A 451,861-nucleotide genomic window follows, 5' to 3' on the forward strand; every position below is an offset into this window, starting at 1 on the left:
ACTTCCAGCATGACGCAGCAGGGCTACTGAAGCTTGATATAAATATATATTTAAACAGTAATGACTAATAAATATGCAACATATATAATTCATAGATATTTGTAAATATTACGCTTATTCATTGAAGTAAAATATGGTTAGTTTTAGAGTCCATTGCATTAGCACACAAGTCCAGGAGAGTCACTTTATATATGTAGCCAAATCCCGAAGAGAGTTCAGATCCTTTCGCCTTCGCTCCTAGTATTAATGGTCGAAAAATCCCGTGGGAGGGTTTGATATAGATAACAGTCAGAACCAATGTCCGAGGGGGAAGATGTGTATCCATTTCAACTTTCTAAACAAAACAATAAGGGTGTCTGGCCACGCTTAAACGGACACCCAGGTGACAACGTTCTTTTTTCTTTATTTCCATCTTTTACCATTGGATCACTCTTTCATTCTTTTTTTTTCTTTCTTTTTTTATATTTCTTTTTGGATGTTCATATTTTTTTATGTTTGTTATTCTTTTATCTGTAGGTTTGAATTGTTATTTATCCCTATTTGTTTTTCTTTTTTTTATTCTTTTTGTTCATCTTTTTTTTTTTTTTGACATTTCTTCTTTATTTATCTCATTTGTTTGTTTGTTTTTTATTTGCTTTTTTTATAGTTTTCGCGTTTTTGCGGTACGTTTTTCTGAGTCGAGTTAGTTCTTCACGTTTTTTTTTTTTTTATTTCATCTCATTTTTTTTTTTTTTTATCGTTTTTTTTTTCTGTTTTTTTTTTCTTTTTTTCTTTCTTTTATGTTTATGGTGGTGTGGGGTTGATTACAGATTCACACCAATTGCATCACATAATCATACAACAGAAATTAAAGTTTAGGATTTTGTTTCCACTTCCATAAAATCACTATATAAATTATTAATTTAAATGAAAATATATATATATAATATAAGAAAGGCAAAAAACAATTGATAAGTTAAAGCTTTCATACATTATGACAGCCGGTACTTCTTCTACTAAAATATATATATATATTTATCTTCTGTACGAAAATATGAGTGCAGAAAGTCACCAGCACTGTGTCATTCATTGGTTGCCACTTAAGTTAAATCAAACCCAATTGTCACTACTATAACATCGATATATTAGCCGATCCCCTCTAGCACTTGCGCGGACTTAAAAAAAATCTAAAGGAACGACAGCTGAAGTATTCGCCAAGTGATTGCTTCAAATAGCAAAGTCGAATGCCACATCTTTTCCAAACTTGAGAAGTGATACAAACCATTTCGACTTCTTTCCACTTCGACAAAAATAGTGATTTTCAATCAATGTTGACTTATATTGGATAACAGAAATGATTTTCTACGATTTTTTTGTCTTGTTAATTGTGTTTTGAAGGAATAAAGAGTCAGGAGTATGCAAATTCTTTCATATGACTGTGACAGGAGCTAGATGAATTTCTGCGTAAAAAGAGCAGAAAAAAAAAATATATATATATATAAGAAATCTCTATTCATGTTTGTATGGGTCTACTATGCAATTTTTTCTAATATTTTAATTAAGAGAGTATAACTTTTCTATCGTAATTTAACATCAATAAAAAAAAGTGTTAGTGCATTATTGAAAGTCTTGTATAATTTCAAGAAATTTTTTCAATAGGAAAATATGCAAAATTCTGTAAAATTTCTAGTCGAAATCCCTTTTTTTTATCGTTTAAATTACGTTAGAAAGTATTTGTTAGTGTATTATATTAATTAAAAAAGGTTTTGATCATAATCAGCCTAAAATCCTCAAAAATTAGTGTATTATTTAAATTTTTTAAGTGAAGAAATATAAAAATGATCCTATCAAAGTTAAGTTTATATTCAAATTTATAGTTAAAATCTTATTTTGTATAAATCAAAGTTATAAAAATTATTTGTTTGCCTTACATTTTAATTAAGAAACAACTTTTGTATTATGACGAGCCTTAATAAATCTCAAAAAACTAAAAATTATTATTCAAGTATCTACATAATTTCAAGAAAAATTAAAAAAATATAAAAAGTTATATAAAATTAAACATTATTTTCGAATTTCTTGCATAAAATCTTATTTTATACGGATGAAAATATATGAAAAGTGTTTGTTTGCCTCATATTTTAAGTAATAAAGCTGATTTTCGATCGTTTAAAGTAATGAATTAACCGACTATTAAGTGGTTAGAAATTATATTTAGATAAATGGTTAATGTTCCCATATTTTGTAAGCAATTTAAACAAGGCATAAATTATAAACTGTAAATTGCATTTACAGGATATTTTAGAACAGAATCCTCACAGGTGTACGCCGTTGCTACTAATGGACCACGTGCTATCTATTAGTGAATTGGAGAAATGTAAAGTCTCCCACATGATAGCTGGCAAACAGGTGATGAGTCTAGGAAACTATTTGACCGGATTACCGGGCTTTGCAACGTGGGACAGAGCTTAGACCATTTGTTACAGGCGACGATAGCAATCAGTGCAAGGTTGAACGACATTGATTGAAACTCTCAGCTTGTTTGTCCGGAAGAATTGGCTCAATTCCACGTGTCTCAGTCATTATATGAAGTTTTACAAAGCTGTTAATATAAATTGGGTAGGATTCCATCCAACACGTATTTTCTATTACAAGAAGATAGATAAAAATCAATAAGACACTATTTGCATCCTTAAAAATCCATACAATAATAGTGCAAAAGAGACTCGAGTTCTTCTCTTCACTGTTTGTCAACGAAAAAAAACTAAAGAAAGAAAAAACAAGATTTATTTCCAAAAATTGGATTTTTCACTCTTGAAATTCGTTGAAAGTCATTTTATTCTAGTAGAAATTTAATGAATAAACGTACTATAAAAATCAAATTATCTTCGAATCTTCAGAAAGAAACCATAGAGAATATTTTGAAATCATTTAAGTCTAGAATGTTGCAAAATTTTATTGAGGAAACCAATAAAAAATCGAACCTCTGGAAGGTGATAGAAGATTTCTTTTCCCATCTCTATACCCTTTAAAAAACGGGGGAAAGGGAAAAAAGAAGTATTGTGACGTCAATAAAACCATAAATTATTTCATCCTTTACTTTAAAAGTTGTTTTAAGAAGTGTTGGAACTTAAATGCGAAGAAATATCATGTTGTTAAGCAGCGGGAAGCTTTTAAAAGAAAGTTTGAAAGGATTTTTATGTTTTTCTATAGGCGATAATTTCTTGTTACTATCCTGGTGCCTATAGAATATTAGAAGACTTTTATCACCATGCTATACATTTATAATCATTTTTTAAATAGTATTAAAATTAAAAACAAGATTTTATTACGTATTATTGAGTTTTACAACCTTAACGTACGGATAAATATAAAATTTTATTTCAAAATATGAGCTTTTACGTATATACACTTTACTTATATAGGAGCTTAATATAAAGAGCAGTTACTTTTAATGTAAAATTTGCAAATATAAAACTATAAATAAGAAAAAAAATATAAACTTTTGAGATATTTTTACGCAATTTATAATGTAATTTTTCGGATAAAAATGAGAATTTTGGTTAAAAATATGATTTTAAAAAGTGTTCTTTAATTATCTATAGAATTCCACTGCCATATAGGATCCTATGGATAAATAAATACTTTAAAAATACATATTTGTAGATTAATTAAACATTTATATAAACAGTTTTGTGTAGTTTAAATATATCAAACTATAAATAATAAAAATAAAAACATTTTCCAAGCAAAAACTAGGAGCTATTAAATTCTTAAATCCAAAATTTACTTTAAAAAATACAGTAAAATTCACGTAAAAATCAATTTTTTATCCCAGATACGCTTCAAAATTTTATATATATATAAAGGTAACGTTAAATAAAAAAAAAAATATATATATAATTTTTAAAATATATTCAAGTATTTTATAATGAAATTTTATATATGAAAATACGATTCTTATGGATAATTAAAGAGTTCAAAGATATAGTTTTATACATTAATTAAAGATTTATAGAAATACTTTTATATAATTTGAAGCTATGAAAATTCATGAATAATAAAAATAAAAAACGTTTTCTATCCAGAAACGAATTAATAAATTCTTTATTCTCAAATTTACCAAAATAAATACTAAAATATTTATTAAAAATTCAAGTTTTGCATTGAAAACATGTAAAATTTCGAAAAAAGAAGTAATAAAATTGTTAAAGGTTTATTTAAGCATTTAATAATATATTTTTTTAAGATAAAATTGTGAATTTTTAGCGAAAAATATTATCTTTAATTTATTTATAAATAATTTATAAGATCCTACTTAAAGAAATAATTGAATTTTTATATAAAATTTGAAGATATCAAGCTGTAAATAATGAAAATATAAACATTTTCTAAGCAGAAAGAAGTTAAATCAATTGATAAATTCAGAAATTATTTAAAAATTGCGATAAATTCGTGTAAAAATTGTTTTTTTTTTACGCATTTTATCTTGTAAAATTCATGTAAAATAATAACGAATCCGAAAAACTTTATAAAAATTTCTAAATAAATAATACAGAAATTAAAAAAAAATAAGATTTAAAAACTATATTTAAATATTTTATAAAATTAGGAATTTAATTTAAATTATTCATTATCCATAAGACTCTACTTTAAAATCTTTAAATTTTTAAAATATTTCTTGTTTAAATTTCTTTCTTTAAATTATTCTATTAATTTAAATTTTTTTTACAATTAAACATAAAAAAGACTATAAATAACATAGAAATAATTGAGGAAATTTTATAAATTGCTAAAATTCCTAAAAAAAAAGATTAAAATTAACATTTAAAAAAATACCTTTTATATAAATAATAGTAATAATTTTTAATTAAAATTCCTATTTTTATCTATACGGATCTTATTATAATATTGATTAATTTTAATTCTTTAAAATTTATTTTAATAATAATTTCAAATAAATAAGTATAAATAACAAAAATAGGAACCACTTTCAAACCAGAAACGAACTAATAAATTCTTTTATCCAGAAATTTAACCATTGAAAATACAAAAAAATACAACAACATTCCGATTTAAAATTCAATTTTTTTAATCTTCTAAAAAACTACGAAAAAGATGTTTTTTATATAAAAAAACATTCAAAACTTTCTCTCTCTCTCTCCCTCTTCCTGATTTTTTCTTGTTGAAGATTTTTTTGGGAGAAAAATATATATATTTTTTTATGGTTTCGATGAACATATTAGTAAAAGTGTCAAGAATTGATGAATGACATATCCAATTGCAAAATTTGCAATTCATTTTGTAAGCAAAGAATAAATAATACATTCAAATAAATTTGAATTTTGATGACGTTATTCATTGTTAAATATCATATATTTCATTGTTTATTTTTATAAATAATAATTTAAAAAAATATTATATTTATGTATTATTTGTATTCTGTATAATAGATAAAATTCATTTAAAGCTATTATAAAATATTCAATAAAAATCAATTAAAAATAAAGATGAAAAATTTTATATTTTATAATAATTTTTCAAATATATTAATTAATTAATTAATTATATTTTATATTTAATTTGCATCTAAAATTGTGCATTTTTAACTTAAAAAAAAAAAAAATCTAAAATGAATGCACTTTTTGGGTTATTTTTAAATCAAAATTTAAACAAGATTTTGTTGGAAAATAATTATTTTCTTGTTAATTCTTGCTTGTATTTTTAAATAGAATTTTATGGAATTTTTTAAAAAATTATCTTGAATAAAATGCAATTTTTATGATTTTTCTGCTTATAATAAACTATAAAAATGTATAAATAATAAAATGAACTATTTATCAATTAAAATAATCCAAAAATATATATATTTTAGGCACAAATTATTCTAAAAATTCTAAAATATAATTATTTTTTATTCAATAAAATATTATTCAACCATTTCTATTGAATATTTTAATGATTATTATAATTATTTAATAATTTTAAGTGAATATCTTAATGTTATTATGATTATTTTAATAGTTATAAAGACATTTTTAAATAAGAAATTCAATTTACTTAAAGATAAAATAAATTTTATAGATTTATAAGTTGATTTTTTAAGAAGAAAACCAGAGAAATCATCATCTTTAGCATCTTCTTCCATTGTTTAGTTGAATATATATTGTAAATATTTAAGAATTATTTTCATACAAAGAAACGTTAGTAATTAAGACATTTCTAACAAAAGAAGAAAGGGAGAGAAGAATTAAAAATTAGGTAATGGAACACTCAAACAAACTTCTTGTTTTTATATATTTTTTTTATGGCATTGACACGTAGCACCGTAATTATTCGCAAGGCACATTAACCTGACAACTTTCCACTTGAAGACTATTATCATTCATAAATTTAAACAGAACAGTTTTTAAAGCTACTTTTCTTCCACTTTGCCACATCACTACTTTCAATCACAGCTGTTTATATACACTCCAACATCAGAAAAGAACAGGAAGAAGAGCAGAGAGAAAGAGGAAGAAGGGAGAGAAAAAACCATTCAAATTTCAAAATAAGTTCATAATAAATGAAAAAGTTGACAAAAACTGATTAAAATTCCAAACAATTTGCTTGTGTTTTCGTATTAAAAAAAAAGAAAAAAAATACAGAATATTAAATGGATAATTTTTTCTTTGCTTTACTCGAATACAATGTACCGTTTCAGTAATGCAAATGAAGAATCATTTGCGCTCCAAATTTATATATAATTAGAAATCCGAGAGTCTTTTCTAAAGAAAAAACAAACAAAAAAGGAAAAAAAACCAAGAAAAATATTTAAAAAAAATAAAAAACTGATAACAAATATTCAAAACAGATAAATTTTTCTAAGTAAGATAACAGAAACGTTTTTGTAATTCAGTTTATACACCAGAAGATAGGGTGTATGGTTTGAATTTATTAACATATTTTGTATGCACAAAGGCATTTTTGTTTGATATAATTACTTTGATTAATATATTTAGTTTACTTTAATTGGATAATTGGCTAGTGAAAGAAAAAATTTATCAAATAATAATTTTATTTTGTTTTTTTTTTTATCCTTTTTTTTGTGTGTGTGTGTTGTAACAGTCTCTTGGATGTTGGTATTTTATTGAATTTTGCTCATTTGTAAAAAAGATTTTTCAGTGAATTTTAAAGAAATAAATTTAAATTTAATATTATAAAATTTTTAAAATGTTTTTTATTATAATTTTATATTAGAAATTTAAGTATTTTTGTTATAATTTCTAACTCGAATTTCTTGCCTTTCTTTATTTAATTCTTCAATTTAAGATTATTTATATAGTTTACTTTTAATAGAAAAGTTTATTGAGAAACTTGAAGTTTGTGCTTTATTTTTCTCTAGAAATATTTCTCTGAAAACATTAAGTCTACCTCATTCTTGAGTTACGATTCGCATCATTGTAGCTCAACATTCTTAAACATATTTAGGATGCTGCAGCATCCTCATCTTTATGATAAAGTACATATAATTAAGATCATACGAGGAAAGAATAACAAAAAATAAAACTCATTTATATTAATATTTATAACCAATAAACATTTATTTTATTTTTTGAGTCGTAATAGTCTCGTGGATATTGCTAGCTTTTCTCGAGTTCCTACCCATCAAAAATTCTTTTCAATAAATTTTAAAGAAACGTATTACTTATATAAATCAAAAATTAATATTTTAAAGTTTAAAAATATTTAGAAAAACAACTTTTTAAATAGAATTTCCAATTTAATTTTATGTAATTTCTTGATCTATATAGGATTATTTATGTTCTTGTAATCAAAACTTTCTTTATGAAACTGAAATTTGTGCTGTATTTTCTAAAAAAAGTCCAATATTTCACTAAAAATATCACTCTTAAAGCATTAAATCTATCTTATTCTTGAGGTATAATGACGAGAATCGTGACTCAACGTTTAAGGATGCTGTAGCATCCTTCCTCATCTTTTATGATAAAGTGGATATTAATAGAGACCACGCGATAAAAGAACAACAACAAAAAAAATCATTATATTAATATTTATAACCAAATTCTAAATTGAAATTGGAGATTTTTTTTGTAGATAAAAAAATAATGGAGTTATTTATGAAACGAAGGACAAAACGCTCAAGTTTAAAGTATATAAATAATAGGAAACACCTCGAAAAAGCGTATAGTGTATGGTCATAAAGATAATAAAAATACACAGGAAAAAAAGTGTTAGTGTATTGATCAGTTTAAATAAATTTATAACCGTAAAATCCTTCTTAGAAATATGGAAAAAAACAGAGTAAAGAACGATACACCAGGTGTTTCTTGGACAGATATCCACACAGTCTATCAAAAAAGTGGATCTAAATCTTGACGCAACGTAAAATAAACCGAAGAATAGTCTTATAGGTAAGACGTGCCTTGTCATACTTGTATGGCTAATATTTTTCATGTTACTTCTATGAAAGGAGAGGTCTATAAAGCGAGCATCTGGAATCCCTCGTTATATGATTCTTGTTCAATATGTTATCGTATTAGTAGAAACTATTAAATACTATTTCAGGTATATCCATTCCGTTTTATTGATATAGGTGATGAATGTGTGCAGCATCACTTCTGATAAAGAAGCAGCACACAATAAAGGTGCTCTTTCTATATCCTTCCTATCTTTATTATTGAAACTCACGGCTTAGATATATTTATAGCTGCTATAACTGTAAAAGTTTTTGAATGTCGTATTAAAAAATTCCACTTTTTTATTAAAAATATGTATTTAAAAATGCAATATTTAGTATCAATATATTCTTCATCTATGATTTCAATTGGAGTTTTCAACCGTTTAATGATTATCCTGCATTATCATTATGATAAAATAAAAATTAATTGAGATCATCAAATAAAAGTGATTAATATTCGTAGGAATTTAGAAAGTAATTAGTGTTAAACCAACTGAATTTTTTTTAAATTGTAAATATTTTAATTAATTAAATATTTCTCATTAAACTCGCACTTATTTACAGTTTCTATAATTCAAAAATTTTTAAATATCGTACTAAAAATATCATATTTTCATTAATATATTAATTTAGATACGTTATATATATTTTATTTTTGATTTATAAAAGTTTAAATTGTGATTTAAATCTTTAAAGATTCTCCAACCTCATCATGCTACTGTTGGAGCATCAGCATCATCTTTAAAAAGTTTATATTTATATAAGGATAATATTAATCAATATTAAGTTTAATTCGTTAAATATGTAAATATTTTGTTTAAATCAATCTTCATTACTTTATATATATATTAAAAATAATCTTCAGAAAACACTATATCTATTGATATTCATTCAATTTTCCATTTATAATAATTAAATAATAGCTGAAACTCTTAAAGATGCTCTAGAGCATCATCATCATCATCATTATAAAATTCATGTTAATAGAGATCACTTAATAAAAATACATACAAAATTTCTAAGGAAATTTAGATAAAAATTAGAGTTTAATTAACAATAAATTTAATCTTAAATTGCAGATATTTTAATTAATTAAACGAATAAAATTCTAAGCAGATTAGAAAGGATTAAAGACAAAAGCTATAACAAATATATTCTTAGAAAATGATACCAAATGAGCTTTCTTTTCAATTTATATAAAATGTCCCCTTGAGAATTCTATGATCCACTTTTCAGTAATAATCTTAATGGCTTTTCTAGGATAATTTTCGTCTAAAACGGTAATATATTTTTTTCTAAAGTTAGATTCGAAACTATAAAATTTAATGTGATGATCTTTAAAAAAAAAACTACAATTAAAATCGATTGATGAAGAAGAAGAAGAGAAAAGATATTTTTGTTAATAGATACAACACGTATCAACAGGTGCTATTAAATTAAATTCGATCTCATCCATCTTACACTAAATATTGCTCTATAATTTTTTACAATGTTTCTTATGTCTTAAATGTTTGTCTAAATCAATTAAATGGCAAAAATTACATATTAAACACGACAAAAGTGATAAATGTCCATTTCTTTAAATTATTCTAATGCAACAACGTCGTCAAGTTCATACCATTAAATGCAGCTTTTCTTTCTTTATTTATTAGACTGAATTGTAGAGGTTGGGAAATAACTCTCTAGACTCTCATAAATTAAGTATTGTAATCAAGAATTCAGCTTTCCAATCTGTAGATCACGATCCCACAGATCAAGGTAAAGTAAATTAAAATGTAAAATTCGGTATTAAAAATACAAAAAAGTAAACAAAAATAATTTTTATGTTAAATTTACAATTTTTTTTTTTTTTTTGAGATTATTTAGGAATTTTCTGTATTTAAAAATGCTATATTACCTTAAAATATGTTAAATATTTCTTGTAAATATTCGAATTACAATTTTAATTCATTAAATATGTAGAAAAAAAAAATGTTTTTCTTAATTCTAGAACCAAAAAAATTGCTCACAAATCGAAGAATAATTACATTCCTTTCATAATATTTAGTACAATTATATCTTTCTATATACAAAACATGAATTAAAGAGCAATTTTCTAATTTAAATTGATATATTTACTACAAAGTTTAAAGAATTTATATATTATTTTACATAAAGAAAGATCAATTTTAAATAAGAAATAGGAAAGAAAAGTATATAAAAAAAAAAAACCGAAAAATTTTACATTTTAACTATTTTTCTGAATACATAAAGAGGAAATATATCTAAAACATGACCCTATACTAAAAAGTAGATATATGATATCTTTAGTCAATAAAAAAAAAAAAATTCGATGGTATAATATTACAAGTTCCTACTTAAATTTATCGAAAATATAATTTAAAAATAGTATTTTTTTTTTTTTAAGAAACTTTTTCTTATTAAATTTTCAATCGAATTTTTCCTCTTTTCTATTAAAAAAAAAAGAAAAGAAAAATTAATACTTGGAATATTTTAGTATATTATTATTGTCAAACATTCCATTCAGCAATTGTGACTGTATGAGACTCGACACATGTGACTGAAGTTGATAAATGGTGCCAGTTATAAATAGTGACAGCAACAAGCGATAATTAGCGAAGGCCAGGCACTTGGGGCTTCCTACGACTTTATTTAATGAAGATACTAATTGAGTTTGAAGAATATTTAATTTTAACGATTGGTGGCATAAAACTTATTTTAAAAATTTGTAATTTTCTTCGATTGAAATTAAATAATATCTTTCCTGACTTTTGACATTTTTTAAACAATGTTTTTACATTGAATCCGCGTGTAAATCGAGGGGAAAAAATGCGTGTAAAATAATCATTTCTTCTTGAATATTCATTTCATTTGTCACTAGTTAATCCCAAGTTGATCATCAAATGTTTTCTTCAACTTTTTCTCTTATTTCTCTTTATTTTTTTTGTTTCTTTATCATGTTCCCATCCATTATTTTTTCTTCTTTATTGCTTGATTCCTATCAGATTCTTTGTTGAACAAGGTAAGTTGCGATTAATTGTCATTAACTTAATGCAAAAATTATTCCTTTCTGAACTCCTTACTTTCTCTCTCTCTCTTTTCTTATTCTTTCTCCACTCTTTTCTTTATTTTATTATTAATTAATTATATTTAAATACTCGTTAACTATCTAAAATTCATACAGAATTAAATTTTTTAGCATATATTTATACCTTAAATTAACCGGTTTATTATCGGTTATTTTTATTATTATACAAAAATATACTTTAGGTAAGTAATAAATATTTAATTAATAAATTATCTAGAATAAATTGGTTAATTTAAAAAAAAATATATATAGGCCTAATGTATAAAAATAATAATTTAAACTGTATTTTTTGTAATTTTATCTTAATTTAACGGATAACTTTAATTAAAACTAAATCTTTATTCATTGAAAGTACTTATATCTTTTTATATTTTATGTAAAATAACTTCGGTTAAAATCTAATTTGATTCATTACTCTATAAATTTTTCTTAATTTTAGAATGTATTTTACATAATTAACAGTTATTTAATTGTGGATTAGTTAAGATAATCTACTTAATTTAAGAAAAACATATTTAAAATTTATAATAAAAAAAAAACATTTTGAATTTTATCTTTAAATTAATAGATTTATCCTGCATAATTATAATCAAAACTATTTTTTATTAGATATTTAAAAGATATTTGGAGAAAATATTGATGTTTTCAGATGCTAAAAGCTTAGTTTTAATTATATTTATCCAGGAGAAATTCGTTAATTTAAGATAAAATATATATATATTTTTTAATATATTTTATCTTAAATTAACAAATTTCTTCCGAATAAATGTAATTAAAACTAAGCTTTCAGCATCTGAAAACAAGAATAATTTCTCCAAATATCTTTCGAATTAAAAAATAAAAGTATTTTTTAGTACAGTTTATAGATACTCCCTTTATATACAAGAATATCTAGATATTAAATAATAAATATTCCTTCATTATTCATTATTAATATGATGTATCTCATATCGAATATTGGTTTAAAGAATAAAAAAAGAAAGGGAATAAATTCGATAACAAGAAGTCTTTTATTCTTTAGAAAAAACCTTCCAAATGTTATCAAGAAAATGAGAAAATACATTTTTTTAAGTTAAAAAAAGAAATTTAAAATCGAATGACATCATAAAAATGGAGAATTTTATATATATTTTTATCTTCTGACATTAAAGATCTTGAAGCAATGGTGACATATGCTCTTCTTTTTTTCAGTAAAAAAATATTAAAAAATATATAAAAAAGTAGAAAAAGGAACCATCCGTTTGGATTGGAAAAGATTTACTTTAGTTTTTCTTTCATGAATGTTTCATGTTTTATTACAAATTACGAATTGCCTTATCGATGAAAAGAGCTTATGTCATATATAAATGTTATTTTAACTTTTATTAGCTTTCTTCTAGTTCTATGTATGTATATATATATATAAGGAAGAGAATCATCATATATTGGAAATATCAGCTTCTAGGTTAACGTATCTCAAAGAAAATGTTTAAATTATCTAGACAGAAAAAAAAGGTTAGTGCGATCATTTGCATCCTGTAGATCCCTCTTGTGCTTCAGGATTTAGAACTTTATAGGAAGATAGCATTGCCTGGGATTACTAAACACAATTACAAAATCGATTTAATGTTTATAGCATGGCATCTATATTGAACTGTGTAATCCATTGTAATCGCTGCAAGTTCTTATTTTGATTACTTGAAGTTACTTTCTATTAATCCTCAACTTTTCACCTTTTCTTTACTATTTTAAAATGTCTTTTTTTCCTCGCTTAAATTTAATGATTTCATTTAGTTAATATGTTGTTTTATATTACTACTTGTCAAATCTTGTCACATATATAGTTTTATATATATATATATATATAAAGAAGAATATCGATCTATCATCGTGCATCATTCATGCGATACGATCACATAGCAACTATCGATAAGCGATGCGATTCCATTTACGATGTGAGGTACAAATACATTAGTAACACGAATTTAAATTCAGAAAAGTTAAATTTTCATTTTAATAATTGATTAGATTCATATATTTTCATTTTTTTATTTCATGATTTTTTAATATCGAAAAAAAATGATCGAAATTTCTCGTTAAAATATCGTAGATCTATCGCGAACGTGTTAACGATAGCAACTCTTCTTACATAATTTGCCATAAATATTCATTTTTTACATCACTAAAACTAAATTAAATAAGGATTAGAGTTAATTTCTGTCATTAAAATAGCTATAATTTAATTTATTCTTATATATTAAAGATCATTTTTTAAAGATTTAAGTCCATTCACGATCATAGTAATAGTAGTAAAAGTTGATGAAGTTTTAATGCCATTATAATCGGTAATAAATAATATTTTAAAGCGTTTTACATAACTTTCTTGAAAGCTAAAACTATATTTAATATTATAAAATCGACTTTCAAAAAGATCGACTGATCGATTGCGATCGAGCAGCGAAAATTCAGTTAAAAAGACATAAAACTGTTCCATTTATAGAATTAAGTGTGGGGGAGAGAAGCTTAAAAGATTTAACAAAATTTATGAAAATAGAAAAAAAAAAGAAATACTTTTATAAAACGTAGAAAAGATTTAGAGAAATCTTTTACTGTTATGTTTAGCTCGTTGGGATGTGTACAAATAGAACGATCGATTCAGAAAATGGGAGGGAAGATGCAACTGATAACAAGCATTCACGACAAGCAGTAACAGCTGTCACTGAAGTGAACTTAACAGTGTGTTGAAAGATCGATTTTTGACGATCGTATAGTCAAAATACCAATTGAACATTTGTATATAAGTACATTTAAAAGAATTTCAATTAAAATTTTAAAGGAAAAACTTATAGTCTTTATCTAAAATAGGGTGTGTGTATATATAAGCAGTTGTGTGTGTGTGTTAAATCTATTTTTAGATGACGATTCCTCTTCTCTTCAGAACAAATCTGGTATTTTGGAGATGAGAATCCTAATAGATGTAATGGATAAAGTGTGATAAGAGTTTTATCCCATTCGGTGTTGATCGTTTTTTTCTAAATGTGGTAATAAAATATCGTGAGAAATTGCAACTCATTGCTGCTACCGTTTTATGGAATATTGCTTTATACTCATCTGTGTTTATATTCTGAATAAATAATTTTAAAAAATTGAATAATAAATAGGAATATTTAAATTTTATTAGTACAGATGCATAAAAATTACTATCATAGATTTTAATGCCATTAATTTCAAGTAATTAATTTTTATTACAATAAAAATGTTTTATTTTTAATTGCTAATAAAATGCTAAACGAGTTTCTGGAAAGTTATTTTGTTGAGAAGTAAAATAAGCATAATACTTTTTATACAGTTTATTTAAATTAATACTAAGTTTATTAATGTGTAGGAAAATGTCTTGAATATACAATAAACCCCGCTTTAACGATCTGGAAAATCGTCGTAAATCGAATTCTAATTTCCCATAGAATTATAAATTGAGGTACTATTCATGGAAATAGACTTTGAATTAGATAAATCCAAGCCGAAATGGCCTGGCCAATACAAAATATAAGGTATTTATATGCTAAACCTCGCATTTACAACCTAATTGGTTTATAGAAAGCTGTCGTTAAGCGAGACGTCGTAAATCGAACTCAAATTTCTTATAGGATCAGTGTCATAAATTAAACTTCTGTTCGTAGAAATATAATTTGAATTGCATAATTCCACGTCGAAATGACTAACAAAAAATACGATGCTTGAATATAGCATTTCATATAATTATAATACAAAATTTCTATGTCGAAAGCGAGCGGTCGTAAAGCAGGGTTGTCATACTTTCTTCTAATAACAACGGTCAATTCAAACAATAGGATTAATTAATTATTTACTTTATTTACATGTAAGTTTGAAACATTTTTATTCACAAAAAAAGAAATAAAACTGTAAGAAATATATTAGAAAATAGAAATAAAATACGACAAAGTGTTAAGGCAAAACATCGAGGGAAAAATTAACGAAATAACAATAATTGATTAAGAAAAAAACTAATTAAATGTTACATTTTTTATTAAAAAATGATTAAAATTAGAACAGGTAATCACAATAAAAACAGAATAAAAACAATAAAATATTTGTTAAAAATAAAATGCAATATTTGATGTTTGTTTTTTAATGTATATTTTTAGACCACTTCAGCTACAAAAATATGAAATTTTTGGGATTGGTTCCATACGCGGAATATAAGAAACCAAATAGTTTCATCCCAAGGGAGCAATAGAAAAGAGAGAAATGCATTCTTTTCCATTTGTTTCTTTACGCTTCTTTAGATAAACGCATTACAGCTATAACAGTGATATTTTTACAAGAATCTAAGCTACGATGTGTAAATAACCAAACAATTTACTTATTGTACACATTTAAATACGTATAAAAAGCACATACACGTAAAATATATTTATTTTAAATTTTACATTATGTAATATTTTTTAAATAAAACATTTTATATGATAGAAAATGCAAATTACTTGTTAATGTTTATATATTTTCCCCATTTCTTATTATTATTCAGCAGAAATAAGTATATACGAGGGAATGAATCAAAAATCGATAGAACTGTCGATATGAAACCGTATCAATGCTTCAATATACAGAGATTCGAGCATCTTTTCTATGTTTTCACATTAATTGATCGTGAATGTTTGAATCAATATTAACTGAATTCTTAAGCAATGTGAAGAAAACAGTATCTTCTACAAGATAACCATCTTTTAAATATAATTTTCTGTAGAAATACTGTAATACAAATACTACGAAGTAGTTATTTTCTAGATTCCAATTATTATAGTTGTTACGTAGAATCTAGAAAGATATTAGTTAATTATGTACTAATAATTATATCAATATTTATATTTTTATTAGCATATAAGTAGCAATTTTATAATTTATTACAAGCGTAAGAAACTACTGTATTTATATTTTATGTCAATATAAATGTACACGAATTAATTATAGAGTCGTCTTTTTATCTGGAAGTCTACAATTTTTTTAATAGAATATGGAAAAAAGTAGAGATTTTTTCCTTATTTTTTTGCATTTATATCTTCTATTTACAAGATGAAACCACAAGACAGTTAAACAAAAGACCCCAATTACATTCTAGGACACATGGGAGAGGGAAGTAGAATGCAGTGAGTTGCAACCATCAGAAAAACAAACACTTTTTCCAAAACAGAATCCATCATTTGTCTGGATTCGTCTATAATTCCCATGAAAGAAATACTTAGCATAAAGAAATAGTAAAGAATATTTCAAAAAGTTTCCTTTTTTCCCTTTTTTTTTTAAAAAAAAGTAAACATATTTAATCCGCTTATTTGATTTTGTATACGATCTGGAGAAGAATTTCTACTTTATTTTCTACAACTTAATTTAAATACACTAAATTTTAAGATACTTTAAAAGTATATATCTGATTATTGCTGTAAGATTATGCTAAAGTTTCAATTTTATATATTAATTTAATACAGTAATTAATTTAACGTACAACTTATTAATTAATAGTTAACTTCTGATATTTAGCTTTATTCAACAGATTTCATTCCTCATCCAGGTTACCAGATGACGAAGAGAATCATCGAGGATTATGTCAAATTTATAGAGGAATTACATGTTCTCAATTAATTAGAAATAGAACTGTATATGTTAAATCCGTCCTCCATCAGAGTCATATGGAAGAGAAACTAGCTGCTGCTATTACTGTCATTGCAACTTCACACGAAATATCAACTGATTGTCATAAATATGTTATACCACTTCTCTGTTATTTTGCATTCCCTCTGTGTGAAGAGAATTCACCTCATCCGATTGCTAGAAAGGTATGCCGCCATGAATGCGAACTCCTCCAAAGTGGGTCATGTGGTCTTAGAGGTGGTGACGTACAGAGACATCCTCTTGTGAGTAAGCATAATGTATTACCCGTTTGTGAAGAGCTTCCTCCACTTGGGTCAAAGGAAAGTGCTAACTGCATACGTCTAGGTTTACCAAATTCTATCGAAGTAAAAAACGGTGAGTGAAAACGTGAAATTGTAACAATATCATAAGCATTTGTTCATTCACACTATGAAATTTACACTTTGAAAACGCTTTTACGTTTTTATTGATTCTTGAAGTTAGTTTCTTTTCTTCTAAGTTTCGCCACTTCTTCAAATTTCTCTTCTTTTGTTCCAAGAAGAAGAAAACTTTTAATTTTCTTTTTAGTTCTTCATTCTTAAACTTCTTGGTAACTGATACTTGAACTTAAGTTTCTCTTCTTGGTTCAAGAAGGAGAGAAGCTCAAGTTCAATAGTTAATGAACGAAAAAATTTAACTTTATGAGATAAATATACAATTACATTTTATCATTTGTAAAAAATAATACGCTTAACAATCGTTGAAGAAGAATAAACACTTCAAATACCCAAGCTCTTCTGGAGTCATATTGACACAGTAACTTATTTTTAAATTTGAAATTTTTTAAACGTTATTTCAAAGTTTATAGCTTAAAAACATAACAAGAATATTTTCTATACAGCACGTACCTGTTTAACTTTGTAATATTTTGTAAACAGTAGATTATCAGAAATCACCAACCAACATCAGTAAACTAAGATACTCATGAGGGTTTCGGTACTTTTATTCGATCACTTAATCCAGAACAAGACTTTTTCTGATGTAAAAGTCACTTGGGTAATCTTCCCAAGTGACTTTCACATCAATATGATACAAATAACCAGGGATTTCGAATATAAGCTAAACTTCCTTACTATAAAAAAAAAACTTTGTTTTGAATACTAGTCTTCTCTTTAAATACTGATAAATATTTATATATGATTTTATTCCAGAGCATACGTGTTACACGGGGAGCGGTATCGACTATAGAGGTACAGTCACTCATACCACTACCGGTATGAATTGTCAACAGTGGAACAGTAAGTTAATCGAAGTAATGGAATATCCAGAACTGATAGGTGGACACAGTTATTGTAGAAATCCTGGGGGATTAGAAGTGCAACCATGGTGTTTTACCGATAATCCACATCACCCGAAAGAATTCTGCAGCATTCCTAAATGTGGTAAGCTTATAAAAATATAATAAACGCATTGCAAAATATTTTAAAAGATTTTTAATTTAATTTTTTAACAATTCTTAGTGGATTATCTCTGGTTATACATCTTGGTTCCAGTAACTACGTTTATAACTCTAGCTGGACTTCTCGTTGGTTTATGGTGTGTCAGGCAAAGGAAACAGCCATCAACTCCACCAGCTAAATCGACTCCAACTAAACCACAGCCTTTATCTCATCATTCATCACAGCAGCAACAACAAATGGAGATGAATTCTCTTATGAGAACGCAATTTAGAGCTGCAGAAATTCCCTTGACATCGATACGTTTTTTGCGTATGGTGGGAGAAGGTACTTACGGAAAAGCATATCAAGGAGAAGTTTTAGGTACTACTTCAACTCCTGTATTCATAAAATCATTAAGAGAAAAAGCTTCGCCCAAACTGCAGCAAGAATTTCAAAAGGAAGCCGAATCCATAACTGATTTTCACCATTCTAATTTGGCTTGTTTAATTGGAGTTTGTAGCAGAGAAGAACCACTTTGTCTTCTATTTGAATATTGTTTTCGAGTAGATTTGCGTGAATATCTCATTCGCCAGTCTCCAAGATCAGAAATGATTGGCGACGAAGGTAGGAATAACGATTCACTCGATTTATCTGATATGCTGCACGTCTGCAAGCAAATAGCTTCAGGAATGGATTATTTGGCATCGCGTCATTATGTCCATCGTGATTTAGCAGCAAGAAATTGCCTAGTAGGCGATAATTTATCAATTAAAATATGCGATTTTGGTATATGGAGAGATTTATATACATCTGATTATTATCCTGTTCTATCCGATCGACCAATGCCCGTTCGCTGGATGCCTGCAGAATCTATCGTCTATAATAAGTTTACAACAGAGTCTGATGTATGGTCATACGGTGTGGTTTTATGGGAAATATTCAGCTACGGAGTTCAACCTTACTTCTGTTACAGCAATCAAGAAGCAGTGGATATGATCTGTTCTCATCAATTATTATCGTGTCCTGAAGACTGTCCACCACAAATTTATGGTCTCATGGTAGAATGTTGGCACGAAATTCCTTCACACAGGCCAACGTTTAAAGAACTGCACGCCAGATTAAATTGTTGGCCAGCCGTGTACATCAGGACTCCAAGTCTTTGTCATTCCATCAGCACGCACAATGGTAGCAGTACAGGACCCAGTAACAACACTGGATCTACTAACTTAAGTTGTACCACAGCAACTATCTGCACATCACCATTTTCGGTCCGTATGTCATCAGTCAGTCCCTCGATGTACGGACATCAAACCTCTATCAACGGACAATGGAAAGGCGTTCAGATCTAGAACGATCCGTTGAGTTATAAATTTGGTGCTATATCGACACATTTTTTAAAAAAAGACACCGTTCCTGTTGTGAAAAACTACGTGTTACTCAATCACGTAACTTTTATATACGAAAATATCGGGATTATTATTATTATTAGGTAATTCGGGTTTTAAAGAAAGATGATACCTTCAACAATTTTACCCAAGATGATGGATTATACGTATATAAAAAAGGACATGTTTAACCTACGAAAACGAGGGAAACACCAAAAAAAGAACTTACTTTCACTTATAGAATTTTTTGTATTATTAATCATAATTAATTATAATTATTATAACGATTGAAATTGGAAAAAAATGATTAAAAAAAAATATATTCGAGAATAATTATTCTATTGTTGGTTGAGTGATTGTCGGTTATTGGCAGCTGTCTTTCAAACATTTGTCATGTGCTCCATTGAAGAAAACAAGTTTGGTATATCTTTTCACTTTTTAACATCTGGAAATTTGTCATCGATTGTGTCTTCATCTGGAATATTGTTCTGTTGATGTCAATCGTTTGTTGTAATTTGAAGAAAAACCGCAGTAACTCTGTTCATGTTGACATACATTGGTGTCATTTGCCTGTGTTATTATATCTGAGTAAAAATTTCGATTGTTTAATTGATCTGTTTGAATCTCTTTATGAAAAAACACAAAAAAAAAATCGGTCTCTCGCTCGTATTTGCTGATGAATTTACTAAATATCCACTTGCACAATCCCGTATTTGATACTTAAAACGGCGACGAATTTAAATATTCCATTAAAATTATTTTTCCAATTAATTTTTCTAAAATTAAACATCATCAATTATTAATATTAATAAGTTTACTTTTATAAAATTTATTACTACTAGTAAAAAATTTTAAATTTAATTAATGTAATTAAATGTTTAATTAAAATATAATTAACCCTTAAAAATTTTTAAATTATCGTTTGACACGCAAGCAACATAAAGACAGACACAGTCTTATAAATAAACTCTCAACTTTAAATTAATAAATTTTAACAGAAAAGAAATATTTAATTTAATATAAAACACGAACATTTAAATGTAATCAATATTAAAAACATTTATGACATTTTACTAATTTCCTTTAAAAATTAATAATTGAGATAAATTTTAGTTTCTTTTAAACTCAATAGAAATTCATTACTTATAATTTTAAAAAGAATTTTAATAATAATATATATATTAATTAAACGTTTTCGACTTTATAAGCACAATTAAAACCTGTTGTTGTTACCATAACGACAACAGATAGAGAATTGCCTGGTGGCTTGCTTAGAGACGTAGCAGTCTTATTTAAAATGTAATTTATTATAAAGGATAGTTTTGTGAATAATCTGAGAAATGATTCGGAACTTATGAAGAGGGAACGTATTCCAATTATTTAGAAAATGTTTATCTGGCCAATAACCTCTGAACTTCTAAGTCCTTATAATCCTTCCACAATAGAAGTCGTTGCCTTCAATTAGTGTCGCCGGTTTATTTTTTACTTTTTGTTTTTCACAAGCTTTTACTCTTTCCTAATTACGCAGGTTTGTTCTTATTATTTTCTTTTGTTTCTCATTATAAAGTATTGCATATAATTTTCCAAACACTTAACAATAATCGCAATTATAAATATTGAAATTAAACAGAACATATTTACAACCTTTTACAATAGCACAAGTGCTCTAAACATGCTCAAAGTAGTCAATTAAAACACGTTTTAGTATACATATTAACACATTTTAATGGTTATTTTATTTTCATAAGTTTTATATATTCCATTTAAATGGAATTTATATGATTTATGGTCTCAATATATATATATTGGCTAATAATGAAATTATATAATATGAAAATCTAACAAAAACTATATGAAATTTTATCTAAATTTCATTATATTAAAAATGATTTGGCAATGTACAAAAATATCAAGATGTTAAACAATAATACTTTTTGTTCTCAATGGTTTTTATGATGACTATAACTTTATACATAGCCTATGGTCATAAATATCTTTTACACGTTTTCTACTTAAATTATATATGAAAGCATATACATTAAATATATATATATACAGCATGTGGGACAGCCGAATGGCTGAGCAGTTAAGGCTCCGACTACCACTCTGGAATAGCCTGGATCGAATCCGGACGGATCGAAAAAACCCCAGGAATTTTTCGGGGGTGTCTGTCGAATATATTTTCACCAACCGGCCACTCCGTTGTGGGCCTGTCCGAATCCATAATGGGCTTGCTAAAGGGCTTTTCGGTGCCCACGGGGCGAAGAGTCAAAAATATATAAGCCTATAGCTAGAATTTATACATATTCTAAGTTTTATAACACTTATAATTTTTTTGACATAAATCTAAGCTATAAGAAAGGAAATATTCTGAATATAAAAGTTTTACTTTTTACTTTTATTTAAATCTAAATTATTACACCAAACATTAACACATTTTAAATTATTTATTCATATTACAATATTATGATGGGGAAAAAGTCAATGCATTAAACAATCATTCCGATTCACAATCAAGCAGGTCTAACAACTAAAACTTAATATTCAATTCTGCTATGACAGAGTTAGAAATTACATAAGCCCAATATAATAATAATAGTAATAGGATATAGAGGAAACATTTGTAACTAGTGCCTTAATCATTAATATAAGATACAATATAACATTATATAATATAATACATTTAGATATTATTACGAAGATAACGTCACGGGAATTAAATTATATCGGAAACTATTAACAAATAAATATTTTACGTTCACTCGCTTTCGAAAACAAAATATGTTTATAATAAGTTTGTTGGAAATGAATCGAATACGGAGATACTTTTAGAAAACTCGAGAGGCGTGAGATTAATCTTATTATTAAAATAAAATTACACCAATTCGAAATTAATTTCTGCTCAAAAATCTAATTTTCACAGATGTTTAATATTGTCACGGCAAATCTCGTCCTGGACTTCTTTCAATCCATCCGTAATTATTTAATAAAATTCTGTAAATTTACTACAAATATCAAGATAGTAAAGGAATACGTTTATTTAGGATTTCAGATGAAATGTGCATTGTGTTGGAATTATTATTATTATTCATTTTCTATTTTGCATATCAACAATTTAGCAGAGTGAAACAATTTCCGATTTTTCAATTCTGCAGATTCAATAAATGATTAAAAAAAAGCGCTTTTCTATTTATCTTGATTTCTGTATTTTCTAACGTATTTTGCTAAAATGTTAAAATATAAATAAATTACAAAATGGAGAGTATGCAATAATCAATTGCTTATCCTCAATTTTAAAAGAATTTTAAACAATTTCGGTTATTTTATAATTTATCAATGTTATTTTTAATTAAAGAAATGATTAATGATATTAATTAGATTATAAAAAAAACCATAAATACAAGTTTTATTCCAATTACAAGTTCTATTGCTTATAAACAAAATTTAATACTCAAATTCATAATCAACTTCCAATAATTAACGAATAAAATCCCAGGATATCTTTTCATTAATTCATAATATTTGCTAAAAGAATGTATTCTCTAAATTCTTTATTGAAGTAAGTTTCCAGAATTCAAGTTCTATTTATAAATATTTTAAGCATTTGTATTAGCTAATGAATTCAAAATTTACCTTACTATTTCCATCATAATTTATTATCTTTACCATTATTTAAATGTTATATAACAAAAATAAAATCAAATAAAATTTAATGTAAATTTTCTTTTATCGTAACAAAAAGTAATCTAACTCAAAACGAATAATTACAAAATACATTTTATTTTGTTGCGTGCAGGAATGCCAAGTACAGAGGAAATAGTTTCGATATGGGTTTAGGATTGCGTGGTTATTATGACAATGGGATTCGATGCATATTAACGGAAATTTGATGAGTATTATAGAAAAATAATTGATTAAAATTTATTCAATGACGCATAAGATTCGTTTCTAGAAATACGCATTTGATATTACGAACAGGATTTGAAGATCGACGAATTGCATTGAACACGAACAGTGGGTTACTTTATTTTTCTAATACGTCAAGAGTTACAATAAATGTAATTTTTTTCTGATATAAGCGAGAATTGGATTTGTTGATAGCATGTGCTAACAGACAACAACTTACTGTGCCGTTGTATCGCATCAGCAAATCAAATAACCGCGATTCGTGTTATCTGTGTCAGGCAAAATTAAGTATTCGTCCCTAAATGAAAGAGACGAACTAATTACGATCCAAATCGGTCGTGAAAAAAAGGTAAAAGATTCGAATCTAGACCCTTTATTTCATAGTTTATCCATTCCCTCTAAATTAAAGGAAAGCATTCGTAAACAGTTCATAAGACATCATCAAAATACCGAAAGGAATAATTTTCTAACACATCTTAATTATGAAGTAATAAATTTTGACTCGTTTTGCAATTGGATACTAAAACATGTAGTTAAATATTTATTAAACTGTTTGATACTATATCAAGATGTTATGAATGAAACGAAAACTAATTTTTCAAAAAACCATTTAATATAAATATCAAATTTGTAAAAATATATGAAAACTTTACATAATCTTAATAATCGGAGTTTATTAAAATTTGTTACATCTCATTTATGATGATAAATTTCTCTTATTAGTTTTAAAATCTTGCTAATGGAAAACTATGGTTATTTCTGTTAAAACTAAATGTCGCTATCCATTTGTATTCGCGTTAACTGAAATTTCTCATCATACTACTAATTTAAAAAATATTTTATATTCATATAAATCATTAAGTAGAATTTTTTAAATGTCTCCAAATGTCAAAATATACACAGAATATTCTTAGATAATAATAATAATAAAATCACGTTACATAGAATGTAATTTATGATTCAATTTAAAACGTGAAATCGATTCATAGGAAAAAAAGCCGCAGGTTTTCTAAAAACGAGTTACTGCACAAAATCGCGTTCTTCGTTACCTAAACGACGATTGGCCCCGTGCGAATCACTAACATTAGTTTTTAACTTAAAGAAAAATACTTTCTTCTTCTATTATTTAATTTTCCATGACATTCTATTAAGCTATTAATAATTTATTGATGATTTGTTCCTGCCTGAGCGTTTATCATGATTAAGATCGATTAAAAACCCACCAACACGCACCGATCTCTCCGCCGCCATCTAGTAACCCTTACTATAACTAATTCGCACTATGACCTCAACAATTTTTAAATATTATACCTATTAATATAAATTAAATTTTATTTTACGTTGGAAACTTATTATTTAAATGTCTGAAATAATAATAAATACATTAATCTATTTTATGTGATGATAAAATACGCATAATTTAAATCTTTATATAAATTATTGTGTAGTTAGTTAATTTTAAAACCGATCTTTCAAGAAATAAGTTGAAAAAAAAAAACTTCTTAACGCAACAATCGGACTTCGCATTTACTAGACGATCATTTCAAATGCCTCATCAAATAATAATGCATCGGTGAAATTTATTTAACATCTGCTTGTATCAAACACTAGGACCTCCCGGATATTCTTGATGGCTATTTCCGGACAACATAACGAACACATGTAAGAAAGAAGTTACCGTATATATTTTCAGATCATCATTGGGAGACTATTTTTCTGCTCAGTTGAGTGGATATAGCTCAAGACAAGTCCAGAAGGTGAAGTGAAGAATGAGGTGTCCGATAACAGCTATAGATCTCTCCTTAACGAACTGGAGTAAGGGGAACATTAATGAAAGGAGATACTTCACACTACCACGCCTCGTCTACATTCTAAGAACCATCTCCCTGTCTGGGTAAATAACTGCCGTTTTTAAAAAAATAACATTTAAGTAATAATAAAGCAAATTGAAATCTTTCGGAGAGATGTAAATTACTTTAAATGAATGCTTTGACTAAAATATAACCTTCTGAGATATACTTCCGCATCTCTATTATTTTACTAAATTATATATAGTTACTGTGAATAAATTGGATCCTATAACTTTCGAATTACCACTTGCCTCAATTTGAATGAATATTTTCTTTAGTAGAATAAAATTGTTTTAAATATTACATTTTAATAGCATTGCTGACATCACTTTCGGATAGTTTTAGCATCTATTAAATATGGAAGATTCGTGGATAATTATATTCGAACATATTCAGCCTTTTCATTGCAAATGATCTGGATATAATATTTACAATATATTTATAAAAGGCTGAATGCATTCTATATTTTTCATTTATTTGTGATTATCTAATACATTAATTTGTTCTTGTCTTAGGTATATTTTTAATTACTTCATTATATCTTTAAAGATAATTGATATAATTAATGCAATTAACTGGCATATGAACTATGCTAGGCACAGAATTCAAATTATTTTTGGATGAATATGATCATTTTCCTTGGAACAATCTCATGTGGTATATTTTATTAATTTTTTCAAATGACAGTTTATGTTTATTAAGATATATTCGTAAGGTTAAATAAAATATTTGAAGAAATATATGAAAAAAATCACGTCATTCAAAAATTTAAAACGTTTAATCATAAATAAGTCGGTTAGAAACAGAAAATAAATTGCTTTCAATTTTTAACCATAAAGACTTAATATCTTTTGTTTTCTTTTATGTAATGTAAATCTGACAATATATAATGCAACAACTAAATTCTGGTATTTTTATCTTTTTTGATAATTCAATGAAACAATTTTCAGAAAAAAAAATAATCATAAACTAGTAAATGCAATAAATGCTATACAAATAAAATGACGATTATTATTCTTAAAAAATTTGAAAGTTTCTAAAAAACGTCCTGAAATAAATACAAAACTGTAGAAATTAATCAAGTTTCTACAGTGAAAAGTGATCAAGTCATCTGTATTTATTTTAGAGCAATTTTAAGAAACTTATGCAAAATTTTTTAATTAAAAATCTTGAAAATTTTATTACACAATGAATTTTAAATATTTACCACATCCAAGTCATCAGATATAATGTTTAAAAGTTGAAAATATTTTAATATTTCTTCAATAACAAAATGTTTTAATTAAAAAAATAATCTTATAAATAAAAATTTCATTTAAAAATTTATAAAAACCATTCTGTTAATTTCTCAAAATTATATTGGTATAATGGATAAAGTAAATTAAAACAAGAACTATTATTAATAATTTTAAATCATTTAATTTTATTAATTGGTTCTTTATCCTTATATGTCATTAAATAAATTTGTTCTGATAAAGCGTTAATCAATGAAAAATAAAAACTTTCTGAAGATTTTCATAATTTATCATCATCTGTTACCAATCCTTCATTGACAGTCAAAACACATTGGAGTTCTGAAGAAAAAAAATGACAATAGGATCTTATTTGACTAACAAACATATCTAGAAATGGATATTACTAATGTTAGTTTAAATCAAAATAAATACTTTAACAAATCAGTTCACTCTTTTAAAAAATTTATTATAAGTTATAGATGGTTCATAAAATCATTTATACATCATTTATTAGGGTAATTAAAATTGCAATATATAAAAATCTTCCAAACATTAAAAGAACTGTATAAATTTTCACCCATAATAGTTGTAGATTATAATAAAATAACTGAACACAAAACTGTACAATTTCAAATCATGTACAGTGTGTGGTACCTCATGTTTTTATTTCTAACTACTACAATGAATTCCGACTTGAGAGTTCAACTGTTGCTTTTGAAGCATATCCTAATTCAGCTTGATATTCACAGAGCTTGTCCTTCAATTTTTGGCACAACTGAAAAATTTATAACATAAATGATTTTAATTTAATCAATTTTAAATTGAAAATTATATTTCTAAAAAATTTTCTTTTTAAATTGTAATAAAATATACACCTATTTTAATGAAACAGTTATCGTAATTTAATCAGAAATGTTCAGATAGATTAAATCAATGGCGTAGAATATATTGTCTGAAAACATCTTTAATAAACCATCAATAATATACCTTAAACTTATATCATATAACTTAAAAGTTTTTCTTTGTGTTATGAGAACTAAATACAAATTTTATAAATTACTGTAAAGATATTAAATAGTTTAATATTTTCAATTTGTAAATTTTAAAACAAATTTTTTAAAAAATCTCTAGATATATAGATGCTTACAGAAATGCCTTTTATGTCTAACAAAAAAATTCTTGTTCCACATTTAAATTATACTGTTTACCTTGTTATATTAAAGATCATTATAGTATGTGTATAGAAACAACACTGCTATCCATTTACTAATTAAATTTTGCTTTTGAAGCTAATCTAATCTGTCTTGAAATAATAAGCATATTGTTGCAAAACAAACTGAATGTCTATTGGGACATAAGCTTGATGTAATCCTTCATTTTACAATCAAGATGATGATGTCAAGTTGACAAAGTTGTGTACTATCTCATCAAAACAAACACTTTTTATATTCTTTATCCTTTACAAATATTAACAGATAACTTTTGATCTCTTATTTCTACACAATATAATATTCTGTTGCTATCTGCACACCTTTGAACATAATAATCTTGCAGATGGACAGAAAAATATATTATCATCAGGTATAATTCAATGTATTTTCATTTAAAAGATTATAAAATTTTATGAAAATATCATAATTTTGGTTTTATATACAAACAAGATGTAATATTTACTAGCTTCTCTAGTCCATATCTGAGACATGTATTCCTAAAATTGAAAAAAAGATCCTTAGAAAGGAAGATTGAACTGGAAATATACAGCTAAAACACAATCTCAGGAGGTTATTAACAAACAAAAGGGACGGTTTCATTTTACAGGAAAGATCTGGAGTTTATAAAGTTCCTATGTTTATTAATTCTAGTGTACACACACACATATATATGTCGTATTATTTTTCAGTTATAGTTGTGGGGTTGAGTGTAGGGTGAGCAAGATGAAAGAAAATTGGAGACCATAAAAACACGTTCATTCACTTTTGGGTCAAAGTTTACAAAAATTTAAAATATGTTATATATATGTACTGCACCCTTGACAAACCCATTCTTACTTGATTTGCTCAAGTTTGACTTCACAGCCTTCAGGGAGTCACAGTTATTCTTATTCTTTTAGATCTAAAATTTACCTAATCAATTTTACTCTTACATTGTCAAGCATGAACTAAATGACATTGCTGACATCACTGCAACGTAAATGCAATCACTGATCCCATATCAATAAAATGTTTATTTCTATAGCTAATATTTCTGGAAAATAAGTAGCCCATACTTTCCATCAGAACATAAAATGAATATAACCAAAATTTCATCTGGATTGGACAAAAATTGCAGGAGTTATAAAGACACATACAGACAACCACTTTTATATTATAACAACTTGTACAGATTCAAAGCTAATTTGTTTAGGAGGCAGTATACATTTTAATTAGCAATTCTTGTAATTCTTTTAGGACGATCCTCTCAAATCACTGGACAGTGCTTGTTAGATCATTAAAATAGATTCTACACTTTTGATGCCTCTAGTTTGAAATCTATGCATTTGTTTTTAGTACTTATCTCAGTAATTTATTGGGTTTACTTTTTAATATTATTTTATTTGGGTTTCTTTATATTATGTTTTAATTTAATATTAATCTTCTATTACTAATGAGCAATTATTTATTGTGACATTGTCACATGCTGGGCTGCAATTTTTAATCATATTTTTTAAATTTATTTAATTTAAAATATATGCTCTCCATCTCAAATTAGTACTGTAGTGTCTTGCCCCTGTACATCATAATTTTCTATTAGCAATGGAGTGTGCCAGTCATCTATTAACTGCTTTCAAGGGAAAAGTTTTGAATTGAAATAATATGACTTCCGGTTTACATCAGAAGTTCATATATAGTTAATCATGGCCTCCTGCCCCTAAGCTTTCTATATCTGGTCTTGTCTTTCATCTATCTAACATCGTTCTCAAGATTAAGAAAGGACAGATTGATGACCGTGGGCATTTATAGGTCCACAATTTTTTCAAATTGCAGTCCAAAAATCAGGGCTACATTTAAATCTGAATTATTGTTATTCCATTTCCATTTGGCCTGGTGATGAATCATCAAAAGTATTTCTGATTAAAGTGTGATTTTTTTTTAAAGTCAATTTTGTTGTTAACATTTTTCTCATAACTACATTATACTTGTAATATCTGAACATATCTTTATTCATAATGATTCTTATTATCATCAAACATACTGTGAATATTTAGTTATTTCAGTAGAATATTTTATAATCATATTAACAAAGTTATTTTTAACTAAAACTTGAATAAAAAGTTCAAACCTTAATGTAATATATTTTATTGTATTTACTAGGGTTTCTCATTTTTCGGTCTTTTGCCTGTCCCAGGATTCTGGGATAAAAGTGAACAGTTGATAGAATTAACTATTTTTAAGATATTTTGTATATCTTGAAATCAAATAATATAATTATTTTTCATTAATTTAATACGTTCTGCAACCTCCAATATTAATAATGCTGTGTAAGATATATATTAAAAACTACCTTTGAATTATGTAGAAATTTTCACAAATAGAGAAAAATTTATTAAAGTTTGTTTGAAACTACTTACAAAAAAAAAAATGCTTTGAATTGAGTTGAAAATTTAAAAAAAATGAACTTAGATCAAACTTCTAACTTAAAAATTAATTTTTGTCTTTTAAATAAAACATAATACAAAATGTTATAGTAAATTTTTATAAGAAGATTTTAAAAAGCAAAGATGGTCAATACTCCCATCACTCAATCTGATTCTTATTTTAGTAATAAAAAGTCCTGCTATTAAGAATGCCCTTTCCAATTCAATTGATGTGAGTGGAATTGTGTTTAATGCATTTAAGAGAAAACAGATGTTATGTGTTTTTTCACCTGTAGCCTGGCAGATTTCTAGTTCATTTTTGAGATTGTAGTACTTCTTTTGTTTTCTAGTATTCTTGATTTGTCTTCCTCGGCTGTGGCTGCTTTAATAGCGACATTGAGCTTGTATCCTGATAATTCGACAGTTTGTTTGGCTTTAATAATCAGGTTTATGAAGAAAAACTTCATACTTGCAGACTTTGTACTCATTTGTATCCTTGCCCAATTTGCACAACTTGGTGTTATGCAGTTATTGAAGCTACTGGGCACGGTTAAAAATAAAGACATCATAAGCACAATTATTCCAGATATTACAGGTTCTGACAAGTAAAGAATTTTCAGTTTTCCTGCCACAAATAAGCTACATATTGATTATTGACCATTTGTGACATGCCGTAATGAGCAAAAATTTAAAAAACTAATAAGAAGATTTAAAATTAATAAATACAAATGTATTCTGACAGTTTATGAGTTGATTATATTTTCTATTTGCAAAATTAACACAAAATAAGAAAAAAGTGAATTTTTAAGAAATTTGCAGGATTTCCTGGGTTAAAAAAAGTATTTACTTATTGTATTGTGCGTCTAAATAGTATATAGTTTTTGGTTTCATTTATCATTAATTCAAATCTAATCCATATTAAAATTTATGTTAAGCAATCCTTACTAAACAATTACTAGGTGATTTTAATCTGCAGATATAGAATGTTTTCTTTCTTAAATTTCAATTCATTGCTTTACAGAAAAATCAGTTTTTAAATAGTTTTAAATCAAAAGAATAATGAAACAGAGCCAATTTTAAAATTTTTATAGTATAAATATTAAAGTTCTGAACTTGTATTTAGAATAATCTCTTTGTTTTATAATACACTATACATTATAACAGAATTTCTTTATTCAAAACTGTTTGTTCTGAATATAAAAATCTGTAGTTTAAAATACTTACTGATGATGAAATTAAAGTTTTCCAGAAATGTTAAACATTAAAAAACAAATAGGCTTTGTAAATTAAGGCTGACAATTGTAAATCATATGTCTAAAAATACATATAACTGAAGTACATCAGGTTAGTTATACTTACACATTGGACATAAGTGCTTTATACAAACATCAAACAAATTTTTAGTGTTAAAGGAATTGTAAAATTCTTCAAACATTCTCATTTATTTTAAGCAAACTTTTTCAGATTCAAATATAATCTTTTAATAAATTACCTTTTCAATCCAGTTGGTTGAATAGTAAATAAATTTTAAACTTAAAAAAAAAAACTAGTTCTGGCAGAATATCAGAATATATTCTAAAAATTTGATATCTTAATTATAAAAGTTATCTGTATAAACTAGTTGTACCTAACAAAATATTTGCTACAAAAAATTGTTAAGTTACATATAAATAGGGAAAATAAAGAAGCAACTAAATTTATTTATAAAAAAACTTAAGAAATTTCTCAGTATACAACATTAGTACTTTAATGAATAGAAATAGATTTTGCCTTAGTGTAATCTGTACAGATAGATAGAATTTACCACGGACGAAATTAATCTAACAGACTAATATTAACACATTTCAATAGGTCCCCTCATCACGTACATAACCTTTATTTCTCTGAAAAGGTTTGAACAATCATGTAAATACCTTCACAGTATCTATATGCAAAATTAATATCTAAGTCAATGACATTAATCAAACATAGTTTTTCATTTTTTTGCCCACCCTAAGATTTATCCTTTGCTTAAATGCTATTTTATCCAAAAGAAATGAGGTCAGTCCTCTTGATAAAATTTAATTTACAATAATCTTTCTGTTAATCATATAAAATTAAAAATAATCAGAAATCAACAAATATTAAAAAATAATTAGGAATGAATGTCAACTCAAAGTACCATTTTCAGAATCATTTTAATACTGGACATGACAAGTTCAATAGCCAGAATGATAGGGAAGAGTACCACTACAGGAAGAACATAATTGGGCACATTTTTGCTTATAATTATTTTAAATGAAATTAATGATAAAATACAGTAGAGACTCGTAAATCGGCACCCCGGTAATCGGAATCGCCGGTAATCAGCACAATTTTCAGTCGGACTGTGTTGTGCTGAATCGAACATTTTTGATACTAGATTTACTTCTAAAGTATAATTTTCATGTTTTTATATTCTTCAATATATTTATTTTGTTTGTACAAAATGCAGAAATAATTTTTAATGATACGATAGCCTCGATTATTATTATAAAAATTTTCGTTAGGCTTAAAATTGACGAAAATTCAACACAAAGCGGCACGCAACGGAGAAAAATTTGAACATCGGACAGGTTAATATATTTTTTCGTACATAAACCGTAATCAGAACAAATCCCTAATCTGAACAACCCCAGTCCCCAATTGATTCCAATTTTCGGTTCACTACTGTAGATGCAATATGATTCACTACATCAAATAACCTTCAAATGATATATAAAATGTAAATGTAATTTTTACACAAGTACTTTAATGAACTGAAGTACTGTGTTCTTTGAAAATAAATATAATCTATCTAAATACTTTATACCTAAATCAGCATAATACATAAAAAATAATTATTTACCTCATTGTAAACTTCATCTTCTTGATTTTCTTCTAATGAATTTAATAACATATCTAGTAATGTGTATGGCAGCCAAACTGGAGGTTTCATACCATGTAATGCAGACTGAAAAATTTGGTCAAAATAATTTAATTGTTTTTAAATTTTTTAAATAGAAATAAGCATGAATACGCATTTTTATTACTTTTAATCCAAAATATTCTTTTCCAATGCCCCTTACAGCATCAATATATTCTATTGCTAATTGGGTAGCATCTTCTAGCATATCACAACTTATATATAACCACAGTAATTCAGGACAGTTACGTCTCTTTTAAAAAAATAAAAAGAAAAATTAATTATTTTTAAAATTAATAAACCAAAATCTTAAGAGAGAAAAAAAAACATTACTTGGTATGACAATTTTAACCAAATTGGTAAGTGGCTTCCTTCAGCTAATAACTTGGAGACCACACATCGATGATAGATACTCTGATTTGACTTTTCATATTTATTAAGATAATATTTTAATAGATACCAAAGATATTTATCAGCACTGAAATGATTAATAAATTTCATTTTAACTTTGTATATATTTTATAGAAAAATTGTTACAATTAGATATATTTTAACCTCATTGTCTGAACAGAAGGTAATTCATTTTCTCCTAACCATTCCCAAGCTTCACACAAAACTTGTTGATTATACTGATGCATTAATTCTAAGCATCTTAAAAAAAAAGCATTTATTAATACTGATAATAGAGTTATAAAATTAAACAAAACTATACTAGATTCAAAACTAACTTTTCTGCAATACCATCAAATACTGGTACATATGATAAATTGAAAGACTGACAAATATGTATTGCTGCATCATAAAAACCAGAGTTAACAAGAAGTGTAACTGTTTCACCAGGAGATAATAAACTTGCCGCAATATTGGTAGGAGAAGAATCATTTTGCAATAGTTTGAGTCTTGCATGAACTAAGTCATACTCATGTTTAATATCTTCAATTTCTAGTACTTCCATCTTAGTTGTACCTATTAAAATAATATAGAATTTTAATAAAATACTTTTGTCTGCACTTCAAATCTAAATATGATAATTCTTATTATAATAATAATAATTATGGCAATATATATCTATATTAATAAATAGTAAAAAGAACATAATTTTGCAAATCATTCAAAGATATTTCTCTCTTTTGAAATCATCAGATCCCCAATGTTAAGATTCAAACAATCATTACAGAAACTAAAGGGCCTATTTATTTTTAATTAAACACTTTTTGAGACTGTTTTATCTCATTGTCAGATTGAACACTTAAATTTGAATGTAGAACAAGCTAGAAAAATTTGCAATGGCATGTAATGGACTCAAACATTAAACATTTTAAATTTAATGTCATTAAAGATAAAACATAACCACAACTTAACAATACAGTAAAAGTAACTCCATTAAATAAAAGCGTTTGACAAGTAGTAAACAGTTTGTTAATTGTGATTGAAATGGAAACACCTGGCCAATGTGCACATTATGATCTACTGTCTCTGTAAGATGACTGGCTGTTCTCAGGAACTACACCACTGATCTACCTCATTCTCTTCTTGTCTTTTATTCAACACTAGGGCAGTGCTAGTGGTTATTGTCCTCAAGACACTATTCTTAAAATTGGATATAATAATTATTTCTTCTTGTTACCTAGCTTTTACCTTTTTTTTTTTTTTTAACAAGTTCTTCTCCAGAACCACTCAAACTTCCTTTCTGAAAATTTTATAAACGTTCTTTCATTCTGTTGGCAAGTGTGTAGCACTTTTGTATCATCTGTCCTCATACTCAACTGGAATGCTGTACACATTACTCATCCCTCCCTCACATACCAATCCCTTTGGGTTCTTAACCTATCCCACATTGAAATTTTTCTTCATTGCATGTGGCCACCACATTGAATTTATGTCGATGTTAAGCCTAATGAAAAAATTTACGTTTTTTAAAAAAATAATCATGGCTATTGTATTGTCCAAAATTATTATTTTACTTTTCACAAACAAAATAGATATTTTAATAAATATAAAAACAAAAAAAAATTATATTTTGGAAGTTATTTTTAACATAAAAATTATAACGACTAGTAACATCTAGTTCCAATACTGTAAAGAGATATCTCAGGTCAAACGATCAAGATCAGAGGTCATGACCCCGAGAATTGTTGGGAATAACACAGGCAGGTTAACCTTGTCATATACTTTGGGCTGTTTGGTTATAATCATTCTCAAAATCCTTCCTTTGATAAATCCAAGCACACTTGCAATGCCCCCCCATTATGTTGAGGAATCTCATATCTTATGTCACCTCCTTTTTCTTCATTGTATGCAATTTACTAAGCTTCGAAATAGTTTAGATAGTAGATGGTGAATCTTTGCAATCTCCTTGATTGTTTGATTTCCACACTGTAACTTTCTACACTTGGTGAATATACCAGAGCTCTCTGAAGTGAGCTAAATGCCATAATTTAGTTAGGTTACAATAGCTGCATCTATAGTGAATATGTACAGACTTTTCACTATTTCCTAAACAGCACAGTATAACAACTATTCTTAAAATTGCAAGCATTTATACAATATTAAGTATTATAAGTAATCTATAGATGATTATATAGATCTGGGTAGGTTATATTCAAATACTATATTATTTTACATTGGGGATTTGAACATCTTAATATTTTAGTATCATGAGAGATCCCAAAACCAATTCCAGCAGATATCTAGAGACTACTGTATTACTAAAAAATTTGTAACTGTTCCAATTAAAATATGATTGAAATAATATCTTATAATAACTTGTATAATAAAAACAATATTCAGTTAAATTATTTCCAAATAAAATATACAAGATTGAACAATTAAGTTTCAAAATTATTTTTTAATTTCTTGCCAGTTTAATTAGTAATACTGTTGTGAAAACTTAATTCATGTAGTATGAGACTACTTCAACTCTATTTATTATTAGGTAAATAACAACATCGTAAATTTGCATCTGTCTACATTTTTAAGTATTAAAAATTATTTAGATAAAAGCAACAGCAATTGAACTTGTGCAAAGAACTTGAAAACAGTTCAGAAATGATAATTTTTTTAACTCATTAGAAGTTTGAAAAATTACCTGAAAAATGAAAGGAGAAAGGAATTAGAAGTGAAATAAATTTTGAAGGGCCTTACATTATGACTTCAGCACCTATTTCACAATCAGTATATGGTGTACAAAGTATATTGAAATGAAAAAGAATACTTTCAAACTTAATTGCCTGACCTTGTATATTACTGTTATTTTCAATTATAAATATAAAACTTACCAGATTGTGGTATTCTTTCACCATCAAAATTCCTTTTTGGTGACACATTTATAGGTTCATCTTTCTACAAAATAAAAGTAGAAAAAAATTAATTTGTACAATATGTCATATAATGATAATGTAAAAGAAATTATAATATACATTGTCTGTAACAGTTGGTATTGGTTTAACAATCCAAGCATACTGCTGATCAATGAGCCTTAAACAATTCAAAACAGCTAGATAACACTGAGCCTGTTTTACTAAACTCTCACGACCAAAAACTTCTCTGCTCAATCTTAATGCATGTTCATACATTATACTTGCAGCTGTAAATAATTATAGATTTATTTAATATAATAAACATACTAATTTTATATTTTAAATTTTCATAATTACCTTTTCGAAAATTATTATTATGTATATGAAAAGCATAAAGAATACTGTAATAATTTTGTGTTAACAAATCTGTTGATCTTGCACGTGATTCTAAGATGTTTACAACATCATTCTTTAAGTCTGCATAGGAAAATTCGATGAGTGATTGTAATTCTCTTCTTTCACATAAAACAACAATAAACTGTCTAAGGCTATCTTTCCTTCTGTAAAAAAACTTTATATAAATTATTTTCATTCAAACTTTATATAATTTAAACTTAAAATAATTACCGAATAGGGTCTGGATTCCCTATCATAGCAGTATAAGCTTCTTCATTATGATTTAATTCTAAATGATACTTGAAAATTAAAGACCAAAAAACAGGCTGAAAAAAAACTTTTATGAAATAAATATTTTCAGGAGTTATAAGGTGATATAAAACCAAAAATACTTACAATACTAGGATCTTCAGGTTCGATAACATTTATAGCAGTATCAGCAAGTAAAATGATATATTCTGGTTGTTTGAAAAATTCAAATAGTTGAATAACCTAGATGACAAAAATTAAATAAATTTTATATATTATATAAAATTTGTACAAAATGATAAAAATAAAGTTTAAAGATGATTACTTTTAAATAATACTGAACAATTAAGGAACTCGATGAGGTCTGTTCGATGCCTTGTATTAATTTATTGTGTAGAAATAGTTCATTATTTATACCTTCTGCAGCTTGACAAAATAAGTCAAATGCCTTTTGAGGCTCACCAAGACAAAGATGACAATTAGCAACCAAAAACTGGTAAGAACAAGTATTCCATTCACACCAATGTTGTAATAACCTTACATATTCCTAATTAAAAAAAAGGAATTAAAAATATGTAAAATAATGAGATATGAAACATTTTTTTCAGCTCAGATTCATTTCAAAATGCACCTTCATACTCAAATCATATTTAAAAAACCTTCCTTTCAGATTTTTCTCTATCAAAATTGAACATAGAACAACCTTCAGATTCCAGAACAAAAAACTTTTTCTTCTTCTTCTTCAAATCAGTTGAACATACCACAGAAAAAAAAAACATTACAATTCCATGCTTATGTGATTCTCTTCACTTGCTTACCCATAGGCTTGGCTCACTTGTTTTGATATATCATGATTCAATATAGACTATTCATAAGAATTCTGCGACGATTCAATTCCTGCAAGCCAACCCCCGCTCACTTTACTCCCTACATATAGGTTTATTTGGTTACAGCTATGTGACAAATGGGTGATCTGCTAAGGAAAATGCTTCCTGAAAGGTTTTTAATGAGAAACTAACCCTTATTTAGGTGTTATCAACCTGGAAACTCTACACAAACAGCCTGTTGGAGAGGCACAGACCCACAATCAACTAGCAGTGTTCAGTGGTTTTATCCACTCATCAACTGGTGGGTCACTTCACTCAACCTCCCATTTCTTGGGTAATTCAATCCTCCCATCTTCACTCCACTCTTAGCACAATCCACTACCCCTGCTTGTTTCACTCTCCGTCAGGCCAACTCCTCCTTCATTTCACTCACTTGTTCAAAAATTTTGTGAGATTCATTGATTCTAGATGCTGCCATTTCTATTTTGTCTTTTTCATAATGAGAAAATTGTCAAGACATTGTTCCCATCACAATATATCACCATATTAATCTATATATATAGATTAATATTGTGATATATTGTATATTATAAAGAATATGACAAAGTAATGCTTCATTAAATAATAAATGCTCCATTTACACAATAAATGGGTTAGTTTGGCAGGCTTTTTTCATGTTTTGAGTATTTATTTACAAACAATTTTATAAAATTAAATATTTCAATACTATCAATTTAAATGTTAATAATAATTGTTTTCATTTTTCATTTTTGTTTAAAATTGCAAACTATTATTACTTTCAAACATTTTGTTTAGTTTTGAGTAACATTTTTGAGGAAACAAACTGAGCTAAAACTTAGACATTACTATATAATACTATATTCATTTCAACAAGATTTAACCAAGTGATATTAATATTTAAGATAATTTCCAGTGTAATTAGCAATTACACTGGAAATTATATTATCACAAATATATCATTAAATATATTAGAATATTAATTTATATATAACATCTTAAACTATAATAATTTACAGAACTTACTTGTAATGGCAAATATTGACATTGTACTAAGAGGAATTCAGGAAATAAGAAATTCATTCCATTTGGCCAACTGATATATAGAATTAAGAAAAATGACAACTGTAATAATTATGCTAATAAAAGAAACTTTTAAATTCATCATTTTTTTTTCTGAATCAAAAGCATCATTAATTTCAAATAATTATGCTATTAATGACATTTGTATATATTACTAGTCTAGTAACAATGTCAGATCTATATCTGTTCTTTTTTAAAAAGGAACTAAGACCATTAAATCAACTTTAAAAACCTTTAATGCTATGCATTTCGAATGGGAAAACACATCTCTCATCAGGCTTTTTTACTATGAAACAGTTCAGTCCTTTATCAATAAAATAAAAAACCATTCAAACATCCAGCACAATTCTATAATATTATAAGAACGTTTTTCATTTTATTGAATTTTAATCTCCAGTAAGCAAGTATACATTTATTTAGTCCTTTATCGATTATACACATACAAATTATCAACCAACACCAGTATACTTACAACATATCATTAATCTTTCCAAGAATAAAAATGCTAATATTTATTAACTTTTTTTGAGAATTATTTCCTCTTTTTGAGAATCTCTAATTTTTACAACTGTGCAGTTATAAAAACAAGAAACAAACTGAAATACTTCTTTAGTAAAACATATCTGATGTATTTTACAATAATGTATTAATTACATTGTGATTGTTATAAATAAACAAGAATAAAAAATGTAACTATTTATTTCTTATTACATACACATATAAAAAATATTTTCTTGCCCTTTCCATTCTATGGACACTGAAGATCTTTTTAATCATGTCCATAATAAGTTTAGCCAAATGGTGTGAGATGAGGCATGACATATCTCACCATTTTTTTGGGATAGACCATCACAAAAATTTCTTGGGTTGCTCACCCAGATTCAATTCCAAAACAGTAGGTTGATGCTTTAACTACTTCACAGCCATCCAGCCATCAAAAAAATATTTTGACTTCTGGAAGAAAATTGATTTTTTTACATAATTACATAAATCATATAGTTTCAAGGATTATTTACTATTTAAATAATACAATTCTCCAATAAAATGACCAATGATGTAATCTGTCACTTTAATGAAGAATTGTGTTTTATCTTCAAGTTATCTATCATCTGTCTATGCATAGATTTTAAAAAAGGGTGAAACATTTAAATTGATCTAAAATTGTTTGTATGGTCATTATTATTTAAATATTTGATTTTTTTTATTTAAAATAAAAAAATCCAATTTCAAATTTCAATTAATTATTTAAAATCTAATCTATTAATTCTAATAATTGTAGGATACATCAATTGAGCCACAATATTGACTAACGAAGGTAAAAGATTGTTCCAAGCACTTTGCATTCTATCTTCAGCTGGTTGCAACAATCCAAGTAGTTGGCGAACTTGAATACCTCCTTGTTCTCGCAGGAATAAATGAACCAAAGAACCAGGAATAAAAGCTGTATGTTTAAAAACAATTTTAGAATCTAGAAAATTTATAGATAAAGAAGTTAAATGTAAATAGATGTGTGTATCATTATTTAAGAAAATAAGAACTCAGTTTGGAAAGTGATTCTAACTGACAGAAACAGCTTTTAAATGGAAAGAAAATGTAAATATAATCAATATTTCATATTAAAAAAAAATATATATAAAATTAAGACTTGTCTTTCTAAAATTATTAAGGACTTTTTTAACACCATTATCTACTCTGCAGGATATTCATTTATAGAATGAGATAATGGCATTTGCAAACATTTATGTTATTTGAAGAATAAGATATTAATCATATAATCATCAACATACAGGAAAAACAGCACAGAAATATTAGTTACTGAAATTATTTATTAAAATAGGTTTACATTATTATTGATGTGTACTAATTCTTTGTTCTGTATTCCTTCTTCTATTTATTTAATAATCTTTCACTTTTATATTAAAAAAAATGACAACTGATTGAGTAGATATAATCCAATAAAATTATAATAAATATTGTACAACTTAAAATTTTTATAAAATTTGAATAATTTTATAAATATTACTCACTTGACTTTTTACTTCTTGATGATATATCAGGATTTTCTGACATATCAAGCAATGACAGCTGTTGCATGCCTGACTCACTATAAAATTTACGTTAATTTTAGAGCTAAATTAATTAAGATAATTCTAGTATTTTTATATTAAAAAAAATTCTAAAACTAACATTAAATTTGGCTGCACAGGAGATATGTAGCATTCTGTAGTCCATTTCATAACAAAATACGCTTGAGTCAGCATACTTGTTAATGGTATTAGATCGGAATTCAACTGTTCAGCTTTTTCTACCGAAAGCCCACACTAAAAACAATAGAATTTCATTTATATAAATATTAAAAATAAACTGTTTAAAAAATAAGAACAGTAAGTGTGTATACTTTGCACCATTTTTTTTTTCTTTAGAAGTCTTTGCAGTCTCTTATAATGGAGTTCTAAATATGTTCTATTGCACATGTATTCTGAAATGTCTACTGAAACATCTAACCAAATCTCAGTATTGAAGCTTTCTTACTTTATTTTTTTACAGACCAAAAAATATGGTCTAAAGTACCCTTATATAGATACTTTACACCACTTTAAATATTACATTGATAAAAAAGCAGGAATGGACATGGAACAATGTTTTCACTTGCAATGTTACCTTAAACCATGCTCACAAAAGCACACTATTTGAAATAAGTGCAATAATTTATTAACAGTATCTAAGAGATGTATAAAAGAGATACAAAATTAAATTGTGATTTTCCAATCATGATTGATATACTTGCCTTAGAGGCATTGCAGACATTTTCTAAATACTTGACACCTTGTTTACTTGTAAATCTTTTGGATTCTGGGTCATTGGTTAGATTAGTCTTATCATAATTCCAACTGTTTTCAGAGGGTACTCCTCCAACCTTTCTTCTAAATTGTCTATGAAATCTGTAAATGTTTCCTTTGTTATTGACACACTAGCCTTCTTTATGTTTGCTGCAAAACATGATGTTAGTTGTCATTTTCTTTTTAAAAACCTCGCAATCATTGTTTTCCTGGTCAATTTTTTACAAATTGTTTCACTATTCTCCCAGTCCAACCGAAATAAGCATGAACTATGCAGTATAGTTTAGAGTTTACACTTATCCACAGGGAATCCAAAGTCACTCATGGAACAGCAAAATCAGAAAACGTTCTCCTCTACTCCTCCTCTACACTGGTGCAAAGTAACCCCAACATACTAAAATGTTTACATGCATTTGCATTTACTTGAACTGTAGGTTTTAGGCATAAAATGTAGGAAGAAATCATTTATTTATTAGATGTCAACACAACTAGAAATTAAAGAAATATATATTCACCATATTACAACTTTGAGGCTTTGGAATACACACAAAAGTTGAAAATGCCAATATTTTGGATTTTTTTCAGTCTAAAGTTCAATCTAGAGTGCAAAGAATGCCAGTGCAAAAAATTGTAGAATGTCCAATTCAATTATGAAATGTGCTATAATATGTCCACTGTGAGATAAAATAAGAAATGTATACAATGATTTATATTTTACTTGCCACAGATCGGTAAAAGTGATTTGCAAAGTGGTGCAAAGCATACACATTTTATGGTAATATTACTATTATTGCAATTATTTTAAAAAATTATAGAAATCTTATTATAATAGTTACAAGGAATAAAACTTGTATCAGATCAGTTTTAGAAGATTGTTTTCTAAAATCAATGTTTCAGAAGTGAAATGAAAGAGATCTTGAAACTAAATAATTTGTCTTTAAAAAAACTCCAATTATCAGTAGAGAAAACAAATGTATAAATATTTAAAAGTTACAATAATAATTACAGATTAACTGGTAATGATTTATTATTTTATTGTATGATAGTTCAGTTGTGTTTTTATAACAAATTTAATGTTTGAACAGTAATAAGTAATTTAAAGACAAACTATTTAGTTTCAAGATCTCTTTCAGATCACTTCTGAAACATTGATTTTAGAAAACAATCTTCTAAAACTGATCTGACGTAAAAAACGGGATAAGAAATACTTTGAAACTGTGCTTTAACTACTGTTACATGAAGTTCTTTCAGCAGAACCATAAGTATAGTATTAAGATAAAGCATACTGTATCAAAACTAATTTCTTTTCAAGAAAGTGCATAAAATTATCATTAACGTCTCTGAAATATTACAATTAAAATGAAATTTATATCTATCTTAATTAAATAAATAAATAAATAAATACTTTACCCTTCTTAAAACTAGTAGGGTATAATTTTTAAGAATCTATGAGTAAAGAGTCCCAGAAAATGTCAAAATTTACATATGTCATAGTTTATAATACAGGTTCTTCCAGTTCTTCCAAAAAGAATGCTACCATTTTAAATTACTGTAATTTTATTAGTTATTATCTGAGAAGTATGCAATGTACATCAATTGATACGAGCACGTGTCCAAGTTTCATCTACCACCTGCATAGAAACATTTTTTGTCTGCTGTCTCTAGAAAATGCCATAAACATAAATAGCAATTGTGCAACAGAGAAAGCATTTTGTGTTCTGCAGTTTACAAACTTGGAATCAGTCACCATTCTGCAACTCAATTTTCAATAATATTTTGAGTTTCACATACAATTTCAAAGTGATCCAACCATGAGAGGCAAACATTCTTGTTGTACATTGATGAGTGGTTCCAACTTTGCAGACTGCAAACACAAAATATGTTTGCTGTTGTGAAGTTGCCATTTTTGTTTATGACATTTTCTAGAGACAGCAAACAAAAAAATGTCTGTATGCAGATAGATGAAACTTTAACAGTTACTCTATTGAATAGTGTACAATGCACACTTCTCAGATTATACAAGGTGCGTTCCATAAGTAATGTGACCAAATTCATAAAAAATCATTTATTGAACATATTCTTACAATTAGTCAAAAATCTTTGAAATAGCACTCTCCTGCGTTGATACACTTGTGAAGGCAATGTTTCCAGGCCTGCAAGGCCTTCTCCGGAATGTCCTTTAGAGCCAATGTAACATAAGCCTTGATGTTTTCAATTGTGTCCCAATGTTTCCCTTTCATGGCTCCTTTTAAATGAGGAAACAAGAAAAAGTCAGCGGGAGCCAGAGGAACCAATGGAGTGTGGGTCCTGACTAGGAAATCGTTGACAACGAAGGCACTGTGGCTTGGCGCATTGTCGTGATAAAATTTCCACACATACTTGATGCTGCTCCGGCAGCGCGCAACCCTCCTTTTTATCCTTTTGAGCACTTCCAAGTAGAAAGCTGCTTTCGCAGTGGTCCCAGCAGCTACGAATTCGTGGTGGACGATGCCTCTGATGTCAAAGAAGACAATGAGCATGGTTTTGATCCTGGACTTGCTCATGTGTGCCTTCTTGGAGTGGGGTGACGCTGGGGTGTGCCACTCCAAACTCTGCCTTTTTGTCTCAGGTCATACTCAAAAATCTATGACTCATCACCAGTGATAACTGAGTTTAAAAAATTTGAATCATTTTCACACATTTCCAAGAGCTCTTGGCACCGAAGTACTTGCACGTCCATTTGTTTGTCAGTCAACACTTTTGGGACCAGTTTGATGCACACTTTTTTCATGTTTAAATCTTCAGCCACAATGCGATAAATGGTTGTTTTTGTCGTGTTTAGAGCATCTGCTATCAATTGAAGGATCAACCGTCAGTCAGAGTTCAAACAATCACGCACATGCTTCACATTTTCGTTGATTTGGGAGGTTGATGGACATCCACTGCGGGGTTTGTCAGTGACCTCCTCTCAGCCATCCTTGAACGACTTGTGCCATCGGAAAACTTGTGATTTGGACAAGCAATCATTTCCAAAGGCCTGCTGAATTAATGTAAAAGTTTCGGTGGTGGACTTCCCAAGTACAATGCAAAATTTGATAGCATAATGTTGCTCCATAAAATGATCTATCGCGTCATGTTACATTAACTCAAAACAGGGTTCACAGGAACAAATGTTCTCACCCGCTGGCAACTTGGGAACAAATGAGACCAGGCAAGTTTTGAAGCTAACACCCCCCGCCACCTAGCACAGCAGGTTAGAACAAGTTACGGCATATCATCGCGTCATGAAAAAATTGGTCGCATTACTTATGGAACGCACCTTGTAATTAACATAATTTAAAAATGGTAGCATTCTTTTTGGAAGACCCTGTATATAAATGGTATTTTTTACTATTTTTTATTCTTACTCTTTTTTATTTCATTTAAATGTAATACTACTGATTATTTTATATATTTATAAATTTTAAATGTTTCTATGCAATAAAACATTTGAAAATCTTACTGAAATTGCAGCTGATGACAAATTCAAAAGCAGTTCTTAATAATGTTAAAAACAATAATCTCTAAAAAATTGTAAATTTCTTAAAAATAAATGAGTTTAAAAACGACTCTTTTTCATCCGACTAAAAAGAACTGAATTTCCGAGGCATCAACATTGTAAAAATAAAAATTGTATTATAAATAGAAATAATATTAAGATATTGTATAAAATATAAAACATTGTAACGAGACGCATCGTTGAACATTATTGCATCAAAGGTTATGCAAATGTTATCAATTTAAATACTGGCGTATCTGTAGATGCATGCTGGGACAGCTTGGTAGAATATAAATGTACTGGTAATGTAAAAGTATAGCGTCCACTGAAGAGGCAAGTGATTGTGAAATGCATTTGGATAATAAAGTAAGAAATATTTGCTAATTTTTAAGGTGTCCCATCTCTATTTTTAACTCATTTTGAAGTCGGATGAAAAAGAGTCGTTTTTAACTCGTTTATTTTTAAGAAATTTACAATTTTTTAGAGATTATTGTTTTTAACATTTATAATAACCGATCCCATTGCTTGATATTTATTTACTTCTTAATAAGTTAAACTCTAAATATTTTTTTATATTTTAACAAAGATATTAAATAACTTTAATACTTTTTTAAAAGTTTATTAATAAGATTTCTGTAAAAATTATTGAGAAGTTTATTATAAACTAACATTTTATATATATGCAATAAATAATTTTTATCCAAAATGCATACCGTTTCACCCAATTCTAATATCAGTAGCTCCAAAATCAATAAATCTCGAGAAAAATTATAACGCATTTTTGCAACCTGATGAACTGTTTCACAAATTATGCCAATTCCTGTTGCACTACTAAACAATATATTATATTCTGGATGTGGTGTGGTATCTAATTTTAAAACAAAAAAAAATAAATAAATAAAATAATTGTTATAAATTCAAATTAAATTAACAAAATATTAATAGTTTAATATATTGTTATGTTAAATTGGAAAAATTCTTATTTATCATAATTTTAATTTACCTTCCACCATTAATAATTCATCAACATGTTTAACAGCTGTTAAATCAAGTCCTTTCAGCAGAACCATAAGTGATTGTATAAGGTAAGGTATTGTATCAGATTGTAATTTCTTCTCAAGAGAATGCATAAAAACAATATTATAATCTCTGTAATAATACTAGAATTAAAATAAAATTTATATATCTTATTTAATCAAAATCAAAATTTTATTTTACCCAGTGAAAGCCAAAACATTTCTAACAATATCTTGAGCTATGAGATCTGGAGGATGTTGATGAAACATATCATGATCAAAATCTGCCCATAATTCATCACTAATGTTTTTATGTACAAAGTCTATACAATCTAATATCACTAAAACACTTGAACAAACTGATGGATCTGTAAAGAAAAATCTAATTATAATCATTGAAATAAGAAATTTAATATATAAAATTTTATAAAAGTTACCTTCTGAAATTAAGGAATTTTCAAAAAATTCCACTGGTCTACATTCTGTAACATTTGATAACATTAAATGTTCCAAAGGATCACATTGCCTTAACATTGTAAAAATATTCTAAATATAAATTAAAAAAAGTATTAAATGAATAGGTATTTACACATTAAATTCTATTTAATTTTTGTTTTTTTTTTCATATTTAATTAGTCAGATATAAAATATGTTTGTAAAAAGAAGGAAAAAGAAAAAACAAACATATAGATAAATAGATAATTTCATCTTTCTTTACTCTATCAGCTTGTAATCAGATATATGTCAAAATATATTTGTTTATAATCACTTAATGCTAATTTAGAACTATATTTAAACAAAAAACAAATTTTTTTCAATAATTTCTTTTGCAAATTCTGTACATGGACATTATTTATAATGGTAGAGCATAAGTTTACATTCATAAAGAGTGCATATAATGAACTAAATAACAAATCATCCAACACCTGATGCTGAGAAAACGTTTATTAAAGAAACATTAACATTTTCAACCTAATATGATAGGCCATCTTCAGAATACTGTGTTGCAGTGCCCTTCGTTAATATCGTATTTGTGCTCCTTAAGTCTGGTAGCTAAATTCCTTCTTGTGACCCCAATATAGTCCTTCTTAATTCCTAATTCTCAAATGTAATTTTATATACGCCAGCTTTTTCTTCTTTTTTAATCATGTCTTTATCATTTCTTAAAATACTGTATATATTAGGCGCTCTTTTGAAAATCATTTTTGAGTGTTTTCTGTTTGATACTTGTTTCTTGATGTTTTGATTATAAGTGAATTTGGAGATTTTAAACTGATTTGCATGGGTTCTTATTACATTGCCTCCTTCATATCTTTTAATTAGCACTTCTATCATACTCTTTTTATATCCCAAGTTTGAAGCTGTTTCTTTAATTCTATTAAGTTCTTTAATCCTGTCCAGCACATTAGAGCAACGTAAATACGCTCTTCTGATGAGTGCTCAAAAGGCGGACAGTTTGTATCCATAGGGGTTGTTCGAGTTAGCCGGAATGTATAGTGGACTATGTGTTGGTTTTATGTAGACACCTGTTGTTATACCATCTTCTTTCAATTGGATGTCTATATCCAAAAAATGTATCTGTTTGTGACCTTTTTCTCTAGTTTAAGTTTTAATTCATCTTTCCATACAAGAGTTTGTACATGTAATCAACAGAGATGAATTAAAACTTAAACTAGAGCAAAAAAGTCACAAACAGATACATTTTTTGGATATAGACATCCAATTGAAAGAAGATGATATAACAACAGGTGTCTACATAAAACCAACACATAGTCCACTATACATTCCGGCTAACTCGAACAACCCCTATGGATACAAACTGTCCGCCTTTTGAGCACTCATCAGAAGAGCGTATTTACGTTGCTCTAATGTGCTGGACAGGATTAAAGAACTTAATAGAATTAAAGAAACAGCTTCAAACTTGGGATATAAAAAGAGTATGATAGAAGTGCTAATTAAAAGATATGAAGGAGGCAATGTAATAAGAACCCAAGCAAATCAGTTTAAAATCTCCAAGTTCACTTATAATCAAAACATCAAGAAACAAGTATCAAACAGAAACACTCAAAAATGACTTTTAAAAGAGCACCTAATATATACAGTATTTTAAGAAATGATAAAGACATGATTAAAAAAGAAGAAAAAGCTGGCATATATAAAATTCCATTTGAAAATCAGGAATTAGGAATTAAGAAGAACTATATTGGGGTCACAAGAAGGAATTTAGCTACCAGACTTAAGGAGCACAAATACGATATTAACGAAGGGCATTGCAACACAGTATTCTGAAGATGGCCTATCATATTAGGTTGAAAATGTTAATGTTTCTTTAATAAATGTTTTCTCAGCATCAGGTGTTGGGATGATTTGTTATTTAAGGAGCTGAGTAAGATACTTGGTTAGAAGTAAATAACTTATTACTTAAGTAATAATTCATAAAATTTCATTCTATGTTGTAGGAAATCATGTAACCAAAAACATGAATGACAAAATAATTATTCTAACACAAAGCTAAAATGAAATTCAAAAACATTAACACAATACTATAAAAGTTCAGTTTAAAAAGTTCAGCTTAAAAGTTTTACAGTGATCTTTGAAATATCCCGGAGAAAGGAAAGGAAAAAACTTTAAAATACTAAAATTTGATATTTAACAGAAATAAGTTATTTTCATTTAAAAAAAATATGCTAAATTAAGTCTTAATTATAATAAATATATAAATATTATATTTACTACTTTAATGATTACCAAATCTAACTGTCTTTTATAATGAAACTTTTATGTTCCAATTATAATTTTAAATTAAAGATTAATACTAAAAATAAAATTTTTTAAATCTTACTTTTTTAATTATGACAATAAACCCTGATTTAGAATCAAGAAATAATCCAAGTGGTTTAATTCCAACCTAAAATTGAAAAATAAATAGATATACAGTATAACAATTATTTAAACAAATTCTAATTACTCATAACATTCAAACTGATTTAAAATTCATAACAAAATTAAATTTCTAAGAAATACTACAATTTCAGAATTTGTTTCTTAACATATTACTTATAATTTAATCAATGAATCAGTCAACATGAGAGACTAGAATATTAAGGCTGTATGGTTGGGCCTTATTTTTATCTATTACAGATTGTCTGACTTGCAATGGAATTTAAACAACATAACTGGGGAAATGAAAACAGCAGTCTAAACTATACTACTTATAATAAATTACAGGATATGGAAAATATTTGAAGATTCATGAAAACTAAATTTTTGTAATGCCTAATCGTAGATATCTATTAAAATATTATACTTATATATTAATGAATTTTTTATAATCCTTTCTTTCTTTTGGTTATAAATTTTGTGGTACCAAACTAGATTCTGTAATCAATTATCTAAGCAAAGTTAAAAAATAAATAAAATATATTAAGCTGCAAAAATAATTAAATTTTTTTACATTTAATTATTTTTTAATGTGAAATTTTCAAAATCAATAATACTGTACATTTAATCTATTTATGTAAGCTTTTAATTTTTGGATCAATTTCTGAGTTATTCTAAATGATATAATATTGTTGAAATGGTTACTACAGAAATAATTTTTCTTACAAAGCAACAAAACATAATTCATATTCCTGAAGATAAAAAAGCTCAAAAACCTTGAGCATTTTTATTTTCTTCCTTACATTGTAGTGAAGTTATACTTTTGTTTTACAACAACAATGTAAGCTGAAAATATATCTATGCAATGCTTACTAGAAATATATAAATAATAAACATCTTAAAGCCCGATGAGTATATATAATGACCTTCAGTTATTTCATTGCTAAAAATATTTGAAATTTATAATGATAATTATAAAATTTACCTCATGATACTGTAAACAGTAAGAAAAGAATTTATGCCAGCATTCCATTTGCAAATCTATAAATTCTTCATCCGTAAGTTCCCCTTCACTTGCTCTAGAGTGAATCTGAAATAAATTCCAATACAGTGAATATTCAGCTTCTTGAAGATATGCAATTCCAAAGATTTTTAAATCTGAAATTAATTCTTTTTTCTCTCTTTTCAAAAAGTCTTACTTCTGTTTCTACTGCAAGTGTTACTTCTTCTTTCAAGGTAGTGAGAGATGACTGATAATCACTGGCTATACTGGTATCAGCAATTCTGCGATAAATCTAAAATGAAATAATTTTTTTAATTTTGTTCTTTTGCGGTTCTTTAAAACTTATATATTAAAAATAAATTTACACTTATAGCTTTTCTAATTGTAGAAACTGAAAATCTTCCTTGTTTAAAAATTTCTTGTAAATATGCCTCTCTTGGATCCATATGATTTAGAGATAAGAAAACTTCCTTTGCAACAGGAGTCTGAAGATGAACTAATGTCCAGGATACATCTTTACACTGATTTTCTTCACTATTAATTAAAATATATAATTATTAAATTTTAGAAAGAAAAAACTTTCATATTAAACATTTATTTTAAAGCATACTTACCTATCTATAAAAGTAAATTTTACAATTGGCTCACTATTTCCATTAAGCCATAATGTCCACAACTGAGAATCAGTTAAATGAAAATCCACCAGATCATACTAAAACATATAAAAAGATTTTTTAAAGAAAGTCTATATAAATAACTTTCTTCATTTCAAGTAAAAAAGTTATTTCAAATATAAACATCCATTAACCTAAGTTTTGATTAACACCAAATGATCTACCAGATTATATGAGGGAGTTGCACTAAAGGCCAATTCTTTTCTTCCAGAACTTTCTAAATTAAAAACTAAAAATTAATTTATTATTACTATATTTATCAAGAGATGGTGCCCAATGCCTAACACTATGCAAATTATTATACTTAATATTTAATTATTAAATAGTAGCCATATTATAGCCCAATATAATTCAGATCATTTGGCATTATTTGAGATAATACAAAATTGAAGAATTAAAGTTTAAAGAAAACAAATGTTCCTTTCTTACAAGTTGTACATTTTTTAAAAATCTATATGGTATTTTGTGGAGCAAAAAGAAAGATAACAAACAAACAAATAATAATCTAAGTTTAAGGTTAAGAATAATTGTATGTTTATTCTCAAAATGTGAACAAGTATAGCTTATTAAAAGTTTTACAGAAATATCAATAAATTATTTGTTTTTGATATATATAAATTATAATAATTAATCTTATCATTAATTTTAAATAAAAAAAAAAAGTTTATTTTACTAATACAGTAAGACCCCACTTAATGGAGGGGATGCATTCCTAGATGACAAAGTACTAAATGAAACAGCATTAAATGAGGTCATTTTAACAGAGTAAATAGAGATAGGGAAACATGCGACCAAAAATAAACAGATTTTACTTTAATTTTATGTTATTTTTATATTAATTTGTATAATAATAAATGTTAAATAACACACAAACATATGCACACACAAATGTAAAGTTCATTTTTGTGATGAAGGTCCTGACTTTTCTGAAATTCTTGTTCTTTTTTTTTGCTATAAAGTTGTGAATTTTCTATTGTCGCTTTTTTCTTTCCTTAACCAAACGTTGGTAGCAGAAGATGGCATCCAAAACGCCTCGTTTTGCTTTTGCACTCCTTTCAAAATCTGGATCATTCGCTACAATTTGCTCAACGATTTCAGTTATCATTTCCAAACTTTTACTAAAATAATCTGTAGAGAAATTCTTTAAGTTCTTCGTTTTCAGAATCTCTATTTTCTAGTTCTACATAAATTCCTCGTTTTGCCAGTTCTTGAAGGTTGTCATTGGTAAGGCTCTCACCAGAAACCTGCTGTAACTCCTCAATACCCTGCTCGTCTACATCTCCTAGTCATGCTGTACTGCTGTATCGTTAGGTTACCAAACTCAACCTAACGATACAGCAACAGGCTCTTCTTGTTGAGAATTCTTGGATACCTTCAGTCATAACTTCTTCCACACTTCATTCGTGCATTTATCAGTTAATTCTTCCCAAGCAAAATCGATATTGCCTATGTTATATTTTTGCTATGTTATAAATGATGTTATATTTTTTCCAAAATTGCACCAAACAAACATAGAATTAAAGAAAGTACACCCTTTTGTCAGCTTTTGCCGATTGGTTTGTGTTCGTAAATAATAATATTAGTATTACATATGACTCAATAAAATACTGCAATAATTTAAATCAGCATAAATTTTGAGCTTTTTTAAGGCTCTGAGCAGACTGCATTATATCAAATCAACATTAAGCGAGGCAGTGTTAAGTGGGGTCTTACCGTATACTCTTTTTTAAATTCATTTTATTGAATATTTTTTGATGCATATAGGAAGGCTTCTATTGTTTTTGTGACATTACCTTACAGTGTATATGTAATAAAATAAACAACATATAATATGTAGTTCTGTTAAAAATTAGTGGTATGATGAAATAGCGTAAACATTTTTATTTATAGTTATATTTTGATGCTCGTGTTGTTTACTTTTTTATTTCTGTTATTCTAAATTTTAGGAATGTTTTTGTTAGATCTTGAAAACTTTCTCAACACTTCCGAGTTTACTATCTACTTTGCATAATAATGTTGTAGTAGTATTAATTAATTGCATTATATAGAAAATACTAAAAATTTTTCTTTTGTTAGATTCTTTTCCTGATTAAGTTAAAAATCTAAATGTAATTGTTGAAATTTGTATTTTTTGTATATAAATTTTATTAAAAGAAAGTTCAGTATTTTATATATTATTTTCTATTTCTTTTAAGAGCTCTGGTGCAAAATTTTTGTTCTCTCATTTTTTAAGATATTTTGTTTAGCCTTTACTTTAAAACTTTGAATTTCTTTGCTTTTCAATATAAAATCTATTACTTATTTACAAAATTCTAAGATATTTATGTGTAAATAATATTTTGCAATTTTAACTAAATAAATTTTTGCATCCTGCTATATATTATTGAATACAATCTATATATATTAAAAGTGAGATATTCTGTCCCCACTAAAACCGAAACCAATACTTTACAAAGAAGCAGCATGAAGTAGATTATACTTAGGTCGCCTGTGGAATCTACAATTTATTCCTCAAAAAGACCACCCATTAACTTCCTCAGTGGACTGGACATGAATTCATGGGAAGAGTTAACAAAGGAAAAGGAAGGTCTTTGCACAGGGATAGGAGAGACAAAAAGACTTTTTTCAACTCTAAGTCATGGCTATTTGTTTGCTTCCATAGCAACTATTCTTTAAGTTTGATTTTTGAATAACCTTTGGTTATATAGAGAATAGATATAAAAACTAAAATTATATATTATTTTTAATTTTTATCTGTATGTATATATATATATAACAAATTAATTTGATTTACAATTTGAAAATTTCAGAACAATTTTTGCATGGTTTTTAAAGATGTTTTAATTTTCAACTGATTTGATTTTAATTAGTTTTGATTTTATTTTTAATTTTGATTTCAGCATAAAGGCCAGCATTTTAATTATTATTTTATTACTTTTTAAATTTACTTGTTATTTTTAGTTTTAATTTAATTAGTATTAACTTAGTTTTTACAATTATTATTATTCATAATTATGTATTTAATTTTGCCTACATTTTTTGAACCTTTAATTACAAATTGCAACTCTTTTTTTCTTTTACAACATAACGATAGAAATTGCTTTAGTGTTGTTTTGCATGAAAGTTAATCAAATTTAAATTTATTTTTTTGCCTGCTTTTTAAAAATTATTTAAATTTAATTTTAAGCGAGAAATTAATTGAACTATCAGGCTACAGTATATTAATAATATACAGAAATCAAAAGTATACATATATTGTAAAAATTGTACTTGACAACTGACTTTCATCATATCCTTAATTATTTGAATTCAATAAATTAACATCAATAACATCAATTCAATTCAATAAATTAACCATTTGATGGAAAAAAATTCAAAAAATAAAGAAAATAAATACATTGACTCCATTTAATATGCTATGGTTGAAATTTAGAGTTTTTAATCAGCCTGTGTAAATAAGCTTTTCATCAAACTATGTATTATAACAGGGCTGTGGAGTCGTAATCATGGAGTTCTGGTGTTTAGTCGAAGTCGTCAAAAAATCTGCCGACTCTGACTCCTTTTTACTTCCCAACTTGTTATGTATATAAAACAGAAAAGTATTGGAATCATACCAAATTTGACCTTCCAAGTTTTTTTTTCAAATCTACACATTTGGAGACCTCCTGAACAGGAAAAAAAAATCAATTAAAGGGGCAAAAATTCAAGCGCACGTGTATATTGGCATCTAATTTGTTTAATTTCTTTATTTTTTGTTCTGAGATATTAAATAATAGGTAGTGTTTAAGAAACAAAATTTGGCACTGTAGCTTGTGTATAAAGGGGCATTAATGCTATTAAATTTTGGTTCTTAATTAAAGGTCAACAGGGTGGAGACATAAAAAGAGGTCATGTGTCATATCGCCAGTGCAGTTGAACTTAATGAATATTTTACTCATTATTAGCATCCACAATATTTTTTTCTTTTTAAATAAAACTCGTCTCTACCCTCAAAATTAAGTGTTTTGTCATTTTACAATAGTACAGTAAAACCCGTTAAGATGTTAGAATGTGATTGGGGACATGATTTAGTTCAACCAGTATGAAGCTTAACTCCTGTGTTAAACCATCCAACTCAGATTTAAAAACCACAGAAGTTATTAGGCTTTAAACAGGGTGAACAAAATTGTCAGTCTAACATCCACACATACAGAAAAAAAAAAAAAAACTGAATTGTTTTCATATCTCGACATTTCAAGATGTCCTGAGTCCAAAAATGTAAAAATTTGGGAGGGGCCATTTTTTGACTGATTGCTACACTTTCCCTCTGTTATATATAACAGCCGGCAAAATAAAAATTATTGAATACATATTTATATATTGACTGTGACCTTACTTAGAGGAGTCTTTTAGCTTTGGAACAAAAAAGTTTCTACATTCTATCTTTATCAGAACTCTATTTATTAAATCTTTTATTCTGAGATCACTTAATGACATTAGAATTTCTATTTTGGTAACAAGTCCACCCCTGGTCAGGGTCAGAGTCGAATGGTAAGGAAAAGCCAGAGTCTGTAGATTTTTACATGACTCCACAGCCCTGATTTTCAGTTCTTATAATTGCACATAATGTAAGTGATAATAGCTAAACAATAAAATCATTAAACCCAATTATTCAACAAAATTATAAGTGTATCATTTAATAAACTTTTAAATCTTTTTCATCATTTGCTTAAACATTTACAACTTTAAAATATTTGAAATTTAAATTAAAAATTAAAACAGAAATGTATCATTACAAATAAGAGATCATTTCATATATACTAGGTACAGTTTGTTTTCTGTCTGAACATGAACTAAGAACTGAGTTGAAGCATTAGCAAGTCAATTATATTGTTTTGGGGACCCCTAAAACAATACTATTGACTTGAATATAAAATAAAAAGAGTTCAAAAATTGGATGTGGTCATGCTAATGACCTTGGACATTCTCACTAAGCCCCTACTAATCTTGAAAACAAAATCATGGACCCCTGATTTTATTACATTTTTAATTTCCTCATTTCACATTATATAAAATGATAGTTTAATTAAAATCAAATTTTGAGAATGAACTCAATTCTATAAGCCATGTAGAAGAGGCTTCACTAATGCTCTGCCTCAATAATATTATTTATATATAAAAAAGAAAACATTTTTAAATCTCTTACTTCTGGTGCATATAAAGTAGATATGTAAGCTAAATTACATTGACCAGAAAAAATTCGTGATTGAAATATGAAAAACTGATTTTGTTCAGGAAGGCTCATATACACGGCTAGAAAAAAATCTTGATCTCTGTATCCACTAACTTTCTTCATAGAAAACTGTTGTGCTGAAAAAATTTATAACAATCATTAATATATATTTAATTATAATGTATATAAATAATATACATACACAGTATGTTCATTATATTAAATTATAATACTCAAATACTTATAAAACTAACAAATATAAATTTATGAACAATCAATAGGCAGTATTATTGCTTATATTATAATTTTAACACAAGTCATTCGCAATTTATGTATTGTGATTCTACAGAATTTTCCATATACTTTTTATATAAGGTGTTTAAACAGCCATGGTAAATTTTTTAAGACTGGAAAAACAACTTCAAAACAATTAAAAAGTCTTAATACAAATGGATCCACAGATCAATTATTTCCAAGATAAACAGCATTTTGTGATTGCAATCTATTTGTGCATTTTTTTATTTACCATGCTCATAGTATACTTGCAAACTCAGCAACTGAGTTCACATATTTGTCCTGCTGACAATATGTTACTTCCAGTTTGTGGTGAAGTTGCAGCATTACTTGAGGAGGATTTTGGGTTTCTTAAGCGATTTAACTAAGATAAGACTAATTAATATCGGAAAGCGTCAGCGTTGGGAAGGTGGGTTTGCTATCGGCCATGGCGAGTATTTCGATAACAACTTTAGAGGAAAAGTTCGCAGAGCTTTTAAAAGAAGCAAAGGCGTAACTCGACCAGTCTAAGAACTTTTGCCAGACCCTGAAAGACAAGATATTCGACAATTTAGACGAGGCAGCCGGTATCTTCGATCAATTAAAACTATCCCTGCTGAATCTGGCGAACAGGAATAAATTACTACAGATCCAGCTTGAATCCACCAGGACTTTAGCCGGCTTGAACAGCCAGCAGTCCCCGAATTCGTCGAAACAGACATACGCCGAAGCTGTTAAAAAGCCGCCTCGTCCTCCCAACGATAGAGTCGTGCTGATCTATCCCAAAGAAGAGGATAAGCACTCACAAGTTGTCAACACACGGCGTATAATCGAGTGAATCGACGAACGTTCGAGCTTGCAAAGTTTCTCTGCCTTCACACTTCACTCGTTGTTACATCCACAAATAACACTTTAGAAATCAAATCCAAAATGAAAACTATTTTTGGAAGTTTGATCATAGTTGAAATTCTAAATCATCCGTAAACAACAAGAAACTCCAATCATTCATTTTAAAAACAGTTCATTTGGAGAACCATTTTTATTAGAATTGTTTATTTATTTTGATGAGTTATTTTCACATTAAAATTTTTACTGTATGCTTTTTAACACTTTATATATGATCTATATATGCACACATCACTTTAATATACAGGTAACCCCAGTATAACATGGCACTTTTATAGCATGGATTCACTCTAACACAGTTTGAGAATTGGGTAAAACCCTCGTACAACATGAAATGTAATAAAAACTATTAAAAGCGAACTTTATCTAATTTGAAATTAGGGAAATCCCCATACAACAATTCAATAAATGTGATAAAGCTTTTAAGTGTGAAAGATACCTCATTTGACTTTTTTCATTCAAGCGCAAACGTACTATCAGATTTTCGTGAACTATTAGTACTTAAGTACAGTATGTAAATTTTCTTTTCCTGCCTTCTGTCAATACACGTGATCCTTCTCGAAACTTGTTTCAGTGTTGCCAGATCTCAACGCTTCTGCTTTTGATGTTGTTTAACTTATATTAATATGTATCACTTCTTAAGAAAATTTTAATAAAGATATTTATCTTAATTATGAAAATATAATAGCATGTTTTTTAATTTTTGGAACCTAACCTCCCTTTTCATACTAGTTCTTTGTTTCGTATAAAGTGGCAACTTTTTGGAACATAACTCCCGTGTTATATGGGGGTTACCCGTATTATCATTAAACTAAAATTAAAAATTAGCCAATGAATACAGATAGTTATCATTTCATTTCATATTATAAGCAAGTTTAACAATTCACTTTTCAAATATTAATATCTTATTTTACTACATTGTAAAATCATTAAATTTTATTTATTATACATTTTAAAAGCATTACCTGTTAAATTAAGAGGAGTATTTATTATTCGATCACCACAACATTCTAACACATTTGCATCCATTAAACATTCTCTTCTCTAAAATAAAAATATGCTATATTTAATTATTTAATATATTTAATAAATATATTTGCTCTATAATGTCAATATTTTTTCTCCTCTTTTATGACAACCAATATAATTTAATAAAGTTTGACAAATAAATGTTTGCTGATGTGTTTTAATATTAAAATCTAGAGAGTGAAATGAAAAATAGAAATTGTCAGTGTACAATTTATAAAATTTCTAGAAAGGAATGATCATTCAGTTTATATATGGTAGGCTTACAATGGTATCTCATTTTACTATTAGGAGACAATGGCACAAAGTTCCTTGTAGTAGGAGTGGGAAAAGAACTGCAGATAGTCAACATGTATTGTAAAAACTTTTTGAATCACTTTAATGCTACTTAACTAATTTTTAATACTACTCTTTATAAAGTAAATAATTGACTTATTTTAGCAAGTATAATGGCAGGAAATAAAATTATTTTTTCACTTTATGATCCTATTTTAGCTGAATTATTAAAACAACAATTTACCTGATATGACCACATTCTTATCCTAAAATCTTTACATAAAGCAAAAATCAAAGTATCCCCATTAAATGGATGGCAAACTAAGCTATATGCCATATCTTCTCTAACTTGATTTCCTCTGAAACAAGTAAGATGCATTTATTAAGATATCTATTTCAAATTTCAAATCTTATATATTAAGGAATTAATTGATTTAATCTAAAATTAGTTAAATGTTGTTAGGAAGTTGTAAATGTAATCTTTAACCTTAGGAACCATCATGCCCTCTACTCTACTGCCCATGTGATGACCTGATTTATGTGAACCCTGTTAACAGCAGTTGTTTTTTTGTCCTTCCTACAGAATAAATGTGTGTTATGTTCTCATGTCCATCTTTGTCCGTTTTTCTTTGTGTTACCTCAACACAATCCTTCTTCAAATTCACATCCTTACAAATATTAACAATACCAATACTTGTTTTTGTTTTAAGCATTTTCAATAATTTGTGTTCATATCACTTGTGACATTACATTATTACCTGAATTGAAATAAACTATTTTTTATTAAAAATACAAATCAAATAAGTCCAAATGCTTTAAGAAAAATATCCAAAGTGAAAACAAATGAAAATTTACTTCATTTGCCCCTCATTTCTTTTGATTCTTTTATTTTGGATTCTCGAAATCAGGAGTCACTCTTGATTTCGAGAATCCAAAATAAAAGAATCAAATCACTCTGAAAAATTTAAAAAAAATCACAAATCATCTCTCCAGTTTAATTTTTTTTTTCGGCCACTTTAAATTATTTATTGCCACTAGTTTTCACCAATTTTACTTACTAATTAATGCAAGTGCTGGTAGCCTTATCATTTTGGCATCTAGAAAGCAAAAGTGACATGCTAAGCTGTCAAAAAATGACTCCCAACAATTTTACATTTTTGGTCTTAGGACAGCTTGAAACATCTAGAAATGAAAAAATGGGAGTGTCTGTGTATGGGGAGTATGTTATGTTCATCTTGTTTGAAACTTAATAACTCCTGTGTTTTTTTGTCAAAAATTTCTGAAATTTTGCATTGTGGTTTGTTTATTAGGGGGATTGATGCTATTAAATTTTCGTGGTTAAAGGTCGAGAGAATGGGGAGATAAAGAGGGTCACATGTGTATCTCCAGTAGGGTCGGACTTAATGATAATTTATTATATATTATTATAATTCATTATTAGCATTTACAATTTTTTTTATAAAACCTATCCCTACCATCAAATTAAGCTATTTTGTCATTTTATAATAGTTTAAAATATAAAAAAATTTTTAAAAATATGATAACAGATGGCACCACCAAATGTTGCTGGAAAAGTTAAGCAACTCGTTGCTGGATTTCTTTTAATACTCCTTTCATGCCTTGTTATTGTTTTCTTTAAAGATCTTGGTTTTTCAAAACCATTTGATATACACTTTCTTTAATTCATATCCTATCATTCATATAAAATCCACAAAAGTATTTTTTAAAAACTATTTGATTAATATATTAGTATTAGTTGATTATTAATAGTATGAATTTATTATGCACAAGTTTATTTATTAACAATCTCCTTTCTCTGGTGCATTTTTTTTCACTTTACAACAATGTTTCCAAAAGTTTTTGGAATTACCATACCTTTTTAGAGAACATATTTTATACATATATATATAAAAATTATATTCATCATATATATATATATATATATATGATGAATATTCAAAATAAATTTTTGACCCCCTTATCTGCCAACATCACCTTGAATTTTCTACTACCCTCAAAGAGATGATAGCACTGACTTTGAAAACCACTACTTTATAACCACAACAACAATACAAAACTACAACACTAGGGAGAAATGATGATTAATAAATGGATATTTCACAATCACAACTTTTGCTAATAGTATAGTGAAGAAAATATTATTATATTATATTGATATTTCTGAATACTCAATAATACCATATTTTTTAAGTGAGAAAAACATTATAATTATATAGCATTCAGCATCTAACTTAATATCAAATTATTAATTCAAAATCAAAAACTTACCGAATGACAGATGGAACAAGACCACTAATTATTCTTGACATCACTGATGTCTGCTTCAATTCAAATGCTATTACTTTCTCTGTAATCATTCAAATTTAATGCATCTTAATCTTACTAAACAAATTATTAGATATATTTAATATTAAATAAATGAATAAATAAATATATACATGTATATAGTAAAACCTCTAATCTCGAATAATTCCTCCATAACTAAAACTGCATTTCAGTCCCAGTAAACACTATAAATTATAATGTATTTTTCTACTCCTAAAGTAAAAAGTTTTACATATATATCAATATTGTTTCCCTAATCAAACTAGTTGAATTCAGCAGATGCTGCCCAACCTATTAAGTTCCATAAATCTTTTCAGTATGTTGTCTGGTAAAACAGCTTTAATACAGCTGGATAAGCAGCTAATGCCATAGCGCATTTCAAATGAAAAAAATTATGACATTAGCTTGCTTATCCAGCTATATTAAAGCCACTTTATCAGAAAACACGCCCTTTGTTTATCAGCAGATTGCCAGTTTAGTGAAAACCCACCAGATCTATAGATCTAGCAGGAATGCTGAAATTTGATATGTATTATGTGGAATTTGTTTTTGAATAAATTCAATGTGGCTTAGAGAAGTAATTTTGTGATATACTTAAATTCATGATATTTATTTAAATCATTATTACAGCCTGATGTATTGTTTGAGTAATGACTCATAAATGTGTGTCATGGACTTAAATATATTCTACTGCTTTATACTTTTAAATCTGAATAAAAGTTTTTCAATTTTTTATACATCTCCATACATAGAACTCTCTATAACTCATATATATACATATACACATGTATAAATGTGGCTTTATCAGTATATTATTCCTTGTAAATTTTGATACAGAAAATTAAAAACAATACTCAAAGAAACATATTGCAGTTATGTTAGAATATAATCAAATTTAAATAATATATTTTTCATTTATGATTGTAATTTTACAATTCATAAAATTTTTGAATTTGAGTTACTTAATATACAATTTATTTAAAATATATATTAAATTCATTATCATATCTTACCTTTATCTTGAGGCAAACAGACAACTAATAAGGTTCCAATACTATTTGCCAAAACAAATATAGCATCTTTCTGAGGGGTCAACCAGGAACATGAAGTATGAGGTAGAGGAACACCAACTGATGCAGCATGATTTAGTACATAATGATTTTTACTATCTTGTAAAGTAGCAAGTGACGCATCAAAAAATATTGATGGAAGTGTAGCTTCTGAAGGATGGAAAGATAAATAATCCTGAAAATATTTTTTTCTCAAATTAAATTAAATTCATAAATATAATTTTACTGTATATTCTTTCAAATCAACATACCGTTCCAATAAGTTTACGAGGATGAGGAAAAACTAGCCTGTGAACACTAGATATTGTAGCAACCAAAATAATAACTTGATCATGAGTTTCATGTATGCTTACTCCTTCTAGAACAGGAGTGTGCTGAAAACGCAATCTTATATGACTCCCAGTCAAATTTACATCCAAAGATACTTCAATTAATTCTAAAATTTCATTTGAAGCTCTCCTAAATAAAAAACAATTTTTCCATATAATATACATAATCAAAACGATCAAATTTCAGAATCATTATATAAAGTAGGTGTGGGCAACCTGTGATACCATTTTGATGTGATATTGGCCAAATATCAGAGTTTACACATATTTCATACAAATACAATCAATATAATTTTCAAATTTATTACTTATATCCTTTTGACTTTTATTTACTTTAACATGCAAACTTATTGTAAATTACTAATGAAATAAATACATTTAATAACAATAGTTTGTGAGTCACAAAAAAGTCATAAAAGGCTGCATGCAAGCCTGGGTAAAGGGTTACTCATGCCCAATGTAAGGAAAAATAGAACTCCTTAATTACAATAACTAACAAAAAATTTATTATTTTAGAACAGCAAATAAAATTTGGAATTTTCAACATTTAACATATTCTAAAAATAGAATATGAATATATAACAAATGTAAACTAAACTTTAACAATGCACTATCTTGATTCAACTATTACCTGAAAATTATATCATAAATATACAGATATGGAATCAAAAATAAGATATGATGTTACAATTTGTGACAAGGGACCCAAAATAGTAATTAATAAACTTATATCAGTTATCTGTTAAAAATGTACTACAGACCCTCTCACTATAACTCTAAATGGGCACACAATTTTCTTCTACCAGCCAGTAAGCATGTAATAGAAAGATCTGCTCCACTCTATCAATTGATTTATCACTAGAATAACTTGGATAAAAACTTGATTTTTTATAATATGCAAGATCCATCGAAATGTTCATTTATAAATGTCTGATCTCCTCTTGTTCGAATGCTATCCTTCATTGTAAAATATATTATATTGTAGCTAATTTTTATTTATTTTGCTATTTGTCTATGTTTTGTTTATATTTATTTGATTCTGTTTTGTTGACACTTGGAAAAGGCCCAAACTGGCCATAGCGTCTTTAATTAAATTTGAATTTGAAACATTAATAGAACATTATTTAGACTATGGAGTTTTAAAATGCTGTTCTAATATAGAGCAAAACTGATGATGGCTTCAATAAACTCAAAAATGCTTCTTGATAATAAACTTTTAGTTGGTTACATTAATTACATACATTACATTAAATACATTAATTAAACTATATTATTTTTCCTTACATATCACATTTAATACATAATATGTGATAAGGATAATAATAAGAATGATCTAGTTAATATACAAACTGAACATTAAAGATTTATCAAATTTTTCTTGATTAACAGCTAAAAAGTTTAATTAATGATTAGAATAATCTTATACTACTACTATCTATTAGAAGTATAAAAAATTAAATGATTTATAGTCTTTCCCAGAATAAGAATGAAGCCAATGTTCATTAGTCTGCAAATGCAAACAAAAACAGTTCCATGTTCATTATAAAGTAAAACATAATATAGTATATGTAAAACATATTAACAAATTGTAAGATATTGCCAAATGATCCACTAGATTATTTATTGGGCTATATTAAGGCCAATATTTCCATAATATAGTCAAATAGTATTTGGCATTACTAACTGAATTAGATTGTTGTATATGCTATTATATTATACAATAAAGTATGTTTAAACTATTATAATCTATTTGAAATTTCTGATATTTTTTGAAAGAAATTTGAGGTTATAAAAACGTGAGAACCCAGGCTAAATAGAAAAAATTTACTTTAATAATTTTGCTAACATTTTAACTCACACACACACAATAGCAGGAAGTGATTCCATTTTCCCACAGACTTGATTCCTTGTCCAGAGATGACACATTTGAATGTATCGGAAATATAACAAAAAAAATTATTGGTTTAACCAACGAACATTACCTAAAAAGATCATTGAAATTAAAGGGAAAGACTCCCAAATAAAAGAAGATCAAAGACGAAAGTAGGGTTCGTTCCTCCTTGAGAGTTCACTCCAGATTTGGATACACCACCTATCTACACTGTCATCACCGCCAATAGCCAATGACCAGAATCCTACCTTCCAAGGACAATATCATCCTCCTACGGGACAAGTCCACCTGTACAAGTGTACAAAACTCCTCAAGGAACCTACAACTTCAGGTATTTAGCAACTCGCGATCACATGTAACTCTCTCTCGGTAAGGGATCCACTAAGATAGACCAACTGACCTATACAGTATAATATCCTATCCTGTATATATGTAAACCTCTATGTAAATTTCCTAAATAAATCAATAAACAGGTATTAATTTTGCTAAATGAGTTGCAGAGTGCCCTTCATTCAAGTACACAGTCTCCTCCATCCGGAATCCAACCACTTATGTATGTGACCACTTGCAAGGTAGCAAAACCTTCTACGCTCACGTTGAGCAACAACGGTGTCAGTCCTGATGTAGGCATCGCCAACTCGGTGTTGACCCTTTAGTCACAAAAAACAAAAATATCATATGATAAAATGTTTAAAGTTTTAACATTTTTCCCCCCAAAACTCAAATGTCATAGTTCAAAAAATTTTTGTTGCATAGCAATGGTGGTGGAGTAACACACATTCATGATCCAGTACATTGGCTCCATTCTTATTTTGGGAAATACTATACATTAATGAAAAATAAATCTGAACTAAAATATTTCTTTTTATTAAATAAAATAATTAATTAAATAGCTATATTAAAAAATTGCTTAAATTGTTTATTTATATGTAAAAAAATAAAATTTTAGTTACCAATATATGTAACGATTGCTTGTGGGGGTTGAAAGAAAACAGCTTTCTTGATATGCATAACCTCCTGCACTTTCTGGAAGTTTGATGTCTTGTAAAGTACTTTGAGCAGCTTCTATAAATAACACAAATAAGTGAGTGAAGTTAAAAATATATTTTAAACAAAACACTTTTTAATTTAAAATTTTAATTAATTAATGTCATAATGCAAGTTACATTTTATATTCAAATGACTCAAAAATCAAATGCCTTTGAACAATCATTTTTACAGGGTTTGTCCGAAAAGTAATATCAGTGATTTTACTGTGAAATGAATACATGTCACAGTGCACTCAGAGCGGTGGGGATCAGTAAAAGGAGAAGTCAGGTTACACATGCATGGTCGCTCAATTGCCTCCGACCATCCAGAGAGTAAGGACAGGCATTTTCGTGAAACTTGTTTTCATCTCCCATGCAAGCCACAATGCAGAACTCGATTGAGCACAGGATTGCCATCAAGTTTTGTGTGAAACTCGACAAGTCCACAGTGGAAACTTCCCCCATGATAAAGACAGCCTTTGGTAATGATTGTTTATCGAAACACCAAGTCTACCAGTGGCACAAGGCATTTGTTGAAGGCCGTGAAGAGGTCAGCGATGAAGCCCACGCTGGAAGGCCATCAATGACCACCAACAAAAATGTGACACGTGTGACTGAACTCTTGAACTCAGACCATTGTTTGAGTGTTCATTTAATGGCACAGACATTAAACATTCCAAAAAGTACCGTTTATGAGATTGTGATGAACAATCTGCAGATGAGAAAAGTGTGTGTGAAGCTGGTGCCCAAAGTGTTAATGGATGACCAAAAATCGCACAGAGTTGAAACGTGTCAGAAACTTTGGAACTTGTGTGAAAGTGACCTCCACTTTTTAGACAATGTCATCACAGGTGATGAGTCTTGGTCTTTGAGTACGATTCTGAAACAAAAAGACAAAGTGTCAAGTGGCATACCTCAGTGTCCCCTTGATACAAGAAGGCCAAAATGACCAAATCAAAGATCAAGACAATGCTCATTGTGTTTTTTGACATCGGTGGGCTCGTCCACCATGAGTTTGTACCATATGGTGTAACCATCAATGCCAAATTCTACATGGAAGTGCTCAAGAGACTCAAACGAAGGGTTCACCACATCCAGCCTGACATCGTGGATGAGTGGAAACTTCAGCGTGACAACACACCAGCCCACATCCCCTTCCTTGTGACCTGCTTCTTGGTCAATTCAAAGTTACTGTACCAACAGTTCCTCAGCTGCCCTACAGTCATGACGTGGCTCCCTCAACTTCTTCTTGTTCCCACATTTGAAAACTCCCATGAAAGGACATTATTTCAGGACAGTTGACAAAGTCACAAAGAGGCTTGTACCAAGGCTCTAAAGGGCATTTCGGAAAAGGCCTACCGTAATGCCTTTGATGCCTGAAAATCTCGCTGGAAGCAATGTATCAATGCAGGAGGAGCTCTGTTTTAAAACCTTTTAATGTACTGCACCCATTGCATCAATAAATGTCTTCTAATCAACTCACTGACATTACTTTTCAGACAAACCCTGTAAACATTAGGTATAAATTTTGAATTTTTATACACTTTATAAAAACCTAGACAGTATTCAAAATATATATCAGAATATTTTTTACAGTATGTACAGGAAGCTTCACTTCTGTCTTCAGTATTCCAAATCTGACATTTTTATTGCTTAGCAACATACTCCATATTTTTTTTGCAATTTAAAATTATCACATATTTAAAATAATGTGAACAAATAACAAGCATCTTTGAAAACAGACAGTGATGCTTAAAATCATTCATTCAGATGTTTTTGTTGTATAAGTGTGAAGGGTTTGAATTTCTGGATTTTCCTTGTAATGTATCCAACATCCTCTTTCAACTGTACCATTTTGTTTTTCTATAGTAAGTCTGATTTCTGCTTCTACACAAACATTTCATACCAATGATTCAGTCAGTTAAGCAAAAGTAGAATCAATTTTATTATTAGGCTAATTTTATTTATGTAATAGGTCTGCTTACTATACTGTATTGTTATATGATATTGCTATTGCACAACTGAACCACCCATTACTAAAATGCAACAAAACTACTCACATCCAGTTTTGTACTCTTTAATAGTTGCAATTGAACTACTCACTGCCAGCTAGCAACTGTACTCTTCAATGGAGTGCATCTGCACTATTCAAATATAGTTTGTGTTCTGGTGTTCATTCTCCAACTGTGTGCAACTGAATCATCATGGGTAATAGAAAACTGAACTACTCATGGTTAATGCAATCAGACTACACAACAGTGTCCAACAGGACAACTCATATAAAGTGTGTTTCAGTGTTCATTCAATAAGTGTGCGTAACTCAATTATTCAAGAGTAGTATGCAACCGAATGATTCAAAATTAATGTGTAACTGAACTATTCAACAGGGTGCAACTGGACTACCTACATACAGAAGGAATTCTGACATATAAACTGCAAACAGGGTAAACCAACAACAACTTTCAAAGGAAACGAGCAAAATGTACCACAACGGTTACAACAAACTTGTTACATGTATTCAAGGATATAAATGTGTTCTCTAAAACTATTGTGATGCGCCATACTTATAGTCTTGTACATACGGGTATAATGTTCTCTGTTATATATTGTTTTTTGTATTTAAAATAAAGAAGATGCTGGCACTCATGACTTCCCTCTTTTGCCATCTGTCCTATCTCACTGTTCCCCCTCTTCCTCTTCCCTTTTCACCCCAGGTAGTCCTGGTTTTCTGCCCCTATAATGCTAAGTATATATTGGTCTTCTAATATTATCACAATTAGTATGAAGTTAAAATAAAGTTAAAATACATTTATAGAACTTCACTTATAATAAGTTTCAGTTATAGGTTGTTTTTGTATTACAGACAGACACTACCGTTGTGACAATCTATTGACAGAAAGCAAAACTACTTACTTGATTAGTTTAGAGGTGGATTTAAACCAGTATGCATAAATATTGGTATTTGCTCTAATTTTCAAAAAAATTTTTGGATGAGAAAATTATTTCCAGAACATAGCAAAAAAGGAGAAAGAATCTATTCTAATTATGCCATGTGCAAGGTATTAAATATATAATATGCCAAACAAATACCTGATATAATCCAATAGTTGTTTGGAGTATTGTAAATTTATCAGGTTTAGATACTTGTATATGTAAGTATAAAAACAAATGTTTAAAAGCAAAGTGAATTTCCAAATAAATGTAAATGAAAAAAGTGGTAGGGGCTCTTGTATAACTTTTCTAGCACTTGAACAAGATGAAACAAGAGTCCAATTATGTTCAATTGTAATTTTTAAAAATTAGAAAAAAAGCTTTATTCTTGAGGATAGCCAAAGGCTTGACTTTAATATTAAAAAAAAAAAAAAATTGTAAATGTCAATAACAAGCAAAATTAATAACATACTCGGAACCAATAACCAGTGCAAAAATACAAATAAACAAACAACAAATGTTTTCAAACTCCTTCAGAGTTCATCAGGTTTTCCAACAGTTAACGTGTGGAATGCCGATAAGCTTTTGGAATATAACATTCTAAGATGGATTTGAAGGGCTATTCCAAAATTCAAAACTTTGCACATGCATATTCTCCTGTTTAATTGAGATTCAATGAAAAGGCTAAACTGTCTCTCCAGCAGAGTGCCATGCCATTGACAAACCGTCCCTCCCTGAAATTTATGCACAATGTAGTGAAATAAGGGTTAAAAGTAATAGGGGCCCCCATTCCATCTGATCAGTTTGGTCCTCTATCAGCAAGCCAGCTATGGGTGTGGAATTAAGTTTTATAGAGCGGGTGGCCATTGACACAGTTACCCAGCATTATGCATAGACTACTTAAATGCTATCAAAGTACCCACACAGGTTCCACACTTGTAGATGACTTGCCAATAGAGGACGAAACTGAACAGATGGAATAAGTCTCTATTACTTTTAACCCTTACTTAAAATTTTTATTTGCCAGAATTGCCTAAAAACATAGGTTTAGTATTACTTACAGAAGATGTCCCTTTATTTTCAATATGCTACATAATGGAAAAGAGCCTCACAACCCCAACAGACTTCCAGGCATATACAGTGTCCCCAATAGGGACCCTGTATACGCCTGGAAGTCTGTATAGGTGCAATAGGGACCTTCTGCATATTGGGTCAACTAAACACTCCATGAGATTTAGTTTGTGATTTAAAAAATAAAAAATAGTTTTAAACATATATTTTGCTTATCTACCCATAGCCCGTGGGAGTGCACCTCATACTGAAACACAGTGTATAAACATAGTACGTATTTCACACCTTTCCCTCCCCACTTAGACTATGCCTATGACAACAAGTCGATCGCAACATATTTTTAAGATAAAAAGTAGATCTTATGTACACAAAAGTTGGCCACCCCTGATATAGTTCATAATAATTGTACAACACTGACAGTGTACTTTTACAAACCAAATTGTTTTTATAAACACCTTCATAACCTCTGTATAGACTGGAATTTGTGAATACTAAGGCAATTTTTGTAATAAAGTAAGATTGAATTTTGTTGTATTATTTTAAGAATTGTATGAAATTTCCATATGAATTGCACATGTATGGGTTAATTTAGTCAATTTTAATTTTTAAGGTTTTAAAATTGTTGTTAATACATAATCATATGATATCACATTGGTTTGCTGTATTTATACTGATAATTTATTGAAAATGTATTCCAGGTTTCAAATTGTTTCTATGTTCTCATGCATGTAAGTAAATATGCAAATTGTGTTATGTAAAATATTATAGTGTGGGGAAGTACTCGATCTTTAGAGTATTCCCCGTGCAGGAACAAATGAAAAGAAACTCCAATGAAAGGAACTTAAAGTTTATTTCAGTCCTTCCAATCACAAACAAAAGAAAAAAACACACACAAAAAAAACAATCTCACGACTCTGCCGTCTACACGTCTACTCTATCTTCTTTCTTCCGAAGAACTCCCCTTTTTTCTTCCGTTGCGCATGCTCGATCTCCTCCCCCCTCACTGTTTTTCTTCCGAAAACGCGGCCCATCCTTTCTTTACCCTGCGGCCCACCCAAGGATCACACAACAGAACACGTGATCCCTGGACCACACATCTCCCCTTCTCCCATTAACTTTTATGACAGGAAGCTTTTACGCTATGAGTGCCTCTCCCTTCTTTACACTGTGAACCACCCAAGGGGTTGGTTACGAGTCAGTTAAGTAACAGAACACGTGGTCTTCAGACCACAATAGTTTATTAAAATAATGTCATGACTTATTATTTTACTCTTGTTCTTAATAGCACTGAAGAAGGGCTATAAAGTTATATTAGCATTTGTTGTAAAGATATGCTTTAAACATTTAATGCAATAAAGTCTTGTCTCTTAACTTGGACTAACTGTGTGAAAAATCAACCAATTAGGATTAAAGTGATTTTTGTATCTATCAACATTATACAGCACCCATACCACGTAGTATATGTTGTTGTAACCTGCTGCTATTTTAGGAACAATACTGTTTTATTAATTCACAAAAAATATGGACAAAAAGAATTTGGTTAAGTGGGAACTAATATGGCAATAGAATTTAACAAACACAACTTTAAACCACTTGATTTTTTCTGTGGAAATTTAATTATAGGTTTAAGTGTGCCATGAGATTAAAAAAAAATGCCCTACAGAGAATTTTCATGTGACATAGCAAAGCCCCAAGTATAAGTAATACGAGGGCTGTTCGGAAAGTTCGCGGCCTCAAATAGAACAACAAACAAAATAATGTTAATACTTTTTTTATTTTTTAATGTAGTCTCCTTTATTAGCAATGCACTTATTCCAGCGATGTTCTAGCTTTTTTATGCCATCACAATAGGTCGATTTGTCAAGGTGTGCAAAATACTCGTTCACTTCAGAGATGACTTCGTCATTTGAGTGGAATCTCTTTCCAGCCAAGAATTTTTTTAGGTTTGGAAAAGGGTGGAAGTCACTGGGGGCCAAATTAGGTGAGTACGGTGGATGTGGAACTAATTGGAAGCGAAGTTCGTTTACCTTTTGTTCAGTGATTCTGGCGAAATGTGCAGGTGCATTATCGTGGTGGAACAGAATCTTTTTCTTCTTCAAGTGTGGCCTATTTTCTTTGATTTCTTTCTTCAGTTTTTCCAAAAGTTCACAGAAATAGACAGCATTGATGGTCTTTCTTCTTTCTAGGTAGTCAATAATGATGATTCCTTTAGCATCCCAAAAAATCGAGGCCATCACTTTCCCCTGCTGATGGAACTGTCTTTGCCATCTTTGGTGATGGCAAACTGTGATGTTTCCATTGCTTCGACTGTTCTTTTGTTTCAGGAGTGTAGTAGTGGACCCACATTTCATTAGTAGTCACAAACGGACGCATGAAATCCTGTGAGTTTTTCTGATAGAAGACCAAACACTCCTTTGACATCAAAGTGCGAACATGTTTTTGCTCGGCGGTCAGCAGACGCAGCACCCGCCTTGCTGAGACCTTCGTCATACCCAAATTTTCGATTAGGATGTGGTAAACTCGGTTGACAGAGATGCCTGTTATCTCAGCTATCTCATACGTTTTCAAACGGCGATCTGCTAACACAAAATCGTGAACTTTGTCGATATTTTCTTCAGTGACAGCAGTTGACAGCCGCCACTGCAAGGGTCATCTTCCACACTCTCTCTGCCAGATTTAAAAAGGGCTGTCCATTTTTCCACAATGGTGTACGAAGGAGCAGACTCTCCCAAAACTTCATCCATGTCAGCTTTGATTTGAAATGGGGTCAACCTTTTTTTCGTCAGGTATTTTATGACTGCACGAGTCTCCATTTTTTCCATTTTTGACAAAGCATGTGCACACTGACTATCTGATAAACTGTTGTGAAAAAACTTTACAACAAATCAAGCGGAAATTCGTATCGTATCTTTAGCAAAGATGACTGAATTATTCCCGCTAAAAATTAAATTGATCGCAGCGCCGCATATAGGCAAGGCCGCGAACTTTCCGAACAGCCCTCGTAAATCTGTGCAGTTTTGGTGTAGCCAAGTTTGTGACTATGATTACAAGCCTGACTGTAAACATCATATGTGCTAAGTCCATTATGAACATTATAGTCTAACATTGTGATTCCTTATGTTATGATGGTAGATTGTAATGGTCAGAGGTAATTCAAATTTGTCTATATATAAAAATGTGTCATTTTATAAAATTCCTAACATAATTTTCTGTTTGCTCTCCTTGATGTTTTATTTCAAGGAGAGCAAACAGAAAGAACTTGCCATACACTCAAGCTACTGGCTTGCTCATATCAATAGAATGACAATCAGTACACATATTGTAAATAACTTAAATGATCAGAATATAAATAAATTAGTAAAATTTGTCTTCAATAAAATAAAACTAGTCACAAATCAAATGGAAACCCTATAAATTATTATTTAATATCAAGAAAAATTGTAGAAGTAAATTTGTTTTTCTATCTCACAAAACAGTATGTTTTTCATCATTTTGCAAGACACTGTCAGCCAATTGCAGAGACAACATTTAGAGGCTTGAAGGCAGTTTACAGATCGGGTAGACTGCAGTTCAGAAAAATTTCATTGCAGAGACAGCGTTTCTCGCTTGCCACAATGTAAACAACAATTAGAAACAAGTTATTTGACCTACTTTCTAGACTTACTCGACAGCAGGTTTAGATGGCTTTTTAATTCGAGTGGTAGTTTTGTTGGTGGAAAAGTTTAGATGAAAATGGATATCGTTCCTTTGATAAATGTTGTAAACGGTACGAATCGACAAAATTATTCATTAATTAATTGCTTGGAGCAAAAATAAAATTAAATACTTTAAATTTGTTTTAAATGTTCCAATTCCAATATTCAAATGGGTGAAGACTTAAAACTACAATTAATTTAAATCAGATGCATTTATTTACAATTCAAGTATCGTGTTGGTTATAAAACGTTAATGCATTTCAAAGTCATTGTAGTTAATCTCCTAGTCAGAAAGTTCTGTTAAACAAACAAGACAATTTTAATAATTATTATTATTAAAATTATATAATAATTATATACTGAAATCTTTTTATAGAAATAAAAAATGTAATAATAAAATATTTAAAATTATTCATTTTGACAGTTACGAAGGGAGACTAATACAATGTCAAAATAATTCCTTAAAAATCTATTCCAAACACGAATTTCGAATTTGGTATAAATTTTCTAAATATGGATTTGTTTGTATTTTAAACCATATTGGCGACGAAAATTAACACGTTGACTGCCACGTGACTTTTCAGGATTCTGTTGTAAAACGCCAACTTAATTTAATTTATATTATATTATTAAAAACTCTAATCAGAGTACATAGAAATAATCAAAAAGCATATAGAATGTGTTTTTCTTAAAATAAAGGTATTACGAATTATCTCGTAGTTGGCTTATGTAACAGAAAGCTCTTCGCTAAAGCCAAACTACGAGTTAATTCGTGCACAGACACGATTCGTCCTGTCACTTCGCTACAGCCAATCAGAGATGTGCGTCTAAATTCATTAGTAATAAATCGGATATAGAGGCGAGCACATCACATTTACGTCTTTTTTGAGAGTGTTATTTTTTATTTATTTTTATAATCAAATTATAAATATCCCAATATGGATAAGAAAAGACCACTGACTAAAAAACAACTTGATTACTACACTAATCTAAGTGATTCAGAATCTGACAAAATTTTTGGTGAGGATGGTAACGACAGTAGCGATTATGTACCATCTGAGGATTCAAGTGAGGACAGTGATTATGACGTCGTCTCCGAACCTGAAGATGAGACTATTCTCGAACCTGAAGGCAATGACGATGCGTCTCAAGCAACCACATCAAATCCAAACGATAATTTGTGGACAGAAACTCAACAAAATCCTGAACTATTTATTTTCCAAGAAAATGTTGGTTTGAAATTGGATACGACAAACCTTACAGTGCAAATGCTGGTAGACCTATTTTTTTCGGAAGAATTTCTTGCATTACTGGTCGAACAAACGAATTTGTATGCTGCACAAGAAATTGCAAAACATAAAGAAATAAAAAAATCTAAAAGGGTATCACAGTGGAAAGACGTCAGCACTGCAGAAATGAAAGTTTTTATTGGACTTGTATTACAAATGGGTCCTTGTTCTTTTCCTTCAATAGAACATTACTGGAGCACAAACGAATTGTATAATATAATGTTTTGGCGATCACATATGAGTCGAAATAAATTCCAATTGTTACTGCGTTATTTTCATTTAGTTGATAGCTCAATACCATCTTCTGACAGATTATATAAGGTAAGACCTATACTAAACCATTTCAATAATATTATGCACCAAAACTATGTGCCTGATAAAAATATGTGTATCGATGAATCAATGATGTTGTGGCGTGGAAGATTGCATTTTCGCCAGTACATAAAAAATAAAAAACACAAATACGGTGTCAAACTGTATGAACTATGTGAATCCGATGGTATTGTTATGAAAATATCAATTTACAGCGGAAAATCTGAAGGAATTGACAGTAATTTAGGCCACACTACTGATGTTGTCTTACACTTACTTGAAGACTATCTTGATAAGGGATATACCGTATACATGGATAATTTTTATAATTCTGTTGCTCTTACGAAATTACTGACTACACGAAAAACTTGTGTGTGTGGAACTCTGCGAAATAACAGAAAGGGGAATCCCAGAGATGTGGTAAATCGAAAACTGAAAAAGGGGGAGTTTATTTGGCAGCGAAATGGTCCTGTTACTGTATGTAAATGGAAAGACAAACGAGAAGTCCTTACCATTTCAAACATGCACGTTGTTGAAATGGTAGAGGTGTTCAATCGCAATGGAAAATGTTCGATGAAACCGAATATAATTCGAGATTATAATCATGGAATGTCTGGCATTGACCGATCAGATCAAATGCTATCGTACTACACAGCTCTAAGAAAGACTATTAGACGGCCCAAAAAGGTTGCATTACATATTATAGAGATATATATACATAATGCGCACAAACTCTTTCAAAAAGCAACTTCTTCTAAAATAAAACTTATAAAGTTTAGAGAAGCATTCGTCAAAGCGTTGATTGGAGAAGAGATTCAACCAGTTTCAAAAAAAATTAAATTGCAAGAGCTTCACTATTTACAGAGTATCCCACCTACTCAGAAAAAACAACATCCAACAAAGCCATGTCGAATTTGTACCAAAGCTAAGAAACGCCAAGAAACGCGTTATTTCTGTCCAATCTGTCCAGAGAAGCCAGCCCTTTGCATAGAAGATTGTTTTAAAAATTATCACAAACAATAAAAATATCGTTTTGCTTTTGATTTTGAATAAACTTTTTATGATATTTTCTGTTCATTTAAATTTATGTTTCTGTTTTATAAATTATCACAAACAATAAAAATATCGTTTTGCTTTTGATTTTGAATAAACTTTTTATGATATTTTCTGTTCATTTAAATTTATGTTTCTGTTTTATAAATTATCACAAACAATAAAAATATCGTTTTGCTTTTGATTTGAATAAACTTTTTATGATATTTTCTGTTCATTTAAATTTATGTTTCTGTTTTATAAATTATCACAAACAATAAAAATATCGTTTTGCTTTTGATTTTGAATAAACTTTTTATGATATTTTCTGTTCATTTAAATTTATGTTTCTGTTTTATAAATTATCACAAACAATAAAAATATCGTTTTGCTTTTGATTTGAATAAACTTTTTATGATATTTTCTGTTCATTTAAATTTATGTTTCTGTTTTATAAATTATCACAAACAATAAAAATATCATTTTGCTTTTGATTTTGAATAAACTTTTTATGATATTTTCTGTTCATTTAAATTTATGTTTCTGTTTTATAAATTATCACAAACAATAAAAATATCATTTTGCTTTTGATTTTGAATAAACTTTTTATGATATTTTCTGTTCATTTAAATTTATGTTTCTGTTTTATAAATTATCACAAACAATAAAAATATCATTTTGCTTTTGATTTTGAATAAACTTTTTATGATATTTTCTGTTCATTTAAATTTATGTTTCTGTTTTATAAATTATCACAAACAATAAAAATATCATTTTGCTTTTGATTTTGAATAAACTTTTTATGATATTTTCTGTTCATTTAAATTTATGTTTCTGTTTTATAAATTATCACAAACAATAAAAATATCATTTTGCTTTTGATTTTGAATAAACTTTTTATGATATTTTCTGTTCATTTAAATTTATGTTTCTGTTTTATAAATTATCACAAACAATAAAAATATCATTTTGCTTTTGATTTTGAATAAACTTTTTATGATATTTTCTGTTCATTTAAATTTATGTTTCTGTTTTATAAATTATCACAAACAATAAAAATATCATTTTGCTTTTGATTTTGAATAAACTTTTTATGATATTTTCTGTTCATTTAAATTTATGTTTCTGTTTTATAAATTATCACAAACAATAAAAATATCATTTTGCTTTTGATTTTGAATAAACTTTTTATGATATTTTCTGTTCATTTAAATTTATGTTTCTGTTTTATAAATTATCACAAACAATAAAAATATCATTTTGCTTTTGATTTTGAATAAACTTTTTATGATATTTTCTGTTCATTTAAATTTATGTTTCTGTTTTATAAATTATCACAAACAATAAAAATATCATTTTGCTTTTGATTTTGAATAAACTTTTTATGATATTTTCTGTTCATTTAAATTTATGTTTCTGTTTTATAAATTATCACAAACAATAAAAATATCATTTTGCTTTTGATTTTGAATAAACTTTTTATGATATTTTCTGTTCATTTAAATTTATGTTTCTGTTTTATAAATTATCACAAACAATAAAAATATCATTTTGCTTTTGATTTTGAATAAACTTTTTATGATATTTTCTGTTCATTTAAATTTATGTTTCTGTTTTATAAATTATCACAAACAATAAAAATATCATTTTGCTTTTGATTTTGAATAAACTTTTTATGATATTTTCTGTTCATTTAAATTTATGTTTCTGTTTTATAAATTATCACAAACAATAAAAATATCATTTTGCTTTTGATTTTGAATAAACTTTTTATGATATTTTCTGTTCATTTAAATTTATGTTTCTGTTTTATAAATTATCACAAACAATAAAAATATCATTTTGCTTTTGATTTTGAATAAACTTTTTATGATATTTTCTGTTCATTTAAATTTATGTTTCTGTTTTATAAATTATCACAAACAATAAAAATATCATTTTGCTTTTGATTTTGAATAAACTTTTTATGATATTTTCTGTTCATTTAAATTTATGTTTCTGTTTTATAAATTATCACAAACAATAAAAATATCATTTTGCTTTTGATTTTGAATAAACTTTTTATGATATTTTCTGTTCATTTAAATTTATGTTTCTGTTTTATAAATTATCACAAACAATAAAAATATCATTTTGCTTTTGATTTTGAATAAACTTTTTATGATATTTTCTGTTCATTTAAATTTATGTTTCTGTTTTATAAATTATCACAAACAATAAAAATATCATTTTGCTTTTGATTTTGAATAAACTTTTTATGATATTTTCTGTTCATTTAAATTTATGTTTCTGTTTTATAAATTATCACAAACAATAAAAATATCATTTTGCTTTTGATTTTGAATAAACTTTTTATGATATTTTCTGTTCATTTAAATTTATGTTTCTGTTTTATAAATTATCACAAACAATAAAAATATCATTTTGCTTTTGATTTTGAATAAACTTTTTATGATATTTTCTGTTCATTTAAATTTATGTTTCTGTTTTATAAATTATCACAAACAATAAAAATATCATTTTGCTTTTGATTTTGAATAAACTTTTTATGATATTTTCTGTTCATTTAAATTTATGTTTCTGTTTTATAAATTATCACAAACAATAAAAATATCATTTTGCTTTTGATTTTGAATAAACTTTTTATGATATTTTCTGTTCATTTAAATTTATGTTTCTGTTTTATAAATTATCACAAACAATAAAAATATCATTTTGCTTTTGATTTTGAATAAACTTTTTATGATATTTTCTGTTCATTTAAATTTATGTTTCTGTTTTATAAATTATCACAAACAATAAAAATATCATTTTGCTTTTGATTTTGAATAAACTTTTTATGATATTTTCTGTTCATTTAAATTTATGTTTCTGTTTTATAAATTATCACAAACAATAAAAATATCATTTTGCTTTTGATTTTGAATAAACTTTTTATGATATTTTCTGTTCATTTAAATTTATGTTTCTGTTTTATAAATTATCACAAACAATAAAAATATCATTTTGCTTTTGATTTTGAATAAACTTTTTATGATATTTTCTGTTCATTTAAATTTATGTTTCTGTTTTATAAATTATCACAAACAATAAAAATATCATTTTGCTTTTGATTTTGAATAAACTTTTTATGATATTTTCTGTTCATTTAAATTTATGTTTCTGTTTTATAAATTATCACAAACAATAAAAATATCATTTTGCTTTTGATTTTGAATAAACTTTTTATGATATTTTCTGTTCATTTAAATTTATGTTTCTGTTTTATAAATTATCACAAACAATAAAAATATCATTTTGCTTTTGATTTTGAATAAACTTTTTATGATATTTTCTGTTCATTTAAATTTATGTTTCTGTTTTATAAATTATCACAAACAATAAAAATATCATTTTGCTTTTGATTTTGAATAAACTTTTTATGATATTTTCTGTTCATTTAAATTTATGTTTCTGTTTTATAAATTATCACAAACAATAAAAATATCATTTTGCTTTTGATTTTGAATAAACTTTTTATGATATTTTCTGTTCATTTAAATTTATGTTTCTGTTTTATAAATTATCACAAACAATAAAAATATCATTTTGCTTTTGATTTTGAATAAACTTTTTATGATATTTTCTGTTCATTTAAATTTATGTTTCTGTTTTATAAATTATCACAAACAATAAAAATATCATTTTGCTTTTGATTTTGAATAAACTTTTTATGATATTTTCTGTTCATTTAAATTTATGTTTCTGTTTTATAAATTATCACAAACAATAAAAATATCATTTTGCTTTTGATTTTGAATAAACTTTTTATGATATTTTCTGTTCATTTAAATTTATGTTTCTGTTTTATAAATTATCACAAACAATAAAAATATCATTTTGCTTTTGATTTTGAATAAACTTTTTATGATATTTTCTGTTCATTTAAATTTATGTTTCTGTTTTATAAATTATCACAAACAATAAAAATATCATTTTGCTTTTGATTTTGAATAAACTTTTTATGATATTTTCTGTTCATTTAAATTTATGTTTCTGTTTTATAAATTATCACAAACAATAAAAATATCATTTTGCTTTTGATTTTGAATAAACTTTTTATGATATTTTCTGTTCATTTAAATTTATGTTTCTGTTTTATAAATTATCACAAACAATAAAAATATCATTTTGCTTTTGATTTTGAATAAACTTTTTATGATATTTTCTGTTCATTTAAATTTATGTTTCTGTTTTATAAATTATCACAAACAATAAAAATATCATTTTGCTTTTGATTTTGAATAAACTTTTTATGATATTTTCTGTTCATTTAAATTTATGTTTCTGTTTTATAAATTATCACAAACAATAAAAATATCGTTTTGCTTTTGATTTTGAATAAACTTTTTATGATATTTTCTGTTCATTTAAATTTATGTTTCTGTTTTATAAATTATCACAAACAATAAAAATATCGTTTTGCTTTTGATTTTGAATAAACTTTTTATGATATTTTCTGTTCATTTAAATTTATGTTTCTGTTTTATAAATTATCACAAACAATAAAAATATCATTTTGCTTTTGATTTTGAATAAACTTTTTATGATATTTTCTGTTCATTTAAATTTATGTTTCTGTTTTATAAATTATCACAAACAATAAAAATATCATTTTGCTTTTGATTTTGAATAAACTTTTTATGATATTTTCTGTTCATTTAAATTTATGTTTCTGTTTTATAAATTATCACAAACAATAAAAATATCATTTTGCTTTTGATTTTGAATAAACTTTTTATGATATTTTCTGTTCATTTAAATTTATGTTTCTGTTTTATAAATTATCACAAACAATAAAAATATCGTTTTGCTTTTGATTTTGAATAAACTTTTTATGATATTTTCTGTTCATTTAAATTTATGTTTCTGTTTTATAAATTATCACAAACAATAAAAATATCATTTTGCTTTTGATTTGAATAAACTTTTTATGATATTTTCTGTTCATTTAAATTTATGTTTCTGTTTTATAAATTATCACAAACAATAAAAATATCATTTTGCTTTTGATTTTGAATAAACTTTTTATGATATTTTCTGTTCATTTAAATTTATGTTTCTGTTTTATAAATTATCACAAACAATAAAAATATCATTTTGCTTTTGATTTTGAATAAACTTTTTATGATATTTTCTGTTCATTTAAATTTATGTTTCTGTTTTATAAATTATCACAAACAATAAAAATATCGTTTTGCTTTTGATTTTGAATAAACTTTTTATGATATTTTCTGTTCATTTAAATTTATGTTTCTGTTTTATAAATTATCACAAACAATAAAAATATCGTTTTGCTTTTGATTTTGAATAAACTTTTTATGATATTTTCTGTTCATTTAAATTTATGTTTCTGTTTTATAAATTATCACAAACAATAAAAATATCATTTTGCTTTTGATTTTGAATAAACTTTTTATGATATTTTCTGTTCATTTAAATTTATGTTTCTGTTTTATAAATTATCACAAACAATAAAAATATCATTTTGCTTTTGATTTTGAATAAACTTTTTATGATATTTTCTGTTCATTTAAATTTATGTTTCTGTTTTATAAATTATCACAAACAATAAAAATATCATTTTGCTTTTGATTTTGAATAAACTTTTTATGATATTTTCTGTTCATTTAAATTTATGTTTCTGTTTTATAAATTATCACAAACAATAAAAATATCGTTTTGCTTTTGATTTGAATAAACTTTTTATGATATTTTCTGTTCATTTAAATTTATGTTTCTGTTTTATAAATTATCACAAACAATAAAAATATCGTTTTGCTTTTGATTTTGAATAAACTTTTTATGATATTTTCTGTTCATTTAAATTTATGTTTCTGTTTTATAAATTATCACAAACAATAAAAATATCATTTTGCTTTTGATTTTGAATAAACTTTTTATGATATTTTCTGTTCATTTAAATTTATGTTTCTGTTTTATAAATTATCACAAACAATAAAAATATCGTTTTGCTTTTGATTTGAATAAACTTTTTATGATATTTTCTGTTCATTTAAATTTATGTTTCTGTTTTATAAATTATCACAAACAATAAAAATATCGTTTTGCTTTTGATTTGAATAAACTTTTTATGATATTTTCTGTTCATTTAAATTTATGTTTCTGTTTTATAAATTATCACAAACAATAAAAATATCGTTTTGCTTTTGATTTTGAATAAACTTTTTATGATATTTTCTGTTCATTTAAATTTATGTTTCTGTTTTATAAATTATCACAAACAATAAAAATATCATTTTGCTTTTGATTTTGAATAAACTTTTTATGATATTTTCTGTTCATTTAAATTTATGTTTCTGTTTTATAAATTATCACAAACAATAAAAATATCATTTTGCTTTTGATTTTGAATAAACTTTTTATGATATTTTCTGTTCATTTAAATTTATGTTTCTGTTTTATAAATTATCACAAACAATAAAAATATCGTTTTGCTTTTGATTTGAATAAACTTTTTATGATATTTTCTGTTCATTTAAATTTATGTTTCTGTTTTATAAATTATCACAAACAATAAAAATATCGTTTTGCTTTTGATTTTGAATAAACTTTTTATGATATTTTCTGTTCATTTAAATTTATGTTTCTGTTTTATAAATTATCACAAACAATAAAAATATCATTTTGCTTTTGATTTTGAATAAACTTTTTATGATATTTTCTGTTCATTTAAATTTATGTTTCTGTTTTATAAATTATCACAAACAATAAAAATATCGTTTTGCTTTTGATTTTGAATAAACTTTTTATGATATTTTCTGTTCATTTAAATTTATGTTTCTGTTTTATAAATTATCACAAACAATAAAAATATCGTTTTGCTTTTGATTTTGAATAAACTTTTTATGATATTTTCTGTTCATTTAAATTTATGTTTCTGTTTTATAAATTATCACAAACAATAAAAATATCGTTTTGCTTTTGATTTTGAATAAACTTTTTATGATATTTTCTGTTCATTTAAATTTATGTTTCTGTTTTATAAATTATCACAAACAATAAAAATATCGTTTTGCTTTTGATTTGAATAAACTTTTTATGATATTTTCTGTTCATTTAAATTTATGTTTCTGTTTTATAAATTATCACAAACAATAAAAATATTGTTTTGCTTTCGATTTTAAATAAACTTTTTATGATTATATTTTCTGTTCATTTATTTAAATGTTCTGTTCATATAAGCCAAACTTGATTTTTTGTTCTTGCCCCTGAAGCTATCTATTCATATTTACACTGATATACTACGAATTACATCGTAGCTGCACAAATATGGCAAGAAAACAAACTACGATATAACTCGTAGGTGGCGTCCTAGGCAGAAACAGTAACTACGAGTCATCTCGTAGATGGCAGTCAACGTGTTAAATATCAAAATTTAAAAGGATTGTCATTAATTGCCAAACAATGGTTGTTAACGGCCTTAAGATTTTATTTCTGGAAGCTTTTGGAATATAGCTGGCAACCTATTCTGATGTCACAAACGAATAACCCGATTGGCTGAACGACTCCTAAAATAGGGGAGTAATGGCAAAGAAAGTAAGAGCCAATGTTTTGCCGAAGTTCCTTTAGAGGGCATTCAGAAATAGACGCTCGTCATCTTTGCAATACATTTTAAACCACGGTTCAGCCAGTCAACGTCTATAGGCCGTTCTGTTGTTAAATGTCGTTTAACGTAAACTCTGTCTCTGCAATCGGCTGCATATGTTAATATTTACTTTAAACTGAAAATTGCAAATTGAAAATTTATCAGCAATAATACTCTTAATGTTGTTGAAATAAAGTGTGTGTGTTTCAACGGTTGCATTGTAGTCAAATAATACTAAAGTAAAAAAGTTACAGGATTTATTCCATTAATAGTAATACTAAATTAATTGGGAATTTGGTGTTATTATTAATTATAAAGAAGTTAAGCACAAAAATCGAAAATGCTCAATGAGCAGAAACGATGACCACAACGTGTTGTGGTTTTACAAAAACAGGCAGAATAAGAAATTTCATTTTAAATTTAGATTCAAATATTCAGAACGAACGAAATATTCAAAACCCCCAGCAATGTGATAAAAACCTTTGTTCTTCAGTTATCAGACTTCTAATGTAATATACTGAATATGTCAGGCATGACTAAATTTGAAAGAGTTATATCTCGTCGGGTGGATGTAGCGAGATGTCGGTATTTTGCCAAGATTTATCGAAAGGTACATTTTTCCCCCCTCCCCTTTCCGTGACTTTTTAAGACTTTTGTGATCTTAAAAATGCACTCGTTTAAATTCTTCTCCCTCTATTTCTATATTAAGACTTTTTCAGACGTAACGGTTTTTGTAAACCATTAAATTTTATAAATTATTTTAAGATTGATTTTATTCTTTAGCTTACCCGCATTTACTGTCAAATCTTTTTCGCCCCCATAACTTTCGGGATAAGGTTGAACTTCTATATATTGTACGGCACCCATACTTTACACCACGCTTTCTTCTCCCGCCATTCCACAAATAAACAGCGACCCCTGGCTATTCAAATCGACATAACACGTATATATTTTTTAATAACAGTGAAATTATAATTAAAATGTGTAAACCATTAAGCGTAGCGAATTTTATAATTTTAATAAAGAATATGATGATATTAAATTTACAGTCAAACTGCAAAAATTAGAAATGCCGAAATTATGGTACTGTATAATATTTTTCAAAAGTCTTTTTAACTCTTTCCGCCTTGTGGGCACTAAGAAGGTCTTGTTTTAGCAAACCCATTATGGGTTCGGCCAGGCCCACAATGGGGCGGCCGGATGGTGAGGGACGGGAACCGACATATCCGGTTGGACTACCCCCGAAAAATTCCCGGAGATTATTTGACCCGTCCGGATTTGATCCCGGGTCCCCCAAAGCGGTAGGCTGCCACCTTGACCGCTCGACCATCCGGACGTCTTTCTCGAGGGTCTTGATATAGGACGTGTTGCTTGATAAAGCGGCTTTAATACAGCTGAGAAAGCAATCTAATAAAATAGCCCGTTTCATTTGAAACGGACTGTCGTTGGTTTGCTTACCAGGCGGTATTAAAACTGTTTTATCAGGCAACAAGTCTATAATTGCGACTTTCACAGAGCGCTCGTAATCGAGCAACATAAAATTTCGAAAACGAATGCTAATTTTTAAACGTTTAATAATACGTAAGTAAAACACCTATTCACACAATTACAACGTTGTTAATATAGACATATACTGTATTTGTACATCGCGAGTTAAAAGCAAAATCATAAAATTATTCTTCTAAACATAAACACGAAATTAAATAGTCATTATTTAAAATAAGTTAGATAATTCTGTTAGTTGGGAACAGAAATGAATAAAATTGGTGAGATCAGTCAAAAAACCCTAGTCCACTAATTCAGTGTGAAATTGAATCACAAAGAAGGCTCAGGAAAAAATAGCGAAATGTCGAGCTCTCATGCTATGGGAGTCTCGCACACCACACACTTAGCGATTTCATGTAATTCGGACAGAAAAGTAGGGAGTGACGTTGAGAACAGAAGGCAGTTTTCGTGCAAGTTCGCCCAGCGTTTCCAGACTGGGATTTTTCATCGACCGGCAAAAATTTTGACATGAAAGAACATGTGAAATACTTAATTAAAAATCTACTAATTACTGGTGTGATAATAAGGACTTATCACACCAGTGATAAGTCCTTGCTATCTAGTAACTATTAGCAGATTTTTAATTAATTTACTTATACCAAGGGCAAAAAACAATTTCTTTATATTAATGTGAAATACTGCTTAAAGTTTAAACGATATGATCAAATGTGTTATTAGGAATTATTCATTAAATAAACCAGCAACGAGCTGCTCAACTTTCCCAGCAACATTTAAAATTTTGCTTGCACGATCTGTTATCATATTTTATTTTAAAAACTTTTTATATTTTTAACTATTATAAAATGGCTAAAAACTTAATTTTGAGAGAAGGAATGGGTTTTCTAAAAAATTGTAAATGCTAATAACGAGTAAAATCGCCATTAAGTCCGACCCTACTGGAGATACACATGACCCTCTTTATCTCCCCATCCTCTCGACCTTTAACCACCAAAATTTAACAGCATCAATCTCCCTAACATACAAACCTCCCTGCAAAATTTCAAAAATTTTCGACAAAAAGCATAGGAGTTATTAAGCCTCAAACAGGGTGAACATAATCGTGCTCCCCGTACACAGACACCCCCATATTTTTCATTTCTCGATGTTTCAAGCTGTCCTAAGTCCAAAAATATAAAAATTTTGGGAGTCATTTTTTGACAGCTTAGCACGTCACTTTTACTTTCCAGACACCAAAATGATAAGGCTACCAGCACTTGCATTAATTAATTAGTAAATAAAACTGGTGTAAACCGGTGGCAATAAATAATTTGAAGTGGAGAAAAAAATTTAAAATTGGAGAGATGATTGGCGATTTTTTAAATTTTCCAGAGCGACTCCTGACTTCGAGAACCCAAAATAAAAGAATCAGAAGAAACGAGGAGCAAATGAAGTAAATCTTGGTTTGTTTCCCTTTGAACGTTCTTCTAATACGATGTTCCCAATAGAATTTATAGTTCTTGTTTCTGGATTCTTGAGCATCCTCTGCGAGCTGGCCAATACAAAGAATAAAATTCGTAACTAAACTCGATTCGCTTAGAGCTTAACATGCAGTGTAACTGTCTTTTACTTAGTTTTCAAATTTTTCTAAATTGATATCTTACCGATCGGATGGAGCTTGAAGGATTATCAAAAATCTTATAATAATTTCATTATCAATACCCGTTAAATATGCTGATTTTACAGGGTCATTCATAAAACTGCAGCTAATTAGACTGATCTACCATCATAATAATTCTATTTCTTCCTTGAATCTTCGAATTATATAATCTTTCTTGCTTTGTCATCTTCACTGTTCGTAGTAACTTCAGGCCATGCGTAGTAAATATTCAAAAATTCAAATACATGCATGCAAAGGAAATAGACGAAAAAGAAAAATGTGTTTCATTACATTCTCTTTCATTTACTAAAGTCATATCTTTTTTAGACTACTGTGTACTGCTTAAAGTACAGTACATTAAGACTTAAGTTAACGGAGTTAGCGTTTTCAAACACAAAATGCTAAGTACATTTAGTTTAACTCTTTTGTTATTCAGCTTGTTTGCAGTGCTTTTAGCATATATATTCAATTATTAAACCTAGAGTACCTAGATATCAGAGTAGCGACGTACAAGTAATGGCCGCCATGTTCTGTCAAGTGTCATCACGTGGTGTATGGGTTTACATTAAGAAATGACGATTTTTTTAGTTTAATAAAGCATTTTTATGAATAAAATGCTTTATTAAACTTGTACGTCGCTACTCTGATATCTAGGTACTCTAATCAAACCCATTGTCGGCACAAGATGGACGCCTCCTCCATGCGAAATTATCTTTTCAGACGAGGAAATAAATAAATCATTTCCTCGTTTTCTCTTAAACAATGTCGTACTTAATGGCCTTTCTTCTAATGACATTGAACAAAATGCGTAGAAATATAATAAATAATGATGCCATTTCTTCTATATCAGTAATTTTGATGTAACCGAATCAGCTCTTTTTTCCAGTGTTTTCAATCATCATCAGCAAGAACATCACTTCCGTTAGCAACTGCTCAGCGCACTGATGTATGTCTTTAAGAACTTTAAATGTGTACAGATAGATACATTAAATTTTAGACAAAAAATATGGCTATGTTCCATTTGTTTTATAGGAGTATCCTCCTATAGTTAGTTCTATAATTTAAATATAGTTCTATAGCTCGATAATTCTATAATTTTGAATTACTGAGAGTTGTAAAATGGCTGTAGTGAATGATGATGATAACAAATTTTTTTACTGTATTGCAATTAATGACACTCGTAATTTCCCAACATAAAAATTATAACATTGCGTTAATACAAAAACATTGTTATATTATCTGCAATAACTTTAATATTCGAATTCATTTTTTTAAATTAAAATGGGCCTATAAATTTGAGTATAAATAAAGTGCTGCGATTAGATTTTTTTATATACAATTTTTCCTCCCACAAAGGTCATAATCAATATTGTTCAATTATGAACAATGCTGTTGTTATAGTAACATAAACAACAACTTCCGTTTGTTTCGAAAAGGAGGAAAAGGAATACGAAAGGTAAAATTTCATAATATTATTTCGTAAAATTTAAATTTTGATACATCTTAATTAAAAAAAACCATAAAGATCATTAAAATAAAAAATAGAATAATATTTAAATTATATTTGAAAAAATTCGATCAAATTCGCGAAAAGAATTCAATTTAAATGACTTGTTTTTATTTTTATACAGGATAATATGCTTAATATATTAGATATACTGATTGATCCTAAAGAAGAAGCAAAAATTAGATTTAGAAGAACTCAAGAATGGCAAAGAAGAGCCAGGATATTTAATCCAAAACAAAGATTGATTGGGGTAATTTATTAAATATTTTTTTAAATATAAAAAAGTGGTTTTTAATATGATATTGTAAGTCTAAATATCTGATTTTATTTTTTTTTTAAATTAAATAAATCATTTTTAGGTGGATTTGGATAGTTTAAATCAACAAGTTCACGATAGAAATAAAAAGGAAATATCAGAAAAATTAGAAAATGAACACTTTGGTAGGTTCAATTTTTTTCTTTAATTTTAAAGTGATTTATTTTTGTTCTATATAAAAGTCTTATTTTAAAATTTTCAGAAAAGGAAATGATCCAAAATGATCTGTTAGCCGTGATGCTGGAGAAGCGTAGAAAGAAAGATTTCAGAAATTATAACGAAGAAATTAATAGATATCGCATATATAATCAATATCCTCAAACGCGAAGAGAATTTGATTTAAATGATCCAGATCGCTTGAAGAAAGATAAACCTCCGAGAATGTCTGATGATGATCCGAATCTTAGTGTATCGGGGATACAAAAGTAAGATTTTTAGTTCTTAATGAGTTAGGGTAACATTCTCGTATCGTAACACTTTGAGCATTTTTCAGATTCTCACGGAAACTATGATAATCATAGCAAACTAATAATGATAAATATTAATTATAGCCTATTTTGTCTTTTTTACATAGGAAAAAAATCAATTTAATAATATTGTTAAAGCATGAATAATATAAACTTAAATTATCTTCCAGAGACACCAGTGTTACAAATTGCATTAGGCCAAATTAAAAATTGATAACAAGAAAATTGTTATTAGAGTAACAAATTAACATTTTTTAGCATTAACGCTGGCCTAAATTCATCACAATAAAATGTACCAGTACAATATAGACGAAAGATAGCGGTACAAATTATGAAACGACGCCAAATTTCCTTTCAATGTTCTTTTCTTGCCAATTGTAGAGATGAATTTCTAATATTGCTGCTCCGAATTATTATCATATAAGTTAAGTTTTATGTTATATACATGATATAGAATTCCGACATACGTGTGAGAGTGTAGAAGCTTTGCTTATCAACCAGATTTTTATTTTATAGAAGCGTCAGACAATGGTACAATACGTTTGGCGCGAAAATTGTCTTCTTGGTCGGTATTATTGATCCATCACAACTTAATTCGTATTCCTTTCAGTTCAGTGCGTCACCATGCAAATGATTTAACAGCGTGGTACAATTTATTCTACATCGATAATAAAGTATTGCCTTCAAGATGCCGAGATATGTCCAGACTTTAATCATTGAGACTTTTATAAAATTTAAGCAAATGGAGCAGCGTTAAAATTGTATTAGATTTCTTTAGATAATAAATTTCGAGGCCTTCATAAACAGGAGGCTTGGATTAAATAGTATTTAGTCTCCTGTGTCTGATTATATAAATACATTTTCGTAGATTAGACGGAGAAGATTTACATTTCAAAGAAAAACTACGCCAACAAAGATTTGAATTTCGTAAAAATATCGAAGAACAAATAGAAGAAAACAAATTTAAGAAGAATTATGAAGATAATATGGAAAGATTATTTTATGAACAATTTCGAGATTTAAATTTAAAAGCAATGGAATTAAGAAAGTGTGAATTAGAAACGAGGAGACAAATGAAAAAGAACGAAGCGGAATTCAATAAAAGATTAGTGAGTTATTTCAAAATAATGCCAAACTTCGATTTAGTACTGTCATTTCGCCTCTAAAATTGGCACTAAATCGAGTGTAACGCTAAACTGAAATACTGTACTTCAAATTATTATTTATTTATAAATTATATATAAAATTTTGTAATGAGGTCTACATACAATTTTGATCCTGGAAGTTTGAAAGGTTGCTTTGATGATAACGATTTCGTTTAGAACGCAAAATCATACATTTAGTCGTAATTCACAGATACTGAAGGATTCTTTTATGAGGGTGGCACTATTTAGAAGTTCACAATATCGATTGAACTGGATTAATGAAATAGGACAAACATAATTGGATAATCTGTCCCTTATTTAGGTGTTGAAGAAAACCCGGAAAACTTTATTTGGCCAATCAATTGGCGATACGCAAACCCTCAATTGTGCCAGTGTTTAGTGATTTTAACCACTAAACACTGATCGGCTTACTATATCGAAGTTTGACAGCAATTTATATCATTTATTACTAGAATTGAAATATCGAATTGTTTAATATTAGGCTGAAGACATCATTTTGCATCAACGTCATGAAAAATTACAGGAAGAGCAAGAGAAGTTACAAGAAATATTTAATACATTTTACAGCGATATGTTAACTGAAAATCCCGGAGTTGCTCGTAGTTCTTTTGGACCACATCGTGTAATTCCAGATAGATGGAAAGGTTTCTCGAAAGAACAATTAAATTTAATTTATGATACACAAAAACGTCAAATGATCGATGATTTGGTAAGTAATTTGATCAATTTTAAAATTTTATAAAGCAGTTTTAATCTTACATTGTGAAATTAAAACAGCGTAAGAAAGAAATGGAAGAACAAGAAATGGCTGAATGGGACAAGTTGATATTACATCAAAATAGATGTGCAATTCTGAAAGAAAGAGAATTAAGCAGACAGAAAAAAAGAACGGATCAAAATCTGTGCTTAATGAACCAAGAGTTAGCCAGAGAGCAAACACTCCGTAAGGAATATTTGAATAAAACCGTGTATACAAATCCTCTCACTGAAGATTATTTTTCTCAATTTAATACTACTACTCGATGAAAATTCATTTTGAAAACTTTAATTTGATTTTGTTAATCATGAATTAAAATTAATAAACCGTTAACTTTGCTTTAAAAGAATATTTTGTCATTTTTTTACACCGATAAGTCGAGCAGGGAATCATTTTATATGAATATTTAATTTTTCACTTTATAACCATAAAATGACTCACTTATACACAGAAAGGCTTATCTTCAGGGTCGGATTTACCAATCCAGGGGCCCTGGGCACAAATTCGGTAAGGGTCCCCCCTTTAAGAGTAGGCAAATTTGATGATTTAGAAAGTTTACACAAAATACTGTACTTTCAATTAGATTTGAACTAGGAAGTTGTAAATTTCATTTAAAAATAAGGTTATTGTAAACATACATATATTTTATAGCGTAAAACTAATTATTTTAATTTAACTGAAAAATACCTATGTGAAATTTTTTCCCGAAATTTTCCGAATTTTCATAGGTTTTTTCCCGGGTTTGGTTTTCTCTGCCTATTGCCCTCATGATTAGGCCACACTAGGCTATCGCGGTAATAGAAAAAAATTATGTTTAAACATAATTTTTTTTTTAGTTTTGTGGGAGCCCCTATTTTGTGGGGGCCCTGGGCACAGGCCCCAAATGCCCTTATGTAAATCCGGCCCTGCTTATCTTATAGGGACCGATGTTTACTTTTCTGGCTCTAATATATATAACAGAGAAAAGTATGGTGATCGGTCGAAAAATGATCCCCCAAGAATTTTATAGTTTTGGACTCTGGGGACCTTGAAACGTCGAGAAATGCAAAAAAACTTCGAGGTTTTTTCTGTATATATGGAGGTTAGTGTGTGTTTGTGTGATTTTGTTCACCCTCTTTGAAAGTTAATAATTCCTGTGCTTTTGTGGAAAATTTCTGAAATTTTGCAGGGAGATTTGTGTGTTAGGGGGATTGATGCCATTAAATTTTGGTGGTTAAAGGTCGACAGGAATGATGATCGTGTGTCCTATCTCCAGTAGGGTCGGGCTTAATGACAATATTACTTGTTATTAACAGTTAAAATTTTTTATAAAACCCACCCCTATCCTAAAAATTAAGCTTTTTGTCATTTTATAATAATTAAAAATATAAAAAGATTTTAAATAAAATATCATAACAGACGGCGCCACACATGCAGTTTTAAATGTTTCCGGGAAAGTTAAGCGACTCGTTGCTGGATTTTTAAACCACTAAATTATCGTTAAATGAGCCAGTTCGTGGACAAGTGAGTCATTTCACAATTTTTAAAATGATTCAATAGCATGCAAAATTGGTCATTTGATAGCCGTTTTCACTATATAAGTTCGTACATTTATTAATTAAATATTTAAAATATAAGAATGATTAGGTTTCTTAATTATTTTTAATTAAGCTTTAAATGAAATTATACAGTCACATAAATTAAAACACCAAAACTCTCCAATTTTGAAAATGTATGGAAAAAAAGTTTGTACATCAATGAATAAGCATTTCATCCAAACTAACGCTGTATACATCTTCGGATTCAGCTAAATTCATATTTTCTCCTGGCCAATAAGCAAATTTGAGTGGTATATTGTTATCTCTTATGTAATTCGTAATCCGTTGAATGTCCCTTTCGTTGATTACATTCTCTCTAGTGAATATAAACAAATTGCGAAGATAAAATAGGTTTTCTATAATGTAGAGTATTGAGCATGTAGTAATGTCATCAATAAAAAGCAAAATTATACATTCCACTCTTTGCAAAAAGGGAGCAATCTGTATTACATCTGTATTCGTTATTGATACTAATGTTAATATTTTAAGCATCGGACAATGAGTAAAATAAGATGAATAGCAACCTTCCCATGCATTTCCGCGTAAGTTTTCAATTTGCATAAATTCTAAATTCTTGAAAAGTACAGTTTGCTGATCTTCTAATTTATCTTTTCTAAAATAAAGATGGCGAATAGAATAGAGATAAAGACATTGAAGTTCTTTGCACAAACATCCAATTAAGAATAAATTAACGTATTCAAAATTATTTAACTTCAATATTTTCAGATTTTTTCCAGATATTAAAAGAAATCCTATTACTCCTTCAAATGTCAACATTCTATCGTGTTTATTTACACTCAAAGACAGACTTTGTAAACTTTTAAATTTAGGTAGACTAATGAAATCGGCATCAGAAATGGAAATTTTATAAAGACACAATGATGTAATGTTAGGAACTGCTAACAAAACCTCTAAAATATCGAACGTATAAGGTGCTGGTGATAGACATACGTTTCTGATCTTCAACTTTTTATCAAAATTGAATCTGACGAAAGTGTAAATCATATTTAATTGAACGTTTTTATCTGCAAATACTTTTAAAAGAGGAAGATATTTTAGTACATAAGCCAATCCTTCCGAAGTAACTGCAGTGCGATGGACATCTAAGACTTTCAAATTTTGGCAACGGATTTTCTGGATGTTGGAAGATCCGTGGCAGAGTGAAAGAATTCCTATATCTGAAATTGGACAAGATGAAACATCAAGCTTTTCCAATAAAAGGCATGTTTTTCCTATCACCTCCAACACTTCGTCATTTGTTTGAGTTCTACGTAAATTCAAAATAATTACTCCGGTAAGATAACTCATTAATTTATACAAATGTTCGGATTCGATTGTAGTAAATGTTAAACGCATGCATACAATTTTCTAAAAAAATATAAAAATGTTATTGATATTATTATATTAAATTCAACTCTAAAGAAATTCTTTCCAATTTTTAAATCTTTTCATATGACAGATTTCTGCAGTGATCCACGAATCTCCATTACAGTTCACTTTATAAATCACACAGTAATGTATCGTAATATTTACATAAATGCATGTTATCACATCTGATGTTATACAATTGGTGCCTTCAGGTAGTCTATTTTGTATGGAGAGTTTTGACTTTTCTTGTGTGCATTTCAAGGATCTCTATGCATATTTCTCTTCAGTCAATAAAAATATGTTAAATTCTCATTAATCAAAGCAAAGAATTTAGTACCAAGTATATTTAAATACTAAAATTCTTTATTTAGTCTTTTTATGGTGTAAAAGTTTGAAAGATTCTTAAAGAATATATAGAAAATTGGAAAGAATTTATTCAATTTTTTAAAATTAAATAAATAGACTTACTATATCAGTGTAAATATTTTTTTTAAAAATAATTATATGAATTTATTATTATTTTTTAATATCTTACACTAAAAACTTCTTCCATATTTTCAATTGGGAGAGGTTGATTGAGAGAAGAAATGCTTATTTCCTTTATACCATTTCGAAACAGGCAAGAAAACGTTGAACGATCGAATGTCCATGAGCATGTGTTAATCATAAATTCGCATAGAATAGGCGCTGTATATTTAAAAAATTTAAAAAAAGATTTTAAAATATTTAAATTTAATAACATAATATTTACGTAATCCTTCAAAGAGACTTCTTTCACTTATATTTCTATTTCTGAAATATTCTTTTATTGCATTTAAATTATCTCTTATATAAATTAAGCAAACATATTGAAGAGAGCTCATAGTTGAACTCGGAAAAAAAATCACTTTAATAATTCATTTTTATTAAAATTAAACAATAATTAAATTTCCTAATTGTTCAATTTAAATATTTATTTAGTAATAAACAACTATTCTAGAATTTTAAATCTTTAATGAAAAAATAGCAAATTAAAAATTCAAGCATATATATTGTGTAAATTAGTATTAACATCCATAATTTATATACAATAGTTGCACATCATATTTCATAAAAAATTTACGTTTCTGATAATAGAAACGAATATGTGTCAATTATGATTTCAATATAAAAATTATTTTATTTTTTTATATAAAATTTTGGATAAGAATTTCGATAATTTCCATGCGTTTAGAAATGCACGAATTCGTCCAATTAGTAAAAAACACAAAAATATCGATCATAGTCTAGTATCTTGCATATCAGGAGGATTCCTCTCTTCTAAAGGAATATCAGAGAAAGGCACAACCCATACATCTTCATCCATTTTAATTATATGATTTCCACTTCCATTAACTAAACCAGAGACTTCTTTTTCTCCCATTTCATCACTTAGAATCTCTCTTGAATTTGCCATATCTCCAATTTCAATGCAATTTCTCATATCGTCTTTCAATTTTATCTTTAAAAAACATAAAGTTAACGTTAGAATTAATGTAAATTCATTATTAATTAATTAAATAATATAGTACTTACTTTATCTGTAATGTATTCTTCAGAATTCCTGTTACATAAATAAACAAATACTATAATTCCAATTACTACAGCCAGACCAATAAGCACGGAAAATGTAATTAACAATACGGAATATTGTTCTAAAAATGATTTTTGAGGTTTAGTCACAGGATCAATATGTGTTTTCATCCCTTGAAATATATCTGTGATGTTAAGTCCTAACTATAAAGTTTAATTTAAGGAAAATATATTAAGTATTATATATGTTAATAATTAATTATGGTAATTTCGTGCGGATAATTCGCTGCGGCGTGTAACCGGCATCAGTATATGCTTTTTAAAAATTGCTATAACGGAAATAAAGCTTCCACGTAACTCATATCTATTCTCAAATTGCTCTTTAAACACAGATAATCCGCGGTTAATCCGCACAAAACTACAGTAACATAAAAAAAAACATAACGTACTTCATTCTGTAACTCAGACTTGTACCTTTTTATAACTTCAATAGTAATATTTGATGATATAATTCTTTCAGTTTCTGTAATAAGTTTCAATTTAAGCAAAATATAAAAACATAATCTAAAATAATTTAAAATGATTACCATTTTTCAAATTATCTTGAATAAAGAAGCTAATGAAAAGTTGTTCAGCCTTAACTGAAGGATAAGGAGAAATATAAACGATGCTTCTTGAAGTTTTAAAGTGTTCTAGTCCTCTGGTTTTGAGAACAACGTCTTCTTTAATCTAAAAAACACACATACACACACACACACAAAAAAATGGTACTATTATCAAAACATGTAATAATTATTACTGGTAATTTTTCAATGTTGTTAATTATCTAAATGTATGCTATTACTGTTTTGATATTGTATGGAGTAGTAAGAAAATCTGTGTTTGAGATGTTTTGGGTCGTGAAATTTGAAAATATCGTGAAATATTCAATGGATATGATTTAGTTCCTTGACAGACAATTCGCTTTAGGGCATTACCAAAGAGAAAATTTTGTGAACTTGCCTTACAACGGTTGAAAATATAAATTTTTAAATTACTACAATCAAGGACTATTTCAGCCAGAGAAACAAAAATAAAAATTAAAAATATGTACATAGAATAGATTAAAACATACAAATAACGTCTAACTTGTACGTTTGAAACTATTTACACACTTGAAAATTTCGTAAGTACGAAATTTTCAAGTGTTTAAACACGCCTATAATTAATTTCAAACAGGTAAGGATTTTTTTACCTATTTATAAAATAATTCAAATGTAAAAAAGAAAGACAAGCATTTTACTCAAAAGCAACAAGTTTACATAAGGAAATTTCTGCTCTTTTGAAAAATTATATGATAAGCATTAAAAGAAAAATAGTTTATAAATTACAATGGCAAACTCAAGAAGAAATCTCAGAGGAAATTTTTAAATTCTTTAATAAAATAAGTAATATATAAAAGCTTGATTGCTGTAATCATCATTCAATAACTGCATAAAATTACGACACAAAAATGTAACAAAATTTTAAAGTAATGATAAAAAATAAAAACATTTTGATTACACATTTCGTAAAAACATTCGGCAATGCAAAAGAACGAAAAACCGGAAGTTGCAGACATAAATTAATAACAATATTATTTTGTATTATTTTTATTGCTTTTGTTTATATATAGTTTATTTATCACCGATTAATTTGTTGTCGTTTTACAACGTTATGTTTTTGTTCTAATTATTTAAAAAATGTGTTCTTCGCATTCCAATTTTGGAATATCGTCGATGACCCGAGCAAGGTTGAAAACATTCGTCAGAAATTTTTATATTAAAATTTTGTTTTTGTTACTGGAAGTTAAATGTGTTTAGTAATTCGTTCCATTGCTGAGAAAACGGTAATTTTAAAAACATTCTGTTTAAAAAAACAATGACGTTTGTGTTAGCAATAAACCGGAGGGTGGCGATTGTCCCATCGCCTCTCTGATTTGTCTCTAATAAATTACGATACTCGTAAAAAGTTTTGTTTTAATTTTTCGAAATATTTTTCAATAATGTTTTATAGTGTTTCTACGCTTTCCATTTAATAAAAAGTGACGATAAAACAGAAATTATTTTATTTCCTCTTTTATGCTATTTATTTTGTATCAGGATACTATAGAAAGAGTTCTGAGAATTAAATCTTTGTTTGGAAAGGTGTCAACAGCAAAATACATTGGAAATCCTCGATTAATAGCAATTTCTCGCCGACTATGTTGTTTAGTATTTTTTTAAATGTCAAAATTCGCAAGAAAAAAAATTGAATAAATAATTAGTTGATGATCTAGTTTTACTATTGATTAAAAGATTAAATAAACATGTTTTTTTTAATTAGAATCTTTCTCGCCATATTCGTACATACACATTGATATTATCACTAATTTTTTTTTATAAATAAATATAAACTTAACTGTTTTATTGTTTTCCATTTCTGCAAGATATGAATCCAGAAAAGATAATAAATGACTCTGAAAAATCTCTTCATAAGTTGTGTTCCAATTAGAATAGAGCTATAAAATAAAACATTAATTATATAAATATAATATAAGTAATTTTTTAATTCATCATAAATTAGTTTTCAAACGTTTTATAAAATATTTGACAATATAAAATACTGAATTTATTAGAACTTCACTAACCTCAGTATTTGAAGCAAGAAATACAACTGTTATTATATTTCCTAATTCTTTTAATGTCAAGTTTTGATATTGCCTTTCCATTTTTATAGGAATCTTAATAAGAATAAAGAAAAAAATTTTAATTTTAATAATTATAAAATATTTTCATATAAAATTTTTTAAAAAATTATCAATTAAACTAGAGATATTGAAATTCCAATTTCAAAATATTTACTTCAGTTGATGTAATTAAAGTTGAAGGATGATCTGTAGAAACTGTTAAAATAGAAAGATTTAAATTAATTTTAATTAGAAAAATGCAATTAAAATTTTCTTACTTTAATGTAAAAAGTATAGGTTGTCCTAAAAGGTACCAAAATTTATGCTTTATTATGAGGAAGATCTAGTTTAAATATACAAGTATACAAGCCAGCATTTTAAGCTATTTATATTACATATGTATTCATCGTGTTTACCATAAAAGTCAATTTTGATCATGCTCAAACGTATCCCAAAACTTAACATCACGCTTTGAAGAACGTCTCTCGGAATATAGAAATTTCACACGCAATAGTCTTTGGATTAGTTGGATACAGTATCCTCCAAATATTTCCGTGAAAAGAAGTCTCAAGGATTGAGATCTTGAGGTTATATAGACCAATCAATTCCTAGTGCTTTCAGCACAATACATCATAAAAGCAAAGATTGGATTGGATTGATTAAATAAGACAACGCAACATATGACCAATCTTCCAAGGGGATATCTTCCAGGAAATTGGCTCCTATTCAGATATTGAAGGTGAAGAAAACCCGAAAATTGCAGCCAGTTCGTTGTTCTGGCTCAAATCTATGACCAAACTATCCGTATTCAGTGCTGTTATCCACTCGGCACTGGTGGGCAAAAGTAATGATTGAAGTTGAAAGCAAACACATTAAAAATATAGTAATATAATTGCTTCAAATACTAATTTGAATATTAGAGTAAAATTTGAACATCTCGTCGTTCAGTTGTAATAAGGCATATCATTGTAAGTACCTTTTGGGCCACCCCGTATTTGAGAAAGTTATTATATAGCTTTACTTACCCTTTTCGGTTTTTGTACTTTCTGTTTCATTTAAAACTGTTGTTGATAAGCTAGATTTTGTTTCTGAATCTGTACCGGAACCTAAAGTTGTTGGAATTTCAGATATCGTAGAAGAAACTGATGATACTTCATCGGTTACATTTTGTATTTCGATTGAATATGTAGTTGAAATTGTATGTATAGTAGTACTCTCAACTGCGCTTGTTTCATTAATATCAATATCTGTTGTCATATTTTGTGTAGTTTCAATAGTACTACTGTCAATAGTCTGGTTTTCGGAGGAAGTTTCATTAAAAATACTTTCAGTGGTAAGATATGTAATACTACTCTCATTATTTGAACTAATAGATGATACAGTTAACGTTTCTTTAGTTGTTGTCATATTTTCTATAGTAGTTAAAGGCTCGTCTGGTGAATATGTGCTTAAAGAAACTGGCTCCCTGTTGTGGTATTTAATTCTTCAGTAGTAACATCTTGTTCTGTATAATTAAATGTGATGTTGTACGTACCAGAAACACTAGAATCTGAAAAATCAGTTGTAAGTTCAGTTGTTGAAATTTCGGAATCGGTTTCCGTTTCATTTTCTCTGCTTTCTGGTTTAGTTGTTGGCCACAATACACTAGTACTGTCAGAAATGGATTCAGTGGTTGTTAAGTTACTTTCAAATGAAGTTTCAGTTTCGGTGGTTTCCCATTTATCTGTTGTATCTGTTAAATTTTTCTCGTGTTCAGTTGAATCTGTTACTACTTCCGTATAACTGATTGTTGTTAGCGTTATTTCTTTTTCTGTTATTGAAACTGTAGTTGATTCAGAAGCATTTGAAATTTCCAAACCAGGACTTTTTGAAGAGTAAAGATCTGATGCTGTTGAATTCGGTAAAACGTCTTCAAATGTCGTCAAATTGTCAAATAAATGACTTGTTTCAGTTGAGAGTAAACTAGAAGTTGAAATATTTTGATCAGTATCATTTTGGAATCGATCAGTTTCAGTTATATTCGATTTTGTAAATGTTTCTGTTGTAGTAATGTAGTCCGTAGTTATTTCTGCTGTAGTAATAGAGTCTGTAGTTGTTTCCATTTCATGGTATGATTCTGTTTCATTTAAAGGCAAGTCTTCTGTTCTCGTATTAACACTTTCTGTAGTTGTTTCCGTTCCATGGTATTTTGTAGATGATGATTCTGTTTCATTTAAAGGCAAGTCTTCTGTTCTCGTAGTAACACTTTCTGTAGTTGTTTCCGTTCCATGGTATTTTGTAGATGATGATTCTGTTTCATTTAAAGGCAAGTCTTCTGTTCTCATAGTAACACTTTCTGTAGTTGTTTCCGTTTCATGGTATTCTGTAGATGATGATTCTGTTTCATTTAAAGGCAAGTCTTCTGTTCTCGTAGTAACACTTTCTGTAGTTGTTTCCGTTCCATGGTATTTTGTAGATGATGATTCTGTTTCATTTAAATGTAAGTCTTCTTTTCTCGTAGTAACACTTTCTGTAGTAGTTTCAGGTTGAGAGATGGAAATACTTATATCAGTACCATTTTGATCCGTTAGTGTCATATCTGATGAAAGTTCTGTAGATAATTCTGTTTTATTTAATACAGTATCTCTTATCGTTGTTACTTCAAAAGTCGTTTCACTCCTTTCTCCAAAAACTGTACTGCTTACTCTAGTACTAGTTTCATGCGTTAATTTTGATGTGGATGTGGATGGTTCAGTAATGTCATAGAAGGTAATAGGAACCGTCGTGTCTTCCTCTGATCCATTTTTTGTTAGATTTAATGTTGTAGTTTCTACCGACGTGGTGATATCTTCAGTTACATTCGATTCGGTAGTTGTTTCATTTCCTTTCTCTCTAGAAAGCGTGGTGTTTTCTGTTATGTCATTGCTATTCGTAGATTGTGTTGTAGTTGCAATTGATTCAGTACTATAATCGGCAATACTGACACCAGTTTCTGTTTCTGATTCAGTTGTTTCTGGAAACTGGGTAGTGTAAGATATATTTAAATCAGATGTTATGTTATTTGTATCAACACTTTCAAGTGTTGAATTAATATATAAAGAAGACAAATTTTCTTCGGTAGTTGAGGTAAAGTCGTAGGATAGTGTACTATACGTAGTTTTTTCAACTATATTTGAAGATATAGTTGTAGCTTCTTCTGTAGTTTCAAATGTTAAATTAATTGTAGTATCATTTACTGACGTTATCACAGAACTGTCTGAAGATGGAGACAAATTTGTTGGTGTAGACGTTTCATGTGTATCCTTCGCTTCTGAAACTGTTACATTTTCAATTAAACTGTTCATAAAACTGTTTGTTGTAGACCAGTTTTCCGTTGTTTCATTATTTTCGTTATGTATAGTGACTGTTACGGCCTCACTTGTTTCAACGGAATCATCTGTGCTATTTATCGTTACCTAAAATACAATAAATAAATATATAACAACATATTAAATTAGGCTTAATTTAGAAGTTTTGAAATTACATAATATAGAATGTTACAAAAGTCCCAAGTAAACGTAAGAAACAAGTGCAAAATTTATCATATTTGTATTCAAGACTGAATTAATGTATTGTTGGATTGGATTAGATTTTTCGTACTCATTTAGCATTAAGCGACGCGACACGAATGCATTCCGTCGCGCACTAGCGCGACGAAATCAGTGATGTGAATCGATTGGCATAAGGCATGATCCAATATGTTATTTGCCTTCATTGTATTGAGGGTCTCCAATATTGCCAGACAGAGGCGTAGCTAGTGGGGGGCGGTGGGGGCGGCCCGCCCCGGGTGTCACCCGTGTAGGGGTGACACCCGGTAGGCCTGTGCCTAAAAGTAAAAATAAAAAACAAAAAAAATGATCAACGGCTCGCCTCACATGACAGTTTCTTCGCTATGAGGAGACGCCACGAGAGCTCGCACCAGCTGAAAATCTTACTGTGATTTATTCTATAAATCTAAACTCATACGTCGCGACATCGCATATTCAATATAGCGTTCATGTTGCTCGAGTGCGAAGATATTACAATTCAAGTGTTTTATAAAAGAGTTAAAAAAGGGTGACACCACGATATCCGCACCGGGTGTCACCCATGCTATCTACGCCACTGTTGACAGATAGGCAGATTACGGGGGCTATATCACGCAAAGGGTCATTCTTGGATCCATTGTTTCTTTTAGTTTCTTTTTGTTCTTATGAATATGGCCTACAACTCTAGCTTAACGGTAAAGATGCCTAACAGTGATTTGTGACGGCAAAAATTGAACTGTTTCACCTTTTTGCCTTCTTTATTTTGTTTAAAAGCTCAGAAAAGCCACGCTCCCCTTTTTCCTCTTCCGTGTCTTCGTTAGTTAGATTCATCAAAGTTCGAAATGAGAAATGCCAGACGCAAGACAGAGCGAGACAGTCACATCTGTATCTCATCTCATAGGAATAACAGGCTAAATGGCAAAACCTACAAAACCTATGAAAGTGACAATTATTTGTTTCTAAAGTTTATAAAATTTATTTTTGCTTTTGTTTTTACTGTTAGAATTAATTATTTTTTTTAAAAAAAATTATTTTTCAAATAATCCACTGTTAACTTGTTTGCCTTACAAGTTAGTCCATGGGTTCGGCATTTCACGTTAGCTATACTGTTGAGAGAGATTGTTCACTATATTCAATTTGTATATGAAATAAGATTTTGTTCGTATTCTGTAGGAATATGGTACGTTATACTTTCAACTTTTTCCGAAAAAAGATAATAAAACGAAGTTATACTAGCTTGTAAGTGTATTAAAAGAAGTTGTAGTTGTGACAATACTCTATAACAGACATGGGCAAATGCGGCTCTTTTTGAGTTACATGCGGCTCTTGCTGAAAGTGTTAATTTCTGCTTTTTATTATTATTTTTACAATTTTATTTCTACAATTTTGTGAATATGTATAATTATATATATATAATATTTAGTAATTTATTTCCAAGTTCTCGACCCGGATGGGGGACACCCTATCCTTCCCTGCCTTACTATGCTATCCGCCACGACAGTACAGAACTGCGGCTCCCATGTATTTTGCAAAACCTACATTTCGGCTCCCACTGAATTCTTGCTTGCCCACCTCTGCTCTATAAAAAGAAAACGAAATAAGAATATGAAAATGTACAGTATTATTTTTTGTTTTCATTATTTTTCCCCTCTTGAAATCATCTTTCTGTTAAAATTAACATTCAAAACCTCTATGTAAATTATAAATAAACGAATATATTAAAAATATAAAAATATATATTTAAAAATTCAAACTTTGTATATAATTTCTTACTTCAGTGCGTACGTAACTAGTTGATAATCCGAGGAACAACATGCCTAAAATAAAACAAATATAATAATTAAAAAATATAAAATATATAATAGCTGTTAAAATAAAAGAAAAAAAAATCTACAAAATAGACAAACTATTCATTTTTATAGTGTATTTATATATTTATACATTTACAGCATAAGATCCAGCAGGGTCATTTGACCCGGGCCGAAGCCCGGTAATAGTATATGTTGGAGCTGGGGTCAAATGATCTGCTGAAAACCTTTTAAAACAATTCAAATGATATAAATATTTAACTGTAAATTTGACCCCATTCCACATCACCCGATCCCATTATGTGTCTGGCCGAACCCCATAATTGGCTTGCTACAAAAGATCTTAATTCTACAGGACTGAAAGAGTTAAAAAAAAAAGAAAAACTAAATTTTAATTAGTTTGCGTTTCCAATGTACAGTATTTGAATGAAAGTTATCTGTAAATGTTTCATTTTAATGTTATAGCGGTTTTCATTTGATTCAGTACTACATATCCTATCAAGATCTATGATAGCATCATATTGAATTAAATGATTACAGAAAATTTAATTAAAATAATTTTTAACTGAAACCATAAAAATTAATTTCTCGATTTATTTATTGATGAATTTTTCTTATTTGATTTCTCTCTTTAATTTTTTGTTCGTAATTTTTACCTGTTTTTACTTTTAATCGGTGTTGTTGATTATTAATCTTTTGGGGCAAAATTATAAACATTTGCCCTATAATTTTGCAATAAAGTAAATCACTAAATAAATTTAAATTGTGTACAAGTTTTTCGTTGAAGATTTACCACAGTCTTCTTCTATTATATAGACTAGTCCAAAAAAAAAAAATTCTCACTAGTTTATCATTAGATTCTAAGCAGCTTGTTTTGAATTTTTTATGGCCTTTTTTTCGATAACTTTTTGCTATACTTTTTATATTTCAATATGTAATAGAAGCGTAATATTCAAAAGCGAAATAGAAGCAGAAGAATAAAGCACGTCTGTCACCGACAAAATAAAGCAAAAAGTTTGACAAAAAGAAGTTTGAGACTACGATAACCTTTTGATGACATTCTAAATTAAGAACAAAAGATAAATACATCACTAAACAATTAACTGTATTATTGATATGACATTATCGTCTCTTCTATTAATCAACCGTATAGAAAAATATATTATATAAAATCAAATTAATGATTCACATGAAAGATGTCTCTGTGACAGTTTTTTTAAACATTTATATTTCTAAAAATCAAATATATATTCTTAGTATTTTTTAGATTTATTTTATCTCGAATTACATTCCTTCAGAGACCCAATTGAGCCCACTTACAATTAATTATCTTTAAACAGTACGTGATTATAAACATTTTCCAGACAATTTTTATGGGAAAAAAGTAAGTTACCTTCAATTTATGGGGGAAAAAATTAAAGATACTATCAAGCAAGTAACCTAAATATACTTTGTACAATAGATACTATTAAAAATTTTCAATGTATTAACTACATTTTTCCATCAGCAAACTAGCATTTTAGTTGTATAAATGTATAGATATTTTCTGTAATATTTATTTTATATAAACGTTAAATATTGTATAAATAAATGAATTAAAATATAATTTCTATTATAAAATTCTACAATATATTTGGATATTTAAATAATAAAAGAGGTTACAATTGTAATAGTAAACTTATTATAGAATAGGCTTATATGATTTTTTTACGCTTCCTTCTTCAATGTTTGAAATTGGTATTAAAAATATAAAACGAAAAATTACTTGTAAGATTCCATCAAGAGGCCACCATCGTGCTTCGGTTATTAAAATACAAAGAATTACTTTTTACAATTATTATTCGTGTAACTTCTGGGCCCTGTTGTATGAAAATTACAAGTTACAAGCTATTAATTACAGCTACAAGACATAATACGTGTAGTTTGTAAGTACTGTTCTTGCAGGTTCTTACTGATTATAAGTAACATTATGCAATCAGAATTGCTTACGACTAGTGGCTTGTAAAAAACTTATAGCTTGTAACTTGTAAAAACATTCTTATTAAACACATTTTTCTTGTTACAAGCTTTGCAAATTACAAACGTTTTATGTAACAGGGCCCTGATTATATGAAAAATCGCGTAACCAAAGGATATAACCTCGACATTTTTACAAAAACAGCGTACAGTATATATAGAGTATGGTGTATAGCACTGTATACAGTCCAACCCTAGTTATAATGTTTCAATATGTTCATCTATTGAAAATAATATATTGAATTTCGATTATTTAATTTAAAAATAATAATAAGCAAATTATAATGTTAAAAATACTGGAAAAATATATTCTAATTTCGTAAAGTTTTAAAAAATATTTTTCTGTACTTTATGTAAGTCTATAAATATGAGATTTGGGAGAAGTAAAATAGAGTTAACTAGTTACAATTATACGGTTTACTCCTTTCCAGAAACCATAAAAAAATAGGATAAATACATATTTTTTCTATTTATCAAAATTAACTTATTTACACCATTTTCGTATCATGTTATTTTACGTAAAAAATAAATAATAAATAAATTTTTGGACTTGTGTCGGGATCCAGATAGATCGGAGCTAAATGGCTCGATGGTTCTGATTCATCTGTAGGCTATTTGTATTTCTAGTTACACAGAAGTTTCATGAATAACATTTCAAGATTTGTCTTTAATAAATTTTATTAATGAAAGTAGTGTTTTTCTGCATATATCGACTTTTATTTTCATTACTAACATTGGTTTTTGTATGATTTCGTGGAAATATTTACAAAACATACATAATTCATTTAAATACTACCAAAGTCCTTATTATTAAAGCTCGTATTGATTTTACATGTATTTTCTCATCAAACTAAATCGAACATTTAAAACAAGAGTCAAATTACAAATTTTAAATAAAAAGGGGATTTTATACACAAAAATATTTAAAAAATTTCCTGTCTTTAAAGTTATTTCTTTTTAAGACCATACTTTGATATATTAAATTTCTCTAGCAACAATTTCAAATTGTTAAAGACATTTATTTAATAATATAAAATTTCTGTGTAATAACTTTAAAAAATTCAGTCCTATAAATTATCTCTTAAACCGAATGGTTTTTATTGCACGAAATCATCAAACTTTATACAGTATATCTTAAATCCTTTACAAGATAATGTAGAAAACTATCGGAGATATCTCTGTAATGTGACAGCATATCTTGAATTTCTTTGAAATAAACGAAAGACACAAAGGTCAGAATAAGAATTCTTTTCTTGTGCCTTCTTATTCAATGTAGGTCCAATCAAAGAGGGCATTTGGGGCCAGCCGGACAAGAGGACCTTTGGCAAGAGGGTACAATGGAGCCAAGCCAAAAAATAGGAAAACAGCTAAATATTAAATACCCTTATTTTCTTATCAAATTTATTATTAAAAAATACGATTTTTTACTCTTTTTTCGTTAATATACTGAAGATCTTAAAAAAAGTAAAGGACGTGACTCTCTCTAGTTTACAAAGAAGCCCTGTTCAAAAACATTTTAGGCATCCTTTTAACTGTTTTAATTTTATTTTTATTCGAATCTGTTATTTATTTACTGCTTCTTTATTTTTGTGATTATTGCTCAGCTGAACTTCAAATCTCAGTTTGTCTCCATTTCATAATGATAGCATATCCAATTTTAACATTTTAGTCTTTTGTTTTAATATAGGCCTACGTTCTAATAAGAATAGTATGTCTGAAGTAATTATAATTAGCTTCTCCCCAATTATAGAACGAAGAAATTGCTAATTGCAGAAATTTCTTACAAATAAATGAATAAACTGCACGAAGAATATGTTACATTTGTCAGCTACATTATTTAGTAAACTGTTACAAAGTACAAATGATAGCACTTCTGGTATGCATTTCATCAATTATGAAATGTAATAACATAGTTAACAGATATGATATTACTATAGAAGACTAATTAAATTCTGATTTAGAGAAATATATTCATATATTCGTTTCATAAATAAAATAATATATAAAAAGTAATTAGATATGAGCACCCACAAAGATAGACAGAAGGATACGCGATCCACTATGGATGCTTATCATAGCCACTGTCGTGCAGAACCTCAGTGAAACCTCCAATATAAGGACAAAATTTCTCAAGGATCCAAAATTCTTATAGATCTCAGCGGTAAACCAAAGTAAAAATAAACTGAATAGAGCTGTTTACTTTTTGCATAAATGATTAATATTCTAATGAAAATAATTCAGATATAAATCATAATGGAATTCACACTAACATGTTTTCCACAATATACAAAGCTTTTATAAAAGACTTATTAAATTACATATTACACATTTAATATCTAATATTTACGTAGTATTAAAAGAAATTACATATTAACATACTTATGCAATTCGATATAGTTTTCAGATGTTATTTTAAATATCAAATTCTTTTAAATTTAAAACAAGTTTTTTTTTTAAGATAACAAACATTACCTTTGTTCATTTTTCCAGCCAATTTGATTACATGAAATGGTATAAAGTTCCTTGTGTTCGAGTCTTTGAATATTATCGTCTATAAAACATACAGTTACGCATAATTTGTGATTAATAGGGTGGAACCCAAAATTACTGAATTTAGCACATTAAAACACATTTATTTGATTTTTTCATTACAATATTGCAAAAGAATTTACAAAACAGGAAAAAATAATTGGATAAGATAAACTATACATGTAATTTTTTAAATATAAGAAGTATACAAAATATATGATGTCATTTCGCCGCATGTTGCCACTCCTCCAAAAATATTAAACGTTCCTTTTGCTAATAATTAAATCCATTCTATAATTGATAAAATTAAGACAAACGCATTGTGTATTGGTGACAATTAGATCTATTCTGTAACAAGGATAATTGATAAAGTCATCATAGCCAATTAACTATTAATAACAAAATCTAAATTCAAATATGGGGTATTGCAATTGTAGCGTGTAGGGAAGATTAAGATAAAATCAACTGATTGTATATTTTTTACAGGATGCATAAGACAACAAGAATTTTAGTATTAGGTATCAGATTTACATTGTCCTGTTATCTAGCTACTAATTTCTATGAAATCCTCCAAAAACGAATTCTTCTAAAATCAAATAAGTAACTGTTAACAGATATTTTGGAACCATTTACTGAAATTAGTTTTCTAGATGTTAATCAAATGAACAAATTGTATAGACAACGAACAATTATTTATTGTGACATCATTACAATTCCAGGCTGAAATTTTTAATCATATTTTCAATTTATTTAATTTAAAATATATGCTCTCCACCTCAAATTAGTATTGGCTTGCCCCTGTACATCATACTTTTCCGTAAGCAACGTGCCAATTTCTAACTCTTTTCAGGGAAAAATTTTTGAATTGAAATAATGTGACATCCAGTTTGAATCGGAAGTTCATATACAGTTAATCGGAACTTTTTGTCCCTTAGCTTTCTATATCTGGTCTTGACTTTCATGTATCTCCATTCTCAAGATTAAAGAAAGACAGACAGACGACAGTGAGAATTTACAGGTTTATAGTTTTTTCAAATTATAGCCCAATTGCTATTGACCCTTGATATAATAGTCAAGATCTATTGCCCGATAAATGCCAATTTGTCCTTTGTATCAGATGTAATGACCAATTACGAAACGAATTTTACATGAGATACGATAAGAGATTCAAATATCTGAATTATGTTAAATACATAGGAAACAAACATTGCAGTCCCAAATAGGGAATTGCCTTACTGTTATCTGGGCATTGGCATTAATTTCGATCATATTTCCACACATGTGGTTCTAAAAATTGTAGAAAGCTGTAGACGAATAGGCATTTAAACAGTAACTTCCGACATACTGCCTAGTGACCGATATTCAGTATCAACGTTAACGGTGTGATACCGTTAACTGTATTTCAATTTCAAAAATACCTTGGAACAAGCAGATTTAGTTCATTGTTTCCGAAATTCGTTTCATCAAGATCAATAAAATCGAGGGTCAATATTATACCGTAAAGCAACAACGCTAACATATTAATAATAATAATGGAATAAGGTTATAATTTATTAATTTATAACCTTAATTCATTGTTTACTAAAAAAATTCAATGGTACAAGATTAAATCTTCATAAATATTGTTTAATAAAGTATAGTTTTTCATACTTTTAGTAATATAAGTAAAAAGTGTTATGGCTCAGTATTACCTTTCAGTATCCAGGTTTAAAACCACTGGTTTAGTATTTAACTTTTATATTTACAACTATATTAAATGATCATTTAAAAATGAGCAGCAATTATGTCTGTTAGATATAATATAGTTTAAGTAGTAATAAAGAACAATGATGTGATAGCGCATATCACGCTATCACATCATTGTTCTTTCTTGTTCTTCTTAAATACTTATAGTAATACAAATGGCCAGGATAAAGAGCAATGAGAATGTTTTTTTCTGTTTTTTTTCTTTATTATTCATTATATTTTATTGACATTAATATGATATCACGCATTGCATTCTTTATGTTGATAACTTAGAAAACATTCTCGCTTAGATAAGATTCTTAAGCTATTAATAATAAAATAATATTACCTAATTATTGTTTAGAATTAGTACAGTAAGATCTATATTCTACAATAACACTCCTTTAAAAATTTCCAAAATAATTCACCGAAATGTGCAAGTTGCTATTATGAGATGTTACTTATGTTATGCTTATTATCAAGGTTCGATTCATATATATATATAAGCATAAGAATACAAGCAATATTGCCATCAAGACCTCAATTAATTTATTCCATTCAATTTTTCATTATTAGAAAGCTTGTAGTATATCAAATTTACATATAAAAATAAATAATTTCAATTGTAGTAAATATAAGCGAATTGTTGTGTATACCTTCATGTGATCATTAAAGACAAATTTTTACCCTATTGAAAACTAGAAATCAAGATTTCTACATGAATTTTAGTCCTGTAGCCAGGAATAAACTGTTGGAGACTAGATTTATAAATGAGAGGCAAGCAGAAAAAATCGTGATTGATATTTTTCTCTTTTAAAGCTATTAGGTTTGTTATCCACAGTCCATCACGTGTAAAAAAACAGCCTAAGTTTATGTAATAAAATCGAAAGCATATACGTAATACTTTATATGCTTTCGCATACACAACATATAAGCCGAAGGGGAATAGTCCCCGTATGTAAGGCTCTATTTATGGAAGGAATATTAATCTACATTTAATTCTTAAAACTAGTATACGTTCAATAAATAATTAAAATAAATATAGTTTAAAATTATTATGCATTATTTTAATAATGTGAAGCTACAAGCTGTAATCATATTTACATATCTTAAATTTTTATTTGCACCTTAATGTATTATTCTGATAACCAGAAATTAATATAAGCAAGTAGTTGAATCATTTTCTGGTAATTGCATTCAGCTTATGACGAGCATATTACTTGGTAATTATCTACAAAAATAATTCAGGTTTTGTAAAGAAAAATTAAGTGAAATAAGATTAAATATGTTCTGAAGAAGAAGAGAACTCTAAAGATATGAAAATAATTAATTTTAATTTCTTAATCTTAATCTTGATCTGTGTATAGAATGAAAATAATATTACATTCCTTAATAAGAATTTAGGATATACTAACATATCGCTCTCATACTACAAACATACTATTTACCTATTACTCACATATGTATTCATATATTTGGGTTAATTTCACATGCCACTTACAATTTAACAACTGTGAAAAAAGGAATCCTTCCGTTGACATCTTAAAATAATAAATTATCATCCGAATTACTTTATGTTATTCGTCATTGTGACATTTTCATCTATACAGAAATTATTTAATTTATTATTAGGAAGCAAACCCGTCTAAACGATTGTATTTTGACCAGAATATCTTAAATTAACATTATCAATGTCAGATGTTTATCTAAATACCAAAATCTAAAAGTAAATAAGTTTATAAATTATCTAATTGACATAAATATTTAAAAAATCTAAAATTTAATTTGTTTAATGTTATCTTATCAAGTATATATTTTTATCAGTAAATATTTTTACATTTATAATCCTAATAAATTCCTTGTTTTTTTGTCCTTATTTGATTTTATGATATGTTCTAGATTTATTTATTACTGTATATGATATTGTAAAATAATAAAAATCGATGATTTTTATTACTTTAACTAGAGCTATAATATGAAATAATATAATGTTTCTTTTATGTTATGATAAATATTATTAAAAAGTTATCATTTTTGTCTCCAATATACATTAAGAAAATACATAAAAATCGATTAAATATATTTCTAAAAATCCTATATGATATTATTGTAATCAATGTGAAGTTGAATAGTTCAATATAGTAGTAAATAGTTTAATTTATCAATAATATAATATTGATTATATTATTATAATTAATAATTATAATTAATAATAATATAATATTAATAAAATCTTGCATTAAACACAGTCTTTTAGATGTGGTGAGAGACCCGAACATTTATCTTTTAAGGCCGCAATGCTCAAAATAAAGGATTTTCTTCCTTCCCTTAATACACAAGAAATGCTATGAAATGAATAATTCATAACATACTTTTGAGGCCCGTAACAAATGATTCTGGTGTAATGAATTTTGTAATTGGCATGAAAACGAATCTAAATTGAAAAACATGGTATATGTATGGTATACGCATGAAATTAATGCGTATGATTATAGTTAAATTGCTTGGACAGCAGTCGAAACAATCGTTTGGAATATTTCCCTAAACTTTACTAATTATATATATATATATATATATTTATTTATTTATTTATTTATTTATTTTTCATAAGCTATATATAAGTATTTAGCGTTTAATTTTGATAACAATGATCTACTGAATCGTTTATTACATACAGATGAGTTCATTTGAGTTATATACAACTAGTCTTTAACTTACATTTTTGGATCGTTCGGACACTTTATATGTAAGTCAATTTTTAACGTAACTAATAGCAATTATTAATATTTTAGTAATTTTTATTAGTGTTTCAATAATAAGTAATAAAAGAAATAATGATTAATGCTTAGCAATCGAATCGCTGTCATATTATTGACAGATCAAGAGAGAAAGGGATGGGTGTGATGATAGCAATACAAACAGAAGATGGCAATTGTATTAAGTGGGAGATAGATCACTTGGACGTTTGGAGAGACGTCGTGACATGAATGGCCGGATGCACTGTCTAAAATGAGAACATTTTTGAAAGCAGGTTGTTTTCTTGGCAGCGTTTTTCCACTGTGGGAACAAAATAATTAAACGAACCAATCGTCCGAAAAATGGAATGGATAACTATCCACATATTCAAAATGCGGATAGTTATCCATGCCATTTTATTGATCGGCGAGGATTTTCCGGTAGGAATGAGAGGAGGCCTTAAGTTGTAAGTTCCTAAGGAATTTCCCAGCAGAAATATGATCCTACTTTTGGAAGCTTTGTGGCCCTGGAATTGCGGTTTCCTTCCTTCTAACAGCATTTTATTATAGGAAAAGCCAGTCCCATCAACATTGAAAATTTGTCCGGAGCATAGTATCCTTTGTTAATGATTTTTTAAGTATCGCGGAGAAGTGATTTGCAGCCCCGACATCATAGCTTGCAGCATATTCGAAAATTTTCACATTATGAATCCATAAACCATTTCCGAAACTTTGAAATCAACACCTGCTGGCTGAAAAGGATTGAATGCCGTCCAGGTACTAATTGATCTTAATGTCTTCAGAAAGACTTTTGGACTTGATTTAAATCAAGCGCAAACTTAGATGAACATGCTATTGAGCTAGGACTTCATCAAAATCGTTAATAATTTCGCCATTTCACTAATGACCCATTCACGTTTTTCGTAATTATTATTTCCTTCATTATAGCTGGGCAATTAGCTGGCCAGCTCTTACACGAGTAGCATTTTGGCAATAGCGCTGACTGTGAATGGTGCATAGGAAAGTTCAAAACCAATTGCGGAAAAAGATTTGGCCATCCTCATGCTTACGGATGATTTTCATTTTGGTTTCCAAATCAATTGGCCAATGCTTACAAGAAGTTTCTTCTTTTTCGTCATTTGATCGTTATATACCAGAATAATATAATAAGTGTGGCTGTATATTTTTTAGAATTCAAAAATAATAACTAGCAATCAAAAATATGACGAAAACATTCACAAGGAGTTATTGTTTGGTTAGTTTGCTTCAATGTAGCTATTTCCCTTACTTATGTCTTCACTAATTTATATACAGTAGGCCTATTGTTTATGAATGGAGAGCTGTCTAGCTGCACTTTTCCAGTCTCATAAAAAAGTATAAACATTGAAATATATATTAACATAATCTATTTTTTACTGACCTAATGTAATTAAACTGTCGTAATTTTTATTAAATACAGTAATTGAAAATACTATAATTTAAGCAAAATTAACGGCGTTTCTGTTTATACATGAAAGCCGTAGAAGCTTGCAAGTAAGTCAGAAGAAGGCTGAAAACTATCTGCATATGAACGGTGGAAGTAAAGAATGAAGAAAGAAAGGAGAAATCCAAAATAAAAACATGGAGCAATGTTGAAATATGAAAAATATTTACAATGAACAAGCATACGAAATGAAATTTTGTGAAAAGTAAATGCTAAATGAAACTTGTGAAATAATAAACTAATTGATACCAACTTTACTCATTACAGAATAACTAGATTTTCAGATATATTTTTATTTTATAATTTTTTAAACTATAAAATAAGAAAGACAAATAAATGAATCGTGATATTTTTATATCAATTCATATTAAATATTTAATAAAAGACAAACAATGAGTCTCGATATAAAAATATCAATATCATTGTTTGTCTTTCTTAATACAGATTGATTTCTAAATTAATTCTCACTATAATATGGGGATGGCCAAACCTTATCACGATAAGATCCATGAATCAATTAGAAATACACGAGAGCGTATTCCCTATTGGGATAATATATTTAGTTAAAATACTAGAATTATCACTGTTATATAATATATATCATTGTTTATTGGTACTTTATGACCGCCTAGGTGAACATTAGCCTACGCTTCACTAATGTATACTTAGCTGTCAGTTGCCTGTTCAAGGTTAAGTTGCGAGTTACGCTTCTAATCTATATGTATCTTACAATACACAATAGCAAACTTACAAAATATTATATGTGTAAGTATTATGTACCGAGTTCATAAAACAAAATTATATAAATATACAGAAACCGCAGTAAGGGTCTAGAAGAGACGGAGTTTGGCCACCGTAGATGTAATATATTAGTAACATGTATCATAATTACGTCGTCCATTTTTTACATAAAGATACAGTAATTATAATCATGTAAAAACATTTAATTATAACATTATACAGATTTACAACTTTATAAATCTACTTAAAATATTAGCTTAAACGTTCAAATAAATCTTAAATTACTATATACTGTGATAACTAATATTATTTATTATTTTTGAATAACATTTTATTGAAATATAACACCAATAAATTTTAATTCGTTTCATATTTCGTATGTAATTTCAATTAAGATTCTAAAATAATATTCCATTCTATAATCTAAGAATAAGAGAGAGAAATAGGCCTATGTCGAATAAACTTCATTCAATTCCATTTCTGTTTTTCTAAATCATATTAATTAATACAAAGAGAGACGTTTGGCATTCGAAGGCTAATTAATTTTAATTGAAAAATATTTTAAATATCATGACAAATGCGAAATCAAAGATTAAATAGTTCCAAATTAAATATTGAAAAGTCAAACGTTTGTTGTTTTTAATCAAGTCCAGATAGATGCAAACGGGCATTTGACTAAGGGATTTCTAAATATGATATAAAAATGATATAAATTAAAAGTTTTTTCTTTTTATAAATGATGAAGAATTTGTTTATTTATTCGCATGTTTTTTTTATTTATTTATTTCCAGCCCTTCGGAAAGGGTGGGCTCTTCATTTGTAAATGAACAGGGCCCTGAGAGAATAAATTCTATTGTTTAAAATTCTATCTTAAACAATAAAATTTATTTTGTTTTTATTCTGTTTTGTTACATTTTCTTTCTTTTTTTTTAATTAAATAAGCTTTAATTGTAATGCTTCGTGATGAACGTGGCAATAGTAGGCTAAAATAACCAAACTCTTAATATGGTTTTCGTTTTAATGTTTGTTGATACTTTTTGCCAGGCAGCGCCGAGAATATCTGCTAGTTTATAGATAAAATTTAAAAATTAATATTAAATAGAGTGACGCAAAAGTCAGTTATCCGCGATATATTTAATTTTAATAGCATGTATCCGTTTCAAACTGGTTTTAACCGTTCTTAAAATATATCTCAGTTTTCTATGCTACTCTGTGCATTTTAATGTTCATTTAACTGATTAAAATCATAAATTTAATAAAAACACTCAACATTCATAAAAAAAATTCCTGATATGATTTAAATTAAAATAAAATCTAACTAAAGAACAATTTCATTATATTTAAAGAATGCCAAATAAGAGAATATTCGATTATTTTCATGAACAGAACTCGATCTATATCATGTGACTTCGTTACATATTGTTTAAGGGTAAGAAAATACATACATTTAAATTGAAAGACACTGAAGACACACGAAACTACGGATGTTTTATTAATATAATAATTAATATTATTGCACTGCAACGTGTTATAATTAATTCACATTAATCAGCAGATAATATCACGCAGAAAAACTAAATTTTCGTATTAAATTTCAATTTTGACTTTCAAATTAGTAAAATTAATATATATGAAAATGAGAAACACGAAATTTCTGATAAAATTAAGAATGTGTTTATTTATTCCTTAAAAAAAACAACCTGTGAAACAATCGATAATTATAAACGTAATCCATAGTCCCATTCTTAATAACGACATATTAAGATCAATGTTATTTTTGGCTATAATTAAGCTAATTAATTACAAACTTTGCCTAAAGATGGGAGATTAAGCCGCCATTTTGTGCTTAGATTCTAAAAATAATTAGAATTAAGAATTTTTCGGAATTTAAATATACAAATAATACATCAAACAGCTGGATTATTTTGTTCTAATTAGGATAATCAAATTAGGAATTTGGCATAAAAGTAATAAATTAAGTTGCTATCTTGTGTTAACGTTAAAAAAAATCAGAATTTAAAATAGGAAGGCTCAAAAATCAATCAACTGAGACACGTTCACTTAAAAAAACATTTCGATTACCCAATTTTTGGATCATCTCGTATATAACGAATTACGTTGAATATATTTTATCTCGAATGACAACTTTCGCATTCTGAGAAAATTAACATAACACACCTACAAGATTCTTAGAACTTTGATGAATCATTAACATAAATTCTTAATTATTTAATATTAATCACTATTTAACAACTTTTCGAAGCAATTATTCGTAATTTTCTATCATTGAAATTTAAAATAATCCATAGCAATTTTATAAAGTTCTTATATCAAATAATTATTTCATTTTGTGGTTAATTAATTTATAAGAAATTGGTGTTTGAATTTACTTCTTGTAACCGAACATTCCTGAGATATCTGCAAAGGATGAAGGTCAGTCCTTATTGAGATGTTTACGTAACTTAATTTACAGCTTTTACGCTCTTCCCTGAAAGCTTGGAAGGATAAACTAACTATTTGAAGCATTCCTTACGACGTATCCCTAGAGATATTTGACACTGGTTTCTAACTACCATTCATTTTACAATAAATTCCAAACATGTTATTTAAATCCCACTAGCAATTATTCTTATCAATTCAATTTTATAAAGTATTGATTTACACGAGTATAAAATTTATAATGTTCTATTAAGAGACTTGAAAAGGATAATTCAGTTTCTAATTTTGTATAGAATTAATAACTCTATAATGTAGTTATAATACAGAATTTATGTAATGTACTGTACTTTATAACACTTACTAATGACTTCTTACCATTTCCTGCGCTGTAAACAATCGAAATGTGATGCTTTTATCGTATAACATAAATTTAAAATATATATTAATCAAATATAAACAGTTATAATCTAATATTATGATAAATGAATATACTAAAAATCGCTATCTGAAAATAATAATTTACGTGTTATTATTGAAAAGTATAATAATTATGTATACTTGCAGCTTTCTGATATTATAAATTACATAAAGTTAGTTTAGAAAATACGTGTAAAGATTGTTTTCTGATGTTGAGTGTTACAAAATAGTTCACCTTCAATGTACAATATCACAATTATAACTTGATTCGCTGATACAACACTTACTCACATGTATGTAACTGATCACGTAGGCTGTACATGATATTTTGATCACTATAATGTAATTTGTTTCTAAACAAATATCTAAGGAGTATTTTCTCACATTATTCATATATTATTCTCTCTTGTAGCTAATGAGAACAAATAATTGAATGTCTCAAGACGTCAATTCTATACCATTTTTAAACATATATATATATATATATATATATATATATATATATATATATATAAATTTCAATACTTTTTACATATTTTTAATATAAATGTATGATTTGATTAAACTTCTTTATTAGAAAACATTTTCATTAGTCTATTTTGGGGTATTTAGTTGAATAGGATTTTGAGGATATTTTTTCAACTGAGGCACTTTATAGGGCATTTTAATTGTATTCGTGATACATAGAATTTTCGTAGAATTTACGACTGTCTGTTAACATAAAAGAAACACGCAAACGAAATTACATTTTTCCCATTGTTGTCGTAATATTCTTCAATATTTCATACTTTTACGAATAAATATACTTTATAAATACAATTTAATATATATTTTTAGTTATTATTTTAAATATTTATTATGCAGATATTTATGTTTATTAAAAAAATAAATAAATAAAATATCATGACATTCCAAAATACGTTGAATTATTTACATATTATTTTTATTTTTACAGATTAAATATAAAAATAAAATCAACTATTAAATTTCAAAGTTCGTGTATTAAAAATTTACTTTAATTTTTATTTATTAATTTATATATATATTTTTCTTTTATAAAAATTGAAATTTTATAATACTTTTATTAAATTAATCGTTCAAGTTCTTTAATATAAATTTATTATTATAAAATTTAATTTTTAAATGCGTTAAATCATTTTATTTTAATTATTATTTTTTTTAAATTTACTCTTACTAAATTAAATTAAATTTATTATTTTAAGATTAATTTTTAATTAATTAATCTTCAAAAAATAAAATATTTAATACAAATTTATTACAAACAATACTTAAGCCTATAAACAATTTATTTAGAATTTTTAATATAAATTTATTTAACAATATTATTCGTGTTTACAACAAAATAAATAACGGTCCAAAGGTCAGTTAAGCGTAATTTTTCCTAAAAAATTCAGCAACAGTCAAATGCAATAGTCAATATTATTATAATTCATTATAATGAAGTGTTTGAATAAGACAGCAATTAGAGTGAGTTTTTGGGCCACTCCGTACGAAGAAATTATATAGCATTTATAATTCGATGCGTAATATCTAATTTATTATTTTTATTTTATCAAATATAAAATCAATAATAATGTTATAAAATTACATATCTGAATTTATTATACAAAAATATATTTTTTAAATATTAAAAAAAAAATGTCAACATATTTTATATTTTAAATAATAAAATAGCGCATAATGGCATAATTATTGTATTAATAAAAATCATTATTGGCATAATTACTCACTCATACACTATAATTAGACATTTATGCGTATCATTTACGCTTATGAAACAATAAACTTATTAAAATGTATACTACACATAGAGACCGAGGTGCCAATTGCAGTGTTGGGCTAGACCAGCGCTTGTATGGGGTCCGAGGTAGAGAGGGCCCCTTTTACCCCGTTAATGGGCCCTTTCGTCATTTTTCTTTTTACTCAAATAAATCATTTAGAATGTTTCTTTATTAATAAAAATAATTCTTAAAGATTTTATTTTTTGTTAGTAAAAATAAGATTAATTTATAGGAGTAAAAACCACTAAGGCCCCTACGTGCTCCCCTGACAGGGGAAAAATCTCCAGTTTTTCCTCTCGACGGCCGTGCTCCGACTTTAGAAATACAGAGCCTCAAGATGTTATTTTTTATGCAAAATACATAATATGAAAGTGACGTAAATCATCTTTTGACTTTTGTGTGTTATAAATATATTTTTTTTTTATGCCCGTTATTCATATAATTTAATGGTTTTCAGAGAAAAATAGAACTTCACATTTGGTGACTGATTTGGGCCCAATCTCATTTATCTTAGCCTCTGTACACGTATATAAAATGTGAATATTAATTTTTAACTATTTTTTAGTTTTGAATGAAAGAATAGGTTGTGAGATTGAATGGGAATGAGATAAAATGGGGGCCCCACGGGCGTCGATCAAAAAGGAACAAGACGTGTTTCTTCCATATTTTTGTACCGCAAATTGTTCTCCTTCCAACGTATTTTTTTGTACCGTATTACAAAAATTAGAAGTAGAAATTTGCACTGTACACAATCAGGGGAGGATCTACATGGGGACTAATACGGCTTAAGCCCTAGGCCCCCAAGTGTCAAAGGCCCACAAAAGTTGAATTATTATCATAAATTTTTAATACTTTTTTATTAACAATGAGCACTTATCGTATAGAAAAAATATTTAATATTAATAATATAATAATAATGATAATTTATAGTATTGTAATCAATGTAATGTAATTGGTCAGTAATTAATCAATGTAATGTAATTGGTCAGTAATTAATCAATGTAAATATTTCTTTATTTCTTATGTTTTTTTATATAAGATATAAAGTTTGTCATTCAACACCATTTCATAAATAAATATATTTCAACTCTGATTTTGATGTTATTAAAAATGAATTTTAAAACCCTATTTAAAGATTCTTAATCTAACAAAAAATGGAGTCCCATTGGACTTCAATATGCCCTAGGCCCCGAAAAACCTAGATCCGCCCATGTACACAATACACAACAGGTACACTTATTTTTTACATCCACTCAAGACTCGACAATGAGAAATTTTCTTGTTGTCTTGGTCCAACCCCCCCTCCCAATGTACAGCACATACAGATTGACGCTGATGAGACCCGAATATCAGGGACTTCTAGAGCTTGTATGAAACCTGGGGGTAGAGCAAGACCCTTGTTTTAAATAAATGAAATACGTAGAATGTTTCACTATTAATAAAAAGTAGTCTTAAACATTTTACGTTTTTCTTTTTTGTTTTGTTAGTAAAAATAACACTAATTTATAGGAATAGGAACCATTATGGCCCCTAAGTTTTCTCCGACTTGGGGGAAAATCCCCAGCTCCCGTCTTTCGATGGCCCTGCTCATTATTTCGGCCCTATCTCATCTCATTTTCTTTCAGTTCCTTAATTAAAAAATTAATATGTATATTATAATGTGTCCATACGTAATATTATTCTATAATGTTACGCGAATATTCATTTCAATAAAAGCGTTTTATTTTAAAATTTCAAACACCGAAAATATATTATTTTACTTTCTGATTAACAGAAGTGACTTGAATTTCATTCATTTTAATTAAATTTATTTTTATAAAAATAAAAATAAGTATTAAAACGTAAATTATATTCACAGGTATATATTATATACTTTTAATTGTATTTATAAGTAAAATATTAAACAGAAATTAAAGTATTACTTGACCAAAAAAAATGACCCAATTAAAAATGAATATGAATAAAATAAAATATAATTATTTTTAAATTTTAAATATTTTTATAACATTTTAATATAATTTTAATTAATTAATTAATTAAAAAAATAAGGAAAACAAGAAACTCTTACCCAAAATGTAAACGAAAGAAGCCATCTTCTGTAAAAGAAAAGTCCCGAATTCGTAAGTTTTGAATGAAAACAGAAGAAATCCCGAGATAATTTCCTCTTGAAATTCTTTGATTTTTCTTTTCTTCTTCTTCTTTTTTTATAAACAAAATGACTTTCCTGAAAACCACAACGTTTCAACTTCTGCGAAGTGATGAAATCAGTTGTTATGCTCCATTTTCTGAAATTTTACACAACACTTTTCGTTTTTTCCTTGATGAAGAATTGGAAATGTTATTAAAAGTTATTTTTTACATATCATCATTTTGAAAACGGCACATAAAATATAAATAAAATGTTTAACATTCCTTGTAAATTTTCTTCACAAAACACTTTTACAAGTCTTGTCATTGGAAATCGAGAGAGTGACTTAGGGGGTTAAGCGAACTTACGATAACAAGGTGTCAGATTGCAGAACGTTACCGTTGGCAACTGGGATATTTTACTCTCTGACGTTACAAAACTGACCGCTGCGTGATGGTATGCCCAGGTCCTTTGTCTCAAAATCCTATTGGATAACAAAACCCAACCGTCTGAACAAAGTCTACACGTGTCTACTTGTTCTTTCTACTACAAAAATACGTTTTAATCATTAATATTCTCTAATTCATATCGCTGAAGTTTCGGATAATTCCCTATTTTAAGCATCATATACGAAGAATTATATTTTAACACGTGAATTGATACGGAACAAAACTTGAGAATTTATCGATATAGTAAAAAGAGCACAGAAAACTTTAACAGTATGGAAATTAATGGAAGAGAATTAAGCGTAATAAAATAGTAATAATTATACATAATTAGTATGCTTAAAATGCTTGCACGCTATTTACCATTAGAATGTGATCGAGTTTGCCTCTATAGCACAAATTTGAACTGTTTCGGAGTAAATCTTTAACATAATAAGTTTTAGTTAAAATGTAAGTAATTAATAGCTGTAAATTAAAATATTATACCATATTTTTAATAAAACATTAATAATTCATTTAAAGTATATATATTATATATATATATATATTGATAGCATTCAAAAGCAAAACTCTTCATAAATTATTAGAGCTTTCGAATATATTAATGCAAAATCAGTACTTACAATTAAGCCGTGTTAATATAAATTATAAAATTAAGCTTAAATTCACAAACAAAGATATAAAATTTTTGATTAATCATATTATTTATCAAAATTAAAAAAAATTGACTCATCGTCCAGTAATTTTTTTATTGGTGATAATAGAAAATATAATAACTTTAAAAGTATTTATTACGATATTTATTTTATCTGTAAAAATATTTTAATTCTAAAAATTGTTTTCTGTAGAAAAATTTAGAAAATTTTATCATTTAAAGTTTATCAGCGATTTAAATTTTTATTATTTTAATTCCGGAAGCTATTGTCAGAATCATGTTATATGGTATAATAAACATTACCTAACAATATAAAATATATTATGCACTATTGTATTGGTATATTACATAACATATATTTACATATTGTATAACAGATGAGTTCAGGATATGATTTAGATCAAGTATGGCCATACGTTATAACATATAAAAAGTTCTCTTCATTGTTGATTTACGTATGAAGCTTAAGAGCCTGACGTTTGAGGGGTCTCACCTTAAATGCTTATTTTTTTGGCCGACAATTTTTTGGGGAACTTCCCCAGATTTCCGTTTAGAGCCACAGTAAACGTAAATCCTAACCTGTTCCCCTCAACCATACAATATATTTAACAATGCGGATCCTTAAACTTCATCGTTATAGCATAAGGTCTGTAGCTTGTTATAAGTAAATCCAGTCCAGACGAAGTCATTAAAACTTACATTTTATATAAAATACGTTAAAATATGAGATAAATATAAACTCTAAGTTATCAGTTAGGTCTGAATAAGATTATCATGATCCAAATTAGGCCCCTGTATACACACATCATCATGATAAACAAACGGTTTCAACGGATCTTGCACTAAAAATATATTGGATTTACAGATAAACTGACAATATCTAGTAAAGTATTGATATTCTATATCTTCAAAATATAAAGTACAAAGATCCTTTTACTACAAGAAATTAATACACATTAATTTTAGGAGAATTCATTCACTTCCTCCACTAAGATATTCATAAGAATGGACTGTATTCACTGTATAAAATGATGGAAAGTCTTGCACAAGTGACTTTTTCCTATATCAAATTAAAGTATTTACATTGTAATTCAATAATTCATTCTAGAAATTATTTCCTCTTTATTGAAATAATTGACTTTTTTAATCTTAAGGTACATGTTTTTAATATCGTATCATTTCCTCTATTAACTGAAAAAATAATAATACATTTATATGCATCAGCTTCCTTTTATAAAAATTCTCTTACATTCAACATCATTTTATTTGATATTAAAAAACAAATATTTTTTCTTAAATATTTTTTATTAATAAAAAACTTTTAAAACAATACTTTTGTTTTATTTTTTATCATGATTATTATTAATTATTTAAAAAAAAACAATTAAAATTACTATTCGACAAACGTCTCATTTTATTTTTTAAGCTCATTTCCGTGTTTACTCTGCGATTTAATGTACAGGTTGGCCCGAAAGTTAGTTAAATATTATAAAAATTAAATTGTTGTTTATTTAAGTATTTTATTTTATATAAAGCGTTCACAGCTTGCTAATTTTCACGAAAAAATTGCTGAATTGCGCGCTGAAAAGCTCGCTTAATTGACTTTTGAGCTACCCTTTATTGAACTGAATGAAAGTTTATATATAAAACTAAAAATTAATTAAATTAATAATCAGATTTAATGAATTTAATAAGATTTATAACAATATATTTAAGCGAAAAAGAAATTTTTAAAAAGTTATCACGCGAGTTTATCTGTCTGTACGACTACAATTAAGAGTAACAGGTGTTAGTTGTCAGGTTAAAATTTATTGCAAATTAAACTTGAATAAATTTCAAACTAAATGTATATAATTTCATTCTCTAGCCACAACAATAAATATATTTAATAATCAAATTTTAAGTGTAACTAATGGAAAAATTGAAATTTTAAAATGTAATCTACAGTTTACCGAAATTCGATACAATTCAATACACCCAACCTGTCAAGAACACACATGGAATATTATTTTTCTTGAAATAAAACAGTTTTTCATACTATTATTTTCATATAAAAATGATTTTTATATTACTATTAAATACTTTTTTTTTATATTAGGAACCATTCAAACCAAGTATTTCTAAAATGGGAATTGATTACCAAGTTCGTGAGGTTCCATGCAATATGCGTGTTTGTTGCAGAGGGGGTACTTTAGTTAACTGTAGGAAGGTCAAACAAATAGTAGGGTCAAAGTCGCCCTCCTGCATATTTCCTGCACCTGGCATTGTTTATACAATTTATTTAACGTGAATTTTCACTATTACATAATTTTTTTATTATTATTTATTCCTTATAAATTTCCACAACTTGAGAAAATAATTAAATGATTTATTTTGAGAAAAAAAAAATATATATTTGAAGAAGGAAATGCGCTCATTAACCTTAATAATACCATTAAAAACCTACTTTTATCTCGAATTTCTTTCGATACTTATGAAGTTTTATTACAAGATATCAAGATATAATAAAGTTTTATTATTCTAAAACCCATAAAAAAATTTGTTACAAATATTTTTTATAGAAAAATATTCATGAGGTTTAATTATAATTAATTTTGTTTAATAACATAACATGCCATCAAATTAATTAGCATAATATTCTTTTCAATCTTATGAAGCAAACAAGGGAATGGGTTTCACTTATCCCTGCATTGAAATTATAATTAAATCTCGACATAGTGCTACTCTCATAAAGTGTTAATGAATACCTGTGAATGGATCTTCCACATAAATATTAAATATTAAATAAGGTATTTGTGAATTATTAACTGTACAATTTTGCATCGCAAACTACACCGATTTTTAAATTTAAAATCAAACTTTTCTGTTCAGACATCACTATAATGAACTCCCGATATAATGAAGTCTCAATGGACTGAGCATTGTATCAAGAGCTTATTATTGATATCTAGCCCACATAAGGATAAAAAATTGGGGTGATCACTGAGTCAAGAGTCTACTCTTCATATTTTTTGCTTAATATATTCTTCGGTTTAGCGCTACACTCCATTTAGGGTCAATTTAAAAGGTAACAGTGGCGCTAAATCGAATTTTCATACAATTTAGTTTAATTATACATTTTAATTAAACTTCATTTAGGTTTTTCCAATTCAAGAGATGAATAAACAATTCTAAAAAGTAACAAACATGTCATTTTAGTAAACAGGACACTGTTGATGACCTGCGATAATTTTGTTTTGTTATTCATTGCATAAATTGTAATTATCGAAATTGAGCAATAATATGAACTGATTTTTTGTTGTTTTTTTTTAAATTTAAAAATCGCAATAATTACAAACCTGTCCTAAATAATAAACATATATAATACAGTTTTATTCTTTAATTAATTAATTAATTAATTAAATCTTTAAAATGCACGCGAAAAATAGTCATTTATAATGTCTGTTATATTATTTTGTTACAGTATTCATCAGCTGTGTACATAATTTTTCGTGTGTATAATTTTAGTGCAGTGAATTGTTGACATTGAACGGTACAGTTCAGTGCCTAGGAACTGGCTTTAAAATAAAAAAAAAGAAAAATAAAGGGGAAAATAGATTAAATTTTTACTTTAAAAAATCATATATTTGTACTCTAAACATAAATATGGAGATTTGTAACATTCTAGAAAATAAAACTTAAAAATGTATTTGTAGTTTATATTTTAATTTAAAAATAAAGAAAAATAATTGTTTATACTTTAAGGATTTATATAATTCTAAAGTAAATCAGATTAGCCCGTGCCATTTTTACTTTCCCGGCTGTTATATATAAGAGGAAAAGTATGGCGATCGATCAAAAAATGATTCCCCCCCAAGATTTTTACATTTTTTAACTCAGGGGACCTTCAAACGTTAAGAAATGCAAAAAAATTGGGAGTTTTTTTGTATGTATGGACGTCAGTGTGTATGTGTGTATGTTTGTGTGGCACGATTTTCTGTCAAGCTTAATAACTTCCGTGTTTTTTGTCGAAAATTTCTGAAATGTTGCAGGGAGGTTTGTGTATTAGGGTGTTTGTTGCTATTAAATTTTAGTGGTTAAAGGTCGATGGGGTGGGGAGATAAACGGGGTTTGTGTGTCGTATCTCGAGTAGAGACGAACTTAGCATTTACAATTTTTTTTACAGAACTCATCCATACTCTCAAAATTAAATTTTTAGCCACTATATAATAGTTAAAAATATTAAAAGTTTTTAAACAAAATATCATAACAGATGGCGCCATCAAATTTTGCCGGGAAAATTAAGCAACTCGTTGCTGGATTTTTATTCTTTAGCAATTAAAATAACAAGATTCTTATTGCTTGTCTGTGGTAAAGATTTCTTGTTAAGTGTGAGTCAGAGGTTTAAAAACATTTAGGAAACATTAATTATGCTTATTACTTTCCTTAACAGAATTTGATTTTATTAGAACGTAATTTCCAATCATATATTCTAATTGATATTCGTAGATCCCACTGAATAAGAATAAATTAATCGTAAAAAAAGATACGTTATAATATATTTCAATTCTCATTTAATTTGCCATTTCTTGTTATTTTAATGATTTTCAATGAATGATAATAATTAAAGTTAGAGATGTATGAGAAAATTCATTATCAATTATCTGAATCATCAATGAAACATTTTATATGTAATGATTCGATTCATTTCATGCAATTTACTTGAAAACAGCGATGCAGTTTAGATTAATTAATTAAATAATTCATAATTTATTATCGATCAACTGTACTGCTGAATGTTTTCTGTTTGAAATTTTATATAATTTTTAAATATATTAAAATTTTATTTTGTTCCTGATCAATTTAAGTATAAATTGTCATAAATTGTAAAGTATAAATGAACAGGAACAAAATAAAAATTTCTCAACAGTATAAAAGAATGGGGAGGCAACATTAAAAATTAATACTGTATTGTATTTATCAATCAACCAATCAATTCTTTATTGTACTACGGAAAAAAATCCTTGTTACAGGGGGGTTATTTAAACATGAAAGAAACCCGTAATATCTTATTGTACATCATATGTTAGTTTAGTTATTACACATATATTGAAGAAAAAAATATAAATATATTTATACATATAAGAAGTTATTGTTGATTATCATTCTCTGAGTCATGATTACTAACATCGTTGTTAAATATATCGGTAATTTGGGTAAAAAATTATTTAGTTTATACATTTCATTCTTTGATAAGTCTCCAATTCTTGATTTATAATTTAAGTTTTGGTTCATGCCAAGTATTTCTATTATTTGGTATTTTTGACGATATTTTTTAATATCGTCAAAAATATCGTACAGTCTTTCAGCAGATGAAGTATAGAAAAGTTGTTTGATTTGCACCAATAGCAGTTTTGATTGGAAAAGTTTATATATAATACTGTATTGTATTTATTCATTTACACAATATTTAGAATATTGGGGTATATACAGGGGAAAGTAGGGTAATGCCGTGTACCTAAGAGAAAACGAAAATAACACACTCAAATTTATACAAACATTAAAACTTTATTAGTAAAATATAAGTTTAAAGTGTTCTTTACAATTTAGTTTTATTTACTTTACATACAAGTTATTTAAAAAATTTTATTAATCAATTTCCAATGCCATCCATCGAACGGGAATGTCCGACCATCTGCTCAGTGGTTAGTCATTGGCACTCATAATTTCACTTAAAGATAGACTTACATACGACAATTGTTACATTTGTAATTATTTGGTGTTTCTACACCTCTGCAGTCTTTGTGTGACCAATTTTTGCACTTTCGTCTGGGTCTTCTTAGATTTTCGCTTTCTAAAGCCTCTAGTTTGTGATTTTATGGAGTAGATATTAGAATTTGTAAATGTTTTTATTATGTCTGCTCAATTTTTGCCATTTAGTATTGTTTGAAATACAAGAAGCGAGTGAAATATCACCTAAAGTCACTGATTGTTTGTACTTAACTACCGTGGACATCATTACCCATCATCGCCATATTAGATTCTGATGCTTTTTTCTCTGTTGGCTTTAACAGCATATCATAAATTAAATGAAAAGCAACAATTTTAAGCTAAATATATGTAGTTTATACAAATAAAGATTAAAACTAACAATTTAAAATAAATATGTACTGTACTTATCCTCAGTTTAAATTTGCAAAATTTTCTAAGAGATCGCCTCGAAAACAACATACGAATGAAAGGAAAAACTCTGCCTGTGATGGAGACTATAGACTTATAATGACATTTTCTACCTGGCCATATCAATTAGATATTCACAATTCCATTCTGTTTCGAGATATCCAAGTAAGCGAAATTGTCCAATTTTCTCCAATGTAGTAATATATATATTTATTTATAATTCGTTCTTTACGTTGAAGTATAAGAACTAATCATAGAATATTCAGTGGTCTTTCTTTATTAAAATATTAGTAAAAGTGCTGTGACATATCGTCAATCAGACATATTCTCATTCTTATGAATTATTAATACTGTTTCATATTATTTTTCAATCTTAAGAATTCTAGTATAAAAATATATTATTAGTGATAATATTAATTGAAATTTGTTTTTAGAGCTGGCAGCTATAAAGGCAATAGAGAATTTCTTATTTTCATAAATATTTCCTATATCGGCATATTTACTCTACTGATCCTTTCACGTATATACGACTACAATAAAATCATTTTTTTTGAATATTTTAATAGTTATTTTTAGTTTTTCTGATAATTTAAAACAAACTTTGTAGTATTATTTTACTAAGAAATAAATGATAATCGCGAGGTTGAAGTCAGATGAATATTTACAGTGCGGAAACAATTCTTAGTACAAGAGGTTAAAGATATAAACCGTATACATTGCACAATAATTATATTTGCAATTCCGCTGATTGATTATGAATAAGTGAAAAATATAAATACCGCGTATTAGCATCGGCTTAAAGTGAATGAAAAGGCAATACGATGACCTAAATATACAAATCGTTGTCGTAGATGTAAACATCTCTGAATATGTCAATGATATCAACGATAGCTGGGGTCATAACAAGACTGCAAGCTATAACACATAACAGGCCTTTCCCTTCACCAAATAGTGGAAAAATGTGAGGCCCTAAGATATAGACTCGTAACGCGAAGCCCTAAGCTGCAGCTTTAGCTATTGTGCAAATACGATTCAGACTGTGGTCGTGGCTTCCGAACTTTGGCATACCTGATCATTCAGAGATTCTGAGTGAAAAGTTTAGATAATGTATTCTTTCAAAAATTATGAAATAATGTGTTAGAAGCGCTAAATCACACTACATCAGTAAATAAACTTAATATAATTGAGAACAACTATAGCGGCTCCTATCGATTTTGACTTAAGCTCTGTAAGCACATTTACACCACAACTAGTGATAAAACCAGTGAACACTAGGAGTTGGTCGTGGGTTCGCGCCTATTAGACTGGCTACATAAAATTTTCCGGGTTTTCTTCACGTGTCTATTACTTAAATAGTTTCTCATAGAAAGTCTTCACGGGAGGCACCCATCCTTACCAGATTATCCCATCAATCCATCGAAGTACAGTACGTCTAACTGATCACCCCTAGTCTATATTCTTCTTACATCACTCTTGATGATTATCATTTAAATTTAGATAAAAAGAAATCATTGCGAAGTTAGTGTTTTAAATTGTTGGAAAAGATTATTTATCATATAAAAAACTGAAAAATTCTCTCTTCATTTTTTAAACGCTATTCTTACAAATGACATTTAAAAAAGTGAATAACGTAAATATAGTATATTGATTATGATAGATTAAAGATTATTTAAAATTATAGCTGATGTTTTTAGCACTTCAAAGTTTAGATAAAACTATTTTTAAACTTCTTTAAAAAACAAAACCAATTAAACATCGAAAATAGGTCACTACATTTCATTGACCAAATTGATTACTGGAAAACCGTCGTTAAGCGAGCCGCAGTTTCCTTTAGTTCAATTGTAAATTGAGATTATGTTCCAGGAAATGTGGTTTTAATTACATAATACCAGATAGACAAACACTTAAATACGAAACATCAAATGATCGTAACAAAATTATATCAGCTGTAAAAATGGAAGATGACAGCGAACGGTCATAAAGCAGAGTCCATTGTATTTGATAATTTGATATATTATGTAAGCACAATAATTAAAATCACATAAAACGGTTGAAGACTAAAATAAGAAGCTGGTTTATATTTTTAAAAAAGGTAGCGAAGAGTTGCAACATTTAAAACTACGTGTGTGGCACTATCTGTTGTGATATTTTATTTTAAAAAATTTTTATATTTTCAATCATTATAAAGTGGCCAAAAGCTTAATTTTGAGGGTAAGGGATGAGTTTTATAAAAAAAATATATATGTTAATAATGAGTAAAATCATCATCATTAAGTCCGACCCTGCTGGAGATATGACAACTCTTCCTGTATCACCCACCCCGTCGACCCATAACCATCAAAATTTAGTAGCATCAATTCCCCTAAACACAAATCACCCTGCAAAATTTCAGAAATTTTCGACAAAAAGCACAGGAGTTCTATTAATTAAGCTTCAAACACGATGAACAAAATCGTGCTCCCCATGAAAAAGTGTTTTTCACAGACAAAAACCCCAATTTTTTTTTTCATTTCTCGACGTTTCAAGGCTTTCTGAGTCCAAAAGTGTAAAATTCTGAGGAAGGGGGAGGTCAATTTTTGACCGATTACCACTTTTCCTTTGTTATATAGTAATAGAGCCGGGAAAGTAAGATATGTAGTTCAAATCTATTAACAGGAAAATATGAAGTAATGAGAATTAATCTGGAAACTTGTATAAGTAATGATTTATATCTTTTTCCCAAATTCTTTTGCAATGTTATCAGGTAAAATACAAAGAATCAGAATCTTTCCCTTATATATATTATTGAACTGTGGTATTTAAAATTGGGAATTTTGATTTCAAAAAGAAATTCGATAATTTTAACATAGTTATTAATCTATTGCTTCAGGCATTAAATAAAAAAATTATACATTTTAATTTTCAGTCTAACACTAATTTCCGATTGTTTAGAAGCCTGTTTTTATATAAGCCATAATCCTAAATTAATGATGCTTGATGTAAAAAGACACTTTCACTCAGATGATGTGGATTCCATTCTCTAACTGGAATATATGTCTCCCTCTTTCATATGATCTTATTAACACCGTAGAGAAATTCCTCTTGTCATATTTAACTATCCTCCTGCAAATTGTCTATTAGGATAATGAGCAAACTTCAGGAACATATTCTTGTTTAATCTAATTCACCATTCTTAATTATATATGTCATTTCTCTAATTTTTAGGATGAAACTTATTAGTTTACTTCAGAACTAATTCAGAAAATATTTTAGATAAATAGTAATATTACATTTAAATTTTTTAAATATTTGTATATTTAATTGTTTATATGAATCAATGTTAAAGTATTCGGTGATAAATATCTGCCGGCTATTTTATATTTAGTTCCAACAGGAAATGATGTCATATGAATTGCTTTAGTATCGGTTTCAGTTAATTACTCATGTAACTAGTTTGTTACTGTATTTATTTTTCGTTCATAATTTAATAAAACAGCCACTGTATTGAAAATATCTGACTGAAGTTGAAATATAGGCATGTTTATCAGGATAGCTTACATTTTTGCACCAATTTGACGTTGTCATTACATATAGTTATGATGTGGAACTGATAATGTACACAATATAATGACAATTGTGTATAAGCTCCTTACAAAAAGGAAGTACCTTTAGACTAATATAGATGCTACTCTGGTAGGAAATGATTTTAAATCATCTAGTTGAACTTCACTTTCATTAAAGCATCCATTTTTAAAAATTAGTTATCCAATTGAGAGAGAGAATTTAATAGTAATAATATAGAAATTTAATTATTTCTGAGATTTTTTCTTGTTTTTACATTTCTTGCTTTTTTTGAAATGCCAAAGCTACTAGTAATTTCCTCTTATTTCACATAATACAAATGCCTTTTTCTGATGTGTAGCTTATTCCTTAAATAAATTTCTATAAAATTGGAGTTATTTCCATTATTTCTTATGAGAAAAATTATAATTCGTTATGAAATATGTAAAAAAAATTATTTAAACTGTTTTAAACAATGTTATAATAAAATTAATGTATAATAATTAGTAAATGTGTAAAATACCAGTTATTGGTTTATCTCAAGTGATAGCAAAATTGCCATATTATAAATATGGAAAATCATCAGATAGAAATGGACCATAATGTGTTAGAAATAATACAACTAAAAAACATCTACAATAAATACAGGTAAATGTAAATCAATCTTTTGTAATATGGTACACCTTGGAATATTTTCGATATTAGGTACTACTAAGGAGATCAGAGCTGATGAGAGGTATGACACTCAAAATGCTTTTTCTTGTAACTAATATCAATAAAGTCTACATTCATTCCTGTCCTTTCCAACGTTTCCTGTATGATAAGTCAGTAAAAAGCATACTATTAGCTTTGAAATTTTTAAATGATAAATTTCATGTAAATTAAATGGTCCATTATCATCATCACGATCATATTAATAACAATATGTAATATATGAATGCATCTGATAAGTAAATATTCATTGAAATTAGTGTAAATTGTTATTCTCTTACATGAAATGCAAAGTTGTATTTAACTTCCATGTTTGTTTTGCATTGAGAATATGCACTAATTTGCAAAAATGTTGAAATTATGAACATGATTATCCATTAGAGCAAGAATGCCACCACTATATGAAGAAATGAATATATAATCTACTATGACAGATTTCAGCAAAACTACAGTACTATCCCTATTAGAAGACTATTCCTCCCTACATTTTTCTTTTTCTTAAACTGCTTACTTTAATGTAAAATAAACAGCACATTCTAACGAATTGTTTTTAAATACCATTAGTCTTTTCTAGAATTCCATAATAGTACAAAAACTGCCTTAATTTATTGTAGAATTAATTATAGCCACAGCAGTAGTAGGGATCAAATTTGCAATAATTTTCCATAAAAAAAGAAATACAATCAAGAACCTATGTTTTCATACAGAGTTACTTAAAACCAGATAAAAATAACGATCAGGAAGTCCCTGTGCACCGACAATGCAAGCATCTGTTTGGGAGGCATTTTGTAAAAATAATAAAATTACACTTTTAAAAAAATATATACATTGAAGAATACTAAAATGTCTTCACATATCCGTTTTGTCCAATCACCAGGAACCAATTTTGCTTCAACTTTTTTTTTTATAGTGTATAATACAGTCTGCTATTTTTAATTGAAACAATGAAATTATAATTTAGAAAAACTTGTTTATAAATTATAAACTGCTAAATTCTATTTTTCTGCACCAACTTTTTAAAAATATATAGGCAGCAAAAAATCTAATGTCTAGCACATAGTAAATAATAATAAGTCTTAATAGAAGCCTATGTTTCAGAAAATGTTTAAGCCCAGTGGACTTCTAATAGAGATAATACATTAAAAGCAAGTGAATAAATGTATAAAGTTTACTTGCTTTTTCAGTAAGATATCAAAATTAACAGGTTTTACAATTGTGATTTTGATAAATTATCGAAAATTAAACATTATTATTTTTAAACTAATAATAGTTTATAATAGTTTAATAATTAAACAAATATTATAAACAAAATATTAGATACTTTTCTTCTCACTGATTTGAAGAGTTTTGGTTTTGTTTTATTTTTTAATCAGTTCTTATAAAAGTGAGCACAGTAAACAATGGTCTTAATAGAAGTCTATGTTTCTTACAAATAAAATTCTTTTAATAAAAATTATTACAGGTGATAAAGAATCAATTTTTACACAAAATATGGTTTCTATTTCCTAAGGTATTTGGCAATATAATTTGAATCTGTAAGAAAGCTATTTAATGAAATTGAGAGAATGATATTTTAGTTAAATGTATAATAAAGATTAAAAGCTTCTTAAAAAATCCTGTTCAAATTTAAGAAATTTTTAGTATTGGGGAGCTAGGAATATATTTATAAAATTAAACAGCAAAAATGTTTAATCCTCTTTAAGCTTGTATTCCTAAAAAAAAATTCAAATCCAATATTTAGCAAATATATTGAAAATGTAACACTTGATAACAACAAGTGAAATGTGTTTCATTTCAAATGAAAGACTAAATTTATTTTACGGATATATTTATAACTGCCAAGCAATAGTCTTTCAATATATAATCAAGATGATCATATGGCTGAGGTAGCAAAGACATCAGCCTGACACTTTGGAGATCTAGATATGTTAGACTATGTTCCCTGGCTGTCCTCAGTGACAGTCTAGCTGAAAAAATGATGGGTGGAGAAGTGCCCCAGAGGCACTTCTCTGAATGCCTTGTAGGCATTAAGAGGAGTATGGAATTAAAATACTTTATATAGATTTAACCTACAAATATAATAAACACTATAAGTAACAGTAAACAACATATACATTTAGAAAAACTTTTCAGATTACAGGAAGTAAAAATTTTCTTTTTCCTTTTTTTGTAAGAGAAATTTGATTTCATTATTATATATTAATAATTAATTACAAAAACATGCTCACTGCTGATATTTTCATCATAATTTACAAATTCAATTTTTTTTATTCATACAGAGTAAATAAATTGAGTTTTCTTTCTGTACAATAAATGCCTTCATATTATACATCTATTTCTATATCTTGATTCATATAAGGAATATTATTTCCCTGTAATAAAAAAAAAATTATGTATAAATAGAATCTTAATTATTCTAATGATTATAAAAAGTCTAAAAGTATGCATTTGTATATCAAGACAGTTGGAGGTATTACATATCACCTAAATATCTACTGTACACTTCCCTGTTTTTTAAGGGAAATATTTTTGTTTTTGATCTCCATATATAGAAGTTGTACATAATATGTCTACAAATAAATTTATTATATTTCATTTTTTATAATAATAAATCACATTACATTGATGATATTTAATAATACAACTTATATAACTTGTTAATTATAACAGCTTTTTATCAATGTATTAACATTGATAAAAAGGACATGTGAACTAGAGGAAATAGTTTCAAAACACTGATGTTTTTTAATAACTTCAGATAAATTTGATGAATAACAATCTCAATCAGATGGGTGAGACGACAAATTATTTGCATAATCTTATATAATTTCTGAATGTGTCTGTCTGTTTAAAATAGAAATTAAAGGGAAACAGTCTATATAGCCAAAAAGAGGCCTAACGGACAACTTTTAACCAGGAATTTAATGGCGAAATGTAAAATTACTAAAATAATACTTTCTTTTAATTAAGTTATTAATTAAAATGTACGAATGTACAACAATGGGATATCCGACCATTAGAGATACTGGGGACTAAGAATCTGGTCATTTCTTTTGCAAAATAGGAATCAAGATTTCTATGATTATTGCACATCATTCTGAAAGCGGAAAAATTAATATTTCGGAGGAACAGTAATAAATCAATTCAACTCAAACTATCTTATATCACATTTCATCAAATTAAACAAAACATGTAAAATAGTAGCTTTAAAAAATTATTTCCATTTTGCATCTTATGTAGATACATTATTTATGCTCCTTGTTGTCAAAATCAAGGAATGCTATAGTTCAACTTAACTTTCAATTTTATTTCTTTCAAAGAAATTCAAGTCAGAAATAGAAATTTCTATTATTTTGAGTGTATTGTACCTCCCCTTTAATGAATCTTGTCCCAGGTGCAAATTAGGGCACTCATATAATTACTAACAGTAACAGACAATCAGACCTATTTTTTAAAATGAGATATATTTGTTCTCAACTTTTAAGAATATAATATCCAATGAGGCAGCTATGCCATTCTCCTAGAAACCTACAAAGGTTGGAAGAGATTAAAGCTTAATGTGTATGAAATATTCATCATAATATGACTGTTTACTCAGACAGTTACTTTATACAATATTTAGACAATCCTAAATGTCAGTTCATGGTTTTTCATTGGTTAATATTAAACAGTTTACTTGCTTTTTAATTTGTATATGCAGGGGTTGTCTGTCTGTTAAATCTTTATTTCTAAAGAACCTACAATAACAAAGATTTAACAATCAATATTTCATCTTAAAGAATAAGATGTATCAATGTAAAATTGCCTTCAAACAAAAGTAAATGTAAGATTTCAAAATACAGTACTGAGCAAAAGTAATATAGTGTGATTAATTTCAATGCTCTGTACAAAAATAATTGTGAATAATAAATGAGCATTTCTACCATAATAAATTTTATATTTTCCTATTTTTTCTTCTAGGCATTCTTGAATTAAGTATCATCATAATACAAAATTATGACAATCTAACACAAAAGACCATATTTTATACTCCAGATTTAAATGTTAAATGAAATATCCATTATATAACTAGTCTAATGAAAAAATTATTATAATACAATTACTTGTTTACTTACATTTTGTGATTTAAATAATTTTTCTGGTAAGTTAATATGTCCTTTTAATAATGCATTTACTGTATACAATGATTCTATGGGCTCAGGAGTTATTATATAAAATAGTTTCTTTTTAGGATCTATTCCTCTTACAATACCTAAAATGAAAAGGATTTTAATAATTTAAAAATATATTCACTTTCAGTCTTCAAGTTTATTAAATATCCACAACTGTTTTTTAACATCCAAATGCATTACGATGTAAAAAAACTCTTAATTTTATTGATTTAATCAACAAGATCAAAATAAAATTAAATTAAAATATAAAAGATACTTTGTTATAAACTGAATATATAGTTTTTTTTCTTAAAATTTTGCTTATGTATATATACTCTAATAGCAGGTTTAGCTGTGCTTTTAACTAATTCAGTTAAAATTTTTTAGTATAAGTTTGGATAATTTGAAAGTACAGTAGAGCATCGATTATCCGACTGAATTGGGGAATGGGGTTGGTCGGATAACTGAAAAGTATGGAAAAATACATTAGTATAGTATATTAGTATATCGCTGTTAATTAATTAATTAACCTGCTTCATGTTGAATTTTCATCAATGTTAAGCCTAACAAAATTTTTTTTAAAATAATAATCGTTGCTATTGTATCATTAAAACTTATTTCTTTATTTTGCACAAAATAAATACAGTACTGTACTGTATATTGAAAAATATAAAACAAAAAATATATATATTCGTGTTACATATTTTACATAAAATAGGCCTATACATTAGAAAAGAAGTCCAAAATTTTCTTTTGCTTCACAGCTGACACTCGTTTTTTGCCACTAAATCTCGCACACATTTTAAAAACAGCAATTGGATATCATTGTTAAATAAAATTAAGCCTTGTTTAAATACTGGCATCTCTTTCATGGTCGAGTCAGTGTTGCCAGCTAAAACACGCAAAAATTTAACACAAATAATATTAAAGTAGCCAAGACATAGCCAAATATTGTAGCGCCACACCACTAGTGGACATTTGAATTTGCCGACTAGAACGCGGTCGGTTAACTGATGTGACAGTTGATCAGGGGTTAGATAATCGATGCTCTACTGTAGTATCTCTCATGTTTTGAAAAGAGAAAGTAGTTATAGGTTTATAAAATACATACATGTTGTTCTGCAAAAAATTGTCACGTGTTTCACAGGTGTAGTAGAGATGGCCAAATAATTCTATTATTTGCATGCTAATATTTTTATGATGTCCAAAGATAGAATGTGCATAATTTTATGTTACTTTAATTAAAATGTTAAATTAGAAAACAAATGATAATAAAATTTGATACTGCCAAAACTAAATTTGCATATAACTATTTTTTCAAACCTGGAATTATCAAAATTTTGAGTTATCTAACTTTTTAATTCAAACACTAGAAAAATCAAGAAAATATTTTGCATATGCAAATAATCAGCTATATATTATAATCATTGATTACAAAATATAGAACTGTTAGGTTTTATTACATTTAACACTCAAATTATATTCAATAGACATAATACAACTAAAAAAAAAAAAAATGTAAAATGCAAATAACTTTTCAATCAGCTTTATAGGAGGAACTTTTATCTGTTATATTCATAACAGATAAAAATTCCTCCTATTTTATATATTCATAACAGATAAAAATACTTTTGCCAGGCTATCCCTTTAATTCTGCTACATAACTATTCAAACATGGGATGTTCCTGCACACACATCACCTCCATGAAATAATAAGTGATGATGTAGATTGTACAATCCTATGATACATGGTGCTCACTCCAATTAATCTGTTTGAGAATATGTGACAGTAAAACTGCTATATTTTATATAAAAAAAGGCCTATCCACTAAGTTGACAGAAGAAATTAGTATGATAGAAGGACAGAAAACTGTTGATTGAATCATCCTGATGCAGTAGAGCAAATGTTTTTACATTAGTGATACTACCTTTTGAATGACCAACACCTTGCAATAATACAGCTTGTAATTTTGGATGCTATTCAGAAAACTCCAGGTATGAGTATTGACATACTAGTACCTATTGTCAATATGTCAGTCTACTCAACTATTGTCACTTGAAAAGAATGTCCAGTGTCTGAAAATCTCCCAGATATGATCCTCATAAACTCAACCAAGGTTCAGAGGCTGGCTGTATTGTGCACAAGACAGGAGAGATTTTTCTAAGAAACTTATGCTGTATGTTTAATAGAATTTTGAAAGTGAAATCCATTTTGAATTGATGCCAGAGGGGTTTGAAATGGATGGAGAACTTTACACCTTGTTTATGGTATTGGAGTTTGTCTATGATAAAGTGCACAAAAAGAAAAAAAAAAACACAGTCAAACCTTGGGTTTTGAATGCTTTGCTTTTTGAACAATTTGGTTTACAAACAAAATTTTGAACACCATATTTGTCCTAGGTGCAGCACGATAACTTGGTTGCTGAACAAACTACTTGGCAAGAGCAAACCATAGAGTAGAGACACACGGTTGGTCAACTCCCTATAATTCCTGTGTTAAAGAAAGTTGACAGCCTGACCAATCAACAACAGGACTATTGATTCAGAAGTTAGTGGCAGTGAGATTGACTGGTGTCATTAGATGTCAAGACACAAACCATTGATGATGATGTTATTCAAATTAGATTTCAATGCACATATGGGTAAGACACTACTTCCGCTTTTCAGTATATGCCACAATTGAATTTAAATCAAATTCATTAATAAAGACAGTGTTAATTGACATTCGCATAATATAAATGACATCCAAGAATCTTGGTTTAAAGGTGCTAAACTCAAATTAAATAACAAAAATTTATTAATATAATATTATATATTATTGTATTATATTTAATTTAATATTTATTAATATTAGGTAGCTAATTAATTAAAACTAAAAATAATAATAATAATTAAAACTCAGGTTTTTACACCAAAACTGAAACTAAAATTAAAAATAAAATCAAAATTAATTAATTAATTAAAATCTAAATAAAATCAATTGAAACATAATATTTTGGGAAGTGAGGATAAAGTACTTGTTATCTTTTTTGATTGATTTCATTGTATTTCATGCTTGCAGTCAGAGTTGAGTCTCTATTTATAGTACTTCTTTGTAAAGTGTTAGTTTCTGTTACTGTTTTAGTTGGTGGTGAGGGAACCTTTTAGCTTTTAATATACATGGAATAAATATAGATATAGATAAAATAATAATATATTGTCTTTATAGACATTTTTATGCATGAAATACAGCTAAAAAGGTAAAACAAAGGTTTTGTTTTGGGGGTCGAAAACAGATTAATCCATTTTATATTGTTTCTTATGGGAAAATTTGTTTCAATTTTAGAACAAATCAGCTTTTGAACAACTTTTAGGAATGAATTAAGTTCAAAACCTGAGGTTTGCCTGTATCTGGCTTTGATCAATCAAAAGTGAGTTTTGTTGCAGTATAAGAAAGCTCCAGTGCATTGATGTAGACAGACAAAGTTGCAAAAACCAAATCTTTTCATTATGTTGTCCCACCCAGTATATACCCCAGTTATTGCACCCTCTAATTATAGATTGTTCTGGAGTTTATAGCATTTCTTGCAAGGGCATAGTTTGATACAGAAACTATATCTAACTATATACTCACAGTATCACAGTATACAACTGTACTCACAGTGTCTTGTTACAAGACATACTGTGAGTTTTTTGCTTCCAAGACCAAGAACTGGTACTGTAGGCAAATCACACTACTAGCTGACAGGTGGGTAAAGATTATACAGTGTAATGGTTTATACTTCTCTGAATAAAGTATGTTTCTGTCCTATATATAGTGTACTGAATTGATCATATACTATTAGCAGAACTTACAGGACAACCTAGTAAATACTCTTGAACATTATGTATTGGCATTAATTTCCATCCTTTATCAGAATCACTAACAAATTGTATCCAAGTAATAGTCAAGAAAAATTAAATTTATTTCTTACTTTTATCTTAGTGTTTCTTGCTTGTTTAATTTTAATAACTTAAAAAATTCAAAAATAGTTGAGATTGTTTTATACATAAAATTCATAATTGAAAACTATCATCTTCAATTGAATATCTTATTAATTTACTACAATTATTTTTATTTCAAGAAAATGATAATATGCAATATCATATCTTAAAAAATATTAGAGCAAATATAAAAATATATCATTATGATTTTATTATCTTACATAATATATATAAAATAGACATACCAAATCCATGGCATATATTGTTATTAGCTTGCTTCAAAATTTTAAATGAAAATTCAGTTTCATAAAACTAAAATTGAAAAACAAAAAATTACCAAAATGATTAAAATAAACTAAATAAAAAAATAGCACATTTCAAATTTACCTCTGGATCAGTGACTGTACACAAAGCTACCCAACTACCATTAAAAGCATAAAGAATATGATTTTTTGGTGCATAATCATCACAGACATAGAGTGAAATAGCTGACCAAGATATACTGTTAAAGAATAATCAAAGTTAAAATTTTATCTAAACATACATTTATATTATTATTATTATTTATTTATATATTAAATAATAAAGAAAGATTGATTGTATAAATTATAGTAAAATTTAACAATAATATTATTTTCTGGCATAAATGTTGTTAACAACATAAACATCAACCAGATTCTATTAGACATGCCAAACTGCTGGATTATTTATCAAGCTGTAAAGACTAATTTAGCTATAGCTACAGTGGATGGCAATTAGGTTGCCATCTACTGTAGCTGTTTTGGAAGTATTCCCATCCAATGTGCAATAACCACTCTCATGTCACATGTGCAATATCTTTATCAGAGTTGTATCAGCAATTTGAAAGGTCCTTTTTCTTGGAGACGAACACAAAGAAATCACAAGATGCAAGGTGTACACTGTAGGGAAGATGTTCCCATACAGTCCATTTGAATTTTTCCAGTAGGGACTTTGTGATGCCTGCTGAATGAGGTGTGGCATTGTCATGAAAAAGCATTCTCACCATACACTACCTTCAACTGGCATTGAATTTCAGTGTGTTTACACATTTTTGCTCATAAAAAATGAATTTCTGCATGAACTTCCAATTTGAGTAGTACATCCAAATGATACAACACCTTTTATGACTAAAAACCTATGCAGCTAAGTTGAAAAATCCTTGTAGCCAGAAGTATTACCAATGTTGCCACCAGATTTCATTTAAATATCATTTATCAACAAAAAGTCTTGCCAATTGCAACTTACTTTTTGACTCTCCCACATACCAAATCACTTGTTTTTTACATTGTAAATTTTTTGTCAGTGCACATGGCACATTCTTGCATACCAGAAACAATTATTTTTAACTTTGTTTTGAAGGTATTAAGATAACCTTTTTTACATGCCCAATTATGAGTTTAATCAGAGTGGGAATTCCAGATGATTAGAAACAAGCATGACAATTTCCAATCAAATCTACCATAAAGATTTGAGGATCTAATCAAAATTTGAACCTATTTCTCTATATTTTAACTGATAGTTATTCCCAATGGCAAAAGACCTATTGAAAACATTGTGATTAAGAAGTCTACATTTAAAAGATTGATAATTATCTATATAATGCAATCAGTTATGATGATTGGATTTATAAAAATGTAAAAAATATACATAGTTTAGATAGTCAAAACTGAAATTCACAATATCACAATTAATAACATTTTTAATTTGAATTTAAAATGTCAGACAGCATATTTCAATTTTAAAATATATATATATATAAGGAAACTAAAATGTCTTCTAGTCTAATCATCCAGAACAGGCAGCCTTCATTTTGCAAAGATGACCTTTTATTGGAAGCTACACCTCTCACAATTATGTAAAACAGTTAAAAGTTCGCTGACAATAAGCCAGTGAAGACTGTTTGTTCCTGATGTTTAGACAGAACGGATGTTAGAAGACATTTTAGTTTCCTTCCTTCTACATATATTTTAAAACATTTTTAATATTTAAAAAATTTGTTTTTGTTTTCCTTTTCCATTGTTTCAACACACCAGTGATGGTCCAAAATAATTTTTACATACAGAGATGACCTTTTATTGGAGGCTCCACCCTGCAATTAAACTCAAATTGGAAACAGCATCATCTGGTAATTTTGCCAAAATCACAATCTAATACAATTAAGTAAAAATTTAAAAGCTTGGCCAAGTTTTTAAATTGTTACTTAAACGTTTTTAATAGTTGTTCCTATGTTCAGGGTGGGGAGCTGTAAACTTTTCCTCAGCCCTTACTTGTTCCTACCCCTATAAATAAATGTTATTTTTACTAAAACATAAAATCATTACTTTAAAGAAACATTCTACATATTTCATATGTAAAAAAAAAAAAAAAAGAAAGACTTCCATACAAGCTCTTTGACAACCCTACTTGTGCTTGTCATAACATTAAAAATATTATCTTCAAATTTTTTTTCTATTTATGTCATTATAAACAACCTACAGCATGCTCAGCAGAAAATAATACAAAAACTAAACCAGCACCTGATCACTCGCTGAGAGATATTTATTCTTAACACAAACGTTTTCAATCCAATCAATGGATCATCATCAGGTAAAATAGAACATTACAAAAAATAGAACAACAAGTTCAAAATACAAAAAATAACGGCTAACCAATATGTAACTAACAGCACAATAACGTTTCGAAATATCAAAAAATTAATAAAAATGCTGCTAAAATTAAAAATAAAATAATAATATATAACAAACAAATAGTGTATACAAAATATTAATACTTCTGCCTTAATAAGCAAATTAATAACACTAAATGTTAACACTGCTTAATAAGCTGTACAGAGTTTTTCATTTAACAATACATATTAATAAAGCTACTGCTCTTATTTGAAGTTTACAACTGCAAACTTCCATGCGGAAGGAAGTCCCTCGGCATCTCTTGCGTTGATGCAATTCCCTTTAAGTTTGCTTTTATAGATTTCTAATTTTTCGGCCGTTCTTGCCAAGGTCGGGGAGTGTATCTTCCTTCCGCATGGAAGTTTGCAGTTGTAAACTTCAAATAAGAGCAGTAGCTTTAAGAAGATGAGATGGAACATTTACAAACAGGTACCTAAAGGTACTAAAAAAGGTGTTACAAATTACGAAGTATGGGACCAGATTGAAGTACCTAATAGGGTAAAGGAGATTCTGAATAAAGGCCTGAACTTCGTCCCCGAAGATTCTGGGATTTGGGAAACAACACTCCAGGAGATTGAAAGAGGAATCATAGGGTTAGATCCTGTTGACAAAGACTATATATGTTGGAAAGCAGTGTTAAAGAATCAGAAAACTAGGAAAGGAAGAGGTTATAATAAAGACATCGCTTATGCTAAGGGATGGCTGAAAAAGAACAACTTAGTCGCAACAAGAGCAGATAAAAGCAAGCAGATCGTTGTGATGAAAAAACCTACATACGATGAAGCATTGAAGGAATATATCAGGAAAACGGATTGTATTCAGATAAATAGTAACATAGTTGAAGCAATTGATAGAAGGGTTAGAAAACTGGGAGGATCAAAACTGGCGAAGATCTTACCTTTTTTAGTAAAATGTCGTAACCCTAGACCAGGGACCCCTAGATTATTTGCCTTTGCTAAGACTCATAAGGAAGGCAAGAAAATCAGACCTATTGTGGAAAAACGAAAAGCGCCTACGTTTCTCCTTGAAAAAAGGTTGCATGAGTATATCTCCTCCAAGATGGAAAGCAATGAATTGGTGGCTAAGGATCCGGTAACGGTAGTCAAAGAACTACAAGAGGTTTACTTAGTTGATGACGAAGTTGGGACTGTATTGGATTACGAAAATTTGTTCCCTTCTATCAAGATTGAATCCTGTGTGGAAGCACTTTTGGATTATTTGACCAGAATAAACCCTGCTTTAGCACATCATATTAATGAGTTGGTAGAGATGGTTAACCTCGTTTGCTGCGAATCCTTCTTTGCGTTTGAAGGACAAACGTATAAGCAATGCCGAGGGGTCCCTATGGGAAGCCCAATTTCTGGGCTATTATGTGAGCTTGTTGTTAGTAGGCTTGAGGTTAAAGTTTTGCGTAATTTCAGGAACAGCATCGTATACTACAAAAGGTATGTTGATGATATATTCATAATTTGGAAAAGCAAAGCAATCGTTTAATTGCTAGGTTTATTGACAAGATCAATGATAATGAAGATGGCCTAAGCTTAAAACTAGAGCAAAAAAGCTCTGTTATGATACATTTTTTGGACATTAAGGTTATGTTTAGAGAGGGACGTATATCTACCGGGGTATTTATTAAACCAACTCATAGCCCACTTTATATTCCGGCTGGCTCTAACGATCCCTATAAATATAAATTAGCAGCGTTTAGAGCGTTAGTTAGGAGGGCTTTTTTATACTGCGAAAGTGTTATAGACAGGGATGCAGAAATAGAAAGAATCACGCAGGTAGCAGAAGCATTGGGCTACAAGAGGAATGTGTTAAAGGGGATTATCAATAAATTAGAAGTTAGTACTGATACAGTACCTGGTCGTGGTCGTGGTCCATCTACATACACGAAATTTACGTACAACAAACACTTAGGAAGCATTATGAAAGAAATCGCAAATATAAAGGATACAAGGATAATCTTAAAAAGAGCTCCGAATCTGTACAGAATTCTTAGAAATGATAAAGGGATAATTAAAAAAGAGGATAGGTCCGGCGTTTATAAGATTCCTTACGAGAATCAGATGTTAGGAATAAATAAAGATTATGTTGGGGTTACTACCAGAAACCTAGGGGTAAGGATAAAAGAGCACAGATATGATGTTAGAAAAGGTTCTAATGCCACAGTATTGTCACAAATGGCACAAACGGAAGGCTCAATAGTAAGATGGAATGAAGCAGATATACTGAAACAGATACACTCCCCGACCTTGGCAAGAACGGCCGAAAAATTAGAAATCTATAAAAGCAAGCTTAAAGGGAATTGCATCAACGCAAGAGATGCCGAGGGACTTCCTTCCGCATGGAAGTTTGCAGTTGTAAACTTCAAATAAGAGCAGTAGCTTTATTAATATGTATTGTTAAATGAAAAACTCTGTACAGCTTATTAAGCAGTGTTAACATTTAGTGTTATTAATTTGTTTATTAAGGCAGAAGTATTAATATTTTGTATACACTATTTGTTTGTTATATATTATTATTTTATTTTTAATTTTAGCAGCATTTTTATTAATTTTTTGATATTTCGAAACGTTATTGTGCTGTTAGTTACATATTGGTTAGCCGTTATATTTTTTGTATTTTGAACTTGTTGTTCTATTTTTTGTAATGTTCTATTTTACCTGATGATGATCCATTGATTGGATTGAAAACGTTTGTGTTAAGAATAAATATCTCTCAGCGAGTGATCAGGTGCTGGTTTAGTTTTTCTATTTATGTCATATTTTTCAATAAATTTTAAGATATAAATAATAAATAGTTTATTTATTTACTGAACAGTTACTAAACTACTAATTAAAATAACTGAGTCTGAATGAATTAACTTACACATATGGTCTGAATGAATTAATAGGTTCAATTTCCATTGTAAAGTTCATCTGTAACTGGCCTAAATATGACAGCATAGCTAATGATCTATACTTTGGTGCTATAACACTGAAAACAGATTTTTAAAAGCAAATTTTAAGAATAAAAATTAAAATTCTAAATATTACATCATAAATAAATATTATATTATGGCAATTTCACAGCTCTCATTATTTTTAATATTGTATACATCTTCAATATCTCTACAAATTTGATAGGAAAAGAAAATATATTAAAAATTTAATACAATGTTTTCTAAAAAACACTTTACATTTTGGCAAAAAAATTCAAAAAATATCAAAAATGTAATAACTCATACAACTTTATTATAAACTATTGCTAAAATCCATAAAAACATAAATATAAGGAAGATTAAATCTACCAGATATTTTCTTATAGGTTCTATCAGTAGCAGTAAGAAATTATATTTAATATCACTAAAGAATGTTTACAGGAAAAAAGATATTTAAAGCTATCAGATACATATTTACTGAAAAAGAATTAATATATATTAATACATTTAGATCAGTATTTAAAGATATATATATATATATATATAGTGGAGTCCAGATTATCTAACTTCTTGTTATTCAATACTGCCATGTCATTTGCAGTTACAGTAGAGTCGTTTATCCAAATCAATTGGAAACTGGGGTTGTTCGGATAACCGATTATGTACGAAAAAATATATTAACCTGTCCGATATTGAAAATTTTCTCCATTGCATGTTGCTCCGTGTTGAATTTTTCTCCGATGCGTGTCGCTTCGTGTTGAATTTTTGTCGATTTTAAGCCTAACGAAAATTTTTATAATAATAATCGAGGCTATTGTATCGTTAAAAATTATTTCTTTATTTTGTACAAACAAAATAAATATATTGAAAAATATAAAAAGAAAAAAATTATACTTTAGAAGGTAATCTAGTATCAAAAACGTTCAATTCGGCATGACACAGTCCGACTGGAAAACTTTCGGATAAACGACTCTCTACTGTATTGTAGTTCTGCATGTGTAGTGCTGCTTATTTCAGTATATCATATGTGGTCAAGGGCATAGCTTTATTTGTACATCTTCAATTGTAAATAATATTGGTATCACGATACTATGACTGTTTTATTTTTCCTATTATATTTTCTCTTTAACACAGTTTTAATATTGGAGGAATACAGCAAGTAAACGAGAGAAATAAAATGACTCAATTGAATTATTATTAATTAAAATTGAAAACAGTGTTGAAAAAAAAATCACCTTTTAGTCACTTCCGTGTTCTGAAATACATCTCAAGAATGACCTGACCTTTCCTATTAGGCTACCTTGTTGCCAAAATAGTCAATAATTACTAATTCATATTTATAATGAGCTTCTGTTAAATTTTCAATTTGTTTCATCCCTTCCCATTGTTCCTGAATTATCCAACATTTTTCTTAATCTCATTGAAGTCAGATAATCTGGACTCAATGGATTAAAACATTTATATTATTTTATTTGTATAGTCTTATTATATACTAACTTTTGTTTTGCACTTGATGGTGATGGTATTTCTATTAATAAATAATTTAATGATGACTTCACTGACTTCGTAAATTTCCATCCATCTGTTTTAAATACATAATCTGCAGTTAACGTAGGATAGTTTAATTGTGTGTTTTCAAGATATAACTGAATTATGTGTGTTGGTTGAGTAATATGGATAATATCAATAAGAAGTGCTATTCCTACATCTGAAAGAAGTAAAATTTTAAAAATTAAAAAGTTTCTCAACAAAATAATTATTAAAATATATTATACAATAATGAAATCTCAAAATATTCTCAATTTAAATGCATTAATATAATTTTAAATACTATTTAAAATATATAAAACTAACAGGTAAGCCTGGCATTGCCCAGGCAAAAAATAAGTACAAACATTAAGATTATTAGATTATTTTATACTTCTAACCTTCTACTATATTATAGTATAGTATTTGATTTATATAACTACAAAGGTTATCTTAAAAATTTTTTAAATTGTGAAGAAAATGTTTAAAATGTGTTAGATTGATCACTCGGTATGATAAACCCTTACGTAAGATAATGTTTGTATTTACATAAATTTGTCCTGTTTATTGCGGTACTCAGATGGTATGAAATGGCACAATGTCATTGATCAAGTAGACAGTAATTAAAAATATGATATATTAAATTTTTTAAAATATCATATTTTTTCTAATGTTAGCTCTAATAAACTGTTCTATTCCCAGCTGAATTTCAAGTGGTAATCTGACAACAAATCAAATTTTGAGAAAAATGGACCAAATATTTAAACTTGGCACCCTCAGAAACCACTTGAAATATATTTTGTGCTCACCGGTAACTTTGTATTATGTAATTTTTCTATTCGAATGCCATCACACTAATGGGTTCAATAGAAAGAAGGGACTGTTGTGGAAGGAGATCAAAGTTAATTTGACCAAAAGTAGTAGTTGACCTCCTCCTGGAAGAGAGGATGCTCAATGACTACTAATACCAGTCTACTATTAATACCTGAAAAGTGATCCATATTGGATAGGTCATGATGTGATCGAAGTTGCTAACCTTAACATCTGAAAGACTTCATATAAGACTTGTTTAAATAAAAAAAATTGTAAAAATGCAAGAATAATTGCTTTTATGTGATCCCATGAAAACAAAAACAAAAACAAAAACAAAACTGATGAAACCAAGTTGAAAAAGTAAAGCTCAGCAAAAACAACTAAGTAAAGGAAACTTTTGAAAGTTGTGACATAAGAACAGTGTGGAATAAGAGAAGTAGATTTGACAGTAAGATTCAACATGTGAATATAGTGTACATTACACAGACTACAACCACAGGAAATTTTGAATGAAGGAATGTCACCATAATAATAAATCAGAAAAATAAACATTGGCACAAAAAAAGATTTCGAGCTCTACTTTGTGCCTTAAAATCTTTGCATTTATATTAATTTGGCTGAACGTTAGCATATCTTTAAGCAGTATGAGTTAATAAGGGAAGATGAAATCAGGAGAGAAGATGGGGTGTCCAGATTTCCTGGTAGTTAAGTATATCCTTGTAAATATCACATTTATAGAAAAATTATTAGAATTGGTTTGGTTTATTTGTTTACAGCAACATGACACGTGAGCAATCTGCCAAGGAGAATGCATCCCAGAAAGACTTTTATGTAAAGCAAGCTGACCCTATTTAGGTGTTACTAATATGAGGAAAACCCAGAAAACTCCATGAGGCCAGTCCATTGGCCATGCGTGAACCCACGACTGACCACCAGTATTCGGACTTTTATCCACTTGGTTACTGGAATGTACTTATTGGGCTGCAATTAGAAAAAATTGTAGACCTATAAATTTCCACTGTCATCCGTCTGTCTCTGTCCTTTCTTAATCTCGAGAACAGAGTTAGATAGATGAAGTCAAGACTCAAAGAGGACCAGATTAACTATATATGAACTTCCAAACTGTACCACAAGTCATGTTATTTCAACTCAAAAATTTTCCCTTGAACAGAGTTAGATACATAACTAGCATGACTCTATTGCTAGTACAATGTAGAGGGGCAAAACTATTACTACACTCCAAGTTTTATGTGCTACATGTTACAGTAATGGCATAATGGCACATCAATTTCATACTGTATCATTGTTGCAGTAATTCAGTGAATATAATATATATTTTTTAAAATTATACCCTTTTTTGTAAGAATTATATTTAGTTAATTATTTTGTTAAATTTTTTTCTAATAGATGGTGCTACATGTAAAGCCAGCAATCAAATATAGACAGAAATTAGTCAATATATACAAATCCAATCAATAATTTGATGTGGTATGTATGACATTATGTAAGTTAGAAGTATTTAAATGTAACTGCCAAGTTTCCTAGCCATTGGTCGTATGGCCTAAATATATTCAATACAAAGTGAACAAACAAACAAATATCTTCATTGACAATTATCTAAATTCTTTATAAACATGAACAAATTATATTTGTTTATATTTGATAACCAAACTATTATAAATTTTAAAATTGATTTTAAATATAGTAGAAGGTTCATTAATCTGCCACTTATGAGACTAGAGTAGCACTGGATATTGTATTTTCCCAAATTAGGTAAATTATGTATGATCTGAGCATTGTAAACATTGCTGTACAGGAGGGTCTAATGATGTGTTCACTTGTTTATAATCGATCAGCGCAAATCGCAACCGTCAATCTCGTAACGGTCAAATCGTAACGGTCAACTCTTTGATAACAGGTGCTTGTCTGGGAATTGTAACGGATAAGTTACGGTGGCGCTGATCGATTATAAACAAGTGAACACATCATTAGACCCTCCTGTACATTTCATATCAGTGCACACTGCTGTATGCTTCTGATCTGTTTACATATGCTGTTTACTTAGTATAAGGATACTATAATGCATGTTCTAAACTATGTTAATCAATCAATGGATTGAAAAATCTGAAAAAATGTAACGAACATGCCCAGGACAAGTCCAAACAAATTCCAATTCATGGAATATTAGCAGGCTGAATTATTATTGGACAATTTCAGATTGTTAATTTGTAAAAAGTAGTCAATAAACTTCTGTAATTAAACATATATTTTATTTATTAAATTTTATATAGAACCTGAAATTTGTTTTTAACTTTTGATTTTTTTTCACACACAATGTTTCAGATTTTTATGAATTTCTAGGTTTCCTAACCTCTCTTGCAAAAATGCTTTTTATTCATGCCCGCTATGGATTTGGTCAAGATAATATAGGACAGCTATATGATAAAGGATGGAATCCAACATATCCAGGTCAAGTCAACCAAGAAAACTTCTGAAAATCTGACTAAGACTCTAACCTACGTCCTTCAGACTGACTAACTGACGACTATAGTCTCAACTGTCTCGTCATCTTTATAGCCAATTAGATCTCATGAATTTAATGTATACTTTCTTATTAAGAAATGTATTCATTACTCTGAGATGAAGAATTTATATTACTTGTATCTAAATGAAATTTCTTTAAAAAAAATCTAAAAATGGTGCAATATTTATTATCAATCATACACAAAAAAATTAAAATTTTTGATGAACATGCAAATGTGAAAAGGTAAATTATTATGTAAAATAAAAAAAAATTAAAAAATTTTGATTACATACAGCATAAATTAGAATAATTTATTAATCCCTTAAGTATGTCATTTATATCAAATATTAAAATTCATTCTTGCATAAGAAAGTTTATGTTCTTTATAACAATAATGTTGATAAAAAATTATTAAAAATTTAAAACATTATTTATATTATACATAAACATTTTAATTATGTATTGAAATATTTTCTTTAATTTCTTACCTTTGGTCCAACCCATGGTATTGATAAATAATGGATATTCAGAAAACAGTTCTTCATAGTTTTTATAAAAATTAGAAAATGCACTTATGTAATCATCAGGAATATTAACAGTGACACCACCTATAAAATGCGTCCTACAAAAATTACAACAACTATTATTAAATTGACAGTAAAAACAATATGATACAAAACAGATAAATTTAAATATTTTGATATATCTTAATAATAAATGCTTATGAATAGAATAAGAGAATATTAAAACATGTAATAAAATTATGTAGTGGTGCATAATAAAATATTTAAAGAAAGAATAAAAAATTTGTTACTGAAGACGTGTAATAACTATAGTCCCTTCACAATGTTTGCTAACAATGCGCTACTATTATTGGGTCTATGTCAGTGAGACAATATTTAACTGCCGATTTCTGGAAAGAACTTGACATTGTTAATGTAGGAAAAATAGTAATTTAGTTCAACAATATCCATATTGGTAACTAGAGAAAAACCCACAAAAAATTGTGCATAGAAACAATCTCCACTGTCATATACAGGAGATGCACTGCATAGCACCAAAACTGTCACCTGGCTATACTTTTCGAACCTCGTTGGTTCTTCCTCAGGCGTAACGGAATTCTGTTCTACAAAATTTAAATATCCCGTCGAAGTTGACCATTGATTTAGAAAAATTTGCATTCTGGAATGCTGTTGCGTGCAGCCGATGTCGTCATATTAGACTTGCGCAATGTGAGTATAGCGCTACGTCAGGGATCTGTTGAGAAAGGCTTCCCAAGCCCATGATAAGATGACCTACTTTTTAAAATTGATGCAGTGCGTGTTACTGCGGGCGTTGAGTAAGATGTATATAGCTTCAAGCCATTTGAGGTGATCTTGTCGAAACGTGGGGTGAATGATTGCGGCACGGGTGAAAAGAGGCTCTATTTCTGGATCGGATGAATAGACTGCTAGGGCGGTGTTTTGTCTATGGTGTAATATGTCCGCTTTGTGCTCCTTGATCCTCGTCTGTATGTTGCGTTTGGTGGATCCGACGTAGATGGCTTCGCTGTTATCTCTGTGGTCGGCGATGGGTATAGAGTATATTCCCGGAAGTCTGTTTTTATCTGGAGCGTCTTTTCCGTTCCTAAGCCACTCGAAAATTGTTGGGCATCTCCTGAAAGCTAAGCGGATATTCTTTTTCTTCGCTATTTGGTAGTATATGGTCTTCAGTGCCGGATTGTAGGTGATCGAGTATATATTTAGGTGGAGAACCATTAGAAGGAGGGGTGTGGGTGGAAAGAAGCCGTAGTGCCTCAAAGTTGTTTTTGCGTGCAATGTTGTGATATCCGTGTTGTTTAGCTATATTCTTGATGTGCCGCATTTCCGAGTTGAAAGCAGCTTGTGAGGAGGAATGGGTGAGTGCCCTTTTGAGTAACGCCTTAAAGGCTGCCATCTTGTACTGCGGAGGATCACAGGAGAATGCGGGTATATATAGAGGTTCGGTAGATGGTTTGTGATAGACTTGCGTATTGATGGAAGATCCTTCTACGGTGATGTAAATGTCCAAGAAGTGTGCTTGGGTATGCTGGGCTTGGTCCAGTTCTAGTGTTAATTCATATGGGTTGTCGTTGAAGGTGTCCACTAAGGCTCGGATATTTGGGATGTCCTTCCATAATATAAGGATATCATCAATATACCTTTGGTAAAGGAGGATATGTGAGCGTTGAGAAGAAATGACTTCTGATTCCAGTTTTCTGACCAAAAGCTCACAGAGGTCTCCTGCGACTGGGCTTCCCATAGGTACACCCCGTTGTTGTTGGTATGTAATGCTGTTGAATTTAAAGAACGAGTTAAAGCAGATCAGGTGTGCCATTTCTAGGATGTCAGGTTGTAGTCTATCACAAACCATCTACCGAACCTATATATATACCCGCATTCTCCTGTGATCCTCCGCAGTACAAGATGGCAGCCGTTAAGGCGTTACTCAAAAGGACACTCACCCATTCCTCCTCACAAGCTGCCTTCAACTCGGAAATGCGGCACATCGAGAATATAGCTAAACAACACGGATATCACAACATTGCACGCAAAAACAACTTTGAGGCACTACGGCTTCTTTCCACCCACACCCCTCCTTCCAATGGTTCTCCACCTAAATATATACCAATCACCTACAATCCGGCACTGAAGACCATATACTACCAAATAGCGAAGAAAAAAGATATCCGCTTAGCTTTCAGGAGATGCCAACGATTTTCGAGCAGCTTAGGAACGGAAAAGACACTCCAGATAAAAACAGACTTCATATACTCATACCCATCGCCGACCCAGAGATAACAGCGAAGCCATCTACATCGGATCCACCAAACGCAACATACAGACGAGGATCAAGGAGCACAAAGCGGACATATTACACCATAGACAAAACACCGCCCTAGCAGTCCAGGGCCGGATTAACCCACTTTGGAGCCTAAGACATTTTTTCCTACCGGGCCCCCTCCCTCTCCCACAAGAAATAATGCACACAAAAAATATAAAACAAAACTAAATACAGTAATACCTCTACATACGAACGCTTCAGCATACGAAATTTTCAGTATACGACATGAAATTCGAACATATTTTTGCTCCATGGTACGAACAAAAGCTCACCATACGACGTTACATTAGTTCGCAGCGCCACTGTCATGATCACGTGTTCTTTCTGATTGTGACTGTGACTGATTTTATTGAAAAGAAACATCTCGAAAAGGTTCACACTGGCTGCATTGCTGCTCAGTTGAATGACATTTGCCTAAGCCATTTTAGAAACATTTTAAAAAGTAGGCAAAGCCAAACCTCTTTGGATAGATATTTTACCAAGCGACCTCTATCCAGTGAAGGAGAGAAACGCAAAAAGAGGTGAATAAAAAATTTTAAAAATATATAAAACAGAAAAGATTTAAAAAAAATTAGTGTTAAGTTATTTTTAGTTATTGATACATTATGTTATGTAAGTTAAATTTTAGTATCATCTCCCTTCTCCCTCTTTTCCGCCACCAATTTACACCTCCATTGTCATCTATCCTCAAAAGTAAAGTGCAAATAAAGTACATTTTTTTATCAATTGTTATTCCATTAAGGTTATTTATACATTTACAACTATAAAACGCATTTTCGGTGTTTTCCTTACTAAAGTTATTTTTTTCAATGTACTACTTAGCATTAATTTGAGTGTTTTTCGTGTTGGAACGGATTATTTGGTTTTACATGTAATCATACGAGGAAAAATGATTCACCTTACGACATTTTCATGATAGTTTCAGAACGGATTAATTTCGTATTCTGAGGTACTACTGTAATGTGAAAAACTAAAACAAATCTTAAATTTTTATTAATAAAAAATATTTAATATACAACAAAAATTTTAGTTTTTCTAGAAAAGTTTGAACAGTTTGTTTATAAATTTAAAAAATAGACATTTAATAAAATAAATTTCAAACAAAAGTTATCTTTATGCTAATTAGTCTTTTATATTAATTTCTTATTGCTTTTAGTATTTAACGCTATATTAATTCTCTATAAAATGTGTTTTTGGTATGTATTTTGGAGTGTCTAGAACAAATTAATTGGATTTACATTGATTCATATGGAAATAATTGCCTCGGTTTTCATTGGTTTCGAATTTCGCCGATTGTTTTCGGACGGATTATCGACGAAAACCGAGGTATCACTGTATTTATATACTTACTTTTTTAAACTATCTTGGCTTTTATTTAAATTATTTTTTTCATTATTCAATTTACCTCTCATGGGTAAAATATTATATTATTTAAATATTAACAAAAAAGGTTAAATTAAACAATTGATATTTTAAGGCAATATTGTTATTGTATAAAAGCATTAAGATTAGAGATAAGATAATTAGCATAAAGATAAAAGCAATGGAATTGTTTGGCTAGACACGCGGGGTCTTATCTTGTAGAAGCTAGTTGGACACGAGCTCCCAGCCTACATCGCCCTATGGTAAAGTGTGACGTAACTGTCATGTAATAGTAGTTGTATGCGCTTATGATGATCTTATCGAGGGAATAATGCCTTCCGGGAATTCCGTTTAAGGGTTACTGGCCCCTATTCAGGCGTTACAGACGTGGAGAAAACCCGGAAAACTTCATGTGGCCAGCCCGCCCTGGCAAAGCGCGAACCCATGACTGAACTCCCAGTGTTCTTTTTTTTTTTTTTTTTTTAAACTCTTTCCGCCCTGCGGGCACTAAGAGGGCCTCTTTTAGTAGGCCCATTATGGGTTCGGCCAGGCCCACAATGGGGTGACCGGGTGGTGAGGGACAGGGCCCGACATATCTGAACGGACCACCCCCCGAAAAATTCCTGGGGATTTTTTGACCCGTTCGGATTCGATCCGGGTCCCCCAGAGCGGTAGGCTGCCACCTTAACCGCTCGGCCATCCGGCCAACTCCCAGTGTTCAGGAGACGGAACCGTTGGCCAATGGTGGGCCGTCGCAGGGTAATATTCACACAACGAGAAATAACGCCACACTGCGCCGGAAAACGCGTGGGTCGCCCTTTGTTTTCGCAAAATTAGCAGTGAGGTCACTTGAGCACGCTGACGAAATCCGAGGCAATCGACGAAAACAGACTAATTTTTCGCGAAAAAATCGACGATAACCGAAGTCAACAAAAACCGAGGTATTACTGTTTAAATAAACTTTATTTAAAAATTCTGTTTTCTAGTCTTTAATTCAGCAAAATTATCAATTATTTCATCATAATTAATATTATCCAAAGCATTTTGTTCGATGTACAAAACATCTAAAGAATTTAATTTTAATTCATTCAGTGAGTTTCGTAAATAATTTTTTACACGTACTTTTCTCCAGTATTTTTTTTTTCTAAATATTTTTTTTCAACTATAGTATCTACACGTCCCTCAACTGAATTTCTTCCCATCAAAATTTCAATAGAATGCCTATGATCAGTAGAACGTTCATGTTTTTTTTACTCTTACATTTACATTTTTCCAGTCCGAGAAGCCTTCTGTAAAAGCGGTTCTTCTGATCGCAAATATCATGCAAACATAGCAGTAAATTGCTTTACTTCTTGGGCTACACACTAACCATTCTCACTGGATTTTTTCACCGTTTGCCTTGTTACGAGTAAAAATATTTTTCTTTAATGTCCAAGTTACAGTTTTTCCACCTTCTGTCACTACTTTTTTAGCGGTGTGTACAAGAGAAATATTTGACGATGGTTTATTTTTAAGCAAATAATGTTGCGTGTCTGTTGTTAAATTTAAAGGCCATAATGAAATGTCCAAATTGTCAAAAACTAAAATATCATTAACGATATTGGATCTACCTTCTATATTTTGTATTTCTACTTCATTAATTGCATTTTCGTTTTTCTTCTCAACCTCTGGTATGTTTTTGGCTTCTATATTTTTCATTTGAACTACTTCAATTATATTTTCATTGTTTTCTGTCTTTTCTATTTGTACTTCTTGATTTTCACTGTTTCCAGAATATTCACCAACGTCCTTTTCTTCAGGCTCAACTTCCACATTGATATTGTCTACTTTTGTATGAATAAAATATTTTAGCAGAGCGTTTCTATGTTTATTTGCTTCTTCCTCCAACTTCTTACACTTTCTTTTCTCAGAACCCGAAGCGTGATGATAATTCATTTTTTAATATATTAGAGAAAATGATTATCATTTAACAAGCTCAAATAATAAAAATTATAAAATTAGAGTAGACCCCCCTATAACACGGGTTCATATAAGACGGATTCGTATAACACGCTAAAAGAGGCTCGTACCAGATAACATGGTAAAAGAATGAGTCAGATTGTCATGGCCGACTCCTGTCTCAACAGGATTGGTCGAATCTGGACCAATAGTGGACATTGTACAAACCATTGAGTTTAAACAAGCAGCGGACCTACTAAAAAACATTTATTATTCAACAGCCATAAAAATTATATTTCTATTAATGACGTCTCCAAAGTTAAGTTATTCTGCGAAAAATTCACTGATCGGGAAACATGCGTCTGCCGTTCGATGAGCCGCTCCACGACGAAAACAAGCTTAAGCATGGGCGTGTTCGAACGGTGTGCACTCTGTAAGTATTCCTACAATTTTTTGTTTATAGCATAGTTTATATGGATTATTTCCAAAAAATTATACGTGTTTTGGAACTGTTCGAGTCAAATTAGTCTAGAATCGATTAATTTTATGGAAGAAAACCTTTCAAACAGCCGTACCCACTAAACTGCACGAGTGCCCGGCTCATATATTTGTAAAATCTAAGTGACTCGTACAACACGGAACATATCTACCGTGTTATACGGTTGTCTACTGTATTATAATAATGGTCCCGGGCGGCTAGTTTAATAATATTTCGCAGGATGTTAGAATATGTATAGTTAATATTATTCTTATCGCTATAAAAAAATTCGAACTTATCGGAAGAATTACTTTCAATAAGAAGAAACATAAGAACATATTTTTTTTTAGATTTTAGAATTCATAATAACGATATAAAAAGCAATATATTTTTATTTATTTGATTATTATATACAGTTGTCCAACAGAAAAGTAAACTATCTTATTTACAAATCTTTTCAAAATACAGTAGACAGTTCGACCGGGCCCTTCAAAACACCGGGCCCTAGACATTTGCCTCATTTGTCTATTCGATGATCCGGCCCTGTAGCAGTCTATTCATCCGATCCAGAAATAGAGCCTCTTTTCACCCGTGCCGCAATCATTCACCCCACATTTCGACAAGATCACCTCAAATGGCTTGAAGCTATATACATCTTACTCAACACCCGCAGTAACACGCACTGCATCAATTTTAAAAAGGAGGTCATCTTATCATCGGCTTGGGAAGCCTTTCTCAACAGATCCCTGACGTAGTGCTATACTCACATCGCGCAAGTCTAATATGACGACATCGGCTGCACGCAACAGCGTTCCAGAATGCAAATTTTTCTAAATCAACGGTCAACTTCGACTGGCTATACTTTTTTTAAAGTGGCAATAAAATTATAATACTGGCAATAAAATCCTAGTCTGCTTATTTCTATATTCAGTATAAAATTGAATCACAAAGCACACTTCAGGAAAAAGAACAATGTCAAGCTCCTGTGCAATGGGAATCCCATGCATCATACACTAAGCAACGTCATTATGTCACGCAGCAAGTTTGGACAACAAAGTAGGAAGTGATGTAAAGAACTGAAGGCAGTTTTCATGCAATGTCACCCAGTGTTTCCAGGTTGGAGTTTTTATCATCAGCTAAGAGAAAATCAAAAATTTTTTGGGGTGAGATCTTTTTCACTTTGATCTTTTTTCAGTAGATTAAAGAATAAAAATTTTCACATGACAGAACATGTGAAATACTATTTAAGCATTGTGATGAAATGTGTTATTCAGAATTATTCATTTAAAAATTAGAAATACAGATCATTTTTGAATAAGTGACAGCTTAACATGTTACTTTTGCTTTCCAGACTCCAAACTGATAAGGTACCATCTCTTGCATTAATTAGTAAATGAAACTGGTGGTGATAAATAATTTGAAGTTGCAAAATAAATTTAAAACTGGCAAAAAGGTTGGTGATTATTTTAAATTTTTCAGAGTGACCCCCACATATATGCATACAAGAAAAATTGTTCATACCAAAAAATGTCCATGTAGAGAAATTGTCATATTCACATTATTAGATAGTAGTAAAATTTAAATTATAATGTGATAAAACAGAAGTTCAAAGATGCAGTATGCTTATTGACACAAATAAATTGTATGTTTTTAAAGGAAACTATATAACAGGTGATATGTGCACATTTTCTCCTGTGTATATATGTAAGTGGGGTTTTTCAGTGTGCAATTTTCATGTAGGCTTTTTTCATAAAACTACCTATATTATAAAACAGATATAGTGTAGATGTAAAGTTTTTCTCTATCTAATCGTATCCAAATAAATAGTCAAGAAACTATTAAAACTTATACATTTAATTAGAAATTTGTTGAAAGGAATCATTAATTCTTCAACAATATTTATCTGCACTTGTTCATTTCCTGAAATTGATTTCTTTCAGAATGAGATAAAATAAATATTGCAGTTATGCTTTACATATATTAATTCAATAATTTCTAATAGTTTCATAACACAATAGTGAACATGAAAACAGAATTTCTTAAATTTAATATATATTTATGTTTACAAAAAGATTTATTATAATTAAAACCAATATGTACAAAATATGTAAAATACACCAAAAATGCATTTCGGACTTTAAAATAGTCCCTCTTCAGTCTTTATACAGTTATATAAGAATTATTTCAGTATTTTTCATTTGTCATTAAAACTCCAAGCTTACAATTCAATCCAAATTTTCTCTCTAGCAGATGCATTAAAATGCTTTACAGTCTTCTCGTCCATACAACTATAATTATTGAAGTTAGATACTGAAGATGGATATATAAACTGAAGAACACTTTAGTAATTTTTTATTTTTTTTTGTTCAAAAAGTATTTTTTGATTGAATTATATTTAATTCAGGTTAGATAACAAAATACAGAATACTGTACATAGGAAAGCACAGTTAAATCATATTTTACATTTTCACTTATCTATATATATAGGGTACGTCACAAGAATGCACACTAAGAAGGGATTTTTCGAAATTCCTCCCCACAGGGGAGAGGGACAGGATTAAGGTTTAACACTTCCATCAACAATGGAAGTGTTACATCACAATGGAATTGTTAAGAGAAAATGACGCGCAAGACGCAGATGCAGTTTTTTCGTTTTTGCAGGAAATCAAACATACATTTAGATCCATCTAAAAATTCTCTAATTAGTCTGGAAACAGGGGGACCCAAGTCTTGCATTCTGTGAAAACGGGTAAAAATAATAATCTTAATCTTCGGTATTGTTACTTTTGCCCGAGCAACGCCGGGCCCACCCGCTGGTTTAAATATAATTTGATATTGAAGTATATACATTTTTCTAAATGCTACACTTGACTTTATCCATATAATAAAACTTATTTAATATAATTTTATTATTTTCAACAGAATCAAGTTAGTTAATCTTAACAGTCCAATAAATGTGAATAGTTCATATCCCGTATCAGTTCGTTCAGGATGACACCTTACGACAGAGTAGCACTTCCGGCAATCACAACCTATCGTTAGCGAGACGAAATCTACTTCTCATTGGCCAGACAATAACTTCTTATTAGTGAGACGAAACCTACTTCTAATTTTCCTATCAAAACTGACCTTATATATGCGTGATGGCAGCTGGTGGTCGACCAATCAGCATCTCCGCTTGTTTGTAGCTCTATGTTGGGTCCGCCGCCCATTCAAATCCAACAGATTGTGGAACGTTTACCATTGGTTCAGATCTGACCAATCCTAACAAGATATAACCTGTTTGTTGTGGTGGAATCATATTTATATATTAATGAATTAGCATATTAGATCTACAATGCTCCCAAGCTTGGATTTTCTTCTAAAAGATAAAAATGATGATACTGATGCAAATCATTTGCATTAAGTATGATGAAGAATATAGAAATAGAGCAGCTCTTAAGAAAATGGCTCGACTTGTGTACTCGAAGAATTCACACTCAACCTTTTTAAAAAACCAGTAATAGTAATTGAGAACAAACGTTTAGAACCTGAGGAAGACCGAGTTAATGGTCGAAAAACGTTTGTTTTCAATTACTATTACTGGTTTTTTAAGAAGGTTATTGAACGTGAATTCTTAAGAAAAAAGAAAATATACAACACCAATAGAAGTATACAATGATTCAAGTGAAGAAAGTGATTACAGTAAAAGTGATAATTCAATGGTATTTTTAAGCAAAGACACATGATGTATTACAAAAGTATATACAAATGAATGAAAAGCTCTACATGGACTGAATATCTAAAGCAAAAGATAGCTATTTGTCATCTGAGGTGAAAAAACAAGCAAAATGATGTTGTTGACAAGAAGTTAAGAATAAATTGCTAGGTTAAAAAATACATATGAAATTGTCATTTATGCAAAAACGTCTTTGTTTGGATTATTAAATAAATGTTAATATTCAATTATTTAATTTCAGTCAAACATAAATATTAAGACACAGATGGATTATAAATTCCCATTTTTAAAATGAATAAATGTTTGAAAATAGGATCCTTATTATTGAAATGGTTTTATAAGAGTTAAATTATTATTTGTTATACATGCATCTTGATTTAATTAAACACTTACATTTCTGGAGTTTTCAAATGTGTAAATGGAGGACCTATATAAAAAATAAAATAATATCAATAATCTAATATTTCTAAATAATAAGTTCAAAAAATTTTAATTTATTACAAGTGAATTTTGTAAATTGTTTATGACAAAAAGTAACGGAATTGTTATTTTACATAATAAAATATTATGATCAAATTTTTTCTAATTAAATCATCATAATTTTCCAATTGATTTAATATAAAGGATATAGAAGATGTTTGTTTGAAATTTTCAGTTATTTTCTTATTAAATTCAAACAAAATTTAAAAATCAACAGAATTACTTTAATTTTATTCAAGAATACCTACTTATTTATATAGGAGATATTTATACAGTTCTACTATAAAGCAATGATTGCATTTTTTAAAGTTATTGTATATTTTCAAGCATTAAATTAAATATTCAATAGGAAGTGTGTAGTTAGAGAAATGAAAAGTTTCAAAAATCCAGAAAAACAAAGATACTTTTCATAGTGGATTTAAAATGAAAATATATTCATTCCATTATGAGTATGTATTATTTATGAAAAAACAGTCTCTCTCAAACACAATTTATTAAAAATCATAAAAACAAAATATAGTTAAGTTTATTTATTTGTATATTTTATTATTTTAATATATAAACAAATTGCTGTTGTTTATTGACTTCTAATATATATCCAGGCAAATATCTACATAGCACTTTTATCTACAATACATAGCACATGATCACTAGACCAAGTGTAACAAAGGGGAAAGAGTGCATACATACAAGTACACAAGGTCACCGTACAAAATCAGAGGTCATCTCTACATGAGCAAAGGGATTATATAGCTCATACACTACATAGTGACAATAATATTTGAACCCCAACAATTACATTCTAGTAATAAAACTGTATAAGGTTGCAAACAGGGGTGCATATGTCAAAAGGGTCAAGGGGTCTCAAAGAGTTGTAGCATTAGACAGACCATACAGTTACAACTAAATGTTTATTTGACACAAAAGAAGCTTACAAGATTTCTGTGACCTTGGAAGTTCTAAGTCAGCGGCAGCCTCTGGGTCCTCCTCTCCTTTCCAAGATAGTCCCAGAAGGAGTGTCTCTTATTTGCAAATGAGAGTTCCCTTGACATCTCTGGGACGATGCAATCAACTTCTAGTAATGGGAAGATGTCGATCCAAGAAGAGGAGATGGAGACAAAGATGGGTCACACACATACACACAATAATTGGTTCAACATTTGGAAGTTTCAGGAGAAGCCATCATGTCCTTGAATTCCCAAGTTTTTTATTCATTTCCATTCCGAAATTAATTACAAAGTTTAATTTGATCCCCAACCAGAGATGATTGATCTTAAGACTTACATTCGTCTATTGTTGATAAGTTTACCTTGTGTTTTCATACAAAAATTTATTTCTAGCTTCTATTTTTTTTCTTTAAAAAAATAATTTTATGCAAATTTTAGTGAAGGTTTGGACCTGTCCAGAGATTCACAACTGATAAAACACTTTTTTTCATGAGAATGAATGATATACACTAGCTTAATTTCTTTATAAAATGAATAAAATAGAATAGGAGAAAGTTTTATCATTTCTGTCATAAAAAAAACAAAAAAAAAAAAAAAAACACAAACTGAACATTGGCTTTTAGAAAGTTCTATATATGTGTGTCCCTATATAAAATTCTTGAAAAGTCAATCATCATTATATTGAATAGTATAAATTAATTAAAAGTTTCAATTAAACAGTCATCATAACAAGTTTTTCTTCTCAATTTGATGAAAATTTATGCATATAGTAGATCTCTATTTTATGACTCCTCACTTTCACAATTTAAATTTTCTAATTTAACTACTTGAAATGCCCAACTTAAATACATTTTTTCTACTGACCATCTTGAAGCAATATTATATATATTTCAAATTGTATTTTGAAGAATAGAACTTCAATTTATGATATTGAATCTATTTGATATCAGTTGATTTACAACAATTTTTTTATGGACACTTTAAAAGAAACTTTTTCATGCTCACTACAAGTCCAGCCAGACTTTAATGGGGATGTTGGATAATGAAAAATGAAGCCAACACATCTAAATCAAACAAGTCATGAATATTAGTTTAATTTGACTCAGATCTCCAAACAGATGGTTCACACTTTTATTGCCTTGGTCATCAATCAGACATCAAATTTACAATAAATTGTTTAATGATGATTTTCCATGAATCAATCTAAATATATAAAATTACTTGTCCTGACTGACTGACTGATTCAATCATCATCGCCAAGAGCAAACCGCTGAACCTAAAGAGGTGAAATTTGGTACACAGTTAGGGTATGTCATGAAAATGCACACTAAGAAGGGATTTTTTGAAATTCCCCTGCAGAGGGGAGAGGGAGAGCAGCTTCTACTGTACTATTTTAGATGCAATTTTTTGTTTTCAACTACATTTAGTCTTCATTGAGTACTTAGGTGTATTAAATTGATAATATTTCAGACGTTGTTATAAAAATTTTTATATATTTTGATTTTTTAATCAAATATTCGAACCATTTTAAATTCGAATTTGTTATTGCATATTGGTTCGATTATAGAACGATTGTAAATGTTCCAGAAAATTGAACAAATTGAAAAAACATTCGTTTGATTCTCAGCAATTCTCATCATTCTCAGTGGTAGGTGTTACATAACAATTACTATGGTTGTTGAAATACTGAATATAAATGGCATTTTCTTGAAAAATCCGCACGGGCGAAGCTGCGGGCAACAGCTAGTTAGGTCATAAAAGTAAAGACTTACTTTAAGAATTTACAAAACTATACTTTTTACAATTATTCAGACCCTTCAAATTTTACATAATACTTGCTTCTTAAAAATGTTTTCTAATAATCTAAAAGTTCACATAATTAATAAGGTTTATCTTAATTTCAAGATTAAATTGAAATCACAGTCCTTAAATATCTATTAAAAGGCACATTATATATATTTTATTATTATATATATATATTAAATTAGAATTTATTTTACTTAATTTTTATATACTTATATAATATGGGTACTCTCCTACTTATTTATATTTCAACTTATAAACCTTCACAACTTACAATTTGACTGTACATCTAAAATTTAAATTTCTCACAGATTTTAAAGTTCTTTTGCTGCTCATGCAAGGTTGAAGCCAGTCTTTGGCCAGTAATAAATAATTAATGTGGGATTTCTATTGCATATCATCATTTTTGTTTTGCATGAATTCTGAAGTTACACTGCTGCTCATGAGGTAGCATTGAAGTTGGTAGCATTGGAGTAACTATTTTTTGCTATTGTTTGCAATTTTTATAAACTTTTACAATTACTGCTTCAAAAATACATCCAAACTATAATAGTAAATCTAGCAGTGGAGATAAATGCAAGAAGTGTCACACTATTACCATGGAAATTAAACTGGACATTATAAAACTAACTATAAATGTTAGTTTTATAATGTCCAGATGAAAAAAGAAAAACTGCATTTGAAACATCTGCTACCAAGCAATAGCAAGCAGGTAAATGAGTGTAATATATTCTATTAAGTACATTGAAGGATAAAACACTAACAATAAGTGGTTATTCTATGTACAATGTACTTTCTAGGTTAGTTTTTAACTTATGACAAAACCTCAGAAACTTAACCTGTTCGTAAGTAGGGGAGTACCTGTAAACACAATTCAAATTTATCATAAATCACTCACCAAATATAGGTGAATTTACACAAGTTAATGCAATGCATCCAGGAGGAGTAAATTCAGTCTGACCCACATCACCTTCCAAATGAAAACATTTTGAACAGCTAAAATGAATAAATAAATAAACTAACTAATAATTTATTTTTTAAAACATAAAATTAAATATTTTTATTTCATTTGTAAAAAATGATATCAGGAAGTTTTATTAAACAAGATAAGCACAAACATCTTATTTCTTTTCAATTTATGAATGCAAAACTTGTTTTGACAATATTCAACAAATGGTATAAGATTATAAAAAGATTATTTAGAAATAATAAAACAATTTCAAACAACATGCATTTATTTTTAACTTTTTACTTTGTGTTTTCATATATTTTATAACTATGTTGTTATACAAATATCAACATGTAAAACCTGATGGTTATATATTGAAAGCCAAATGATTGCTGGATTATGTCGGGCTATATTATTACTATTATTAATAATTAAATGCTAAGTAATTTGGTACTTGAGGATAGGCTGTTATATAGGGAGTTACAGACCGTCAGTGCTGAGTTGTTTCCAGCCAGTGCTGTAAGTAACTGAGTATGTTAAATCTAAATTAATATTCTGGAGGCAATGATTAGATGGAGGTCCAGGTAGCATAACTGGCAACACAATCACACAGTAAGTGGGTGTTATAGGTTCGAGTCCCACTTCAGCTGATTCTTTTTTTCCAGAACCTTCTAAATTAATTATTAAAATATTAATTTATTTATAATTATTAAATTTAGCAAGAGAACCTAACACCTACCTCTAGTGCCAAATTATTTAGCATTTAATTATTAATAGTAGTAGTGATAGAGCCTGATAAAATCCAGCAATTGTTTGGCTTTACTGTTATTTTTAAAAAAACAACAAAAATTATTTAATTAAATTAAAAAACAACTTTATATAATACAAATTCAATAAATATTTCTAAAAATCAGTTCTCTATGTGTGCTTATGCATATGTGCATTTGATTTGTACAATTTTAATCATGTACAGTTCTAAAGGAATTAAAACTAATCAAATTATTTATACTTAATAACATACTATATACAGTGTTTATATTTCATTCAAAATTAGACTCATATTTATATATCCTGTCTACCTGTGCAGAGCAAAATGCTCAATCAGTACAATATCTGCTATCCATTCTGAAAAATATAACTTGTCTTTTACTGAATGTCTTACTTTTTTCATGTTTGTTTCTGCTTTGTTCTAGAATAGTAAGTTTCCTAACGACATGCATAAGGAAATGATTTTGAAGAGTTAAAGGTAACTGGAGATAATATTTGATACTTCCTTTTCTTAGAGATGAAGGCTATATAAATCAATAGAGTCAAATACATAGTGCTTGTGTTATATAAGCAAAATATGTGAGAGGATTTATATAACTGTAAAAGATTGTTAATAATTTAATAAAAAAAAGAACATTGATTAATATTGTTACAAAAATATCTGACACATACTGCTGGGAAATTTGGAAAGGAAGGATATAAAGGAAAAAGTATAGTTATTGGCTAGCTGATACACTTTACAAAACATAAAGATCACCACTTCCTGATGGATCACTCCTGCAGATAGTCTCTTCAAGACTAACTTTTTCTGCTGATGTAAGAAAAAAACAAAAATTTTCAAGGGGATTCAAACTATCTACAGAGAAGCTTTTTTCCTTTCACTCTTCTGGATTGGCTTCATCCATCCTATCAACAGCTGTCTAACTCACTTTTTTTCCAAAGTCTTCTTTCATATTCCAATGAAATTCCTTGTCTTTCTTATGTCAATGGTTCCCCATGTATCAGTCAGCCAATAAATGTCAACCAGTTGAGCACACAAAAAAAGACAAACAAATAAAGAAAGAGAAACAAAATAAACTCGTGATATTCAAATATCACACAATTATTCAAATTTTCTACATTTTACATTAAAAAATTTTAATTCTAACATTATTTGTTAACAACTAAAATATATTTTTTTTATTTTTGATTGCATCTAAACAGTTAGTAAATTATTTAGATTTATTTTTATTTTTAATGTAATAAAAATTATTGTATTTAAAATATTTATTTTCATACATAATATAATAGTAAATAAGCAAACATTATTACTGTTTATTTTATGTTTTTGTTTCATGTTTATTTTATTATACGTCAATACAATGCACATTGGGCAAATAAGGTGTGTTTCAAATTTATACGGACACGAAAAAATTGAAGTGAAACACAAATTTGCTGCATTAAGTGACAAATGTTTTATTAAAAATAATATGGATTTACATGTTTCTACACTGCAAAAGAAGAATTTTAATGAAACATTAACATTTTGTCACTGAAAATAATGTTTATGAAACTCTTATACAAAAAAACTGTTACATATTTATCCGGACAGGTTTCAAATTGCAAAGTTTTCTTACAATTTAATGGCCAATGTAACCACCATTTAACTTAATTACATTAAATACTCGATTAGGCATTGTTTCAATTAGATTCTGAAGGAATTCAATCTTAAGTTTATCCCAAGCATCTGAAATTGCTGCCTTCAAATCATGAATTGTGGAAAACTGCTTTCCATTGGCATAAACTGTACGAACCATCATCCCCCAAAGATTTTCCATCGGATTCAGGTCAGGGCTTCTAGCAGGCCATGTCATCAGATTAATATTTTTACGTTTAAACCACATTTTTGTTGATTTAGAGGCATGCACAGGGGCATTGTCTTGTTGAAAGATCCAATTTGGTCCACAAATATTTGGTCCAGCTTCCAATAAATGATCTTCAAGCATGCCTTGATACTTCTTTGAATTCATTCTTTGAGTTATAAATGCTAAATCTGTGGTTCCGTTGAATCCAAACGCACCCCACACCATTATTGATCCCCCACCCATTTGGCGTTTTGAAAAAATTTGTTTTTCGGTTCTTAAATCGTGCCAATAATACTTCCAACTGTCTGGACCATCTAAGTTGAATTTTTTTTCATCACTGAACAAAACTTCAATCCATTCTTCGGACCATGTCATGTGTTTTTGTGCCCAATCAAGTCTGTCACTTTTGTGCTTTAATGAAAGTGGTGGCATTACGGCTTTTTTTCTGAATTTTAACATTGGAGATGTATTTAAAACTCTCCACACTGTTGTGCTGCTACAAGGCAAGTCTAATTCTTTTTTTATTTTTCTTACTAATGTTTGTTTTGTGGAGCAAACCTTGATGATTTGTCTACAATCTTGAGGAGTAAGCTTGGGTTTTGGACCTGTCTTGAATTTTGATACATCCTTGCCACGTCTTTTTGATAAATAATCACGAACAGTTGATTTTGGACGATTTATATATGCTGCAATTTCTCTTATTGACTTGCCTTGTGATTTATAGGCATCAATCTTCCCTTTTTCATAATCAGATAAATTCTTTGTTCTACCCATTTTAGAACGTTGAACAACATAAAGAATTTGTATTACAATTAGATATGTAAGCTAATTTGCATATTTCAATGCTTGAAACTAAACAATATTCTGTTTAAGTCATAAAATGAGTGCCTGTCCGGATAAATATGTAACAGTTTTTTTGTATAAGAGTTTCATAAACATTATTTTCAGTGACAAAATGTTAATATTTGATTAAAATTCTTCTTTTGCAGTGTAGAAACATGTAAATCCATATTATTTTTAATAAAACGTTTGTCACTTAATGCAGCAAATTTGTGTTTCACTTCAATTTTTTCTATATATATATATATATCGAATTATTTAAATTTAATTTCACATTACTTTATGTATAAGTAATGTGAAATTAAGTATGATTTACTCATAACTGAACTTTAACTGATATTTTAAAATTAATAAATGTTATAGCATTATTTTTTAAATTCATAATCATAATTAACTTAAATAAATTTTTAAATTATTAATACTTACTTATTAAGTGCATTGTTTATTAGATAGCGTAACATTGTTGATTTACCAGAATTTTTTCCTCCACAAATCAGAATTTTTGGTGCTTTATTTATTTCATTACCTATTGTATTACAATCAATGATTTAATTAATTATTCAATTGAATTTCAAATTACGATCAATACTATATATTTTATAAATAAAATATAGAATTTCAAATTCAACTTTATATATATATATTATATATAACTTTTATATATATATATAGATGCAATACAATAACAACAACCAATGCTGATCTGATACATTAGAATATTGAATGTTCCTGACATATCAGTAGTGGTTCATTTTACAAATCAATATTTTAATTGTTTTTTCATTATACATCATATATATAGATGTGAAGGATGTATACTGAAAAAATAATAATTTTGTATATATATATATACACACACATATATATGCATGCATTTTATTAGCTGAAAATTATTTTTGATAAATACTGAATTACTAATTTATATACTAAATTTATGATTTATCTGATAAACATTTTCAGAATAATATGTGGCAATATCAACACTTAATTAATAATCTATTCATAAACTGTATCTTCACTATAAATATTGTCAAAAGGTTAAAAATTAAGTGCATTATAGTAAAACCTTAATTTAACAGTCTGAAGATTTAAAGGACAAAATTTCCAGTTCATGTGTTTTATGTGAAAATAAATATCCTGTTAATTTTAAAATGCTTTTTATATGTAATTAGAGCTACCTCTATTCTATTATATATTATAGACATAAAATTAATAGGTTTTCTTTTTTCAAATCAAAGAGACATACCTAAAGTGTAGTTTCCAACATGTTTATTTATTTATTTTGATTTATATTGTATACTTATTTACTATATTTTCAGAACTACAGTGAGTACATAAGCAATAATACATAAAGAAAACTTTTCTGTGAAACTAAATTTCTCACACATACTTAATTATCTAAACATATCTACTTAAGTAAAAATAGATAAAAAATTGGCAAATTAGTTAGTTTAACATGTGCATTCAGAAAACCTACTTTATTATATAACAGACTTTTAATATAAACATCTTAACTACACCCAATACAACTGCAATAACTCACCTTCAAGTCTGTTATAACCCATCTTCAATTGAAGGTGGGTTATAACAGACTTTCAGCTTTAATAAATACCCCTTTATCTGAATTAATCCATTAAATTGAGGTTTTACTGTGTAATATGCTGTCTTTTTTAAATAATAATAATAAATAAAATCCAAAATCAATCAATTTAAATCTTGCCCTGACTCTGACTTTAAATTACACAGTGTGATCCAAAAGTAATGATATATGACAAAGCAGAATAATTCAACATCCAAAAAAATTTCTTGTTTGAATTTTCTATTAAGTAAGCAATGAAAAATTTTACAATTTTATAACAACTTTTCTAAATAGTTAGTTACTGTATTAATTTAAATTTTTTAATATTAAGAAAGACAAAGAAATTCAGAAGTCTAATTGAGGTCTTTAAGACTTAAAACTTTATATATGTTGTCTTTTTACTAAACTTTAAAGTCTTTAAATCTAAAGATGTCAACTATACAATTTATAGAAAAAGAGAATATAAAGATTATAGAATATAAAATGATGTTTCAAATTATTAATGATTAGTTATTGTGAAACCTTCACAATAACTAGTTAATGTCTCTTAGAATATATAGCATCTTCAAAATACAATAATATTTGAAAAGCAATCCATGTTGGATAGGTTGTGATGGCACTTCATGTGTTCAAATACTATGCCTAACGTTCAAAACACTTCATATAAGACTTCTTTAAATAAATTTTTAAAAACATGTAAAATGCAAGAATAATTGTTTTTAAGTGATAAAAAAATCCAGCAATGAGTTGCATAACTAGCCTAGCGATTATGAGAGTTATTTAAAAAATAACTTTTATAATTTTAATTACAATATAACTTAATAAAATTGTATAGCACCATCTATTATGAGAGTTTATTAAGAAAAAACATTTTATACTTTTAATTACTATAAAATTGCAAAAAGCTTAATTTTGAAAATAGGGATGAGTTTTATAAAAAAGTATAAATGTTAATATGAGTAAAATCATCATTAAGTCCAACCCTACTAGAGATACCCACAACCCTCTTTACCTCCCCATCCCTTGACCTTTAACCACCAAAATTTAATAGCATCAATTCCCCTCATATACAAGCCATAACAACAAATTTTATCATTACTTAATCTTTAACCCATCCTGAGATATTAAGTGTAATAAATGCCAACATAAACACACACAATTTTTTTGTTGTTTTTGGATTTAGGAGGTCTCAAAATGTGGAGATTTGCAAAAAACTCAGAGGATCAAATTTGACCCAATTCCAATACTTTCCCTTGTTATGTATACATAACAGCCAGGAAAGTAAAAGTGTTAAAGTTATTTTTAAGTGATGTAGAACACATTGTTTCATTGAAAACAATAACATGTTCTAAATCCTTTTTTCTTAAAAGAACAGCATTGGTCTTAGTTAAATATTACATATTATATCATAAATAAACATTCTCATTAAAAAATCTAATGAATAGTTCCACTCTGATCCCATTCTGTTAAGGAATTACTTTTATCCAGTAAAAGACTTGATTATCTTAGTCAAGAATGTTTATCTTAAGTAATCATATTTTTAGCTAGAATGAATAGCATGTTAGAATTTGTATTCATGTACATATAATGAAGAGAGAACATTTTAATTGTTTTGTACAAATTTTTTTTACAGAAATGTAGTTAAACTAACTTGTATTTTAACACACGAATGCAAACTTACTTTAAATTATGTGTATATTATATTATTATTGTATATATTGTATTATTATATATATTATATTATGCTTATATTAATATAAACTTTAATAATTTATATTAATAAACATAAATTAAAAAAAAATAATTTCCATTTATTTTTCTGTATAAATGCTTTATTAAAAAGACACTACCAGAGATTACAATTATTATTTTATATTGGTATTGTATTTTTTTGTATAGATATACAGTAGACCCCCCTATAACATGGTTGATACGTTCCGTGTTATATGAATTCCGTGTTGTACAAGTCACTTAAATACACGAGCCAATCACAGCCCGGCATATGTGCAGTTTAGGGGCTATGGCTGTTTGAAAGGTTTTCTTCCATAAAATTAATCAATTCTAGACTAATTTGACTCAACATTTCCAAATCACACATAATTTTTGGGAATAATTCATATAAACTATGCCATAAACAAAAAATTGTAGGATTACTTACTGAGTGTGCACCGTTCGACAACGCCATTGCTTAAACTTGTTTTCGTCGCAGAGCGGCTCATCGAACGGCGGGCGCATGTTTCCTGATAAGTTATTTTTCTGCAAAAAATTCGCTGAACTTTGGAGACATCATTAATATAAATATAATTTTTATGGCCATTAAATAAATAGTTTTTAGTAGGTCTGCTGCTCGTCTAGTCTAAACTCATTGGTTTGTGCAATGTCCGTTATTGGTCCAGATTCGACCAATCCTGTCATGACACGAGTCGGCGAAGACATTTTACCGTGTTATACGAGCCTCGTTCAGTGTGTTATATGAACATGATTGCAATTTTTTCGCTGTGTTATACGAATCCGTGTTATGGGGGGGTCTACTGTATATATATTGTATTGATATAGAAAAAATTGCATAGATATATATAGTTTAAATAACTACTTATATAAAAATATAAATTAATTTACCTGATAAATTCATTGCATTATCTATTATCTTTGATAAATGATGATGATAATTATTGATTTTAAATTTGCAAATCTTTGGTCTATCTTGGACATAACTTTCTGATACTGAAGGAAAATTTTGAATACCTAATAACTTCGTGTATTCTATTTGTTTAAGTTCTTTAGGTGATAGCAAAACTACTATAGAATCTTCTGAAAGGGAAGGCTTCATTATTGCAAACAGATCTGTTTGTATTTCTTCCAATTTTTTAACAAGATCTGTTTCCCAATCTGAATTTGACATGGGATGATTAGTACACATTGAAAAAAATTTAAAAATCTTGGATGAGTATACACAAATTGGAGATTTAGTTGAATCTAATTTATATCCAAATATTGTAACAGAATCTTTTAGTGACTGAACTTCTAATATACCTTTCAAAACAATTTCTGCAGGATGATGCAACACTAAAATAATTTGATTAGTTCTTTTAATATGGAAACTCCTGAAATAATAAATTAATTATGATATTTTAAAAACCAATTTTATATTAAAAACTGTTGTAATTTATTAATCAATTTGCTAAATTTTCTAAAAACAAAAGAAAAAAAAAAATGTAATGAATTCACATTAATATTATAAAATGTTCAAAACTAACAATTTTCTGTTTCTGAATGTATTACATCTCTTACAATTATTGATTTTATAAAAATACATAAAATTTTATATACCATGTTAATTTAAACAATCATATTAAGAATTTTAAGCATTTTAAATTTAAGGACCAATTTCCCTGAGTATTTGTTCCTATAAATAAATAACTTTTCACTTGTTTCTTTTGTCTAATGTTTTTATGTGTTTTAATTCTCTGTAATTTTTTCCTCCTCTCTCTAAATTTAATTTGAAACTTGAAATTTGTCAACTAAGTAGATAGATCAAAATAAGAAATATTTTTTTTATACACACCTCAAATGTGAAATTGCAATACCACAAAGGAATGCATGTAGCCACATGCAAATTGCAAGACTGTTAGAGATGACAGAGATATGCAAATGATTGCATTTGTGTATGCGTCAGGTCATGTGATATCCAGTTTCAGGCTAAAGATCAGCAGATGGCTTGGAATGTAAATGCTATCAGTGACAATTTGCAGCAACAGAACTTTTGAAGAAGCATAGAAAATGCCTCAGAGACAATATTGAACTGAATACCACTGAGTAATGGATCAAGTAATGAGGCTGGGGAACAAGATTGTATCCTGAAGCAGAGCAATTTCATTTTGTTGATGTGCACAGTTGCTATGTGTTCGGCACAATGAGTAATTTAACTCTTTGGTATTCCATCGTAAGCTCAATACATCCCTCAATTGGTTACACAGCATCTACCTTTCCAAATTTAAAAATAAATTGCATAGAAGAAAATCACTCATTATTCACATGAGTATAATCCAGCAATGCATGACACAAAGGATAAAGGAACATATGCAAACTGTGATTAACCAATTATGGGGAAATCATTTAATTCTGCACCAGGATAGTCAAGGGTCAATTCGTATGTGGGTGGTGGTGGCAGACACACAGATACAAGGTGCTTTTGATGCAAAAGCACCTTGTATTTAAAGCAAAAAAGGATGCTTACAAAAGGTGGACTACAGGTTCCATATGATTACATTTGTGTATGCATCAGTCCATGATGGGGAGCATTATTGTTCCCCATCGTGGACTGATGCTATTGCTCTGATGACAAATGACTCAATATTGTCCAAGGATGCAATTAAGAACTGCCTGTTCTGCATGTCCACACTGAGCACTTCATTCTGCTGTGTGCTGTCTGGTGTGTCCTTGAAGACCAGGGGTTATGTGAGATCGCGGGGCACTAATTAATTAAATAATTGTAAACTTTATTGAAAATATTTAAAATAATATTTTGTATAACATTAACGAATTTTTATCTAAAAGGGAAATTTCTGACACGAACTTCCTTGATGACCTAACAGGAGATACTGTAATTACTTTCGTTTTCCGTTGTTAAAGTAAAATTTCCTAAGTTAGAGAAAACAGAATATACCTAAAGGATCAACTATAATCATAGACCTTGGTTGATCTGTAGATAGAATAATATAAAGTTAGTAGATGAAGAAAAAGCTTCAAGCATTTAGGCAAGGCTTAACTTTGACAGAAGTCAAACTTCCTATTCTGACTGAAGTGAGGATGAATCATAGAACAAGTCTTGGCCGGCTGCAGGCTGCTAGGCCCTATAAAAAGGAGCCATTTTAGCGCCAAAAATGCGCAGTCCATAGAAGGATAGAAGCCATACAGAAATTAGGCGCAGTCCGTAGAAGGACAGAAGCCATACAGAAATTAGGCACAGTTCTTGGTGAGATCAAGTCGACACTGGAATACACCATACAGAAGTTAGGCAGTCCATGGAAGGATAAAGCCATTCTTATGTGTAAATAGGCAGTGAACCATATTTAGTTAGGTGGATCGTCGGAAGATTTATTCTTACCGAACTGACCACATGATAGAAGATGCGATTGATCTGAATTCATCATACTCTCTTATAAGAAGCAAACCTGAGGTATTATAATTGATAGACGATTGTAAACTCTCTCTCTGCGCATACAGTTTAGAGATATTGATCTATAAATAACCTATTTCGTGCTATTATTAGTTAATTTCCATGCAATTAATTTTCATGTTTATTTGGAATTCATTTGTTTAAGTTACTATGTATATCTTGTAATTATTGTATTTAAGTCCCAATAAATATAATCTTGTTTTATTTAACATTGGACTCAGAATACTTTCATTCATCACTCACGTCATATCACGACTCTATTTCTACGCTTGTTATTCCGCGTATAACAAAACCGAATAACTGGTGTCACAGGTCCTGACAATAAAGGAGAAAGTTTGATTTTGTGATCAACAAATCTCTGATCTTATATCTTTAAGTCCCTCCTACCACTCGAATCCGCAAGGAACCAATTCCTAAATTGGGTATGACAAATCTGAGAAACTGTTTATGACAAACAGGGTCATGTAAGCAGTATAGAGAATAATTTCGTATCTCCCATACCCTTGTGGGATCTCACAGTTTATATCATTCTCTGTCCCCCAATCGCCCACTCCAATTGGTCGCTTTCCCTTGTCCTTGTTCTCTGAGTGGTTGTTCCCTCGTTACCAGGTATAACAAGATTCTCACCCAAGATTCTCAAATCATGGGAGAGAGCAAAATTGAAGTGAAATTTGATCTCCCACTGAAGATGGTTGATCTTACAACTTTTTGAACATTTAAAAAATTTTGAAAGCATGGATGTAGCTAGAAATTTTTTTCTGATATCACTTTTATGGCTGATGGCTTGAATAGATTGTAGATTACTGTAAAAATACAATAGCTGACAATCACTAGCACCATATCATTGTGCAAGGAGTTAACATAGCAATATGGTAGCTCCTTGTCATATGCAAGCAATAAGCAAACCAGGGGAGCATCTGTCAGTGTTGTGTCATCAATACTAATATTTTCTTTTTAATAGGCTAGGTGTAATTCACTGTATTTTTTAAATAATTATTCAAGAGAATTGTGAAATTTTTGTGTGGAGGAAGAAACTGTGGATGCCTGGCATATTTTGGCTAAATGTGGACATCTTAAAATGTTGCAAGATAAAATTTTTGGTTCCATTGTTCTTTCCAGGGGCGTGATTCCTCTGCTATAAATTCGGTTTCATTGCTGGTGTAGTTTGAGAGCATCTGTCGGTGTTGTCATCGATACTAATATTTTCTTTTTTGTAGGTAAGAAATATTCTTATTCATAATTAAATTATTAGGCCTATAACTATTTATTGGTATTAGTTTTCTTATTTTATTGACAGATGCTCCCAAATTTTAATTTTAACCTTAAATTAATTCTTATATAATTTATTATTGTATATTTTTTGTTTGTGATTTTATGTTCAATGTATTGTATTTAAGTGATTTGTTTTTGGGAGATGGTATTGCTTCCTGCATCAAAGAATGTATCCAGTATGCAAAATAAATAAATAAAATAAAATAAGCAAACCAGTGATATACATAATGCTCAATGAAAAAAAAAAAATTGAAAAGTTGATCAAGAACAAATATTAATTTTAATTAATATGCCTTTGTGTCCTTAACTTAATTTAAACTTATCTCGTCTACTAGTACTTTATCAATTAACAGGACTTATTATACTGGATTTATGGATGCAGCAATTAGGTCTTACAGATCAGAAATAATATTGTTTATTTCTGATCTGAGAGGTAGAAGAGAGTGAGAGGTAGAATAGTGTTAATGTGGAAAACACTGTTCTGTGTAACTACATCCCTGGAAAATGTATGATTACCATAAATTTATATAAATAAGAACTTTTGCTGGTTTTTTATAAAATTTGTACAATCAACATACTTGCAAAGTTGTTTATAATTATATGAATATTTTAAATCTACATATTCTAGTTTCAATTTATTTTAAAGAAGAAAAAAAGAAAAAAATTTCCTAATAAATCTAATTTGACAAAAATAAATTATAGTAACTCCTTGATTTAGCAGTCCCCGATTTAATGGACAAAAAATTTGTCCAATAATAAAAATTTAAAACCTTTTTATTTGCGAATAGAGCGTGCTAAAAGGTGGATTAGAGTCAGAGTTTAAATTATTATTTTATTCATAGTTATATGTTTTTAAAGCATATTCAATTTAAAGGACTTCAGGCAATAATAGACCCACCTTTTCCCCAATTAGTCTGTTAAATCAACAGCTTACTATATTTATCATTAATTTTTACTGATGCTATCAGATCATTTTTAGATAATTTATGAAAAAAATCCATTAAATTTCAAAAATACTTTAAACTGAATATATGAAAACTTTACTTTTAATATATTATTATTCTGTCATTATGTAATACTTACATTATATTATCTTTCTTTCTCAATTTTAAATCTTCAGTCATAGTTTTTACCTAAAATTAATAATAATAATAATAATAAGGTTCCATTCATCTAAGAATGTATTCAAATTTATACATACTTTTTTGGATTTTCTTAAGTCATCATCATAAGTATTAATTTCATCATCACTATGATAGCTTTCATCACTTATTGTATAATATGAATTTACTTCATTCTCTTCACACTCATCTATTTTTGTAGTTAGTTTATTTATTTTAAAAGATTTTGAATTATTTGAAAATGGTGAACTTTCATTATCACTACTATTGCTTTCAGAAGAACTGAAGTTCAATGGACATTTCAAATCTGTAGTATTATTGCATTGCACTACTTTTATGAAATTTTCATTATATTCAATACAACCATTAAGTGATTCTTTGTTTTTATTTAGAAAATCAGAAATCACTTTATTTTTTTTTAATTTTTTTCTATTACTTTTATCTGATTTCATAATTGAAGATTTTTGCTTTTGTTTATTCAATTTGCTAGATGAACTACACTGGCTTTGAATATTGGCATCTTTAAGATTTCTTTTGTTTTTATTGCTGTTAGAATGCTTATCATCATCTTCACTGATAATGGAATTTCTATTTACAGGTAATAATGTAGATATATCTTCAGAATCAAGAAATTTGTGTGGCATTTCTGATTTTATATCACAAACCAATTTCTCTTCTTGGATTATATTGCTTCCACCAGGTTCTTTATATATATTATTTAATGACACACTGCCATTTTCTATTCTTTTTGAATTTTGTGAAAATCTCTGACAAGGAGAAACCAGAGCCCGAAACCATAACTTTCTTTTTGTTAAAATTGGCACTGACTTAATTCTTGATTTTTGGTATCTTGGAAAAGTCTTATTAAATCTCATTTCTTCAAATTTCTAATTATAAACTAACAAGCTGTTAAAAAACATTTCAAATTAATACTTCAAATATTTCAGTTCAACAGCTTATCAACATAAAATAAGTTATTGAAATATAAACAAGAATTAAAATTTAAATCTATGATAATACCTGTTTTTTTCATTTAATGTTATTTTGTGTAAAAATGTTTTTTAAAATTACATTGATTTTAATGGAAGAAATCATATTTAAATTCCTGCAAATGACAAAAGAAAATTACTCTCCTCTGTTCTCTAATAACTTCCATCAGGTATTCAGGTATTTTAGATTTGTGTAGTTATTCTAACTAATCACATTTCCTTTCTTACAAGTAGATAAAGTTCCACTCTTATTTCTCATTTTAAATCTAAATTTATATACAATAGACATAATTAACAGATACAGTAAATGTCTATAATGTTCCTCAACTAATTATAAACTTATGATATTCAAATTCATAAACTGAGTTTTAATATAAATTTACCATTGCAAATGATCATGCATTGTAGAGAACAGAGCTAGGACTTTAATCAGGTTGTAAAGATAAAATTTAGACATTTCAAAGTTTTCTAGAAACTACTGAATAAAATGTCCTAAAACATTCAATATAGATATATAAGTAGTATAAGAAGAGGGGCATTTCATTAAATAATTCATTGGAAATAGACACATCAGAAATGTCTGACAATATGAAACTTTCAAAACACATTCATGTGCTGTTGCTCCATCACTTCAAAAATGGCTACAATGCAGAGGTTAATGTTCTCAAATGCATCAAACCATTTGTTAAAGTATCCTTGGGTGAAGGTCAACCAGATGTTGCAAATGTCAAAGGGCCAACAGTGAAGAAGACAGCAGATGATCTGCATTTATTTGGTGTCATCATGATGGAGCTGCTTCCAGCCAACATGATCACTGTCACAGAAAAGAACTCCACTGTGAACAACTGCATCATTTGAAGACTAAGATCATAAAATTTCATCCAAAGATTGACAAAGTCTGATGCTGCCATGACTGTGTCAGTACATAGAATAAAGATGACTTTAGAGAAGCTGGCCAGTCTGGGCTGGGAAGTACCACTTCATCCACCTTATAGCCCAGACTTACACCAGCTGACTACTATCTACTTCACATCCTGTAGAACCATATTGCCAATATACAGTTTAATGACAATATCCAATGTTTGAGATTTACTTCAAAGAAAAACCCAGTCATTCTAAGCTTATGGAATTGAAAGTTTGCAGCAAAGGTGGCGAGATTGATTCATATTGACAGTGATTACCTACCAAGCTATACTGTAATCATTGTTGAGTTAATTGTCAATAAAGTTTTTTCAAAATGTCTAAATTTCACTCTTACAACCTGATAAATAAACCTGAATATGATATCTGTATGTTATACACAGATCAAAATTTTTTTAACTTTCTATAAATTATTAAAATAATACAGTGGTGCCTCATATAACGTACTTAATCCGTTCCAAGTGCACGTCCATTAAGTGAAACGTTCGTTATATGAAACGCATTTCCCATAGAAATACATGTTAAAACATCTAATTCGTTCCGCAGCATAAAATAACCGTACTGTATCATTAAAAAATGAACATGGGGTGCGTTCTTTTATTCCTCCGCATAACTCTGCGCGAGCGACATCCGTTTAAAAATTCCTGCGGAACGCGTTCCTAAATTCTGGTGGGAGTGCGCGCCGTGAAACGGCAAAAACGGCTGTTTGTAGCAGTAGTTTACGGTAAAAAGCAACATAGCGTCTTCCGTGGCTCAGATAGTTTCGTTTCCGGGTCCATTATGTGGTTTTTATGAATGAAAATTTAAAAATTGTGAAAGCGCAAGTTAGTGCACGCGGTGATGTAAGTGTCTTTACGAATTTTTTTCGAATGGTAGCCGGCATTCTAATTTTTTTCGTGGCTATTTTGAATGCTCTTTCAACAAATAATCCATTTTATGGTTAAATTTTACAATTGGGACTCTTCTTTTGCCTTTAAAAGCTCATATTTTAGAATTATAGATTCCTCCATCACGATACTATCGATAGTGCGAGCGCTGCCATCTTTCTTTCACCGTCGTTCCTAAATGCCTACAAACAGCAGCGCACTTCCGTAGTAGCGGAGACGCAGAGCTCCGCTACTACGTCTCCGGTTACGTTTGTTTAGTATGTTAGGAAAACACTAACGCACCCATGGAGCAGTCGCCAATTATGCCGGAGAGTCCGTTGTTCGAGTCACGTAATGGCCAAACAGAAAGTCTGTTGTTCGCAGCGTCCGTTATTCGAGGCGTACGTTATACAAGGCACCACTGTATATAATAAAAAAATTGTAACAAGCAATTATTTATTTTGACATTGTAACAATGCCAAACTGCAATTTTTAATCATATTTTTTAATTTACTTAATTTAAAATATATACTTGCCACCTCAAATTAGTAGTATCTTGTTCCCTGTACTTACACTTTTCCTGTTAGATAGATGACTGGCATGACACTATTGCTAACTCCTCTCAGGAGAAAATTTTTGAATTGAAATAATCTGACTTCCAATTTGCATTGGAAGTTCGTATATAGTTCGTATTGGAAGTTTGTAATCTTTCCATATCTGGTCTCAGTTTTCATCTATCTAACTCCATTCTCAAGATTAGGACAGACAAACAGACAGACAACAATGAAAATTTATAGGTCTACAATTTTTTCAAATTGCAGCTCAATAAACAGTTTAAATGTTATTTACTGTAATATTTATACACATCCATATAAGTAATTGCTTTTAAGATGCACATGAAATCGAGAGTCATGGTAGCGATTCTGTGCCAAGTGAAAAAAAAAAAAAATCACTGACTGAGTATATATAAAGGAATTAGATTTGCCAATTTTCAGGGATAGATTTCTCCACCCCAAACACCTAAAGTAATTCTGAATGTCTCATTCAAAAGATACTTGTTTTCTTAAGTAATGTGCAAAATTTCAATTAAGAGGGTGCCTAAATATAAGCAATTGAAAAATGCAAAAATCACCAAACTGATTTGTAGAAAACAATAATACAAATAAAAATCTTGTGGGTACCACTTCAAAGAGCCAAACTTAATTTTACCAAAGAAACACTCCTAAGAAAAAAATTTGACAATCATTTAAATTGTCATCATTTTTTAGTTGGTACAACTTTTTTATATCTCAGATGTTTCTGTTTGGATACAAATTTAAGGTATTCTGTTTAATATATATACAATGGTACCTTAGTACTCAAACAATTCACTGTTTGAACACATTTGGGGAAATATTCAACTGTTTGTTTGGCACTCAACCAAACAAACTGCTAGAACAAATGTTGAATTAATAACAAATATTTTTACTTAAACTTTCATTTTGTTGTCTGTAAAATATTTTGTATGATAAAAAAATTAGCAACTAATTAAAAATAAAATGAAACCTTAGAGTTACCTATCTTCTTCAGAGAAAATTATACACAATCTAGTTTGTTTTTTCACTTAATGCATGCAGAACCCAATTATCATGTTTTGCAACCATTCCAAGTCCATGAAGTGTTTCAATAATACATATCAGCGACACATTAAGATTTGTTGCAAATTTATAAATTGTTTCGGTTTCAAGCATGTAGTATCACTTTTTTTACAAACTTATCATACAGAAACTTAGGAGACAATATAGCTGAATTTAGACTTTATTGATTTTAGTTACAAGAAATTGCATTTCGGGTGTCATAACCTTCATCAGTTCTTATCACTTTTAGTACCTAATACCATAAATATATGAAGATACCATATTATGAATTGTTTACAAATTTATCACTGCCAATTATAAATAGCATTTACCTGTATTTTTTAAAGATTTTTTTTACTATTTCAATAATATAAGTTAAGAAAAATCCAATTGTTTTGTTAATGCTTATGTTCCAAATGCAGGAAGAGAATTGGTTAGACTTGATTATCAAATGAAATGGGACAATGATTTCCTACAATATTTAAAGGAATTAAATTCTAAGAAACCTTTAATACTCTATGGTGATCTTAATGTTGCACATAACAAAAAGATCATGCAAGACCAAAATCTAACAAGAAAAATGCAGGTTTCGCCAAAGAAAACCGAGAGGATTTACAAAACTATTGTCAGAAGGAATTTTTGATAGTTTTAGAAAATTGTATGCAGATACAGAAGGATGCTATACTTTTTGGTCATATATGAATGAATGCAAGAGGAAAAGATATTGGATGGCAAGATCTTCAAAAAGGAAAACTGAAGAGACAGAAGCCAAATCATCAAAGAAAATTAAAAAAGAAGAAAAGTCCGAACAAGTAAATGATGATAATATTGCTGAATCAAACAATTTTACATCTGATGCAAAATCTCTGACTGAGAAAAAATGGAATCTTAAAATTTCTTTATGGAATGTGAATGGAATTAGATCATGGCTTGACAGAAGAATAGCATTCCTAAAAGAGGAAAATCCAGATATTTTTTTTTTTTTTTTTTTTTTTTGAAGACAGAGAATATGTGGAGATAATGAAATTCCTAAGAAAATTAAAGATTTTGAAGGTTATCACAAATATTGGCTTTCAGGTGATCAAAAAGGCTATTCAGGTGTAGGCCTTTTAACCAAGAAAAAACCTTTGGATGTCACCTATGGAATTGGTAATAATAAAGAACATGATAAGAAAGGAAGAGTTATAACTGCAGAATATGAAGAGTTTTATATATAACCTAAATACAAAACCTCTTTTCTTTATATTTGGATTATAATGTGTGCTAAGAAAAATCCAATTGTTATTGAAATAGTACAAAAAACAGTATTTACCTGTATTCTTCAATGATATTTATAATTAGCAGTGATAAATTTGTAAAACAATTTGTAATATGATATATTTACGGTTTTAGATTCTAAGTGATAAGAACTGATGAAGGGTATGACACCTGAAATGTATTTTCTTGTAACTAATATCAATAAAGTCTAAATTCAGCCATATTGTCTCCTAAAGTCCATAAAAAAAAGCATTATTATATGCTTGAAACTGTAAAAGAAATGGAACAAGAAGCTAGAATAAACATCATAAATTGCTATTTGTCAATTTTTAACAATTTCTTCTAGCAATTTTTCTTTATCGACACAGACATATTGTTGTATATTGTTTAGTTCAAAATTTTCTGAATGGAACTTTTAAAACCATATTTGACATATTCAAGTTTAGGTGCATCTTCATATACATTTTGTATCTTTTTTACTATTTATATACTGCTATATCCTTTCCAAAACTCAAAGCATAATATGCAGATATACATTTTATCTGCACATATTTTCTCTAAAATTTAATTTTTTCATTTTGTTTTGTTTCACCTCACTTTAAAATACTTAAACTAATTCATTATACAGTAGAATCCTGCAAACTCATCTCAATATGGACTGAGAGACAAGTTGCCTACAAAGATGAGTTTTACAGCATAGCAATGAATCTAATCTAGACAGCACCTTTACAAAAATTCTGCTATTTGTGCAAATTCATATATGTATTAATTGCATACCATTAGTGACTATTTCTATTTGTAGTTAAATTTAAATTTTAAAAATATTAACTATTCAGTGACTACTTTTGAGTTAGTGACATTTACATCATAGTGTTTTGCAGTGGCACCTTGGAAAAAGTGTTATATTTTTGTTAACACATGGAATTGATGCTATTATCAAGTATCACCAGTGAAGAACAATAATTTATTTGATTCTAGTGATAAGTTATAAAGGTAAATATTAGATTACAGGTATCCCTTGTACAACACAGTACTTCTACAAAACAGTTTCACTCTAACATGGTTTGTAAATTAAGGATGTACGGCATGACTTCTAGTTTTGCTCTTACACAGTTTTGAAAATCCTCCATGCAAAATTTCACAATTTTTAAGTGTAATCTTTATTATTTGATATTTTTTTTATTCAAATAAGCATGCGTGTTGTCTTAAATTTGCCCATGGATTTTAGAATATTGAAATTTTCAATTTGTTTTGTGCTTTTTGTCAGGTTTACTTTAATGAAAACTGATAAGACAAGGAAGAAGCACTTGCACTAACTTTCCTATCAACCAGGTATAGTTGCTATCAGACTTTAGCCTTTAAGACTGGCACTGTATTTTCTTTTTATAGATTAATCTGCATATTTAGTAAAGTTTATTTAACCACAGATATTACTTACCTACGAATAATTACTTCATTTGTAAAAATGGCAAATGAAATATAGTGGTATTTTGATACTTAAACACAAATTCTGGAAAAAAGTTGCTTGATATTGGACTGAACAAATGTGACCTGCTGGAACAAATTTTTGATTAATAACATTTTTATTTTGTCATTGATAAAAAATTGTGATACAAATCAAAAAATTAAGATGTTGCTGATATTTCTAATCAAGTTCAACAAAAAAGCTGAGATGACAAGGATATTTTGTAAAAAGAAAATGCTCTCATTTAACTAAAATTAATATTAATGTTAATTATATACAGTACTTTTAATTGAAATTTTTATTTTTGATTTCTTCAATAAATATATTTCTCTTAGTAACAAAAAAGAATAGTATACTTTTGCTAACTTCTGGAACATAGCCTCTTGTTTTGCATTAGTCCTTTGTTTTTTATAGTATGGATTTGCATAACAGCACTTTTTTGAAACAAACAATTACCATATTATATAAGGGATACCTGTACATGCATTTCCTTTAATGACACGAGTTTTATGAAATGTTAAGTTATAGAGAGTAGAGTTTCTAGGACTCTACTGTATCTAGATATATAAAAGTCAAAATATGTATGTATATTAGGCAAAGGCATTTTTACAAAATGCTACTTACATTTTTCATGAAATATAGAGGATGCTGCATTTTTACAAAATGGTTACTTTATCTGGATTGCTTGTAACTAGTGAATGTAAAATTAATCATATATTACCATCCAATATAATGATATATGCTGCTTGCAGCTGTTTATCAAGAAATTTTATGGGAGAATAATTATTGCTAGTGGGACACATCATTATATGTGGTATAATAGAAAGAAACGAGAAAGATCATTCTATACATTTCTGGTCTGTGTGTTAAAAACATCAGCTTTGACATTGTCCAATCAGGACTGTATTTACAAGTAAGATATGTTACCTTTTTGCTTAGGGCCTTGAGTTTCAAGGGGCCTCAAAAATTTCTACAAAAAAAAAAAAAAAATTAAAGTCGAATTTTGTAATAAAAAATTTTTACAAACCAACAAAATATACTTTAAATACTACACAAAATAAAAAGTAGTTAATATGTTTATGTTAATTATTTTCTTTTTATGATTAAATTTTAAAAATGAGAAGGGTTGGTAAGGGGTCTTGCAGAGTTCAGCTTAGGGCCTCGGAGTGCTTAAATCTGGCCATGTGACCCATGCAAAATTACTGGCATTTTAAATTTTAAAAAGAAAAATCCTTTAAAATTGACAGCGTAACTTGTTCATATAAAGCTGGACAATCAGAAAACTTTTTTGCCAATTCTTAACAGTCAAATCTACTCTTTCTGTCGGTTATATTTATGTACTTCTCTGAATTCTGATTTCTGAATAATCATCTGTTTTTCATGTGGGAATAGATATACACGAGCACAATATAAGTTTTCAACTTTGAAATTGCAATTTGGAATGCAATAGAAAGCTTTGCTTTTTCTATTGCTATTCATCTTTACTGTTGACATTACACAGAAATGATTCAAACGACCCAGATAAAACAGTTTTGTTTTTAAACACCAGAGGGTGAGCATCCGGTGAAAAATGAAAATACCATTAAACAACATATCCATACCAAATATATTATGAATATTCTTTGATACCCTAGAAAAAATACCCCATTCCTCTAACCAGTCCTAGTCCTCTCAACTTTATCCCAAGCAATTTTTTGTGTTTTGCAGGTTTCATTATTGTAAATACTCAGGTCAATAAATAAACATTTTAGTTAGTAAGTCATTGTTTTTATCACCCTCTCCCAACCCAACTTCAACAATCCCTATCCTCTCAAAAGCCCAAAAAACACTGGGCACAGGCAGCTAATTATCTATAAATTTATTCTTAGATTCCAGAAAAAAATCAAATATCCTTATTTTTGTACTCCATAACACCTATATATGACTATTATTTCTGTTTATGTTTATTCTATATTTTAATATGATCATCAGAACAAAACATGTCGAATTTTACTTTTATATGAATGCAAAATTTTATTCAATAAATCAAAATTCTTATGTATATATTTATTATACATTACAAAGTTTATACTTACCATATGGTATTTTTTTTAATATAATTTATTTCCTACATTAAAAATTTCTCCTCTATTTCATCACAGATTTCCATGATTACAGATGCTCCTATTTAAAATTCTGATATATAATAAATTTTTCAAATCTATATATTCTATATCTGAATCTATATATCATATACTCTGTAAACAGTTAAAATATTTTCTTCTTTGCCTGTCTAAGTAATACATGACAGCAAGAGTTGTGATTGTGAGTTTGCTACCATGCATTAATTATGTAGGCATGGAAGATTCTACCTATAATCTAAGTTAGTGTTTTCGGTTAATGTAACCCTTGATGCCAAGATGGCGGCTCGTCTCTGATTCCAGCAAGGAAACAGTGGGACGCACATTCTAACCTAACCTATTCTAATAAATTACCATAATTATTAGCAACCAAATTATTAGAATAGGTTAGGTTAGGTTAGAACGTGCGTCCCACTGTTTCCTTGCTCGAATCAGAGACGAACCGCCATCTTGGCACCAAGGATTACATTAACCGTGTTTTCTAAATTCATTTTAAAATGTAATACGTATTTATATTCATTATTTATATTATATTCATTTAATCAAATTATTATTTCACAAGATATTACACGTTTAATACAGAATAATTATATATTCTCGAAATTAACTTACTACAAACTTCGTCCAAAACAAAATCACGAACCACGTGTTCTTTAAATAATTTGAAATAAAAACTGAAATGCGCAAGCGCAGAAATCATTAAATAATTTCACGAGGAAGATATTGATAAAACTATAGTATTTTACCATTAGGATTTTCTTCTTAATTTTTGTTTTAACAGACACATATTCGATAGAAATTTTCAAAACACATAGAATTATTGAATGCCGATCCATATAAAAAAATGCTATAAACAAAAACCGATAGGACTACTTACCGCTCTGCATCGTTAGGGCATGCTCGTTTTCGTCGTGAAGCAGCACGGCGGAGGTGCACAAAATGTGTCACGTGACTACTAGAAATATCTGACGTGTTTCCGAAAAACTTTTCGGACTCCGAAGAGTCAGAGTACCGCAGTTTGATAAATATTAAAATTGTTTTGTTAATAATACATTGAATTAAAAAATAAGTATTTTTATAAAACTTCATAATTTTATAAATATAATAATATATCTTATTGGACACGCCAAATTCTAAATATCTTAATTCACGTTGCCCGATTTGAAGAATTTTCTTTGATATGAAAAATTTAGTTACCAAAAGTAGCTGAATAAACAATTGAATAATTTATACATCTTTAGTGCTAAATATAAATAAATATGAAATAGCGCTGGGTTTTATAAATGCTTTATGTTCTGTTTTAAAAATAAACATTTGCTATTGAATATTTTCTTAATAAAATGCAAGTTAGTTTTAGAACTGAAAGCAATATAAACATACCGTATATTTTATATTGTGTCCGTCTTTAATCTGAAATTGTGTATCTATATTTAATTGATGATCTTCGGTAAGAGTTAGCAATACTGAAATACGAGCGAGATTTGTGCGCAGATAATTTCTTACCACAATAAATTTACTGAGATTTAACAGAAAAATTCATCACAAAGCGGTTATTGATGCAAAATTCCATTTAATCCATGCAAGACGTGTGATTAAATTGGCGGCCGAAGGAGCTCTGGTAAAGTGTTTTAATCTTTAAAATTGGCGTTTCCACTTCCCGGGACGAGGACCCAGGGGTTGGATTTGTGGGAAGTGAGTGTTCGGGTTGTTTCACTGTGTCGAATTACAGAGAACGAGGCTGTGCTTGACGTGTAAGTGCTTGAGTGCGAAAATTCGAATAAAGGTTTAAACGGTGTATATCTTCGTGTACAGTGATGTTGTGTCCGTGATCGAAGAACATCTTTCGGCGTGTCTAAAAACAGAAAAACGGCAAATTACGATACGAGAATAAGATATGTAGAGAAAGAAAATGAGAGTTCTTACCATCGGAGATTTCGGCAAATATTCGCTTGTACGATAAACGGCCGCTTCGTCCTCTTCGTGGTAACGTTGGGGAGGGAGATTCTTATCCCTCTCCCAAATGTTCCTAGAAAACACAAAGACAGTGAGAAAGCGAGAAGTTCATTTATTACCTAAGCTTAACATTAATACCTTTATCAAACAGTCATTCTTCCCGAACAGTTTATGAGAAGAGCGAAGGACCTGACCTAGCCTAACCCAACCCTAATCGGAAGCACAATCCTCATAACAGCTGTTTGGGAAGAAAGGTCGGCCGAATGTCGCGTCCGGTGAGTAAACGTGTCACGTCCGGGTAGTCACAATCGAGTCAAATCCGTTGTCGTCGACCGAGTGTCATGTTCGGGAGACAAGTCCGTAGGTCACGTCCGGGAAAAGGTGTCGAGTCCGGGTGAAAGCGTCTAATCCGGTAAGGATTAAATAGGAAAAAATAAAAAACCTCTTGCCTTGTTACATTAGAGGTTAGTAAATTAGGAATTTTTCCAGAAGTGGTCTGTCCGAATATGTCGGGCTCTCTTCCTCTCCTCTTGGTAGCCCAATTGCGGGCTTGACAGAACTTGTAATGAGCTGGCAAAAAAGACCGACTTTGTGCCCAAAGTGCAGAAAGAAGTAGAAAAAAAGCAAAAACACCAGACCCCCTTGTCACTCAGACGTACAGTAGTACACTATGTAAGTCGATTAATTGTTTTTACCAAACATTGAAATTTGACAAGTTTAAAAAATTTATATTCTTGATATAAAAAACTATCAATAATAATTCCACAATAAGAATAAATAATTTCATTTTATTTGTATTCGGAAACGCGACACGTGGGCGATCAGTAGAAGAAAATATACCTTCTGAGAGAGATTATATGGGAAACTGGCCCATATTTAAGTGTTACTAACGCGAAGAAAAACACGGAAAACCCCATTTGGCCATTCCATTAGCCACAAACAACTGTCACTGTTCGGTGGTTTTAACTACTCGGCCACTGGTGGGCACTCACTCAGAATAAATGCGAAAAAGGAATATGTATTTTAAAAATATTTCTGATTTGTTCTGCCGGGTGAAGTTAGTGACAGAAAATTAATTCTATTTCAAGCCACGGAACCATCGTCAAGGTCTCACCCCTCTCCGTGGGTTTTTTGTTTTTTTCCAGAAACCCCGTAATGACTAGGCAGCATCGCCATTACGGGAAAAACTGGAATCGCGCCATTTCTACAGCAAAAATGTTCTTAATGATGTATTCAAAAGTTCGTCTAAAGCTATTATCACACATTGGAATGATGCATCATACGAGCAACACACTCGCTTCAGCTGGTTTGTCTACAAACTTCACCACACAGTCTCCTTTGGCGAGTTTCTTTTGGAAATCAATGTACGTAATATGTGTTATATTTGCGTATTGTTTACAGTACAGTACACACTACACCGCGTATAAAACACATTTCGATGGAGTTACGACGAAACTGTAAAGTATGAATTCATTGAACGCTCCAGAACAAGAAGAAACAAGCTGATGATTCTGCACATTTTGAATTTAGATATTGAATTCAAATAATTATTTCAACAAGATTTCCTTCTATCACATTGAATTTAAAAGACTTCGAAATATCGCAATTTTATTAAAATCTTTTTAGTCCCAGCAGAAAAAGGTACGAATAATCTGTTTTCTCGGAGAACTAACAATAGGATGAAGACTGTCATTGAAGTATTTTAAAGTCCACGCCTGAAATAACAGTAAAATCATAAGTAATCAATCAACAATATGCTAATTATGGACATATACTTTCCTTTTGAACGACTTGAAACCTGAAAATGGAAAAGTTTTCGCATTAATAATAGCTCTTGCAATTATCAAAAATTGGATTTACACTTATCTTTTAATTATGAAGGTATCGCGTATCTTAAACTTTAAATAATTAAAGCAAGACACACGTAATAACAAGTTGCACCCGTGGATACGAAACCTGAAGATGGATTTTTTACAATAAAATAATTCTAACAAAGGAGATTCATTGTTAGTTCATATTAACTTCTGAAGCATTGTTTCAATTCAATTGTTTTTCTAATTACGCGTTTTTTAAACGGAATTTCTTAAATGTGACATTAATTTATTTGTGCCAATATATAAAATTGAAATTATTAAAATATGATTTTATTTTTCGAAATATTTCTTGTTTCTGCACGTGCTTATAAAATTATGTAGTAGATAGGCAGATTTACGTGATCAAGAAAATTTGGTCCACGCCAGCGCTGACTTACAAAAGGAAATATTGTGTTTAGGAAGAAGGTTTAATATATTTTACTTTAAAAAAAAATTTAAGGGTCGGAAATATCGTGAGAACTATGGTATTACTCGACGTATCGGATTAGAGAGTGACGGATCGAATAAATGTTTAAGTATAACACGCTTTAAAATATGTTTGTAAAATCAAATATTGAAAAGCGACAAAATTCATAATTTTAAATATAAATAATTTAATTCTGAAATAAACAACGCAAATGTTGATAATTGCAGAGTATTGTAAAGTACTATTTTTAGTATCTTAGGAAACAGACACTAACTGCGGCCGGTAAAACTTCCGTTAACCTAACGGGTACTTTACGCGAATTCGAGATTAGTTTGCCAGGCCTGGGCTTTTACGCGTGCACCGAAAAAAATTAGTAAGAATAACGACAAATATCAAGTCAAAGTTTCAAATATATTTAAATTAGTAAATTAGAATTTACTATGTACAATTGTCTATAATCCAAAACAAAAAATTTATTAACAAAAATCAACAAGTCAACCCGACAATAAAACTCAGCTACTTAGCTTAACTTAATCTTAATTCCCCTTTGAAAATTCGACAAATCAAATACTTAGGAACTATGAACAGAATCTCTTACGAACTAAACGTCTATCCGTCACCTCACTATACTAGGAACCTGTTTTCTCAATCTTTTCGCTATCGTCAAATCATCAATCGAATTCCTCTTTAACACCTTGGATCGCCTAATTCTCAATCGGGACTTCGGCCAGGAATCACCTCGCTTTCTTCAGTTGACGTGCTGGTTTTATGCTGTGAGGTGACGTCACAACTCAGCTGGGTTACTCCCCTTATTTACATACTTAGTTTTCTAACATTAAGTTTCTTTCTGGCAGCTATAATTTTCCGACAAAAGCTTATAAACCGTTTACAAAGTATTTAGCACAATTTTCTGGGACGTTATTACGGTTTAGTAAGTATTTCTTTACTAGTGAGTGTGGGGATTTCCCCCTCCATTTTTTTTTCTCTGCGGACTGTTTATTTCCGCTGGACAGCGCAAGTGCGCGAGATTTTTTTTTCCTACGGCGCTCGTTCCTTCGTGAGTTGGTTTATCTTCTTTTTTTCGTTACTAATAAGAGAGTGGTGGGGAACCTTCGTCCTAAATAAACATAAGCCCCAAACAAAATATAATAAAACGAAAAAAATAATAATAAAATAAAAATAACGCTCGGACTTCCTTACAGTATCAATTTGTTTTTTAACAATGCATTATAAATTACTTATAATTAATTGATTTGATGCTTGGATTTTTTATATGTTTTTAATTTTAAGCTTGATGGAAACTGAGGTAGCCATTTGCCTATTTTATTGGTTTATCGAGATTCACAATGAAGGAGACCCACCAGTGACCAAGCGGTCCCGTTCTCTGAACACTGGGTCATGGGTTCGCACCTCGCCAGGACGGGCTGGCCACGTGGAGTTTTCCGGGTTTTCTCCACGTCTGCAACGCCTGAATTGGGGCCAGTTACCCTTAAAAAGACCTCCCGGAAGGCATTCCCCTAGGCAGATCGCCCAAGTGTTGCGCTGCCGTAACTTTACTAAACAAACACACGTGCAGTCAGGACCATCTGATAGCCATATTCCAGTACGAACCACACACTGATATGAGCTTTACATAATCTTCACAATTATTTAGATTATGTCAAAAAAAGACCCGGATACGTTGGGACCCGGCCATTCCATTATAAGCTTGGAAAAAAGGTTCTCAAATATCCAGAGGACAAAGTTGTAAGAAAATAATCAGTTATCATAGTGACTTGAAATGTCTCAAAATTGTAAGTTCGGCGAACTGATGGAGATTGGGGACTCAAAATTCCACTTCTCGGACACCAGTGTAAGTTGCCGACATTTAGGGGAAATACGTTAATTGCACAACAGGAAAACCTAGGGACTGATCGTATGTGGGTGCTGGTGGTGGAGGCAAAGACAAGTGTCTTACAAGAACCGTTTATTTTAACATTAAAATGAACTTATAAAATGACGAGATGCGATCTAGATCGTCTCTCGGGCGAGAGCTCCAGATGACAGCGGTCGGATGCGGGATGATGTTGGAAGTTGATGAAGCCCCGGGGCAGTGGGGAAGAAGAGTCCGTAGAACCGGTGTCGGACGTCGGCGTACGAAGTTGGCGGCTGATCGACGTTCCGACGAACAGTTCTAGGCAGGTGGACATCTCTGTCCTCTTCTCCCTCTCTGTCTTGATTCGGGGATTTTATACGATTTCCCTTTTGATTGGTCTCGTGTCCCTCTTTCCGATTGGTCATTCTTCTGTTTCTAAACAAGACAAAAACCAATTCCAGTCAGGGATGGCACCGGGACGTTGACAACTACGCTCATAATTTATACCGTTTGTCCCTCATTCTTGGACATCTGGCTCGACTGATTCGCCAGATGTTTTGTGTTCGCTTACTCCCCCCCCGAAACGGTCCCGGGCTCACATGATCTAACAGGTGTCCTTGGCCATTAGTCTCTCCTCCCTTTTCTTTATTGTTTACATCCCGACTCTTGTATACGAGCACCCTGACAAAACCCCTCTCTCACTCGGTGGACATTCCCCTCGGTCGTTCACATCGTGCCTCGTTTGTTTTAGAACAAGTGTTTCTCCTTCCGTCGAGTCGGTAAATCTATGACCCCGACACGTGTTCTCGGTCCGATTTATCCCCCGAAGCTCCCCGACTTAAAAGTTTTATAATTAATCGAAATAACGACCCCCTTTTTAGGACCCTCACAAAATTAATTTTACTGCTTTCATACAGTAATAAAATATAGAATATTAAAGTTCTAAGATTAAAAAACATTAACGATTTTTGTTATTGTTATCGAATTACCGATGTCTAATTAACGTAAAACGGTAATTCGATAGGTTTTAAAAAAATCCGATTCTGATACATTATAATTAGGGTAATCATTTTTAAATTTCTAAAAGAACATTGTGTAAATGTGTAATAGGTAAATGTATGTATATATAATCCTATATCAAGATTTTTCGAATCTTTCTCGAGTTAAGATTTTCAGAATTTAAGCGTAAATTGTTCTCTTAAACCTGATCCACGCTTCTCCATCACTATTATATAGAGATAAAAACTTGCTTCACTATTATTAAAATGCAATATCTTACCAGAAACTATCTGGAATAAATGGCTAATTATTACTGATCAAATCTGTCACTCAATACGATGGGATGTTCAAAATCAGCATCCTCCAGCAATTTTTTTTTATGACGTCCGGATGGCTGATCAAGGTGGCAGTTTATAGCTCTGAGCACCCAGGGAATAAATCCGGATGGATCTAATTTATATACTGGAAAATATTTCTATAAATTTTTCTGGAGTGTCTGTCCCCATTATTTCGGAGCCTGTTCCTCTACTCGATCGTTCCATTGTGGATCTTGCCAAACCCACGATGGACTTATAATTAAAAGGCCTTGGTGCTCACAGGGCGGAGTAAATAACGAAAACAAGTGTTTCTTATAGTTTAATTTCTTGGAATAAACTACGAAAAAATTATAATTAAAGTAACATTATTCTCTTGAGATGGATGCTCTTTTAAGGCAGACTCCAAAAATGCCTGGCTCAAAATACCGCGGAACTGAGGATAGTGCTCAAAAGCGGTAGGATACAGATTGTATTCCACTACGGAGTACGTTTGAAATCATGGTTAAGAATCCAGACTTAATTGAAAAAAGTAATCATAAATTTCGTATATTTAGTAGTCCTTTAGTAGTAGAAGCATTTCATCGTCAAATACATCATAGATGGATTAATATAAATGAATGATAATGCTGTTTAAATCTTTTTAAATGGTATTTTGAGAAATCCAAGTGAGGAGATATATTTTATTGATAACAATAATAAGAAGAGATTAGAAAAAAAATCATTAACAAAAAAATTAAATCTTTTATTTACCTTCTGACTAACGCCTTACACATTCAAGTCATGAGATCTACTAATATTAGAATTTTGATAATGACTGATAGACATTCTGACAATGTTTATTATTAATTCTAACAAATTTCTGATCAAGTAAAAATTCATATTCCTTTAATATAGTTTATCCTCTCACTCCAGTTTATAGTTTTGAAAAACTAGTGAAATAACATTACATTTTTGATTTTATTATTAGCAGACATATACATTTTATGAAATTTAAATGAAAACTTTAATAAATATATAATGCTACTGAATCTATTTTAAAATTTACATATTGTTTTCTTTATTAATAAGGAACAAACATGCTTATCTATGTTCTAATTTTCGTTGTAACTTACATACTGGTGTACTAAATGAGATCTAATATTTTATCTACAATTTTGTATGTATAAAATAGCAAAAAAAACAATTTATAATAATAGATTTCTAAGTAATATTGCAATTTTATAACACAATATGTAAACTATTCCCCCCCCCTTTTAAAATACATTAGTTTATCTATGCAACAATTTCTATACTACTTTTAAGTAATGAGCTTATCATTATATAATTTATTTTAAGTAAAAAATTTAAATTAAAGACAATAACTTTACATTTGAATTAAAATGTTAAAACTTAAAATTTTATTATCAAAATAGAAAATTCAAAATAACTATTATTCTCTCTTTTGTTGACTAATTATTGAAAATTCAAAATATGTCAGTGATATTAACAATAACCAATACATAGTTCATAACAACTGCATACAATAAATGTCACCGAATATTTTATTCAAATCATTTTTCAAGCAACTACAAGAGGTAAACTGGCAGTCCTTGAAAATACACGTAAACTTGATGTTTAACATAGAGAATAAAATAACTCAGAATAACAAAGTACTCATTCCACCCATTTCACTTTGCTCTTTTACAAATATTTCAAAGTACTGATAAATAATTGTTACAGCCAGTAAAATACCAGTACCACTTCCAATTGCACCTGTAAATAATTTAAAATTTTAATAAATGTATCGCCAATACACTATTACACAATTAAATACACATGCAACATATACTGTATACAAAACTACACCTTATCGATCATATGATTGATAAGATGTAATTTTGAGATAATCAAATCTGTAAGCTAAATTTTCTATAAAATTAAAAACAAAAATTTCACTGAATGAAAATTAATATAATTATTAATGACTTTAAAAATGTATGTAATCTCTAAATAAACTTTATTTTGAAGAAACCTCAATTTTTTTAAGTATTACCTTACAATTATTACTTTAAAAAATTGAGTTACTTAAGTGCATTAGTTTTTGATTTTCATTTAAATTTGATTTACTTTTTTTAAATTGTAAGGTTATTAAACAATATCAAAACAAAGTTCCACTATTACAAATTTAAAATCTCTCTCAACATATCATCAAATCATCTTAGTGCATTTCAAATGTAATAACATTATTGCAAAAGAAAATTTTATGCTGAAATTGAATTCATTTGTCTTGTTTATCTGCAAAAATTTTGTAAATAAATAATATAAATGAATGCAAAGATATCAACAGGGTCCATACAGGTAATTCCGTCTGTGATTCCCTGACCAATTATGACAATATTCCTTGATCTATTAAAGTCTCTGCATTTCTCTTACCACTATGTAATATTTGGCCAAGTCTATTTAAGCCCATTTTGTACACAATTACATAAACTTTTTATTAAAAACACTTTATTCACTTACAAAGAACAAAAAATTTTGCATAGAATTGATTACATAATTAGCTATGTCATTTCTACGTCGTATAAAAAAATTTCATGATTTTATTTAAATTAATTTGTAAATTTTTTAATTTTTTGGAAACATGTCACATTGTAAAATCAAATTTTCTTAAAATGAGGAGGGAGAAATAAATTATCACATGCTATTTTTGGTCTAACATGGACCCATTAGATCATAATCATTATGTTTCTTCCCATCCTTCCCCAAAACTTATAATGGGAGCAGTGGAGTAAATTAGCAGGAAAGCAAATTGTTGTTGATGATGTTTTTGAAAACATGACTAACTCAATGGCAATATTTTGGTATACTTTCAAAAGTCTGCAGGTCATATGAAGATGAAAATTTGCAGCTAGAGAGAAGAAATATTAACCAGATGTCGTTTAAATAAAAAAAAATTGGAAGGGTTGTATACAGGACAACTGAAAATTGTTTAAGGCATGAATCCGTCTTTCCATCTTATCTTTCCTCTAATAACACAAACGAATAGTCTTGATGGTTATCACGAGTCAATATCTATCAGTTCAGACAGTAGTGCACTCAAAGTACTCACGTCAAACTTTACGTGCTGGGTTTTCTTATGCACTCTATACAATCTGCATTGTTCAGTATTAGCCATTTTGGGGTTTTCTGATTCCTTTTAAAGTTTTCTTTCCAACGATATATGTTTCTTACATTTCTGTTCATATTTCCTTTGCAATTTCTTCGACATTATGAAAATTTTCTTCAACTCAAACACTCATTGGCTTATAACTTTACAAATTCTATTTTATTCATTATTATTGCTAAATAATATCGTAGATCATTCATTCTGTATAAATCAACATCTACTTCAATGGCCTATCTCTTTGTGATCCAAACTTATACACTGCCCACATGCCTGAAGCATTGCCATTTTCAGTGTTCATATATAACTGCAAACCAACCTCAAAGCCACACACCCCACTACAATTTAAATACAAACATAAACTCTATTCAACAAATTTTAATCATTAGATTATCATTTATAATTCATGAGATATAAGCGCAACAAATCTTGCAATTATTTTGATCATTCCAGTTTTTATAAACCACCCTATACTGAACCAAATTTAAAGACGTATTCAGATCAAAAAGGAATGAAAGCAACAGAAGGATTCTGCAGTACTTGCAGATTCCTGACATTTGATATCATTCCCTGACTTTTCCTGCTGAAAATCTTATACCCTGATTTTTCAGGTTTGTATGAACCCTGTAGCAAGTAAATTTTAATTGATGTATTTTTTAATATCAAATTTAAAGTTTACTACATTTATCTTTATAGAAACACATATTCTATAAAATTTTCATAAAATTTAATTAAGAAAAAATACTTATTTCTTCAGAGATGATAATCATATCATTCATATGTCATTGTCAATATTAAGTATAATTGTATTAATAGATATACTTACATTAAAAATTTCAATACACACAAATGAATTAAAATTTAATTAGTTCATTTGGGTAATGAACTTTTTATTTTAAACCCAATTTATCTTGGCTGTCAATGTATCAATATTTGTTAATAAAACATTTTTATGTCATTTTATTATATATAAAGATAAATTTAAGATATTTGCTTGAAACACTGTTAAAATAAAATAAATCATTTTAATTGTGTATACATTATATATATATATATATATATCAAACAATCAAATAAGATATAACTTTTATAAATAAATGGTTTAAAAATAATTATTAAATATTAGTATACCTAAGAAGTCTGCAAGTACTGAGAGAGCTCCAATACAAAGACCTCCAAATGCAGCAGCAGTTGGAATGTATCTATTGAGTTCATGAATCATTGACTTTTCACGATGACCTCTCATTACCATTTGTTGTTCTTTCAATTGTTTTGCAACCTTTTAAAAAAAATTCATATTTTAAAAATTTAACATGTAATTTAATTGTAAAATAGTTCTTTAAATTTAATATTTATTATTACATCTTTTGCACTTGATCCTGAAACTTCTATCCAAGTCTTTGAGAAAAATGCACAAGATCCTAACATGAAAATAATATATAAAACTGCATGTATAGGATCTTCTAATATGTGAGCCAGATTTTCTGGTGGTGAAAGATAATAACAAAGACCACCTATAGGATATGCTCGAGCAGGACCTGCCCCACCAACATCCTAAAATCACAATCAATAATCAAATTAAAAAATAACTTTAAATATATTTCATATAAGCTTACTATTACTTACAGCCCAAACACCTAACAAATTAACAAAGAAATTTCCACTAAATTTGACAGCCAACATCTGAAATAAAAAAAGATTAAAAAATTACTTACATATTTTACATTTATTAATAAGACTTATTTTTAATTATGAAATATCTACCTGAGAAATTACATAAAGGTTAGAAACAAGTGCAGACTGTAGAATGATTGGAATGTTAGAAGTATAAAACAATTTAATGGGATAAGAACTGTATTGACCACGGTATCTTGCAGATTTGATTGGCAGGTCTACACGGAATCCCTATAAATATTTTGATATTAGATATTATAAGTTACATAAAGATAATTTTTACAATAACCGAATTACCTGGAAGTAAATCACAATGGCAAAAACCATAACTGTAGCTAATAAATTCATAATATTTGGTAAATTTTGACGGTACACTGCTTCCCTTAAGGCTCTAACTTTATCTTGTCTTGTAGCCAATAAATGAAACAAAGCAATGATAGCACCTTCAAATTCTGTTCCTATATTTCAAATATAATTTATAATTAAAATTGATTAATGATAAATATGTCCACTCATTAATCCTATAACTTATTTTATAAATATCTACATTATACATAGTTTATTTTTAAAAATAAATTAGTTGAATTTTTGTAAATAATATGCTGCATACTGAAATATAAATAAATAACATTAAAATTATGATGTAAACAAATGTAAAAGCAATAAATATCAAAGTATTGTATAAAAGAAAAAAAACATGGTTAAACAGAAAATTAACCATTTTTAAAAAATATTTTATAATGTGACCTTTATAAAATATGATAACATTCATTTAAATAAAGGTATGATGATAGATGCATGCTGTGATAAAACTGTCTTACTACAGGAATCTTTCTGTGACTATGATGTTAAAGATTTATGATTAATATAACAATGTCAATATTGTTCCAACTGAAGATGCCTGAGCTTCATAACTCAGGCAAAAAGCACATGGTATGTTGAATTTTTCTAAATAAATATTTCACTTTTTACTTCTGTATTTATTGACTCACCTCCGAAAGTCAGTAAAGAAAGAGAATAATTCATGAAGAGAAAATAAAATGTTTTTTTTTTTTTTGTTAGAAAGATTAAAAGTAAAAAATTTTTAAGTTACTTAATAACTTCCAAATTCTTGCTGAGTATCGAGAGAGAGCATAGATACATTAATTTTTACTTTTATTGGTCCATGTCTAGATGCAAGAAGGATAAAGCAATTAAGGTTTAGCCTGCTGCCGTGGGGACCAGAATCAAATCTGGGCAAGCAACCCCAGGAATTTTTTTATGAATGTTCTTTTCCAAATATGTCTCATCATCTAATCACATGATCATCCCAATGTGGACCTGGCTGAACCCATGATGAGTAAGGGGGGGAAGTCTTCTCAGTGCCCATAGAGTAGAAAGAGAAAAAGAGGAAAACAATTTATGTCTAGACTGACAAACTAAAATTAGAGATATTTTCATGTTGAAATCATTATATCCTGAAAATTACACGAGTGTTCTAAAGTAGTGTACATCTATTGAAAAATGCATACTTTTTGCTAAATTTAGTGTTAATGAATACAAGTAACAGTTATGAAATGCTGAATCAGCATTGTATCATCCTTATTGTCAAATATTATATCACCACTGATATAAATCACACACACAGTGTACTGTTCATTTTGATGTAATCTATTGCTATGTGCTATTTGAACTTGTATCGCATTGACAATAAACTGTATAGTATGTCCAAGATATATGAACTGACAAACAATTGAGGCATTTCTTTTTCCTAAGTTTTACACAAGGAAGAAATACAACTCAAATTAAACAGAGACTAAACTGTTCTTGTTTCACTGTTAGCTGCAATATTGCAAAGCTAATTGTAGATCTGGTAAATTCAAGATGTTCGGAAACACTGATAATATACAAGTGGCCTCATACACTTTTTCTAAGAAATGACAAAATTCTTCATTGTTTGAGCTCAAAAAATAATTTGCTACATTTCAGGAATTGTCTATGGAGTTAAAAGCATTAATTAAAGGAGTGGTCACAAGTCTTTTTGTTCATAAGAGGCTCTGTAAAGCAAGAATTTTGGCATAGACCAACAAGAAACTACTACTAACACAGATAATGAAAGAAAGATTAGCATGGACCAAGAACATTGTCACTGTTTTTGTCCAATTTGATGTCATTTACAGACAAGAGCCATTTATCATTATCCAATGACCAACCCATCAGTTTGCTGCAAAGTGAACAAAAAGCTATACGTTACAAGGTGCAAAAAGGTATGCTCTTTTGTTATTCAGGGAACATACTTTTGATGATTGCACTCCAAATCATGATTAGTTTGCAATCACTTACAAAGGAATTGGAAGGTTTTTACTTCATGAATGACAGTGACTATGAATCAGTATAATACTGTTATTAGACATCATGTCATCAACATATCCAGAAATGCCATTAGATTAGAGTCACACATTTTTCCAACAAGATTTGACATCTTGCCACACATCTAGACAGCTAAGTGTACACTTCTGGTTTAATACCATTCAATATCTTTGAAATATTGAGCAATTACCCAATATTTCACTCTTCAAGTTACTAAGGGTGTTCTCATAAGTGAAAACACAGATGCTGGATTGGGCCAGAATTTACCAGATCTCAATCTAATTGAAAATGTGTGTGGTGTCTCATGGTTCCTGAAGTTAAAAAGGCATAGCCTTCAACAGAACAGGATCTGAAAGAAGTGAATGTTTATGCATATCACTACAATATTAGTTGTGACATTATTTGCAACCTGACTGAAGCATGCCAGAAAGAATTCAAACTGTTATTAAAACCAATGAGTTTTAATAATGGTTTGTATTCTTTACAAAATATTAATAAATACATTCACATTATCGGCAATACCCGATTTTACGCCAAACTAGTTTGGCATAAGCGTGTCAGTCCAAACTAGTTTAAAATTATTATTCAAGTATATTAATGGTTAAATATATTAATAGTTAAAATAAAATTAAAAGGCAATCAATTAGATGAACAATATTTATTCATAGTCTACATAATTACAAAAAAACGGGTTTGATGTTACCCTAGACATCGAAGGTGGTGCTCGTCTCTGATTTCAGCAATCAGAAGACAGGGAACAGTGGGGACATGAGTTCTAACCTAACCTAACCTAACCTATTCTAATAAATTACCATAATTATTAACAACAAAATTATTAGAATAGGTCAGGTTAGGTTAGAACATGCGTCCCCACTGTTCCCTGTCTTCTGATCGCTGAAATCGGAGATGAGCCGCCATTTTCGATACCTAGGGTAAAATTAACCAAAAACGGTTAGTAATGTTCAAAATAACCACTCAGTCGGTTTGACGAAACACAAAATTTATATTTACAGTAAATGTACAAAATAATACAAATTAGAGTCACAATTAAATAAGCACAAACACTAATCCAACGACAACCGACTATTCCCGTACAAATTCGTCGAAAGAAACTCCTTACGACCTCCACAAACAGACTTGTAATTAACAGCACCTCTGAGTCATGAACAAGTTCGTACTAAAACACTGAAGTTACTTTCCCCAGATTTCTGTGGCGTCCAACGAGAGAGTTAGTTAGCACTTCGATAACGACGATCTTCTTTTTCCGATCCGATCCGATCTTCCCAACACGAACCCAGCCGATCCCTATACAAACTCTCGATACGAGCTTACGATACCAGCCCCCGTTCCCACCGAAACTACGGCTTAAATAGTCCCAACGTTCGAATCGTCCGCCAATCAAATTTGAAAGTTTCCACAACGGCCGACAACGGTCACTTCCCGCCGGCCAATCGCCTGTCTGTCGTCGATTTGAAACACAACGGATCTTCTAACGGCCGATCCCAACGGCTTTTCCGTTATGAAAGTTCGTTATAAATAAACCAGGGCGGAAATCGCATGCCTAGGCGATTCCAAACCCTACAACGGTATTGATTAGAAGTGACACAACATTTGTACAAAACTATAAAATAAAAATAAGCTAATCAGTACTTATCAATTTGTATTTTTTTACTAAGCCATGCACTTTTAAAAGTAATTAACTTTCAAAAATATTTTCAAAAATTCAAACGAAATAATAAAAATAATTTTTTAAATCAAACTAAAATTAAAAATAAACTTATTTGTGTTTTATGATGAACTTAAATTAACCATTAATATATTTAACCATTAATATACTTGAATAGTAATTCTAAACTAGTTTGGCCTGACATGCTTACGCCAAACTAGTCTGGCGTAAAATCGGGTTTTGCCGGTAACATATACATTAATATATTCATATCCTATTTACATAAATAATTAATCTAATTTTTTTTGTTTATTAACTTTTGCTTATATATCCTCAAAATCAGGTTTATAAATTTACAAGTACAGTAGAGCATCGATTATCCGACTCAATTAGGGACTGGGATTGGTCGGATAACTGAAAAAACGAATAACCGAAAAGTATGAAAAAATACATTATTAGTATATCCCATGTAATTAGTATATCACTATTAACCTACTTCGCGTTAAATTTTCATCGATGTTAAGCCTAACAAATTTTTTTTTTTAAATATCGTTAAATATTTTTTTTTTAATATTGTATCGTTACAAAATATTTCTTTATTTTGCACAAAATGAATACAAAAATAAAGAAAACTAGAAAATGAAGCCTGGTTTAAATACTGGTCTTCCTTTTATGGTCGAGCCGGTGTTGCCAGCTAAAACACGCAAAAATGTAACAAAAATAATATTAAAGTAGCCAAGACATAGCCAAATATTGTAGAGCCACATCGCTAGCGGACATTTGAATTTGCCGACTAGGAATGTGGTCAGTTAACCGATGTGACGGTTGATCGGGGGTCGGATAATCGATGCTCTACTGTATTGTAAGCATGTCATATAAGAATAAGTTGCAGTAATAGAACTTAGTAGCTTTATTAAGATGCAATTTGAAAAAATTGTAGATCTATAAATTCCCACTATTGTCTGTCTGTCTGTCTGTCCTTAACCTGAAGAACAGAGATAAATGATATTCAAAACCAAATATGGACAGCTTATGGGCAGGAAGCCCTGATTAACTATATATGAATTTCTAATGCAAACCAGAAGTCACATTATTTCAATTCAAAAATTTTTCCCTGAAAAGGAGTTAGATAGATGATCAGCATGACCCCATTTCTAATCGAAAAGTATGATGTACAGGGCCAAGATACTAAAGTATTAATTTGAGGCAGAGAGCATATATTTTAAATTAAATAAATCAAAAATATGATTAAAACTTACATTGTGACAATGTCACAATAAATAACTGCTTGTTTTTCTTCTATATTTATCACTACTTATTGCTAACACATTATTAATATTTTGCTAATTCATATAAACTGAGTATGAGTGAAATACTTTATAATAATATTCATGATTCAAATTTTAACTGTCATTCCAGTTTAATATTAACAAATACAAAAGATGTATTTTACTATTACTTCATCATATCTATTGTAATTTTTTTTCTTTGAATAAAGCTAATAAAAATAATAGTAATTCCAGAATAAAAATGAATAAGTAGCTATCCAACAGACAGGCAAACCATTTTATAAACTGCATAGATCTAACCATAATTAATCACATACTCTGAACCAATTACGGTGTGTAGCTAACAAAAACAAACATTTTTGAACTCCTTCTGAGTTCGTCATCAGGTTTTTTTTAATGATTCCTCGATGGTTCTTCATTTTGGAATAAAATTCAAACATAATGCTGAAAGTTTAAAGGATGGACATTTAAAGTTAATATATACAGATGATTCACTTGAAATTGAATGCTTATTATACAGAATACCTCCATATAAAATGAAAATATGAACAAGAGACATGAGTGAAATGATTATTTCATGATGAAGCAGTAGATTCAAGATATGTTATTCAAATGTGAATGTGAATCATGAGATAATGAACAAACTATTCAGTCCCAAGTGAATCACACAGTATATGATTTCTTTAAGGATTGCACAGATAACAGAATAATGATAATTGTTGCCAGTCATATTTCAGGTTCATCAGCAGATTCCAATAATAATGTTGTCATAAACATGTACAATACATTAATAAACTACTTTCATGAAGTTCTCTGATTCAGCTTGTCAACATGTTATTACGATGAAAATTGTTCATATCGAAAATCTTAGATAAAAGAAAATACATTTTATTTCAATTTCCTCATTTAAGAGTCTTAATTCAAAATAAATTTGTGGCAAATATGAAATTTATTTAATATAAAGATTATTACTCTTAAAAATTCAATTCTGTGTAGATGTGAGAAAAGTAGAGAACACTATTTGATGTGTTCTTAATCAATATATATATTATAAAAGTAAATGTACAATATGAATGCTGCTAAAACTCAAAAACGAGTCCCAGTACGATCAAGGGAGTTATATGGTGTGGAGCCCTCTATCCCCCATCCATGAAGAAGGTTCCCGTTTTTACCTGAAGGGCATGCTGTTGAAGATATAAGGGCTGGAAGTTTTGCCCTCTAGAAATTTCTAGAACAGTCCAGAACATTCCAGAATGCTCCAGGATGTTCTGGAACATCCGGGAACATCCCAGATCATTGTGGAACATTCCAGAACACTCTTGAATGTTCTGGACCTAGCACAGAGCCCAAACGGTTAGGAGTTGAAAGTTGAAATTTGGTACACAGGGTACGTCATGAAAACACTTAGAAGGGATTTTTCGAAATTCCCCCATGGGGGAGAGGGAGAGGATTATAGCTTATCCTGAAGAACTCTGCTTCTACTGTACTATTTTAGATGCGATTTTTTGCGTTTTTGACTGTGTAATAGGGTACGCTACGAGAATGCACACTAAGAAAGGATTTTTGGAAATTCCCCCGCAGAGAAGAGGGAAAGAATTAAGGCTTATCCTAAAGAACTCAGCTTCTATTGAAGGCTTATCCTAAAGAACTGTACTATTTTAGATGCAATGTTTTGTTTTTAACTGCATTTTAATAGAGTACCACATGGGATGAAAGAAGTTTATTCCTTAACAATGGAAGTGTTAAGAGAAAGCGGCGTGCAAGATTTACAGGTGCAGATGTGGTGTTTTGCGGAAAATTGATCATATTTTTAGACCCATCTAAAAATTCTCTAATTAGTCTGGAAACAGGGGGACCTAATTCTTGCATTCTGTGAAAATGAGTAAGATTGGCTATAATGTAATAATTTTAATCTTCGCTATCGTTACTTTTTTCCCCAAGCAACACCAGGCTTATCTGCTGGTAGTTTTATAAAGAAAACAAGCACTTTTGAAAAAGTTCAATTATATATTGAAATTTTTTTGGATCATTCAGTAAATATTTGAAATTCCTTATTTATAACAATCAAAATATATTCACACAAAATGTTATCATTTATTTTAAATAATATATTAATTACAAATTATCTTACCTCTTCCAGTATTCACAGTTGCAGGACTGAATGCTTTCCACACAATTGTCTCACAAATGTTAGTGGCAATGAAGAGAGAGATTCCTGAACCTAAACCATAACCTTTTTGCAAAAGTTCATCTAATAACAGTACAATTAAACCAGCAACGAAAAGCTAAAAATTAAATTTTGAAAGATTAAAACTTTCAGATTCAAATCATAATTCATCCATAAATTATAAAATTCTGTTTATCTGAATAAATATGTAGGTCATGAGTCAATTTTTTAAAAATAACTTAATAGTTTAATTCATTCCGTGACAGAACTCTTAACTCAAATTACTCTTATATCAAATCAATTTTCCCCATTGAAATGAATTGAAATGTTATTAATCTGTTCAGGACCCCCTCCCCAAAACACTGCAATTTTTTTGTTACATGTTTTTAAATAGGAAAAATGTACTTATAAATAACAAATTGTGTATAAAATCACAATAGAATGTACAGTACTGCAATAAACTGGTTTTGCAGATGCTGCATAAAGAAAACAAATGGAAAATTCGAGAAATGAGAGACAATGGCACCACACACAACATGGAAATGAACTAATGCCTAAGTCACTTGATCATGTGTTTTTCTGTAAGTTAGCCTGTCAGACATTGGAAAAGTAACAAAAATGATGAAATTACAGCAGTTTTCCATCTTCTTTTTCTTAATCTATGGTTCATTGTGGCATTTGCTGTGTCATCTAGTGGTGGGGTATCTGAAGCTGGCCCATAACCTGAATTTAGCTCTCAACTCAAAACAAAAAATTGACCGAGAGACGGCTTCTATCTCAAAAAACTTGTAAGTTAGGACACTCATAATTCAAGATACCACTGTATTTGCCATTTATGTAAGGTGCAGTATATGAGAGTGGTTAATTATAAAATTGCCTTAGTTTTTTTTTTCATAATTTACTAAAACTTCATTTAAAATTTGGACAAAATATCAATATATTTTTTGAAAACAAGGTTTCATTATTACATTTAAAAATTTTTCAGTTTAATATTTGCAATATTTTATTACAAATATTAATTTAACATGTTAGTTAACTGTCTTTACCCCATATTCTGATACAAAATAAATACATTTAACATCTTTATTTCATTTAGTATAATCATTCCAAAACATATTAAAATTGTTCCATATTTGTTTCACAAACACTGTTGAAGCAAAAGAATAGTACTTTTTATGATTCACACTTGATTCAACAAACAGTTTCTTGAATCAACTGTAATCATAAAAATTCTGAATCTGATATATGACCAAAAATCTCTTTGAGTACTTTGTCAAAGTCTCCTTTCAATTTAAGCTTAAGTAATGCAATTTACTATCAATTATTCCTAAAAACTTTTAGGAAATAAAGTCCATCATCAGGGGAACTAAAAACAAAACGACTTTTTTGATGTGTTGTTAAAATACACATTGTCCAAAAAAAAAGTAATAACTAGTCTACAATTCATTGATAAATTGTGACAATTTTATGTCAACATCCAAAACTGATTCCAAATCAACTCATCACTATATCTGAGGATTTATGTTAAGGAAAAATATATGCAATTGTAATTACTGTATTGCATCTTGATATCAATACACAACTTTATCAATTAATACACACTGTGACAAACCTATAGATCTTAATATCAAAAACTTCCAAACACCTTAAATCCAGTTCAGAACAAAATTTATTGATAGAATTAACATTTTCAACCTTGTTAAAAGTTCGTCATCAGATTCTAAAGATAGAACAACAAAAATAAAAAATATAAAATAAAAAGGATTTTTGTTCTAACTTTAGAATATGATGATGATGACCTTTAAACAAGGTTGAAATAATTATTAGTTCCATCAATAAATTCTGTCTGTTCTGGATTTAAAGTGTTTTGAAGAATTTTTGATACTAATTACAATTTAAATCAGTATTTAAGATTATTTTTGTTTTCCTATAAATCTTATGTAAACTGATGTTAAGTTAATTTGATGCTATCTCTGAGGAGTAATTTTACCTATTTATGAACATAAAACAAATATTTACAAAATTGTCCTATGTGTTACCTAATTGTGTAATAATAATTGATGGCAAGTTTTCAAACAATGCAATTTTCAATAACAAAATATATAAATAATCTCCACTTTAACTTAGTGAAATTACTCTTTTATAAATCAATACAAAGCTCTCAATATGCAGAAAAAATAAATAAGCTTGTTTTTGAGACTGCTTATATATCAGGTCAGTCCATAAGTCCATGCCCATTTTTATGACTTGAGAAAAATCTTGTTTTGCTGTTAAACATGTCAGTCTAATGTGATAATTTTTACACTGAAGTGTTAAATTGGATCTCATTCATATAATACTGTTCAGAATTGTGAACATTTCAGTTGTTTATTTTCGTTAAAATGGAAGTAACCGATGAATATAAAAGACATGTTTTATACTTTTTATTTTTAAGTGGTGAGAATGCTACAAATGCAGCCAAAAAAATAAATACTGTACATAATCAAATTGTAATTAGTGCAAGGACTGCACAGAAGTGGTTTGAAAGATTTAGAAACAATGATTTTAGTGTGGAGGATAAGGCTCGTACTGGAAGACCCATTGACTTTGATGATGATGCTCTCTCTGTACTAGTTGAAGCAAAACCATCTTTAACAGTTTATGAAATTGTGAAATCCCATGGAACTGTTCAAAGCTAGGAAAATGGATACCACATGAACTGTCAATAGCTAACAGACAACAACGTGTAAACATTTGCACGTCTCTTTTATCCTGTATTGCTTTAGAACCTTTTCTTGGTAAGCTGGTTACTGGAGACGAAAAATGGATCCTCTATAATAATGTGACGAGAAAAAGACAATGGATGGATCGTGACAAGCAGCCAAAACCGACTGCAAAAGGTGGGTTGCATCCAAAAAAAATTCTTTTGTCTGTTTGGTGGGATATGTCAGGTGTAATTCACTTTGAGCTGTAAGAACCTAATCAAAGAAATAAAGCTCAAATGTATTGTAAGCAATTAGAGCGTTTAAATGAAAAATTGAAAAAAAAATTGACCGTTGTTAGTGAACAGAAAGCAGGTTCTCTTGCAGCATAACAATGCCAGACCCCACGCTGCAAAAATAACTGTACAGAAACTTGAAAGCTACAACTGGGAAATTTTACCTCATCCACCATATTTGCCAGATATTGCTCCCAGTGATTATCATCTTTTTTGCAGTTTGCAGAATTTTTTAAAAGGGAAAACTTTTGAGGATGAGAACAATGTAAAAAAGGCTATTTCTGAATATTTTGATTCAAAACCAAAATCATTTTACAAAGACGGGATTAAAAAGCTACCATCAAGATGGCAAGAAATTGTACAAAATAATGGTGAATACATTATAGATTGAAATAAAATTTAATTAAAATTTTTTGTTGCTTTTTTTTGTAGATAAAAATACGCATGAACTTATGGACTGACCTGATAGAAAATAAACACTATAAAACATTATTTAACTGTCTAACTTTGATAAGTTTGTTAATTAGTGAAAAAAGTATGTCATTCATCAAAAATTTAAAATCAGATAAACAGAATTTTTATGTATACACATAGTTTCTACCTGGATTATTATGAGTAAACACACTCCAGCTCCTATATCTGCAGGATCACCATACATTCCAGTCATAACATATACAATAGCTTGCCCAATTGTGATTACCATTCCAAATACTAAAATTACAATAAATAATAACAAAAAGTTACATATTAATACTGTATATTCTTAAACTATAGAAATAATTCAAATATTATTTGATAAAAGATGAAAAATGTATGTTTAAATAATTAAAATATTTAGATTTTACATTTTTTTTACATTGATTATTATGAGATACAACGTACACGATATCCAATATTTAATTTTCTCATCTTATGATAAATTTATAAACTTATTGCTATTTTAACTTTTTATCATAACCTATTTCTGTAAAAAGAAAATAATTATAATTAAAAAAAAAATTAAATGTAAGAAAATTTTTCAGCTAATTATAAAGGAAAAAGTGAAAAAGTTTCCTTTTTTATGTCCCAAAGATATAGTTAGAAACATTAATTGACCTTAACCAACAGAATATAATGTTATTTACAATATTTTGATCATTGAGCAGAACTCAGAGCCAGACAGAACAAGTATTGTTGCCTCCTAAATACTCATTACACTACATAATGAGCTCATGTAATAGTTTCTAAACAATCAAGGATCCTTAACTTATGCTATCTTTCAGAATTATTTTCTTTACAATAAAAATATCACAGATTAACATATAAAAATAAGTTATTAAAACTGGTATTTATATATTTATTAATATATTATTTCATATTTTATAAATAGCTTTTCTTCATCTTATTCATATAATCCTTGATTTTTTTATTTTATATAGAACTGATGTAATCATAAAATAGTACATGCTAAAATTTTCATAATACAGTAGAGCGTCATTTATCCGAATCAACTGGGGACTGGGGTTGTTTGGATAACTGATTATGTATGAAAAAATATAGTAACCTATCCAAGGTTAAAATTTTTCTCCATTGCGTGTCACTTCGTGTTGAATTTTCGTCAATTTTAAGCCTAATGAAAATTTTTATAATAATAATCGAGACTATTATGTTGTTAAAAATTATTTCTTTAACCTTAAAGGTATACAAACAAAATAAATATACTGAAAAATATAAAAACAAAAAAATTATACTTTAGAAGTTAATCTAGTATCAAAAACGTTCGATTCAGCACGACATAGTCCGACTGGAAAGCTTTTGGTTAACTGACGTTTTGATTGATTGGCTTTCAGATAAACAACACTCTACTGTAATTAAATAAACTTAAAAAATTGAATTTTCATTCAGTTTAGTACAGACTATTTTAATTATTTAAAAATTTTTTTTCTAATAATATTATTAATATATTAATAATATTAACATAAATATTTAATTATGTATAAAATAATTTAATAATTATATTAAATTATTGCTGAAAAACATTTATAAACATTGAAAGTTAAATTGTCATACATTTTTGAGCTCCATTAAAAAGTGCTCTATCCTTAGGAGTGTCTCCAACTTCAATGATTTTAGCTCCAGCAAGAAGTTGCATGATGAGCCCAGATGTAACAATGGGAGAAATGCCTAGTTCCATCAATGTTCCACGATTTGAAGCTAAAATAACTCTCATCCAATAAAATGGATCAGCTGAATCAGATGACATAATACCAAATAAAGGTATCTGAAATTAAAATTTTGTATCATGAAAGCTAATACAACACACACACACACAATTTTTTTATTTATTTGTAGATTTAATGTAGGGTTTTCCTTAAATAAGACACTATGTTCTATATAAACATGGGCTATACAAAGATAATTTTAAAAATATGAATAATCTAATTTAGAATAAAGTGATAAAAGGTATATAAAATCAAATATTTTAAGAAAATCTTGAAATAAGAAATACTGATAATAAACTGGTCAGCTTTTATATCATACTGTTAAATTGTTTGGTTGTATATAGTAATATAAGGTGTCATTCCAAATTTAAGCAGGAAATAATAATCTGTCTGTTTAGTTATATCAGGCATGTCAAACACGCGGCCCGCCAACACACGAGTTGCGGCCTGCCGAGACTTTTAAAAAATTTTTAAATATCAAGCTTTGACACTTGAAGTTGATAAGTTTGAACTTTTCTGAACTGTATGATTCCCGCACTTTTTGTGTTTGTTCGTTCCGTATTTCGTCCAACCAATTCAAATTGGTCGACGCTACGAAAGACGGTTGGATAACGGTCGCAGCTTTGAATCTACAAATGATGATTGCTCGGCGAACATCGTACAAGAGCGGATGTCGTGGAAGACTGCTACGCGCTTATTAGTCCATCAGCGATTGCTACAATCCGTATAAAAGGAAAGGTTTTGGCATGAAAGTCAAGTTTTTGCTGGAACTTCAAGGCGGATGTTTGTGTGCTCTACCATAAGGTGTTTCGTCTACTATTGCCGTGACAAGTGACAGGAGAGTGTTCTGAGTAACTGTATCTGAAGTATACGTCGCAAGGTGTCTTTTCGATGGATCTGTTCAAGAATAGTGACTTTTGGAACTTTGACTGTTTGTGTGAATCTACTTTGTAAACGTTGTAATTTTTGTGATTTGTAAATCTCGTAAACCTTGTAAGTTCATGTAACGTCAAATAGTTGTCATAAACGTTTTGTTTAATTTGAAAAGAGGTATTTAAAATTTGACTAACTTCAAGAACAATGAGTAAGAAAAGGTCAATTGAACAGGAACATCGTAATTTTCAAGAAAAATGGGAATTGCAATATTTTTGTGTCCAAAACAAGAATAAAATATTATGCTTGATATGTAAAAACTCTATTCAGTTCCTAAGGAATATAATCTTAAAAGGCACTATGACAGAAATCATAAAAGTAACTATGACCAATACGTTGCAAAACTTCGTGAAGACAAATTGTTGGAATTGAAATTACTCCTTCAAAAACAACAAAGTGTATTCACTAAATCTGTTGAAAACAATACAGCTGTTGTAAAAGTTAGTTATATATTATCACATTCAATCGCAAGCAGATCGAAACCATTTACCGAAGGGGAATTTATTAGTGAATGCTTAATTAAAGCGGCGAAAGTATTATGTCCAGCATAAAAAAAAAAATTTAAAAAGTAAGTTTAAGTCTAAATACTGTAGCTAGCAGAGTTGATGAAATAGCTGATAATTTGAGAAATCAGCGTAATTCAACAATATCAACATTTCAAGCCTACTCTATTGCAATTGATGAAAGTACAGATATTCGAAGTATTGCTCAGCTGGCTGTTTTTATTTGTGGATGCGATGTTAATTTAAAAATAAGTGAAGAACTTTTGGAAATCATTCCTATGCATAATACAACCACTGGAGCTGATATTTTTGATGCACTTATGGAAGTTTTGAAGAAGTATAAGTTACCATTGGAAAATTTGGTTTGTCTCGCAACTGATGGTGCACCTACCACGACCGGTATTACTAAAGGAGTTGTTGCAAGATTAAAAGAAACATGCAAACAGCGTGGTAATAATAATTTTGAACATTTTCATTGTATTATTCACCAGCAAGTACTGTGCTCCAAAGTTTTAAATATTGGACATGTTTTAAAAATAGTCATCAAAATTGTAAATTATATTCGAGCACGTGGACTTAATAATCGTCAATTTGCTTCATTTCTGGAAGATATTGAATGTGAATACCAATCTACCATATTATTCGGAAGTTTGTTGGCTTTCGAGTCATAAAGTGCTAAAACGATTCTTCACATTGCTGGAGGAAATCATAATTTTCTTGGAAACAAAAAATTACGAATGCGCTGAATTAAAAGATGGACAGTGGATAAAGGACCTGGCTTTCTCAGTTGATATTACGAGTCATCTTAATCAACTTAACTTTAAGCTTCGAGGCAAAAATTATGTTGTTACAACGCTATTTGATAATATTAACGCTTTCAAACAAAAATTATCACTTTGGCTAAAACAAATAGAAAAAGAAAACTTGTCTCACTTTGAAAGCTGTCAATATCTATTGCTTAAATCACCTAAATTAAAATTTACAGAATATGCTCACCAAATTAAATTGTTAGAAACGGAATTCGATCGAAGATTTTCTGATTTTAAAAGCTGTGAATTACAATTTTGTTTTTTTACTTTGTCTCTATCTATCAATATTGAAACTGATGAAAACTTACAAATGGAATTAATTCAAATCCAATGTGATAATTTGCTGAAGCAAAAATATATGGATGTTGGAATTCCAGATTTTTATACATATTTATCTGTAGATCGGTTTCCTAAAATGTTATTGTTTGTTACCCGTACACTGGCTATGTTCGGAAGCACTTATTTATACTAGCAACTATTTTCTTTAATGAAAAATAACAAAAATTCAGAAAGGTCAAGGTTAACCGATCAACATTTATCATCAATTTTAAAAATTGTATCAGCTCAATATATTCAACCAAATTTTGATGACTTGCTTTGTGAAAAACGTCAAATATCTTTTAAAAGGTAATATTAAACTGTGATTTTGTTTATCTTTTATTATAACTTATTTTTGTTTTTTATAAAAAATATAAAATATTTATAGTTTAAGTTTAAAAAATAATATGAAATATAAAATGTCTATGTACGTATAATATACAATACATTGAGTCTAATAAATACGTAATATAATCATTCTGAAAACCATATTTTATTAATTTTTTGAACATTGAAAACATGCGGCCCCCGACTTATACAAAATAGATCATGTGGCCCGCAATATCATATGAGTTTGACATGCCTGAGTTATACGATGCTATATATAACAGGCATGGACAAATGTGGCTCCAAGAGCTGCATGCGGGTCTTTTTGAGTTACATGCAGCTCTTGCTGAAAGTGCTATCCTTCCCAGCCTTACCATACCATCCGCCACGACAGTACAGAACTGTGGCTCCCATGCATTTTGCAAAACCTACATTTCGGCTCCCACTGAACTCTTGCTTGCCCACCTCTGCTATATAAAGTAAGAAGTTATAGCATATACTTTATATAGCATCATATAACTAAACAGTTATAACTTTATCTACAGTATTACAGATAAATTATAAAAAACGTAGTAATTATTCTAAATTTAATAATTTTTTAATAGATATTTCTATATTTTTTAATGTTTTTGCTTCACTATAAAATATTTAAGTGTATGCACTCATCTAAATTGAGAAAAATATAGAGCAATTCAGTTATATTTCCTGTATTAATACATATAAAATTGAGGAAAAAATTAATTTTATCAGCCCACTTTAACCTTTTATAATGTTCTACTTAAGACTTGAAAATGTTTGGTTTTACTTAAATTAAGCACATGGAATATAAATTCTCTCTCTTTAATTCTTTATGTGATAGCATAAATAAGTTCAATAAGATTTATGTTTAAATTTTATGACAAATACATAAAAATATATATTTTAAATCTACTCACATAGTTAAATACATAATTCTTTTCATATTTTTCAGCTGTACTTTTCACATAAATATTTATTATTATTCAATTCCTAGATTTTGAAAATGTAATGTATAATAGTCATCATGAAAGATGGCAAATTGTCTGAAATTATGGACTGTATTACAATCAAAGATTAAATATATTGGCAATTTCTGCAGGGTTTTGTTTTTTATTAAGCCAATTACTAGTTGGTATAACAAGATCATTAGTAAATAGTGTAAATCAGGAGGGTTGGGAGGTTATGGATATGGATGGACCTCCTTAATCAATCCACATTCCTGGAAAAGTGGCATGTTATCACTTTGTGACTGGCTCCATCATGTTGGTAAAAGATGGTATTGTCAAGAGCTACATCTGTGAGCAGTGGTCCAACATGCTCTACTAAGAGTTCCAAATACTTGTGGGCATTAAGGATGCCACCAATAAAAATGCCCAAGAACTCAGTTAAGTAATCCAGCCCAAATGTTAACACTGCTAACATTGACTTTAATTTATTAATGTAGTTAAACATAAAAACGAAAAAAAAAATTATAGAAATGTGTTAATTTTGAAGAAAAAGCTTCAAAGTATAATTTCCTTTGTCTCGCCTTAGCGCGAAACTTGACACCGATGTGTCATTGTTTACACAGCTGGATGACCTTGAGAACAGCTGGTGTCGTCTTTCGCGGGACATTCTCATGAAACTCTCGGGAGGAGAAGGGTAAAAAGTAGGGTGAATACTAGATGGCGGTATATTTCTAAATATTTTTTTAAAATTACGATTTTAATTGAAATTTCCGACCCCCCCGACTTAATTAAACGTATATATAATAAAATCTATTAATTAAAAAAATTAAAAAACTATTGGATGCTGTTTTTGACATCAGAAAATAGCTTTAAATAACTTTACCGAAGTAAAATCGACGCACTAGAACTTTAGAAAGATGAATAAAGTTTTATAAAAAAAATCCCATAAAAAAACCATTAAGCGTTAATTGCGTGTCATTAAAGGTTAATTAAACTCGCAATAAAATTTTTTCGCGCGGGTAAAAATTTTTCAAAAAATTTGGAGACTTAGAAAACATCCGAAAAATCAAAAAAAAAAAAATTTTTTTAGGGGTCCTAAAGGACCCCATTTTTTGTAACGCTATACAACTTGCCCGAGATATCTCGGGCTAAGGGCTGAACGCGTTAAGTAATCCAGCCCAAATGTTAACACTGCTAACATTGACTTTAGTTTACCTTAAAGAGAAAAAAAAAGACATTCTCCTGGGACTTGTATGGATAATAATAGAACCTCTTGAGAATCATATACACATAGGTTAACCCAACTCCTGCCTCCAGAGCCACATGGTAAATGCAAGTAGTTGAGTTTACTGTGAATCTGGCTATGATGTTGTAGCTGCATTGTCACGGGACTCCCAGGTTTTGGTGCATCATCCAAGTCATTCATGTGTCAAAATTTAGCTACCATTCTTAAGATTGTAGTATGTGGGGAATGCAATGCATGGAATTATGCCATAATATCTCTTGTGCTGCATTTCTAAATGTAAAGTTATCACATCTTGCTTGTCTCTGCCTTCATATATCTCATTCTGTGACACACTAGGTAAATTTTGTCACCCTATGACATTATGAATGTCGTCCAGCAAAGCACTGATGAAGTCAGTTCTTTGCTGGATGGCATTCTTGCTTCTATGGTGTGTTATTTTCTGAACACCCAGTATATAAAACATACTTTCAAAATATTAAAATAAGAATAAAGCAAATTATAGCATGTGTTAAGTTTTAAAAATTCTGAATAAAATAGGAGGGGGGGAAAACCATTCAAAAGAGAATTCATGTTAAAAACAAAGTGAAAACACTTACTTGACAACAAACTAAAAATATGAATAATGTTATAGCTGTCCATAGTACTTTCTCTCTGAATTGAATCTAAAATAGATAATATATTATTATTATGCAATATTTATATTTAATATTCAAAAATATTTAATACTTAAAAATAAATAAATAAATAAATATCTCACTTTTCTTTCAGGTTTTGCAACTTCGGGCAATATTCCACAAAATGGCTTTATCACTTCCAGGAATTTTACTATTAATAAAATAATTTATAGTTTTTATTTAATTAATTTTAACTAATAACAACATTAATTTTAAAATTATCATTATCATCCAAAATGTTAATGACTTTTATAGTTTATTGAAAAATAAATCATTTTGTTTTATGTTTTGACTTCAATTATTTATTGATGTAGAATTCCCATTTGATACTATACATCTTTTTTTTGCAGTTTTCCCAAATTATCAGAATGTTATAACAGTACATCTGGTGGTGTTTGAAAATGCAAAAAATATTTCATTTTATTTTAATGCAAAAAATTTCTTTGTAATAAATAGTGAAGTGGTTATTCAATAGTAATGATATAACAAGCACAATATCTTAACATTTTCTGTAAATTATAATTGGATAAAACAATTTTACATCAACTATAAAATAACAAATCATAATTATGGTAAATTTTTCATTTCTATATTTCAATGTTCTATGAAATTATCATTTCCATATATTAGCTTAAAATTTTAATATTGTTAAATAAAACTTTTTATTTAGTTTGATAAAAGTTTCTAAAAATATAAGAAGAAACAAAATATTTTTCATTTTAATTACTTTAAATAAAAATTTCAAAAATTGCACACTGTAACTAAAGTCTCAATTACTATATTTATTCTAATACACAGTGCACTAACTTCTTTCAGTTTTAAACTGCACTATTTATTAGGGGGTGCTTGCTTATTTATTAGAGGGTAACTATTATTTCTATCCTTTGGTAGTTGGATACAATTATTACATTATTCATAGATGACTATTAATGGAATAAAAATGATAATGGTTTTTGCTATTATTATTTGAACATTGCAACACTCAAAACACACACACACCTTATTTTAACAAGGTAAAAGTAACAATGCTGAGAAGGATGTGTGCATTTTCAGTTTACAATAAGCCTTATCTTCCTCCAATAGACAATGTACTTGCTATTTGAAGGCACTGTCACTACACTATTTACTAGAATAAATACAATATATATGCCAGACATAAATATGAATAATTTATGCCAAGTATAAATATGGATAATATAAATAATTTACATTATAGTTTAAAGTAATAATAAATTAATCTGTATAATGAAAAAAAAATTAAACTGGCATATCTCACTAATATAGTAGGTTAGGTTCCAGGCAACCTCTCTAAAGTAAATATCACTTTAAAGCTAAACTTTTCTTTTCACTGGTTGCTGCATATAAAAGCTAAAAAGCTATCTATACTGTCATTTATTGTGTGTGCAATAGTTTTAGGCATAAAAACGAATGCAAAAGTAAAAATAATAAATGAAAACCCCAAAAACTCTCCAAATAACAAGACAAATACCAAAAATAAACATGAATATAATTAAAAAGTGTTTTAGCAAATCATTGTGGAGTGGAAAACTTTAAAGCAAGGTATGCCTAGATTGGCTAATTTGTGAATGTTACCTATTTTAAAATTTTGTTAAAATTGAAATCACCAAGTCACAATAAAGAATCTAATTTTATTAAAGCTATCAACAGATTTATAATTCTATAAATTAAAAGTATATTTAAGAAAATCTTCATAAAAGTTTATTGTACACTGATAAGTCTTATTGTTTCACTGATCACAGTTTATCACATTGCAAATAAATCAATTATTAATAAAGTTAAATATGAAATATGAACATCATTAATAACTGAAATAAATAAGAGTAACATGATGTACAAATCGAAAAACATCATTTTGCAAAACTGAATAACTGACTACAAATGGACATTTAAATTCTAAGATATTAATATTAGAAAACAATGTTTTTAATTTTTACAACACTAAGTAATACAGTATGAATCATTGCCATTCTCCTTGTGAGCAAAGTATATAATAATAGTAATAACTCTTGCCAGTGATCATCTTGCTGTGGTCAGAGAGCTCAGTAATTCTGATGAACCATAGAGTTAGGCCAGCTGAAGCATCTGCTCCTGGTAGGGTCACCCATGCCAGTGAGGTCTGTGAGGAGAAATGAAGCAAGAGTAACTGAACCCACATTTGTGGAGATTAACCATGTTATAACACAATCCAAGCATAATATTGGCTTGAACGTCATGGATTAACAAGGTCCGCACTTGTGAGTTAGACAGAGGATCACATTCAAAAATATGTCACCATCTCCCTTGGCCACCAGTGGTGAAAGCAGTACTAGTCCCCAATTATGGCACACACCAGTTGTGGAAACTGACCAAACCTTGATGTTTCTGAGGCAGTCCAATCACAGACAACTAAGGCAGCTAAACCACACCAATGGATGAAATTGACATTGGAAATGAACAAGTTTATCATCCATACTTACTACACCATTACGAAACTCAAAATAGATAACAGCATACAGATAACAGTTACATCACTTGTTTTCATAATATCCTCACCTCAGTCATGTACAAAAAGGTTGTTTATCAAAAAAGAATTATACATATCCTTATACCACAAACAGCAAATTGCAGAACAATTACACCAACAAACAAATTCTCCTAACATCAACAATGATCACAATCCTTCAGGATTATCAAGACACACACACTGACAATACTATTCCTACCACCACTATTTTCACCGAGACAGACAATATAGATTCTTTATTACATGAAATAGATTCAGGTTTAATTCATACTTGCTCTTCTTTTCCAGAAAGCACTCACTAAATTTACAGGCACTGATCCTGCACAATGCCATGCACTCCCAAAATCAATACTTCTAAACTATACAATAACTACTCGTTGAACCTTTAAATGCAATTCCAGGATAAATAAATAACAGTTTGCAATCTCAAAAACAGTAACGTTTTCGATCTACATAGGAGATCTTCCTCAGGATTCGTTGAATTGGAATGCGGATATTAAAACATTTTTTAAATTTATTTAAAAGCAGATAGACGAGGATTTTTTTTAGAACATTCTTTAAAATAATATTTTAAATTGCTTAAATCAAGTTTAAAAAAGTTCAAAACAATTTTTAATTAGATTGCTTCCTTAGGTATAATGATTGCCATGCATAAAATACTTGTCCTTCCTCTTTGAAATTAATGCAACGACTGCTCTTTACGGATTTAAATATTTCGAGAGTTTCCAGTGTCCTTATGTGGTTGTCATGTTTAGCACGTCTTATGATGGAAGCTTGGTCTAGATGGACTTGTATGTCGTTGTCAGTGGCATATCTGGCAAGAGTGGTGTTGTATTTTCCTTTAGTGATGTCATACTCGTGTTCAGCCAGCCTTACTTTGAGAGATCGTGTGGTGGCATCAATGTACTCAAGACATAGCCAAAAGGCATAGTTATAAAAAACACCTTATTTGCAAATTAACAAAGGTCTATTCCAACGATGATACTCGTACGCCCAATAATGTTACATCAATAAGTGAGAATGCTCACAACACGCACCGCATAGTGCTAGATTATAACCACAACATGCAAAGCTTATATAAAGAGATTGCCCGTCACAGAGGTGACAGGTTAGCTTATAGGCGTGCCCCCATGGTTTATAACATCCTTAGAAACGGAAAGGACAACACCAACATGCGTACGGTCCCAGGAGTTTATAAAATTACGCTGAGAGACAATAGATTCCAGCGTGATCTTGAGTACATCGGCGCCACCACACGATCTCTCAAAGTAAGGCTGGCTGAACACAAGTATGACATCACTAAAGGAAAATACAACACCACTCTTGCCAGGTATGCCGCTGACGACGACATACAAGTCCATCTAGACCAAACTTCCATCATAAGACGTGCTAAACATGACAACCACATAAGGACACTGGAAACTCTCGAAATATTTAAATCCGTAAAGAGCAGTCGTTGCATTAATTTCAGAGAGGAAGGACAAGTATTTTATGCATGGCAATCATTATACCTAAGGAAGCAATCTAATTAAAAATTGTTTTGAACTTTTTTAAACTTGATTTAAGCAATTTAAAATATTATTTTAAAGAATGTTCTTAAAAAAAAAAAATCCTCGTCTATCTGCTTTTAAATAAATTTAAAAAAATGTTCCAATATCCGCATTGCAATTCAATGAATCCCGAGGAAAATCTCCTATGTAGATCGAAAACATTAGAGACTGTGTTTTTGAGATTGCGAACTGTTATTTATTTATCCTGGAATTGTATTTAAAGGTTCAACAAGTAGTTATTGTATATAATTTATTCCAGGCTTGAAAAGTTTTATTTTATATACTTCTAAACTAGTAGAGAAAACTCTACAGTATGAACACTTACATATTACCAGATTACACTCATTCTATTTCTACACTTTCAGACATTCACATACTAGTCTATGCAGTGCAGTCACAGTAGTGACCTACAATGGACTAAAACTGCATCCACAGATAGATGTACATAAATCAAAGACACTCCAGAAGCCTGCCTGGCAAAGAAGAATAGAAACACAAACAATATTAGACAGCAGCTAGTCAGGCTGACACAATATGCTAATATCAAAACATCATCTAAATCAGGGGTGTCTGGAAGGAATATTAAATAAAGCTGGAGTTGTGACTCAAAGGATTACAGAGCCAAATTCAGGGAAAGGAGAGAAAGGCCAAAAGATAAAGAAGTGAGAAAGGTTGCAAAATTAAAGGTCAATATTTGCATAACAGAAGGTCTATTTAAACCTATCTCACTACTTTTTATCTTTTGGCCTTTCTCTCTTTCCTGAATTTGGGTCTATAATCCTTTGAGTCACAACTCCAGCTTTATTTAATATTCCTTCCTCATTCACACATTTCCTAGTATTTGAAAATATCTCCTTTCCACTCAAAAATAAAATGTATAAAGGTTTACAGCTTTGTGAAACTTCTTTTTGAGGTTTATGCCATTGAAATAAATAAATAAATAAATAAAAAATTTGTCAGTTTTATTTACATGTTTATTGGGCTGCATTGGAACTTGCCATGGGCCACACACCCCTGATCTAAATTAATGAAACTAAAAAAAAATTTTTTTAAAAGAAAATTAAAACACACACAAAGCATGAACAATACAATGTCCACATCACAGAATATATTGACACACTAAAACAAAAACTTGCAGCCAAAGCATGAAACATTACAAAATTTGCTCTGTACAGAAATGACAAAAATTATTTACAACAAAAACCTCTTCTACAGGCAAATTAATACCAAATCCACCACTAATTCCCAACACAATGGCATGCCAATTGAAGAAGAACTCACAAATTATTGGTCTTCTCTTTAGTCTACTGCTGTCAAGCATAATGCTGATGCAAACTGGATCAAAGAGGAGACACAAGGACATGCAGGACACACCTAATATGCACTGTGTTGAAATAAATGCACAAGACATGCCAGATTTTCTCATGCAAGGCATCACCTACATGAAACCAAAACACACCACCACCAAAGACCTTGCACAATACAGACTGATTACATGTCTTCCAACAATTAACAAGATTTGTTACATTTGTTTGCAGTGCAAGACATTGCAAAAACAAAATATACAATCATATTGATGAACATACATTCCTGCAGAACAACAAAAAGGCTGCAAAGAACAATTACTCATTTATTCTGTTATCCTGCAGCAAGTTCATAAGTAACACAAACATATACATAGCATACATTGATTACAGAAAAGCATTTGACAGTGTTCCCCATACTTGACTGCTTCAGACACTTTGCATCTACAAAATTCATTACCATCTCATTACTTTCCTTGGTTTTATCATGCTTCACTGGAAAACAACATTACATCTTAACCATCATAACACTCACATAAAAACAAATCAAATCTACATCAAGCAAGAAATTTTTCAAGAAAATTCCTCGAGTCCTCTTCGGTTCTGCCTTGCATGTAACCCTTTATCTAACACAGAGATCAAAACACACTATGGTTACAATATCAGACACAAAACAATATTGTTTACATTATTGCACCTCATGTACTGTACAGTACATAGATGATATCAAACTTTGCACATCAGCTTCATCATCTCTTATAAACTACATATACACACACACACTCAAATGATACATAAATAAAGTTTGGTCTAGCCAAATGCAAAACACTCCACATTGAAAAAGGTGTTCTGAAGAAAAGAGACTTTGGACTCAGAAGTGGAGATACTATTGAATCTATGGAAGAGGGCAAATTTTACAAATATTTAGGAGACAACTTACAGAACATGCACAGGCCAAACTTACAGAACATGCGCAGATAAAAAGAAATTAACACTCAAATACCAGAACAGATTACATGCAGTTCTAAGAACACACCTAAGAGTGCAACTATGCAGATGCAAATTTAGAGCGAGCAAGAGGTTGTGAGCGATTTAGTTTTCGCAAAGGAAAACCATGCACAAGCGGAAGCGAGTAATATCGCTGGCGAGAGCGAATTTCTGGTTCTCGCACATATCTGACAGGGTTTGATATTTATCACATATTCTTACTCACTCAGAAAATTTGCTTGCTCGCATCTGCATAGTTGCACCCTAATGAAAAACATACTATTAAAGCTATTAATACATATGTTGTCCCTGTACATGTGAGTACAGGGACAAAACTTATTCTTTTTGAGTTACACACTGGATACACACAAATCTCAAGCAACTCCAAAGGAAAAAAAACACTTACTAAGCATAAACAATATCACTTGAAATCATCCTTAGAAAGACTAACTCTTCCTCATAAAGAAGGTAGCCATGGCTTAACTAATATAGTTAACTTGCACTACAAACAAATTCTGACACTGCAGGAGTTTTTCTACAAAAAACAAGAAACATCAAGATTACATAATCTGGCAGACAATAACAATACATCTTTAAACTTACACTCTGAGCACCTAGACATAGCTCAACATATAAACAACATAGAACCACTAAGCAGTCATGAGCCCAAAAGGGATTTTATGGCAGGCATGCCTATGACCTAGTTCAGGATTATGTTGACAAAACTTCATCAAACTACTGGCTGACTAGGGGCTGTCTGGAGAGGGAAAGAGGTTTATGGTTGACATTCAAAATCAGGTCAAATACTGAAAACTACAGAAAACATCACTTCACAAATGACTCTTGCAGAAAATGCCACATTCTGCCAGAAACAATACAACATATAACCTCTGATTGCAAGCTTTTATCACAAACAGACTTTATATAGGCATAATCAAGTAGCAAATATAATACACCAAGAACTTGCACACTACAGATTATTAAAGAACATCCAGGTACTATACTATAAATATACTCCACAGGCAGTAGTAAAAAATGACAACGAAGCCATAATCACAAATAAAATAATTCATCACAACAAACCTGACATCACATTCAAATGCAGTAAGATCACTTACATAATAGACATTGCCATTCCAAGCACTCATAACATGAAAAATGCACACACTGAAAAAATAACCACACTCCACTTGCCCAAGAAATAAGGCAGCTGTGGAAGATAGATAAGGTATTTATTGTACCTGTTATCCTCTCCTCTACTAGTGTTATACCAAATACACTAAACAAAAGTCTAGAAATGTTACATTAATACAAACATATACATGGCACTACAGAAAGCTGCAATATTGAACACGTCTCATTGTTAGGAAGTTTCTAGTTGACAGATACCAATAACACAGCTTAAGGTTACACTTGTTTAGGTAGCTAGCTATGTCTTGACTTTAGTCTGGTATAGCACTTGGCACCAGGATCAGCTGAGTATGACATTTGCAATATAATATTAATAATATTATATATAGCTATATTGATATTGCCAAAGATAACTATTCTGTTAACATAGTTTTAAACTGACATAATATTAACAATACAGAAATCATGCTACAAGAACTATCACATTACAAAGTTGTACCATTGTTTTTCAATACAATGCAACACACTATTCATAAATTAAATTATCGTGCTATATTTTAGTGGATGGCATATTACTAATCTATTTTAAAAAATACTTGCATATCTGTAATGCTATAAAGTAGGAGGCAAAGCTCTTCTGAAAAAGAAAATCATCATCTGGCATAGAGATGCAATACATTTCAGAATGTAAAGGAAAAAAAATACAAATAAATAAATGCATTTTCAGTCAAAAAATTCAAGATGATCCTATAAACTGGTAGAATTATATCTCTGGAATCAGATGGTCCACTTCTAAAACCTTTTATCTAAATGCCGTCATATATGCACATACATATGCATCATATATGATCATAAAGTACAGACATCAAAATAGTGATAATTCCAGAAACTAGACTATTGCATGATAACAGACATCTCTATACAGAAAACACCACCAAGATTGAATCAGATCCCCAGCACTATATTCAATAATTATTATGGCTTTGGTCTATCTAATAAATTTATTTTGCTATCAATAGAGAAGTACAAATAGTTTTCAATAAATGTTAGCAGACAGTAACATTTTGTGACAAACTAGAGAATTGTTCAGATATTTATCCCATTATATTGCAAGTTGAAAACTATGTAAATAAATAGATAACATGAATTACAATTTATATCTAATTTTATATATACTATAATGCAAAATCACACCAACTGCCAGTGAACTAATTAATATTTCCCTGAAATAATTTAATTTTTCACTTTTAGAACAATGTGCAATAATCATAGAAATGTCAAATCACAACCTTGATTCCTATTTTGCAGAAAAAATTATCAGATTCTTGATTCCCAATATCTCTAGGGGCATGAACAGCAGGTTTTACCTATACAGAACAGGACAGTCTCACTAATAGTGTGGTTCATTTTAAATTCATCAACAGGAAAACTGGATATGTCAAGAAAATAAGCACAAAATACTAACAAAAAGAGATAAAACTTATTGTAGCAAATGTTTTCTCTTCTGTTAAATGATCATGATCAGGCTAAGAATGTTTGAAAACAGAACAGAACATGATGGAACAAATGTACTTAAAAAAATTATAGCAGCATTTGATTGGTAGATGCTGTCCACATGGTAATCCTGGGAGACAATATAAAATTAGGAGATGTCAAAGAACATCTTCCATATGGGAATGGAATTCTGCTTAACTAAAGTTGATTGTCACATCTCTTATAGCAGCTTTGTTTATCTTGAATAGTTTTAAATACTTGAGTTGTGCCTTGTGATTAATACAAAGTAGAATACAAGCTTGATCAAAAATGCTACTTAGGAGGAAGTTACAAAAAACAAAAACATAGCTCAATGCTGATAGAAGGATGTAGAGACGGAAAGTCACATACCGTGAAACATCCTGGGCCTTAGACCATAATTTTGTTCATGCTGAATTACTTTCCTAATTTGAAACCATGTCTGTCTGTGTCTATATTTTTTGTTTATATCACACAGTGAAGTGCAGTACAATTGACACAATGTTTTCTTTTATATTCTTCTTTAATCTACTATAAAAAAGAACTGTTGAATTAATTCTTGAGTATTGGTAATAATGTAGAGGTATGTAAGTGAGTTATCAAAGATAAATCTGTTCTCAAAGCATATCTTAGATGAAGAAGATTTATCCATGATTAGAGGTGTGCATCACTGATCTCTTGTAAATGCATCATTTTTTTATATTTTTCAGGCAAATGTGCAGCTGGTTATTCAACAATTAGAAGTGTCCATCCTCCTGGTCTTTGACAACCGAACACTTTTATATGCTTGCTATTTCAATGCTTGCTTTTACAAAGAGTTGTAGAGTCTAAGATTTAGGAACTGAAGAGTGAGAGTTGGCAGTTTTGCATATTCTTGTCTCATACCATTTTCTATATCTTGAAATATGACCAGTCAGTTCTATTATTCGTTTCAGAAACTATTGACATAAATTTGCCAGACATTGCAAGACGTTTTTGGAAATTATTTAAATTTTTTTTGTAATAATTTGCAATTTAATTTTCTTCTGTTATTGATATAGTGTACAATTTATAACAATAACAATTCCTTCTTTTCTAATTTTATCATTTGACAACTTTTTCTTCAATATTTCCACGAGGAATTTAGTTTCTTAAATTTTTATTTTTAATTTTAAAAGTTTGTCAATAGTTGAATTTTGCAGATAGCATCTAGAACTAATAGTTTATTTTTCTAACAGTTTATTTTTATTATCTTACTATCAGTTTTAAGAAGAAAGCTTTCAACTATTAAGAAAACAAATTTAAAAAATAATTTAACACTATATTTATGTGTATTCAAAAGTATTTTTTAAATTTTACTTTCCTTTATGCATTGCTTTTTTATCTTTTAGACAAATTTGAATTTTTGTGTAATAGTTAAAATAGTTTATACATAAGTTTACTAAAGAATTAACTAAACATTTGTTATAGTATAATTATTTTTAATCACAAGTTTTTTAACTTTCTTCACTCAATATTTTACAAAAATCTTGTGTAATCATAAAATGTGAAAAACTTAATATTTTCTTTTATTACATATTAATATTAAAATTGCAAGAAATAGTATTTCTTAATTTTATAAGACAAATCAAACGGTCAAAAAGAACTTTAATTCACATATTAAACTTAATTTTCTAGACTTTTTTTATTATCCAGTAAAATCTATAACTTGAAAGTCATTTGTACAGTAATTAAGAATCATTTTTAAGTATACTGTACTTTATATTTGTATATTTCTTCAGTTCATTAACAACTCAAATTAAAAACATTTTGTAAAATAAAAGTATTATAAAATACATTGCTTAAAATTACAATTGTATTTTTTTTAACACTGATATAAATTTTGCCTTTAAATCTGCCATATGTCTATAAAAATCAAAATTAACAACAACAAAACTTAAATTTTTATACCATATGGTTCACCTTGCAAAATTTTTTCTAGTTTTTATCAGAGTTTTTATACAAAATCTAAAATTCTTTTTAGACATTTTCTTTTGAAAGTCATTAAATGTATTCTATGATCCAATTAACTAACAGAATCTGAAATAAGCAGAGCAAATTAGGAAAACATAACCTTCTTAACAATGTCATCTGCATTAAATACAATAGATCTGTAGACCTGAAATGTGTATTCTAAATGTTAAATTTAAATATTAAATGTAAGTAATACCTTCTTCTGCTATATTATACTCATTAATTGGTTAATGTTACCTATGGTAGCAAACATGGTGGCTCATCTCTGAAACAGTGGGTACACACATTCTAACCTAACCTAACCTAACCTAACCTATTCTAATTAATTACCCCTATTCTAATAATTTGGTTGGCAATAATTATGGTAATTTATTAGAATAGGTTAGGTTATGTTAAAATATGCATCCCCACTGTTTCAGAGACAAGCTGCCATGTTCGCTACCATAGGTAACATTAATGAAGCCAATTTACTTATACATCACTTCCCCGTTAATAAAGAAATTATACGTAAGCTCTTCGACGTATCCCAACGACGGCTTCCGAACAGCAAAAACATTTGAAGAATGAAGAATACTGCCGGTAAAGGCTTATTTGTCAAGCTTTCTACAAATCTTGTAAATCAGTTTATAAATTGCAAAAATTATATTCTTTAAATTTTTCTAATCTAAAATAATTCATATAGAATGATTCACTCAAGACAACTGAACTCGTTTATTATTTTCCTTTTAAAATCATTTATAAATCCAATAAAGTAAATAAAATATTTTGTGTGTGTTTGGAAATGAAATCAATAATTCAGTTATTACGAAAATTATAATAATGAGAGCAATAAATTTCTGTTAATTGAATTTTCGACGTAAATAAGCCAAAATTTTATAATTTTTTTTTAACTTTAAATCAGAAGAATTAGCGATAAAATAATGCTTAATTTCAAACGCATGCTGCATAGACGCGATCGCATGCGATATATATTTGATGACGTCATCAATACAGCAAATTTGACGAATTGCGTGCAATAAAACTGAAAAATTTTCTGTTTATGCAACGTAAAACACATGTTAATTTAAAATCTTCTTCCCTAGCGATTCCATTTGCAACATACGTTACATAAAATGTCTTAAATTAAGCCTAACGTTTGGATATGTAAACGTACTGATTATAAACGAATAAAATACATATTGCTTAATCTGTGTCGTCTAAATTGTTCTAGAATACTTATAATTTGTTTACTTACTTCCCATTTTTTCCTAATTTGTCGATTTTCTTATTTAAAATCAAAAATTTCGTTAGGGAACACCGATCGACAGCCTAACACAATTACTCTCCACCTAGAGGGACATGAAAGAACTAATGCCCACGTGTCAGTGACACGTTGCTGATCTTTAACAATTTTTCAAACACTTCCTACTCCGTTACAGATAAGAACCATACGACAGCTCCCCGTTTTAAAAATAATTCCGCTATTTTTCCACTATAATTATCAAGTGTTATTTAATCCAATAAATGTGGCTGATTTTAAAGAAAATGTTATTTCATAACAATTCATAAATATATCATAATATAAGGTGTAATGGGTACCGGGTATAAATCTAAATATTCATAAAATATCTATTAATGATATTTATCAATATATAAAAATTACAGTTTTATTTCATATTGGTTTTAAATCAAAAATCTAATATCATGAATTAAAATTACCATGTACAGTATATACCGGTACATATATTTTATTTTTGATTCTTCCTGTCCTGTGGTACTAAGAGGGATTTTTAAAATCATTTACTTATTATGGGTATGATTTAAAAACTTAGCCAGACCTACATTAGGAAGGTCGGATGGTGAAGAACGGGATCCGACATATCCGGGATAGATCACCTTCGAAAAATTCCTGGGGTTTTTTGACCGTCTGGATTCGATTTCGTGTCCCCAGGGCAATAGTTGACACTTTAACCTACTCGGCCATCCGGCGGTCGGATTACTATATTTTCAATTATTAAATTAATAATTATAATTAAAAATATAGAAATCCGTCGTATAATTTTAGTAATCCGTCATGCTTAGCGAATTATTTACGAATATCATCATTACTACTTATACCGTAGGAATGAACAGAAATTCACAATGAATATTTGTGAGATGAATGTAAAGAATATTTATAATAATCACAATATTTTCCAATTTCTTTATATTTAATATTAAATATAAATGCTTTAAACAGTATCACTTGCTTTAGGCTAGACTTGATACTGTTATGGCTATGTCAGAAATCTCTAAACAACCGATGTACTGTACTTTAATTGGTTTTCGTTATTATAAGAACCATATTCATGGCGGTTTATCTTCTGCAAAATTGCCTCAAATACGGAAGCGCAAATACAAAAAAGTACATAAAAAATAAAGTTAGAGAACTGAAAAAATATTATTAGAAAATAAAAACACACTTTCAAATGTAAACTTTTGTTATTGTATTTCTAACCACTGTCTCTTTATTCTCTATTTTATGACAGATTCATTTACGCGCATGCAATGACCAGTGGCCGATTGAATGAAACCACTGAATATTAGTTCGTATCTGACCAACCCGTTGGTCAGATACGAAGTAGAGTTTTCCTTTGTGTATCTAACATCTAAATAAAACCCAACTTCCTATTGAAAGTCTTCCCAGAAGACAGTTTCTCTTAGCAGATCGCCCATGTGTTACGTTGCTGTATCCCATTAAACCAAATCAAAACCAGTTACGACGAAAGCGCGAACTATAGTTACTGAATTTCCTCCCTGTAACAACTTAGCAGTGCTAGATCGTTTAAATTAAAGTGCTAGATCGTTTCAAAAATACTAAAGAAAGTGATAAACATCACTTTTTTTTAATCTTTTTAAAATGATTCTTTTATCTTGCTGATATTATTCGCTGGTCTTTTTATTTAGATGACATTGTTGATTGTAAGAATAAAAGAAAAATTAATTGAAATTTGCTTATTAACTATCGAGTGGCGTAATTAAATTTTGGATGTAGATGATAGATATGTAGCTGCAATACCAAACCGTATTCCCCGATTTTGTTATCATCACTTTTCTGAATTGCCTCCTACTACGGAAGAAAATTTAAAGATATATTCGCGTCAAAAAAAAGAACTATATTGACGTAGTCGGTAGTCGGAGTAATCATACAGAAGTCGGTAGAACCAGATTTTTTTATGACGACGGTATGCATTTCAGACAGGTTTTCTGTCCCTCTTCAGCCGTATTTGTTACAATTTGGTGGATATACAGGCGTCTACAAAAATACGAGCGGTTCTTTGTTACAAACATTTGTGTTTTGGATTAATAAATAAATGTAAGCAGTAGCGAGCATTTGGATTAATAAATCAAATGCTCGCTACTGCTTACGGGCTGTCCATAAATGACATTCACACTGGGAGAGAGGGGATAACACTCTTGACCTCTAAGTGCTCACTGAGTGGAGAGGGATCTAAAACCACAAAAAAAAGTTCTTTAGGGTATCCAGCAGTTACTAACATTTGCAGAGAAAATTAACGAAAAAAATTATGAAAGATGATGTTCTCGAATATGGACGCCAAAGCTGAAAGGATTATCCACTCGGCCACTAATGAGCCGATCCATATGTTCAGACCAAATCGGCGCTGGTGTCTTGAATGGATGAACCGGAGTAATTATCTTCTGATCATAGATGTCTGTTATGATAGTTGAATTTTTCGTCTCGTCCGTATAGATGATATGGATCAAGAACTGGGATCCTTGCACAGCACCTTAATTAATACCCATCGATAGAACTAACGGCGAAATATGTAATCGGCAGCCATAGACGCCTGTACTCGCTGTAGATAGTATGGACAGAAGTAGTAGTCGTGCACTATACGCCAAACTGATGCCTGTAAAACACCAATTCTTGTGGCATATAATGACTACTTTTGAAAGGGTCGTCTTTTACCATAATCGTTGTCTGTTCTTCCAGCGTAGGGATAGGCACCCGTCTCAGAATGCCTTTATGTCGGCGCCTTGAACAGCTTTGGTGCCAAGCATGTGCCTCTTCTGAATTTCCGTTGGTCTTCTGATAGCAGAAGTACTGTACATATCAGTTAGCTTTTCAAAAGAATAGACGATTCATATTGAGTAGCACTTTATTGACAAATGCTGTAGCCTATGTCACAGGTAGAGAAGCTGATTTTACATGTGTTACCACGTGTATCAGTTTCAATTGCGTGTGGTTGGACGTATTACATTTTACTTATGGATAGGTGTGTTCGTACGTTGTTTGATGGTAATAACTCCTGACTATCTTTGCTGGCTAATATCTCGAAAACGCGTGGTATTTCGACCCCTATTGTTTATACAGTTTTGTCGCATTTTGTATGTGGGGAATTCATTGCTGAAGTTCGTACTACGCCTGCCGCCCTGGGGGACCCGGGATCGAATCCGGACGGGTCGAAAAATCCCCAGGAATTTTTCGGGGGGTGGTCCGTCCGGATATGTCGGTCCCCGTCCCTCACCACCCGGCCGCCCCATTGTGGGCCTGGCCGAACCCATAATGGGCTTGCTATACGAAGCCCTCTTAGTGCCCACTGGGCGGAAAGAGTTACAAAATAAAAAAAAAAAAGAAGTTCGTACTACTGTCTTGGAATACCCTATACATGTAATGTATAAACGAATATTTTTTAAGTGTTTTATGTAATTTTTATAATGACGATTTTTAATATAACTGAACGGTCTAAATATGTGCTGCATTTATTAGTTTATTATTAAAATAGATATATTTAAAATTTCAAAAATTAATGTTATATGATTAATATTAGAATAAATTCCGCTAGATGTCCTTTTTCTTCGATAATCCATAAACGTGCAGTATGATCTTTTGAGGTAGAGCTGAGTAGCTGCTTATTCAGGTATATAACTTAGGTATTGTTAAATATGTTATATATAATTTTATTATTAGATACTAGCCACCGTTACTGCCACTGTAATTAATACACCTTTAACAGTGAGTAAGAATAGAGAAACAACGTCTTTGGTATGGTTTATAGGTCATCTTCCATCTTTAGGAGTAAATGAACATAAAAGGAATTAGATTGTCTGTTCGTGTTAACTCAGTCAAAAATGTTGAATTTCTCCATCCTTAACTGATGTTAAATAGGTACAAGTGCAACTCTGAATGAGGCAGTTGGGACCTTATCAAAGCTGTAGATCATTCCCATAGGATTAAAAGTCAAAAGAACTGATGATGTAGCCCTCTGAAATCAACCTATATGGAATTTTGAAAACCCTCAAAAATGGGATAAAATTAAAGTGAAAAAATTCAGAACTATTTCTCAAAACAAAATTAGCTGTTTTCCACTTTACTAGAGATGGCTAAAAGCTCATAAAACATGAGAAATGTCATTGCACTGACTATTTTCAGGGTATAATCAGAGTCATGCTGCATGGTCCATTAAGCCTATTGTATTTTTAACTGCAGCCTGGATCTATTGCTGTATCTTGCAAAGGGTCACATGTAGACCATTGGTTCCATTGACTTTTTACTCCTGTAGACATAATCTATAGTTCTTTTAAAATCCCAACTATCTCATTCAGAGCTGCATTCGTACCATTGAGTGTATATTAGTTACTTCGAGTGAATTATTTATTTAGTAATTTAATTTTTTATAGTAATATTTACTATCATCATAATTTGATTAACATTCATATTCATAATTCACAACCAAGAATTGCTGAAAAGTTAGCAATAAGCACTCATATATATAGATTAAAATTAATGCTAATTGATTAACCTGTGATTATGTCATGCCATTTTAAATTCAGAATATGGACATAAAATAGAGGTGGAAAACCTTTTTTAATATGAAGGCCACATCCTCGCAGAAGGAATTCATAAAGCTGTATGATGTACTGCAGGTTGCATATAAGTGTATATATTTAGTAAACATGCACCAATAATATATTTAAATTGTAGAACTTAGATAAATGTTTTTATTGGAAACAAGAATGGAAAACTTTTTCATAACTAATAAGTTTAATTTTGCTGTTATGAATTTTATCATTTTACTAGAAATTTTCTTGTCAATCATGATGGAATATTTTTTATGAGAAAGTAAATATTGAAGAATTGAGAACAGCTTCAAGTTGAGCTTGACTTTGTGATGCTGTTTCTGCAGCCCTTGACAAAGCCATTGTTACTCGATGTTGCTCAAGTCAGACTTCATGGCTTTCAGGGGTCTCAGTTGTTCTTATTATTTTAGATCTAGAATTTACCTGACCAATTTTACTCTTACACTTTTCCCTAGGCATTTTATTTTGACAAAATAGCAAGTCTTTTTAATTCCACATTGATAAAACAAAGATGAATTGTAGGTACATTAATTAGATGACTGACTAACACTTTCTAATAATGGGCTTGTCAGATTGTTGCTTCCGATTGGATAATAGAACATCATGTGGTTACTATGGAAACTTTTTTTAAATTTGTTATAGAAGTGACAAGATGCAGCTATCATTTTTTAAACTTTAAATTTAATGAAGTAACTTTAAAATACACTATTTGCCAAAACATTTTAAAATGCAACTTAAGGAAAATTTCATTGTCAAGCATGAACGTCACATGGTCACTAACATCACTGCAACATAAGGGTGATTGATTATTGATCCAAAATCGATAAAACGTTTATTCTATACCTAATGTTTCCACAAAATAAGTAGCCTATACTTTCTGACAGAACATAAAATGAATATAACCAAAATTTCATCTGGATTGGACAATGTTAAAAGTTCATTGATCTTTGGTTCAGTCTTCCTGAACTGGAAGACTGAACCAAAGATCAATGAGTTTTTAACGTGCATGAATAACAACCTGTATGGTCTTACCCTTAAGCTGGATCAAATAAGTAACTGTAGTGCTCATTTCTTAAACATCAGTATGCATCTCAATAGGAACCATCGGGTGGAAATGATCATTTATTACAAACTGGAATACCTATCACTATTCATCCCAGCAAATTGGTCTTACTGTTTTTGTATAAAATTGCTGCATTCCATGCCCTAACCAGACAGGCCTTCACTCATCACACCAATAGGCACGACAATCCGCTGGAACTACAACATATAGAAGATATAGCAGTAGAACATGGCTAGAGAAGAGACATGGTACGTAGTTTAGCCCATGCCTATGCCAACCAACTTGCCACACACAATGTTCCCAACACCCAGTCTACATCTAACAGATGCCAACAATGCATCAGTGGCTCCAGGTGCACTGTAGTTCAGTTCAATCAACATTTGAACACCTTATACAAAGATATTTCAGGCCAGAGTGGTACACAAATCGCATACAGGAGATCCAATACAATATACAAGTTGATACGTGATGCAAAAGATAAAATGGATCAAAGCAGATCCCCAGGAGTGTACTCTATACCTGTAAGGGATGATAGATTCCAAAGGGACTTAGTATATATTGGCTCAACCATACCATCAATGCATAAGAGTATGTGAACATCAATATGACTGTGAAGATTCGTGACGAGGTGTAATGGTTTTCGCAAACAGACCAACACAAAATAATAATCGAAACACGTTACTATTAACAAAGGTACGATTTTATTCTCGTCAGAAAGAACAGAAACAGGTTCTTTATGGATCCCAACTTTACAAAGAAAAGCTTTTTTACAGTTGAAAGGGCGCGCTCAAAACGGAACCTGACAAATTATACGCGTGCAGATGCAGATCTTAAAACTAAAACTTATTCTACTTATAACTAAGGGGAAGAACAAAGATATACATGTAGAGATAGAAATAGACGAAGATTGAAATACTTTGGTGGGATACCGCTCTTGAGTCCTGTCTGATTTTTATAGGCTTCCTGTGTTCTTGGTGAATCTCTCTCTCCCGTCATATCCTTTTCTTTTCTTCTGCTGCTAACTTATACACCCCAGTCGAGATCGCTTCTTTTTCACACCTTCTCTCTTCACAGTCCAGTCCAAAAGTGATTCACTTTCTCTTGTCGAGACCCTCGGCGTCGTCTCTTCTATTGTTCTATTGGTTGTCTTTCTTTGAAACGATAATCCCACCCAAAGGGTAAAAAGGAGTGGTGGGGAAAGTAAAGGAGAATAGATAAGACAAAGGAAACAAAGGAATTGCTAACACTAACTTATATTACATATTAAACATATATGCAATATGCGAATAATATGGCCGACGGCCACATGACCATGCAAACAACAGCCACACCACCACCTTGTCCATGTATGCCACCGACCCAGAAGTACATCCGGACCTCCAGAACACCACATTAACTAGGCAGGCCTTTCAAACAGATCATATTCGTAGCCTGGAGGCTTTGGAAATATATAAAGCCAACCTGAACGGCAACTGTATTAAGTTTAAGGACTGCAATATGGTGGTGCATGCATGGAAGTACCTGTATGAAAGATTCCAGCAAAGTCAATCAACCGTATGAATTTGACTTATTCAAAAATTTAAAATTGATTTTTCGGACATCTTCGAACATCGTTGTTCTAACATTCCAGTTTGAAAGTCAGTTTAGTTAAAAACCTGAGGCAGGCCTTGAAGGCTGAAAATGTTCAGAAGTTGCATTAAAGTTCTGTTACTGGTTAAAACAGTTTTGTTTGTTTGTTTTTTTGCATGAAAAAACAAACTTACTTTCTGAACAACCCAATAGAATGTTTGAGAATTAAATAAAGTAACTAAATGAATGTAGAAAATTTTTAATATATACTATAATTGCATAAATCTGTGAATTAAAGTATAATTTTTTTTTCTTTTTATTAGATTTTTTAAGTCATAAACAAGAAAATATCTGATTACTTTTATACCACTCTATTTTTATTGTAATGAAAGAAAGTGATGATATATTTGAAGTTAGTCTGTGTGTACTGGAAGATACTTTTTCATTTAAACTAACTTTTACAATCAGATCACTTAAAAACTGGATTGAACCTTTATTGAATTTGTTTCATAGTAAAGCTGCTGGAGGGTACTTAAACAATTTCTACTTTTGTAGGAAACACTTCTATCTCAGCTATTCAGCATGGTGCTTGGTTCTTTTCATACATTGTTTTGTATGAATAAAAATGTTTAGTCAGAATTGTTGCCAAAACTATAAAAGTTATAATATTGGAGGTAGCCAATCAGGAAAATTTGATATTATTTAAAAAAGTAATTACCTATGTAGTAAACAATAACAATAGAATGTGTGCATTTTCTATAAATAATAAATATGAAGATGTTAGAACAGAAGATTATGTAGTAAACTAAATTTCTAATTTTTATTATGACTAGTTCAAAGTTTATTTTCATATCTGTATTTGAGGTATATAATATGTGTATAATTTAATAATTGTAAACATACTTTACATATATAGTTAATTGGGTCCTCCTGCTCCTGAGTTTTCCATATCGGGTCTCAACTTTCATTTATGTAATTTAATTTTTTATAGTAATATTTACTATCATTGTAATTTGATTAACATTCATATTCATAATTCACAACCAAGAATTGCTGAAAAGTTAACAATAAGCATTCATATTTATAGATTAAAATTAATGTCTGTGATTGTCATGCCATTTTAAATTCTGAATCTGGTCTCAACTTTCACTTTAGTAATTTAATTTTTTATAGTAATATTTACTATCATCATAAACAATAACAATAGAATAAAGCACCTCTGTTCTTGAAATTAAAGGAGGATAGACAAACACCACTAGGAATTTCATGAACAGAATTAAATAAATGAAAGTCGAGACCAGATATGGAAAGCTCAGGAGCAGGGAGGGCCCAATTAACTATATATGTAAATCTGCAATTTGAAAACTGCCACCCAATAAGTTTATGATTAAATAAACTATATAAATTTTTGCTATATGGCTTTTATATGTTTTAGTTTATGGAAATTAAATTTCAAATGGTGCAATTTATGTAATTTATAAATCTTATATTTATATGATTTTTTTATTCCTTTTTCATTTAAGGAAAATAAATCATTTTTATTAGTTTTAATTTCTGTATTACACTCAAACCTGTTTTTGTGCAGTCTTTTTTTGTGCGATTTGTTTTGTGTGATTTTTTTGTGTGCGGTATATGAATTTCAATCAAATTGGTATACTGCACAAAAATAATTGCACAAAACACATTGCACATAAAAAATCGCACAAAAAAAGACCGCACAAAAACAGGTTTGAGTGTATTTTGTTTTCACATTGATACTTCAGATACTATTTAGTAATAGTTTGGACTTGAGCTTGACTTAAGTGTTTAAGTTTAAATAAAATAGTTACTTATTTTATTATTAATTTATAATATTGTAACTGTGTTGAATAAGCAAATACATTTTTAATATAAGTACTCAGTTTAGTACTGGACATTATAGAAATATATGTCCAAATTTTTAATATTTGTTTTTTTACTGCCAATTTTTCATGCAGAGTTACATCTACCTTATCTTTGACTTAGATTTTGACCTAGATTTTGTACAAATTCCATTGTAAAAGATTTTTAAAAAGTCAAAGTAACCTTCAAATGTTCAAAATTCAGTAGCATATTATAGCTTAATGGGGCCATGCAAATTTGAATTGGGGGCCCCAGTGTAGACTTAAGACATTTTTTAGGAGAATTTTGGGGAATCCCCAATTTCCTTGTTTGTGTTTTAATGCAATCTCTAGAAGGTTAAGTTCTTTGCTGTGCCACACTGACAATTTGGGGGCCTCATAAAATATAGCACTAAATTTAAATTTTGATATTCTTTGTATAGTAATGAATTTATAAAAGACTAGCTGTTACCCGCAACTTCGCCCATGCGGATTTTGCAAGAAAACGCCATTTATATTCAGTATTTCAACAACCATAGTAATTGTTATATAACATCTACTGCTGAGAATGATGAGAATTTCCTAGAATCAAACAAACTGTTTTCAATTTGAATAATTTTCTGGAATGTTTACAATCATTCTATAATCGAACCAATATGCAATAACAAATTCGAATTTAAAACAGTTTGAACATTTGGTTAAAAAATCAAAATATATAAAAATATTTATAACAATGTCTGAAATGTTATCAATTTAATATGCCTAAGTACTCAATGAAGACCAAATGTAGTTGGGGAAAAAAAATCGCATCTAAAATAGTACAGTAGAAGGAAGCCATTCTTCAGGTTAAACCTTAATCCTCTCCCTCTCTCCCTGCAGGGAATTTCGAAAAATCCTGTCTTACAAGGGGAGGGCACGACCTGGGAAATTCACTTTGGGATGAGACTTGGTATATAGGTAGTACTCCTTTAGGATGTTCAATCCTCAAAACAAGAAAGCGCAATGGCCAGCCAATTTTAAGAAAAAGGCCTTTAAAAATTCGAGCTCAGCTTATGTACTAATAAGTTTCGCTAGGTCGGCAGCTTCTGAGCAGCTCGGTTGACATCGTTCTTGGCTACCGCCAAGTCGTTCAAGGTTCAAATCTCTGTCTCAATTAGTATTTTTTTTTCTTTCTAAACATTTTTTAAAATAAGTATTTTGAATATATATAAATATTAAAATTTTATTATAATAAATAATTTCATTTAAAAAAATGTTTAACACATATTACATGTCATTTTAATTATAATAATACAAAATAATTAATAATAATAGTTATAAATAATTAGTTATGAAACAATAGTTTTCATTTATTATTCTATTGTATCAAATTTTTCAAAGGTTACTACTCTTATTAATTCTCACCACTTAAAAATAAAAAGTATAAAACATGTTTTTTATATTCATTCTTTACTTCCATTTTAACAAAAATAAACAACTAGAATGTTTCCAATTCCAACAGTATTATATAAATGAGATCCAATTTAACACTTCAGTGTGAAAAGTATCACATTAGACTGACATTTTCAACAGCAAAACAAGATTTTTCTCAAGGTCATAAAAATGCGCATGGACTTATGGACTGACCTGATATTTGGAGTGTCAGTTTACTTTTGGATTTCGAAGAGATCATAGTGTTCCGTAATATATCACACCATAATACAAATAGTTTCAATATTTTACAGTAAAATGTCTGTGAATGAAGATACTATGTTTACCAACAGTTGATGATGATGATTATTAATATACTTATTAATTATTTTGTATTATTATAATTAAAATGACATGTAATATGTGTTAAACATTTTTTAAATGGAATTATTTATTATAATAAAATTTTAATATTTATATATATTCAAAATACTTTTTTTAAAAATCTTTAAAAAGAAAAAAAAAATACTAATCGAGACAGAGATTTGAACCCTGAATGACTTGGCGGTAGCCAAGAACGATGTCAACTGAGCTGCTCAGCAGCTGCTAACCTAGTGAAACTTAGTAGTACATAAGCTGAGCTCAAATTTTTAAAGGCCTTTTTCTTAAAATTGGCTGGCCATTGCACTTTCTTGTTTTGAGGATTGAACATCCGAAAGGAGTACTACCTATATACCAAGTCTCATCCCAAAGTGAATTTCCCAGGTCGTGCCCTCCCCTTGTTAGTGTGCATCATGATGTACTCTGTGTACCAAATTTCACCTCTAGGTTCAGCGGTTTGCCCAGGGCAATGATGAACCAATCAGTCAGGACAAGTAATTTTATATATTTAGATTGGTTTGGTCCCATAGAATAAAGCACCACTGTCAAAATGCATTATTACACTACTTTATTGAAGGAATGAAAAGATAAAACATTCACAGAATTACAAATACTTTCAAACATTTTGATTTATCATCAGAAATAACTTACAAGAAACATTAACATGACAAAATATTTGAGTAAGTTTTCATGAAATTTAAAATTTTTCTTAATGATGAACCAGAAAGAAGGTTTGCAAGTATTTGTATTTTGTAAACATTTATATTTTATCTCCCAATAAAACAATGAAATACTGTAAATTATTTTATGCAAATAGGCCTGCATTAATTTTGCAAACAAAAAACTGACTTGTGGAACTTATCTACAGAAGAAGAAAAAAATATGACCATACCTTGGGATTTAATTTCATATTTAATGTAGAAAACAGCATGCTACAAAATATAGTATTTGGAATAGCAAGCATTCATGTCTGTAGTATTGTTTAACAAACAATATGAATTTTATTCCCATTTACCATTCATGGGAAAATCATCAATTGAATTAACTGTTATTTTTTGTCCTTGTAAAGATAAAACTGAGGCATTATTTGTGGCTGAAAAATACTATATACAACACAGTAACACTATAAAACATGTATAAATATTTTCAATAAAAATAATTTAGAACTTAATACTCAGTGTGCTGTACATAAATATAATGTTTTTATCTTTCATTTAAGTTATAATCTCCAAAAATGTTTTAACTGACAATGCACATTGTTTAATATTTCAGCCTACCCATTTCACAATACAGTAGTTTGCTTTACCAGTGCATTTTAGATATTTGTTTACTTTGAAGTCATTTCTCAGCTATTATTAAAAAGGCTTACAGAAAAAAGAATTAACAGAATTCTGATTTTCTGTTGTATGCTTATTATGCACAACATTTGTGTACTCTGGTTGTTTTTGTAATTTTGTATATGTCAATTATGTTCTGTGTTCAGTTGTGAGGAACAATTTTAAAACAATGTTCTTTGTATTTTTTATTCCATTTGTCAAATAGTAGTGCTCTGTTCTCTGTGAATGATATTGCCTGAAGAGGACAGTTATATACTATTGAAAGTATTTGAGAAAATAAGCCTTTTCTATAATTCTGATAGACAGCTGTGTGGTTAATTTTTAAAACATTATTTGGTATCTAGTGTTTTTACATTTTATAAAACATAGTTTGAAAAAGAATGTGGATTATATGTTGATTTTAAACGTCAATAATAAACTCATGCTTCTAGATAAATCGGTGCTCCCATGTGTGTGGGGTATACAATGGGATGAGTTATACAAAGGTTTTATTTTTGTTCTAACAGTTTTATAAGGGATGTATGTTAGTTTGGATTTTACACACAATTTAATTTAAAGATTTTATTGAATGATAATATTTTATCTTATTCTAATTTAATTATATTAATATTAACTGATATTTTTAGCAGATCAAACATGGATATACCTGGGCTTGATGATGTACTTCATAGTATAACACACTTACATGATAATTACAAATGGACTTTATCATTTGCAGGTATGTTAATACTAATATTGTGTTTTATGCTATAATGATTTGTCAATATTTTTAGAATTAACTTTTGCTTTACATATTTTTCCATGTACAATAGAGAGTCATTTATCGGAACCCCGGTAATCGGAATCGCCGGTAATCAGAACGATTTTCAGTCGGACTGTGTCGTGCTGAATCGAACGTTTTTGGTACTAGATTTACTTCTAAAGTATAATTTTCATGTTTTTATATTCTTCAATATATTTATTTTGTTTGTACAAAATGAAAAAATAATTTTTAACGATACGATAGCCTCGATTATTATTATAAAAATTTTCGTTAGGCTTAAAATCGACAAAAATTCAAAATGAAGCGACACGCAACAGAGAAAAATTTGAACATCGGACAGGTTAATATATTTTTTCATATATAATTGGTAATCGGAACAAATCACTAATCTGAACAACCCCAGTCCCCAATTGATTCCGATTAACGACTCTCTACTGTATAATGCACACCTATGGTTTTTGGTCCAAACTTTCAGAAAAAAATCTTTTGTTTTAATTTTTTAATTAAAAGTTTTATTTGTTTATATTTAGATACTTGTTTTTTGTATTATAAAAGAATTTTGGTATTTATTTTTTAACATATTATTATGGCACAAGAAATTTTATGTAACAAATAATTACAAAACGTAAGAACAGATACAAGGTACAAAATATTTTATGTACAGGAACAAATTTATGGTATTTTCACATAGAAGGCCAAGAACTCTTCATTACTGTCAATATCAGAAGTATCGTCGTCATCATTAATTTCTACATTATTGGTGTCTTCTGAAGAGTCATTTCCCTCATCCCATTAATTTCATCATCCTTAGATCCATTCATCATTGAAATCATTTAAAAATGTGGCATCAGCAATGCTGTATTTTTTAAAAATGATTTCACAATCACTTCCTCCTTGACACCATTTTACAATATTAGGATCCAATCACAAGTTTAGGCAATGGATGCTTTCTTGATTTTTGCCTGTAGGTATTGAATCACTACCAGTTGACTGCATACACAATATCCATTCTTTCTTCATTAGGGCATTAAAGGTCTTGTTACTGATACATCAAGAAGTTCAGTTGGCTGGTTAGCCCTCCTGGAATCACAGCAATTTGGGTTTTCAAGTCTGCTGTGATTGCTTTTGCACTTTGTGTAACATGGGGCTTTGAAGTGATCAAAAACAAGCACATCTGGTTTGTAAGTAATCCTCTAGGCTTAATTTAAAATTTATTTTGTATACTAGTACTTTCTATATATTAACAGGACTTATTATTCTGGAAAATATGGATGCAGATATTTAGTCTTACAGATCAAAAATATACTTTAAACTTGCGTTTTGGACTTGTTCGTCCCTCCTCAGCAGGCTTTTAAACGACACTTTCTACAATTAACAATAAAAAACATTTCTTGGTACAATTATGACTAAAATTAGTTAAAACACAAAACATTTCCCAACAATAAATTAAAAATTCTTACAAATTCTGTATTTCCGAACTTCTTTACATTTCCAATTAAATTTACAATCCACAGCAACCATACAATTTGACACATTCCTAATTTTAATACATTAAAATCAGTTTAAAATAATAAATTTAATTATTATCTAAAATATTATTATTTCAATTGACTTACTTCTTTTTGTTTATTCTTTTCTACTTAATTTCTATTCTAATTCGTTCTCATCACATCTTTTATACCTCTTCCTCCCCTCTTCTTATAATGCTTAACCATTGGTTGATCTCTCTACCATTGTTGTTATTCATTTTATTAGTTTGCCTAATTATATTTAAATGCTCATACAGTTGTTTTTTATAATTGTTTTTTTCCTTTTTCCTGATTTTTACCGTATTTAGATCAATTGCACAACCTTCTGTATTACAATGGTCAGCTACTGCTGAATTTGCATAGTTTCCTCTGATTGCTCTGATATGTTCACTTAATCTTATTTTTAATTTTCTTTTAGTTTCTCCTATATATGTTTTCTTTGGATTACATTACAATCAAATGAATACACTATTCCTTTCTCCTCTGTTATATCATATTTTTTTCTTTTCTGTAACATAATTGTTTTTTAGTTGAATTTATTTTTTCTCGGTATTAAGTTGATTCTATTTTTATTACATTTTTAATTCTTTCAAATAATTTTGGAACCTATCTTAATTTAATAAATTTTTTGGGTTGTTTGTCATTATCTAGTTTTCGAAGTATAATAAAAAAATGGCTTGGAAAACTAGATAATGACAAACAACCAAAATCAATAGATAAAGAGAAAAAAATTTATTAAATTAAGATATGTTCCAAAATTATTTGAAAGAATTAAAAATGTAATAAAAAATAGAATCCAAGTAATATAAATAAGATCTAATTCAGTTAATGTTTTTCTAATCGAATCATGTCTGCAACCTCCAGCATTTATTTTTCACTTTATAGAATCAATTTTACTGTTTATAAAGAAAATTCAACAATAATAATTATAAATAATTACTATTGTACTTGTATCTTTTCTTAATGACATTATAACAAAATGGCAGTAGGTGTAGACTTGCAGTAAATTCAAACTGCTTTAATTTTGAAAAGAAAAAGAACTGGTAGAGAAAAATGTTCTTGATGTGCTTTTGTAGTTTCTTTCTGTTATAACCCATTATTTTGTATATTACGGCATTTTAATAATAATGTTTTTTTTCATTTTTCTTGTCTTTTCTTTAAGATTACTGAATGTTTGTAATTTCCTAAATAAAATAAAATTGCCACAATGGCATAGCTGTAGCCTTTAGATTCAAACTTTAACAGGTTAAAAATATCTATTTACTCAAAGATGATTATAACTATAACTAAACTCTAGTTATGATGAACAGTTTTGATAGTGTGTTTTAACTTGTTTTGGGACTGCTAATTTTGATAACATCAAATAATTGATAAGAAATCAGTGATTAAAATAAATGGAGCCTACTGTATAAAGCTTAACATAATTTATAACCTAGTGTAATTATTGTATGAATAATGTCAGTAATTTTATTGTATATAAAAATTAGATTTTCACCATTGTTTGCTTTATTTTGTGAAAAGAAAGAAATTACTTATACCACAGTACAACATAAAAATATATTTAAATAAAGAAAAAAGTAATATTTTGTCAAGCAATATAATTAACTTCCCCTCACAGAAATAACCTTAGCATTAATTATTTTAAAACTCACCTTGATTTGAAAGAACCTTTTGCTGCAGATTTTCAGTTTATTACAGACCTAGCTGATATACATGACAAACTATAGAAAAATGGTCACATTTTGGCTTGGTGTAACTTGGTTTCATATCTAGCACACTACCTAAAATCAAATGACGTTGGATGCCAAAATTCAATGTAAAGGACACAAAAATGTTTTACTGCTTAGGTTTCAATTGCCACTGAATATAGAACAACAGCATTTTGATACATGACTTCAGGGAATGCTGATTTGCTTATGGAATTAGTCAGTCACTTTGAAATAAAATAAACTAGTGATGTGTGACACTTTGGAATAAAGCATGAATTTTACACTGGATGTTTTGTAGGTATTTGAGTGACTTTGGTTATAAAATGTTACTAGTGATATAGTAGTCATCATGAAAAGTATGTAGTTTCTCTTACCTGATTTTTTTCAGAAAATGTATATTTCATTTTGGAAAGCATCTCTTTAAAGTAATGTCAACAACAAATAAAAGAAAACTTTGACTTTAGTAATATATTTTGGAATATTTAATGTAAATGGCTAAAAATGTTTGTTATTTTTCTATTTTGCCTTTTTGAAATTATATTTACTTCTTAAACAAGCAGTTATTTATTGTGATATTGTCACAATTCCAAGCTGCAAATTTTAATCATATTTTTAATTTTTTTAATTTAAAATATATGATCTTTACCTGAAATTAGTAGTGGCTTGCTCTATACATCATATTTTTCCTTTAACAATAGAGTTATTCTGGTCATTTATTAACTACTTTCAGGGGAAAGTTTTGAGTTGAAATAATGTGACTTCTGGTTTGCATTGGACATTTATATATACTGTAGTTAATCGGGGCCTCCTGCCCTTAAGGTTTCCATATGGTCTCTTCTTTCATCTAGCTAACTCTTTTCTTGAGATTAAAGAAAGACAGAGGGATGGATGACAGTGGAAATTTATAGGTGTACAATTTTTTCAAATTGTAACCCAATGAAATTAAAAATTTCTAAAAAATATAAAATACTTTATTAGAACCTACTGATATACAAATCCCAAATGTTTTTGGATCCTTAGATCTTTGCTCTGGAGGTAAACACTTATTTTTTTTCTATCAGTAGGTTGTAATAATAATATATAACGTACTGAACTAGATAAATATACTATGAATAAAAACACACCTTTAATAATCCAGCAAATAAATATTAATAATATAAAAATATTTTCAACTATTTCTTAATGATCATCTTCAGTTAACATATGCGAGGATAGGGGCTTATTGTTTTGAAAATTATTTAAAATTATTATATTTTATTTAAAAACTTATAAGATTATTTAACTAACAAGATTATATTAAAAGTTAGGAGGAAGTTTGACATAAAACGATCTGATAACAGAAAGCACACAATACTTTCATTTTACCCCTCTTTTAGTCAAACTGTTATTATTTGCATATATAAGTGTGATAAATTTAAACCTATATATGTTAGAGGATAGACTAACTTGATTGTTATACTAAATTCATCTAATAATGGACTTAAACTCTTTAAATTCTGTAGGTAAAGAATGGGATTTTTCATCCCCCTTTTAGTTAGAAAGGAAGTTGATTTCCTTTCTGTTGACTTTTATCATTGTTTCAATCATAGAGATTCATGACACATCAACAGTTTTACCCCTTTCATGTGATGGAATTAAAGTAATTTGATTGGGTAATGAAGAATATTAATGGATTTTGTGCTAAAATCTAGGAGTCCGCTGAAAGCTTTCCACATAGGAAGAAGTGTAGTAGGGTTCTCCACATACATTGAAGAAGAAGTTCACCAACAGCTTTCATCACTAAAGCAAGTGAGGGTTCTCCATACATATATTTGACTACGAGTCTAATTTTAAGTTCAACCTAAGAAGAAATGAATAAGGGACCTCCATATGCATGCCTATTATTAGTAGAAGATTAAAGGTTTAATAATGTGCCATTTGAAGAAGACTATGAACTCTAAATAAAAAACGTCTAGAATCTACAAATGTAATGAGGTATTATGAAACTCAGGAATATTATTGTAAGCTCTCTCTCATTGCGTGCTAGGCATTAGATTTAAGATAGTGTAAGTCGTAAACCATTTATAGTAGGATCCATTTTTGTATTCATTTGTATTTTTATTTTATCTTGAATTTCATTAAATCTAAGTTTTATTACTTGTTAAATGGACTGTGCTCTGACTCAATGCCAAACGACCTTCTTCCAACCTACTCGCGATCCCTCCCACTTGTTATTCTGCGAGATGTTTCATAGTGTGTTAACCCGCTAAATTAATGGGTTAACTGGTGTCAGGAGAAGACGAACCATCAGGATCCTTGCAGACCTTTGATATCACAATTTGATGGAAGCCATTGGTTATGACCTACAAGAGCTTGTCGATTAGCGATGAGTTTACCAATTAAGTGGTGGACAAGTCAAAAAGCTACTAGCCACCCTCAGTTGAGATCTCGTATCTGATTTTCAGGAGTGGGGTTCAGAATCAATTAACCCCCTAACAATCATCACACATATAATAAAAGATAAAATCAAACACCAAAATAGAATGCAAATATGAAAAAAAAGAAACTGACTTTTAAGTTATGTAAAGCAAGGACTAAATTTGATTTCCTAACTCAATTCCACCTTAATGGTGTCTTTCCAATGTCTATTTATAAAAATATTAACTTATACTGGAATTAGAAAGAATTATACAAATTATTACCTTTTTAAACACTCCAGCAAATAATTTAATATTGTAATTTAAAATATAGAATTCTAAAAGAAACACGTGTGCACTACAGTTAGAAGTGTGTATGCACGGTCTATTTATTGCATACGATTATCCATAGGATGTAATTCGCTAATCCCAAAACTGAGACAGCTGTGCTTTGGAAAGGCTATCAGGAATACAAGACACCAAACATGCACTCTTTTGTACAAGCTGACAAAACTGGAGAACTATCTTTATGAACAGGACCCACAACTCCTAGCGATTATGAATAAAAGTGTCATTAGATTGACACTGAATGTCAAAAGAAATTTAAAATGCAATTACATGAAGAAACTAAGATGGATATTCCGAATGCAGAATATTAAACCAGACAAAAGCAGAAACACCCATACCACAGCATGGGATAACATCATACCCCCACAATGCATTTTGGAAGCCGTAGATTACAGTCCTCTTTATGCTCCAGCCCCTTTGCCAATGCCAAAGACCTTCATACCGGATATTGAATTGATCATTAAAGGCATGAATGAAACAAGTCAGGATTTTGTTCATTGGAAAACCAAATTCCGAATGGCAAAAGAAATAAAAAGCAATGATTCAAACACATGACAATTTCAGAACATCGTAAAGAAATCACGCCAATGGTTAGAACAAAATATCATAGTCCTGATGAAGGCTGACAAATCGAAAGGAGTGGTATTGGTAAAATGATCAACCTACAACGAGAAATTACATGAATATATTACAAGCACTGAATGTCAACTGGCACTTGTCTATTTTTTAGAAATGCTACAGCAAAGAGTTAAAAGGTTCACCTTCACTTCTTTAGCACAACTCTTACACATGCAAATCTCCACAGTCTGTGCACCAAGAACAACATATTTGCATTCACCAAAACGCACAAATTAGGATACTAAATACATCCAGTAATCGAGAAATGTAACTCTCCAACTTTCTTAATCAAAAAACAATTGGTCAAATTCTTCCAATCTAAAGCTCATTGCCATCCACTCTCGATTAACAACTCACTACAACTCATAGAGAATCTCAAAGGCATTTCTGTAATGGACAATGAATATATGACAGTCTTGGACTTTAAATTGATGTATCCATCTATAAAATTATCTCTTTGTTTCTTTGCAGTAAGAGATTTTTTATTTGCCAATGTTGAAAATGCCCCACAACATCACAATCAAATACTAGAACTTGAGCACCTGGTATGTTATACATCGTTTTTGAATTTGGGAATGAGGTATATTTACAAGGAAGAGGCGTACCTATGGGTAGTCTCACATCGGTGATTCTTTGTGAGTTGGTCTTGCAGCAACTGGAAAACAAAATTCTACCCAGGTTTCAACACCTTATTGTTTTGTATGCCAGATACATTGATGATATATTCATCTTGTGGCAAAGAAAACCTAACCTATAGCAATTTTTGGCTATGATCAATAATAACCCTTACGGTTTATTACTACAAGTGGACCAGGAGAATGAAAGTATTGTAAATTTTTTGGACATTTCCATCACTTGCAGACAGGGAGAAATCTGGACCAGCATATACAGAAAACCATGCTTTCAACCCACTTTAATTCCGCATAATTCGATCGATCTGCATCACATCAAATTAGCGGCCTTTAGGTCTTGGATAAAAAGAGCTTATATGCATTGTACAAACATAAAAGACACAATAATGGAGCTAAACTACATTCTAAGGATTGCAGAACAACAGGTTTACTGAAAGGAAATCATAGAGAAACTAATCACAACTTTCCAAACAACTAAACAACAGCATCCTACGGTGGACCGAAAACAAAGGATAGTTTTAAATTATGTCTTGTATTTAAGACAATATAAAAAAAAAAAAAAAAAAACGGCCAAGACTAATAATTTCCAGGTGATATATTGATGCAATCCTATGGTTTTCATGCTCTTAAGAAATGATAAGAAGTGATATGACTGAAAATCTACCTCAGGGATCTATTCTATACCATTGCACGATTAACATTTTAATTTCGATCTGTCTATGTGGGTGCAACGATACACAACTTGCAGCAACGTCTCAAAGAGCATAAATTACAATAATAAGATACAATTTAATAATATACAATTAATAAGAATATAAGAATAATATGTATAAGAATATGTATAAGAATAATATACAATTAATAAGAACCTTGACAACACCATGTTATCAGCTTACGCAAGACAACAAGACATTCAAGTCCATTGGGATCGAGTGGAAATAATTAAGCCAACAACAAATCTACACACAATGAAATATCTGGAAAAGTTAGAGATCTTTAAAGCATACAAGACAACTGGTTGCATCAACCATAGAGATGCGGATGCTTTAGCTACCACATGGAGATCCTTTTACAAAAATTAATGATATTAAGAGACTTTATTTGTTTTAATTTTTTATTAAGGGACATTTTCAGCTTAATTTGTATTATTTCTGTGTTCATTTATTTTATCCATCGCATCTACATTTCCATTATTTATATTTTTTATTTTCATATTTACTTTCTATTTTGGTGTTCGATTTTATCTTCTATTGTATGTTAACTGAAGAAGATCGTTAAGAAACATTAATAATATAAAAACGTTTTTGACTATTTATTTGCTGGATTATTAAAGATGCGTTTTTATCGTAGGTTTTAATAAAATAGCATTTTAATATAAACATCTTTACTAAATCCAATACATTACAATAAATCTGCTACAACTGTCATATGAAATCGGGCTAAATAATGGCTATAATAATTATAAATTACAAATAAATTTGACCCTATGGGAAGGTGTCCCAATTATGCTATCCTGACCCTACTGGTGGTCTGGGTAGCATAATTGGCAACATATCTGCATGGTAAGTGGCAGTGTGGGTTAGAGTCCCACTCTGAGCCAATTCTTTTCTTCCAGTTTAATCTAAAATTATTTAATTAAATTATAATTACTAAATTTAATACAAGATGGTGCCTAATGCCTTCCTCTAGGGTCAAATTTATTTGTAATTTATAATTATTATAGCCTGATCTCATACGGCAGTTTAGTAGATTTATAGCATTTTAATGTGTTAAATACTGAAATAAACATTTTTTTGAAATGTAGATTAAGAACACAATACAGGTACTCCTCACTTTACAACCGAGTTCCGTTCTGACAACTACGTCGTTAAGTGAATTGGTTGATAAGCGAGGAACTTGCGCCGGGAATATAGGATTGTAAAATTATCCAAATTATGCAACAAACTTCAAATTTATTCATAAAAAAAACTATTATAGTACGCTATTAGCCTATTATAGTACTATAAGACTATTATAGTACGCTTAGTGCGCATGTCACCATTCGCTATTGACCGACACTCAAGCTGAGAAAGGGAATTCCCCGAATTGCAGGTCGTAAGTGCGAGTGGTCGTTAAGCAGATAGGTCATAAAGTGAGGAGTACCTGTACTTCTTTGGATACTGCACTTGCATTAAATAACCACACCACAAAATTCCTTAAAATGCAGTGATACTTTTTAATATGTTTAATGATATAATACAATGTCACTTCACGCCAACGTTTATTATATGATTATAACACTTATGTGTTGTGGCGTTATAGGAGTGGAGTCTTGGAGAATGAACTCATCCGGAAAATCTGTTAAAGCATTGGAAATATTGTTTGATAATTTTGAAAATCTGAAATTTGTGAAACTGTTGGATTAGCGTTCAAAAATCTTAAACTGTTGTATTCAATAGATCGCCTGAAGACGGTAGTTGTATACTACTGAAAGTGCTAGCGGACGAGTTCATTCTCCAAGACTCCACTCCTGTAACGCCACTACACATAAGTGTTATAATCATATAATATGTTTAATACTTTTTGTGTGTGTCAGAAATATGTTCTGTTCATTTCAAATGAAAACTGCCATTCAATCACTACTTTTATCCAAATGACTGAAAACATTAGAAGATTAAAAAGTATCACTGCATTTTAAGATTTTTTTTTCTGATATAAGAATACAATATTGTAAATGTTCTTATTACATATATAATATTGCATAAAAGGCTTAAAGTAAATAATATATAACATCAAGCTGTTAATAAATGTGCTTATTAATTTTTTAACTGCAGATAGAAGGGTTGCAGATTGGCCTTTAATGAGTTCACCCTTGCCAACCATAATACTTATCATCCTTTACCTATTAACAATTCATTGGGGACCTCAGTTAATGTCTAATAAAGAACCTTTTCAACTTAAATGGACTCTTGTGATCTATAATCTTACTGTCATGCTTTTGAACTTGTATATTGGGGTTGAGGTATGGATATGTGCTGTTTATTTGCATGCCTTCACCAAACTACTATACCTAAACTTATTGATTAAATTGCATGTCTGAAGCAGTTTGATTTTTTTTTTAATCAGATATTGGTAGTACATTGAAAATTCAGATTTCTAAGAACTTCATTTCATCTTTGTATTTTAATATTTAAGTTATATCATTGTGCCTTGAAACGTCAATACAACTGGTCCTGCCAGCTGGTTGATTATTCTGACAATCCATATGAAGTCAGGGTAAGATAATGTTGTTAAACATAATGTCATGATATACATACGATCAGTTACTAATGTAATATTTTGATTTAGATTGCAAAGGCTTTATGGTGGTACTATTTCTCAAAACTAGTTGAATTTCTTGATACTGTATTCTTCATTCTACGCAAGAAGAGTAATCAACTCACATTTCTTCATGTTTATCATCATTCAACAATGTTTGGATTATGGTGGATTGGAGTGAAATGGGTACCTGGTGGATCAGGTAAAAAATTTTTTTTTTAATCTAAAAATAAAAAACTTTTATTATGCAGTTTTCCTTTGATCATGCACTGTTGAACTACAGTTAAATTCTCTCAAAATAATTATTATAGAAAACAATTTTTATGAATGAAAAATGATATTTTTAAATGAATTTGAAAAAACTTTATTTTTGGAGATCACATATTAATATTTTTTGTTCTAATTTTCCAATGAATATAAATGGTATCAAATTCATTAGAGAGATTTTTAAAAAATTTAAATATCTAAGAATTAAAGCAAAGAAAAACTATAGTATATTATATACAGTGTGATCAAAAGGTCTCATGAGGAGACAGCATGATGTTTGGGATCATTGATTTTGATCAAACTTAGTGAGGATATAGTGCGTGCATCCCCAACGACTAACATGTGCCAAGCAGTAAAGTGCTTATCTCAGTTGTTGGGGATAATAAATTTAAAAATACCAAGAATGAAGTGAAAATTATAGTTTTATTTTTAAAAAATATCACATTGATACTGACAAGATTTGAAACCGCAACTTGATTAAGAAACTAACATACCTCACATAGCCACTAATCACTATAAATAATAGATATTCTAAAGGTTTTAAGTGATTGTGCAATTTTCAACTTAAATTTTTAAATTGGAGTAGGGCATCTTACTGCTTGACACATGTTAGTTGATGGGGATGCACTATATGCACTAGTTTGATCAGAATCTGTGGCCCCAACGTCATGCCATCCCCTCTTTAGACAAAATTTAATGGTAGGTCAGGAATACAAAAACAAACCATTTTTTCCTAGGAACATACCCTTGTGATTAAAAAGTATTGGAAATGGTTCAATAAAATGCAAGATTGAATTTATTCACCAAAATTTATTTTGTTCCATTCAAAGTAATCCCCTCCCACTGCAATGTACTTATGCCAACATTTTTCCCAATCCTCAAAACATGCTTTAAAGTTGTTTTTATTAAACCCTTTTGGGACTCAGTGATTTTTGTTTTATGGCACCAATCAACTCAAAATGATGACCATGAAGTGGAAATTTTTGTTATGGAAACAGGAAGAAGTTGTTTAGTACCATATCATGTGAATACGGAGCTTGTGAAACCATATTTGTTGAATTTTTGACTAAAAATTCACAGAACGGACAACAAGAGCATTGTGAGCAGATCCATTATCATGGTGCAAAATCCATGAGTTTTCTTGCCGCAAATCAGGTTGTTTTCTACAAATTGCTTCATGCAAATGATGCAAAACACTCAAATAATATTCTTTGTTGACAGCTTGGTCAGTTGGAAGGAATTCATGATGTGTATACCATGACAATTGTAGAAAACAGTCAACACAACCTTGATTTTTGATTACTTTGATATGATATTTTCAGTCTCTCTTAACCTGTGGTTTGACGGGTTAAAGAAAACCACGTTATATGAATAATATTACGGATACACACGTATTACAAATAAGCGATAGTAATAACAATTTTATTCATTTGTCAGCGTAAATTACAAAGGCTAAGCCGATTATTATTTTTTTTTTTTGTTCACAATGCGTGTAGTACGGATTGAACATTCAAGCCCCGAAAGCGGTTGGTTCACAATCGGTTTTAATCGCGTTACAGTACTAATTAAACCTACTTAAATTAGACTATGACTAATGTTAGTTAGATTAAAAAAAAAAGGAAGTATAGGATAGTTGTGTTATAAGAAAACCCCTCTTCTTTGTTTGGCGAGTTAGGAAGTCTATGACGATTAACAAAGGACATAACCTGACCACGTGGAACTCCTTCGGTGGGACGAAACTTCCAAAAAAAAAAAAAACTACTTTATCTCTTGATTACTCCAGTCTTCGAACACAACTCTGGATCTCCCTCTCTTGTTCTTTTCTTTTTTGGTGACTTTCTCCCTCTCTGCACGTGTTCCTCCTCTCGTAGTCCTCCCTCGAATGCCGAAAATCCTCTTTCTCACCTTTGACACGAGGTGGGTGACCTTGCACTCGCCCAAAACTCGCCACGAGAAAAATATTTTAGAAAATGAGTAAAAAATTATAAACGATAGGGTTAGTGGAAACAATGCTAACCGTTAACTTATAAAATATGATAATATATACATAATTACATGGGGGGCTTTACCCACCACATCATCCCCCACTGACAGGTATTTTGGTTACATTACATATAATGACAAGCCACTAGTATCCATGGTGTAACAGGTGATAATTGATGCGCCGACCTCTCAAGTTATACGGCTTAGGAACCACTCCCGGCTGATCCTTTTCCGGTTGCCTTCTGGCTACTTCGTGTTGCAACCCTGTCGAATTCTGATCGCATTCCCGACTGCCTCTGGTAGTTGAGATGATGCGGGGATCAAATTCGTCGCCCTCCTCCTCGTCCATAGTAGTTAATCCGTGGTCCATTTGCATACCCCTCGCTCTCCTCTGGCTTTTATGGTTTCTATCGAGGTGTGGTTTGAAGTAAGGTTTAATTCTGTCTATGTGAATGGTTTGTTTGTTGTTATTATTTCCCGCACTGATTCTGACGTTAACATCATTGACTATTTCGGTAATGCGGTAAGGGCCCATGTACTTTGGGGAGAACTTTTTCCTCTTCGGGTCGCTGTGGGGCCTCAATAACCAGACTCTCTGGCCAACTACGAATTTTCTTACGTTCCTATTTTTATTCCAATATTCGCGTGCCTTTTGTTTTCTCTCCTCACTAACCTGCCTAGTGGATTCGTATACTATACGCATTCTCTCCACAAGTTGTTCACGGTATGATTCTATACTCTCACCTTTCCCTCGTTGGTGTTTCGATGTTAACTTCGTGCGGAAAGGCTGGGTCGAATCCATACATGATGAAGTTTGGCGTTTCATGTGTCGTGGAGTTTACACTATTCCTATAGGCGAACATTGCAGCGGGTATGTACTTGTCCCAGGTTCGATTGTCGCCATCTGATATCTTCGATATGATGCTTACTATTGTTTTGTTGGCCCTCTCCACTGCACCATTTGATGTGGGCCTATACGATGTTGTGACTTTCCTCCTTATTCTCAAGTTGGTGCATAGTTCTTCCATAACTCGGCTTATTAAATTTGCTGCTCTGTCTGATATCAGTGTCTGCGGGCAACCGAATCGGCAAATGACATGGTCGAACAAGGCCTCAGCGATTATTTCGGATGTTTGTTGTGGGATGGGGATGGCTTCGGCGTACCTCGAGAAGAGGTCGATTACCACAAGGATGTATCTATTTCCAAGGTCTGATTTAGGAAGGGGCCCAATCAGATCCATCCCTAGCACCTGCATTGGGCGACAGATTTTATTAAATTCCTGCACTGGCGCCTTCCCCTTATGCCTGTTATATTTCTGGCAAACAGTACAGGACTTGACATATTCCTTAACTCTGTCCCACATTTTCCTGAAATAGTATCTCCTTTGCACGTGCTGGTGAGTTTTATACACTCCACCATGTCCTGCTAGCTGGCTATCGTGGTGAAGGCCAATGACCTTTTCAATTGCGTCCTCCCCTACGCACTCCCTAAAGCGGGACCTGTCACTGTCATTGCCTCCCACGAAAAAGAGAGAGCCGTCGATTATGTCAAAGTCGGTAATAGAGAGAGGCGGGTTGTCGCCGTCTTTCCTGTTTCCTTGTATTGTGCGTTTTATGGGCCCAAAGAGCGGGTCCGTTTCCTGAGAAAGCACTATAATGTTATGTATGTTCTCACACTCGTTGCTTGCCACGTCTGCACTTCCGCTCTCGGGTCTTGACAAGTAGTCAGCAACGACGTTATCAGCTCCTCGAACGTGTCCGATTGTGCAATCATACTCTGAGACCTCCAAGGCCCACCTCATTAGGTGCCGATTGTTGTTTTGCATGTTCTTCAAGAACATTAATGGGCGGTGGTCAGAGAAGATCCTTATTGGCCTGCCGAGGATGAGGTAGCGGAAGTGTCTCAGTGCAAAGACGAGTGCCATGCACTCTTTTTCTATTGTTGAATAGTTCAACTCGCTTCCATTTAATCTCCGACTGTAGAACCCAATTGGCCTTACCTCCAGGTTCGGACCTTCTTGTTGTAAGGTTGCACCAATGCAGTTGTCACTTGCATCTGTATATAGCTGAAACTCAGCATCAAAGTCGGGATGACCTAGTGTTGGTGCCTCAGAAATTATGGCCTTTATTTTCTCAAAGTCAGATTCATGTTCATCGGTCCAAATAAACTTAACACCTTTCCTAGTCAGGTTTGTTATTCTATTTACTATCCCAGACAGACCCTTCATAAACGGGCGATAATAGTTTATCATCCCTATAAATCTCCTCACTTCTCTCACATTGGTTGGTGGCTTTATCTGCCTTATAGCTTCCACATTCTTCGGGTCCGGTGAGATACCTTCTGCATTAATTAGATGGCCGAGGTATTTTATCTCCCTCACGAACAGGTGACACTTTTCGGGTTTTAGTTTTAGCTCGTGTTTTTTTATTCGGCGAATGACGTCGTCTAAGAGTTCGAGGTGTTCCTGTTCCGTTTTCGAGTAGAGTACGATGTCGTCCTGAAAGACATAACATCCATTTCCGATTATGTCAAACAAGATTGTGTTCATTACTTTTTGGAAGTAGCGCCCGCTGTTCTTTCCCCCTTGCGGCATACGGCAGAGTTGGTATTTGCCTGAGGGGGTCGTGAATGCGAATATCTCTCTCAACTCCTCATCAATCGGAATTTGGTAATATCCTGAGCTGAGATCTAACACAGAGAATATGACACTACCTTGGAACTGGGTTAGAATATCATCCACTCTGGCCATTGGGAAGTCTTGGCCAACTATGACTTCGTTGACCTTCCGTAGGTCGAGAGTTAATCGGATGTCTCCATCGTCCTTCTGCACCAGGTGGATTGGGGAGTTCCAGGGGAGGTGCTGTTTTCAATTATGCCAGCCTTCTTGTAATCATCAATTTTTTGTCTCAGCTTTGGTAGCAGGATGTGAGGGATTCTATATTGACGGGTGTGTATAGGTCTATTGTCCGTGATCTTAAACCGGTGAGTGAATTTCGAAGTCCCATTCAAGTCACTCACGTGTAGCGAGAAGCACTCTCTGTATTTTATAATTATGCTCCTTATTTCATCCTTCCACGGGCTAGGCACACCAGAGAGATCCACTTTGTCTAATAATCTGTCATTCGTCACTTCATTGCATGATAGGGCGATAGTCTGTACCGTTGGAGCATGTCTCATGTGGTTTTGTACAATTCCATCTAATTTCTTTATGATTGATCTATCTTTGGAAAAATAATCTATCCCCAATACCCCACGGTATTCCCTCGTGGGTTCAATGCTGTAAACGATAAAATCATGGTTCACTTCCCTCCCTTCTGAGTTAACCATGGTCAATTCAATTCCCGTCGAGCAGAGTGTCGGCGTACTGTTTATTCCTTTTAATAAGATGTTAATGTGGTAGGTTCGTGCATCAGTGTCATTCATTCTGCTTACCAATCCTTCATCTATTACTGACCGCTCAGCTCCTGTGTCGATGAGGAAATTCACGGTTTGATTGTTGATTTCCGCTGTGCACAAGGGTAATCCACCACGACTTTGTGTTAAACTGTTGGCCATTTTTACTTGGTATTTACCCCGTTGACCCTGGCCATCGTCATTGGGGTTTCCTAGTTTAAATCTCTTTGCCATTTACAGTTTCTAGCTATATGGCCTAGTGAGTTACACCTATAACACCTAGGTCCTGCCTTTCTCTCTCTGTTACTAGCCTCAATCTGAGTTTTTAGAGCATCGATTGTAGCTGTCAGTTTTTCGATGTCTGCTCTCATTTGTTTCATTTCTGCTTGATGAGGGTCACCTCTATCTCCACTGACACTATTAACTTTGCATTCTTCAGGCTCTTCCTCAATGCCCGAAGAGTTAACCTCGCTTCGTTTCGAATATCTCTCTCTTTGCTTCACTATCCTTTCAGCCAACTCCACGGCATCCCCCAACGTTTGTGGATCAGTTCGGATGACATCCTTCTGAATGTGGGGCATTAGCCCTTGCAAAAACTGGTCTTTCAACATGTTCCCCTTTATGTCTTTGTAGAGGGGGGAACTCTTTTTCAAGTGTCTCCATTGCGGTTTTCAGTCTAAAAGTGTAACTTCGGATCGGTTCCCCTTTCCTCTGTTCGATCCGAATGAAGCTTTCTAGTGCGGCATTTGTATTATTTATCTGTGGGGAAAAGCGCTCAATTATGTCCTCCTTTATTTTTTCAAAGTCCGATCCATGGAAGGACTCACTTTCGAAAAGGTATGCGAGTGGTCTACCCTTCAGTCTGGCTCTCAATGTCACAAGTTTCGTGATCTGATCCCACTTTGCCAAACTGGCGACTTGTTCAAAACAGTTGAAGAATTGGGCGACGCTGATTGACTCCCTCTCGGCAGAGAAGATGGGAATCATTCCCAAAAACCCAGAGACAATCGGGGCTTCTTGCTGACTGCTGGAGGGTCGTTCATCCATTGTTCTTTGTTCTTCCATATTGTCCGAATACACACAATATTTATAATAATATAATATATATCAAATATAATTATATATATAATAATAATATAATAATAATATCAATTATATTACACTTTTAAATTCGATACGTGCGAGGATACTCGTATCCTGTCGCGGACGCCAATTATGTGGTGTGACGGGTTAAAGAAAACCACGTTATATGAATAATATTACGGATACACACGTATTACAAATAAGCGATAGTAATAACAATTTTATTCGTTTGTCGAGCGTAAATTACAAAAGGCTAAGCCGATTATTTTTTCCTTTTGTCACAATGCGTGTAGTACGGATTGAACATTCAAGCCCCGAAAGCGGTTGGTTCACAATCGGTTTTAATCGCGTTACAGTACTAATTAAACCTACTTAAATTAGACTATAACTAATGTTAGTTAGATTAAAAAAAAAGGAAGTATAGGATAGTTGTGTTATAAGAAAACCCCTCTTCTTTGTTTGGCGAGTTAGGAAGTCTATTACGATTAACAAAGGACATAACCTGACCACGTGGAACTCCTTCGGTGGGACGAAACATCCAAATAAAAAAAAAAAAACTACTTTATCTCTTGATTACTCCAGTCCTTCGAACACAACTCTGGATCTCCCTCTCTTGTTCTTTTCTTTATCGGTGACTTTCTCCCTCTCTGCACGTGTTCCTCCTCTCGTAGTCCTCCCTCGAATGCCGAAAATCGTCCTTTCTCACCTTTGACACGAGGTGGGTGACCTTGCACTCGCCCAAAACTCGCCATGAGAAAAATATTTTAGAAAATGAGTAAAAAATTATAAACGATAGGGTTAGTGGAAAACAATGCTAACCGTTAACTTATAATAATATGTATAATACCAGTAGAGCGTCGAAAAGTGAACCAATTGGGGACTGGGTCCTTCCAGTTAATGATTTGTTCCAGTTTCCGACTTTGTACGAAAAAATACATTAACCTGTTCGATGTTCAAAATTTTTTTCTCCGTTGCATATTCGCTGTCCTGTTGAATTTTTCTCCGTTGCGTGTCGCTTCGTGTTGGAATTTTCTGTTCGATTTTAAGTCTAACGATGAAAATTTTTTATAATACATCGAGGCTATCGATCGTTAAAAAATTTTTTCTGCATTTTGTACAAACAAAATAAATATATTAAAGAATATAAAAAACTATGAAAATTATACTTTAGAAGTTAAATTTAGTATCAAAAACGTTTCGATTCAGCACGACACAGTCCGACTGAAAATCGTTCCACTTTCTCGGCCATTCCCAAACTTACCGAGCGATTTCCACTTATCGACGCTCTACATGTATATACATAATTACATGGGGTGACTTTGACCCACCAACACCACCTTTCAAGCACTGTTCACATTAATTGTTGAGCTGCTTCGATGTTCAATGAGCATAGATCTGTTTTGTCACCCATAGTGGTGTATTTTTAAGAATGATTTGCCTATGAGAAGGCCTTTCCGCTAAACCCAGTTTGAAACATGTTTTTGTAAAAATATTCAACAATTTTTCAGAAGACTCAAGAAATGATGCACTCCAAGTCCAAATGATCTTAGCATTAAAAATTTGCTTGACAAGATACAAATGATACTGGAACATATATATGTAGGACTTTCTTTTCGTCTTGTCTCCTACTTTTGTAACTTCGCTTGTGTTTAGTCCAGTAAAGACACTTAATTGCTTACTAAACTAACATTTAATTGTGACACTAGACATTACAATTAACGACATAAACATTGAACACTAAATTTGAATCGTCTCGTCTTAGTGGAAAAGAAAAATGAAGTCCCGTCTGGACTCGTCTTCCGTCTTCTTCCCGCCTTTCCTCTCAAACGTCGTCTGGCTACACCCAAGTCTCGCCCCGTCCCACTCTCGCCTTCGTCCCTCGCCGTCCGATGGCGCCCCGCCTCCCACAACTCGGCCATCCTGCAATTTTCTCCGTCCTCGGAGAGACGACTGGAAAATTAAGAAAAAGAAAAAAACAACACACACACACACACACACAAAAACATAAGAAAAAGTTCTTGATGTCAGTCAAGGTCAATGGGCCATGGCTTCATGTGGTCAGCTGCAGTAACAGTCGCATTAGGCCCCTCATGATGACCAATTTTCTCAACCGCATATCTATCCCTAGGCATCGTCGAGGTAACCTTGTAAGGCCCAAAAAACTTAGGTCTTAGTTTGAGTCCTGTCCCATACTGAGTTCTTTGAATGGCAACAAGGTCGTTAACCTGATATTTGGGAGCTGGTTTTCTCTTCTTATTGTAAGATTTACGATTTTCCTCCTGTAGTTTCAGGATGTTTTGTTTGGCATCTTCTCGGATCTTGTCTCTATCTTGCATCGTAAAATTTAAAAATTCTTCCTCCAAGATCTCTTTTATTCTTAGGTCTTCTTTATTTTTCATTTTGGTACCGATCAAAATTTCGAAAGGTGTATATCTGGTACTACGCGTTGGTGTACTATTGATGATTCTTTGGACGTCTGAAACATATTTGTACCACTTTGTAGCGTCTTCTTGCGCGAGTTTCGCCAAAACGGGGATCAAGATGCTATGCATACGCTCTATCTGTCCATTTCCTCTAGGGATACCTGTGGCGATCGTAATGTGCTCAATCATCTCGTTGGTGCAATAATCGCTAAATTCTTTGGAGGTAAAAGCAGTTCCACGATCCGTGACAATACGAGACGGGTTTCCAAATACCGCTTGTTGGATCCTCAACTTGTCCAAAGCATCTCGTGTAGTTGTTGACTTAACGGGGTAGAACCACACAAACTTAGTAAAACTATCTACTACCGTGAATATGTGCTGGTAGTTTTTGTTCGTTGAGGGTAGTGGTCCGAGAAAATCTACATGGTATGTGCTCAAAGGACTGTCTCCCTTTGGTATAGGATTTAATAAGCCTTCACCTTTCCCCCTTTTCCTATTATATAGTATGCGGTCAACGCAGTTCAGTATGACGTTTTCTATGTGTTTTCTAGCGTTTGGGATATAAAAATTGCATTTTAGAAGATCCTCCGTCTTCGCCGCTGCGAAATGACCTTTCCGATGTACGTGTTTGATTAAGTCAGTCTGCATCGACTTGGGTACAACGTACAGTTCTAGTCCGTTTTCGTATTTGTATAGAACGTCATTTTTCAGCACGTAGTCATTTGTCTCTCCTTTTCCCACTGAATCTTTAAGAACTTTTATATCCTCGTCAGTATCCTGCGCAGACACAATCCTTGTCGTTATTTCGTCGGAAGAGCGCGTAACTAGTAAAACTGTATTGCGGCTTAGTGCATCTACATGTTTCATCTGACTGCCTTTCCTATGGACAACTTCATAGTCAAATTCGTCAAGTAATAAAGACCATCTTGCTAATTTTGGGGTAAGCTCCTTCTTTCCGAGTGTTCGTTGGAACGCAGCACAGTCCGTAATTATTTTAAATTTGGAACCCAACAAATAGTTTCGAAATTTTTTCAAGCCCTCGATTATCGCGAGTACTTCTAACTCGTAACTGTTATATTTTTCTTGCTGAGGTGATGTTTTCCTACTCATATAATTAATCGGGTAATACTTTCCGTTGTCAGCTTGCTGTAGCAAAACTGCTCCGAACCCAAGGCAACTTGCATCTGTATGCAATTCTAATGGAGCACCACGCTTGAAAATATGGAGAACTGGACTTTGTGATAGCATGTCCTTTAATTTTTGGAACGCTTCTAGTTGCTCTGAACCAAATCTGAATTTTACTCCATCCCTAAGTAAATCACTTAAGGGTTTTGCTATCTTCGAATAGTGGGGAATGAATTTCCTAAAATAACCCGTGAGTCCTAGAAAGCTTTGAACATGTTTTACGGTTTTGGGTTGTGGAAACTTTTGAACGGCTGCTGTTTTAGTCGGAGAAGGTCTAATTGTTCCGTCTTTGATGACATAACCGAGAAATTCTACTTCGTTCTTTAAGAATTGACATTTCTCGAAATTAAGTTCCAACCCATATTCTGAAGCTACTTCCAGTACACGCTTCAACTTTTCTAACCCTTCCTGTGCGTTTGATGACGGTATTAGGATATCATCCATATAAATTACTACAGTTCTATCTTGTAACAACGGTCTAAACACATGGTAAATATAACGTTGAAATACGCTTGGGCTATTACACAAGCCAAAAGGAACCTTTAAAAATTCGTACTGGCCCTCGTGTGTAACGAAAGAGGTATACTTTCTACATTTCTCATCAATGTCAACATGGAAAAATCCATTTTTTAAATCGAGCGACGTGAACACTTTTGATTGTTCCAAACGATCTATCACATCCTCAATCAAAGGCAAGGGGAAGTGATCTCTGACCGTTTTCCGATTCAACTTTCTAAAGTCGACGCACAATCTAATTTTTCCGTTTTTCTTCTTGCATAAAACTACTGGCGCAGCGTAATCCGAACAACTAGGTTTGATTATGCCACCGTCTAGCCATTCTTGGATTTGGTCTTCTACTATTTTTTGTTCTTCGAATGACATTCTACGTGGGCGATGACTAATGGGGATTTCGTCAGTTAAAATAATTTGCATCTTCAACCCGGTATCCTTAACCTTATTTGGCTCATAGGTTGTAATTAGTTTCATCAAATCCTGTCGTTGTTCTGTGTCCAGAATGTGACTTAAGTCTATCTGACAATCGGTCGCATCTGCCAATTGACTCAAAAAGCATGTTTTTTCGCTCTCAGCTTCTGAAGGATCAGTTAAATCATACTCCCTGTCGTCGGTGAACGAAACATGGTTAAAACGGTTCAATCTGCCCATATCTGCACTTGATTGTATTTTTTTGCTTCTATCGTAAGGCATCGAAAATGTATCAGATTTGGAAGTCAACTTTTCTTGTTTATTTGCGCCGAAGTCGTTTGTGTCACTGACCACAAGGGGTGGTCGCTCGCCAAGTGATTTAATGTTTTGAAAACCGTTTCCCTCTCCCTTCTCAGAGGAATGCGAAAGGGACATCTGCTCCTTTCTAGGGGCGTCATCTGATCTAACGAGTGTTGATTCAGCTGCAGACTTTCCATCGGGAACAAAAATTCGAGTATAGTTAACACGAATAGTATTTTGACTTCGCTTTCCCATGACTTTGAATCCGTAGTTTGTTATAGAGAAGTTCAGTTTATTCAGAATATCTGTTCCTATTATCATAGAATTACATAGATCACCTTCTACCACGTAAATATTTGCAGGAAGAGAGTATTCGTCGATCTTTATTTCGCTTTCGAAGAAACCTAACGGAGAAACACTATTCCCATCTAATCCAATTAAAGATGCATTATCTGAGTTTAATTTCGGAGTTCCTACTTTTTCATAAAAATGCCTCGATATCATCGTTACTTCCGACCCGGTGTCGACGAGTCCTTTTGTTCTTGCACCTAGGATTTCAGCATCCGTTTCAATCTTGTTGTTACATCCAGAGAAATGGCTTAGTCCCATTTTGTTTACTTCTTTTTGAGGACAAGCGTTAGCTTTATGGCCGAATCTTTGGCACTTAAAACATCTAGTACCTTCAGATTTATACGAGCAATTACTCGAAATGTGACCAATTTCGTTACAATTAAAACATTTGACAGTTTTACCGTCATGCTTACTCCGATAAGGCTGGGGTTTTCGATGCTCTGTAGGTAGATTCGGTTTAGACTGAACCGAACGAGAATACGCAGACCGGATCTTCTCATACACTCTCAACTTTTCACGAAATTCTGTTAAATTATCTGTTCCGTATAGCATCGCTTTGTTGCTGGGTATGTCACGTATACCAGAAATAACATATTCGATCAACCCGTCAGGTTCAATTTTTCCATGACTAGCGAGTTCTTGCATTTTAAAGAAATATTCTTGCACAGATTCATTGGAGAGCATTTGGCGTTTAGCCAACATACCGTGCAATCGCGCTGAGTTATATTTACTACCAAATTCCGCTTTTAATTCCGATTTCAATTTATCCCAGGAATTAATACCGCTTTGACTTTCGACAAATAATTTCGCTAACCCTGTTAAGGATTGTTTTGCAAATATAAATTTATGTAAATCGGACCAAGTCATCATTTTAGCAAAGTCTTCGAATGCAACCAGCCATTTATCGATAGAACAATACTCACTACCATCGAAAGGTTTGATTACGTTTTTCACGTCATGAAAGTTAATGGAAAGTTTGCTCATATCCGAAACGCGCGGACAATTATTGCCAGGTGAATCATCGACAGACTGAACTTCTAATACATCTTCGTCTTCGGTATCAACGTCTGCCAAGATCCGATTTGATTGCAATGATCTTAAGTCAGAAAGAGAAAGAACAAGCCTTTCGACGATTTCGTCTTTAGTACCGTCATATTTAACATTTAACAAGTTGCACAAAACAACCAGATCGTTTAATCGAAAGTTCTCATTAATATATTGCACTTTCTTTTTTAGGTTTTCGTCCTCTTTGGATGGAAAATTGAATCCACCAAAGGTTCTCAATCTTTTTCTGTTATTTCTATCTCCAATCTCTTCGAATACAAGTTGATGCAACAATTTTATCGAATTTGTCGAGGCCGACTTTAGCGTTTCGCCGATAATTTCTACGAGCGTCGCCATCTTAAAATAGAATTTTAGAATTACTCACGGTTTGCCGAAATGTAAGTCGAAGTTCTTCCGGAGGTCTTCGGACTGTCCACCGTCGAAATTTTAACAAAACAGAAATGTCCGTAAATGTCCAGTGTACCTACAAAACCAAAGCACAGTTCGTCGAATCTTCTCGAGTTGAGCCTAATCCACATCCAAGCCTATTCCTATCCCGGACGAGCCCCCACTTTTGTAGGACTTTCTTTTCGTCTTGTCTCCTACTTTTGTAACTTCGCTTGTGTTTAGTCCAGTAAAGACACTTAATTGCTTACTAAACTAACATTTAATTGTGACACTAGACATTACAATTAACGACATAAACATTGAACACTAAATTTGAATCGTCTCGTCTTAGTGGAAAAGAAAAATGAAGTCCCGTCTGGACTCGTCTTCCGTCTTCTTCCCGCCTTTCCTCTCAAACGTCGTCTGGCTACACCCAAGTCTCGCCCCGTCCCACTCTCGCCTTCGTCCCTCGCCGTCCGATGGCCGCCCCGCCTCCCACATATGTATATATGTAATCAATGGTTCGTAAATGTGATTTAAATGTGTTGTTCATACAGTTAAAGTGGATGGTCTTACCAGAGCATGACTTCCCTATTTGACAACAATTTTCTGAATTCCTTCAGAATCTGTACCACTCAAACTCTTGTTTTTTCATAGACTATTCACCACCAAAGACTTTCTTACAACATTTTCCAAGTTTTCGTAGCAGTAATTCCATTGTGAAAACAAAATTTAATGCATGTTCTGTGCTCAGTTACACTTGAAATTTTGAAAAATTGCCAGGACATAAATTTTTATGCATAAAACAAGTATTTATTTGCAACAAAAACATACAATGACAGATTGTTACTAGAAGTCAATAAAAGTTGTATCAAATGACAACAGCATCCTCTTGCATGTGCACAGTTTAAATGAACCATTTCCGATATTTTTAGTTCACAGTAGTATAATCAAAAATGTTAACAAGCTTATAAATTGCTTGTATAATATTTATATGTAAAATTATTATTTAATATGTTAATTAACTCTTACAACATTTATTGGTTAACTGAAAACAACTATTGCTTGAAAAAGTTTTCTTTAATTTTGTCTTAATTATTATTATTATTATTAAGTTTTAATTTCTTGTAAAGTTTACTAAATCATTATTAATAAAATTTTGATTTTTTGTACATCATTATTTTTGTTGTTAAACAATCATAAAATATTTATAGCTGCTCCTGGTGCTATGGCTAATTCATTTGTTCATGTTGTCATGTATTTATATTATGGACTTTCTGCTTTTGGCCCTTCAGTTCAAAAGTACTTATGGTGGAAAAAATATTTGACTGTTCTTCAACTTGTAAGTTACTTCATCTATTATTAAAATTATTTATTTTAATAAAGTTTGTTGTATTTATGATTTCCTACAGCATCTGTTGTAATTTAATGATTAAAGTTTTAAACATTATTAGAATTTGTTTGAAGAAATTAAATGATTACATTACAAACTTTTAACTTTGTAAAGGTATTTAAAATTTGACTAATATATCATTTATTACATTTTTTATTAAGATATTACAATGATTGTTTTTTATTCCTTCAAATAGATTATCAGATTTGTTTTTCTTCAGCAAGAATCACAATTGTCTGCTTAGGCTATACAAAGAGTTTTACAAGGAAAATTGATGGAATTGTATAGACGGGGTTTATTCACTGAATGTTTTTGAAATGTCAATAAATTTCAGAAATCAATTTTTCCTGTTTTTTATTGGTTGAAGTGAATCAGCATGTCGTGGATATTTTGTGTGGCATTGTTAGAATTAAACTTAGCTACCAAACAAACAATAGCTACCAATCAATAGAGATGGTGAAGCTATTGTGCTTTCTATAGAAAGGAGCAAACAGCTACAGAATTATTTAGAAAAGACTAAGAGAGCAGGAATTTACCATAAGTATAGGAGATATGATTTTAAAATAATGAATTGTCAAGGAAAATATGAGGATAAAAAAAGCCAGTGAAGTATTTAAATATAAATGAAAATGATTACATGTTATTGCAAATGCCATTAAAAAATAAAAATCCCTCCTAGCAAAGATTGGAAAAGGGAAATAGCTAGACAAACTGGAATAGCATTAGGTACAGTTAACAACATTATCTATAAAGATTTAGACATGAATACCAGCAGAAAGTAGTCTGTTCAGTAATTAAGACCATAACACATTAAAAATTGCAAGAAAACTTGCTACAAGCTATATGAGAAATATTTTTAGTTGACCAAACATCAGAATTAGCAGTAATAATAGATAAAGCATGGATGTATTTATTAAATTATAATGGAAAAAGGAAAATTTGTTACATTAAATGAGATGAAAATGTGCCATTGGGTCAAAGAACATGCAAAGAACTTTCCTGGTGGTAGCTGCTTTGAATGACAGAGGAACATTGCCATTAATTAAAGATTCTTGATAAAGTGAAGATAAATGCAGAATACTATATTCAACATTGTTTGGAATCAATTTTTGCATATTTGAAGGAAAATTTGTATCCTAGAGAAATTAGCAAAAATTTTTTCCATTACAATAAAGCATCATTGCACACTGCTTACAGAAACACTTGCCTGAATCCAACTTTTTTGAGTAAATAGTCATTTCTTTTCTAGATAAACAAGACATATCAGTCAGTCTCGAGATGCTTTATTACTTGATTTTTACTTTTCTGGCTGTTATGTTCCTACAGCATCTGTAAGAAGCATAAGAAGGAAAGTATTGGAATCATGTCAGATTTGATCCTCCAAGTTTTTGCAAATCTTCATTTTGAGACCTGAATCCAAAAAAGTAAAAAAAAAAAGAAGGCAAAAAAATTCTGTGTATATGTGTTGGTGTCTATTTCACTTAATGTCTCAGGATGGGGTGAAGATTAAATAAAATTTGGCATGGTGGCTTTTATATGAGGGAATTGATGTATTAAATTTTGATGGTGAATGGTCAAGAGGGTGGGGAGATAGAGGGGGTCATGTATCTCGAGAGGGTTTAGGACTTAATGAAGATTTTATTCATTATTAACATTTACACTTTTTTTTTTTATAAAACTCATTCCTATCCTTAAGCTTTTTACCATTTTATAATAATTAAAAATGTAGAGTTTTTTTGATAACAGCATGGTGCCACACACAAGTTTATTTTTTGTTTAATAACATAAAAGTTTCTTTTTAATAAAAACTCATAACAGCCAGGAAAGTTACACAACTCTCGTTGCTAGATTCTTTGCTTTTGATTTTCTAAAACAGTACTTTTTTAAATTCAAAGCTAATAAAATTAGTGTTTGTGGAGCTCTTAAACAGAGTGGGATAAAAATCACAGTCAGTGTAATTCACTAGTGTTAAAATAAAATATGTTCACAGTTTCCATGAACATCCTCTGTATTTCATATATCATATTTTTCATTGTAAACTCTTCAAATTAAATCAAAAAAGAAATTTATTGTTAGTGTTAAATAATTTTGTGAAAAATATTTATAACACTGTGGCGGTACGCCATAATTTTGTATATACGCGATAGTTATAAGCCTAACATTAATTCCTCAATTCTTTGTTTTTTATTTCCCCTATTTCTCAATCTTCCGATTTTTCACTTTCCTTGCGGGTGGGGCAGTCCTGTTCCAGGAATTAAGGGGAAAGACGAATAGAGTGAAAAGACCCCGAGGCACTCGGAAGTGAGTAACGAGCATTCTTGGTGAGGAGCTGAGACAGAACAGACGGTAAGAGAGAATCCGAACAGTTCGTTGAAGAGAATGGAGATAGGACTGGGATTGTCTGCGAGAAAAAAGAAGAAATATAATAGCCAGCAACTTGAGCTTAATTCCCCAACCCGAAGATCTCGAAGACATATCATATCCTGGGTACCTCCTATACTTTCCTTCTTATACTTCTCTATATCTATTTATCTTTTCTTTTTCCTCTCTATAGTTAGTAAGTTAGTTTTTAGTCTTAGTTTATAATATTTCGGATAATATTTCATTGTAACTCATTATCATTGAGTCGTGTTTCTTTTGTGCGATACCACAGGTTTTCCCTTTGTCTACCCCTCCTTCGTCTACACGTGTGCGAGGTCCCGAGTTGGAATCCTAAAAGAATCCTGCATATCATAACGCGAGGAGAAAAGTGTTTTGTTAAAATTGTTTTTTTTTTCCCTACAAAAATAAATATAAAGTTTTCGTTTTAGTCGTATTTCCTGTCCTTTCATTGGCCATGCACTCGCGTGATCTAACAACACTACTATCAGATCTGATTAATACTGATTATATTGTATTACAATCTGCTGTTTGTTTTTCCATGTCCTTTTATATACTTATGTAGATATTACATTTTGCATGTTTGGTTTTTTTGAATTTGATGATGATTAAAATGAATAACCAGTTGACTGTGACAGTTAAACTATATAATTTGCTTAAGGTAGGCAATTAAATTTTCATTTTATGCTAATATTAATCACTCTATTAAGAAGCAAGGTGAAAGTGCATCAGCTGATGAACATGCAGCAGCCGATTTTCCTAAAGCATTGGCTAAGATCATCAAAGAAAACAGGTTTCTTCCTGAATAGATTTTTAACGTTGAAAAAAACTGGATAATATTTGAAAAAATTGCCAGACCGTTCTTTCATTTCCAAAGAAGAAAAATCAATTCCAGGCTACAAGGTCTCAAAAGAATGTGTGACCATTATGTTAGGTGGTAATTGTGCTGGAGATTTGAAATTAAAACCATTGTTGGTGTAACTCCATGTCCCGAAGAACATAATCAAGGCATCTCTTTCTGTTATATGGATGGCTAATCCAAAAGCATGGGTGACTATTGTTATTTCTGAAGATTGGTTCTTTAGTCATTTTATCCTGGCAGCAGAAAACTATTGCAAGAAGGGGATTCCTTCCTTTTAAGATATTGATAATAATTGATAATGCTCCTGGCCACTTGCAAAACATTGTAGATTTTCACCCCAATGTTACTGTCGTGTACCTCTCTCCAAACACCACGTCTCTTATACCACCAATGGATCAGAGGAGTCATTGCAATCTTCAAGCATTACTGTATGAAGCATACGTTGCAGCAAGCAGTAGCTGCAACTGATCTTGAGTCATGGACACTTCGTGACTTTTGGAAGGAGTATGACATATATAAGCCTGTACAGAACGATAGCAGCAGCATGGAATGATGTTCAGAACATGGCTATGAATGGTGTGTGGAAAAAACTATGCTCGCAATTCATGAATGATTTCAAGGGGTTTGATAATGTTGAAATCAACAAAACGTTGGTGACCATGAGCAAAGAGCTGGAAATGGATTTGGAGGAGGAGATTTCATAGATTTATTTGAAAAAGACAAGCAGCTCCTAACGAACAAAGATTTGATAGAGCTCAACGCGCAGCAAAAAAAAGAAGTTGAACCTGAGCCATGTCACTTTTCCCTAAAGAAAATGCAGGAAGCATTTGCTTTTTATTGAAAAAGGACTTCAAATCTTTGAGGATATGGACCCAAATGGTCAACACTTTTCAAAAGTTATGCATGCTTGTCACGAAGCTTTTGCTCCTTATCATGTAATCCTTGAAGAAAAGAAGAACACAGTTCAAGAAACTCTCAACCAGTTTCTTATTAAAAAGCATATTGAACAACAACAGCCAGAATCAGCTGTTGATGTTGACAATCCACAGGCATCTACATCCACAATGTAAATAAACAAATTGAATGTAAATATTGGTAAATTTAACATAAATTAGTTTTTCTACTATTGCAAAATAATTTTAATAACTGTATTTGTTATTCAACCTTACAAAATCATTTTATTTCATAATGTCTTAGAGCAAACCACATTCACTAGTAAAGAGTCTGCAATGTACTGTAAACATTGCCAAATTGTAAACATGTACATTTACAAGTATGTACAGGGTGACAATAATTAACCCGTACAAGTTTTTTGTATCATAAATTTATTAAAGAAATGAAAATTAGCAAAACAACAGCATATAACAGTGACAATACTTTACGTATTAATCGGATATTCAGCCAGTTTTAAAGTGGCCTACTTTTGCTTTGATGCAGAGCCCCAAACGCGTTTTGAAATTCTCAGCGATGGGCCGCGCTCTTCTGGAGACAGTTTGTCTCACTCTCAGCGCAAAGATTGCTTCAGCGACTCCAAACTTTCATGGCGCTTAGAACAGACCCTGGCCTCCAAAATGGACCACACACTGTAGTCCATTGGGTTCAGATTCGGCGAGTACGGTGGCCATTCCGCAGACGAGATGAAATCGGGAAAATGAGCCTTGCACACTCCTGAGTCTTCTTCGCCCTGTGTGTCGGCGCCGAGTCCTGCTGAAACGTCCATTTCGCACTGCCAAAATGCTGCTGAGCCCACAGAAGTACCACAGCCTCGAGAATGTCATGGTGGTACACATCTTGATTGATTTTGGCCCCTTGATCGACGAAAACAAGGGGTGTCTTGCCGCTCGCACAAATTCCGCCCCAAACCATGACTGACATTGGATTTTGTGATGTTCGATGACGGCTGAGCGTCCAGGAGCCCCCGCGGACCAGTTCCTGTCGTTTTGATGGTTGTACGGAGAAAAGCTTCTCGTCTGTGAAGAGAATGCACTCCCATTGTCGACCTGCGGCCCGACGCTTGAGTTAACGGGATCTTTGGAGTCTCACGCACTTGTTTTCATCGGTGAGGAGCTGAATCTTTTGGAACTTGTAGGGCTTGAGTACGAGTTCCTTTTTCGCCATTAACCGCACCGATTTGCGATTGATTCTGATCTCACGAGCAATTTTTCTCATGGAGACCTTCGCATGTCAGTCAACTCACTTTGTGATGATCTTGCGGTTCCTAGACGTGTTGACAGTGCGCTTTCTTCCACGTCCGGGACGGTCACCATTGTGGCCAAGCTCCTTGAATCGCCGAACTGCATCTGAGACTGTCATTTTTGGAACACCGAGCAGACGAACAATTTCACATTGATGCTTTCCTTGCCGGAATAGCTCCAAAATTGCACAACATTTGTTCGACACCATTAAAAAAATAAAGAACTAACCCTTATTACATCGAAAGTATATCTACACGGGCAGGAAATCATGGAGAATTAAACAATATTATGTAAATTGGTGACAGTAAAAAAGTTCAGGTGCAGCATTGCTACAAACTTTGTACGGTTGTTAATTATTGTCACATAAAAATAAAATAATCAACCATTCCAATTTCAGCAAAAATTCTTTAATCCTAAGAACGTTTTCAAACGCATTAAGCGTCCATCTTCAGTTACATCTTTAAATTAAATATGAAATTCGAACTAATATTAAATTCGAACAAATATTACATAAATTAACGGTACGATTACAATAAATAAATAAATACATAAAAAATAAAAAATAAAATAAAATAAAATAAACAGGATTATCGTAATTTACAAAATTATGTCAATATTTCATCAACAAATAAAAATAAAATAAAAATAAAACAAAAAATAAAAACGAAACTAAAAAACAACGTGCGGTTTAAACCAATCACGGATTATCGCTATATTTCTTTACAAATGCCTTCATCCGTCATTAAAGATTTAAAACAATATCAGCTCTAGGATTTATCGTACTTCTATGTTTAGCCCAAATCATCGCACAAAGATTTCCAAGCTGTGGAAAGCCCATCAGCGTCCCTATAATTAATGCATTGCGTACTTCTCTGCGCTCTGTGGATCTCCAATTTTTCGAAAAATTTTATTGCGTGTCTCGATCTAGTAGCCCTGATGATAGAGGCTTGGTCCCAAAAGACCGTGATGCCTTGCTGCTTAGCATAACTGGCCAGGACGGTACTATCAACTGATTTTTCCACCGATCGCTTGTGTTCATTAATCCTCTTTTTTAAATTTCTCAAAGTTGCCCCTATATATACTAATTTAGAATCGAACCTATGATCCCTTAATGGTATCGAATAAATTCCTGTTAGTGAGTTACGCTCATACTTCATCTTATCATTCCTTAAAAGCTTGTATATGGTCGGATTACGTCGATAAATAACCTGCAAATTCCTACTCTTGGAAATCCTTTTAACTAACGGCTTAAGAAAAGGAATGTAATCGAGGATCACTTTCTCTCTTGGTTGGTTTCTACTCCTCCCACTCGTTCGGTTATGGTGTTTCTTGATGAGAGCATCTATTTTTTCTGTTCTGTAGCCATGTTGCAAAGCCGTTGTTCGGATGTATTGTAGCTCTTTAATTGTATCTAAAACATTGGTGCAGTGTGTGTGCGCTCTCTGTATCCACGAGCGAAATACTGCCATCTTGATATGCCCCGGGTCTGCAGAGTTCCTAGGGATAACGATTGGGACTGATATCGGTTTCCGATAGACATTCGTGCAGATTTCCCCTCCTACACATGTTATAGTGAGATCCAAGAAATTAACACTATTATAACTTTGCTGATCTAACTCTAGAGTTAAACCATAGGGGTTTTGATTCATTAAATCTATAAACTTTTTGATCGTGTGGAAGGACAATCGCAACATCAAAAAGTTTATAGATTTAATGAATCAAAACCCCTATGGTTTAACTCTAGAGTTAGATCAGCAAAGTTATAATAGTGTTAATTTCTTGGATCTCACTATAACATGTGTAGGAGGGGAAATCTGCACGAATGTCTATCGGAAACCGATATCAGTCCCAATCGTTATCCCTAGGAACTCTGCAGACCCGGGGCATATCAAGATGGCAGTATTTCGCTCGTGGATACAGAGAGCGCACACACACTGCACCAATGTTTTAGATACAATTAAAGAGCTACAATACATCCGAACAACGGCTTTGCAACATGGCTACAGAACAGAAAAAATAGATGCTCTCATCAAGAAACACCATAACCGAACGAGTGGGAGGAGTAGAAACCAACCAAGAGAGAAAGTGATCCTCGATTACATTCCTTTTCTTAAGCCGTTAGTTAAAAGGATTTCCAAGAGTAGGAATTTGCAGGTTATTTATCGACGTAATCCGACCATATACAAGCTTTTAAGGAATGATAAGATGAAGTATGAGCGTAACTCACTAACAGGAATTTATTCGATACCATTAAGGGATCATAGGTTCGATTCTAAATTAGTATATATAGGGGCAACTTTGAGAAATTTAAAAAAGAGGATTAATGAACACAAGCGATCGGTGGAAAAATCAGTTGATAGTACCGTCCTGGCCAGTTATGCTAAGCAGCAAGGCATCACGGTCTTTTGGGACCAAGCCTCTATCATCAGGGCTACTAGATCGAGACACGCAATAAAATTTTTCGAAAAATTGGAGATCCACAGAGCGCAGAGAAGTACGCAATGCATTAATTATAGGGACGCTGATGGGCTTTCCACAGCTTGGAAATCTTTGTGCGATGATTTGGGCTAAACATAGAAGTACGATAAATCCTAGAGCTGATATTGTTTTAAATCTTTAATGACGGATGAAGGCATTTGTAAAGAAATATAGCGATAATCCGTGATTGGTTTAAACCGCACGTTGTTTTTTAGTTTCGTTTTTATTTTTTGTTTTATTTTTATTTTATTTTTATTTGTTGATGAAATATTGACATAATTTTGTAAATTACGATAATCCTGTTTATTTTATTTTATTTTATTTTTTATTTTTTATGTATTTATTTATTTATTGTAATCGTACCGTTAATTTATGTAATATTTGTTCGAATTTAATATTAGTTCGAATTTCATATTTAATTTAAAGATGTAACTGAAGATGGACGCTTAATGCGTTTGAAAACGTTCTTAGGATTAAAGAATTTTTGCTGAAGTTGGAATGGTTGATTATTTTATTTTATATTGTCTCTTCAGTAAGGAAATATAGTTTTAATTATTGTCACTCTGTACATACATGTATTTGTAAATTTAGATTACTTTTTTCTGTACTATATTAAAAACTAAAATTTATTTGTTTGTAAGCTTAAAATAGATTCTTATTAACCGTATATTATTAAAAATGCATTTATAAATAAAATACAGAACTGGGAATGGTTATTTGTGGTTTAGCCTAGTGACGAGTAAATTCGGAGACAAGTAAATTTGACTTGAGTCGTTTTTCGACTTAAGTCGCCTCTCCTGGAACAAATTACCAATATACCTGTATATCTATTTATTTTGTCTTTTCAAAAATCACATATCACAAAAGATCCTGAAATAACAAGAAATGTATTTCCATTCTAGTAGTTTGAAAACTCTTGTAATGCAGCAGCTTTTGAATTTTATAGTTTAAATTTAACTTAAAATTTTTTTATTAATTTGTGAGTACAGTAGAGCATCGTTTATCTGAATCAATTGGGGACTGGGGTTGTTCGGATAACTGATTTTTCGGATAACCGAGTATATATGAAAAAATATATTAACCTATCCCATGTTGAAATTTTTCTCCATTGCATGTCGCTTTGCGTTGAATTTTTGTGGATTTTAAGCCTAATGAAAGTTTTTATAATAATAATCGTGGCTGTTGTATCATTAAAAATTATTTCTTTATTTTGTACAAACAAAATAAATATATTGAAAAATATAAAAACATAAAAATTATACTTTAGAAGTAAATCTAGTATCAAAAACGTTCGATTCAGCACGACACAGTCCGACTGGAAAGCTTTCGGTTAACTGACATTTTGATTGATTGGCTTTCAGATAAACGACACTCTACTGTACTTTTGAGCAAATAGTATTTTATTGATTCATGGATATTTCTAGAATGTATTATTCCAGTGTAGTACATTATATAATTTTATAATGTATATCTTAAAATATAATTTTTTAAAATTTTAATAGAACTAGTAAAAGATGATTATTTAAAAAAAATATTATAATTGGAGAAAAAGCAATTTATCCTAGGCCTTTTTTTAACTTTAAGAAGCATTGAACAACAATTAATTTGAAAATAATAATAATAATAGCTGGCTAGCTTGAGGATGTCTCTTTGGAGAGACAGGATTAGGTCATAAATACTAAAAACTACAGAAAACACATGCAGAAAATGTCACATCATGCCAGAAACTATACATCACATCACTTCTGGTTGCAAGCTTTCGGCACAGACAGATTATTTACATAGACAAAATCAGGTAGTAAATATAATACATCAAGAGCTTGCAAAGAAACACAAATTAGTAGACATCCATGAACCATACTACAAATACATTCCACAGACAGTATTGGAAAACAACATGCACAAAATGAGTTGTAATCACAGATAAAATAATATGACACAACAGACCAGACGTCACACTCATTGATAAACACAATAAAATCACATACATTATAGACATATCCATTCCAAATACTCACAATGTACAAAACACATGCACTGAAAAAATCAGCAAGTACACAGAACTTGCCCAGGAAATAAGGCATCTGTGGAGGAATAGGGTACTTATTGTACCTGTCGTTCTTTCCTCTACAGCTGTCATACCACACACATTACACGAAAGCCTGGGCACATTACAATTGAATAGAAACACATACATCACACTACAGAAGGCCACTATATTGAATACATGTCATATTGTTAGGAAACTCCTGAAAACAGACATGCATGCTGACATACTTATTTAATTTTTTTTTGTTTTGTTTTGGTTGCTATGTCTTGACTGGTCTAGCATAGTACACAGCAACTGGTGTCAACCAAGTATAACCCACTATACCCAACATAATAGTAATAATCTGGTATTCTTGTAAAATATAGTGTAAATGAGATAGAAATGATGAGAAGCAAACCAGGGGACCTACTCTGAGCTCTTCTGATAATCTCAACGAGAGCGATTCACAGGACATTTGATAAGTCTCTTTAGCAAAAGGCAGTTAACAAACCCTAGACAAATTGCTATTCTGTGCTCCGTGTTAAGTGGGTAGTCAATCGAGATGAGTTTGGGTTCCATGCTATCGATAGCTGTTACTCTTTAACCAATCACAGTTTAGTTAACATTGTATTTTTGCCATGTGACTGCAACCCACCATTTTCCAAGATTTTAGTATTCCGTAACCTAATTTTTTGTTAAAATGTCATCAAAGAAGGGATAACGCAGCCAGCAAACTACAACTTGTCAGTTTGAGATATTAATTAAAACACTTTGGCTCTAGCCAGGGTCGAATTTAGGCATTTCGAGGCCCTCGAAACTGTGAGGCCCCTTACCAACCTTTTACAATTTTAGAAGTCGATCATTCAAAAAAGATAATTAACATAAACATATTAATTTTAATCATAAATGTTTTATTGTTAAAAAGTATTTGCAACATATTAGAAAATAAGGTACAATTCAAAAAGGAAAACACTAAAAATTTTGTTTTCATCACTTTTCGATGGCAAAAAAACTACTAAAAGTTAAGAAAAGCTACCTATGAAAATCAAATAAATTTTATGTTAAAAAGAAGAAATCACTAGAAATATAATATAAACAATATTGGTTATTAATACAATTAAATACTACACAAAATAAAAAATAAAGTACAGTATATTTTGTTGCTTTATAAAAAACAAATTATTACAAAATTTGACTTCAGTTTTCTTTTTTGTAGAAATTTTTAAGTTTCTTTGAAACTTGAGGTCCTAAGCTACAGCCCTAGCTCTAGCTTTTCTCATAATTCATTGTATAAATGTAATAGTAATGGCTTAGAAAGACAACAAAGTTTTTTAAAGCACACATCATTCAGCTGAAAAGCATTACCTCAAAGATGAAAAACCAAGATTCATGACATCCAATGCTAATTTTCTCTATCTCCAATTGCTCGTGGAGTAATATCATCCTTACACCTAAAGTTGCCATATTCTTTTTACTTTTGTTACGTTCCTAACGGCACCTCGAGAGTGATCAATAAGAAAAGCTTAGTCATCGCACGTGGCTATTGAAACCAAAAACAAAACGTAGAACTCAGAATAGCATTTTCACAGTTGATTGAGTGGCAATCACATGGTTCAATAGAAACTGGTTTTTATCGATACCACTCAGAATAGGTCCCCAGGTTATTTACAAAACTTTATATGCAAAACCTCATTTTAATTATATTTATTGATTAAAAAATTTATAAATCGTATCTTTAAACTGAAATGTGCAGGTAATGGTTAACAAAGTGGCTAGTAGTAGCAATATAGCCCAATATAGTTTGGCAGTCATTTGGCTTTATGCTAATGAAGTGTTTTTGACATCATTTCGTAATCATTTAATGATTACATATTTTATCTTAGAATTTTATTAATATGAATGAACTTTGTAATTTTAAGATTTTTAACAACTGGTATTTAATTTTAGATTCAGTTTATTGCAGCTGTAACTATGGGTATTAATGCAATTGCCACAGGATGTCGCTTCACTTTGTGGATGCAGTATGCTCTAGTAGCCTATTCATTTTCATTTATACTTCTTTTTGGAAACTTTTATTGGAACTCTTATGTTAAAAAGGTATATATATGTTATATTTAAATGTGCCTTTTTATTTTAATATCTATTTTATACTTAAATGAGATAGTAAAATTATTTTTAATGTTTAGAATAAAAGGAAACAATTATCTACAGAAGAACATATTCCTAATGGAATAATAAAATCAAATAGCAGTCATTTCCATAGGAAATACATTTCCAGCCAGGGATCATTATATGCTGTGAGGAGAAAAGTAGACAAAGTCAGATCTTAAAATGCGTCGGATTAACTAAAATTTTTTTTTCTTTTAAATTTACTTAAATTATTAATCTTATTATTGAATTTAATTGTCATGATATTATAAATAAAAAAGAAATACTATATAATAATAATAATAACAACAACAACAACAACAACAATAATAATAATGGATTGTATTGTAAAAATATTTAACAACATTGTTTTTCTGAATTGAATCAATTTCCATAGTTTTATTTTGTGACCAAGTTGACAATTAAATAATATACATTAAATGTATTTGAGTGTTAAAACTTTTACAAAATACATGAAATGAAATTACAATCTCATAATTTAAGTAAAATTCTTATTTAATATTAATAAGGATTTTTTTAAAATGATACTTAAATGAATAAAATAATGTTGGCTACACGTAGAAACAATTATTTTTTCTTTGATATCAGTCACACAACTAAAATTGAGATAAAAAAAATTTGCACCAATATTATACTATAGATTAGATTTTTTTGTATAATAATTATAATTTTATTACCATTTATATCATATTAAATTTATGATATAATGACATTTCCTGCTGCATTACACTTTATTCATTTGTAATATTTACATGGATGAAATTTTGACTTATAATATACAGTTAATAAACTGCAAAATTGTAAACACTCTTATGTTTGTTTATTTTATATGATCTCTTATTTAAATTCTTGTTTTGAATATACAGTCGACTCCGCATAAGTCGACACCTGGATAACTCGTCACTTGTTGGTTACATAGTCAATTTTTTGTGGTCCCGGCTGACTTACATAGGCATTAATGTTATTAACCTTTAAAAACTCGGTTTACTCGACATCGTTTAACTCGTCACCACTGGATAAATCAACATACTTTTTCTGTTTCACACTTTTTAGAATTCTGATAAGTCAACTCCCCCTGAAAAATGAGTTCACACCACACAGCAATATATTGTATGGTGTGAACTCATTTTTTCAGGAGGGGAGTCGACTTATCAGACGTCAAAAAAGTGTGAAACAGAAAAAGTATGTTGATTTATCCAGTGGTGGCAAGTTAAACGATGTTGAGTAAACCGAGTTTTTTAACATTAATAACATTATTGCCTACGTAAGTTGGCTGGGACCACAGAAACTGACTGACTAACCTACGGTGACGAGTTATCTTGGTGTTGACTTATGCGGAGTTGACTGTAATTGAATTCTGACAAAAGTTAGTTTACATTATTTTGTGGTAAATACAACAAGAAGATAAATATCTTTCTTTTATAAAAATATATCTTCATTTATAACATTATCAAGCTAGAACATTAATGATTTTCATAATTATCTAGAATATTGAACAAATTTGACAAGAAATTTGAAATGCTTTCTAAAATTAAATTTTTTGTTTTTTGTCAAAAGATTTAAGAAACAGATTAATACATTTACAGAATATTTGATAGCATTATGAGATTTGTTTATAAAAGGGGAGAGTGAGTGAGTACTTTCAACTTGCATGCTATAAATATCTTCAGTTATTCTTTAAACAGTGAAAAATAACTTTTTAGTCTGTTTAAAGTCTAATTGAAGATGCTTATAATGTATAGTAAATGAAAGTATAATATTTTTTTAAAATAAATCTTTTTAAGTTAGGGTATTTAAATTTTTAAATTTACTACTTGAAATTTAATTTTATAATAAAGGATGAATTTTCTTTAAAGATTTTTATTTATCTTTAATGTGAAGTAAAAATTGGTAAGCTGTAACTCTGTTTTTCAAAAAGTTATATGTGTATTTATAATTACAATAATAATAATAATCCAAAATTAAAGAATTGAAACACAATATTGTTATGATTGAAAATATCAACATGTATTTTTGATACAGATGTTTAATTAAAATTATAATTTTAGTTAAATCACTTTTTGTTATTTAACATTACATAATAATTTCATGTAATCAGTTTTTAAACTTAAAAGAATGTAGTCATAATGTAGAAAATTAAATAATGTAATTTTGTATCATTTAATTTATTCAAATTTTATTTGTTATATATTAAAATGGTTTATTATTTTGTGATTTCAATGACTCTGTTATTGTTGTGCTTTACACTTTCTAGAAACAGCTTAAAAATTCTGTAGTTGAATAAATTTTTTGTGTGTTCTGAGGAAATTAGTTCCAAAACTGTTTATCCCAATTAAAGTATTTTTAACCAGGCTTCTAGAAAATGTAAAACAAAGTATTATCAATTTAGTTAAAGTGGTTTACTTTAGACTTAGGCACTGAATAATTTTATTGACAGGAAAGCTATAGTCAAACTTACACTTCTAACGTTTTTATCCTTAGTTAAACACAGGTATCCCTTGCTTAATGCGGTTTTGCTTTACATGGGATTTGATTAACCTTGCAAGATTAATTGTGGCAATCTCTTTATATATGCAGAAGTTTTAATTAACACGGCTTTACCAGCTACATTTACCTGACATAGATACTGTATTTGATTAATGCAATTTTGATACACACTTTAGCATCAAGGAATTAACTAACTGCATTAATCAAGGGATACCTGTAACTTTTCACCAATACATAATAAATATTAACAAAATCTTTTAGTATGAATATTTAATCATTAAAATATTTAAATGATTTGTTATATAACATATTTTAATTTCAAATTCTTCTGTAAGAAATTTTACATTATAAAATTTTTTCATAATTTTCTGTGTGCAGAATTTTAGTTTAGATTTGTTAAATTTAAACATTTTGTAATCAGAATTATCAATATAATGATCTTATTAAATAGATTTAATTAATAATTAGATTTTTTTATTGTCTTGATCTATTCCTTTTAATGTATTTTGTAATAGTTGCTAAAATTTACTTATTAAACCGATATTTTTGTCAGCATCAATTACCAAACAAGAATTCACATTTGGTAATTGGTAAAAGTTACTGTTAACATAGAAGTAAATTCTATATTATTAGTAAATTGGTATTTATGCATTTTAAATGAAATTTATTTACTGATGCTTTAATTTGTAATTATCAATAAAAAGAACATGAGCTTTTTTGAAACACTTTTATCTTCTTAGCTATAGAATATAATGATTTACATTGAATTGTATTCATCAGCATTTAAATAACAGTATTTTAAAGTTAATAAGAACAAAAAATCTCTGACTATTCAATAAATTATTCTCCAATTAATTCTGAATTATTTAATAATTAATTTTTAAAATGATTTTTCAAGACTTCCATTAAATTTATTAATTATTATTATTACTGGCTCCAAATTAATAATTTGCATATTTTCTTTACCAAATAAAATCAGAAAAATAGAACAGAATTTCTTAAATGCTTTAAAGTTTATTTTGTTAGTTATATTTATAAATTAAGTTATTTTTATGTGATTTTTAATCAACATAAAATGTACTTAAACTATAAAATGAAACTGGAAATAATATGAGATGTATTGGAAAATGGTTCATTCAGAAAGGCACATGTTTCAATTCTAAAATAAGGTATATATATTTATAAATAATTTTAAAACAACAATTTTGGAAAGTAAATTTAAAATTGAATTGTAAACAACAAGAATTTTTGTATTGTAAGTTTGTGTAAATTAACTTTATGATTTAAATGTTTTTTGTATAACATTTTATAATTAAGATTCTTTAGGTGTAAAAATTTTACACAAACCAATTTTAAATACTCATTAAATGAAATTTTAAGTATTATTACAAAATTAAAAATATATATATATATATATATATATTTTTTTTAATTTTATTTTCAAGAAGTTACTATAAATTATTTTTTAGATGTACAATAAAACTTGTAATATTGCCTATAATTATTTAAAATGCATTGACAGTTAAATATAATTGTCATTCCTGACTGAACAAGTTTTAATTATGATTTATTGTATTGTATTATTTTTGTATAAATATTTCAAAGTTTTCATTTAATATTTAATTCTAATTTACATTTATATATTTAATCTTTTTTTATTTTTATTAATGAATATTTTTTTGTTATAAAAGTATTCTAATGCATTTTATATAGATTTACACAACTTTTAATGAATTTATGCATTATTTATTTAAAATGTGACAGAAAAATGCACAGAATTTTTGTAGATATTTTATTGTAAACATCTATATAGATACACAAACCAAATTAGTTGATAGAAAGTATCCTGAACATTTTTTGTACTTTTTGGTGCGTGTGAGTGTGTGTGCTAAAATTATAATAAAATAGTTACATTAAAAATTATTTTTATAGTTTCTTGAATTAATTTTTAATAAAGATTTTACATGAAATTTCTTGAGTGATTTTTATTTTCAATTGATGTTTTTATAAGAGGTTAAATTGTCAGATTTTTTTATTGTTAAAAAATGAATCCAAAAATATCTAGTTAATGTTGAATTAACTAAATAATACTGTTTCTGTTGGTAAAATTCAATTTGTTTTAACTTATTAAAATATCTAAATTAAACATGATGATGAATTTAATGTTTTGTTTTCCATGAACTTTTAGTAAAACAAGTCCAAATTGTGTTATTAAATGAAATGCAAAAACTGGATTCATTAATCAGCTATAACTTGATTAATTAATTATACAGATATGTAATTTTGACTAAAAGAGTTGCCATCTTGTATTAAATTTAATAATTAGAATAAAATTAATTAATTTAGAATATATTGGAAGAAAAGATTGTCCAGAGAAGGAGTGAAATCTGCAACTCCTACTTATGTTGGACATGCATTGCCAATTATACTATTTGGATGTCCATTTGATGTTTGCTTCCACACCAATTAATTTAGAAGATATAACCATACAGGTCATTACTGTGTGACCTATATGGTTATTTGTATGTAGAGCTTATGGAGTAACTGCCAACTTCATAAGCTTTTGATCAGCTGAAATTGCATATATTATATTAATATTCCAAAACTGTTGAAAACTTACAATAATACTGAAATTATTTAAACTGTATGGAAACTCTAAAATACCTCCAGCCGAATTTGTTTGAATATATGGAAGAAACCTAAAACATCATACCAATTAAAAATTTCTGTAAACTTATACAATGTGATTATTGTTCCCTTTTCTGCTGGAACCACACAGTTGAAATCTTTGTACAATTTCTTATTCACTTTTAAGCTTATATTTATTCTATATAACAGAAAATAATTATAATACTGAAAAGTAATAAGACAGAAACTTTTTTTAAAAAACCTTAGTTGGTTGTTATGTAAATATCTTAAAATATGGTAGTTAACATCAAATTTCTTTACCAACTGTTTATCTGAGATAAAACTATTTTTAAAAGAGAGAGACTAAATGTAGATGGCCTTGATAGAAGATGAAAAATTGTCAAATGGTACGTGATGCTGATGAGGATTGTTGAATCAAAATATATTTATCATAATAAAGAAATTAGAGAAGTAAATTCATTTTTATTTTGTTATTCTTTAATGTTTCTCATTTAAAGAGTTTTATCTCAGATAAATAGTCGGAACAAGTCCGAAGACATTACACTTGGCCCCTCGATGTGGGTTCCTGTCTGTGGTGAGGGAACCTCCCAGAGATGGTTTAGTAACTCCTCTTTAGTATCTCCTCATCACTGGGATCTGAATGCCCACCCACGTGTTTGCCGTGCGTGGTGGCCCGTATGCCGGAAAGGGGGATCCTGGTAGTTGAGGGGCAACATAACGTCCCCAACACACTGCTTTGGCCCCTGCTTCGGATAAACGGGAGGCTCAAATCAGGCTCCGTTTGAGTCAGTCGGCTGGTCGTTGAGTCATTCTTGACCTCGGCCTGGAGTCAACTGATCGATGCAGACCGGGCAGACACATCAGACAAGATGTGCTGCTCTTGACTGCATTGTGAGGGTATAGCTCCTGGGAAACCCTGGTGTGACGGTCTATGGAAGTACTCCATGTGACGGCATCCCCTTGTTGGGCCCCATGGTGGGTGGGTCACTAGAAGCTGAATCATTAATTTTTAATCATGGATTCCTCAAAAATAAAAAATTCAAAACAAGCCAAAAAACGTAAAAATTCCCAGTACGCCAGCGTACTTAATAGTTCATGCAATGGTGACAAACCCCTGTCTAAAGCGTCTTCTTTTCTTATTTAAAAATTGTTCCAATCGACTATTGGAGATTTGAAAAAATTCAGAAATTAAGATCAGGTGATTTACTGGTGGAAACATCCTCCCCACAACAATCAGCAAAACTTCTAGAAACAAAGACCCTGGGAGAAATGGAAGTCACTGTCACCCCTCATGGAAGTCTAAACAAATCATGTGGGGTGGTATCTGAGATTGATCTGGTGTCTGAAGACGAATCAGATATTCAGATCGGTCTTTCAGATCAAGGTGTCGCTGCTGTGTGGCGCATTTCCATTCATCGAGATGGCAAGTTGATACCAACCAAACACCTGATTCTTACTTTCAACAAGCCAACATTGCCATCCTTTATTACAGCAGGATACCTACATTGCTCGGTTCATCCATATATCTCAAACCCGCTGCGTTGTTTCAAATGCCAGCAGTTTGGACACTCACAAACATCCTGCCGAGGAAAAAGTGCATGTGCACAGTGTGGGACTGAAGGCCATGACAGGGTACTTTTACATTCCGTACTATGCTGTGTGAACTACAAAGATGCCCATCCTGCATACTCCCGGAAATGCCCTGCATGGCAGAGAGAAAAAGAAATCCAGCGTGTAAAAACAGTCAACAACTTACCCTACCCAGAAGCACGTCGCATGGTCACTTTCAAGTGCACCACTGAAACAAAAAACATTTAGAATTGAATTTATGACTATTTACAAAAATATAAAAATTTTCGAGTCTTTCTTACATCCTGTTTCACTCCACCACAGAAGTAACAGTGTATTGGCTTGAATAAACTTCAGTAGAACAAATGGTAAATTATAAAAAAATTTTTTACACAGTTAAAATTGATCAAAACGCCGACCTTTTATTTGAGGATTCGGCGTCCTTTAAAACTAAAACAATGATTACAACTTTCAATTACAACTACCTTGTTCTTTAGCACAATATATTACTGGTTCAGGCCCTCTGGTGGCGGTTTTGGGTAATCCTAAAGTTCATTTGCATACAAGCATACATGATAACATGAACACCCCAGGATATCTTCAATTAGAATTGAATTTATGACTATTTACAAAAATGTATGCAAATGAACTTTAAGATTACCCAAAACCGCCACCAGAGGGCCCGAACCAGTAATATATTGTGCTAAAGAACAAGGTAGTTGTAATTGAAAGTTGTAATCATTGTTTTAGTTTTAAAGGACGCCGAATCCTCAAATAAAAGGTCGGCGTTTTGATCAATTTTAACTGTGTAAAAAATTTTTTTATAATTTACCATTTGTTCTACTGAAGTTTATTCAAGCCAATACACTGTTACTTCTGTGGTGGAGTGAAACAGGATGTAAGAAAGACTCGAAAATTTTATATTTTTGTAAATAGTCATAAATTCAATTCTAATTGAAGATATCCTGGGGTGTTCATGTTATCATGTATGCTTGTATGCAAATGAACTTTAGGATTACCCAAAACCGCCACCAGAGGGCCTGAACCAGTAATATATTGTGCTAAAGAACAAGGTAGTTGTAATTGAAAGTTGTAATCATTGTTTTAGTTTTAAAGGACGCCGAATCCTCAAATAAAAGGTCGGCGTTTTGATCAATTTTAACTGTGTAAAAATTTTTTTATAATTTACCATTTGTTCTACTGAAGTTTATTCAAGCCAATACACTGTTACTTCTGTGGTGGAGTGAAACAGGATGTAAGAAAGACTCGAAAATTTTTATATTTTTGTAAATAGTCATAAATTCAATTCTAATTGAAGATATCCTGGGGTGTTCATGTTATCGTGTATGCTTGTACAAAAAACATTTGCTGCTGCTCTGAAATCCACAAAGACGTGTGGAGTTCAGACAGACATTTCTGTTTCCCCAAAGGAATCTCTCACTCGCCATGCAAAATGTTTACTGATCCCATCAAAAGAAACACCAGAAAAGGTGAATACAAAACCAAAAACACCCCTACCTAAAACAGGGGTAATAACGAGAAACCTGGGTTCTAAAAAGGCTAGTAAGAACCCATTAAACAAACAGAGAGTGAAAGCAGCTCTCTCTAAATCTAAAAAATCAGAGGCTCAGTCTGTGAGCGAGTTCTCTGATATCTCTGATGAAGAGAATAATTTGGAGGTTACAAAACTAATGTCATCTCCAAAAGAGAGACTCCCTGTTAAATTAAAGAGGGATACCCTCGCAAATAATGCTGCCTCAAACACATAACGAATTATAAAATAATCCAATGGAACTGTTGTGGTTTCCGCAATAACTTCTCTGACGTTAAACACTTGACATCATCTACCTCATCTCTCTGCGTGGCACTCCAGGAAACACATCTAAAACCCGGAGAAAGAATTTCTTTAAAAGGATTCAATCTTTACCGTAAAGATGATGACAGCCACACCCGTGCCAGTGGAGGTGTGGCTGTACTGGTTTCAAACCACATCCCATCCTTACCGGTACAAATAACAACAGAGCTGCAAGCTGTGGCAGTCAGAATTTCAATTGGTGTAACTGTCACATTGTTCCATATACTTGCAACCAGATGTCAGAGTCAATGAGGACGAATTGGATGACTTGGTTGAACAGCTGCCAACTCCATTCCTTTTACTGGGTGATTTCAATGGCCACAATCCAATGTGGGGCAGTCACGATATCAACCGTCAAGGCAGAGCCATTGAGAGATTCATAGGTAATCACCAACTATATTTATTTAATACTGGAGAAGTGACATACTTCCACGCCCCAACAAGAACATTCACTGCCATTGATCTATCATTAGCAACCCCAAATCTGTTTTCAGCATTTACATGGGAGGTTGGATCTAATCCACTTTCCAGTGACCACTTCCCAATATTTTTAAAATATCAAGGCAGAGAAAGCTGTGAAACAGCCCGTCCACCACGCTGGAAACTTGAAACGGCAGATTGGCCTGAATTCTCCTCTTTGGCTAACATCACTGAGGAAATGGTCAATACCGCTGATATCAATGATACAGTTGAAGTTGTCACTTCCAGTATTATTCAGGCAGCTGAAAAAACAATGGGGAAAACATCAACCAGATATCCAAAGCATCCGAAACCATGGTGGGATCAGAATTGCGAGGCAGCATTTAAAAAACAAAAGAAAGCATGGGGGATTTTCAGAAGATGCCCCACTGCTAGCAATTTGATTGCTTTTAAAAAAGCAAAGGCAAATGCCAGGAAAATAAGGAGGCAAAGCCAAAGGGATTCTTGGAGGAAGTATGTTTCTAGCCTAACATCTTCCACTAGCTCTAAAGCAGTCTGGGATAAAATTCATAAAATTAATGGGAAATATGCTTCCCACACTCTGTCCATGCTGGAAAATAATGGCACAATAATCAGTGATATACAGGGTATTGCTGATTTGTTGGGTGAAACGTTTTCTTCGTCATCCAGCAATACAATGTACAAAAGGAATTTTCAAGCTTATAAAGCCCAAAGAGAAAAACAAAATTTAAGTTTTCATCCCCCATCTAACAAAGAATATAATGTGCCATTCACCAGAGTTGAATTACATACAGCGATCTCTCGCTCGAGGAGTACTGCTGTAGGCCCGGATAAAATCCACTACAGTATGATTAAAAATCTGTCAGACAATTCCCTTGGAAATCTTTTAATCTGTTTAACAGAATATGGACAGAACATACTTTCCCTGACTCTTGGAGGCTATCAATTATTATTCCCGTTCCCAAACCAGGCAAAGACTGCAAGAATCCCTCCAATTACAGACCAATCTCTCTTACGAGTTGCCTCTGTAAACTCTTTGAGAGAATGGTAAACAAACGTCTGATGTTTCTCTTAGAGGAAAAGGATTACTTTTCATCACATCAGAGCGGATTTCGTAGGAACAGAAAGTACCACAGACAATTTAGTAAGCCTTGAAACATCTATACGTGAAGCGTTTGTTAGAAGACAGCACTTAGTGTCTGTGTTTTTCGATATAGAGAAGGCCTACGATTGCTGCTGGCGATATGGGATACTTTGTGATCTGCATCACTTCGGATTGCGGGGTAATTTTCCAATTTTTATAAAAAACTTCCTACAGAATCGAAGATTCCAAGTCAGGATGGGCAACACTTTATCTATGCCTTTCACACAAGAACGGGTTCCCCAAGGTTGTATTTTGAGTGTGACTCTGTTCCTAATTAAAATTAACAGCATAGCTAACTGTCTTCCGCACAGTGTGAAACACTCTCTGTATGTGGATGACTTTCAGATCTCCTGTCAGTCAAGTAACATGAGTTTCATCGAGAGACAACTGCAAACCTCTCTAAATTGCATAGACAATTGGTATAAGATCAATGGTTTTACTTTTAACACAGAGAAGACCTCATGCATCCACTTTTGCCGAAGGCGTGGTTTTCACCTGGACCCAGAAATTCATTTAAAATGGGGTTAATATCCCGATGGTCAAGGAGGCGAAGTTTTTGGGTGTTTTATTTGCCCAAAAACTGACATTCTTACCACACTTGCGCAATTTGAAGAGTAGATGTTTAAAATCTCTGAACCTTTTAAAGGTATTAGGCTGCTCATCCTAGACAAATGTTCGATGCTCAGGATATATAGAGCCCTCGTTCGCTCTAAGCTGGATTATGGATGTGTTGTTTATGGCTCTGCACGAGAATCTACTCTTCAGATGCGGATCCAATCCACCATCAAGCATTGTGTTTATGCACTGGTGCTTTTCGAACTTCTCCTCTTCAAAGTTTGTACATGGATGCTTATGAGCCTCCACTATCTCTTAGGAGAGAACAGTTGTCTCTTTTTTACTACATTAAACAAAAATCTCAGAACAAACTGTTAGCTGATTGTTCAGATACTCAGCTGAAAAGATTATTTGCAGCTCACGCAAGTTGTGTCCCTACATTCGACATTAGAATGGAGAATGCAAGCAGCACGATCGACCTGGACACAAGCAACATTTCACAGGCCGAGGTTGATAATATATCACGTTGGTCAACTCCTGTGATAAATGTTGATATTAGCTTAAAGCAGTTTCCTAAGGAATCCACCCCAGAATACATCTATAGACAGCACTTTGCAGAAATTCAACACGACGACAGGAATTTAATTCCTATTTATACTGATGGATCGAGGTCAGTTGATTATGTTGGCTCAGCCTTCGTCTGCCTGAATGAAATTGTGGCAGAACAAATAGCATCAAATTCTTCCATCTTTACTGCGGAGTTGCAGGCTATTTATTTAGCCCTAAAGTATATAAATAGGAAAGGTCATCGTTGCTGCGTGATTTACACTGACTCAGTTAGTGCACTTCAGGCTTTGATCTCATGTGAAACTAGTTCTCACTCCATAGTGATTAAAATTTGTAAACTGATCTGTCATCTTATTGCGATTAATTTCTCTCTAAAATTTTGTTGGGTCCCAGGCCACATGGGTATAAGGGGAAATGAAGAAGCTGATGCAGCTGCAAAGACAGCAAGTCCTTCTCAGCATACAATGCATGTTGAAGGAGGTGACTTGAAGCTAGTCGTTAAAAAATGACTAGCAGAGAGATGGCAAAATATGTGGAATGCACAAGTCCACAATAAACTACATGAGATCAAACCTATGATAGAAAATTAGACACAAGCAACCCTATGACATGAGATCTGAGGTTATTTTTACTCGTTTGAGAATTGGACATACTCGGCTGACTCATCAATATCTTTTGAAGGGCGATGAGCAGCCAGTATGCCAGCACTGCAAATGTCCACTTACCATAAAACACATACTGCTCGATTGCTCTGCCTTTGAGATAATGCGTAGACAGTATCTTGGGACAGGACGTTTGACAGAGATTCTGGGCCAGAGGCCTAATCTGTATAATGTATTAGACTTTGTACAAATCAGTGACCTTTAAAAAGAGATTTAACTATTTATTTATTTTTTACCTTTTTGTGTTTTGTCGTTTGTTCGTTTTAATTGTGTATATACTTGTTATTGTTTTTTTTTGTTTTTTGTTGTTATTTTATATAACATATTCATATAGTGTTTGGTGAATTAACCATTCGGCGTGGCGCAGCTTGGCCTTTGTGGCCCTTGCACCAAAAAACTGCAACCAACCAACCAACCATTACATTTGATTTTATTCAAATAAAATGTGAAGTAAAAAGTTTGAAATAAGCTTCTAAGGGACTGACATAAATTACATCCACATTTTTCTTGACATTTTTACTCCTCCTTTCTCTGTTGTCTCAGTTTATCCAAGTTTCCTTAATCCCCTCCACTCTTGGGACGTCCAATAAAACTTAACACCCCTTAAAACTTTTACCGTCATAAGGTGCATTGCAAAAATATAAGACCAGTTGCATTTTTGAGTGATTTTTTATGAAAAAAATATTCACTCACCTATAATTTAATAATTATAGAGATGGCAGCTCTTCATAATTGCAAGTAGAGGCATAATTGAATTTATAACACCATTAATTGTTGTGATGACTAATTTTAACAATGAATAGAGGTAAGTCCTAAACTGCCTCTGAGTGTGGCCGAATCAGGGCCCTCAAAAAAAAAATCAGGCTAGAAGTTCTGCTAGAGCAGCTGAAGAGCTCTCACTGTGTTGTAGCCAATTTTATTAAACTTATGTGCAATGTGGAAACAAAAAACAAACTTGAATACCCATCCAAGTTGACAAGGGAGCAGAAATGAACAATTCTCTGGGAAATTACAACAGGAACATGATTAGGTAAAATAGCACACAGGCCTGATATTAATGTCCAGTTTCCCAGATGGTAAAATCGACAAAAAATCTAATGTATAAACATAGAAAAGCAGACCATATCTAAAACAACAACGAAAAACTGATATGGATCAAAGATAATATGTCATAGACTTCAAAATGGTGTGAACTTATTTGTACTGATAAGAAAAAGTTCAATTTGGATGGTCCCAATGGTTGGCAATTTTATTGGCATGATTTTAGAAGATAGGTGTTTTTGTTTGCCAAACGTCGGCAAGGAGGGGGCTCAGTCATTATCTGGACAGGTTTTGTATGTATGAAAAATCAATTTAGTATTCGTAAATGGCTGAATGAAGGTAGTTGGGTATCAAAACCTCTTGGATCTTCTGGCATTTGAAGATAAAATGGTGGTCCATTCTGGCAAATTTGTGGAATTTTTTTTTTTTTTACTCGATCCCAGGAAGGGACAAGTGTCCTGTTTGCTCCCCCTCTGTGGACGTCCATATACAGGATCGGAGATGGACCAAGGAGCCCTGGCACCCCCTCCCCCCAAAGTTAAAAGGAAAAGAAACACTAGTAAATTTTCCAAAAATATTTTCCTAATTTAAATTCATTTTTTTATTTATATTGCGTCGTGTGTTGTATTTCTATATTACTTATGAATTAGCGATCACATAAGATGGTAATTTTACAGTATTGTGTTCGCATTAAAACTTTTTTATCCGTTCAACTCGGTCCTCCCAAGATTAAATCTTGAATGCACTGTAACAGGATCATGATTAAATTTTTTTGTTTCAACACTCCAGAGAAAACCATGTGACAAGCTTTCAAATATACTATATTTAAGAGACAAGGAGGAGTTTTATTCAAAAGTTAGGAAATTTTAGAATATAACTCAGTTGGCAAATGTCGGTAATAATACTTTGATAATTTTCTTTGTATTCGAACAGCGCCTTTCTATTGTAAAAAAAGAAGAGTTGCCAATAAAAAGTTCTATAATTATACAAAAGTTAAGAATTTTATGAATATAAATGGTTCTTTCTTGTGTAATCTGTTGTCATGAGATCGTTATAAGAGTATGTATTTTTTATTTTCCTTACTACTATACCCTGTTAATTGTCTTAAAACTGTATTAATTGCAACGAACAGTGTCTCGGTTGCAATTAAGATAGATTTAAAGGTTGAGCTATGACAAGTCTTTGTAGATACAATGTATGCAAGGTACAGTACATTGTTTATACAAGATACATCTTTAATTAAAAATTACGTAAATCGAACTTTTATTACAGTTTAATATTTTTCATACGTATAAAAATTACCTATTAAAACTTTAGAAACATAATGAGATATTAAAGTAGAGTCGGTCGGTTCTTTCTGCATGAATGCACTTTCTTGAAAACAAATAATCGTTGAGGTTGTCATGAAAGAAGAAATAACTTGCTTTCGGTGAAATTTGGAATAGATTATCTCGTATATTTTCATCTGGAATTCTGGCTAAAAGACGGCATTTGGAATATCTGAAGAGAAGAACAGGTTCTTTCAAAAATGCCTTCCCATCGCGATCACACATTAATTCTTGATCCGGAATCCTGTTACTTTCATAATCGACGTATACTGAGACAAGCAATGGAATGCCACCTTCGTTTGAATGTTTTATAGGAAGATGGATTTTAGTTACGAAACACATTGCCTTTACAAATATTTCACATTCGAATCGTGTTTCAAATGTCATAGCGAATTCCTTTTTCACATTAAACTTATGTTTATGAAGATACTCAAACAAGTATTCGTATCTGGTAGCATCTCTTTTATGCGTGCATTGACTAATTGTATCTGGAAAATTTTCTAAATCATTAATCCCTGAGATGTAGGAATTGATGGAATCTTTTTCTCTTTGTGTTAATAAATCCATTCTGAATACTTTAGATTTCAATTCGTCGTCATCCATTGTAAGAAATCTAATTTTCGGCAAAAATTTCTCCATTGTTTTCCTACGTGCTTGATTAATGATTACTGGATCTGTTTCGAGAGGTATGGTTCTTTCTACTTCTGCTACGACCCAGTTGTAAACACCACAAAACAAATTGAATTCAGACAAATTTTCGTATATTTCCCTGTTTACGAAGCGATCGATTATAAAATCATGACATCTTAAGAAATCTGAGCATCTAAATATCTCTCCTCCTGGAGAATCGAATTTCTCCCAACAGCGAAGTTCTACAAGTGAGTCGTTTCTAGACGAAGCAAATTTGTAAATGGAACAAACATTTTTCAATTCCATTTTTCGAATCAAGTCGTCCCTACATAATTGTTTTAAATGTAGCATTTCATATTTTTCACTGATTTCATAAATTTCCATAGATTCATTCAATGTAGTTAATATTATATATCCTCGGTTTATATATCTATAGAAAAATCAAACTTTTTAAAATTATATGAATCCTTTAAATAATATTCTATAAAATTTCATATTAAAAAGTATAGAAGTATAAAAGCATTCGATAGATTCCAATTACTAAGAATATGCATTTTGGTAATATCTTTGTGATAAAGTATTGAAATAATGAAATTTGAAATGTGTATTATAAAATTTCTTTTCTGGGCTTTCCTTATTCTGAAATGTTACCTGAGTTTTAATTCCCATTGTAAATTAGAAATTTCTCATTAATGTTTCGAATTTACGAATACAACGAATTTCCGATTATCCGTACTAATTAGTGCACGAATGTTCACGGAAAACACGGATAATCCAAAATAAATACCTTTATGAAAAGAAAGCTGTTAAGAGGTGGTAAATGAACTACAGTATGTGTACAGTACAACTCAATTGAGCTGTGTGATGCAAGTGTGAATCCCAAGTTTCTTAGGCTAAAATGTATATTTAGTCAATAAACCTAAAATGTAGATGTCTTCTATTTTCAAAAATATTGCGTACGATTAGAAATTTAAATTTTACATTTGTACGTATAATTTTTTTAAATTACTGTATTTTAATTTTTTGAACTAGTAGGGTATTTTCTTCCAACTATTTATAGCGTATAGTGTAATTCTTTTCGCCGTATTCTATCAATAAATTTCTAATGTTTCGTTTGTAAACTGAGATCAGCTCCCGTGGATGTTTTAGACCGTTTCTTTGAAAGTCGGCTCAGCTTGAAAGCTTACTGCTTTCAAGCTCTGCTGATTCAACTTCCATTCGTTACGTTGTCCATGGACAAGAGGACAAAATATTTTGACGATATACTGATAATTCACACGCGTATATCTGAATTTTTTGTAAGTATGAAATCCTTCAAATAAATTTTTTCTGGGATATCTAAATTTAAAGTATGGCTTACATCAAACTCTACTACATACTAACACATTGAGCTTATGTACTAACATCACATTCCAAACAAGCCTAATAAAATTTGAAATATAATGATTTTAGCTTTGATCAATTTCAAGAACAGGATGATCAAAAAGTCGCGCACACTTAAAATTTCGTTTGTGTAAATCATTTTGAAACCGTTCTGTCTTAAAATGATGCATAAGACTAGCTGAAACTATTAGTGATACTGAATATCGTTTGACAAGTTCAAGAAGCGCACCATATTGTTTTGTTAAGTAAAATAATATAATGTTCTCACAGGAACAATGGGTTTTAATTTTAGAACAATATTTTGCAATCGGTCCTATGTTCGTGTTGTAAACAAATTTTATTGGAAATATCTAGATATGGAGTTGCAAGAGTTTTTGGTAACTGGCTCATTTCTAATGGATTGTGACCCCAAGATTATCAGATTTGTATTCACTAGTGACCAGCAAATTTTTACTTCATGTTATCTGAAAAGAGCTGACATACATCAAATAACTAAGGGAAATAGTATGCAAACCATTGATTATATCACATCTCTGGTGCTTTGCAAAATGATATCAAATATCAAAACGACTTCGCGCCTGTATTGTTGAAAGGAGAGGTCCTTTTCAACATCTCCTATAATTATTTTTTAGATTGAGCCTGAAATTAAAGTTAAAGGAAAATATATTGAACACACAGTAATATAAATAGAATAGCTTCAAGTACTGATTTGGATGATGATTGTATGTGATTTATATACTGTATCTTTCAGTCAATTGTAAATAAAGCATTAAATTTGATAGGTAGTGTATTTTTAATAATAAATATCACTAAATAAACTTACCTTCCGATTATTTCGAGAATTTTCTTATTAAATGGTAGATATAAATAAATTGTTTCTGATCTTGGAATTGTTTCTATAAAAGTATTTATCAAGGGGCCCCTCTCCCACAATTTAGATTGCAAAACTGTTGTTCTTGCATTTTCTGAAACACCGACGAGGGTAACTGAATTCATTACTTAAATTAAAGAGTGATTTAAATTAAGTCCAAATTTTGATATGATATTGAGTTAAATATACTGTATTCTTATGTAATATTAATTATTTTTTCCATTAGAGTATTGTTTAAGCATGATTTAATTATTAAACAATAAATATAATGAATACAATAGCTCAAATAATAATTTTAATGATAGTGAACAGGGAAAATTGTATTTTTTTATTAACCTCATATAGTACTAGGCTCAGGAGTTTTGAGAAATTCCATTAGATGTGTTGTGAGCAAGCGGACGAACAATACAAGGCGAAGTTGTACACAATAAAATATGGTAGAGCATCGTTATCCGACCCCCGATTAACCGACTTATCGGTTAACCGACCGCGTTCTAGTTCGGCAAATTCAAATGTCCGCTAGTGATGTGGCGCTACAATATTTGGCTATGTCTTGGCTACTTTAATATTATTTTTGTTAAATTTTTGCATGTTTTAGCTGGCAGCACTGGCTCGACCATGAAAGGGAGGCTAGTATTTAAACCAGGCCTAATCCACTATACTAATAATGTATTTTTTTCATACTTTTCGGTTATCCGACCAACCCCAGTTCCCAATTAAGTCGGATAATCGATGCTCTACTGTATCGTTGGTGCACAAGAATAGTGACACAACTCAAAAATTTCCAGTTTCGAGTTTATTGTAGAAATGCATACCAAACTCCCCATATTTTTATGTAAAAGAACGAACACTGATATTTATTTCCAAAATAGTGTAGCGCTTCGCAGCTATTATATATATAGAGTCAAACCTGTTTTTGTGCGGGGGATAGGGACTGCATAAAAGAAAATGCATTAAAAAAATCGGGCGAAACTTCACGAGTGGCTATAAAAAATAGTTTTCGCAACACAATTAAAAAAATATTTTTTATGCGGTGAATAGGGACCGCATAAAAAAAGTCTCACGTAGAAAATAACTCGAAACCGTACGAAATAACTAGGAATTGCTTTTTAAAGGCTCCTTGGAGCTTTTTACTGCAATCCCTAATGGGGAAAAAAATCCTCTAAGAATTTTAATTTTTATATTAATTAATTATTTCCACTTAAATACGAATCTAACATTAAAAAGTTAAAAATAATCGTTAAATAATGATTTTATTTGATAAATATAGCTGCAGGAAGTGTTATTTTATTTAACAAGGCGTGAAATTTCACACCTGCAGTCTAAAGCTGGAGGGGAGCTAACTTACCGCATCTGTTCAAATATAACATAATATTTATGGTTTTTATGCTATTAAAATAAGAGGGGACCGAAATAAACGTATGAGAAAAAAATTTTTCCGAATAAAAAATGAAAAAACCTGCTGATGTCATAGAAAACAACCAATAGAGTTTTTAAAAATTTTACAGGAGTCAATTATGTTCCAATTTGATTGAAATTTTCATATACCGCACAAAACAAATCGCACAAATAAAAATCGCACAGAAAAAGACCGCACAAAAACAGGTTTGACTGTATGTATATATATATATATTTTTTTTTTTTCCCCGTTTGTTTTATTTTATATTTTTGCTTTTCGTTTATGTCGTGTCGCGTGTATGTTTCTGTACGGGTCATTTTCGTTTCCTTCCGTGTTCCACCATCTACCTGCTGGCTGGACTTTCGTTGTGGGGTCACGTGGGGCGAAGTGACGTCGGCTAGCGGGAAGTTATAAAAGCACGTGTAACCCATGTACAGGGGATTTTTCTTTTTCTTCTTTGTCCTGGGACTGCCTCTTGAGGACTTTTGTTGGTTGGAACCCTGAAGACGGCGAGCCGTTAGGAGGAAGAAAGCGGAGGTAAGAGGACGAGCGCAGGATAGGTGAATTACGGCGCTGAAAGGGAATCGACTTCCATCGAAGGAATTATACGAAATGAAAAAGGGATTACCATCTAACAACGAGGAGGACTAACTGTAGTATCACCGTGGTCAACGATTTTTGTATTACAAGAGAAAGTTTGTATATTTAGTCGTAATAATCGTCGGGTAAAATAGGTCCTCGCGTAGAGAGAAGGAAACTTAGGAGGGTGATAATCGGACAGTATTAAGATTGTAACGCGATCGGATTTCGGGACTGAGTCGTGTATCGATAATTAATCCTGTTTTTTTTTGTCTCCAATAAACCTTTGTTCAATTACACGCTTCCACCGACTATTCATTTCCATTTTTGGGGGGGGTGTTATTCCCTTTCTTTCAAACCCGCAGACCATGTGTTTGCGGAGTTCACAATAGATTTGAAAATTTTCAAAATCCAGGATCATGACAAAGCCTTAACAAAGAAACAAGAAACGTTTAAGTGGCTGTTCTGGAAGATCTATTTTTTTGAGTTGTGTCACTATTCTTGTGCACCAACGATATTTTATTAACAGTTCGCGCGGTTCTATATACACTCGATTCTTTAGGATCTCAACTAGGCAATTCCAATATACACAGAATTGCTACGATGTATCTTTGTGAGAACAAAGGAGGGTGACACGTGTTCGCGACAATGATTTTATGTTTAGGTATTTTCCCGAAATATTATAACTAACTGAGGAGGAAAGGATGAGAGAAGGGGTAAGAAGAATAAAAGAAAAAGATTTGGTGGGGTACCTGGGTTTTCCGTGGATCTTCACTCTTCTAAAACGGGGAATTGCGCTCAATTCGCTTTTCACTCACTGTCTTCTCTATGGGTGCGTTTACTTCTGAGTTAGCAGTGCTAATTCTGAACACCGGAAGTGACGTCATTAACACGTGTATTCGTGCTTGCTTGTCCAGTTCGAAAGTATACGCATACGCTAACAAGAAATATGGCGGTTTCCAGCATCGATAATATTGTCAAAGCTGCTATTTTAAACGTTACATTACATTTGTAAATCTTCGTCCGATGGCGATAATTATGATTAATTTCCTGAAGACAAAGTCCTTCCCAAAAAACGAGGGACCGCCGTTTTTATTGTGTTCCAGACATTACACTTTTGGCGACTGACCTTTCCTTTTAGGCAACTAGCCGCCAAACAGTCCTTTAAAAACACAAACATACATCTAATTAAAAATATAAACATTTTCAAAAAGACAGGAACTGGTAAAATACGGACGTCTTCTATTCTCCATCATACCTTCTTGGGGTTGTTTCAGCTTTTATCTAAAACGAAATAGGCGCTGGTAAAATGTAGATGAGAAAAGCTGCCCCCTGGTGACGATACTTTAAAATTATATTTGTAAATCTCCGTCCGATGGCGATAATTATGATTAATTTCCTGAAGACAAAGTCCTTCCCAAAAGGTAGCCTAAAAGGAAAGGTCAGTCGCCAAAAGTGTAATGTCTGGAACACAATAAAAACGGCGGTCCCTCGTTTTTTGGGAAGGACTTTGTCTTCAGGAAATTAATCGTTACATTACAGTTAGAATTACAGTAGAGAGTCGTTAATCCGAATCAATTGGGGACTGGGTTGTTTTGTTCGGATTAGTGATTTGTTCGGATAACCGATTATGTACGAAAAAATATTTTAACCTGTCCGATGTTCAAATTTTTCTCCGTTGCGTGTGCTTCGTGTTGAATTTTCGTCGATTTTAAGCCTAACGAAAATTTTTATAATAATAATCGAGGCTATTGTATCGTTAAAAATTATTTCTTTATTTTGTACAAACAAAATAAATATATTGAAGAATATAAAAACATGAAAATTATACTTTAGAAGTAAATCTAGTATCAAAAACGTTCGATTCAGCACGACACAGTCCGACTGGAAAGCGTTCGGATTACCGGCGATTCGGATTACCGGGGTTCGGATTAACGACTCTCTACTGTACTTGATTCCGAATCGGACGACGATGATATTCTTATGAATATCATTGTGGAAAAAATGAAAGAAGACAAAAGAAAAGCAAGATCCATAAAAAAGATAGAAACCTTTGTTGAAGAGACGGTCCCTTTTTATAACCCAACTGATTTTAAACAATATTTTAAACTTACAAAAGAATGTTTTGAAGGTCTCCTTAGAAAAATAAGTCCAATTTTGGACACAAAGGGAATTACTGACCCTGGAAGACGACCTGTGTCTCCTCAAAAGCAGCTTTCATGCTGCTTATGGACATTGGCAAATCAGGAATCATTCAGGTTGGTTTATGATATATGACATCAGATATAGTATATAAGAGATTATCACATTATATATATATTATATATATGTAATGATTGATTTACCCAGTGAACGGATGCAACGGTGCTCCATGACGCAGCGCAGCGCGCGCTGACCAAGGCTGCTTGATCGCGTTGTTAGAGCAACGCGATCAAGCGACCTTAACAATGAGTAACAATACTGATGATAAAAAATAAGATGAGCTTTACGCAGGTAGGTTTAGTCTACTGATTTTAAGACCTAACCGTCTTAAAAATGGGTTGATTGAACTCCATAAACAAAATGCAGGTATACCTCGACTTACGTCGGTAATTGGTTCCAGGAGAGGCGACGTAAGTCGAATTTACTTGTGTAGTTACGACGTAAGTCGTAGTTTCGACTTACGTCGTAACTAAACGCCAATAATGAGCACTTAAAGACCGCTAAATAAGATGACAACACAGAAACACAGATGTTTTCATGGTTCGTTCCCTACGATTTATGATGATTATATTAACATTTACTGTAAATGTACATATTTTAATATGATTTTATGTGCTTTCAACGCTTTTCTTGTGATATTACGACTTCAATGTTTATGGCGGACGGATTTAAAGTCGAATAAACTGACTTAAACTTGATTTTTATTTTTCCATATACTTTTTTGACAAACGACGTAAAATCGGGAACGACGTAACTCGAGAGGGACGTAAGTCGAAGTATACCTGTATTCGTTTGTAGCGCTCCGCGTCGCAAAGCGTGGCGACGGCGCTTTGCGACGCGGAGCGCTACAAAACGAATATTTTGTTCACATTTTGCGTCTGTTCACATTCTCTTCCAAACCGATTTCTCTGTATTGATATACAATACTGTAATTTCTAAATGAATAGCATTTAAATTTATTAATTACCTGATATAAGACGACGTAAGTCATAAGACATATAAGTACAGTGCAATGGTATAACTTAGTTTAAAATTTAAAAAGAATTGTTAATATATATTTTTTCCTTTTTTTTAGAGGCATTGGCGATCGGTTTAATGTGTCTGGACGTACAGCATGGAACATTTTAAATAAGGTTATTGATTCTCTTTTAATATTAAATGAAAATGAAAAAATAATCTTTTGGCCATCGAAGCAGGATGCTGAAAAATCAATGGAATTTTTTTATATCAATTCTGGTTTCCCAGAAATTATAGGCTGTATTGATGAAAAGCATATGGCCATTAAAGCACCAACTGAAGAAGCAGCAGCTTATTTCAATAAAATAAATATTACTCTGTCATTCTACAAGCAGTTTGTAATGAAAAAATGGCATTTTTGGACTGCTATGTAGGTGAAGCAGGGTCAGTACACGATGCCTGTGTTTTCCGACGATCAGCATTGCATGAAAGAGTAGACACCGGAGATGGATTTTTCAGCTGTGGCCATATTTTGGGTGATGGTGCCTACCCATTATCTGAACATTTGCTTACACCATATCGAGATAACGGGAAACTCAACAGTGTGCAAAAGCTGTATAATAATAAATTAGCAAAGTGTAGAAACATAATTGAGCGTGCTTTTGCACATCTTGTTGGACGGTTCAGGCGATTAAAATTTTTAGACATGTGTCGAATGGACCTGATTGTACAAACAATTATTGGTGCATGCATTCTTCACAATATTTGTAGCCTATACAAACTTGCGACGTAATAGAAGTAGATGATGATTTTGATGACGAAGAAAGTGAAGAAACTGCAATGCACCCATCTGTACAAAAAGCTACAACAAAGCGTGATGACATTGCAAATGGAATGTTTGTAAGATCTTAAAAACTGAGGAAGAATTCAAGTGGAATTCAAAATTACATTTGGAAAATTTTTGGGCCCTTCATCCGTTTTGTTGTAAGATTTTAAAAAGTTGAGAATATTTAGATAAGTGTTCACTCTTCTAAATATTTTACTGACCAAATACAATCTAGTTTTTACAATTCAGAATATTTGTTTCAATATCTATGTTGTTACATATTATTTCTTTCTTTTTATTTATACTGTGTTTATAACTTATTAAAGATTTATTACATGATTTTGTTCAATTATTATTACATGTATGTTGTACATAATTGTATATATCATCAGTACTTAATAAAATTGCATAATTTATAATAAACTTTTTTACATTTTTATGATGTATTTACTTAATGTTACGAAAACAGTAGTACAATTTTAGAAATTCTTAAAATGCAAATAGATGAAACAAGTGTGTTTATTGAAATGATACAATTTCTTGAGAAGTCATTTATCACATATGAGTGAAAATTCATTCAAGTACACAACTTATGTAATTTTGGATTATTAATGTTGTTTATTTCTTTACAATTTATGTAATGCCCCAAACACAACAGTTTAGAAGATTCCAAATGTACATAAGGTAAATCCCACTTTTAACCATAAACAATTAGTTGCTTTAGATCCATCAAGTAAAAAGACAACTTTCTGAAATCCAAGATTGTCATTCTAATGTAATAAGACTAATGGATATGAAAATTCTAGTTTTGATATCATGATTAAATTAGTGGTAATATAGTTGTTTACAATGAATTGACTTTTAAATAGTATGAAATACACTCAAACCTGTTTTTGTGCGGTCTTTTTTTGTGCGATTTGTGTTTGTGTGATTTTTTGTGTGCGGTATATGAATTTCAATCAAATTGGTATACTGCACAAAAATAATTGCACAAAACACATTGCATATATAAAAATCGCACAAAAAAAGACCGCACAAAAACAGGTTTGAGTGTAATAGTAGTTTGTTTAATTCAATACTTAAAGCAAATATTTCAAAACACAATTGAAGTAAAATGAAAATTTTATTAAAAACTGCCAAAACTTTTATTAAAAACTTAACAATGTTCTTTTTTTATACACTTATAGTTTACAGGAAGATTATAGTTTATCAACTAATTTTTCTAAAATTCCATAAAGTTTTTTTCTCTTTTCTGCTCTTCCCTTTCGTCTCTCAGACATCTTATTGCTTAAATTTTAACCCATTCAGGCACACTTTCTTCCCGTTTTCTTTTATTTTTTCTATTTGATAAAGGCTCTGAAGTTATTGCAGGTGATGATAATAAGTCATTTGATGATACCTGCATTGCATTAAAAGACGATGATGAGTCATTTGATGGTGTCAGATTAGATGATGACGATGACATGAATCCTCGACTGCTATCGTATGTTGCAAGTGGAGTTATATCTGGTCTTCTCCCAATTGCATCCTCCATAATGCTGAAGTATTCCCAATACTTCCTGTTGTTTCCCGTTTTATTATTGTGATCATTAATTTTTTTAAATGTTTTTTTTAATCCTCTCCATTTGCTGTCCACTTGTTGAATTGTCACTACTATCTTACCTGTCGAATTTAATTGATCAGAAATCATTGCCCATACCTGTAAATGAAAATTTTTAGCTGTTATTCTATATAAAAAAAGTTTAGAAACATTCTCAATAAATTAGCTGACAGTCTCTTAGTCACATTGTATTTAGGTTTTTTTTTCATTTTTTGCAAAAGAACATCTTTAACAATAGTTGAAAATATAACATAACTGCATATAGTGATTATGCAATTTATTTGAAGCAAACACAAAACACATCTTACTAAATAAAATAATAGCAAATTAAACAATTACAAAATTAATACACAATTGCTTTTCTTTTGTACACAGTTGAATGAAGTATGAGTAGATAATGACAATTTTCCTAAGAAATAATTAATCTATAATATTAATAGTTGTCCTGCCAGATTTAAAGAAACTGTGGAAAATGTTTTATATAACTTTTTAGAAAAATTTAGTAAAAAAATAGTATTTACTTGTTTCTGAGTATAACGTGATGAATCAAATTTTTCTGTGTTTTTTCACTAAAGATATTAAATTCAATATCGCCCAATGAGGCCATTGAAACGTGTTGCGGTCATAATCGTCTATTATAAATATATATATATATATATATGTCAATGATTTGAAATTGTCATATTAAAAGGTATTAGTTTATAAAAAATATACCAATTTTTTCCTCTTAATTATATTTATAATAGAGACATACATGCTAGACATGTCCAAAACACATCGAATATATGATGGCAAACGCATTTAAAAAACGCTATAAACAAAAAATCATAGGACTACTTACCGACTGTGCACCGCCATCGCTTAAGCTTGTTTTCGTCGTGGAGCTGCACATTGGAGGGCGGACGCGCACACAACGTGTCACGTGACCTGACTCGACGTCAGTCGCTCACGTGACTACAGCTCTGACGCGTTTCCGAACAACTTTTTCTTGTAGCGGAAGAATTCATTGTTTGCACTATACCTTGGAGGCGTCACGTGATAGAGCGAAGACACCCTACGATGTAGCGACCGCTATTAATTAATGTACAGTACGTATTAATAGCGGTCGCTCCGTTGGGCTGCTGTGTGTAGACATTTGCAAACAACGGTGAAAAAAAGAGACGCCCATAATATCGAGTATCGTGATGGCGGGATCTATAATTTTAAAATATGCGTTTTTAGAGAGAAATTTAAAATATGGGTTCCAATAGCATTCAAAGTAGCTGCGAAAAAAACTCGAGACGACACTTATATATATTGACGTACGTTTTCACAAATTGTAAATTTTCATTCATAAAACTACATAATGGACACAAAAACCCGCGTGGACAGCCCGCGGACCAGTTTGACGAACTTTGCTTAGTTACGCTTCCGTAACACCGTAACATTCTATAACGAAATTCACGAGCTAAGATTTGACAACGACGATTTATTTTTCGAGATTAACTTGTTAAAAAGACAACAGAATCAAATTACTTTAAAATTCAGATTAAATGTTTATAACTATAAATTTATTATCTAAATTTATAAACATATATGTTTTATATAGCCTAACTAATCCTTTTAATTTAAAAATGTAAAGTTATATAACAATAATTTATGTGTAAGATGTGAGATCAATAGGCTACTACATAAAGACTTTTCTGTTTGGAAATGTTTTACTTAAAAAAAACAATAGATGCAACACGCGTCAGAGCGACACCCAGTTTTTTTTCCATTCCAATACCTCGCAGACCAATACTTTTGTGAATTAAAATAAAAGTAATGATAAGACGGATCATCTCTGGTCTGCGGATCACGGTTTGAGTACGTCCAGTTAGACCGTGAGCGGCTTTGTTTTAATTTCTTTTATGAATCGCACAAATTTTATTTCTTATCAGACTTTTCAATTAAACACGCAAATATCTGCAGCTTTTAACACCAAATGGTATACAAAAATGATTCCACATTGAAAGAAATCGGGAATAACGTAGTCGACAGAAAATTGCCAACCCGGGTGTATTTAAAGAACGAATAACATAACCTTTCTAGATATTTGGCTGGATTCTTAATGCCTAAATGTAACGAAAACGTTTGCTTGCTAAAAGTTTTGTGCTCGATATCTAAAAAGATTTGGTTATTCATTTTATAGTAACGCGAGCTTAAAAACAAATCTTTAAACTTGGAAATTTTTCCTACTGCTTCCAGTCGAATAAAGTCGGATAAATGAAAGACTTCTGAACGCGTTAAGCGACAATCAATTCTAAAAAACAGTAAAATCTTATAATTTACTTGTGGTTGTAGCACCCTTAAATCTTTTCTAGAAATTACTTTTTTAAAAGAGATTTTGTAGAAAAGGAAGTGTATATTTTTAATATTACTGTTAACGTTAAACGTTTAAGAAAGGAATACAAACACAGCATTAAGGAACGCAAAACATTTATTATATTACATAATTCATTTTTACATAAATATTTGCATATACAAGCACCATAATACAAGTCCATTTCGAAAACTGCACAGATAAATTTTTTTCTTGTACTGTGTAGACTCAGGAAATAACAAAAATGACACGTTTCCAAGAATTGCTCGTAAGCAAAACATGGAGAATACATTGACAGAAAAATAGTTTTTTAATGATGTTAGTAAACTTGTAGACCTTATACTAAATGAATAAGGAACAATATCGTCTGTTTGGATTAATTAAAATATTTTCTTTTAAAATAATTTGTTTCCTCACCCCCCATAGGTACCTGTCAATTTTCATTAACTATCACTATCCTAGCCATACAAATGAACCCATATGACAGTAATTCTCTCTTTAGGTAGTTGGCCATTTACAGTCCAGCAGGGGATCCATTTCAGAATGAGTGTAAATGGAATATAAAGTAATTAAATTTAAGTTCTGTTTTCTTTAAGGTGACCAGATTTTAACATTTGTAAAACGGGACAAAATTGACGGGGGAGGAGGAAGTTGTCTTTTTGAAAAAAATTGTTCTAGATCAACAAAATTTTACCATCAAAGAACGCAAAAATTGTATTGTTATATTTTTAAAAATTTCAACATATGTAAAATTTACAAATATAATAAATTTACGTACTATTATAAATCTTAAAAACTCTTTATTCTTTTTTTCGCATATTTCTGTCAAGTGAATTTTTTAGTAGATTGCTGTAGTGGTTTAAAATGCATTAAATTTTTTGCAAGAGTTTGTTAAATTATATTTCACACATAATATGGCTTTCAAAGTCTCAACATTTAATTGTGATTAATCAGATATCCATGAAAGCACCCTTATTAAACTTGTAAATAAAACAGTGTTAATCTAAAATTTTACATAGTTGTATCGAAGAATATTTACAGTATTATATTATGAAATGAAATTTTACTAGTAAAGTCTAAAACTGTTTTAAAATGTATTTATTTGATGCTTCAATAAATTTTCTTAACTATTTTCTATCTGAAATAAGATTTCTCCTTCTGCTGTAAATGTAATATTTTCTAAATGAATGAAATAAAATAAAACTAAGTTCGTACTTTCAACCCTTCGTACCCGCACTCGAACTCAGTTCGAGCACGTTCCATAGCGTTACAAATAAAACGAGTTTTTGGGCCCTGGGAAAAAAATAATAATTTTTTCTTTTTTGATTTTTCGGACGTTTTTTGTCTCCAAATTTTTTGAAAAATTTTTACCCGCGCGAAAAAATTTTATTGCGATTTTAATTAACCTTTAATGACGCGCGATTAACGCTTAATTGTTTTTTTTATGAGATTTTTTATGGAATTTCATTCATCGTTCTTAAGTTCTAGTGCGCCAATTTTACTTCGGTAAAGTTGTTTAAAGCTATTTTCTGATGTCAAAAACAACATAAAATAGTTTTTAATTAATAGATTTTATTATATATACGTTTAATTAAGTCGGGGGGTCGGAAATTTCAATTAAAATCGTAATTTTAAAAAAATATTTAGAAATATACCGTCACCTAGTATTTCTATTCACCCTATTTTTTATCCTCCTCCTGAGACTTTCATGAGAATGTCCCGCAAAAGAGGACACCAGCTGTTCTCAAGGTCATCCAGCTGTGTAATCAATGACTCATCGGTGTCAGATTTCGCGGAAAGGCGAGACAAAGAAAATTGTACTTTAAAGCTTTTTCTTCAAAATTAACACATTTCTTTCGTTTTTTCGTTTTTATGTTTAATTACATTAAAATTAATAATTAAAACTATAAAACAGGAAAAAAGAGGTTAATATGGTGATACGTGCTTCTTATCCTTAATCATTTAGTATAATCAGGGATGGGCAAACTTTTTCTATGTAACGGCCGTATTTAAAAACTTTTGAACTAACGCAGGCCCCATACAAGAGAAAAGAGAAAAAAGAAATGCCAGTAAATCACAATTATTTATTCATATGTAATTATAAATTAGCATAGCTGTTTTTTAATATTTATATAAATGATATTATAGAAACCATTCCCGAAAATAATAATATATTGTATGCAAATGATATTATGACCTATGCAGGTTGGAATCTTCAATTAATTGAAAATAACATAAATTTATTGTTGGCTAAATTAAGTAAATATATGGTGAATAATAACTTTAGAATAAATGAGAATAAAACAAAATATATTTATTTATCAAATAAGAACAAAAAAGTCAACCTAGATGATATACAAGTAAGAATTAATAATAAACGTATTCAGAGTTAATACCGTAAAATATTTCGGTATTGAAATTAATGATAAATTACGATGAAACAATCATATAAATAATCTAACATTGTCTTTATCTAGATTTACTGGAATATTGAAATAATAATGAGTTTCATAAATTTTGAGACTTTTTTGCGTTTATATCACGCTTGTATGGAACCCAAACTTTGATATGGTATTTCCGTATGGGGTACAGCTTCTGGCTGGCAGGAAAGAATCTTATATATTTTCATATTTTAAACATTTTTTTGAAGTTTAAATAAATATTTGGCTTATATTATAGTTAAGAAGCTTAGTTATTAGTTATTATTCTTAATCTTAAGCTTAGCTAATATAAAGATATAAGATTCTAGCTAATATTATTCTTAATCTTAACTCTTCACTTATTATATAAGTCAGGGCTTCTTAAACTATGGGTCACGACCCCATTTGGGGTCGCTTAGCAAAATCTTGGGGTCACGAGATTTTAATGCAAAATATTGAAAATAATTTGTGAGAGTTTGAAAATGGCATGCTTTGTGTCGTACGTTTCGTGAGTTGCACTTTGTATCACTTCTGGTGCAGCGAGACAACGATTCAGCAACACTGATTGTAGTGTGGACTAGTGTAGTGTTGTTGCTTTTCAGTGTATTCAGTTGTCTCTGCTCCATTGTAACACAAGAGTGAACTGTGGTAGTACACCATTATTGTTTTTGCAAATTTGTATATATCTTCAATATATGTATATTTTCATTGTATTTCATATGTATATTGCAAAATATTTATATATCTTTATTTTATATATATATATATTTTTTTTTTTTTGGTTGCAAAAAAATCACAATCATAAATACCCCATTTATGATTGAAATATGATGTCGTGAATAAAAAAGTTTAAGAAGCCCTGATATAACTGATGAGTTAAATAAACACTTTAGGACCTCTAACTATAACTATCAATGGAAAAATAATTTGATTCTATCAAAAGTTAAGCACTGTTTTGGCCGAGATTCACCGATCTACCAACTCATATATAACTGGAATGCTTTAAAACAGCGGTTCTCAACCTGTGGGTCGCGACCCCTTTGGGGGTCGAACGACCTTTTCACAGGGGTCGCCTAAGACCATCGGAAAACAGACATTTCCGATGCTCTTAGAAACCGCGATACCGCTCATCTATCCGTTTTCAGGCGGGTCCGCCCACATGCAGATATGGCCACATATGAGTACCCGGAATGATAACATCATCGCGCCAATCCCATCACATACATCCCGTACAAATACAGGTGTATGTGATAGGGTTGGCGCCATAATGTACTTATGCGGACCAGTTACACGTGTAGAGAGCAGCTACTGTATTGAAATCAGCAGTATTGAAGATAAAACGACACTTCATGGATTATAATTACTGGTTAAGTGTAAAATCATGTACTGTAAAATTATCAACTACTGCAAAAAAAATCATCTGCTTGTAGAGCGATTAATACAGTGAGTTTTTTAATTGCTCAAATCTCAGCAGATTATATTCAGTTGCCAAAAACAGAATCTGAAAGGAAGCAAGTAAGTAGGCCTAATATCCCTTTATCTTTCGATACTATTCTAATAAAATAATTTTATCTTGTTTTTTTACAAGTTTCTATATTAGAATCATTAATTTAAATTATATATAGTCTTTATTCATTTAATTAATACATTACTTTTCAAAGTATGAACTGTAATAAAATATAAAAATAATAGAGCAAGTATATATTTATATTTTCAGATAAGTTAAGACTTTTTTCATTTCAGTGGTTTTCCATGTGTGTATGGAGCCATTGACTGCACCCACATTCCAATTCAGTCACCGGGAGGAGAAACTGCCGAATTATTTCGAAATAGAAAAGGATATTTTTCTATTAATGTTCAGACAGTTTCAGATAGCCAACTTAAAATCAGAAATATAGTAGCCAGATGGCCAGGTAGTTCTCATGAAAGCACTATATTTGCCGTCATCTGTGTGCTATGTTTCAAGCAGGAGACATTCCATCAAAATATCATCTTCTTGGTGACAGTGGATATGGATGCAAGGTCTATCTATTAACACCAATATTAAATCCACAAAGTGATCAAGAAAAAAGGTAATTATTAGTTTTATAATATATACAGTAGAGACTCGTTAATCGGAACCCCGGTAATCGGAATCGCCGGTAATCGGAACGATTTTCAGTCGGTCTGTGTCGTGCTGAATCGAACGTTTTTGATACTAAATTTACTTCTAAAGTATAATTTTCATGTTTTTATATTTTTCAATATATTTTTTTGTTTGTACAAAATAAAGAAATAATTTTTTGCGATACGATAGCCTCGATTATTATTATAAAAATTTTCGTTAGGCTTAAAATCGACGAAAATTCAACACGAAGCGACACGCAACGGAGAAAAATTTGAACATCGGACAGGTTAATATATTTGTTCGTACATAATCGGTAATCGGAACAAATCACTAATCTGAACAACCCCAGTCCCCAATTGATTCCGATTTTCGGTTCTCTACTGTATTATTAAAATATATTTAATGCATAATATAGTTTTAAATGATCATATATATTTCAAAATTAATATCAATTATTTTTTTCTTTTACCAATTTACCAATAACTCGAGAGTTAACCCTAACTCTAACTCTAACTCGCGTTGGTGAATACGGGGGTAAGATAGTGTTTTACATGTCCCTCCATAAAGTTCATAATAATTAAATTTTCATGGATAATATCTTACAGTAACAATTTTGCAAATTTAACAATTCCAACAAAATTACAAGCATGTCATTAAATGCATATTCTAGAGCAGGGGCCGACAACCTTTCAGCGGCGTTGTGCCGAATCTAAGTTGTAGTGTTATCCGGATGCCGACATGATTTTACCAATTTTGTTATAGTATCAAAATTGCTCCGGTTATAATGGACTTCAAAAATTACTCAGAAAAAATTAAATTTTAATTATTCTACTTTCACTCAGACTATATTAAACTGTAATACAAACAACACCTTAATGCTGAGAACCTTTAAATTTAATGATAAACAAACGTTTTCAGCTCATTCCATGAGCCATCTTCAGGTTACAACATTCGAAAACTATGTCGAACCAGCAGTTCAAATTGAAATAAATAGAACTCACGCGCGTTGCTAAGATGTATACGTTGTAGAAAATCCATAATTCCCTATGCAATCATTTTTGGCCTAATGTTAATGCCTTCCTGTGACTTTTTTAATTAAAATCTTCCACGCTGATGGTAAAATCGGGATCGAGGTCCAGGATTATAACACCGATACATTCACCGACACTGGCGGCTGCAACCGAGAAATGTGAAATTTATAGGTCCAGCTTAGCCAAAAAATGCATAAATTACAAGGATGCGACGATTTTACCATCAGCGTGGAAGTTTTTAATTAAAAAAGTCACAGGAAGGCATTAACTAAGCAAAAAATGATTGCATAGGGAATTATGGATTTTCTACAACGTATACATCTTAGCAACGCGCGTGAGTTCTATTTATTTCAATTTGAACTGCTGGTTCGACATAGTTTTCGAATGTTGTAACCTGAAGATGGCTCATGGAATGAGCTGAAAACGTTTGTTTATCATTAAATTTAAAGGTTCTCAGCATTAAGGTGTTGTTTGTATTACAGTTTAAATTTTAATTATTTTCTATTCAATTAGAATGCCACTGAAAATCGTTCCGCGTGCCACAGGCTGCCGATCCCTGTTCTAGAGAATGAGTAGAGTTTCAGCACATATACAGGAGGATCATAAAGTTCACGAACTCTGAATTTAAAAGTATATTGCATATTATATAACAGAACATGAAAGTTTGACATTACTTCAACATGATGAACCAACATGTCGCAAAAGAGATTTTGATCTTCATGCTCATCAGATTTTTTCTCTAGGGTTATTTAAAAGAACCTGTTTATGCTAACAATCGATATGACTTAGAATTCCTTGAAAGCAAATACTATTCGTTCTATAGAGGAAATCCTGTCGTCTATGCTGAAACGTGTTACAAATAACATGTGCCGTCACGTAGGTATTTGTCACAGCAACACAAGAATCATTTTCAGCAGTTTCTTTAGGCAGTGGCATAGCGAACATAACTGGCGCCTGGTGCACGACACTTTATTGGCGCCCCCTCCCCCTCCAGAAACACATATAGTTTGTCTTGGAGACCATTTGGGCGCTCCTCTGCGAGTGGCGCCCAGTGCATGATACACCCCCTTGCACCTCCCTCGCTACGTCACTGTCTTTAGGTAAACCTTAATTGCTTAAAAGTTGAAGAAATAGGTATCAAAGTTTAAAGTAACAATATAAGTATATATGTATAATGACAATAAAAATTTTTCAAGTTTTAAATTCTGAGTTTGGAACTTTGCAATAACCTTGTACATATATTTTTATTGCATTTATTTATATAATACAGTATATATTTATGAATTTCACTTTTGTCTGTATCTGTCACAATTGAAATCACACATTAAATATAGATGATGACGAAACTCCTATAGAGTCTTACGCTAAAATTTCGTGTCAAGTACTGTACAGAAAGTTTTCACATGTACAGAAAGTAACATTGTTCAGAGAAAATACAAGAATAATCATTTACAATTATTGTTGTCGAATTTTCTTTATAAACTGTTAAATTTACCCTACTAGGTGGGAAATAAACGCTGGAGGTTGCATAAATGATCCATTAAGAATAAATTGGTTAAATTGGAACCATAGGACAAAACAGAGAGAAAATTCTTAATTAACAAGATATTAACCGAATATCTTGTTTATATGATTCAGCGTATAGTAAAATTGGTTTCGTTATACGCGGCTTTTATTAACGTTGCAGTTTCCAAGAATCTATCGACGACGTTAAGAGAGGACTGAACAAACTTGTGAACGTTTGCAACGATTTCTATGCGAGATTGAATTTTTGTCAACTAACAGAAGGTGCACATTTTGAACATCTGCTCTAGTAGTGTCTTGTACGGTAGTACAGCATTACACGTGTAATAAAATGCATTATGTTTATTTTCACTGTAGTTGTTATTGTTATACAGATGCAGAATGATTTAATTTACAAATGCCCGATATTAGTTTGTGTCGTACCGTAATAAAATGGCGAAATTAGAATACATTCATTAAATAATTAAGTACAGTATGCCTTGATGATCACATGTTACGATGATTTATACCGTAATATGCTCTCCCTGTCAGCACACCATATGATACAGTACAGTACATGCATACGTACTAAACGTGGAAGCATCCTTTGATCAGTTACTTTTAAACAATCCTGTATACTGTATATATTAAGTGTGATATGAAATTTTAAAGATTTATAGTGTACCAACATGTGTCGAAGACTTGTTTTATTTTGTAACATCTATGCAGGACCGAAAAACCAAATTCAAGATAATATGCAGATGGCGCTAAATCTTTAAGTAGCCCGAAAAATTCACTCTGTTTCTACTGTGTTTACATTTACTCCTATGTAATCGAAACTATCTTCCATTTCCGGTTCCCGGAAGGAATAAGAATGGTTTCTATTGGTTATAGGAAATATAAATACGAGGAACTATATTTTCTATATCATACCAGAAGTAGAACTTCGATTTCGTTCAATGATTATTCCGCTACTGGGCATCAGAGGCCAGCTTTAGGAACGAATTTATCGAACTTAAATGTCTGGTTAAAGTTTTTCCTTTCTGAAAGTTTTATTTTCAGCAGTTTACAAGCTAAAATAAATTAGGCTTAAATTAATTACATAATGAAAGCTTAGTATATTATTATATAGTAAATAGAAATTTTTAGGAGTGCAGAAGGAGACAATATGCCTTACAAGATTTTTTACTACCTAAAGTACCCGGCTTTGCGCTTTTTTCCTGGTTTTACTCGGGAAAGGAGGGTGCACTAAAAGTTACTCAATGTACATTATAGTAATATTTTATTCATATTAATTTATTATAATAACATTTTAATACGCCTTTTACATTTTAAGTACGTTATTAATATACGTTTTTAAAATATATTCGATTTAACGAACTTTCGGCAATTCTTTCAATTAGTCCGTTGAATCGACTAGTGATTTAATTATAATTTTAAAATAATCCTCAATATTTCGGTATAATTAGCTAACAAATATATAGCACAAGTATCGTTATATTTTGTTAATAAAATACAGTCTTTTGTTTTTATTGTGTAAAGTGAAATGAGAAAATTAAATTATTTTTTCCCCCTCCAATTAAATAAAGTACATTGTACAGACATAACGAATCGCCAAAGAAATTCAGATTTTTTTGTTTACTTTATTAATTCAGTACAATATTTAAAGAATTTAAAAAATGGTTCTTTATTGGGTATTTTTGAATATTTTAATTAATGAATTTTATAATGTAATATATTACTATCATTTTCTCCAGCAGCGATAATTTTTATTATATAATTTTACAATTTTTCTCCAAAAAGACGTGTTAGTATTAAAGCTACATAATGGATATAAATAGATACAGAATTATATACAAATAGATTTGACAATTATAAATAATAATATTATCAATAAAATAAATTGAAAATTCTGTTTCAAGAACTGGATATCTCCGGATAGCATTGAGAAGACGGGTAACTTTTCTAAGTGGTTCCTCACTGACTTTCTCCCAGGATAACTTCAGTTGAGATTCTTCTAAATGCATTTCTCTTTTTCAGGATTATATGTAACTTTTTCATTTTCAGAATGTTCCGTTTTATTATGGTAAATGAAAAATTCAAATAATTTCTGACATATTTCAGTAGGCATCCTGTTATGAGCAGTTCTATTTTTATAAATTCAACGATTTAATTCTGTTATTTAAATGAAATTTCTCGATTAATATTTTAATTTATTGTGGAATGAAATGATTTTCTTTTTGTCTTTTAAATCCTTCTTCTGTTTCTTTAGGTCACAAATCATTTTTATTGATCTAAACAAAATCTAAAATGAAGAAACAAATTACAGCTACATTTTTAAAATTAATTCTGATTTCCTCTTTATTATATTTTATTACAATTATTGTGTTTTAAACAGTATATTACAATATTTTAACCTTTGAAACATAAAAAAAAATTATGAATTTTCTACAAAATTTTTTATTCGTGTTAAATTGATGAAACCTTAATAGAGGGAATGATATGATGGTTAAATTGGAACCATAGGACAAAACAGAGAGAAAATTCTTAATTAACAACAGTTAAGTTCTACACTTAAGTAATCAACGTTTCTATCAACAATTTAATCAACAGCAATTAAATAATACTAAACATCAATTTATTATGTGATTAAATATGACATGAACTAGATACATTCGTTAACAAAGTTTCATTTGTTATTAAATTTGAATTTATAAACGTCAAAATATAAAATTTTTTTAAAATATTCACTTGTGTTTAAACATTATATAATAGTTGTTACGTGAATTTAAACCAAATTTGGAAAAATATACATATTGTAATATTTCAGTTGGTCCGAAGCTTAGCTTACTATTGTAAAGGTTAAATTTCTGTTTTATTTAAAGACTTAATTGCTTATAAACTTTACAAAAATTGTTCAATACAACGCTTTGACGTGTAAACTTTTGGGCAACCGTGTATATTTCGACTCTGGAGATATATACATTGTATTAGAAATTTTAATATAAATATTAATATAAAAATATTTTAATTGCTGTAAAAGTTATAAATTTATATTAAATGTATACCATAATTTTAATATTTCTGATTGAAGAAGTGGCTTTTTATATTTAAAAATTGAGCGATCTCTGGTAGTTTTATTCAAATCACTACATTTATGTAAACGATAATGTTGTAATTTAGCAATTTTTGGATTGACTACGAGAGTTCTCCAAGATTTTATAGAATCAAACGTAAAATGTATTCCTGGTGATTCAATACCAATAGGACGTACTATTGCTTTACTTCTTTGGTATGCTTTCCATATTAATGTCTCTCTTCTAGTTTTCTTTAAAGTTAAAAGCGGAATTCTTAATTTTAAACTTATAGGGTCATCAGGATATTCTACACAAAAAAATGTCTGTCTAAATATAAACGTTCCACAGTTTTTACAACGACGATTGATAATGTCTTGCAAAATTTCTTGTAAAGAAGTTTTTCGTTGTGGTACGATGAATTCGTCCACATCAACAATGAGAGCGTATTGATGAGTCCTCGCGTGACGATACACGCAATCTGCAATGGCTGCTAATTGGCCCAACTGCCAAGTATCTATAACATTTTTTGGCAGAAACCACGGCAGTAAATGGATTTGGATTCCATTCTTAGACAGAAAGTTTAGAAATTGTTTAAGCGAATTTTCAGTTTGATAATCATAAAAAACAAAACTATTCGCTCCTAATATACGATAATAAGCTATAAATTCTGCTATTTTAATATTATTATTTGAAAAAGCACCAAAAAACGGTCTTACGCAAACGACCGTATTATTTAGCCATTCATTCTTATCATTTGGAGGTTGAATAATGTGAACTTTCAACCAATGAATTACGTCGTTTCCAGGTTTTATAAGAGCAACGTGAGAGGGTTTTTGATCAACTTTACAACGGAAAAATGCTGCTGTGTGTTGTTTTAAATGACTTTCGTGCATTGTCTGATATGAAACTGAAGTATTAGTAATTATGGTTTGGTTATAACGTAATAAACATCTTAAATAAGAAATATTCATCTTTTTAAGGAGTCCAATTCCAATTATTTTAACGAAAGGTGGATTCATTCTATGTTCCCAAAAGGCCGAATAAACGTAAACATTTGAATCTATATAGTGCCAATTCTCCAATGGCATGTATTCACTAATATTCGGTTTCTTAATTTCGAAATTTATCAATGCTTTGGAAACAAATACAAAATATATAATATTAATAATAATTATTAAAATAAGTATTGGTGTTGTAATGGAAATTTTCGTCTTCATCGTTCTTTGCTGGTAATAACTGAAAAAAAAAAATATATATATATTTATAATATATAATTTTTTAATATATATATATATTATTTAAACATTTTGTAATCTTCTGAATAATACAGGGTTAAAATCAAAATGATTTCGACATCTTTGATATTTTATTTCAAATTTGCTACTCAGTTTATGCGACAAAAATAGTTTTTAACAGCAACTTTAACAGTTAGTTTTTAAAAAATCCAGTCATAAATTTGGCAATGTGGATTATGGTTCTCCTACATTTTTATTGTAACACGAGCTTCATTATGAGTAGGTAATTATTTTTGAATTCATTTTCATTATAACATGAACAAATCTTTTAAAACGGATGCTAAAGTCAGATTTCCTCGTACAGAAATCCTAGATTTTCCTTCAAATAGATTTTACGTGGCAATGCGATAATCAAACTTAAGCACATTTATCTCAACTTACTTTCGTCGATGTGGGCTTTAGCTTGCGTGCATTTTCTCTAAACCCAGCAAAGTGACAAATAATTAGGCACAAATACCAAATTCTTAGGCTAGAAATCCCAACAAACACATCTTATAAAGTATATGGTTAATTTGAAATAAAATATAAATTTGTTGACATCATTTTTTAATTATCCCTGCACTGAACTCAATTATAAATTGCTTATTTAAACATTTCATTTATAAAAATTTCAATTATCTTAAAAAATATATAAAGTAAATATATACAGTATATATATTGTTAATATGATGCATCTGGGGTAAATGTGAGAAAAGAGGGATGAATGAATGCTTCCAATGATATTACATAGATGTTTTCTTCATAGATAGGGTGACCTTCGTCCCCGGTTTCCGAGGACAGTCCCTGTTTTTGATCCTCTGTCCCCAGTAAGAAAGCGTACCCGGTTCGTCATCGTAAATAGATCTTGTTCTCGTTTGTCTCTGTGTTTTCGTTTCTTTGTGGTTACTGTAATATCGTCGCTGTCACAGTTTTTCCCAAGAGGACGTGTCAAATGTCTTCAACGTTGCCATGTGATTTTTTAATGAAATAACCAATTTTTTGAGGAAATGTCAAAAAGGAGCCAAATTTTGAAACGAGGACAAAAAGTATAGATAAAAAAGCGTCAAAAGTAAATACAGTCGACTCCGCATAAGTCGACACCCCAAGGGGAAGTGGAAATGGTCGAGTTATCCGATGTGACGACTAAAGCAAAGTTGGAAAAAAACCACAAAACTACAATAAATAAAATACAGTAGTGCGTTATACAGTAGTATAGGCTTACAATACATTGTGTCCTCCATTTACAATTACTCTGTACATGAAAAACTGAAAAATTCGTTTAGTGTTATTTGTTTTGAGCACTTAACTATCTCGACTTTCTTTTTCACGATCACGAACGCCTTGAAAACATCATCTTCGCAATTGCCAATTGTTGGCAATTAACGTCTAAGGATTCTTAATGCCTTTGGCATGAGAAAATGCAAAATTGGATTCTGGTGTGACGTTGATGTAGATTGTATATTCTCTTTTTGTTTATCTGTTATTATTTTATACATAAAAATGCATAAAATGTTAAGCATTTTATTAATATGTACATATATATATATATATTAATAATATTAATATATTATTATATTATTAAATATATTAATTATATATTAATAAATAAATCGAGTCCCCCTCCTGAAAAAAAAAATGAGTTCGCACCACACGTGCGGAGTGAATTCATTTTTTCAGGAGGGGTGGCGACTTATAGGAGTGTGGGACAGCAAAAGTACGTCGACTTATCCAGTGGTGACGAGTTAAACGGTGTCGAGTAAACCGGAGTTTTTTAACGTTAATGTCTATGTAAGTCGGCCGAAACCACAGAAAAGTGACTACTTAACCGATGGTGTCGAGTTATCCGGGTGTCGACTTATGAGTACTCGACTATAGCTATAATCAGAGACAACCGTACATTGGGGCATGTATCCCCCTTTGTCCACTGGTCTCCCTTTTCTTAATCCCCAATGGATCTCTAAAGTTTCATTTCATTTTTAAATTAGTAGCGAGGTTGCGGCCGAAGTTTTCAACGCGAAAACGTGAACGTCGGACGTCGGTGAAATCATGCTCGACGTTCCAAACGCCAGTGTCAAACTTCTAGGCTTACAGGAGGGCGGCGCTGAACGTCCGACGTTCACATTTTTGCGTTGAAAACTTCGGCCGCAACCTCGCTAGTCACTCATTTTTATTACAGAAAACTTTTCACTGACGCCAAAATTAAAATTAAAATATTTGTTATTAGCCGAAAATTTGTTCTAGCGGGTCGTGATTGTTCGGTCGAGTATCACCGTGTTTGATTAACGCGGATTTTGATATACGCAGTAGCATCGAGGGATTAATTAACTGCGTTAATCAAGATATATATATATATGTTACCGGCAAAACCCGATTTTACGCCAAACTAGTTTTGCCTAGGCCAAACTAGTTTGGCGTAAGCGTGTCAGGCCAAACTAGTTTAGAATTATTATTCAAGCCTATTAATGGTTAAATATATTAATGATTAATTTAAGTTCATCATAAAACACAAATAAGTTCATTTTTAATTTTAGTTTAATTTTAAAAATTATTTTTATTATTTCGTTTGAATTTTTGAAAATATTTTCAAAAGTTAATTACCTTTACAAGTGCATGGCTTAATAAATAAATAAATAAAAATACAAATTGATAAGTACTGATTAGCTTATTTTTATTTTACAGTTTTGTACAAGTGTTGTGTCACTTCTAATCAATACCGTTTTTGGTTAATGTTACTCTAGGTATCGAAGATGGCGGCTCGTCTCCGATTTCAGCGATCAGAAGACAGGAAACAGTGAGGACGCACGTTCTAACCTAACCTAACTTATTCTAATAATTTTGTTGCTAATAATTATGGTAATTTATTAGAATAGGATAGGTTAGGTTAGAACGCACGTCTCCACTGTTTTCTGTCTTCTGATTGCTGGACTCGGAGACGAGCTTCCACCTTCGATACGTAGGGTAACATTAACCCCGTTTTTTATAATTAAGTAGACTATGTTTGAATAAATATTGTTCATCTAATTGATTGCTTTTTAATTTGATTTTAATCATTAATATACTTGAATAATAATTCTAAACTAGTTTGGCCTGACACGCTTACGCCAAACTAGTTTGGCGTAAAATCGGGTTTTGCCGGTAACATATATATATATATAAGGCCTTTTTATAGCAAGTATTTATACATGTAGGCTGCTACTGTGTACCCTAAAAAGTGAAGATTGACATGTCCCTGGATTTTCGAAAAATATCTGATACATTCAAGAATCGAATCCAGGCAACAAATCTCGGGAATTTTTCAAAGATGGTCAGTCCGGAGACCGGACTAACTACCTGCCCGGCGTCCCTATCTTACCACCTAACTGGGTATGGGAAAAAACTCTCTTAGTACCCACAGGGAAGAAAGACTTTAAAAAGGGGGGAAACTGAAAATACACAAACAAATTGAGATCTCAGCAGGGTCATTTGGCTCAAGTTCGAACATAGAACACCATAATTTAATATTGTATGTAAAAAATATAATATAAATTAAAATTTCTTTTAATTATTGATGAAAAGTCTGCTTTTATTTGTTTTATTGATTTCATTTATATTTATGTATGACTCAGAGAGGAGTATAGAACTACATTTGTGAATGGCCAAGACCCTACTTCACTCATGTCATTTATATATTATTTAAATTACAAAATAGTTTTTATGAATTTAAATATTATAAGTGGTACTACATGAATGGTCACAATGGTTATTTTAAGTCGAAGTGCTTTAGATTCCTTGTCCCCCCACCTGTATAATGCTGCATTAATAATTAAAAATTCATTTTACTTATTTTTAAACGAAACATTTATACATAATTATTTTTATTTTTATCTTTAGAATTTGAAGTAAAGTCACGATTTAAAACATTTTAAATTAATTCTAAGAAGGATTTTTAAAAAAAATTATTGATTTATTCATGAATTCTGGGAAAGTTTTAAAACTGAATTTAAATAAATTATGAGTTAATAAACCAAAATTATATTTTAAAATATTAAAACATCATAAAATTAAAACAATTATTGTTTCTATTATTATAAAGTGCTGTATATAAATTTAATAATACAGTAAGTAAGCTAACTTGCCCGTATCTACAGATGTAATATGTTTTTTCTCTCGAAAATCAATAAAATATAAGATTAGAGCTTTAGATATATTATCGAAGCAGAAAGATTTAAGCTAGTCCGAGTCCAAATACATTTTCCTGAGATTTTAATGTTATTTTATATGTTAAACTTGATTTGTACGATAGGACTTATGTTTTATGCTTGTTTATTTATTCAAAGTTCAACACTCTGTTATAATGAAATATATTTTAGATATTTTTCAGCAGAGATTTAATATTCTTAATGAGAAAAATTGTTTTTATAAAAGTAGCATATAACTAATAATTAATACTATAAAGAATCGTAGACATACAGTAGAGTTTTGTATAAAAATTCTTATACTGAATCATAATATTTACATGACTTATATTAGGACTTTTTTAAATAAGATTCCTTATAACTGATTATACTTACTGCTGTACTTTCACTTCTGTTTCACGTATTTCTTTGGCGTAATCTCGTATTATTGAACTAAATATAAAAATTTCTTTATTTGGAATAATAGCTAGTCGATTCAATCGATTGTATTGATTCAACTTCTCAATATAGATTTCTTTGAAAGACTTAAAGATCTTATGCCATTTGTTTCGTCAGAGTGGTATACAATATTACGTCAGTTTGACGTCATTTTACTCTTTTATATTTAAAAAATGTAGAAGCGACATCAAACTGACATAAAAATGTACAGTACATTATTCTGATAAACGAATACACTTCATATAGACTAGATTATTTATCTCTTTTCATATTTTTGATTATAGAAATATAAAGCTACTTAATTATTTTAATTATATTTTTAACATTATTAACCATTTAGAGTCTGCTTTTTAAGCCGTAGAAACATTTAAACTGTCTCGTATTTACAATAATCATAACAGCTTAATAAATCATAAATTTTTTCAAATTTAAACGCATTAAAATATGACATATAAATGACTTAATTATCGAAAAAGAACCAATAGCGAAGAGATAAATTTAAGTGACGTAATCATTTTATACTGTAAAATCGATGATAAAATTACCAAGGACTTATAGAATACAAACACGATTAAGAAAATTTAGTAAAGGAGATATGCATGATTTAATAAAAGAATTTCAGTTTCATTTTTTATAGTAAGAGTTTCTACTTTTAGAATGACGAATTATTTTAATAAAATAGTGTATAAGAACTTTTAGAAGATGACGTGCTACTATATCTAATACAATACGGATGTTCATTACATTGAACGGATGAAACCAATCTGCATATGAATGAGAATGGCACAATGTAAATTCTCAAATCATTAAAAATATGCCAAAAATGACAACAAATATTTTTGAATTTATTTAAAATCGTTTTTGTTCTAAAGACCATTTCAAGTTTTGGAATAATCATGTCACATAAGGTATACAACACATATAATGCTTGTATGTTTATAATTAATGTAATCACGTCACATTACAAATTACATGCATGTTAATATAAATTGCAGTAATGTAAATATGCATAAAAGGAACCTCCGACTTTCGGACGTAACACGTTCCTAAAAATGTGTACCAAGTCGATGTCCGAAAATTAATTAATAAAGGTGAATGGTATAAAGGGAGTTCGATTCCATGTTAATAGAACAAAGAATTAAATAATAATCAAATAAGGTTAATGTTACCTATGGTTCCAAAATGGCGGCTCGTCTCTGATTCCAGCAAATAGAAGAAAGGAAACAGTAGGAACGCACGTTCTAACCTAACCTAGCCTATTCTAATAAATTACCATAATTATTACCAACAAAATTATTAGAATAGGTTAGGTTAAGCTAGAACGTGCGTCCCCACTGTTTCCTTTCTTCTATTTGCTGGAATCAGAGACGATCCGCCATTTTGGAACCATAGGTAACATTAATCTCAAATAATAATAATAGTTGCTATTACTGTATGTAATTTTACATTTAACACAATGTGTAATGTTATGTATGTCTATACTATAATTTATAAACAATTTTTGTACATAAAATTAAGTGTTGAGGTATACCAAAGTAAGATGTTCCTTATTTTTTCTCTTCTTCCTCGTCCTTTCAGTGGCGAAGTGCCTAAGAAGCTTTTGAGCCAAGGAAGTGATACATTTGTGTGATTAATTATCGTTTTATCTATTATTTACTTTTGGACATCGATATTTCCATTTTATTTAGTAATGGTTCCGACTTGATTTAAACTTTATATTAGTCATTATTACTTATGAATTTAGTAATTGGCTGATTTAGAAGACTCAACTGTTTCGGAACAGTTGAATATTTTTCTGCCGAGCATCCTGTATAGAAGCGGTACTTCAGAACACGTTGAGTATTTTGACGTCACGGTTAGTACCGGAATTCTTTTACAATTATCATTAAGACTCATAAATAGGGGATCCGATGCATCCGCCATGTTCGATCCAAAATAGCCGATTCGCGTCGTGTTTATCGTAGGTTTGTGTTGCGTTAATGTCGTTTGTATCTATGGCCTTCGTATGGGTGGCCGTTCGGCAATTAATTGTAAAAATAGTTCGAAAGTTTATATTAATAGAACGAAATATTTAAAATAAAAACGAATATAACTTAAAAATGAGAATATTAAACCAGAAAAATAACATTTCTAAATTAAATTTAGGTGTTAATTTCTTTTACTTTGTGATTGGACGCGACGCAACAAACGACAGGCGTGAGATGGTCAGTTTCGTTTAACAACCGGTTTTACGTACAATATCAATAATAATGTCAAAAATTAAGACTAAGTTTAAATTAAGTTCGAAAATCAGATCGACTAAACACAACAGAACATAAAATAAATCGTCAAACGAAACGTCCCACCTTCCGCGTTAGAAGCTACTCTGAAGGTAAAAATTCGCGTGTCTGATAACAAAGTAAACAAATGCCGACTGTAGTTACAACTCAACCCTTTTTAAAACTAACTCAACCTATCCATGTTTATTTTTTAATATCACTATTGATATTAGGCGTATTAAAGAACTACACTACTAAGCTAATAAATATTCCTGGATGTCACACACACACACATTAATAATTTTTGTTTCAAAAAGTAATGAATCTTCATCTTTAAAAAGTAATAAATGTTCCTTTATAAATTTTAAAGAGCCTATTGATATTCCGAGAGAAGACACGTCATTTCTGCAAAAAATAAAATGTAAACATCGGCAAATAATATTTTTCTATGATTGAGCTGCTCGGTAACGGAGATTTTGAATCGAACGTGGTGGATGCGTTCACCTGTATATTTAGACACTCTAGTACTAACTGTGACATCAAGACACTTGTAGTAACTCATCATTCAGGAAACAGTGAAATAAATTATTTTAAAGAATTTAATGCTTTAATTTTGCAAACAAAAAGAAGGAAAAACAGACACGAGGAACTTATTTATAAAAGAAAATAAAAATATGACTGTACCTTGTGATTTAATTCCGAATTTAACGTAGAAAACAGTTTTGACATACAGTATTTAGAACAGCAAATGTTTGTATCTGTAGTATTGTTTAAAACATGATATGAATTCCGTTCTCATTTCCATTCACAACGAAATCATCTATTGACTTCACCATTATATTCTGTCCTTGAAAAAAATAAACCTATCGCATTATTTGATATGGCTGAAAAGTACGAATATACATACTTTCAATAAAAAACAATTTAAAACTTAACAATCATACGGTGTATATAAATATAATATATTTTTTAATCTTCTATTTAAGTTTAATCTCATACAAATGTTTTAACTTAGATCCACATTTCTTAACATTTTTAATCTACCCATTTCGTTTTAATTGGCTTCAGGATTGTGAGGTTGTCTATCTATTACTGTGTGACGACACAATACAACAAACTGAGATTTCATATTATTTTAAATAGACATTCATGGCTAGTAAATGGTGGTCGTCACAAATACAAATTCGTGACAACACCATTATTAATAATAATTACATTATTAGTAAGTTAATAAGCTTAATAAATTAATAATATTTAGAAGTAAAATAGTTCGCATTGCGCTGCCTTGAAGTGAGAAATATTTACTTCAAGGCAGCGTAATTTTTAAGTATACATAATTCATAATAATTATAGACTTCAGTATTAAAGCAAGCACGCTTTGTGGAAATAATCGATGTTTAAAGAAAAACAAGTTCATCAAACTGTAGCTATTTAGAATAAGTTTAAATTTTTAAAAATTCCATATAAAATAATAAAGATTATATTAGAAATTTTATTTGAAATGTGCTTTCATTTTATTCAAAAAATAAAATAATTAAATCTTTGTATATAATTAAAAGTTTGAGATAAAAAATCTTAAAAGTTTAATTTTATATAGGTTAAAAGATGATCTACAGGATTGTTTGAATCGAGTCCAAATACAGACAGTTTCCAAAATTTAGTCATAAAAGATTAAATTTTGGGAACTATCTTTTATGAAAACTGATATAAATTAAAGTTTTTTTTAAACAGTGCTTTTTAAAAATCTGTTTATATTCGTTTTATTGATGTTTATAAAATTTAATGGCTTTCGCAGAAGATGGGAACCGTAAATGTATGAAAGACACCATGGTTAAGGGACAGAGGGAGTTGGTTTGCTCAAAATTTTACACAAATAAAAACAGAAGTACCTATTTTTAATTTGTCGTCATTGATAATTTGTAAACCATTTGCTTTCTCTGTCTGATTTTTTGTTTTTGCTTTTGCTCGAATTTCGGATGGCAGTTGCTTTCCTTGTGCATTATAGGACTATTTGTAATTGTATTTTTATCATCTGATTCCCATCATACAATAGTGGAAACTATGGTGATGGAAGCCTTCGTGCCACTACCATTGAGTCACGTTGGACTTCCAACATGGTCTCTTCAATTTCACATCGACTTTCGTAAGTTATTTATATGTTAAGATTACTTCATAATGAGCTCGATTCGCTAGCTAAGCTAGGGAAGTTAATTTTATATCATTACTGACGTCGTTTCCAGCGAATCACGTTGGCAGTCCAACATGTTGAACGTTTTCGCTAGAGCAGAATATTCTCACTAATCAGAACGACCGATTTGTTGACAAAAAAGAAAGGGAAAATCCAAGATGGCTGCAGAGAAGATAGCACATGCTGCCTATGAGGTGGAAAATTTTTTACTGAAATAAGCAGTGCTTTATTTTTGTTTTTTGTTTCTCCTTTCTTAATAAATAGATGCAAAATGATAGCATTATTACTTACTATTATCAGCCAGCTTGTTGGCATGAAGTTTACTTTTGCTCACAATTGATCGGTTACGCTTCTCTTTGTTCTCATTCCGCGAAACACTAATAAATCGCATTCGCTTTCTCTTTCTTTAGCGAATGTCTATGTGAACTAACTTTTATATCGACGAATCAAACCAGTCAGAATTTTTTGGTGGCAAAGAAAATGCCGACTGACTGTGGAGATGATTAATTTTTAATAAAAAATATTCACAGGTTAGAAGAAACAATAAAACGTCTTCATTCCTTGCGCTTCTTCAACAACCTCCGGAACAAAATAGTCTTTACGGGGGAGTCGACATATTAATTAATGTATTATTAATTGAAATATTTTAAAAATAATTAATAAATTGCTTTATTAGATAAGTTCAAACTTGAAATTTTTGACTGTATATTTATAACTGATTTTTCTTTTATAGTACTTGAGTAATTGTTACCGAAAATAAAAGTTTTAATTCTTTAAAATTTATTACATTTAATTCTGTTAATTTGAAATTCCGAAGAACTACTTAAATTAAATTAAATATAATATACTCTATTAAGGTTTATTTTATTTGGACATTAAGAAAAGATGGCTTAATTTTAAATTACAAAATTTAATTTTGTATCTTTAATGATATAGTTATTAGTTATTTTTTATATTAAAAACTAAATTGCTTCAGTAACTTTAATTATACCACTTTTAAAATAATTATATAGGCTATATATATATATGTACTGCACTTATTAAATTTCATAGAGAAAATTTATAACTTACGGACTAATGGATAAAGCATTGAATAGAGAAAAAGTTACTTTAGAATTAATAATTGGAATTTAATGTCTTTCAAAAGTTACTTGAAGTCTAGACTAGTGAAATAGATTCACGCAAATTTAAAGTGTTTTGAGTTTTATTCACGTGTTTGGCACCTAAATAGGAACCTAATGGTGTCCACACCTACTTTCCGTAGAAAGTCCTCCTGGAAGGCACGCCTCTTGGCAGGTCTCCCATTACGTTGCCGTATCCCATTAATCCAATCTTAAGAAAACTTTACATCTTATATCAGGGGAAATTACGTTTAATTTTGATTATATTTTAATATAATGTTCAAAAATTAAGCAAACTATTTTTGATTTTTTAAGTATATTATATTAATTTATTACGATAAAATACTTCGATAAATGCAAAAAAAAAAAAAAAAGTCTTATTTGCACGATACTTACATTATAAAATATAAGAAACATGTTTGAATTAAGTAATTAATTAATTATATAATAATTTTAGGGCATTTTATTTATAAAAATAAAGAAATTTTATAAAAATAAAACGATTGCGTGCGTATAGTTCACTATAAATCCAGATAACAATACTTATTTCGATGAGAAAACATCTTAAATTACAGAAATTAAACAGAAGTAATTTTTAAAAATCTTTTAAAAAATTATTTATTTTCAAAATATAAAAAAAAGTATTTCATTTTTATACAAATATATAAAGAATTCATTGTAAAATCTTAACTAAATATTGACATTTATTAGATAACTACGACATAGGAAATTAATTTGATAATAATAACATAAACTTACCTAATTTAGTATATTTATGATATAATTATGTGCTGTAATTCTCTTATGAGGTGTATGATTATATCTACTTTGTTATAACCCTGACGTATTGATTTATATAATATATTATTCTACTATAGTTTGGTGCAGTTTCGTTACTATGGAAACTATTGAATACATTATTGACATATAAAATAATCGTATTATCTGTTAATTTCTTTGCACAAATTATTTAATATAATTTATTGTAATATTAATAATTAAGTATAACATAATTTGTAATTAACGAATATATCTCAGAAGAGGAATGTTGCTCGAGCCACATAGCTTATGGAGGTCTTCAAAGAATTGTATTATAATTTTAAAATAATAAAATTTACAAGAAATAAAAGTATTTTTAATACACAATAAATTAATATTTGTAACAATATTTTTGAGGCCTCACAATGTGCCCCGGGACATGATGAATCTAACTAGGTGCAGTTGGTGCACCGGAAATACGAACGAAAATATAAATTTTGTGAGGCCTTGTAAATAGTTTATATAGGGTACATAATTTAAATAATTTTTATACCATGGACCCATGACATTTCCGTTACTGGCCACTGTAAAATGGTCCCGCTAATTCCCTTGGGTTAATATATTATGATTGTATGTTTGTGTACTGTAATAAATAAATATATAATTTATATAGCTTTCGTTTACTTTTGTAATTAAAATTTACATTATTTAATGAAAAAATATATTCTGAACGGATCTATATTTAAAATATAATAAATAATTAAAAATTAATTTTGAAATTAGTTTATAAACATATTAAATTATCTATAAACTTATATAAATTAAATAGGCGTGTATAACACTAATTATTTGAATTAAAATAAATATTTTTAAAAATGTAAATTATATGAATTACAGAGGGGAAAATGAAAATTTTATTGTGATTATTTTTACACTTTTAGACTGTATTTTTAATTAATTAATTAATTAATTAAAATTGCAAGTGAATATTTTTATTATGAGGTAAATATGAAACTTAAGAGTTTAGAATTTTTATTTTTAAAATATGTCATTTTTAAAATCTGATTTTTAGTCATTTCTGATGTATTTTTATATATTTATTTTTAGTATTTTGGAATTAACTCTTCAGTAAAAAAAAAAATAATAATAATTTTATAAAATCAATATTACATGTTTAAATTAAGAAAAATCAATTTCAACATTAAAGAATCTGTTCTTTGTTTAAATAGGGATTAAATTGTGATTTTTCAAATTGTTTAGAGCAGGAGCAGGCTCTAACACGAAGGGGGATTGTGAAAGATGGTTTGGCTGAATGGTCCTTCAATCCCCTCGTGACAAGTGACTCACATCTATGTGGACATCTCAATCATTTGTTAGAAATTAATCATTCCATTATATTTCTTGTGTGTTAAGGAGGGTAAAAACCTTTATTTATTAGTCAAGTTTTATTATTTCAAACGGTAAACATTATAACTGTTAATGCTTGCACTTAACAAATACAATTTACTATTCATATTCGTAGGTATATACCTGGGAACACAGAAATAAAACATGATTAACTGACTTTTCAGCCGTAATATACATTCAAAAACTGGCCATCAATGTAATGAGATATATTTTCTTGTATTTGCCGTAGAGAATGTAGAAATAACAATGTATTATAATGTTACCTATGAAAATTTCGTGAGTAAACAAACCATTGATTTAATAAATCTATATAGAAAATAAATTTACTTATACGTAATAATAAAGAACATTAAAAATAAATGAAAAATAGTTATTGAGTTACATTTTTTAGTAAATTATTTATATAAAGGTATATATTTGAAAATTAAATTTATTAATTAAAATTTTAAATATATCTACTATTTATTATCAATTTTATAACATAATTAATTAATATTAAACAATTGTTTTTTTTTTAAATTACGGTATATATTTGTAATGATATGAATTGATGACAAATTTTTAAATGTGTCACTCGCTAACGTTTTATTTCAATATTGATTTTCTTATTCCCTTCTTAAAAATCTTTTTTAAACAATTTATTACTGCTATTTTGTGTAGTGCGACTATTTTTGTTTTTGGCTCCAAAAATATAATTAAAATTAAATTGAAGCATTTGAAATTAGTTGTTAGCTGTTTGTATTTTCGAAAACTTTAATATTTTTATAAAATTTTAGAATTAAAGCTTGTGATTTATCTAGAATTATATAAATGGAACTGTTTGAAAATTCGCTTATCTTCGTTAGGTGAAGATATTTACGCTAATTAAAAACGAATAATTAATGTGATTAAAATCTTGATACAATATTTAATATTATTACTTGTTAAGAATACCACTTTAAAATGTTAATTGTTTAAATTAGGGATTTTTTCCTTGTCCCCTTTCCAAAATTATAATTTGTTTGCAAATTCATTTCTACACTGACACATAAAAAATGAATAATATTTTTAAAATTTAAATCAAAATTTAAAATTATTTTTACTAAAATTTAAATTATGTGTTGTTTTGATTGCACTTTAAAACATGATAAAATAAATTTGTTCATTGCCCCTCCAATAATAAGCAATTTATCAACATCCCTAGCAACATAGACTGATACATTCCCAAACAACCTCCTTACTAAAATCTTTATCACAAGCACCTTTACCTTTGTCACAGATAATACTTATAATGAAAATAAAAAGCTAAACATGTTTTTGTGGATCGTTAAAAATAACATCTGAAAAAATAAAGACAGACTAGTTTTAAAAATTGTATTTTTATTTTAAATAAATTTTTATATTATAATTTTTTATATATTTATTAAACATATTCTATATTATATTTATTTATGTACAGAAACAATAATTTTACAATTAAAGTAAAAAATAAAATGGATTTTACATTGCTCTTCGCAATAAAATTTTGCTATTTGGTATTTGAATTTTGGTATTTTGTAATCTAAATAAAGTTAAAAAATTACCGAAAAATTAATAATTAACATATATTTTAGAATAAATAATCTAGATTTCGGATTTAAGACCATTTTTCATATATTTTCGACTAGAGTTGTAGTTCTTTTTAAATTCCAAGTATTTATTTTATCACTCTTTATAAGTCTATATAATGAAAATTCTATAATATTTCTTGTTTATTTTATATTTTCTCTTAATTATACTTTATTTTAAATACATTATTAACCTGTTTACTCTTTAATAAATTTTTTAAACTACTTTTTTCTAATAGTACAAGCGTTAGAGTGCATCAAAGTAATGCAGCATTTATTTAAAAGATAAAGAAATTAGATTGTTTTTTCGTTAAATAACCAATTTAATGTAAAGTATTAATTCTCATAATATGATTTTTATATTACATTAATTGTTATTGTTAATGTTTTAAATTTGCATTGCATGTGGCAGTTAACAATCTAAAATACACAATTACTAACTGCTTAAATTGAAAATTAAATAGTTTCTGATTTGGACTCTCTTGATGACATCATATTATTGAATTTTGATTAATAAGAAATTTAAATATTATTTTATTAGTTAATTAAACATTAAAACATTTTTAAAAACGATATTTATTTTTTATCGCGATATTTTAAGTTATAAACAAAATTAAACTCCAAGAAACAAATATATTTTAAAAATTGGCATTTTAAGAAAATATTCAATAATTAACTGGAGAATACTTTCAAAATTTGATGTATTTTAAGAGAAATTCCTGTCACAGAGAGATCAGTCTATCAATACAATAAAAAAACTTACACACAATTAAAGAGTCGACGTCGAGATCATTTTTAATTGTGTGTAAGTTTTTTTATTGTATTCTGTTATTTTTAGAAGTTTTACTTCAAGTCACCGGCTGTTTTTGTGGTAATAAAAAGTATAAAAAATAGGCAAAAGGACTCCAACTTTGTTTGTATAGTCTTAATTTTCATTAATCAAATTAGTCAATATAATCCTGAGCTTCTATGTATAAGAGAATTAAAGTTATAAAGGACACATAACAAATAATCTAAAGGAAGGATCGGCAACTTTTTACGATTTCTGTGACAAATTAAACGATGGATCAGAGTACTATTTTGATTTTTTAAACGAATTTCTACTTCTAATTTTCTGTTCTGGATCCGAAACTTGCTGCGTGTCATTAAAAATACGTGTCATGCTTGGCACGCGGATCTCTGGTGCATGAAAAGATTATTTATTTATTTATTATTTATAGTTACTTAATTATTAATTATTTTTTAAATTTAATTTATAGGTTTACTGATATACATTTTAAAAACTATTTTATTACTCTTATAAATTACTTTCTACATTTAATATACAATACTTACTAAAATATTTATATAGTTTATATTTAAAGATTAATTAGGAAGTCCTTTTATTAATCTAATAATTAAAATAAAGTGAACTAATTATAGTGTTATCTTATTAAAAATTAACGAATAAGCATAATTAAGGTTGATTAATTCTGTCAAGAATATAGTTTAACCATAGACTAAGCTAGTCACTAGTAAAATAACTTGTCATAAATTAAACGCAAACAGTTCATACAAATGTACAGCTAAAATTAGTTGTTTGTAATACTGTATAGTGATAAGCACTTTGTTATAGCTTTAGATACACTCATTGATTCATCATCGCCAAGAGCAAACCGCTGAACCTAAAGGGGTGAAATTTGGTACACAGTTAGGGTACGTCATGAAAACGCACATTCAGAAGGAATTTTTCGAAATTCCCCCGCGGGGAGAGAGGGAGAGGATTAAGGCTTAACCTGAAGAACGGTTTCTACTGTACTATTTTAGATACATTTTTTGTTTTTAACTACGTTTACTCTTCATTGCGTTTTGTATTTATTGAGTACTTAGGTGTATTAAATTGATAACATTTCGGACATCGGGTTAATGTTACCTTAGGTAGCCAAGATGGCGGCTAGTCTCTGATTCCAGCAAGGAAACAGTGGGACGCGCGTTCTAACCTAACCTAACCTATTCTAATAAATTACCATAATTATTAGCAACAAAATTATTAGAATAGTTAGGTTAGGTTAGAACGTGCGTCCCACTGTTTCCTTGCTGGAATCAGAGACGAGCCGCCATCTTGGCTACCTAAAGTAACATTAACCAGACATTGTTATAAATATTTTTATATACTTCAATTTTTTAACCAAATGTTCGAACCGTTTTAAATTCGAATTTGTTATTGCATATCATATCATATAATATATAATCGTATAATCATATAATCGCAAATGTTCCAGAAAATTGATCAGTTGAAACGTTCGTTTGAAGCAGTAAAATAAGGGGTATGTGTTATATAAAATTACTATGGTTATTGAAGATTACTGTTGATAGCAATAACTTAATTTCCAAACGTACAATATTTACCAAATCACCCAAATCGTTTGCCCAAGCAACGCCGGGCTCATTTGCTAGCAAGAATATAAATTATTAAGATGCAATCAGTAGAGTAACTAGAGAAGTTTTTGAAATGAAAATGCAATATATTAAGTAATTATAATTTTTTAAAAATTAAATCATTAATCATTCAGTTGTTCTGATATTTAGAATTTATGTATTGTCTTAATGCTGTATTTATTTAGTTCTATTGTTAAAAAAGTTTACATAAAACTCTGAGTTTCAAATGTATTTTATATTAATATACCGCGATAGAAAGACCTAAAAATAAATAAAGCTTATATTATTTTATAATTATTTTAAAAAATTCAAAAATAGCGTTCAATTTTATAATTTTTATTTTTCCGGCAGTTATATACCTGGTATAACAGAGGGAAAGTATGGCGATCGGTCGAAAATGAACCCCCGAGATTTTTACTCTTTGGGACTCTGAACCTAGAAACCTCGAGAAATGCAAAAACTTGAGGTTTTTTTCTGTATGTATGAATGTTAGTGTTTGTGGGGAGAACGATTTTGTTCACCTACACGAAGCCTGTGCCTTTAACTCCTGTGCCTTTTGTCCTTATACACAATCCCCATAATGCACAAACCTCTCTGCAATATTTCAGAAATTTTGGGGTTTGATTATGGGCATTGATGCTAAAGGTCGAGAGGATGGAGAGATAGAGAAGGATTATGTATCATATCTCGAGAGGTGTCGGACTTAATGAAGATTTTGCCTGTTATTAGCATTTACAATATTTTATAAAACTCATCTCTACCCCTCAAAATTAAAATTTTTAATAATTTATAATGATTAACAGTATAAAAAATTTTTAATAAAATATGTTAACAGATGGCGCCACACATATTTTTAAGTTTTTCCTAGAAAGTTACATAACTTGTTGCAGTATACTTTATTATTACCATTAATTAATGAATTTAATCAGATAGTTAAAAAGGCGAGATAAAAGCCTGGATTAGTCGCAACACCCCTCTCACAGCCATAAATATAAGAATGAAATCAATAATACAAATAGAAAGCAGATATTTCACTACTTATCTAAAGGCATTTTAATTTATATCAGTTTCTCGTGCTTTTATTTATTTTATTTTTCACACAAAAACTAAATTTGAGGTTCTTTCTATGTTATAAGACTGATTAAATGGTCCTTCTGGTTCCTCTACCTACGCTTGAATTTAATGTTATAATTTAGAACGAATATAAATCTAAAACAAGTACTCTTCTTTACCTGTTAGGTGAATTTATCAAGTAACTTTATAATCAGATAAACTTGTATAATTGTTACGAGATAAGAAAATGACAAGAGTAATCTTATTTTAGCTATTAATTTCATTTTATCATTTATTTGATAAATTCATATATTAAATGAAATTTTAATTTTATTTCATTAATTTTATAAACATAAAATTTTAATTACAAATGGATAAAAATCAAAATAATATATCTTCAAATTAATACTTTATATGAAACCATTTTATATTTATTGCCTTTTTTTAACAGTATTTTTCCATTTATCACAATTAAGAGCATGATATTTTTGATGTTTTATAAGCAAAATTATTCGAATTGGATGAACAATATCTTAAAACTTTCGAAAAAATTCCTTATCCTTATTTTTTATGGATAATCCTGTTTAACATTTGAATAATTATTTATTTTTCAGAATGTATGCAAGAATTCAGTAAAATAAACAATTAGTAAGAGTCTTACAATACATTCCTGTAGATAGTAGTATTATTTTATCTCTCTGTAGATATGATTAATCAGGCCCACAGTGATAGTAAATGCTTGTTAAGTCCAACGTTCAGTCAGTCAGGCTCGAAAGCTCAGTACAGTGATATTGTGGTGTTGCACTAAGTATGGATAAGATTTTTTTGACCGATGCCTTAAGAGGCATCATTAAAATTAAACGAATAACTATAGACAATGCTGTTTTTCGCCTTCATTATCGTGCAACAACTTTGCTTTTCATTACATTCAGTATTTTAGTTACTGCAACACAATTTTTTGGAGATCCCATCAGATGCATTCAGCGAGATGATATACCTGAGAGAGTCATCAACACTTACTGCTGGATTGAAAGTACGTTCACTCTACCAAAAGCCCTTACTAAGAAAGTTGGAGAAGAAGTTGTATATCCAGGAGTCGACAAACATAAAAACGGCGACGAAGTAATAGAACACGCCTACTATCAATGGGTATGTTTTGTACTGTTTTTACAAGGTTTGCTATTTTACGTTCCTAGAATTTTATGGAAAGCGTGGGAAGGTGGTAAAATAAACGCTTTGGTAATGGAAATGCATAAGCCAGTAATGAAAAAAGAGGATAGAGAAGATAAATGCAAGCAATTAGCATCATATTTCAGTGATAATTGGCATCGTCATAATGGTTACGCTTTTCGATTCTTCATTTGTGAGTTTTTGAATTTTGTTAATGTTGTTGGCCAAATTTATCTCGTCGATAGATTCTTAGGTGGTGAATTTACAACATATGGTCCTGAGGTTGTAAAATTCGCTCAAATGAATCAAGAAGATCGTTTCGACCCAATGATTAAAGTATTTCCAAGAATGGCGAAATGTACATTCCACAGATTTGGTTCAGCCGGAAGTGTTCAAACACACGATGCCTTATGTATTTTACCACTTAACATTGTGAACGAAAAAATCTATGTTTTCATATGGTTTTGGATGGTTATTTTAGCTATAATAACAGGTGGAAATGTTGCATACAGAATTCTAGTTTTTGGATGGCCACGACTTCGTTTTGTTTTATTACGAAATAAAAACATTATTGCTGATAAGAAAGATATAGAAGTTATTATGAAAGAAATTCAGTTTGGTGATTGGTTTATTCTTTATTTGCTTAGTAGCAATATGCACAGTTTACATTTTCGAGAATTTATGTCTATGTTAGCCGAAAAGATTAATTTGAAGAGACTAGAAAATAAAGGATTGGATGTTCTTGATTCAGGAGATTTGGGAAAAAGAAAGAAATCTTTAGAAGCACTTGAAGGTGCTGCTTTAGTTTAATTTTCTCTTTCTGTTTTTTTTTTTTTTTTTTTTTTTTCAAGTCTCAATGAAGTCTTATGATGAAATTTTGAGGAATAACTCTACCAATGAAAGTTTATTATATGTTTAAAATATTTTGTAAACGTTTTTAAAATAAAATATTTTAAGATTATTTTTCTTGTTTTTATTTTCTAAAATAAATATTTTACACCCACCAATAATGGCGGATTTTGGACATCGGGACTCTTCTCACTCGAGAACCACTGCTCATCGATAAAGTCAGGTTAATTGTTAAAATCAAAAAATATTCAAATATTCTTCAACAGGAAATTTAATGTATTGAATATATAACTATAACAGAATTTAAACAATAAATTTATTTATCATATTTGTCAAAATGAATTATATATAAATTATATTTTATAGCTACAATGGAACTCTGAACCTCTTTATCATAAAGAAATCATGTGTTCCTGTTTAGGAGGACAGAGTTTCATCATACAGATAAGACAAAATAGAATGCTTTAGTACTTTTAGATAATAGAGAAATAAAATATTATCAATTTTAATTTGAAATAGTTTAGTTATTTTTAAGTTTCACTTTCTTTTTGACTCTTTCAACAAGGTATTTCACAGTGCACTCTACAAAGATAGGATATTAATGCTAAATTGAAAATAAAACAAAAAGTATAAAGTGCATAAAAACTATCGGAAAAATTACATATTTGTTTTGTTCTTAAGATTAAAAAAAAATAAGGGGAAAAAAAATAGATACGAAATTCGTAAACATCTTTATAAACACTTCAAATCATTTTACATTGTAAATTTCCATAGACAATGGCGGCATCTGTGGAGAAAAATATTAAATATGTCTTCAATGGCTTAAAACATGCCATATAATTTAATATAGTATTTATTAAGCTATAAAACTTAAATATTAATTATTAAAATAATAATACAATTTATACTTATAAACCTATAAATCTATTACAAACAAAGCTTTTTCTTGTCGCTTAGGCTTTCAAAAATAGAATATAATTATTAATTTTATCGTTTAAGAATATATCCTATTTTTCGGTTAACTATTCAAATTCTGTTAATAAATTTGATATTTATAATTTCCTATTTTTATTAGGGTGCAATTTAAAACAAAAAAAAAATTGTAGACATAAATTCTCACTGTCCTCTTTCTGTCTATCTTTCCTTAATCTCGAGAACGGAGTTAGATATGTGAAAGTAGAAACAAAATATGAAAACCGTAGAGGCAGGAGGCCCAGATTGACTATATTTCAATTTCAATTCAAAAATTTTCTCCTCGAAGTTGTTATACAGGGTGTTTTTTTATCTTGAGACAATGAAATAACTTAATTGGATCTCATTATTTTGGGAAAAAGGTATAGACATAAGTTGTAGGGTTTCGAAGGGCCAATCAATTGGTGACCTTGGATGTGACCTTGACTTATTCAAGGTCATTTGAGGGTCAAATCTGTTTTTTTTTCAATGGGAACATATTTTTGACCCCCGGCAATGGAAAGAGCGGGAAATTTCACAACCAGATATACCTTTGACCTTATGGACTAGGTCAAGATTATTTTAAGGTTTAAATTATAAGCTTTTTCTAATGGGAAACCATACTTTTTATTATTGGAATAGGCAGGGAGGTAAAAGTTACGTTTTTTTATGACCTTATTACTTTGAACTTTAAAAGCATTCACTACTTTTAGCACTACCCAGGAGTAACAATGTGGACATAGTAGTTTTCTGCTCCCTTTCAGATGCTTATTTTCAGCGAGTCCCCTTGCCTCTCACTATCGCAATGCTTGTTTTCAGTAAGTCTTCGCAATACTTTACTTTTCATCATTGCTTGAGATGTTGGTTTTGGGGAAAAACTTTATAACAAATGTTCAAAATAATGCCCTTCCACTTTGATGCATTCGTTGAGCCGCGCTTAAAATCATCACACTTGAGATGACCTTCAGAGGTCAAATTTGAGGTACTCAAAGTCATGACTGATTGTGAAATTTTCTCGCTCTCTCTATGTAAATGTAACTTTTACCTCCTTGCCTATTCCAGTAATAAAAAGTATGATTTCCCCATTAGAAAAAGCTTATAATTTAAACCTTAAAATAATCTTGACCTAGTCTAAAAGGTCAAAGGTATATCCGGTTGTGAAATTTCCCGCTCTTTTCATTGCCGGGGTCAAAAATATGTGTTCCCATTGAAAAAACAGACTTGACCCTCAAATGGCCTTGAAGGTCAAGGTCAAGGTCACATCCAAGGTCACCAATTGATTGGCTCTTCGAAACCCTACAACTTATGTCTATACCTTTTTCTCGAAATAATGAGATCCGAATTATTTCATTGTCTCAAGATAAAAAAAACACCCTGTATAGATGACCGGTACAAGTCTATCATTAAAAGAAAGTATGATGTACAGGGGCAAGCCACTACTAACTTAAAGTGGAGAGCATATATTTTAAATTAAATTAATTTAAAATACGATAAAAAAATTGCAGCCCAGACTAAATGCGCCGAAATAAGGAAAAATACTTTGATTTGGCTCTGGACACGAAGAAAACATCCGCGAACTGCAGATATTTTCTACAGGTCCGTTATCGAGATCCATTCTAACGTAGTTCTACTGTATAGTTATGAACTTTTTGATATAAAGGTCGAACCCGTAGTAACGAGTAATCACGATAAAAAAAACTTTTATTATAACGGATCAACTTCTTCATTCCTGTGATGGTCCGTTATATCGCGCTTTTACTGTATTTAGTATATTTAACAATTATACTAGAAATATGTATAGTAGGATCTGAGAAAGGCGAAGTGAAGCCCGGGCATTCATAGATCTGAGATCCACTTTTCTCCAAAAGCAATAAAAATATATGTATAAAATTAATAAAGCTAGTAAAACTAGTTTCTTCATCACTTATCAAAGTAAGTTTTATTTATATATTTTTATATTAAGTTTTTTTAAGTAAAAAATAAAACTTTGGGGCCTCTCTGAGTCCTGAATTCGAATGTTGCGTCTAGAAATTATTCGAATATTCGAGATCTTTGAATTTCCCTTTGATAAAAAAAAATCCAATTCTAATAACTAATATCGCACCGGACATACAGACAACGCTTCTTCATGCAAAGTTGCAAGGCATATAGAGTCAAATATTCCCAAAGTGTCTGCAAAATTTCCCTAAATTCCAGAATTTTAACTTAAAATTCCCTACGATGACATCAATATTACAGTACAATTTTGATATTTTCGATACTCGTAACTTTTTATTGAAATGTTTTTTTGAAAAGTTATTTATTAAATTTTCACATAATGATTTGTTCTATTTCATACTGTAATTTAAAAATATATGAGTAAAGTAAGGTACCTAATGCTGTAAAAACTAGTTGAAGCAAAGAAAAACATACATAAAACAGTATTATCAGTCTATATTTATTATATTCTAAAATTCCAATAAGATTGTCACATGCATTTTTTCTTATTTCACTTACGTATGATAAAAACAAACCAAATGCTTTTTCGTTTAGATGTGTTTGCATGCTTTAAATATACTGTAAGAATATAAAAATTCTTAAATTTCACTTGCTTTATTATATCTTTACGAAGACACTTTGCTTTGAGTTTTATATGCAGACACTTCCAATTCTTATTTGATGATAATATTTTATTAAGAACGAGCAATTATTTATTGTGACATCGTCTCAATGACGGGCTGCAATTTTTAATCATATTTTCAATATTTTTTTAATTAAAAATATATGCTCTCCACCTCAAGTTAGTGTCTTGCCCCTATACACCCTGCTTTTCCGTTAGCAATAGAGTCACGCCAGTTATCAAACTCCTTTCGGGGGGAAGGGGAATTTTGAATTAAAATTACGTGACTTGCAGTGAAAACCAGAAGTTCATATATAGTTAATTTTAAACTATTTCCAAACAACGTGTCAAAGAGAGACTTTCTTCAATTTCGATCTTGTTCATTGAACGAGATATTGCTGCAGGTCTGGACTTATTTTCTGTAATTAATTCGGCGCTCCTAAAAGCTAAAAAGCAATTTTGTAGGTGAATTTCTGTATTGAATTTTCCAATTCATTGTAAAACCATTGTACACATCATTTTTATTGTGTGATTTTTTTACTGCTGTTTCTGTAATAAAAACGTTCATATTATTGTAGACCCAAATAAATCTTTCATCGCTTTTTTAATGGACCTCAAAAATAAATTTATAGGTCCTATACAGTTGTCCCTTGATAGTCCGACGTTTTGTAATCCGACATGCTCAGTAGTCCGACGCACCTCCCGTCAAGGTCACCGTAGTCTCCGTCTTCAAAGTGTGAGCACAGTATGTACTGTACATATTTACATATGTACTGTACATAATTAATCTACCTACGTTGTGGCATTTAGTTATAATGTTTATAAATTACTGTACATACTGTATTATTTATGCCTACACATACTGTATGTACATTTATTGGCTTCCATATTTCTTTTAATAAACATGTTTTAGTTAATTGAAATGGGTGTTTCATTTCCATATTAACCTAGGCAGCATTTTACTCATAAAATGTAGGAATATTGTAGGCGACTGCTAGCAAAACAATGCCAAATGTGTAATCACTTTCGGTAATCCGGCATCTTTGGTAATCCGACAACCCTTTGGTCCCATACCTGTCGGATTATCAAGGGACAATTGTATATATGTAGACTTATAAAAAGCAAATATGTATGCCACTAATACCATTAAAAAGTCCACGTAAATAATGCCTCAACTTCCTCCCTCTCCATCGTGTACAATGATATAATTTGCAAGATCCCCTTCTCCCTGTTAAACTGTATACGTAATTAATGGACAGTACCTTTGTATGTATGTTGACTCATATATTATATAATAATAAAAATATATAAATCTTATTTACTTCTATGTAAATTGTGAAAAATTAAATTTTTAAAGGAAATGTTATATTATATATTATATATATGGTAAATAATAATGATTACTCAATTTCCTACGTGCGTAAGTTATCGTAATCTTTACCTTCGTTTAAATAGAAGTGATGTTACCTAATCATTTAACACTTATTACAAGGAAGTTGTGTAAAAATACATTATAATTTTGTGAAATAATCTGAATTATCATAAATAATATTATTCAAGATTTTTAATTAAATTAATTTAATTTCTTGCTTTAAATTTGACACAATAACCAGAGTCAATTACTACGTTTGAATTGAATACGTATAAATATGTAATTTCTTCTGTACAAATCAAATGTTTTAATTATAGAATATGCAAAAATTTTGACATATTTCTAATTAAAATTTTTAATTATATTTATTAGCATTATGTATATTAATTAATTAATATTGTAACTAGAATTATTTAAAATTTTGAAATTAACTGATTAAAAATTTATATGACCTGTTTATCCGGATGAAACGATTTGTTTGTGACTAGTTTCAGGTAGTTAAATAGCAGAATTGGCAGGATATTTCCTGTTAAAATAATTATAATTTTAACAATCTTTGATTATATTAATATAATTAAATTATTGTGATTTATTAAATACATATTTAAAAATTTGTATTTAATTTACGTCACAAAAGTATGACTGGTGACTTCATTAATTTTAACGATTTATTTTATGTTTTACGATTTATGTTAATTAATAAAAATTGCTGTTAATAAAATAAATTCAGTTTCTTCTATTTATAAAAATTTAATTTATTTTATTAACAGCAATTTTTATTAATTAAAGATTATTTTCTGTTGTAATATTCCAGGTAAAACACACCTATAGTAAAATATTAAATAAATAAAAATTTCAAATTTGATGGGTGAGTGTTAGCTACTTCTTGGAAAGTCAATATTAGTTGTTCTTGTCATTCTATTAAAGTAATATTTATTTTTTTTTTATTCTGTAGATTTTATAGTTATATCGAGCTAGATTGCAAATATATACAAATATATAATATTTATTTAAGTTAAAAGATAAAGGATCTATATATCTATAGGCCTTATGAAGGCCTTATCTAAAGACCTATATAAAAGGTCATATATAGAACCTATATGTAAAAGTTATAATAAAATATAATAAATAAGAAAATTTTTTAACTCTATCCTTGATTCTGAAGAGATCCTCGAGAAGATGGAATGAAACTGTAATAAGACAGGATGGCAATAATGATAATGATGAAGAATATCATTTACAATTTTGATAATTACAATTTACTGTATATGAATTAACGATTATGGATGATTTAATGAAAAACACATTTCAAAAGTTCCTGTAATTATGCTGATGGTAACAATTCCGAAACAGGATATGAATTGATATGACCATGTGTTATTTATTTTAAGACCTGCTGATATAATCCCCAATGCACATAATATTGATCACATTGTTTACGCATAATTTGCAGATCGGACATACAATTTAGGCTTAATAAGTGAAATTCCTGCAATAATTGATTTTCTTTAAGAATTTTGACTGACATGGCTTAACCTTAAGTAGCTTAAAGTAATTTGTGAAAATTTCTCAAATTACTTTTGTGAACAATTGTTAATTTAGTATAATATTATGCAATGAAGGCAAAAAATGTTACACGCTCTCTCCCTTCCGGGTAGTAAAATTCGTCTCGGGTGAATGAACCTGACCTAACATCACGAGATGTAGTTCTAGATCACGTCTCCAACCTAAATTCATATAAAATTAGATAATAATTAAGGAAAATAGCATTTATATTAAATTGATTCAAATAAATTATTGAATAAAGTATACAAACGTTTTAATCCCAGAAACATTCGTGGACGGTTTTATATGGCAATACCTATTCTCGTTTTTATAACTCACAAGTCAGCCACTGATGAAAGCCAGCCAAACCTAAGATGAGCATTAAAAAGAAAATCCTTTTTAAGCTCTGCAGAATAGAAAAATTCAAAAAAAACTTGCATCAATCTTGTTATTCATAATTAACATTAGTTTCTAATTTCTGTATATATAGAAACAAGGATATTTTGTAGTCGTGTTTATTAAAATGATTATCATTACATTTTACTACGAGTAATACACAGTATATATGTAACAGACAATAATAGTGTAGGATATATCTTCCAGGCTAGATTAATTAGTTTATTATACTAAAAACGGGGATAAGAACCAGGAATACAGAGAAATTGTTGCTGGACTTTCCTGGTACTTTTTATTCGTTTCTATCCCTAATAATCGCTACCATTACCTTTAAGTCTTCACATTAACACAAAATTATTAATACAAATGATTACTCGTAAAATGAGGAACTTTTAACATTTTAAAACGTTACTCTCCTCACCCATTCATAAACAAAGACCTTTCGGTCTAATCTCGATGAAAATTATGATTAATAACACATAAATAAAATATTTATCATAAAGAATTTCATTTTAAAAATAGCTTTTTATATTTTTATCTCGAACTTAAGAGTTTGTGTTTGAAAAAATATCAATTTCTTAAAATATTATATATATATAGAAAAAAGTTAGAACTTAATTGGTTTATTCTATCAAAAGTTATAAAAAAAATCAAAAAAACATTAATTGGGAGTAGGGATGACTTTCGAATAAATATTCGAAACAAATACATTTAGTTTTTCGTAAAGTAAAAATTTGTACGAGTAAAAATATTTCATAGCTTAGAAGCTTTTTGAGATATGACCTCTACCCCTTTAATAACTCCCGAACCAATGGTCCGATTTTCCTGAAAATTTCTAGAAACATTTCTCCCAATAAGCAAACTTCCCTGCAAAATTTCATTAATTTTTGACAAAATAAACAGGAGTTATTAAGCTTCAAAATAGGTTTAAAAATCCTCATCCCAAAAACACGCGCACAAACATCCATACATACAGAAAAACTTCCAAATTTTTTTCCTCGACGTTTCAAGGTCCCCTGAGTCCAAAAATGTAACAATCTTGGGGATCATTTTTTGACCCATCGCCATTCTTTCCCTCCGTTATATAACAGCCGGGAAAGTAAAATAAATAAATAAATAAATAAATAAATAAATTGCTTTTAAAGTTAAAAAGACCTTTCTAAGGATTAGAATTGAAGCAATTTTACTACCTTACTACAGTAATACATATATATATATATACATAAATTATATAATTATATATAAAGTAATATAATCTACTGTAAATCTTCACTTCAATTACAGTTTATACATAATGCAACTTTGAATTTAATTACATATTGGCTCAATCGAAGAGTTACTTCATTTTTAGATAATTGAAGACATTCCAAGTAAGACAAACCCAGATCCAAGAATTCGTTTATTATTATTCTTTCCTTTCGACTTCCTTTGGAATTTCTATCATACTTATTTGATTTAATTGAAATAACTTTTTAATTCTTAAAACAAATATAAATTAATGTATTCATTTTAAGAATCAAAAGCATTTCACATACCTTTTTTTTTCTCGGTATTTAAACTGTTATAAAATTACGAATGAATTTTTAAATTAGATTATAATATAAAACCAGCTGTATAAGTTATAAGTATACAGAGGGGCATAATAGTTAATTAACCATGTAAAGACTAAATTATTTCCTCCAATTTAAAAAAAAAAAAAAAAAAAAAAAGAAACAAGTACGTTATTCTAAACTCAGTTCACGATTTATATTTACAAGTATATTTGGAATACAGTATATAAAAACAAAACACGATTAACTGATTTTTGGTCCATCCTGTATAAATATAGTAATTTACGGACTCGAAACAACAATAAAATTCGACAAAGTTGATTTTCATGAATTACAATTACTGGTTTTCTAGCGAACTACATTGCAAAGCTAATCTAAAAATTTCACAATGAGAGTTCACTTATGTCAAAAGAGATTAATCATTGCACAAGCATGAAACAACACCTTAATATATCCTATTATCTAGATACCTTTTCAAGAAATTAGAATATGTCACACGCATATATACCGCTTTACATGTTTTGTTACATCTCTTTTGAATTAGTTACACTTCGATTCCCATAACGTCGAGAATTTGCAAAAATTTAAATTTTATTATCGAAATTAATATAATATATACAAATAAATTAGCAAGATATAAAAGAGCGTAAACTCTTTTAGAGGAAAATGATGAGGAGTAGAGCCAGGCGTTGAGTAATATGTTACGAGGTTCGTGTAACGCGTATGTTACGAATATCACACAAAAACATTCTCTCAGATGTCCTTTTAAGCATAATTAATGCATTCTAAGCGTGAGACATATTAGTTCATTCTTACTTTATTAAGTTTTAGTACATTAAATTTAAGATTTTTGAGCCAATTTAATATACTTAAATTATTATTTGTTTTTCCGATTATAACTCAAAACTATAATTTATTTTCATGCGTAGGAAACAAGTTTTTCGCGGAGTAAGAAGAGAACTAACAAATTCAGTTTCGGTATTCAAGAATTTCTTGGAGGTTGAATGAATCCTTTCAGCTTTTGAAAACGAAAAAAAACATAAAAATTAACAAACTTGGTATCAGTTTTCTCAAATGTTCTAAGAGTTGAATGAACCTTTTTAGTATTTACAAGCTAAAAGAGTTCATTTAAAATCTGGTTTTTGTTGTTATTTATTTATTTATTTAAATAATTACATACATAAATTTCCTTTAAATTAACCTATAATATATTTTTTTAAATAAATTTTATTACTAATATTGTTCATACATATGAAAATTTATCAAAAATTTTTTGTTAGTTTAGTCTAAAGTAACTAATTACGTAAGTCATGAGATCTAGATTGAGGTATGCCATATGGCCTGACCCTCGAATGCGATCTCATCCAAATTTCGTTTGTTTATACAGAAAATACGATACAAAAATGATTAAAAAAAATAAAGTTTCTTTCATAAATGGTTATTTTATTTATTTATTTTATTTCATTCGTATATTTTCTAGCTTTCAGGCCTAATTATGGACTGTAACTGGCCATGTAACCCGTAATGTGTGATGTCTGGCATTAAATAATCAATGGTAATATATGTAACGTCGTTATGTTTCGTGATAACATATCAGCAAATTTATTATAAAAAAAATAGAATCGATACAGTCAGTAAGATTATTAAATCTTTAAAAAATCTTAACTTATTACGAAGTTAATTTACTGAAAAATTTATGGGTTATGAATTATATGGTCAGTCACAATTATACCATAGGCAGACCTGACTCGCAGTTAATTACAGGAAAGATGGCATAAAAATAGATAAATCTGTTAAATTAAATAGTCAATATACTGTATTATATTTTAAAACAAAAAGTATTTTATTCTGCAGCAGTCTTTCAGTTTCAAATATTGAAAGTTTTAATATTTTTTGCCATTAAAGTCCGTATTCACAAGGATAAAGAGTTAGAATCAGTAGTTAACCAATCATCATTTATATTACTTTTAGTACGTGAACGCTTATTGGCTAACTTATAGTTCAAATTCTTGTTCTGTGGCTGTGAATACGGACTTACTCTAAATAAATTAAATGTATGAAATAAATTTTTTGTAATGAAAATATGAAGTTTTTATTATAAATAAATAAATCTGTACTTTTATTTTAAACATAAAATCGATATATGTACAGGTACAATCTTTTAAAGTTAAGTTTAATAATTTAATTTATAACTCATTTTCATTAATTCCAGTTTATTTATCCTCATCTAAAAAAATTATTTTTAATTTTAAATGATTTTAGTTCGACTCATTTAGTTGACATACAGTAGATATCATTTTATTATTGTGTTATGAATTCTCAGCGCCATCTGTTATTGATTTTTCAAAATGATTTAAAATTATTGTGATTTAATTGCATTTTTTCGTCAGTTGTTAAAAACAAAAAAAAAAACAAATTAAGTAAAATCACAGCAAAATTAGCAATTAACCATCTCATAATTGGTTCACAAGTTAGTTAAAAGAATTAATCTATTATTTGTTTCCATTCTTTCATATGGTTCCATCATTTGAATATTTTCCCAATAATAAAAATTTTAATAACTTTTGCAAGTTTTCAAAATAATGACTAGAAGTATAATAAAATGTTATTATGGTTTTAGCAATTACTGAGTGTAGTGTATATCAATGCTCTTTAATAAACAGTGCTCAATATCTATGAATAAATTTGTCAATTTTTTAGACTAAATGTTTATATTTTTTAGAAATAATACTAAATACAATTCTAATATAACTTTATTTTATACACTTCTATGAAATTCGTTTATAATTTTTTCGATTAATTTCAGTTTAATATTACATAATTGGCAACCGGATGGGAGAGGCGACAAAGCCGTGAGCTTATCTCTATGAGGAATCCAATGTTCCAGATATGTCGGGCCCCCAACTGGTATGGGTAAAGATCCTATTAAAAGAGGGAGAAAAAAGCTTAAAATGAAATATATATATATATATTTCATTTTAAGAATTATATTATGTAAAATATATATATATATTACATAATATAATTAATTATTTGTTTTAAATTTATCAAATAATATTGTATATCTTTCTATTTAATGCAGAAAATACACTTTTACATGAAAACAAGTCGTAGTACAATTTATGTCATTCATTATAAAGTACAGAAAAACTTTCAGGATTCTGACTCCGAGTATTACTTATGAAATTGATCCTGAAATCTTTTGTCTTCATTTAAAAAAGAATATTTTGAGTTTTATCCTAAAACTTATTTCGTCAGTTTGTCTTGATATAATCTTTCAGTAAAAGAAAAACCAATATATATATATATATATATGAAGAAATTGGAAAAAAATATATATTTTTTCTAATTTTTAGTTTATTTTTACAGAATTTCTTCATACTAAAAAGAAGGAAGATATTGGAAAAAGTATTTGAAGATGGACTATATAAGAGATAGAACTACGGAAGAAGCTAGTTCAATAATTATTTGCTGTTATGTATACTTACAAAGTTAAAATTAATGATTATACTTTTTTAGATTTCTCACCATTCTGTGAAATTCAGAAAAGATCCGTAGTTGGACCCCTTTTTTTACGGCTTATATCAATACTGTAGGTACCTCGCTAATCTTAACTTAATGGTAATAACTTATGCTGATAAGGAGTGATAACATGAAACTAATTAACAATAATTATACGAGTAACTCGCTGCGTCAAATTTATTTATATAGTCTTTCTGTTTCAATCGTACAACTTGCGAATGAATCCCAACAAATCAGCTAATCCTCAGCATTTCTCGTTATTCCGTAATCGGTCGTGTACAGTACATAAATTCAAAAGTATCGACTAAGCATTACATAAAGTTCCTTTTTTATTCGTAATGTTCACTAGATGAATGAGCTCGACGACACGCTCCACCTGGATTTTACAACTTTTAGACACCTTTGTAAAAAGAGATCGTATTTTGTTGAAGTTGAACATATCTTTATGCTAATGTTTTTCTATTTAAACTTTATAATATTATATATGCACATATTTATTTTCGTTTTTACTTTGATTTTGTTTGTATTGGTTGACAGTTTTATTTTACTAAAAGGTATTGTTTGGGTATAGTAATTTCTTGTACATTATAGTATAGTACTACAGATATAAAATTAAAGAATAACAAAGGAGATCTTACAAAGAAATAAAATATGCTGGTTAAGGCAGTGGTTTTCAACCACCGTGCCACGGGACATTACGGTACCACAACGACACTTTGGAGATGCCACAAAATATACTGCTAAACAACGCCATAATACTTCTTACGTATAACTTATTTTTTTTTAACTCTTTCCGCCCTGTGGGCACTAAGAGGGCCTCTTATAGCAAGCCCATTATGGGTTCGGCCAGGCCCACAATGGGGCGGCCGGGTGGTGAGAGACGAGTATCGACATATCCGAATGCACCACCCCCCGAAAAATTCCTGGGGATTTTTCGACCCGTCCGGATTCGATCCCAGGTCCCCAGGGCGGCAGGCTGCTAACCTCGACCGCTCGGCCATCCGGCCACGTATAACTCATTTCCAAAAGTACGAAAAGTTCAATAATTCTTCATTGATAAAAACGTAAGGATGCTTCAAAAAAAAAAAAAAATATATAAAGTTAGAAGTGTTGCTATTAGAAAAAGATTCAAAACGCTTGATTAAGGAGTCTCCTGCTCTTTTAGATGGCCCAGACTGAATCAAAACCAGGCTCACTCGCGGTTCCGTTTTCTGAATACTGGCAGTCAATGTTCCCTCTAATTTTTTTTTTTTGTAGATGAGCGGAACATTTACTTCTGTGAGCAAAAAAAATTTTTTTGCTTAGCATATGTATATAAAATCTTATTTTTTCCTATAAAAACTAAAATAATTAATTATAAAGTAGAGATTAAAATTCATTTTAAAACATACTTCCTTACAAAATATCTTTTGTCAATAATTTAATGTATTTAATCGAAATATACGTAGCAATAATCATGTTGCAGACAGAGTGAGAAATAAGTGAACAACATTTCAAATCATGTGCATGCTCGCTTGCGCGGCACATAAATTCTCGTGCGCGGCAACAATTTGAGCAATGCGCGGCCGCGCAGCTTAGAGGAAACATTGCTGGTAGCCGATTGCAGAGACAACGTTTAAATGCCGACGGCAATTTAGAGATCGTGTAGACCGCGGTTCAGAAAAAAATTTAATTGCAGAGACGGAGTTTCTCGCTTGCCACAGTTTAAACAGCGATTAGAAACCAGTTATTTGACATATTGTCTAGACTCTCTCGATAGTAGGTTTAGACATCACTTTATTTCAGTAGAAATCACCATTGTTGGTCGCAAAGTTTATGTTACAATGGATATTGTTCATTTAATAAATCTTGTAAACGAGAAATTATTTATCGCGACAATTACGAAGAGAGAAAGGGTAATACAAGATCGGAATGATCCTTTATAAATCTATTCCGAGAACGAATTTCGAATTCGGTATAGATTTTCTAAATGTGGATTTGTTCATATTTTAAATCGTATTGACGACGAAATTAAGCCTCTAGATAGAAGAGGATTGTCATTAACTACTGAACAACAGTTGTTAACGACATTACGATTTTATGCCACCGGACGCTTCCAGAGGGTAGCCTGTGATCTTATCGGAGTTCACGTCTCCACTGTATGCAGGAATCTATCAAACTACCATTAAATATATTTAAAAATTTTTTTGTATAGTGATAGAGACGTTTATAATAAGAATGACGTCTTCTTTAACGAATAAGAATAAGGTCTTACTGCGAGCAGACCGACAAGGAAACGACGAAAAAAATTCGTTCTGTATCATCTCCCATGCGGTTTTTTCATCCCCAGAATACGATTGTTATAACCTTTCTCTTCAACTGCAGGATAATTTTTTATAATTTCTGCGAGGACACTTTTTCTTCGGAAAATTTCCGGCATGATTTGAACACGTTGTTCGTCGCCATTTTTCTGACGTCCTAAACGAATGACCTGATTGGTTAAACGACTCATGAGAGAGGGGAGTAACAGCGAAGAAAGTAATAGCCAACGCTTTCCGAGGTTCATTTAGATGGCGTTCAGAAACAGACGACCGTCGTCTTTGCAACGCATTTTAAACCGCGGTTCAGCCAGCCAACGCCTGAACGCCGTTCGGCTGTTAAACGTCTTTTAACGTAAACTATATCTCTGCAATCGGCTGTGGGAGTTCTGTCGTGCGTTCGCGTCTCGCTAGGACCCGCTGGCCACGGGTTTTCGGGTTTTCTCCACGTCTGTAACGCCTAAATATGGGCCAGTTATTCTTAAAAAATACCCCCAGAAGGCATTCCCCTAGGCAGATTGCCAAGTGTTGTGTTGCCGTAACTTAATAAACAAACAAAACAAATCAAAACCTTAGAAATTTTCAGTAGTGGTTTGATCCAAATGTGTTGGGTTCAGTTCCTCACTGCTCGGCTGTCTCATTGTGAGCAAGACCGAACCCAGGAAAAATGCTATGAAAATTCTTCTTAAATTAATATCTGCTGACTGGAAAGAAAAGTTCTTCATCTTTTTATTCTCAAATTTATTTTTGCGCTAGTTTGATGAATTTACTTTATTAAGAAAGTGTTTCTAATATGTACATTTTCATTATATTCACTGTTGCTTTTCAATAATGTCGAATCATCATTTCAAGAATATCAGCAACGAGTTGCTTAACTTTCCCTGCAACATTTTTACTGCGTGTGTAGCGCCATCTGTTATGATATTTTATTTTTAAAACTTTTTATATAATATTTTTAATGATTATAAAATGGCAAAAAGCTTAATTTTGAGAGTAGGGATGGGTTTTGTTTTGCATTATTCACCTCCATGTTGTTGTTTTGGTTCCAATTAGAAATTTTTGAAGAATGTCCCTAATTAAATGTATCACTTCATTTTATATATATATCCTTCTGGAACATATCTAGCATGTAAAAACAGAATTATATTTAATTAGTTAAAAATATTTTTAACAATTATAATACATGTTCTTATGTTCTTTTCTTGTTCTTTATTATGTTCTTTTCAATTTATGTTATTAGAAATTATAATTATATAAATATTATTTTTCAGGTTAATTACTCTCATCATTTTTATATCAATATAGAATATAATTTTTATGATACAATTATTAATAATTGAGAATAAGTGTAATTTAATCCAATACTTAAATTTTTAAAATAATTAAGTACTTATATTTTCCGTATCAAGATTTAAAATTACTCTATATTATCCTCGGAAATAAATATCATTAAAATATATTATCTATTTCATTTCCTGGAGGAACCATAAAAAATTAATATAATTAGTATAATTCAAAGTACTGTGTCGTCACTTTACATGACGTCTTATCATATGTTATTACTCATCGCAGAGGCTACTCTATTTCATGAACAGAGCTTCTAAGAAACACGTGTTGCTACTCTTTCCTCTAAAAAAAGAAACATAGCTACGTTTCTTTATATAAATTCGTTAAATTTCTTTACAAAACTATAGATAAAATTTACAATTAAATGAAAATAATTCCTTAAGTCAAGTATGAATATTTCTAGCAAATCAGTATATTTTTAGTACCAGAATCTAGCTTTTTATGTCAAAAGCGAGAAAAAAATCACGACAAATTGACAAATTTTAAGTCATTGTGTTCATTATATATTTTTTTCGAGGCTACAGTATATGTGGCGTTGAATATAAAAATTTGAGAGGCATTGAAAAAAATATATCTACATCCTGAAAATAAATCTAACCGTAATCAGTAATCCTTCTCTTTCCCCCTATATATATATAGTATTTATTAGTTACACATGTTCCAAGAGAGATGAACAGGGCTCGCGCAAATTACAGACATGAGAAAACTTCTTTCCAAAAGCCATAAATTATAAGGAAATATGAGACAAGTTAACGAACGGGGCAAGATGACGAACCACATTCTTAAGCTAATCTAGAGATAAATGGAAGCGTATTTCTGGTGCAAACATGAAGTTGCATTAACAGATCCAGCCTAACAATGAATGGTTGGTTTCTTATATGTACAATATAAAGCTGAAAAGCTTGATTTTCAGTCACTAAAAAACTTTTTCATGTGGAACAGTTTTCCATAACTACGCTATATATACCGTAGCGCAATAATTTTTGCAGCGTTAGATTAGGTATTATTTGTTTTCATTTTGATGCGAAATTTCTCTATATACTATTTACTTGAACGTAAGTAGCACGTAGTAACTCTGTAGCAATAAAATCATTTCATTTATAAACACGGAGTAAGGTAACTGAGCATGTTAATCATCAACATGGCTCAGCAGGGATTTATTGCTAGGTAATCAAGAGTAACATCTTACAAAATCTAATATTGCAAGTCTTCTAGAGGAGGAGTGGATTCAGTGTTGTAAATACAAAAGTTGGTAGCATGCATGAGTTGCAGTACGTTGCAGCTATGAAAATATAGGAAAATTTATTCGAGATTTACTTCAATAGATTGAATGTCCTCTTTGTATTTTGCTTCTTTTGTTCTAATTTTATCGTTTTAAATAAAAGAAGCATACAGAATAACTGGAGTATTATTACAAAAGTATAAAAATTTCATTTATCTGTATTTTTTAAATCTTATGTCAACTTGCCCACTTTTCCCTATATTGTCGTCATCTTACCCCTCTAATAAAGTAATATGATGAAAAAGTAATATTTTTAAAGACGATAAAACTAAAGTAAAAATTTTTAGAACTTAACCTTTGTCAGCCCCATTATGTAAGCAAACATTTAAAGTACAGGTTAGTACGCCTAATATTAGCGAGGTTGAGGCCGAAGTTTTAAACGCGAAAACGTGTACTGTACGTCGGACGTTCAGCGCCGCTTTCCTGTAAGCCGAGAAGTTTGACAATGGCGTTCGGAATGTCGAACATGATTCCACTGACTTTCCAAACACCATTGTCAAACTTCTAGGCGTACAGGAAAGCGGCGCCGAATGTCCGACGTACAGTACACGTTTTCGCGTTTAAAACTTCGGCCTCAACCTCGCTGTTAACTTATTAAACATTCGTCAACTTGCCCACCTTCCTCTCCGAATAAAATGAATAAGACAAATTAAATTAATTTTTTACCATTAAATACCAAAGTGTAAAATAGAAACGTTAGTTTATTCCACTGGAAAAACTTGGGTAGAATCTGGACGAGCAATTCTGGAATGTTAAGTAGTGGATTATATCGAGCCCGTCCCTCACTACTCGGCCGCCCCTTCTATGGGTCTGATTGAACCCATGATGGCCATGGAGAAAAAGTATTTAGTGCGGCTCCCATTTTGGGCCGGCAAAATTTTTTAAGAGTCAAAAATGAAAAGAAAAAATAGATGAATACCAGAACTAAGAATAGATCTAGTGTATTGTAAGTGTATTTGCATTTCTGTCGTGGTGAAATAAGTGAGTCATGAAAACTCCTTTTTTATGTTTCCACTACGATAAATAACCTCATAAAGTGTATTTTATGCATATTTGAATTCCAATAACGTGAAAAATAAATCAAACCTTGAATCATGTACATTTCAATTTGGGTACACTCGCGTAAACGAAATTTGCGTGAATTGAGATTGAATGTAATAAAAACAGTTTAATATTGACACAACTTTAGAGAATATAATAAATATTTGTAAAGTTTTAGAAAATTTATGACGTATAATTTAAAAATCATAATAATTTATTTTCTTACATTATTTAAATTTCTTGTTATTTTTTTCTGAATATATTTACTTGCCAAATATTTATTTAACTTATTAAAAATTAAACTTTTTAACTTTCAAACTTGACGTAAAACATAATTCCTTTAGTTAAAAGAAAAATATTTCATCAAACATTGTACCTTTAGTAGGAACAAAAATTATAATTACAAAAGAAAAATTAATATATCTTGTTAAATTGACCGAACGATATAGTTTGATATTAGTAAGTAAAAAACATATAGTCTTTTTTTTAAAAAATATGCTAAATCAGATATATTTCTTTATTTTTCCTAAGAAATATCAATTAACTGATATATATTTTACTATAAAGTACTCTAATATATATACGATAATATACAATAATTAAGTGAAATGAAATGTTCACCAAGAAATCTCTTCAATTGCAGTTTCCCTTACTAAAGTATAATATAAATTTTTAAGCAATTAAAATTAAATAAATAATAATATTAACATAATTATTATATATCACACAATGTGACCTACATTTTAAGTAGGTTACTTTTTCTTCTTAGTTTATTTGGTTTTGCTGGGTGATATTAACTTTCATCCAAATGAGATAAATATGGAGGAGCATTTTATAGTAATATAGGAATGTTATTAAGCAGAATATTTTGTAAGAATAGAGTAAAATAAAGTTATTAAATGTAGAGCTTGTATTTATACTTGATCTTTGATTTCTTTTTAACCATATTCACAACCAAGAATTATGAGTTGAACGTTAACCAATAAGTGTTCACGTGTTAAAGGTGAATGATAACTTGCTAACTTGTAACTCTAAGGAAAAACTTTAATTAAATTAATCATTTTTAATAAAAAATAAGTGAAATGTTCAAGAAATTTTTATAATATATTCTAAATACAAACAGTGGCTTAGGACCTATCGTTTAATAACTTAACTTTTTATTTATTTATTTATTTATTTTGATAATCTCTGCGTAGTGTTCTATAGGTGATTTGTTGTAGTTTTTTTAATTTACAAATTAGTTATAAGTGATTTAAATAAGTTATTAAAAATTATTATTAAATTAAATCAGTAAATTAATTTGAAAAAATGTTAATTATAAAACAGTTTCAAGAAACGTTTTAATGTTGCGCATACATTGGTAAACTGCAAGCAACTTTGTGCAGTAAATTACTTAGAAATACATATAATGATAGTATGCTTTGGCAAGACAAAAGTAGTACAGCGAAACAGGAAAAGCAAGAAGAAAAACGGAAGTGATAAACTATCCTCCAAGACTATGTAAAAACACAAAATATGAATATAATTTTGATACATTCTGAGAAACTTTTAATTACAATTACTACTATAGTAATTAAACAAATAATTTAAGAGTTAATGATTAATCATCTTAAGTATTAAGTTTAATGGGTACGACCATTTAGTTATTTAACTACAATTATTGCAATATTTACGTAAGTTCCTGTTGACGTCAGAAACGTGACGTCTATACTTTTTTCCTCCTTATAAGGAATAGCTGATTGTTGTTAATGATAAAGAAAAACTTTTTAATTAAATTATAATTAAATTAATCAATTTTTTAATTTAAAAAATAAGTGAAATCTTTAATAAATTTTGGTTGAAATCAAAATTTAGGTTAATGAGCTGTTGCTGGAACTATAAGACTTTTTTAATGACATAATTTCCGCCTTCAAATTCTACTAAATTAATTATACTAAAATTTTCGCAATGAATTATATTCAATTGACCTTTTTTATGAATTATTTTTATTATTTATTCATTTATAGGTATATTTTTTGTTGGATTTTGTATATAAGAATTTTTTTTTGTTTTTATATATAAAAATATTTAAAATTTTAACAGTTTTAAATAGAATAAAAACTTTAAATTATTTTATAAAAGTTACGATGCACTTTTTGATATTAGATGAACATGTTTATAATTAATTAATATTTAAAAAAGAATGAGATTATTATAATAATATCATTATTTAAAGTAGCACGTTCGTCATCTGCATAAATGCAGTATTTTTATCTAAATAAATTTTATTTTTATTCTTTCTTGTGATTATTAATTTTGTTTATGCTTTTTTGTATGACGCGCCATGAACACTAAATTAAAAAAAAAAAAAAGTTATCGTATTGTTAACGTTCCGAAAACCTGTACGACGTCATAAAAGTTTTCAAACGTCATTCGAAGCAACCAATCGTGTAATGGATGTCATACGAAATGAAATTGTAAAGTATTTACGTGTTTATCGTTTTTCATTTTGAGTCTACCTTTCAAGATGATAACATTATTTCAGTCTTTGGCTTCTTTATTGAAATTAAAGCCAATTTGCGTGGATAATAATGTATTTCGTCTTCATTACAAGTTCACTGTTGGAGTTTTGTTATGTTTTTGTATAACAGTGACCTGTTACCAATTTTTTGGCGATCCCATTAAATGTTTAAAGGGAAACGTTCGACAAGAAGCTCTGGAAACTTTTTGCTGGATTCATTATACATATTCCTTACCGGAAGCCTTTCATAAAACATATCCAGAAGTACCTTATCCAGGAATTGAGAACTCTTTAAGGAAGAAAAAGGAAAAAGTGTATCATAAGTATTATCAATGGGTATGTTTTGTATTATTTCTTCAAGCTCTTCTGTTTTTTATACCTCATTACGTATGGAAAATATGGGAAGGTGGGAAGATAAAAGCTATCATTTTAGAATTAGATAAACCAATTCTCAGCGAAGAAACTAAAGAAGACAACAAAAATCGCTTAGTAAAATATTTAAAAGATACTCGTGGTTTACATTCCTTCTATGTTATTTATTTTGTTATTTGTGAAACTTTGAATTTTGTCAACACTGTTGGACAACTATTTTTAATTGATAAGTTTCTCGGGCATGCATTCTTAAAATATGGTACTGAAATCTTAGAACATACAAATGTTTATCCGGATGATCCTTTAGATGGTACAAATCCTATGATGATTCTTTTTCCAAAAATGGCTAAATGTCTTTTTCACTCAATAGGATCTGGTGGAAGCATTGAAGATAATGATGTAATGTGCATCCTTCCTCTTAATGTTATTAATGAGAAAATCTATGTATTTTTATGGTTTTGGTTAATAATATTGACTACTTTAACAGCTATCCATTTGGTTTATCGCTTTATTACTATGATGTCATGGCAAGCGAGATATATTTCTCTTAGTTTTAAATGTAAATTTGTCGATAGACATAGTCTCTTATCTGTACTTCAATTCTGTAATTTTGGCGATTGGTTTTTACTTAATTTGTTATCAAAAAATTTAGAAAGATATCATTTTAGAGATCTAATTGAAACATTAGCCAAAGAATTTCAAACAGATGGTAATGAAAAATTGCTGGAGAAAGGAAATGGTGAAAAAATGAAATTTCCTTAATTTGTAGAAGTTTGAAATAATTTTAATGTGCCAAATATAAAATTGTATAATTTAATCTGGTATTAACTGTATAGTATAATAGTCAATTTTTGCCAGTATTAATTGATATTTAAAATCTGTCAAGTCCAGCTACACTGCCAAACATCAAAGATGGAATAAGCTGTATACTTAAATGATGTAAAATTACATATTTTAAATAATTATATTTATATTGTTTGCCAAAATGTGTATTTTATGATTGTAATTTTATAGATAACTGATAATATACGGTCTAACAATCAAAATTATATTCTTAATAAAAAAGTGATATACTGTATTTACTTTAGTCAACTGTTTGTTATATAAAACTGTTTGTTTCTATATTAAATAAATCATTCCAATTTTACATAATGTAAAAAAATATACTTAAAAACTGTATAATAATTTAGTATTTAAATAATTATTGAAGAATAAAGTTTTATATAATAAATTTACTTAATTATTAAATATAAATTTCATTTAAAAGTATTTTTTTTTGCATAATTTTAAACTATATAATAAATTATTAATATATTTTCTCATCAATTTTTTATTGATATTTGTAATAGCATCTTGCATTGTTGTTTTGATAAAATAGCAATGTAATCTAGTCAAAACAGTTAAACTGTTTTAATAAATAGCACTTTTGATAAGGATATTTTGTCTTTTATTTTAGTGTAAGTTTCAAAATTTGTTCTGAAATTTATAAATATTTTAAATTATTTTTGTAAATAGTGTAATTTGTTTTATCTTCAGTTTTTCTAAATTTCTTATAGCACCTGTTCAATTTCCTTCAAGTTAATAGTTTAGAAATTAATTTTTTTTACATATTTATACTTTTTTATATTCTTTAAATTTATTTTTTTAAATAAAACCTTTTTATTATTTTCTTATTTCTAATCTATATACGCATATAATAGAGATGGGTTGATGATAATAATAATAAGCGCAGAGCCCAGACGGTTAGGAGTTGAAAGTTGAAATTTGGTACACAGTTAGGATGTCTTTTTTTGTTTTTTTTTGTAACTCTTTCCGCCCTGTGGGCATTAAGAGGGCTTCTTATAGCAAGTCCATTATGGGTTCGGCCAGGCCCACAATGGGGCGGCCGGGTGGTGAGGGACGACATATCCGGACGGACCACCCCCCCCGAAAAATTCCTGGGGGGTTTTTCGACCCGTCCGGATTTGATCCCGGGTCCCCCAGGGCGGCAGGCTGCTAACCTTGACCGCTCGGCCATCCGGCCGCTCAGTTAGGACATGTCATGAGAATGTACACTAAGAAGCGATTTTTCGAAATTCTCCCCGCGGGTAGAGGGAGAGGGTTTGAACTCTGATTCTACTGTACTATTTTAGATTCGGTTTTGCGGAAATCGAACATATTTTTAGGCCCATCTAAAAACTCTCTAAGTAGCCTCGGAAGAGGAGGGACCTAATTCTTGCACCCGATGAAAACGGGTAAGGTCGGCTATAATCTAATAAGCTTAGTCTTTGCTGTTGTTACTTTTTGCCCGAGCAACGCCAGGCTCATCTGCTAGTATTTAATAATTCTTAAATAATGACTACTAAAAGTACCGAAAAGTTTTAATAATGAATTTTTGATCTGCCGTAATTGTTAATGTTATACTGTAATTGTATTAAGTCATAACCAGTTTTAACATAATTTTTATAGTCCGTAATTTATAGTCTACTTCGCTTCTATTCAGTTTCTTTAATCTCAATATGTAATCGTTTAAAACATTTTTAATTTCCTGGAAATTATCACATCCACACCCCGTAATTACTAGCCATTCAGCATCTTTATTTTACCCAGATGTATTTCGAAAATTACAATATTTCTCTCCTCGGCGGGTTTTCCTCCGTAAAGCACAGACATTTTTTGATATACTGGTAACTATACGATAACTTTCAATATTTCAACTGTTTTTAACTACTTTTATATTAAAATCATTTTCCCCTATATTCCTTTGTTAACAATACTTTGGTAATACGCAGTCTTTGCTATTATCACTTTCATTCTTCTTCACATCATTCGCCAACACTCCAACAACTGGACATCTCCCCAGGAGAGAATGTGGATGTAATAATTCCTAGAAAATTAAGGTGTTTCAGCGGTTATATATTGAGATAATTCTTCTTTACTTTATTAAATTTTTACAAAATATATTTTTAAAATATTATTTAAATTGTCTCACCTAGCATGCTTTGAAATTATGCAAAAATGATTATGAGCAAATTTTTATTAACTTAAAAATTTTACTATTATTTTTGTAATTTTAAAAATGATTTCGTTAAATTAATATAGTAATTTATTATGTGTAAAATGAATAAATATCCGAAATATTTTATTATTTCTCTTCTTTAAATAACTTATTTTAATATTGTAGATTAACCAAAAGTTACTTAACAATTGTACAGACTAAATTACGTTCTTATTCAAGTATTTAATCATATTTTTATTACATTTCTACCAGTTTTATAAAAGAAAAATATGCCTTAAACTCAATTTACGATTTATATTTACAAGCTTGCAATATAAAGAATTACGACCGTTCTTTAACCATACCCATATAAAAATTTATTGGTTAAAATTAAAAATAAGATGTAATCATACGAAAGAAGAATATTTAAAATACAGTAATAGAAATATAAAAGTAAAATTGAATATTGTAAAAATAGAATTCCCGATAGAAGCAGAAAAATTCTTAGAAAGGAAAACTGAACTTCCTTTATGATAAAAGTACATTTATCACTTATAAAAAATGATTAGAAATTCTTTTGTTTAGTTATTAATTCTTCTATCTTACTATTTAAAATTATTAATACATTAAGTATAGTGGCGGATTATGGCCTAGGCCGACAAGGCCCTTGCCTTGGCAGAAAATATGAAACAGCAATTTTTTCTGAACGTTTAAAATAAAATATTTAATTTGCATGTATTCTACAGTACTTTCGAATATGCGTATTTATCATCGTCGCAAAATGCTTAATGATTTTTAATTTATTTTATAATTCTTATTTAGTCTTAAATAAATTTATATAGGGACGTCACATATTTCAGAGATTATGAGCGGTAGTTTTTTTAATCCACTACTGATTAAATATATAATCAGATTATTTTTCTGGTATTTAAAATATGTCTAACTTTCATTAATTTTAAAATCTTTAATTAAATTTATAGTGTATGATTTACAAAAATGTTTCGCCAAGATTCTTACAGTTTTTGACTTTGACGTTCAGAAATGCAAAAAAATTTGGGAGATTTTTCCCTCTGTATGTATGGATGTTTCGTTGTTTGTGTTTGGGAGGGACACGATTATGTTTACCCTGTTCGAAGCTTAATAATTCACTGTGCTTTTTGTTGAAAATTTCTGAAATATTGCAGGGAGATTTGTGTATTAGGGGAATTGATGCTATTAAATTTTGGTGGTTAAAGGTCGAGGGGATGAGGAGATAGAAAGAGATCATATGTAGTATTTCGAGACTGATTTAATGAAAAGTTTACTCGTTATTGGAATTTAATCTTTTTATAAATCATCTTGTCATTTTATAATAATTAATAATATAAAATGTTTTTAATGAAATATCATAACAGATGCCGCCACACACAAGTTTAAATTGTTACTCAGCCTGGAAAGTTACTCAACTAGTTTCTGGAAATTTTTTTTTTTTTTTTTTTTTTGTAATATGTCGAAGCGATTTTCTCAGGTAGATGAAATGTGATTTTTACAGAGGAAATTAAATATTTTTAAATTTCCTAACCACATTTTTATTGAAATAACATTATAGTAGATAAGTATAGTAAGGATTTATAAATAAAAAACGACAGCCTTTATGGACCGATACCATGTCTGAAGCAAATCACGGTCTAGACCAGGAGTCTAAATCTGTGTGCCATAAATAAGCATACTTATCTTTAAAAATGTTTACGCATGCCGAAGTTTTAGATTTCGAATAACGATATTTTAAGAAATGAAACGAATATATGCTTTAATTGGAATAAATGTATAGAAATTGATTGAAGGAAAATGTTCAGGTGATAAATCGAAATAATGATTGAAAAAGATAGGTGATAAACCGAAATCTTATAAGTTCGAAATTTAAACTGCAATTTATTCGTGTAATGTAATATATCTGCGTCAATAAATTACGATAGTTATTTCCTAACTGATAATGTAAAGAAATATTCGATATAAATCATATAAATTTTTAGTTTAGAATTAAGCGGAAATGCTTAATGAAATACAAAACAGTGTTTCATTTATCTTTGAATATAAGGATGTTGTTATCATCATAATGTAAAGAATTTGACGAAAGCTACGAAATAAAAACTGAAACTGAATAAATACAGTATTCCTATTTTTAGTATTAACGTTTCTTTTCTTTTGTGAAAGTTATAATAATATAATCGTGACTTTTTGCAGAAAATATAATTATTATTAGTAAGAGCATTCCTTTAGTATCTATTGTATAAAAGCTATTTATGCTTGGTTACGTTTAAATTAATATTTTAATATAAAACACTTTTCTTCTTATCTGATTTTTCTTATTATTAATACCTCATTAAATCAAGAAATTAAATACTGTACAAGTTATTCGTAACTTTGATAATTTTGTAGCGAAGAAAACAGATTAACAACATTAAGATATAAAGCAATTATTTTAAAACTGTAATAATAATAATAACCCACATTCTGTGGAGATATTTATCATGGTAGTAACCAGATCTAAGTATGATACCGGCTCGGACTTCGCCCGGGTTAACAAGGTTTGCGTTCTTGGGTTAGGCAGAAGCTCACGTTCGAAAAATAGGCTCAACAGATGTGAGGAACCAACCTAGCCTTGGTGTTTCTGTGGCAATGCATCCACGGACCACAAAGGCTGGAAAACCACGCCAACTGATGAAATGGACAATAGAAATAAAGGAGTTTATCATCCGTACTTACTACACCATCACAAAACTCGAAACAAACATGACAGCATACAGACAACAACTACACCATAGATTCACACAACAATATCCTCACCTCACTGTCACCGAACAAAGGGTTGTTGATCAAAAAAGAACAATTATACACAACAACCTTATCCCACAAACAACACTTGAACTTATCAAACAACAGATTGCTGATCAAATACATCAACAGACAGAAACATCTAATATTAATGAAGATCACGTAACCTGTCAGGATAATCCAGCAACAAGCATTGATAATAACACACATACAACAACTACCACTAATGATACCACAGACACTTCCTCATCCATCACTGATAACATAGACATAGATTTAGTTAAAACGCTCTCACTTATATTTCATGAAACACTCACTAAATAAAATTGTGAGAAAATTCCTGAATACAGACACACACACTAATACACTTCTTTAATTTCTGTTTTGGTTACTATGCCTTGACTTTGGTCCGGCATAGTACACAGCCACCGGTGTTAACCGAGTATATCTCACTTAACCCAACACAATAATAATAATAATAATAATGTCATTCGATAAATACTGTAAATAAAAATAAAGCATATCTTTCGATTTGTTTTATATTCATATAAAAAGTGAATAATTAAATGACATTAGTTAAATTAATTGAATATGTGACCATAAAATATATTTCATTTTAATCAATTTTTCGGTTATAAAATATTTTATATTTAATTAAATAATTTGAATAATGAACTATTTTATACCGATAGAAGCTATTGGTGAAAAGAAAGGCAAGGATAGAATCAGTTACGTTGAATTATTAAAGAATGCATTAAATAATTTCAATATTTCAATATAATTTCAATATAATTCACATGAAATTAATTAAAGAAAATATGTATTTAGGCCTATATTTTTGCAAAATATATCCACAAATTTTGTAGTGATAAGAATAATAAATATTCTTATATTTGCAATAATTAACTGATTAAAACCCTCTTTGAATTTTATTTAATTTCTATTTGCACTATAATTAATGCGAATTATGCATATATAAAGATAAGTATTGATCCTAATTACATGATTAAGTCGAAGAACATTTTTATTTAAATTTAATTTGTACAATTTCATTTTTCGAAATAAATAAATGGGTAGGTTACAATGAGAATCTTACGAAACATAATAAAATGTCCAATTTAAGTATCTCGAATAGCGATTCGATTACAGAATGGCCGTATTCAGGAACAAAAATGGCCGGATGGTGCAAGCCTACCACTCTGAGGGAACCGGGATCGAATCCGAGCTAGAAATTTTTCGTGTACGATCTGTTTGAATATGTCCGGTTCCCTTCTCTCACCATTCGGCCGTCCTATTGTGGGTCTATCCAATTCGCGATGGGTATAGATAAAAGGTCTGTCAATGCCACGGGGCAAAAGGTGTAAAAAATAAAATAATAAAATAAAAATAGCGAATATAAAGAACTAACACTAAAAGTTTTTATACAATCATTTTTATGTACCGTTAATGAGGAAATTTCTGGAAGAAGAAAAATGTTGTATTTGAGTAAATAATTTATTTAATTTTAATCCAAATGAAATTAAATGACAATTATTACTTATTATCGATAGTTACGAGTAATATTATTAAATGTTTTGTCTGACTTATTTCGTGAAAAGAGTATGAATAAGTAGGCCTATACATTTGAAATTGACATTACATAGAGGAGGGTAAGGTAACGCCGTGCACCTGACAGAAAAACTAAAATAACATACTCAAATTTATACAATATCACAACTTTATTAACACCTAAATAGGGGCCAATTTTCCATAAAGACCTCCCGAGAGAATTCCACTCTCGCAGATCGGCCATATGTAGCGTTGCCATAATCAAATAAAACCAAACCAACTTCGCTGCTAAGCGAAGTTAGTGATGACGACGGCATCTCCATTCGTGTTGACCAAAGAGATGATCTTTCTTACATAGCAGCTGAGTAACTAGAAGTCCCCCTTATACACCAAATCTGATCAAAGGTTTTAACGCTCTCTGTTGTTAACGACCATCATTATTAAGAAATTTCACATTTCCAATGCATTAAATAATATATTAATATTACTGAAAAATTTAAACAATGACTCAATTTAACAATATATTTATATAAATGGATATTAAGAAAAGGAAAAATTTACCTTTTACTAGTGATATGTTAGACAGGATGTTTTCATTACTCATTGTATTTTTGTGTAATACTCTTTTACATTACATATTTATTTAAATAATTTTTATTATTTAAATAAATATAAACTAATAGATAGGTATAAATAAACAAACGATTCATTTAATTTTTAAAATAGAAAGATTTATGAATTTTTTACTTATATATATATATTTGTTTTATTATTACTACTCAAAAAATGAAATATCTCATTTCTTTTCTAGAAATTACATTACTTATTAATTTTTTGTAATATGAGTAATTACCACATCTTGTTAAAACTATATGCTGTAAAGGTCAGTTCATCTTAGCATAGTACAAGTTACTGTAACTAATCACAGCATATAATTTCAACGCAATCAGGTAATTAATTGCTCATGCTGGAAATGATCATTAATTGTTTCCAGATCGCATTATTTCAAACAAAATAATGATTTTATATAGTTAGCAAGATTTATTCGCTTGTTATTGCACTCGTTGCTTTAAAACTGAGGTAGGGAAAGTCCGAAATGATACACCCTAAGCAAAACAAAAAATACCACGCACACAAATGTGATTTCAGAAACGGTTTATTTTATATAGGCTAGACAAACCAAAGCACACTGTATTGAATGGTACTTTCCACTAAGCTTTTGTTTAAAGAAATCATGATAAAAAATAAATAATCTCAGTCTGTCACTTTTCCCGCATACTTGTGGACGAAACTCTGCTTATTGCATAGATCACAAACAAATGTTTTGGCGTGGGGAGTAGGTCCAGCACATTCCATATGACTCCATTTCTTGCACTTTGTACACTGAATCCGAGTCTCCTTCGGCCGAAATTGAAGTCATTACAATGTATGAAAGACGGGTACCTGTAACTAAAAGGATAAAAACTACTTAACACTAATTGTAGGTCGCAGATTCGTATTTTAGTAACAGGCCAGCCAAATGGAGTTTTTCCAGTTTTCTTCACGTGTCTAAAACGTAAATGGGGGCCAGTCCCGCCTAGAAAATCCTTTCGGCTGCTTTCTTCTTGGCAGATCGTCCATATGTCGTGTTATCCATTAATCCTGCAATCCTTTTTATTAATTCCAAACGCCAGCTCGGTCTGCTCTTCTTTCTTTTGTAATTGTTGGAGAAAAATAACAGCCTACACGATGATATAGTGCTGAGATGAATAAACACGTTTAAGGGCAAAGCGACATACTATATCATTTTGAGTTTAACTGCTCTATGTCATTTTATCTACAGGGGTAGTGTATGAAAAGTTGGAAGCACTATCCAAACACCTGAAGCTATGCACCTTTTCTTTTTTTAGCTTGTAGTAAATAGGCAGCGCCTTCTGAACAAGTAGAGCCTAAGTGCCATAGAAACAGAAACAATTAATTTCGCGTTTTATGCATTTTTAAGCCTGAGTGAAGCATTATGATGTACTTTTCATAAATACAATGCTTACTGCTCTTCGAAGATATGTAGATCGGCCAAAGATACATATGATGAAAGCTTACACAGTAAGTGACTTCATGCTGTAACAATTGCACCCTCTCCCAATTATTAAAGAAACTACATAATGTTTTACCCAATTATGTCTATTTGGGCTTGTTTCTCTTTATAGTAAATCGTCTGACCCTGGAATATTTTAAGCACTTTGAGGATCCCGATCTAACTTCTTTAGAAGCATTACACAAATACAGATACAGAGCAAAAATATGAACAGTGAGATGAAAAGTCTAAGAAGGCGAGTCTCTAGTCAAGGTTGGGTTAATTCTATCCTACTTTGACCATAGGAAGAGTTTATCAGGGAGTAGAGAGTGAAATTTTGATAAGTTTTCTACAAATCACGTAAGAATGTAGAAAAACTTTTAAGTATAATTACAAGTTGTTTTAAAATATCTTGTAATTAACGATTTAAAATATTGGAAACATCATTCCTGCGCCCCTAAAGATTTCTGAATCCGTTATTGCTTCGAACTATAACTACAATAAAAAAATAAATACTTATTCTTGTTTTAAAATTCTAATTAAGTTCTTTATTTAATGGCTAATATAGTCTACTTTCGTATAAAAATATAACGTATAATCTAATAAAGGTGACAGCAAGTTAGACCTTGCTATGACTAGTATAAAGTTTTTGTGTGAAATAACATTCCTTTTTATTGATCTTCTTCAATAACGTAACCAAGAAGGAATCCAGAAGTCTCAAGCCGACCTCTTTGGCTCCTCCTTCGTTATGTTAGTTAATTTATTTATTTATTATTGATTATTTACTGAATTTATTTATTTGCAAAGCCCGGCCTTGGACCCCTTATCTTTGTAAATAAATTACTTAAGAAACAATAAAATCATCTGCAGTTTTACAAGGGAAAATGTAGGTTTCCACTAGGGCAGGGGTGGCCAACAAGTCGATCGCGATCGACCGGTCGATCGCCAAGCCAATTTTGGTCGATCGCTAGCGATGTCTTGACTTAATGTATTATATTTGTAACCGAACGCAACTGTATGCATGCAGTTATGACTCGACTCATAAGCAGTGAGTACACTTCATACTGAAACAGTGTATGAACATAGTATGTATTTCACACTTCCCCCTCCCCACTTAGACTATGCCTATGATAACAAGTCGATCGCGACACATTTTTACGATAAAAAGTAGATCTTATGTGCACAAAAGTTGGCCACCCCTGCACTAGGGTTTGGGTCCCGAGACGTCTCGTGTCTCGAAGTCCCGGGACTTTTTCTAAATTCAATTGTCTCGAGTCCCGGGACTTTCGGGTCAAGACTCGAGACACACTTGTCGAAATTGTATAGTAATAATTTTATTTTCAAAAGGTTAGCCGAGCGATGCTTCTTTTGTTTTCCCTCCTGTTTACAAATAAACAACACAGGTGGGGTAATTTACAAAGCCGTGTGACTTTTAACCTTACTCTGTTAAGAGACGATCTTTACAAATACGTTCGCCGCCATATTGTTATTTTGTGATGTTTGTTTATGAGATCGTGATATTTGTGGCTGTCTTTGTCAGCACTGTCAGCTCAGTCAGTCAGTCGTCAATTTCACTTTATGAGGTGAAGTGCTGTGCGCGGTTGTGTTGCCACGCTCTTGTGGAAACGACGCCCATCTTATGTAAGTTTAAACAAACACTACATTTTGTTTACTTCAGTTAGACGTTTACCTTGGATGAGATTTGTTATTTTATTAAAAAAATAATTGATATGATAGTGATACTCAGTAAACAAAGATATAACATTAATTTTGGATTATTATTATTGTTATAGATCGTCAACAAATTTAAATAGATACCAACCTATTCATTTAATATGGAACGTAAAGCAAAAGTGTGGAAACATTATAAAAAAAATAAACGAATCAACCGCACAGTGCTCATTATGTCCAAAACAAATTTCATGTAAAGGATCGAATACTACAGGCCTTGACAGGCACCTGCAAAGAGTTCACAATATTTTTGTAAATCAGCCGGAAAAATCAAAATCAGTTACACAGCCTGGGACATCTTGCGAACTGGAATCTAAAAAATTAAAACTGAAAAGCAGTCTACAATAATAGAATATGCTGCAAAAAAGTCTTTGCCTGAAATAATTTCCCGCTTGGCGGCAGAGGATGCTCTGCCGCCAAGCGGGAAATTATTAAACTTACAATAAGGGCAATCACAATGAGTAAATTCATTCGCGAGAGTATTATCCAGAGAGGTTATAAAATGCCTAAGAACGAAACTGACGTTATGAAAATCATATTGAGTTATTACGAAGAGAGAAAATAAGAAATGATTCAAAGATTTTGTCGCTTCTGGAACACGTTTGTCTTTCAGTTGACGAATGGACTAGCGTCCGAAACCGGAGGTACTTTAATTTGTGTCTGCATGGTGTGAACGGAGAAGTTTTCAATTTGGGATTAGTGTATATACCCGAAAAGTGCGGTGCCGAAGAGACCAAACAAATAGTCGAAGATACATTGAAAAGATTTCAATTGGATTTTGAAAAACATATTGTGGCCACCACCAGCGATGGTCCAAACGTAATGAAGAAGTTTGGAAGGGATAGCCCCAGCGAGATGATCCTATGCTTGAACCACGCAATACATCTAGGAGTTGTAGACACATTTTATAAGAAAAAAGTCAGGCTGCTGCCACATCCGCAGCTTCTACCTCCGAAGATACTGATGATAGTGATGATGAAATCATGGAGAACAAAAAGTCTTCTGATGAAGAAGAGGACTGCAATGCCGGCTACGAAACAAACTGCCCTTGATGAAATTAAAAGAGTGCTTGATAAAACTCGATTCCTAGTGAAATTGTTTAGAAAGAATCCACTAAATAACAGCCAATTACAGAAATATGTTAAATCAGAATTTGGAAAAGAACTCAGTTTACTACTGGATGTCAAAACGAGATGGAATTCTATAATTGTAATGGCAGAAAGGTTTTTGAAGCTCAAAAATTGCGTAAAGAAAGCGTTGATTGATTTAAACATGTTAGACAAATGGAATTAAGACAATCTTTTTCTTTTGCAGTCAATCGTTACTTTATTGCAGCTGTAGAAGCCTTAAGCAGACAAAACTCTTTGTTACTCACAGCCGAAGCAATAACTGAAAGAAATTCAATCGACAACGACAAATAATAATCTGGCGGTATGGTTCTTTGAAACATTGAAAGCCCGTCTAGAAGAAAGGTCACAACGGGTTATATGTTTGTTAAAATATTTGCACACTGGCCACCACAGCTCACAGTCACAAAATACGGATTTTTTTTACTTCGAATTTGAATAAAACTGCACTTATTGCTTTTGCGGAAAATCTATATTACAGACTTTTTGAAAATATCCCTCGTATCCAAACGCCAGATTTGGAAATAATGGACGCCGAACCCAGTACCAGTAGCTCTACAGTACACAACGAACCCGATGAGTCATTTCAAAGTCAAATGGAACAGAAAATGAAAAAAATCGAAGAAAATGTACCCGAAATTCTTGCAAATAGATCAAGAACAACATTAACATTAAAAAAAGAGTTTCAATTATTTGAAGCAACCGGAAAACGTACTGAAAGTTTGGAACTACTTTGTGGGGTTATCCGATTGGAGTGAAAGAATGCTACGGCGGTCGAGCGGTCAAACTGTCTTGTGGGAGTGGACGGACTCACTGAGACGGGTTACCATCGAAAACCGTTTAATAAACATAGAAATTTCTTTACAATTTGCTCTTGTTTGATGAGGTAGAACCACACAAAGCGCGAGAATAATTGTCCACAAAAGAGTTCGACAAAAGTTCGTGTCTACGTGACTTGTAGTTCGACGTGGACAGCGAAATGTCCGTGGGCCCCGGAGCGTATGGCACGTCCTTCGGCTACTTCTCTCCGAGCGAACCGACAATCTGGAGATAGCTAGAAGACAGCAATTGACGATGCTTCCTCCGGGTCCGAAAGGGGTCCCTTTTTCCAATGTTTCGGGAGCACACACGACCAAGAGAGGAAACTCACGCATCCAAGAACCACTGAAAATGTCCTTGAAAACGATGGTTTTATAATGTTTTTCCCCCATGTCGCCTCTCCATTGGTCTCTCATTGTCACCTAGTGCCAATTCGAAACCCGATGGAGGGCGCGGGAGAGGTCAACGTCGCGACTGAATATGATTCCTCTCTCGTCGCGTGTTTCTCCAATTCATTCCTCTCCATTGTTTTAAATATTTCAAAAAAAAAAAAAAAAACTTCCATTGTGCAATTTAGATCTTTAATTTCGTCTCTTTGCGTTGTAAAGGGAGATTTTTAAGATCTTGTTAACATCTCCATTCGGACCTCCCAGTTAACCCCCGTTCGGGTCCTCACAACTTTATAAAGCTTTAAACACAATAAAACCGACACCTGTTGAAAACGAGTGTTCTCCTTCTCCGGAGGCATTATTACAAAAATCAGAAACAGATTATCGGACAAAGCTGTAAATGCTCTGATTTTTTAAAATGCCTATTTTATTAAATCAGAAAAGAAGTCTAATTGCTAGTTCATTATATTATTTATATGACTAATGAATAGAGAATAGGTGATGATTATTAATGATTAGTATGATTATTAAGTTGGTTTTATAATTATAAGATTTTACTGCCAAAAAATGAATCTATGATTATAAGAATTAAACATACGAATTGTTTAGACTTTAATTAACGTTATAGATGTTAGGATTTGATTTTATGTTCAATAAATGTTGATTTTTTACTAAAATTGCTTTTTTATTGATACATCTCGCCAAAAATGAACGCGATTCTAATTTTTATTCTGAGAAGTCTCGAAGTCCCGGGACCTCCCGGGATTTTGATCATGGGCTGTGTCGTGTCCCGGGACTTTGAGAATGTCGAGACTTCCCAAACCCTAGTTTCCATGTCCCTTCTAACAATGGTTCTAGTTACGCTACTGATCTTCTCTCTGTGTGATATAATACATAAAATACAATATTATTAATATAATAAAACTATTTAAACACTTCATAAAAATTTAACAAACTACTTTTAATAAATACATTTTTTTAAATTAAACACTAATAAATGTATTGCATTTACAAAATGACGTAAATGTATTTCTCATTAAATATGTAGACCTGAACGAGACCTAGCAACAACTTCCCATGTGGTCTAGTGGTTAGGATACCTGGCTTTCACCCAGGAGGCCCGGGTTCGATTCCCGGCATGGGAAATTTTTTTTATTTCTTTAATTCTATTTTTTTTGTTACTCATAAAAAAATAGTAATAAAAGTTGGGATTTTTGCATACCGTTATTACATTTCAATTTCACTCATATCATGTAACGGCTATTTAAAACGTTTATAATTTAGCGATAATAATCTCGATAATAATTACGACTTACATTTATTCTTATTAACTATATTCTATTTTAATTTTTTTAAATTAAATTATCATTAAAATTAAATTTATTTTTTTACATTTTTATAGCGATTATTTAAATACATTTGGTCCGCTAGATGGCAGCAGTAATGTACTGAACATTTTTAAAAAATCTGAACATAACTTGAACACAATTAATTAATTAAATTATGATAAATATTAATCATAAGCTCATGAGTAATTTTTTTTTTTTAAAGGAGTGGGGTTTAAAAATATATATTACTTTTTCAAAACATATTTTATTTATTTTTACCATATAGATATATATAATAACACAACACTAAGGAAGAGATGAAGATGTAAAAATTAAATATAATGTTTAATTTTAATTTTATTTGATATTTTAATTCTTTCCAAATGAAGGATTAAACCCCCAAATACCCTTCCATGCACGACCTGATTAAGTACAAACACTACTAAAAACATATATTTACTACACTATATTAATAGGTTAAAATTTAAAAATTAATAATAATAATTTAGGCAGTTAGTAATAAGTTAGGCAGTGTAATTTCTTAAGAGTCAGAGGAAAAAAATCAGAACAATAAAAAGTTAAAACTTAAATTATATAACTGAAAATATAATTTATATAACTCAATTGGTTTTAATAAAAAATAACCTTCGCCGATGACAACACGAGAAGAGTCTATTTCCTTTAGGGAATTGTTTTAAATTGGTTTAAAGTAGTCTTTGGAGTCGTTTAAAGTCTTACGAACCAGGAAAAATATTATTGTTTATTTTTTTAAACATTATTATTTTTTTTATGTATATTTAACAATATTTTAAACTCGGTATCAAGTGTTGTGACCGCATCGATTTCGCAACATTCGACTTTAATATACACACACAAACAAAAGTTTAAAATCCAACTGACGTCAATCCTAATGGAATTTTGTTTTTATTAAACACATTTAAAAAAATAATTCATTGATAGAAATAAATTAATATAAATTGTTCTCTACAAACATGTAATTTAAAACGTATTTTTATCTTAAATTTTTTTTCTCTCCTCCAAAATACTTGAGTTTTATTTAACTTTATTTTATACCGTAGGTTATCGGTTAACAAACAGTTCGGTTAACGAACACATGTTCGGATAACGAACACTTCACTGAACAAACATAAAAAGAAGCGACGGAAAATAACGAATACCGATTGATTTTCCCTTGTCTTCGGGTAACAATTCGAAGCCTTTCGGAGCGCGGGAGACGTCAATATCGATGTTCAACCCGATACCGATCAGATAGTGTTTCCCCAAAATTTGAAACTCTCCATTGTAATTCCAGCTTTTTGTTTACTTTCCTGACAAATAATTTTTATAGTCTTGTCGAGCACTCGTTAAGTTTTGCGTCGGTTTTTATTTTATAAAGGTGAGAGTTTAACTGTCCTATCGGGTATTTGTTAACGTTTTCACACCAAAATTTCGAATTACATTCGGGCCTCACATTTACATAATTTTTTCGTGCGCTAGTTGATTTCTGTTGTCTGAATTTTTGTGAGTGCTTTTCTGAACTTCTCATTTCAAAAAGAAATTGATAATATTATGGAGCTTAAAAAGACTAGTGTCAAGAACCGTTCTCACCATAGAAACCAAGCAAGAGATAATAGCCAAAGTAGAGAGTGGACAGTAGATGTCTGATGTTGCTAGGCGGTATGGCTTGAACAGGTCTACAGTAGGCGCAATCTTAGCTAAGAAAGATATAATCAAGAAGACTCAAGGAGCTAAAGGAGTAACGAAAATCACATCTGAGAAACAAAGATGTTCCATCCAAGAAAAAATGGAGAGATTGCTTTTAATTTGGATAAAAGAAAGGGAAATAAAAAAGATGTAACCAGTGTGACTATCATTCAAGAGAAAGCTAGAGAAATTTTTGAAGAACTAAAGAAACAAATTCCACATTCGTCACATGAGGAGATAGAATTCAAAGCTACCACTGGATGGTTTGCAAAGTTTAGAAGGAGAACTGGCATTAAACACGTGGTAATTCGCGGTGAGTCTGCTAGTGCAGATAAAGATGAAGCTGAGAAGTTTCATCTTTATCTGTCTCAAATTTAAAAAATTCATTTAAAAAGAAGGATATTGTCCACAACAAATTTTCAATTGCGATGAAACTGGTTTATTTTGGAAGCGCATGCCGAACCGTACCTACATTATGAAAGAAGAGAAAAATATTCCTGGGCATAAACCTCTGAAAGATCAATTAGGTTACGTTTGGGAGCTAATGCTAGCGGTGATATGAAACTTATCCCGCTTCTTGTCTATCACTCTGAGAACCCTAGAGCATTCAAAAAAATTTCATAATTAAAGAAAAACTGCCAGTGATGTGGAGATTGAATAAAAGGGCATGGGTCACGCAGGCTCTTTTCGAAGAATGGCTGTTTGAAGTTTGTACTCCAAGCCTTCAGACCAATGAATTGCCATTAAAATCACTGTTGCTATTGGACAATGCACCAGGACACCCAAAAGACCTTGAAGATAATTTGCTGGAAGACTTTCCTTGCTGACAGTTCAGTTCCTACCTCCGAATACCACTTCGTTGATTCGACCAATAGATCAAGTGATTATTGCAGGTTTCAAGAAATTGTACATTCGAGCACTATTTCGTCGATGTTTCGAAGCATGCCAGTTCTCCTCAACAATGACATTAAAAACGTTTTGAAAAGAAAAATTTGATATTCTTGAAGCTATACGGCTCATTCAAAAGGCATGGTCAGAAGTCACTCAACGACAGTTGAATTCTGCTTGGCGAAAGCTGTGCCCCTCCTGAATTCAGGGAGAGAGAGATGATGTCCCTGAAATTATGGATGAAATTGTGACAACTGCTAGAGATCTGGGATTGGAGATGAATAAAGATGACATTGAAGAGCTCATAATGGAATCTGAAACTGATCTGACGACAGAAGAACTCTAAGAAGTCTTAAATGAAGAACACCGAGAAACTCAGCGAGATGTGTTTTCTTCTGAAAAAGAGGAAGACGAAAAGGATCAATGCTAACATCTACTATTAAATATCTTTTAAAGAAGTGGAAAGATGTCAGAACAACGTCTTAGAATGGCATCCAAACCAAGTTGAGGTTAATAGGCTTGGGGATCTCTACAATTACAATGCTATTAATTACATCCAAAAAATCTGAAGAAGAGAGAAAAGCAATCGACATTGGACAGATTCTTTAACCCCTACAAACAGAAAAATCATGACTAATAAAAATGCAAGACTGTGTATATATGTATTTTTATTATTACATATACGTAACAAACGTAGTAAGAAAGTATATATTTTTTTATTTTTGGAGTCTTCAGAACGAATTTAATCAAATTCCCATAAAAACCTATGGTAAATCGATAATCGGTTAAGGAACAATTCGGATAACGAACAAACTCTTGGAACGGATTATGTTCGTTAACCGATCACCCACTGTATTATTAGTGTTAAAAAAGTAAATTAAAGATATGTAAAAATGTATTTCGTAAATAAAAAATAGCTATAAATATTTTTGAATTTTAAAATAAAATTATATAAAAGTAAAAAAATAAATAAATTTTATAATCAAAATAATAACTCTAACATAAATTTTCGTGTAAAATAAGTTAAATAAAGTTTAATTCTTTTGCATAAATATTTTAAAAATGTATCTTATTTAAAAAAATAATTTATTTAATGTATAAAAATGTTTTTAAAAAAATTTTTAAAGCCAAATTTTAAATTTAAAAAAATTTAAGTAAATTTGCAAGCTTAAAGCTTACTTAAAACACAGAAAAATTAATAAAAATAAGTTTTTCAAATTTATAACTTAATAAAAGTTTATTTATTACTTTTTATTAAATATTTTAATTAAATAATAGCTCGTCTTTTTATTCGTTTTAATTATTATTCAATATAAAATTAAGCTTTTTTAAGCATAATTTTATATTATTCAAAATTTAATAAAGCGTAAAATGTATTAATGTTTTGTTTTTATAAACTTAAAAAAAAACACATTTTAAAACTTCAAATATTAAATGTTATAAAAGTGTTTTAATTTAAAATTCTTAATTAATATTTTAATTATATAATATTGTTCGAATGTTTAAAATAAAAAGCGTAACAATGTATACGTAATGATTTTTCGTAGCATATTTTTTTTATTTACTTAAGTACAATTAATTAAAATTAATGATATGTTATGTAACATCGAGGAAGTAAATGATTTACAAGAAAAAATAATTAAATAATAGTTTACAATTTTATTTTGAATAGAATATTTCACAAGCGTGATTGAATTTTTAACGCGGTCAATCGCTTAAATATTATTAAAAAAAACGCAATAAATTAAAAATTAAATTTAAAAAATTATTTAAATTATGTTTATTAATAAGTCTTTTAATTTTAAAATTTATTTAAAATAAAATATAAAATTATTTTAATTAAATTGAGCCATGCTGTTTTAACTGAAACAGCAACGTAAAAAATTAGGTCAGTTATTAATTTATTTAAAAAACATAAATAAGATTTAAAAAATAAGAACGTAATTAGTTTAATTAATTATGTTTTTTTAATCAATTTTTGTTTTACAATCTATTACACAAACTTGATTAAATATGCAAATTTTGGTTTGTTTTCTCTCATTTGCGTGAACGTCTGAAGTGTGAAACGTCATAAAAAGTAAATCTATTATTAATTATTATTTATATAATTAGCTTGTATATTATAATAAATATATATTTATGGGATGTATTATTATGTAATGAATTAAACTAATTTTACAAATACGTACATTTTTGCAGTAGGAATTTTATTCATCACTTTTTTACTTTATTAAGTAGTTTAATATTTATTTATTTACATTTAAACTAATGTATTTTTTCGTAGAGATATTTATTAAAACAATTAATTTTTGGTTTTTGACTCGCTATTTTTAGAACTAAAACATATAAATACAATTAAATGTTTTATTTCATTTTATGACAAAATTACAATAATGTTGGGCATTAAAGGCTCAAAAAGTTTCAAAAACTCGTGAAAAATTTTAATAATTTAATTATATTTTACTGTAAATTTAATATAAATTCCCTAATTTTAAATTGATACATTGATAGTCATAGCTACCTATAACCCTTTTATATTTGAACGTTTCGAAATCTTCTAACCTCATATTAAATAGAATCGTCCATTTTTTAAAGGATTATATCATTTAATTTGATATCTTTCCTATTGTATAATGGATAATTCCGTCCTTCGGTCGGTTAAACAATTCTAAAATAACCAGGCGTGACTTCTTTTCTAGTTAAAGTACACTTGTCGCCCGTAATGTTGTTAACCTAAATACCTCATGCATTTTTGCTTGATTTTTGTCACGTACAGAATTATGCTGAGCAATTCAATATTTATTAAAATCGTAGTCCAAGAGTTCGTTTGGAATTAATTTAAATGATTTCTCTTCCCTTAGAAGTACTACATTATCTAAGTTTATTCAGAGAATAACCTTTTATAAATTTTGATTTTTTTTTTGTTTTAATCATTCTATTTGTTCTATTTTAAATATATTTTATTCTTAATGATGTGGAATTTAGGTTTAAGGGAATTTTTTATTAAATTTCGAATTCCTAACACATTCTCCCCTCTGTATTTTTTTTTATAACACGAATACTAGGGAGTGTCTTCATTCCTCCTGATTTACGCGTTATAAAAAATAAAAAAATGATTAATCTTTTCAATTATATATTTCTAGTATTCAAGCAGATTGCATGTTGTTTCACAATATCACATTTTCTCTACCACTAAGCTCGTTTTCGCTTCCAAATCGCTTCAAATTAAGCTGAGCTTGTAACATGAATAAGCATCAGAAAAGCAGCTAAACAGCAACATTACTCTGACACAAATGTCATAAAAAGTGTGAAGCACGTGACAATTTAGCCCACACCCCGTGAGTTCACAGAACATTTGCATGTTGGGAAATTCCCGAAACGCATGATTCTATAAACCAGTAGACCACATGTTACTAGTTTCGTATTCGAAATATAAAATACACTAACCTCGAATTATTCAAATTTATAGAGGGGGAAAATCGAATTAATTAGATTCGATTTTAATTAACATTAATAATCTGAAAGTTGAATAACGCTTCCATAAACAATTATGAAGCTTCTAGATAGCTTAAATTAATTTCTGTTGCGATTCTTTCAATAAAATATCTAAAGAAAAATAATTTATTAACTCCATATTTTTGGGCATTTCCATTTCTTCTTTTGAAAGAATCGTATCAGAAACAAAAATTTATAGTTAAGTATCATTTATATATTTTTTCTATGCTAAGTTTTCTTTCTGATATAATTTTTTTATATATAAATAAGAATGAAAAATATCAAAAATACGGTGTTAATAAGTTATATTTTCCGAAAGTTTATTGGATATTTTAATTTATATTTAGAAGAATCGCTCAGGAGGAAAATAAAACTACATAAATTGAGCTTTATTATACAATTTATACTAATTAAGTAATGTTTTAATCGAGTATCTGTATAATAAGATAGTTAAGTTTTGATATGTATCCATATAAAACAAAAATAATTTTAAAAAATTTATTTAAAAAGTGCTTTTATTGGTCACGTTTTCGAAATTGGGGTGGGGGACGTCGTAGATGTTCGGTGAAACTCAACCATATAAATCACTACAATGCTTTTACACACGCTCCTCTCATATATTTTATTAGTTTCGGGTAGGGAGGATGATGAGCCAACCCCTAAAACATCATTAAAATATATCATCATCAGACTTAGGTATGTCCTCAAAGTTTCAGCCTTCTGTTTTAATTACAAGTGCATGAAATTCAAGTTGCAAGATCTGAGGGCGTGATACGAAAGTAGTTAAATAAAGTCTTTACAAATTTATGTTCTTAAATAAATAAATCAATTAAAATTATAAGTCTCTAAACTTTCTAAAATAGCCTTACTACATTTATACTGTAGTATATCATTGATTTAAAAAATGTAATTGCTTAATTCTTATTTACGTTTTAACCTAAATAAGATTTAACATGTTAAAAACAACTTCTTATATGTTTAAATCTGAAATGAAAATTATCATTAACTGTATCCTTACTGAATTACTTAGAGTTATTCGTATAAATTTAATTAATAAATTTACTGTAAATTTTGTAAATAAATTACTTGTTTTTGTTTTTTACATGATGATTATTTATCGTGATGTCATATGTATATGAAATTGGGCAAGTAAACATTCTAGTTTTATAATTTATTTCTCTGAATTTTCATGGCTGGTAATTTCTAACTTCTGGGATCTGATAGGGTCTTGCATAATATAGCAATTCTGGTTCTTTTCCTCCTAGAAAACCTCAATCATGACTCGAGAAATCTACATGCAAATTTTACACGAATATTTAGATTTAGTTTTAAGGAAAATAAACTTTTAAAAAATTAAATTAAATTATATAACAGTTTGAATTTTATCAGTGTCATCTATTTATATTGAATATGTTTTATTTTTAAAAGGAAATTGCTGAGTTGTTGTAATCACTATTTGCATATTTTAAAGGTTGATTTAAAGCAATCGTTCCAGTAGAATAAAATAACCGGAATAAATTGATGATTAACTATTGTAAGAAATTTTATTGCAGTGTTACTTAATTACTAAACATTAAAAGTTAAATTATGATCTCTAAAACATTTTAGCGAATTTAAATAAATTTAATAACTTTAAAATATTATTTTCGATGTTTTAATATATTAAAGATTAATTTCAGTGGTGCATTATCCTATGGGCAAAAAGGGCAATTGTCTGGGGCCCCAAACAAATCTTTTTATAAGAAAATATTTCCCCAAAATATTCTCTCAAAGAAAAATATCTGAAGTCAACACAATACAAATTCGCCATGAGGTATAATGCGCCACTGATTAATATATTTTGGGCATTAAACAGAATAATTCTCCGTAGAATCGATAATGTGTAATTATACTGATGAAAGAGTTTTATTTTGTAGGATTAGACACTATAGTAAATTAATTAATTATCTTTACAATAAAATAAATTAAAGTTTTATACATAATTTATTACATTTTATATTTTGTTCAAGGATATTAAAAATATTTTTAGCGTAAATTTAAAAAAACAAAATACAAAAAAAAAACAAAATTTTAACATTACACTTAGCATATTGATGGCTTATTTGTAAATTTTTAGTATGTCAGCTTAATATAGATAAGAAAATAACTTGTTTGAATTACACAAAAACGATGATGCAATTTCTATATTTTTATTCCTCTATAACTTTAAATAAATAGGTTATATTCTTTAGCTAAGTAATATGGATGATATTTTATAAATTTAGGTGCTAAGTTTTGAATTAAACTGGTTAAAAATTTTCTAATTAATAGAAATAAATTCTAAATTATTTTTATTTGACTTTTTATGAGTATATAATTCAAATTCATAGCTACAACTACTCTATAATTTGATTCTTCTATAAAAATCCAAAGAAAACCTTGGGAGTCTTGAGTGAATTATTGTTTTCTGATGTGTATCAAAGCTCTACAGTACGTCTGTAGATCTGTAAGAAAGTAGACGTTGCACAAAATCACTTACGTATAGGAAAAGTATACTTAAACGTACAGGTACTAAACTATTCAGTAACCAATAATAAACTTGCATTGTGTTCTGGCATTTACTTTCCACGAATTTCCAATCCTGCTATTAACTTCTAAGAGAACTTTTAAATTTGTTCGTTCTTGAAATAAACTTTTCTTAATTATAATTTTATCACTAAATTTAGTAATTTTATTAATTAAATTAAATTATTACTATTAGAAATTTGCCTTTCTTTACTAAAATGTGTTACCTTATAAGACGATTTTTTTCCTTTAATTTGATTTAATTATCTTAGAGGTTTATTTATTAAATTTTTAAATGAATGTTTTAATTAAAAATAATAAATATGGCTTTTATACATTTTATAAGTTTTGTTGTTTAAAATGTAAGAAACAAAGTAAAGGAAACAAATAGTGAAAATATGGGAAAACAAGCATTGAATACTAACATTACGAATAACATTATTTTTTATGTATAAATAGTTTGAAAAATCTTTGTTTTTAGCACAATTTTCGAATTATAAATTTGATCTCTTTCTTAATAAGGAAACAGTTTTTTTTATATGAAAATTAAAAATAAAATGCGTTAAATTATCTCTTAGATATGATTTCTTATTAAAGATTACATTTTAATTGATGTTTTCAACAGAAAAAATGGCTTTTGAAGCATTCTCTATATAAATAAATATATAGATTTTGAGTGGTAAAATTAGATATTTGTGAAAATAATTACTTTTTTAAAGCATATTTGACTTTTCCTGTAGAGTTTTTTTTTTTTTTTTTTTTTTTTTTGTTTACGCTTGACCCAGCTGATATGATAATATTAAGTGTTAAGGTAAATGTTCATTTTTTCTTCATATACTATATACATTTACATAAATCCTATCTAAAATCATATTTATGTTATATAATTCTTTTTATTTCACATCTTATTTTTTATTTATTATTAAAGGTTTGAATAATTTAGAAACGACTAATCTAAACATTTTGACATCTTCAAGAGCCATCATCATTCTTATCTAGATGTTTTCTGTCATGTGGTGGACGATTGATTAAATTGGTAAATTGATTTGATTTTTGATTAAAATGGAATTTTTTTGAATCCAGAGATGAGATAAACTAAAAAAATGAGATCGGAGTAAGAAATGGAGGCGTTAACGTGTCTAAGTTGACCTTCAAAAAGACGAGACCATAATCTATAACAGGTTAGGTCAGGAAGGTCAACCAGGTGGCGAGGAATAGACTCCGGGGAAGTGTCTGTTGTTTTAAAGTCCAAGTATTATGCTATATGCCACTCTAGAGTGAGGTTAAAGTAGAACGTTTTAGCTTCTCTGATTGTTTTAAATATTATGTAAAACCTTTTTAAGTTGGACACTTGGTTCCACAAAAATAAGCCAAATGTATTGAGGGCACTTGTCTAGAAGGAAAAGGAAAACAATTGTATAAATCAACTTACGATTTATGTAGGTAATTTGAATAGCATATTAATAACAAATGTATTTAATATGATATTTTTTTTAAAAATACATTTGTTATTAATTTATTATGCGTTATTACAAGAAAGTCTAAATATCATTTTAAGTGTTAAAATTGATCATTTCTCATTATACTTGTTAACTCAACTATGAAAGTCCTTCGGCAATGAGATCCAAATGTGCCTCGGTGCAAAAATTATTTAAAGGAATCCTGAGAAGTTTTCGTACTCATTAACAAAAAAAGCTACGCGCAAAGGATGCGGTGTTGGAATCGAATTGGAAACTATTAAGTCGAAAGTAATGAGGATGGTAAGTGATTGGAATATCATGGCAAAGGGACAATTTGTTTTGCAATAACGATAAAATTTAAAGCAGCCTTTTAAAATTTTGTAAGCCCTTCTCTTGCCTGAATACACAATGTTGCAACTGCAACCCCAGATTCCTTACACTCGTAGGTGGCTTATCTGGTCCCATAAATACTCGGACGACAAATCTAAAAAACGGGCAGGCCAAGAAAGTGTGACAAGCGAGAAATTCTGAGAAATCTTAGCTGTATGCTGCTGCAAAATGGCTGTCCACAGCCCTACTATGAAAGGCAACACATGAGGACACAGGATCTGCTGAACTTATATTGTGCTGTCATGTCCCTCGTACCTATACTAGTCATACGAAATGACTACAGAACAGCACGCAAGCAATGGGGGCAGTTCATCGCTCAACAGTAAAAGTGGGATTAATTAAATCGCTCACCAGTTGTCCTCCGTACTACACGGTGGTCACCCGTTCATAATCGGAATTAGGATTCGTTCTAGAGACACTTCGTTTGCAGTAGTGCCGTGATATCAGCTTGGATTTCTCTGTCATGGCACCACTGCAAACGAAGCCGAAAATTTAGAGGTTTTAATGGCAGGACACGTAGTAGTCATCGTGCGTGAAAATTTCCCTTTGCTAGTCGCCTTTTAATTATACTGGACAGAATTCTGTAACGAGGCTTCCACCTGTCTCTAGGTGGTGGACAAAGACTCCGTTGCAGCTGTTCGTGCTTGTCTCACGATCCTGATCCTGGTGATCATCTATCCTGATGGTCTGTCTGTTGCATGAAAAGCCTGCCTGCTGTGTATTTGTACATTGACGTATTCACTACCCTAACACCACCTGATAGGCAAGGTCGTTGAGAACTTGTATGGGTGTAGAGCTCTTTTTCCGTGTTTTTTGAATAAATGAAATACGTAGAATATTTGTTCATTATTAAAAAGCAATCGTAAAACTTTTCATTTTTATTAGTAAAAATTGCATTAATTTATGGAACCACTACGGGTCCCTGGGCCTGGAAAATAATTCCCCAGATTTTCTCTCTCGGCGGCCTTGTAGAATAGAATAGAATCCTTAGGTCAGAATAGAATAGATTCCCTAGAGAGCTCTAGAATGACAAGAAATTCAACAAATTGGCCATCCTGCTTTTCTTAGCCGGATGATGCGTCCTTTCTCAAATTCTGTCAGCTGTGCGTAATATCCTGAGTGGGATGTAAAAGCATGCCTGACATTCGAAGTTCTCCTGAACAGGTACGCTAAAAATTTTGAACACTGATTCTCTGTGAGCTTTTCTGTAGGATACTGGGGAAGAGCGTTATTCAGGCGCTCTAGTGGTGTTACTTGACATGCAATTTGGCCGCTACTGTAATGATTTATATGCAGTCTGAGGTAATGCTTTGTGCCGAGTTTTATTGTAATAGTACAATTCTATTTGGTTGCGTAACTTTTCGTCGATGAGTGCTTAAGAGTTCGATTTAGAAAGGATGTCCAACTTGAACGGTTTTGCTATTCTTTGTCAAATTTTTTAAATTTATGTTTAAACCGTAATTAAATGTGCTGTAATTTTATGAGTAAAATTAAAGTTCAAGTATTTTCTAAGGAAAACGAAATATTCGAAGGAAATCATAATATCCCGGAAACTAAATTGAAAAAACATTATTCTTTAGATGATCAACTTCCTGCGAGAATCAACTTAATCCTTCTTCACATACTTTCTTTTGTTTTAAGATATTATCTGAATTTTGAAACTTCATAAGCCGGAAGAATAATGAATTGCTTCTATATAAAAACCGCGATATTATTCATTTTAACCTATTAAATATCATTTTCTACATAAAAACTCTTGCATCACGAAATGTCATATGTCCTCCAGATAGAACTTCCTCTTAATTGCATTCAGAAATTCTAAGATTCTATATTACTTCCAAGATCATATTATCTTCTGTTCTAGTTTTTCTTTTATAGAAGTTCACAATCATTATTATTGTTAGATATTTATACTATATTTATTCTATATACGGAAATATCCTGTATGAAATTGTTTTTAGAATCGAGCTCCTCTCTTTATCTGATCATAAAAATGGATATCCTAAGGAATTAACCAACTTCCTCTCCTAGAAATTCCTTTTTATCAGACAAGATGCATTGTGAATGAATATATTTTTCATATATTTTGTCTTAAATAATTCTTTAATCATTAAAAAAATTCAGTTAAAGATCATATTGTATGTATTTTCAAGCATTATAATAAGATGTGTATTAATTTATAAGTATAGATTTATTTTTACGTATTAGGCTAAATTAAAAACATTTTTTAAACACTATTTAAATAAAAGGTATTTTTTAAATGCTGTTTTAATTTAATTTTGTTTAAAAAAAAGTAAACAATTTATTTTCTGGGAGGAAAAAAATGCATATAAGCTTTATCTTTATAGGAAATAATATATATAGAAAAAATCCTCATTTTCGTAGAAATTTTTCCTTCATGTAAGTCTACATATTAAATTTACTTTTAAAATATAAAAGTAATTGGTCGTTATTTTTGTATATTTTTCCTTATACATTATTTTTTCGATTTAAGCCATGTAAATACATAAAAATAATTTAAACATTTAATAAAATAAAAATACAAATTTATCTTTATAATCTTTATCTGAGAATTTGATCAAGTTTTCAGAAAAATGGTCTAATTATAAAGCAATTCTACGTATAGATTTCGCCGTTTAATTTTAAAAACTTTCACAGTAAAGTAAGAATTATAATAATATTTCATTTTGTTTTAAACATAAAATATAATAAATATCAGGTCCAGATAGAGCCAACAAGATCATTTTTGGCTTGAATTCCGGATACAGATTAACCCCAAAATTTAATCTTATATTTTTTTATTTTAAAAATTTTATTAGACTAACATTTCACCAGAAAAACTTTCAAGCTTTATTAATTTTATTCGCGTATTTTTATGGCCTCCATAGACATAAACTTATGTGAATATGTAGTAGAGGTATGGACAATCTCCTCTCTAACACTCTCAAAATCAATTGATTTTAAGGATCTAAAAATAAATAATTCATTGTAATTAAGTATTATCTCGACATTTTTAACGAAAATAAATTTATTCCGTAAAATGTAAATAACTAATGATAAACAAACTAACTTAATCTGTTAATTTTGCCAAACTAATGCTAATTGTACCATTGGTTTGATGAAATTAGACAATAATTTTGGTTTTTATTTTGTTAACGTTAAGTCTTAGTGTTAATCTATATTCTCTATTATATAATTTAGATCGATAAATAAATTTTTATGATATTTTTTTCCAGAGAATTGATTTGTAAGCTTAAACAGGATAAAGAAAAATTTTAATACAAATTTAAGAAATCAAAACAATTTTTGTAATTCTATTGAAAGAGTGGTTAGAAGTGACTAGTTTCTGTTTTAAGAATTATGATAAACCTCATTTCTCTGCAGAATTTGCCAGGGAAAATGCATAAGAAATTTAAAAATTATTAATTATTTAAAAAAAAAATAAACATGGTTTTCTTTTAATTTTTGCCCAAACCTTTTTAATTAATTTGCCAAAATTATTACTAAAAATTTTACAATATTAGTGAATTGCTCGAGATTACAAGTTCATATAAAATTTCATTCTCTTATACTGTATATGTTGCTAGGATATTTTATAGTTTTAAGAGAATTTCTTGTTTCTCTAATTGAAAAATAACGAAAATGACAATTTTCTTCAATACTTCATTGGTTGAGGAGTAATAAATTTTACATTTAGTGCAGCATTTCGAAATATAAAAGATAAATAATTTAAAGGAAAGTTTATATATTGTATTTATTTACTGAAAATATTTTTATATCTCAATAATCTTCTCGTAAAATTTTGCAATAAGCGATGATTTTTAATGTTCTGCGTAACTTAGCGATTTCAGTGATTGGTGCAACTGAAGAATTTCTGTAAATAAAATTATTTTCGTTACGTAATTCATTTGTAAATATATTGAAATTCCAGCAAAAGTGTATATTCTCTGGTCAGAAAAAATACTTTTTCTGACCAGAGAATATACACTTATTTTCCCCTGTTGAAATTCCAGTAAATTTAACCTGGAATCTTGGAACCATGTTTGTGTGATGAAGAGCAGTAGGTCTGATATATTTGGGATAAACACGCCCACGAAAAATTTTTGGGGAGTCTATTCTCCCGGATTCGATCCCAGATCCCCAGAGTTAACTTCTTAACCATTTGGTTATGATCTGTTCTCTCTCCTCCTTTCCTCTTCTTATTATTTTCTGGATGATGAACTCGCACGTCAGTTTACCATCTACAATTTTCTCTACGCAAAAATTAATTTGTAAATTTATGTATATAATTATTCAAATCCTCAATTTAATATCGAATTAAATTGCTTATATAAATAATCTGAAAATATTTAGTGTGTGTTTAAACAGCGTTGTCAAATATATTAAACTAATAAGAAAAATAATATAATTGAACGTTTATTTATAAAAGCATGGAAAATATAATTTATTTTTTTGAAATAAAAATCGAAATTTTATTACATTAAGATCATAATTATTGAATTATTTATGAGCATGATATAAGAAATGAAAACATTATTGATAAAATTTTAATTTTGTTCCTGTAATTTAATTTATTGCTTGACTTTATCAAGCAGTAAATTTAAATAAAGGAACATAATGTAAAAGTTTAATCTACTTTCTTTTACTATTTACAGACGCGTCATTTTCATTTCGAAACTGTTATATCAAATTAATGTTGCGAAAGTTTAGAGAAATTTTTGTTTCATTAACCAATGGCTTGAACTAAATAACTATTATTTATTTATTTTTTTTTTTTCGTGACATAATTAAGGGAAATCTTACGATAAATCTCTAGTGAAAGCTCTCGTATTCTAGCTTCTATTAGAGAATTAGTCTTACTCCTGAAGAATAATAATCTATTACTAGAACTACAGATACCCTTTAAAAATACTAATAATTTCTTATAAGAAGGAGAGCAAATTACCCTTGAAACTTAGCTCAATTATTAATAAAATTTTCCAAACTTTTAAATATATAAAGTACTTTTGAAAGAATTTTGATCAAATTTAATACATTTCGAGTGCTTAAAACTAGAAATATTTCTACTTAAATTTAATATTAGTGTTTTCAGATTTAAATATATATACAAACTGCTAACATATGTATTATAAGAATGGTTTTTTGTTTAGTTGTAATTCAGTGCTAACTTTTTTAATTTTTAGTTTTATTATGTCTTAACTATAAACTTTAATTTATTAAACATTTATTATTAAATTTATTAAATATTAAACTATATTCTTATTTGAGAGTGACCTTTCGCTAGTGTTTATTACAGAGATTAGATTTAAAAATATATGTCGTCAATGGACATATCACATAACTTTAGTTATAACATTGATCAGGATTGACTGCAATAAGTAGACCGAGCGAGGTCATCCGAATATAATTTATATATAAAAATTGGTATTATTGCTTCGGAATTGAGTTTTTCAAGTTGAGTATCGTTTTAAAGTCAAAGAATTGGTTCAATGATTAAAATTTATTATCCTTTTCTTTGGATTGTATGACCCTTCATTGTTTATTATTAAGCCGAAATTTAAAGCAATATACGTTCATTACGTGGTTATTTTTTAAAATTATATTTTTGATAGGTTAACAAGAAAAAAAATATATAATTTTTTTTTACAGGGTTTATCTCGACTTTTAAATAATTTTATAAATTTAAACAAGCTTTTGTTCTGTTAATATAGAGAATTGAATTCATTTTAACTGTATAAGAAGGTAAACATAAATTTTGGAACGTTTAAAAACAAATATACAGTTTTTAATAAATTTTTATAAAAATATATTAAAAAGTTTTATGTTATTTGAAGCATTTATTTGCGCATAAATATATTCTTCGGTTTATAAACATACCAAATGGTCTAATTTAAAAAAAAAATTTTATTTAAAACATATTTAAATTATTAATTGAACTTTGATGATGACATTTAACAGACCTTCTGATTTCCTCCCTGTTTTTCTTTATATAAAGCGCGGCTTATCAAGTTATAATCTCATTGATCATTTGAAGAAAATATAAACAATAACAAATACTCTAAACTGTTTCTTTGATTATTATTTTTTTAATTTTATGTAAGTCTTATTTAAAATTTTATAGTTAAAGTATAAACATGGTTGATATAAATTAAACTTTATAAGCACATAGTTTTCCTTTATAAAAAATATTCTTAGATTATATTCTAATACTTAAAAAAGGCAGTTTTATCATCTTTATTATTATTATTTCAAAGCTTGAAACAAACTTAAGAGGATATTAAAGTATTTTAAGTGAGAATAAAAAGTTGAGCAATGCTCCTTCTATATTATTTTAATGTCTGATGTTCAGTACCATGACTGAACATTGACCTTAGTATACGTGTGTTTTTGAAGGACACTTCACTAAAAGTTTTCCATTAATTCTCTTATCGTTAACAAAATTTGACATTTTTATGACGAGTATTAATTATCAGCATCGTTTTTGCTTTGTTTTTAAAGTTCTATAGTTTATTAAATGAAATATATGAATAAATAAGTTGATCGATACAAGAACATGATCAACAGCATAAAAAATATTAAAAAATTCGTGAATACAGTAGTAGTAGTATGCCTTGTAGATGTAATCATTGGTACTATGGGATACAGCTAAAAGATTGTGTAAATATGTGTATATTTTTTGTAGAAATTTAGTCCCTATTACTAAGTATTATTTCTGAGAATCATGATATTTTGCTTCACTATCACATATTATTTAGAAATATTTAAAAAATTTCACGATCTTAAATATTGAAAAAGTCATACAAATACACTTATTAATATTACAAGTGTTAGGCAACTATGTTTAAAATATATTGGTAAATTTTTTATTATATTATGGTATTTTATGAACAAATGAGGTATAAATGAATTATATTTAGAAATAAATTAAAGTCTAATTTTTATTTTCTTCTAGGATTACTCATCTGTATTACACAAATGAAAAATCCTTCTATATAATTCCTTCTTTTTACTGCATAGTTTTATAAGTTTAATATCATTTAGAATAGATGATTATTCCTTCTATATTATCTCTATTTTCTAATAATTATAATTTTAATGTTGTAATAAATTATATTAAGTCTTTTTAAGTGCCGTAATAATACGGAGACTTTCCCAATTGCCTTCTGAGTAAATCATTAATTATTTTTAGAATAGTGTGGTAAAAATTAACTCGAATAAATTACAATAGAATTAAATTTCATTATATAATTTTTAATTTGATTTTGCCTTTCTTTATACATAAATTTTAAATAATAACATTAAAAAGTATTGCACGCAAACGAAAGACTATAATATTGATAAGGAATAAATATTCTTTATATTAACTATAATGAATATATAATCTCATTCAACATCCTTAAGAGAAAGTTGTTTTCGTCTTTTAAATATTTCGGGATACAGTATATTAATTAATCAAGACGTTAGGATCATTGCAAATACAGCATAGTGAATGGAACAAAAATAGAAAATTTGCAATTAGAAGAGTAAATCAAAAGTGTTGTTTACTGTAATTATAATCAATATACAATTCATGAATGTACTGTATATTAATTGTAATTATAGTCTGGTGGGGAGCGATACAATCTACAATTTAATTACAATCAAAATGTAACGATAAAAGGCAATCGTCACTAAGACTTTTTTTTTATTGTTAGCAGGAGCTTCATTGTTTTTTAAAATAATACCCGTACTTTTGTTTTAGTATTTTTATTATTATTTTCCAATTTCGTTTTATATTGTTTGTGCAGTTTATTTTCAATAATAATTAAAAGCAATAAATTTTTAATATATTGTTTGTTTCATCACACAAATTAAAAATCATCTCCTCAGATTTGCTCCTGGATTCCTCTCTATACACAGTTCTGTTACAATAGAGAAAAACATTTAACTTTAAAACATTTTAAAATTACTGTTAAAGGAACAATTGTCTTTAAAAGGATGACGATGATTTAATTTTTTTCGTATTGAAAACTTAGTCATTCATTTATTATACGTCGAATTTAATAATAAAATTTGAACCTTGTACTAACGTACAAAATCCAGTATTAAACAGTATTTTCTGTTTAATTTTAGTCTCCTGTTTTTAAAATAGAATTTCATTAAAAGCAGAATTAGTAGGATGATGGGCATTCCTTTGAATTTTGATAATCTTTATGTTAAAGATGAAACCTTTGTTTATCCTGGTATTGTGAAGGGATCTATTAAAAACAGTTCAGGTTATGGCTGACTTGTGAGCCAATGAAGATCAATAAATTAAAACAATTTCTCCTTTCAATCTTATGTATTTTTGAGATGATTATTGTTTTTGGACTTATATAAACATCTGGCTCTATACAATCGTTTTCGCTTGTTTATCGGTAATTTATTTACATTTTTGATGTAATTTTGCATGGAAAGAACTTATTTAAACTTATTTACTTTCAATTTGAAATATGAAGAATCATTTTTAAAGTGAAGCATCAAATCCGCACATTTCAAAACAAAGGGGAAACCTCCGTAATAATTTTGAAATTGCAATAATGAAGGATGTGGAAGTTTTAGTTAATTATTATTCTTTATCTCGCATTAATCTGAGTAATTTACGTTGAAAAACATTTAATACTTGCATCCGTAAATATCTTTTATAGTTTAATTTAATTACCTTAACTGAGATTAATTTTTTTTTTTGGTAAGAAAAATAAAATTATATTTATATAAATGATTAATAATTACTTAATTTTTGTTTAGGAAATTAATTATTTATAGAATTTTTATTTAATTTAAACATCAAAATTCTTATTTATGTTAAAATAGTTTCTTTTGTTCTGTAATCTTTATTTATATAAATGTCTTAAAACAGTAGATTTAGGATTAAAAAATAGATATAAAAACAACTTTTTATTAAAAATACTTATACTCAAATCTATAAAAATGAATTTTTAGGAATAAAAATCTCTTAATAATTAAATAAATTAGCAAAATATGTGAAAGATTCATTTCTTTAAAGTGATAAATGTAATTTAATCCATTATTGGATCCATAATTTTATGTTGTAATATTTTTTTCTTATGCAATATTATTTTAAAATCTCATGAGATATAATTTATGCAATTTTTAAATAACAATTTTATAAATTAAAAATTATATTGTTATTAAGAAACGTAATAATGCTTTTTAAATAAGGACTGAAGTTGCGAATAGTGAAAAACTGCTAACTTTTAAGGTGTTATATTCGATGAATTTTCATCATAAATCTGGCGATTTAAATACTAAAAGATCGCTTGTTTATTTTATTAAATATTTAAATTATTATTGGTGCAATCTAAGATAAATAAATTCTTAAATATCGCCACAATTTGCAATCTGTCGAAGCTCTTTTTATGGCAATACAAAGTGACAAACGTCTAAGTGATGAAATTCCTGATGTCATTTCTGTTTGAAGAACTTACGTCATTTCCATCAGCATGAGAAATGTTTGAACGGTTAATCCTTTCTAACTCGTTTAGAGGTTTCTCCATTTAGATCCATTTCTTAAAACCGGAATTGATCTCATAGATTTTTATCAATGTCAATCAAACTAATACTTTCAAATTTAAACGTTACTAAGTAAACAGTGATAATGATAAATTAGTACAAAAACAATGAATCATTATCAGTACTTTTCGAGGAAGAAATTTAAAGGCTTAGTTGCTGACGATATCAATAACATAAGCGATTAAGCCTTTGAATTAACAGTAGAAATCCATTACTGTACTTTAAAGCGAATTTTGTGAATACATTTCAAAGAGATAGCGAAATTATATTGAATTTATGATTTCTATAATAAAATAAGTATATAAACACCTGGTTCTCAAAAAGATATCAGAGTAAATTACAATTAAAAAGACAATAGAAATGTGTAAAGATGATTTTGTGCAGTACTCAAACGGTTGTCCGCGGATCATCATGGTGTGGGGATTTAGGGGTCCGCGATACTAGAAATGTTGAGAAGTAACTGATGGTACCAGTGCAATTTTTTGAAAAGATCGGATGAGGCAGCATTGTAGACAACTCAGACAATTTATTTGGACAGTTAGAACTGTCTAAATAAATAAAAACATCAAAACAAACATTAAAATCTCTACAAATATTAACTTACATTATTTTATATCCCATAACGGATTGAATTGTTCGTATTATTCTATTTTATTGTCTGATTAATCTTTCAAATTAGTTTTATAAAAATATATTTAAAAAATAAATAGATAATATTTTAAAATTCGTTTTATTTATTTTCAGTATTGAGTAACTTGAATCCAAGAATGTTTATGTTAAATATTGACTTGAATATTTGATAGATAGATATTTGTTTATAATGGTTTCGGATTTTGATACATTGTCGGATTTTGTTTCAATTTTATTTTCAACAATTTAAAATAGAATCAGAAACATATTTCAACTAAACTAGATTTATAGAAATGAGTACGATACAATTCACTTATTTAGCATATGGAAATGTAAAGTAAATGTAATTAATTGAAAATATATGTAATAAAATTTATACTCAGAAAGGAGTCTACATCAAAAGATTTCTCTATCTGAGTCTGAATAGACACAAAGGGCTCCGACATTTGTTGATCTTTCATATCTAAAGTGCTTTTGGTGTAAATAGAACCCTATATCTGTAATTGGTTTGAGTCACACTCGTCTTTTTGGGCTTTTTATATCCATAGCGGTAAGGACAAATAAATGTTTGAAAGCATATAGAACTTAAATTACCTACATTTTGTATAATTTAATTTGAAAATATCAAGTGATAAGGTGAGCAATATTATATTCCCATTTTTCTCTTAACTTTACTCCATTTATGATTATAAGCTTATATTGTCTATACAGACTTTACTGTCCATTTTCAATATTACCTACATAATGCGTATCTTATATCATATTTTAGATACTGTACCTATATATGTTTTACTACTACATTAAATAAATAAATATACATATATATATATATATATATATATATATACTTAAGTTATTTTTTAATTGTTTTTTATCTGTATATAAAAGCTAAACCATCGCTTAAGTTATAAGCAGAATGGACATCAATATGCGATAAATATTTTTATAACTATAATGTTTCTAATGGATAATTATGATCTTAAGAAACATTTTCATAGATTTTAATTTTTTATAACCATCAAAAGCATCCTCTTTCCATTTTATATTCTGCTTATTATGAAAATTCAACAACATAGCCACTATATTTTTATTTCTGATCGGAAAATGATATATTGCTAGTTCAGGAAACACTCAATTATCTTTCATATTCCCATAATTCATCCCATTTAAACGAAGCGTAGAAAATCGTCTGCGATTCTTCTCATCACTAAATTCCATCCAACAAAAATTCAGGGAAAAAAAGATATAAATCCGAAATAATCTCACTAAAAATTTAGAAATTGCTCTATAATTAGAAAAACTAAAATAAGGTCATTATCATTAAATATTGACCTAGGAACATCAGAAAATCGGAATGATAGCAATAACAAGAGTTTACATGGTTAAGCAGAACTTGATGCAAATGAACTTGAGCAAAACAATTAGACGGTGTATATATCTGATTAATAAATTAAAAAAATGGGTATTCTGTAATCAATGGTGATTGTTACAGAGACTAAACAAATAGTAACTTAAATTTCATGTTTTGAATCCATCCATTTTCATAAATTATTTTACATTTTCCTGAATGGTTGTAGAGAGAATCAAGAATACATTTATTACAATTAACTCTCTAATTTGTGAACTACAACAATAATATTTGTATTTAAGTAGCTAGTAATTAATGCAGTTTTAAAGTTAAGAGGTACCAGTATTCTTTGATTAATGCAAATCTTAAAATATAGAATTTGAGATAAACCACCACTAGTTAGTCATGGGTTCACTCCTTACTAACAGCTGACCACGTAGAATTTCCGGGCTTCTTTACTTGTCTAACACCCAAGTAGGAGTCAATTTCATACGGAAAGTCCTCCCGGGAGGCACCCCCTTGCAGATCGACCATGTGTATCACATCAAATTAAACCAAACCGAACACCTATAGGTTCTTTAAACTAAGACCCTTTAAAAAGTTATCAATGATAGCTTCTAGACCATAATTGTAAATGTTTTAATTTTACAACTAAGTGGAGCTAATAAATTATGCTGGTACAATTTAAAATATTTTCAACGAACATAATATGTATATATAACTTACAGAAGATCAGATATAACGTGACTCGATACAACGTGAGTCGCTTATAACGCGATCAAAAATTGGCTCCGTATTTCACGGAGATTAAGATTAAGGAACGACTTTCGTTTCTTGTATAAAGGATAATAGTAATTACTATAGAAGCTTCAATCTGAAATCGGTCAAAAATAACAGTCGACTTTGGTAGAGGGCTCACCCAAATATCATACTTTTTACCGACTAACGCACACTACTAAGGGTGAGATGGTGATTTAGCAAAAAATTATATTTTGTTTTGCCGAGTCAATTTTTAAAAATAAAATTTTTGTTTCTCACAATCACAACTTTCAAAACTTTTTTCACCATCTAACCCTCATTTACTCTAATACCAATTAGACAAAAATAAGCGTATAAACAGGTCTTAGTATCTAGTAATGACAAATGGAAGATTCAATATAACGACTATTCGATATAACATTTCCTTTCAATAGATCTAAAAGTCGCTATAAAGCGAGTCTACTGTAACAAATGCATTATTTCATATTGATTTAGATTATTTTTGTATGCTTTAAAAAATTCGTTATACTTCTTAAAGGAATTATTTTATTTCATTAACATAATTTTAAAACCTCGGATATATCATTTTTAGTGAACTTTTTTCTATAATTTTTAAAAGGTAAGCACAATTTATAAATTGTGACTAACTTTAAATGATTTTATATTCAATTAAGTTAAAGTTGATAAAAGCTTTATTCACATTAATAAAATATTTTTACATTTAATTATCGTAATTGTAGTAATAAATCTAAATTAATTAACAAGCTTGTAAATAAAATTAAGGAATTAATAAGTTAGTTTCAATATTGTTGACTTTAATTTCGATTTTATTTATTCTTTCTAAAGCTTTAGAATTGATATTTATTAATATTAAAGTTATATTGAGATAATTATGCAAGAGAATCGTGTTAGAAAGTCTTTATTTGTGCTTAAAACCAGACAAATTTTGTATATTATATGCTCAATAATTTAATTTCATAAAAACATTTGAATAATAATTATTTTATAGACAACTTTTAATGCAAAGTTTAGCAGATAGAACCTTGAAAGCACCTAAAAACCAGTTGAAATATTTTTCACTTGAAATACTTGTCTATCAAAGCTTAAGATAAAGATAATTATCTTAATTACTTACAAGTTAGATCATGTCAAACATTCTAAAACCCATTTTTATCATGTAAAAAAATACTTTTGTGTAAAGATTAAAGTAATTAAGCGATGAGATTGAAGAATCCCTCACAAGATATTAATTTACATATTAAATAGTAGTCATTGGAATGCATGATAAAACAATTTTGAGGTCTTCAGACATTCAAAAATCGAGTATGGGAGAATGTCTCTATATTTATTTTAGATTATACCCCCCTCCACACAAGGTACGCCCATGGTAGTACTGTAGTGTTAAATCTATACTCTAAACATACTAATTGTGTTTTGGTAGACAAATTTACTATAATTGATTTGCTTAAATAAAACTGAAATTAAACTAGATGGAAATTTTAACTAGAACTCGACTTACAATAATTTTCCAAACGTAATGCCCTAAAGCATCATTACTTTTTTAAGTTTAAACTAGGACCGAAAAGATTTTTCACAATCATTAACATGAATGATATTGTCATTGTTCGTTGAACTATGAATAGTAGCACTTGATAACTACTTTAAAATTATTATTAATGTATATAAACAGTATTTACTGTTCGATATTTCTAAAAGTATCGATAATCGACAGTTAAATGGCAACTTTACAAGGATAACTTTAAACCTTAAGAAATGCAATTATACTGCATTTAAGGGGGTATGTTTATAATAAATTAGAATTTTAAAAAGATTTTTAATGAAATTTCGTTGAATGAAATTGAATTCCATATCCATGCGTTTAATACTCTTTTTCTCCCCATGTTTTACTGCTTTTTATAATAATATATTGGCCTAATATAACAGTTTTAAAAATACATTTTACCTCGTGAAGGTTAAAAAATTTTTATTTTAACAAATTTTCTAAAGAAATCCATTACAAAATAGGAAATTATGAATTAATAATTATCGTTTATAAATTGCTAAATCAACTTATTGTGGCAACAGTTTATATTATTTATTATTACAAAATTAGCTGGTTACAAGTTAATAATAACTATTATTCTTATTTTTATTAGAAGAAATTATGATTTTCTGTACTTAAAATAATTTAAAACGTGTAATTATTGTAATATATCGTGAAATCTGGTTCTTAAAAGTATTAATTTGGTTTATAAAATTATAAAAAAAATCACTAAAATATTTTATTTATTCAATGCTAAATAATTCAATTTAGTTCTTAAAAATAGTATCGACTTCGCTTTACGACCGATCATTTTACAATTCACGACTTTATAAGTGATAATTTATCTGTTATGACTGTATTAAATACAGTATTTTGGTGGATATTTTTGATGTTCACTATATATTGTATTATTAAAAACATTTGCAAGAACATAATCCCAATTCATGAAACCGATCTTATTGAAAATACATGGCTTGCTTTGGATTGTTGGATGGTTTGCATGGATTGCATGGTTTGCATGGTTTGCATGGATTGTTCAGAAACCAATTATTTTATAAAAGCTGGAATCTAATGTGGCTGTTGTATAGATTGCAGCCTATGGAATTTCGGGACTTTGAGTATGTATCTTAACTCAGGGCTGTAATAAACTTCTTTTTCTTTGTAAAATTTTTACTTTATTGCTAAAATATTCTTGAACAAGTTTAATGTCTGATGATGACTTTACTTTTGTTTATAATTCTAGGAATAATAATTTTCTAGTGATAGATAAATAATTCGAATTATTTATTGGCCCACTACCATTAATTCTAGGATATTAACATCTGGCGACTTTGAGGTGGGAAGTGTCTAAAAGATGTTAAAACTCTCAATGCGCGTAGAAATTTAATACAATAAAAACATGTTGGGTTTGATCAAGAAACATTAATTAATTTTTTATATGTTTTGCCTGCTTAAAAATGTTTAATGATGTTAATCCTAGCGACTTAATTGATGATGATCACCCGATATAGTGAATCCTTCAGAGAACACTATAAATTATATTAATGTACTTTAAAAAGTTTTAATTTTTATTAATAAAAGTTCGAATTAAGAAGCAAAAGATTGGGATTTTTAAAGGTTTTTATTATAAATAATTTTACAAGTCAGAAACCAAACTGAATATTTCTGTTTATATTTTGTTATATCAGACAGCATGTGATAAACAATTTATAAATAATCATTTTATGTTGTTGATTTGAAATGAATAAGGTTTTTTTTTCTTTCTAAATAACGATAAGAAAATTGCCTCCTTAAAATCAAAGAAGGCAATATGATATTTTTCTAAAATAAATTTTTAAAAAATAATAAAAAAAAATAACTTATAATCTTAAAATCATTACGTGTTAAATGAATTGCTAAATATGGGTAAAATTATAAATAATTACTTTTTCGAAATTAATGCTGAGTAATGGGCATTTATTGCCGATTGTTACTAAAGGATACAGCATCTTTTATGACGTAGTAACGCCACTTCCTTCCATTAGATGGCGGTCGTCAGGAGTCACTTCCGGTTTTCCGGGAATTCGAAGGTGGAATTTTAATTCGAAATTACCGATTGGATGAATAATTTCTAACGAACGAATAAGATAGAGATTATAAGACGTCATCAAAATAATTTAAATATTTTTTCAGGTTAATTTGAATATAAATTAACATACGCTTTATCGATTAAAGTGCAAATTAAAACTTAAAAAAAACTAATCAAACTTTACTTCTAGAATTTTTAATTTAAAAAATATTAAAAAATTATTTGACATTTTAAAAATAAATTTTTATAAAATTAACCAACTAATAGAATTACGTGTTTAAATAATAATACATTCTGTCAACAATATATTGATATTTAAAATGCATGAATGTAACTTATATGCATAAATTATAAAAAAAACAAATAATTATTTATTTTCTGAAGTTAAACAATTAATATATTAAATAATAAATTCGAAATGCTAAGAAAATTTCTCGTTAATAGCTCATAAAAGGTCTGATGATTTTTTCCTGTATTGTGTGTTGTTGTTTTAAAAGAATAATTAACTCTGTAAATATTAAAAAATATTTTAAATATTGTTGTTTTGTAAAGGAAAATATGTGAAATGTATGGTGCTATTAATTTTTTTTTAATTCTATAGATTGTTTTTTAATTGAAACGTGCTGCTTGTTTCAAAAAATACCTAAAACAAGAAGTAATTTAGTTCTTTTATCATGAAATATCTCATTATTTAAAGTATAATTTTTACATCAAACCACTGTAATTACTTATTAAAAAAAACAAATAAAAAAAAGGTGTTTGCCTGTTCTATTAATATTTAATGATAGAATTTAATAAAGAGTAAGGTATTGTAATGTTTATTCATATTGGTATTTTCATCAAGGATAAATTCTATTCATTATACTTTTAAAAACAAAAAAGTAAAAAAATTTAATATGATTTTATTAAAACTAAAGAGCAGGAAAGACAAGTTTAAACAAAAAACAGCAGTTTTAAAATTGTAATGTCACGATGAGTGTATAAAATATTAATATTTGATTTGGTAAAATATATGGTTTGTGAAATATTCAATTCATTGTCTTTACAAAAAATACAAAGAAAAGTTCATTTACTAGCAGAATCTTTGGTGTTTTTTTGTCAAAAACACAAAGTCGAAATTGTCCTGTATAAAGGTAAATAAAGTTTCGAAGTGTTTTGTGTTTTATATCCTGAACTCTTAATTAAAATTTCCTCATTAAGATTATTGTCTATAGTTTCCGGTATACGCGGTCATCTAGATTTATAAATTACACAAATTGATTATCTAGTTTGGGATGTAAGAATATTGCGCAATATAGAGGGCAACATTTTGATAGGGTATTAAGAATTCTTAATAGTGAAATGACTTCATAGAAACCCTCTTACGTCTTTGGCCAATCCTTCAAAATGATGATCATACTTTTGCCTGGAGCAAAGGTCTTTGGTATGTGGCCAGGGAGCGAGGACGAGTAAACCAACGTCAAACGTTTTCTGATTGGTCGAAAGTTGAATATGTTGTATTATGGTGGCTGCACAGCCGTTGCGAGCTCAGTTCCTCTTTGGATAAACCTGTTGTCGGTAACAGTGCTGTAGTAGGGTGAGTGTTATTGTTGTTAGATATTGGGTTAAACACAAGCAGAAATCTTATTTTTTATTAATAGTGCTCATTTTTGTTAATTCAAACTTTACATAAGTTTATAAATATAAACCACCATTGTTTGATTTTGTTTGAAGTAAATTGTAACAGTTTATAACTAAAATATTTTCTTTTAATGGTTTGTAATAATACTATACTATGTACTGTACATGTGTATAATTTTATATATATATAAAACTTTGATTTAAAAATTTTATTCGGGGAAAGAAAGAGCTTAGATAATAATAATGATCTATTTTCTATTTTAAATTACTGTATTTTAGTATTTATTTAAACTTGATAATGCAAGGAAGGTGCCTAAATTTTCAAAGATATACCATTATTATTATTTGTATACGTATTTTATTTGTAAATTATTGTATCCTAATTATGTCCAATTTAGGTAAAGTTTCCTCATTTACTAGCTGAAAGCAGGAACTTTTGTAGTTGGATTTATTTAATTTTTAGTCAATATTTCATTTTTAGTAGCTGTTATTTTTAGGTATTTCACACAGTACTTTGTATAGGTACTGTACTTTGTACTTAGAAGTTATGTTTAGACAAAATGTAAAAAAATATGAAATAAAAAGTGCAAATATTGCTGTTTAGTTATCAAGAAACGCAATATTAGGTCAAAAAATTAGCCATTTGAATAATAATTTCAAATATATTAGTCATTTATTAGGAGGAAAAATAGGTTTAGCAATGCTTCATTTTATATAATATATATACTGTAGGCCTATGTATAGTAAGGTCGCGCCTCAAATGTACCTTTTATTTAATTATATATGTTTTTATTATATAGAAAATATATTTAATATAGTATATTTTTACATTTTACAGTCCGGCTTAAACCATAAGCATGGATCAACTATTCGGCAGTTTGAAGAACTTGTTTAAAGTAGATACTACAAATATAGATAACAATGTGTTCCGTATGCACTACAAACTAACAGTAGCTGCGTTGATAGCATTTAGCATATTGGTAACGGGTCGACAATATATAGGTGACCCAATAGATTGCATATCAAAGGATGATATACCTTCAGACGTTTTGGACACTTTCTGCTGGATCCATCACACTTTTAGTGTTGTCGACGCCTGGGAGAAAAAAGTCGGGGATGAAGTGCCTTATCCTGGTGTAGATAAATTTGTTCCCGGTCAAAAGAGAGTTTTCCATGCCTACTACCAGTGGGTTTGCTTTGTTCTGTTTTTACAAGCTTTATTATTTTACATACCAAGATATTTTTGGAAAACAATGGAAGGTCACCGTGTGAAGAATCTCATTTTGGGTTTAAATTCACCAATTCTGCCTGAAGAAACCAAGAAAAGTAACAGAAAACTCCTTGTGGAATATTTGGCCATGAATATGAATAACAACAAAACCTATTTCTTGTCATTGTCTTTAGCCGAAGTTATGAATTTCGTTAATGTAGTAGGACAGATGTTTCTTATGGATAAATTTTTGGGAGGTGAATTTTCCAGATATGGCGTTGAAGTATTTAAATTTACCGAATGGGATTCTGACCTCAGATACGATCCTATGATCAGAGTCTTCCCCCGTTTAACCAAGTGTACCTTCCATAGATACGGTTCTTCAGGAGATGTCCAACGTCACGATGCCATGTGTATTTTACCTATCAACATCATCAATGAGAAGATTTACGTTTTCTTGTGGTTTTGGTTTGTAATTTTGGCTACCTTATCGGCTATGTCTTTGGCTTATAGAATGGTCACCATGGTATCTTTGAGGAGCAGATATTACATCACAAGATCTAGAGGACGTTTGGCAAACAAGGATTATTTGGAAGCCATAATTAATAAATGTGATCAAGGCGATTGGTTATTAGTAGATCTCCTATGCAAAAACTTGGATCCCTTAAATTTCAGAGATGTCGTAAATGAATTAGCTCGAAAATTGGAAGGTAAAAGTTTTGACAGTGTATAATATAAACTATAAAATTTTTTTGAGTTTTTTGAAAGAGAAATCTGCTTAAACTTTGCCATAATTAGTCCTATTAGTGTGTGATGTTCATTAGGACTTGTGTAGTAACTTCGCTGCACAAATGAAGTTACTCATTTTGCGTTTAATTTATGTTCGATTTATGAAATAATTTTAAATCAAATAAGTAATTTAGAATTAGTTTAATTTTTTTTTCCAAAACTGCCATTTTTTGACTCAATTGTAGAAGGTGACGCCTGGGCTCCTGCCGTTGTTTAGACAGCGGCTGACCCTGTTTTTTCCTCTGTTGACGTCCATGTCTTTGTTCCTTTCACGTATCAGAGCTTCTGGCGTTATTCGCTGGGTTCGGATGACCAAACTTCGTTGCCTTCTTGTTCATATTGTTAATGGGACCAAAATAAGTCTTCCGTAAAAAATTACCAATGTATTGTAATCATTAAAGGGACCAATTGAAGAATTTTGGGACCAATGAAATGGTATTTTTGTAACAAAGGAACTAAGATATTTTTATCGGAAAAGCGCTAAACATATTTTTTGACTCAGATTTATGTATTTTCTAAATATTTAGTAAACAAATTGATTAATAAAATGATTTTTTATTAAGTAATCTTTGTATCTTGTTTATATTTTTGATTTACACAAAATCTAAAGTAGACTTTGTAATAGTAGTCCATAACCATATGGATATTTTTATATTTTAAATTTCCCTGATAAATTAACAATTTTTTTTTCATTAGACGAATGCCTTTGTTACATAATGAGACTGGAATTCTCATCATGTTACATTGATAAAAATAACATTGTATAATGTATCAATAAGTAATGCTAACTGGTAGAATCTGTAATAATACAATTACTATCAACACATTGCAGTAGCTACTCCTGAATTTATTCAGTAAGCAGAACTTAGAATGAAGACATCACTCAGCCATGAATGTCCTATATTCGAGAATCATTTATTCTAAAATAGTTGAGTGTTTTATTAAAAAAATCATTAAAAAACGAGGAAATATTAAATTTATATAGGCGTGTATGTTATATATAAATACATAAGACATTTTACTGATATGAAAAACTGCAGAGAAACGGTCATATATGGCCTAGATTTGATCTCGGAAGTCGTCAGTCATAAATGACTTTAAAAACTACTCATTTTATAACTTAATTCTTTATCGATTGATAATTTTAAAAATTTTATTCATCTCTATGAAGGTCATTCTTTAAGATTTCGGTCAGGCATGAAGTTCTTGCTAACGTAACAAAGTAGGACATAGCTTTGGCTTATAGCCATAAATTCGCCAATATTTAAATGAAGATTTAAAAATTTAAGTGCAAAAAAAGGATTTTTCTATTAAGAAAATGGCTCGTGTTATGTTAAATTTTTGTGACATTTTCCTTTAAATGGTTTTTCAAAGGAGAAAAAAATTTTAATGAAGACTGTTGACAATTTAATTACACATTGTTATGAAAATATTTGTTAAATAATGTATTGTAGGCCTATACTTAAAATGTTTATAACTTTACAGCAAGCCAGCTGTTGTATATATAACCTTAAATTATCAGTGAAGAGTACCAAAAAAATCATCTCTACATCTCTTAATGTTGAGAAAATTTCGATTATTTGCAGATAAACTGCAGCAAATGATGATGATGATGCAATGGTCAGCAAAATATAAATGTTTATAATTTCTTAGAAAATCTAAATTATGCTGTGAAGCGTGTTTTTCTTACTTAATTATTTTTAAATGATTTTCTTGTAAAATATTGACATTCGGATTTATAATTAATGATGATAGCAACAATTTTGTGCTGTGACCGAACGTATCAAAAATGACCTAGACTGTCTACAGAAAACGAGTTTTACTTGTTGACCCGTCTGCCTGACCTTTCTTATCCATCCTACTTAATCACGTGATTCTTAACAACCTGTAAATAAGTTTACCGTGATGCTTTAAAGCTTAGAAATTTCGTACTTTTGTTCATTGCATGCGAAATAATCTTTAAAACAAAGATACTTCTTTAAAATTTCATTTAACGTTCTAATTTCTCTTACATAGAAAAGAGGTTAGGAGTTATCAACAGTCTCTCCCGTCTTTTTTTATATATATGACCTATTTTATGATTGACTAAATTGTTTTCCTCTTCTAAAACATTATTCTTACTTTTTCTCTTCTCTTTTCCGATAGAGAAAATTAGAATAAAACATTGTTTATAACGCTAGCATTAGTGAATTAAATGAAAAAAAACTACAAACTGTAACTACCTTTATTGCTTTTGGAGTTAGTACTGTAGATCTGTCTGTTCGTTTACTATTGTCTCGTTGCGTTAAGTGGAAACAGGATATTGTATGAACTCTGAAAGCTAGGCGTCTACCAATTTAAAATTGAACATTACGTGAGTAGACGTAAAGGAAATTCTCAAATTTCTTCCAATAAAACTTATTAAAGTCTCTGTGTTTTTTGTTAATTCTTTATAATTTTATACAATTTAAAATATAAAATGTAGCATTTAATTTTCTTTGATTTTTAACTGAACAATTTCTCCCTGCAGACATGAATAGGGTCTCCCCCATGTGATGACTAAGAGCACAGAACAATAAGAATATACAAGCAGGTTTTTTTGCATGAAGATTACTCAAAAAATTACATATACACTTCGAAACGTAATTTAATTTTGATAAAAGGAAAAAAACGAAGGATAGGAGCTCAACCTTTCCTATTGCATCACAGAAATAAAAGTGGATGTACACATGTTACAATCATTAGCACGCAAGTTCTAAATATAAATTCATTTCATATACATCCGATTATTTATAGAATAAATGTTCTATAATATAAGTATTATATATATAAATATGCATAAAAATCGTATTTTGATAAGAAAAACACATGCAAAATTCCTCTATCCTACATACCGTAAGTACTGTACATATTTCATCCTATATCAGCATATAAATTGAATGAGGATCCAACGAATTGTATTATTATATTGCACAGATTTATATAGTTAAGTTAAAATTAAATTTTGGAAAACAAAGAATGATTCATCACTTAATTAAATCATAATTTAAAGTCGACTCATAAAGTTCAATTAGTGTAGTTAATAAAAGCAATTTCCTGAAGGGAGAAATCAGAATGATATAGAAAATGATACTAATAAAGATATAAAGTTTATATTTTATTATAAATTATTCGTTTTTTCTTAAATTATATTATTATTTTTTTACATTTACACTACTGTATTTGACTTAACTTTCCTTGATAAGCGTTTACATCCGCTAATCTCGGAATTAATCTATAGGAAAGAAGGTCATCTGACACGTCAGAAGGATATAATCGCATAATTTTCCTTAAAATGAATCCTTAAACAGTTAATTATAGAATTATTTTAAAATTAAAATTAAAAAATAATTACATTATTGAAAGAATAAAGCTGGAGCTCAAGATAAAATAACAATAGAGCATCCTTAAATAGTTTATTTTAAAATCGGAATTTTATTCTCGTATAGAAAATAACCTTGACATAAAGTGTTTAAAACAAAATATTTTGTCTAGAAAATTGTAACGGAAGTAAATCAATGGAAGCAATGGAGAAGAAACAGGAAGCTAAATGGAGCTAAAAGGTGTGGCGTATGGTTGGTCATTCCGCCGACCTTCTGATTGTTAGTGAATAATATTTTTACTAAGTTTATATATAGAGTATGATTCTTTTGTTTAACTTGGCATAATTTATGTCTACTGCTCTGTTTATTATAAATAATCAACTTGGACACCTGCGTTAAATAAACACGGTAAAATGATATTGCTAAAAACATCAGTATTGTTGGCAGTTAATAGAATAACTTAATTCTATTAAAATATAGAATTACATGCATTGAAATTCTATTATAAAATACCATTAAATTATATTTTATTCAGTTATATTCTGCTCAACTGTAAAAAATGTTTATCTCTTTAAGTGTAATTAATGAAAGAAAACCTAAATATTGAAATTATATATATTAATAAAATGATAAAAACTTGAACATTTCAAAAAACCCACATAGAATGATTGATAGAAATAAATTTATTAAATATGCAACATTTGACCAGTTGTAAAGACGAGCTTTTCAATTACTTTGATTAAATTTTAATAATTATACAGTATATTAATACTCGTAATTATATGTCGAAAATTCTAAATATAAAGTTTATAAATATTCTTATTTTATCTATAATGTAAACCAAGGATTCCCGTAATTGAACTATTTAAAAATCTCATCCAAATCGAAGCGCACCAACAAGCAACGAATATGACTTTGATGCGAATTTTTGCACAGAACCTCTGCCCTAATAAAAATATGTAATAGATGCAATCGTAAATAATGCGTCAGAGTGATAAAATTAATTATGAAATGAATATTACCCAATGAAAAGTTCAATCATTGTGAAAGCATCAGATGTCACAAAGATGCGAACTTTTTGGGAACGGATACAAAAAATATCTATATTTATTTTTTAAAAAAATTGTTTTAGTTGCACAAAAATACGTTTTAAGGATAAAAAATACAATTTTAAATAAATTAAAAAATTGACATTTTTAAGATATTATAGTAATGGGATAAAATACAGCATAAAAATAGATATTTACGAAAACAAAGCATTTTTACGTATCATTTAAATGCTCTTTATGTAAGTTCTAAAAGTACTGAACAGTGTAAAAAGTACTCCAGGAATGTCTTGCTATTGTTGCTTTTTAATAATGAAATAAGTACTACAGATATTATTTTTATGAATATTTTTAATAAAAAAAAATTAATTCAAGCAATATGGCATGTTGCATGTATCATGTAAATTCTTCCTGCGTGCCATGTTGGACACGCATACCACAGACTCCCTATCTTTGGAATACAGTAAAATTGCTTATCAATCTTTCATATCTGATCGTTTTCATCAAGGATAATCCACAGATACCTTATTTGACGATAACAGTAATTGATTTAAATGACTTATAAATGGCGTAATTATTTTCCTGAAGAATTTTGTTAAATCTCGACCCTCATCGTAATTACACCTTGCGTTAAATAAAATTATGTGTTTTCCCGTAGCAACCTTCGCGTGTTAGCATCCGACAAGAAGTTTGAATGCCTTTTGTTGCAATTTTTGCATAAATACAGGAATTCAGTTACAGTAGTTATGAACACAATTAAAATTGAATTACAGTGATAAATAAATATCAATATTTTGATCCATGTAATTGAATTTGGCTCCTGATCTCAGATGATATGTATGTAAAATACAATTTATCATTTTTGTTTCATATTTTTTAAAAATTTATTTTATAATTTAAAACAATTTCAGAACATTTTTAATAACTATAGACGAATAGAAGAAGCCACAACGTTGTTGACTAGAAACCACATGATACAATTTATAAACTATAAATTCTATGTTGCAATTGAAAGCATAATTTATCAAAAATTTTCAATTCGGTAGCATTTCTTCAACCATTAACGTGTTAACAGAAAAGATAATCAGAACCTTTCGCCCAGAGCATTACTAGACCACCTACGAAGCACATCTAATCTACAGTTCCACTTTTATCAGTTAAAGACGTTTTTAACAATTCCCACATCTGTACATCATTATTTACAGTCCACAGAACTGAATCTTAATTAAAAATATTAATTATGCTTGTAGACAAGAATAACACTTCTCAGAAAGAGTGATTTTGTGGGATTTTGCTCATCAAGAATCGATTTCAAACCATGGGACTTCAGGCACTTCAGTCCATAATAGTTTGGAATATTCAAGGATGTAACATAAATGCATTACATTTTGTACATCAAATACAAAATGACACATTGCTAAATTGTTTTTATATACGTTTCTATCATTTTTTCAGTACAAAATTAAACAGCAATATATTTTATATACAATATTGACAGTCATTTTGTATAGTATAATGAACAAAGCTGATAAAGTAACATTATTTTGATTGATATAAACGAAATATTAATAATAAATTTCGAAATTAAGAATAATAAAAGTATAATCTAACATTCGTTAAATCAATATAAATCTACTCCAACATGAAAGATATTCATTTAATGACGAAATTTCAAGTGCGTGATGAAATTAATATTGTCAAGTACTCAATGACATACGGATATTATAAATATTTAGATACTGAATGAAGTAATTTGTTACGTAATTTATTAAGCATCGCATGAACTGAAATTTATCATTTAAAAAAACCTATATTACCACTTTAATTAAATTTATAAAAATAATTATAATTTATGCATGTGTGCTGTTTTAAAATAAAATTAAGCTAAATTAACAATGAAGGGTGTGGTATTTTGCTTAGAAATTCTTTTTGGTCTCAGGTTAACACTAAGCAAACTTGTTCAAGTGTGACATTAAAAAGGACAACTCGACACATGCCAATGACCTAACTTGTAATGCCAAATTCAAGTCTAGAGCAGGTTATGTATACTATAATAGTATGTAATTAAACTAGCAACTCTATAAAAACGCGGCAATTTTTATTTAAAAAAATTATTTAGTATATTTTTATAAAATGCAATTCAAATTTGCTATATATATTTCATTTCTCTTCTATTGTTTACTTTATTCTCTTTATAAACATATTCATTTCTGTATTATTCTGTTATAGTTGTGTTTTATGCATGATGAATTTCAGCTGGATGAGCTACGTAAATGAACTGTGCAATTGCACTGTGAAAAAGTTCATTTACATATTTGAAAGTTGTAAAGTTAGTAACTTTGAATACCTGTCTTAAATATTTTTTTCCCTTTCCTACAATTTAGTCATTCAAAAATTTTTGATTATTGAAGCAAAATTATATGCATTATCTGCTTTTATATATGCAGGAAACTTCAAAATTAGACATTAAAATTTGTAAAGACTAAAATTCTACCTTATTAAATAATTTATTACTTACAAACTGCAAAAATTTCTGAATTATTTGTAAAGATGTGGTAAAATCTGACTTTATGAACCCTCCTATATGCAATAATAATATCTTCGTGAATAAATTTTCTTGTAAATGTTTAAAAAATAATATAACTAAAAACTATAATAAACACTTATTTATCTGCAAATACAGTTTGCATTTATTGTATGTAATCTTAATATTTTTTCTAAACATCTATCATGCAGTCCAGGATATCCTAACAATCCATTATGAGCATATTCAATGCAGGATGTGGTTATAAAGAATACTTCTATGCTGCATTGTGGATAATTTATGTGCATTATATGCAATTTATAATCATTGCAATATTTATTACATTGTTCTTGAGCCATTTTATTAAATAAGTAATAAGAGCTAGACTTTTTTACATGATAATGAATACTACATTCTAAATATTGTATTTATCATCATGTAAGAAAGAGATGTAATTAGTTACTGAAATAAAACACAACTTATGGTAATTTTATATTTTTCTTTTCTGGTAAAGTTAGTTTTTCCCAATAACGAAGGAGGGCAACTACCTCCCTATGTGAAAATCACCCTTTGAATACAATTTCCTACGACGTTGATCGCTCATGCATACAATTACTACTTCACGTGTTTGTAATGATTGTTAATGCATATTTTATTTTTAAGTTATTTATGAGTTATTCTATTAATCTAGAAGTATCTTAATATAACACATCATTATAAGAATACGAAACGGATGACTTCGTATAGGAATTCGCTTCATTTTCTAATCAATGAACAAATTGCTGGAGGCTGAGGATAATCTGAAGATTGAAAACAAAAGATTGCAAGGATTTTATATATATATAATCTTTGTTTATCAATATATACATTGTTTTTTCTTTTATAGAATATAGGTTTGAATTTTATATTTCGTTCAAAAATAGATCTAAATTGAATCTAAGGAAAGATCTAATAAAAAGAGAAATGATTCAAAACAACGTTATCCTGGTTCAAAATACTTTATTTTAGTAATTTTTCTGGACTAATCTTGTGTAAAAAAGGAAGGATCTAAATCTTTTTATTTGTTTTATTCCATTATTAGATAGAATTCAAAGGATTCTTTGTTCAAACCCTTTAAATTCCTTTTTGTCTTTAAGTGGATAAAGCCAGAAATGCCTGAAAAACACCATTTGTAAAGGAACTAAACTCTTGCGAGTCAAACGTCAACAAACTTTGAGTGATTTAACATAAAACATACGCAAGTAGTTAAGTAAAACATTAAAAATACATTAAAATTTCCAATTAAAAGCAAAAAAATATTTTAAAAAATTTTCAGTTATTTAAATTATTAATTACTTTAAAGTAGTTTGATCTATATTTTTATTTATTTTATACTCAAAATTAATCCTGCCAAAATGATAATTATTTATTGAGAAATATAATAATGTTTATATTAATATTTTAAATTTTAAAGTTATAATTATAGAAATTATTTTCTTTAGACTCAAGTTTAATGGTGTTTTTTTAAAATATTTTATTACTGAAGTTTAATGTCTTTCATTTAATTCTTTATTATAAAATTCATAAGAAAAAGAAATACATTTTAATGTTATTTAATAATAAAATTAAAATTTACTGAAAAAATTGAATAAAAATTAAAATTTCTAATCAATTTTATAGAAAAATAATTAAATACTAAATTTTAAGGTAAAATATTAAAGCAATAAGATTTAATCAACTTTAAAAAAAGCAATTTATTTTTTATTTAATTTTTAAATAAATAAATAAAGGATAGAAATATAAATTTTATTAAAGTAGACTAACTCTTGCATCTGATAAATGTAGTGCTACATGAAATTTAAGATTAATCCTTCAAAAATTTGACTGTTATTCTATCGCCACTCGTTTCAAGTAAAGGAAAAAAGAAAGTGAAGTAATGATGCATTATAGCCTTTCTTAATGAGTAATGTACTTGTTCGTAGGAAAGGATTATGTTACAGAAAGACGTAATATTAAAAACAAACTGAGTGATTTATGAAGAATATAAATGTCTGTCCACTTTTACTTTAAAGGTGAAGATGTATTTATCACGTTTATGTTCTAGAGAAATTCGTGAGAAATATAGCCTTGTTGCCTTTTTCTTTTTTAAAAAAATATGTTTTAAAGGTTTCTAAAAGCATTATTCAATCGTTCTTTCATATTATAAGTCTATAAAGTTAATATGTAGAAGTCCATATATATGTGTATAGGGTCTGTCAAAAGTCAGTTTATCATTGTAAACATTGAAATTTTTTCTTATTCAAATGCTTACAGCCTTTGTAAAACTTATTGAATTGCTTACAAATAACATGGTTATTAATTATATTATTTACTTAGCAGAAGTTTATAACTTAATTATATTAACGTAGCTGATAAAGTATGTTAAATTTACTTACTTTTGATACAATTATGAAATAAGATTGATCGTAATTTTGTTATTTAATTAATTTTCTAAATACTTAAATAGCTCATTTTTTCGATTAATTAATCTAAACACCTTACATATATAGGCCTATATATCAAATAGCTTCTTGCTTGTATTACTGTAGTAAAATAGTTAATTAGAACAATGAATTAATAAGTTTGATTCATCGGTTCTTATTAACTATTTTTGTTTTTTTTTTTTTTGTAAAAACTTACATTTATATGTATATATAAAGTAGTAATAAATTATGATATATCTATATATATACAATATATATAAAATGCATAATTTTTTGTCAAATCTCTGAATAATTTATGTTAATATAAATGTAGTTTAAGTGAAAGCAAAGAAATACTTTGCTGTTGTTGTTTTTAATTTGTTAATTTTTCCCCCTTATAGAATAACATAGTAGGCCTACCTGTATTAATAACAAATATATAATATATAAATATAATTCATATATTGATATAATATTTATTTATTTATTTACTATCACTCGAATATAATTTTTTTTAGTTATTTTTAATATTGATTAAACGATGACTTCATATGAGGAAATTTGGAAGGAAATATTAATATTTATCTTTCCATTATGTTTTATAGAAAAATTACTTATCTACATTTTAATTTTATTTCTAAATAACGTTTTAAATTTTTTTAATATTTTAAAATTTCTTTTCATGGTTTTAACGAAGAGTATTATTAATTTCATTTTATTATCAGTAATTTCTGCTTGAAATATAATACTGAAAGAAGAAAGCAAGATACTAAAATAAGGAACTTTCTGTTCAGGCAAACATTTTAAATATTATTTTTCTAAGAATTATTAAAGTTTTATTACGAAATTTAATATAGTGTTTTATAATATTAATTATTTTATTATAAAATTTTAAATAATTCTCAATGAAAAGTTTAAATCAATATCAATATATATATTTATATAAAATAAAAAAATATAATATAAAATTTGATTTATTAGAACATTCTAAACTATTGTAAAATACTTTTTCTTAATTAAAACGTTAAAGATTAAATAAACAAGAAAAATATTATTATATTATTTATAATTAAATTTTAATATATTATTGTTTTATAAAAAATATTAAAATTATTCTAAATAAAAGGCTTATAAGAATATCAAAAAATAATTTATAAATTATATTTTATTGGCATTATACATTTTAAATACAAATTAAATGAATATTATATGATTTTTAATTTATTTTTTATTATTTATGTAAACCTTGAGGATTAAATAAGCGAGAAGAACTCAGCTATTATGTTTTTTTAAAACTTGTGTTCAAGTTCAACGAATTGTAAAATATCAAGGAAAATAAAAAGAAATGTATTACTGTATTTCTTTTATTTTCTTCGATTTCGTTTCAAATTAAATAACAATAAATTAAAATTATTGAACATTGAAGTAGCAAAGCTCTTTCTACAGTACATAAACAACAGCAATTTATAAATATTTAGGGATTACTTTTCTTTGAGGGTAAATATAATAGACTCATTTAAAAAAAGTATTGTAAAAATTTAAGTCTGGTGCTTATAAAAAAATTAAAAAACACAAAGAAATGCTTTATGCCCTCTGAATAAATAAGAAAATTATGAGAGAAATATATACAAAGTATCAACAAAAGATCCTTTAGCAAAACCTTATTCTTTGTTAGACCAGTTCCAGAAACTTGCCCTTAAGGTTACACAGTTCAAAGGTCACAGGGAAGAATTGTGCCTTAAAACACGTTGTTTGTTTCAAAAAGTAAGCTGAATGTGAAAAGAAAAAAGAAATGAAAACGCTTTTGAAACAAAGAATTAACAATTCCGAAAATAGGAATTTGTTCTGATCATTATTGGTTAAGAGAACTAGAGTAGAACGCCAGAAGGAAAAAAATTTGGGGCTTTTCCGTCATTTATTTTAGTATGAAAAAATGGTGCATGTTGACAATAAACATAAAAATTACAAACGTAAAGTATTTAGTTAATGGTGAATTTAAAATTGAATATTTCTCCTTATAGTTCAAGGAAAATCTAGAACAATTGTTGGGTATGACTAATATAAGAATACAAAATAACAGTTATTTGCATGAATGTTAGGATGGATTTAGATTAATAAATGATACAACGTGGTGATATATACAAAAAGTATGTTAAAAGTATAAACGGCTGTATAATTATTAAAGAATATAAAAGAAATTCAGAAAAGGATTTATGCAATAATTTTTCTTACAAAATCACACTTAAATTTATTTTAGAATGCGTTTTATAACGCAATAATTAAATTAAAAACTTGAAATTTTATTTTAATTTTCTGATTTAAGTTTGATTTTGATAAGGTTTAGAATGACGATGTTTTCCATTTTGATTAAATCAGAAATTAAAACCAAATAACTCGTTTTTTAATATTGATTTTTACAAATTATTACATACAGTTGCCATTCATGCTTTTTTAAAAATTTCTTATCATCATATCCACGATAGGTTATGTCACTCTAAATTTAGTTAACAGAAACAATATGGTCGTAAACAACACGATTTTCTATTAACAGATTATTGTTCTTAATTCTTTCTTTTATAATTATGACATAAAATGTAGGAAAAACACAGGGTACTACCACAATGGTATTGTTTATGCAACATTAAAATTAAAAAGTATGCTTAGAAGTTTATTGAACTAGAAGAGAGGCCCTGAAAATTCCCAAGAACCCAGTAATAAAACCCAAAAGGAGCCTCATTGAACGTGCATACCTTCACGTAGAAGATTAGGGTTTTTGACAATAGTGATGGATCAGAATTTAAATGATTTTTAGAAGACAAAAAAAAAATTTCGGAGGGAGGAGGCAAAATCATTACCTGAGCTCGAAAATAATAGAGGAATCATCAAGTGGGTTGTTTTCGAGATAGCTCTAAGATATAGATAAAACAGTTTTCTCATTGAGATCTTAGCCAAGGAAGATCATGATTAGAATTTTGAATTAACATTTCTAGTTTTTACTTCTAATTTTAGTTTTGTATTGTTCAGACCTTTATTTCGTCATAGGCCTCTTAATACATGTCGACCTTGTTCCACTTTTGTAAAGACAACAATAGAAAGATCCCACGTGAAATTCTGACTTTAATATGAAAGCCTGTTTGCAACTTTCATATTAATCAAGTTATCGAGTTCAAAAATGAAACGAACGAATGAATGAATTATGAATAATTATAAGAGAAAATGATTCAAACAAGTGAGAAACGGAACTAGTAGTAGTATCTCCCCCTACAAAAGCAAAACAGACTCGTCTAGTGACGTCAGATGTAGGTTTCATTCGTTCGTAACCGACTGAACAGGAGCCAATAAGAGCAAAGCATCGGTTGTAAGAGGCAAGCACAGTCTATTCCAAAGAAGGTTGAAACCGAGTTATGTTTTGACAAAGAAGATGGATAAAATTTTAGGTTCTCTCAAAGGAATTTTGAAGATCAAGAGTACAAATATAGACAATAGAGTATTTTGTTTACATTATAAGTATACAGTAGTTATTCTTTTAGCATTTAGTATTTTAGTGACAAGCAAACAATACATCGGAGACCCAATTGATTGTATATCAAGAGATGATATTCCATCGAAACTTCTAGATTCATTTTGTTGGATTCATGGAACATTCAGTGTTGTTGATGCTTGGGAGAAAAAAGTAGGAGAGGAAGTTCCATATCCAGGTGTTGACAAATACGTCAAGGGTCAGCAGAAAGTCTATCACACCTATTATCAATGGGTATGTTTTGTATTGTTTTTACAAGCTTTACTATTTTACATTCCACGATATCTATGGAAAATTTGGGAAGGAGGAAGAATAAAATCGATACTTTTAGAATTGAACGCTCCCATTATGGAGGCAGAAAAGAAAACAAAAAGAAGAGAGATTTTAGTCGAATATCTTATGGCAAATATGGATCAGCACGGTGTTTACGTCCTACAGTTTTTTCTATGCGAAGTCCTTGCTCTTATAAATGTCATTGGACAGATGTGCCTTATGGATAAATTTTTAGGAGGAGAATTTACAAGTTATGGCACAAAAGTCTTACAGTTTACCGAATGGGACCACAGTGTCAGGTACGATCCAATGATAAGAGTGTTCCCACGTCTTACTAAATGTACTTTCCACAGATACGGATCTTCGGGTGATGTCCAGCGTCATGATGCCATGTGCATTCTACCAGTGAATATTGTCAACGAAAAAATCTATGTGTTTTTATGGTTTTGGTTTATTATCATAACCACATTAAGTTGTTACATTTTGATATATCATATTGTGTTATATTTCATGCCATATTTTCGTTACATAGTTTTGAAGGGTAAAGCTAGAATGTCAAGTTCACAGCATATTGATATAATCGCACAAAAATGTAAAATGGGAGATTGGTTTATTATAGAATTACTTGCCAAAAATATGGATCCAATCAACTTTCGTGATCTTGTAGCCGACCTGGCTAAGAAAATTGAAAGGAAATCTGCAGAAATTGTTTAGATTTTTGTACTGATTATTTTCTTTTGTATTCTTTAGAATTAGTTTTTTCAGTATTATTTTTCTTATTTGTATTCCAGTTATGTATTTGTATTAACTTTGGTGACCAGACATTGGATAAGAAAATGTCATAATTTTATTGTTTCTTGAATTATACAATACAGTAGTATAAAAATTTTAAATTGATAATGTATGCCTAGTGTTTCATACAAGTTATTAATTTCTGTTAACAAAATAATCTTTGACAAACGAATATATATATATATATTTTATAAACAATAGCTGGTCACTGAAGTTCGTTATCAAGTCTCATCAACTGTGCCTAGCTTAACAGGATATGATAAATGAGAAGACATGTGGTTCATTGTACGTCTTGTGACATTTCATGCAGAGATATCCTGCAAAGCTTTTTATTTAATGTTAGTGATGTTCTATACCCATTATAGTATTTACATTTTTTTAAAACGATATTTTTGATATCTTTACAGTATACAAATATTGTTTTTTATGTGTAATGTATTACATGGAATGAATTTTGTGTAAATTTTTGAATGGTGACATCGAATTTCTACATGTATTAACACTGTTGTGCCTTACTGATAAAATTATTTCAATCAAATTAACTAATCGGTAAAAATTTTAGAGGAATGAAGTAGAATATTTTGTCAAGATTTACTTCATCTAATAACGAGGAAAACTGATGTTAATCTATGTCAAAACAAGGATATGTAGCATATATACAAGGACACTAGTATGATGTATTCCTCTTTATGCTTAATCTACCAAAGTTATCCTCAAATATTATGGGTATACAATTCCGGTATAAAACAGTATTATAAAAATTCATTCCTGAAAATAATAATAATTAATTTTTATAAGATTTTATATCTTTAATAATGTATTTATACTCTGTAAATTTTTGAAAATTTTACCAAATGTCTTTACTCAATAGGAAAAGTGTAATTAGTAATCAGTCTTTAAAATTTTTATGTATTGTAAATTTTACTTTACTTCTTCAACTGTACTTAGAATAACTAAGTAAATGAATGCCTTAAGGGTAAATCCAGTTCCCCGAATTTTCACTACAGGAAATGTGGGAGATAGAAGTGACAGATGATACCTCACCAACACTTTTAACTCCTGTGGGAAGTACTGATGTCACTGCTACAATAACACCATATTTTTACACATTTAGAAACTTATAAAATTAATTTTGTATTATTCGGAAAGAAAATTACAGGATTAAAAAATAGCTCAATGTTAACATTCCCTTAATAATTGTAAGAATCTTGCTATTTATAAATATTTTAAGTTCCTATTTTTGAAATCTACAGTATTCAAATTATGTGCTTTTTTTGATATAAGGGACCAATTTTTTGATTTAAAAATTGATTTATGTAAAAGCATTAATTGACCAAAGAATAATTTTGTATTCTGAATGGACAAAATAATATAAATTTTAAAAAAAAATTTACTTTGTTTGCGTATTTATTAAATATACTATTTAGATATAGCATTATAACATACATGACTCTAAGGTTACAATTTTAATTTTAAGAAATAATTAGAAAAAGGAATGGAATTACAGTATACTTTTAGTCCTGTGTAGAAGTAAATTTCTTGTAAATTAATTAATAAATCCAGGAAACAATATAAATGATTTCTTTTAACGGGAATAAATATATTGATCTTTAAATATAATCATGGCAATTTTTCTAACCAAGGTCAACTTCATAGAGATTTTGAAACTAGATTCCTATCTATTGTATCAAAACAGACTCGTATTTTAATATAGGTGAGATGGAATTTCTCAGCAAGATACTATATTGATATAGATATCATTCTCAATTCAAGGTTATGATTCATTAGCTGTACAATTTAATAATGTAATTAATTAAAAAAATGGACTTTACCTTGAATTCTACAATAATAAATTATAGTATATCGGAAATAACACTTGTAATATTTTAGATTGTTCTAAAAACTATATTAAGTAAAGAAATAAACTGCCTTAAATAATTGCAAGTTTATAATAAAGGCATTTAAGTACAGGATAGCCCAAAAGACTAAATTTCTGTCTTAAATATTTTATTCCTCAATTAACCACAAAAATTGCTCAAATTACAAAATTTTTACAACCAAATTGATGTATTGCTTGTGGGAAAAAATTATGTGACTTTTAGGCCAATTTGTATAGTAAAAAATAATTAATTTTCTAATAAATTATTATTTTTAAAAATTTCTATTTGAATATAAAATATACATTTTATTTATATAATTAATTAAAACCTCATAATTATGATTTAGTACATTTTAATGAATATATTAGCAAATTAAGTGGATAATCCATATAATTTTAAAATATAAACTAGCTCATGACACTTTTATAAATGATAAAATAGAGAATGATTGATATGCTTGCACCTTTCGACATTAGGCCTTATGATAACATTCGAGAAGTTAGTGGAAAAAAGTTTATTTAAAATGACCTTTAACGATGTACAACAAATGACTTTTATTGAAGGTTAAACGTCGTTTTCTAGTTAGTATACTTAAATGTTTACAAAATTCAGGTTTTACTTTTAATAACAGAAGGTTAAGGTTTCAGTATTTTTTCCATCCATAGATTGGATCTTTAAATTAAAAAAAAATTAAATCTGGGGCATTTATTCAATACATAATAACGATAATATCTCCTGTTTTGATTCTATTAACTTTAGTAATATTTATAATTCAAGGAATATCCTGAAGTAACTTTTCACTATTCAACCCCAGTTATTGATATTTTTCACTGAAAATTGTTAATAACATAAACTACAATTTTTCAATTAATTAATTAATTTTTTATTTATGTTTTTCCTTAAGTATAGGGACAGGGATTAAGATTATAAAATTTTAAAGGAAATTTTATAATCCTAATCCCTTCCATTCCCCGTTAATATCTTCTTATTCAAATGCATTGAAAATTTAAACAACACGTTACACAAATAAATTAATTAAAATATAAATCTATTAATCATTTACTCAAGACATATTCAATTACTTAACTTTAAAGAATTTATCAATATTAATGTTAATATATATAATTTAGGCCTATATGATTTTATTGATAAATAATATAAGGACAAATTTATTTTTATTTTTAATTTATGAGAAAACTGAATAAAAGCTTTTTATTTTTTATTATTAGTATAAAAGAACCAAAATGCATTAGCTTAAACGGTGTTGGTAGTTGCGAGTTGTTAGACAATAAACATGATTAAAAGTTACGAAATTCAATTCTATAATAAAAAGATTTAATTATATACAAATGAAATATAAATTGCGATAATTTAGTGACCTTCATACCTTCTAATCAAAGGTATTTATGTTTTAATTTTTGATAAATTCTGAACGTATCTTGTTTCACTTGTGAATAAGAAATAAGTAAATGTTTAGAATAATTTATATTTTTTAAATGATAAAATAGCGTAAGAACAATTATATATTGAGTAAAATGAATTTAGATATAAAATAATTAAAATTTAATGGAAAAATCTAGAAAATTTTTTAATAAATTAAAAGCATATTATAAGGAAATAATTAAGTGATTTAATAAGTAAACTACATAATTTTTAATTTTTAATTATAAAAATACATTTAATTAGATTGAGTAGCCTACTTATGTATAACTAAGTAAGAAAACAAGTTAGTATTGTTTTCTGTTTTACTTTTCATTTAAAGGTGAAAGTAAAAATATAATACTTATTTTTACATTTAAATTACTTTAATGAAATGTAACACTTACTTAACTTAACATAAAAAAATTGTAGTTATATCAATGACTTCCTGAAATAATTTTAAATACTTTACTTTTCAAATATTATTAAAAAAAACACGAAGGTAATTGAGTATTGAGAAAATTAACCCAGTAAGAATGGTGCAAATTTAATAAAAATAAATAAATCAAATGATCATTTGCTTATAAAATTATATTTATGACTTTTTCAAATTTTTTTTTAATGATAAATGGATATAAAAATGAATAGGTGTTGAAAAAATAACCTAGAAAGAAAAATACAAATGTAATCTCATAAAAATTACATCTATGACTTCCTCAGATAACTTTCTTAAAATGTTATTATTGTTGTTGTTATTATTATTTTATTTTTTTGAAGTTTTAAATTAAGTGCTGAGAAAATTAACCCAGATACAATAATTCAACTTTAATAGGAAAAAAAAGACTGAAAAATAAATGATTATTTGCATAATTTTATAAGCGTTTTTTTAACAGGATATGGATTTCAACCTGTAATTACTGTAACCATTAACTATTAAACGTTTTCAGTAAATTACATTTAAAATGCACTAACTTGTTAATTTATGATTGTTGATCTTTACATTATAAAGTATATTTTTATTGTAATAATTTTTTTTTAATTAATAAAAAAATTATTTTAGTAACGAAATTAAATTCGTTATTAAAAATATAATTATTTACGAAATAAAAAAATAATAATAAATAGATAGATTATATTTAGATAAATTGAGATAATTAATTTAATTCTAAATAAAAATGTTTTTATTTTTAGATATTTTTTATTAATAAACTTCAATATATTTTTGATATTGATTTTAGAACTGATTATTTTAAGCAGTTTTAACTTAATTTGGTTTAAATTAAATTAATTAAAAATAATAAAATTAAGTTTATATCATTAAAAATTCATATAACAATGTTCTTTTTCAATTTATTGTGTTATAAATATGAAAAATCTGTTTTAAATATAAATATGCTGTAAAATTTAGTAAAATGATTAAAAAATAATTTAAAACTTAACATTTTATTAAAACATAAGCCCAGTTCTAATACCTGAAATTTTGCTGTTCTGGTTTAACAACTATAAATTTTCTGGAACTTGTATTCTTACATATAAGTGTTTGGTAATAACATTATTTATTCTATTTAAAAAAATTGATTTATTATATCAAACATTAATATTTCTGAATGACGGTATTACCTATATGTAAATATAAAGTTTACATTGATTCAATGGGAATGGTAACAAATTAAATATAAATAACATATTTAAGAAAAAGAAGTAGCATATATTTATTACGAATAATTTACAAATGAAAGAATTGATTTTAAAAATAGAAATTTGAACGGTCAAGATGCGATACGACCTCTTGTAAAGTAGAAGGGTTGAAATTGCTGTGAAACTTGAAGCGATTTCTCGTACGATTAGAGTTAAAATATGGATTGATTAGATGATATTTCTTCTTCAATAGAAGCGCTAAAATATGATGTGGCTTGAAGCGACCTTTTATTATATGGAAACGTTGAGGAACTTGAGTTTGAACACAACATGAAGAAAAGACAAAGTAACTAATTAATTTCATTGCATATAATTAATAATTTTGGAAATTAATAAAACCCATTTTATAAATAAAATAAATTCGTCATAGTAAAATAATTTCTGCTTAGTAAAACTTTATAATTATAATAAACGGAATTTCTAATCATCTAATCGTGACTAACAAGATTCAACTAACTTCACGAATTTATCAATATAAGTCACGATATTGAATGTTTTCGTGATGATTATACTTTATGCATATAAACTACTTATTATGAGAAAATAAAAATTTAAGCTGGTTATGGAAATAATCATTTGCATATAATTGAAATTAAATTAAATTCTAATAAGAAGAACATGGTTTTATTGTAGAAGCAATTCTTTTCAGGGCTCATGTTATTTTAATGAAACATTTAAAATTTTACTGATAAAACAGATAAACAACGGTTTGTTTAATGCTATTTATAAATAAATTAAGAAAGATAAACATTATGTATAGATGTATTATCTCAGAAATTTTTAATATTGATTATTTCAGTTATAAATAAATAAATACAATTAAAAAGCCAAAATTAAATTTTTATGGTTCTAATAATTACAGAGCAGATTATTCACAGTTGTTCAGTGTGGCCACAAAGTCTGTAAGCGTGAGGTTGTGTCCCGTGTCCTCCCCAATTAGGAAATGTCACGACGACACATTCATAGGACATGATACGTTATGACCTCCTCGAAGTCCAGATTTTTAACATGCGACAATTTGCTTTAGGGCATTGCGAAACAAAATTTCTCAATTTTTGCTTTATAACACTTACAGGAAACCAAAAAATAACAACTTTAGGAGACTGTGTTCTGCTCTTTCTGCTCCTATTTCTGTTATATAAAGTTGTATAATTGGAAAACAGGTCCAAGTGAAATTTTTAGCAAAAACAATATCAGATTATTAAAGGAATAGAAATAGAAAGCGAGATATTTGGAGTAGAGTTTGTAAAAAAAATTTATAGACTCAACTATTTTGCATTTCCTAAAAACGATGACATTTCTGATGTTGATGCATCACAGGTTCAGAAACTGCTCCCTGAACTAACCTGAATAGTTGAAGACCTTAAAACAAATATGGGGAATTGCTTTAAATATTGCTAACTGTCAATATGGAAAAAGTTCAGTAGAACACGAGGAAAAAATTAAACTTTGTGCGTGAAGTACGAGAGACCACACATAGCTTCTAACTAGAATCCATAGAGGTTTGGCTGCTACTCGTTATGAAAGCTACGCCTATTCTGCAATTAGAAATATTTATCTTACATTCAGAACAAAGGATAATGAATAAATATTTGCAAAAGGTTTTCATTTTTAATGAATTAGTTTAAAAAATCAAAAACTTGAACTCCATATTGAAAACGTTAGATCTGTGATGTAATCGACTTATTGCAAAAGTTTTAGTGAACTTAATGTCAAATTCTTACAAGAATTTAAGTTAGTTTTTTGTTTTATTCCATTAAAATACACATTTATATTGTTTAAAAATAAATCTAATTTATTATCTTTAGATGTTTAAGTTAATACAGACATAAATTTAAGTAAATGTTTGAAATGGTATTCAGCAGGAAACAAGAAACCAGAAGCGAAAACCTCAAAAATATGAAAGAATTGGTTTCGATATCAATCATTTGATTTAAATAGGTTATCAGAGTGTATTAAATTACATAGATTATTCTATTTTGAAAACAATAAAATATTCTTTTTATTGAAGGAGGTTAATATAAGTTGGATTTCAATTCGAATTTACATGACGATTTTCTATTCTAGATCAATGTTCTCCACCCAAGTATTGAGGTAACTAACCCAGAAAGCAGTCAACTATTATTGGGGTTAGTTAATACATTTTTTAAATTTTATTATTTATTATTATTATTCTTAACTAGTTCTAATGTAATATATTTTTTAAAGAAAGATTTACAATACACAAATGCTATTTTTAATTAATACATTTGATTAAAAATGCACTCCTATTCCAAAAACGAGTGGAGTTTTTGGAGTAGAGTTTATGAAAATACACTCCTAGATCCATATTTTTATAAAAATTGTTATAATAAAATAGTTTTTAACGATATTTTTTAAAGAAGAAGCCTTGATTTTTATTTATGTTTTCTCATTTATAATTTTTGCGAAATATTAAAAGCAATTTCACACATCAAATTTCATGCTTTGATTATTTTATCTAATTAAAAAAATCAGCAAAAATTTTATATATATATATATAATAAAAAAATTAAAAAATATATTTTATAAGATCATCTTAAATTCGAAAAAAATTATCTGAAATTCAAGAAGAATGATATGTTTTCCCTCAAACTTTAGTCCTTTAGCTGAGTATTTAAATTTTATTACAAAGAAGTTAATTTATTATGCTTAATATACTTAATAATATTTAATTTGTTCTCTTTTCTAGCATCATATATAAGAAATTTTAAGTTATTTTTAAAGGAAACTTAGCTATAGTTTACGAGATGCATTTGACACGCTTGTTACCTAACTCAAACAAGATACTCAACTTATTGCAAGGAAACCGGATATGTAACGAAGAAAAATAATAATTTACAGGGTTTTCTTTTTTCTTTTTTTACATCTCACACTGTGTATAAGTCGTATAGAAAAATTAATGTGAAGCTATTCAAGACTGTGGCGAATGAATATTTCATTGAATTTTTATGAGCATAAAATACAAATATTTATTATAAGAAGAATTAATAAAGTGTATTTATTAAAAGAATAATCAAAAGATTTCTTTTTTAATGGGAGAAATATGTAAAAAGCAAAAACGTTCCTTCAATAACAATGAGGAGAGAAAGGCTCAACCGTGCCTAATGGCTAAACAAAATGGCTACAACCATTAATTACGATTAATTTCGTTAATGTTCCTTCTATATTATTTAAAGTTCAATGACATTTACTGTTAATTAAGTTCTAAAATTGCAATATATCTTAACACTATCGCTATATAAGAGTATTTAAACTGCGTAGTTATTATACGATGCAAGTAGATTATATAGCAAATTTAATTATTAATACTTCAAAAATATATTGTTTAAAACTTGTATTTTAATTTTAAAATATCAATTATTGTTAAATTTAAATGCATAAAGAGTTATCTTGTAACTGAACGTCTGTGTTACATCATATAAGCCAGACAATCGGGTTAGTTGAATAACTGGAATTCCAAGATTCGAAGAACTTTAGCCTGTAGCAATTTAGTCTGGTTCGAGACGTCTTTAATTTTTGTTTCAATTTTAAAATTACTTTCTAGAGCAGTCTATTGTAAAAATTCAAAATAAAAAAGTTATAATATTGTTAAAAAATTGAATAGGTTAGGTTAAAGATAAAAACAAAAATTTAACTTAAAGGACTATTTTAAATTAAAAAAAAACAATTAAAATATATGTCTAATTTATACTCTGGAAGAAAATGTAGACATTTTTTATGTTTTTAATATTAAGTAATTGTAACATGTACACTCAAACTTCGATTTAGCGTCACTATTAGTTAACCTCTAAAACTGGCACTAAATCGTGTGTAGCGCTAAACTGAAGTACTTCAAACAATCGGAATTATATATAATAATAATAATAATGATAATCAGGGCCGTGAAGAACGATTATGGTCCTGCAGCTAGGGTCTCCTGGGCCTCTCTCTCCCTTCTGAAACTATGCTCGCAGTTTATTTATTACATATATTTTTCTTTTTTTGTGCACTTGAAATTACATAAATTAATTGTTTTGACTTTATAATTAAAATTTTATTATACAGATTCTGGTCAGGGTACAGACCAAGCCAGAATCTGTATAATAAATCGTCAGCCCTGATAACAAGGTCTACGCAGAAATTTGAGTTAAAAAACACATAAAAAATTACAATTTTATATTTTAAAAATTAAAATTTAAACCAGGAAATTTTACTTAAAAAAAAAATTTAAACAATACAATATAAAAAGAGAATATACGTATTTTCCTTGATTTAATACAGGCGATTTTATGACGTAAGATGATCATTTCGCCATAAAATTTTATTTTAAATTGTCATACTGTTTATATCCTTCGTAATGCTGATCTAATCGAGTGATTAAGAAGTTGCCTCCCTTAATTAATAATTATGACCTTCATAAATTTAATATAAATAATATACGGTTAATAAAGAAAAACCCAAAAAATCAATAAAAGAAGGCTAAATGAATTAATTTATATTTAATTAAATAAATTATAATTAAAATAGAACAACCTAATTTAAAATTTAAAATCATACAAAAGTTATGCCCTACTTTTTAAAGGTTCTATAAGTAAAAATAAGGACTTTTGATTAAAACTATTTAAACATAAAGGTGTTTAAATACACTTTTTAAAAGGTTTAATAGGCATGAACTTAATTTTATAAAGCATTATTTTAATAGTTATTATTAATTTTTTTAAATAAAATCTATAAAACTTTATATTATTAAAAATTTATTACATTTTATTTATATTTTTTTAAAAACAAGTGCTTTATTTATAAAACTTTGCACTAACTCCCGTTAAAAAGACATAACAACATGTTAGAGCGGAAGTAGATTCTTGAGAGGTTCAAGGACTAAGTCAAGAGTATAGAATTGCTCTCCCTTGTGGACACTTTAAGAACTAATTTATTTTTGTTGTTAATATTCCCTTTTAAAATTATATTCTAAATTTATAATATGATTCAGCTTCTTTGTTTCTACGAGGTTATTCAACCTGATTGGTTCACGTTTACGTGAAAAGTAAGGCATTATCCCTCTTTCAACTGTTGACAGGCATTAATTTGCGTATTATAAATGAAGTATATTTATTAAAATATATAATTAAGTAATCACATGATGCAGAAGAAGGAATAAAATAGGCTAATATACAAAAAATCGGTAACGTTGTACATGTTTAAGCAGGGGAATTGTTTATCATAACAAGTCGAAAAAATATGTTATAAATAACAGGATGTGCACCCAACATTAAATCTTGTAGAAAGTCATACATAAATGATATCAAATTAATAACTAGATTAATATTTTTTTTTTAATATAAAGCACTTATTACGATGCTAAAAATACATTTTTATAAAGTAGGTCATAAATTTAATGCTTTACATCTTTTTACTTCCAGCTTTATATCGGGCTAAAGAACTTTAAAAGCCTATTAAATACGTTACGCGTCATAATACTTTTATTTTCAGTTTTACACATGCGAAAAAGTTTAATAATGTGAATGAATGGATATGTTATGCACTTTAGATCTAAAAATATTACTAATTATAAGAATTAATAAGGTAAATCTGTCAATAAAATGTAGATAATTATATGTTAAGCCGAAAATATGCTTAGATAAAAATAAATAGAAGCTAAATAATACGCTATATTTGTAAATAAATGCCTAAAATGTCCATTTTTTGAAAAGTAAAGACTTAAAATCGTGTTTACACTTTATAAATAAATGTCCCATTGAAAGAAGTGCCTAAAAATTTCCTATTGTATAATATGCACCTAAAAATACCTGAATCTAATAAATAGATGTCTTAAATGTCTGTTTTTTTAATAAAAAAAATAAGTGCCTAAAATGCCAATTAAAGAACAATAAATTCTTATAATAACTATTTTATAAAAGTACCAAAAAACCGCCGGCATTTTAAAAAAATAAATAGATAAAAACATGCGTAAATTTTAAAAATAAATGTAGTAAGATCAATAAAGTGCAAACTATTTCATAATCACTGTCAATACAAAACAGCCATAATAAAAAAGTAGGCAGCTGGTTCTTTGTCTGTTAACTTTTAACATGACGTCACATATGTGGAAAGGAAATTCGGTAAAGTTTTTATAGATGAAGAATGAGTTAAGTTAACAAGTGAAACAGCTGCACCAGTTATTACGCTCATTCTTTCAATTGCTTCTTAGAAAAAGTTTTTGCTTTAAAGCAATGTCTGGAAATTGTTTACAACGAACAATTTACAAACGTGTTCTGAATATAATTACTTATCCTTTTAATTCTCTTACGCTACTTAAGTTTATTACACCCTCTATTTATAGTATTGTCAAGACACTTTCAGTTCATTTCAATCAATTAAATTACGCTATTTTTAAGACTTTCTTAAAACAGAAGCTTGTTAATCAGATAATACTAATTTAATTTGTCATTTATATACTTGTTTATTGTGAAATAAAAATAAAATGTGGTTCGAACGTTAGTTAACCATTGTAAGTTCATTTCTTTCAACTAGTTTCTACACTTATCAATTAATGGTAACTTACATGGGCAATTAAAAGTCGGCTTATTAAATTTCTGACTTATTCGAATACTTTATAAACTTTGCAAAGGTTGTAGAATCAATTGCAATAAGTTATGGTACCTGAATCATGGGCCGCACTTTGTGTTAACGTTAATTGTCGCGTTGTAGGTATAAATTCCATGAAACGGTCCACTTTTTGATACAAATTTTCAAATAATTCTAGAAAAAATGTTGTCAAATTATTCTGTATCTATTAAAAATAACGTGGTTTTATCACAAATTTAATTAGTGATATCTTTCTGAGATTGATCGAGATATCAGTTTTCTGTTTGCTAACGGGTTCATCTGATTTAAAAGGCGTGGTTGTTATACTTGTGGTTTTCCAGTTAATCAAGAAGATTGATTAACGTTTATGTGGGTTGTAACTCAAGCAGTTTACTATATGATATATATTTATAAAGAAAAAGGAAACCTTTTAAAACGCCCAGATTTAACTAATAAAATTTTTCAGTTGCAGGTACTTCTGAAGGACACGTAGAGGTTTCGAGAATCAACTGAATCCATAATCTAAGAATCACGTATATTTGAAAATTCAAAGGATAGGTTAGTGTTTTTGTTCTAGATCTCTTTAGAATAAAAAGAAAAATATATTATGCCCATCTTATAGTATTAATTATTGTGTAATTATATAGGGAAAAGAGACCTTTAAAGTTGAAGGTTTTTCTACATACATACACCGTAATTATGATTATTAGAGGGGCATGGTTTATTCTAGAAAAAGCTAGAATAGAAAATGCTGGCCTATTCCAGTTCGGATTAAGGAAATTTCAGGACTTTGATAAAAATTAAGATCGGGCCTCCTAAAAATGAGTTAATAATTTTGTTATATCTGACGAACTCTCTTGAAGAAGCTACGAATATTACCATGTTTCACTTGAATTTTTATTCATTTATATGTAAATTTACAAATTTATCAACAGGTTTTTATTAAATCCGGGGTCCTAGGCAAGTCTTTTATAAGCCTAAACCCGATTCTGTCCTATCCTTAGCTATACAAGTTAAAAGTCTACATCAGTTTCTTGGATCTTGGATTGATTTATCTGAATTTTTAAACGTAAGAAATTGCTAACTTATTATAAAATAGGCGAAATCTAAGGCATTGTTAAAGAATATTTTCTTGAAAACAGAAGATTTCCAGGACTCCAGATTGCATTATCTAAAAGTGAAAAATAATATTTGTAATCTAACATTTAATTGGTTAATTTAAAAGCTCGTTCTGGCAATTTGTAATCTAATTCAGCCAATGAAATCGTTAGTTGATTTAATCACTTCTGTAATTTTAAATAGAAAAATATAAAAACTACTTGTTACTTGTTAAGGTATCTTTTCTAATTCTCTGAACTAGTTAATATTCCTGACGTAGTAAACATAAATATAAGTCATTATCTGATACCTAAATATGAAAATAAATTTGTAAAAAGACTAATAAAAAGAAATTATCTAAGATGTTATTTATGATAATGAATGAACAATAGATATACTGGGTTCAACTAGTTTTTTTATTATCTTGTAATATTAGAGTGGACTATTAACTTACAACTTATACTACAGATAAGGCTTCTTTTGTCACGTTTTCCTGTATATAGTTTCAAAAGGAATCAATAGATGGCGTATGCGTGAAATGGTTTCCTTTGATTTTTAAAAATTTTTAATAATGACTGTACTGTTTGTCTGTGCGTATCTTTGATCACGAATTTTGTACCGAATTTTGTACCGATTTCGTCAGCTATTTGTATATCTGATACTGAAATCATGTAATTGGGTTACTGATTATCTGCTTTTATAAAGCAATTTCGACTTATATTTTAAGAAATTTAATACATAACAGGTGGATATGATTACTTCATCTGGCCTATAGAGCATCCTGATGTTCAACTTTAGGACGTTCTATACATAAGACAATAACTTTGTAAATCTTGGACATTAATATATAGAACTTGAAGAATAACTGAAGAATAATGTGTAAAATTTATAATAAAAATTTAAAGATGGCTTCTTTGTAATTGCAAAAATATTATCAATATTTTTATTAAAACTTACAAACTTAATTAAAAAATTAAATAAAACATATGCTTGTTGATATGCTTTAGTTATTAAAGGCTAAACTGATTAATTTATTAGAATGAATTTCATAGATTTAAATATACGAGTGTAACTTTTATATAATATATTATGTTTCAGTTGTTACTTAGAACAGTGTTTTTTATTCAATATACTTTTTGGAACACGATGATTATTACTAAAATACCAGACTATTTAACATTCTTTGTTTATCCGTTTCAAAACAATAAATAAATGATCAGTAAAATAAGCATAAAACCATAATATATATATATAATATTCATATATTAAGATTTTATGCTTACTTTACTGTATACTAAATACTCACACCAGGGCCGTCGAGAGCTTGTATGAGGCCCGGGTAGAGCGGGCCAATTTGACTTTTTTTTTTTTTTGTTAAATGACGTACGTATGTTTCTTTAATAATAAATGAAAAATAGTCTTAAAGCTTTTATTTGTTGTTCGTCAAATAACACTACTTTATACGGTAGGAATTACTACGAGCCACCTAAGTTTTCGAGAAAAAATCCCCTGCTCCCCTCTCTTAAAGGCTCTGACTCGAACTATAATTTACTGTCACTTGAGTTACTTATGTTGTCTAATATTTATAGTAAATTAACAAAAATATACAGTTTTATTATGAAAAGTTCTTTAAAGAAAAACAATAAAACTTAATTTAATATAATGAATTGTAAGTGATAAAAAGTTTCAACCAAGCCATATTTATTTATTTATTTTCTTTTTGCTCTTGATCTTGGCCAATAAAGAGTATTGTCTAATCGATGACCAATATAGATTCTTTCCTAAAGAACTAATACTATAAGGACACCGAACCTTACGTGTCACATGACTTAAGGTTATATTGTGGCTTTGTCAAGTTAATAAATATGATCTTTTAGAGATATGAAAGCAGTCATTCAATTTGATATGTCATTTTTTTTAAGTCTAATTGCCTCTTAGAAATCACAATGGAGTCTTGTCTTATCGCATATGTATTTATTTGTAATATGCTTTCAAATAATGGTATAAAATATCATTTCCTCTATCAAATAGTTCCATTATGTCTGTTTTTTGAAAGAATAATCATAAGAATTCATTGCTGTTTATAACAGTATAGCTTTGATTTTTTCCTTTTAATAAATCTTTTTGTATAGATCAGTGTAAATGCAATCGATAGAATTCACCCCTCGGGAAGTAACGGAAGAGGGCTTCAAACAAGTCATGGATTATTGAAGGGTCCTGTATGGTTCACTGAATTCAATACCAGTGTTGGACACAAAGACTGCTTTTGGAAAAGAAAATCACGTATAATTTTAGAAAAATTTGGATAGAAAAATTTCTGTTTGGAGATGAAGATAAATTATATTTAAATGAAGATTTCAAAATAAATATGTATAAATAATATGAGTTATTTTTGTTTTAATTCATTTCTTAAATAATTCAGAATTTACTGAAGTAGAAATAAAGTATTATACTAGTAGAACTATAATAATACATTTTTATTTTATAATATATTAATAATACTTTTACTATATAATATTACAATCTAGTAGAAGTATAGAACTTTAATAGTTAACTTGTTTTATATAGTACTGTACATTTATTCAGAACGAATAAACGTATTGTATATTCAGTGGAATAATTTATAATAATTCTTTTGTAAATCTGAAGACTAGAATAAATTTTTACTTTATGGGAATAACAGAATAATATATGTTTTAGAAACTTTTTAAATGGTGATTTTATCTATTTTTATCAACGTCTAACATTATTATAGTACGAATATATGAATATTGACAATCGAATATAAAGAAGAAGGTGTAAATGTAAATGTATATACTAAACAGTAGAGTTTATGACACGTGTTAATAATGGAAAATAATTTTAAATTTTGAAAAATCACAACATGGATTTTTTAATTTAAATTGAGGTGAAATAAAATTTAAACCGTACAGAGGAACTAGGAGTAAATCTTAGGAGAAATCGTCCTTATTCCTCTTTACATCCATTCCTACTGTAGTATTATGATACAGTAAGTAGTCTCAGTGCTGAATACATATATTTATCCTATAAAAGTTTAATATTATAAATATTAAGCTGCTTAATAATAATATATAGTTATGTAGTTTTTAATGTAAATAAACTTAGTAAAACGAAATTACAAAGCTTTTATCTTCGAACTTTAATTAATTCATTAATTTTAAAGTAAGAATAAATAGCATCTTATATTGTATCGCAATAAATATATTTGAATAAAAATTAAACATAAAAATATAAAAGTGTTATAAAATATTAACGCATGTTGGTGAACTGATAAGTTGTTCTGTATTAATTAATTTTTTATTTAAAGTAACGTTTTTATATAAGAGATTGCAATCTAAACTACCGTGAGAATACGTGCAATAATGCATAGTTCATTGTCACACAAATAGGCTATCAGTAAGTACATACTTTTATTAAAATCTGAGAAGTTGAAGTTACCAACAAATGTTATTTTTTCGCTTCTTTTTCTTTATTTTTTCTTCTACAAAGCGCTAGAATTTCTACTTAAGATAAGAAGATTATGAGGAAAAAATAAGCTAGTTCAAGCACAAATTCTCAAGAATATTAGGAGGAGTTTACGGTTTAAAATCATATTACCAAGAAAAAATTTAAGAATAAAAAGAAAAAAGAATTAAAGTAAATTATTTTTTTTATATTAAATTGCTTCCTCTATAATCATAAATAACTATAAAAATTCCACAAATAAGATCGATAACTTGACGATTATCTTCGAGAGAAGAATTGGAATGAAATTCTTAAAATGATGGATTTCGAGATAAGTTCAATTGGATTGAGAAATCATTTAGATATTTTTGATAGTCAAGGAAATAAGGAAGGGAAAGAGACAGATAATTACGTGACAAGTCGAACGAGTTGGGTCAGAATGACGAAACTTCGAGTCCGATTTACGTCAATTCAGTGGTTAATGACCTTTAGCGGAGTAAGTTTCACATATCATCTGAGAGAAAATAATGAAAATGAAAAATAATAAGGGTAATAAGTCCGAAATTATTATTTAGAGCATGGCGTAAACAACATATGAATTCATTTTGACACAAGGATGAAAGCTGTCGACCTTGTGTTTCCATTACAGAAAATTAACGAGGTACAAGGTCATTTTCTTTGCTTTCGAAGCTCCATCTGTTATCAGGAGATGGAAACATTAATAACAAAAAAATGAGATTAATTTTGTTAATTAAAATTAAATTTGAAAGAAACGTTTTATATTACATTAATAATAATATAAAAAGAACATATTTTAAAATTTTAGAAAAATTCTAAGTAAAAATTTAATTTATGTTTATTTAACTGGTTAAGAAAACTCAAAACCGATGGCCCGTTAGCTCAGTTGGTTAGAGCGCCGTGCTGATAACGCGGAGGTCGTGGGTTCGACCCCCATGCGGGCCAAGTTTTTTTTTCTTTTCCTTTTTGAAATCAATTTTCTTCTTTTGTTTTTTCAATAAGAATTTACCAACTACTAATCGATAAAAATTTAAAGAAACAAAACCTTTTGGTTACTTTTTAATTTTATCTAATATAAATAAAACACAATTTTTAATGTATAATGAAAAACTGAAAATGAATTTCGTTAGAAGAATGAATTATAGATATAAGTAAAATAAAATAATGATTTTTCATTATGCCGGAACTATGCCCACATTGCGCCATCTGTGGATAAAAATACTAACTAATTTATTTAAATTTGTAAGTTTGGCTTACTATTTTGTAGTTTTATTTATAAATATAGTAATATAATTATGAAGTATTAATTGCATAAGGATCAGATATAACTTGGAAGAAAAATTCAGATAAAGGAGAAAACAGGTTTAGATAATGCCAGTCACAAACACAGGATTCCCAAAATTTAAGTTTTTTTAAAATATAAAATATAATATAAATTAACTTCTTTTTAATTATGATTTTGCTTATTTAATTTTATGCTATTTGGAGAGTGATATCGCACTTGTCTCAACCTCTACTAATTGCAAATTAATAGCAATATAAATAAATACTGTATAAAGAAACATCTTTAATAGTATGTTAATGTAAAGATGATACTGAACTCGAATTTATTGATAATTATCATACAAAAATAATAACAAACATTTAAATTAATGCTTTGATTACTTAATCTTACTTTTGATGATTATTGTTGTTATAATTATTAAAATAAAATGACTTTTCGAAATAGGTACCGGTACAAGAAGACTTAAATGGTATGAACCTATACTGTACAAAGAACAGAAAATAATGGCAAAAAATGTTATTTTGAGAAGACAAAAAAAGAAAGATTTAGAAGATGAATTAAAGAGATAACGAAGGACACGACGGTGATAGTATTTTCTATTGAGAAATGGTAATTGGTTAGACGCGAAAATTAGGCTGTTGAAATCGTGATAGTACCTGTACCTGTACATTATACAAAATAAACTGGAAGAAAGAAAATGTATATTTTTCTGTAATTATAAAGGACATTTTGCCTACACACATAAAAGTTCATAAATTCTTTGTATTACTTATTTACTTAGAACCTTCTGGCCCGTAAATATGCCCTCTGTGAATTAAATAATAGGTTTTTATATATGTAGAATTCTTATATGAAAACATATATTGTATGTATGTCGATATTTCCAGTGGCGGATTTCCCATTAGAATCACTAGATCTGGGCCTAGGGAAGCGAAGTTTTGGCGAGCAAAACTTTGAAAGTAATAATAATAATAATAACAATAAAATAACGAAAACATAATTTTATGTAGAAACAATTGACACAGGAATTAGTGAAAACTAAAAGCTTAAGTAGGGACAAAATGACAATATCAATTAAGTAGTATTAGTTTAATACAATATATGAATTTAACAGAGTAGTAGTACAAATGACGATAGCAGTGTCCTTTGCCCTTTCGATATTTAAAAATCTAAAAATACAATTATTTTAGAATTAAAATTATAAAACAGAATCGTTCAGTGCAAAAATGGCACCATTAGTTTGAGCATATTGTGGGCCTAGGAGGCGCCATATTTTTAAACTCATCACTGGGTGTTTCACCAACATACGAGAACATACAGTATGTTTCCTGGAACTTATCTTAAATTTATGATACTGAAATTATGGGAAATAAAACTGCTTACTCAACAACGATTTTCCAAGAACTAATTGCCTCATAATACCGTAGTAAGATATTTACTGCGACTCTAAGGGTACGTTCGTTAAGTCAAACGAGTAAAACGCGTTAGTAACGAATCGTTCGAATAGTAGTAGTCTTGCTCAGTGCGCATGCTCCGCGGTGATGACGTATCGAACGAAACCCTAACGAAGCTCACGAAGGAAAGTTAGTTTACTTCGTTAAGAAAATGGCGCCCGACGATATCAATGTTTCTAGATCTACTCGACTGTTTAAATTGTGAATTAAAAGGTGAAATGATTGAAATAACTGTCCGTCCGAAGCAACCTAAGAAAAATATTTTGGATAAGGCTGCACTAGCAACATTCATATCTTCGATTTTAGAAACAGCCATTTAGTTATAACGAATCGTTCGAAAAGTCTAACGAAACAAGAATAACGATGACGTCATTCTCGTTTAATTCGTTTGACTTAACGAACGTACCCTAAGGCATCGTGCCATCTAGTGGCGTTTGCAACGGGTAACGACAGGTTTACTATTATTGAATTTAATTAACATTGATTATCATAATTTTTTCGCTTGTGCACCGGCCTTAACTATTAATTATTTGACAACGTTCAATGTATTCAAAGAAAAAGCTAAACGTAGTGGGAAAATGTATAGGAAGGAATTTAAATTATGCCAATTTCAATAAATGTTACAATATTCATAACATAATATGTATGCTGTATAAGATGATCTCGAAATTTAAAAATAATTTCAGCAACGAGTTGCTTAACTTTCCCAGCGTCATTTGGTGGCGACATCTGTTATCATATTTTATCAAAAAACTTTTTATATTTTTAAACTATTATAATATAGCAAAATGCTTAATTTTGAGGGTAGAAATGGATTTATAAAATATCTTAAATGCTAATAATGCTTTTATTCATAATAAAATCATCATTAAGTCCGACCCTACTGGAGATACACACGACTTTCTTTATTTCCCCATCCCCTCAACTTTTAATAACCAAAATGTAATAACATCGAATCCCCTAATAAACAAACCTCCCTGCTAAATTTCAGAAAGTTTAGACAAAAAGCACAGAAGTTATTAAGCTTCAAACAGGGTGAACAAAATTGTGCCCTCCACACAGACACATTAACATTCATACATACAGAAAAAACCCCGAATTTTTTTGTTTTGCAATACTCGATGTCTCAAGTTCCAAGTCCAAAAATGTAAAAATCTTGAGGGTCATGTTTTGACCGATCGCCATACTTTCTCTCTGTTATGTATAATAGCTGGGAAAGTAATAATATAAAATTTGCATATTAAAACAAAAAATAATTTGAAGTCTTCTTATTATGTTCTTCTAGTACCGCAGAAACATAAACATAAATTAAGTCAATTTTTTCTTACAGGCATTACGCTGAGAAATTATATAAAATTGCTTTTTAAAGTTCATCTGGCACATTAAGAAGACTTCGAATATATTTTAAATGTTTATCTCAGTATATTTTAAAGTACGTTTCTTAGACTTTTATTGTTATAAACACTTTTTTTATAATTAATTTGAAGAAAATACAAATGTTATTTTCTGTTAATGCTTCACGAATTACAGTATATCTACACTAAAAATGTATATTTAAGAAAGTTTATTAAATATTACTGACAAAACAAGTAGTGCAAAACTGCAAAAAAAAATCAATAATTAGCTGCCAAATTTATAAAATTTGTTTGAAAAACCTATCTTACAATATTTTAATTGAAATTATTTCATTAGGAACAATTTTTTTTTTTTTTGCAATAATTATAGAATACATATCAATTCTCTTAGAATAAACGTAATATATCACTCTTTTCAGCTAACTTCTCAAGCCAGTAATTTCGAGACAAAATGGCAGCGATAAATTATACCGTATATGAAATACATCAACACGTTTTGGCAATTTGACAATCCTTTTCCGTTAGCGATTAGTTTACCAATATTTAGTTAGAGAAATATAATTTCCTGCATAAACAACGCGCGATATAGGTTCTTCAGACAATATGAACCATTCTTTGATAATTTACAAAGACATGAGTGCCGTTCTTTATATTGGAGACTTCATCTAACAAAAAAGAAAAGAATATTACCAATTTCAAACCGTCCGGACTTATGTAGAATCTTCAAGATTTCGTGGAAAAAACAAACTCTGGCATGACTTAATTAACGACAGTTTATTGCAATTGAGCAGAAATAAGTTTTACGTATTGTTCTTTATTCTACGAAAAGTAAATAAAGTAATACTTTCCTTAAATCGTCTATCAAAGTGTTTTTCTTAACAGAATCAGAATGAAACTAGATAGATTTATTATGATGCATTTTACTAGGTATTAATTCAGTAAAGAATATTCACGGATTGATTATTTTTCATATATTGACATAAATTTCAGCAAATATCAATACAAGTTGAGAAGTTTGGAATCTTGTACTGTTAAGAGTTCAAACTTCAGTTGAGATCCGATCGTCTGATGTTTCTGATGATGATTTCCTTTCTTGATTGAAATGTAATAATGATATACTTTACGTATCATCAAATCTCTTGACAGTTGAGGACAATATTTGACGACCATTTGATACGACGTAGCGCAAACCGCTCCTGACCTTACTTTGTAGGCTTCGAGAAGGGTGAAGTAGCTATGTTACCCTTCTAGAGGTCTACAAAAAATGGTCAGAAGAGCTTTTGTAGACCACTTTGCTTTATGTAAGTCACATTTTTTCACATTATCTGCCAATAGACGTTTTGTTAATGTTCCAAAACACATTTTTAAACGAAATAAGTTAGCTGATTATAATTTATTAACTCACAAGGTTTCCAGAAGTAAAGAGTCATCATTGTGTATTGCAACTCCTGTAATTAGAAAATGTTTTTCGAGATTTCACATTAGGCACGAATTGGGGTGTCTTCATTTTGGGGCTTCACATTATAGTAACCATACCCGAAAGTTTAGGAATTTCTTATTTCAGCAAACATGATAATCATGGAGAAAGGTCCTCTTAGTGTCCGAAGACTACTACTAGGAGGAATCCAAATTCAAATCCGATCCAGAATTTCATAATTCTTCATGGATAATTTAAGATCCGGGTGTTGATCCGTTCTTGAATTATCCATTTGAGTTTGTTAATGCAAAAAATCTGTACAAATATATCAATTTACGTAACACAATAGATTCTAAGCTCTTTATATATTTAATTGTTGTTTACAATTATGAATATTTTAAAATAATCCTGTAATATTTTCTTTGTGTTTTAATAGCATACTGCCTGAACTACAGAATGTTTGCCAGCTATATCAGTAAATATAATTGATCACTCATAATAGAAAATAACTTATTGAGAACGTTTAATTTTAACACATCTACATTACTATCTGATTACATATACATAATCAGAAAACACAAGTACAATATATACTCAATTAAATATATATTCCATTAAATACTACATCTTGTAGTTACTTTTAAAAATTACAAGAACTAATGTGTAAAGAGTAGTTTTTAAGTATTTTATCATATTTTACACAATTTAATAAGTAATTATTTATTGTGACATGGTCATAATGCCGGGCTGCAATTTTTAATAATATTTTTTAAATTTATAGGGCTGCAATAAAAAAAAGTTGTAGACCTATAAATTTCCACTGTCATCCCTCCGTTCGTCTGTCTGCCTTTCCTTAATCTCGAGAACGGAGTTAAATAGTTGAAAAATTAGACCAGATATGGAAACATTATTAGCAGGAGACCTTGATTAACTATATAAGAACTTCCAATACAAATCGGAAATTACCTTATTTCAATTCAAAAATTTTCTCCCGAAAGGTGTTATATAGATGACCGGCACGACTCTAATGTTAAAGGAAAGTATGATGTACAGGGGCAAGCCACTACTAATTTGAAGTGGAAAGCATATATTTTAAATTAAATGACTCGTCACAATGCCAGGATGCAAGTTTTAATCATATTTTCAATTTATTTAATTTGATATTGCATAAATGATATTGATAGTTTAATGGTCCGTGACGTGCACATTAATTGAAAGACATCATAATTTCATAATCTAATAGGCTACGTTTTTAACCAAAAATAAATTTATTTTCTTCATAAATGATACGTGAAAAAGCGATATTTTATTATAAAAATTATTTCTACTGCAAAAATACGAGCCTATCTGAAAATAAAATCTATACACTTAATCACTCATTACTTATAACTTACTTTATAAATGTGTCTATAAAGAAAGGCCTGTAATTGATTTATCTCGTGCCCAGTACCCTATACGTACAGCCTTGATTAGCACGAGACTTATTTTATTATAGATAGACCTTGATATTAATAAAATCGAACGGATATACAAACCGATGAATAGAATTATGCTAACAGATAATAGATCAGACAGACGAACTAGAAAAAATCGATGGATAAAATGTATACGTGTTTAGTTGTAATTTATGAGAATAGTCATACGAACGGACAAAGTAAATACTCGTACAATTTCACTTATAGCTAGTAACTTTCATATATATGCTTTTAGTCTATAAAACTTTATAAATAAATCTTTATATCTCATCTGCAAACATTAATTAATAACTAATTAAAACATTTTCAGTAAATTCATCCACCGTCATATAATTAATTTACATAAATGCGGGCATTATCTTTAAAATTTAGAAGGTTGCACCTTTATATAAGAACATTGACCTAGAGAATTTGGGCATGTAGCCAGTCAAGAAAAAAGTTTTTGGCCCTATTTTCGAGTAAATATGTCTAAAACATTAACATAATTTGCCATAAATTTATAATTTATAAATTAATATAATTAAAAATTTAAATTATTTGAAACTTTTCTTTTTATTTTAAAACAAATGATCTTTTTTCTAAATGAATTTTCATAATTAAAACGATAGACTTTTAGCTAACCTCTTGTAAATTGTAGGAATACAGATGGCGAAACACCTGTCTTTTATAACGTCATGTGTTATCCTCATTTATATTATTATTATTAATAAGAACAGTTTACTTCATGATGCGATTGAAACTACATTAAAATTTCTCTCTTTGGTATTAATAAATAGGTAAATATTAAATTTAGTTATGTATAAATTTGTGCATTTAGTACTATTTAAGTGTATAATCGCTTTTAAATATAAAATCACTCTTTTCTCCCTTAGTTCTAAGCTAAATTTTCTAGGATTTTCTTTAGATTTATACATTGTTAATTCATTGAAGATAGGCCATAATCAAAAACTGATTTTAGATAATAAGGAATTAATATTATAGATACATAATCATTAAATTTACTAGGAAGATTACAGTTTAAGGCATTATAATCGGGTCCTGAAACAGGTGGGCCTTACATTGGTAAAAATTCAGCTATGAATGAGGCGGTTCGGACTTTATTGAAGCTGTAGACTACAAAAAATCAAAGGAACCGATGTAAACGTTCGAGAGATATAGCGGTGTAGAATATAGTAGGCCTATATAGTATGGTATATAGATATAGCCGGAAGTAGTAGATGCAATGGCGTTTCTCGTGTTTTATGAACTTTTAGCCGTCTGTAGTAAAGTGAACCCAAGTGATTTTTGCATTGTTTTGAGAAATTGTTCCGGATTTTTTTCACTTTTAAATTTTAAATTTTTTGAATATTTAAAATTCCAGATAGACTAATTTCGGCGACTGTATCACGCGAAGAGACACATGTAGACCAACGGTTCCTTTGACTTTTTTTACTTCTACGGACAAGATCTACAGCTCTGATAAGGTCCTAACCACCTTATTCAGAGCTGCATTTGTATCCATTTACGGTAGCCTCAAAAACAACAAATTGTGTCGTTTCATTTTCATTTTTTGTACCTTATTATAAGCTTATATATATATATTCGCTTTAAGAAGTTTCTAAAAAATGACCGCCGTTTAGAGATGACCATTGTTGGAAGGTGCTGTTATTAGGGATTCGGTTGTATATTGATTATAATAAAAAAAATTTTAATTATAAATCCTTTAAATGATTCCTATACAAATAATTTAGAATTAAGTAATAAGAAACATTCTAAATTGAATTTAAATAAAAAGAAAATGGAAAAATTAATAAATTTTCATGTTTTAATGCATTCAATACCCTATTTTATCAATTACTTTCTGATTTAAAACGTTTTGTTTATAGAGAACATTGAACTTAAATCGCATTATAAAGAATAAAACATCGAAAATATCATTAAAAATATATTATTCATTTATAAGATCTCATCTGTAATACTAAAATCTAATTTTTATTAAATTTTAAATAGAAAAAAAATATTACCGCTATTATTTATTAGCATTTTAATGCGATTTATAACAATAAATATTGATTTATTTAATTTTCAGAAGCCAAAAAGATGTTGGATTTATTAAGTGGTCTTCGTCGCATGCTGAAAAAACGTTTTGTATCCATAGACAACACAGTTTTTCGTCTTCATTGGATGGTGACAACATCCATACTATTTGCATTTAGTTTAGTTATAACAGCGAAACAGTACGTGGGAAACCCCATAGAATGTTTACAAATGGGTAACACACCCGCTGGATTTATAAACTTATATTGTTGGACGCATTTAACTTATACTATACCAGAAGCATTTCATAAAGAAGTCGGTAAAGAAGTACCTCATCCAGGAATAGATAACAGCAAGAATGGTGTGCGAAAATATTATGCATATTACCAATGGGTATGCTTCGTTCTATTCCTTCAAGGATTGTTATTTTATGCGCCTTATTATTTATGGTCTATATGGGAAGGTGGGCTATTAAAAGCGGTATCTCTAGGCATGCACTTTGCTATATTTAGTGATGAAGAAAGAGGACGTAAAAAAAGAATAATAACAGATTTTCTCGTACATCACCTCAGGTGCCATAAATGGTATGCTCTTAAGTATTTTTTCTGTGAATTTCTATGTTTAATAAACGTTATAGGACAGATATTTTTATTGGATTTATTCTACGATGGAGGCTTTATGACGTTTGGTATAGACGTTATAAATTACTACAGAAGCAACCAGACTGTAGTTAATCCCATGGTTTTCGTCTTTCCACGTATGACAAAGTGCACATTTAGAGATTATGGATTATCAGGTGACGTTCAGTTTCACGATGCATTATGTATACTACCGTTGAATGTTTTGAACGAAAAAATATATATTTTTATATGGTTTTGGTTTATTATTTTGGCATTTCTAACAATAATTGTGATGTTAGCTAGAATTTTAGTTTTGATTGCACCTTGCGTAAGGGCTCCTATGTTGCACATGAAGTGCCGAATTGTTTTAAAGGAGCATGTAAATTTAATTGTTAAACAAACTAATATTGGAGATTGGTTTCTGTTGTATATGTTAAGTAAGAATTTAGATGTTGTGGTATTTCGTGAAATCGTTGGCGAAATTGCAAAAAAATTGGATAATGAAAGAAATGGTGAAACTGAATACCTTGTAACTTGATATTATATTATTTAGGCTATTTTTTATATTCATTTGTTTATAATATAATCTCTGTAAGTAATTTATAATGTTTAAGTATTTTTTTATTTTTTAAGAATATTTTAAGCATATTATTGTACTGAAATTTATGAATGTAAACTATTTAATTCACTAAAAAAATTTTCATTTCATATTTTAATTGTAGAATATTCGTTAATATTTTTTAATGTACAATTTTTTCAATAGATGGCATAATGTAGCCTGAATTTCAAGCTTAAAATTTCATTATATCAACACAGAGTGTAACTACATTATTGTATTAATCATTAAACGTTACATCATTTATAGTGAAACAATTGCTATATTTTCAGAATTATTATATCACAAATTACCACAAACTAAAAATAAAATAAAGTCAGTCAATATATAAGAATGTAAAACAATAGAACAAGGCAAAGATGCATCTATTTTGGTGCCTAATATATCTTCTTTTCTATACTGTAAAGAAGGTAAAGTGACAGATAATTCATCATTTGTATCGTAAATATCTCGAAAGAATTCAAAACAATTATTGCTATTATTGACACAAATTTATTGTACAAATATATTTTAAACATTTATTCTTCTGTTTACTAGTTTCGAATTAAATTTCTGTTGATTCTCTGCCACGTGGAGAATTGAATACAAGGTTGGTTAGTTAAAACAATACACAAAATTTTAACAATTGTTTAATATTCTTTTGTATTGTTTCTTATATAAATGTGTATAGAAAAATATAGAAAGTAACTCGAATATTAAAAAGACTTTTTAATTAAAGTCATGAATTGTTAAAAAAAATAAGTGAACAATGAGCCAAAGCTAAGCGGAGTTTAGCTATTTATAACTTTATCTGACGAAAAGAACATTCTCTTTTTTGAAGGTTCTCTAATAAATATAGAAAACATAATTATTATAAAATCAAGTTTTGCAACTTCTAACAATAAATTAGCTTCTAAATCTACGTAAAAGTTCGTCTAATATTGGAAGTTTTTATATAAATAACTATAATATTTTTTAAATGTTTATATCTAAACTTGAACATTGTTGACGTTTGGATGTTTACAAGAAAAATGATTAGGTAAAAGTTTTAACTTTGCAGATCATTTCAAATTTAACGACTTCGCATAATGCCATAAATTTCAAGAGAATTCCTAACTTTACCTTTTCTTAAACATCCTCTATATAAACCAGATTTCTTTAAGAAAGATTTAATTTTTATTTTTTAATGACAAAGCATCGAATTTCCTAAAGTAATATTTATAAAATAATTAAAATTAAACAAAAAAGAATACTGTTTTTATTTGCAAAATTTCATTAAAAAATTTATTAAATTTATAATAAAAATATAATTAAAGTTATTTTCTTTATATCAACTTAAATGTTAAAAGTTTTTTTCTGTTGCTATAAGTAGATTTTAAATAATTTTTTAACACATTACTCCAGACAATGATTTATATTAATATTTTTATTAAATTATAAAGTGTAAAATGACCTTTAGATGTTTATTTGAGGCTTTCTCTAGACAGAAATAATAGCTGTAACAAGATTTGATTGATTATTTATCCGCATACGAACGATGAAAGAATAATAGATCAGTTATCTTCTATTGTTGATATGTTGATACTTCTGAACAATAGACAAAATACCGACTAAATAGTTTATTATTATTATTTTAAATATAATAACCAACAATTTTAATTATTTATTATTTATTAAATATAGAAAATTACAATTATTTTATATTTTTTCACGATACATATTTTATCCACGTCTCTCTCAGAACATTGATTTGCGTATTTTTTTATTTAAAAAAATGCAAAATATTTGAACTACTTTTAAATTTATAAACATATTTAATTGTTTAATCAATATTTAAGCGATTTACATTGTTTATAGCAATATAATTAATTATACATACACAAACGTACTAGTTTATACTGTGTTTAATAAAAAAAAATAATAATAGCTACAAAATATTTAACTTTAAGCATAATAAAGTTATAATTATTACAAATAAAATAAAATATAAACGAATTTATGCACTTACGGTTATTTCTTTCGGTTCGGTTACAATTTTTCTAGCCACATCCGCCACAATTTCTTGAAATAGCAATATATCAATATTTTCACCTAACAAATATATTAGGAACCAATCGCCGATACATCCGTGACGAACTATGGTATAGACATGCTGTATTCGCAAAATATGATATTTAACACGAAACATGTAAATTCGCAAAAAAGGGCAAATTATCAGCGCAATTCTGAATAACAGAACCAATCCAGTTAAAACAGCGAGTATAATAAACCAGAACCATAAGAAAATATATATTTTCTCATTAATTATATTGAGTGGCAAGAGGCAAAGAGCATCGTGGCGTTCTACATTACCAGAATAGCCATATTTATGAAAACGACATTTTGTCATTCTTGGAAAGATCCGAATCATTGGATCAGTTCGATCATTCTGATCCATTTCGAAAAATTGTAATACTTCTACACCATATTTTAAAAAACTCACCATCGAAGAATCTGTCCATGAGAAACATTTGACCTATCACGTTGATAAACGCGGCTAATTCGCATGCAAAATACTTATAAGCGTACCAGTCGTATTGATGTAGATGCACATTATTGACTATATAATCAATTAATAACTTCTTCTTCAATATTTCATTTTCGTTGGCACACATTACAAAGTCTAAACGTTTTGATAGCGACTCCATTTTTCCATTTTCCATCAGTTTCCATGCCCATCTCGGCGTGTAAAACAGTATAGCTTGCAGAAATAACACGAAACACACCCATTGATAATATTTATGATAACGAAACTCTTTCTCATCTTGTACCGAATCAACTCCAGGATAGGGTATATCTTTACCAACTTCTTTCTCGAAAGCTGAAGGAACGGAATGTGTCGTATGTATCCAGCAATAAGTCTTGATCAAAGTTTCCGAAATTTCGTCACTTTGTTGGCAAGTTATTGGTTCTCCTACGTATTGTCTCGTCGTTACTATAACGCAGAATGCTAACAGAATAAAAACTGTGAATAAATAATGTATCTTGAATATAGCATTGTCAATACTTATTCGTTGAATCTTAAAAATAGTCTTGATGTTTCTTACGAGCTCTAACATCCTTCGCTTCAATATCGCAACTAATAGTTTGATACTCTCGAGTAAATAAACGGATATCGTGTCTCGTATTACTTAATGTCATAAGATATTCAATTCTTAGCATCTTAAGACAATGTGTGTTGTTACTAGGCAGGATATATATTAATAATGCATATTAAGGAGGGCTTCTCAGCGAACAAGATGCTGGAGGCTCCCTATGATAGGGCCTGATATGTAGTTTTGATTCGATTCAACAGATTAATTATTTAATCCAAACGCTATTTTTTACATTTTAATTTACAGAAGAATTAAATTAAATTATAATATAATCGAAATTTTTAAATAAAAAAAATTTATATTAAATTTATTATTTAAAAAATACCTTGAATTTTTTATTCTAATCAAACTAAATTCACTTAATTTTTAAAAAAAATACAATACACTCTTTATCTATTATTTAAGCCAGAAATGTTCAGGATTATCGTTTAAAAAATAAGTTAAATATGAAAGCTATTATGAAAAAATAAAGATAAAAACAAATATTTAAAATATCGTAAACAATTTTTGCAATAATAATTATAATTTTATTATTTAAAATTAATTTTTGTAAATATTAAACCCATGGTTATCCCTCATTTAAACCAAGAAATAGAGGTTATTCATGGTTATTTTTAATAAATAATAATTAAAATTAGTATATAAAAATAAAGATTTTAGAATATTACAGCAAATTTTGCAATAATAATTCTATTTTTAACAGTTTAAATTAACTTTTTTTTTCTTTTTTGTCTATTTTTTTAAGCCACAAACTAGAGATGTTCAGTATCATTGTTAACAATAACTGTTTATTTTTAGCGTTTCTGATTACATGTTTGAAAAACTGACAACAATATAACAATTAATCAAAGAACACGTGCTATATATCACACTAAACGAAGAATTTTGTAATTTGAGAAACAAAATTATGCAGTAAATGGGAAAATATTTTGATTGTCAGTCCATGTAACAATGTCACATTTCATTGACTGACTTCTTTAACTAATTTCCTTTCGCTCGACATCGTGTGATTGGATATATGCCAATGGTTATGAGTCAGCAACAAGGAAGATGTGCACGAGAAAAAGAAGAAGAAGAAGAAGAAGAAGAAGAAAAAAAAATCAACAAAACATTCAGGTGTCCTACATTGTATCTTTGCCAAGTTTGTTTGGTCGCGTAACCAATGAACTTATGTTTTAAAAAGCATAATTTGTTTTTCGTAATCATGTTTTGCATTAATTATAAATAAAATATTTTTAAAAAATTATTATTTATTAAACAAATATATTAATTATAATTTTTAAATATATTTAAAATTTAATTTAATCTTACAATTTTGATTTTTTAAGCGCAACACTAATTGGGAGTTTGGTGAAGTTTAAAGTAGTATTTACTGCTTTTCGCAGTTACTCAGTTAAGTATCTTTATTTATAAAATATATATAAATATATAATTATTGAATTTTAGAATAGAAATTATAATATTTAAAAGAAATTCGAAATTTACTTATAAAAGTTTGACTTTTGTAAAGGTAGTTTAAACATAAATTATGAAAAAAGTTGAGTTAAAATGACAGAGATTTGTAGAAAAAAATGATGTTTTATTTAGTTAACTTCGATGTTTTATTTGTAACGTTTGGTCAAAATTTAGCTCCGTTGTTTAACTTCTCTCATCTAACATCCTCCCCTCGACCACAATCGGGTCTTTCCCAACTCTAAAAATAGTACAAGAAAAAGGTTCAGGACAAACTAGGTTCTGACTTGTTGGTGCTATCATCAAGAGAACAGCAAGATGTTATTATACTTTACATCTTTCGTTGCTATACTATGCCATTTTATAGTATGACGTATGTACCCAGAATGCAACTGGTGAGGATATACTTTGACCATCTTATGGAGTATTCAATCACTCCAAATATATATTTATCCAGTGATTGAACCACGTTTCGACCATGTTGGACTTCTTAAGAAGCTTAAAGAGCCTCCTTAAGGTTGGTAGAGTCCATATCGACAACAATGTATTCCGGTTGCATTATTTGTTTACCGTGCTTATTCTATTGGCATTCTGTATCGTTGTGACTACTAAACAGTACGTTGGTGATCCTATTAACTGTATGAAGAGCAATGCAATACCGGAAGAAGTCATTAACCTGTATTGTTGGATACATACAACGTACTCGATATCCAGAGCATTTCATAAGAAAGTAGGAGAGGAGGTGCCTTATCCGGGTGTAGATTCGACAGAAGACAAGAGCGAATTTCGTTACCATAAATACTATCAATGGGTATGTTTTATGCTTTTCCTGCAAGCGTTATTCTTTTATTTTCCAAGGTGGTTATGGAGAATGTGGGAAAATGGTAAGATTCAGTCGCTGATGATGGATTTAGATTGCCCAATATGCGCCGAAAATGAGAAAAAACAGAAGAAAAAGCTGCTGGTTGATTATATTATTAATAGTTTACATCAACATGACTGGTATGCTGCTAAATATTTTGTTTGCGAAATTATTGCTTTCGTTAACGTTATAGGACAGATGCTGCTCATGGATAAGTTCTTCAGCGGAGAATTCCTAAATTACGGTTGGAGTAGTATTAAAATTTACAGAAATGGATCAAAACGATCGGACCGATCCTATGATAAGAGTTTTTCCAAGATTAACTAAATGCCATTTTTATAAATACGGCCATTCTGGTAAAATCGAAGAACACGATGCTTTATGTGTATTACCTCTTAATATAATTAACGAGAAGATTTATATATTTTTATGGTTCTGGTTCATCATACTTGCCATTTTAACGGGTGTAGTACTGATATTTAGAATGGTTATTGCGGCTTGCCCACCTGTACGTGTTTACCTGTTGAGTATGAGATTCCGCATCTTGCACATGGAACATATACACACCATAGTGAGACGTGGATCCATTGGTGATTGGTTTCTGATATATATGCTGGGACAGAATGTGGATTCATTAATATTTAGAGATATTATAGCAGATATTGCTAAGAGAGTCACAACAGAACCAAAGGAAGCAGTTGCGTAAGTTTAAATGGTATAGGGATATTTACAACAAATTGATTGACTTTTATGACATAAAATGCTTATAATTTAAATAGTTTATAAATATTGTATATTATTTAATAAATATTTTAATAACTTTTAAACGGATTTTTTTTATTTTTAAATAAATTTATAAAGGTATTAAACAATTTCTGTCAGTTGAAAATATACAAAATTCTGCATACTTTAATGTATTATCATACGGGTTATAAGACTCTTAATAGAACTATGTTTATTTTCAGAGATCAAACTTAAATCACGTGATTTATCACTATCCAATAAGAATTTACTTTTCAAAGAAAATTTTCTTTTTTGACATTATTTAAATGAAATTTTCCATGATTTCGGTTTCTTAGGAAATTATTTTTAATTTAGTATCTAGGTTTAAATAATTATTTTAAATTAATTAAAAATATAAATAAATTTTTCAGTGATCTTATTTTTTAAGTATATTTATTCGCTATAAAATTAATTTTCGTGTATTTTAAATGTTTTTATAACTTGTGTTTAACGTTAACATTATGGACAACTGTAAAGCTTATTTTAATGTTTATTTCTGTACTTATATCGCCACATAATTATATAGATTTAGTGTAGTATACACTCAGCTACTTTCATAACTACATAGCCAC

General features: G+C 29.3%; 16 protein-coding genes, 1 long non-coding RNA gene, 2 other non-coding genes and 2 pseudogenes across 22 annotated transcripts; 13 read left to right on the forward strand and 8 right to left on the reverse strand.

The window, feature by feature from the left end:
- The first annotated feature begins 17,062 nt into the window (after positions 1-17,062).
- On the forward strand, positions 17,063-20,586 carry LOC136983978 (inactive tyrosine-protein kinase transmembrane receptor ROR1-like). The gene is made up of 3 exons (XM_067280874.1): positions 17,063-17,549; positions 18,365-18,595; positions 18,674-20,586. Exons 1-3 carry the CDS (start codon positions 17,213-17,215, stop codon positions 19,939-19,941), a joined length of 1,836 nt encoding a protein of 611 aa, XP_067136975.1. The 5' UTR covers positions 17,063-17,212; the 3' UTR covers positions 19,942-20,586.
- Positions 20,587-27,413: 6,827 nt separating this feature from the next.
- Nup160 (nuclear pore complex protein Nup160) lies at positions 27,414-84,570 on the reverse strand. The gene is made up of 33 exons (XM_067280872.1): positions 84,430-84,570; positions 65,589-65,700; positions 62,667-62,874; positions 62,359-62,590; positions 61,289-61,367; positions 59,244-59,358; positions 58,663-58,741; positions 56,492-56,655; positions 51,247-51,344; positions 50,998-51,166; positions 50,829-50,924; positions 50,615-50,719; positions 49,592-49,657; positions 47,187-47,295; positions 46,952-47,117; positions 46,737-46,882; positions 46,447-46,601; positions 41,564-41,697; positions 41,404-41,480; positions 40,661-40,817; positions 39,320-39,389; positions 37,774-37,995; positions 37,596-37,691; positions 37,431-37,525; positions 37,161-37,363; positions 36,924-37,090; positions 36,783-36,846; positions 34,233-34,470; positions 34,060-34,155; positions 33,838-33,982; positions 33,632-33,757; positions 33,448-33,552; positions 27,414-27,743 (listed from the first exon to the last, which is right to left on the reverse strand). Exons 1-33 carry the CDS (start codon positions 84,506-84,508, stop codon positions 27,645-27,647), a joined length of 4,272 nt encoding a protein of 1,423 aa, XP_067136973.1. The 5' UTR covers positions 84,509-84,570; the 3' UTR covers positions 27,414-27,644.
- Positions 84,571-88,083: 3,513 nt separating this feature from the next.
- On the forward strand, positions 88,084-91,321 carry LOC136983961 (RIB43A-like with coiled-coils protein 2). Of its 2 annotated transcripts, XM_067280858.1 has the most exons (7): positions 88,084-88,239; positions 88,415-88,540; positions 88,650-88,731; positions 88,809-89,031; positions 89,942-90,182; positions 90,721-90,948; positions 91,017-91,321. In XM_067280858.1, exons 2-7 carry the CDS (start codon positions 88,421-88,423, stop codon positions 91,263-91,265), a joined length of 1,143 nt encoding a protein of 380 aa, XP_067136959.1. In that variant the 5' UTR covers positions 88,084-88,239; positions 88,415-88,420; the 3' UTR covers positions 91,266-91,321. The 2 variants fall into 2 exon arrangements, with proteins under 2 accessions (XP_067136959.1, XP_067136958.1); XM_067280857.1 differs by lacking the exon at positions 88,084-88,239 and having other exon boundaries at positions 88,367-88,540.
- Positions 91,322-92,618: 1,297 nt separating this feature from the next.
- LOC136983970 (uncharacterized) lies at positions 92,619-99,585 on the reverse strand. Of its 2 annotated transcripts, XM_067280867.1 has the most exons (10): positions 99,204-99,585; positions 98,354-98,394; positions 98,140-98,232; positions 97,912-98,010; positions 96,080-96,221; positions 95,942-96,015; positions 95,496-95,696; positions 94,693-95,421; positions 94,477-94,628; positions 92,619-93,941 (listed from the first exon to the last, which is right to left on the reverse strand). In XM_067280867.1, exons 1-8 carry the CDS (start codon positions 99,583-99,585, stop codon positions 95,200-95,202), a joined length of 1,254 nt encoding a protein of 417 aa, XP_067136968.1. In that variant the 3' UTR covers positions 92,619-93,941; positions 94,477-94,628; positions 94,693-95,199. The 2 variants fall into 2 exon arrangements, with proteins under 2 accessions (XP_067136968.1, XP_067136967.1); XM_067280866.1 differs by lacking the exons at positions 95,496-95,696; positions 95,942-96,015; positions 96,080-96,221; ... (2 more) ...; positions 98,354-98,394; positions 99,204-99,585 and having other exon boundaries at positions 94,693-95,201.
- Positions 99,586-99,626: 41 nt separating this feature from the next.
- Positions 99,627-122,210, reverse strand: LOC136983969 (mucin-22-like). The gene is made up of 3 exons (XM_067280864.1): positions 121,487-122,210; positions 103,497-103,540; positions 99,627-101,612 (listed from the first exon to the last, which is right to left on the reverse strand). The coding sequence occupies exons 1-3, from the start codon at positions 121,509-121,511 to the stop codon at positions 99,627-99,629; spliced, it is 2,055 nt and encodes a 684-aa protein (XP_067136965.1). The 5' UTR covers positions 121,512-122,210.
- A 12,697-nt stretch (positions 122,211-134,907) lies between these two features.
- LOC136983965 (polynucleotide 5'-hydroxyl-kinase NOL9) lies at positions 134,908-188,699 on the reverse strand. 2 transcript variants are annotated; one of them, XM_067280861.1, is made up of 14 exons: positions 188,632-188,699; positions 178,866-179,691; positions 178,748-178,797; positions 173,833-174,317; positions 170,061-170,160; positions 166,132-166,229; positions 162,397-162,430; positions 152,134-152,267; positions 148,279-148,489; positions 146,730-146,837; positions 141,559-141,673; positions 141,417-141,483; positions 137,173-137,309; positions 134,908-135,429 (listed from the first exon to the last, which is right to left on the reverse strand). In XM_067280861.1, exons 2-14 carry the CDS (start codon positions 179,658-179,660, stop codon positions 135,382-135,384), a joined length of 2,382 nt encoding a protein of 793 aa, XP_067136962.1. In that variant the 5' UTR covers positions 179,661-179,691; positions 188,632-188,699; the 3' UTR covers positions 134,908-135,381. The 2 variants fall into 2 exon arrangements, with proteins under 2 accessions (XP_067136962.1, XP_067136963.1); XM_067280862.1 differs by having other exon boundaries at positions 188,635-188,651.
- Positions 183,876-184,394, forward strand: LOC136983972 (DNA repair nuclease/redox regulator APEX1-like). Its single transcript, XM_067280869.1, has 2 exons — positions 183,876-184,085; positions 184,182-184,394. The coding sequence occupies exons 1-2, from the start codon at positions 183,876-183,878 to the stop codon at positions 184,392-184,394; spliced, it is 423 nt and encodes a 140-aa protein (XP_067136970.1).
- Positions 188,700-196,941: 8,242 nt separating the features above from the next.
- Sec61alpha (SEC61 translocon subunit alpha) lies at positions 196,942-231,052 on the reverse strand. Its single transcript, XM_067280868.1, has 12 exons — positions 230,898-231,052; positions 218,747-218,814; positions 218,586-218,651; positions 212,737-212,947; positions 211,289-211,398; positions 207,675-207,828; positions 200,537-200,697; positions 200,330-200,470; positions 200,192-200,248; positions 199,928-200,119; positions 199,697-199,844; positions 196,942-197,175 (listed from the first exon to the last, which is right to left on the reverse strand). The coding sequence occupies exons 1-12, from the start codon at positions 230,902-230,904 to the stop codon at positions 197,060-197,062; spliced, it is 1,431 nt and encodes a 476-aa protein (XP_067136969.1). The 5' UTR covers positions 230,905-231,052; the 3' UTR covers positions 196,942-197,059.
- Positions 231,053-234,533: 3,481 nt separating this feature from the next.
- LOC136983968 (very long chain fatty acid elongase 4-like) lies at positions 234,534-282,395 on the forward strand. The gene is made up of 8 exons (XM_067280863.1): positions 234,534-234,564; positions 243,753-243,841; positions 253,932-254,119; positions 254,293-254,373; positions 254,446-254,617; positions 268,971-269,098; positions 281,040-281,189; positions 281,279-282,395. The coding sequence occupies exons 2-8, from the start codon at positions 243,760-243,762 to the stop codon at positions 281,420-281,422; spliced, it is 945 nt and encodes a 314-aa protein (XP_067136964.1). The 5' UTR covers positions 234,534-234,564; positions 243,753-243,759; the 3' UTR covers positions 281,423-282,395.
- Positions 282,396-295,384: 12,989 nt separating this feature from the next.
- LOC136983963 (uncharacterized) lies at positions 295,385-298,632 on the reverse strand. The gene is made up of 2 exons (XM_067280859.1): positions 298,396-298,632; positions 295,385-296,619 (listed from the first exon to the last, which is right to left on the reverse strand). Exons 1-2 carry the CDS (start codon positions 298,566-298,568, stop codon positions 295,545-295,547), a joined length of 1,248 nt encoding a protein of 415 aa, XP_067136960.1. The 5' UTR covers positions 298,569-298,632; the 3' UTR covers positions 295,385-295,544.
- Positions 298,633-318,355: 19,723 nt separating this feature from the next.
- Positions 318,356-319,715, reverse strand: LOC136983960 (uncharacterized). The gene has a single exon (XM_067280856.1). It carries the CDS (start codon positions 319,700-319,702, stop codon positions 318,452-318,454), a length of 1,251 nt encoding a protein of 416 aa, XP_067136957.1. The 5' UTR covers positions 319,703-319,715; the 3' UTR covers positions 318,356-318,451.
- An 18,187-nt stretch (positions 319,716-337,902) lies between these two features.
- On the forward strand, positions 337,903-339,162 carry LOC136983974 (innexin inx2-like). Its single transcript, XM_067280871.1, has one exon. It carries the CDS (start codon positions 337,973-337,975, stop codon positions 339,140-339,142), a length of 1,170 nt encoding a protein of 389 aa, XP_067136972.1. The 5' UTR covers positions 337,903-337,972; the 3' UTR covers positions 339,143-339,162.
- A 20,309-nt stretch (positions 339,163-359,471) lies between these two features.
- LOC136983964 (innexin inx2-like) lies at positions 359,472-361,088 on the forward strand. Its single transcript, XM_067280860.1, has one exon. It carries the CDS (start codon positions 359,590-359,592, stop codon positions 360,715-360,717), a length of 1,128 nt encoding a protein of 375 aa, XP_067136961.1. The 5' UTR covers positions 359,472-359,589; the 3' UTR covers positions 360,718-361,088.
- A 13,398-nt stretch (positions 361,089-374,486) lies between these two features.
- Positions 374,487-374,558, forward strand: TRNAE-UUC (transfer RNA glutamic acid (anticodon UUC)). Its single transcript has one exon. It is a non-coding gene; the product is annotated as a tRNA-Glu (tRNA).
- Positions 374,559-402,632: 28,074 nt separating this feature from the next.
- LOC136983973 (innexin inx2-like) lies at positions 402,633-405,307 on the forward strand. Its single transcript, XM_067280870.1, has 2 exons — positions 402,633-402,698; positions 403,581-405,307. Exon 2 carries the CDS (start codon positions 403,600-403,602, stop codon positions 404,683-404,685), a length of 1,086 nt encoding a protein of 361 aa, XP_067136971.1. The 5' UTR covers positions 402,633-402,698; positions 403,581-403,599; the 3' UTR covers positions 404,686-405,307.
- Positions 405,308-405,471: 164 nt separating this feature from the next.
- On the forward strand, positions 405,472-407,522 carry LOC136983962 (uncharacterized). The gene is made up of 2 exons (XR_010882130.1): positions 405,472-407,094; positions 407,251-407,522. It is a non-coding gene; the product is annotated as an uncharacterized lncRNA (long non-coding RNA).
- A 9,816-nt stretch (positions 407,523-417,338) lies between these two features.
- LOC136983977 (innexin inx2-like) lies at positions 417,339-420,069 on the forward strand. The gene has a single exon (XM_067280873.1). The coding sequence runs from the start codon at positions 417,515-417,517 to the stop codon at positions 418,598-418,600; it is 1,086 nt and encodes a 361-aa protein (XP_067136974.1). The 5' UTR covers positions 417,339-417,514; the 3' UTR covers positions 418,601-420,069.
- A 15,643-nt stretch (positions 420,070-435,712) lies between these two features.
- TRNAI-GAU (transfer RNA isoleucine (anticodon GAU)) lies at positions 435,713-435,786 on the forward strand. The gene has a single exon. It is a non-coding gene; the product is annotated as a tRNA-Ile (tRNA).
- Positions 435,787-442,484: 6,698 nt separating this feature from the next.
- LOC136983979 (innexin shaking-B-like) lies at positions 442,485-445,069 on the forward strand. Its single transcript, XM_067280875.1, has 2 exons — positions 442,485-442,603; positions 443,896-445,069. The coding sequence occupies exon 2, from the start codon at positions 443,907-443,909 to the stop codon at positions 444,999-445,001; it is 1,095 nt and encodes a 364-aa protein (XP_067136976.1). The 5' UTR covers positions 442,485-442,603; positions 443,896-443,906; the 3' UTR covers positions 445,002-445,069.
- A 1,409-nt stretch (positions 445,070-446,478) lies between these two features.
- On the reverse strand, positions 446,479-448,156 carry LOC136983967 (innexin shaking-B-like; annotated as a pseudogene).
- A 1,797-nt stretch (positions 448,157-449,953) lies between these two features.
- Positions 449,954-451,284, forward strand: LOC136983959 (innexin shaking-B-like; annotated as a pseudogene).
- Positions 451,285-451,861: the final 577 nt, after the last annotated feature.

The sequence above is a fragment of the Centruroides vittatus genome, unplaced genomic scaffold (genome assembly GCF_030686945.1).
Source record: "Centruroides vittatus isolate TY-2023 unplaced genomic scaffold, ASM3068694v2 contig_9, whole genome shotgun sequence".
Classification (NCBI taxonomy): domain Eukaryota; kingdom Metazoa; phylum Arthropoda; class Arachnida; order Scorpiones; family Buthidae; genus Centruroides; species Centruroides vittatus.

Bases quoted from the DNA above. Each gene is read 5' to 3' on its own strand.
- LOC136983978 (XM_067280874.1), top strand. From the start codon at position 17,213: ATGGAAGAGAAACTAGCTGCTGCTATTACTGTCATTGCAACTTCACAC. The intron at 17,550-18,364 runs GTGAGTGAAAAC...ATTTTATTCCAG, and splicing joins TTCTATCGAAGTAAAAAACG to AGCATACGTGTTACACGGGG. The intron at 18,596-18,673 runs GTAAGCTTATAA...AACAATTCTTAG, and splicing joins CTGCAGCATTCCTAAATGTG to TGGATTATCTCTGGTTATAC.
- Nup160 (XM_067280872.1), bottom strand. From the start codon at position 84,508: ATGGGTGCCGTACAATATATAGAAGTTCAACCTTATCCCGAAAGTTAT. The intron at 41,481-41,563 runs GTTAGTTTTAGA...TAAATTTTATAG, and splicing joins CCTGTGCAGCCAAATTTAAT to TGAGTCAGGCATGCAACAGC. The intron at 40,818-41,403 runs GTGAGTAATATT...TTAAACATACAG, and splicing joins ATCAAGAAGTAAAAAGTCAA to CTTTTATTCCTGGTTCTTTG.
- LOC136983961 (XM_067280858.1), top strand. From the start codon at position 88,421: ATGCTTAATATATTAGATATACTGATTGATCCTAAAGAAGAAGCAAAA. The intron at 88,732-88,808 runs GTAGGTTCAATT...TAAAATTTTCAG, and splicing joins ATTAGAAAATGAACACTTTG to AAAAGGAAATGATCCAAAAT. The intron at 90,183-90,720 runs GTGAGTTATTTC...GTTTAATATTAG, and splicing joins CGGAATTCAATAAAAGATTA to GCTGAAGACATCATTTTGCA.
- LOC136983970 (XM_067280866.1), bottom strand. From the start codon at position 94,804: ATGAGCTCTCTTCAATATGTTTGCTTAATTTATATAAGAGATAATTTA. The intron at 94,629-94,692 runs GTAAATATTATG...TTAAATATACAG, and splicing joins AAGTCTCTTTGAAGGATTAC to CGCCTATTCTATGCGAATTT. The intron at 93,942-94,476 runs GTAAGATATTAA...ATATTTTTTTAG, and splicing joins ATATGGAAGAAGTTTTTAGT to AAAATTGTATGCATGCGTTT.
- LOC136983969 (XM_067280864.1), bottom strand. From the start codon at position 121,511: ATGGCTTCTTTCGTTTACATTTTGG. The intron at 103,541-121,486 runs GTAAGAGTTTCT...GTTTTATTTTAG, and splicing joins TTCTTTCGTTTACATTTTGG to GCATGTTGTTCCTCGGATTA. The intron at 101,613-103,496 runs GTAAGAAATTAT...ATTGTATTTTAG, and splicing joins CTAGTTACGTACGCACTGAA to GTAACGATAAATAGCACAGA.
- LOC136983965 (XM_067280861.1), bottom strand. From the start codon at position 179,660: ATGAGATTTAATAAGACTTTTCCAAGATACCAAAAATCAAGAATTAAG. The intron at 174,318-178,747 runs GTAAGTATTACA...TTATTATTTCAG, and splicing joins AGAAAGAAAGATAATATAAT to GAGTTTCCATATTAAAAGAA. The intron at 141,484-141,558 runs GTAAATTTGAAA...TTTCAATTTTAG, and splicing joins GTACAGTCACTGATCCAGAG to TTTTATGAAACTGAATTTTC.
- LOC136983972 (XM_067280869.1), top strand. From the start codon at position 183,876: ATGAATGAATGCAAGAGGAAAAGATATTGGATGGCAAGATCTTCAAAA. The intron at 184,086-184,181 runs GTGAATGGAATT...TTTTGAAGACAG, and splicing joins TTAAAATTTCTTTATGGAAT to AGAATATGTGGAGATAATGA.
- Sec61alpha (XM_067280868.1), bottom strand. The intron at 211,399-212,736 runs GTATGACAATTT...TTGTAATTTTAG, and splicing joins TTTTAATGGAGCTCAAAAAT to TATTTGGAATGGTAATCACA. The intron at 207,829-211,288 runs GTAGAAACTATG...TTTAATTTTTAG, and splicing joins GTTTACTCATAATAATCCAG to CTTTTCGTTGCTGGTTTAAT.
- LOC136983968 (XM_067280863.1), top strand. From the start codon at position 243,760: ATGGATATACCTGGGCTTGATGATGTACTTCATAGTATAACACACTTA. The intron at 243,842-253,931 runs GTATGTTAATAC...TTTTAACTGCAG, and splicing joins ATGGACTTTATCATTTGCAG to ATAGAAGGGTTGCAGATTGG. The intron at 254,120-254,292 runs GTATGGATATGT...TTAATATTTAAG, and splicing joins ACTTGTATATTGGGGTTGAG to TTATATCATTGTGCCTTGAA.
- LOC136983963 (XM_067280859.1), bottom strand. From the start codon at position 298,568: ATGAATTCAGTTACCCTCGTCGGTGTTTCAGAAAATGCAAGAACAACA. The intron at 296,620-298,395 runs GTAAGTTTATTT...ATTTTTCTATAG, and splicing joins ATTCTCGAAATAATCGGAAG to ATATATAAACCGAGGATATA.
- LOC136983960 (XM_067280856.1), bottom strand. From the start codon at position 319,702: ATGAAGACGAAAATTTCCATTACAACACCAATACTTATTTTAATAATT.
- LOC136983974 (XM_067280871.1), top strand. From the start codon at position 337,973: ATGGATAAGATTTTTTTGACCGATGCCTTAAGAGGCATCATTAAAATT.
- LOC136983964 (XM_067280860.1), top strand. From the start codon at position 359,590: ATGATAACATTATTTCAGTCTTTGGCTTCTTTATTGAAATTAAAGCCA.
- LOC136983973 (XM_067280870.1), top strand. From the start codon at position 403,600: ATGGATCAACTATTCGGCAGTTTGAAGAACTTGTTTAAAGTAGATACT.
- LOC136983977 (XM_067280873.1), top strand. From the start codon at position 417,515: ATGGATAAAATTTTAGGTTCTCTCAAAGGAATTTTGAAGATCAAGAGT.
- LOC136983979 (XM_067280875.1), top strand. From the start codon at position 443,907: ATGTTGGATTTATTAAGTGGTCTTCGTCGCATGCTGAAAAAACGTTTT.